Consider the following 487,587-nt stretch of genomic DNA (forward strand, 5'->3'; position numbering starts at 1 on the left):
GCAACTGGCTCTGCACTTGTGGAAACAAGTCTGATAAATTTATGTCTTCTGGTCCTGGCCATGTTGAAAAAAAATTCTGATGGTAGACATAAAGTCTCTCCATACAGCATCTCTGCTGTGGAAGCTCCACTTCTGGTTATCACATGATTTGGAGGTCCACCTTCTCTTATGTCACATGAGCACAGCCTTTAATATTCTGTGCCACTACTCCACTGTGCTGTTACTTGGTGGATGGTAGCTGGTCGTACAATAATGCTGAAATCCATACAGAACTGCCATTCTTGACCTGTGATGAGATGTGACAGGCAGCCGAACCACACTACTCACATCGATGGAAAGGTGCTTGCTACCATTTCTGTTGACATATCTGCAATCAGCACTGCTTCAATCCATCAAGTATGACAATCGATGGCTGTCAGTGAGAAGAGATGCCCTTCAGAGGGGGGCAGTAGTCCATGATATCTAAAAATATATGTGAGAATCAGTTTGTTGTCTTTGGATACTCTCCAACCTGTTTATGCACATGTCTGCCCACCTTCCACTGCTAGCACGATATGCAGCAGTCCTTCTTAATGCTGGGACATACGGATTTCTCAGTCATGAGTTTTATACTTGTCTTCATGTTAAGGTGGGCCAACCTATGCACACTATCGAACAACATCTTGTGGAGTCCTTCAGGTATGAAAGGTCTGAGTCTGTCTTGAGACACATCACACCAAACTGGAACCTTTGTCCCCACTGCATGTGCTTAATTGCAATCTGGTAGATCTGTTTTGCAGATAGTCCTCAAATTGGCTATTGGTGGCCTGTACTTTGGCAAGCTGCTCATAATCCAGCATATGTGTGATGGCTCCAGTGCATGGGAAAAAAAATCGACAACTGCATTCTCAGGTCCTCCAATGTGCCTCAAATCTGTCATGAATTGGCTGATGAACTCCTACTGCCAGTATTGCCTCAGGGAGCAACTGTCTTTGTTTTTACCAAAAGTGAAAGTTACTGGGTTATGATCTGTATATACAATGAATGGTTTTGCTTCTACTACAGTTGAAAATGTCTTATCACTTCATAAATGACTAGCACCTTGTGGTCATATGCACTCCACCTGATCTGCACTTGTGAGCTTACTCGAGAAAAACCCGAATGGCTGCCATTGGTTTTGCATCAACTAATGAAGTTCGGCTCCAGTTGCCTATTGGCTTGCATCTGCCATCATTGTTAGTGATGTCTTGTGAACTGAATGGGCTAAAAGACCGGCTTTTTGTAAACAGGCTGTCATCTGGTCAAAAGACATTTCACCTCTGTCGTCCATAGCAACAGTCATTATCCTGAGGACCTTTATCTGCTAGCATTGCCATCAGAGGTGCTTGCATCACAGTATGTATCGTAGAAACGAAGTTACAACTCCCTGGAACCAACTTAACTGTTCACTGTCTGTCAGGCAAGGCACGCCCTTAATGACAGTGATCTTGTCTTTCATAGGACGAATGCTAGCCACTGACAATGCATGGCTAAGAAACGTTTCATGTTTCTGTTGTAAATCACATTTTGCCTTGTTGACAACTATGTCATACTTTCTGATTCATTCAAATACCTTCTTGAGGTATTTCTCGTGTACCAGTGGATTGCTGGAAATAGCAAAATATCATAGAGATATGCAGAAGAGCAGACTAACCCCCATAGGACGTCATCTATGAAACGCTGCCACATGTGCGAGGTGTGTTTTTAGCCCAAACAGTATTCGTAAATATTCGGATAATCGGAATCAAATTTTGTTACTACAGTCTTTTGCATATCTTCCTCTGCTACAGGCCTTTGATTATAAGCTTTTTTTGCAGTCTATGACACACACTGGTAAAATTTCTAGTATTTGGCATTGGATAATGATCTGGAATTCAATTTGTGGTAATCTTTGCATGGCCTCCATATGCTGTCGTTTTACACGGAAAGATGCAGCACATCCTCGAATTCCACCTTTGCCACCATAAAACGAGCGGGTACTAACCTTATCAGCCACTGTGATACCAGTTAGCATGATGCAGTCATAATGTGCTAGACTATGTCATGCATCGCAGTTTTATCTCGACTCTGTGGCCCTCTTCCTGTACCTCTCCATTTCGACTAGGGATCACACTTATCCATCCTAGTGAACCTGTCACAATCTCTCCATCCATCTTAATTTGTCCTGTATTGAGATCTGTCTCGAGCCACTAGTGGCTGATAAAATCCGCACCAAATGTAGGTTCCATTGCATCCATTAGCACAAACTTCTGACATCATTTTTAAGCACATCTGAGATCCACTTGTATTTCGCTTTCTCTGTAAGTCAGTATGGATGAATTGTTGGCTGTCATGGCGTAGATGAGAGGGGTTGCTACTGCTCCCATTTCTCGATAGGTCACCAACATGCTTATGACGGACCTTATATCGACCAGAAAGCAACGGACTGTCCTCTGATCCCTCATATACAAACTACATAACGACATTAGTAGGCTGGATTGATTACTCACCAGCCTGGTGGTCACAGTGTCGTGACTCTCTCTTGTTGTGGGACTTTTGGTTTATCCTGAGACCTTCCACATCTACTGCTGGCCTCTGAATCCGTTTGGGTAGGCACACGGGAACGTACATATTGTGGATCGTTCGCCAAAACGTGATACCAACAAACTTGCTTTTGTTGCTTTCATTGAAGTGGTTTATGTCTGTCGTTAGTGTCTTGTTTTGGCATAACCTTCTCATCCTGCTCCAACGCTATTGTCTCCTGTTGCAGTGAATCTACTGCTCTTTCACACTGTTTAATTACTTAGTGATATCAAAGTGAAGGCCTTTTCATATCAGTACGGCTTCTTGGGTATTACCTCGCCTGGCTGCTTTTGTCACACTCGATGTGGCCGCTAGGTCTAGCGCTGCATACACCCTATCTGCTACTGCAGTCTATGAAGTGATGTCTGTTCCTTCACATGTGAACACAGCCGCTTTTACCGCTACTGGAAATTGCGCCAACCATACCTGCCAGAACATCACATTTGACAACTCCTCTTCACTTGCAATTCCTTGTAAGTGGCGCCAGAATTCCCAAGATTTTCTGTCCCCTGACTGATCGCCGCATATGACTTGCAGTAGTCATTGTTCTACTGGCTTGCACAGCCAGCTAATCAGCGTTTCTCTCAGGTGGCAATACTTTTGGTCAAGTGACGGTCTCAATATGACATCTGATGCTAACTTTGCTTTATGTGATAATAACTGTGGGATTTGTACATTCATCCATGACTTGACTATTACTATGTCATCGAATCCTGCATTCGTTGCATTCCAATTTTCTCTTATTAATTGTGGAACTGATTGTCTATCATTGTCCTTTTTATCTCCGCTTTTAGATCTATTTGCTTCTGTTCATCTTCTTGTATCTCCTTCAGTTGTATTTCCACTTACCTTCACTTTGTGTCTTGATATGATGACAATGTACTACTTCACACAGTTTCTTCCACTTGTGCCTTTTTTTTTGTTTGCTGGGTCATCAGTTTGTAGCTGTCTTATATGATGCTAAACATTGTGAACCAAGCGATTGCGCTACAGCTCTGCAATAACTATTTATTTCTCTCGAAAATATTACAACTGTTAGTTTAGTAACAAACAAAGAGTAATTAATTACTACAAAGAGCAAGCAAAATAAAAGAGGTCTCTCACACAAACCATACAAAAATCACTCTGCAGGTTTCTCTCATTACGTAACTTCTGTTGATTAAAAACAAAAAAGTGAACCAATGTGTGGCAGGAAACACAGCTCAATCACTCTGTAGAAGTGGTGCAGAATCAATTTGAATCAAATTATGAGATTAGGATAGAATCTGATTTCTTTGTGTAGGGACTGAGTTCTTTGGGATATTGTTTTGCGGGGTATGCTTATTGTGTGTGCTCTGCATAAAGTACATAGTAAATCGAAGGTAGTCAGTATAATAGTGGTTATTCAGTGGTATTACTCAGCATACCTAAAGTGATGAACCCCGTACTGAGCGAGTTTGCTGCGTTTTTTACATAATGGATACCACAACAAACGTGGCTGTGGAGTTGGAGCCTTCACTCACAGCCACGTCTAGCAACACTATTTCACAAATTCCTAGTGACTCGAATAGGAATTTTAACATCAAATTGCTTGGTTTTTGGCCCACAAGGGCACAATTAGGACTTACCCAAGTTGAAGCTATTTTTAGATTGCATGGTCACGTGTAAAACTTGAATCGTTTTACCTTGGTCATTTCACAATTGGATCTTAATGTAATCGAACAGGTCGATGATATTCTGCACCAGCAGTCTTTCCATGTGTTTAAAGAGACAGTGCTACAATGTCAGAAGATCGCCTGAGAGATTGCAAGCTTCTTGTGACCTGTCTCCTCTTATTTTAATAATGTTTCTCAGTGGAAAACTGCTGAGGAAGGTCATCACTGTAAATGAAACTGGTAATGAGGATTCTGGTTTTCATTTATGACAGTTCAACTGGTATTGGGACATTGCTTGCTCTTCAGTCCTTCTTGTGTGGATGAGCAGGGGTTGGATGACGGCCACTTGCATTGAGTGTGGCAGAAAAACTTGAGGCCGGACGAACCGACTTTTCTGCTAATACAAGGGGGAGTGGACAATAGCATGTGGCAGCTGCAAGGGTGACCGAACTGCTATGGCACTTGGATATTGTATTAGGCATGAAATGACTGCAAGCGCAACTTTCTGGAGCCTGTTATAAACTTCAATGTGTGTTTGCCACGTGGGATTGTCTTGTCTAACGCCAAGTGTTAGTATTGTTTTCAATTGCTCTTGGAATCTGAAGTCTGAAGGCGCAGGACGCCCGACATACCAGCATTAGCGTCGGGCGATGTTTTGTTCGTTTTTGGCGGCGGCCTTAATGGCTGCTTTCATGCATCCCGTGATATGCAGGGAACTGATTGGGCAACTCAAGAAGATGCGATGTGACATCAGAGAGCCATACTGAAAATTGGCGGCGGTGACCACGTCGGATACAAAAAATGTTGCTATCAGACTTGGTGGGATTTTGCAGAGTGAACTGAACACAGATGATAGACACATTTTCCTGCAGCCTCCTAACGTTGGAAACATTCGAGCATAATGGAGCCTCGAAATACTTTTCTTCAGTATCAGCACCCAGTGCAAGAGATAGAAGTCTCCTCTGGACTGTCAGGGAGAATAGGTGTCTTGACAGTGTCTACCTGAAGATACTTTTGCACAGATTTTGGTGTAAGATTGTTTCTGAGATCCAGGCAGCAACTGAGGGGCTACCTGGAATTTATCTCCTCAGGTTTTATCTGTGCAGCAGAGAGCACAGCAATACTGATGTCAGTGGCTGCATCATCCAGCTGCTGTCTCCTGTCTGCACGCTGCCTGAGATCATTACCACATTAATCGACCCATTTTACATTATTCAGTATTTCAGAATAGTCCCCCTTAAAAAACGTGCCAACTATATATTTTCAATGCGATTATTTTGTGTCCTTGCACTGTTAATGCAGTGTTTAGTGAATCGAATATTTACATTTACATCTCTTTGAGATACTTAATTTATCATTTAGTAGCAGTTGACAAATTTCGTTTCCTGCCCATTTTTGGAACTACTGAGCATAGAGTTGATTAGTAATTTTATTATATTAATGCATGTGTGCAACCCTTTTTACTACCCATCTACAGGATCATTTTATTAATTATCATAGTGTTCGTTTTTCCTCTGTGTATAAGTTCAGGTGGTAGTTAAAGGGGAGGTTGAGTGTATGAGCAGCAAGTTCAGTTGAATTCAGCTATTACTCACACTTCTTCATCCTGCCACCTCGCTAATATAGTAGACATTGTCTTGGATCCTTCCTGTGAGTGTTGAGAGGCTGTCAGTAGTCAATTAATAATTTTTATTGGGTTAAATATTCATAATTTTACCATTTGCAATTTTTATTAAATTTGACAATAGTTTTAAACAGCTGCATGAATGTACTAAATTTTGTGTTTTCTTCTGAACTTATTTCGATATTTCATTTTTTTTTGTGCTTGTGCATGATTTCTACACCACATTACCTTTTCCTGTGATGATTATCGGCTTTACCATGGCGTTGTCAATTTTTTGTAGGGGTATGAATATGCAGTGTATGTTATGGATTAATTTATTAGGTTACTGAAAGTTTTGTTTTGTTTTAATTACATGTTAGGTGTCACATGATGTAGTTCCTTTCCTTTGCTTTTGTGAATGATAACACAGAACAAAGCAAGACTGTCACTAAGCGAAAGTCAAATAGGCGGTCCTAGTATGATGGACTTGTACAGGATAGGGAGAGAAACGTGTTGGGGATGACATGGTATATTTTTCCACAGAACTGGAAGCTATGAACAGCAGAGAAAGAAAGAATTCAGTTACATTTCTTGATGGCTCGGATGAAATACACAATATGAGTGAGGAATAAGACGCAGTCGAACATGAAAGACACGAAGATGGAAGAGTCCACACCAGTAATGACAAAGACAAAAGAGAATATAGGAGAATGCTGCCATGTTGGTACAGTAGTGTGCATGAATCCCATTTCATGTCACCAACAGAAGGAACACAGCAAGAGGAGGAGCCAAATTCACTCTCAAATTCTGAAAGGAATAAAGGAAGCAGAAAGGAAACATAACAGGAGATGCAGGAATTAGAAAGGAAACATGAAGAGGCAGAACAGAAAAGGGAAAGAGATGTGAAGGAACATGCACAGGAGATGGATAATCAACTGAGCAAAATCATTGAGCACTTGGCAGAAGTAGGAAAGATCAGCATTGAAGCAACGCAGACTGATTTAGTTCTGAAGAAGGAGGCTTTGATAGCAAAAACAGAATGTCAGAGGCTAAGAAAAAAGCAATAATGGCAAATAACTAGTCTGGCATGCCGCAAACAGCAATACACATGTTAATAAGGGGCGTCCATTAATTATGTGGCACGATTTTGACGTTTTCTCGACCCACTCCCCTCCCACCTTAGTGAGACGTAAGATTTTGGCTTGCCCCCCCCCCCCCCCCCCGAATCTCATACGAGATTTTACAAAATGCTCATTTTTATCATTAATACATTAATAAGTGCTTGATTGCGTTGAATTTATTTAAAAACTCACAAGTTGTTTATTTTCATTTAAGACTAATTAAGGCTAGTATTTAAGACAGATCGCAGTCTAGAATCACAATGAGGAAACTGAATAATAAAATACTCAAATAAAAGGAACCACTAAAATTCGAAAAACAATATTCATTCTTATTCAATCCATAGGGTCTCAAGTGTGGTCTCAGAAGTGGCTACTGGAAACAACATGTCCATGTGATTTTCGGTAAATTCATCAGCTGGTTCATCCTTGCTCTGATTTAACCACTCTAAGCCGTTGTTGCTTGCACACAGGGGATCATTACCTCGACATGTGACAAACTTTGAGGGCTGCACTTTGCACACTGGTGCAGCTGGAGCACTATGGGCCTGGCATCGGTGCTCTGCAGCTCTTGTGATGGATGGAAAGTAGTTATCGCATGTGCTGCAGCATCTTTTTTCTTCCTTTTTCAGGAACCTTTGCTTCACTCCAGTCCCTAGCTTTGTCACTTCTTCCTGGCAGCACTTCTTCATGTGGGCGTGTCCTTTCACATATGCAATATAATAATCAAGATAACTCATTTTGAATGAGTGAAAGAGTTGACTGAGCCATTGAGTAACGTAACATTTGTGGGCATAAGCACAGCTGGTCACGACCCGTGTGCACGTGGCTGCCACCCGGCTTATACGCTGCAGCGTTTGTTGATTTGTGCGTTTGGCTGGCAGTGGCAGCTAAACAATGGAGGGGCTACTGCGTTACTTTGTGGCGTTTGCATAACTGAGGTAAATATTATAGTGTAGCATTTAGCCATATTTTAGTGGAGAAGCATATTTTACTTAATTTAACCCAGTTTTCTCATAATTTTACACTGTTTCTTGCGGAAAAAAATTACGTGATATTTGCCGAGACCCCCCTCTACCCACCATGTGAGATTGTGTGAGATTCGGCTAGACCAGCTCCCTTCTATAAGCACCTCATGTAATTAATGCCCCCCCCCCCCCCTCGATATGAAGGGACAGAAGGTGATTACAGGGAACTCACAAAGGTTCAACGGGGTAGAGAAAAGGCTTGTGTACCATTCACACTTCGCATTCAGATGGAACCAAAGCAGCACATAAAACAGTGCCACCGTCACGAAGCTCCCTATGCATGGAGTCAGCGTAAGGCAACATGCCCCAGGGCATGAGCACCCGGACGAAAACCGAACTCTCGCATAGTTGCAGCCCCCTAAGGAAGTGCAATACAGAGATCGTGTACCACAGTGGCCCAGCAACTGTTGGTCACAGCACTCGACATGAAATCCTGGGGCATATGGAGTAAGCTAGAGTGTCAGATTCTGGCTTAACTACAGGCACAAGAGGTGTACCGGTGTTTGATTTCAAGCACTTTCTCTCAGTGCTAAAATTACAGAATTTGTGTGAGAATGGTTCAAATGGATCTGAGCACTATAGGACTTAACTTCTGAGGTCATAAGTCCCCTAGAACTTTGAGCTACTTAAACCTAACTAACCTAAGGACATCACACACATCCATGCCCGAGGCAGGATTCGAACCTGCGACCATAGCGGTCACGTGGTTCCAGACTGAAGCGCCTAGAACCGCACGGCCACATCGGCCGGCTAACGAGCGTCACTATGAACGGAACTGGCGGAGAACGAACCGAGGTTATGAGGAAGGCGAGGAGTTCGAAGTTCGGGGCCAAAGCCCACAAATCAACAACGGAATCGTAGACTGATAAGAAACTGACGCCAGAGTCGAGCGGGCAGGACTCAGCGCAAGGGACCTGCAACTGTTATCGGACTCAGTTGTATACTCTTGTCAAATCTCGGGAACTTAATGGAGATTTTGCTGGAGGAACAAGGAGTGTTAACACGACAGGACCTTCACTCCACGATCACTGTCAAAATAGGAGGGCTATGACTGCACGGTATTCTGGACAGTGGCAGCCATATTACTGCTATTTCTGAGACAGCATACCAGCGTTTTTCTGAGAAAAGAAGCAGGCCAACACTGGCCATGAACAGTACGGAAGTAAAAGGGGCTCTGGCTGGAAATGCGTGGAAGTAAGCCTGCAGACTCAGTAAGAGTTCATGTGTCAAGCATACAAACTAGAGAGCAACTCCCTGATTGTGCCAAATTTGGCATCGGATATAATAACAGGCATGCACTTTTTGAATGAATGCCGAGCGATTCTTAACCTTGGAAGAGGGAAGTTGTGTTGTGGAACGGGACAACCATTTATACTAGATTTGAAGAGCAGGTTATACAAGTGCAACTTCCAAGCAGTTGTGTTAGACTTAATTACATCGATTGCCATAATGAGAAAGACCGATCAGTTGAACAACTGTCTGAAGAAGTCAATGAACACAAGAGGAAGCAGTGATCAGAGAGACTAGAGAGACGATAGAAAACAAAATATAAACTGTTGATTGCATTGAGCCTGCTGAGCATAGTGAGTTAGGAAATATGCTGCTACAGAACAAAGTAGTTTTTCTGCCAAAACCAGGTTAGGTAAAGAAATTTCAATATAAATTTAATGTGCATCCACACAAGATATTCTTCATGTCACTTTATGCTATACCCCAGGTTTATAGAGACAAAGTTGCGAATGAGATATCGAGAATGCTAGCGGATGGGGTGATAGAACCTGCCAGATTTGCATATAACCTGCTAAAAGTGATCGATAAGTCAGATGGATCTGTCTGTCTCGTCCTAGACTCTCGTCAGGTAAACATAATTATTGCACCACAGACGGATCAGTCTGAGAGGCTAGAAGAACATCTTCAGAACTTTCACAGAGCATCCGTTATTTCTTCAGTAGACCTCTGGTCGAGCCCCTGGCAGATTGGGCTCGATCCCAGTTACAGGCAATACACAGCATTCCTTGCCTTTGGCAAGTGTTATCAATTTTACAGACTGCTGTTTGGGGTGGGCTTATCATCTGCCGCATTTATAAAAACCCTTGATAGCATTCTCAGCGAATTACTCAAACGGCACATAACGACTTACGTCGACGATCTTCTGGTAGCTGAAAAGACGTGGGGATAACACAATACGGTTCCAAAGGAACTCTTCTGTATCTTCAAGAAGCACAGTGTCACCATAAATAATGAAAAGTCGATCTTCGGGATTTTGTAAAGTTTCTACGTCACATCATAATGGCCAATGGTAAAGCACCTAACCAGAGAAGATAGAAACGACTGCAAAATTCGAAAGACCAAAGAGCAAAAGACAGCTAAGAGGCTTCATCGGAATCATAAATTTCTACAACTGTTATACTCACGTGGACTCAGAGTATCCCCTGTCTGGATTAGCTGATGGGAAAGAAAAGTAAATGTGACTGGGGCGAAACGGCTGAGAGCGAGTTTCGGGCTCTGGAGTTGGCACACATGAGGCGCCAATACTCTCCCATTCCAATTTGAGACCGGATTTCTGTATGGTAACGGATTCCACATACATGCAACTGGGAGTGATGGTTTTCCAGGGCTATGTCAATGGAAACCATGCGTGGAAAACTACTGCATCTGCCATCAGGGTGCTCACAAAATGCGAAAAAAAATACTCTGTGGAGGCTCCGTGATCATGTCGTGGTCTGAAAAGTTAAAATTTTCCTACATATGAAGAAAAACCAGATTTTATACAGATCATAACGCCCTGGAATTCTTTCTTATTGCAAAATTTAACTGTAAAATGCTCATACGATGCATAATGTATCTGCATCAATATAATTTCCCCATTGAGTACATAGAGGGCAGTATGAACACAACAGTACATGCATTTTCGCGTTCTCATATTGGGTTACAATGACACTGACTATATTGAGGACAACCACTTTAGCCTGTATTACTTGGGGAATGTTGTGTTTGAAAACTTTGTAACCTACAGTTTGAGGTATTTTAAGAAGGAACAGGATAAGAACCCGGACTTGTTAAGGATCAAGCAGAAATGGAAAGGTCGAAATCAAGCTGCCACTCGACAATTCTACTTACTAAGGAAAGGAATTCTCCTCCACAGAAGTAATGTACAGGAATCGGAATGGTGCCTATGACTCCACATAGAAGTGGTTAACAAAGTAGTGTGGCACATCACTTAAGCTGTGAGCATTTCGGTCGAAGAAAGTGCTTCTTGAAACTGAGGTCACTGTCTTACTTTGTGAACCTGGGAAGAAGAATTAGAGTGCGCTGGCAGTCTGTAAAGATTGCCAGAAGGCAAAGCACGCAGTTGTGAACATGCACACACCACTGTCCACTCAGATCTAAATCAACCATTTCTGACGACAAGGAGAGATTACAATTATGTCCTTGTTTTTGTTGAACTACACTACTGGCCATTAAAATTGCTACACCAAGAAGAAATGCAGATGATAAACGGGTATTCATTGGACAAATATATTATACCAGAACTGACATGTGATTACATTTTCACGCAATTTGGGTGCATAGATCGTGAGAAATAAGTACCCAGAACAACCACCTTTGGCCGTGATAACGGCCTTGATACGCCTGGGCATTGACTCAAACAGAGCTTGGATGGCGTGTACAGGTACAGCTGCCCATGCAACTTCAACACGATTCCACAGTTCATCAAGAGTAGTGACTGGCGTATTGTGACGAGCCAGTTGCTCGGCCATCATTGACCAGACGTTTTCAGTTGGTGAGAGATCTGGAGAATGTGCTGGCCAGGGCAGCAGTCGAATATTTTCTGTATCCAGAAAGGCCCGTACAGGACCTGCAACATGCGGTCGTGCATTATCCTGCTGAAATGTAGGGTTTCACAGGGATCGAATGAAGGGTAGAGCCACGGGTCGTAACACATCTGAAACGTAACGTCGATTGTTCAAAGTGCCGTCAATGCAAACAAGAGGTGACTGAGACGTGTAACCAATGGCACACCATACCATCACGCCAGGTGATACGCCAGTATGGCGATGACGAATACACACTTTCAATGTGCGTTCACCGCGATGTCGCCAAACACGGATGCGACCATCATGATGCTGTAAACAGAACCTGGATTCATCCGAATAAATGACGTTTTGCCATTCGTGCACCCAGGTTCGTCGTTGAGTACACCATCGCAGACGCTCCTGTCTGTGATGCAGCGTCAAGGGCAACTGCAGCCGTGGTCTCCAAGCTGATAGTCCATGCTGCTGCAAACGTCGTTGAACTGTTCGTGCAGATGGTTGTTCTCTTGCAAACGTCCTCATCTGTTGACTCAGGGAGCGAGACGCGGCTGCACGATCCGTTACAGCCATGCGGATAGGTGTCTGTCATCTCGACTTCTAGTGATACGAGGCCATTGCGATCCAGCACGGCGTTCCGTATTACCCTCCTGAACCCACCGATTCCATATTCTGCTAACAGTCATGGGATCTCGACCAACGCGAGCAGCAATGTCGCGATACGATAAACCGCAATCGCGATAGGCTACAATCTGACCTTTATCAAAGTCGGAAACGTGGTGGTACGCATTTCTCCTCCTTAGACGAGACATCACAACTACGTTTCACCAGGCAACGCCGGTCAACTGCTGTTTGTGCATGAGAAATCGGTTGGAAACTTTCCTCATGTCAGCACGTTGTAGATGTCGCCACCGGCGTCAACCTTGTGTGAATGCTCTGAAAAGCTAATCATTTCCATATCACAGCATCTTCTTCCTGTCGGTTAAATTTCGCGTCTGTAGCACGTCATCTTCGAGGTGTAGCAATTTTAATGGCCAGTAGTGTATATCCATACTAAATCAAGTTATCAATACAAATAAAACAATACAGTACACAATTATTGACAATATAAAGTGTTTACAATTCAAATATAATAGAACAAACAATTACAAAGATATTGTATCATGGATCAAAATTGCACGATCGATCATGTCGCGATTTTGAGTTGGACATTGTTTAAATTAACTTAACCTACTGGGCCTTCCTATCTCTAACACACAAAATCTCACAAAATGACAAACAGAAAGCATCCGCAAGAAGACATTAAATATGAACTGGTCCATAAGTTACCATTAAATTTCTAGATATGACCTCTAATTACATTCTACCTACTGCCAAAACAACTTGCTAATTTACTGGCATTAAAATAATTTACTAACTGTGAGCCGTAGAGGTAACACTACAATGTCACAGTTTCCGGAGATCTCCTGTTGTTTTTCCTGTGAACTGCTAGGAGCTTGCACAAGGAAACACGTATAAAACAGGAATAAATGATGCAAGGAGAAAACATTTTCAATCACAGTAATAAAGCACAATGAAACGAGAACCTATGTTTAATCCTTTATCTACACCTTGGTTACACATACAGCAAGTTCCTTCCCAACATCGTACGCTCATAGAGGTAGTAAAAAATGGAGATACAGAAGATGCAGTTGGAGCCCCTATTGCCTGGGTTCTCCCCAAGCAACATAGCGCTCATGGCTGGCATTATTGGACTTTCACAAAATCGTACATAACAAACTAAAATGCAACACTAGATTTATACAGGATGATTCAAAGGTAACAGTACACATGTCGTGGATATAATAGATGAGTGAAAATAAGGGGCAAATGTTAAATATGGTTTTGTCTGAATCTGCTTTATTTCCCAGTTATGATACCTAATGTCATTTGTGGTAGGCATTACATCATGAGCCAGTACAGGCTTTCGGCAAGTCATGTTCGCCTGGACATCGGCTGATGTGGCTTTGTCGACTGTGCTCCATCACATTTCAGTCGGGAGGCAAGAGAGTATCTCAGTGTTGCTTAGCCCAACAAGTGGCCAGGTCGTGCAGGACCAGTTGCTTGGCAAGCCAGATCTCCAGATCTTGATCCCTGTACATCTACCTTTGGGGCCATCACAACGAGCTCATGTATGGTGTTGCAGATGAAAATGGAGCACAACTACAGCAGCGAATTGAAAACAGCTGTGCAACTATGCAGAGTGAGATAAACAGACTAAAATATTCCTAGTGTGGTAAGAAGTCGAGTACATCATTGTCTTCATCTACATAGACATCGTTTTGAACATGTCCGGGGATAAACGTACAGAACGTAGTTGAGTTGAATTTCGAGACCTTTCATGTTGCTGCTTTCTGAGAAGAATTAATTTAATCTTATCTGTGTTGCAATAGTGATTCCTGCTCTACTGAATAACTCTGCAATAAAGAAATGTCAGACAAAACTTTATTTAACGTTTTACTCTTATTTTGATGCATACACCAAGTGTGTATAGTTACTTTTGAATCACGCTGTATATGTATATTATGTACTTCAATGCTTTATACACTACTGGCCATTAAAATTGCTACACCTCGAAGATGACGTGCTACAGACGCGAAATTTCACCGAAGGGAGAAGATGCTGTGATATGCAAATGATTAACTTTTCCGATCATTCACACAAGGTTGGCGCCGGTGGCGACACCAACAACGTGCTGACATGAGGAAAGTTTCTAACCGATTTATCATACACAAACAGCAGTTGGCCGGCGTTGCCTGGTGAAACGTTGTAGTGATGCCTCGTGTAAGGAGGAGAAATGTGTACCATCACGTTTCCGACTTTGATCAAAGTCGGATTGTAGCCTATCGCGATTGCGGTTTATCGTATCGCGACATTACTGCTCCCGTTGGTCGAGATCCAATGACAATCGTTGGATTCAGGAGGGTTCAGTAATACGGAACACCGTGCTGGGTCCCAACGGCCTCGTATCACTAGCAGTCGAGATGACAGGCATCTTATCCACATGGCTGTAACAGATAGTGCAGCCACGTCTCGACCCTGAGTAAATAGATGAGGACGTTTGCAAGACAACAACCATCTGCACGAACAGTTCAACGACGTTTGCAGCAGCATGGACTATCAGCTTGGAGACCACGGCTGCAGTTGCCCTTGACGCTGCATCACAGACAGGAGCGTCTGCGATGGTGTACTCAACGACGAACCTGGGTGCACGAATGGCAAAACGTCATTTTTTCGGATGAATCCAGGTTCTGTTTACAGCATCATGATGGTCGCATCCGTGTTTGGCGACATCGCGGTGAACGCACATTGGAAGTGTGTATTCGTCATCGCCATACTGGCGTATCACCTGGCTTGATGGTATGGGGTGCCATTGGTTACACGTCTTGGTCACCTCTTGTTCGCATTGACGGCACTTTGAAAAGTGGACGTTACATTTCAAATGTGTTACGACCCGTGGCTCTACCCTTCATTCGATCCCTGTGAAACCCTATATTTCAGCAGGATAATGCGCGACCGCATGTTGCAGGTCCTGTATGGGCCTTTCTGGATACAGAAAATGTTCGACTGCTGCCCTGGCCAGCACATTCTCCAGATATCTCTCCAACCGAAAACGTCTGGTCAAAATGGTGGCCGAACAACTGGCTCGTCACAATACGTCAGTCACTACTCTTGATGAACTGTGGTATCATGTTGAAGCTGCATGGGCAGCTGTACCTGTACTCGCCATCCAAGCTCTGTTTGACTCAATACCCAGGTATATCAAGGCCGTTATTACGGCCAGAGGTGGTTGTTCTGGGTACTGATTTCTCAGGATCTATGCACCCAAATTGCGTGAAAATGTAGTCACATGTCAGTTCTAGTATAATATATTTGTCCAATGAATACCCGTTTATCATCTGCATTGCTTCTTGGTGTAGCAATTTTAATGGCCAGTAGTGTAATATAATGTAAAGGATTTGAGGAGAGAAACCAATGGGGAATCATTCAGTATTGTGCAGATGGAATGCAGTAGCATGCAACTGTGTATTCTACAGGAGTCACTTCAGAGGGACTCTAGCTATGGAGAAAAGCCTAGCAGCTGACCGACAACTCTCCACCCACTTTTTCCCTGGAGGGATTAGCTGCATGTGGCAGCTGAGTGGCAGTGAAAGTGGGTGTGGCAGCTTACCTGAGCCATGCATACCATGATCAGCTATGACAAGGAGAAGCACCCAGCACTGGCAACTGCCATGCTCACCAAAACTGTCATCGCAGATAGCCAGGTGCCCACTTACACAGATGCCTGGGAATGCCCCATTGAAGTGACAGTGACCCTTTGGTGGAAGCCGCTCATCTAGGGAAATGGCAGCACACAGTGATGAAGAGAATGGTTCAAGTGCCATGGTTCTAGTGCCACACTAATGTCGGGCACTAGCTCCAGTACCTTTTGAGTTCTCACAACTCACATAATCAGATGGACAGTATACACAAGGCATATCCATGCTATATTGTTGAGGACTGCACAGCTTTTTATATATCTTCTGCTTTCCAAGTGAGAGCAGTAAGGAACAATTGTCCACATCTGGATCAATCTGCTGTCCTTCTTCATTTGACGATGGATGACTCCCACAAATCTGTGGAGTCACTTCAACAATATTGACCAATCCTCATGTGGTCAACTGAGTGTGACCATTCTAACGGTCTCCAGACAACCAGTAATTAGTCCTGCTGAAAAGCTGGCATCATTGTAATCGACTTTCCCTTTTTGATGTCAATACTTGACTCAAACTTGTCCTCTGTAGTGACATGTTGGTAACAATTAGTCAGATTTTTTATGAGTGACTGTCAAACTATCCTTACTTTGAGTTAGTCAACCACTGTCAGAAACAAATCTGTTATGACTGACGGGGGGGGGGGGCAGGGGGGGTTGTGGTTGTGAGAGATTACAAGCCTCTTGTGGCCTGTCTCCTCTCATTTGTCTTAATTTTTTTGATTTGATATCATTTTATTAAAGTATCTCAGTGAGGGCAGGCTGGAGAAGGCCATTGCTGTAAATGAAACTGGTAACGATGACTGAGATTTTTATGGTGTTGTAACACTGTTTTCTCTTCTGTCCTTTTTGTGTGGTGAGCTGGGGCTGGATGAGGGCCACTTGAATTGAGTGTGAAAAACGTGAGGTCAGCCTGGGCTGGATTTCCTGCGAATAGGTGGGGGAGTGGACAATAGCATGTGGCAGCTTCTCAGGACAGTCGACCTGCTATGGCTCTTGGTCACTGTAGGCATGAAGTGATGTCAAATGCGACTTTATTGATGTTTACCATCTCGGTTTTGCTTAGCTGATGGCAAGTGTTACTATTGTTTTCAGTGGTTTTCAGAGTCTGTGGTCTAAGCCACAGGAGGCCCAACTTACCGACACCTTGCATCTGGGCGATTTTCATTTGTCAGCGATTTTCATGGATGCTTTCTCTCGTCACATGAAATGCAGGGAGTTGATTGGGCAATCAAGAAGACATGATGTGATATCAGAGAGCCCTGTTGAAAATTGGCAGCAGCGACCACAATGGGTACAAAAAATGTTGCTATCAGGCTTGGTGGGATTTTGCGGAGTGCACTGAACACAGATGATTGACGCATTTTCCCTCAGCCTCCTACGATTGGAAACATTCGAGCGTGATGGAGTGTGGCAAAACATGTTTTTTCAGTGTGAGTGCCCTGTTCACGAGACAGGGGTCTCATCTGGACTGTCAGGGAGAATAGGTGTATTGATAGTGTCTGCTCCTGGAGATACTCTTGCACAGGCTTAGGAGTAAGGTTGTCTCGGTGATCCAGGCACAAGTTTAGAGTCTTTCCGGAATTTATCTCCTCAGGTTTTGTCTGTGGTCATTGAACATTAGAAAGCCCAGCAGGACAGAGGTCAGTGGCTGTTCATTGTCTGCACACTCCCTGAGATCTTGGTGGTAAAATATCTTCAACACCAGATTAGTAGGGACCTGTAATTCTTCTCTGATACCCTCGGCCGCGTATGCTCTCGTTTTAGCGCTACAGTACCTACGATTTTACATGTAGGGTTTTTCACACAGTTCTCATTTCCGATCGCGTTTCTGCCGCATAGTAGGAGTTTGTCATTATCTCTGTCGATTGACCCTCTCGTAATAGATTACATTATTCAGTATTTCAAGGTAGGTTCCCTTGTACAAACCTGTCAGTTATTTATCCTAAACACCATTATTTTCTGCAATTGTTCTATTAAAGCATTGTTCAGTGAATCGAATATTTACGTGTTTATCAGACAAAATAAAATCTCTTTGTGATATTATGTCTGTCATTTAGTAGTGAGCCGAGAAATTTCGTTTCCTGCCTATTTTTTATAACTATTGAGTGTAGGGATTATTAACTTCATTAAACTTTATAAAATTATAGGTTGTTTTAACCCTTTTTGCTGCTCATCTACAGGCTCATCATTTCTCCATTGTGCATAAATTAAGGTGGTAGTTAAAGGTGGGGTTGAGTGTATGAGCAGCTCTCATGCAATTTCAGTTGAATCCTGGTACTACACACACTTCTTCAGCCTGGCACCTCACACACCTAAAGAAAATCATTGATGGTGACACGTGTGGGGGTGACTCCCTGGCTCATACTCTTCGCTCACTTCATGTGCTCAAGAGTAACGAACTTCTGGCTGAGTCTTCGTTAAAGGTCTTTTGGATGCACTGGCTCCCACAAAAGTCAGAGTGGTCTTATTAGCGTTTACTGATCTATTGATGAAATGACCAAGAAAGCTGATGCAATTGCTCTTGCAAGTGCCAACAATGACAATTGTGCCGCCATTAAAGAAGTTACGGACGGCGTCCCCGAATCGCTTATGAACACTATTGGTCACTCGGTTGCATACCTGTTACAGAAGACATCGTCATAGCCATACATGGAGAGTTTATCGAGTAAGCTTGCACTCCTAAACGCAAAGTTAAACAGACAGAGTTTTAAAACTACTTCTCATACAAAAAAACGTTTTAACGTACTCACAAGTGGTGTTGGTATCGTAAGTGTTTTGGGGTGGCAGCAAGGCAGTGTACTAAGCTCTGCTCTTATCCAGACTTGACTGACGAGTGCCAGTAGACGCACATGCTCGTCGATCTCGGTTACAGCGTCCACAGTACAGCTCAAATGCCACAATTACTGATCCCTGTTCTGTAAGTGTGCTCACTAGACAGAAGTTATCCCAATCTCTGTTCTGGAATGATACTGGTTCAGAGCTTAATTTTATTCCTCCAACTGCAAGTGGTTTCATACAGGTTACTAAAATTCCTGTTTTAATGGCAGCTAATAATTCACCTATCAAAACGTTTCATAAACCAACATTATTATGGCCTTCGAGAATTAATAATTCACCTACCAAAAGTTTGGTAAACCAACATTATTATGGCCTTGGAAAATGATTTTCCGCATGCTTGTACTTTTGTTGTTGCCGATGTTTCTGGACCTGCATTCTGATTTCTTGCATAATTTCTCTCTTGTACCAGACTTGGTGAACAAGTGTCTCATTAAAGGACCTTCATGTGCTCAACATCCTACTGCAATGGCTACTCATTGATGTAATGTTCATGACAGGGACTGTGCAGTGATTTCTGGAACAACTGCGTCTCCCAGACGTCTTGGAGCTGAGCTCGTCTGCATGTGGAATACACGTGCGTGAGTTACGCAAAAGACATCGCTTTCTCCTGCATGCGTCACTGCACATACAGGGCTATTACAAATGATTGAAGCGATTTCATAAATTCACTGTAGCTCCATTCATTGACATATGGTCACGACACACTACAGATACGTAGAAAAACTCATAAAGTTTTGTTCGGCTGAAGCCGCACTTCAGGTTTCTGCCGTCAGAGCGCTCGAGAGCGCAGTGAGACAAAATGGCGACAGGAGCCGAGAAAGCGTATGTCGTGCTTGAAATGCACTCACATCAGTCAGTCATAACAGTGCAACGACACTTCAGGACGAAGTTCAACAAAGATCCACCAACTGCTAACTCCATTCGGCGATGGTATGCGCAGTTTAAAGCTTCTGGATGTCTCTGTAAGGGGAAATCAACGGGTCGGCCTGCAGTGAGCGAAAAAAAGGTTGAACGCGTGCGGGCAAGTTTCACGCGTAGCCCGCGGAAAATTGGCGCATGCCAGAACTGGAGACCGACAGCGCCGACTTCATCTTTCAACAGGATGGTGCTCCACCGCACTTCCATCATGATGTTCGGCATTTCTTAAACAGGAGATTGGAAAACCGATGGATCGGTCGTGGTGGGGATCATGATCAGCAATTCATGTCATGGCCTCCACGCTCTCCCGACTTAACCCCATGCGATTTCTTTCTGGGGTTATATGAAAGATTTAGTGTTTAAATCTCCTCTACCAAGAAACGTGCCAGAACTGCGAGCTTGCATCAACGATGCTTTCGAACTCATTGATGGGGACATACTGCGCCGAGTGTGGGAGGAACTTGATTATCGGCTTGATGTCTGCCGAATCACTAAAGGGGCACATATCGAACATTTGTGAATGCCTAAAAAAACTTTTTGAGTTTTTGTATGTGTGTGCAAATCATTGTGAAAATATCTCAAATAATAAAGTTATTGTAGAGCTGTGAAATCGCTTCAATCATTTGTAATAACCCTGTATTTCAGAGTTCACTGCACAGTGCTCAGTGTTCGAAAATGTGGCACGAGGAAAACGATGTAATGACCTACCAACGAGAACAAAATCAGCACTTGCGAGATCGGATGTACAGGTGCGTATGGCCTTGGTGGGGGTGCGCCGGAAATTAGGACAGTTACCAAGTGGCAGATAATGACCTCAGCCAACTGTCACTGAAGGATTTTACAGCACTAACTGACTTAACACTTGCAATGGAGAGATATTACCATTCTACTCTCCAACACATCAAAAGTATGCCAGGACTGCTAGTGGTTAATAGACATCATCACGTCTGGCTGGAAACGCTGCATGCTGCTCAACAAGAGTTTAAAAGGATGATTAGTGATGGTTCCCGTGCTAAGAGTGCTTGGTCTACTCCTTTGCAGATGGTCAGAAGATAAGACAGAAACTATAGAATCTGTGGGTATTACAGAGCTTTGAACTCTCGTTCAATCCCTGATAGGTACCCTGTTCCTAACGCAGCTGATTTTACCTGTAACTCGTCGGAGGCACTTTTTTTTTTTTTTTTCCTTGACAGTGCTAAGGCTGTAGCACAGATTCCATGAGCTCCAAATACAAAATGAAGATTGCTATTGCTACAACTCTGGGGTCATTCGAACACAATCGTTTGCCTTTTGAACTGCATAACACATCCCAAACATGACAATGATTCATGCACAAAGTTCTTCACTGTTTTTCATTTGCTCTCTCTGCTACATATGAGGAACATTTGAAATATTTATGTGCAGTGCTCCAAAGGCTGGAGGACTACGGTACGATGACTAACGTTGGCAAGTGTATTTTCATGAAGAATGACGTTCCTTTTTTAGGCTACAAGATGTCTAACAAAGGCATTTCTCCTATGCTTGGTTAGGTGTCTGATATTCAAAACATACCTCTCCTTGAGACTTTTGAAAGGGCTCTGCCATTTTTAGGCATGTTAAATTATTACTGCAAATACCTTCCCATGTTGGCTGAAGTACAAGAGCCTCTCAACAGCCCCCTAAAATGAAAGAACACTTCTGGCAACAGGAAGATTTCTTGGACTGACAGAGCCTTTAAAGCTTTCAAGGACTTAGAATCAAAACCTGCTCAGTCTTCTTTGTTGGCTCACCCTGTTGCTTACGCTCCCATTGCTCTTTTTGTTGACGCTAGTCAAGTCGCTGTGAGGACTCAATTGCAACAATATACTTCTTAAGCATGGCAACCTCCGCCATTCTTCTCCAAAAATTTGCCAAGGCAGCAACAATCTTGGAGTGCTAATGATAGAGAGCAGCTAGCCATTTTTCTAGCTGTAAAACATTTTCGTCCTTGGCTTGAAGGCCAGACTTTTTCTGTATATGCTGATCACATACCATTAACTTCCACTTTCAAAAATGTACCAGTGCTAAATACTCCATGACAGTCATGTTAAGCTGACTTCATAGCCAATTTTCTACAGACACTCAGCATATTTTTGGGCTGGACGTGTGGTGGAAGATTGTTCATCTCACAACTGCTGGCAATTATTTTTAAAATTGTGTAAAATTGGCTGCGTATCAGAACACAGACCCACTCCTCCTCCAATATCAGCTGCATCCAGAATCAATGGGTTTACATCTGAAATGCCTACCCCTGGATCGTTACGCAAATGGTATTTGGTGTGATACTTCTGGCCTAAAAATATATGCATTTATCTTTGAAAAGTGGTGTCGAATTATTTTTAATTCATTTCACTCTTTGCCTCATCCAGGAGTAAGAGCAACTGTGTATTTAATTACAAAGTTGCTTGACTGGGGATGCAGAAATATTACCGCAGTCGGGCGAGGTAATGCATGAAATGCCAAACGTACAAAATTAGTAGACAATTGGCTGCTCTTATTGACGATTTTCCCAATTCTTCTCGGAGATATTCTCACTTGCACATCGACATTGTTGGCCCCCTTCCACATTTTGAAGGATACCAGTTTTTGGTCACAGTGATCGACTGATTTGCTCATTGATCAGAGGCTGTGCTTGTTCAGTATAGTTTTGCAATATCTATTGCTCATTTCACAATATACTGATAATTTTGCTAATGTTTTGCTATCTATTTGGTTCACCCATTTAAGTATCTCTAGGACTTTACCTCACATAGGGGACATCAACTTTAATGCCAGTTCTTCAACACCTATTGCATATTTGTGGTTGCAAGCATGTCCTTATTATGAGCTACCACTCCTCCAGTAATGGAGTGGTAGAGTATACTCACCAGACCTTAAAGACAGCATTAGCATGCTGTCCAGAGTCTTAGGTTTTGGCATTTCTTTTGGTTTTACTGGAATTGCACACTAGTATTGAGGAGGACATGCAATTTTCTCCTGCACAGCTGGTTCATGGGGAGTCAATAAATGTGTCTCGTGTTTTTTTTTTTTTTTTCACCAACTAAACTTCCTCCCTCACAATTCAGGGAATTTATTGATTTTTTAACAAACTACAAACTACTGGTCCCGAAAAACCCTACTAGACATGAGACCAAACCTGTTTTCATTAAAGGACTTGAAGACACGCCACTAGTTTGTTTACGTGATGATGCTGTCAGACCACCCCTTACCCTTCACTATTCTGGTCGTTACTGGGACCTGCAGTGTGACGACAAAGGTATTTATGATCGACAATAACGGTAAAGAAAATGCGACCTCAACTGATTGCTTAAAGCCACCCTTCTGCGATAGGAATTTGGGAACTGTTCCCATGTGAAACAATGACAGAATTAGTGTGCTTCAAACTCCTTCAAATGTAAGTCTACCTCATGTTATTCAAACTCGTTCAGATGGAAACGTTGTATGTTAGCATTCAGAGGTACCAAACAGGTACTCCTGCCTTTACAAAGATTTCTTAAAATTTGTAATTTCCATTCCGTTTTTATATATATTGTTAGCCAAGCTACAGCTCTCCGAAAAACAGGAACAGTGGCTAATGTGACGGAAACGATTTGAGTCTGATTATGAACTTAGGATAGAATGTGGTATCTATGTATAAGGCCTGAATTCTGTGGGATGATGTTTTGTGATGTGTGCTTATTATATGTGCTCTGAAGAAAGTTGTAATAAATCGAAGAAAGTTCAGTATATTTAATACAGTTTATTCAGTGGTATTACGTAAGTACCTCCAGAAGCATGAAAAACAATGCCAAACAAGAGCAAAATAACAGCTGTGCTGCAAATATCTGACAGCCACATGAACATAAAAAAGTATTAGTAGGAGAATAAATGATGAATCTACTGAAGAAGGAGAAACTTTTACGAAACATGTTTGGATATTGAAACAAGAGGAACTGTGTTTGATCAAAGCAGAACTACATTTTCCACATTAAACGAAAGATGAAATTGCTGCAAGTGAAACAACCGGCAATGACATTTACATTCTTGTCTGTCACAAATACCCAGCTGTATATTACCGAACATGCAATTTCTGATGGTGCGGTTAGCAGGGATCTTAGAGGACAGCTTACATTGCTACAAATGAAATGAGCAACAATCATGTTTATCGACTTACTTGTTACCAATACTTAGCTGTTCTACAGCTACACTAGAATTGACCCAATTCTGGATGCACTTAACACATTCTTAATAAAAAAAAAGATTCGTTCAGCAATTTTCAGTTGCCTACAATTGCAAAATCTGCAGCAGCAGATAACAGAAATCTTCAGCCAATTGCAGATAGCAACATTCTTGTTGAAGTTATGTGTGATGACAAGAATGTGCAGACAACTGTTAATGATGTTGCATATATTCCAGTCCTTGCATACAACTTGCTGTCGGTCAGTCAAACGACAAGAAGTTGGTTGTGCATGTTCTTTTACGCACAGTGTGGTATATACAACAAAAGTGGTAAAACGGTCTCTGGAACACCATTAGCAATGGCAACTCAAGTAAGCTGCATGTAAGCCTACGAATTACATGAAGTTTCTCATTATGCAGATGCTATATAATTCAACAGTTACAAATTGTGTCATCAAAGATTTCCACATTTGAATTGTGTAAGAATGCGTTTATTAAAGGGAATCACGTTTGCTGGAATAATTTGGACGTCAGTTTAGACACATGTATTTCTGGCATAAAAGAAAAACTGCCCTGACAACCTTTCACTATAACATCAACTGGAAGAATAAAAGATCTGTTTGATATACCATTAGTGCATACTGATGTTGGTGGCCCAGTGAACATGGCTTTGTGGGGAGTAGCATGTTATCTTCTCCTTTTATGGATAATGTGCCAAGAAAATCACTCAGTTACATGCTAAAATCAACAAAAGAATTCTGTGGTACTTTTATGAGTAGAAAATTAAATTGATTTTGTCAATCAACATATGTAGTCATCCTTAAAGGCGAATGGAATTCGCTTTGAAACGACAATTCCATACACTCCAGAACAAAATGGAATTGCGCTTTGTGGTGAAGCCACTAACACAGCGATTTATCTGAAGAATGAATCTGTAACTAAAGCGGTTCAAAATGTTACTCCTGAGAAATTATGGAGCGGTCGTCAGATAAATCTCAGTCACTTATAAATCTCTGGCTATCGCGCATTTGTACACGTATCGAAAGAAAAATGAAGTTGGATAAGGCATCCAAGAACTCTATCCTAGTTGGATATTACGGAGATTTTAAAGCGTACTGCCTGATTGATCCAAATTCACCAAAGACAGTTGTGCAGGCCTATGATGTACAAATCGTTGAAAATTGGGAATGCATCACAAACAGTAACATGATTGATGATAATGGCAAGAACAACGCTCAGCCAGTGGTAACACATAGCATCGCTGAAGAGGCAACGATATTAACACAGCCGGCTGGTGCTGATTGAAATGCAGTTTATCTTGAATTGGTACAGAGTGACAGTGAGCAGATACTGAATGGCAACGCAGATAGGGACGCCAATCAGTCAGATACAGGAGCTGTGCCATCAGAAATTAGAAAATCATCACGTGAAATAAAACTGCCATCCAAATATTTTAGTGATGATTTTGCTTGCTTTGCTAATATCTCTGAGCCAAATTCATATAAAGAAGTAATGCGAGAAATGGAAGGAAACCTGAAATGATGAATATGTCACTACTTGAAAACTAGACATATATTTTTGATCGATTTTCCACAAGGCAGGAAGGCAATAAAATCGAAATGAGTATTCAAAGTTAAAAAAAAAGTCAGATCGTGAAATTGAACATTATAAAGCTCGTTTTATCACAAGAAGTTATTCTCAGATCCCAGGTGTGAAATCTGATGAAACGGTCTCGCCTATTGTTCGTCGCCCTTCACTTTGTACCCTGTAAGCTTAAATAGTCTATTTTGATCTTGACATCGAGTACATGAATGTTCGAACTGCTTTTATGTACTGTTATTTCGATGAAGTTTGCATTCGTGAACCTGAGGGCCGCGTGAAGAAGGGGGAGGTGACGGAAGTTTGAAAGCTGAGGAAGGCAATTTATGGGCTAAAGATGGGTTCCCATACGCAACAAAAATATCGCCACAGATAATGGCATGCTGCAGTTGAGTGTGTGAACTCCCAGTTTTCAATGGAGCAATCTAAGAGATGCAGCTTTTGTCATGCCACAAGAAGTTTAACGTGGTTATACTCTGTTGCACCACTTTCCTTCCTCCACTGCTCTCTGAAGGTTGTGTTTCGAAACACGAACGTTCTGTTACAGTTACCATGAAGTAATTGTTGCTCAACTCCATTCAGTTTCAATACGTTTTCATTATATTACTGAAAAAAGTCAAAACAGTAGTCGATAGGCGCATTTTCGTAGCTTCTGGAACTATAAGAACAACAACTATAGTTTTCTGCAGCAGTGTGTGTGTGTGAGTGTGTGTGTGTGTGTGTGTGTGTGTGTGTTACTTCCAAACCATTGATTTAAGCCTATCCATCAATCTCGAAATATTTTTGGATGAATAATTGAATAAACTTAATAAATAGCCAAAAAAGTGAGTCTATAAACTTCGTGAGGTTTGAGGCTAAGTACTGTATAAATTGTGGGTAACATGTAGGAAATAGTACCCAAGTCTGATGTTACGGGTGTGAAATGAAAAATTAGTTGAAACTTCCTGGCAGATTAAAAATGTGTGCCCGACCTAGACTCGAACTCGGGACCTTTGCCTAGGCAGTTTTAATCTGCCAGGAAGTTTCATATCAGCGCACACTCCGTTGCAGAATGAAAACCTCATTCTGAAAAATTAGTTATTCTAAATGCCTCGATCAACGAATACAATAAGATTCAAACATCTTGGAACAGTGGCGTATCAGCAGTTGATGTTCACATGCCACCTGTTGGTAAGTTTTCCACAGCAGACTTTCCGTCTTTGAGTGTTATTCTTTTTGTAAATGTGTTTGTAGCTCCATTTATCACTGCGCGAAATCGAATCAAAAATTTACATTTCGTGAACCTTGTATTTAACTCTTGTCACAGCTCTAATGCCATAACCTGCGCTATCACATTAATACCGCCCCATATGGTTTCAGTCAACACCACAATTAAAGATGTGCAGCTACCTAGAATTTGTGACGTTACTGCTCATGGTGCCACATTAGTTGCAAGTGCGAACCCAGATTGAAACAGGCATAGCAGAAGTATATTACATTAAATAAACCTGAAGAAGTCAGAATATGTTCCTTACATTTACTACAGAATCTGAAGCATTTTAGCTGTTTATGTAGACAACTTGATTATCTTCTTATTAGAAATGATAGCTGGAAGGAAGCATTAGTGAATTAGTTTAAGATGAGAGATCTTGGCATTAGAATAAAATGCACCAGAAAACATGGAACGATTAGCGTGGATCAAAGTAAATATGCTGCAATCCAGTTGCGCAATTGCATATCCATTTAAACATGGTTTGAAGCTGCAAATATGAGAAAAAAATTAACAGTTAAGGAAGATATTGTGGTATATAAGATTCTTTATCAGCAAGCAGTTGAGTCACTACAATATTTGGCTCAAGTCGCAAGACAAGACATTTATTTAGTTTTAATTAATTTATTTATTTTCGTGTGACATAGATCCTTGATGCGAGTGTATCGTTTGGATGCAGAACGTGTCAGATTAATACAGTAATAACCTTATCTAACCTAAATGGTCATGAGGCTTACGAACTAAATACACTACTGGCCATTAAAATTACTACATCACGAAGATGACGTGCTACAGACCCGAAATTTAACTGACAGAAAGAAGATGCTGTGATATGCAAATGATTACCTTTTCAGAGCATTCACAGTTTCACACACAGTCTAACATAACAGTCGCGACACTCACCGCTAAATAAGTTGTTGCCGTTAAGCCGCGTACACACTGAGACTGTAACATGTTTTCAAAACATGTTTCCGGTAGCTTGATGTGGACATCATTTGGAAACATGTTTCGAAACATGTTTGGAAACACAGAAACATCTATCCGTAGCAGTGTCGGTACAGATCAAAGGAAACAATGTTTCAGGCTAGCTACTACTTGTCACCGCTGCACGGCGATAGCGTATGTGTGTGTGTGTGTGTGTGTGTGTGTCGTCAACTGTTTAGTGGTGTTCTGTTTACTGTCGTTTTCGTTTTCGCTTTGTTTTTGTAGAATAATGGAGTGGTCAAGGCAACAAATTGTGGATTTAATTGCAATGTACCAGGGGGAGGACTGTTTATGGAACGTCCGGAGCAAGGAATACAAAAACACCGTTAAAAAACATGATGCACTTGCAAAAATTGCAGCAGCTTTTGGCTCGGACAAGGGATGTGTTGAGAAAAAAAATACGATCGCTGGTGGTTGCGTACCGGCGCGAGAAAAGAAAAATTATTGCCAGCAGACCATCTGGTAGTGGTGCAGACACTGCATATGACTCGAACTGGTTCGGCTATCGGCTGCTGCAGTTCTTGTACGATGTACATGAGCCAAAGGAGACAACAGATACTGTGGAAAATGAGGTACGAAAATTATGCTTGTTTGTCTTTATTTGTATTTTATGGTACACAGTCACACTCACCCATAGTTATTTTGCCACGGTACACTTCCTTGTGGGCTTAAAAAATAATTAGCAAATTCGTCTCGAATTTGTTTATTCGTGGAAGCAGCTTTCCTTGGTATGTTCTGTGCTGAAATGAAAACTGATGCAGTGTCATCTCGTCTCCATGTGCCTGAATCATTTCACCTGTTTGTAAATCGTAGGAATCGAAGCTTCCATGTGGGGTGTACTGGTTCCTTGCCGCAGCATTTCGCCTTAAAAAATTGTGGAGACATACAGCTGTAAGTGTGACAGTTTTCGCCTTTTCCGGTTGTAGCAACATAGGTTTTCTAAACATACGAAAAACTGAAGCCATAATGCCGAAAGTGTTCTCAACAACCATTCTGGCCCTTGAAAGTCTGTAATTAAAAACTCTCTCTTTTGAACCTTTAACATGTTTTCCCGGGTAGGGTTTCATAATGTTTTCCTGTAAGGGAAAAGCATCGTCTGCTACAAAAACATATGGTAGGGCTTTGGTGCCACTTGGTAAGCATTCAGCATGTGGCAAGTTAAGTTTCTTTTTGTTAATTAACTCATTTATGCTCGCGTTTTTGAACACACCACCATCTGATATTCTGCCTTGGCAGCCGATATCTGCGTACAAAAAGTTGTAGCTGGCATCGACGACAGCAAGCAGCACAATGCTGAATGAACCTTTATAATTATAATATTCACTTCCACTACCAACAGGGCACTGTAGCTCGATATGTTTCCTGTCAATTGCTCCGACACAATGGGGGAACTGAAGAATCTGTGAGAATAAACATGCTGTTTCACTCCAGTCGTTTTCAGTCGCAGGTATCTGAAAGAAAGAAATTTGATTTTCAGGTTTTCGTACATTCGCCAGAGGGCACAAATGAGGATGAAGAGGTTGCAGCTGGACCTTCCAGTCCACCACCAAAAAATCAGAAGGATGATGGGCGAGAAAAAAGACATGCAGCAACCCTTCAAGATTGCGTCTCAATTGCTAACTAAAGTGCTGCAAAAACAAGAAGACAAGGACGATGAATGCAGTGCGTATGGGCAGTATGTGGCCTCAGTTTTAAGGAAATTGCCCGAGTTAGAACGAGCAAAAACAATGGCTTTGCTTAATAATGTATTAATGAAACAACATGTAGCGTATTTAGAAAGTGAGCAGTCGAAAAGGGGTATGAATGTAGCAGGGCCATCATCATCATCATCATCAAGTAACAATTCCCCTGTTACATTTACAAGCTATGAGGACAGTGACAACGCAGTTGAAGAAGTTGTGTTTGACGAATTATGTAACGTAATTGAGAAATAATAAAACTTAGAAAATGTGCTTCTTTAACGATGTTTTTCATTTACTTACCTTTACATAATCCTTCAGTACTTCCACCAGAGCTCCACATACTTCAAGTACTATTTTAGATATTGCTTGTTTCGAAATGCGAAATAAATACGCAAGGCTCTGAAATGAATCTCCTGTTGCCAGGAAACGAAGAGTAACTGCAAGCCTTTGGTTGACTGAAATAGCTTTCCTGAAATTCGTGTCTTTTTTGAAACAAATGGTGATATCATATTTGACAGATATTCAAAATCGGTAGGTGAGATCCGAGTGAAGTTGCGGAAGCCAGAGCCGTCTTCCATACTCAGCTCACGTAGCAGGTTATTTCCGCCAGTTCTTCTATAGAATGTTTTTCTCCACCAACGACGAGGACGCCTTTCATTTTGTTTGTGTAAACCTTCTAGCATTAATAATGCAGCTCCACATACAGGCTGTTTCAAAAATGACTGGTATATTTGAAACGGCAATGAAAACTAAACGAGCAGCGATAGAAATACACCGTTTGTTGCAATATGCTTGGGACAACAGTACATTTTCAGGCGGACAAACTTTCGAAATTACAGTAGTTACAATTTTCAACAACAGATGGCGCTGCAAGTGATGTGAACGATATAGAAGACAACGCAGTCTGTGGGTGCGCCATTCTGTACGTCGTCTTTCTGCTGTAAACGTGTGCTGTTCACAACGTGCAAGTGTGCTGTAGACAACATGGTTTATTCCTTAGAACAGAGGATTTTTCTGGTGTTGGAATTCCACCGCCTAGAACACAGTGTTGTTGCAACAAGACGAAGTTTTCAACAGAGGTTTAATGTAACCAAAGGACCGAAAAGCGATACAATAAAGGATCTGTTTGAAAAATTTCAACGGACTGGGAACGTGGCGGATGAACGTGCTGGAAAGGTAGGGCGACCGCGTACGGCAACCACAGAGGGCACCGCGCAGCTAGTGCAGCAGGTGATCCAACAGCGACCTTGGGTTTCCGTTCGCCGTGTTGCAGCTGCGGTCGAAATGACACCAACGTCCACGTATCGTCTCATGCGCCAGAGTTTACACCTCTATCCATACAAAATTCAAACGCGGCAACCCCTCAGCGCCGCTACCATTGCTGCACGAGAGACATTCGCTAACGATATAGTGCACAGGATTGATGACGGCGATATGCATGTGGGCAGCATTTGGTTTACTGACGAAGCTTATTTTTACCTGGACGGCTTCGTCAATAAACAGAACTGGCGCATATGGGGAACTGAAAAGCCTCATGTTGCAGTCCCATCGTCCCTGCATCCTCAAAAAGTACTGGTCTGGGTCGCCATTTCTTCCAAAGGAATCATTGGCCCATTTTTCAAATCCGAAACGATTACTGCATCACGCTATCTGGACATTCTTCGTGAATTTGTGGCGGTACAAACTGCCTTAGACGACACTGCGAACACCTCGTGGTTTATGCAAGATGGTGCCCGGCCACATCGCACGGCCGACGTCTATAATTTCCTGAATGAATATTTCGATGATCGTGTGATTGCTTTGGGCTATCTGAAACATACAGGAGGCAGCGTGGATTGGCCTCCCTATTCGCCAGACATGAACCCCTGTGACTTCTTTCTGTGGGGACACTTGAAAGACCAGGTGTACCGCCAGAATCCAGAAACAAATGAACAGCTGAAGCAGTACATCTCATCTGCATGTGAAGCCATTCCGCCAGACAAGTTGTCAAAGGTTTCGGGTAATTTCATTCAGAGACTACGCCATATTATTGCTACGCATGGTGGATATGTGGAAAATATCGTACTATAGAGTTTCCCAGACCGCAGCGCCATCTGTTGTTGAAAATTGTAACTACTGTAATTTCGAAAGTTTGTCTGCCTGAAAATGTCCCAGCTAGCACTCAAGCTTATTTCAAGGTGGATATTGAGTTTACGTTCAGTTGAAAATTCAAGATTGAAAAATCAACCTGTTACACAGCTTGTTTCAAGGTGGGTATTGAGTTTAGGTTCAGTTGAAAATTCAAGATTGAAAAATCAACATGTTACACAGTTTACATCAAGCCGTAAAAATTTAGCTTGAATTAAAATAATTTTCCCAAGCTTGAAATAAACTGTAATTTCCCTGGAAGGCTGTACAGCAGATGCGCGCGCAGCATAGCTTCCATAGACGTCCACGGGAAGCGCCACAAGCGTTTATAAGCCGTGACGTAAGGGTGTTGTGTGTGACGTCATGACGGCGCGGAGTTTGGTTTGAGTGTGGCTGTCTCCAGTTCTGTTTTATCTTATTTTATTTACTTTTCTGAGCCTTGCTATGTTTACGGCCATTTTACCTTTGTGACGCGCGTTAATGGTTGTGGTTTGTTGACAAGTTTGTTTTATACTAGAAAACAGTTCGGTATGTTAATGTTACAAATGTTAAATATTACGTAACGTAAAGTTACGTTTACGGCCATTTTACCTTTGTGACGCGCGTTAATGGTTGTGGTTCGTTGACAAGTTTGTTTTATACTAGAAAACAGTTCGGTACGTTAATGTTACAAATGTTAAATATTACGTAACGTAATTAATTAGGTTCAATAAATTCAGATTAATATTTATATAGCTTAAAACAAGCTGTAAATACCAGGCTGTATTCCACGTGTGTAGATACAGCTGGAGCCAAGCTTGATAAGTCAAGCTTGAAATATAGCTTGAACTCTGCCAACTTTGATGTTTATTTCAAGCTAGAATCCAGCTAACAGGCTTGAATATTCCAGCTTTGATCAAGCTTATATACTTGAACTTTACAGCTGGAAACAAGTTTGAAACCGGCTTACTGTGCTATCTGGGGTACTGTTGTCCCAAGCATATTGCAACAGACGGTGTATTTCTATCGCTGCTCGTTTAGTTTTTATTGCCGTTTCAAATATACCGGTCATTTTTGAAACACCCTGTATCATTATTGTTTCTTCGACACCAGACATAACGCAGCAGCAGACGATACGAACACAATAACACAAGGGGCACTGCAGACGGCGTGAACACACGAGAAATGTTTGCCGCCAGTGTGGACGGAAACAGAGACCAGAAACAAAGTCGGAACATTTGCGAAACATCGCAGAAAACAATGTTTCCGGCAGAAACATGTTTCCAGTGGCAGTGTGTACGGGGCTTAGACAGATAGAGCGACACTAGCGCTCCAAGCGCCAGGTATGGTGAACGCCAGAAGCGTCGTAAGCATAACGTTCGTTTGCATCCATTTCCTACGTAATTTCCGAATTATTTGAGTTATTTTCTTGCCTCTAAGGGTTTGTGTAGTATCAGAAAGCATATATGTTTCTAAAAATGATTCTAAAATAAGCACAAGTATGGATAAAAACCACGACTAGAGTGGCAAGCTACAACACGTTCTTGAAGAAACACTTGTGACATTGGACAGAATTGCAGCTTACCACGTTGATATCAAAAGCATATAAACACACAGATTCACATGTAAGAAGCACAGACATGTACCTCTACATGCAAAAGCGATCGGCAGCTCGTTTATCGTTCTGTAGGCGTACTGTTTTTGTCATTGTCGCCTGTTGCCACAAGTACGACTTTCATCTTTATATTATTCTAAGTGAGACAAGCAACTGCCAAATAGTGGGAGAAATATGCTGAAAAAATTATAATCATCTGATTACATTACATTTCACGAAAAACCAAATATTTGAATAATTTTCAAACAATCTTTCAGTGAACAAGGTGCTAACAAAATAATGTCATCACACGAAAGAAGCAATGAAAATTAAGTGACTATCAACAGAAGTGAATGCCAAAGAAATCAGCCCAAATGAGCCAACTTCTTCAGTTTCTTATTTGCTTTCTTATTGTTAGAAACTAAGTCTTGATTCCAATATTTGAGCCGGTAAACGAGTCTCACTTTAACAAATATCTTGATCAACAGCAGCTTATTTCTTCACAACATCCAGGAGGAAAACTTCGAATAGCCATCAACAAGTCCACATATAATTCACTACAGTTTTTCTTGTGAGAATGTTCATCAAAAACTGAAGCCATCTGATTTTCACAATCCCTCAAAAATAAACAAACATTTTCATTGCAAATAACCAAGCTTCTAAATATGTCTTCATAACTTTTGAAATGGCAATAAAAACTGTCGAATCTTTCTGGCAGTTTCCTCTTCATCGTCAGCTGAGGTGGCTTATTTGGAATGTCAAACAGTGCGGGTACTGCATTCCACACGAGTTCGTTATTGTCTGCTTTCATGAACTGGTTTTGTTCGAAATAGCGAACAAAACCTAATATTATTATGCAGGTAAACTGGGTCTTTCTTCATAAGGTCTTCTCGTCTGCTATTAACTAGCCATTTTCTGCTCCTAAAACGAAACAATCATCATTTAGGCACATATAGTTTGCAAGTCAATCCTGACGCTACAGTTTAATAACATGATGGTATATACCTCTCAGGATCCTTAGGAAACAAAAAAAAAAGACAGCTGTGGTGTCTTCTTCCTGTTGTTTCTGCAATTTTTTCCGCTACAACCGCTCCCGATGGTAAAAACCATTGTATAAAATAAAATAAACAATCACTATTCGCTTTCACGATCGCGCCGAACTCACAGTTTAACCTACCGGCCGCTTGGGGCGCTTGTGGCGCTGTAGGCAACAAAATCGAGGCGAAGTGTCGCGACTGTGGTTTCACTCAAGGTTGGGCCGGTGGCGACACCTACAACGTGCTGACATGAGGAAAGTTTCCAACAAATTTCTCATACACGAACAGCAGTTGACCGGCGTTGCCTGGTTAAACGTTGTTGTGATGCCTCGTGTAAGGAGGGGAAATGCGTACCATCACATTTCCGACATTGATAAAGGTCGGATTGTAGCCTATCGCAATTGTGGTTTACCCTATCGCAACGTTGCTGCTCGCGTTGGTCGAGATCCAATGACTGCTAGCAGATTAGCAGAATATGGAATCGGAGGGTAATACGGAACGCCGTGCTGGACGCCAGCGGCCTTGTACAACGCCACCTAGGAACAAGGCCTCACAACGCGACTCGTGACGTCACGACTAGGGGTCCGAAATACCGAGCGGCTTGTTAGGCTCTACGCCACGTATATGAAAACATTAAACAGTTTCCTGGTAGACTACTCACTGCTTTATACACAAATCTGTAAACAAACGCTAATCATTCTCACAGGAGAATTACATTGTTCAAATTTCGTAAACTATAGCTCCAAAGGTGAAAATACTTTTTAATTTCCGTCACTCGCGTTTTGAAAATGCGAATTTCTAATTCCATAACTCTGACAGCACTATTTTCACCGTGTATGTCACCTTGCATAATTTAATTTAAAATGAGGTACCGCAATTGGAAAGACTGACAATCTATCGAAGCAGGTACTCTGGGACTTGTATCTATGTCAAATTCTAGTTTCGTATGACAGATACCTCATTTGGCAGTCATCTACAGTTTTATACTTAAGAAAACATTACCGTACAGAAACTTGTGTAAACTTCACTGAACCTTCTACATACTACTTAGTTTAAGAGATTTGCCAGTAGAAGACTAGGTAGTGTCAAGTTATTAGGTATTATAAATTGACATGGGAATCACACATTAGAATCATTACAAACTCTGACAAACTTGCCCACTGTAAGCCATTGTTTATCAGCTTGAAAATATTAATTGTTATAAATTTGCACATTTTCACTGTTCTACTGTATACAAAGACTAACTTAACAGAATACCAGCTTAGGCAGGATTTACACTCTCATGGAACTGAGGTTTATCTGAAGAATGGGACACCACCCATCGGCTTCATGTAACGACATATCTTAAGAACCTATTATTACTTTTTACTGTACAAACTGATCCATTTATATTCACCCATCCACATACTGATCCCCATCTTTTAATTAAAATACTTGTCATTTGATACACTGATCATTGGCAATGGGTATTACCGCATTGTAAAAATTTAAAATGTCATCTATAGTGCCATTTGTGAAAGCAGATGAGTGGTATCCCAATCTTCAGTAATGCCAGAACTAGAAATAGTGTGCATCTTCACATACCTTACTGCAGATTATCTAAATCATAGAACAGCAATGTAGTGAGTATGAAGCTGTTCAACAAACTGCCTCTAGAATGGGTAGAAGCTTTATTTGATTTATTCAAGCACAAGTAGTACAGTTGGTTATCAGTAAATCCTCCCTACTCACTTGAATGTATGAGTGTAAATATCACAGTGATAACTGCTCGGTGAGTGTACCATAATTTCCTTAATGATTTCAATTTAAGATGTACTACACAAATCGTTTTAGCTTGAATATTTTACTTTATGGAAAATCTGTTGTAACATTGTTTTTTAATTTGTGTAAAGTAATTTTTGTATACATGCTGTATACTTTTTAAACATTTGTAATTTGACTGTCTATTGCTGCAATAGCTAAATGACAATTAAATTCTTTTACTATTCACTATTTAATGTTGTCCCAGAGGAAAAAAAGCACTGCTATTCCAAATTCCAAAAACATTATCAATTTCTCTCAAATGAAGAATGGCTTAAGTTATGTATTGTCCTCCCCCCTCCCCGAAATATTGGTTGTATTGACAGACTGGACCTGTTCTGCAGATTAATATTTACTTATGATGGCAGACTAGCATGCTAATACTAGCAATGAATTGTTCTCCTTGTGAGAATAATTAATTTACTGATTGGACAAAAATATATACAAAAACTTGTCAACCACAGAGCAGGAGCAGCATTAATTATATATTTACTGATGAACAGAAAAGACTATTCCCCTAATTCTATGAGATTGGGGTTTCACAGAGAATTTGTGGTAACAAATTAATCTGTAGCAAAGCCTCATGTTTACGGCTGCACCATTTCGAAGAGAGCAGAAGGGGTCCAATACATAACATTTACCAACAAGATGTATGGGATACTGTGCATGAAATAAAAACAGAAAATAGAAATAAACATTTATTTCACATCATCTTCCCAAGCCCCAAACAGTATAATTTAACATTTTTTCAATCTTTTGTACACAGTTACATTTTTAACAGTAGTTACATCATTTCTCCTCTTGGTGTAATTGTTTAGCAAAATATTTGCACAGCAAAACAGTATGCAATTCATGACTGAATCAATTGAGTGTTTATTTTTACAGTGAAACCCATAAAAAAGATTGCTGGGAATGTTGTGGGATGCTACCTTCACAAGTACATTTCTCTGATTTGCCTGTTCTAAAAATAAAATTTCCTGGTCTTTCAGAATTTTCTGTAGAGTTAAATAGACATATGTCACACACACTACTACATCATCTGCAGGATATGTCAACCCTCCTCTGTCTTTTACCATAATCAAATCATCACCACCCTGCTTCATTTCATCTGTAGTAAGGAATACCTTACAATATTCACAATGGTTTTTTTTAATAGCTTGGTGTGAGCAGTAACCTGCTATGTAATGCAACAGTGGCCAAGTATTCTCATCTATTCCATCAACATCATTTTCATCTACTGCTACATTTAAAAATTCTGGTATTGATGTTTCTTTTAATCCCTGAATTTGAGTATGAGTAGAAAAAATATCAGTGGTCTTAATAACAACATCCCGAACTACTTTCGACCGAAGCACAAGGGAAAACATAGACTGTGCCCTTAGTTTTTGTTCAGTTTCAAAAACTTGTCTTAGAGAAACATGATAATTTCCCCCACATAGCTGGCGGTATTTGCCGAACCTGTCTTCTAAACTGTCTGTCTGTACTTTTCCTAACAGCAAATATGATCTGTTTTTCTCAGAAAGCCAGTAGTCACTGAAGTCTATCAAAGCAGCAGTTGTGTGTTTCAAAGCGCTATGTGTCTCTCGAGTAAGTTTTCTTTCATCACTACACTCTTCCCAAGAACATAACCATGAGATGAAGCACTGTAAGAATTCTTGTATGTGATGGGATTTACTAGTCACAGGTTCTTGGAAAATATTTCTTAACCTCTGTCCCTTGAGTAATGTTTTTACATTTACAATATCCCACCAACGATTTATTATTTTTATGAATGTTGCAGTACTTTCCCAGTTGCTAATTGCTTTCTTTGAACCAAATGTGTCCAAAGCAACAACTGTCGTATCACTGAAAATACGCAACACTAACTTGACATTTTGGCGCTCAATTGAGTTAGGAAATAGAGACTTCAAAGTTAAGGAACTGCCATATTGCAATAGTTCATCTTTTTCTATCAAGTGCAATTCTTTCAGTGCTCCAACAGAAGACAAACCTCCCTTCAAACTGTCACTGAAGTCAGGAAAACACAAGATCTGCTCCTTTTGGTTAAACCAGTTATTGCGGATACACTTCAAAATATGGACAGTGTCCACAAAATAATACAATGGGCGATTTGGAGAAGACTGTACAGGGTGATCATACTTTATTTTCACATCTGGAGGAGTAGAAAACTTGTTGTTGTTGTTGTGGTCTTCAGTCCTGAGACTGGTTTGATGCAGCTCTCCATGCTACTCTATCCTGTGCAAGCTTCTTCATCTCCCAGTACCTACTGCAACCTACATCCTTCTGAATCTGCTTAGTGTATTGATCTCTTGGTCTCCCTCTACGATTTTTACCCTCCACGCTGCCCTCCAATGCTAAATTTGTGATCCCTCGATGCCTGAGAACATGTCCTACCAACCGATCCCTTCTTCTAGTTAAGTTGTGCCACAAACTTCTCTTCTCCCCAATCCTATTCAATACCTCCTCATTAGTTACGTGATCTACCCACTTTATCTTTAGCATTCTTCTGTAGCACCACATTTCGAAAGCTTCTATTCTCTTCTTGTCCAAACTAGTTATCGTCCATGTCTCACTTCCATACATGGCTACACTCCATACAAATACTTTCAGAAACGACTTCCTGACACCTAAATCTATATTCGATGTTAACAAATTTCTCTTCTTGAGAAACGCTTTCCTTGCCATTGCCAGTCTACATTTTATATCCTCTCTACTTCGACTATCATCGGTTATTTTACTCCCTAAATAGCAAAACTCCTTTACTACTTTAAGTGTCTCATTTCCTAATCTAATTCCCTCAGCATCACCCGACTTAATTTGACTACATTCCATTATCCTCGTTTTGCTTTTGTTGATGTTCATCTTATATCCTCCTTTCAAGACACTGTCCATTCCGTTCAACTGCTCTTCCAAGTCCTTTGCTGTCTCTGACAGAATTACAATGTCATCGGCGAACCTCAAAGTTTTTACTTCTTCTCCATGAATTTTAATACCTACTCCGAATTTTTCTTTTGTTTCCTTTACTGCTTGCTCAATATACAGATTGAATAACATCGGGGAGAGGCTACAACCCTGTCTTACTCCTTTCCCAACCACTGCTTCCCTTTCATGCCCCTCGACTCTTATAACTGCCATCTGGTTTCTGTACAAATTGTAAATAGCCTTTCGCTCCCTGTATTTTACCCCTGCCACCTTCAGAATTTGAAAGAGAGTATTCCAGTCAACATTGTCAAAAGCTTTCTCTAAGTCTACAAATGCTAGAAACGTAGGTTTGCCTTTTCTTAATCTTTCTTCCAAGATAAGTCGTAAGGTCAGTATTGCCTCACGTGTTCCAACATTTCTACGGAATCCAAACTGATCCTCCCCGAGGTCGGCTTCTACCAGTTTTTCCATTCGTCTGTAAAGAATTCGCGTTAGTATTTTGCAGCTGTGACTTATTAAACTGATAGTTCGGTAATTTTCACATCTGTCAACACCTGCTTTCTTTGGGATTGGAATTATTATATTCTTCTTAAAGTCTGAGGGTATTTCGCCTGTCTCATACATCGTGCTCACCAGATGGTAGAGTTTTGTCATGACTGGCTCTCCTGAGGCCATCAGTAGTTCTAATGGAATGTTGTCTACTCCCGGGGCCTTGTTTTGACTCAGGTCTTTCAGTGCTCTGTCAAACTCTTCACGCAGTATCTTATCTCCCATTTCATCTTCATCTACATCCTCTTCCATTTCCATAATATTGTCCTCAAGTACATCGCCCTTGTATAAACCCTCTATATACTCCTTCCACCTTTCTGCTTTCCCTTCTTTGCTTAGAACTGGGTTGCCATCTGAGCTCTTGATATTCATACAAGTGGTTCTCTTCTCTCCAAAGGTCTCTTTAATTTTCCTGTAGGCAGTATCTATCTTACCCCTAGTGAGACAAGCCTCTACATCCTTACATTTGTCCTCTAGCCATCCCTGCTTAGCCATTTTGCACTTCCTGTCGATTTCATTTTTGAGACGTTTATATTCCTTTTTGCCTGCTTCATTTACTGCATTTTTATATTTTCTCCTTTCATCAATTAAATTCAATATTTCTTCTGTTACCCAAGGATTTCTATTAGCCCGCGTCTTTTTACCTACTTGATCGTCTGCTGCCCTCACCACTTCATCCCTCAGAGCTACCCATTCTTCTTCTACTGTATTTCTTTCCCCCATTCCTGTCAATTGTTCCCTCTTCTCTCCCTGAAACTCTCTACAACCTCTGGTTCTTTCAGTTTATCCAGGTCCCATCTCCTTAACTTCCCACCTTTTTGCAGTTTCTTCAGTTTCAATCTGCAGTTCATAACCAATAGATTGTGGTCAGAATCTACATCTGCCCCAGGAAATGTCTTACAATTTAAAACCTGGTTCCTAAATCTCTGTCTTACCATTATATAATCTATCTGAAACTTAGACATTGCTTTCTTATTAATTGCATTATTGTCTGCTACTATACCAACCACCTCAAATCCAACTGCTTGTAATTTAACAATGACTGCTTTAATGTAAGAGAACAGAACATCACCCTGAATAGTATGAACTGGCAGAATAGATACCACATCCTTGTAAGGTGATTCCATGCTCTGAACCATAAAAACATAGGCGCTGGTTGCACACAAAAATTTTTCAGTGTTAAAGGCACATCCTACAACATTTCCAGCTTTGTAATCAAGCTGAGACTTCAGATGAATTTCATCCATCAACAGGAGCACAGTTTTATCATCTGAGGATAAAGTACCTACTTTATTTGTGATGTAGCTCATAAACTGATGACCCTGTTGCTCAATGACAGGATTTGTTGAGAGTTTACTACAAAGCCTTGAAAGGGTGTTAGGACTAGGCATAGAAAAACTGTCAGTGTTCCTCAAAAATTTGTAAGCATGTGGGCTTATAGAATGTACTAATGACCACATTATCATAGAGTTAGTATCATACCTAAATTGAGTTGAACTTCTGCACTTCAAAAATGAAATCTGTTCCTTCAAAAATGTAATTTTAGTTTCGTTTCCTGGCAACTTTTCTAATAAATTTTGCAATAACTGGTCAATTAAAGACAAAATGTTATCTACAGGAGCCTCAGAACTATTATACAGAAGATAAATGTTCTTAAGAACATCACTTACCACCTGTATGTTGTTTACTTTCATGGGAAATTTCATGTTTCCAATACATTTCACTTCAATATCATTATTGAAGACACTGAGTAATAAACCACTGCTTATAACTACGTGGCAAAAAATTCTTGGGTAAGGATTATGCTTTAGTAACACTAGTCTCACACTGTCAGATTTGTTTATCACTACCCAGTCACTGTGCTTTTCACATTCACTCAACTTTGTTTTCATTTGTTCTAAACTATCGAACGATATCGCATCAATCATTTTCGCATGTGTGTCCACACTTTCTTGGATAGCAATTTGAAGAGCACGATTTTCTAAACGCCCCCTACGAATTTCTGGGTCCTCTCGTACTGCAGTTTGATGACTCGACAAGTAAGATGGGCATCCAGGCAACTTCGATGGGATTGCATCTGAAAAAATTAATAACGAAGTATGAAACCGATCTCACAGCATATAAGTGAAATAAAGATAATTCTTATGCCACTGTACTTTACTAAGAGCGTGTTTCGTAACTCACCTTTTCTCAAGCGTCGACGATCCAACGGTGCTGTCAAGAGTATACCAGTTTTCGGGTCATACATACTGGTACTGCTTAAAATGTCGTCCTTGTTGAAATGCAGTTCACATATCTAAAAACAAGCATACAGTTCTCTTTAAAACATATAACGAAAATTAATGAGGTATGAGATTATAAATATGTTCTTCTGTTTACTGTATTTTGTTCAGCTGTACTACATTTCAAGTAACTACGACACACTAACCAAACAAATACACTGATACTTACAACAGAGTGCTTACTCGGTGTCCAGTCTTGTCTGTGAACAGCCGATAACCATTTTCGTCTTAAATTCTCGTCAGATGGAAAATAAAATACACTGACTTTAGGTCCATTATCGTAATTGCCCCTGCAATTCGGCATACAACACCTTCGGGGCATCGTAACTGAGTATAGATCAAATAACCACTCACGAACAGCACAAAGTACAACATGGAAACGCTACGAATCACGTGTGTCGGTAGTCGGTTCCTAGCTTCTCAGACCCCTACCCGTGACGTCACAGGTTCCTTAGACTCACGATGTGAGGCCTTGTTCCTAGGTGGCGTTGCCTTGTATCACTAGCAGTCGAGATGACAGGCATCTTATCCGAATGGCTGTAAGGGATTGTGCAGCCACGTCTCGATCCCTCAGTCAACAGATGGGGACGTTTGCAAGACAACAACCATCTACAATAAAAGTTTGACAACGTTTGCAGCAGTATGGACTATCAGCTCGCAGACCATGGCTGCGGTTACCCTTGACGCTGCATCACAGACAGGAGCGCCTCTGATGGTGTACTCAACAACGAACCTGGGTGCACGAATGGCAAAACATAATTTTTTCGGATGAATCCAGGTTCTGTTTACAGCATCATGATGGTCGCATCCGTGTTTGGTGACATCGCGGTGAACACACATTGGAAGCATGTAATTCGTCATCGCCATACTGGCATATCACCTGGCGTGATGGTATGGGGTGCCATTGGTTACACGTCTCGGTCATATTTTATTCGCATTGACGGCACTTTGAACAGTGGACGTTACATTTCAGATGTGTTACGACCCGTGGCTCTACCCTTCATTCGATCCCTGTGAAACCCCACATTGCAGCATGATAATGCATGACCACACATTGCAGGTCCTGTACAGGCCTTTCTGGATACAGAAAATGTTCGCTGCCCTGGCCAGCACATTCTACAGATCTCTCACCATTTGAAACCGTCTGGTCAATGGTGGCCGAGCAACTGGCTCATCACAATACGCCAGTCACTACTCTTGATGAACTGTGGTATCGTGTTGAAGCTGCATGGGCAGCTGTACCTGTACACACCATCCAAGCTCTGTTTGACTCAATGCCCAGGCGTATCAAGTCTGTTATTACGGCCAGAGGTGGTTGTTCTGGGTACTGATTTCCCAGGATCTATGGACCCAAATTGCGTGGAAATGTAATCACATGTCAGTTCTAGTATAATATATTTGTCCAATGAATACCTGTTTATCATCTGCATTTCTTCTTGGTGTAGCAATTTTAATGGCCAGTAGTGTAATATACGAGGTGCATTCAAGTTCTAAGGCCTCTGATTTTTTTTCTAATTAACTGCTCACCCGAATTACTTCTCGGCGTAATCGCCCTGCAGACGTACACATTTTTCACAATGCTGATGCCATGATTCCATGGCAGCGGCGAAGGCTTCTTTAGGAGTCTGTTTTGACCACTGGAAAATCGCTGAGGCAATAGCAGCACAGCTGGTGAATGTGCGGCCACGGAGAGTGTCTTTCATTGTTGGAAAAAGCCAAAAGTCACTAGGAGCCAGGTCAGGTGAGTAGGGAGCATGAGGAATCACTTCAATGTTGTTATCACGAAGAAATTGTTGCGTAACGTTAGCTTGATGTGCGGGTGCGTTGTCTTGGTGAAACAGCACACGCGCAGCCCTTCCCGGACGTTTTTGTTGCAGTGCAGGAAGGAATTTGTTCTTCAAAACATTTTTGTAGGATGCACCTGTTACCGTAGTGCCCTTTGGAACGCAATGGGTAAGGATTACGCCCTCGCTGTCCCAGAACATGGACACCATCATTTTTTCAGCACTGGCGGTTACTCGAAATTTTTTTGGTGGCGGAGAATCTGGGAACTTCCATTGAGCTGACTGGTGCTTTGTTTCTGTAGTGAAAAATGGCATCCATGTCTCATCCATTGTCACAACCTACGAAAAGAAAGTCCCATTCATGCTGTCGTTGCGCGTCAACATTGCTTGGCAACATGCCACACGGGCAGCCATGTGGTTGTCCGTCAGCATTCGTGGCACCCACCTGGATGACACTTTTCGCATTTTCAGGTCGTCATGCAGGATTGTGTGCACAGAACCCACAGAAATGCCAACTCTGGAGGCGATCTGTTCAACAGTCATTCGGCAATCCCCCAAAACAATTCTCTCCACTTTCTCGATCATGTCACCAGACTGGCTTGTGCGAGCCCGAGGTTGTTTTGGTTTGTTGTCACACGATGTTCTGCCTTCATTAAACTGTCGCACCCACGAACGCACTTTCGACACATCCATAACTCCATCACCACATGTCTCCTTCAACTGTCAATGAATTTCAATTGGTTTCACACCACGCAAATTCAGAAAACGAATGATTGCACGCTGTTCAAGTAAGGAAAACGTCACCATTTTAAGTATTTAAAACAGTTCTCATTCTCACCGCTGGCGGTAAAATTCCATCTGCCGTACGGTGCTGCCATCTCTGGGACATATTGACAATGAACGCGGCCTCATTTTAAAATAATGCGCATGTTTCTATCTCTTTCCAGTCCGGAGAAAAAAAATCGGAGGCCTTAGAACTTGAATGTACCTCATATAAACAGTTAAGAGAGGTTTGAGTGTTTAAACAACACAGATTATAGTAGTAATAATGATTTAAAAAACAAATTATGAGTCTTACATTCTAATGCATATGAAAAGCATACCATCGTATGTTGATATGCCAGTGTTACATAGACAGTTCTTATGGGAATGCTTAAAATTAAACATATTGTACCAATTGTTACCCACCGTCAAAAAATTCCTGTAAAGAGTAGAATGATCATGATCATGATATTCAGTTTTATTAAACTGTATTATTGTTGTTCACAAAGCACATTAGTGAAAACATATATTGAGATGGCATGGTGAGGATCCTGAGATGCTTGAATAAGTTTCTGCAAGAGTATCTGGGTCACACACCAGTCATGATTCTAATGACTCTTTTCTGTGCAATAAAGGCTTGGTTTGCTTGTGACTGGTTACAAAGCTTGTCATGGAGCAAATGGTAAATGCTGCTGACTTCAGTCTTTTACATAGGTTGTTGATGTGAAGTGACCTGTTTAGATTGTTGTTTATGTGTAATCCCAGGAATATGGAAGACTCAACTCTCAATATTTCTTTGTCACCACATTTTATTTCATTATTTTTCTGTTTTTTATTTGATGTTTGAAACTGAATGGGTTGAGGTTTGTTCACATTGAGTGACAGAGCATTTGAAGTGAACCAATCTAGAGCTTCTTTGATTACAGTGGTCACAGTGTTCTCTAAACTGCAATTGGGTGTTTTGTCAATCATAATGGCTGTGTCCTCAGCAAACAGTGTGAAGTGTGCTTTTCATGTCATAGAACATGGCAGATCACTGATAAAGATGAGGAAAAGTAAGGGACCAAGCACTGAGACCTGTGGCACCCCACATTTTACAGTGCCCCAGTCAGAGCAGGCAGGTGCCATTGCAAAATAGTTCAATACTACCTTATGCCTTCTATTGTCTAGATGTGGCTCGAGCCACATCCTTACTTTGCAATTTAAGCCAGTGCTCAGCCTTTGTAAGTAGAATTTTGTGATCCACACAGTGAAATGCTTAAGTCAGATCACAGAAGACTGAAACTGGTTATATTTTATTGGTTATGGATTCAAGGAGTTAGTTGACAAATGAAAAAATTGCATGTTCAGTTGAAGTACCCTTTTGCAGTCCAAACTGATTTTTATTAAGATTTTATTTTTAATAAGTTGATCCACGATTCTTTTAAACATAAGAGTTTCTAGGATTTTAGAGACACTTGTTAAATGAAATTGGCCAGTAGTTGGAAACATTAGCTTTATCATCTTTCGTGAACAGTGGTTTCAAAATTGCATATCTGAGTTCATTAGGGGCAGTACTTTGATTTATGGACTCATTAAATACGTGATAGAGAACTTCAAGAATAAACTTGCAGCAGTGCTTCAGTACTTTGATAGATATATTATCCACACCAGTGGAATTTTTATTTTTCGTTTCCTGTACTACATTCTCAATCTCTTCAGTTGTAATAGAGGGCACATGCATCTAACTAATTTTGTTCTGTACTGCATTTTGTAGAAGACTCATGGCTTCAACTCTAGACCCTTTACAACGAATTTGATCTGCTACTGTCAAAAAATGGTTGTTGAAAATATTGGCAGCTATATCACCTTCATCTACCATGTTTCCATCATGACACACTTCGATACTGTCTCTATCTTCTTCAATTTTTCCTGTCTTCCTTTCGACCACCTTCCAAATAGTTTTTATTTTATTATTTGAATTGTTAATTTCAGATTTAATAAACATTGTTTTGGAATTTCCATTGACACTCTTTAGTATGCTACGGTATAATTTGTTGTGCTCCCTAGCCAGAGATTTGTGAGAATTTCTGAGCAAGACATAAAGCATTCTGTTTGTTTTGCAGGATGTTTTGATTCACATAGTGAGCCATTGTCCCCTGTAATTGCTCAGATTCATGTTTTTTTGAAATTATCTTGGGAAATACACCTCCAAAAGTGGTAAAGAATTCATTCAGGAATATGTTACATTTATCAGTGACATCTTTAGCCTAATATACTATGTCCCATTCCAACTGCTGCAAATGTCAGCTGAAGATTTCCAGTTCTCACTATTGATTAGCCCAAAAGCTCTATTGTTGAAACTTCACTAGTTACCAGGACTTACATAATGCGTTTTCAACAACTGCCTATCATAGTCGGAAAGGCCATTTAAGATTTGCGTTAAACATATGTTATCAATTTAGTGTCGACAAAAATATTGTCAATCAGACTTGTGCAGTTCTTAGTCACCCTTGTGGGAAAGTCAACACCTGACTTCAGATTAAAAGAGCTCATAACATTTTCAAAATCTAGAATGAGATTTTCACTCTGCAGTGGAGTGTGTGGTGATGTGAAACTTCTTGGCAGCTTAAAACTGTGTGCCGGACGGAGACTCAAACTTGGGACCTTTGCCTTTCACAGGCAAGTGCTCTACCAACTGAGCTACCCAAGCATGACTCACGCCCCGTCCTCACAGCTTTACTTCTGCCAGTACCTTGTCTCCTACCTTCCAAACTTTTCAGAAGCTCTCCAGTAAACCTTGCAGAACTAGCACTCCTGAAAGAAAGAATATTGTCGAGACATGGCTTAGCCACAGCCTGGGGGATATTTCCAGAATGAGATTTTCACTCTGCAGCGGAGTGTGCGCTGATATGAAATTCATTTTCAAAATCTTTCTTGTCATTATTACAGGTAAGGAAATTTACATTAAAATCATTTTTGAGAACAGGCAAGTTAAAAGAGATTCTATTTGCTTGAGGAATATACTGAGCCTACCTGAGGGTGCTCTGTAAACAGTAATCACATAAATAGGCAAAATATTAACATGAAGTTCAATGCAACGAGCCTCAAAATGTTGATCAACACAATAATTTTTTACATCTACAGACTTGTATACTATATTATTTTTAACATACATTATTACTCCACCTTTATTCATTGTATTTATAGTATAATAAGCTGCTAAGTTGTACTTATATAGTTGCACCATTTCAATCCTTTCCATCAAATGATGTTCAGTAAAACATAATATATGGGTATTGTTCATTGCATCAGTGTCATTAATGCAGACAGACAACTGGTTCAGTTTGTTACTTAGACCCATTATATTCTGATGAAAAATGCAAAGCTTATCATTTCCTAAACTCTTTTTTTCTGATTTCACTGTTTTTCTGTAAATTGAAATTGGAGATTATAGGCAGTGTACCTGCAGATTTTTGTCTTAAGTTAGTCCTGGAACTGAGGCTGGGTAACAAAAATCCAGTAGAGTTGTGCGTTTCCCGGACCTTGTGCATCCTCAGCTTCCCTCTGTTACTGCTGCTGATAGTGGAGACACATCACGTGGAGCAGGGTCTTGTACTGCTGTAGATTGTGGAGGGACTAGAACTGATGAAACGTCTTAAGCCATTGATGGAAGGTCAGCAGCTTATGAAGTTTCTACCGCTGCTGCTGGTGAATGCAGAGGGATAGCAGTTGCAGCTTTGACGGCTGTGTTTTGAGATTCCACTCTTGCTGCACCTGAAGTTTGTGGTGATGTTCCTGTTGATTAAGCTGTTGTTTGCGGGTATGGTTGGATCTTCAATATTTGTCCCTGCTGGCAGGAGAACTGGGATACTGTTTATTTTACTTGTTGATAAAACAACTTTCATTATTTCAGCACAAATGGCATCTTTAACCCTGCTATTTCGATGCAGACCATGTTTTGTAAAGTGCTCTCTCACAGAGCTGTCAACTGGTATGAAAGCTGCATTGGGAAATGATTTACAAATTTTTTGCAGTTTCCTATTAGTGTCCATAATTTCAATATTAACACACAATTTTTCTATTAAATCATGCCTCCATGGAATAGCAACAACAAAAACGGTAATTTGTGGGCTATTTCAAAGTTTGTCTTTCAAAATCCTCATTGCCCACCTACTTTCATTATAGTAGATGTCATTTGTTGCTCCTACCACAATACACTTGATTCCAGACTGTAAGGAGCTTTCACAGTTCTTTATGTTTCATGAAGTCTTTGGTGAGCATTACGTAAAATTTCGGCGATTCCTTTACCATGGCTATCTGCAAGAACATGTATTTTGCTATTTTTCTTTGGTACAAGGATAAGTGCACAATTTACATGTGTATTTTTGTTAACAATATTTTTCACATTCATTTCATTATTATGTGCAGTGGATGGTATGCACCGCTTCTCACTACCACTGTTTTTCCTAATACTAAATGTAGACGATGTTACACCATTCTGTCAACACGGTGGTTTTAAATGTTCATTTCCATTTATCGGTATTGGTGCAGTCTCTTCACTCACAGGAAGAGCTTGAAATTTGTTTGTAAGCACCAGTTGTTTGATGTTTTCACTTTCTGACAATTTTTTTGTGCTCAAAATTTTGTTTTTATAAGATATGTTAGTCCACTCGTTTATATTTTAAGCGGAAAAGAAGAGGAATTTTGTTTGCCTAACAGCTCACTCATTTCTTTTCGAAGTTCAGATATATCACTACTCAGTGCACTAATGATTAACTGAAGTCTAGAAATACACTCATTTAACTTCATGATTTTGGTCCTAGAATTTGCATACACTTTTCTTTTACCATCATTTTTTCGTTTTTTGCAGGAACACTATTCATTTGCACGCACTACACCATCTTGAACTATCTTGCATATGCTGTCAGGGTTGTAAGTAGATTCAACTCCAATTATCAAAAAATCTGCTGGGAAGCAATCACACGAATTATGAGATACTGTACGTGAAAGGAACAGTCAGTGTAGGACTAACTTCTCGAAAAAGTGCAACAACCAAAATTGAAAACTTTTATGAGCCGATCATGCATTAGATGTTGATAATCGGTGATCAATAATGGGCTGCATTCTTGTTAGTTGGGGCAGCAGTTTCCTGGAATTCAAGATGGTAATAAATGATTGCTCTATCAAGTACAGAAGCTGTAAACCAGCACGGTTTTCGCAAAAGACTGAGTACAGAATCAGCTGTTTCCCATTTCATGGAAAAGATTGTAATGGGATTGGACAGAGACAACAGTACAATATGAATGAACTTGGGTGTATCAAAGGCTTTTGATACTGTCCAACATGATATCTTGCTAGACAAGTTAGAAGCTCCAGAATGAAATTTTCACTCTGCAGCAGAGTGTGCACTGGTATGAAACTTCCTAGCAGATTAAAACTGTGTACTGGACAGTGACTCAAACTTGGGACCATTGCCTTTTGTGGGCAAATGGTCTACCATCTTGAGCTACCCAAGCATGACATGTGACCCATTCTCATTGCTTTAATTCCACCAGTGCCTTGTCTCGTCGTTTCTGGAAACATACCTCAGGCTGTGGCTCAGCAATGTCTCTGCAATGTCCCTTCTTCCAGGAGTGCTAGTTCTGTGAGGTCTGCAGGAGAGCGTCTGTGTAGTTTGGAAGGTAGGAGATGAGGTACTGCAGAATTAAAGCTGTGAGGACTGGTCGTGAGTCATACTTGGGTAGCTCAGTTGGTAGAGCACTTGCCCATGAAAGGCAACAGGTCCTGAGTTTGAGTCTCGGTCAGGCACACAGTTTTAAGCTACCAAGAAGTATCAAGTTGGAAGCTATTGGTATACAAAGAGTTGCAAAAAAAATGGTTTCAGTCTTATGTACATTATAGCTGACAGGTAGAAATTACCTCAGCCAACATTAAAAACGGAAGTATTGCTTACAGATCTGATTTCTGACCTGTATCAATTGGGATACCACAGGGAAGTGTTCTAGGACATCTCTTATTTTTACTTTATATAAATGATACCAAAATTCCAATCAATGGTACTCATATAATATTGTTTGCTGATGATACAAATGTTGTTGTAACTGATGCAAACCAAGTATTGCCAACATCTGTAACTAAAGTTTTGGAATATTTACAAAATTGGTTTGAAATGAACAAGTTAAGTTTAAAGATTCAAAAACTAATGACATTCATTGTAGGAAAACAAAGTCACAGAATGACTTGGACCGCAGAATACAAAATAAAGAAGTTAAGAGAGCAGCTGTCACAAAATTTTTAGGTGCCCACATGGACGAAAATTTAGATTGGAAAGCCCACATCCACTACTCACTAGCAAGTTAAATACTACTTGCTTTGCACTATGTGTAATTAATAATGTGTCTAGCAAACAGCATAGCAGAACTGTCTACTTTGCTTTCATTCACAAATCGATTAACTATGGTCTCACTTTCTGGGGTCATAATGCAACAAATCTAAAAACCATCTTTACACTACAAAAACGAGCTGTTAGAGTAATTACAAACAGTTCAAGGCCAACACCCCTCAAACAGCTATTTCAACAGCTAAATATTCTATCTTTACCACACCTCTACATACAAAAACGTGTAACTAACACAAAAAGGACCATTGAAAATTTCGATTCCAACTCAGATCTGCATTCATATAATACAAAAATGTGCAGTGATATTCATGTAATAAGAATAAACAAGGCTCTTACACAGAAGCAAATAAATGTTCAAGGTACAAAATTGTATAACAAACTTCAGCATATATAAAAGAAATGAAAAAATTGCCTACATTTAAGGAAGCAGTATTCAAGTTATTAATGACTGATATTACAGTGTAAACAAATACCTTCAGCAATGTTGTAGCAAGTAGTTATATTCATGTACCAGTTGATACTGTATGCCATAGTCACTGTCAATAGTATTTTCAGTCAAATGTTTATTATGATCTGAATTAGTATTTTGAACAGAATTGTTACAATTATTATGTGTTTTTATTTAAATATTAACAACAATCCATAAAAAAATATCTTTTATGCAATTAATCAAAGTTGTTTCTTTAAAGTCAGTACCGCCATTAGACTGTTGTTTACTTACAGTGTTACATTTACACTTACACAATCATGATTTTAGGTTCAAAGTGCCATTATCAAGTGTTTTAAGTGTTATAAATTGGTTAAAACACTTGATAATGGCACTTTGAAGACGAAATCATGATTGTGTAAGTGTAAATGTAACACTATAGATAAACAACAGTCTAATGGTGGTACTGACTTTAAAGAAATATATGACTGTGGCAACGCGTTATGAAAAAATTATAAAATCAAAGTTGTTGTTGTTGTTGTTGTGGTCTTCAGTCCTGAGACTGGTTTGATGCAGCTCTCCATGCTACTCTATCCTGTGCAAGCTTCTTCATCTCCCAGTACCTACTGCAGCCTAATCCTTCTGAATCTGCTTAGTGTATTCATCTCTTGGTCTCCCTCTACGATTTTTACCCTCCATGCTGCCCTCCGATACTAAATTGGTGATCCCTCGATGTCTCAGAACATGTCCTACCAACCGATCCCTTCTTCTAGTCAAGTTGTGCCACAAGCTCCTCTTCTCTCCAATTCTATTCAATACCTCCTCATTAGTTATGTGATCTACCCATCTAATCTTCAGCATTCTTCTGTAGCACCACATTTCGATAGCTTCTATTCTCTTCTTGTCTAAACTATTTATTGCCCACGTTTCACTTCCATACATGGCTACACTCCATACAAATACTTTCAGAAATGACACTTAAATCTACACTCGATGTTAACAAATTTTTCTTCTTCAGAAACGCTTTCCTTACCATTGCCAGTCTACATTTTATATCCTCTCTACTTTGACCATAATCAGTTATTTTGCTCCCCAAATAGCAAAACTCCTTTACTACTTTAAGTGTCTGATTTCCTCATCTAATGCCCTCAGCATCACCCGACTTAATTAGACTACATTCCACTATTCTCGTTTTACTTTTGTTGATGTTCATCTTATACCCACCTTTCAAGACACTGTCCATTCTGTTCAACTGCTCTTCCAAGTCCTTTGCTGTCTCTGACAGAATTACAATATCATTGGCGAATCTCAAAGTTTATATTTCTTCTCCATGGATTTTAATTCCTACTCCGAACTTTTCTTTTGTTTCCTTTATTGCTTGCTCAATATACAGATTGAATAACATCGGGGATAGGCTATAATCCTGTCTCACTCCCTTCCAAAACACTGCTTCCCTTTCATACCCCTCGACTCATATAACTGCCATCTGGTTTCTGTACAAATTGTAAATAGCCTTTCGCTCTCTGTATTTTACCCCTGCCACTTTCAGAATTTGAAAGAGAGTATTCCAATCAACATTGTCAAAAGCTTTCTCTAAGTCTACAAAGGTAGAAACGTAGGTTTGCCTTTCCTTAATCTTTCTTCTAAGATAAGTCGTTGGGTCAGTATTGCCTCATGTGTTCCAACATTTCTACGGAATCCAAACTGATCTTCCCCGAGGTCAGCTTCTATCAGTTTTTCCATTCGTCTGTAAAGACTTCGCGTTAGTATTTTGCAGCTGTGACATATTAAACTGATAGTTCGGTAATTTTCGCATATGTCAACACCTGCTTTCTTTGGTATTGGAATTATTATATTCTTCCTGAAGTCTGAGGGTATTTCGCCTGTCTCATACATCTTGCTCACCAGATGGTAGAGTTTTGTCAGGACTGGCTCTCCCAAGGCAGTCAGTAGTTCTAGTGGAATGTTGTCTACTCCGGGGGCCTTGTTTCGACTCAGGTCTTTCAGTGCTCTGTCAAACTCTTCACACAGTATTGTATCTCCCATTTCATCTTCATCTACATCCTCTTCCACTTCCATTATATTGTCCTTAAGTACATCGCCCTTGTATAGACCCTCTATATACTCCTTCCACCTTTCTGCTTTCCCTTCTTCGCTTAAAACTGGGTTTCCATCTGAGCTCTTGATATTCATACAAGTCATTTGCTTTTCTCCAAAGGTCTCTTTAATTTTCCTATACGCAGTATCTATCTTACCCCTAGTGAGATAAGCCTCTACATCCTTACATTTGTCCTCTAGCCATCCCTGCTTAGCCATTTTGCACTTCCTGCCAATCTCATTTTTGAGACATTTGTATTCCTTTTTACCTGCTTCATTTACTGCATTTTTATATTTTCTCCTTTCATCAATTAACTTCAATATATCTTCTGTTACCCAGGGATTTCTACTAGCCCTCGTCTTTTGACCTACTTGATCCTCTGCTGCCTTCACTACTTCATCCCTCAAAGCTACCCATTCTTCTTCTACTGTATTTCTTTCCCCCATTCCTGTCAATTGTTCCCTTATGCTCTCCCTGAAAATCTGTACAACCTCTGGTTTAGTCAGTTTATCCAGGTCCCATCTCCTTAAATTCCCACCTTTTTGCAGTTTCTTTAGTTTTAATCTACAGTTCATAACCAATAGATTGTGGTCAGAGTCCACATCTGCCCCTGGAAATGTCTTACAATGTAAAACCTGGTTCCTAAATCTCTGTCTAACCATTATATAATCTATCTGAAACCTTTTAGTATCTGCAGGGTTCTTCCATGTATACAACCGTCTTTCATGATTCTTAAACCGAGTGTTAGCTATGATTAAGTTATGCTCTGCGCAAAATTCTACCAGATGGCTTCCTCTTTCATTTCTCAGCCCCAATCCATATTCACATACTATGTTTCCTTCTCTCCCTTTTCCTACGCTTGAATTCCAGTCACCCATGACTATTAAATTTTCATCTCCCTTCACTATTTGAATAATTTCTTTTATCTCCTCATACATTTCATCAATTTCTTCATCATCTAGAGAGCTAGTTGGCATATAAACTTGTACTACTGTAGTAGGTGTGGGCTTCGTGTCTATCTTGGCCACAATAATGCGTTCACTATGCTGTTTGTAGTAGCTTACCCGTACTCCTATTTTTTCATTCATTATTAAACCTACTCCTGCATTACCCTTATTTGATTTTGTATTTATAACCCAATCAAAGTTGTATATACTGTTTTAATGTAAGTGTGTGTAGGATACTGAGCACCCTTGTATCTGTAGGATACTGTTCATCCTTGTATACGTGTGTGTGTGTGTGTGTGTGTGTGTGTGTGTGTGTAATTAATTTTTATATATTATGTATTTTCTGATGACATCATGCAATGTAATTTGTCTCTGGATGAATAAACTACTGCTACTAACACTACTACTACTGAGTACATGGTGCTATCAACAGCAGCAAAGAAACATTATACGTTCAAGGACTACTCTGTGAATTGTGTTTTAAACATACTGGAAAAACAATAAGTTTGCTTTGCTATGATAGGGATGTCATTGCACTGAGTCACAATGGTGTGCATCACACTCGACTAAACATCAACTTGAGATACCATTATATTCATGAGCTAATTAACACAGGAAAGTTCAATGTCAAGTTGATCAATAGCCCACCAAAAAGCAGAAAAGTAATTTTTTAACAAATGCACCGCCAAAGATCGAGCACCAGTAGTGGTGCCAAGCTGCAGGACTTTCAGATTTAAGAAATTAACATCTCGAGAAGTTGTGGGGGCATTAGGAAGAAATATCACCTGGGAAAAGCATTCCTCACTAACCTTGCTAACATAAGCTGCCTATGGTGCACTAGTACATACGGTAATTGGCAGGAAAAGAAGCAAATAGGACTTGGAAAGTGCAGTTTTAATTTTTGCATTATTTAGAGGAACAGAACACGATTACATAAAAAGTAACAGGAGAAAAATAACACAGTGGAATGGTATAGCAATAAAAAGGGGAAATAATTCCTATAGCACATAGTAGCCTCACTGAAGGTTGTATTGAGTGGAAAGTAATGAACTGTAAGTGTAAAAAATTATGTATAGTAATTCTGCATCCAAGCAAATAAAAGAAATAAAAAGTAAAGTATGCCTTGCATGGAACTGTCTAATCTAAGTGTGATTGTGTCACTACATGTGAGATGCTGGATGTCAGCTACAGTGGCAACACCATAAGTACGATCATATGTTGTATCAAGTGAAATTTTGACTGGATTGAGGATTTTTTGGTTGGGAGGGCACAGCATTCTATTTTGAATGGGGAGTAATCGTCAGATGTAGAGGTATCTTCAGGTGTGCCGCAGGGAAGTGTGTTGGGACCTTTGCTGTTCATGTTGTATGTTAATGACCTTTCAGACAATATTAGTAATAAAATCAGGCTTTTTGAAGATGATGCAGTTATCTGTAACACAGTACTATCTGAGAGAATATGCATAAAAAATTCAAAAATACCACAATCATTAAAGCTAGCGAGTTTGACAGGGAGTGCTATACACAACAAGGATTCCACCTCAACAACCAAGCAAGAAGATTAATCTCGGAACTGATTACCAAAACTGTGAGTAAACAAATGGCCACCTTTACAGTAATACCGCTGGACCAGGGAAACCTGTAAAGCCTACTGGTCTGTCTGGCAAAATATTAAAAGATATGTTCCAGCGAAACAAAGTGGAAGGGAAAAGGTGAGAAGAATTTGAGAGGAGGAGGAAAACTGTACTGGAGTGGGAATAACAGGTCTGGAAGAAATGGTGTGGCAGTGATGGTGAATAAGAATGTACAAAGCTGTATTGAAAATGTGAGATATATATCAGACAGGATCATAATCTTAAACCTGAGATTCCAAAAAGAAACACTAAAAGTAATCCAGATTTATGCACCCCAAGTGGGATGTAGCGAAGAAGAGAAGATGGACTTTGAAAATGTGCTAGAAAACCATATAGAGAGTGCTAATATAGTGATGGGAGATTTTAATGCACAGGTAGGCAAAGACAGAAAGGGATTTGAGCAAGTATTGGGATGTTTTGGATATGGAGGTAGAAATGAAGAAGGGGAAAGACTCCTGGATTTGTGCCAGAGAAATGGAATGAAAATAGCAAACAGCTGGTTTATGAAGAGAGAAAGTCATGTTATCACCAGATACAGTTGGGATGGAAGAACGAAGAGTGTAATTGATTATATTCTAGTAGATAGGGAATGGGGAGAGAAAGTAACAAATGTGAAGGTAATTCCAAGTGTGAGTGCTGATGGAGACCATAGATTACTGGTGGGACAATGGAAAATGAATCAGTGTGTGAAAAATAGAAAACAGAAGAAAGTGACAAGGATACGGGATTGGAAATTGAAGGAGAGTGAATGTGCTGAGAAGTACAGAGAATTAATAACACAAAAATTTCCAAAAGAAGTTTTCTGCGATGTAGAAAAAGAATGGAGCTTATTCAAAGACACTTTAGTCGAAGCAGCACAAAAAGTATGTGGCAGAACATCTGGAAAGGAAAAAATAAGACAGACAAGTTGGTGGGATGATACCACAATCCAAGCAGTTAGAAGAAAAAATGGAGTATGGAGAAAATGGTGGAAAACTAAAAATGGCGAAGACCATAAAAGATATATAGAGGAAAAGAAGAAGTGCAAAGAAATAGTGGAAACAGCAAAGAAAAAGGCATGGGAAGAGTTTACAAAAAAACTTGAAGAAGATGTGAAGAGCAATAAGAAAATGTTCTATAAAATGATGAAAAATAAAAGGAAGGCTTCTGAAGTACCAGTAAAGATGGAAACAGAGGACGGTACCATTATTGAAGATCCAGGGAATATAAAAGATCTCTGGAAAGAACATTTTAAGAAGCTGTTAAACGCTGAGGACCAGGTACATGAGGAAACAACAAATAATGGAGAAATTGAGAGAAGTTGGGAAGCAGAATTAGGACAAATTACACAGGAAGAAATGGAAAAAGCTGTGAAGAAGATGAATGGGGGGAAAGCCCCAGGACCTGATGAAGTATCAGTGGACATGATAAGAGCAGCAGGTCCAGTGGGAATGCAGTGGCTGTATAGAGTACTATCAAGCGTGTGGAGAAATAGTAAAATACCTGGCGACTGGAGAACAGGAGACATTGTTCCCATCTTCAGGAAAGGCAATAAAAGACTTTGTAAAAACTACAGAGGAATAACCTTCATGAGTCATACAGCCAAGATTTTTGAAAGAATTTTACTAAATCGAATAAGTGAAAAGATAGAAAAGGAGCTGAGTGAAGAACAGCATGGGTTTAGGAAAGGAAGGAGCACAATCGACCTGATATTTTCTATCCGTCAACTGATGGAAAAAAGTTGGGAGTATAACAAAAGGGTGATAATGGTTTTTATAGACATAGAAAAGGCATATGACTCAGTTGACAGGGAAAGACTCTGGGAAGAACTGAAGAAGATAGATATAGAAGATGGAAACATTAATGTTATAAAGACAATGTACAGAGGCCACAATTGTAGAATTAGAACACCATTGGGGAACACTGAATACTTCGAAATAAGACAAGGACTTAAGCAAGGAAGTATTCTATCTCCTGCACTTTTTAATGTTGTGATGGAGGGAATGAATAGGGCAGTTAAAGATATAGCAAAAGAAAAAGACAAAAAGATGATTTTTGCAGATGATATGGTAATATGGGGTGATAAAGAGGTAGATGTACAGTTACAGCTTGATGCGTGGAAGGAAATAATGAAAAGGTATGGATTAAGAATAAATAAAGATAAGAGTGAAGTAATGGTATTTGGAAGAGAGAGAGGTATCAATGGAAATATTACCTTGAATGGAGAACCCCTCAAAGTGGTAGAAAGTTTCACTTATTTAGGGAGTGAAATATCTAGGGATGGAAGAATAACTAACGAAATTAATAGGAGGTTACAGAAGGGAGGCAATTTCTACCAAACAATAAAACATCTGATTTGGAATAATGAAGTTTCAGAAAGAGCAAAACTCCTGATGTATAAGAATTATTACTTCCCTATTGTCACCTATGGTGGAGAAACATGGACAATGAAAGAAAGGGACTGGAGCAGACTGCAAGCAGGGGAAATGAAATTTCTCAGAGCAGTTAAGGGAAAAACAAGAATGGACAGAGTAAGGAATGTAGAGATTAGAAAGGACCTCAAACAAGAAGTATGAGAGAAGAAATTGAAAGAAAGAGATTAAGATGGTATGGGCATGTTAAGAGGATGCATGGGCAGAGACTCTCCAAAATTATGGAAGAACTAAAGATGGATGGGAAACGACCTAGAGGGCGCCCAAGAACACGGTGGAAAATGGGAGTGAGAATATCTGTTGAAAGGAGAGGTGTGACCTGGCAGCAAGTGGAGGAAGAAAAGTGGTGGGAGGACCGAGCCAAATGGAGAGGACTCGTCAGCACCCAGACCCGGCAGTAGCTGGAGCGGGATTCGGATATAGATAGATGTTCCAGCAGGATCAAAATAGTCTTCAAACCATTCACTCTGAGCCCAGAAATCTAGATGTACCTGTACATTGTCAAAATGGGGCCTTGCTACCAGCAGGAGACTTACAAACAACTCAAGATATCAGCTGTATAGAAGTGCCCTTAAAAAGACAATCCGAACCCTCTTATTCACTGCCCAGGGTTAGCAAAAATAGTCTTCTGTTCTTACATATTAATATACAGTTTTTAAGAAAGAAGTTGGAGAATTGCATTACTGGTTAGAAACTTCTAACTGTGGTATACTTAGTGTAAATGAGCACTGGCTATATTCATCAGAAATTGACCTCAATATTCCATTTGGTTACTCCTTAGCCAGCAATTACTGCAGGTCAACAACTGGACATGGGGGTGTTGCAATATATATTAAGAATGGACTAAATCTACAATACTTTACTATTGATGTCATAGACCCGTGTATAGACACCACCTTTGAGGCTGCGGTTGTACATATACCTAAACGTAATATTATTGTTGCATTTGTATATCGCACACCATCTTCTAGTGAATATGAATTTATAGTAAATTAAAAAAAAAGTGTTAGTCTTACTAACTAAGCCTAAATATAAATTCCAAAGAATCTTAATTTTTGGTGATATTAATATGGATATCAGGGTACAGAGTCATATCATATTGGAATTCTTCGATAGCTTAAGAGCTTTTGATTGCTAGTGTCTAAATGATAAGCCTACTAGATATAATGCATGTTTAGACACTATAAAAAGCAATATCCATGAAAATAATGTTGAAACTGGAGTAGTCAAGTTAGGCCTAGCTGACCATGATGGCCTATGGATTACAGCCCCAGTCAGCATTTCAGATGAACAACACAAAACGTTAGACCTATGAATGAATGCAACATAAGAGTTTGGAGCTAGATTAAGGTCAGTTAGCTGGAATGACATCTTATACAAAGTTATGTGTGTGAATAACACAATCAAATTATTTATAGAGGAAATTGCAAGAATATTTGATGAGTGTTGTCCCAGATTAGTAAAAAAAACAGAATAATAACCAAGCTCATAAACCACAGAGACTAAGTAATTGGTTCACACCATACCTCAACAGCATCAGGATTATGCTTCTTATCTTTAGGGACAGATCTCATAACAGCAGCGACTACAAAGAGATGTACATTAGAATAAGAAAAAATTATATATCTGAAATAAGCTTGGCAAAACATAGGGTGAATGATAACTATATTCTTAAATCTAGAAACAGCTGTAAAGCTGCCTGGGAAGTAATTAAAAGTGAAATAAATAGAGCAACAACTCAACTAGCTATACCCATAGCCACAGATATCTTAAACTCACACTTTGTTAACTTCAGTTTACAACAAGATTTGTCTCCTCCTAAAGCCATGCTTGATGAAAAAACTCTTTTAGGTTTAAATAATAATGTAGTTCATAAATTCTTCTGGGCAACAGTAACTGAAAATGATATTAGCAAAGCAATAGACAAACTAAGTAGTTCCAGAGCAGAGGACTTCTATGGTCTGTCAAACTTTGTCATAAAGAAGATATCAAGTGATCTTCTGTCCCCTCTAACCACTCTCATTAACTGTATATTACAGCAAGGGATTTTCCCCGATTGTTTGAAAATAGCAGTAACTATTCCCATATTTAAGAAAGGACATAAATCAAAATTCAAGTAACTATCACCCTATCTCATTAATCCCAATAAAATCTAAAATAATCGAAGACTGTGTTCACCAACAAATGAATCACTATTTTGAGAGGAATAACCTGTTAAGTAACTCACAGTGTGGATTCAGGGATAAACTATCCACAGTTTAAGCGGTTGAAAATATTGTTTGTGATATATATGATGGCTTTGAAAACAAATTAATCTCTTGCGCTACTCTCCTAGACCTGAGTAAAGCATTTGACACCGTATCTCATAGTACTTTGATCATGAAATTAAGACACTACAGCATGGAACAGGACACCCTGAAATTATTAGAATCCTACTTAAGCAACAGAGTACAATTTGTTAGTGTAAATTGGCAGCTGTCAAACCCACAAACAATAAAAGGAGGTGTGCCACAGGGCTCCATACTTGGGCCCTTTCCGTTTGTAGTGTATGTTAATGACATACCACAGTATTTACCCTGTAAAACAGTACTCTATGGGGACAATACCACTTTTATCAATTCAGGACACACTCTTGAATCTGTATGAGAAAAAAAAAAAAATATTTGAAAAATTGGATCATTGGTTTAGTGCAAACTCTCTATACATAAATGAAACAAAATCTGAGGAAATATTCTTTAATTTGAAGGTATCAAACAAAGAAAATAAGTCTGTTAAACTGTTAGGAATGATGATTGACCAGAAACTTAGATGAGATAAACATATCACATACGTCTGTTCTAAACTTGCACGTGCTATGTTCCTACTTTATAAGCTTAGGAATAATGTCAGTCAAAACTTACTGCTGCATTCATATTTTCTTATATCAACCCCCATCTTTCATATGGTATTCTGCTCTGGGGAAATTCTCCTAATTCAGTATCAATTTTTAGATGGCAAAAAAAAAAAAAAAAAAAGATAAGCTCTTCAATGTATAGTGGGTTTATCTCTCATGGATACATGCAGGGAACATTTCAAAGAACTTAACATCATGACAGTTCCTTATTTATACATCTATTATTGCTTATTACACGTAAAAGAAAACATAGCTCAATATCCCCTTAGGTCATCTGTCCACACCCATAATACAAGACGAAATCACACATTTGTCTTGCATACTCTAGATTGTCCAAGATACATAATAGTTATAAATATGTAGGCCTTGAACTGTTTAATATGCTCCCTAAAATTGTACAAACAGTATCTAAAAATAAATTTAAGACAACATTGGGTCAATGGCTCAAAGGTAAAGCATTTTACTCAGTTGATGAATATAAAGATTGTAATATGGCAGATTTGCTGTTTGAACATAGAGAAAGGTACCTCTGCCTGTAGTAGGACCTAAATTTGGAAAAACAATATCTAACATATAGGCATAGGCCTATTTCGAGTGCTCTATATCTGTATCAATATCTTACGATAATGACATAGTGTTATCAACATGTATATGATAATGACATAGTGTCATCAACATGAATACTCCTCACTTAATATAAATTTGTATAATGTTTTCTTTTTTATTGTGAAATTGACACTATATAAAATTCCAAATGTTTGCTATTGTACTACACTAACATTCATATGATTTATATATACATTGTTATGAGAATATAACCATCTTTATACTGCAATTGAACTTATTGACGAAGCCCATTCTATAAGAAAATACTGAACAGCTAATAAAGATTCTTATTCTTATTCATAAATATTCAGTCTGATCTCGATAAGATTTCAACATGGTGCAGAGATTGGTGACTTGCTCTAAATGTTCGGAAATGTAAAACTGTGCACTTCACAAAATGAAAAAAATATAGTATCCTATGTCTATAGTATCGATGAGTCACTGCTAGAATTGGCCAACTCATACAAATACCTGGGTGTAAGACTTTGTAGGGATATGAAATGGACTGATCACATAGTTTCTAGTCATGGGTAAAGAAGATCGTAGACTTAATCAGTCTACTAAAGAGATTGCTTAAAAATCACTTGCACAACCCATCCTAGAATATTGCTCAAGTGTGTGGGACCTGTACCAAATAGGACTAATAGGGGATATTGAACATACACAAATTGGCAGCATGAATAGTCACAGGTTTGTTTAATCCATGGGAGAGTGTCACAGAGATACTGAAGGAACTGAAATGGTATACTCTTGAAGACAAACATAAAGTATCCCAAGAAAGTCTATTAACAAAGTTTCAAGAACCAGCTTTAAATGTTTACTCTAGGGATATACTTCAACTCCCTACCTATTGTTCACACAGGAATTTGAGGTTAGGATTAGAATAATTACTGCATGCACACAGGCTTCGAACATTCATTCTTCCCATGCTCCATATGTGAATGGAACAGGAAGAAACCCTAATAACTGGTATAATGGGATATACTTCCGCCATGTGCCTCACAGTGGTTTGCAGAATATGGATGTGAATGTAGACATAGTGTCTCACAGTTGAGATAAACACACCATTTGTACACGTATGATCAAATTGACGATGCAGGAGGGGAAAAAAAAATACTTGCAGACATGCACATGGTAGTCTCCAGTAATCAGGCGTGCTGTTCACTAGGCAGTAGGATACAAATGTTATTAAGAATTCTGTGATGCAGAAGTAGCCTACCTATCCTGTGAAACTGCTGGGGCGGGGGGGGGGGGGGGGGGGGGGGGGGGGGGGGCCCTTGAAAGCATGAATATCAAATTAGTCATATAGACAAAAATTTAACACTCTTCCTCTAACAGTCAGTAAGGTTTGCATTGTTCATCTGAAGCGTGCAGTATAGACTCACTGGTGTCATCTTCTCTGCAGCCATACATGTCCATAATACTATTACTGCACCTCATGGCAAGTCCCTTCATCAAGTTCCCACAGCACAACCTACACTCACCATGCATTCATACAATTTATTCATCTTGATGGACAATGATTCCACCACTATCAGTGCAGATGCATAATTATGTTCAACCTCCTGTAGGGTATCTCAAAGTGGTGAGTATGGAGGCCATGAAGGGGGGCTGCGGATAGATGGCACTAGGTGGGAATGTAAGTCAGCTGAGAGGCGTACTGAGATGGTAAGCGCAATTACGATGAACACGTCCAAATGGCACTGTGGTTACTGCAATTACCTCATCACTGCTGATACTGCATAAAGCCCTGGTGCAGCTGACATCAGCAGTCCCTTTCCTTTCCTTTCTCCCCCTTCAGTTTGCATAGCATGTCTCACAGCTAAGGTTTCCATGTGGTGTCTGTTCTTTCAGAAATCTCTGGATGAACAGACCCCCATGCATTATATAACTAATTTGCCTTGGTGGGCAATGAATCCACCACCTTCGGTGCAGATGTACTATTACATCCAACCTCCTGGGTGAATCTCAAAGTAATGAGCACGGAGAACATGGACAGGGATTGCAGGTAGGTGGCACTAGGTGGGAGTGAGGGTTAGCTGAAAGGGGTACTAGGACAGTCCACACAATTGCAATAAACACAGTGTCTGGGTGGCGCAATGGCTAATGTAACCACTTAGTAAGCAGGAGATCCCAGGTTCAAATCCCAGCCCGGCACACATTTTCACTCATTGCTGCTCATTCCACAATGGTGTTCCAGTGTAGCTGACATCAGTAGTTACTTCCCTTTCCTTTCCTTTCTCACATATCCACCTTCAATTTACATAATATGTATCACAGCTGTAGATTCTGGTGATGTCTGTTCTTTTGGACATGTCTGTAAGAAAAGACACCACGCACTCATATAATATAAATAAAGGATCATGTGTCATTGAGCAGAAGAGTGGCTGAAGGTACAGTTAAAACATTGGAGTTATTGAATCCAACCACCTAATAATGGTAAGGCTACTTCCAGTCCCTGAGGTGAAATAGTGTCAAGTTAACATGCACGTTTATTGAATACATTCCTATGATGCATGGTTTACTTCTCCAGCAAGAGGATCAACAGTGTGCAGTGCTTGTGGAAGGAAGATTGGGCTTATGTCCTGTTGACATTGAGGTCATCAGAGGCAGAGCACAAGTTTGGATTGTGCCAAGGATGGGGAAGGAAATTGTCCATGCCCTTTCAAAGGAGCCATCCCAGCATGTGTCTTGAGCAATTTAGGGAAATCACGGAAAACAAATCTGGATGGTTGGAAGCAGGTTTGAACCATCGTCCTCCCGAATGCAAGTCCAGAGTGCCAACCACTGTGCCACCTTGCTTGGTATACATATTGCTTGTGATGTATCACTAATTGTATGCCATATTTTAGTAAAGTGTACTTTATTTGTTCATAGGATGGCTGCATTTAATTATCTGTGGACCTGTCCTCTATTTTAGATGACAAAAGCATGAGTATAGTATAGATGTTTTAAAAAATTGAGAGGCAAGAACTGTTCAATGAATTCATAGGGGATATATTTTAACAGAAATCAGAGTGGCTGGCTCTCTCCAATTTTCACTACTCCATTTTCAATATTGTACCTTATGACATATAGAGAAACTTGGAACTTTGAAGATGTGTGCCTGGTGAGCGTGTATTTGTGTTTTGTGATCAACCCCACACACATCTGCAAGTTATATTAGCTATAGTTGTTGCTTTTTTCTCATTTGTTTTATTGCATTTACATTGACATCTATACACATAATTCACAAGCCACCGTAAGATGCATGGCAGAGGGTACCACATAACAATACTGATCATTTTCTTTCAGGTTCCACTTGCAGATAGAGTGAGGAAAAAGTGACTGTCTAAAAGTCTCTATATGAGCCCTAATTTCTTGCATCTTATCTTCTTGGTCCTTATGTGAAATGTACGTTGGTGGCAGTAGAATCGTTCTGCTCTTGGTCTCAAATGCCGGTTCTCTAAATTTCCACAATAGTGGCTCATGAAAAGAGCCTCATTTTCGCTCCTGAGATTCCCATTTGAGTTCACGAAGCATCTTCATAATACATCTATGTTCATTGACCCTACTGGTGACAAATCTAGTGGCATGCCTCTCAATTGCTTCAATGTTTTCCTCTAATTTGACTTGGTGGGGATTCCAAACGCTTGAGCAGTGCTCAAGAATGGGTCACACTAGAGTTCTATATGCTGTCTCCTTTGTAGATGAGTGTTGTGACAGTGCCACGAGATTTAAAAGTGCCGCTACGTCAGTACACAAACACGGCGATAGAGGCGCTCCGCAGCTCGGCTGAGCGTGGGGCACCACCTGGCTATGAACGGCGCCGGCCGCATGTCACGGCACGGCAGTTGAGTGACAGCTACGGAGTTGGTAGCATGAAACCCACTATTGTTTCTACGTTTGTATATCCATGCAAGTTATTAGTGAATTAAAGTTTATAACACTTTTTGGCGACGAGGTCGGATATTTTTTTTCCAGCGTTGGTGTATTGCGCGTTCGTGTCTGGGCAGACATGGAACAGCTTATGCAAGCGCTCATTGAACAACAAACCCAGCTGACAGCTGCTATTCAGGCGTTGTCGACGTCGCTTACTCATTGTCTGTCGTCCTCTTCTCCACCTTCGTTCCCTCCTTACGACGAGGCCGCTGAAGACTGGGAGGATTATGAGAAGCGTTTGCGGCAACACTTCTTGGCTTTCGGCGTTGTCAATGCTCCGATGTGTAAGTCGTTATTTCTATCTTGGATTTCCCCACGGATCTATCAGCTGCTATCTCAGTTAGCACCTCTGCGGGAACCTGCCTCTCTGTCCTTCCAGGAAATGTGTGACTTATTGTCTAACTATTACCAAAAAAACACCCACATCGTTGCCGCCCACGTGGCGTTCTACCGGTGTTGTAAACAGCCCCATCAATCTTACCGGGCTTGGGCGGCGGAACTACACGGTCTGAGTAGGAAATGTCAGTTTGTCACGGACACTCATCATGAGTCTTATGCTGATTCAATGGTTAGGGATGCTATTCTACGGCTTGCTCCTGATAAAGAAGTTCGGCAACGTGCCCTACAACTGCCAAACCCATCATTGTCGGAAGTTCTAAGCATCGCTCAATCCTTTGAAGTGTCTCACGCTGCTGGCGCGCAAATAGACGCGTGGTGTGATGTGGGCGCTGTACAGTCAACTTTCGACACAGACAATTTGTGTATTTCCCAGGAGAACGATGATGTGGCGGCGGTTCACTCGCGTAAACAACGTCGCGTTGGGCCGAAACGCTCGCAGCGAAAACAGCAACCACAGAAACAGGTTCGTTCCGCCCTTCCTTCTTGTCCACGTTGTTTCGTACAGCATGACAGGGCCGCGTGTCCAAAACGTTGGGCCACGTGTAATTCATGTATGAAAAAAGGCCACATTGCTTCTGTGTTGGTCCCCTCACATTCCTGTCGATGAGGACGAGGCATCGGACATGGATGTTAACTGTGTGCTTTCTCAAACAAATAAGTTGTTTGTTACTGTTCGTGTTCTGGATAAAGACATTCGAATGCAAGTGGACACTGGCTCTGCAGTAACTCTCATTAATTCTTGCACGTATTTGGAGTTGGGCTCCCCTCCCTTGTCTCCCGTTACGCAAAATCTGAGAACTTATAATAAACAGAAAGTTCCTATCGTTGGCCAGTTTGATGCTCCCACTGCCTACAAGTCTGTTGTTCGGCCCCTCACGTTTTATGTGGTGGATCATGCGGGCACTGAAAATCTGTTCGGTTATGATGCTTTCCAGTTGTTTGGGTTTTCCATTAATGATGATGTGCACCTCATATCTGCGGATATTCTGTATCAACAGCTGGATGGATTGTGTTCTGAATTCTCGTCCGTGTTCTCTGCTGGTCTGGGTCATGCCAAGGATTTTGAAGCCCACATTACTCTTAAACCTACAGCTCTCCCTAAGTTTTTCCAGGCACGCCCTATTCCGATGGCGTTGCGTGCACCTGTCAAGGCTGAGATAGACAGGTTAACAGCTTCAGGGATTCTCCTTCCTGTTACCTCCAGCGAATGGGCATCGCCAATCGTGGTGGTTTCTAAACCCAACGGGAGTCTGCGATTGTGTGGCGATTTTAAAGCCACTGTCAACGCTCAGTCTCATTGACACTTATCCTCTTCCCCGTCCTGAGGAGTTATTTACCAAGCTCGCTGGGGGCCAGTTCTTTTCCAAAGTTGACTTATCAGAGGCGTACCATTAGTTGCCGTTGGATGAGTCTTCCAAGGAATTTCTCATCATCAACACTCCTTGTGGGTTGTATCAGTACCAGCAGTTACCGTTTGGTGTCGCTAGCGCGCCGGCCATTTTTCAGCGGTTTTTGGAACAGCTCAGGCTTCCGTCCCTGGCTGCATCAACTACCTGGATGACATTGTTGTCACGGGGGCCTCCACTGAGGAGCACCTTCGCAATTTGCGTTCATTATTTCGGGTTCTGCATTCAACTGGGTTGAAGTGCAATCTGGACAAGTCACAGTTCTTCCAAGCCTCCATTGTGTATCTTGGTTTCCTCTTGTCCCGTGAAGGTATACGTCCTCTATGTCAGCACGTTGCGGCCATCACCACTTTCCCCCGGCCGTCTACGGTCAAAGAACTTCAGGCGTTTCTAGGCAAGATTGCGTATTATCACAAATTCATTCCATCCGCGGTGGTGGTGGCTGATCCTCTGCATCAGCTGTTACGCAAAAATGTACCTTTCTGTTGGTCCGATGAGTGTGAGCAGGCTTTTGTTTGCCTGAAGGCTCATTTGCAGTCGGCGCCTTGTCTTGCCACCTTCCGTCTGGGTCAGCACTTGGTCCTGGCGACTGACACGTCACAGTATGGCCTAGGGGCTGTTCTCGCCCATCGGTATGAGGATGGGTCGGAACGACCCATCGCCTATGCTTCAAAGACCCTCAATGATGCCCAACGGCGTTACTCTCAAATCAAAAAGGAGGCGCTCGCTATCATTTATGCTCTAAAAAAGTTCAGCGTGTTTTTGTATGGGTCTAAGTTTCACCTCATCACCGACCACAAGCTGCTGGTTGTTCAGCCCTTCGGCGTCGCTTCCGGATAAGGCGGCTCACCGCCTGCAACATTGGGCCTTATACTTGTCTCGTTTTCACTATGAGATTCACTATCGCCCCACGGCCCAGCACGCCAACGCTGACGCTTTGTCGCGTTTGCCAATGGGCCCCGACCCGGTTTTCGATCGAGATGAACTACTCTGTTTCCACATTGATGAGGAAGAACGTCGTGCAGTCGAGGGTTTTCCACTTACAGGTTCGCAGGTCGCGTCGGCTACTGCGAGGGACTCGGTCCTGCGTCAGGTGATCGGTTTTGTTCAATGGGGTTGGCCGGACAGGACCAAGGGCCGGGCATTGGATCCCCTTCGCAACTACCATGCCTTGCACCTTCGTCTGTCTGTTCGTGAGGGTGTTGTTCTTCTGGCCACGGATGGCGCATCTCCACGGGTCATGGTACCAGCTTCTCTTCGCAAAGATGTTCTCAAACTATTGCATGAAGGCCATTGGGGGATTTCTCGGACTAAGTCCCTGGCCCGCAGGCATGTTTATTGGCCCGGTATCGATTCGGACATCTCCCACATGGTCGCTGCGTGTGGTCAGTGTGCTCAACAACTGCCTGCACCCCGTACAATGCCCTCTCCGTGGCCTGATCCAGCGCAGCCATGGGAACGAGTGCATGCTGACATTGCTGGCCCCTTCCTCGGCACTTATTGACTACTGTTGATTGATGCCTTCTCAAAGTTTCCGTTTGTGGTTCGATGTCTGTCGCCCACCACTGCGATGACGATGCTGGCTTTGTCCAAAATTTTTGCGCTAGAAGGTCTTCCCTCCACGATTGTCACGGACAATGGCCCTCAGTTCTCTTCGCAGGCCTTCTGTGATTTTTGTACTGGACAAGGGATTCATCATGTTACAGCACCACCCTTCCATCCCCAATCGAATGGGGAGGTCGAGCGCCTTGTCCGCACTTTCAAGAGCCAGGTGAAAAAATTCCTTACTGATTTTTCTACCGATGACGCTCTGTTGCAATTTCTGAGTTCTTATCGCTTCACACCTCTGGGTGATCGCAGCCCTGCTGAACTTTTGCATGGCTGCCAACTGCGCACTCTACTGCACCTGCTTCACCCTGTCAGGCCTAGTACTGTGTCCCCTCGTGTGGGAAAATACTCGGTGGGCGCCAACGTGTGGGCACGAAGGTATGGATCTCGCCCTAAATGGATTCCAGGGGTGGTCAAGGCTCTTCGCGGCCGCCGGCTTTGTGAAATACGTACGGACGACGGCATGGTTGTTCGTCATTACGACCAGATGCGCCTTCTTTCGCCTCCACCAGCCCGAGAAGCCAGTCCTGTCGCTGCTGCCGATCTCCCATGCGTGTCGCTGCAGCCAACGTCACTGCCACTTCTGAGTACGCCGGAACCAGCCCCAGTCGCGACGCCGCCTTCTCCGGGACCCATCTCGCTGGAGCACACCCCCAGGTCCACGACACCTATGGATGCTGCTCCGGAGTTTTCACCCATCATCTCGTCCAGGAGGCACGTTCCACGCACAGGCTTCCGTCCTGGACATTTTCGACCATATTCTCGTGTTTCTCCGCGGGATCTTCTCAGGGTCTCCCAAGAGGCCATGGATGTCTCCGCTCTGTCCGTGTCTCCAAGGAAGTGAGTGTGTTTTTTTTTTGAAGGGGGGAAAAGTGTTGTGACAGTGCCACGAGATTTAAAAGTGTCGCTACGTCAGTACACAAACACGGCGATAGAGGCGCTCTGCAGCTCGGCTGAGCGCGGGAGCGCCACCTGGCTATGAACGGCGCCGGCCGCATGTCACGGCATGGCAGTTGAGTGACAGCTACGGAGTTGGTAGCATGAAACCCACTATTGTTTCTACGTTTGTATATCCATGCAAGTTATTAGTGAATTAAAGGTTATAACAATGAGCTAGCCCTTCCCCAAATTCTCCTAATTAAATGAAGTCAAATAGTCACCCTCCCTTCTACCAATATGACATACTCAGTCCCATTCATATTGCTCTGCAACATTGTGCCTAGATATTTAATTGATGTGATTGTGTCAAGTGGAACCCTGCTAATGCTGTATTCAGATGTTACAGGATTGTTTTTCCTAATCATTGACATTAACTTCCATTTTTCTACATTTAGAGCTAGCTGCCACTCATCACTATAACTAGAAATTTTGTCTAAGTCATCTTGTATAGTCCTACAGTCACTCAAAGGTGACACCTTCCCATGCACGGCAGTATCATCAACAAGCAGCCATAAATTACTGTTCACCTTGTCCATCAGATAATTTATGTGTGTAGAGAATAAAAGCAGTCCTGTCACACTTCCCTTGTGCAGTCCTGACAATACCCTTGTCTCTGGTGAATACTCACCATCGAGGACAACTTATTGACTTCTATTACTTAAAAGTCTTTGTGCCAGTTACATATCTGGAGACCTAAACTGTATGCTCAGACCTTCATCAACAGTCTGCAGAGGGGCACTGTGTCAAACACTTTCCAGTAATCTAGGAATATAGTATCTGGTTTGTAGAATATCAGGTGAGAAAAGGGCAAGCTGAGATTCACATGAGTGATGCATTCTAGATCTGTGCTGATTAGTGTTCAACCAGCCACAATTTGTAAGATCAGTATCTTATTATTGGATCTTTCATGATACTGTTGTTTTAACAAATGAGTAAGAAAATTTCTATTAGTTCTTAAACTCACTTCACCAAAAAATGTTTATGGACAATCATAACCTCGATGTTTAGTGTCCTAAGCACAAACAATGCCATGACTAACTTATACTTTTGAAAATACTGTCTGTTGATGATGCATGCAGTGTCTGCAAAAGTAAATCTGTTGCATCTGTGTTTGGTTCTTTGTTACTAAGGGCAATGTTTGCTGCCACTGTGAGGAAGCAAACACTGAATTCAGCTGCCGGTTATTCTGGGAACTCAATTTGATTAATACAGTTATTTTTGTTTTGACAGTATTTCACTTGTTTTTATTTTAGTTTTGGATTGATTTCCTTTTTGTGCACAATGCATGTGTTTTGTGTCTTTAATAACAGACTGGAAGGTTTTACAATATGGTTGTAATAGAATTTCAACCATATGTTCTTAATTAGAAAGGGTTTTTACGTCTTAGCATGAGATACTTTGATCCCTGGAGAAACCTTTATGTGATCCCAGTTTATTCTTAAAAGTTTTCTACATCTATGTCTGTACTCAGCAAGCTACTAAAAATGCTTGGCAGAGGATACTTAGCATTGCACCACTTGTTAGAGCTTCTTCCCATTCCATTGACATATGAAGCATGGGGAGAATGGTTCCTTAAATGCCTCTGTGTGCACATAATTGGTCTCTAATTACTTAGTTTACTTTACTATGAAAGACAGATAAACAGTAACAACACAAAAGACTTTACTGAAATAGCACTAAATGAGAGATATATATGAAACCCAAGTTGTTGTCCAGAGGCATGAACCTCATGCAGTCCCCATATCAAAACAAACTCTATATCACTTTCAATGACTTTTCACACTATCATTTTGTAACAAATGATACATCACCATAGTAACCCCCTCTCTTTTGAATGTGGAACAGTGAGTGACCAACTGTGTGATTCTGGATGGCAGAGAACAGCAGGACTGTTCCTGTGTTGAAATGGTTTACTAGCTGTACTATGGATCTCTATTAATTCAGGGCAAGGGCTGGGCTGTTTGCTTGTGACATTCCACTTATGTGTGGTTTTGTTGTTGTACATGATTTTCAAGAATCTTGAAGTCTCATATCTTGTTGAAGTGAAATGCTGAGAAGTGATAACTTGTAGGAGACACTCAGATGATAGAGACAGTAAATGGAATAAGTTTTACATATGGTTTAACCCAATATATTTCACTGTATTAAAGTTAGTTGCCAGTTCCAGTTTCACAGTTCACAGTGGGAACAGATGAATGAGCACATGTCCTCCACTATAATCCCATCAAGAAGGAGACTCGCCCAACTATCCATCAACACAGATTTAGTGAAAGTTCATAGTGTTCATGGTTCAGAACAAATATCTATTTACAGAAATATTATTAACACAGTGCACACAAAATAATTAGTAAGATAGCCACATAAGCAAAGAGAACTTCACTCCAAGTTTAAACGCAGCCAACACCTCTCAGACAAACAGAAGCTAAACGATGTCAAAGTTAGCGTAAGGGGGCTATGCGTGAAGCGTTCAGTGAATTTGAAAGTAAAATTCTATGTACCGACTTGAAAGAAAATCCTAGGAAGTTCTGGTCTTATGTTAAATCAGTAAGTGGCTCGAAACAGCATATCCAGACACTCTAGGATGATGATGGCATTGAACCAGAGGATGACATGTGTAAAGCTGAAATACTAAACACCTTTTTCCAAAGCTGTTTCACAGAGGAAGACCACACTGTAGTTCCTTCTCTAAATCCTCACTCAAATGAAAAAATGGCTGACATCGAAATAAGTGTCCAAGGAATAGAAAAGCAACTGGAATCACTCAACAGAGGAAAGTCCACTGGACCTGATGGGATACCAATTCGATTCTACACAGAGTACGTGAAAGAACTTGCCCCCCTTCTAACAGCCGTGTACCACAAGTCTCTAGAGGAACAGAAGGTTCCAAATGATTGTAAGAGAGCACAGGTAGTTCCAATCTTCAAGAAGGGACATCGAGCAGATGCGCAAAACTATAGACCTATATCTCTGAGGTCGATCTGTTGTAGAATTTTAGAATATGTTTTTTGCACTTGGTGCAGGGAGTGGCAACTGACCCTTAACATAGACAAATGTAATGTATTGCAAATACATAGAAAGAAGGATCCTTTATTGTATGGTTATATGATAGCGGAACAAACACTGGTAGCAGTTACTTCTGTAAAATATCTGGGAGTATGCATGCGGAACGATTTGAAGTGGAATGATCATATAAAATTAATTGTTGGTAAGGCGGGTACCAGGTTGAGATTTATTGGGAGAGTCCTTAGAAAATGTAGTCCATCAACAAAGGAGGTTGCTTACAAAACACTTGTTTGACCTATACTTGAGTATTGCTCATCAGTGTGGGATCCGTACCAGATCGGGTTGACGGAGGAGATAGAGAAGATCCAAAGAAGAGCGGCGCGTTTCGTCACAGGGTTATTTGGTAACCGTGATAGTGTTATGGAGATGTTTAGCAAACTCAAGTGGCAGACTCTGCAAGAGAGGCGCTCGCCAGGTTTCGAGAGGGTGCGTTTCTGGATGAGGTATCAAATATATTGCTTCCCCCTACTTATACCTCCCAAGGAGATCACGAATGTAAAATTAGAGAGATTCGAGTGTGCATGGAGGCTTTCCGACAGTCGTTCTTCCCGCAAACCATACGCGACTGGAACAGAAAAGAGAGGTAATGTCAGTGGCACGTAAAGTGCCCTCCACCACACACCGTTGGGTGGCTTGTGGAGTATAAATGTAGATGTAGATAATTCAGAACACTGTGTCATAAATATTGTTATTAAAACATTAGTACTCAGAAGTCACAATTTTACAGTTTCACATGAAATGTTCACGAAAATTGGTATTACACAAGCTCATATTCTTTTCAAATGTATTTATAGCATGTATTATGTTTGGGAGCAAAGTATTACTTTAACTAACACAGAAATGTGAACAGTAGTATAGCAATACGCAGATTTTCACATGGCTCAACATACTGATGTATGAGTTAACGCTGGTCACAAACTTTTCACATGTATATTTATCCATGTAACAGTCTAACACAATCCAGTATAGAGATGGTAGCAGTGTGCCTGCTGATTTTGGGAGGGGAATGACTGTTTATAGACAGGGGTAAGAACATGAAGTGAAACCTGGAACTACATAATGCTTTTGAAATTTGGTTAGGTTGTATTCTGGTGTTCTACATGGATTCCAAAACATTACTGTTGTTTGGTTTATGAAAAATGAGTTAAGTTATTAATTCACAACAGTACATGGAACATTATTACTATGTATTTTTTGAAATCCACCATTTATAAATCTGGCATTTGTCATGAAATAAAGCTTTTATTCAAAATCTTAATTATTGACTAGATTAATTAATGAAGGGTATTGTCTGCTTCAGAATAAATACAGGACCAAAGTTATATTGTGTGTGGTAACAATAATTCCTCTGATGCTGATTAGCTCATCAATGTTTCTTATTTACGTGATGTTGACATATGTTTAATTACTAATGTTTTCAGCAAAACTAATTGCATTTCTGTAATCAGGAGCAAAACTATAAACAAATGAAATACAAGTTTAAATGAACTTTTGTATAAATAACTAGTTGATATCTTGCTGTACCGATGGTACCTGCATTACATATAATATGAAAAATAAAATAAAAAAATTAATTTGTCCTTGCAAGCAGGAAACATAACAGATGGTTTGAATCCCAATTTCTTCTGTCTCAAGCTTCATATGGCATCTCTGAAGCCTCTTCATCTGTGATGTAAGCAGTCTTCACTTTCGCTGTGGAGACTGTTGTGGCTTTGCTGTCTTGAAGGTGTGAAAAGTGCATTGTGTAAATGATATGGCCCAACATAAGGAGGAAACAGCAGTGGCTTCACTGTATCTATACATAGCCAAAGTGCATACACTAATGCACTTGGGGCCAGGCCAATGTCTGGTTTCACCGCTGTTCTTTAACTCATAGTATGACAGGGAATGCATCATTCCAGGTATTTTTGTGGGACATGAGTGCTGCTTTGAGTATTCTATGGAGTCAGCCAGTCTGTTGCTCAGGAGATTGTAGCTCACAGTTTTGAGGTGAGAGATTCCTCATAGTTTTGTGAGCTTAACACAAAGCAATCAGTCAAATTGTTGACCATGATCCGTAGTTACTGTGGCCAGAAATCCATATTCCATGTGTCAACATATTCTTTAGTTACAACTTCAGCTGAAATATAAGTAATTGAGATAACTGATGGCCAGCAGATGGAGTAGTCTATTGTTGTTACAAAGCATTTGTACTTGTTGGAGTAAGGAAGGGGTCCTCATCCTACAATGTTCAGGTGCACATGTGTAAATCTTATTACAAGGGTAACTATATTGCAAATAGGTGCCAATGTATGCTGACCAGCTTAGCTTTGTTGACAATATAAATAAGCTCTTACCAGCTGGTGGTACTGTTTGTTGGCTCCTGGTCATGTAAAGCATTGGGCCACAGGTCATGTGGAAGCATGAACACCAAGGTGGGTACACCATGAACTGCTACAAACATATTGAAAATCACAGGAATGTATGGGTAGAGTCACTCCATAAGGTGATTTTCTATGCTTGAATGAAGATCTCCTTTAATTTGTAACTGGGGGTATCACTGTTTAATAACATCTGTAATTCAGGATCCGTGCACTGTGTGTTTGTGATGTCTGGCCATGACACTCCACTGATTGTGTTGCATACCCATGAGATGCAACCTGCAACAGTATTTTCAAAACTGCTTACACGGTGGATGTCTGTGGTAATTCTAAATATTCAAGGTATCTTGTGTGGTGAGCTTTACTGATCAATTTGCTAGAAGGCAGCTAACCAGAGGACAATGATCAGTGAAGGTGGTCAAGTCTTTACCTCAAGTTGGTTGCCTAAGTATTTTACTGCTTTGTACACTGTGAGTAGCTTTCAGTCTATTGACAACAAGCAGGGTTGAGTCAGTGTAAGATGGTGCGAAATATCTCTGATGGTTGCCAAGTTCTCTGTTCTGCTTTTGTAGTGATGTTTTGCCAACATCTACTGTCAAGAATAATTGCGCAGTGTGACTTGAGTGAGAGAGTAAAGTAGCCATTGCCAATGTGTCTTTAAGTTTGTTAAATGCTTCTGTCATCATTTGTGTTCATGGTACCATGTGTTTGCCAGTAGTGTTTTTTCCTGCTAGAAAGGAATTGAGAGGGGCCTGTATCTGGGCCACTTTCAGTGAGTGTAATTGATAAAAGTTCATCATGCCTGAAAAAGTCTTAACTCTTGGTAAATTTTGTGTTGGGTCATATTGTGAAATGCTTGCACATGGCTGGGAGGACTTGATACTCCCTACTGACACTTTGTATCTTACAAAATTAATAGATGGCTTCCCTAATGTGCACTTGTTTGGATTTATGAGAATGCCATACTCCTAAAGGCATTGAAATAACAACTGTAAGGGCTCTTATTCATTACAAGAAAAAAGCAGAATGTCATCTATGTACACAAAACAAAAATTTAGACATATGAAAACTTCATCTATAAAGTGCTGCATGTCTACTCTACATTGCATATGACATGTGACATAAAATTAAATTCAAACAACATGAAAAGGGTAATAAAGAGCATCTTAGAAATGTCAAAGGGGACCACTGAAATTTATGTACAGGCATTATCACAATTACACTGAAAATTGAAGTACCAGGTAACAATACCAGAGAAGGAAAGTTGCTACTCACCATATAGCAGAGATGCTGAGTCGTGATATACACAACAAAAAGATTCACACACTTATAGCTTTTGGCCATTAAGGCCTTTGTCAGCAGTAGACACACATACACACATGCATACACACCCTCATGCAAATGCAACTTGCACACACGTCTGCAGCCTCAGAGAACTGAAACCACACTGCAGTATGGTTTCAGTTCTTTGAGACTGCAGAAGATTCATCAGGAAGTTTGTGATAACTAAAAAACAGTGGTAGGCCGTGGCCACATGAACAGTGGAATCAAAAAAGTCAGAAAGAGTGGATCTCAGCAGTTCATAGGAAAGAGAGTGCTGATCTGGTACAAAAAGGGGCCAGTGTTGACCACAAGGTAAGTGCACTACTGGGTGTCACCTGTCAACTCATGAACCAGGAAATGTTGCTCCATCTGTGCTATGTAACTTGACCACAGTTCCACTTTGTGGTTGAAAACATGGAAGGGAGGCAGGTGTGGGTCCCTGCAATACAAAACTGTCGGTGGCCAGGATGCCAGATCCATGAGCTTCACCAGAAGAGCCTCTTTGGACTGCTACATCTGTTGTAACAGAAGGATGACTGGATGAATAAGGTCCACAGAGATACTGGCCAATATTATGGTGACACAAACACAGGAGTACTATCTGTAACAGTCATGAAATTCTTGAAACACCTCATTGCCAACTGAAGTGTCCCAGATTGGGGCACTTTCACGGTAAGTCAGTTGATTACACTTAAAAATTAATTTATTGATGCAATCAGTGTATGTTCACAAATATAAGTTCTGCAATCCATTTACAGTTCAAAACAAATAAGGAAACTACTTCTTGAAAATAAAGCAATGACTTCTTTGACAACATAAGTTCTTGGAAAACAACACGAGTAAATCTCTGCATGAGACGATCTTCTGAAAAGTTCTCTTGCAAATGAAACAAACTATCTTCTTAGACATCAACAGTTGGCAGAAAATTGAAGTCCCATCTGAAGAGCAGTACAAAGAGTTCCAGCATCAGACTCCATGGCTGGTGCAACAGGTTGCAATGCATGATGGTTCCAGGTGGCAAGGACAATGTCGAGTCAAGGCAGTGGCATGGTGCTGGCAATCTTCTACCTTTGCTGGCAGAGACAGACCTATCTGCTGCTTGCTGGTGGAGGACAGTTATACCTGTGTGAGAGATGACTGTCAGAAAGGTATTGGTCTAACAATGTGGGCTCGGATTGGCTGAGGAGAATGGCAAGTGGATGCAGCCAAAGGTCTGTAGATGTGGTTGCTCTACTGCTCTTGAGCATGCCCTCCTCCAGGTCAGGAGTTCAAAGAGTGAAGGATTAGCACACAAGTTTCAACCTCTCTACAAAAGGCCATATGTAGTAACACATAGGCCTATACCTCACCTGTGCTTGCTGACCCAGTTCAGGGAAACAAAACATGAAAGATTTAAACCCTTTTGTAGTCAGTTACTAACAATTAAATATATGTCAGTAATATGCTAAACAAGGAGACTATAAGGATTGGAACAACAATGCCCAGCTTTTAAGATACAAAATTTTTAGATTTTTTTTTTTTTTGTATGAATGAGGTATTTTACTTATGAGTTGGCTTCTATGAAGGTTTATTATTTAGTTTATTTTTTAGTTTTGTGGAGGGGAATAAGCATATGTTATGGATAAATGGGCAGTAATTAAGTAAGTTACAGGATACTTTTAGTTATTATCAGCATGAATGTAATCAGATATGACTGTGCAGCTTTGAGGGGTGGCAGATGTAAAGGGGCAAATGCATAGAGATCAGTGAGAATTGGTGATATGCACATATGTATCCTTACTTATGAATTTGCGATTGCGGTATCGTGTGGGTATATGCTCATGGGAAAATATATATGCTATGTACTCATGTATTTTTCAAAAGATAAATTGCATGATACCTGTGAAATAATGGTCATGACATACCCTACAATAATAAACATAGGACAAGCAACATTTTATTGCCCCACGGAGAGGCCGCGCAGTTGGAGGCATCCTGTCACTGACGGCACGGCAACTCCCTCTGGAGGTTAAAGTCCTCCCTCAGGCAAGGGTGTGTGTGTTGTTCTTAGCGTAAGTTAGTTTAAGTAGTGTGTAAGTCTGGGGACCAATGACCTAAGCAGTTTGGTCCCTTAGGAATTTACACACACACAACATGTTATTGGTGCTCACCATAGTATTGGATTATACAGCTCATCCTCCCCTCCCTCTCCCTCCTTTCAGCCTTCTACACTTCTTCCAAGAGGCCTACATCTTATATCTTTCTAATCTTATTTCTGAAATTATTGAGGGTATTTTAAATCCATCTTTGCAACTACAATAAAATGTGTAAATTTGTGACCGAATGCATTTCGTTTTATTGAAATAAAATATCATCAGTTTTCTTTAATGATTATATTTACAATATGGCTTGCTTTCTACACTTAAAAACAGTCCATTACAAAAGATGTTGGAGTTGCTTACAATATGATTTGTCCAGTTCTTACTCATCTCAGAAAACACTATCTGTTTGCACATTTTTTTAGTTTTTCCCTTGTTTGGTACTGTTTCGTGTACCATTCTTGCAAAGACAGATTTCAAACCCTAAAGTTATTGTAAATCAGCTGTGGTAACATGTTCACACAAACAAAGAATTTTTTCTGAAGTTTCATTTCAACTTTTTAGCTTAGTTTTTATAACTCTGTGGTCCACAGTAGGAATATTGTCTAGAAACGTTTCAACCATCCCTTTGTATGTGCTACTTTTTACATTCTTATTTGTGTAATGTTCATGTGTCAATTTTCACAAACCAAGGTATTTCACAGTGCAGTTGTTTAAGTTTTTCGATTTGGTGGTGGTCCAGTCCCTTCATTGTATTGTATCAACTATAACTTGCTGTCACTTGAAAACCACTCATTTATCAATGGCAAATTTCCATTAACACCTACTTTTCACTTGTTGTCACGTTAACATTTGCTTCTTTTGGCAAACCAAAGTGGAGTTTGCACAGTTTCCCTCGGTAACATCCTGATGCAATTTTAGATGTGACAGAATCTTGAAAAAGTGGCTAGGTCAACTCTGTTTTTTTAAATGGGATGCTATAGTTTGGTACTTATTTTCTGATAGTGGCTATTGAGACAAATTCAGTGATGTATAACAGTAAGGCCTTTGAAGGTCACAAAGGTGGCATGAACATCCATTTACAGAAGGTGTTCAAAGTGATGACCATTGGTATCAATGCAGTGCTGCATTCTTCTTATCATGGATTGAGTGGTATTCCTTATCACATTGGCACTTATTGAAGCACATGTTCTGACAATTCTCTTTAGCATATCTTCGGGTGTAGTTGGAATGTCTTTACAAACAATGTCTTTTATGAATCCCCACAAGAAAAATCCAAAGGCGTTAATTCTGGCAAATGTGCTGGCCATGACACATCTCCTCCGCATCCAATCCAATGATTTGGGAATTGTCTCTGCAACTTATTTCTAGCCATCAGCGAAAAATGTGCCGGACGCCCATCATTTTGATACCAAATTCTGTTCCTTGTTCCTAAAAGTATTTCTTGCAATAACAGACCTAATGTTTCTTGCAGGAATGTGGTGAACTTCATTAAGATTTCCTTCGATGAAATGGGGACCTATAACTCGGTCCTCCAGAATCCCACACCATACATTCACTGACCACAGTTTTTGGTGTGCAACTTGCCACAGCCAACATGGATTTTCAGTTGCCCAATTATGCATGTTAAGCAAATTAACATTTCCATGGTTTGTGAATGTAGACTCATCAGAAAATAAAATCTCTCTGAATCTGAAGTTGAGCCCATTGGCAGAATTCAATGCGACACATACAATCCGTAACAGTTAATTATTGGTGGAGACTGATATAGTAAGGATGATATTTATGGTGATGCAGAACATGAACACTACTCTGGCTCATGCCAGATTCTGTTGTGATTTGACACAAACTAACACAAGGATCTCGAACCACAGTGGCAAGAGTACAAATTTCTATTTCCTCGTTTGTAACTTTCCTTTGCTGGATGAGTTTTCAGTGCATTAAAGATCCAGTTGTTCTCAATTTATTGTACACATATTTAAATGTACAACGTGTAGAGCGAGTACGTTGATGATATCTTTCAGCGTATAAGTCTCTAGCTCTCACTGAATTTCATTGGCATTCTCCACAAATGAGAAGTGTATCAACTTTTTCTTCGATGGAGTACATCATTCACATTCGCTTTATTTGATGATACTAGTCTTACTATTCCTATTAGTATTGCATTGTGAAACCGTCAAATGGTGTTTATATGTCACCGGCATGTTAGATGCAATATTTACTATTTGCACGATATACAAGAGAGAATTGTCACAGCATGTGCTTCAATAAGTGCCAAAGTGATAAGGAATACCACTCAATCCATAATAAGAAGATTGCAGCACTGCACTGATACCAATGGTCATCACTTCAAACATCTTCTGTAAATGGATGTTAATGCCACCTTTTTGACCTTCATTGACCTGCAAAGACCTTACTGTTACACATCATTGGATTTGTCTTGATAGCCACTATCAGAAAATAAGTACCAGACTATAGCATCCCATTTAAAAAAAACAAAGCTGACCTTCATATCTCTGATGCCACCCCACCTAGCAACAGAAAACCAATGTCATATTATAGCCCCATTGTCCCATGCAACATTTGTCCCACAAACTTTTCAGCTACTATCATACTTTCGGAATTATTCTAGGTGGCAATAATTAGTGACTCACCCTATATAGTCTAACAATGGAAAATCCAGGATGGAATGTAACAATAGCAGAGAAGGAAGTTGCTACTCACCATATAGCAGAGATGCTGAGTCGCGATAGGCACAATAAAAAGATTCACACACACACACACACACACACACACACACACACACACACACACTCTCTCTCTCTCTCTCTCTCTCACACATAAATGCAACTTGCACACTTGTTTGCAGTCTCAGAGAGCTGAGATCACACTGCAAACAGCAGCACCAGTGCATGATGGGAGTGGCGACTGGGTGGGGTTAAGGAGGAGGCTGGGGTGGGGAGGGGGAGGGATAGTATGGTGGGAGTGGCCAGCAGTCAAGTGTTGCAGTTTAGACGGAGGGCAGGAGAGAAGGTGCAGAGGGGGGAGGGGGTAAGTAGTGGAAAGGAGAGAAATAAAAGAAATTAGAAGGTTGCAGCTTAGCTTGTAAATCACATGACTGGTTTCACAGGTAGCCCTGCCTTTGATGGGATAGATGATGTTAGTGACCGGACTATAGGAGGTGGTGGTAGGAGGATGTATGGAACAGGTCTTGCATCTAGGTCTATTACAGGGGTATGAGCCATGCGGTAAGGGATTGGGAGCAGGGGTTGTGTAAGGATGGACGAGTATATTGCGTAGGTTCGGTGGACAGCGGAATACCACGGTAGGAGGGGTGGGAAGGATAGTGGGCAGGACATTTCTCATTTCAGGGCATGATGAAAGGTAATCGAAACCCTGATGGAGAATGTAATTCAGCTGCTCCAGTCCCAGATGGTACTGAGTTGCGAGGGGAATGCTCCTCTGTGACCGGACTATGGGACTTTGGGAAGTGGTGGGAGACTGGAAAGATATGGCATGAGAGATTTGTTTTTGTATAAGGATGGGAAGATAATTATAGTCAGTGAAGGCTTCAGTGAGACCCTCGATATATTTTTAGAGAGACTGCTCGTCACTGCAGATGCGACGACCATGGGTGGCTAGGGTGTACGGAAGGGCTTCTTGCTATGGAATGGGTGGCAGCTGTCGAAGTGGAGGTATTGCTGGTGGTTAGTAGGTTTCATATGGACGGAGGTACTGATGTAGCCATGTCTGAGGTGAAGGTTGACATCTAGTAAGGTGGCTTGTTGGGTTGAGTAGGACCAGGTGAAGCAAATGGGGGAGAAGTTGTTGAGGTTCTGGAGGAATGTGAATAAGGTGTCCTCACCTTCAATCCTGATAGCAAAGATGTCATCAATGAATCTGAACCAGGTGAGGGGTTTAGGATTCTGGGCTTTTAGGAAGGATTCCTCTAGATGGCCCATGAATAGGTTAGCATAGGATGGTGCCATGCGGGTGCCTATAGCCATACCGTGGATTTGTTTGTAGGTAATGGCTTCAAAGGAGAAGTAATTGTGGGTGAGGTATAGTTGGTCATGGAGACTAGGAAGGAGGTTGTTGGCTTGGAATCCATAGGGTGTATGGAAAGGTAGTGTTCAACAGCAGTAAGGCCATGGGCGTTAGGAATGTTAGTGTACAGGGAAGGGTGAGGCCAGGAGGGTTACTGCAGGGAAAGTTCCCACCTGCGCAATTCATAAAAGCTGGTGTTGGTGGGAAGGATCCATATGGCACAGGCTGTGAAGCAGTCATTGAGATGAGGGACATCATGTTTGAGGTAAGGGATTGGGAGCAGGGGTTGTGTAATAATGGATGAGTACATCGTGTAGGTTCAGTGGATGGTGGAATACCACGATAGGAGTGGTGGGTAGGATTTTTGCTTAGTGAAAATAAAACTCAGCAGATAGTATTTAGTCTAAAAGACAAGCTACCATCTGATGATCCTAGTTATGTTAAGTTTTTAGGGATATATTTGGATGACAAATTATCTTGGGGTCAACATGTCAAGTATCTTAGTGGTAAGTTGTCTAGGGTAATCTATCTGTTGAGGCGACTAATGGATTTTATACCTAAAAATTATGTTATAATATCCTATCTCTCATTCTTACAAAGCATAATAACCTACAGTTATTAGGGTAATTATAGGCTCATCATATAAGGCACACTGTAAAGCTTTGTTTTCTGAGCAAAATATTATGACAGTAGTATATATTGCTACAATGCTAGGACAAACAGATGTATTTATACTCCATTCCACAGACTTTCAAAATCACTGAAGAGTTATTAACTAATGAGGCACAAATTATTTAATAAACTTCCACTAGCTATGCAAGATTTACCAGAGCAACCATACAAACAAGCTCTGTATGACTGGTTAGTTGCCCATCCATTCTATGACATAAAGGATTTCATCAATTGTAATATTATACTGTAATAACAAACCGATTACTCTTTTGCAACAGGAATTATATAGTATTATTAGTATGACTCTGTAGGCTTTCACCAATCATAACGTTACACTGTAATAACAAACCTATTGTTGTTTTGCAACATGAATTATATTGTATTATATGTATGGTCTTGTCAATTGTAATATTATACTGTAATAACAAATCTATTGCTCTTTTGCAACAGGAATTATATTGTGTTATAAGTATGACTTTGTAGGATTTCATCAATTGTAATATTACAGTGTAATAACAAACCTATTGTTCTATTGCAACATGAATTATAATGTATTATATGTATGACTTTGTCTATTGCCTTAATGGCCTAATGGCAATAAAGTTATTCTATTCTATTCTATTCTATTCTATTCTATTCTATTCTATTCTGCATAGTTCTTAACTCTACTTGGTTTCTCACTAAATGTATCTTTATAGGATCTTCCAATTCTGGCTTCTCATCCCCAGTAAGCTAGTCTGCTTCTTTACCTTGCCAGTAACAAGTTGATCAAAATCCCTATGAGTTACTCCATTACTTGACAAACCATCATCATCATCATCGTCATCTATATTGCCTTTTTCTACCTCAATGTAAAATCCATATTCAAGTAAATATCATATATGTAACGTATAAATTATGCTGTTCATTAATATTTGTTTCTCTAAGCAAATCTTTCTGCAAATGGTTCTCATTATCATTAGATACCTGTATGGGGTAATGTGGTACCTATGTGCTTTTGTCATGAATAACTTCTAATGTTTTTTTAGCTTTACCGGGTGGCCTCGAATAAGTGTACTCATTAGCATTGCAAGTAAAATCTGGCTGAGAGTGATCAATAAACTCTGTCTGAAGTGAAATCTGACTCATCCTTACCAACATCACTGACATGTTCAATAGTCTTCTTATCTAATGTCTTGGCATTCACACAAAATATCGCTAAGCTTAGGGACTGATGACCTTAGCAGTTAAGCCCCATAAGATTTCACACACATTTGAACATTTTTTTTAACCCTGTCCTCTTCCTCAAGAGCTTTGTTGAGTTTATCAACATGTTTTAAAAAAATCTCTAATGAATCATCAGGACCACAATCAAGGCTCCAATGAGTCCTCATTGGTAGATGTCTTTTCAAGGTGTCAATAAGAATAAGATCATCAGAAGGTTTGTCCAGGTGAACAAGCTAATGTAACTGTTTCTCACAAAATTCTTGCAGCGAGAGATTACCTGGACTGTACAAACTACTATTCAAAAATGCTGTTTTGATGCCCACCTGTTTACTTTTGGACCAGAATTTCCTCAAGAACATCTGTTGAAATTCATTAAATGTAATTGTTTGGCTTTATGTATTGATTAGCCAATGACAACGCTTTACCATCAAAGAAACAATTGGCTATTTTAGTTTTCACAGAATCAGGCATGTTTGGAGGAGGAAAACTATCTTTACACTGCTATAGGTGGTTCACTGGGTGTCTTTTAAAATCCCCAGGGAAGTATTTAAGAGATAAATTGTTACAAAATGGTACAAAATTTCCACCAATTTGCGGGTATGACATATTTGTTTCAACATCACTTAATTGGACATTAACCTGTTGTAAACTTTCAGACAGTGTCTCAATGTCATTATTAACACTGGTCGTATGGCTATGAATTTGATCATTATTTAGTTTTAGTTTCTGTTTGATGAACCCATTTTTCTACTCTATATATTCATGCATAATTTTGAGTTCAGAGTTCCTTCTTCCTATCTCAGCATGAATAACATCTTCAATGTTCTCCACATGCAACCGTATGTGATCAACCGTACCATTTACTGTTTGAATTTCAAGGGCAGTCGACTCATATAATTGCCTAAGTTTTGAAAGGGAGTTTGCTACTTGTTCCTGCATAGCTTGAATTTTCCTTTCCATTGTCTTAACAGTATCATTTAGAGTAACAATAGTCTGTTTCACATCATTGTTTTGACTTGTAAGTCCATTCTTTAAATCATTATTCTGACTTGTAAGCTTGTGATCCAAGAGTTGAGATAATCTTTCCAATAAGCCCGAGGCCTGTTCATTTGGAGAAAATCCTAAGAAATGTGATGCCTTGGATGACTGTTGCAGGTTCGGTGTTGATGACTGAGGACATTGAGCGTATGAAACCCCTGCTGAGCTTTCCATAATAACTTAGCTGCTCCATATGATGAGATACTCAACTTTAGTATCCTTGGGTGTTGCTTCAGAAGGTCCCAGAATTCAGCATTGCTGATGTACTAATTTTTAAATAAAACACAGAGTATATCACTTTTCTTGTCTTATATTGTGACTGATTATCATGTACGTTGGTGGCAAGATGATAATGCAGACTGACTTTGTGCTCCTCCTTTTATATAAAACTAAACAGTCGAATACATTGTTAAATGTAAGATTTACAGAATAACAATTAAATGTCATTTGATGATTTTAGTTACTTAAATCAGAAAATGGGCCATGTACTACCCCATATGATCTGATATCCAGATTGAAAAAGTTTACTTAGTTTTGTACACAACTTCAATTTATTAATAGTGCAGCCATTTAAATTTATTTATTTATTTATTCATCCGTGGAATAATAAATATTGTATGGATGTCATCAGTTTACAACACATGAGCACACATTTACATTTACAATGAAACAGGTTTCTCATATTTTGTGTAGTTTTTATAACTAGTCATACACATATTTTTAATTACATAATATTTTGGTGATAATGTCATATGTTGCTAATAATCTACATCTATGTTAAATATTCTTTTACAATATAACAACTTTTAGTTACTAAAAAGGTTTTAAGCTTTTGTCTGAAAGTGAGGGGCTCATTTATTTCTTTAATTTCTTGTGGTAATTTGTTATACAGTTTTATCCCATTATAAAATATACTTTTTTGCGTCTTTGGCTTGTTCTTTCTATCTAGATGGAGGTGGTGACAAGCTCTTGTTTCATGGTCATGTATTAGGCTGTTTGTGTTGTACATGTTGAGATTTTTCTTAATGAACATTATGTTCTGAAAGATATGCTCACAAGAAACAGTTAGAATTCCTGGCTTTCTAAATACACTCCTGGAAATTGAAATAAGAACACCGTGAATTCATTGTCCCATGAAGGGGAAACTTTATTGACACATTCCTGGGGTCAGATACATCACATGATCACACTGACAGAACCACAGGCACATAGACACAGGCAACAGAGCAGGCACAATGTCGGCACTAGTACAGTGTATATCCACCTTTCGCAGCAATGCAGGCTGCTATTCTCCCATGGAGACGATCGTAGAAATGCTGGATGTAGTCCTGTGGAACGGCTTGCCATGCCATTTCCACCTGGCGCCTCAGTTGGACCAGCGTTCGTGCTGGACGTGCCGAGCGCGTGAGACGACGCTTCATCCAGTCCCAAACATGCTCAATGGGGGACAGATCTGGAGATCTTGCTGGCCAGGGTAGTTGACTTACACCTTCTAGAGCACGTTGGGTGGCACGGGATACATGCGGACATGCATTGTCCTGTTGGAACAGCAAGTTCCCTTGCCGGTCTAGGAATGGTAGAACGATGGGTTCGATGACGGTTTGGATGTACTGTGCACTATTCAGTGTCCCCTCGACGATCACCAGTGGTGTACGGCCAGTGTAGGAGATCGCTCCCCACACCATGATGGCAGGTGTTGGCCCTGTGTGCCTCGGTCGTATGCAGTCCTGATTGTGGCGCTCACCTGCACGGCGCCAAACACGCATACGACCATCATTGGCACCAAGGCAGAAGCGACTCTCATCGCTGAAGAGGACACGTCTCCATTCGTCCCTCCATTCACGCCTGTCGCGACACCACTGGAGGCGGGCTGCACGATGTTGGGGCGTGAGCGGAAGACGGCCTAACGGTGTGCGGGACCGTAGCCCAGCTTCATGGAGACGGTTGCGAATGTTCCTCGCCGATACCCCAGGAGCAACAGTGTCCCTAATTTGCTGGGAAATGGCGGTGCGGTCCCCTACGGCACTGCGTAGGATCCTACGGTCTTGGCGTGGATCTGTGCGTCGCTGCGGTCCGGTCCCAGGTCGACGGGCACGTGCACCTTCCGTCGACCACTGGCGACAACATCGATGTACTGTGGAGACCTCACGCCCCACGTGTTGAGCAATTCGGCGGTACGTCCACCCGGCCTTCCGTATGCCCACTATATGCCCTCGCTCAAAGTCCGTCAACTGCACATACGGTTCACGTCCACGCTGTCGCGGAATGCTACCAGTGTTAAAGACTGCGATGGAGCTCCGTATGCCACGGCAAACTGGCTGACACTGACGGCGGCGGTGCACAAATGCTGCGCAGCTAGCGCCATTCGACGGCCAACACCGCGGTTCCTGGTGTGTCTGCTGTGCCGTGCGTGTGATCATTGCTTGTACAGCCCTCTCGCAGTGTCCGGAGCAAGTATGGTGGGTCTGACACACCGGTGTCAATGTGTTCTTTTTTCCATTTCCAGGAGTGTAATTCTAGACAGTGGGCCCTGTTGTTGCTGTTTGTTATTATCCTTATGGCTCTTTTTTGTACTTTGAACACAGTTGGTATGTTACTGGCACTTGTTCCCCAAAACATAATCCCATAGCTGAGGACTGAGTGTAGATATCCGTAATATGTTATTTTAAGACAGGTATTATTACATTTTAGTTACTATGAACAAATCAATTTGAATAAAATATTGTTAACAGTATTTCGGTCTGCTAGTAGAGCTATCATTTAAAATAATCTTAATGAATAAAAATTGTAGCTTTTCAGAAATAGGAAAAAAGTAAATTTTCAAGAATATGTAGTGCAACTTGACTGCACAGTTCGTATCATGAAATTTCAAATTTGGATTACTAACAAATGGCTTATTGCTAATATAAATTGGGTAGTATATTAATTTGTAATTTAATCTGAGATAGTAAACTCATTTGTAGTAATTTTTAAAGGGCATTTTACTACTGGAACTGAGAATTTTGACATGAGGAAGGAATTTCAGATAAGGATGGGAAGGTAGTCTCATTTCACAACCACGAAACCAAGTCATTGGTAGCCATACATCAAGTATATGATGGCCTGAAATGGGCTGGTAGTTTCTTCAAGATTTATGTTAACAAGAGAATGACCCTTGTCTATCACAATGCTCAAGATTGATGTGGCAAGGCCTTAAAGAAGAAGCAATGTGGAGTAGATGAAGAAGCTGAGAGAGCTAGATAAAAGAGGCCCATCATCCAGCAAATTAATGAACTGAAGCCCAAAAAGTAATGGATACTGGCTGAGAGGGCCACCGAATTGAGTGGAATTGATGGAGAGATCACTTCTCTCACAAAGGAGTTTCAAGTGGTTTTCATTGATTGATTGTAATTGTTTGTTTGACTTTTATTGTCTGACAAAACAATGAATTTTATTTGACAGAGAAAATGTTCCATACATAGCTCAGTGCTGTTGTTCTTATTCTTGAAACTTTAATGCTACATTATAAATTAGGCTGCTTTTAGGTTTCTTGTCCAGTTTGTCATGTTATCTCACCTGGAAAGCTCATAAATCCTGTATGGATGAAGGAACAAAATCTTGCTGTTAATTTGAAGTTACTCTTCAGATCATAAATCCTGTAAAGGAGGCAATAACTTGCTTTTCATTCAAAATTACAATTAAAAACATGTTCAGAAGAACTGAACTTCTCATCTTTTTTTGTCAACTTATCTGTTCACTTACCCTTCAGATCTCCACATTTGTCACGGAAAAATGCTAAAACTGTATCTGGAAATCATGGAATTGTCAGGAAATTTCACTTTGGGAAACCTGTGGCAATGCTGAAGATGTATACAAAATTCAAGATGTTGTCACAGGATCAGGAATCACATGCAGTTCTCAGATGAAAATAAACCCTGTATCACTTGCATTGACTTCTCACACTATCGATGTGTGATGAATGATATGTCACCAAAAGTCTAATATTGTCTTGACTGCCTCTTTGGAAGTGCTAAAGAGGGGGTTATATTTACATTGGAGGTGGAGGGCGGGGGTGGGAGGATGGGGGGGGGGGGGGAGGGGGGAGAGGAAAGGGAATGGAAAAGGTTATTTATGTCAGCTGCATCAGCATATCACTCAGCTGCAATGAGTGAAAATGTGTACCAGACTGGGATGCGAATCCAGGATCTCTTGCTTACTAGGCTAGTGCATTAACCAATACGCCATCTGTGACCCAGTGTTATTGTAACTGCACGGACTATCTTGGCAAGCCTCACACCCAACCCATGTTCCCACCGAATGCCACCTCTCCACTGTCCCTGTCCATTTTCTCCAGGCTCACTACTCTGAGATTCCCACAGGGGGTTAGACATATTTGTGCATCCACAGTGAAGAAGGAGGATCCATTGCCCGTCTAAGCGAATCTATTATACGAATGTGTGGTGTCTGTTCTTTTGGACATGTCCAAAAAACAGACATCACGTATTCATAAAATAAGCGGTTGTAGCATATTTGTAGATTCCTCATTTAGTGCTGCTTTATGAAACTGCATGTTAATAACTTTGACTTTTTAGGCTTCTGAATATGAAAAATTAATTTATGGAATTGGTAAAGTGAAATAAAAATATTTTTGAAACTGAGGACTAAATTTTATTCTGTAATTTATAATAAGGCTTTCACAGGATAATTAGTGTCTGTCTTTAAGATTCTGCCAGTTCAGATTTTCCAGCATCTCTATCACACTCTCCCACAGGGCAGAGAAACCTATGATCATTCTTACTGTCCTTCTTTGATATGTTCAATATCCTCTGTTAGTCCTGTTTGATACTGGTCCCATATGAATGTGTTGAAACTATCTTCCTGTGTCAACTGATTGCATTTTCTTGGTATCTTTCCAACAAACTAAAAGGTGGTACCTGCTTTATTTACATCTGAAACTATGTGATAATTTCTTTTCATTGTTGTTGTTGTTGTAGTCTTCAGTCCTGAGACTGGTTTGATGCAGCTCTCCATGCTACTCTATCCCGTGCAAGCTTCTTCATCTCCCAGTACCTATTGCAACCTACATCTTTCTGAATCTGCTTAGTGTATTCATCTCTTGATCTCCCTCTACGATTTTTACCCTCCACGCTACCCTCCAATACTAAATTGGTGAGCCCTTGATGCCTCAGAACATGTCCTACCAAATGATCCCTTCTTATAGTCAAGTTGTGCCACAAACTTCTCTTCTCCCCAATCCTATTCAATACCTCCTCATTAGTTATGTGATGTACCCATATAATCTTCAGCATTCTTCTGTAGCACCACATTTCAAAAGCTTCTATTCTCTTCTTGTCCAAACTATTTATCATCCATGTTTCACTTCCATACCTTCCATACATGGCTACACTCCATACAAATACTTTAAAATGACTTCCTGACACTTAAATCTATACTCGATGTTAACAAATTTCTCTTCTTCAGAAACGCTTTCCTTACCTTTGCCAGTCTACATTTTATATCCTCTCTACTTTGACCATAATCAGTTATTTTGCTCCCCAAATAGCAAAACTCCTTTACTACTTTAAGTGTATCATTTCCTAACCTAATTCCCTCAGCATCACCCGACTTAATTCGACTACATTCCATTATCCTCGTTTTGCTTTTGTTGATGTTCATCTTATATCCTCCTTTCAAGACACTATCCCTTCCGTTCAACTGCTCTTCCAAGTCCTTTGCTGTCTCTGACAGAATTACAATGTCATCGGCGAACCTCAAAGTTTTTATTTCTTCTCCATGGATTTTAATACCTACTCCGAATTTTTCTTTTGTTTCCTTTACTGCTTGCTCAATATACAGATTGAATAACATCGGGGAGAGGCTACAACCCTGTCTCACTCCCTTCCCAACCACTGCTTCCCTTTCATACCCCTCGACTCTTATAACTGCCATCTGGTTTCTGTACAAATTGTAAATAGCCTTTCGCTCTCTGTATTTTACCCCTGCCACCTTCAGAATTTGAAAGAGAGTATTCTAGTCAACATTGTCAAAAGCTTTCTCTAAGTCTACAAATGCTAGAAATGTAGGTTTGCCCTTCCTTAATCTAGCTTCTAAGATAAGTCGTAGGGTCAGTATTGCCTCACATGTTCCAACATTTCTACGGAATCCAAACTGATCATACCCGAGGTCGGCTTCTACTAGTTTTTCCATTCGCCTGTAAAGAATTCGTGTTAGTATTTTGCAGCTGTGACTTATTAAACTGATAGTTTGGTAATTTTCACATCTGTCAACACCTGCTTTCTTTGGGATTGGAATTATTATATTCTTCTTGAAGTCTGAGGGTATTTCGCCTGTCTTATACATCTTGCTCACCACATGGTAGAGTTTTGACAGGACTGGCTCTCCCAAGGCCGTCAATAGTTCTAATGGAATGTTGTCTACTCCGGGGACCTTGTTTCGACTCAGGTCTTTCAGTGCTCTGTCAAACTCTTCACGCAGTATCGTATCTCCCATTTCATCTTCATCTACATCCTCTTCCATTTCCATAATATTGTCCTCAAGTACATCGCCCTTGTATAGACCCTCTATATACTCCTTCCACCTTTCTGCTTTCCCTTCTTTGCTTAGAATTGGGTTTCCTTCTTAGCTCTTGATGTTCTTGCAAGTGGTTCTCTTGTCTCCAAAGATCTCTTTAATTTTCCTGTAGGCAGTGTCTATCTTACCTCTAGTGATACTCGCTTCTACATCCTTACATTTGTCCTCTAGCCATCCCTGCTTAGCAATTTTGCACTTCCTGTCGATCTCATTTTTGAGATGTTTGTGTTCCTTTTTTCCTGCTTCATTTACTGCATTTTTATATTTTCTCCTTTCATCAATTAAATTCAATATTTCTTCTGTTACCCATGGATTTCTACTAGCCCTCGTCTTTTTACCTACTTGATCCTCTGCTGCCTTCACTACTTCATCCCATTCTTCTTCTAGTGTATTTCTTTCCCCCATTCCTGTCAATTGTTCCCCCCTTATGCTCTCCCTGAAACTCTGTACAACCTTTGGTTTAGTCAGTTTATCCAGGTCCCATCTCCTTAAATTCCCACCTTTTTGCAGTTTCTTCAGTTTTAATCTACAGATCATAACCAATAGATTGTGGTCAGAGTCGACATCTGCTCCTGGAAATGTCTTACAATTTAAAACCTGGTTCCCAAATCTCTGTCTTACCATTATATAATCTATCTGATATCTTTTAGTATCTCCAGGATTCTTCCATGTATACAACTTTCTTTTATGATTCTTGAACCAAGTGTTAGCTATGATTAAGTTATGCTCTGTGCAAAACTCTACCAGGTGGCTTCCTCTTTCATTTCTTAGCGCTAATCCATATTCACCTACTACATTTCCTTCTCTCCCTTTTCCTACACTCGAATTCCAGTACCCATGACTATTAAATTTTTGTCACCCTTCACTATCTGAATAATTTCTTTTATTTCATCATTTATTTCTTTTCATATCCGTACAAATTTCTACAAGCAGACATTTGTAAGGGATGACTGATTCCAGTTGTGATTCATTTATATTGTAGCCATAGTATACTACTTTTTATTTTTTAATAACTTAATGTGTATTTTCTCCTGCTGCCACTTAGGAAGTAGATTTTTTATCTATCCAATAATATAATTTTTTCTTTTGTGGAATACATAATGTTAAATTTCTGAACATTTAATACAGGTACCAATCCTTGCTCCACTTTGAAATCTTATCAAGATGTGGCTGGATATTTGTGTAGCTTTTTTTTCACATAGTACTTCATTACAAATAGCTGAAAATTCTGTAAAAAGTATAAGCATAGTATTAATATTGTCTGCCAGGTCATTAATGTATAACATGAACAGCAAAGTAAATGTAACTCTAGCTTGTAATTATGGGGTGTGGGACAATGGCTGGCCAATGAATTGTAAAAAATAGTATTCCAAGAGCCATTATTTTTATAGCGTTTTATGTAGGCTCCCAGTTTTGACATCTCAGTAGGGTTATCTTCTTACTTTGGTGCTACTAAGATATAGTATACTATTTTGGGGAACTTGCACCTTTGCAAAACAGTCATTTAATCTCTAGAAGAAATCTGTAAGATTACTAATTCATGTTGCTTAGAATATTATCTAAGAGAAATTTTTCAAAAATTAAAAATCGTGACCCAGGCATCTATATTTATATCTGAAAGTACCCATTTCATTAAGACTCCTGAAGATTTTTCAACTTTGAACAACGAGATCCACAAGTTATGACACAAGGAATAGTTTTTCATAGGAATGTGCACATGAAATCAGTATATCAGGACAATGTGTTACATAAATCAGCAATTCTGTTCAATGTGTTGCCAGGTAAAATCAAAAGAATACAGAACTTCAATACATTTAAAAGAGAACTAAGATATCAGCTTTTACAACATTACTGAATATTTATAGTAGGAAAGTTCTGGTTGAATGGCCTTGCCGCTATTGAAAAGTACCTCTCCTAAAGTCCTTCCAACTCCATACCTACTACCTCAGTCCTGATACACCTTACCAACTAAATCCTATCGCATAAATGCATCCCCTTTGAGGGCAAGGTATATAAGTAAATTCACAGCACACCCATGCTACCTCTCCGGACATTGATGTTCACCTCTTTGATGGCTCCACACACACTTCTGTCCATATTAAATCACTAACCACCAACGGTACCTGTATTCTGACAGGTGTCACCCCTTCCATGCCAAAAAAATCAGTCCCATGCATACAGGCCACCTGTGGACAGCATAACTGCAGTTAGGAGAATTCCCTTGTCTGGTATGCTGAAGGTTCCACAAAGGTCTTCACAGACAGGCACATCCAGGTCACCCTCTTATGCCAAATTGTTTATGGGCCATCTAGTGGAAAACCCTCCTAGCCTCTAAAACCCCCAAACCCCTTGTGTGTCTAAAGTTCATTGATGATATCTTCATGATCTGCAACCAGGGCCAAGAAACCCTATCCTCATTCCTCCACAACCCTAACACCTTTTCTCACATCTGCTTCACCTGGTCCTCCTCAACCCAACATGTAACCTTGCTGGACATTGACATCCACCTCTCTGATAGCTCCATCCACACCTCTGTTCGTATTAAATCACTAACCACCAACAGTACCTGTATTTTGATAGGTGTCACCCCTTCCACACCAAAAAATCACTCCCATACTTCCATGGCACCCACAGACAGTGTAACTGCAGTGAGGAGAATTCCCTTGTCTGGTATGCTGAAGGTTTCACAAAGGCCTTCACAGACAGGCACAACCCTCCAAACACAGTCTGCTGACCAACTTTCCATGTCATATTTGCACACACCCCTAATCTTCCCACCACCCTCAAGAATCAGCTACAAGGAGCACCTCTCCACACACCATCTCCCTCCCACTCATCACCCAATACCCAATATCACACTCGACTGAAGAAAATGAGCCATATCCTTCACCAGGGATTTGATTATCCGTCATTATACCCAAAAATGATGGTCATCCTACCCAGGATCGTCTCTATTCTTGCCAAAGTGCTATTCCAACACCAATCCAACATGCAGAACACTCTGGTCCATCCCTATGCCACTCCCATTCCAAAACCATTGCCACAGGGATCATATCCTTGTTGAATACCCAGTGCAATACCTGCTAAAATCACCCATTCACCATATCCTCCAGTCTGGTCACAGGCTTAGCCTATCCCATCAGAGGCTGGATCACTTTTGAAACCATCCCTGTCATATACCAGCTCTATTGCAAACAATGCACAAGATATTATGTGGGCATGACAACCAATCAGCTGCCCAGCAGAATGAATGACCATAGAACAGTGGCCAAGAACAAAGTCAACCACCCAGTGGCACAACACACTGCTGAATACTACATGCTTGAGCTCAATGGCTGCTTCACAACACATGCTATGTGAATCCTTCCCTTCAGCATAAATTGGAGCTATCCTGACAACACACACTTCACTCCTGTAACCCTTCTGACCTCAGTCTCCATTACTCTACTAGATTGTGTCACAATCAAGATGTCTGCCTAGTGATGTGTTCCTCTTTAACTATTGTGAAAAGATGAAATTTGTGAGGGAAAAAAGTAAACTTTCAGTTTAAGGAATGAGAAAAGATTTACATTACTATTGGCGGTATTTCAGTGGCAACAGAATTAGCATCTTTTCACTTTTTAATTACTGCAAACAGCTTGTGAAATTTTGGTGTCTTCCAATGTTTACACCATGAGTGAAAAGTGCAGATGAAATACATTAATTAAAATGGAGATGCAAACAGATGCACCACAGTCAAGATATATGAAGTGCAAAAATAGCTGGACATGAAAACAGTTTTCGCATTACAGTTCAAAGGTAATGTATACTCCATGTCAGATGAGAAAATACAGTCATGATCATGCCCATTGTAATAGAACAAATAAAAGAGTCATGTTTGTGGCTATAGAAAGCAACGAAATAGAAAATGAGAACATAAAGTGAATAAAGGAAGAGATATTATGTCTGAAACCTTTAATTACCAGCCTTAGTAATGATTTAAAAGTTTTGGAGGAAGATTTTTGTAACATGAACTATCACAACCATTGCCAGAGTCCTGTAAAAGTACAGAACAACAGCAGATTAGAAAATGAGGAGTTCCATGACGAGTATGCCAGTGTGAAACAGCCAGAACATCTGCTTGAAAGAAATGCCGAAATTTGATAGTCAAACACCATGCAACACAAGGACACATGTGGAGACTCAAATGAAGCAAATTCGCTTAAACAAGATGTAAAAAACTTGTGAGCAAAACAGAAAGTGCTTTTACTAAGTGATAGTCATGGTAGGTGATGCAGAAAGCTTCTGAATAATATTCTAGAAAAGAATTACACAATAACTTCATTTCTAAAACCAGGTGCACATTATTCCAAAGTTACAGAAAAAATGAAAAGACCAAACATTACAGTAAAACTGGCAGTGTAGTTGTGATTGCTGAAACAAATGACAGCTACAATGAAGAGAAACCATACCTATTTCCAAAAGCTGTCAATGAAGTAATACAAAACACAGTGCAGACAAAATTAATATTGTGTACAATCCCATACAGATGGGACATTCCAAGCAAAACCCACCCAATTTATAAATTAAACAGCTAAATAATGATAGCAGCAGCTGAGTATGATTTTGTTGCAGTAATTAACATAAACAGGTTCCTAAGCAGAAATGATTATACAAGACATGGGCTGCATACTGTGTCTAATGCAAAAACAGCTTTTTGTAACAGATCAGAATTACAGTACTCGTCACAGACACAGTTTCAAACTTTGCTCTCATAATTTAAAACTTTACACTCAAACACCATTGTACATGGGATTAAAAATTTACAACAAATTAAATAACGCAAATCTGTTAAATTTGGAGTTTGACCCACTAAAAAGATTGTTATTTTAATACACAAGTGGAAAAATGTTATTATTCAATTGAAGAATTCATGCACGAGAGTTTGGCAAGTTGAAAAGAAAAGAAACAATAAAGATTATGTATTATATAATAAATTGTTAATATATTGTATTGCAAGCTGCAAAATGACCATAAGTATTTTGTATATGTTCTTGTTAATTGTTCATGTCTAAGAATTCAGAAATGCCTGCTTAAATATGTTAATTATTATAACCTTATTTTTTTTAAAGTAATTTGACATGTCTCTTGTACAAAATCTTTGATTTGTAACTGTACATTATTAGATGAACAAACTACATTCTATATTCTACTGGAAGCAGAGCTGGTAAGTGAGAAGAGAAAAATTCATCACCAAGAGCAAAAAACAAATCTGTGGATGCCAAAACAGTTATCAAACATTATCTGAGAATATTATCAAACATTATCTGAGAATAATGCAGCAGCAGAACAACATCAACAACAAGCAACAGCAGAGAAACTGTCATTATCAGCTTCAGACTACCAACATCCACCAGTAGCAGTAACAGTAGCGGAACAACCAGCAGCAGCAGGATCACCACCATCTGAAACAGCATCCAGTACAGCAGAAACAACTAGTGGAAAGCCGACCAGATAAAGAGTGCTACAAGCATCATCACCAGCAGCAGCGTTCAAGAAGGAAGAGCAGTCATCACTAACAGAGACAGCAACACTAACTCCAACAGGACCAAGAGTACCAGCACAAAAGAGCGCTGTAGTGACAGAAGCTATTCCTCATAGGATGTGCTTGAGACCATGAAAGTCTTCAACTTCAAATATGGATTTTTTATGGTCTCATCGCAGAATGGGGAAGATTCCAGTCAATGTGTAAGTAGTACAGTCCATTCCAATAAATGTCAGTGTTACTAGCACAAGAGCTTCACCTCCTCAGCATAAAATTGCTCCTATCATATTGGTATGTCGAAGGAAATAAATCTCAGTCCCAACAGTGGCAGGACCTGAAGCAACCATGTCATTAATAGTAAGCTCACAATTGTCCATGAAAATATTCAAAGCCTGTTTTGCAAGTTAGACTGACTTATAATGAATATTGATGAACCAAGAGTTGCAAATTGTGGTCACATTCTCTGTCTAATAGAACACCATGTCACTGTTGGTGTTGAAATGCTCAATATTTCAAACTATGTATTAGCTACTCATATTGTAGAAAGCTTATGAGCAGAGATGGGGTAGCTATTTATGTGAAAAAGAATCTGTCCTTTAATACAACAGATGTACAAAAATATTGTGTGGAGCAACATTTTGAGGTTCCGGTATGTGTTACTGAAATAGCAGAAGCTGGCAAGAAATTGGCAATTGTAGCAGTGTATGGGGCTCCATCTGGTGATTTTAAAATGTTTATACAACAATTAGATTCTGTGCTATCATGTCTAACAAGGAAAAATATGGACATTATAGTAACAGGAGTTTTTAATGTAGATTTCCTAGTAAACTCATCTTCTAAGGCAGAATTTGCAAATTTAATTCATACCTACAATCTTGTTTCTACTGTCAGTTTTCCCACAAGAACTACTGGCACTTTCAGCACACTAATTGATAATGTCTTTGTAGACATGAGTATAGCTAATCATACCACAGTAGAAAGAGTCATAAATGGTCTCTCTGATCATGATGGGCAAATACTCACCATTAACAACTTTAATACAATGCTGGTGCTCAATGGAAGACTATTAGAAACATGAATGAGGAAAATATTCAAGAGTTAAATTATGCCTTTTGGAGACTGATTGGAGGTATGTTTATCTTAAGGCGATGCTAATACAAAATATAATTTATTTACTGATGAAGTATCAGTATCAGGTATATTCGAAAGAGTCTCCCTAAAAAAGATCTATGGACTACAGAACAGACAATCGGGAAAAAAACCACGGATCACCAAGGGCATAAAAATATCATTCCAGAGAAACAGAGAACTGTATATAATATTCAGAAAATCTAATCATCCTCTCCAGCTTAACTATTTAGGACATACTGCAAAATTTTAACAAAAGTAATTAGTAAATCAAGGAGTATGTGCATAATTAGCTGTTCAGTTAATAAAACCAGAACGATTTGGAATATAATAAAGAAGGAAACAGGAACTTCACCATCTGACAATGTAAGAACTGCTGTTCTAAAAATAATGATTTGAAAATAGTTGATAATAAACAGATGGCAGACACATTTAACAATCACTTTTTAACTGTCACTTCTCAGATGGTTTGCAGTGGTGACCTAAGTGAAGCTGCATGTATTCTGAAAGTTAACCTCCCTGAAATTTCTAATGATATAAATGTATCACACATAACCGTCAATGAAATAAAAAAAAAAGATTCACTCATAAAAAGTAAAAGATCTTCAGGCTTCGATAAAAACATCTCTAGCACACTGTTAAAAGCATGCGGTAATGAAGTAAGTGTAGTATTTGCTCACATTTGCAACACATCTCTTTGCGAAGGAGTTGTTCCAGAGAGGATGAAATATACTGTTGTGAGACCTATTTACAAGTCCTGCAATGCTACAGATGTCACGAATTATCGTACTGTCTCTCTGTTGACAACATTTTCAAAGGTTCTTGAAAACGCAGTGTAAACAGGATTGTGGCCCACCTAGATAACCACAGTACTATTAACCATAGACACTTTGGTTTTCAAAAAGGGGTTTTGACAGAGCAAGCCATATGCTCACCCAAAAATGATATATTGAAGTCTATTAACAGTAAGAAGTCCCAGTTGGTGTCTTCTGTGTACCATTTGGTGACTTCTGTGACCTTTCCAAGGCTTGTGATTATGTAAACCACAAGATAATCTTAGAGAAGGCCTATCATTGTGGAATCAAAGGGCTTATAGGTAATTGGTTAAAATTGTATCTTGAAAACAGGAAACAAAAAGTGGTCCTACAAGGCTGCAACAATGGATCTCTTAATACAGTGGCTTCTGAATGGGGCAAAATACAGCATGGTGTTCCCCAGGGATCTGTCCTTGGGGCCTTGCTATTTTTAATATATGTTAATGATCTACCTGTGTCCATTAGTAAAAAATGTGAATTCACAATGTTTGCTGATGATATAAGCATTGTGGTAGATAGTATGTCTGCTACTGGTCTACAGCCTGATGTTAATGACATACTCAGAGAAGTTACAGCTTGGTTTACAATTAATTCACTTTCAGTTAATATTAAAAAAAAAAAAACCTAACTTTATTTAGTTCACACTAAACATAAAAATCCAGAAAACATAGCCATTGCATATGACAACCAAATAGTGGAACAGGTGCATTCCACTAAATTCCACTGGGTTCATACCGACAGTAGGCTCATCTGGAAACATCATGTGTCCCTGACTTTAAAAAGGCTGTCATCAGCAACTTTTGCTTTAAGAATCACGCTCATCTTGGGGACATCACCTTTTTAAAATCAGCTTATTTTGGGTACTTTCACTCATTAATGAGTTATGGCATAATCTTCAGTATCAAGAAAAATCTGAACTGCTCAGAAGAGAGCAGTCAGAATTAAGTGTAAACTCTTCACACAGGTAGGAATACTGACAACAAGAAGTCAGTACATATACTATCTGATGAATTTTGTCATTAAAAACTATGTTCAGTATGAAACAAATTGTTCGTACCACAACTATAACACTAGAGGTAAAGATGATCTCCATTTTGAGCAAAGAAATTTGTCAGTTGTACAGAAGGGAATAAAGTACGCCACTATTAAGACTTTAATCATCATCATCTTGGACAGTTTCCAGCCACTGGCTGGGTCTGTCGGGAACACAAGCCTCTCCATCGTGTTCTGTCTTTCCACCATTCCCCCTCTTCCACCTTCGTCCAGTTCTCTCCTCTTCTCGTCACACATTCCTTCACTCCCTTCACCCATCTATCTCTTGGTCTTCCTCTGGGCCTCTTCCCCTCCAGTTGCAGATCAAACATCCTCTTTGGAATTCTTCCCTCATCCATTCTCTTCATGTGTCCATACCACTGCAGTCTTGATTTTTCTATCCTGTCCTGTACTGGTTCCTCCTTTAGTCTTTCCCTCACATACACATTTCGCAATCTGTCTCGTCTTGTTACACCCAACCTGCTCCTCTGGAACTTCATTTCGCTAGCCTGTATTCTAATTTTGTCGCTTTTGTGCATTACCCATGTCTCACTTCCGTATGTCAATATGGGGACAAAGTAGGTTTGGTATATAATTCCCTTGGATTTCTGTGGCACCTCCTTGCTCCAAATAAGCCCCCTAATGCATTTGTAGAACTGCCCTGCTTTTCTGCACCTTTCATTTATTTCCATTGCGTTTCCCCCCTTACTTTCAATCACGCTTCCCAGGTACTTGAAGTTCTCTACCACTTGTAGTTTTTCCCCTCCACAAGTTATATCCACATTTGGCCTATTCGTCTTCCTTGTTGTGACAATTATTTCACTTTTCTTTGCAGAAAAATGCATTCCATATTGTGCTGCCGTTGCCTCCCATGCATCTAACTGCTCTTGCACCTCCTTCTCGCAATTTCCCCATAACATCAGGTCATCGGCAAAAAGCACTGCTTTCATTTTATGATCTCCAATTGCATCTGACACTTGCTGTAGGATTTCATCCATAACAATAATAAACAATAAAGGCGAAAGTGCACTTCCCTGTCGCAGCCCATTTTCCAGCTTGAACCATGCAGTACGTTCCCTCCCCACTTTCACACAACTCTCACTCCCCTCATACATTTTTCTGACTTTTCGTGTTATCCCTTCATCTATCCCTTTTGCGTTCAGCACATCCCAGAGCTTGTCCCTACAGATACTGTCATACGCCTTCTCAATATCTAAAAAGGCCATGATTAAGTCCTTCCCGTACTCATAGTGCCTTTCCTGCAGTTGCCTTACCGCAAATATGAGGTCCGTTGTTGATCTTCCCGGTCTGAAACCATACTGCTCCTCTTGCAGTCTACTTTCAATACTGCTTCTTATTCTCTTCTCCAGGATCTTTTCATAGATTTTTCCACAGTGGCATAGCAGGGTGATTCCTCTGTAGTTCTCACATCTCCTTTTATCCCCTTTCTTGAAGATCGGGACTATAATTCCTTTCTTCCAATCCTCAGGAATTCTGTTCTCCTTCCACACCACCCTCAGCACTCTGTATAGCCACTGGGTTCCTACTTCTCCTGCTGCTCGTATCATATCCACTGTTACTTCGTCCCCACCTGGTGCCTTGCCCCCTTTCATCCTCTTTATGGCTTCTTCCACTTCATTCCAAGTTAGATCATCAATTTCCCCACTATTATCATCGTCTGCTGCCTTAGGCTCTCCATCGCTGTTAGTTACCCGCTTGGTGGCATTCAGCAGATCTTCAAAGTACTCCTTCCAAATCTTTTTGAGCTCATGCATTTCCTCCACAACTCTTCCATTATTATCCATGATCCTCAGGCACTCACTTCTGTCGTTCCTCTTATTTCTTACCATGGTGTAAAGTACTTTTTTGTTCCCTTCACTGTCCTCTTCTAACATTCTTGTCCATTTTTCCATCCACTTCTTCTTCTCCGCCCTTACTATGGTCTGTGCCGCTTTCTTGCTTTCCTTATATTTTACCCTAGCTTCCTCTGTTCGGGTCTGGAACCATTCTCTGAAGGCTTTGTTCTTTCGAAGTACTGCCTCTTTACATATGTTGTTCCACCATGGGGTTTCCTTACTTCTCCTCTTTGTGCTAGTTCTTCCGCACACAATCTCAGCTGCCTCAACTAGGGCCCTCTTAAAATCTCCCCATTCTTCTTCCACTGTTCTCTGATCTTCCTTTGGCAGCTTCTTCCTGATCATTGTCTGGTACTGGGTCCTCCGTTCATCCTCTTTCAGCATCCATGTCTTCAACCTTTTCTCCTGTATTTCTGTTGCCCTCCTATCTTTTTTCTCTCTCAGGGTGGCTACCAACAGCCGATGGTCACTGTCTAAGGCCTCAGATGGAACGACCTTAACATCTGTGAGGCTGCTCATCATCTGCCTATCCACTAGTACATAGTCTACTACTGAAGTTTGGGACCAGTCCCCACTGTACCAAGTTATTTTGTGGCTACTTCTCTTCTTGTACCAGGAATTTGCGATCGTCAGCCCATTCCTCTTGCAGAATTCCAGCAACAATTTTCCCTCTCTATTTCGGTTCCCCCAGCCCTCTGGTCCCATTATCTCCTCGAATCCTTTCCTGTCTGTGCCAACATGTGCATTGAGGTCCCCTATTATAATCTGATTACCTCCATTTAGCTGCTTTTGCATGTCATCTTCAAATTCCTCCTTCTCCTTCTTTGTACACCCCACCTGTGGGGCATATGCTTGGATGATTTCAATGCTTTTTCCTTTCACTCGTACTCTGGCTTTTATCATTCGATCATTGATACCTTCCACCACCTCCTGCAGACCCTCTCTGACCACTATTGCCACTCCATTTCTTCCCCTCTCATTCCCTATCCAGTACAGTTTACATCCTTTACTTAGTGGTTTTTCACCAACTCCTCTCCACCTAGTCTCAGCAAGTCCCAAGATGTCCAATTTCCTCCTTTCCATCATTTCTACAATTTCTTCTAACTTCCCAGTTAGAGTCCTCACGTTTAAGGTGCCCAGTCGTAAACCATCTCGTAATCCTTTTCCATTGCTTGGTCGGTTTCCTTTAAATCCGTTCCGTGCTCCGAGGCATGTTCCCTTTTTAAAAGCAGTTGATTTATCCACTACTGGCTTGCTAGGCCTATCGCAGCTTCACCAGAGCCCCGTTAGCCGTCACGTTTCAGGGTTCCCATAGAGCCTTCTCAGCTACCGTAGCGGTCCTGGGGCACACGAAGTCCCCGCTGTACATCGCCCCTATAGGCAGTCCCCTACTTTGTGCCGTTGCCCATCTCCCACGACTTGGACGAAGACTTTAATGCACTGCCTAATATATTAAATGTACAAGAGAAAGTGAAATGCTATTCAGATGTACCTTAAAGAAATACCTGCTTGACCATCCCCTGTATTCCTTAAATGAATTCTTTTCCAGAAAAAATTATAAGTTCCATATACACTTTTAAGACACTTCTTGAATAAAAATATATATCTTGTTATTTAGTTATTAGATGAAAAATACAATACTATGTTAATGTTAGTCAGTGAATTACAGTACTAGTCAAATGTTAGCTAGTAAATAAGAAAAATTGTTACTATTATTTGTGTGGCATCAAAAGGTCATATCGACCAAGGGTAACATAATCTTTGGGACTCAGATCGCTCATCAGAGCCACCATGTTAATTCAGTCTGTTCTTGTATCTTGTACTGTGTGCAGGTGTATGATCATTGTCAAAATATATGTATGTGCATATATAAATGGGGACAGTTTATTCCGTATACCACGACTCATATCCTGTTCCAATACTGGTGACACCGACGTGATCTGAACTCGTAACCTGTGCTCACCAGTACGTGAAGTGTGAAGTGCATAATATCAGAACTGTGTACCTACCGACTGATCATATAATGATCAAAGCGATCTACTTTGACTCTCAACAGGCGGCAACAACAGTTACAATTGCACCGTGTGCAGTGCCCCCATTATTGCAAAATGCACCCGTCCACTAACAACCATGATTGGTTCCAGTTTTGCTGCATTGGCAAACTAATCAAGAACATTTTAGTGCGCACATTTCTCCATGCTCACCCCAAAACAGGTTACTCAAGTTTTCGACCACGTTGGTTCAAGTACATCATTCGGTGTTTCGTCTTCCAATGGTGTTGAGGGAGAAGTTCGGGTTGGTTACACAAAACAACACTCCCATTTTGAAGTAGTTCATTTATTCACCTAAACACATCAAAGGCTTACAAAGAACTGACAAGGCGAAACTGCACAAAGATAATCTTAGCTTAGTTCAAAGACGATACTCAGATCGATGCTGGTGTCGACCTCATCGGCACCACATAGCCCCCCCCCCCCCCTCTAGGAGTATGGAGTACTCTTGAGAGGCTGGGGGGGGGGTGACTTGTGACTATGGCCTATGGTGTCGGCAGGGGTGGTCGGCGGGAGCCGGACCACGGTCAGCTCGACAGCGTTGTCGGGGAGCTGTGTGGGTAGACATTGTGAAGGAAGGTTCGGCCACCAAAACTGGAAGTCGTTGAAGCGAGCCGGGTGCTGTACTGGATGTGCTGGTCATGCGGCAACAGAGCAATGATGATGATGTCTCCGGTAGGCGTGGCGAACACACGAAGCATGTCCAGGTTGACGTCAGATGAGACGGGAACACATTTCACCAGGCGGCAGGGAATGGCAGAGGTTGTGTCATGAGCACTGGATGAAGGGAAACACATGACAAACAGTGTATCATCGTGTAGTATTATTGAGCGAGGGCACATTCCAGGTGGGGGGGCATGAGAAACCTCGACAGGGCGAAGCAGGCGACTGTGGAGAGGTCGAAGGGACCGGCGAAGGGCCTGGAGGCGAGGGCGTGATCGTAGGTAAACTCAACATGGGGAACATGTGGTCACTTGATGGAGTGCGTGAGACCAGAGTAGAGGGCAAGGTTGGGGGAGAGTTCTACGATTGGAGCTGGAAGACACTTGACCGAGTGTGTGAGTTTGACGTGGAGGGAGTGGTCGGAGCGTCATGAGCCACGACGGTGAGAGGGGTGGTCATGGCCTGAAGGGGGGTAGAAGAAGGCTCGACATGAGCAGGCTTAAGTCTGTTGAAAGAGACTGTAACAGCTGAATCTTTCATCTGGATGTCATAGGTGTTGGCTGAGCACCGGAGAACTCGGTACAGGCCAGTACATGGAGGTTGGAGGGGAGCACAGACAGTGTCATCTTGGAGCATGACATACTCGCAATTGTCCAGAGATTTTGGGACATGAACCTTAGGGGGGGAATGGGTGGTGGGCGGAGGGATATGGAGGTTGATGAAGTGGCGTCTGACGCGGTCCACGAAGGAGGGTAAGTCAGACTGAGGGAGAGAAGTGGAAGGGCTCATAAGTTCTCCAGGGAGAACAATGTTCTGGCCATATACGAACTCAGCTATTGTGCCTTTGAAGTCTTCCTTATAGATCGCACGAATGCCAAGTAGCACAAGGGGAAGGGCCTCCATCCATAGAGAGTCGTGGTATCGAAGAGCCGCCTTGAAAGTGTGGTGCCAGCACTCAACTAGCCCGTTACTTTGCGGGTGATATGCTGTCGTATGGATGCGCCGGATGCCACAAATGTTACAAATCTCGTTGAACAGGGCTTACTCAAATTTTCCGCCCTGGTCAGTCGTGATGATAGCTGGACATCCGAAACACGATATCCATGACTCGACGAAAGCTCGAGCAACAGTTTCTGCCATAATATTGGGGAGGGGGACAGCCTCGACCCAGCGAGTTGTTCGGTTGAGGGATCGAAAAGCCTCCGAGGGGGGGTGAAGTGTGCTTCTGTACTTTGCAGCGTTGGCACGCGGCACAGGAGTGTGCCCATTGCTGACAGTCCTTGTTGACATTTAAAGTGCTCTGCAACGATTTGGGCAGATGCCAAATTATGTAGTGCGTTGAAGACAGCTCGATGGAGCGTGGTTGGAATGAGCGGGCATAATGTGCTTGTACTGTCATCACACCAGATCTCACCAGAAATGCCAGGGAAGGTGGTGCGGACGAAGTGTAGTGAAGAAGTAGAGTGTGAAATCAGGTTTTGTGTTTCCTTGTCGGTGGGTTGGAGGTTACGGAGTTCAGAGAGGTCTAACAGCGAATGAACGGCATCGACTCGTGAAAGGAAATCAGAAACTACATTGTCAGCACCCTTTATATGTCTGACATCAGTGGTGAACTGAGATATGAAGTCCATGTATCTGAAGCGGCGGGGAGGCGGGTCCGCTGGTGGGTTTGTAATGGCCATGCCAGGGGTTTGTAGTCTGTTAAAATATAGAAAGGGCGTCCCTCAACATCAGTCTTAAAATGATTGATTGCTTCATAGACCGCGAGCAACTCCCTGTCAAATGCGGAATATTTCCATTGCCCAATGGTGAGCTTGCATGAGAAGCACTGCAGAGGCGAAGTTTGGCCGTCGATTTTCTGGCTAAGGACAGTGCCGATGGCAGTATTGCTCACATCTGTGATGATGAAAAGCTGTGCATTGGGATGAGGATGCACGATGGTGCAGGCCTCGGCAAGAAGATTTTTGAGGGCAGTGGAAGAGTCAGTCATAGCAGGGGTCCATGGAATGCGCCGAGATCCAGAAGTGTTGGTGCCTGCCAAGGCGTCTGTCAGTGGAGCCTGAATCTCCGCAGCCCGACGTAGATGTCGGCGATAATAATTAACTGTCCCCAGAAAGTGCCGGAGCTCTTTGAATGATGAAGGTCTGGGTAGGTTTAGTATTGTTTGTACTTTCTCAGGGGGCGGTGAAATGCTGTCGGCAGAGACCTGAAAACCAAGAAAAGTGACAGCGGGTTGATGTAGCTGCAATTTGTCCTGGTTGGTCTTGATGCCTGCTGCTGTGAGAGTGTTCATAACAGTTTTCACATGTCGAATGTTGTCCCCGACGGAGGAGCTGAACACAAGAATGTCATCAAGATATGTAAAGCAGAATTTTAGTTAGAATAGCACTTCGTTGATGAAGTGTTGCATGGCCTGGGTTCCATTTTTCAGACCGAAGGGCATGAATCGAAACTGAAATAACCCAATCGGGGTGGTGATTGCTGTCTTTTCGAAGTATTCAGGTGCCATGGGGATCTGGTAGTTCTAGGCGCTACAGTCTGGAACCGTGCGATCGCTGCGGTCGCAGGTTCGAATGCTGCCTCGGGCATGGATGTGTGTGATGTCCTTAGGTTAGTTAGGTTTAAGTAGTTCTAAGTTCTAGGGGACTTATAACCTCAGATGTTGAGTCCCATAGTGCTCAGAGCCATTTGAACCATTTTGATCTGATGGTAGGCCTGTTTGCAATCAATGACAGAGAATGTGGTTGCACCTGCGAGAGAACTGGTAAAGTCGGCAATGTTTGGTATGGGGTAGGTGTACATAATTGTTCGTACGTTTAATCAACAGTAGTCTCCGCACATGCGCCAGGACTGGTCTTTTTTGGGTGTCATATGTATGGGCGTAGACCAGCTACTGGGAGAGGGTTCAATGACACTGGAGCTTATTAGTGCAGAAATCTGTTTTTTAAGGTCGGAGAGGCGCTCGGCACAAAGTCGATGTGGTTTACTGGAGATCAAGAGACCTGGTGTGAGGCGTAACTTGTGAACCGTGCCATTGGTGACGACGGAAATGTTGCCGGTGGCACAGGAGGTGGTTTGTTTACAATGTGTGGTGGGTGGGGCAGGCGAGGCGTGGTTGTGGTGTTCGGAGCCACTTGGTGGATCCGACAGGAGCCGAGACGGCGAAATGTCCCAGGAGTCAATGCGATGGCCGCTGGCCTGAAGCAGTGGCACAGTGGTTGGCTGAGCTCGGTTGAGCTCGGGAGCCATTAGTGAGTCCATTGCCTGATGGTGCGGCCTGCGGTCGAGACGCTTGGTGCGAGTGCACTGTTCGTGTTGTCAGTGGCGGTCACACAGCGGCGTGCAGGAGCCAAAGTTGCATAGTTTGAGGTGCTGTCTGTGAGGGGCAGGATAGAGGCATCAGTTTGGGAACACGTGACACTTGTAGTGCATGCGCACTTGTTTCCGGCTGAGTGTCAAATGCTCCCACGTTAGGAGGGTGTGGCCCTGCGGAGCTGTCAGTACATGTTATGGCAGTCTTGATAGCACAGTTGCAAGGGGTAGTGGGAGGTAAACACACGGAGGCTCGATTGCTGTGATTGCAAGCAGATTTGGCGCACTTACTGACCTTGCTTTGTCATTGCTGTAGTGTCTGTATTTCCTTTGCTGCATCGGAGAGCTGGAGCTGTGTCTCATGGAGCCGGAGGCAGAGCTCAAAGTTTTCCTTGCGTAGGCGAGCGACGTGTTCAAGGATGACAAGGCACTTATGCATGGTTTCTTGTAAAGTCGTCAGCAGAGGAGACAAGCATGTACGGATGAGATGAGCCCGGACCGATGTGTCACCGGTGGCATCCCAGTTGCTTATTTACTGCTTCCCAGAGCGAGCGGAACGGTCGGCACAGTACGGCCCCAGCTGCGTCCGGCCGCATCCGGCCGCAGGACAATGAACCTGAGCCTGAGACTTGTCAGGTAGGCAGTGTCTGGCGAAATAGAGCAGTGGTGCATCGTGTTGCTTGTCAGCAATAGTCATTCTTTGCTTGACAGGTTCGGGAGACCTCTGAGCCAGAGCAAAGCAGATGTGAGGAGACGTGGAGCACTTGCCGTATTGCTGCCTCAGCTGAGCATGCAAGCCGACGTAGAACTGTCTCTTTCGCTAGAGTGTACCGGGTAGATGAGTCCGGGGCATCGACCAGGTCAGCAATCAAGTCCTCCTGGTCGTGCAGGTGGGTGATGAGGCACAGAAACCTGGTTGACTCGTTGAGTTTGTAATGGTCGAACACTTCATCCACAGTTTTGAACCAGATTGTTGCTCTGTCGGGATTAAATGGCGGCAGTGTCAGTAAGCATTGTAGAATGTTTGGAAGAACAGGTTGAGTTGAGTTTGTCGGGGTACTGCCCGAATCGAGCTGTTGTTGCTGTAGTATTCCAGGAGAGTGTACCTCCAGGGGATGTGACAATGATGGCTGTTCATGTGGTAGCATGAAGATGACATGTTGTGGTTGAGTGTGATCCGTCCTGACGCAGAATGTTGATGCAGGTGAGGCACCGTAATGTGTCAAATGAGGTTGCAGAAGCTCAACACGTTACGGGTGTGTCCAGATTGACGCGTCGCGGAAGACCGATGCGGATGAGGCACCGAGATGTGCTGAGAATGGTAGCAGAAGCTCGAATGGAGCCAGCGCGGGGGCAACAGGTGAGAAAAAGTTCAAAGTTTAAGAACACGTGTTAGTCCGCAGAAAGCTTGACGTATGATCGGAGCTGGGGCCACATGTATTGCAGGGAGGCTGCGGAGGTGCAGGCTGTCCGGAAGCACAGAGTGGGAAACGATGTCGAATATGGGATGGAATGTGTGAAAGTTCACTGTTCATAGTCACTCCACTCAAAATGGTGTGCAGATAAGGTGAATGTCATGGCACAATACACTGAGGCGTAGCAGTGGAACAGGGGTGGAGGTCAGTCACAGATAACAAGTTATTGTTCCTGTTGCAGGCCAAGGTATCGAAGTAGGAAGGAAAGTGCTGATGCTGAACCGAGGCAGGCGCGGGCGTGGTCGGCAACTGAGTAGGTTGACCTATGAACAAAGCAGTTCCAGCCATGTGGCAGGTATCCATATGGTACTGCACGGATTGCGGCATGGCAAATCGTTGTTCTGGTGGTGGTAGGTTGTCCGACGAAGCATTTGCAGAAATCCATAAGAGGTAACTGCACAGTCGATGAGGGAGGGCACATGTGGTGGGTACAAAGGAATTTGATAGCCGGAGTCATGCACACTCCTAACCTCACTTATTGTTGGAAGCTCGAAAACATCCGGCGAAATCGGCGTAATTGTCAAGTGAGAGGCATCGTGTTGCAGTTCTGGCAGGTGTACATCACCTGCAACACGATGCATGTCAATCACAAAATCCAGCATTAGGCGTTGGGCCAACATCATTGCTCAAATGCTGTGTCGATGTAATACATGCAAAAATAACCGACGCGGAGGTCGCAGACACAGTAAAACAGTGAAAACGGAAGACGTTACAACTCGGGGTCACCAGTGAGGGAGAAGTTCAGGTCGGTTACACCAAACAACACTCCCATTTTGCAGTAGTTTGTTTATTCACCTAAACATATCAAAGGCTTACAAAGAACTGACATGGAGGAACTGCAGAAAGATAATCCTAGCTTAGTTCAAAGACGATACTCAGATCGATGCCGGTGTCGACCTTGTCGGCGTCACAGTGTCTTACCACACCAACGTGGCTTCTCACAAGTTCCACTGGTCAGTTATAGCGTGACCTCATGGGGCATTTTTTCAACGTGTGCCGAGAACTTAAATTTTTACCCCTCCCCCCCCCCCCCCCCCTTCCCCCCATTGCACTTACAGGGGGCCCCAGTTCCGGCTGCTCAGCCACTCGCCTCTCCCACAGCACCACCTGTGTCTGTCACTCCGGCCTTCCGCATTATTTCCGGGGTTGGTCAGTTCAAATCATTGCCTGTAGCCTACCGCCCAGTTTATAGGACACCAAGGCCTACTGCACAACCGCTGATTCCCACAGTACCAACCGTGTCACCCGCGTCGTGCTTTCACGACACGTCAAGGACAATGCAACCGGCTGTTGCTATGGACGTTTCCACCAGAAACACACCCACGCCTCCCATGCCCCCCCCTCCCCCCCCACTGTATAGCCTCTCCCATTACAGAGCAGCCAGTTTTCCAGGAGACACTGAAGCCACCTTTCCCCCTTCCCCCAGGTCATCTGCTGAAGCTGCGACCTATATACGAGGACAACCCAGTGTCATGGTTTGCACTTGTCGAACATCTTTTCGAGTTGCATCATGTGTTCAATGACAACTCTAAATTCCTGTGCCTCATTGCACACTTCCATGATAATTCGGACTTAATTTGCGATCTCCTCCTCTCGTCATCACCTCTACCGAAATATGAGTTTGTGAAGAAGACGTCATAGAATGCCTTACCTGCTCACCATAAGAATTAATAATCAAGATCTTGTATGAAGAACACCTGGGGGACTGAACCCCATCAGAACTCTGGTGCCACCTTCAGCTACTTGTGAATGAGCGTACCATGCTGGATGTCACACTGTGGGCGGTGTGGCCTGCCAAGCTGCCTACTGACCTACAGGTCCATCTGCTACCACAATCCTTCGAGTCAATTGGCTCTCATCTCCACATTGCAGACCAACTGTATTTATGCTACAACAATGCCAGCCAGGTCACCACTAACCGTTAGTTGGCACAACTGCTCCCATTTACCGGCCACCTGCTGGCAGAGGCAGGGCTCGCTCTGCCTCCATACCTTCTACGTCGCCTGGCAGCATCTGCTCATTCTCTCCGCTGTCCGAGCACTCCAGGATCGCCCACGCACCATATGTGCCGATACACTTGCCAGAAAAAATCAATGAGGACAAACCTCTGCTGCTGCAATCACCACCACCACCACCACATCTGGCTCATCCGTACTGCTGGTACCATAAGGTTTTTGGCGATAATGCTAAGAAGTGCTTGTTACCTTGCCAGCACCCAAAACGCTGACCACAGGACCTAAAAGATGCCGAGTCCTGTGGGGAACATCACAGGCATCCTCATACATTGCACTCCATCCGATTGTCCACCCAGCCGAGCTGTCTTTTGTATGTGACTGACATTTTGTCATGGCTCGTTTTCCTAGTCGACACAGGTGCTGACATGTCTATCATACCTACATCGATGGCTCCTCCCATCTTTCCACCGACGAGGTCACTTCTATGGGCTGTCAACACATCAACGTTACAAACCACAGGCTCTGCCAAAATTACAGTGCATCTATCTCCTTCTCTGTGTTTTCCGTGGACTTTCTACATTGCTGACATCGATGAACCAATTCTCAGTGTGGATTTTTTGTCCCATTACAAACTCTCTCTGAACGTAGTTCTGGGCCCAGTGCTACACCATCTCACTGCCATTCACATACTGTGCTCCTGCACTTATGTGACATGTGAGTTAGTACGTGAGTGCTCCACCTTCATGGGCAGCATTGTGACTGTGTCACTAACCTTCTGTCAGAATACAACTCGGCGCCACAACTCCGCCAGGAGTGTGCCACCCATGTGACTTGGCAGCCATCACTGTTCATGTGCAATGCCAACGCCACTCTCACCCGTGCTGGTTACCAAATGAGAGGTTAACAGCAGACAGATGCCAAGCATTCTGACCCGCTCTGTCCTGCGAGCACAGCCATCCTCTCCAAACAAGCACACGCCGTGCTCATGTACTAGGCATGTGACTTTCAGGCTGCCCTTTCCCTCTTGAGCTAACGGCTAAGCCCCCTCGTGACCTACTCATCCAAAAACTTCACGTCAGGATAATGACCAGTCTAGTGCTCAGTTCTCGGTTTCTTCTGTCTCTGATGGAATGACACACAATATAGTTACCACTGCCGGCCCTCCTATTAGGCACAAGGTTAGGGGCCTCAACCCTATTAAGTTGAGTACAGCCCGGCAGCAAATTAATGAACTTTTGGAGGTAGGTATCCTGCAACCGTCAGACAGCAACTGGTCTTCACTGATTCACCTCGTCCCCAAACATGACAGTTCTTTCCAAATGTGCAGTGATTACAGACATTTAAATGCTCATACTGTCATGGACAAATACCCTGTGCCTAACATAAATGATTTCACTCATATGTTATCAGGCGCTACAATCTTCAGTGTTATTGACTGTAAACGTGCCTACCACTAGAATCACGTAGTGCTGGGAGACATCCCTAAAACAGCTATTATAATGCCGCTTGGTTTGTTCCAATACAACTTCATGCCATTCAGCCTAAAAAACATGGCACAAATGTGGCAGCATTTCATTGACTCCATTTTACGACAGTTCGAGTTTTGCTTCGCATACCTGGATGACATACTTATTTTCAGCAAGTCAGCTGAGGAACATGAAAATCATTTATCCATGGTCCTCCAGACCATGAAGTCCATTGGCATTGAGCTCAACAAAGACAAATTCCAGTTGCGTCAGCCTTCCGTCAGTTTCTTGGGTTACACCATCTCCACCGACGGAATACAGCCTCCCAAATCTCGCGTGCAGGCCATCACTTCACTGCCACCCACAGCTACTTACAAAGAACGTTTTCTGGGCATAACATTAATCTTTGGGACTCAGGTCACTCATCTGAGCCGCCATGGAAGCCCAACTATGACTGCCGGGCCCCTTCAATCCTTTGCCAATGGCTGGCTTTTATTATTCTATAGTGATTCGCAATCTCCAACCAAAATTAATCTCAAAATTTGTTGTTCTACAACAATTGAGTGCTACACCATTAATTCAAACAATGGACTCAGGTTTCTTGTCACCAGACTGTGCTCGCCAACATGTGAAGTGTAAAGAAGATAATATTCAGAACTGTGTACGTACCGATCGATCATATAATGTTCAAAGCGATCTACATTCACACACATACTTTGACGCTCAATGGGCTGCAACAACAGTTACTGTCATGCCATGTGCAACGCTGCAATTCGTGCAAAATGCAACCGGCCACTATCAATTGCAACCTGTTCCGGTTTTGCCTCATTTGCAGACCAACGATGGATATTGTTCGTGGGCAAAGTTCTCTTTGCTCACCCCCAGACCCATTGCTTAACTTTTCGACCATGTGGGTTCGAGTACACCAGTATGGGAACAGGATACAAATAGCGGTATATGGAATAAACTGTCCCCACTAATATCTGCACACACATATATTTCAACAATTATCATACATGTGCACACAGTACAAGGTATAAGAACAGACTGAATTAACATGGTGGTTCGGATGAGTGACCTCAGTCCCAAAGATTAATCTTGCCAATGGTTGGTATGACCTATCGATACCACACAGCATCCCCCCACCCCCCCCCCACCCCCCACCCCTCCGCCCGACCCCTCCACCAGCCCTGCAGTACAGAGTACTGCATGTGAGTCTTGAGGGAAGACTGTGTGGGCATTGATGCTGTTGGTGGTCGTATGAGCTGGTAGATGCATGACCAGGACAGAGTGAGGAGGCAGAGCGATGGGAGGTAGGCCCACCTCGAAGTCATTGAGCCAGCAAGGACGGACTATGCAGCAGCCAGCACGAGAGCAGGCAGGTTGAATTGCGGATGGCAGGCTGTAGGTGCGGCAAGCCGGTATGCAAATCGAGCCATCCTGCGAGACGAAGGTGTGAATTGGCATTGGGTCTCACTCACAAGGGAGGGTGAGGCTATGCACAACACTGATGTTTAACTGGTTGCTGGGTGGCGGGGCCACTGTGTCTGTGAGTAGAATGAGAACTCAGTCGTTGAGAGCGATGATTGAAATGTCATCCACACGGTGTGGGGGTATGTTGCAGAGCAGAGTGACTATGGGAGAGGGTGTCTCCATAGTCGATGAGGTAGCAGCGAAACCCGCACACAGGGTGGAGGGTGACATGTCTGATAACCCACAAAAGGTGACGGGGAGGTGTCAGGTGAACAAAACGGCTCAATTAACATCTGGGCTTGCCACACCTACACCCCACCATTTGCTGTTCTGCCCACTTGATCTCGGGCAGGCCGCTGCATTCTCCATCCTCGCTGGCTCAACGACTTGAAGGTGGACCTGCTTCCAGTTGTGTGTGTACCATCTCGTATGACCACCAACAGCATCGATGCCCACATGGTCTTCCCTCAAAACTCACCTACAGTACTCCATACTGTGGGGTGGGGGGGGGGGGGGGCTGTGTGGCATCGATAGGTTATATAGACCATGAGTAACATAATCTTTGGGACTCAGATCGCTCATCAGAGCCGCCATGTTAATTCAGTCTGTTCTTACACCTTGTACTGTGTGCACGTGTATGATCATTGTCAAAATATATGTATGTGCAGATATAAATGGGGACAGTTTATTCCATATACTGCTACTCATATCCTGTTCCCATATTTATATTATTGTTGTGTAGTACTGTATAACTGTATTGGCATATTCCACATCCAAGAGAATTATTTGCATGTATGGATCCATGGAACATGCACACCAAATAAAAATAAATAAACTAAATAAAATCTCCACACCCTCTGCCCAACAGTTTCCCCTTCCTCTTTCCTGTCACCCTTCATAATCTATGCTTCTGACCTTGTTTGAACACCACACCTCATTGGCTCCAGTACCCATATACTAAATGTACAGCTCATGCACTTGCCACTACTCCCTCCCATATTTCTAGCCTGCACTGCTTCTGCCTCCCTCTGAGCCACTTGCTAGCCTTCCCCAACCCCTCTTCCTTCTTCCCACATCCTTCTCTCACTACCCACAACCCCATTCTTGTTCATTTGCTGAAGAGGCATTCCAGCCTTGATCATTCAACCAATACAATGCAGGCACACACAGCTCTCTGTCTGTCTGTCTGTCTCTCTCTCTCTCTCTCTCTCTCTCTCTCTCTCTCTCTCTCTCTCTCTCTCACACACACACACACACACACACACACACACTGCCACCCCCCTCTCTCTCTTCTCGGTGTGTGTGTGTGTGTGTGTGTGTGTGTGTGTGTGTGTGTATGTGTGTGGGTCTCCTTTATATTATGAATATTTGAAATATTGATTAAATCTGTAGGTGTGTGTGTGTGTGTGTGTGTGTGTGTGTGTGTGTGTGTGTGTATGTGTGTGGGTCTCCTTTATATTATGAATATTTGAAATATTGATTAAATCTGTAGGTTCTGGCTCATAATCTCTCTATTCAGAAATTTATATGTGTCAAAGAATTTCTAAACAAAATAAACTGCTTTTCCTACAGTTCTTCTGTTAAGTTAATAATTATGTGTCTTTTGTGCCACATGTAAAGATGTAAAATTCTATTTTATTATACATATTTAGCTGGAATATTGCATACATTAGTAAAATCAATCAAGATGTTTCAATAACTTTTCAGCTGTGCGTCTTCTGTGTCTCTATGGATGTATTCAAAGTATGATTTTCTTGTACTTAAGTAGAATATTGTTTACTTTACTGCAATCAGTGACAATTTTTGATAACATAACTTAAAATCTAGAGGTAATATTAGAACTTAAAAGTGCCTATATAGTTTATACATGAATATACAGGGCTATTACAAATGATTGAAGCGATTTCATAAATTCACTGTAGCTCCATTCATTGACATATGGTCATGACACACTACAGATACGTAGAAAAACTCATAAAGTTTTGTTCAGCTGAAGCCGCACTTCAGGTTTCTGCTGCCAGAGCGCTTGAGAGCGCAGTGAGACAAAATGGCGACAGGAGTCGAGAAAGCGTATGTCGTGCTTGAAATGCACTCACATCAGTCAGTCATAACAGTGCAACGACACTTCAGGACGAAGTTCAACAAAGATCCACCAACTGCTAACTCCATTTGGCGATGGTATGTGCAGTTTAAAGCTTCTGGATGCCTCTGTAAGGGGAAATCAATGGGTCGGCCTGCAGTGAGCGAAGAAACAGTTGAACGCGTGCGGGCAAGTTTCACGCGTAGCCCGTAGAAGTCGACAAATAAAGCAAGCAAGGAGCTAAACATACCACAGCTGACAGTTTGGAAAATCTTACAGAAAAGGCTAAAGCAGAAGCCTTACCATTTACAATTGCTACAAGCCCTGACACCCGATGACAAAGTCAAACGCTCTGAATTTTTGGCGCGGTTGCAACAGCTCATGGAAGAGGATGCGTTCAGTGCGAAACTTGTTTTCAGTGATGAAGCAACATTTTTTCTTAATGGTGAAGTGAACAGACACAATGTGCGAATCTGGGCGGTAGAGAATCCTCACGCATTTGTGCAGAAAATTCGCAATTCACCAAAAGTTAACGTGTTTTGTGCAATCTCACGGTTTAAACTTTACAGCCCCTTTTTCTTCTGCGAAAAAAACGTTACAGGACACGTGTATCTGGACATGCTGGAAAATTGGCTCATGCCACAACTGGAGACCGACAGCGCCGACTTCATCTTTCAACAGGATGGTGCTCCACCGCACTTCCATCATGATGTTCGGCATTTCTTAAACAAGAGTTTGGAAAACCGATGAATCGGTCGTGGTGGAGATCATGATCAGCAATTCATGTCATGGCCTCCACGCTCTCCCGACTTAACCCCATGCAATTTCTTTCTGTGGGGTTATGTGAAAGATTCAGTGTTTAAACCTCCTCTACCAAGAAACGTGCCAGAACTGCGAGCTCGCATCAACAATGCTTTCGAACTCATTGATTGGGACATGCTGCGCCGAGTGTGGGAGGAACATGATTATCGGCTTGATGTCTGCCGAATCACTAAGGGGGCACATATAGAAAATTTGTGAATGCCTAAAAAAACTTTTTGAATTTTTGTATGTGTGTGCAAAGCATTGTGAAAATATCTCAAATAATAAAGTTATTGTAGAGCTGTGAAATCGCTTCAATCATTTGTAATAACCCTGTACATATATGTATATGTAATATTTTATAATGTCTCATATTTCATAAGTCCTGTATCACAAATGTGATAAAATGGGTATTAAATAAATAAATAAAAATAAAGTAATGTTTCAAGTTCCTCAGTGAGATATGACACTACTGCCTCTTGATTTAATTTTCTGAACATGCGAATCTTTTTACTTGCCTTAGCTGTTCTTTGTACTTTGGTAGTAATTGTTGCTACAGCTGCCTCATGGCCACTGATACCACTTTCAATATGGACATTCTCAAAGAGGGTAGACCTATTTGTTAGTGTTAGAGCCAGCATTTTACTGTCATGTGTTTGCTTCCAAATTATCTGTTTTGAATAGTTTTTACAGAAGACATTTAATATTATTTCAGAGGATGTTTTGTAATACCACCAATTACAAAACTTTAATTACACCAATTGATTATTAGATGATTAAATTCTCCTCTTATGAACAGTATGACTTGGGAATATATGTGTAAGGCAGATGAGGTTTTCTCCAAAGTTTTTGGTTACATCTACTTCTACATCAGCATCTATATTGGGAAAACCTCTATGAAGTGCATGCCAGAGGGTATATATTAGGGTTTCTTCCCATTCCATTCATGTACGGAGCATGGGAAGACTGATTGTTTGAATGCCTCTGTACATGCAGTAATTATTCTAATCTTATCCTCATTGATCCCTATGTGAGTGATACATAGGTGGGGTTGTAGTGTATTTATACAGGCATAATTTAAAGCTTGTTCTTGAAATTTTGTTAGTAGACTTTCTTGGAATATTTTACATTTATCTTCACAAGTCTTCCAGTTCAGTTCCTTCAGTATCTCAGTGATATTCTCCCATGTATCAGACAGCAATGTGATCGTTCATGCTGCCCTTTTCTGTGTACATTCAAATCCCCTGTTAGTCCTACTTGGTATGGGTCCCATACACTTGAGCAATATTCTAGAACAGGTCTCCAAAGTGATTTTTAAGTGATCTCTTTCTTAGACTGATTGCACTTCTCCAGTATTCTGCCAACAAACTGAAGTCTACCCCTGCTTTACCCATGACTGAGCTGATGTGATCATTCCATTTAATATCCCTACAAAGTGTTACACCCAGGTATTTGTATGAGTTGGCAGTTCCATCAGTGACTCACTGATGTGATAGTCATAGGAGACTACATTTTTTCATTTTATGAAGTGCACAATTTTACATTTATGAACATTTAGAGCAAGTTGCCAGTCTCTGCACCACTTTGAAATCTTATCAAGATCTGACTGAATATTTATACAGCTTCATTCAGACAGCATTCATTATAGATAACTGCACATATGCAACAAGTCTAAGGTTACTATAAATATTGTGAAAAAGTTCATTAATACTCAACATGAACAGCAAGGGTTCCAACACACTTCCTGGGGCACACTTAAAGTTACTTCTACATCTGATGACTCCCCATCCAAGATAACATGCTATGGGCTCCCTACCAAAAAGTTATCAACGCAGTCACAAATTTCACTTGATACTCCATATGATCATACTTTTGACAATAAGTATAGGTGTGGTACTGAGTCAAATGCTTTTCAAAAATCAAAAAATACCGCATCCACCTGACTGCCTTGATCCAAAGCTTTCAGTATGTCATGTGAGAAAAGTGTGAGTTGGATTTCACATGATTGATGTTTTCAGACTCCATGCTGGTTGGCATTGAAGAGGTCACTCCGTTAACAATACCTCATTATGTTTGAGCTCAAAATATGTTCTAAGATTCTACAGCAAATTGACGTCAAGGATATTGGATGATAGTTTTGTGGATCACTTCTAGTGCCCTTCTTGCAGGTGGGTGTGCTACTACCCTATTGTCTCATTTTACTAAGGTTTGAAGCTCCTCTTTTCTTTCTTCTGTGTTTGCTATTTAAAAACTGGATGGTTTTGGAAATCAGCCTTATGCAAACACAATTAGTTTATTTTTATATTTACCCAGACAAGTTTTGACACCAATGTGTCATCTTCTGTGGGTTAAATTTTTTATTTATTAGAATTACATTGCTAACTGAACTGTATTATTATACATCGATTTTAGCACTCCCTTTTCATGGATTTTTTGACAGCATGTCATCTGCAAAATTTTCCATTCTGTTTCATATCCTTGGTTGGTGTCTCAATCAGCTGCTGTTTAGTGCATTGCGTTCACTCAGTTTATCACAAATTTTCATTCACTTCTTCACCTAACATGCACTTACACAAAATGTGGTGAAATGTGATCTGCACAGACACTTCTGACAACACACTTATTGTCAACTGGTGTGCTGCTACTCATCTTGTACATGGGTGTGACCTGTGCTTTTTTCCAAGAACTGGGTGCAGCTTTTTGTTTGAAGGATTTATGACAGATTATAGCTAGAAGAGGGGCTAACTTGACCAAAAATTCAGTATGGAATCTGACAGGGATTCCATTGACTCCTGGAGCTTTGTTCAATTTTAATGATTTCAGTTGTTTCTCAACACCACTGACACTAATACATATTTTAATAATTTTTTCAGTGGAACAAGAATTAACTTGGGGCAGTTCTTCTGGGATTACCTTTTTAAAAGAACATTTGAAAACTAAGTTAGGCATTTCAACTTTTGCTTTGCTACACTTAATTTTAGTTCCTGTTTCATTGTTTAGGGTCTGGGCTCTATATTTGGTGCCACTAATAGCCTTTATATATTGCCAGAACTTCTTTGGGTTTTGTGGGATATCATTTGATAATATTCTGTTACAGTAGTTATTGAAGGCTTCATGCATTGCCCTCTTGACAGCCAAATGTGTTTCATTCAGCATCTCTCTGTCTTTAGCCCTATACTTTGTTTTACATGTATTATGCAGAAATCTCTGTTTCTTTCAAAGCTTCTTTACAGTGACTGTATTCCATGGAGAGTCCTCCCCCTTATGAAACTGTTCTGCTGGGTGCATACGTATCCACGCATGATCAGCTACTCTTTAAACTTGAGCCATGGTTCCTCTATGTGCTTCTACCCTACAAAGTTGTCCTTTGTACCTGGGTAATCATTATTGGCACAACCTCATGATGGTCATTGCTACTAGTTTCAGATGGACATCCTCAAATGGGTCAAGTCTATTTGTTTCCAATAGATCCAATATAACTCCATTCATTAGTAGGGTTCCTAATTATCTGTTCTAGATAATTTTTAGAGAAGACTTTTAGTAATGTTTCACAGGAGGTCTTATCACACCCACCATTAACAAAACTATAATTTTCTCAATTAGTTGTTAGATGAATAAAGCCTCCACCAATGATTACTGTATGATTGGGGAACTTACATACAAGTGAACCTTTTCTCTAAAGTTTTTCATTACATCAGGAGATGAGTCTGGTGGACAATAAAGGGATCCAATTATCATTTTATGCCCATCCCTGATACTGAGTCTTGCCCAAACAATCTTACATGCAGATTCAATTTCTATCCTGGTGGATGTGAGTTTCTTGTTTACTGTGACAAATACACCATCTCCATTTCTCATTCACCTATCTTTGTGATATACACTTAAATTTTCCCCCAAAATTTCACTGCTATCAATTTCAGGGTTTAAACAGCTTTCTGTACCCAGTATTATGTGAGCTTCACTGCTTTTCAGGAGTGCTTCAAACTCTGGCACTTTGCTGCAAATGCTTTGACAGTTAACCATCAGGATTTTAATACTTTCACTTGTGAGAGGCATTTCTTTAGATCCTACACTGATACTTCTGGGTTTCTTAGAGCTGTCAGTAAGTGTAGAGATCAAGCAATACAAAAAGTTGAGGTTACAAAATTCCTGGGTGCTTATATAGACAGCAAATGTAATTGGTCGACACACATTCTTCATCTTTACAAAACACTTAGCTCAGCAATATTTGCACTACGGGTTATTGCTTCAGTGGCTGACATAGATACCATTAAGGCTTCTTACTTTGGCTATTTTCATTCATTAATGTCATATGCTATTATATTCTGGAGGAACCAACCTCTTGCAAAGAAAATTTTCACTGCACAAGAAAAACCTATCAGAATAATGAGTGGTGTCCATCACAGACACTCTTGTAGATGCTTGTTTCAAAAGATGGATATCCTTACCACCGCCTCACAGTATATCTTTTCTTTGTTGACCTTTGTCTGTAATAGCCCCTCTATCTACAAAGATAACAGCCAATTTCATGACTATAACACAATGACCAAAAACAGACTGCACATTGAATTGAAAAGTCTCACCATGGTTCAAAAAGGAGCTTACTACTCCAGTATTAAGCTGTTTAATGCTCTCCCACCACACATCAAATGCCTTAACAATAGATTGCCAGCATTCAAACAAACTCTCAAGGAGTACCTCACAGAGAAATCTTTTTATACAATTGATGAATATATGAAAGAAAATTTATATAATCACTAAACTTGCAAGTGTTGTATAAATAGTGTAATTAATTTTGTTTTGAATAGGCATATGAAAATTGTTTATTGGTATTTCTGTATTTCCCCTTGGAATAGTGAACTTATCTTGATTCCTGTATATATTACTCAGCCTTAACAGGCAAAACAAAAACTTTCTGTTAATTGAAGTGCTGTTGTTTAGTTGGTATCTTATTTACATTGTATCTTTTTGTTGCATTTATGTAAGATGTATTTCAGTTGTGTACAATCACACATTCCATATCATATATATATTACTTATCCTTAATATGTGAAAAACAATTTTCTGTTTATTGATTGTGCTGTTGCCTATTGATTTTATTTACATTGTATCTTTATTGTATGTATTTATACAAGTTATGCTTGAACTATGTACAATTTGACACATTCCATATCCTTGTAATTCACTCACTTCCAGGATCTACGGAATATGAAATAAATAAAGTTGCCTAATCTAAAAAACCTTTGTGTGCACCCCACACACAGTCATCTACATCTACATTTATACTCCACAAGCCACCCAACGGTGTGTGGCGGAGGGCACTTTACGTGCCACTGTCATTACCTCCCTTTTCTGCTCCAGTCGCGTATGGTTCGCGGGAGGAACGACTGTCTGAAAGCCTCCGTGCGTGCTCGAATCTCTCTAATTTTACATTCGTGATCTCCTCAGGAGGTATAAGTAGGGGGAAGCAAAATATTCAATACCGCATCCAGAAACGCACTCTCTCGAAACCTGGCGAGCAAGCTACACCGCGATGCAGAGCGCCTCTCTTGCAGAGTCTGCCACTTGAGTTTGCTAAACATCTCCGTAATGCTATCACGGTTGCCAAATAACCCTGTGACAAAATGCACTGCTCTTCTTTGGATCTTCTCTATCTCCTCCGTCAACCCGATCTGGTACAGATCCCACACTGATGAGCAATACTCAAGTATAGGTCGAACGAGGGTTTTGTAAACCACCTCCTTTGTTGATGAACTACATTTTCTAAGGACTCTCCCAATGAATCTCAACCTGGTACCTGCCTTACCAACAATTAATTTTATATGATCATTCCACTTCAAATCATTCCGCACGCATACTCCCAGATATTTTACAGAAGTAACTGCTACCAGTGTTTGTTCCACTATCATATAATCATACAATAAAGGATCCTTCTTTCTATGTATTCGCAATACATTACATTTGTCTATGTTAAGGGTCAGTTGCCACTTCCTGCACCAAGTGCCTATCCGCTGCAGATCTTCCTGCATTTCGCTACAATTTTCTAATGCTGCAACTTCTCTGTATACTACAGCATCATCCGCGAAAAGCCACATGGAACTTCTGACACTATCTACTAGGTCATTTATATATATTGTGAAAAGCAATGGTCCCATAACACTCCCCTGTGGCATGCCAGAGGTTACTTTAACGTCTGTAGACGTCTCTCCATTGATAACAACATGCTGTGTTCTGTTTGCTAAAAACTCTTCAATCCAGCCACACAGCTGGTCTGATATTCCGTAGGCTCTTACTTTGTTTATCAGGTGACAGTGTGGAACTGTATCGAATGCCTTCTGGAAGTCAAGGAAAATAGCATCTACCTGGGAGCCTGTATCTAATATTTTCTGGGTCTCATGAACAAATAAAACGAGTTGGGTCTCACACGTTCGCTGTTTCCGGAATCCGTGTTGATTCCTACAGAGTAGATTCTGGGTTTCCAAAAACGACATGATACTCGAGCAAAAAACATGTTCTAAAATTCTACAACAGATCGACATCAGAGATATAGGTCTATAGTTTTGTGCATCTGCTCGACGACCCTTCTTGAAGACTGGGACTACCTGTGCTCTTTTCCAATCATTTGGGACCTTCCGTTTCTCTAGAGACATGCGGTACACGGCTGTTAGAAGGGGGGCAAGTTCTTTCGCGTACTCAGTGTAGAATCGAATTGGTATCCCGTCAGGTCCAGTGTGCTACTCGAGTAGCACCCTCTGATTTGTAGTGCACATCTGACACTTTTAAGGAGGACTCTACAGTCCTCAACCCTATGGTGCAATTCCAGGAAGTCACAGCCCAGCTTGTCACAGAACCTTTGAAGTCTCTGGATCAGTCCTTCAACTGGACTCAGAATCAAAGGGCCATGGTCAGTTCTGGGGACATTGCTGGAAATTGTGAGCTTTGCTGGAATTCCATGCCCAAGGCTGATCATCTCAACCTTCTCTGCTAGTCGCTGGTATGATCCAAGTATGACCTTGGAGCCCAAACAACAGGATTTTCTTTCCAGCATGCACCACAATCTGCAGTTTGTTGCACTCTGTTCCCTCAATGGCTACTGGAAAACCTGTTCAACATGTTGAGTGAGGCTCCCAGGCATACACCCTGAGTGCACCTGGTGTTCTTTCCTGTCCCTCACTGCTATTTTCCTAAAGGATACCATCATTTGCTGTATTTTTGAACTGCCAACAATTAGTAGACTCCTACCTTTTTGCATTTGCTTCCTGTTGACACTGAATGAAACAGGTTTCTTAAACACAGGTGAAGTGAGTCCCACTGGTTCAGTTTCAGTTTCACTGAAAGACAGCACCTCAGACTTGTTGGTTAGGGGATTGGTACAACATCCTGTATGCTCCTGACCCCATCCACTCCGTACAGGACACCTAGCTCTACTATTGACGAGCCACTCGCAGTCAAGTGAACAAGTAATGACAGATCCTTCACTTTCTTCAAGAGAGGCAGGATAGTACTTGAGGTGCCTCTGGTATCACTACCACAAGTACAAAAATCTTGGGAGTGCTTCCAACACACCAGTTCACAGCAGCTGCCAATTGTTTGACAGTAATCATGGTGATTTCTAGCTCTTTATGAATGTCAGCCATCTCATCCTGTGTTTGAAAACAGCATTTAAAGAGGTGCTGCATTTTGGCTGGTGCAATGTATTACACAACAGTGAACAAGTAAATTTAATTAAGCCTGCTGATTATATTTTAATCTGTTGAACTAAAAACTTGCTAATTCCCTATAAGCATAGAAGCAAATACACAAAATGAGATTTCTCTTAAGGCACCACAAAAACCTGTGGTACAAATTGCTAGTTTCCTAAAACATTTTGAGGTTAATTACAGTTGTAGAAAACTCAAAAACAGAGTTAATTTATTATTTTTATTATTTATTACACACTTTTACCTCCAGGGCAGGGATTAACTTGAATGTTACATAATTATACATTTTTTTTTCTTATTTCCTTCTTATTTTCTCTTTGCAAAACCTCTTCATTCTTTTGCTATGTTCCGTTTCTTTCGCTCTGCCCATATTTTGTCTGTTGTCTTCCTTTCTTTTACTTCATATTTAATGTTCATAATTTTATGTATGAATCTGTCTCTTTCATTTATCACTTCAATACATATTCCTGCTTGTTTAACGTCTTTTTCTATTTCCTGAAACCAATTGGTTTTTTTGATTGAACTGTTTTCTACATCAAAAACCCTCTTTGTGAGTGTATTGTTGTTAATTCTATGTATGTATTCATTTATTATAAATTTAGATAATTCATAGGACTACTCCTCTTGAATGGAAAACTAGATGTAATACAATAAGTTAATTATTGTACCTGCTACAGCTTCTGAAAATTCTTAAAATTGCACATTTATTTGCACTGATACACAATGAAATTCAAGGGTGATGTATTCTTTGGCAGTAACTGTGAACCAAAAATGCTGATTTTCTATGAAAGACGTTATGTTTCCAAGACATTTGCACTGGAAACTTACAAAAATATACACTCCTGGAAATGGAAAAAAGAACACATTGACACCGGTGTGTCAGACCCACCATACTTGCTCCGGACACTGCGAGAGGGCTGTACAAGCAATGACCACACGCACGGCACAGTGGACACACCAGGAACCGCGGTGTTGGCCGTCGAATGGAGCTAGCTGCGCAGCATTTGTGCACCGGCGCCGTCAGTGTCAGCCAGTTTGCCGTGGCATACGGAGCTCCATCGCAGTCTTTAACACTGGTAGCATGCCGCGACAGCGTGGACGTGAACCGTATGTGCAGTTGACGGACTTTGAGCGAGGGCGTATAGTGGGCATGCGGGAGGCCGAGTGGACGTACCGCCGAATTGCTCAACACGTGGGGCATGAGGTCTCCACAGTACATCGATGTTGTCGCCAGTAGTCGGCGGAAGGTGCACGTGCCTGTCGACCTGGGACCGGACCGCAGCGACGCACGGATGCACGCCAAGACCGTAGGATCCTACGCAGTGCCGTAGGGGACCGCACCACCACTTCCCAGCAAATTAGGGACACTGTTGCTCCTGGGGTATCGGCGAGGACCATTCGCAACCGTCTCCATGAAGCTGGGCTACGGTCCCGCACACCGTTAGGCCGTCTTCCGCTCACGCCCCAACATCGTGCAGCCCGCCTCCAGTGGTGTCGCGACAGGCGTGAATGGAGGGACGAATGGAGACGTGTCGTCTTCAGCGATGAGAGTCGCTTCTGCCTTGGTGCCAATGATGGTCGTATGCGTGTTTGGCGCCGTGCAGGTGAGCGCCACAATCAGGACTGCATACGACCGAGGCACACAGGGCCAACACCCGCCATCATGGTGTGAGGAGCGATCTCCTACACTGGCCGTACACCACTGGTGATCGTCGAGGGGACACTGAATAGTGCACGGTACATCCAAACCGTCATCAAACCCATCGTTCTACCATTCCTAGACCGGCAAGGGAACTTGCTGTTCCAACAGGACAATGCACCTCCGCATGTATCCCGTGCCACCCAACGTGCTCTAGAAGGTGTAAGTCAACTACCCTGGCCAGCAAGATCTCCGGATCTGTCCCCCATTGAGCATGTTTGGGACTGGATGAAGCGTCGTCTCACGCGCTCGGCACCTCCAGCACGAACACTGGTCCAACTGAGGCGCCAGGTGGAAATGGCATGGCAAGCCGTTCCACAGGACTACATCCAGCATCTCTACGATCGTCTCCATGGGAGAATAGCAGCCTGCATTGCTGCGAAAGGTGGATATACACTGTACTAGTGCCGACATTGTGCATGCTCTGTTGCCTGTGTCTATGTGCCTGTGGTTCTGTCAGTGTGATCATGTGATGTATCTGACTCCAGGAATGTGTCAATAAAGTTTCCCCTTCCTGAGACAATGAATTCACGGTGTTCTTATTTCAATTTCCAGGAGTGTAGTTTTGTAAGTTTCTGTAAATTTTCAGAAATAATCTATATCTCACATAATTATACAATGAAATGAGAGAATAATTGTTTTGAACAAGGATAGGCCTACTGTTCTCAAAACATTTAAAGAGCTCAATAAAGTTTAAGCCTACAATTTCCTATAACAGTACGAGTTAATTGTGGCACTCACAAAATTTCACAATATCTCACAATGCAGACAGCTATTGATACAATCAGTAAAAGATTATGCAGAAGCAGCATGAACAGTAAAATATATGAATTGAGAACTTCAAATTGGCAGAAGAATCTTGTACACACAGTCCCACATGAAGAGAAATTTCAAAGGTGGCTTTTATATATAAATAAACATACATATTGTATGGGTATTTCATTTAGCTGTTTCTTTGCACTCTTCTACGCTGGTGTGCTGAAGAAGAATGCTGCATCATGAGTTTATTTCAGTCAAAATCACTTAGATAGGCAACGCCAACAAAGTACGTCTTCTGCCTGTTGCAACTAACAATGAAGTGAATCTAGTTCCGATAGAAAGTAATTTCAATATTCAATTAGATTTGTCTCAAAAATCTCACTACTATCAATTTAGGATTTTAGTAAGCTTTCTGTACTAATTGTTATGTGAGCTGAGCTGCTTTTGAGTAGCATTCTGTAGCAAGTGCTTCAACAGTTGATCACCAAGATTTTAATAGTCTTATCTGTAGGGGATATAGCTTTCGATATTCCACTAATACTCAAAAGTCTCCTACAGCTATCATTATCTGGATCTGATGGAGAGGTGCCTATCTAAAAATAGAACCATGTGTGCAGCCCACATACAATCAGCTATGTGGGTAGCAGTCACTGATATTTAGTGTACCAGTGGTCCAGTCCCTGCAGTTCTCAGTTCTATGGCTCTAGTCTAGAATGTCACAGTATATCTTGTTGGAGAGCCTCTGAAGTTTCTTCTTCAGTGCTTCCACATGATTCAGATCTGTTGGATAATGATGAGTTCTGGGTGCAATGCTGCAACTTGTAGGCTTCACTGGAATTCTGTGAAGAAGGCTAGTTTCAATCTTCCCTGTCATTTACTGGAATGATCCAAGTATGATGCTGGAGTCCAGACAATAGGTATTATTCATTTGAATGTGCACCACAATTTTCAGTTTGTTGCACCCTCCTCCCTCAGTGGCTGCCAAAAGAGCCTGTTCAACACATCAAATGAGGCCCTCAAACATACACACGGAGTGCACAAGGTGATCCTTCTCATCCCTTGCTGCCATATGTGTAAGGGGTGCCATTATTTGCCATATGTTTGAACAGCTGAAGAGCAACAGCCTCTATTCATTTCTGCTTAACTCTGCCTGACATGGGACTCAACAAGCTTCCCTAAATAAGTGTCATTTTTGCTCAGTTTCAGAATTCAGTTGGATATAACAACTCATACTTTTTGGCTAGGGGATAAGCCTAGCACCTTGATTTTCTCTGTACATGACACCTGACAAGTCACTCAGACTCATTAGTGTTGATATTTTGTATATTCTTGGGGTGTTCGTGTTGCAGTTTTAGAGGAGACAAGACTCAGGGTTCAGTACCAATTTTCCACTGAGTTTCTCTCAATGTTGTTCCTATATTTTTCGTCTAAACATCTTTATTGAATAATTATTTATCACATTGTTATATAAAATTTTTCTTCTATTAACTGAACATAACCAGTCAGCATTTCTTGTTATTAAAATTTGACTGTCAAGGTAAAATAAACCATTGACTGTCATTTTTATATCTAAATCTCTGAATTTGTCTTGTAATGAATTCCATCCATTTCATTGTACTTCCATTGTAGTAAAAATTACACCTTCCACTCGAGTTTGTTTCCTAATCCTTCTATTTGTTTTTTGTATCATTCCCAGCAATTCCTAACATGTGTCTTGTCTGCATTACCCACATAGCAGCCCTTATTTTAAAGATTTTTTTAAGTTAAAATCTGTGCCTCACCACCATAAGTCAAAAGTGGAAATACACAATGAACAGAGAATCAGTGATCAAAGGTCCTTATAGCATCACTGATTATAGTTGGCACTAGAAGTTTACAAAAGGTAGGAAAATATTTCTTCTTGGTAAAGGCTACAAGAAATAGGTGTCACATTATCTGAGCAGTTAACATGAAACATTCACCTCTGAAATGGACAAAATTCAAGAGTATTGTACAATAGACAGGTACATACCAATCATAGTTGTGATAGATGGGAAAGACCTACTGTGCTTCAACAGCTGTGTTAGAGGGTTGGTCGAAACTCAAAGAGAAATTCATCACATATTTAAACAACGCAAAAAAACCTGTTGACCAACAAAACCTGATTTTAAGCTTTCCATTTCAGATGCATCAGAAGTTTGGAATTGAAAATGTTGTTTAGCTTACCAAAAGCACTTCAGTCAGTTCTGTTTGTTTATTTCTATTTATTTATCTTGCTGTCCCTCCAATTACTATTTCAGCTGCCCAAAATATGAAAAGTCACCAATTAGTTCTACAACTTAATTGTTTATTTTTATTAAATGTTACATACCTTCACTTGGTAACTAGTAAGTTTAAGAATCAGTAACTTCTCTGTGGGAGAATCTTGGAAAAGAAGATACTATAAATAAATAAATAAATGCAGTAATAGTACAGGGTCTTTGCAACAGTTTGTGGTTTAACCTTAATTACACAACTGAGGGTGCCATTAGGCACATTATTGAGAGTGTTCCTCATACTAATATGAAGATTGGGGTCACTCTTGGATTGCTGAATGCAGCTTTCTGTCAAAAATATTAATGTATAGCTTGGAAAATTGCCCAGGAGAAAGGGAAATCCACAAATGATTGCAAATGATGCATCATCCCTCACTTGGTCATATAAAACGTGACATGGTTTGCATCCAAGTGCCTCTGGTATGAGACTACTTGCACAGCTATTTGCCAGAAACATCCAGTGTAACCAGAGCAGAATTCATCCCAGTCCCCTTGTGGTGTTGGTTCCTGCAGTCCGATTTCCTGCCCCCAATTCAGTCTGCATATTCATCTAGTACATACAGCCATTGCTATGGATACAGTGTGAACAACAGCCATAATGCAGATCAGTGTGCCTCCATAATTCATGCTAGCTCCTGCCAGTAATCACACCATGGGGGAACTGTTTCCCTGGACACACCATTCAACCACATGCCAGAAGGTGCACTAATGATGTTTGAACTGGGAGCTCATCATGAAACTTTCCAACCTCTTTGTGTCAGCATCAGGTGCTCATCACATCATCTGATTCTAAAATGAACATTTGCAAATGTTATTTGGTCTCTCTCTGGTTCATTGATGGGATTGTCTGTGCTCAAGTGTTATATGACCTGGACTGTCTATGGATTGTGATTTTTATTTATGTTTCTGTGTGGTATTACATATTTGAAACACACCTGGTTCACTGCGTCCTGCTTACTCAGTGCAGATCCTGATTTAACAGTTCTTTGTGAAGTCTGCATTGGTATACTTTACTGGCAATGAGGATGAAAGGAAGATGATTTGCTGCTAATCACTAGCTGTGTACTGATTCAAGGCATTTTTAGTGATATGATTTACAATATCTGACCAGCTTGAGCAATTGTCAGTTTGCAATTCAGCTCCTGCAGCTGTTAATTGATTAAAGAGAGAATCAAACTGCCACAGCAGCCTCACTGCCTCCACCAACTCTGTTCAGTCCATTTAATTCTGAGTTGTAGGACTGGGATGAACACATATCCATGTTACATCAGCACTTAGCAGTGTATGGAATCAGTGAGTTGCAATGCCACACCTGATTTTGTTGCATGGGCTGGACCTGCTACTTATAAATTAGCTTTGAAATTGTGTCCCACTCAGGTCCCCGCTACAGTTGATTATGACAAATGGCTCCAGAAATTTCGTGATTGTTAAGCATATTCATCACACATCAGAGTGACACATTTTGGATTTTTTTGAGGCACAAGGAGCACTGAACAATCATTTAAGCGATGGGTCACAGAACTACAGGGATTGTCAGTTTAAGCATGTTAAATCACCCTGTCGGACTATGTAAACAGATGAAATGATTTGGGATTTGGTTATACAGCACCTGTCAAACATACTCTGGTCCTGAGCATCAGTGACTCACCACTGAACAATGTGCTAAAACTCACTTATGCTTATGATGCTTCCTTGAATGCTGATGAGCAATTTGAACCAATGGAGGTCTAAAAGATAAGAATAGCTGGTGCACACCATTCTCAAACTGTGGGGCCTAACTCGTATGATGTGAACACATATGTGTCTACACTGACTCATCATGGTAAACCTGAGGACCAGGATGTGCAGCCTCACCTGTGGAAGTCAACAATGACTCACTGCATAGTATGCTCCTGCTTTTCATGGAAATCAGTCTTGTCCAGGATGTGTTGTAATCATGATCACAGAAAATGCAGATTTTTAAATGCTGCATGTAATTACTGCAGCAAGACAGGACATACCAAGTCTGTTTGTTTGCGAGCTAAGAAGTATTTGTTGTTGTATGACGAAATGATGGATATTAATGTCATGCAGGAGCAAGGCCAGAAAATGATGCCAAAAAACTCAATTCCAGTTGTATCAGTGTCACAATGGCAAGCTTGGCAACTGCTCACACAAAGCTTGAGTTACATCAATGCAACACATGAAACATATAGCTTCTTCTCACATACATCAGAAAATGACCTGCCACAAGGCTGTCACTCATGTTTAGTCAATGTGGCTGAAACCATTGCTGAAATACAAACCAAAGGATTCGTGTCATCACACCAGAAGAAATTTTTCATCAAGTTGCAAATTAATCACTAGGACATTGTCTTTTAGCTAGACATGGGAGCTGCAACAAGCCTCATTAATCTATAAACATACCAGCTCATAGGTGCTCTGTTTCTACAATGTAGACAGGTTGAATTGGTTGCATGCAACAACACAATCATTTTGACAAAAGGATTCTTCATTGTTTCTGCTAGTTATCATCATTACAGTAACACCTGGAAGTGACAGTGGTCAATTAATTTGCCATGCAGAACATCTTTGGGACTGATGCCTCACTCACATTTGGGCTTACTGTTATGGATGCAGTGTACCTTCTGTCTCAGACAGTTCAGACCAAGGATATTGATTATTTATGTGCTCAATATAGTGATATATTTTTGGAGTCTATAGACCTTTTTAAGAATTTTCAAGCCAACATCAAGATGAAACTGAATATTTAGCATAAGTTCTGCAAACAGCATAATGTGCCCTTCGCTCTGCAAGACACCATAAAAGCTGAAATGGATCAATTACAAGCTTTAGAAGTCATTGAACCAGTAACATCAAATGAGTGGTTCACTCCACTGGTGATTGTCCACAAGAAAAAGGAGGAAATTCAACTGTGTGGAGACTTCAAAGTCACAATCAGTGTGCAAGCAATTATGGACATCTACCTGATACCGAAGCCTGAAGAATTAGCAGCTAGGGTCAGTGGAGGAAAATATTTTTCAATCAATATCAAAGATGCATACCTTCAAATGAAGTGAACGCTGAGATGAAAAAGAACTGATGATTAACATGCCACCAATGTTATACAGATGTAACAGAATGCCTTTCGGAGTTTGCTCAGCCCCAGCAATGTTTAATGATATCTTGAACAGGTCATCAAGAAGTTTCCCTGCTGCTGGCAGGGATCAACAGGACCACTTCATCAACCTTCAGAAACTGTTTCAATTGTTACAAGGCATAGGCTTTTGCTGCAACTGCCATAAGGGCCAGTTTTTTCAACGTTGGATTGAATACTAGGGCCATGTCATCAACAGTTATGGCATGTGGCCTCTCAACAAGCATCTTCAAGCAACTAGAGATCTATCAATCTCCAAGAATTTACAAGAACTTAAGGCTTTCTTGGGTAAAATCACCTATTATGTGCAGGTTATTCCCAATGCGGCACAAATTCTCTTGCCTCCTAACAAACTGCAGTACACATGCCAAAAATTCATCTAGACACAGTAATGCACATATGCTTCTTATACAAGACTGCTGGAAGTACTCCTGCAATAATGTTTCTTGATTCACTTTGATCCAGAGAGACAGCTAGTGATAGCAACCGATGCCTCCCAGTATGGTGTCAGCATTGTCTTTTCACACATCGCTACACATGGTTTGATCATCATGAGAGATTAATAATGTTTGCGTTGAAGACACTGAACCTGGCTCAGGTAAAATACAGTCAGGTGGAAAAAGATGCCCTATCCATTGTTCTTGCAGTCTGTTATTTTCACCAATATATTTTTGGTTACAAGTTCACTCTGGTTACTGATGATAAGCCATTTGTCTCATTGTTCAGATCTGACCAACCATTATCAGAAATGATGGCACACAAATTGTGACAGTGGGCCTAGATTTTAAATGAGTATAACTATGACAGTGTATATCACCCATTGACATAGCACACCAACACAGATGCGTTATTGCGGTTACCAGTGGGACATGACAAAGAGTTTGAATGAACTGAGTTCAAATGCTTTGAACTGACAACCATGCCCATAACCAGTTGGATGAATATCTGATGAATGCTTCATTGGTGGCTCAGGAGACATGTACCAATGAGATGCTTTGACACAATTGGCAACAAGAAAAGCCAACATTTCAAATGCCGTCGCAGGCAGATATCTTACTTTTCAGCAATCCTTACTGATTCATGATGGTGTGCTTCTGCTGCACACTTTGCAGGACATGCCTTATGTATTCATTTCCTGCTATGCTTTAGAACTCCTTCACTCATTACAATGGGGGGATGGTACACATTAAGTAGCTCACAAGGAAGCATTATTCATGGCATGTACCATCAGATTGAAGCAGTGACACTGAGCTGCATTTCTGGTAACAGCTCAGACTACATCAAAGCAGCAGTTCTTGCTGTGGCCTAAGTCAGATGGATCATGGCAGAGGGTACACACTGATTATGTAGGACCCTTTCTACAGTTCATGTTGGTTGGTACTTGTCGATGCATATTCAAAATTCTTATTTGTTGTGCAAATGCCACCAATGACAGCCTCAGCCACAGACAAAATCTTAATCCAGATCACCACTGAGGGAGTGCCAACCACTGTAGTATCACACAATGGTCCACAATTTATGTTGAGGGAATTTTTGGGTTTTTGCAACCATAATGGCATTTCCTATGTGTGTACCTCCCCATTCCATCTTCTGTTGAACGCTGGGGCAGAGCATTTCATTCACACATTCAATCTGCAAATGCTCTAGCTTAAGGAATGCCACACTAAAAAAGATGTACTGTTGATTTTTCTTAGTTCATACCACTCCATGCTCATCAGCAAGCATTCACCAGCTGAACTGTTGCAGAGCTGGCAGCACCAGCTTCATCTCTTGCAACCTTCATACATGTGAGAGTCCCTTGTAACCAATACAAAGTTTAAAATTGGCCAAAAGGTTTATTTTCACAATTGTTCTACCAGTAAGTGGGACTTATGGCTATAGTGGATGAGAAAGGGCTTTCCATGTATATTATCCGTCCTTCTGGCAGGATGCTGTGGCACCAGAATAAATTTGTATGTCTTCCTGCCACCCAGTTGCCTTTGCCTGCAGGTTCCTATTGGGACTGCACCCACTAGGGCCATCACACTGCCACTGCCTATGCAACCGTCCACTTCAGTCCCATTGTGGTCACAGTTATTGTCTACCATTGCATCTGCTTCTCCTTACAGCTGAGTCAAAATCAGAGCTTGAGGCCAGGACTGCACATGATGTCATTATAACATCACCAGAAGAGTCTCTGCCAGCATCACAGCCTCAATAGCAGCCACATCCCATGGTCATGAGTGCACATGATGTCACTTGGTGTCACCAACTGCATCTCTGTCCATGGTGCAGACTCTGTTATCACCACTGCTGCCACATGTGCCACAAGTGTTGTATCTGTAGCCCCCCCCCCCACACACACACACACAAGGCCACCACATCAGATAAACACGAGGCACCTCTCGTTGAGCTGCTGCGTCATGACACCACAGCTGTGTCTCATGCCACTACTGCTGGCATTCTTTGATACGTCAGTTTTGCCAACTTTTCTAGCTATCCATGAGTAGATGGCTCCGGGGAGGCTCAAACTGAGCTGGATGAAGACCATCTTTCCTCCGGGTCATCCTCTTCAGTCAAGCATCATTGGTATGGTAAAAGGCAGTCTATGTAGCTGTTTTCTGAAAGATGTGGTTTTGGATCCTGATACCTAGTTTCCTACCCCAATTCAGACTGCCACTTACATAGTGCACACATCCACTGCTGTAGATACAGCATGGGCAACAGCCTTAGTGCGGAACAGCATGCCTCCACAGTGCATGCCAGCTCCCACCAGCAGCAGCTCCAAGGGCAATCCATGGCCCTGGACACCAGTTGATCACATGCCATCATGTGCACTAACTGAGATTTGAACTAGGAGCTTGTAATGACACCTTTTGACTTCTCCATGTCAGCATCAAGCATCAATAGCTCAAGTGCTCAACTCATCACCAGGCTCTAAGAAGAACACTTGCAAACATTATTTGGTTCTCTCTCTGGTTCTTTGATTGTATTGTCTATGCTCAAGTGTTATACAATATAGCACATTTGCTGAGTAGCCGATAGGCACAACAAAAAGACTGTCACAAATAAAGCTTTTGGCCTTCGTCAACAATAGACATAGACACCCACCCATCCACCGACAGACACACACACACACACACACACACACACACACACACACACACACACACACACACACATATGCATGCAGACACAACTCATACACATAACTGCAGCCTCAGGCAACTGAAACCACACTGTGAAAGCAGCACCAATGCATGATCGAAAGGTTTATTTGTGACAGTCTTTTTGTCGTGCCTGTTTGCGACTCAGCATCTCTGTTATATGGTGAGTAGCAACTTTCCTTTTCATAATATTGTTACATTCCATCCTGGATTTTCCATTGTTTGATTTTTGCCTAACATTAATTTATGTGTCATGCATAATGGATCACTGTATTTTGACATCAAACTGTTAACATCTGTGATTAGTTCCCAGTATATGTTATGAGTGTAATAAAATATGAAGAAGTACAAAATTTATTTCACTGCCTACTCAATCCTGAAGTATTAATACATTTAAAAATTTATGGATGAAGATAGAGATCAATTTTATTAGAATTTATCATACACTCCTGGAAATGGAAAAAAGAACACATTGACACCGGAGTGTCAGACCCACCATACTTGCTCCGGACACTGCGAGAGGGCTGTACAAGCAATGATCACACGCACGGCACAGCGACACACCAGGAACCGCGGTGTTGGCCGTCGAATGGCGCTAGCTGTGCAGCATTTGTGCACCGCCACCGTCAGTGTCAGCCAGTTTGCCGTGGCATACGGAGCTCCATCGCAGTCTTTAACACTGGTAGCATGCCGTGACAGCGTGGACGTGAACCGTATGTGCAGTTGACGGACTTTGAGCGAGGGCGTATAGTGGGCATGCGGGAGGCCGAGTGGACGTACCGCCGAATTGCTCAACACGTGGGGCGTGAGGTCTCCACAGTACATCGATGTTGTCGCCAGTGGTCGGCGGAAGGTGCACGTGCCCGTCGACCTGGGACCGGACCGCAGTGACGCACGGATGCACGCCAAGACCGTAGGATCCTACGCAGTGCCATAGGGGACCGCACCGCCACTTCCCAGCAAATTAGGGACACTGTTGCTCCTGGGGTATCGGCGAGGACCATTCGCAACCATCTCCATGAAACTGGGCTATGGTCCCGCACACCGTTAGGCCGTCTTCTGCTCACGCCCCAACATCGTGCAGCCCGCCTCCAGTGGTGTCGCAACAGGCGTGAATGGAGGGACGAATGGAGACGTGTCGTCTTCAGCGATGAGAGTCGCTTCTGCCTTGGTGCCAATGATGGTCGTATGCGTGTTTGGCACCGTGCAGGTGAGCGCCACAATCAGGACTGCATACGACCGAGGCACACAGGGCCAACACCCGGCATCATGGTGTGGGGAGCGATCTCCTACACTGGCCGTACACCACTGGTGATCGTCGAGGGGACACTGAATAGTGCACGGTACATCCAAACCATCATCAAACCCATCGTTCTACCATTCCTAGACCGGCAAGGGAACTTGCTGTTCCAACAGGACAATGCACGTCCGCATGTATCCCGTGCCACCCAACGTGCTCTAGAAGGTGTAAGTCAACTACCCTGGCCAGCAAGATCTCCGGATCTGTCCCCCATTGAGCATGTTTGGGACTGGATGAAGCGTCGTCTCACGCGGTCTGCACGTCCAGCACGAACGCTGGTCCAACTGAGGCGCCAGGTGGAAAAGGCATGGCAAGCCGTTCCACAGGACTACATCCAGTGTCTCTACGATCGTCTCCATGGGAGAATAGCAGCCTGCATTGCTGCGAAAGGTGGATATACACCGTACTAGTGCCGACATTGTGCATGCTCTGTTGCCTGTGTCTATGTGCCTGTGGTTCTGTCAGTGTGATCATGTGATGTATCTGACCCCAGGAATGTGTCAATAAAGTTTCCCCTTCCTGGGACAATGAATTCACGGTGTTCTTATTTCAATTTCCAGGAGTGTATTAACAGAAGATTATCTTCCAAATGTGAACTTTATAAAAGTGTAATCATTAGACCTAAGATAACTTACAACTTCCAGAAAAAAGTCAGCAAGAGAAACATAACCTCTGGTTTATCAGCAATACCCAGCAATTTTACTAGAACAAAAGAGTGTAGTTTACTCCAACTTAGCCTCTCCTGACAGAATTTAAGGTGGATTTAACTGACCATAATTAAAATTTTAGCTTTGTGATTTGCCCTGCTGACAAGAATTCTGAACACGATCTGACAGATTAATTGAGAGAAGGCCATGAATGACCAAGTTTCATTCATTATATTCAGCAGATTGTAGCAGTGCACTCTACAGTCTCAGAAAGGACTAGAGAGAGGTGGATTAGCAGAGTGAGCAGAGGAGAATCTTACATCTGACAGTGGCTTCGAGGTAGATGACCATGTGACTCTGCCTCCTTGTGATATGTGGGAACAAATGACTAAGAGACTTGGCTCCCTGACAGTGGCAGCTGGGGGCTATTGACAATGAGATTTCATGTCCAGGTGGTAGCAGACAGGTGCATACATCAAGTATGAGTCAGTGTGTCATGTTGGTAGCGACTGAGTACCAACAGCAATGAATAATCTTGTCTTGAGGGAGCAGATGACTACTATAAGACAGAACGGTGGCTGATGGGGGGTGGCCACAGACACCACACTCCAGACAACCATTCACAATTAAGTCATGAGATCAGTTCATGTTGACAGGGTAAAAGTGAATTTTTGGTTCTGAGAATACTTAGGTGATATTTTGTAGGACAGTTTAAAAAATTACTGGTTTAATAACTGGGTCCTGTAAGATTAAGTTATGACTGTTATTTAACTATCTTGACAGATTGTATCACAGACCTGAACCTAGCCTCAAACTGAATAAACATAACATGTGGGATGCCACAAAGATTGGTATTGGTTCTACTCTTGTTCTTAACCTTCATAAATGATAACAAAGTGTTGGAGCTGTTCCACAGTCATTGATTGGAGATTTATTGTAATCAAATACTCCAACTGGAAATTATGTTGTAGTTTTATTTACATATCTGGTTTCAGTTCAGTTATTAAGTATTTTTACATTTATTATTTGTGTATGCCAAAGCCAAACACGGTCACTTAATGCTATCAATAAAGTAATTGAAACTTGATTTTTCAAGGGATTGGAGGAGATAGAAAGTGAGGAAGGGAGAGGTGGGGACACTTAGTATCCTTTATTGATATTTTTTTAATGATTTCTGGTTGGTACTGATAAAATAGTGGAAAGCTAGTACATTAATGCGTTACTGCACTCATGGACCCCGTGGCAGATGAGACAACACTGTGTTATGTGCTTTCAAATGCTAGGTCTACTTCTGCATGTGATGAGACAGCCTTGCAAATGCTGCTGGTCTATAGGCCAACTACTACTGCCAGCCAAGTTGATGGGAACCTGTATCTGTCTTTGCAGTTTATGTTGGGAAGCTGCTTTGCAATCTTAGTCACCTATTGGGGCTTACTACTAAATTCTCATCATAAGATGTTCTGCTTATTGATAGGTTCCTGACATCATTGACATCTTCATACGATGCTGTTCCAGGCCAACTATTTTATAATCTTATGTCTTCCTCTCTTCACTTCATCCACAATTTTCATACTTATCCTTTCTATTTTGTTCTGTCTTTCCACTTGTAATCCAGCCCCTCCTTCCTAGTTGTTGCTATTGTTCACCAATGTGCAAAGGTTTTTCTGAAGATTTGACAGGAGTAAGATTACAATAAACTTTTTAGTTTTCTTATCCTTTCTTGTAGAGTTGGCTCCAGTTGTTCTTGTCTAGGTGTCTGATTCTTGAAGCTGAAATTCTCACATTTTAGGTTCTCATGGTTCAATTGATCTCAATAATTTTGAAGAATGTTGTTGCAGAATTTTTGTTTTTACTTTACTTTATTTTGCCACATTTTAATGTATCACACAATCCTTTGAATTTTCATGTTAACAATAACATTGTTCACCCAAAATACAAAAATATATCCAATCACATCATAGGCATGCTTACTACTACTTCATCCTGCAGTAATAACAATATTCCAAACAGTTTACAGTTTTTCTTGACAAATGAATTTCTGTTAGGTTCGATTATTATTTCATAAATGAATTGAGAAATAAACATATTAAACAGTACTAGATTGCATAATTAATAATAGAAATTTTAAGTGTGCCAAATATATCAGAATTTCCAACGTTTCTATAAAAACAATTTTAACTTTACATTCAGAGCTAGTACATATCCATATTAACAATGAAAAGAAAGTAATTCCTTTTCATAAATTTTAGCATGAAATATAACATATTGTGTATAAAATTTTATGACTTTTTCAGAACAAAAGCTGAGATAATACTGACCTGTCCAAAATTTGAAAAAATATTACTGGTATTGACTACTACTGTTGAGGATAAGTAATGCTAGAGGAGGATGTCCCTTTGCAACCTGTACTTTCAATAGCTGTTACTAAAATTCTTTTTTCCCGTGGTATATGTTCCACCCACCCTGCTTTCTTTTTCTTATCAAGTTTAAGAGAGTTATTTGTTCCTTCACCCTTTCCATGACCAAGCTTCACTATTTGTCATTCTATCCATGAACTTTATTCTCTCTGTATTACTCTGACTCCACAACTTGAATGCTTTAATTTTGTGCCTCCCTTTTTCTTCATCTTTGACTCTACATAAAGCATTTAACTAATATTTTCCTTAATTTCAATCCCAGTTAGCTGTAATGTAAACATTTCCTCTTCTCAAACGCTTGTTTTGCCATTGCAGTCCTTGGTCTCATTCCTTTTTCACTTGCCCAGTTATCAGTTAGCATGCTGTGCACCCTGTTCAATTTGACTTTCTGATACACGCTGTGCAACCTATTCAATTTGACCTTCTGATGTTTTCGCTTTAGTTTTATTTGTGTTGATTTTTATTTTGTACTCTTGCATTCCTTCTTCAATTTGATAACATGATTTCTCAGATGACTCAAATGTTGGATTGGTACCAACTGGTAAGCAAGAGAAGTCAGCATTTGAAAACTCTGTAGTGGGCCTGTACAAAAAGATATTGATGATTGGACAAAAACAGAGCTGAGTGTTGCAATTTCTGCGCTGTTGATGATGGGACAGACTTAGAAGGACCGAAAAAAATCGTTAAACACTAAATATCTGTAATCTTATAGAACTTTGACTGTACAAATATTGGTGGAACCTTGTTACACCGTAGACATAGGTGAGTGCCTCTTTTTTTCAAGTTGCCTATAATTGCACTGTATGTTGTTGAGATTTTCAAGGCAAAAACAATGGGCCTATCAGATGAACTAATTCAATCCCATAAGAAGATGCTTATTAACAGGCTTGCCTGGATCAAAATGAATTAAACAATGATGAATTAAAAAAGCATCTTTGAACTACTAAAATGCATCCCAACATTCTTGGGACCACACAAAGGGAACATCTTTCCAGTGCAGCCTGTTCAGCAGAGGGACAATCTGCTCAGCATTTGCAATAAACTTAACATAATATGTTAGTTTCCCCATGGTGGGCTGTAACTCCTTGATGTGATGGGGCACCAGCAATTCTTTAATCACACTGAAATGCAAAGGAGCGGGTTGAATGCCCTGTGCATTTATGACATGTCTTAAATATTCAAGTTCTTTGTGGAAAAGCAGCACTTTTCCTTGTTACACTTTGAGCCAGCCTCTGTGATAATGTGAAATAAACTCTCTAAATTTCCCACAGGTTCAACAGGTGTACAACCTGCAACAATAGTATCTTCCAGATAGATCATACAGCTTTAAATGATAACTCAAGGGACACACTGCAGCCTCCTATGTATCACTCACAAAGGGATTATGAGGATAAGATTAGATTAATTACTGTACACACAGAGACATTCAAACAATCATTCTCCCATGCTCCATATGTGAATGGAACAGGGAGAAACCCTAATAATTGGTACAATGGAACATACACTCTGCCAAGCACCTCATAGTGGTTTGCAGAATACAGATGTGGATGAGGAAGGAACTTTTCCAGTTAATTGTTTCAGGTAATGTTGAAAAATAGCAAGAGCTGAAACACTTTCAAATGGTAGTCCTTGAAACTGGAATGTTCTCAGGTGAATATTAGTCACAAAACATTGCTTGGACCATTCTCCCTGCGGTAACTGTAGATATGCCTCACATAAATCAATCTTGAAAAAGAATCTACCCTAAACCACCTAGCCATTAATTCCTCTGGCTGTGGGAGAGTAAAAGAATCCATGGCTGACATGGGTTTGCCTTGGCTTTTAAATCAGTAACAGATGTAAACCTCCTTGTGGCTTTTTAAGTGTTACCAGAGGGGATGCCAACTGGCTTGCAGAAACAGGTTGTATCACTCCATGGCCTTTCCATTGTGGAAGTTCCTTTGCAACTGACTCTCATATAGCATGGGGGACAGGCCTAGCGTGATAAAATCATGCTTGTACATTGTCATTAATAGTAATGTGTGACTCAAAATCTTTAACCCTTCATGATTCTAGTTCAAAAAGTTCACTACACTTACTGTACAAGTTAGAACATGGGTATGAGTCACTGAACTACTGATTTGTAACACATTGACTTGTATGCACAGATTGAACAAACCAAACAAGTCTAAACCAAAAATGTTTTCACTCATTCTAGAGCATAATACGTAGAATGAAACACACTTCAGGACGTCACAAAAAGTTTCTCGCAAATTGCACAAACCAAGTACTGGTATTTCATGTCCATCATAAGGAGACCAAATAGAAGTGAGCTTTGGTAGCCATGGGTTACTGACCATGTCATAAGTGACTTTAGTGATTAAGGAAACAGATGCACCTGTGATCAATAGAAATTTAATTGTCTTGTAGGCCACTCTTAACTGGACAAAACATTTGTTCTTCTATCTGTGAACTGCAGTAGAAAGTGTCTGTAAAGTGGAAAAGTGAGACTTTATCTGTGCTTTCCACACTAATTTGGCCATGACAACATGAACTAATTGGTAGTCATTCTGTGGCTTTGCATTAGAATGGCACCATTGCAAAAAGAAAACATTCTGGATCTGATCTTTCTTACTACACTTGGAACAGTGTGCTTCAGGACAAGGACAAGCTGTCTTATCATGAGTAGAAAAACACTGCAGATAAGACTTCCTCATCTGATTCTGAAGTACACTTTGTGTACTACAAGTCTGAACAGTTTTACCTTTACCTTATATCAGAGCCCTGTTCTTATTCACTTCAATACTAAATGCAGACTGAGTACCTTATGCACTGCAAACAAAAGAAATAGATGGGACCTAAAAATTAACTTCAGTTGTGTCCACAGTACTTTGGGATTCAATAATTGACAGAACTGTTTTCAAGTCAGGTCTGGCAGTTTTAGGATAGCAGCACAAATGCATGCATCTGGCATGTTTTGCATGATTGCATCACATAGCATAACATCACTATAATTTTGTCTGCAAGAACATGTCAACCTCCAATGTCTAGTTAGCCCTTTTAGTTCATCAACCCACTGTTTTAATGACTGTTCAGGGTTCTTCTTAAGATTAAAAAATGTAAATCTGTGCCTTGTAATGCTCATTGATTTTCCTAATGAACTCTTCATGATTAACATCTTCCATATGAGAATCAGGAAACAACTTGAAATACAGACAACAGATATCAATTCTGACAGTGGGCAGAAAGAATGCAATGCATGTCATAACTTTAAAGCTGTAAGCAGAGAAATGCACTTCCAGTTGAGAGTAATACTCTGACCAGTGCTCTTTCTTGCAGTTAAACTGGCAAAACTCAGGTGCAGCAACTGGTTGTGGTACTGTTTGTTGCGACAGTAGGCTCATCATCTGTCCAACACTAAGTGGCAGTCATTCAATCTGCTGTGCCTTAAACTCAACAACTTCATTTAATGATAGTTCATATGAGATCTCAGATATTGTTAAACACTTTAGATACAATAACACAAAAAAATTATGGCCACAGTGCCGATCAGTACACCAAGCATACCCACACAGGCAGGCTAGGGCAGAAGTCTAATCAAAATTACTTGTTCCACTGTTATACATGGTGGATGAGAAAACTTATGTGGAAACATATTTGTGCCTGTTTTTATATGTCATAGATGACAGTTCTAAGCATTTAACTTCTGGAGGAGGTTGAGTAGATGCTACAACATATAACGAACATTAGATCAGTGATAACAGTTTATTACTTTGAATAGTACTGAATGACAGCTCTGGCTAGTGACACTAGCTTTCTGCTGGATCTGAACTATGACAATGTAGCTGTCAGAGTGGGCTGTCAAATAGTTGGCTGAGCAGTGCTGCACTCAGACATAATTAGACTTCCAGGAGTGTGATGTATGGAACCACTTGACAGTGTCTGTTTGTTGATGTCTCTCATTTGTGGCTACATCTGGCAGCAGCTGTTTTTAGCTGTTGATTCTGTTATGAGGTACCAGCTTTACTATGGGACCTCATGCTTGGAACAACACCACACTATTGATTAAGATGACCTTGGAATTTGTGAAGTTTCTCTACACTCTTTGGACAGATGACAAATAATGATGATGATAATAGTAATAAAATAATAATAATAATCTTTATTTGTTCATAATAACTTCATAGTCTTGGATATCAACAGTTTTTGAACATTTACTGGGATTTTAATGTCATACATATAATAAATATATGCAGCAAGTAGCACATTATTACTATTATCATGTAGTATTGTGCCTAGTGGCAGGTCCATGTCTTTGTACAGAGAATTTCTGATTACACTGCTCCCTGTCTTCAGCTTCTTCCTTCAGTCTGTTGTATCTCCTTCCATCTTTCATGTCATCCAGATGTCAAATTCTTCTTCTTCCTCATCCTGCGTTTCCTCTGAGTTTCCCTTTGATGACACCATGTATGAGTCTCTCATGTCTAAGTACATGTCCAATCCAGTTGGCCTTTCTCTGAAGAACTGTACACGGAATACTTCTCTTCTCTCCTACTCTTTGCAGTACATCATCATTTGTTATGTGATCTGTCCACTTGATCTTTTCCATTTTCCTCCAGCATGACATTTCAAAGCTCTGTAAGTATTTTTTCTCCTTCTTTCTCATGGTCCATGTCTCTGCTCCACACAGTGCAATGCTCCAAATGTGACACTTTATCAGTTTTTTCCTCAATGCCAATCTCAACTTGCTGGTTAGCAGATCCTCTTCTTGTTGAAAGCAGCTTTGGCCATGGCGATTCTTGCTCAGATTTCGTTGGTGCAGTGGGCATCCTTTGTGATAAAAATTCCCAGGTACTTGAACTGATTCACGTTTTCTACAGTAATCTTCAAGTGTTTCTCACGTTTTGATATGCGCATCACTTTTGATTTTTTGATGTTGATTTCCATGCTGTATTTTCTTCCTGTTTCCACCAAATTGTTCATCATGTGTTGCAGCTGTCTCTGATTTTTGGCAAGCATTACCAGGTCACCTACATCTATATCTACATCTGCATCCATACTCCGCAAGCCACCTGACAGTGTGTGGTGGAGTGTACTTTGAGTACTTCTATCGGTTCTCCCTTCTATTCCAGTCTCGTATTGTTCATGGAAAGAAAGATCGTTGGTATGCCTGTCTGTTGGCTCTAATCTCTTTCATATAATCCTCATGGTCTCTTTGCGAGATATACGTAGGAGGGAGCAATATACTCTTTGACTCCTTGGTGAAGGTATGTTCTCAAAACTTCAACAAAAGCCCATACCAAGCTACTGAGTGTCTCTCCTGCAGAGTCTTCCACTGGAGTTTATCTATCATCTCTGTAATGCTTTCGCGATTGCTAAATGATCCTGTAACAAAGCGCTCTGCTCTCCGTTGGATCTTCTCTATCTCTTTTATCAACCCTATCTGGTACGGATCCCACACTGGTGAGCAATATTCAAGTAGTGGGTGAACAAGTGTACTGTAACCTACTTCCTTTGTTTTCAGATTGCATTTCCTTAGGATTCTTCCAATGAATCTCAGTCTGGCATCTGCTTTACCGATGATCAACTTTATATGATCATTCCATTTTAAATCACTCCTGATGCCTACCCCCAGATAATTTATGGTATTAACTGCTTCCAGTTGCTGATCTGCTATATTGTAGCTAAATGATACTTTCTACGTATTTACAGCACATTACACTTGTCTACATTGAGGTTCAATTGCCATTCCCTGCACTATGCGTCGATTCGTTGCAGATCCTCCTGCATTTCAGTACAATTTTCCATTGTTACAACCTCTCGATATACTACAGCATCATCCACAAAAAGCCTGAGTGAACTTCCAATGTTATCCACAAGGTCATTAATGTATATTGTGAATAGCAACGGTCCTACGACACTCCCCTGTGGCACACCTGAAATCACTCTTACTTCAGAAGACTTCTCTCCATTGAGAATTACATGTTGCATTCTGTTATCTAGGAACTCTTCAATCCAATCACACAATTGGCCTGCTAGTCCATATGCTCTTACTTTGTTCATTAAATGACTGTGGGGAACTGTATTGAATGCCTTGCAGAAGTCAAGAAACACGGCGTCTGACTGGGAACCCGTGTCTATGGCCCTCTGAGTCTCATGGATGAATAGCACGAGCTGGGTTTCACACAATCATCTTTTTCAAAACCCAAGCTGATTCCTACAGAGTAGATTTCTAGTCTCCAGAAAACTCATTATACTTGAACATAATATGTGTTCCAAAATTCTACAACTGATCGACGTTAGAGATATAGGCCTATAGTTTTGCACATCTGTTCGACATCCCTTCTTGAAAACGGGGATGACCTGTGCCCTTTTCCAATCCTTTGGAATGCTATGCTCTTCTAGAGACCTATGGTACATCACTCCAAGAAGGGGGGCAACGTTCCTTCGTGTACTATGTGTAAAATCGAACTGGCATCCCATCAGGTCCAATGGCCTTTCCTCTTTTGAGCAATTGTAATTGTTTTTCTATCCCCCTGTCATCTATTTCAATATCTACCGTTTTGTCATCTGTGTGACAGTCTAGAGAAGGAACTACAGTGCAGTCTTCCTCTGTGAAACAGCTTTGGAAAAAGAAAAAAGACATTTAGTATTTCGACCTTTAGTCTGTCATCCTCTGTTTCAGTACCATTTTGGTCACAGAGTGTCTGGACATTTTCTTTTGATCCACCTACCGCTTTGACATAAGACCAAAATTTCTTAGGATTTTCTGCCAAGTCAGTACACAGAACTTTACTTTCGAATTCATTGAAGGCCTTTTGCATAGCCCTCCTTACACTACATTTCACTTCGCGTAATTTCTGTTTGTCTGCAAGGCTTTGGCTATGTTTATGTTGCTGTGAAGTTCCCTTTGCTTCTGCAGCAGTTTTCTAACTCAGTTGTTGTACCATGGTGGCTCTTTTCCATCTCTTACGATCTTGCTTGCCACGTACTCATCTAATGCATATTGTATGATGGTTTTGAACTTTGTCCACTGATCCTCAACACTATCTGTACTTGAGACAAATTTTAGTGTTGAGCCATCAAGTACTCTGAAATCTGGTTTTTGTCACTTTTGCTAAACATTCTATATTCATATTTCTATTTACGGCTGAAATCATCGGCATAGTAACTGCTTTATGGTCGCCGATTCCCTGTTCTGCGTTAACTGTTTCCAATAATTTGGGTCTGTGTGTCACCAGAAGTTCCAATATGTTATTGCCTGCATACTTGATGGTGTTGATGAGACATTCTCATACTTTGAAGTTTCCGCATCCTTTCAATGCTTCTCTTGCCAGCATTTCTCCATACAGGTTGAAGAAACTTGGCGATAGACAACATCCTTGTCTCACTCCCCTTCCTATTTCCACACTGTTCATTTCTCCATAGTTCAGTTGTACCTTTACCCTTTGTCCCAGGTACAAGTTCCCTATAAGTCTCCGATCTCTCCAGTTGATTCCTATCTCCTTAAGGACGTTCATCAATATATTCCAATTGCCTCTGTCAAAGGCCTTCTGCCAATCTATAAAACAAGTGGAAACTTCTTCGTTAACGGCTAAAACCCTTTCTGACAATATCCTCATCATGCCAGTGGTATCTCTGGTCCCTTTTCCTTTCCAGAAGCCAAACTGGTCTTCTCCCATCACTTCTTCAATTTTGTTTGCCAACCGTCTATTTAGTATTCTTGCAATGATCTTTGCCACATGCGATATCAGACTAATTGTTCTATACTCACCGTACTTCTTGGCTTGCTTTTTCTTCTCAAGAGTAACCATTGTGATGTCCAAAAAGTCTTCAGGCCATTCTCCAGTTTCATAGATTTTGTTTATGAGTTGTGTCAGAACCTTCAAATTTTCATTTCTGATTTCTTTAAGCAAATCCACCGGTATGTCATCATCCCCTGTAGCTTTCCTACTATTCATGTCCTTTATCACCTTCTCTACTTCCCTTGTCAGTATACTGGGCCCTTTTTCATCTTCGTCAGTAGCTTCCTCTGGCTCTATGTTGATGTCATCTGGGTGATGTTCTGTATCATATAGCTTTCTTATATATTCTTCCCATGTTTTCAGCACTTCCACTTGTTCCGTAACCACTTGTCCTCTAGAATCTTCTATTCCCAACGTCCTTACACTTTTGTTCTCTCCTTCTCCCAGTTCCTTCATTTCCTGGTACATGAGGCCCTACCTTCCTCTTCTTTGTAGTTATTCTATTTCGTCACACATTTCTTCTAAGTACTTTTCCTTTGCTTTGTCTGTTTCCCTCCTGAGGGCATTGTTAAGTCTTCTGTATTCTTCTTCATTAACATTTTTACACTTCCTCCTTTCCTCCATCTTCTCCAGCATCTCATTGATGATCCAGGGTTTTCTCTTTGTTTCCCTCCCAACTTCACTCTTCAGAGTATTTAACAAAACCATTTTAACATTTTGCCACTGATCTTCTGCACTTGCACTTGTAATTTTTGTGTCTCACTTTGTTAAATTTTTTCTCTAATGATTCTCTTACTGCCATGTTATTCTCTCTCAGCTTTTCCAAGTCCCATCTCTGTTTTCTCCTCCCATGCTGTCAGATCTTCTTCAGTCTTGTGCTGATATCTGCAACCAAAAGGTTGTGATCTGAGTCGATGACGGCAGCCGGCATAGTCTTGGTGTCCTTCACACTGCCCCTAAACCTCTGTTTAATGAGTATGTAGTCTATCTGATATCTGTTCATATCTCCTGGGCTCTTCCATGAGTACAGTTTACTCTTCCTTTTCTCGAACCAAGTGTTCATCACCACCAAATTATTTCCGTGACAGAATTCCACTAGCATTCCTCCTCTGTTGTTTCTTTTTCCTAATCCATATTGTCCAACAATGTTTGCTTCATTGCCTTGTCCAACCACACTATTCCAGTCATCCATGATTATGGTATTTACTTTCCTGTTCCTTCAGCACATTATGTACTACTATATAAACATTTACCATCATTAGTATACGGAGACATACAAAACTAGACTTGTTGATAACTGAGCTCAGAAATCTTTGAGCGTGCATAAACATTTTTCAGTTAACAACTGTTTTAATTTGTCTTTAAAAAGATTTCCTGTAGATGCTTTATATTATATGGTAGCCTATTATAGAATTGTCTTCCAGATTCAGATGGATTCTATAGCTCTTGTATTAGTCAGTATCCTAAGAGAAACACATCTGTTTCATGTATTGCAATTATGAATGTTTCCATTCACTGTGCTCAGTTCATCATACTCTTTTACAAATTTAATAGTCTTAAGGACATATAATGATTACACAATCAGGAAATTGTAAATTTTGAAGTAGTCCCTAGGTGACTGGCATTTATTTATGTTAGCAATTATCCTAACTGCTCTCTTTTGAAACTTGAATATTCTATCCACGTTGGCTGTATGTGTCATACCACATATTTCAGTCTTTAATTGCAAACATGGGAGAATTAATCTGTAGTATACTTGTTTAAGGACAGGAAGATTTATTATATTTCAGAGACATTTCAGTAAACAAATATTGCAGCTAATCTTATTACAGATGTAGCTGATAAGCTCTTTCAGTGTAAGATGTTCATCAATCACAATGCCTAAAAACTTATATTTGTCAGAATTTTCAACAGTAGACAGTGTTTCAGTATGAGATTGGTTACAGTTCGGTGAGAAATTCATTGCAGCAGTCTTGACCTTGTTCAGTATAAGTTCATTGATTGTTACTTCCCTCAAAAATAAAAGCTCATCTGGGTTTGAAGGTGTTTCTGACAGCATACTAATGATTTGTTCTTATATAATAAGCCCTGTCTTATTTGAAATTCTTTTTTCCTGGGTGACTGAAATATGCCACTATTTCTTTAAGAAAGGTGATAAGAGAGAAGTCAATAATTACCAACCTGTTTCACTACTGACATAACATTCCAAAATTTTTCAGAAGGTTCTAGAATAGTGTCTCACCTAAGCAACAATAATATCTTCAGTAAATCACAGTTTGAGTTTCAAAAGGATTGCTCTACTGAGAATGCCATTTACATGTTCATTCACCAGATTTTACAAGCATTAAATAATAAAATAATGCTGGTTGGTATTTTGTGTAGCCTACCTAAGGTATGTGACTGTGTGAATCATAGTATTCTTCTAGATAAATTGAAGTTTTATGGGACTGATGGTATAGCCAACTAATGGATAATGTCACACCTAACCAAAAGATGCAGGAAGTTGTACTTACAAAATCAATCAATGGAAACTCCAGGTAGGAATACCAACAATATAGGAAAAGACAGATTGCTACTTACCTCATGGCATCGATAAATACAAACAACATATCTTTGCCATCACAAAATCTTTGACTCTTTAACCTAATGGTCCACACGATCTTGCTTGTTCAGTTCATTGTATGACTTGTTGTAAAGTGAAATATATCGAGTCTTACAGTATTAAGTGTGTTTTCCTTTGGCTACAACTCAACAGAATTCCCACAGTGGTGACCCCGATGAGGCATCAGCACAAGTGCAGTCATCGAACATTCAGTTTCCACCATCATGAATGGAACTGTTCACCACTTCATCATGTCCGAGGGCTCACCTATTTGCCACAAGGCTTGCCGCCTCAATCTCCTCAAGTTATGTTCAGCAAACCAGCAAATACAGGAACTTCTTGTGGTGGGAATTTTGCAGCACTCCAATAGTAACTGTTCATCAACTATACAGCTCAACCCTAAACAGGATGGCTCCTTTCATATGTGTGGTGACTACAGATGATTGAGCACTAGAACTGTGATTGACAATTGTCCTGTACCGAACATTTCCAACTTCACTCACCTTCTCGTAGGTCTACAATCTTCAGCATAATGGATTGCAAATGCGCTTATCACCAAATCCCACTCACATCCAACGACACTCCGTAAACAGTGATTATCACCCCTGTCGAGTTCTACGGGTAGCATTTGATGCCATTCCGGTTAAAAAACACTGCCCAGATGTGGCAACACTTTATTGACTCTCTCTTGCTCCAGTTCAACTTCTGTTTTGTATATCTTGATGATATACTGAGCTTCAGCAAATCCACGCAAGATCACAAATGCCACATCACGATAGTAAAGGACACTCTCTCATCTAACAGATTCAAGATTAACACCAACAAACTGCAACTATGCCAACAATCTGTCTAATTCTTGGGGTATACAGTCTCAGCCACTGGTATACACACCCCTGAATCAAAGGTGCAATCAGTCTTATCCCTGCCACTCCCTATCACATACAAAGAGCTCTGTCGGTTCCTGTGAATGATAAACTACTACCGTCGTCATTTGCCTGCAGCAGCTGACACCCAGGCTGCCCTCACTAATGCCCTCACCAGCAAGCTTGCCAGTAACTCTGTAGTAGGCATGGTCCTACAACAATGCCACAAAAATGTGGTCATGCCACTTCAGTTCATTTCAAAGAAGCTTTCATGTGCCCAACGAAAATACTCAACCTCCAACTGTGAAGTTTTAGTAGTTTATGAGGCGGTGAAACACTTCCACCTTGATGTCTAGTGCCAACCTTTCCACATCCAGACCCAACATCTCCACCTCCCCATGCATCCCCCTACCCCCCTCGCCCCACGCCCCTGTTGCTTCTGGCATTTCGATTTCATTTCTCAATTCTCTACTGACGTCCGCCATATCAAAGGTGCCGACAACATCGTTGCAGATTTCCTTTTCTGCATTAGCGCCATCTCAATGGTTGTTGACCTTTCCAACCTCGCTTCCCTACAGCACCAGGATGAGGATACACAGCAACTCCTCAACAGCACCTCCACTTCACTGTCTTTCACCAAAGCAAAACTTGCCAGTGTGAGAGGAGGTCTGGTGCGACTCCTCCACAGGCACCCTCCATCTCCTGATCCCCACCACCCTCTGCTGTTCAGTGTTTGACACACTACATTCTTGCACACCCCAGAATTAAGTCATTGACATGCCTTGCGTCCAAATGATTTGTGTGGCGAGACATGAAGCATGGTTGTCAGACCTGGGCCCGGAACTGCCAGTGCAACAAAGTCACCAGGCACACTGTTCCACCTCTCTGCAAATTCAACATTCCACTTTCGCCATGTACACTGGGACTTCATCAGCCCCCTTGCCCCATCAGTGGGCTTCCGTTATGTTCTTTCTTTTATTGATCATTTATCTCGTTGGGTAGAGGTCGTATCTCTCACCAACATCACCGCCGAAACTGTGTCTAAGGCTTTTGTTTCTTCCTGGTTTTCCCACTTCACCTGCCCCACTACCATCACCACTGACCAGGGCCAGCAGTTTAAATCAGCACTCTTCAACCAATTCTGCAAGCTGTGTTGTATAAACAAATGTCGCACAACTGCCTACCACTCTCAAGGAAACGGACTGGTAGAACAGTGGCATCACATTTTCAAGACAGCACTGTGGTGTCACGACAGTCTTTGGACCAAGGCCCTCTCATGAGTACTCTTCAGCCTATGGTTGAGGTCAAACCAGATATTGAGGGCACCGTGAGTGAATTTGTCTATGGTGAAAACACTGTCCTCCCTGGTGAGCTATTAAAATCTAACCCCCCCACTCCCCGCCAACCCCCCCCCCCCCCCTCCCCACGACACTCCCACCTCCATTCCTGACTTCATGAGCCAGATCCGGATGCATTTTGCAAACATTTCCCTGACCCTGAACCCCCTCCCTCCCGTTCCCCCCAGCCATACTGCACTCCGCTCTGCCGAAGTACCTTCTGATCTCCTTTCATGCAAGTTTGTTTTTCTCCGCGACAGCACCATCCGGACACCACTCGCCCCATGATGCTCAGGCCCGTATGAGGTCATAAACTGCACTGCTAACATGATGGACATCTGGGTTAAAGGTTCACTACTCACTGCTTGTCTCCACCATGTGAAACCGGCACATCTCGACCCAGCGTCTTTCACGCCCGAAGATGTTATGCAGCCTCCCAGCCCTGAGGACTCATGCTCAAGCTATGACCCCTTAGAGCTACTGCTGCAGTCCTCACCTGAACATGGGCCTGTGTCACCATCAATGCCATTCCTCTGGTTCTTGCCCTCTCTCTCTACCTCCTCCCCATTTGGCAGCCCCGCAGCCAGACGGATGCGCGTATACAAAGCTTTCACTAAGTTAAGTGATTAATATTGAAATTAGAGCTAATTTAGTTACTAGTACATTTTCGACTAGTTCATTTACTTCTTATCTAATCTATCTATTGAAGGTTTTGCTTTTCTAAATGTAATTATATCGAAAAGGAAGTATTTCGTAAAGGCCGGCAGTCGCGAGTTTGTTTACATACTTGGGCGTAAATTTCATATGAGCATAGATATTTGTTTTTGACTAGACTTAGCGCTTCAAAGTTAAATTAATTCATGTCCCTCATCCAGAATTTGTGTGGTTAATTAAAAGTTCCGGAGGAAGTTTGTAAGTTTGTTTACATTAGTCTTTATTTACGTATTAGTACAGGTTACAAAACTATTGTGTTGTTGAAGTTATTTTCTGCTTTTGTGTTACGTTTTACTATCAAACCATGTGTGACAAGTGTGGTGGTTGCTGTAGAAATTTGAAAGAGGGGGTGTTCTGTATAGACTGTAGGTTGTGGTTTCATTGGGGTGAGTACAGCAGAGAAGAAATGAGGGTAGATAATGAGGCTCTTCCATGGCGGTGTAGATTATGTAGAAAGGACAGAAAAATTGCAGAACGGGAGGCAAAGATTTGTGACCTTAAGGTTGAATTAGAAATTGCGAATTTGGAATTATGTAAGCTAAGGCAGGAAAAGGACTCTGGGAGCTGGGAAAAGGTAGCAAGCAAAGGAAAAAAGGGAAACAATTGATAAAACTTCTGAAATTCAGTTAGCAAATCAGTTTGGCTTGCTATCTGAAGTAGTGGAGGAAGGGCCTCATTCAGATGTAGTTGAATGTAGGTTGAAGCAGAATACTAGCTGAAAGAAAAAAGACAGGTCGGGATCAAACCAGAATAGGAAAAGAAGAATTCTGCTTATAGGTAGCAGTCATGGGAGGGGTGTGGGCCAAAAGCTTCAGGAGAAATTAGGGACAGAGTACCAGGTCACAAGTTCTGTGAAACCAAGTGCTAGCCTTAGCCAGGTGACAGAAAACTTAGATCAGCTATGCAAGGACTTTGAGAAGGAAGATCAGGTAATTATAGTTGGGGGAACAGGAAACAGCCTGGCTATGAATCCAAGATATAGTATTAGGAGTGACCTGGATAAAATAAGAGCAGAAACTGGGCACACGAATGTGGGGTTTGTGGAGGTCTTTCAGCGGCATGAGTAGCCCTGGGTAAACACTGCTGTAAGGCGTGTTAACTCTGAGCTGAACGGGATTCTCCAGACACCGGCAAAGTCTTACATGAGTGTTGTTCCAGTTGATGCTATTGGTAGGTGGGGTTACACTACACATGGCCTGCACCTTAATAGGAAGGGGAAAGATAAGTTAGCTTCTCTATTAGCAGATACTGTAAGGGGGCTACAGTCACACAAGGGGTGATCACTGTGGTTATTGGGACCAGGCAGACAGGTTTTTTTAGGTTAAAGCCAAATTCCAGACCGACAACAACCAAGGAAAATAGAAGAAAAGAAACTTCATGCACAGCAAATAGGGATAAAGCTAAGGATGGTATCAACTTACTTCATCAAAATATCAGGGCAATAAAAAATAAAGTAGATGAGCTGATAATATGTCTAGATGATCTCAAAAGTAATAAGGAGGTTGCTATACTTTGTCTGTCTGAGCACCATGTAACTGTGGGGATGGGAAATGTCAGTATAAATGGGTATAATTTAGCCTCTTACACTTGTAGATCTAGTATGGATAAAGGAGGAGTTGCCATTTTCATAAAACAAGGGTATAAATACAGAACTGTTGAAGTAAGCAATTTTGTGTTGATCGGCACTTTGAGGTTTGTGCATGTGAACTTCAGCTAGATAATGTTGTGTTGATATTAGAAACAGTGTACAGGTCTCCACTAGGAGATTGGGAGCTATTCATAAAAAAGTATGGCTCCATATTATGCTGTCTGTCAGACAAAAAGAAGAAGTTATTAATCTGTGGTGATTTCAGTGTTAACTTTCTAAGCAACTCTGATAGGAAAAGTGAACTAAAAGTGTTGGTAACAACATATAACTTAGAATCAGTGATCAATTTCCCTTCACGTACAGCTCAGGACAGTAGTACTCTAATAGATAATGTATTTGTACAGCAAGAGGATGTAGAACAAACACATGATTTCCCTGTTGTAAATGGATTTTCTGACCATGATGCACAACTGATTAACTTACAAAACCTAACAGGGTGTACACTTCAGAAACCATTAAGTAAAAGTGTGAGGGTGCTCAACCCAGTATCTGTAGATCACTTCAGAGAAAGTTTAGGAAATGTAAACTGGGAAGATGTATATAATGAGCCAAATGCTAATGATAAATGCAGCATATTTCTTGATAAAATTTATATACCTTTTTGAACATTGTTTTCCAAAGAAAATTACTAAATGTAACACCACAAGCTTTTCAAAGAAACCTTGGATTACTACAGATATTAAAGTGTCTTCAGAAAGAAAAAGAAAACTGTATGAGACAGCAAAAACTAGTAAAGATCCAGAAGTAGTTTACACTATAAAAATTATTGTAACATACTGAGAAAAGTTGTAAGGAAATCAAGAAAAATGTATGTTAGAGAAGAAATTAACAACTCCAGCAATAAAATCGAATCACTATGGAATGTTGTTAGGAGGGAGACAGGAAAAGTAACCACTGGGGTAGGTAGTATTACTGTTAAAGAGAATGAGACCATCTTAACCAACAGTACACAGGTAGCCAATGTATTTAACAATCACTTCTCAAGTGTAGGAGAAAAAATTGGTGAGAATAGTTCAAAAAAAAAGCCAGTCAGTACATGGAAGAGTCAGTTTTGAAAGGCAGATTAAGTTTCATCTAACAACCTCTTGTGAAATAAGGAAAATTATTAAATCTTCAAAAAATAAATTTTCTGTTGGAGTAGATGACATCTCTAACAAATTATTAAAACAATGTGGAGCCATTACAGCTGATGTTTTTAGTCACATATGTAATGCATCACTGACTCAGGGTATTTTTTCAGACAGGTTAAAATATGCCATTGTCAGGACTCTCTACAAAAAGGGGGAAACCACAGATGTCAATAATTACTGGCCAGTATCCTTGCTTATGGCATTTTCAAAAATCTTTGTGAAAGTAATGTACTCAAGAGCGGTTAGCCATCTCAACAGTAACAGGATACTTAGTAAATCACAGTTCAGATTTCAGAAATGCTGTTCCACTGAGACAGCAATATACAATTTCACTGTCCACATAATAGAGTCTTTAAATAGTAAAATGTCACCAGTAGGAATATTCTGTGACTTATCCAAAGCATTTGGTTGTGTGAACCATGACATTATGTTAGAAAAATTACAATTCTATGGTATAAATGGAACAGCATATGAGTGATTTAAGTCATATCTACATAACAGGAAGCAAAAAGTCTCTTTATATGCTTCAAGTGATTCAAAGGAGTTTGCCACTTCATCTAACTGGGATGAAATTATATTAGGTGTTCCACAAGGTTCGATCATGGGTCCCCTCCTGTTCTTGATACATGTGAATGACCTCCCTTCTTATGTGAAACAAGATGCTGAATTGACACTGTTTGCTAATGATACAAGCATAATTATTTAATCCAGTAAAAGAAAGTCTGATAGAAAATTATACAAATAAGGTCTTTGGAAAAGTCATTAATTGGTTTTCTGCAAATGGGCTTGGTCTGAACTTTGAAAAAACACAGTACATCCTATTTTCTGCTGCAAAAAGTATAATTCCTTCAATAAACATAAAACATCAAAATAAGTCAGTAGCCAGGGTAGGGAATACTAAGTTTTTTGTGTACATATAGATGAGAATCTTAAATGGAAAATTCATATTTTGGATCTCCTAAAGCACCTAGGTTCAGCAACTTTTGCAATCAGAATAATTGCCAATTTTGAGGATGTAGAAATTAGTAAGCTAACATACTTTGCATACTTCCACTCTCTGATGTCATACAGAATAATATTCTGGGACAACTCAACACTTAGGCAAAAGGTATTCACTACTCAAAAGAAAGTAGTTAGAATAAAGTGTGGGGTTCATAGTCGCACATCTTGTAGGCATCTGTTTAAAAGGTTAGGAATTCTTACAACTACTTCGCAGTACATATACTCAGTAATGAAATTTTTTCTCAACAACATGGACCAGTTTAAAATCAACAGTGACATTCATGATTACAATACCAGAAAAAAGAAAGACTGACACTCACCTTTACTTAACCTATATTTGGCACAGAAAGGGGTAAAATATGTTGCTATAAAACTTTTTGATAAATTACCAGATGAAATAAAATGTCTGATAGACAGCAGTAATAGTTTCAAAAACAAATTGAAATCATACCTCCTTGACAACTCCTTCTATACCATAGATGAATTCTTGAATATGAGTAAATAAATCTGGAGATATATTATATGCATTTTGTGCCATTTAAGGGAATGGGACAGATAACAGAAATATTTAGGTATAACACTATAATGAAAAAAAAGAAAAAGCTTGTTTCCTGTGCGCATTTCTTGTGCATTTGACACATTCCACATAATAATGTTTTTCTGTGCTATTGATCAATGTGATCAATGAACACATAACTAACTAACTACCTCCTCTAGTGGTTCTGCAAACCGGCGTCCTGTCTGAATGTATGGAGGATGTCATCATCCTCAATGATGACAACCACATATTCATCTCGCTGCAAGACAACTCGCCCCACCTCACCAGGGACTCGGTTCATCAGTTGATCGCTGGCTCCTGCCCACATCTTTGAGGGGTCGACCACATGCTCCTTCGAGCTACAGGGCCCCCCTAGGGAGGGTTACAGTTCAGATGCTGCCAGCCAATAACGTGAGGGACAGAGTTACTCCCCACAGTGCTCCATCCTCATGCATGGGCCGACACCTCATCTGCCCACATCACTTACAGGAGTTCCCCATCGTCCTCCCAGTGTGGTCTCTGCCGCAACAACCTCTGGAATGGACATGCCCATCACATCACTGCTGTCATCTCCTCACAACCTTCATCACCAGTCATGCCCCCCTTCCACTGTGCTCAAAGCATGCTCCACACTGCAGTTGGGGTGGCATATTTTACATTTTTCATTCAACAATATCCTATGCAATAATGTTCTGGGGTAACTCATTTTTAAGAGAGAAAGTTTTTGTTGCTCAAAAATATGCTGTAAGAACATTATGTGTCTCTTACCCATTATCATCTTGTGGACATCTCTTTAAGGAGTTGGGCATTCTAACTACTACTTCACAGTATATACAATACCAGAAGGAAAAATGACAGTCATTATTCCACATCAAGGGGAGCACAATGCTACAACAAAAAGTTTTGATCACTTACCGAGTGATATAAGATGTCTAACAGACAGAAAAGTAAAATTTGAAAACATACTGAAAAAGCTTCTCTTTGATAACTCCTTCTCTTCGTCCATCCCATAAAAGTATTTGTACTATTGCAATGCATAAAAGATGGTGGATAGGAATTATTAACTCACATCTGTATAACTTTTCCTTTTCTTTTTGTTAAAAAATAAAATAATAAAACTTAGAAATGTTCAGAATGTAACCGCATGTACAAATTAATTTATGGTGTAAATGTAAATGGAATTATTCCACATAATTATAATTTATCATGTAAAATTATCCATGGAACATGAGACCAACTAATTAACAAACATACAAACTTATAACAACAAAAATAATCAATTATTGAGAATATAATGTAAATGTATAGATAAGAAATCTATTCACTAAGTGGCAGCACGAGAACACACACAGAAAAAGTTTTAACTTTTACAAGCTTTTGGAGCCAGAGGCTCCTTCTTCTGGCAGAAGAGCTGAAGAAGAAGGAAGAGGGGTGAAGGAAAGGGACTGGAGAGGTTTAGGAAAATGGGTACACTTCAGAAACGTCACCCAGAACCCCAGGTCAGAGGAGACACACTCGATGGGATGAGAAGGAAAGACTGATACACAAAGCAGGCATGAATAACACTATGTAGTCTTTGTATATAAGGAAAGATTATGCAGTGGATTTGTTATTTAGAAATTGCTATTAAATGTTAGTTGTTTGTGAGAAGATCATGTTATGCCTTGTGTAAGTAGGAGAAGCATCTACCAGCATGTGTCTGAATTCGACATGGCAGAGTTGTGCACTATTGAGAGTGCAATTTATTATTCTGCAGTAATGCTGTTCACCTGTTTAGATTCCATGAATATCAAATGAATATGGAATTAATGTAGTCAGAAGCTCACGCTCTGTGCCTTAAAGGTTTGCAATGGACCCACATGACTAATGTCCAAAGCAACAGACATATTGTTTTCTCATCAATGTGGAATTGTATATCCACATCACACACACTGAATTTATTTATTCATTCTTTCTTTTTTTCCTTCTTTCTTTCATTACTTCCTTGTGCTCCATATATGTCACCAATATGGAGAATCCTTAGGGATGTACAATAAGTCAAGATATGCATTAACAAAATACAAGAAAATCATAGAGACAAGATCTGCATAGTGTATTAACAAAAGGCTATCACTATACTACTTAATACTAGTCACATTTACACCATCCGAATTTGACTGAAAACATTGTAGTTTAATCCATTTAATTTAAAGATGCACAAACCAACCAAGATCCAAATTTAATTGAATAAATCAGAAGGAAAGCTGCTACTCTGAAAAATCTTTTGTCTCTTCAGTTGCACCATAGAGCTGACGTTTATCTGCTATTACTAGCTTAAAATTCACAAGTAATTGATTACAATGGTATTTTTCAAATTCAATATGTACCTAAATTTGCAAAAACCTAGTCCTATTCACAGTATATGATTACCTTTCATGTAAATGACAGAATTTTTCTATCCATGAATCTAGATATCAAAAGTATGATGACAAAAACAGATTAAATCAAACAATGGAAAATCCAGGTGGAAATAATGACAATATTCTGAAAAGGACGGAATGCTACTCACCAATAGAAGAGATGTTGAGTTGCAGACAGGCACAACAAAAAGACTGCTATATACATTCACACAAGCACAACTCACACACACATGACCACTGTCTCTGGCCACTAGGGCCAGACTGCACGCAACTGCACATGATGGCAGAAGCAATCTGTGTGGTGGGGCTAAGCAGGAGGCTTAGGTGGGATAGCAGGGTAGGGGTGGTGGATCATAAAATGCTGCTGCTTTGGTGGAATAGAAGGTTGTGTAGTGCTGGAGTGGGAGCCGGGAAGCTGATAGGTTTGTGAAGAACAGGAACTAACAAAAGCTGAGGCCAGGAGGGTTACGGTAATATAGGATATAAGCAGGGAGAGTTCCCACCTGCACTGTTCAGACAAACTGGTGTCAGTAGGAAGGATGCAGATGGTGCAGGCTGTGAAGTAGTCACTGAAGTGAAGAACATTGTGCTGGGGAGCGTGCTCAGCAACTGGGAGGTCCAGCTGTATATTGGCAACAGTTTGTCAGTGGCCGGTCATGCAGATAGACAGCTTTTTGGTTGTCATGTCCACATAGAATGCAGCACAGGGGTTGCAGCTTAGCTTGTAGATCACATATCTGCTTTCAAAACTCACTGAAAATATGACATGGTGAGTCGCTATGGGCACAACAAAAAGACTTTTTCACTTTGAGCTTCTAGTCATAGCATTCTTCAGAATAGAAAACACACACACATGCACACAATCAAGCACAATTCACATCCCCTCACCTTCAGTGTGCTCAGCTATCTGTCCTCACACCATAGGTCTTTTCCCCTTCTCTGTTCCTCTCTTTTACCCCTCCTAGTTCAGTTCGCCTCCATCACCTCCCCCCTGGCATTGTGGCACTGCACCTGGCAGCCTTGCCTAGCTACCATAGAGTCCCTGCACTCTCTGCCAGGCATTGCTGACTCCTCTCCTACCTTGCTATTCTTCCCCCCCCCCCCCCCCCCCTCCCCTGACCCTCACACGATGGATTGTTGCTTGTGTTCAATGTTACACCATTGCATTCTGGCTGGAGATACCATTCATATGTGTGTGAAATATGCTTGCTTGTATGAATGTGAGTGTATTTCATTTCATTTTTGTTTCTGAAGAAGGCTTTGGCTGAAAGCTCAATGTTTAACAGTCTTTTCATTGTGCCTATCTGCAACTCTGTGTGTCATCTTTCCAGTGAGTAGCAATCTATTCTTTTCATAATATTGTTGATATTCCAACCTGGACTTTTCATTGCTTCAGGAATCTAGATATTCAAATAACTTTTAGAAAGAGTGGTTAACAAGGAATATTTTTAATATTCATTGAATGTCAAGAATTCCTAAGTTCTTGTTTTATTTTTGATGGGAGCTTGTTGAATATTTTCTGACCAGAGTACATGACTCCATTCTGAACCCTAAACAATGATGCAAATTCTATATGAAAATTATTTTTGACTTTTAAATTGTAATTGTGTAGACAAATTTCAGCTGAACCTGACTTATAATCAACAACAAAGACCATTAAAGAGTAACTGTTTTGGGGAGTGGGTATATGAATTCCAGGATACTTAAAAAGAGTTCTGCAAGAAGTACATTTATCTACTTTACACAATATACTTACTTTGCACTTCTGCTGAATAAACATTTCTTCATTTTAAGTTCACTTCTCCAGAAGATAATTCCACAGTACAACTGGGAGTGAAAACATGCAGACTAGGACGACACTATCATCTGAACTGAGCTTCAGGATTAGTTTATATATGTGTTGATTCAGTTTTAACTGATCATCCAGCATCCAGCTGTAACTCATCTGTATCTCAATGTGTTTCATATAGCGTATACCCTTATTGTTTAGTTACTTACTGCAATCTGTCACAAGAAGAATGACAGAAATGAGCAGGTTTTTTTTTAGTTTGATTTATTGACACACATACACACACACATGATCTAGAAATTCTGCTGCTGAATAGAAGCAATGATCCAATAATAATTCCCTTAAGGTTTTACAAAAGAGCAAGAATGATTATATGTCTTTTACTTTATATGGAAGACTATTGTAAATTTGTAAAGAGCTGTTTACTGTGGAGGTTTTATAGGCTGATATCCTTATTGACTGGACATGAAATGTTCCCTTTTGTCTTGTATCATCTTCATGGATGTTAAAATTTTCATTTACATCTTTTTAATTCTTCCTAATACATTTACAGATTTTTAGCATACACATACAGGGAAGAAGGAGAATTAATGACTTTTGAAAGAGGGATTTGCAAGAATCTGTTTGTCGAGCATGTTGCATCACTCTTACAGTTCTTTTTGAGTTAAGAAGATGACTGAATAGGTGGTTATTACCCCAGAATATAATTCCGCACAGCAGGATGCTGTGGAATTGGGTAAAGTAGGCTGTTCGGACAGTGCTTTATCTTGCTTTGATAGAGAGTAAACGCAGACTGTAACATATTTTATTTTGTGTTAAATTAATCTTGTTTATATGCGTGTGTGACATTTGAAGTTATTTTGAAGCCATAAGCCTAAAAACTATGTTTCTGGAGAAGATGAAATTTTTTTGGAGTTTATTGTCACACTGGTGCAGCATGCATCACCTTTTAAACAGAAATTTAGGAATTTTTTTGTGTGTTTATCATAAGTTTATTCCCCTCAAACCATGTATTTAGCTGTTCTGCATCTTATTAACAGCTGCCTGAAGCTGCCTTTCCTTATTTCCTGTAATTATGATGATTGTGTCATCTGCCAAAAAAGTGTTTGTTTGTGACTCAATGTACAGGTCTGGATCATTTATTTAGAGGAGAAAGAGGATTGGCCCAAGAATGGATCCCTGAGGGACTCCTTTATTATAACTTCTGCTTCTGAGAAGCGTGTCCTGGAGTTTTCCTTTAGTTCATGCTTTATTTATTTATTTTTTTTAATTTTTTTTATTTTTATTTATTTATTTATTTATTTTTTTTTTTTTTTTGTCATCAAGTATGAAGTGAACCATTTTAATGCAGTGCCTCTAACACCATTTATATGGAGCTTCTCCAACAGTATTTTGGTCCAGCATGTCAAAGGCTTTACTTAAGTCTAAAAAATGCCAGTTGCTCTTTGTTTTTTGTCTATTGCTTATAGGGAATTTTCTATAAAATCATAGATTGCACTGGCTGTTGATTTATTTTTCCTGAATCCATGCTGAGAATCAGTGAGAATTTTATTTTTCTCTAAGAAGTTCATTAATGTATTATACATTACTTTTTCTATGATTTTTCTAAATCCTGATAATAATGAAACTGATCTACAGTTTTCTATATTTGTTTTGTCCCCTTTCTTATGGATAGGGACCACTTTAGCAATTTTTAAACTGTCTGGAAATGTGCCAGACAGAAAGATGAATTTACTATATCTGCATTGCTTTATGATGTAATCAGGAATACCATTAATCCCTGAAGACATTTTCCTGTGAGCTGATGCAACACTGATGATTACATCTGGGGTTGTTCCCTCAATGTAGATTGAAGAAGAACATGAGTTCTGTTTCATCCTAGTATTTGTTTCATCACTGACTATTAAATTATTTGTGATCTCTGCAAAGAAACATTTAAAATACATTTGCGATTTTTTTTTTTCCCCGCCTTCTGTCGGATCACTCTTCTGTAGATTTGAATGCATTCCTGTATGTAGCTGTTTAGAAGAGGAGTATGTTATTGTTTTTCCTGTATTTGAGTAATTCTATTTTCCATGCACTTGATATTTTGATCCCTGTCGTTATCCATAGGTTTGCTTTTTTAGTTGTGCCTCTTATTTCTTGTGTTTTGAGAGGGAATGCAATTTCCAAGTAATCAATGAAGATGCTAGAGAATTTCTCAAACTTTTTGTTGGTGTCATCTATTTGCAAAACCTCTTCCCACCTTTCTCCTGATAACAGGGAGTAGAATGTTTCTGTATTGTGTGTATTTAACTGTCTTGCTGTTAGAGTTCTTTTATAGTTCTGGTTGGACAGTAAGTGGCTTTGGATGGTGACAACTTGAGCTTTGTGATCACTAAGGCTTTTACTTATTCACTTTGCAGTACAATTTATATTCACAAATATCTGATCCAATGCAGTAGCAGTAGTTTTTGTGATTCTTGTTGGGATTGTTATAGTCTGTTTTAAGTTGAAAGTATCTGTGAAGTTGAGCAATAGTTCTTTTCTTTTGCTGGTTCCAAGAAAATCAAATTTGAAGTACCACAAAGCACTATTAATTTTTTGTCTAGATGAAGCCTGTTTATTACATATTCAAGCTTTTTTAGAAACGAGTCAAAATTTCCATTTGGGGAATGATAAATACATGCCACTACTTTATTTGCCTCATTGACTTCAATTAGTGCCAGCTCAAAGTCTCTTTCTGCACTGAGATGTTGAAACTTATTGATTGATTTATATTTTAAACCATGTTGTTGTTGTGGTCTTCAGTCCTGAGACTGGTTTGATGCAGCTCTCCATTCTACTCTATTGTGTGCAAGCTTCTTCATCTCCCAGTACCTACTGCAACCTACATCCTTCTGAATCTGTTTAGTGTATTCACCTCTTGGTCTCCCTCTACAATTTTTACCCCCCACACTGCCCTCCAATACTAAATTGGTGATCCCTTGATGCCTCAGAACATGTCCTACCAACCGATCCCTTCTTCTAGTCAATGCTTGATGAAAATTGCAGTAACTCGATTTTTATAGCTGTTTCTGCATAATTAATTTACTAGTGTGTATCCTGGTATAGGAAAAGAGTCAATTTGGTCTTATTTAGCCAGTGTTCTGTAATGCACAGAACATGAATGAAGTTACGTTCTTTATTTACTTAGATCTCTACATCTAAAACTTTGCTTGTTATTGACTGAATATTTTGATGGCAAACAGGAAGGTGTTTGTTGCTGTAATTTATTTGATTACCAGTACCGGAATTTACATTAACATTTGAGATTCCTAAGGGCATTTTTCTTATATATTTGACCTCGTTCTTACTTGGTAAGGATCTGTCCATAAAAAACAATCTGTGTGGGAGCCTGGAGTCTTCGTCTGCATTGATGAAGTTTGCTTCTTTTCTTCCAATATGCTGTGTACCACTTCTGCATAACAGGGAGGTGAATGCTGTTTTAGTGAACATAGAAGATATGATGATGTTCCTGTTTCCTTTGATGCTGTATGTCTTATCTCCGATTTCTTAACAACACGTATGTTTATTTTTTCCACAACAAGCTGCTTTCCTAGCTCATGTAGGTGTAGTGTGGAATCTATGTTCTACACCACTTAGATCAATAGCTTCTACATTTTTATATTGTGTGCATATTTTCGAGAGTAGCATGTTTGCAGTACTTATCTCTCTATTTGCACATGACTACGGAGGTAGGTTGAATCAGTATGGAATAGTCATTAACAGGACATTTGTATGAGTCGAGTGTCCTAAACACTTCTTTAATTCATCATTAGCTTTTGGAATTTCATTTTTAAATGAGTCACTTGCTCCTCCAAACAACACAATAAAATCATTATGAGATAATTTGCTGACTTCAGGCAAGTGGATGAGATTTCCTATTTCAGACATGGGAGCACCAGGCTTAACAGATGCTGTTGCTTTTTCAGATATTTTCTCCATGATCCATTTAGCAATCACATGACCATGACTGTCAGCAAGGACAATAAACTTTATGTTACTTTTTTGTGGGGCTGTGCATTGTTATGACTTTCAGAATTTGTGACAGATAGCTGTGAATCTTCATTAAAAAGGCAAGGCATTTTTTTGCAAGAAACTAAATATGAGCCATGCTGACACAGCAAGAATCACTGCTGGGCCATGCAGTATCACAAGTTACCACACATTTGAGCCTTGACGTCACAACCAGAGCTGTAACACCACTGGCACAATGAAAATATTGAAGCCAGACTCTAGTAGTGATGCCCTGATTATCACATTACAAAGCATCACACTGTGGCTCTACTGTGGCCTATGTGATGCAGAATTATATCCTCTAAAACAGGGTAAGACAAGCCACTATAAACACAGCCCATTTCAACTACATAATGTCTGTCTCTGCCAGCAGCCAGCTGTGTAAGGTATTCCACATCATCCACTGACCTGAAGTGTGTCATACAGACTGCTATACTACATGCTACTTCCACTGACTGCACTGCTGTGAGCTGGGTCTAAGTCCAGATGCCACCGGGAGCTGAAAGGTGTCTTCCAGCTTGTGAGCCTCCTGTTGGCTGAATTCTGTTGACTGCAAGATGCCTATTTGGGGATCCAATGTTCCTACCTGGGCCTGATTAGCCGCTGACCTGCCATGTGTCTGGTGTGGACAAACAGTGCTGCTGATGGCTTGCCTTGTGCAAACCCTCTACCACTATGAGTCACTCTCACTGCTGCCTTATCTAGGGTCATTGGTTCATCACTTTGTACTTGAGTATTTCCTGCATTGATCCACACAAATGTGCCAGTCAGTGCAGCCAACTTCTGCTGAGGATGGCATAGCTGGCTAACACACTGGAACGTAATATGACACTTCACTTCTTCACCCACTGGAGAGCTGATGGCATGAGTCGGCCTCACTGCACCTGGCTTAGTATTGTACAGATTGTAACAACACAAATGCTGTAATTGATGGAATAAATAAGTGAATATCTCTTCTGCTTCTATGATTCATCATTAGAGATCTATCTGTCCCATGAACCCACTGTCCCACTCATCCACTTGCACTATCACTGCAATTTATAGTGGGATACCTAATTACATCAGCCATCCTGACTCCTGCTGTAGTGACATTCAAACTGAAACTGTTAGCTGTTAATCATTTGCAAGCATTTTCAGCTGTTATCTAAGCTGTGCCTGTTAAAGTGAAGTTTGCACTTTTGTTTAGCATGCTTGTGTGATTAGGAAATATTACAACTACTGAACTTTATGTACATTAGAAACAAAAGTGGGCCCATTGTCAATCCTTGTGGCACTACTTATGTTATCTTCCCCATACTGAGCTATGTTTTATACCTGTGACACACTCTATTAGTGACACACTCTGCTTTCCATTAAGAACGTACGACTACATCCATGCCATCCCATTGATATCGTAACATTTTATTCTGCCAAATTGAATCAAAGGCTATGGCAAGGTCACAGAACACAAAGAGGACAAATTTTCTTGTTTGGGTCTGCTAACAATCCATTTTTGAAGTATTTTATGGAGAAACATTTATGAAAGCCAAACAGACAGATAGTTAACAAGTCATACTCACCTAAATGAGTCAGTTTTCTGTTATAGGACACTTTCTCAAACACTTCCTAAACTACTGCAAGGAGTGATATAGATCTCTAATAAGAGGAGGTTTGCTGAGCTCAATTTTTGTAGATGGGTATTACTACAATACAGGTTGATTATAATTAAACTTTCAAAACCATGTAGAAACAGTACCACTGGTCAGAATGATGTAAAATTGCAATGGAATATTATCAGAGAAGGGGGAAAACATATGGCAGAAGAAACAAGAACAGTGTGAAAATTGATCAATAGATGACGCTGTATGTGGAAGAATATGTAAATGAAAACACCTGTCATATGCACGACCCATTGAAGTTGGTATAAACACACTATGGACATGGCTTTTCCTCCTTTCACGTCTGTGACTTTCACCCTGACTGTCTCTATGCAGGATCATGCTCTGCTTGTAAAGCTATGTTACAAGACTGATGACTGTTCACACACCACTCTGCAGAAGTTCTGGACACTGAAGGGTTTGAAAAAAGGTGTTGGTACAATGTCTGCTGTGGGTCTGGAGAAAATGATTCAGAAATTCAAAAGGATGGTTTCATTTGGTATGCAACATGGTAGAGGGAGGAAACAAATTGATTCGACATCAGTGAAAGCAGTGGTCACAGCAATGCAGGAGGAAACAAGTGGTTATGTGCAAACACGTAGTGCATGGAGAATTGCCCGAACATTGGACATACCCATGAACACGGTGCATAAAATCCTATGAAACATCCTTCTTTGCCACCCATTCAAAACTACCCATGTGCACGAGTTGTTTCCCGTTGACCTGCCAGCAAGAGCAACCTCAGCTTTAGAATTTCTTGCTCACATGGAAGTGGACAATTGTTGGCTGTGGAAGATTTTGTGGACAGAAGAAGCCCACTTGCATCTGACAGAATATGTCAATACACAGAACTGTAGAATATGGGCAATGAAAAATCCATACGCAAATCAACCTGTACCATTTCATCTTGAAAATGTCGCTGTGCGGTGCAGATTTATGGCATCATTTCTCATGTTGTTGTTGTGGTCTTCAGTCCTGAGACTGGTTTGATGCAGCTCTCCATGCTACTCTATCCTGTGCAAGCTTCATCATCTCCCAGTACCTACTGTAACCTACATCCTTCTGAATCTACTTAGTGTATTCATCTCTTGGTCTCCCTCTATGATTTTTACATTCCATGCCGCCCTTCAATGCTAAATTGGTGATCCCTTGATGCCTTAGACCATGTCCTACCAACTGATCCCTTCTTCTTGTCAAGTTGTGCCACAAACTCCTCTTCTCGCCAATTCTGTTCAATACCTCCTCATTAGTTACGTGATCTACCCATCTAATCTTCAGCATTCTTCTGTAGCACCACATTTCAAAAGCTTCTATTCTCTTCTTGTCCATACTATTTATTGTCCATGTTTCACTTCCATACATGGCTACACCCCATACAAATACTTTCAAGAACGACTTCCTGACGCTTAAATCTATACTTGATGTTAACACATTTCTCTTCTTCAGAAATGCTTTCCTTGTCATTGGCAGTCTACATTTTATATCCTCTCTACTTTGACCATCATTAGTTACTTTGCTCCCCAAATAGCAAAACTCCTTTACTACTTTAAGTATCTCATTTCCTAATCTAATGCCCTCAGCATCACCCGACTTAATTTGACTACATTCCATTATCCTTGTTTTGCTTTTGTTGATGTTCATCTTATATCCTCCTTTCAAGACACTGTCCATTCCATTCAACTGCTCTTCCAAGTCCTTCGCTGTCTCTGACAGAATTACAATGTCATTGGCGAACCTCGAAGTTTTTATTTTTGCTCCATGGATTTCAATACCTACTCTGAATTTTTCTTTTGTTTCCTTTACTGCTTGCTCAATATACAGATTGAATAACATTGGGGAGAGGCTATAACCCTGTCTCCTTCCCTTCCCAATCACTTCCATGCCCCTTGACTCTTGTAACTGGTTTCAGTAAAAATTGTAAATACCCTTTCGTTCCCTGTATTTTACCCCTGCCACCTTCAGAATTTGAAAGAGAGTATTCCAGTCAACATTGTCAAAAGCTTTCTCTAAGTCTACAAATGCTAGAAATGTAGGTTTGCCAATCCTTAATCTATCTTCTAAGATAAGTTGTGGGGCCAGTATTGCCTCACGTGTTTCCATATTTCTACAGAATCCAAACTGATCTTCCCCGAGGTCGGCTTCTACCAGTTTTTCCATTCGTCTGTAAAGAATTCGCGTTAGTATTTTGCATTCATGACTTATTAAACTGATAGTGGAGTAATTTTCACATCTGTCAACACCTGCTTTCTTTGGGATTGGAATTATTATATTCTTCTTGAAGTCTGAGGGTATTTCACCAGGCTTATACATCTTGCTCACCACATGGTAGAGTTTTGTCAGGACTGGCTCTCTCAAGGCTGTCAGTAGTTCTAATGGAACGTTGTCTACTCTGGGGGCCTTGTTTTGACTTAGGTCTTTCAGTGCTCTGTCAAACTCTTCACGCAGTATCGTATCTCCTATTTCATCTTCATCTACATCCTCTTCCATTTCCATAATATTGTCCTCAAGTACATCACCGTTGTATAGACCCTCTATATACTCCTTCCACCTTTCTGCTTTCCCTTCTTTGCTTAGAACTGGGTTTCCATCTGAGCTCTTGATATTCATACAAGTGGTTCTCTTTTCTCCAAAGGTCTCTTTAATTTTCCTGTAGGCAGTATCTATCTTACCCCTAGTGAGATAAGCCTCTACATCCTTACATTTGTCCTCTAGCCATCCCTGCTTAGCCATTTTGCACTTCCTGTCAATCTCATTTTTGAGACGTTTGTATTCCTTTTTGCCTGCTTCATTTACTGCATTTTCGTATCTTCTCCTTTCATCAATTAAATTCAATATTTCTTCTGTTACTAAAGGATTTCTACTAGCCCTTGTCTTTCTACCTATTTGATCCTCTGCTGCCTTCACTACTTCATCTCTCAAAGCTACCCATTCTTCTTCTACTGTATTTCTTTCCCCCATTCGTGTCAATTGTTCCCTTATGCTCTCCAATAAACTCTGTACTACCTCTGGTTATTTCAGTTTATCCAGGTCCCATCTCCTTAAATTCCCATCTTTTTGCAGTTTCTTCAGTTTTAATCTACAGTTCATAACCAATAGATTGTGGTCAGAGTCCACATCTGCCCCTGGAAATGTCTTACAATTTAAAACCTGGTTCCTAAATCTCTGTCTTACCATTATATAATCTATCTGAAACCTGTCAGTATCTCCAGGATTCTTCCATGTATACAACCTTCTTTTATGATTCTTGAACCAAGTGTTAGCTATGATTAAGTTATGCTCTGTGCAAAGTTCTACCAGGCAGCTTCCTCTATCATTTCTTACCCCCAATCCACATTCACCTACTACATTTCCTTCTCTCCCTTTTCCTACTATTGAATTCCAGTCAGCCATGACTATTAAATTTTCGTCTCCCTTCACTGACTGAATAATTTCTTTTACCTCATCATACATTTCATCAATTTCTTTGTCATCTGCAGAGTTAGTTGGCATATAATCTTGTACTACTGTAGTAGGCGTGGGCTTCATGTCTATCTTGGCCACAATAATGTGTTCACTATGCTGTTTGTAGTAGCTTACCTGCACTCCTATTTTTTTATTCATTATTAAACCTACTCCTGTATTACCCCGATTTGATTTTGTATTTATAACCCTGTATTCACTTGACCAAAATTCTTGTTCCTCCTGCCACTGAACTTCACTAATTCCCATTATATCTAACTTTAACCTATCCATTTCTCTTTTTAAATTTTCTAACCTATCTGCCAATTAAGGGATGTGACATTCCACACTGCGATCCGTAGAACTTCAGTTTTATTTCTCCTGATAACGTCGTCCTGAGTAGTCCCGGCCCAGAGTTCCAAATGGGGGACTATTTTACCTCCAAAATATTTTACCCAAGAGGACGCCATCATCATTTAAACATATAGTAAAGCTGCATGCCCTCGGGAAAAATTACATCCGCAGTTCCCCCTTGCTTTCAGCCGTTCGCAGTACCAGCACAGCAAGGCCATTTTGGTTAGTGTTACAAGGCCAGATCAGTCAGTCATCCAAACTGTTGCCCCTGCAACTACTGAAAAGGCTGCTGCCCCTCATCAGGAACCAAACGTTTGTCTGGCCTCTCAACAGATACCCCTCCATTGTGGTTGCACCTACGGTATCTCCATTGTGGTTGCACTTACGGTACAGCTATCTGTATCATTGAGGCACACAAGCCTCCCCACCAACGACAAGGTCCATGGTTCATGGGGGGCATTTCTCATAAGGCCATATTTTTTCGAAGAGACAGGTGCTTTCGGCCCTGTTATCTGTACCTTCACTCTAAGCACTATGAGTGTCTTACACAGTCACGTAATTCCAGCTCTTCAACAGTGTGGATGGGATCATTTTTATGCAAGATGGTGCACCTTCACATATTGCAAAATCCAGTTAGGCAGCTGCTGAAGCACCATTTCAGAAATGCTAGAATTATCAGCCACCATTTCCCTACAGCCTGGCCATCCTGATCAACTGATCTTAATCCGTGTGACTTCTGGCTGTGAGGCTATCTGAAAGATGTTGTGTTCACTGTTCTGATTGCAAACTTAGCTGCATTGAAGGCATGCATAGCACAGCACATTCTGAATGTGACCCCGGAAACACTTCAGTCAGTTGTGGAACATGCTGTTTCTCGATTTCAACTTGTTGCAGAAAATGGTGGACAGCATAATGAACATGTTTTGCATCAGTCACATGGAAATTAATAATCCAATTTGATTTTGGCTGATGCTTTTTATGCAGTTCTTGGCCTCAGGGCAATTAAAAACAATTTCTCCCATCTGATGTGATATGACCTTGCCGCAGTGGATGGGCTTACGTAACTAACAGTATCACACCTATACACCCATGCTCACTGAGTAGTACAGTTTGTTTAACATCAAATGTACACCTTAGGCATTGTTGTATGATTCATTTGTCATTTGTAGTTGACCAGTATTAAATTACGATGCTTACAGTGCCATTTATTGCTACATTTTATAACTATTTATTTTTCTTCTGCCATATGTTTTCCCCCTCCTTCGATAATATTCTGTTTTAATTTGATGTCATTCTGACCAGTGGTGTTATTTCTAACAGTGGTTTGAAAGTTTAACTTTAATTATAATCACCCTGTATATCCAAGTCTGTCAATTAATATGACCATAGTCACTGAATGATTACCAACATAGCTGAAGGGTATGCCTATGAAGTCAGCAGCAAGCAGAACTCATACGTTTAGTGACCAGATGAACTTTTTAATCTCTTTAGGAATTGAAATCAAACAATGGAAAATCCAGGACAGTACAATGTAAAGGACAGATTGCAACTCACCATATAGTGAAGATGCTGAGTTGCAGATAGCTACAACTATAAGATGGTCAAACAAGTAAACTTTCAGCCAGAAAGGTCTTCATTATAACTAGACAACATACACACTTGCACCCATTCATGCAAATCAGCAATGGGGCACAAAACTTTATTGGCAGCCTCCCCCCCCCCCCCCCCCCACCTGCCCTCCTCTTCTGCCTATCCTTGGCACACGGGTTATGATACAATGCTACTAGTAATATATTGTATAGAATAAATGTAGAGACTATTTGGTGCCCCTCTGCAAGTAGTGCCCACGACATGATAGAAACCATTGCCACTCTCCCACCCCCATTGCTTTGCTACTGGCATCATAGGAACCTGCAGAATTAGTTTTCTGGCTGTGTTGAATTCTGTTCCATATTCGTTTAGCAGAACCTTTTCATCTTGGCTGACAAATCTCCCCTAAGTTCCTTATAAATTGGCTCATTGCCAAGCTCCTGAATTCCGTTTTGTACTCACCTCTGACCATCACAATTGTGGTGTTGCCCTTCACCAGTTGTATCTTCCCTGCTTCTGCTTTGGGCAGATAATGTAATGAAGTTTTGACTGATTCAGTAATCTCTTCTTTGAAAACATATTTAGCTGCAACTGCAAAATTCAGCCCCTTGGACAGGATTTCTAAGGGGTTGTGCATAACAAGCGTGGTTAGTGAGAGTAACCACCCTCTAGTGCTTGTCCAGCTTCAGTTCTTCTGTTGTCTACTGCTGCAGAGTGTCAAACTTTTTCTGCCTCCTGGATATACTGTCATCAACCTGATGGTCTGTTGATAGATGAGCCTTATCCCAGTCCACTGCTTCCAGTTTTCTGCTGAGGAAAAGTTTAATCTGAATCTGTCTCCAGTTGTTGACCTTGAGACTGGAGAACAGGTAATGAATTCTTTACCAAAGCAATGCTTTACTGGCAGTCTAAAAATGGAAGCAAGAAGAGAACATGAAAGTAATTGTCATAAATGTCAGTGTGAATAGATCAGCAGTAATTATAATTTGTTGTTAGCATACATTACAGAAGTAGCCTGCAGTGGCTGCTTCCGCCTATTAATTTATAGCTTGACTCAGTCAACATCCTTGAAAGTTCTTCTTCATAATAAGATTTGTGGAACATGGTATGTGAATGGGTGTATAAATGAACTAGATTATTTATTCATTTGAGATTTACTTCCAGTATTTTATCTGTGAGTAGTAGTAGTAATTCCAATTGCTGTTGGATCATATTTTACAATGAGCTTAGATATGCAGTGTGGTCAGAAACAGTCTGAGTAGCTTGTAGGGGTATAGCAGTGTAGGTTGTACTGAGAAATAATTGTTAAGAAAAAAAATTGATATGTTGTGCCATTTCCAAGTTAATGGGCTTTGAAGTTACCCAACCAGGCTGTTGCACTCACAAATTCAAGTGGCTCACCAGAAACAATTAGTGTCAGTTGTTCTCACAGCATAGATGATTGTGTCCAAGATGGCACAGACTTTGGCTTGGGTTTGATCCTTGCTACAGTCACATGTCCAATTTTTGCATCACTCTCTTCTTTTGTTTGAGAAAACCAAACAAAGACAGTAGCAGGCCACTTGAATTTGCATGTGCAACAGCTATATTGGCTAACTTCAATGCTAATTAACTTCAAAATGGTGTAACAAATCAGATTTTTTCCCTACAATTATTTTGCAGTATTTAGCTACTCTGCAACATCCTTACAAACTTTTAGACTGTTTCTGACCATCCTGTATAAAACTGATAGGTAAGGTCACCAGACAAAAAATTAATCACCCCATTGTGCACACACAGATGAATCATTTAGTCTTTACAGATGGCACAGCAGTTGAGTCACATGCTCAACACATGAGCACTGCCTCTGTGTGAGCATAAAGAAGTAGTAATCATTGAGACATGCTGTCCTAAGGGGCCCAGGTTTGATTCCCGGCTGGGTTGGGGATTTTCTCCATTCAGGGACTGGGTGTTGTGTTGTCTTCATCATCATTTCATCCCCACCTGGCACGCAGATCGCCCAGTGTGGCGTCGAATGTAATAAGACCAGCATCAAGGCGGCCGGACCTGCTCCATAAGGGGTCTCCTGACCAATGATGCCAAACGCTCATTTCCATTTCCATTGAGATATTTATTTTTAAAGTGGCCATCGTATGTAAACACAGGTAAATGTAAGGATGTAACAGTGTGGCAGAATGTGGTAATCATGTTCAGCTGTGCCTGTGGCCATACAGTGTGTGAAGTTGCTGGATTTGTTAATGTTTCATGGTAGACTGTTCAACGTGTCTACAAGCAGTGGCATAACACATGTGGTCATCAAACACAATTCCAGAACTGTGGTCAAAAAAAGACCGTAACTGAGAGGGTCAGAGACTTGTTTCATGGCTTATGAAGCAAAATAACTTCCTAACCTGTCAGGAATTGCTGTAGGCAGTGGATGAAGGTCCATCCCAACCTGTTAGCATGAGAACATTGTGACAAAAACTGCTTACAATGAACATCTGTAGTCTGTTACCTCACAAGAGGCCAGTGTTCACACAGGCACATAAAGATGACAACAGAAAAGTTCACTGGCCTTAAAGAATGTGTGACAGGTTTTCTGAACACTCCCCCATCCTGTTACATCTTACACAGCCTGCAAAACAATCTGACTTGAGCTCCACAGAAAGCAGGTAAAACACAGACATCAGCATCACTGCAATTTGACAGAACTGTGTGATCAAATCCTCAGTGAGTGGTTTAACCTGGATGTCACTTGCCTGCACAACCTAGTGGACTCACTTTCTAACTGAATCCAGATGGTTATCAAGCCCAGGGATGGAATTACATGGTATTAAATGATGCTCAAAATGATTTCTCTAGGGGTGGTTAATTTTTGTCCATGAGCTTATAACAACAATATTCAAAAGTTATACAGACCAGTCATGACACAGAAACACAAAGTAGTAGATTTTATACAAATCAAAGACACTATCGTTCAGACAGATAAGTCCTGTACAGCATGAAGCATAGCAGAATGTCAATGTGGGTTGAGGTGAAGATTGGCGAAATAGTTGTTCCCCTTGTTCCCATACATCCCATAGTGGCCTGTTGTCTATATAATTTTCTATCCAAAAGTTATTCCTTTACCAGTTGATTTTGTGAAACATACATGCAGATATCTCATCAACACTGTAAGCAAGAGACTGATGATATAACCCTGATAGTGGTAATGTTCAACAGTCATTTGGAATAATTACAGTTTCAAAAGTGATGGATATGACAGTACATCCTGTGAAACAATACTAAATACTTCATTGGAAAACTACCTTCAACAGAGAGTTTGAAAGCTCACTCATGTCAGAAATGTTATTGATCTAAAGGCAACAAACAAATCTGACCTCTGAGGTCACCCATATTAAAATCATTACCAATGACCATTATTGCCAAAGCACAAAGGTTAACTGAAACAAGTACAAAAAGTTATACATTCAGCAAACTTAATAGAGAGACAGCAATGTTATATGTCAATGAGGCCCTTAAAACTTTGAGCTCTGGCCAGCAGCTTGTAGAAAACTGTTACTCAAGGTTGAAAGATTACTTGACCATGCACTGGATAGGTATTAACCAAGTATAACATTTCATGATGGGATGGACCCTTGTGGTATACAGCATCTACAAACAAACTTCTGAAGAAACAGAGTCTACTGCATAATAGGAGTAAATTGAAGTGCAGAGATATAGGTAGAGAGACACTGAATGATATGTTTCTAGCTGTTAAGACAGAAACACATGAAGGATCCAGTGACCACCACTTCAGAATATTGTTGAAAGATCTTGCACAAAACCCAGAGAGATTCCAGTCATGCATAAATGCTGCCAGTGGCTCCAAAGTTAGTGTCCATATACTCGTGGATGAACAGCAACTGAAATTGAGGGTATCCAAGTGAATCAGCATGATTTCTGAATACAATGGTCATATGAAACCCAACTTGCACTCTTCTCATGTGACATTCTGAAAGACTTGAACCAAGGCATCAAGTAGATGCAGTATTTTGTGACTTTCAAAAAGCATTTGACTTGGTGTCACACCTATGCTTATTATCAGAAGTGTGATTGTATGGGGTATCAAGCAAAACTTGGAACGGACTGAGAATTTCTTGGTAGGGAGGATGCAATATGTTACCTTGGATGGAGTGTCATTGACAGATATAGAAGTGACTTCAGGCATGTCTAATGTAAGTGTGTTGGACCCTTGCAGTTCATGTCATGCATTAATGACCTGGCAAACAATATTAACACTAACCTTATAGTTACTGCAGATGAAGAAATATCTATAATGAAGTAATGTCTGAAAAAAGGTGCATAAATATTAAATCAGACCTTGATAAAATGTTGTAGGGTATCAAAAATGTCTTCCACCTTAGCCGAGTGGTCGACAACAGACCCTCATGTGGGAACCCGGGTTCAATTGCTGGTAAAGCCAGAGATTTTTCCTTGGTGGTAGGACTGGACCAGGGCTCACTTGGCCTCGTGATGCTGTGTTGCCAATTGAGGAGCTACCTGATTGAGAGGTAGTGGCTTCAAGGCTGTAACACCAAAAACAGCCAGGAGTGTGGTCTGCTTGCTCCATGCTCCTCCATATTGCATCCAATGATGATTGACTGAAGATGACAGCAGTCCATCAACTATTGTATGTTGTTCAGGGCCTGATTGTTGGATTTCCCTTCTTTTCAGTGTGTCAAAAATGAGGAATTTGCTTTAAATGTTTGGAAATTAAAAATGATCCACTTCACAAAATGAAAAAAAAATGTAGTGTCTGATGATGACCCACATGTGCTCAATTGGAGACAGACCTGGTGTTCGAGCAGGCCAAGGCTACATGTCGACACACTGTGAGGCATGTTGGGTTTCAACAGCACTATCTATGTGAGCGTTATCCTGTTGGAAAACATCTCCTGAAATGCTGTTCTTGAATGGCTGCATAACAGGTGGAATCACCAGATAGAGTATGTGGGGTAACCATGAGACAGCTTCTGCTGTCACTCAAAATCGCAACCCAGATCATGGCTCCAGATATAGGTAAAGTGCATTTAGCGTGCGGACAGGTTGGTTGCAGGCCCTCAACTGACCTCCTTCTAACCAATACACAGCCATCACTGGCACTGAGGCAGAACCAGCTTTCATCAGAAAACACAACAGACCTCCATCCTGCCCTCCAATAAGCTCTCGCTTGACACTACCTGAAGTCGCAAATGCTGGTGGTTTGGGATCAGTGGAATGCACACTGCAGCGCATCTGGCTTGAGGCTGTCCCTGAAGTAACCAATTTATAGCAGTTCATTGTGCCACTGTGATGGCAACAGCTGCTCAAATTTCTGCTGCAGATGCAGTATGACGCACCAAAGCCACACATCGAACTTGATGGTCTTCCCTCTTGGTAGTGTCACATGGCCATCTTGAGTCTGGTCTTCTTGCGACCATACATTCTTGTGACCACTGCTGCCAGCAATCATGTGCAGTGGCTACAGTCCTGCCAAATCTTTCTGCAGTATCACAGAAGGAATATCTAGCATTTCATAGCCCTATTTCACGACCTTGTTCAAACCCAGCGAGTTGTTGATAATGGCACCCTTGTTGCCTTAAAGGCTTACCTCATACAATCTCAAAGGTAACTAATGCTCATGGTTGTTACAGAGTGTGTTTATAAAGCAGACTTGATTTGTGCCCTCATAGTGGCACTAGTAGTGCCACTCTTACGTGACTGGTGCAAAATTTGAATAGGCATTGTCTTTCAGATGCAGAAACATGAATACCAACTTGCATTTATGTTGCAAAACTCCTTCTTTGTGTTGCTAGTTTTTCCCATCAATGTATAACTGTGTTTCACAATTTCTAGGGATGTGAAATGGTGCAGTCACACAGATTTACCCATAGGTAAATCAGGTGGCAGACTTCAGTTCACTGGCAGGACACTGGGAAAATCTAATAAGTCTACAAAGGAGACAGCTTATAAAACGTTTGTGCAACCCATCTTAGAATACTGGAAGGTGTAGGACCTCTACCACAAAGGACTAACAAGAGATACTGAATATCTAGAATGAGGGGTACCATGGATGGTCAAGTGTTAGTTTGACCTATGGGGGAATACCATGGAGATGCTGGAAAAACTGAACAGACACATTTTGAAAATAGACACAAACTATTGCATGAAAGTTTACTTACAAAGTTTCAAGAACCAGTTTTATGAGAGGAATTTAGGAATATACTACAACCTTCAGCTGTATTACTCCTATTCAGTCCATGAAGCTGAGATTAGTTTAATTAGAGCTTGCACTGAGGCATTTAAGCAATCCTTCTTCCTGTCTTCAATATATGAATGGACTGGAAGAAGCTCTAATAACTAATACATTACAATGGGTTCTGACATGCACTTCACAGCTATTTGCAGAGTGTAAAATGTAGTTGTAGATGTAGAAGAATCAGTGCAGTTTATAGTTTTACAGCCCATTCAATTTTATTTTATGTGTTATAAAGAAGAGTGAAACCTGCTGCTTCTGGAGGTATATTTAACAGCTGCTGTCAATCTCCTTTGGTTAGCTTAATATCTACAGGACCACGCAGACAATTATCATAAAACAATAGCTGTCTTGTGCTGTAAGAATAGAGGCAGGAGTCTTGAGTTCCAAACATACCTCAACAGATAATTTGCAGATGAAGGACATCATCAATTTCCTTTTCATTTGAGCCTGTGCTCCATCTCTACTGAACTTAGGGTCAGTGGAGTACTAAACTGTAAGCTTCCTTCCCTCTTGTGTCTCATGAGAGTTTGTTGAGACCCTCCCAGTATTAAGCAGACTCTTGCTTTCAAATCCAGACAAGGAAATAAAATTTACATGGAAATTGTTTTTCTGTTCTGAGTTCTACTTGAGTAAATCATGATTCACCTAAAATTGATCCTTTTAATAGCAATAAATATCAGGAATATGTGTACTGGAAAGTGAGTTGAAGAATTACAAATTATTTTAAATGTTTTCTGCTCTTATTACTTTAGTCCTGATATATTGTATAGTCTTATTGATTTATTGTACTGTTATTTAATCAGATTGTATGGTTCTTTTGCATTTTGCTGAACGATGTTTTATTTTATAATATATGCAAAGGCAAATCAGAAAGCCTTTGCCCCTATTTTTTGCCAGCTGAAATTAAGTATATACAGGTAAGTACAACGTACATACTATTCTACATACCTTATACTATTTTTCCACTTAGCCTCCACACCAGACTGGACATTTGTCCCAATGCAGCACTAAATTTGAGATCCACCAATTGTATTATTCATGAGGCCGATGGTGAAACCACTGTCATACAGTTGTCTTGGCTTCAGTGTTGCATATGTATCACAGTCCTGAGGAACTTCTTCAGTGTACCAAAAATGGGAACATCACTGGGACAACGTCTGGGCTATATGGAGAGTGGTCCAGAATTTCCCAGTGAAATGAGCAGAGCTTGTCAGCAGTTTTAATTGCAACATGTTGCCTCACATTTCTATGGAGGATAACCATGTTGTTCACATTCAGAATCCCTCAGTGCTTCTTCCTAACAGCAGCCCAGAGATGTGACGGTGTGGAAAAATAACTTTTGGCATTGGTGGTTGCACGTAATGACATGAAGTCCAGCAGGAGAGGCCCATGACAGTCCCAGAAGAACATTAACATCACTTCCCAACAGATGGTGCTGAAAGGATTGTTTTTCTCATAGAAGAACATAGGTCAGATGAACACAGGTGTTTCAACATCATGTTCTGCTGCTTCAGTTTTGGCATGGAGTGAAATGCAGTATACATGTTTCATTGCCAGTAACAATGCATTCCTGGAAACTGTCACCCTCTTCAGCATATTGTTGCAGATCATTCACTGAAGCAATATTTGCTTGCCTTTCATCATGACATTCAACTGCTTAGGCACTCTCCAACATAAAACCTTCCAGCACTCTAAGGACCCACACTCAATGTTGTAAACATTCCCATATGAAATGCCAACACCCATGAAATGTCCTTGAGGTGCACACTCCGATCCGCTTTCAACACTGCATCCACGAGGGTAATGTCGTTGTCATCAGCAGTGAACACACCTCTCTAAATGTTCATTGTCATACAAGTCTTCAAGGCCTTTGCAAACTAACAACACCATGACCTCATACTTCTAAGAGTGAGACACTTTTCCCCATATGCAGGCTGCCTTTCCCTGTGGATTTCAATGGGTGTTCTTCACTTGCTCCATAGAAAATGAAACATGCTTTGTTGCTTGTATGCTGTGGACATGTGAAGCACAACTGCCATCTTCAACAACTGACAACAGCACCAGGAGTCATGAAGCTACTGGCAGATAAGGTTGGTCCAGTCCAAGAAAGGTCCACCAACGGGAATGGATATGTTGACTTTGCTTTTACAGTTGTAACTTGACTAAAAAATAGGGGCAAAGTCTTTCTGATTTGCCCTTGTATGTGAATATGACCTAGAAATTTTTATTGGACTGTATATTATTTATTCTATTGAAATGAGTGGTTTTTAATATAAATACAATTAAAAGAATTGAAAACTAGTGTATAAAAATAAAACATATATTTCAGAAGTGACTGGTCACAAATATCTGTGTTTATACTCCATTGATACACAATCACATGCTGTAATATTGACAATGGATAACCTTAATCACCCCCCCCCCCCCCCCCCATGAACCATGGACCTTGCCGTTGGTGGGGAGGCGATACAGATAGCCGTACCGTAGGTACACCCACAACGGAGGGGTATCTGCTGAGAGGCCAGACAAACGTGTGGTTCCTGAAGAGGGGCAGCAGCCTTTTCAGTAGTTGCAAGGGCAACAGTCTGGATGATTGACTGATCTGGCCTTGTAACAATAACCAAAACGGCCCTGCTGTGCTGGTACTGTGAACGGCTGAAAGCAAGGGGAAACTACGGCCGTAATTTTTCCCAAGGGCATGCAGCTTTACTGTATGATTAAATGATGATGGTGTCCTCTTGGGTAAAATATTCCAGAGGTAAAACAGTCCCCCATTCAGATCTCCAGGTGGGGATGTCGTTATCAGGAGAAAGAAAACTGGCATCCTATGGATCGGAGCGTGGAATGTCTGATCCCTTAATCGGGCAGGTAGGTTAGAAAATTTAAAAAGGGAAATGGATAGGTTAAAGTTAGATATAGTCGGAATTAGTGAAGTTCGGTGGCAGGAGGAACAAGACTTCTGGTCAGGTGACTACAGGGTTATAAACACAAAGTCAAATAGGGATAATGCAGAAGTAGGTTTAATAATGAATAGGAAAATAGGAATGCAGGTAAGCTACTACAAACAGCATAGTGAACGCATTATTGTGGCCAAGATAGATACGAAGCCCACACCTACTACAGTAGTACAAGTTTATATGCCAACTAGCTCTGCAGATGACGAAGGAATTGAAGAAATGTATGATGAAATAAAAGCAATTATTCAGATAGTGAAGGGAGACGAAAAATTAATAGTCATAGGTGACTGGAATTCGAGTGTAGGAAAAGGGAGAGAAGGAAACGTAGTAGGTGAATATGGATTGGGGCTAAGAAATGAAAGAGGAAGCCACCTGGTAGAATTTTGCACAGAGCACAACTTAATCATAGCTAACACTTGGTTTAAGAATCATGATAGAAGGTTGTATACATGGAAGAACCCTGGAGATACTAGAAGGTATCAGATAGATGATATAATGGTAAGACAGAGATTTAGGAACCAGGTTTTAAATTGTAAGACATTTCCAGGGGCAGATGTGGACTCTGACCACAATCTATTGGTTATGACCTGTAGATTAAAACTGAAGAAACTGCAAAAAGGTGGGAATTTAAGGAGATGGGACCTGGATAAACTGAAATAACCAGAGGTTGTAGAGAGTTTCAGGGAGAGCATAAGGGAACAATTGACAGGAATGGGGGAAAGAAATGCCGTAGAAGAAGAATGGGTAGCTTTGAGGGATGAAGTAGTGAGGATCAAGTAGGTAAAAAGACATGGGGCTAGTAGAAGAAATATTGAATTTAATTGATGAAAGGAGAAAATATAAAAATGCAGTAAATGAAGCAGAAAAAAGGAACACAAACATCTCAAAAATGAGATCAACAGGAAGTGCAAAATGGCTAAGCAGGGATGGCTAAAGGACAAATGTAAGGATGTAGAGGCTTATCTCACTAGAGGTAAGATCGATAATGCCTACAGGAAAATTAAAGAGACCTTTGGAGATAAGAGAACCACTTGTATGAACATCAAGAGCTAAGATGGAAACCCAGTTCTAAGCAAAGAAGGGAAAGCAGAAAGGTGGTGGGAGTATATAGAGGGTCTGTACAGGGGCGAAGTTCTTGAGGACAATATTATGGAAATGGAAGAGGATGTAGATGAAGATGAAATGGGAGATATGATACTGCGTGAAGAGTTTGACAGAGCACTGAAAGAACCGAGTCGAAACAAGGCCCCCGGAGTAGACAACATTCCATTGGAACTACTGACGGCCTTGGGAGAGCCAGCCCTGACAAAACTCTACCATCTGGTGAGCAAGATGTATGAGACAGGCGAAATACCCTCAGACTTCAAGAAGAATATAATTATTCCAGTCCCATAGAAAGCAGGTGTTGACAGATGTGAAAATTACCGAACAATCAGTTTAATAAGCCACAGCTGCAAAATACTAACACGAATTCTTTACAGACGAATAGAAAAACTAGTAGAAGCCGACCTCGGGGAAGATCAGTTTGGATTCCGTAGAAATGTTGGAACACGTGAGGCAATACTGACCTTACGACTTATCTTAGAAGAAAGATTAAGGAAAGGCAAACCTACGCTTCTAGCATTTGTAGACTTAGAGAAAGCTTTTGACAACGTTGACTGGAATACTCTCTTTCAAATTCTAAAGGTGGCAGGGGTAAAATACAGGGAGCGAAAGCCTATTTACAATTTGTACAGAAACCAGGTGGCAGTTATAAGAGTCAAGGGACATGAAAGGGAAGCATTGGTTGGGAAGGGAGTAAGACAGGGTTGTAGCCTCTCCCCGATGGTATTCAATCTGTATATTGAGCAAGCAGTAAAGGAAAATAAAGTAAAATTTGGAGTAGGTATTAAAATCCATGGAGAAGAAATATAAACTTTGAGGTTCACAAATGACATTGTAATTCTGTCAGAGACAGCAAAGGACTTGGAAGAGCAGTTGAATGGAATGGATGGTGTCTTGAAGGGAGGATATAAGATGAACATCAACAAATGCAAAACGAGGATAATGGAATGTAGTCGAATTAAGTCAGGTGATGTTGAGGGTATTAGATTAGGAAATGAGAAACTTAAAGTAGTAAAAGAGTTTTGCTATTTGGGGAGCAAAATAACTGATGATAGGTGAAGTAGAGAGGATATAAAATGTAGACTGGCAATGGCAAGGAAAGCGTTTCTGAAGAAGAGAAATTTGTTAACATCGAGTATAGATTTAAGTGTCAGGAAGTCATTTCTGAAAGTATTTGTATGGAGTTTAGCCTTGTATGGAAGTGAAACATGGATGGTAAATAGTTTGGACAAGAAGAGAATAGAAGCTTTCGAAATGTGGTGCTACAAAAGAATGCTGAAGATTAGGTGGGTAGATCACATAACTAATGAGGAAGTATTGAATAGGATTGGGGAGAAGAGAAGTTTGTGGCACAACTTGACCAGAAGAAGGGATCGGTTGGTAGGACATGTTCTGAGGCATCAAGGGATCACCAATTTAGTATTGGAGGGCAGTGTGGAGGGTAAAAATCGTAGGGGGAGACCAAGAGATGAATACACTAAGTAGATTCAGAAGGATGTAGGTTGCAGTAGGTACTGGAAGATGAAGAAGCTTGCACAGGATAGAGTAGCTTGGAGAGCTGCATCAGACCACAACAACAACAACAAGCTTAATCAAGTGTCTGTTTATTTGACAACATCCATATGACTTGCACTGTATCTAGAATGGTTAAACGAAATGGATTTTAAGAGGAGCCTGCAAAAATGATTGGTTCTCTGTTTTATGTAATATTCTTACTGCTCCTTTTAATGAGTAAATAGTTTGTTTACCTTACCTTCATTGCACCAGGATGTCGTTTCATCAGATAATAGGACAGTATGCAAACTAAGTTAATACCTTAGTCTTCAGGATATTGAATACTGTATCTTTTAGGTCATAGGGTGGAGTAAAAAACTGAATTAAATAATTTCTGACATGTAGAATAATCAGGTCTACTGCCGTATGTTTGTGTCACTCTGGCACAATATTTTGGCCACGTAACTCGTTGCCTTCTTCAGGTGCTACCTGAGACTGCCGTTTTGGAGGATCTTGTCCGGTATTTATGTCCAGAGGGTGCTGGGTGCTTTCTCTGCCATCTGCTCTCACCTGGCACTGCCTGTAATGTGTTGTCTCTTCCCCAGTGCTCCCTCGGATGCCCGCGCCCGACTTGGTCACCGTCTGTGGCAGCTGTCTGAGGTGCGTCCTGTGTCGGGCATTCTGTTCGCGGTCCGCGCCTGCCTGGTGCTGCCCCTGAGTGTTTGGCCCTTCCCTGGTGCTCTCACGGACTTCCACGCCCGGCTTGTCCACCATCTGTGGTCGTGGCAGCTTTCTGGCCCCCAGCAGAGAAAGTAGCCAGCGCCCTCTGGACATAAATACTGGACAAGATCCTCCAATACGGCAGTCTCAGGTAGCACCTGAAGAAGGCAATGAGTTACATGGCCGAAATATTGTGCCAGAGCGACACAAACATCCAGCAGTAGACCCAATTATTCCACATGTCAAGATCTCACCGGGAAAGCCTGAAGAGTTAAATAATTTCTGTTGGGCTACTCCTTCCACTCAGTTTAAGAGTATCTTGACAGTAAAATTTAAACTTAACATTTTATACTGTTATTGACATTACCACTGTATTACAATATTTCAATATGTTAAATAGCTTTATTTATTTTGTTGTTGTTGTTGTGGTCTTCAGTCCTGAGACTGGTTTGATGCAGCTCTCCATGCTATTCTATCTTGTGCAAGCTTCTTCATCTCCCAGTACCTACTGCAGCCTACCTCCTTCTGAATCTGCTTAGTGTATTCATCTCTTGGTCTCCCTCTACGATTTTTACCCTCCACGCTGCCCTCCAATACTAAATTGGTGATCCCTTGATGCCTCAGAACATGTCCTACCAACCGATTCCTTCTTCTAGTCAAGGTGTGCCACAAACTCTATTCAGTACCTCCTCATTAGTTATGTGATCTACCCATCTAATCTTCAGCATTCTTCTGTAACACCACATTTAGAAAGCTTCTATTCTCTTCTTGTCTAAACTATTTATCGTCCATGTTTCACTTCCATACCTGGCTACACTTCACACAAATACTTTCAGAAACGACTTGCTGACAAATCAATACTCAATGTTAACAAATTTCTCTACTTCAGAAACGCTTTCCTTGCCATTGCAAGTCTACATTTTATATCCTCTCTACTTCGACCATCATCAGTTATTTAGCTCCCCAAATAGCAAAACTCCTTTACTACTTTAAGTGTCTCATTTCCTAATCTAATGCTCTCAGCATCACCCGACTTAATTCGACTATATTCAATTATCCTCGTTTTGTTTTTGTTGATGTTCATCTTATATTCTCCTTTCAAGACACTGTCCATTCCATTCAACTGCTCTTCCAAGTCCTTTGTTGTCTCTGAGAGAAATACAATGTCATTGGCGAACCTCAAAGTTTTTATTTCTTCTCCGTGGATTTTAATACCTACTCCGAACTTTTCTTTTGTTTCTTTTACTGCTTGCTCAATATACAGATTGAATAACATCGGGGAGAGGCTACAACCCTGTCTTACTCCCTTCCCTACCACTGCTTCCCTTTCATACCCCTCGACTCTTATAACTGCCACCTGGTTTCTGTACAAATTGTAAATAGGCTTTCGCTCCCTGTATTTTACCCCTGCAACCTTTAGAATTTGAAAGAGAGTATTCCAGTCAACATTGTCAAAAGCTTTCTCTAAGTCTACAAATGCTAGAAACATAGGTTTGCCTTTCCTTAATCTTTCTTCTAAGATAAGTCGTAAGGTCAGTATTGCCTCACGTGTTCCAACATTTCTACGGAATCCAAACTGATCTTCCCCGAGGTCGGCTTCTACTAGTTTTTCCATTCGTCTGTAAAGAATTCGTGTTAGTATTTTGCAGCTGTGGCTTATTAAACTGATTGTTCGGTAATTTTCACATCTGTCAACACATTCTTTCTTTGGGATTGGAATAATTATATTCTTCTTGAAATCTGAGGGTATTTCGCCTGTCTCATACATCTTGCTCACCAGATGGTAGAGTTTTGTCAGGACTGGCTCTCCCAAGACCGTCAGTAGTTCCAATGGAATGTTGTCTACTCCGGGGGCCTTGTTTCGACTCAGGTCTTTCAGTGCTCTGTCAAACTCTTCACGCAGTATCATATCTCCCATTTCATCTTCATCTACATCCTCTTCCATTTCCATAATATTGTCCTCAAGAACTTCGCCCCTGTACAGACCCTCTATATACTCCCACCACCTTTCTGCTTTCCCTTCTTTGCTTAGAACTGGGTTTCCATCTGAGCTCTTGATATTCATGCAAGTGGTTCTCTTTTCTCCAAAGGTCTCTTTAATTTTCCTGTGGACAGTATCTATCTTACCCCTCATGAGATAAACCTCTACATCCTTACATTTGTCCTCTAGCCATCCCTGCTTAGCCATTTTGCACTTCCTGTCAATCTCATTTTTGAGACGTTTGTATTCCTTTTTGCCTGCTTCACTTACTGCATTTTTGTATTTTCTCCTTATTATTTATTTTACTGCAATAAAATATACATTTTTGATTCCTTTTCACATCTGAATGACCCCTCTCCATGGCATCTATGGAATGCGACTAACTTAAACTGTATATGATTTTGTTAACAGAATTAAAACTGGAAAAACAATATAAGAAACCTCTCCCAGAAATTCAGTTCTACATGTTTTGCTCTGACATATATTTCTAGAGTTTGCTCCTCAGATGATGCTAGAATGGTTTATTTTGGTTACTTTTGGTAGCTTGTAACTTATGGAATAGTTTTCTGGGATAGAATTAATAGCTGATTAAATGAAATATTTACATTACAGATAAGGGCTAATTGAATCTTATGGCATAGCTTGGCTAGGGCTCACTGCAAGCCCCTCTTTAAAAAGTTGTATTTGCTTGCTGTACCCTCCTTGTACATATATAAATGATGTTGATGACAGGAGCTAGACTTGGTGATCTGCTAACCAGTTCTGGATACCCTAGTTTTAATACTTGCAGCTGTGGGTCCCTCTATATAGAACAAGTTACAAAAACCTGTACTCAAAGACTGTGAGCCACTTTGGTGCCATTCTTTATAATGCACTGCCAACATATATAAAGAGGATGGAGAGGGAGACGACTTTTAGATCAGAGTTAAGATCTTTTTCTAGTTGAGAAATGTTTCTACAATGTAAATGAATATGTAAGCTTATAGGATGACTAGGTCTTCACTCATTGTTGAGTTCTTTTGATTCTGTTCTGATGTACCATCTATACTGCATCTGTCTTAGCAAAGAATTACTAGGTCTTCATTCATTGTTGAGTTCTTTTAATTCTGTTCTGATGTACCATCTATACTATGTCTGTCTTAGCAAAGAATGTCTCTGCTGTCGGTTTTCTGTTTCCTCTGTTTCAGAGGCAGTGTAATACACCTTCATGAGGAAAAGGGATCTGGTGCTAGCCTAATTGTGATGGTTATAGTGTTGACAGGTTTTCGTGTGTTCGTTCGGTATACTTCTTAGCAGTGCTACAAAATGGACTAGTGTTTTTTATTTTTTGTGGGCAGATTTATATCAATGTTTCATGGTATACCTGCATCACTGATTTACTTGTTGTGCATGTTGTACTTTTCTGCAGTGTTATGTAATGTGTTCATATGTTTTTTTCTTTTTCAGTAGTGTTTTTATTTTCAAAATTTCATTTTGCATGTTCCACTCACAATGTAAATGATGTATTTTGTGATTCCACTTCCAATCATATACCGAGCAAGGTGGCTACTCCAGTCTTAATGTATTGGACTTGTGTTTGGGAGGACTGAGGTTTTCATTCCCTGTCCAGTCATCCTGACTTGTGTTTTCCATGGTAGTCCCTTGTTGCTAAAGTGGATGCTGGGAAGGTTCCTTATTAGACCATGTCCAACTACATGCCCTATTCTCACCTTATCCTGTCCTACTGTGTCAATGTTTTATATTATTTCATAACATTTCTAACACATATGATACTGTTAGATTAGATGGTCTATGGCCAAATAAATAATATAAATAATGTAATGAAACATGATAAGAGATACTTCGAAGAGCAAATATCTGGTATGAACACCTTTAATAGTTTTTCTGTGTATCAAGTCCATTTTAGCTTGTTATCCAGTTGGACACCAAGGACCTTTACACAGTAATTATGTTACAGTTGAATACTATAGGAAGTTTTATTATTTAACTTTGAAAGAGTTCACTGGGACAATCTTTCTCAGTTGTATATATTTTTTAAGAAGAGTAAATTGTGTTACACCAACAAATAATGATACCACTATGCTAATTGTAACTCTATTGTCATTTTTTTAAATCATGATTTCGGACTAAGACTGTCTTTAGTCTGTTACATACAATATAATTATTTGGTTTGGAATTGTAATTTCCTTTGTACTGTCGGGTTATTTACACAGTACCAGTACAGTATTTCACATCAGATACATTTCTGCTCTCTTTTTGCCATGTCATAACTCATCATTAAAAATAAATACCATGAATGACTTGTGTTGTTGATTCTAATATCAGTAGGCCCTATCTGCAAAGCATGGTAAAATATAGTGTGACAAGGAAAGTGGCTCAATGTTATAGGTGTATGTCTTGCTGCAGTTTTATGTACCAAAGTATGTTTCTGTGTCATCTGACATCAGCTTCATTGTTTGTAGCTACTTTGGGAACAAACTGCAGCTTAAAATACATAGCCTATAGGCCACATTTTTTTTATCTGTACCTCCTGAAAGTACCTACAATACATTGCGTGTAAAAGCTTGTCTTCAATTAATTCCTAATTGATAGGAGTTGCATATTATATGTATATAGTAAGGGGCATTGCTTATGGTCAAGCAACATTTCTGTTTTGTACGTTTATACTAGAAGATAAATCGTGAAATGAAATGCATTTTAGTGGAACAATATAACGATTCAATTAAACAGTGTGATTCGCTCTTGTACATGAACTTTTAAGTACATCGAACTGTTGTGGTTATCCTCATTCGTTTGGTCATCACGACAGCATTCGTTTTCTTCGTCTTCCACAGCAGCCCTTTTTACCCATCATTCACCGCGATTCACTGGCGAGAGAATGGTACTTGTACAAAGAAGGGCGCCGTTGTGTATTGGGTTGGATTCCCGCTAAAGAGGAAGAATAAATTGCGTTCTTGAGGTTGGTTTTATATCTATCATGTTGTACGTAGATATAGGCGCCATCTGCAACTTATCGTTATATCGACATTTCATTTTAGTCGTAAGTTCGCGTGTCCATTCCGTGCATTGGAGTATCTAAGCGGGGAACATGAATTGTTTTTACATAACTTGGAACAAAACTGTGGGTGAACGCTTGGGAACAGGTTCAGATTTGAGAAGTGGGCGAATTCGTAGTCGAAGCGTGGAATAGGTAATTATCAAAGTTTGCAGAAATGAAAATGAAGAACTGAAGGGAAAGTGCTACAATAGATAGTACAATACGTTTTGAAGTTGTTGTGCATAGTAATGTAAATAAACTGTTCATTGTGGACACAACGTACTAAGAAATCTGATACAAACTCAGACGATAACACACAATGTTTACACATTGTATCACAATATATTTTAGAATTGTGATCAGTTGTACGATGTTATAACTTTAAATACGAAACTTGTGTTGTGGCGGTACGTAGGATTTCCAGATACGATTAACATATCAATTGTTGATGCTTTTAAGCTGCAGAAGAAATTTAATGGTATGATTAATAACCTCTCACATAGTTTCTGCATTCACAATTAATTGTGTGTTGTAGGACATTCGTTTTGTGTTGTGACTTGTGAAGGGAATAATTTTTTTATTGTTGTCATAACATGCAGAATCTCACTTTTATAACCCATTTTAAATTTAGACAAAGCTTCGCACCATGCAAGCCGTCCTGTTTGTTCTATCAGGGAGAGAGATCAGACCAACAAAAGTAGCTGTAACACATGTTGTTATACTGCTGTTTTGCGACCTATTCTGAGTTTCGTTTATTTTTCGGTCTAACTTAAGCATAACGTACTAGTTCTGCAAGTGCAGTTGGACAGGTCAAAATAACATAACATACAGTTGCTGGAGGCCTTGGTAGTTCACAGCGTTTTGCAAGCAGAAATAAAACTTACTTTTACTTTTTTATTTGTATGACTGTGATTTCGTTACCGAATTTAATTAGCCTTTTTGACGTTGATGCATATGAAACTGATGTGTAGGCTAATCTACCAGTAGTGTTATTAGTTTACTGATTGCTGATTTGTGTTAGTGTCACAGTTTCAGGGGAATACAGTATTTAGGGCATATGTACTTCTGCATGTCTTGTGAACTATAGAATCTATCAGATAAAGTGTGAGGGCTGATTATGTAGGGGGAAGAGGGAAGTAGGAGGGTCGAGAATGTAGTTGGTCATGCAAAAAAGAAATTATACAAGAAATACGCCTATTGGAATACTGAACTTATTTAATGAATGTAGGTTGAAAGTAGCCATTAGCTTGTAAAGCATTAAAAACAACCTATGTAGACATGGCAGTTTTCCATAGTCTGTAGTTGAATGATGATTAGTTACTTATGTAGGAGTCCTTGTTTAAATGGTGCATAAGCTGTTATTTTAAGCTACACAACAAACACTATTGCAATACTGCCAAGAATGTGACTTACTATTCACATCTAATGCCATCTGGGAATATTATTTGCTAGTGTGATAACTATCTTTTTATAGCATTATTCTTTAAAAGAATGTAGTCCATGTAATTCTTGTGTGTAGCCCGTGGTACCAATGGAACATGGAGTAAACAGAAACATTTAAAAATTCATGTAGACTACATAATTATATTATTTGAATATAATAGAGGGAAACATTCCACGTGGGAAAAATATATCTAAAAACAAAGATTCTGTAACTTACCAAACGAAAGCATTGGTACATTGATAGGGACAATAACAAATGTACCAACGCTTTCGTTTGGTAAGTTACAGAATCTTTGTTTTTAGATATAATTATATTATTTATTGTATTAAGTATAGTTATTTAGAAGTCAGTTGTTATACTCGAATTTCAGGAGTTATTTTGATATGGTACTCTTGATGAAATTGAAAATAGAAATTTCCTAACAGAACAGTCCTCTCTTCTGAAAAATATAATGTTTCTGCATTCATTGTAGAAACTGCTGTAAGGTGAAATACATTTTTCAAAAGACTATTTTCATTTAATGACTATATTAATATTTATTCATGTATGTCATTCGCAGAAGAGGACAGTAACACATTAACAGTAGTTTGCATACGTATGAAAATGTTAGGGTCCTTTATAAGATTTTTAGTTTCTTAGAATTGTGCTGGATAAGGAAACTGCAGTATAATAAACACACTTTTGGATTGTGGTGCATAGTTAACACCTATAGAAATTATTTATTACTTGATTGTGGTAAGAGATGCAGAAGTTTAAGTTGGGTTCATTGAGTTTTATGTGAGGTGATGCAGGAAACATCAGCATTTGAATTCTGATCACCTTGGATTGAGTATCACATGAGAAATATGTTAACACCGTTGTGTCATGACTTTTCCATTTCTATGCTATGTAACTTCAGATAGACAACATCACAACAACAATACAGAGACTTGGCTGTGACATTGCGTGCTAGGAAAATACATGTGGACTACATGTTCGTGAAGCAGTAAACAAGGCGTAAAAGTTTCTCCACGTATTAATGAGAGTTCTGAAGAGGGGCAAGCAAGGGCACAATGGAGAAAACCTACATGTCTCTCGTAAGAGTCCATTTGGAGTATGCTGCAGGGGTATTGGATCCCCATCAAAGTTACCTGGCAACACAGGCAGGGGGAGGGCAGTGGATGGCAGCCAGATGTATAAAGGGAGATTACAGAACAAGTAGTGTCACCGGAATGATTAAGAATTTGAAATGGGAATATCTCGCACAAAAAAATGTAAGGGCTAGACTTTGGGGAATTCACCAATCGTTCATGGATGAGGATGCATGGGGAAACATAGTCCAAAGATTGGTTACTGATAGACCGAGCGAGGTGGCGCAGTGGTTAGCACACTGGACTCGCATTCGGGAGGACGACGGTTCAATCCCGTCTCCGGCCATCCTGATTTAGGTTTTCCGTGATTTCCCTAAATCGTTTCAGGCAAATGCCGGGATGGTTCCTGTGAAAGGGCACGGCCGATTTCCTTCCCAATCCTTCCCTAACCCCGAGCTTGCGCTCCGTCTCTAATGACCTCGTTGTCGACGAGACGTTAAACACTAACCACCACCACCTTGGTTACTGATGAGGTATATCATGGAAGAGAAGACCATCAGTATAAAATACGTGTGAAATTATGGTACAACAGTGCAGATAAATAATCTTATTTGCTATAAGAGTAAAGGAATACAGCAAATTGTCAAGAGAGATTGTCAATCCATTTGTAGCAAGCACAACAAAATTTAAAACCTGTCACAACAGTGGCAAAGTCACTCTTTGAAATTGATAGTTTTAGACCTGTTGTACCATTAACTAGTGTTCGGACCACTGCAGGCTCATCATCACATGTTAGTATTATAGGAACTTTTTTTTTTTCTTCAAGATCATGTGCAGCTAGGTGCCAATGAAGATGTTTATCTGGAATGTAGACTTACCATATATGGAAGTGAAACGTGTATGATAAGCGGTCCGGGTGGCAAGAAGAAAATAGAAACTTCTGAATATAGTGCTGCAGAGGACTGCTGAAGGTTAGATGAGTATATCAAGTAGCAAATAAAGAGATACTGATTTGAATTGGGGGGGGGAGAAATTTATTGCACAGTTTAACTAAAAGAAGTGATCAGTTGATAGTAAACATTCAGATGTATGATGGAATTGTAAGTTTGGTGATGGACGCAAGTGTGGGGGGTAAAAATTATTGAGGGAGAACAGGGGATGAACACTGTAACCAGGTTTGAAAAGATATTGGCTGCTGTAGCTATTCAGAGACTACAACAGACTCTAGTGTCATGGTAATTGCATTGCATCTTAGTATCCATGACAAATTCTTTCCAATAATGTGCATGTTAGTCAGTTTATGTTCTCTCTCTCTCTCTCTCTCTCTCTCTCTCTCTCTCTCTCTCTCTCTCATCATTATTATGGGAAATCAATTGTAATTTTGGAACTGTCAGTGTAGGCCTACTGAACTCAAGCATATATGCACTGTGTGGAAATGAATCTACTAAATTTTAAACATTAACAATGTTATGTAGCCTTTGATTCAAGTATTAGAAACTTCACTGTATTTAAGAACTGATGTGACTTTAAATGTTTGTTGCAAAAATCTGAAGCTTTTTCTGCCACAGATGCAAATTCAGTGATCATTTTAATTCAGATTTATCCATTATCAAATAGTAATAATTATGTTAGGGGTTGGTGACTGGCTGCATTTAAAAGTATGTAAGAGTAACTGTGTCAATAACAAATTTTATTGACCAGGTTGCACCACATTTCAAGAACCGAAATTCCTGTCATCAGGTGCATCAAACTTACAGATTCATGAAAATTATCTATGAATTCAGCCACACCTGCCATCTTTCTTTTACTGAAAGAACTGGTCACCCTGTCATTGCTGGGAACCATATACCGTGTAGTGTGGTGTGTCTTGTTTCTGTGACCAAATTACATGATATGGTGGCAAAGATCCTGGATTCGGATTTAGGAGATGTGGGGTTCAAACCCCAATGTAGTCAACTGCATTTAAATTTTCCCAAAATCAATTAAACAAAATGCTGGAATGGATTATTTGATAAAGAAAGTGTTGCTTGCTTTCCTTCTTTGGCCTCGTGCAGCCAGAGTTTGTGTTTCACCTTTAATGAACTCATCTTTGACAGATACCACAAATATCATTCTTTGTGTTTTCTTTGTTGCTGTAATGGTTTGAGGTAAAGTGTATTCCATAGTTGGATACTGCTTAGGCCACCCACACTGCTGCCTGTACAAGCATCGCTTTCTCCTGTAATGTTCCTTGGAGAACCCCTGATGTTGTAGTATGTGCCACATGTTAACTTGGGTGCCAACAGCTGTGAACAAACAGCTCCTAAATATGTAACCAATGAAGCTGTCTGTGAAAGAAGTCATTAATCTGTTGATTATGGTACTTCTTTATAACCATTTAAGTATGTTTAATGGTGCTAGTTGACTTGATTTAGCAATATAGACAGACATACACCATGATAATTATGTGTAAGGACAATGATGCAAAATGTCACTGTGGTTACAAATAGATAATTTCCTCTTAATGTGTGGCAGCAGAGAGAGTCTGGGCAATGGCCAGATATGACATGAATTAGAAGATAATTCGGAATGACATCCATGAGAAAGAGAGAATGGTACAAAACTCTTGGAAAATCGTCACTGAAATTTTAGCAACAGATAAGATTTTAAAACTTGAGAAGATGACAGTTGTAGATACTGTAGTTGACAAGTTACAGATAACAATAGCACATACTAAAAATAAAAAGCATATAGGTGTAACAGAGAAGGGAAAGAAAAGATACAACAAATAGCAGAGAAGCAGCAGCAAGAAAACGAAAGATATTAGAAACTGAATACACAGGCCTACTTAAAACAAGGGGAAATAAACTGAACTGTGGGAAGACAATGAAAGAAGTTGAAACTGGGCAGTGTCAAGAACCAAGCACCTACTATAGGCTAAATATCTAAGGTGCCGATGGAGGAAGGTGAATCTGAACAGCATATTTGGTTAAGAAACAGGCACCAAGTTCCTGAGTATGTTGTTACTGAGCATGCTCAGCTGTAAGGCATTGTGTGCTACTGTTATGACTCTCTTCATTTATGAGCTGCATGTCCTATCCATAAATAGGAAGCTGGCGACAGTGGTCATGGAGTTTGTGAGCTGTGTTTGTGTGAATGTGTGTGTGTGATTTCTACTTCAGAAGAAGGCTCTTTGGCTGAAAGATTAAAAATGTAGCAGTCTTTTGGTTGTGCCAGTCTGTGGCTCAGTGAGTCTTCTATATGGTGAGCAGCAGTTGTTAGGTATTAAGAATTATTTTCAGCATGGTCCCCCTTAACAGGTGAAGGAGCTGGAGCATTTTGTGGTAGCATATTGCAATCATAATAACATAATAATAGGAATCTAATGACAATGAAATTGAGTGAAGTGACCATAGAGTCTGACCAGCGAATTTTAAGATTGGGAAAATGACGAAATGTTACTCTGATTGACATGGAAAGAATAGTGGGATGGGCCTTGTTTCAGGGTATTACTTAAGATAATCATAGCCTGAGTAGGACAGTTGGTTAATGACTTTCAGATCAGGATAGTAGTGTGTGTCAAGATGAAAGGTTTGTTGGTTTTGTGGTACACTAGTAGTTTCATGACAGTCTGATGTATTGGGGGAAACAGATTAGTGAACAAAACTTGTCATCCACCCTCCCCACCCCCCTTCCCCCCTCTTTCTGGTTGCTGTGAAGAGCTGCTTTGTGCTTCCCCTTCCTTGCAGTTTGGTAGGTTATGAATATGTACAGCAAAACACTCTCCAGAGATTTGTCTGTCATGTAATTCAATTTTTCTGATTTTACCATGCAGTTTTAGTTATTTAAAATGAGAGATGTGTTAAATACAAAATGAATGCAGACCTTATTTTTTGTTCACTTTCGTCAGCTTCACTAGCTGGTAATTGTATTGTAACCTTAAATCCCAACCTAGATATGGGCTGTGCTATATGTTGGAGGATTTGCTGAACAACCATTGCAAGTAAAAGAGCAGTAATAGGTCAGACTCGACAAAGGAATGTTGTTATGCTCATGTATTATACAGATATTACTTTGTCTACTGAGCTCAACAAATGGAAAAAATGAAACAATATGACAATCATGATTAATGTAGTACTGAGCTGTGTGATTTATGTAGCGTGAAGCTAAGTTTAGCTTGTCATAATTCCATGATTATTTGTATAGTATTGATGTGTTTGAGCTGTGAAACATTTCCAGGGGCATTTTGTACAGTCTGTGTCATTAGGTTCTATAATTAATGATGAGGGACGATGTGCACTGTATTCTTTACTTTATTGTTGAATTACATAGTTAAGTTTAGCAGCCATTGTATTGCCCAGTAGTGTAGTAATGTATGGCCAGATGGAGTTAGCTTATTGATTTCACCAGTGTAATCGTGGAAGATGGAATCTTTATCAGGAAACATTATCTGCATTGGGAAAATGAAGAGAAATAAATCAAATACTTACAGGTGTAATTTTGTGAGGGATTGATGTTAATCGTGTGGGAGGAGGAATATCAGGGTTTCACATACGATCATTCATGAAGTTATTAGAAATGGAGCACAAGCTGGGGTAGGATAAGAAAACAGAAGGAAATAGGCTGTATTTGTCAAAAAAAGAAAGAAAAAAAAAATGGATCACAGAATTTGCTTTAATTTAATCCATTGACATAATAAGTATTGTGTACATTTGGTTGTGCCTATCAGTACCAGATGTTGATGAGGACTGATGCAAACTTAGTAATGTGGTATGTAATGTCATAACATACAAGTACACTTGTGAGGAATGTGCTATAGATCCACTTCGGTAAAGAACTGGCGAGAGAGCATTGCCAGAGTATTCTGGAGCCACATTGCATGTGAGCACTACAGTGTGTTTTTCAGAAGTCTGCAAGAATGTGACAGCTTGTAAAGAACAGGAAACAGTGATGGCTGTGATGGTAGCAAGTGATGCAAAAGTTGTGATGGAATATTTTGTTAAAAAGAAAAAAGAGCGGGTGGCATTGGTAGCACGCAGGGTTATATAAAAAGCAAATGGGTGATGGATTGATGTCTAACATGATGCTACAAACTGTTTTTGGGTAGTATTGCCCAGTGATTTATGAAGAGCTGGCATAGAAAAACTCTATGCCCCTTATCAGCGGTAAAAACCAAACAAACTGAGTAGTTCCCCTTACATATATCAGTGACTCACGGCATCAGACTGCCTATTTCATGGTTTGCATTATCTTTAGTGTTTCTTCTAAAATGGTCCTTTGATTCCATAGGCTGTGATCCTTACTCTGTCTACTGCCATGCCATTCTGGCTCACATGTAGTTTATGAGTATGTAAATACCTACAAACATGCAGCAGTGGTGATCCTTTTTTACGCACAGGTTTAACTGTACTTTACTCCAATAAATTTGGAAATGTGTGCTCCCTGATACTACTGTTGATCATTGTTGTTGTTGTGGTCTTCAGTCCTGAGACTGGTTTGATGCAGCTCTCCATGCTACTCTATCCTGTGCAAGCTTCTTCATCTCCCAGTATCTACTGCAACCTACATCCTTCTGAATCTGCTTAGTGTATTCATCTCTTGGTCTCCCTCTACGATTTTTACCCTCCACACTGCCCTCCAATGCTAAATTTGTGATCCCTTGATGCCTCAAAACATGTCCTACCAACCGATCCCTTCTTCTAGTCAAGTTCTGCCACAAACTTCTCTTCTCCCCAATCCTATTCAATACCTCCTCATTAGTTACGTGATCTACCCACCTTATCTTCAGCATTCTTCTGTAGCACCACATTTCGAAAGCTTCTATTCTCTTCTTGTCCAAACTAGTTATCGTCCATGTTTCACTTCCATACATGGCTACACTCCATACAAATACTTTCAGAAACGACTTCCTGACACTTAAATCTATACTCGATGTTAACAAATTCCTCTTCTTGAGAAACGCTTTCCTTGCCATTGCCAGTCTACATTTTATATCCTCTCTACTTCGACCATCATCGGTTATTTTACTCCCTAAATAGCAAAACTCCTTTACTACTTTAAGTGTCTCATTTCCTAATCTAATTCCCTCAGCATCACCCGACTTAATTTGACTACATTCCATTATCCTCGTTTTGCTTTTGTTGATGTTCATCTTATATCCTCCTTTCAAGACACTGTCCATTCCGTTCAACTGCTCTTCCAAGTCCTTTGCTGTCTCTGCCAGAATTACAATGTCATCGGCGAACCTCAAAGTTTTTACTTCTTCTCCATGAATTTTAATACCTACTCCGAATTTTTCTTTTGTTTCCTTTACTGCTTGCTCAATATACAGATTGAATAACATCGGGGAGAGGCTACAACCCTGTCTTACTCCTTTCCCAACCACTGCTTCCCTTTCATGCCCCTCGACTCTTATAACTGCCATCTGGTTTCTGTACAAACTGTAAATAGCCTTTCGCTCCCTGTATTTTACCCCTGCCACCTTCAGAATTTGAAAGAGAGTATTCCAGTTAACATTGTCAAAAGCTTTCTCTAAGTCTACAAATGCTAGAAACGTAGGTTTGCCTTTTCTTAATCTTTCTTCTAAGATAAGTCGTAAGGTCAGTATTGCCTCATGTGTTCCAACATTTCTACGGAATCCAAACTGATCTTCCCCGAGGTCGGCTTCTACCAGTTTTTCCATTCGTCTGTAAAGAATTCGCGTTAGTATTTTGCAGCTGTGACTTATTAAACTGATAGTTCGGTAATTTTCACATCTGTCAACACCTGCTTTCTTTGGGATTGGAATTATTATATTCTTCTTGAAGTCTGAGGGTATTTTGCCTGTCTCATACATCGTGCTCACCAGATGGTAGAGTTTTGTCATGACTGGCTTTCCCGAGGCCATCAGTAGTTCAAATGGAATGTTGTCTACTCCCGGGGCCTTGTTTCGACTCAGGTCTTTCAGTGCTCTGTCAAACTCTTCACGCAGTATCTTATCTCCCATTTCGTCTTCATCTACATCCTCTTCCATTTCCATAATATTGTCCTCAAGTACATCGCCCTTGTATAAACCCTCTATATACTCCTTCCACCTTTCTGCCTTCCCTTCTTTGCTTAGAACTGGGTTTCCATCTGAGCTCTTGATGTTCTTGCAAGTGGTTCTCTTCTCTCCAAAGGTCTCTTTAATTTTCCTATAGGCAGTATCTATCTTACCCCTAGTGAGACAAGCCTCTACATCCTTACATTTGTCCTCTAGCCATCCCTGCGTAGCCATTTTGCACTTCCTGTCGATATCATTTTTGAGACATCTGTATTCCTTTTTGCCTGCTTCATTTACTGCATTTTTATATTTTCTCCTTTCATCAATTAAATTCAATATTTCTTCTGTTACCCAAGGATTTCTATTAGCCCTCGTCTTTTTACCTACTTGATCCTCTGCTGCCTTCACTACTTCATCCCTCAGAGCTACCCATTCTTCTTCTACTGTATTTCTTTCCCCCATTCCTGTCAATTGTTCCCTTATGCTCTCCCTGAAACTCTCTACAACCTCTGGTTCTTTCAGTTTATCCAGGTCCCATCTCCTTAAATTCCCACCTTTTTGCAGTTTCTTCAGTTTCAATCTGCAGTTCATAACCAATAGATTGTGGTCAGAATCCACATCTGCCCCAGGAAATGTCTTACAATTTAAAACCTGGTTCCTAAATCTCTGTCTTACCATTATATAATCTATCTGATACCTACTAGTATCTCCAGGATTCTTCCAGGTATACAACCTTCTATCATGATTCTTGAACCAAGTGTTGGCTATGATTAAGTTATGCTCTGTGCAAAATTCTACAAGGCGGCTTCCTCTTTCATTCCTTCCCCTCAATCCATATTCACCTACTATGTTTCCTTCTCTCCCTTTTCCTACTGACGAATTCCAGTCACCCATGACTATTAAATTTTCGTCTCCTTTCACTACCTGAATAATTTCTTTTATCTCGTCATACATTTCATCTATTTCTTCATCATCTGCAGAGGTAGTTGGCATATAAACTTGTACTACTGTAGTAGGCATGGGCTTTGTGTCTATCTTGGCCACAATAATGCGTTCACTATGCTGTTTGTAGTAGCTAACCCGCGCTCCTATTTTTTTATTCATTATTAAACCTACTCCTGCATTACCCCTATTTGATTTTGTATTTATAACCCTGTAATCACCTGACCAAAAGTCTTGTTCCTCCTGCCACCGAACTTCACTAATTCCCACTATATCTAATTTTAACCTATCCATTTCCCTTTTTAAATTTTCTAACCTACCTGCCCGATTAAGGGATCTGACATTCCACGCTCCGATCCGTAGGACGCCAGTTTTCTTTCTCCTGATAACGACGTCCTCCTGAGTAGTCCCCGCCCGGAGATCCGAATGGGGGACTATTTTACCTCCGGAATATTTTACCCAAGAGGACGCCATCATCATTTAATCAAACAGTAGAGCTGCATGCCCTCGGGAAAAATTACATCCGCAGTTTCCCCTTGCTTTTAGCCGTTCGCAGTACCAGCACAGCAAGGCCGTTTTGGTTAATGTTACAAGGCCAGATCAGTCCATCATCCAGACTGTTGCCCCTGCAACTACTGAAAAGGCTGCTGCCCCTCTTCAGGAACCACATGTTTGTCTGGCCTCTCAACAGATACCCCTCCGTTGTGGTTGCACCTACGGTACGGCCATCTGTATCGCTGAGGCACGCAAGCCTCCCCACCAACGGCAAGGTCCATGGTTCATGGGGGGTGTTGATCATATGGTTAATTATTTCAACTAATTCCTTATTGCATTTTGTAATTATAATACTACTCAGTCCATCCCAGCCAGATAGGGTCTTATTCTTTATTTATTATTTTTCCTATTTATTCCACACTCACTTCCTTAAATTCAAAAGCAGTTTCCAGCCTAAGGTAAGGCTTTACCATCTGGGGAAGACCTGCGTTATTAAGTGGATTCACAGCTGACAATATAAAATATTCAAAATATATATTGCAGATTCATTAAATATATTGCAGATTTTATCTGGATCTTTAATATGGTTTCCTTCATGTTGGATTCTGTCCATTTGAGCATCTAAGTTAGGGATGGCTTTGTGATATCTTTTTATTATATTCCATGTAGTCTTCCCTATATTTGTTGACTGAACTATTTCCTTATCTAGGATCTGTTTTCTTAAATTTGAGAGCTGTTCCTGAAATTGTTTTTTAGCTTGATTGTTCTTATCCGTAAATATTTGCAGTTTAGTTGACGTATGTAGCACACTTTGATCTTCGATATTTTGGCTGAGTTTAATCATGTAAGCTGGAAGAGTCAGTCTGGTGTTTTTTACATTTTGGTTGTGACTTACTACTTTCTTAATTTCTTTCATTGGGGAGCAAAAATTAAGATATTGTAAAATACTATCATAAAATTTGACCCATTTGTATTCAGACCCTTTTTGCTGAAGAACTAGTTGCCATTCCTCAGATGCTAGTTTATTTTTAAAAACATTAATGTTTTTCTCTTTAAGCATTCTTTTATGTTCTACAACCTGAGTCCTTTCTTGGATGATTGCGTGTTCATAGTCTACAAATTGACATTTGTGGTCTGAGTAGCGGAAGTCCACATTCCAGCATCTAATACTATCTTTTACCTCTTTACTTGGTATTATGTAGTCTGTTCTACTGGAAGTAGACTGAGTTACTCTTGTATCTGCATTTACTGCATTCATAAGATTATAGGAGTTAAGGGTATCCTTTAGCCTGCTGTTATGGTTATTGCAAGATGTTGCCTCTATATTCAAGTCACCAAGTATTGTTACCTCATTTGGGTCACAGTGTCCCACTATTCTACTAAAAATTTCTGTGAAACGCCCTACCTCTGATTTTGGTGGACGATAAATCCCAATAATTTTCTGTTTCACCGTGCCCTTTCCGCAAACTTTGATATGGAGTTGAACGCCTGTCACTTCAGTCAAGCCTTCATTGTTATACGATTCTAGATGGTTTAATCTATTTACTTTGAACTGCTCTCTAAAAAATACTGCTACACCTCCACTTCTATGATGCAGTCTACAGTAGCTATTTCCTAGGAAATAGCCATCTAGTTTAAAGTAAATAATTTCCTCAGATTTCAGTCCATGCTCGGTTAACACAACTACACGAGGTGAATGATCATTTACAAAAGTCTACAAAACATTGAGCTTATTTCTAAAATATTGTATATTTAAGTGCATGGCCCTTAATGGTACTTTTAGTTTGTCATTTTCAATTTCCTCCTGTACTGGATTGTTTATATTGGGCCAAATCCGGTTGGAGTTGGCCCTTTCCGTTAGTTTCCCTGCTAATTGGGATTTAGGGCGATAGCCCGTCTGTTTTCACAAATTATTACGTCAACAGCTTTGTTTATGTCTGATGCAATTCTCTTTTTACCAGATAGATTTAAATGTTGACCATGCATTGTGCAACTAGTGTTTTGATTGCTGTTGATGTCAAGAAGTCTTAAGTTTTTAAACTTGGAGCAGAAATGTTGTAATTTTTGAGTTGTTCATCGAATTTCAGTAAAGTAGTAAAGGAGTTTTGCTATTTGGGGAGCAAAATAACTGATGATGGTCGAAGTAGAGAGGATGTAAAATGTAGACTGGCAATGGGAAGGAAAGCGTTTCTGAAGAAGAGAAATTTGTTAACATCGAGTATAGATTTAAGTGTCAGGAAGTCATTTCTGAAAGTATTTGTATGGAGTGTAGCCATGTATGGAAGTGAAACATGGACGGTAAATAGTTTGGACAAAAGGAGAATAGAAGCTTTCGAAATGTGGTGCTACAAAAGAATGCTGAAGATTAGGTGGGTAGATCACATAACTAATGAGGAAGTATTGAATAGGATTGGGGAGAAGAGAAGTTTGTGGCACAACTTGACCAGAAGAAGGGATCGGTTGGTAGGACATGTTCTGAGGCATCAAGGGATCACCAATTTAGTATTGGAGGGCAGCGTGGAGGGTAAAAATCGTAGGGGGAGACCAAGAGATGAATACACTAAGTAGATTCAGAAGAATGTAGGTTGCAGTAGGTACTGGGAGATGAAGAAGCTTGCACAGGATAGAGTAGCATGGAGAGCTGCATCAAACCAGTCTCAGGACTGAAGACCACAACAACAACAACAACAACAACGAATTTCACTATTTACACAAGATCAGTCCGCCAGATCAAATCTCATAAGTAAATTCGCTACTATCACATTTGTAGTCGATAGCAACTGCAAGATAACGATCAGATTTCTTATAAATGCACTGGCCTCGTTGCAGTACACGTCATTTGATCCCTCTATGAGAACAACACAGTCACTCTTGGAGGAACTGGCACATTCTTTTTGAATATTGCTGGTTACATTTCTGAATTCCGCTCCAAGCCTAACAACAGCTGACACACTCACGTTCTCCTTAGCAGAGTTTGATACAAAATTTGAAACATTGCATGCATGGCTGTCTCTGAATGTTTTTAATTTGAATCCATGATGTATTTGATTTCGCATGGCTGAAGAATTGTTCTTTGGAGATTTCGTGTTTGTTTTCGTGATTTTTAACACTGCAGAGCTGTCTTCAACATTGTCAGACACAAGCTTTTTTTTGTTCAGATTTTGAATATTTACGGAACGTTGGTGCTCGTCTGCTATTCTTACACAATTTTTACCTGAATTGTCGTGTTCTATTTTTTCACCTGCAGCACATTTCTTGGGTTCACGTGATTTAACAGTTGCAGTACATTTATTTTCATTCACTTTTAAATTATTGCTGCTCCCCAGGATTTTGCATTTGTGCTCTAAAGCAGCACATTTCATTTGTAGTGCTTCAATATCGAGCCATTTGAACCACTTTGCAACATTTCAATTATTGAATACTTGTCACAAATGGCTTGTTAATGTCCACCATTTCTCTTATCTTGATTTGTGTATCTCACCGTCAGCCAGGGCTTTATGCCATCTCTACATATAATACACTAACAGTGCTCAATACTTTTGTTGATATGAATGCTACTCAGTGAGGACCACCTTTTGCCTCATTTATGATACATTGTTTGGAGGAATGAGTATACAGGTCATTGTCTAGTTTAATAAAAACTGACTAGCTTCATTTTAATTACAAATAATAGCTGTAGTCCATGAATATCAATCCACAAAAATAATAATGGACTTAAACAAGTTCAAATCAACTGTGAAGGATTACTTGGCTGAGCACTGTTTCTGTACAGTAAGGGAATACCTAGAAAAACAAAACTGCCTTACCAATTAAGACTGTTTTTATAAAATTTGTAGAGTAATAAAATCTTGTATAATTTAATCTTTTGTTAAAATGATCTCTGAAAAAAAGAAAAAAGAAATCAAGGAATGTGTATTGTAATTAATGAATGGTCCAATATCTTTTGTACACTGTACAGTCCTAGATTTACAAGACCAGTAAATAAATAAATAAATAAATATTCTGGAACATAGGTGTTTCTGTATTTACAGTAACTCCTATGTTAAATATGAAGAACAAATATTTGTAAGTTGTCTGTGAAGAGATTAACAGATAGTAAGGGTCACATGAAGTCGTGCAGATATTTTACATTTTTAGTTAAGCAAAAAGCTGTGCAATTCCTTCTCAAATAACCTATATATATTAGCAGTAATAGAAATTTGTTTTTATTAGGGTCAAGAGACAGATTAAGGAAAGGCAAACCTACATTTCTAGCATTTGTAGACTTGGAGAAAGCTTTTGACAATGTTGACTGGAATACTCTCTTTCAAATTCTGAAGGTGGCAGGGTAAAATACAGGGAGCAAAAGGCTGTTTAAAATTTGTACAGAAACCAGATGGCAGTTATAAGAGCCGAGGGGCATGGAAGGGAAGCAGTGGTTGGGAAGGGAGTGGGACAGGGTTGTACCCTATCTCCAATGTTATTCAATCTTTATATTGATCAAGAAGTAATGGAAATAAAAGAAAAATTTGGAGTAGGCATTAAAATCCATGAAGAAGAAATAAAAACTTTGAGTTTCCCCAATGACATTGTAATTCTGTCAGAGACAGCAAAGGACTTGGAAGAGCAGTTGAACGGAATGGACAGTGTCTTGAAAGGTGGATATAAGATGAACATCAACAAAAGCAAAACGAAGATAATGGAATGTAGTCGAATTAAGTCGGGTGATGCTGAGGGCATTAGATTAGGAAATGAGACACTTAAAGTAGTAAAGGAATTTTGCTATTTGGGGAGCAAAATAACTGATGATGGCCAAAGTAAAGAGGATATAAAATGTAGACTGGCAATGGCAAGGAAAGCATATCTGAAGAAGAGAAATTTCTTAATATCAAATGTAGATTTAAGTGTCAGGAAGTCATTTCTGAAAGTATTTGTATGGAGTGTAGCCATGTATGGAAGTGAAACATGGACATAAATAGTTTGGACAAGAAGAGAATAGAAGCTATCGAGATGTGGTGCTACAGAAGAATGGTGAAGATTAGATGGGTAGATCACATAACTAATGAGGAGGCCTTGAATAGAATTGGAGAGAAGGGAAATTTGTGGCACAACTTGACTAGAAGAAGGGATTGGTTGGTAGGACATGTTCTGAGGCATCAAGGGATCACCAATTTGGTATTGGAGGGCAGCGTGGAGGGTAAAAATCGTAGAGGGAGAACAAGAGATGAATACACTAAGTAGATTCAGAAGGATGTGGGTTGCAATAGTTACTGGTAGATGAAGAAGCTTGCACAGGATAGAGTAGGATGGAGAGCTGCATCAAACCAGTCTCAGGACTGAAGACGACGATGACAACAACAACAACAAGGGTCAAGAGAAGGAATTTATTAAATATTGAATAATTATTTTATGTTTCACAGACCAATGTAATGCTGATGATGTGGTTTTTTTTCTGTTCTTGTCCTTACTGGTGTGAGGGAACTAACAATGGTCAAGGTAAAAAAGATGTAGTCTGTCAGTCAAAAACTGGAAGGAATGCAGAATACCCATTTACAGCTCCATAACTTCTGGATTGGAACTGAGACAGTTTCCACCCACAAATTTATTTAAAAATTGATGTAAGTGAAAATAAAAGTGTTTCTAATGTGGTAAGTAGGATTGATTTTGTCCAAAAATTCACAAATTAAGCCTCTTCAGCTAGACTGATATTTTGGGCAGGTGCTTTGTCTCGAGTAAAGAAAATTTTGTTTTTCTTTTACAATCAAGCAGTTTGGTGCAGAATAGTTATGTGAGGTTTACCAGTTGTTTTTTTACCCTTATTAGGGTTATTGATAGAATGTTAACAATACGAGAATAACCCATTTTGCACCCTGGAAAACACTGGCTGTAACTGTCATGCCCTTTTGCCCACTGCTTTGAATGCTGTTTTCATTTCTGACATGGAATGATGATCCGATTTGTCATCCATGGTAATAAACTGGTGCACAAAATCACTTTTATTGTTTTTGTACAATGGTACAAAAACTGTGATTTTGAAAAGAGCTACACACGGATCATCTTTAATAGTGATACAGTCATTTTTCCGACACTTGGCTTGCATTCTTGTGCAAATACATATTCATAACAGTATCAAGATATTGTTAATATCAGTGCCAACTCTCTGCCACGCCTAAAACTTATCACCCTACTGTAGTGCCTTTCATCCTTCTTGTCCCTGATCAGAATCACTTCATATTCATTGCAAAATGTTCTAGTGTCAAGTAAAGATTTTGATTACATTTAGTTACATTAGTCATATTGCACAGATCATTTGGAGAGGAGTGTCAGGGATGTTGTAAGTAGCCAAAGATATACATTTAATTTAAAACCAATTCTACAAAATGAATTAACATTATGAAATATTAAATGCTAATGCTAACTATAAAGTAAACTAAAACAACATTATGAATAGTTCCCATGGAGATAAGACTAAGAGTGGCCCAACAGAATGGTTCTTTAATTCAGTCTTACATTTCACTACATTACCTACAAGACATTTAATATGCTCTTGCATGTTGTTGAATACATGTGTACCTATGTCTCCAATTCCTTTCTTTACTATTACTTTTTGTTTGGCTTACTTGGGACCTTGGGTCTCATTTTGACTCTTTGCATGGGTCTTCTGGTTCTTTTTAGCCCAGAATACTTTCATTTTCTGACTATGAGCAAGCTTCCTCTCATTTGTCCACTTCAGTCTGCTGATTCGTGTTCTCATTTTGCTGGTAAGGGGTATTCGTAATACCAGTTGTAGAGTGATGTGCCAGAATTTGTACATGTTCTGTATGGTTTCAAGTGGAATTTCAGATTGCTCTGGGTCTGATTTCACTATGGTAATATATTTGTTCCAGGAATCTTTCCCTCTATGTCTTGCAGTGAAGATCCTGTCTCAGGGGCTCATGTGGGTCAGAGGTTCACAGAAGGCCAGTGTCCTTTTCCTCATAGATGTGACTGTGTCTTCTTGGAGATAGCGCAACTCAGTGTTGTCTGATTCTGTAGGTGCTATCTTCTTCTGTTATTGTCCATTCCTTGAGCTCTATTTTCCTGAGTGGACTCTTCCTATTTATTCAGGAGCGTACAGTATGGAGGCCTTACTTCTGAGTTCTAACATTTAAGATTGTTGGAAAGGTACTTGCAGATATAAATGCTCTTACAGGAGTGATAGGCCCTCTCCAATTTGGCGCATATGTATCTACTGCCAAGTTCTCACTCTCATTTACTGAAATCCACTGTCCTGGATACTGGATAACAGGTATTTTACAAATGGTGGTACCTTCTAATTGAACTGAAGATGGGGCTCCCTTTACGTTAGTCGTGAAATCAATTTTTTGTACACTGATCCTCATACTGGTCTTAGCTGCTATGGTGTAGAGGCTCTGTTTTTGGTGAGTAAGTTGAAAGGTAAAGTTCTGCATTCTGGCGTAGATGGGCCAATTAGGTCTGACCGACTGCGTGCCATCCTCTGCCAATGGTGTCATTGGATGCAGTATGGAGGAGCATTGGGTCAGTGCATTGCTCTCCCGATTGTTACCAGGTTTCTTGACCTGGAAACCGCAAAAATTGGTCAAGTAACTCCTCAGTCGGCCACACGAGGCTGAGTGCATCCCGTACCAGTCCTCCCACCAAGGAAAAATCACTGGCAGTACCGGGATAAAGGCAGTCAGCCACGCTGACCACTCAGCTGCGGAGGTGGAAAGTTGGTGTGTAGCCTTTTCTATATTGTTGGTTAACAAGACAAGGTCATCTGCAAGGGCTAATGCAGGGTACATTGATGTTATCTTTATTGTATCCAATCTTCATTCCAGTTTCCAGCAGTAGTGTGCAAGTCTATTCCCTGATAATCTTCTCCAGTATAAGTTGAAGAGCATTCTTGAGAGGCCATCTGACTACCATTTGAGTGGTGACATTCTGTGTGTTCACTTCTAAGTTTGATGTTGGAGGTCATGTTCCTCAAAGTGGCCTGGACTAGTCTGACAGTCTTCTCGTCCAGGTCCAGTCTTGCAAGATGGGTATCGGGGCTTGCCCATCTATCGAATCACATGCCTTTTGAAAGTCCAGTAGGATGACCCGCGGATGTCTGCTATGACTGCATTATGTAAGGATGGGCTTGAGGTTTTGTTTTGCTCTGTGCAAGATGTACTGGCTTGAAAGCCAGTCTGATATTTACCGCATTGGGAGACAAGTTGGTTGGTGACAGTAGTTAGCAGGGCTCTCGAGAAAACCTTGTGACAGATACCGGACATATGCCTCTGTAGTTGTCGAGGTCTATAAAGTGCTATCAATTCCTGTTGGTCCTTTTTCATGCTGGACAGTAGCCAACTGTTCTGTGATATTTTCTCTCTTTGCCAACTTGTGTGCTGAAGCCACAGATGAGTACTGTGTTGCGGGATCTTGTCCAGAGCTTCTTCCAGTAAAGTTCAACCATGTCTAGATTTTTCCTGTTAATGTCATTTGTAGGTCATGAAAGTTTATGATAGTGTATGTTCCGTTGTGGAACTTTAGGATAGTAAGGAGGTCCTACCACTAGGTGAAATAAAACCCATTTGTGATTGATTACCCATTAGTGCACAGCAGAGGCAGTGGTTAGATGGGGGACTGCCTTTATTACTCTGATGCCTGGTTTCCCTTTGTAGATCTCGTATTCTTGGGCTTCCATCACACCTTTGTCTGAAAATTGACTCTTTTAGCAGTCTCTTGTAGTGCTGCTATCCAAGTTATGTTTCAGTTTTCTTACTTTTAGCAAGGAGTTGATGTTGATATTTCTTTTATTTTTTATACTGCTGTGTATATGGTGGCAAACGTGGAATTATTTTTTATACTGCTGTGCATATGGTGGGAAACATGGAAGTACGGGCTCCCCAGAATCCAATGACCTTCTTGCCCTGACACAGATGGTTGTGGATTGGTTACCACATGGGGTATTCTATGTGTTAATATTTCTCTTATTGTTGACTCCAACGAGTATTTACATAAGGCCATGCTAGTGGGTGGCAGATTGTTTAGTCTGAAGGTTGCTAACCCTGAGGTTGAAGGTAAGAAGTGCGAAGTGCTAATAAACGGATCCTAAATATATGCACGAGATTAAAGAATATTACATTTCTGGACATACGCTGCGTAGGAAGAAGATTCCACACATTCCATGGCTTACATCTCAACAGACTAGGGAAGGACATTGTTATAACATGGATCCAAGAAGTAGTTAACAGAAAATGTGCAGTGTTGTGCTATGGAGGGCCATCCCTTTCAAGGAAAAAAATAATGAATACTTGGAGGGGTCAAGCATGAAATGGCAGGTCAGTGAAACAATACTTCGACAGGGAAAGAGCGACGTTTTTTTAGGGTAATAAAACTTTCCACCAGTGCAACACCAGATGCAAGTGTGTGTGTGTGTGTGTGTGTGTGTGTGTGTGTGTGTGTTTCATATGTGCCTCAAATATAATTCAGTCCACACAAGAATAATTTTTCGCTTTTGCGTTACAATGTACAGGTTTAGGAAACAAAATAGATGCTTTTGAATCATTTATTACAGGACTATCTCCATTTGTAGTAATAATTACAGAGCACCAGAAACAGTGGACAACATTCAATTTGTAAAATTATGTGTTACATGCAATAAATTGAAATTGAACTATCAGCTGCGTCTAACATGGGGGAAAGACACTGTTTGCAGCCACTTGATCCGAGACAGACACAGCTGAAAATAATGCTTCCACCATCTTCGTCATTGGAATTTTAGCCCTCATCTGCCATTGAAACTGTTGACCATCTTCACCCGTAACCCAGGTGGGAGCCCTCACTAGGTGCTGTTAACTGGGCGATCTGAAACAGGCTTTTTAATGAGGTTGCTACTCCTCCCTCTTTCTGTACTATTGTTAATAACATACATTGTGAAACAGTAAACAAACACACACCTTAAAGTGTTTGTAGAAGTTGTTTTCTCCTATTTTTTTCAAAATTCTTATAGGAAAATGAGAACTGTTGGCAGTGACAAAGGACATTATTGAATGTGTGCATATTGTGAAGCAATTGTCAAAAAACCAAGGTTTTTTGGAGAGATTTCTGCAGGATGTTCTAGAACTGATATGAAATATGATTCTTATAACATGCTTTTATATTCTGTAAGTTCCCTGTAAATTTAGTTTCCGCAAATAAGGCTCCATTACTTCCTTTACCCATTAGTAAATGGAAATTTCTAGGATAAAATTATTTCCTAATTTTTAGAACGCTTAAAAGCAATAAATATGCTTACTGGAACTCTGGCTAAACTAAGCTGCTTTGTTAATTCCAAGGTGTGGATTTTCCATTTACTGTTATGATGTATCTGTAGTCTCAAACACTTGTCGCCTTCTATTTATTATATTTCACTGTTTGAATACTTCTAGACAGAACTGTATGTGCTGAATCTTGTCAAATTTTAATGGCAGTTCATTTACCCTGAATCATCTGTAGATGTTTTCAAAAATTTTATTATCTGCCTTTCAGTAAGTGGAGTGGTAATAATGTTTATTTCTATGTGTGCTTCATCTGCAAAATTTCTGGTGTACCTTGTCTGACAGGTGTTCATTACAAACGTCAAATAACTGATGATGAGAAAACTGACAATAGAGACCTCTATATACTGTGTTGCTGTTATACAGCACGTGAGACTGAGCTCTGCTAAATTATGTGTTAGGTATATATTTTATCAATATTACCATCATGTTATTTTTATTTTCCAGATTTGTCCAACATATTTTGCAGCTACAACTCCATTTTCGAAGACTGCATAGCATAACGCACATTACATCTTCTTCAGTGTTTCACCTGCATTTTACCATAAACCATTAGCCTTCTGCATTGGTGAAAAACTTCACCAAAAGCTATGTAGTCAGTGACAGTACTCTCAAATATTATGTGGTCAGTTACACTACTGTCATAAATATTATGTGATCAATGGCAATAATGTCATAAACATACTAAATTGTTCAAAATGTAAGTGCAGATATGCAAGTTTTTCACAAATTCAGAAATTGAATGTTACATGATCAAATGCAGGTGAAAAACTGAAGTAGTTGTAACACCTACTATGTCTATAGAGTCCTTGAAAATGGAGTTGTAGCTCCAAAACACATTGGACTGTAGTTAGAAAATAAAAATATTGTGAGAAAGAAAGAATATAATTAATAGAATCTGTCCCTAATTTAAAAGGTAGTCATGGACAGCCTATCTATGTCTTTGTGTTTATTAATAACTTATTAAAATTGTTGTTGTTCCAGATTTTCTTTTGGCTTGAAGCAAATAGCCTAAGTGAGAGAGACAATTTTTTGATAAAATATCCAACATATTGTATTGAAACTATCTGTCTTATGGCTAGTAGAGAGAGGTTTACTATAATTGTGCAAATGCATCATTTTATCTGTTCTGATTTAGTGAAGAGGATAACTGTCATTTGAGTAAGTGCTGATGATCCAAAAGGACCTTTTAATGAAAATATTGCTTGTAGTTCGTTACTTTGTAACCAAATTCAAAAACCGTAATTCATAAAAGTTGATGCAGTGTTGGTTAAAAGATGTGTTACTGTTTTGTCAAATAGTAACAACTGGTCTTGACAGAGTCTTAAAAGGTGTGTGTGTGTGTGTGTGTGTGTGTGTGTGTGTGTGTGAAAGAGAGAGAGAGAGAGAGAGAGAGAAGAAAGTGGTCCTGTAGATGATTTAGTTTGTCCTAAGCTGTTTGTTTAAAGAGAGAGTTACATAGCCTTTTTTCATCACTGATCTGCCTTCTGCTTGGTTTTGGAATACTGTACCATTTGAAATACCTCCATCATGCCAAAATGTAGTGTAGTCATAATGTCTGAAGAAAAAATTGCATTTTCTTAATTAATGAAAATTTTGTTGCTCTATGTAAAGTAGTTTTCTTATCATGTAACTTTCATTATGTGTTTGTGATTATTGCTTCTGTTTGATGTCTCAGTCTGTGGTGTTAGAGCTACAGTTCCATATAATTTACAGAATCACTCATCTATAACAGATTGATGTGTGACATATACATATTACAGCATAGAGACAGCTGATTGATGTGTGATGGGCAGAGCCTTACCTAGCTTTAGAGCTGCCATTTTTGCTGGTATAACACATAACCACACAGACATCCAAATGCACCCATACACTGTTCTGATAGTGATGCAAGAGGGAGACAGTAATAATCACGTTGGAATTAAAATAAGATAAATGTTCAGTCCTATGTTAAACATATGTAAATGTTGCCATTATCACTATTTGGGCATTAGTGAAATGCTTTTTCATTCATTCGGTAGTCTGATACAGTTTCTAAGAAACACAGGCTTAAAAACTCAACAGTTTTCCACAATTTTTTGTGTGCTGTAAATGCCAGACTGATTTAATCAGTTCTCTGAAATGTATTGTATAAGGGACACAAAATGTGTTAAATTTCAAAACTGCTTAATTTTGCAATTGTTAACACACACAGCTATATTGTGGATAAAATAAAATGTGGATTTTACAGGATGTTTTCTAGATAATGAAAGGCAAAGTATGTAGCAATAAGTACAGATCCCAGTTACTTTTTTATTTTTTAGTGCAAAATTATCAAAATTTCATATAAAAAAAAGCAAAACAAAGGAGACCTTATTAATGTACGTGTCTAGCAGCACTCCCAAGTACTGGAAAATTGATAAATGTGTCCCCGATCCTGTGCTGTGCAGATGAGTCTAATCAAAAGAAAAGAAACTGAAAGAGATGGGTAGCCTACTTGTGTAAATATCATCACAATTGACAATCCCCATAACAGAGAGAGATTCTTCTAAAATAATATTAAAGACTTTGTACTTTTGATACTTCATGATAATGTGTAAACGTAGTGCAATATAAGAAGGAAGGTGAAAACCATACCCTCTTCTTTTCTTCTTGCCCAGAACGATACCAGTAACACAAATTTTAATGAGTGTTTGATTGCGTATATATTTTCCTGCGTATATGTATGTATGTATGTATGTATGAGGGAATAAATGATACTTATTATTTGCCTTATTGAACCAGTTTTTTGTGGTATGTGGAGCTGTGTTCTCGTGCAAAATTTTACTGGTAGAGCAAGTGGGTTATCATTTAAATGAATAAAAGTGTAAGGTTATGGTTTTCTTCTGTAATTGCTAACCCACTTCAAGTCACTTTACAAAGGTTTTATGAGTGCTTCGTAGTTCCAGTACTTTATAGACACAGACTATGTGACAACTACTGTAAAGAGTCTGTTCCTTTTTGTGGTATTCATGAAGTACCTTATAAACATGTTCACAATTATTGTATACTAAGTCATTTGGAATATTTTCTCTGTGGCAGTTGTGTTTTATCCTCTACAAATAGAATATATTTCAACAAAAAAACTTACCTAGCCAATCCTGTTTTCTGTGACTGGTCTTATTTCATATTAAGATTACAGATTACATTTACTTAAAAGAACAGAAATATTCTCTAACAATTTATTCCAGATTATTTTTAACAGCATAGATATTATATTTATAATTGATTACTTAATCTCTGGATGAAAAAAATCAACTGTATATCAATCTTTGGAAAACATTATTTCTTCCATCATGTTCCCGAGGTGCATGTAAGTTGTTATATAGTGATTTGCTGTCACTTAAAAAAGTATCAGTTCAGTAGAAGTGTCACTTGCTATTCCATTTTTTCTGGGTGTCTTGTTTGGTTTTTATTGGTCCCAAATTTAGTACAGTCTGTTGTTATGGACTGTGTTTGATATGCTTAAGTGAGTTTTTGCACATTGTTAAATTAAAAAAAATATTTTTGATTTAATTTCATATTCCAATATCTTTTTTAGAAGGTATTCATCTCTTACTGTTGCACACTCAGAAATTTCAGTAGTGGGGATTAAGATTTTCAGTAGTTGATTCAGTGAGAAAATTTAGGTTCTTTGGTATACAGTTTCATGTATGTTTTTTGAATACTTAAATTTTAAGTCAACTGTTTTGAGGACTGAATGTATGTGTAAGATTAACACTTTATCTGCAATAGTGTGTGTGTGTGTGTGTGTGTGTGTGTGTGTGTGTGTGTGTGTGTGTGTGTACACACTTGATTTTTTGTAATTTTTTTTTTCTGCTGCCAGTCCACTAAACCAGCAGTAGTTTTGCCACCCAGCAAATTAGTTTGTTAACAGTTTACTTTCTTGGTAGAAATAAATTTTAGACACTGGGTCTGTAAAAACTGAAACATAAAGTAATGTTGTATCTTGTCTTCATTTTATAACAGGCTTGTTTTATAGAATCCAATATTAAATGTTACTAGGGCTACCACAATTTTATTGAAAATGATGTATTTAAGAGCTTTTGGCGGTATATCATGATTGGCAGAGTACAGTATATGACTACTGGAGTTGTATGTAGGAAAAACAGATACTTCCTCGTCTCAAAGGTGAAATGCTAAGGAGTGGGTGGAATAGGTGAAACAATGTTGATATTTTATTCAACTTTCAGAGTGACTAAATTTACACACTATTTGTGATTTATGAAATTTTCCATTTATGACTGATAGAAGACATCTTTTCAGGTGTTTAGCTGGAGTGAACATATCTCCTTTTTTCCAAAAAAATATTTCAACTAAACACCTAATTTTGTTAGTGAGATACTGCATGTTGAAGTCTTAGTTGTGCTCACAGGTGCACATGTTGATGCAACAAGTGTGGATCTATTTGTGTATTCTTGTGGATCTGCATGTGTACACCAGAATACACTGTGCAGTGCCTGGCAGTGAGTGCTTTATATCACCTTGTCCAATTACTGTCACATATGTAACATGGATAAATGACTCTGTGTATGCCTTAGAACTTGACATAATTTCTCTTATTCTCATGGTCCATATGTGAGATATGCACAGGAGACAGTATAATTGTAATGCAGTTTTCCATGAGAAGCAGTTCTCTAAATTAGCCCAGCAGAGTTTTTTGAGCAAATTTTGCCTTCTTCCAAAGAGTCCCATTGAAGTCCCATGTTGATCTTTATTATACATGTGCTGTACTGACCTAAATCTGTAAGCGCATTTGTTAGAATTCCTGCAATCTGCTATCAGGCTTAGATGGTAAGGACTCCATACTCTGGAGTAGTAGTTGAGAATAGGTTACACAAGTGTCTTGTATATGGCCTTCTTTACAGATGCATCGCATTTTCTCAGAACCCTGCTAATGAGTATATTTGCTTCCCTTATCACTGACTTCATATTTTTTTATTTTATGTTGCTACATAGTGTTTGCCACAATATGTTTAAACTATGTTAGAGGCTCCAGAAGTCTAAAACTATTGTAGGATACTTTCAGGTTCATTGTCTTGTTTATAGATATTATTTTGAATTTATCCCACATTTCCACAGAGATTCCATTCAGTGCACCATGCGAAAATACCATATAAGTTGCCCTGTGTTATCTTGTAATCATCCTACACTTTCCTGTAGATAACAGCATAATTGTCAAACTACTTGAAAATACTACTGACGTTGTCTGATAAAGCACTCATTCAATGAGAACATTCGCAATCCTATTGTGCTTTCTTGCAGCACACGTGATAATATCTTTATTTCAGTTGAACATTTGGTGTCCACAACAATGTATTGTTTTATTGGTCTTTGAATATGCTCCATGCAGCCAGCCTCCCAAATAAATAAGAGTGAAATACTGCTAGTGTATATAAGTAAACAAGTTGAAATAATTACACATATTTATACAATTTTCTTTGGTTTAAGAATGTAAGTCATATAGCTGCCACCACTTTAGCAAGCAGACACTCATGCTTGTGATATGAAAACAGACAAAATGGATAACATGCAGGTGTTATAAAAGATTGTTTGATTTACTTCAGATACTTCATACATATACACACACTTGTGTTAGGAAAAACAAAGTTCCTTATTTAATATAAAGTCAGTGGTTGGTAATGAAATGAGCACATATATTGGTAACTGATATTTCTTACTCTCAACATAATGTAGCTACACTGATGTCAGATCCCACCAGTTTATACATCAAAAAATGTATGATTTATGTCTTCCACTTTCCTGCAGTCACAAAGCAGAGATAGTGTTGTTTTTGTGTGATTAGGTGCTGTGCAAAGTGGCAGTGGTTAAAGTCCAACCATGTTAGATGTGGATGTTGATGTTATGGTACCTGCAAAGTTTCCGTCTACATGAAAGACTGTGATATGAAGGCCTAGCATGGAGTGGTATTGGTGTTATCTATGTGTAGTTTTTTCTTCTAGTTATCTGCACGGCTTGCTGTTTTTTAACCACTCATTCCAAATCCTTTTTTCATATTTTGGTGAGAGAACCTCTGCGAGGAAATGTGTATGATCTTAAGTATGTTAGTTCATTACATCCTTAGCAAGAGTTTTTGCAAATCATTTTCCAATATATTGTTGGGCACTTTATAATCCAGCTTAAGGAGATACTGTGATCTTTCCTTTCCCTTTGGTTTAAGTATGCTGTTGGCTCATGGGTCATCTGGTGGTTTTCACACCGTCAGTGGAAGTATTTATGGCGAGTGAGTGCATACTTTGAGTTTGACAAGATGACAGCATTTCCCTGTAGTATAATATGACAGTATTAAAAAGCTCAGCCACTATTTTTGTAATGTCTTTTGGCTGTTTGTGCTTAAATGCTACTTGTGCAAAGAATCCCAGAAAGTACTTCCTATTCCCTTCTCATTCTTAGAACTGTCTGTATAGAATATCTTTATCTGTGGGTATGTGGTTTGGAATTCACACTAGAGAACATTGAAATAGTTAATGCAACTGGCAGCTCAAATCTTGTGTGAGGTTTAAAGACAGTACAAAAGTAGCTTTGTTCAAACATGAGCAGCTGCAGCAGTCATGCAGATATGATTAATTGAATGCCTGGTGCTTCCTCTATATATTTTCTTGTGAGTGCAAAAAGATTAGTACACAATATTTAAATGTGTGAAAAATTACAGAAAATTTGTAGATGTAGGCCAACAAGATGTCCTCTAAAAATGAGATCTGTTCGTTAACAATTTTATACTTTAATATTTGTGCCACAAGTGTAGTGGTTGTTTGTTTGTTTGCCACAAACAACACAAACATTGCATTTGTAGTAGTTGACTTCATGATGTCAGTACACACCCTAAGCACCTTTTATTGCACCTTATTAAGTTTTTGTACTAAGATGTTTGTTGCCGATCCATCATGATAGCCTGAGTGTGACCATTCTAGGCTGTGATACACATTCATGCAGGTGTTATAGTCTGCACTTCATGTTATGTTTGCCATTGCCTTTAACATGTTAACTGTTTCTCTCACACTGTGCTACTACTTGATTTGAGAGTGCTTTCCATTGTAGTTTGCATTCAATGTATAGGCAAAAATATTTTACCACTGCTCACAGCAGACTTGTTCTGCAGTGTATTTAGTCCATTTCCCTCCAGCTAGCATCCTGTGTCTGTCATTGCTGCATCCATTTTGAGCTGTCCTCCTTCCAGACTGTTGCTTGCTGTGTATATACTAACTAGTTAATTAGTTCATTATTTAGTTACTTGCTCTACAGATAAAATTCTCAATAAACATTGTGATTTGGAATGTATCAACAGAACATAGACACTTATATACAGCTAAATATAAAAATAACTAATAGGCACTTACACATTAGCTTTTGGCTACAGCCTTTGTCAGAAAACACACGCACACACACACATGCGCGCGCACACACACACACACACGCACACACACACACACACACACACACACACACACACACTCACGCACACATACACACATTCACTTTTAATTGTAACTGTATATAGATCTCCAGTGGGTAATTTTGAACTATTTATGAGGAATCTGGATTCCTTACTGTGCTATCTGTTAGACAACAGCAAGCACTTATTAGTGTGTGGCGACTTCAGTGTAGATTTTCTAAAGGATTCTGATAGGAAAAATGATCTGGAAACTTCATTTGGACCCTACAATTTTGCCTCAGTAATTAACTTTCAAACACAGGTGGAACTGTAATTTATAATTTCTTTGATAAATAACATAACACCTTACAGTATGGATACTCCTCAGTGGGAATCAGAATAATTAATGACTCCAGGACGAAAGTTTCTAAGAGTAGTTTACAGGAGATGACATAGGATGCAATTTATAATGAACCAAATGCTAACCGAAAATTTAATCTATTCCTTGATTATTTCATATGATTATTTAAGAATAGCTTTCCACATGAGCTAGTCAGAAATGACACTAAACAGCCATGTAAAAAACCATGACTGGAGGGTTTAAAGTGTCCTGTGAAAGGAAAAGAGAATGTAGCTTTTGGCAAGAACATGTAGGCATCCTGGAGCAGTTGCACACTACGAAAAATATCCAGAATTACTAAAAAAGGTTATTAAAAATCAAAGAACATGCACATAACCTTGGAAATCAATACTTCCACCAACAAACTTAAGGCAATATGGAATGTTGTGAAATGAGAGACAAGATAACCAGCCGCAGAACAGCTCAACAGCACTACTGAATTGAATGGAAATGCTATAAATGATGAGTCACATGTAGCAAATGCATTTAATAATCATTTCTTAAATATAGTAGAAAGCGTAGGGACAAACAGTTTAATAGCAAAGTCACAGCAGTGTGTTGAAAATTAACTTTCGTAAAATTCAGTCATATGAATGTGTCACCAACTTCTCTTTCTGAAATTAAGAAAATCATACATTCTCTCAAAAATAAAACCTCATTTGGTCTTGATGGTGTTTCCAATAGAGAAGTAAAAATTTGTTCCCTTGTAATAAGGTCAGTCTAATCTGAAATATGTAATGCATCACTAACTCAAGGCAATTTTCCAGAGAGCCTGAAATAGGCTGTTGTTAAACTCCTTTTTAAGAAAGATGGTAAAGAGAGATGTCAATAATTACTGGACCTGTTTCACTGCTAACATCATTCTCCAAAATTTTTGAGAAGGTGATGTATTTGAGAGTAGTGTCTCACCTTAGCAACATTAGCATCCTTAATAAATCGCAGTTTGGGTTTTGTACGGGTTGCTCTACTGAGAATGTCATTTACACATTCACTCATCAGATTTTATAAGCTTTAAATAATAAAATAGTGTCGCTTAGTATTTTCTGCAACTAAGGCATTTGACTGTGTGAGTGAGTATTCTCCAAGATAAATTAACATTTTATGTATAAAAAACAAAGATGCTGTGACTTATCAAACGAGAAAGTGCTGGTAGATAGACAGTAAAAAACACACAAACACACACTCAAACTTCAAGCTTTCGCAACGCAAGGTTGCTTCATCAGGAAAGAGGGAACGAGAGGGAAAGACAAAAGGTTGTGGGTTTTAAGGGAGAGGTTAAGGAGTCATTCCAATCCCGGGAGTGGAAAGACTTACCTTAGGGGGAAAAAAGGACAGTTATACACGCTCACGTGCACGCGCACACACACACACACACACACACACACACACACACACACACACACATATACAAACACAGGCAGACATATGTGGCCTTTACATATGTCTGCCTGTGTTTGTATATGTGCGGATGGATGTGTGTGTGTGTATGCGCGTGCGCGTGCGAGTGTATACCTGTCCTTTTTTCTCCCAAAGCAAGTCTTTGTGCTCCCGGGATTGGAATGACTCCTTACCCTCTCCCTTAAAACCCACGTCCTTTTGTCTTTCCCTCTCCTTCCCTCTTTCCTGATGAAGCAACCTTGCAATGCGAAAGCTTGAAATTTGTGTGTGTGTTTTTTATTGTGTCTATCTACCAGCACTTTCTCGTTTGGTAAGTTACAGCATCTTTGTTTTTAATATATATTTTTCCCACGTGGAATGTTTCTTTCTATTATATTCTTAACATTTTATGTGATTGATGGTATAGCCAACCAGTGGATAATGACCTATCTAACCAAAAGAATGCAGCAAGTCGTACCTAGTAATTCAAGCAATATGGTCCGGGGACATAATTCTGACTGGGGACAAATCACATGTGGGGTTCCCCAAGGTTCAATCTTGGGTCCACTACTGTTCCTCTTATGTATAAACGATCTTCCGTCTGTTATACAAGCAAAATTAGTTCTTTTTACAGATGACCAATAGTACTGTAATTGATCTAAGCATACATACAGAAACAGAAGAAATGGTAAACAAAGTTCTTGAAAGTATCATTGACTGGTTTTCTGCGAATAGTCTTGCCCTGAATTTTAAAAAGACCCAACATATTCAGTTCTGCACTTCTAGAGTAACTACACCAATGATAAATAGTGTGGAAACTTCAAAATTCTTATGGGGTCCATATTGACGAGATTTTAAATTGGAGAGAAACACATTTTGGATCAATTTCTATTATTGTAATGTGTAAAAGGTGGTGCATAGGAATTACTATCTCACCTCTGTAAATTTCTTCTTCTTTTTGTAGGAAGAAAATAGAATGTTCATAATGTAACTGTATGTACAAATTAATTTGTGTTTAAGGACTCATTCCATATCATTACGATCTATCATGCAAAATGATCTGTGGAATATGTTCCTTTTCTGACATAGGCTGTGTGTAAGTGTCTTTTACTTGTGCAAGATGTACCTGTGTGAACTCCACATGTAATTCTAATTATTTTCTTGTTTTCTTTTGTGCAATGAGTACTTTATGCCTAAGCGAAGAGGCATTCCAAAAAATTATTCGGAAGACATCACTGAATAAAAATATGTTAACTTTCAGACTTCAGTCTACCCCGAATTGGCAATTATTCTTAAGGAAAATTTTCTACCCTGTTTATTATTTTTTGTTGGTATACTAAGTTAATTGGCAGTGGGATGTTTTTGACAGTGCGTAAACTGTTTTGTTTTGTTTTACCAAGTTTAAAGCTAGTGCACAAATATATCATTTACTGTTTCCTTGGTTGATACTCCTTTCTTCGGTTTCATAACAATGCTTGTATCATCTGCAAAGAGGAGTAATTCTGCCTCCTGATTCAATAAAAAGGTAGATCATTAACATAAAGCAAGAACAGTAATCAGCCAATGATCGAACTCTCTGGGACATCATTATAATTTCTCTCCACACAGATGATGTGTCGTCTCTCTTTGTGTTACTCAAACAGCGTATTGTAGCTTCCTGCAGTCTGTTTCTTAAATAAGAACTAAACCGGGCATTTGCTGAACTATATATTCCACAAAAACTCAACTTCTCTAACAGAATATTATGAGTGACACAACCAGATGCCCTTGATAAGTCACAGAAGATCCCAGTTGGTGACATTTTATCATATAAAGATTAATTTAATATGTGCATAGTAAATGTATAAATAGCTGGCTCAGTAGACTGGCCCTTTTGAAATCCCAACTGTGATTGGTTAAGCATCTCATTAGTGCACAAATGAGTGACAACCCTGGAGTGCACTACATTCTCACACATCTTAGAAAATGATGTAAAGAATGACACTGGTTTGTAGTTATTGATATTTGTGGAGTCACCCTTTATGTAGAGAAGCCTAACAGTGGTATAATTCAGTATTCCTGGGAAAACACCCTGGGCTAATAATGCATTACATAAGTGACTATGAGTTGCGATAGGCACAATAAAAAGATTCACACAATTAAAGCTTTCGGCCATTAAGGCCTTTGTCAGCAGTAGACACGCGCACACGCACACACACACACACACACACACACACACACACATAAAAGCAACTTGCACACACATCTGCAGTCTCAGAGAGCTGAGACCACACTGCGAACAGCAGCCCCAGTGTATGATGGGAGTGGCGACTGGGTGGGGGTAAGGAGGAGGCTGGGGCAGGGAGGGGGAGGGATAGTATAGTGGGAATGGCAGACAGTCAAGTGTTGCAGTTTAGATGGAGGGCAGGAGAGATGGTGCGGAGGGAGGAGGGGGTAAGTAGCGGAAAGGAGAGAATTAAAAGAAATTAAAAGACTAGGTATGGCGGTGAAATGACGGCTGTGTAGTGCAGGAATGGGAACAGGGAGGGGGCTGGATGGGTGAGGACAGTGACTAACGAAGGTTGAGGCCAGGAGGGTTACGTGAATGTAGGATGTATTGGAGGGTAAAGTTCCCACCTGTGCAATTCAGAAAAGCTGGTGTTGGTGGGAAGGATCCATATGGCACATGCTGTGAAGCAGTCATTAAGATGAGGGATACCATGTTTGGCAGCATGTTCAGCAACAGGGTGGTCCACTTGTTTCTTAACCACAGTTTGTCAGTGGCCATTCATACGGACAGACAGCTTGTTGGTTGTCATGTCTACATAGAATGCAGCACAGAGGTTGCAGCTTAGCTTGTAAATCACATGACTGGTTTCACAGGTAGCCCTGCCTTTGATGGGATAGGTGATGTTAGTGACCGGACTGGAGTAGGTGGTGGTAGGAGGATGTATGGGACAGGTCTTGCATCTAGGTCTATTACAGGCGTATGAGCCATGAGGTAGGGATTGGGAGCAGGGGTTGTGTAAGGATAGGCGAGTATATTGTATAGGTTCGGTGGACGGCGGAATATCATGGTAGGAGGGGTGGGAAGGATAGTGGGCAGGACATTTCTCATTTCAGGGCATGACAAGAGGTAATCGAAACCCTGGTGGAGAATGTAATTCAGTTGCTTCAGTCCCGGATGGTACTGAGTTACGAGGGGAATGCTCCTCTGTGGCCGGACTGTGGGACTTGGGAGGTAGTGGGAGACTGGAAAAATAAGACACATGAGATTTGTTTTTGTACAAGGATAGGATAATAATTACGGTCAGTGAAGGCTTCAGTGAGACCCTTGGTATATTTTGAGAGGGACTGCTCGTCACTGCAGATGCGACGACCACGGGTGGCTGGGCTGTACGGAAGGGACTTCTTGGTATGGAATGGGTGGCAGCTGTCGAAGTGGAGGTATTGCTGGTGGTTGGTAGGTTTGATATGGACGGAGGTACTGAAGTAGCCACCTCTGAGGTGAAGGTTGACATCTAGGAAGTTGGCTTGTTGGGTTGAGTAGGACCAGGTGAAGCAAATGGGGGAGAAATTGTTGAGGTTCTGGAGGAATGTGAATAAGGTGTCCTCACCTTCAATCCCGATAGCAAAGATGTCATCAGTGAATCTGAACCAGGTGAGGGGGTTTAGGATTCTGGGTTTTTAGGAAGGATTCCTCTAGATGGCCCATGAATAGGTTAGCATAGGATGGTGACATGCGGGTGCCCATAGCCGTACCGCAGATTTGTTTGTAGGTAATGCCTTCAAAATGCCTTCAAAGGAGAAGTAATTGTGGGTGAGGATATAGTTGGTCATGGAGACTAGGAAGGAGGTTGTTGGTTTGGAATCCATAGGGCGTCTGGAAAGGTAGTGTTTGACAGCAGTAAGGCCATGGGCATTAGGAATTTTAGTGTATAGGGAGGTGGCACCATGTGGTAGAGGGATAGGAACTGTGGAGAGTTGGTCGAGGAAATGGTTGGTATCTTTTATATAGGAGGGTGGGTTCCGGGTAATAGGTTGAAGGTGCTGGTCTACGAGAGCAGAGATTCTCTCAGTGGGGGCACAGTAACCGGCCACAATGGGGCGTCCTGGGTGGTTTGGTTTATAGACTTTAGGAAGCATGTAGAAGGTGGGAGTGCGGGGAGTGGTAGGGGTAAGTAGAGAGATGGACTCTGGGGAGAGGTTCTGGGATGGACCTAAGGATTTGAGTAGTGAATGGAGATCCTGCTGGATTACTGGAATGGGATCACTGTGGCACCTACAAACCATGCCACAGTGATCCCACTCCCCCTCCCCGCCCCAGCCTTCTCCTTACCCCCACCCAGTCGCCACTCCCATCATACACTGGTGCTGCTGTTCATAGTGTGGTCTCAGCTCTCTGAGACTGCAGGTGTGTGTGTGTGTGTGTGTGTGTGTGTGTGTGTGTGTGTGTCTACTGCTGACAAAGGCCTTAATGGCCAAAAGCTTTAATTGTGTGAATCTTTTTATTGTGCCTATCGCGACTCAGCATCTCCACTATATGGTGAGTAGCAACTTTTCTTCTCTGGTATTGTTACATTCCATCCTGGATTTTCCATTGTTCGATAAGTGACTATGACCATTTCATATTATAGGGCCACAATGTTTTAATCTTATTGGAGATATTAATCACCCCATATGAACATTTACTTTTAAGAGTGATGATGATTCTTATTTCAGATAGGGATGTGAGGTCAGTTTTTAATTCACTAAATGTCTTCCGTATTGCCTCTTCAGTGTTTGTTTTATCTTCTGAAGTATTTCCACTGATTTTTGCCCCTATTTTTAAAAAGTGATTGTTAAATGTATCTGCTGCACATGCAGTTTCTTTGCCAGTGATCCCATTCTGTCTAACAGTCATCTTCACAGTTCTGTTCATAATAAGAAAGTGTCAATTGTTCTGACTATTTTGTACAGGTCCCTTTTTCATTGTGCAGAGACTCTCATACCTGTAGCGATCCAAGGCTTCTTTAATGATTTGCCCCTCCTACATTTAATTATATTTTTAGGAAAAGCACTTTAAAAAGTGGATTTAGACTCATTAAGAAACATGTTGAATTTAGAGTTTAGCATGAGGCTCATTGTAAACTTCACCCCAGTCAACATTTTTAAAACTGTCTTTAAAATCTTTTATCATTAATCGGTGCCACTGTTTTCTTAGTATTCCCGAACTGTACATAGAGCTAAGTTATATAATGTGATTACCTGTGCATCATGATCTAACAATCAGCTTTTCATTGGATAGGCATGTGTCTCTCCTGCTGCTTGAAAGAACATATTATCTTTGTGGGTACTACTATTTTGAGTAACTTGATGAATACAAAATTATAAGTGGCTAAAAGCACCTGCAGATCACTTTTCCTGTCGGACTCCTACAGGAAATTTACATTAAAATCACCACAAATTAATAATCCCTTCCTTCTGTCTGAATAACATAATAATACATCAGTTTTTTTTTAAATGAAAATTGTCCAGTTACCCTATGTAACAATCATAAATATTACGTTTCTCAATAGTAATTCACAAGCATATGCTTCCATATCGTGAGCCCTACAAATTAATAATCCCTTCCTTCTGTCTGAATAACATAATAATACATCAATTTTTTTAAATGAAAATTTTCCAGTTACCCTATGTAACAATCATAAATATCATGTTTCTCAATAGTAATTCACAAGCACATGCTTCCATATCCTGAGCTATACACAATTTACTCATTTCTATGTTTTTGCATGTATAGTCTTTTTTTTTTATGAATGTACTAACTCCTCCTTTAATCATATTTTACGAGTGTTGGAACTTAAATAGTGGCAACTATTTATTCACAACAGATACAAAAAGAGTTACATCTTTGCACCTGTTATTGTCCTTCAAAGTAGCCACCAGCATTGTGTAGAACCCCATTGCCAGTGATGTGGAAGGTGTAGTATACGTTAGCAGAGCCAGGGGCCAGGAGAGGTGTGATAATTCATCCTCATGCTCACAATACCAGCCTGAACGATGCGAGCTATGTGAACAGGGGCTCTGTTGTCTCGGAACACAGCATCAGCATTGGGGGACAAACATTGTACCATGGGATTTATCTGATCAATCAGAATGGACACATAATCCTTGGCAGTAATACAATCTTGCAGAGTTACCGTGGGCCCATGGAATGCCATTGCGTGGCTGTCCAAATTGTCATCAAACCCTCACCAAGTTTCACTCTTGGGTCATAAACTGAGCCAGAAGTTGAAGAAAGTGTACAACATGACTCATCTGATCAGTGACTTTCTTTCATTGCTTTATATTTAGGTTTTATGGCTTCAGCACCATATGTCCCTGTAAAGGTACGTTTACACTGGGATACATGTATCGCGACATGTATGAGCGACATGTCAATTTGACATGTCGCGATACATCACCTCATACAAAAATTCACGGAACTTGTATGCGGACCCTCGAGCTCATACATGTTGCGTATACATTTTGTATATCGCTTTTTGGCCATATATGCGACATGTATGAGCGACATTTGAACTCGCGCATGCGCAGTACTATCATTTCCTATCGTCTTGTCGCCTGCTGCTTATTTGGACGATTAGCGCATGCGTAGTACCAGACTCTTTGGCGGCTGTTTGAGTTTTGGAGGCGCCGACTATCGTTTCGACGTTAATGTATCTGCATAGAACATCAAAAAGTGCCATATGCAACATTATTCTTCGTGTTTGCAAGGCCATTGTGCAAGTTTTATATGTATCAGAGTATGTAATACATTCTATAATTTTTTCATGCATCTGGCACGTATATCAATTTTTTGCTGTTATTCCGGCGGCCTCGCGTGATAATGTTGACAACGGATGCCGACAATCGTGTGTGAGACGTTGGCATTAGCAATCGCGCGACAATGCAAATGTTTTGCAATGAAATCTTCGTTTCAAGAGGAATCCCCAGTGGCCAAAAAACGGAGTGTTACTGCCAACTGATCCTCTGGTGGAATCGCTTCCCGAAAGTTTGTGTTGGTTTTGGACACAAGGGGAGCCACAAGTGATAACAAACTGCGGAAATCCTCCATACTCATCCTAACATAATTTCTAAAATATGCACCATCCTTTAGCGTTAATTCGCGAGAAACTCTCTCTGCCACCATCTACGCTTCCTCCGGCTTTTCTTCCTATCATCTTCCAAAAGAGCAAGTGTACCAGCACATAAAAATGTGAAATATTCCAAATCGTCGTCGAAAGCTATCGCACAGTGATAGATATCAACCAGTGTAAACGCACGCTCATACATGTATGAGGTTCATACTTGTCAACTCATACAAGTCGCGATACATGTCGCAAAGTCGCATATACATGTATCTCATACATGTGCCGATACAAATGGCAGTGTAAACGCACCTTTAGGGGCATTTGCATCACTGATTACCAGCTTTGGAATTCCAGCTTCCCCTGCAATTCCATGCATATGGAGCTCCCTTTGTGTTGTTTAGGTGCCAACAGGATTCGGATGTGCAACATTCAGTTCCGCAATGACTTCTACAGCAGTTGTTCTCTTATTTTTCATCAGTGTCCTCTTCAGTGACCTTCCATCAAGATCACTCAACACTCACTTTTGCCTGTGGTATTATTTATTGGATAATGTTTTCCCGGCTTCCCTTTATGTGGTCTAAATCTTCAATATGATGCCTCTTGAAACACAAAAAACTTCCGTTCCCTTCGTCATGGAAGCCCCGCATAAGAGCGCCAACAATTTGCCCACATTTGAGTTCACCGAGCTCCAACAACTACACAGAATGTGGGTTGACCGTGACCAACACTTACAGCATGATCAAGTACAACAACACAACCTGCAGGCTTAGTTAGCATCTTCATTTATGTTCGAGCTTGCATTTCTTACTGTGTTTCCATATTTGTGCCCAACCCCTGTTTATCCTTTTCTTCGTATAATTACTTGTGGAAAAGCACCTATACATGATTTTGCATTAATCAGAAGGAGAACACTAAGCACCATGTTCACTTGCTTTACAGCAGACGTAACCCAGAGCTGGTCATGGCACCACAGAACTACCACAAAACCCATATCATTGTGCTCAATAACTGTTCCCGATTTTTCCAGGTCACCCCTAATACCATATTCTTTGTTTTTAGCCAGGCTGTTTCCAATTCCACCAAGTATCAACACCTGATCATCTTAGTTGAAATCCTTACACATTTGTCCTAAATTTGTTTTTACCTGGCTACGACTAGCAGTTGGTTTCATGAAACTTGTGGCCTGCCATTTTACATGTAATTTTTCCTCTGGCTACTGACCTACATCCTCCCATGATCTTCTTTTCCTGTTCAGTTTTTCACCCGATGTACCTTAAGTTTCTTAGAATTGTCCTGCTGCATACTACATTTCTTTACACCTGTATGAGGCTCTCCTTCTCTAATTATAACAGCAAATGATGTCTAATGCTAAACTAAATCTTGAATTTGTTAACAAAATGTTCCTGTTTGCCCTTTCCTTGTCATCTGTTCACAGAATCTCTTCTCTTTTGCCGCGGCTATTGTAATTCAAATTTTGTGTTTTCTGACTGTGCTTGAACGACACAAATCTTCACTGCCTGTTCCTTGATTTTCCGGCCTTTCTGGCATAATCTACAATTTCATGAAAGAGCTGCACTCATCACCCCCGTTCTTTTCCCCACATCAGTCACTCCAGTGAAACTATAACCTACAATTTTCAATAAAGCACTCCATGGCTGATTGATTTTATTGCTGGATACAATGAAACAAATTAAAAAGAAATTTATGTTCCCCTTTTTGTATGATACTTGCACATAAACAAAAGCTTAAAATTACAATTGTAGTCACAATTAAAAAAACAGTTTATACACCATTTTACCTTATGTCGCACAGCACAAAACATTTACACTAATGTAATTACAGTTGTTCTCTTATTTTTCATCAGAGTCCTCTTCAGTGACCTTCTGTCAAGATCACTCAACACTCACTTTTGCCTGTGGTATTATTTGGTGGATAATGTTTTCCCGCCTTCCCTTTATGTGGTATAAATCTTCAATATGATGCCTCTCTAAACACAAAAAACTTCAATTCCCTTGGTCATGGAAGCCCCGCCATAAGAGCACCAATTTGCCCACATTTGAGTTCACTTAGCTCCAACAACTAAGAGTTTGACAGAGCACTGAAAGACCTGAGTCGAAACAAGGCCCCCGGAGTAGACAACATTCCATTAGAACTACTGACAGCCTTGGGAGAGCCAATCCTGACAAAACTCTACCATCTGGTGAGTGAGATGTATGAAACAGGCGAAATACCCTCAGACTTCAAGAAGAATATAATAATTCTAATCCCAAAGAAAGCAGGTGTTGACAGGTGTGAAAATTACCAAACTATCAGTGTAATAAGTCACAGCTGCAAAATACTAACGCAAATTCTTTACAGATGAATGGAAAAACTGATATAAGCCCACCTTGGGGAAGATCAGTTTGGATTCCGTAGAAATGTTGGAACATGTGAGGCAATACTGACCCTACGACTTATCTTAGAAGAAAGATTAAGGAAAGGCAAACCTACGTTTCTAGCATTTGTAGACTTAGAGAAAGCTTTTGATAATGTTGATTGGAATACTCTCTTTCAAATTCTGAAGGTGGCAGGGGTAAAATACAGGGAGCGAAAGGCTATTTACAATTTGTACAGAAAGCAGATGGCAGTCATACGAGTCGAGGGGTATGAAAGGGAAGCAGTGGTTGGGAAGGGAGTGAGACAGGGTTGTAGCCTCTCTTCGATGTTATTCAATCTGTATATTGAGCAAGCAATAAAGGAAACAAAAGAAAAGTTTGGAGTAGGCATTAAAATCCACAAAGAAGAAATAAAAACTTTGAGATTCGCCGATGACATTGTAATTCTGTCAGAGACAGCAAAGGACTTGGAAGAGCAGTTGAATGGAATGGACAGTGTCTTGAAAGGTGGATATAAGATGAACATCAACAAAAGCAAAACGAAGATAATGGAATGTAGTCGAATTAAGTCGGGTGATGCTGAGGGCACTAGATTAGGAAATGAGACACTTAAAGTAGTAAAGGAGTTTTGCTATTTGGGGAGCAAAGTAACTGATGATGGCCGAAGTAGAGGATATAAAATGTAGACTGGCAATGGCAAGGAAAGCATTTCTGAAGAAGAGAAATTTGTTAACATCAAGTATAGATTTAAGCATCAGGAAGTCGTTTCTGAAAGTATTTGTATGGAGTGTAGCCATGTATGGAAGTTAAACATGGACGATAAATAGTTTAGACAAGAAGAGAATAGAAGCTTTCGAAATGTGGTGCTACAGAAGAATGCTGAAGATTAGATGGGTAGATCACATAACTAATGAGGAGGTATTGAATAGAATTGGGGTGAAGAGGAGTTTGTGGCACAACTTGACTAGAAGAAGGGATCGGTTTGTAGGACATGTTCTGAGGCATCAAGGGATCACCAATTTAGTATTGGAGGGCAGCGTGGAGGTAAAAATCGTAGAGGGAGATCAAGAGATGAATACACTAAGCAGATTGAGAGGGATATAGGTTGCAGTAGGTACTGGGAGACGAAGAAGCTTGCACAGGATAGAGTAGCATGGAGAGCTGCACAAACTAGTCTTAGGACTTTGCACCACAACAACAACAACAATTACACTTATATTGATAACAACAAGAAATGTTTAAAACTAGCTTCCAGTTTCTTATTTAAGTAATTATTTATGATAGCAGAATTCCCACCGATCTCGCTGGTGCATTCAAGTAATTGGCTTATTGAAGTATGTTAATGTTGCATTAAAAAATGACAGGCATATCTGCAATGCAGGTATTCAGTGTAATTGTTGAGAGTAAGGACTCTTGCAAGATTATCCTACTCATCCTCCTGGCCCACATTACCATTACCAACTCCCATAAAAATTTCTCTGTACTTGAGAAGAGAACGAGGTTTCCAATAAGGATAAGAAAAATATTTCACTGATTCATCATAATGGCTAGTGCTCAGAGTTCAATTACATAATTAGCATTCTCAGTATCTGCATACAGGGGACTGATGACCTCAGATGTTAAGTCCCATAGTGCTCAGAGCCATTTGCGTACACTGCTATTGAGAATTTATTGTGGCTTCAACAAAGGTGAATGCAGTATTAATGGTGCTAGTGTATTGTTGGTTCTGATTGCTTTTCAGAAACCCATTTGTCCAGTTTGAGAAAGGGGTCTTTATCTTCCTATCACCATTTTATCCTGTGGTTTATTGTATAATATTCACAGATAAAAAATCTACTCAGCAAGCGGCAGCAGGAGGAAACACAATGTGTGGAAATGCATGAACTTTTGGAATCAGTGGCTTTTCATTCTGTCAGAAGGTTGAAGGGATAGTAAGACGGATGAAAGAAAAGGTCTTGATGAGAGAGAAATTCTGCCTTTTGCAAGACACAATTTGTTAATTTTGACTTATTCAAACATGTTTCAGCGCTTTTGTCATATCTTCAGTGGGTTTTTATTTTTCTTTCTGAAAATTATGATTGCATGTTTCCTTTTTGTCGAGATTCCATGACTTTTTGGTTTAAAGTTATCTGCGTATACAAAGAAATGATAATTAGGCAGCAAGTGATTTGTTCATTTACATGCACAGTTAAAGACATGTCGTACAGTTGAAGGATTACATGTTATAAACTTAAGGCATGCTTAAAAATGTATATACAGGGTGAAGTGAAATTTGCGCTCTCGCAGTGCGACTCCTCACAGGCCAATGATAAAAAAATGTCTGTCACAAAATTTTGTCCGGCGAGTACATCCGGCAGAAAAAGGACGTTAAAGAGTGGCAGTATGGCAACACTGTAACCACGTGTATGGTAACTATCTCTGTTGGCATATGTTAGTTGTGCTGTACAGTTGGTGCAGTGGACAGAGTTTTGTGTTAGCATGCAGGAGGTCATGGGTTAGATTCTGCGTTGGGGTGCATTTTCTTTTTTATTTTCTAATTTCATTCTGACATTTCCTGCTGTAATATACACTGTTTCTTAGGTCACATGTATCCTAAATTTATGACATTTTGTACCGCTGAACATAACAAATACGTGGTTAGACAAATAAGAAATAGACAATTGAAACAAATAACCTGTCATATGATAGGATAACTACAAATTCAATACCAGTTTTGAGCTGCTAAAGATGATAGCACAATACAGTAACACAACATCTACTTGTCATTTATACTACATGTAATATGAGTGTTCAGATGTCATACATTAGCAACCAGTGACAATAATAATGTCTATATTAATGACAGCATGACCTTCAGAACAGAATACATTGTCCTCAGAACAATAGGTGCTCAAAGTGACCCTGCACGTCCAAACACTGCGCAACCCGCAGTATCGTACAGCTCTGGTCCCTTTGTAGCAAAGCTGTGTCTACAGTAACAAGAGCAGCATGAATACGCCCTACCAGTTCTTCCACATTCGTAGGTGGAGCGGAGTACACGTGCTTGTTCAAGTGTCCGTACAGGAAGAAACCCAGGGGATTTAGGTCACATGAACATGGTGGTCATACAACTTGACCTCCACATCTGAGCCATTCCTCTTGTTCCGTCCAAATACTGTCACACATTAATTCCAGAGATTTGGAGGTGCACCATCATGTTGGAACCATGTCCTCTGCTGAACATGTAGTGTAACATCCTCCAGTGCATCAGAGAGATAGTTTGAGACGAATGCATGATACTTTTGTGCAGTCCGCCAGTCAGGCAACATGTAGGGGCCCAAACACCTATCGCCCAATATTCCTGCCCAGATGTTGATACCAAATCGAACTTGATATCCATGGTCACGGGGGACATGCAGTTTAACCTCACACCATTGGTGGGCATTGTGCATATTGAAGACACCCTCACAAGTGAATGATGCTTCATCCCACCATATTACGGTGTTCACAAAGTCATCATTGGCTTCCTTTTGTTGTTGGAACCATTCACAGAATTGCATCCGCTGATGGCAATCTGCAGGATGCAGGTCTTGTGTGAAAGCATAATGATAGGGGTGCACCACATTAACGACTGTGAGTTGCTATGCTATGTGTACTTCCCTGAGGTTCTTGGTGTATGACCTCCAGAATAGCTTCCTCAGTAGCTGGAGTATGGCGAGTCCATAGATGACTTCTGTCACACGATGGTGGAAGGAGAGCCTGACACCCAAAGGCACAGCGCCAGGTGACGAAACACATTTTTTTCTGGATGGCATCAATGAGGATATCTAGCAGAATATTCACGAGTGGCAACACCAGCCCAGTTATCGGATGCATCAAGTACCAGAAGCATATCTACATATTCATGCCATGTATGCCATTGTACATGCCATACATCTGCCACTTTAGAGGTTTACAATAAGAAAATTCGATATGTGTACGCGTGTACGTTGCAATCTGTCATGGGAGCGTTACTTCGCCTGCAACTATTCCCTGTCTGGTGGACAGCGCATACAGTATAAACACACCGTCAGTCCTGCACGTTGTTCCATCTAACGGCATTACTCCTCTGACAAATATTGTTATGTATGATTTATTCTGACACCTCTAATTGTGAAATGTTCAGTTTTGAATTACACTGTTTCCCTGATGGTAATAGACATGATGTTTCCACAATCCCATCGATACAATAATAATAATAATAATAATAATAATAATAATGTATTGAGAAATGTACTCACAGCATGTGGATACAAGACTCTATGTTGAAAGGCATAATTAGTGGGACGGTGGTGACAACACATACAAATAGTAACAGAGTTTGGACATTATTTGTAAAGTACGTTGCTAGTCCTATTGGTAACGTAAGGCCCTAACGAAATGTAATGGACCTGAACGAGGCAAGAGTAATTGTTGATACTAATCTATGGGACCACTGGAGGAGGGCACAAAGAAAACAGGTTTCACATCTAGTAGATGAAGTGGTGTGAATAAATTCATGCGCACAACATGGAAAGAGCTTCTTTCAAAGCTACGAAACCAATCTTCCATTTCTACAATTGTATTATGTAAGTACAGAAGTTTTCTAGAGGACCTGCTGCAATTGCCGTTGACGATTAAGAGGCCAGATACTGCACCACCTGGACTACATTTACCAAATAAAAAACATATGCTTCGACCCAGGCTCAAACCATAAACATCCTGCGTGCTAACCCAAAACTCTATCCACTGCACCAACTGTAGTGCGCAACTAAAATGTTCTGTCAGATGTAGTTACTATTCATGTGGTGACAGTGTTGCCAGATTGCCACTCTTTAACATCCTTTTTCTACTGGATGCACTCGCCAGACAAAATTTTGTGAGAGACATTTTTTTATCGCTGGCATATGAGGAGTCGCACTGCTAAGCCCGATTGCGCCAATTTCGCTTCACCCTGTATAGATTACTAGTTTGGAAATAAGATGGTTATACATTTGTTCACATACCTCATGTAACACTATCATTATTGCTGTCATCCATCAATCCCTTCTGTCCACCTTTGTCTGAACTTGTTGTCTCAAAGTCTTCATCTTTCCCGGGAACATTGTTACCTTTGTGAATAGAATTTAAAGCTATCAGCATCATATGCACTTAGTTTTCCTATTGGTACTTGACTTTTACCACTGTCCAGTTCATGATCAGTCATTTTATCACAGTGGCCATTGACACTGGCGACACATTAAGAACAGAATTTGACCCAATATGCTACACTGAGGAACGCCTATGTTTATATATTTGTTTTATTAAAAATTTATCATCAGCAGAAATGTGAACAATCTCCACCTTTTGCATCCTGTTTTCCAAGTAACACTGAAAGGCACTCATTCATTGTTCCTCCGGTACCTAGCATTTCTATCTTGCTCAATAGTATTTTATAGTTAGCAGTGTCAAAAGTCTTGGACAAGTCAGAAAATGCCTGTAACACAGTCATCCCTATGAAGACCTTCAAGTACCACTTTTGTGAACTCCACAATAGCTGATATTGTACTTCTTCTATTTCTGAAACCCAGAAGTTATATTTACTCCAGAAGCTATATTTACTCATGTGTCATATTAGTTTCTCTTAAATGATTGATTCAATAATTTTTGAGAATGAAAGCAGCTGTGAAACTGGCCTGTAGGTTTCAATGCTTTCTACTTTAGCTTTGTTTTGCAATGGCACCACTTGCATGCTCTAGGTATTCTGGGAAAACCATATATTGTGTCTGTTAATGGGGCTTGTATGCTTCAATGGTGCTTATATGTTATCTATGCATGCCTTCAGAACAGAGACAGCAGCCTTCCTAACTTAAAGCTCTGTTGTCAAAAATAATATTATTAAGCTTGCTGTGTAAGTCACTGTGGGTGCTACAAATGTTTTAGGTAGATTTTGCTGCAGCTTTTCCGCAATACCAGAGAAATGATCATTTACAAAATTTTCTTAGGACTTCTTATTATTCTATCACTATTTTTGATTTTTATGTTATTATGCGTTTGTCAGCCTTTTCCAGTTTCTTCTTTTGAAACCTCCCACACCATTTTCCTTTTATTTTCTGTATTAAATATCAATTTGAAATTAATTTTAAAACAGTCTAGAGTGCAAAGGCACATTTAATATGAGCTGACAGCAATTGCTTATTATCATTCAGTGGTTCTTGCTCAACATCAGCCATTGTCCATCATTATGGTGTTTAAGGTCTGAAGATGATCGTGTGCTCATCAAAAGTCACTTGTAATAAATAAACCTTTGCAATCTAGACTGTTTTATAATTAATTTCAAATATTCTATGTTGATTTTTGACTGTCTCCAGCATTGTTTCCAAAAATATATGTATTTGTCATTCAATGATTTTTTTATACCTGTGATAGTACTCAAGGAACTGTCAACTAGTGCAATGGTTTTTCAGAGAACTGAACAATTTAAGTGTCTGTGAGGACTTTCTAATACCTGCAGTTGTCCATGTATTTTACTTAGCTGCAGTGGTAAAAATGGCTTCTTTTGGAAATATCACCTCAAAAATTAATTTAAACAGTGTGCAAAATTTAGAACACTTCGCATCTGCATTGCTTTCCATACACACATCATCTCAGGTTTGACTTGCCCATGTAAGAATGTATCTTATGATCCAAGAATATCCTTCTGCAGGTCTGTGGTTTTGCAGGTTCCACTGAGCCTTCTTTAGCATTATTAACTGACAGTAATGATTCGAAATGCTTAACAATTATCCCTTTCAATGGCAGTAAGTGCACAGTCTAAAATTGAAACCCTTTTATCAGTGCTTACCATTTGTGCTATGGTGAAAGTACTCTAAACATTTAGGAAGTTGTTATTAATTTGACCCGTAGCACCTATGTTAATATTTATGTCTCCACGAATTATGTATTTGTTTTGAGGGCTGAGACCCTTTCCAGGACTTTGGTTAATTTGTTGAAGAACGTGTGCACATTACCGCTAGGTGTACAGTGAACACAAAGAATGATTAGCTTCTTATGGGCACGTAGCTTTGTTATTTCAATGGCTGACAATTCAAAATATTTATCTGTAGTAATTGTGCTCAGATCCTTTCTAGCTTTAAAATGTGTTCCACACCTGATATAGATACAGGATCCCACACCCTTTCAGGCTGACTTACAGTAGTCACTTGCACATTCATATGATGACAGCAGTAGATGCTGCGAATCAGCATCTCTACACCAGTGCCCTGTAATGCATACTACCATGCTACTCAAAGAATGTAATTCAAATTCAAGTTGGCGTACTTTATTTTTAATGGACTGCATATATTGATAAATAATAGATAATTTTGGGCAAATTTGCACAGCTCTTGCATACTCCAGTGTGGACAGTTCTTTGTCCCGCATTCACGATGCAAAATTCTCTAAGCCTGTTGAGATCCTTTTAAGAGAGAGGAGCCTGGTTATCGTAAAAAAGCCCATGTTCCCCTACCAATGACAACAGGTACTTGACCATATGTGGCCCCACACCCATCCACTATACCCTCACTAATTATGTCCACTAAGCTCCCTTTTCCAAACCTGTAAAAGTACAGATCATGCTTAGTGTAGTCCCATCTCTGTGTCCCCACTGATACCACTGCATTTTGCACCTAGCCAACAGTCATTGGCATTTTCTCCAGCTCCACATTGACACACCTTACAGCACCGCCAAGACGAAGTCAACCATGCCAATGGGACAGTGAGGGAAACTATCTTATTCATGCCACCATCTATGTTGAATGCCCTGGCCCTGTCCAGGCTGTTTCCTGCTTCACCCACTATCACTACCTGATCGTCTTTCGTGAAATCCTTACTCAAAGACCCTAAACACTCAATCACCTGATCCAGCCCAGCACATGGTTAGAAAATACTGGTGACCTGATACTCCTCCACTAATTCTCCTGTAATAGAGGGCCTTTACCACTGCCATGACTGCTACTAGCAACAGGACTCTCTTCTTCATAACATTGATGTTATTCGTAACCTTTCTAACCACAAGCACGGTTTGCTGCACGTGTATTACTCGTACACCATCTTGAGACTCCTCTCCCCTTAGCTCTGGCAGCTGAAACCAGTTGCTGGTAGCCACAACAAAAAAATTAGACCAAGTCCTTCTCTAGCAAGCCCTCACACAAATTGCCAGTTCCCAAACACCCTCATCACCACTATCTTCACTCATCCTTATCAGCTCTCTCCTACCTTGATTCAACTGCACAGATCTTTCCTTCCTGTTCCTCTATGAAATTATTCCTGCAGCAACTTTTGCAGTTCCAGGAAAGGGCCTCAGTGATCTCCCCAGAGTCCTCCCTACTCATTTCTGTCCACTCAAGGGCAAATAATATCTATAGCAATGGAAAAAAAAGCTCAAATATGAAACACTGAAGAGAGTTCATGAAATGTATTATGTTTATTTCACTATAAGAAGACTGCAACCTCTGCTATTACATTAAGTTTGTTACTACTGTAAATTCAGAAACAAGCAAGGTTATTCTAAAAGGTGAAGCAAATGTAAACAAACATTTGTCAGAGGTCACAAGTAACAGGAATTTGAACCAGCTTGCAATATTTCAGAAACCTAAGACAGAGATGACAAAACTTTCTTTTTGTGACAGGAAAGAAGACACTAGTTCAGCCATTCACAGCAAAAGGTATTTATCAAATATGTGCAAATGAACACAGTTCATTGCAAGCCTTAGGTTCAGTATATAAACAAAAGTCAGGCCTATAAAACTTCTATCAAAATTCACTGTACAGGTAAACCCACACTATAATCCCCCCTGCAGGTCCGGGGGTTAGAATAGGCGCGAGGTATTGCTGCCTGTCGTAAGAGGCGACTAAAAGGAGTCCCTCCCCCTCAAGGGGGTAGTTAGCGCCTGCGTCCGGAGACAGACGGTTCCACGACCTATGTTTGCGGTCATTTTGGTTTTTCACTTCTTCTGGTTTCTTCCTTCCTTTGGTTGGTTCCTTTCTTTGTTCTTCTCCATCTCACTGTCTTACTTACTCTTTCCCTTGCCTTCTTCTCCTTGCCTTCTTCTCCTTGCCTTCTTCTCCTTGCCTTCTCTGGTCTCCGCCTCGGCATTTGAGACAGTCTGTCCTTTCTCTCCCTCTCTCCCTTCTTTTTCCTCTTCTTCCTTCCTCCCTGTGCGTGCCTGAAGGCCGACCCACGCGTTCGCACGCGTAGCCGGTGACGGGGTAACGCGTAATTCCCCGCCCTGGGTAGACAAGTAAGGCCCGCATGTACCCCCTGGTAAAGGCCAGACCCAGGGAGGGGTGATTGCCTGAGCTGACACCTTCCGACCATGCCGATTGGTCCCTCCGTCCGTTTCTCGGGAGGTGTGACCTGAGGTGTAAACATTCACCTAAGGCGGGAGTGCCCTCTGAGAGGGTCCCCACAAGGAAGGAGCGCGCCATCGGAGACGCTGGCAATCATGGGGGATTCCTCCGCATTGGATTTCTCTCCTTCTTCTCTCTCGACTTCTGCCCAAAAATGGAAACTTGACCAGCCACCAGTGACAAAAGTACTACCGCCTGCCCCACAGTTCCTCGTAGTTTCACGATCTGAGGACGGAAAGGATTTTTCCTCTGTCGGATTTTTCCTCTGTCAACCCTTTCTTTATCCAGAAGGGCATAGATGCCATAGCCGGATCTGTCAAGTCTTGTACCAGGTTGCGTAATGGTACCTTGTTACTAGAAACTGAAAGCGCCTTTCAGTCACAAAACTGCTTCGGGCCACACTCCTGTACACGTTCCCTGTCCGGGTAGAGGCTCACCGCACTGTGAATTCGTCTCGTGGTGTGGTATGTACTAGATCACTCGACAGATTGACTGACGAGGAGATTCAGTCTTTCCTTGCTGAGCAGGGCGTGACGGCTGTGCATAGGGTCATGAAAAAGGTCAAGAATGACTTTCTACCGACCCGGACACTTTTCTTGACCTTTGATAGTGTTCAGCTGCCGTCGCGCATCAAAGCGGGCTACGAGGTTACTTCTGTTCGCCCCTATGTCCCGACACCTACGCGCTGCTACCAGTGTCAGCGTTTTAATCACACTCGCCAGTCTTGTTCCAATGCAGCTAAAGTGTCACTTGTGGCAGGGATGCCCATAAGGGTGACTGTCCACCTCTGCCTCCTCGTTGTGTGAACTGTCAGGGTGACCATGCAGCGTCCTCCCGCGACTGTCCCATCTACAAGGAAGAACGCTGTACACAGGAACTTCGGGTCAAAGAGAAAGTGTCCACCTCGGCTGCTCGCAAGCTATTTGCTAGTAGGAAGCCCACACTGCTCCCAGCGGGGAAGTACAGTACTGTCCTCTCCTCGGACTACCAGGGAGGTGGCAATGCAGACATGCGATCTGACCTTCAGCACTATGGTCGTCCGTTCGGCCAGTGCTAAGATCGCCCGGTCAACGTCTCCTCTTCCTCCCGTCATCCCTCAGACACAAGCACCTTCATTAGCTTCTGCCAAGACGAAGACCCAGAAGTCAGATGCACGGGCCTTCAGGAAGGAACCGTCCCGTGCAGACTTCCTATGTACCTCGAACTCCCAGCCATCGACCAGTACTTTCACTAAACGACCTTCCAAGAAGGCTCATAGGAAGCACAGTTCTCCTTCTTCGCCACGGCGCATTTCTTCTCCTGCGCCACCCAGCGGTTGCCTCCCCAGGCCGTCATCCGTTTCGCCTGGCCGCACCGCTGGTAGCCAAATATCTGGTCGTTCACCAGCGGAGGAAGCTCCCCCTCCCGGCCATCTTAACAAGATGGCCGATGAACCTATTGAACCAATGGACGATGACTGTCTGCCTACTGATAGCGGCGGCAGTGCTCGCTCGAAGCCAGGCCCTCAGCGGCCTTCGAGGTGACCCCTTCTTGCATCTTCTTTTTCTTCTCACGATGGCACTTATTCACTGGAATATTTGCAGCATTCGCTCCAACCGAGAGGACTTGAAGTTGCTGCTCCGCTTGCACCGTCCGCTCGTCGTAGCTCTCCAGGAAACGAAGCTACGCCCATGCGATCAAATTGCCTTGGCACACTACACCTCTGTGCGTTTTGACCTACCCCCTGTGGCAGGTATTCCGGCTCATGGCGGGGTTATGTTGCTGGTCCGGGATGATATTTACTACGATCCCATCACATTGCACACCGGCCTGCAGGCAGTTGCCGTCTGAATTACTCTCCCCACTTTTACATTTTCCATTTGTACCGTTTACACTCCATCGTCATCTGCTGTTACCAGGGCAGACATGATGCAAATTATTGCTCAGCTACCTGCACCATTTTTGTTAGCTGGAGACTTCAATGCCCACCATCCCCTTTGGGGCTCTCCAGCATCCTGCCCGAGGGGCTCCCTGTTAGCAGACCTTTTCAACCAGCTCAATCTTGTCTGCCTCAATACTGGCGTCCCTACTTTTCTTTTGGACACATCTCACACCTATTCCCATTTAGACCTCTCTATATGTACTACCCAACTTGCACGCCGGTTTGAGTGGTATGCACTTTCTGATACATATTCGAGCAACCACTTCACGTGTGTTATCCATCTCCTGCATCATACCCCCTCTCCGTGCTCAACTAGTTGGAACATCTCCAAAGCAGACTGGGGGCTCTTCTCTTCCAGGGTGACCTTTCAAGATCAAACCTTCACAAGCTGCGATAGTCAGGTCGCACACCTCACGGAAGTCATTCTCACTGCTGCTGAATATTCCATCCCTCACACTACTTCTCCACGTCGCGTACCGGTCCCCTGGTGGACCGCAGCATGTAGAGACGCTTTACGTGCTCGTCGACGTGCTTTACGCACCTTTAAACGCCACCCTACAGTGGCGAATTGTATCAATTATAAACGATTACGTGCGCAGTGTCGTCGTATTATTAAAGAAAGCAAGAAAGCCAGCTGGGCTGCTTTCACAAGCACCTTCAACAGTTTTACTCCTTCTTCTGTTGTCTGGGGTAGCCTGCGCCGGCTATCTAGCACTAAGGTCCACTCACCAGTTTCTGGCTTGACGGTCACGAATGACGTCCTTGTGGCCCCTGAGGCTGTCTCCAATGCCTTCGGCCGCTTTTTCGCAGAGGTTTCGAGCTCCGCTTATTACCACCCTGCCTTCCTCCCCCGAAAACAGGTAGAGGAGGCTAGGCCACCTAACTTCCGCTCCTCGAATCGTGAAAGCTATAATGCCCCATTCACCATGCGGGAACTCAAAAATGCACTTGCCCGGTCACGGTCCTCCACTCCAGGGCCTGATTCTATACATATTCAGATGCTGAAGAACCTTTCTCCTGCGGGTAAAGGTTTCCTTCTTCGTACTTATAATCGCTACTGGATTGAGGGACATGTTCCCGCATGCTGGCGCGAGTCTATTGTTGTACCGATTCCTAAGCCGGGGAAGGACAAGCACTTGCCTTCCAGTTATCGACCCATCTCGCTTACCAGCTGTGTCTGTAAGGTGATGGAGCGAATGGTTAACTCTCGTTTGGTATGGCTGCTCGAATCTCGACGCCTACTTACCAATGTACAATGTGGATTTCGTAGGCCCCGCTCTGCTGTTGACCATCTGGTTACCTTGTCGACCTTCATTATGAATAACTTCTTGCGGAAGTGCCCGACCCCGGCTGTGTTCTTTGATTTGGAGAAGGCTTACGACACCTGTTGGAGGGCGGGCATTCTCCGCACCGTGCATACATGGGGCCTTCGTTGTCACCTCCCTCTTTTTATTCGTTCCTTTTTAATGGATCGACAGCTCAGGGTACGTGTGGGTTCTGTCCTGTCAGACACCTTTTGCCAGGTGAATGGGGTGCCACAGGGCTCAGTTTTGAGCGTCGCTCTCTTCGCCATAGCGATCAATCCAATAATGGATTGCCTCCCAGGCTCCCTTTTCGTGGACGATTTTACCATCTATTGCAGCATGCAGCTTACATGTTTCCTGGAGCGCTGTCTTCAGCGTTGTCTTGACCGTCTTTACTCCTGGAGTGTTGTCAATGGCTTCCGTTTTTCTGCCGAGAAGACAGTCTGTATTAACTTCTGGTGCTACAAAGAGTTTCTCCCACCGTCCTAACGACTCGGCCCCCTTGCTCTCCCATTCGTGGAGACAACAAAATTTTTAGGTCTTACATTTGACAGGAAACTTAGCTGGTCCCCACATGTGTCATATTTGGCTGCCCGTTGTACCCGTTCTCTAAATGTCCTCCGTGTTCTCAGTGGTATGTCTTGGGGAGCGGATCGAACCGTCCTACTTCGCCTATATCGGTCGACCGTCTGCTCCAAGCTGGATTATGGGAGCTTCGTATACTCCTCTGCACGGCCGTCCATCTTACGCCACCTCAACTCCATACAACATCGGGGTTTACATCTTGCGATCGGAGCGTTTTATACTAGTCCCGTCGAGAGTCTTCATGCTGAAGCCGGTGAATTGCCACACACCTACCGGCGCGATATACTGCTTTGTTGGTATGCCTGTCGGCTACTGTCAATGCCTGACCACCTGTCTTATCGTTCCTTTTTTGACGACTCTCTCTACCGTCAATACGGGTTGTATGTCTCTGCCCTGCTATCCCCTGGAGTTCGCTTTCGTCGCCTCCTTCAACACCTTGATTTTTCACTCCCTGCAACCTTTAGAGTGGGCGAGAGCCACACGCCACCTTGGCTCCAGGCTCAGGTCCGCGTTCACCTTGACCTCAGCTTGCTCCCAAAGGAGGTTACCCACGGTTTGGTATACCACTCCCGTTTTGTCGAACTTCGTTCGAAGTTCATTAATATGACCTTCATTTACACAGATGGCTCTAAGACCAATGACGGGGTCGGGTGTTCTTTTATTGTCGGGGCACAAAGTTTCAAATACCGGCTCCATGGCCGTTCTTCGGTCTTCACAGCTGAGCTCTTTGCCCTCTACCAGGCTGTTCTTTACATCTGCCGCCACCGACATTCTGCTTATGTCATCTGCTCCCATTCCCTGAGCGCCATCCAGAGCCTCAGTGGTCCGTATCCAGTTCACCCTTTTGTGCACTGGATCAAACGCTCTCTTCAGCAGCTGGTGGACGACGGTTCTCCGGTTAGCTTTATGTGGGTTCCTGGCCATGTCGGTATCCCTGGGAACAAAGCTGCAGATGCTGCGGCCAAGGCTGCGGTCCTCCAGCCTCGGACAGCTTCTTGTTGTGTCCCTTCATCGCATTGTAACAGGGTCATTTGTTGGCGCATTTTATCGCTGTGTCATGCCGATTGGGCTGCACTTACGGACAACAAGCTTCGGGCCTTGAAACCTCTTCCCACGGCTTGGACGTCCTCCTCACGCCCTTCCCGGCGGGAGGAGGTCGTTTTGGCCCGGTTACGAATTGGACACTGCCGGTTCAGCCATCGCCATCTGCTGATGGCTGTGCCTGCACCGTTCTGCCCATGTGGGCAATTGCTGACGGTCCGCCACATTTTAACGTCCTGTCCGGATTTTAATACACTGCGTCTTGATCTTGGCCTGCCATGTACTCTAGATGCCATTTTAGCGGATGACCCAGGAGCAGCTGCTTGCGTTCTTAGTTTTATCAACTTGATAAACCTGTCTAAGGACATTTGATTATGCTGTTTTTTTAATCCTATGCCTGTCAATCTGTCTTTTATCGTGTTTTCCCTTTTAGTTGCTGTTTTAAACTTGTGCCTCGCAGTGCATTCCTAACGTAGTCTGGGCGCTAATGACCATTGTAGTTGTGCGCCCTAAAAGGAAGTATTCAAAATGTGAAAATGGACAGGAAAGGATAAAGGTGCACTCAAACCATATGATTAAAATGGGTTTTGACAAGCACTATAATCCCATTTGTCACTCATCCACCATCTGTACATCTCTTGAATACATTGGTGCAGCTTGGACTTATTTTAAATGTTTGAGTTTTTTTTAATAAAAGCTGGTTAGCAAGTCTTAGAACAAATAACATTCACATTTTAGTTTGACATGTTCAGGTGCATGGTGCAATATTAACAGTTATACAATATTCGATAAAAGTACCTGAATTATCACAGGAATTTCCTGTCAGCATTTTACCCATAGGTTAATGTGATGTAGCAGTGTTTAGTGTGGAGCTGTCTCTGCCTTTACACTGATCACAACCTCCATTTTAGCAGTTATGTGTGTGGTTAAGTGGTACAAGATTTCTTGGGGAATTGCTGTTTGTTCATTGAGGGGTTCCTTGTAAAATGGCACTAAATTAGCATCACACGCCATTTAGTAAATATTTTCTTGCCTTCAGGCTTTGAATAGACAAATCCTTTACTGTTGTCATTGTTACGCAATCCATTCCTCACAAATTGGACTGTATGATTCGGTGCTCTTCATGGCAGTAGCCATCAGAAATAGACAGCTGTACTGGTAAAAATGCCCATGTAACATATTGCAATACCTTTGTTTTGCAGCCTAGCTGGTGGGGAAGCTGTGACCATGAAAGTTAGGGCCCCACAGACGTCACTCTGCTTTGCATTTAATGTAATTTAATTCACCATGACAGCTGGCAGCATTGTTGCCAGATTTTACTGTGAAGTGCAAACGGCTCCAGGAAAAAACAGTAGTCATTTGTGAAGTTCTGGCAACACTGAGGCATTGCCATAGTGACGTTTACAAAATTGCATTACACGATTGGTTGAGGTACTCTAACAAAGGTGCTGTGCCCTGCCCACTCCAACTGTCAGGGATTTGCTTACACCAATTCAGCTATAGGGTCTGCCTATCTGCTAGAAATATTTCCATTGCACAACGATTAATTGGTGTAGACATACATCATGTGAGACAGTCTGAATTATTCGGATACTGGATACTGTTTCCATTTGTCTGACTTCTGATGCTTCAGGTGGTAGGGGCAGACACTAAAGATGCATTGCAGATTTTGTTGAGGGGGATAATGATTGACGATTGCAATTTTCTGAGAACAATAGTTTTGAAGGATCTATGAGCTCTGGAGATCAGAATGTAGTATTAGTCTAATTACTAAAATGGATGACTCATAAAATTTCCATTTTATGTTGAAGTGGGGGGAAAAAATAATTGAAGTATGTTGAGGAGAGCCAAAACCTATCTACCTAATTACATCATCTATGACACCAAGCCACTTTTCCATGTTGAAAGTTAATGAGTTCTGAAAAACAGTGCATAATCCTCTTCTGCAATGACTATAGAGATGCTGTCACTGTTTGCATAGCTGTGGCAGAAGCCAGTACTTTATTATGTGCTGCCTTGACACATTTAGCATTTTGTGAGGAACTACGTGACACTGTGCAAGTAATTATAAGAAAGACTGTAGAGATACCCAGTCTGTAGATGAGATGTTGAAATGATCTATAGCCTCTGAAAAAAATGTTGAAAAAACTGCTATAATCCAAATCAGATTTTTTTGTAGCCTTGTTTTAAATTAAGATTTAAGACAATTGATTGAAATGTATGATCAAGGGATTGCTTGATTAATAGCGAGGTTTTTTTTGGGGGGGGGGGCAGGGGGGGGGGGGGGTTCATAACTTCCACTATGGGGGTTCCTCTGTTGTTTTCCTCGTTGATGTCAGTATTTCTAATCCACACCTCTATTCTTAGTCTGTCCTTTTTGTATCTGTGATGTGTCTTCAGCAGTCTTTACTACTCTCAGCTTATCAGATTTTCAAATTCACATGCTGCCACTATTGTCGAATTTCTATCATCCTGTGCTACCATGCCTCCCTTAGCTTATAGTTAATCCTCTAATAGTCATTTTTCTATTAAATTTCCCCTTACTGAACGAGGCAACACTTGATTCTGAAAGCTAGTGCTTCTATCAGCTTTTGTTTGCTTTAATCTGCTATGGCTTGGTAAGTAGACTGTTTCATTTGCTTGTCATTTTCTGTGTAACCATTTACATGTAGTAGTGAAATCTACTCCTTGTGGTATTTGCTTCCAAGAAGTACTTTGTACAGCTATGTAGTCAACACAGGAAAAAAATAAGCTTTAGTGCATTATTAGAAGCTTGATCAGCTTGTCACTCATTGTTTTAAGATGTTATACTGTTTGTAATGATTTGTTTTGTACTGGCTATCATTTTGTCTCCTGTTTGCCTCTTACATGCTCTAATTTATTTGCACCTCTTTTCTTATTCTTATTATTGCATGAAATAAAATTTCAGAAGCTTTTAATAAAAATGCATGATATTTTCTGAGATTTTTTTAATGTGCACAGAAAAAGTAACCCACAAAGACGATTTCAGGTCTGACAAAATATGAATTTATGTTGGAGGTGATTGATTTGTACTAACATCTTTCTTTTTCTTGATAATACCCAGTATCAGCAGATAACTGAGGACATTATTGTTTTTGCATAGCTTTGCTTTCTTTTGTATGTTTAGTTCAAGGCTTATTATTTTTGTTCTGAAGATTAATGAAGCTGCAATACACACTTTGGGAGGAAAGAATGTTGACTTGTTCAGAAATGGAGAAAGAAAGAGGAAGAAGTACAATGTCACTAACTGGTAGCAGGAAGAGAAGTAAGTCTTGTTCAGACAAAGACAGAGTGCATGGGAGAGAAGACAGTTTAACAAGGAGTTCATTGAGTGGTCTTAAGAGCAGAAGCAGAAGCAGATCAAACTTACATAAATTGTTGACTGACAAGGAAGATACAAATGGGTAAGAGCTGGAGAATTTTTGAGATTATTGATACAAGCTTAGTATTATTGGGTTGGTACGTAAGTTCACAGTGTTTTTCCATAAGCTTAATAAACACAACAGACACACATAATAGAGACTTCAGTTATTAATAGTATATTCTCCTTCACTATTTACAATAGTCTGCCAATGCTGGGCTAACTTTTGGAGTCTGCAAATGTAGAAATCATGTGGTTTTGAGGTGAAGAGCTCATTGAGTCATGTTCAGAAAGGAAGTTCCTCGAAGGTTGTTTGATAGAGAGCAGAAAAGGTGAAAATCTGAGGGTGCTAGATGAGGTGAATAAGGTGTGTATTGCATGACTTGCCAACTCAACTCCTGTATATCGTTTAGCAGTGTAACACTATGCTGGTGGGTGTAATGGAGTAGCATAATTTCATACTGTCTTCCTGGCCATCGTCCTTGGATTGCATTTGCAAGACATCTCAGTTGTCCACGATAAACATCAGCGGTGATAGTTACACCTCGGGGAAGCAATTCCTAGTACACCACACTTTCACTGTCCAATTAGATGAATAAAATTATCTTTTGTGGGCGCACTCAGGTCTTTCTACAGAGAGTTGATGCTTTGTTTGGACTGAAACATTCTTTTTTCCTTATATTTGTATAAAGACACCACTTCTCATCACAAATAATGATACAAGATAGAAATTGTTGGTGTTATTCACAAGCCAAGTGATGAACAGCAAGCAGAGGTGTACATATGGATACTGATTTTTGTGAAGGCTTAGAGCATGCAGTACCCATGTATCCCACTTTTGGACCTTCCCCATGGCATGCAAATGTCGCAAGATGGTGGAACCACAGTTCACCGCATTTGACAGTTCTCGAGTACACCGATGTGGATCATTGTGGGTTAATATGTTTAAGCAATCTTCATAAAACTCTGAAAGCCTTTCTGACCATGGAGAGTCACTAATGTCAAAACAATCCTCCTTAAAACAAGAAAACCATTTACCTGTTGTGCTCTGTCCCAATGTCATTATCGAAATGGCACAAATGTTTCTGGCTGCCTCTGCTCCTGTCACCCGTATGCTGAGCTCAAAACAGAAGAATATATCACAAATGCTCCAGTTTCTCCACTTGGAACTACCTAGTGTCCACAGCTCCACTCACTATCTCCAAATGACAATAGGTAAACTCAAATAGAAATATTGAAATAATAAACTACAGTCAATAAATAAATCCATAGCAACAGGAATACTAACATGCAAAACAAAAACGCCATGAACTTACGTGCCAACCTAATATTTGGTTTTTTGTAGGAAGTCGTATCTCATTGCTTGACATTGTAGAAGACCTGTGGAGCTCATATATCATAACTTTTTTCTTGTGTTTGAAAGTCATCGTTGTTTCTCTTTTTGTTGACACAGTATCACATTGATTTTTTTCTGTGTATATTTTAGTGCTTATTTTCACTTAATATGGAAGTAAACTCACTTGCAAGCATGAAATCAGTAGATGGAATGTTATACAAAGAAGAAATATCCATAGTCCACCAAAGGGGGCTACGATATGTGCTCTAGTTTATTTTTAACTGCACCAATGTCTGCAAGCACTGTTTTGTACTTCCAGCAGTGGAGTCATATTTTGGTTAAATGTTTGGTGAATTTGAGGCAAGTGTGTATTTAGTAAGAAGGGCAGTGTGTGGGGCGAGAGCAGACATTACTAAATGGATGCTTTTTCCACTTTAGGAATCAGTAGTGAAAATGGATAAGACATTTGGAACAAATAAAGAATAATGAATGAAACATAAATGTATTTGCTGAAATTCCTCTTTATTTTGTGTACTGTTTTTACTTGGACTAACCTTAACTCGTTATGTGGCTCATGGTGTATTATCCCTGCAGTTCTGTGTCTCAATAAGGAAGTATTTATTCTCTCTTGTAAATATCCTGTGTGCCTTTCAGGGGTGCACAAATTCCTTCTGTTTCTGCTGCATTCATAAAATTTAAGTCATTCAGAGGCTTGTCAAATGGATAATGTGATAGAACATTATCATAACTGTTCCCTGACACCAGAATTCGTGTTACAATAGAATAAAATGCTTTTATTTCAGACTAGTTTATCTTTCATTTCTTTCAAATGCCACTGAATAATAATCATTTTTCTATCCACTTACTTTGTGTCATTAGATGGCTGTACCAGCTTTTACTATTAATCTGTTAAAGTTTTATACTTGTGTACAGAGTTTTCCATTTAATATTTGGGATCGAGACTCCTTCTTTTTACTTAACACTTGCCAAGCATCTTAGAAATGACATTGTTTGTTCTATACATTCCTTGGATATCATTATTCCATACCACCACCACCACCACCACCACCACCACCGCCACCACCACTACAATGAGTATTCTGCATATTTATTTATTCATGGCAAAAGAGGAGCAGAGACAGAAAGGAGAAAGGCAAAGGAAATACCAGGAAATCTGAAAGAAGTCTAAGGCAGTGTTAGTGGAAGAAAAAAGGAAAAGTTGGAAGGAATTCACACGAGAGTTGGTAGAAGGATATTAATGTGGGTAATAGGATGCTGTATGGAATTACAAGGAGTAAGAGGAAGAAAAGTGCTAAGACAAAGCTGGTGAAAGGAGAAAATAGGGGTCTAATAATGCAGCTGAAGAGATGAGGAAAAGATGAAAAGAGTACTTTGACAAATTACTAAATTTGAAAAATAGCAATGAAAAGGTGATAGAAGTACAGTGGGTGGACGTGGACCTGGGAGAAGAGAGAGATCTTACCATGTTAAAAGTGTAACTAGCAGAAGAATGAAAGTAGGAAAGGCAGCTGAGATAGGTGAAATAAGTATGGAGACAGTAAAGGCGACTGGAGCTGGGCCTACTGGGTTACATTTGTTATATATATATTGCTCAGATGCATATGGATTCAGAAATGTGTGCCTGAAGAATGGTGAAAGGGAATAATAATTCATATGTTCAATAAGGCAGACAGGCAAATATGTGATAACTGTCAAGGAATTACAGTCATATTATAAGCAGGAAAAATAATGGAGAGGATACTGGAAAGAAGAGGAGAGGAAAAGAGCAGGGATAGTTAGGAGCAGTATGGCTTTTGACATGGCTAGTCAATAATGGACTCAATCTTTAGTGTGAGACAATTGATGGAAAGGCATTGGGAGTGTGGGAAAAAAATCTGATGACCACTTTTCTGCACTTATAAAAAGCGTACAATTGTGTCCCCAGAGAAAAGAATGAAAAGGGAGTTGGAAAATGAGCATTTGAAATTCTTCAAGCAATGTATGACAAAAGCTTCAGCATGAGGCAAGGAAGTGTGATATCACCTTTATTATTTATAATAGTGATGGATGAAATGGTAAAAGAGCCAAAAAGAAGCTCATAGAGGAAGGGAGATGAAGTTATTGCTATTTGCCGATGGCATTGTGTTGTGAGGGACGAACAGGAACAATGTATAAGAACAACTCGTCATCTTAGATGAAAAAAAAAAAAAAAAAGAAGAGAAATATGGGATGAAATGCAGTGTGTAGAAAACCAAGACTATGATGGTTACCAAAGTAGACACAGAAGGTAAAGGATGAATTAACATCAAAGGACAGGATACTGAAATTGTGGGAAACTTTAAATATTCAGGTAGTATGATAATACAGAATGCAAGTATGGAGCTAGAAATCAGTAAAAGGGTACAGTAGCTAATGTAGTAGACCAGTGTGTGAGGGATGTTGTGTGTTGAAGGAAATGAATTGTTAGCTGCAACAGGCAGAAGACGTGCTTTATTGGTCGTGCACATTTTAGCGGTTTTGGCTGAGATAAACTCATGCTGCAGTCTTGTTCTTCGGTGGCACGCCAGTCCAGAAGTGTGAATAGGAACAGCTAAGTGAAAAACTGTTGATATACACAATTGTTTGTATATAAAAGCCAACTTTATAATTTTCCTTTGTGTGAGACCGCATGTACAAGATTCATGTGCCGATTTGTAGTTCTGTATTCGTATATTTTACTGCTCTTGTCGCACCTGCATAATCTTTCATCAGTTGTATCAATACCTGTTTGTATTGTGATATATTGTGAAATTTCGAACGTTTGTGAGTGCCTTGGTAAACTTGTACTACAAATGACAACTAAAACAATCAGAAAAATCAGTAGTGTCATATCTCAAGGAGAAACACGAAACTTACACCACAGGCAGACATATAGAGGAACTATGGCCCGAGTTTAAAACAATGCGCTCGATAGATATGTACCCAGTAGAACAGTTCATAATTGAGGGGAAGGGGTTTGTGGAACCTCCATGGTATACAGTGACTGTAAAGAAACAAAGCTTACTGCAAAATAGGTGTAAAACAAAATGTAGGGCTTTAGATAGAGAGAAGCTGTATGAAACGTGTTTGGCTGTTAAGAGAGCAATGCATGATGCCTTCAAAGACTGGTCAAGTGATGTTTCTCAAAAACCGAAGAAATTCTGCTCATTTGTAAAGGCTGTTACTGGCACCAAAGTTAGTATCCGGTCCGTAATAAATGAGACAGAAACTGAAATTGAGGGTAGCGAAGCACAAGCGCTTAACTCCATTTTCAATTGTTTCTTAACAAAGAAAAACCAAGGAGAATTGCCCCAATTTAATCCTAGTACTACTGCAAAACTGAATGAAATAAGTATTGGTGTCAGTGATGTTGAGAAACAATTGAAATCGCTAAAATCGAACACAACTCCAGGGCGGTGGAATGCCTCACAAATTGTATACTGAATTTGTGGCTGATTTAGCCCCTCTTCAAACTATAATCTGTCATAGATACCTCGAACAAAAAACTGTGCCCATTTCTTGGAAAAAAGCATAGGTCACAACTGTCTGCAAGAAGGGTTGTAGAATCCTAAAACATTTTATGATCTCAAACATAATCTTGAACAGAATCACCTCTTCAATGCCAGCCAGCTTGGATTTCGAAAACATCATTTATGTGAAACCCAACTCACACTTTCCTCGCATGACCTACTGAAACCTTTATATCAAGACAGTCATGTAGATGCAGTATTTCTTGATTTCTGCAACGCATTTATCTTAGTACAACACCTATGCTCATTGTCAAAAGTATGATCATATGGGATCAAGGCAGTCATGTAGATGCAGTATTTCTTGATTTCCAAAAAGCATTTGTCTCAGTACCGCATCTATGCTTATTATGAAAAGTATGATCATATGGCGTTATCAAGTGAAATTTATGACTGGATTGAAGAGCTTGTGGAAAGGAGGATGGAGCATGTTATCTTAGATGGAGAGTCACCATCAGTTGTAGCACTAACTTTGGGTGTGCCCCAGGGAAGTGTGTTTGGACCCTCACTGTTCATGTTGTGTATTAATGACCTTGCAGGCAATATTAATAGTAAACTCATACTTTTTGCAGATGTTACAGTTGTCTATAATTAAGTACTGTCTGAAAGAAGCTGCATAAATATTCAGTCAGAACTTGACAAGGTTTCAAAGTGGTGCAAAGATTGGAGACACACTTCACATGTTCAGAAATGTAAAATTGTGCACTACTCAAAACAAAAAAGCATAGTATCCTATGACTATAACATCAGTAAGTCACTATAGGAATCGGCCAACTCATACAAATGCCTGAGTGTAACACTTCTCATACAAATACCTGGATGTAACACTTTTTGGGGATATGAAATGGAATGATCATATAGGTTCAGTCATGGGTACAGCAAGTGGCAGACTTTGGGTTTATTGGTAGAATACTGGGGAAGTGCAATCAGTGTATAATGTACAAAGGACATTGCTTACAAATTACTTGTGCAACTGGTTCTAGAATATTGCTCAGTGGATATTGAACGTATACAGAGAAGGGCAGCATGAATGGTCACAGATTTGTTTTATCTGTGGGAGAGTGTCTCGGAGATACGAAGGAACTGAACTGGAAGGCTCTTGAAGACAGACACGAACTATCCCAAGAAAGTCTACTAACAAACTTCAAGAACAGGCTTTAAATGTTGACTCTAGGAATATACTACACCCTCCTATTTATCACTCACATAGGGATTGTGAGGATAAGCTTAGAACAATTACTGCATGCACAGAGGCATTCAGTCAGTCATTCTTCCTGTGCTCCATGGGAATGGGAAGAAACCCTAGTAACTGACACAATGGGATGTATTCTCTGCCACGCACTTCACGGTGGTTGCAGAGTAGAACTGTAGGGAAGTGCTGTACAAGACATACCGTACACTTATATTGACAAATACATCAGAGACCTGGACAGTGGCAAGAAGAGAGGGGACTTGGATCCAAACCAGTGAAATTAAATTCCTAAGAAGTATGTTAGAGAAAATGAAGAGAGACAGAGTGAGAAATGAATATGTAAGAAAGTGACGAGAGTAGAAAAACTGAATGATCAAACTGAAAAGAGTAGGTTAAAATGCTTTGTACATATAAAGAGAATGGAAGGTGGAAGAATACCAAAACGAATGATAGATGCCAAGAGGGTGACTCAGAGCAAGATGGGTTGACTCGATCAATACCAATTTAAGGAGGAGTCTGGACTGGAACAAAATAGCAATAGAAGAAGAATGGGGGGAAAGTGGAGAAGTACTACAAATGTTCCAACCTCCTTTGATGCAGGATAAAAGCGAAATGAAGATGATGACAGTTTATTTATGTTAGACGACTGCCACTTTTGTGTTATTACATTTAAATAAAATTGATTTGAGTCTCTCTTGAGCTCTTGGTTGAGATTTCTCTTTGGTTTATGTGCCCAAACACTTTAATTCCTGAATCATCTGCTTTTATGATCAGTAATGTGAGAAAGAAATTCTGCGATTAAAGACAAACATTTGCTCTATCCTTCTCCTCCTCCCTTCTTACACAAGTGATTGTATACTTTTGGAAAAGAGAAATTTGTTCGGTGGATTATTTGATTATGAAGTCCTTTGCAATCGAAACATGCTTTGTTGCTTGGAGATAAGCTTGGAACTTAATTTGAGAAAACTATTACAAATATGGTACTTAAATATTTTATGCTTATTATTGATGTATGAAATTAGCAGAAAAGGAGCTCATTTTAAATTGAACTATATCATTCAAATTAATACTTCAGGCACAAAGTCATACACAGTATCTCTCTTTATATATCTCACGTCTCCCTATTATTGTCGTAACTTTTGTAAATACAGTACTTCAGCAGACTGATGCTTTTCCAGTGCATTTTTGACCATACCTGAAATTAGTTCATGCTGGTTCTTATACGAGGCGTGTTTTTTAAGTAAGTACCATTTTGAAATTAAAAAAAGATGTGCTAAGATATCTCAATAATTTTATTTTTACAGGAAAACCTGTACCTTAATCTTCTTTTCTACAAAATTTCCATCAATATTGAGGCACTTGTCATAACGTTGTACCAGTTTTTGGATACCCTCCTCATAGAAGTCTGCCGCCTGACTTGTTAACCAATGCATCACCACTGTTTTGACTTTGTCATCATCTTGAAGACGCTGACTGCCCAGGTGTTTCTTCAAGTGCAGGAACAGATGGTAGTCACTGGACGCAAGATCGGGGCTGTACGGAGGATGATTTAGTGTTTCCCATCGAAAAGATGTGATGATATCGTTGGTCTGACCTGCCACATGCGGAAGGTCATTGTCTTGCAGCAAAATGATGCCCTTGCTCAACTTCCATGGACTGTTGCTTTGATTCTGGTGTGACGTAGGCCACCCATGTTTCATCGCCTGTAACAATTTGGCTTAAGACATCATCACCGTCATTGTGGTACTGCATAAGGAAAGTCAATGCACTGTCTAAACGTTTGGTTTTGTGCACAACTGTCAACATTTTCTGTACCCAACGTGCACACAATTTTCGGTAATTCAACTGCTCCGTCACAATGCCATACAGAACACTACGAGAAACATTAGGAAAGTCATCCTGCAAAGAAGAAATCGTAAAGCGTCTGTTTTCTCTCACCTTATTGTCCACTTCCTGCACCAAACTTTCATTAACTACCGAAGGATGCCCACTCTGTTGTTCATCATGCACATTTGTGCTGCCATCTTTAAATGCTCTCACCCACTTTCTTACCATTCCATCACTCATAATGTTTTCTCTGTAAACTGTACAGATCCCACGATGAATATGGATCACTTTTAAGCCTTTAGCACTAAGAAATCTTATAACAGCCCGTACTTCACAGTCGGCGGGACTCATGGTTATCGGAGGCATCTTAAACACTCAGTACATAACGTAAACAAGGAAGAATCAGACTGTAATGGCGACAGTGTGTAGATTAAGGCACAGGCTTTCATGTAAAAATAAAATTATTAAGATATCTTAGCATGTCTTTTTTTAAATTTCAAAACAGTACTTACTTAAAAAACAAACCTCGTATCAATGCTGTGATTGAAAGGAGGAATTATTTTCCGATCTTCCAAAGACAAACTGTTTTGGAAGAATAAATTCTGAATTTCAACTTTCTCTCTGTGAGCTTGTGTTCTGACGCCGGTAGGGTCACAATGTGACTGAATATATGTTTCTTTTCCATTTACTGACTTCACATAAGACCAAAACTATTTGGGAATTTTTGTCAGTTGAGTCCTTAAAATTTCACTTTCTAGTCCCTTGATTTCTTTCTACATTGCTTCAATTACACTCATTTTGGCTTTGTTCAGTATTTATTTGCCAAGAAGGCTTGAACTTCAGTCAGCTTTTGTAGCTAATTTCTAAAGTATTTTTTTGCAATGTTTTTCATTTTATCTAAGAAACTCCTCTGTATGAGGCCAAACCAGTTATTTACTTTTCTTTCCTAAACATATACACAAAAACTCGTGTAGTCTCTCACCTAGAAAGAGTTCATAAATTATTTCTTGATTTCAAGTCGTATGAACTGCATTGTGTGCACAGCAAATCAGTCGATGGGTCATGCTCCTCAATCTCAGCACATTATGCCAAACATCATACCCTTCAACTGAACTACTTTTCGTTCTTGAACTGCTGTCAGAATCATTATCCTCCACTAGTGATGGGACAGCTGATTGGTTTTAATGACCAATTGGCCAGTCAGTAGTTTCTTTATTCATCAGGTGAAACTAGTCTCATTCTGCTGGTTTGAGTGATTTCATTTATGAGGCCTGTCTAAAAAGTATCTGACTATTGGCTAGAAAAAATATTTCGATTACCTGACGGGGTTGGGACCCTAATCCCCTTCAAAGGGGATTCCCCTTCACCTTGGGCTTGCACACACTTAGTCCACTGATCATTTCATTGCTGGAAACACCTCTGGAAGTCTTCTTTTGGAATGGTGTTTAGCTCTCGTCATCGTGTTTCGCATCTCTCTTCTCTACTCTCTAAACGGGATCCTTTCAGTGGCGTCTTCAATTTTGGAAACAACCCTAAGTCACAAGGAGCCATGTCTGGAGAGTAGGGAGGTTGGCGAACAGCTGTAATTCCATGTTTGGCCAAGAAATTTTGGATCAAGGGGGATGAACGTGTGGGGACGTTGTCGTGATACAGTTGCTAGTTTTTCGCCGTCTGACGCCGGTAGGGTCACAATGTGACTGAATATATGTTTCTTTTCCATTTACTGACTTCACATAAGACCAAAACTATTTGGGAATTTTTGTCAGTTGAGTCCTTAAAATTTCACTTTCTAGTCCCTTGATTTCTTTCTACATTGCTTCAATTACACTCATTTTGGCTTTGTTCAGTATTTATTTGCCAAGAAGGCTTGAACTTCAGTCAGCTTTTGTAGCTAATTTCTAAAGTATTTTTTTGCAATGTTTTTCATTTTATCTAAGAAACTCCTCTGTATGAGGCCAAACCAGTTATTTACTTTTCTTTCCTAAACATATACACAAAAACTCGTGTAGTCTCTCACCTAGAAAGAGTTCATAAATTATTTCTTGATTTCAAGTCGTATGAACTGCATTGTGTGCACAGCAAATCAGTCGATGGGTCATGCTCCTCAATCTCAGCACATTATGCCAAACATCATACCCTTCAACTGAACTACTTTTCGTTCTTGAACTGCTGTCAGAATCATTATCCTCCACTAGTGATGGGACAGCTGATTGGTTTTAATGACCAATTGGCCAGTCAGTAGTTTCTTTATTCATCAGGTGAAACTAGTCTCATTCTGCTGGTTTGAGTGATTTCATTTATGAGGCCTGTCTAAAAAGTATCTGACTATTGGCTAGAAAAAATATTTCGATTACCTGACGGGGTTGGGACCCTAATCCCCTTCAAAGGGGATTCCCCTTCACCTTGGGCTTGCACACACTTAGTCCACTGATCATTTCATTGCTGGAAACACCTCTGGAAGTCTTCTTTTGGAATGGTGTTTAGCTCTCGTCATCGTGTTTCGCATCTCTCTTCTCTACTCTCTAAACGGGATCCTTTCAGTGGCGTCTTCAATTTTGGAAACAACCCTAAGTCACAAGGAGCCATGTCTGGAGAGTAGGGAGGTTGGCGAACAGCTGTAATTCCATGTTTGGCCAAGAAATTTTGGATCAAGGGGGATGAACGTGTGGGGACGTTGTCGTGATACAGTTGCTAGTTTTTCGCCGTCCACATGTCTGGTCTTTTGTGCCGAACTGTGTAACGGTTTCGCTGGAGAACATCTTGCTAGTACGGCTTTGTCACTGTTTGTCCATTCTGGTGTGTACTTGTCATGCACGATTCCACAGACATCAAAGTAGACAGTCAACATCACCTTGATTTTGCTTCGCGCCTGCCACATTTTCTTCGGCCTTGGAGACTTGGGAAGCTTCCATTGTGACAGCTGTCTTTTTGTTTCTGGGTCATACCTGTACACCCATGACTCATCTCCAGTTATCACCGTGTTCAGAAATCCAGGATCAGTGTTGGTTCTGTGCAGATGGTCCTGTGCAACGTCAAAATGGAGGTCTTTTTTTTACCAGTGATAACAACTTGGGCACAAATTTCGCAGCCACTCAGTGCATGTTCAGATTGTCACGCAAAATGGCATGTGCAGAATCTTTACTCACTCCAACCTCTTGGGCAATCTCGTGGATGAACAGGTGCTCAGAAATTGCTCACACTGTGTGTGTTTAGATCTTTAGAGAATTTTACCTTTTCCAACAGCCCACTAAGGTGAACTATTCTTGGAACTTGAAGGGATATGTACTGGCTTCTATGTACATAATTGGAGCCAAATTGGTGCATCCTGTCCCACACCCTCCTGCTGTTGGATTTTCATTTGGAGTAGATCTACTTTAAATCTCACATTCTCCTCCAAATATCTACTGGAAAAGGGCCTCTTTATCAGATCATCTACAGAAAACACTTTTATGCTACACTGAAGCACGAAAGAAACTGGTATAGGCGTTCGTATTCAAATACAGAGATATGTAAGCAGGCAGAATATGGCGCTATGGTCGGCATTGCCTGTATAAGACAACAAGTGTGTGGCACAGTTGTTACATCAGTTACTGCTGCTACAATGGCAGATTATCAAGATTTAAGTGAGTTTGATTGTGGTGTTACAGTCGGTGCACGAGTGATGACACACGCATCACCGAGGTAGCGATGAAGTGGGGATTTTCCTGTAAGACCATTTCACAAGCGTACCGTTAATATCAGCAATCCAGTAAAACAACAAATCTCTGACATTGCTGCGGCCAGAAGAAGGTCCTGCAAGAATGGGACCAAGAACGACTGAAGAGAATTGTTCAATGTGATAGAAGTGCAACTCTTCCTCAAATTGCTGCAGATTTCAGTGCTAGGCCATAGACAAGTGTCAGCATGTGAACCATTCAATAAAACATCAACGATAAGGGCTTTTGGAGTTGAAGGCCCACTCTTGTACCCTTGATGACACAAAGCTTTACACCTCACCTGGGCCTGTCAACACTAACATCGGACTGTTGATGACTGGAAACATGTTTCCTGGTCAGACGACTCTCATTTCAAATTTCAAATTGTATCGAGTGGGAATCCATGGACCCTGCATGTCAGCAGGGGACTGTTCAAACTGGTGGAGTCTCTGTAATGGTGTGGGGCATGTGCAGTTGAAGCGATAAGAGACCCCTGATATGTCTTGATACGAATGACAGGTGACATGTACATAAGCATCCTGCCTTATCACCTGCAGACATTCAGGTCCATTGTGCATTCCAATAGACTTGGGCAATTCCAGCAGGACAATGCAACACCTCACACGAGCAGAATTGCCACAGAGTGGCTCCAGGAACAATCTTCTCAGTTTAAACACTTCTGCTGGCTACCAAATTCCCCAGACTTGAACATTATTGAGCATATCTGGGATGCCTTGCAATGTGCTGTTCAGAAGAGGTCTCCACCCCCTCATACTCTTATGGATTTATGGAGTGCCCTGCAGGATTCATGGTGGCAATTCCCTCCAGCATTACATAAGACATTAGTCGAGTCCATGCCACATTGTACTGCGGCACTTCTGTGTGCTTGTGTGGGCCCTGCACATTGTTAGACAGGTGTATAAGATTTTTTGGTTATTCAGTGTATATTTCCTCATATAGTAGCTTTTAACTTTACCTATGGTATTTTGACTTAAAAGGGTGGTAGTCATAACTAAACTGAATATATTAATTTTCTATGTATAAGTCAAAGTAATTTGGGGGGAATAAAATAAAATGAAAATAATAATAATAATAATAGCAGGAATTGAACCTGACTCAACTGACTGCACACAAGAAAAATGTTGACCAGGTGCTGCGAGTCTTCAGTGCTGGCAGGGAGGACATCACATCATAGTATACGCAGTCAAAGACAGAACGGCTGCGTCCCTTCTCTGAGTTGATCATAGCGTGGCTGACCATTTCAGCACTCGACACTAATTTCTGGTTATCACAGAGAAAGTGCTACAAAACATATTTTGTCCATTATACAATACCAGAGAAGGAAAGTTGCTACTCACCATATAGCGGAGATGCTGAGTTACGATACCTCACTTTCCATTCTCTGAGACTGCAGACGTGTGTGCAAGTTGCATTTGCGCGCGCACGCGCGTGTGTGTGTGTGTGTGTGTGTGTGTGTGTGTGTGTGTGTGTGTTTGTGTGTGTGTGTGTGTGTGTGTGTCTACTGCTGACAAAGGCCTTAATGGCCGAAACCTTTTAATTGTGTGAATCTTTTTGTTGTGCGTATCATGACTCAGCATCTCCGCTATATGGTGAGTAGCAATTTTCCTTCTCTGGTATTGTTAAATTCCATCTTGGATTTTCTGTTGTTTTGTTTTTGTCCATTTTATTTGTACACCAACATGTCACCAGCTTATTGACACAGCTTTAATACAGCAAATGATACAATACTGCTAACTAGCACAGGTTCAGGCTAAGATACTTTAGTGGATAGATATGGCCCAGTAGAACAGTTCATAATGGGAGGGAACCTCCATGGAATACAGTCACTGTAAAGAAACTTCTATAGAAACAGCGCTTACTGCTTTAGGGGTGTAGAATAAAGCTTAGGAATACAGATGGGGAGATGCCTAAAAAACATGTTTGGGTGTCAAGAAGGCAGTGCTTGATGCCTGCAATGACTACCGTAGCAGAGTGTTGTCAGGTGATCTTTCACAGAACCCAAAGAAATTCTAGTCATATGTAAGGGCTGTTAGTGGCACCAAAGTTAGTATCCTCTCACTAGTTGATGAGACTGGAAATGAAATTGAGGGTAGCAAAGGAAAAGGTGAAATGCTGTACTCTGTTTTCAAATGTTCCTTTACAAAGAAAGACCAAGGAGAATTGCCCCAATTTAATCTTAATAAATAAGTGAAATAAGTGCTAGTGTCAGTGGTGTTGAGAATTAGCTGAAATTGCTAAAATTGAACAAAGCTCCAGGGCCCGGTGGAATCCCTGTCAGACTTGTGTACTGAATTTGCACCTCTTCTGACTATAATCTGTTGTAGATCCCTCAAACAGAAAACTATGCCCAGTTCTGGGAAAAAAGCACAGGTCACATCTGTCCACAAAACTACCATCTAGTACCTATGACATCGATTTGTTGTAGAATCTTAGAACATATTCTGAGCTCAAACATAAGGAGGTATTTTTAACAGAATAGCCTCCTCAATGCCACCCAGCATGGATTCTGAAGAAATCGATCATATGAAAGTCAATCCTCACTTTTTTCACATTACATACTGAAAGCTTTGGATCAAGGCAGTCAAGTAGATGCAGTATTTCTTGATTTTTGAAATCATTTCACTCAGTACCACATCTACACTTATTATCAAAAGTACAATCATATAGGGTATCAACTGAAATTTGTGATTGGATTTAGGACTTTTTAGTAGGGAGAACGCAGCATATTATTTTGGATGGAGAGTCATCGTCAGATGTAGAAGTAACTTTGAGTGTGCTCCAGGGAAGCGTGTAGGGACTCTTCGTGTTCATGTTGATATTAATAACCTTGCAGACAGTATCAATCATCAGGCTTTTTGCAGGTGAAGAAAGAACTACTGTACTGTCTAAAAGAAACTGCTTAAATATTCACTCAGATCTTGACAAGATTTCAAAGTGATGCAAAGATTGGAAATTTGCTTTACATGTTCAAAAATCTAAAATTGTGGACTTCACAGTACGAAAAAGAATGCTATCCTATGACTATAATATCAGTAAGTCACCACTGGATTTGGCTGTTCACACAAATACCTGGGTGTAACACTTCGTGGGCATGTGAAATGGAATGATCACATAGGGTCAGTCATGAGTAAAGCAGGTGGTAGACTTTGGTTTATTGGTAGAATACTGGGGAAGTGCAATCACTCTACAATCTACAAAGGAGATTGCTTACAATTCACTCGTGCGGCCAGTTGTAGAATATTGCTCAAATGTGTGGGATCTGTACCAAATAGGAGTAACAGTGGATGTTGAACACATACAGAGAAGGGCAGCACGAATGGTGACAGGTTTATTTAATCCGTGGGAGATAGGAAGTAACTGAAGACTCTTGAAGAAGATAGACGTAAACTGTCCCAAGAAAGTCTATTAATAAAATTTCAAGAAGCAGCTGTCAGTGATGACTAGGAATATACTACCATCCCCTATGTACTGCTCACATAGGGATAGTGAGAATTAGATTAGAATAATTACTGCATGCACAGAGGCATTCAAACAGTCGTTCTTCCTGTGCTTCATACATGAATGGAATGGGAAGAAACCCCATATAGATGTAGCAATGGCATAGTTTTAGTGAGATTTGTAGCTCATATTCTAAGAGAAATGGTGTGATTTTAGTGCGATTTCTGGTTTGCGTTCAAAGAGAAATGGCATAATTTTAGTGCCATATTTACAGTTTGCTGTACTGCCAGCCACCACTGCAAACAACGTATTATACTTGAAGAAGAGGTGAATAAAAAGTTTATTTCTAAAAATGAAGTGTTTTCAAGATATATTTATTTACTTAAATATGAATTTTTCATACTTTGGGTGGTAAGTGCGGCTGTTGGTTGATTGTAAAAAAAACACTACATTATAAATTCTTGTTTAAATAAATGTGACCAAGTGAGGTGGCACAGTGGGTACCAAACTGGATTTGCATTCGGGAGGATGAAAGTTCAAACCTGCATCCGGCCATCCTGATTTAGGTTTTCTGTGCTTTCCTTAAATCACCAGGCAAGTGCCAGGATGGTTCCTTTGAAAGAAAGGGCATGGTCAACTTCCTTACCCATTATTCCTTAATCCAATGGGACCGATGACCTCGTTTGGCCCCCTCTCCCAAAATCAATCAACCAACCAATCTAAAAAATATGCAATTGTGTTTTTATCTAAATTTATTGAGGCTCTATCTCTCTCTTCCCACTGTATTTACACCCCCCCCCCCTCCCCCCACCGCCACTGATTATTCTATTTCAGGAAATGCTGAGGTGACGTGAACATAATGCAATAAGATCAATTGTTTTTAATTGTTTGGTGACTTCATCACTTGCTTTGTAAGCATATACTGTCACTTATTGGAAGTATTCTCTCTCTCTTTCTTCTTCTTCTTCTTCTTCTTCTTCTTCTTCCTTTCTTTCATCTTTTTTTTTCTTTTTCCTGACAAATATTTGTCATTATTTATTCATTTTCTTCTAATTTCTTTAATTAATATAGTTTTATAAGATGAGTTTTCCTTGCAGATACTGTATTTAACATTGCATTTATCTTGAGGTTCACTTTATCTAGTCATATGATTTCTTCCATTCCCATGCCACTGAGTGTTTCAGCATTCTGATCCAGACACAAAGTTACCCATTAAGAAAACATCTATTCATAAAAAAGGACAAAAACCTGAACCAAAAGCTACTTATTGGCTCTCAATAAGAAGTGTCAACTGTTTTTATTGGGTTGATCCCATAGGCTGGTTTCACCTGAAAAAAATTAATGAATAACAATCCTATGGATTTGTAAGACTACAACCAAATGAATCAACTGTTTTCATTTGGTTGCTGCCTCAAACTGGTTTCTGTCAAAAGAATTGGTCGATAGTTAAACCAATACATGGAGCTATGACAACCGAGTTGATTGTTTTCTCTCTGTTGCTCTCATAGACTGGTCTCATTCAAACAAATGAATGAATAAGTCAACAGAGACGTAAAACTACATAGAAATGAATCGATTGTTTTCATTTGGATGTTGCTGTCATTGTCGTCCACACACATTGTACACCTGTGATCCATTTCATTCTATTCTAATCTTAAATTCAAAATCTTTCCATTTCATCTTATTGCTTTCTCCTTATACTTGATGAATCTGTATCAAGTAAACCTTTCTCAGTTACCTGCATTTCAAGGCACTGATATGTTGTGTAGATAAGCATATCACCTTGCTAGTCATTTTGAACTGAGAATCTACATGTTCGTTCTATACAATCTATCAAAACTCAACAGCTAGTGAATATTAAATGAAAAAGTGTAGTTTCCAATGACTATAATATCAATGAGTGATTGTTGGAATCAGCCATCTCATACAAATACATGGGTGTAGCACTTTGTATGGATGTGAAATGGAATGATCACATATGCCCACTTGTGGCTAAAGTAGGTGTAAGACTTCAGTGTATTGGTAGAATACTGGGGAAGTGCAGTCAGTCTACAATCTACAAAGGAGAGTGCTTACAAATCACTAGTGCGACCGGTTCTAGAATATTGCTCGATTGTGTGGGACCCATAGCAAATAGGGCCAACAGGGGATAATGAATGTATACAGAGAAGGGCAGCATGAATGGTCACAGGTTTGTTTGACCCATGGAAGGGTGTCACAGAGATTCTGAAGAAATTGAACTGGAAAACTTTTGAAGACAGACATAAACCAGCCCAGGAAAGTCTATTAACACATTTTCAAGAACCAGCTTTAAATGATGACTCTAGGAATATATTATAACCCTCTATGTATCACTCACACAGGGCTCATGGGGATAAGATTAGAATAATTACTGCACACAAAGAGGCATTCAAACAATCATACTTCCTGCACTCAGTACATAAATAGAATGGGAAGAAATCCTAGCAACCGATACAATGGGACGTATTCTGTGCCATGCAACTCATGGTGGTTTGCAGAGCATAGATGTTGATGTAGATTAATTGTGATCTAATGAACATTTTTTCTTTGCTTTTTTAAACCCTGGTCTAGTGATCTTCTGTTTGGGGATGTTTGACAGTAACTTCAGTTGTGTTTCTTCATTCAGTAATCCTTTTTCTTTAGCCAGTGCTCTTCTTCCTTTGTTTAGCAGAATTTGTGTAATAGCTTCAAGTTGAACAATATAAATTTCAAGGAAGACGCAATACATGAAAGTCACATATCAAGTAAACAGAGTGACTTGTGTACACTTTAACAGTCAAATCATAACTGAGTCCAAGTCAAGCGGCTGCTGGCTGGCTGGCCACTTAAGTGGCGCTGCTGCTGCATGGACGGCAGACAGCGCAGCATGTAGAGGACGCGCGTAACCGCGCGGCGGCACTTTGAAAGATCGGCGAGTCATAACACTTTTCCCCCCTTTGAAGTTTTTGCACAGGTCTTGATGGAGGTGGTCTGTAGATTGCTAACGCCTATAGGTGTTGTTTGACTTGCTGTAAAGCCTCAAGGAGGAGGCTTCCCGTATGGACAGAAGTGTCCCCGATGATAACGGGTCAAGATGACAGGAGACGTGGGGGTCGAATCTGCTGGGGCCCCGTGCACCAATCTGCCTGTTGCGGCAAGTCTGGTTGTTATATCAGGAGACATGGGCGATGTGTCCGTGTCCGTAGGAGAAGGAGGCGAGTAGAATTGCTCCAACAGATGATGGTCACCTGGTTCCTGCATGGGCACGTCTCCTGGTGGCGTCAGTTCTTGTGCTGGCACCAATATGATGGTGAGAGGACTGCGTTGTGAGTAATGAGAGATTCCAGTATCCCGAGCGTCAGGTAGAGCCGAAGGTGGTGTAGCGGCATCCGGAACAGGTATTGCGGCACACGAGGCCGAAGCTGGTCCAGATGACGCACTGCAACACCCGTGTCCGTCTGGATTTCATACAGGCGTTGGCCACGGTGTCATAAGATGCGGCCAGGACTCCATTTTGGCCACCTGCCATATCCCCGTACCCATACAAGGTCGTCGACGGTGAACCGGCCAAGCGAAGGCACCCGCGGCCGTGAGGTGGAAGGTCGCAGAAGATGAAGTAACGTGCGGCTATGTAAGAGCTCAGCTGGGTTGTGATTGCCCATTGGGATGAAACGGTAAGAAGCGAGAAATTGGAGAAGCGCATCATCAGCAGCAGAAAAAGTCAGGAGTTTCTTCATCTGAGCCTTAAATGTGCGGAACAGTCATTCAGCCTCACCGTTTGACTGTGGATGTAACGGAGGGGCCGTACATGCATGACGCCATGCCGGGCCCAAAAATCCGCAAAATCGGAAGAGGCAAATTGCGGACCATTATCAGTAACAAGAGTAGAGGGAAGGCCTTCCAAAGAGAAAATGCGAGTTAGAGCATTGGTGGTTGCCACGGTGGTAGGCGACGTGCAACGGACAATGAAAGGAAAGTTAGAGTAGACGTCAATAAGGAGAAACCAATAAGTACCTAAATAAGGTCCCGTGAAGTCAGCATGAATACGCTCCTAGGGCTTCTCAGGCAAAGGCCACGGTGACAAAGATGACTTCGGGGCGGCGGCCTGTGATGCACAAGGGCCGCAGGCAGCGACCATGTGTGCGATTTCAGAGTCGATGCTGGGCCATTACACATGACGGCGCGCCAGAGATTTTGTGCGAGAGACACCCCAGTACCCTTGGTGAAGGAGGCGCAAGACCGAAGCACGCAAAGACACAGGTACCACAACACGCGGCGATGCATTTTCGGTGGAAAGGAGGATAACACCATCCCTAGCCGTGATGCGATAACGCAAAGCGTAGTAGTTCCGCAACGGATCAGAAGTCTTAGCGGACGGATGATCTGGCCAACCCTTCTGAATACAGTGTAAAACCTGGGAGAGGGTAGTTTCAGAACCCGTAGCAGCCACGAGCCGGTCCCCGGTGATGGGGAACCCGTCCACAACCCGCTGCTCGGCAACAGCTAGGTGGAAACACTAAAGTTCATCCCTATCAAATGCCAGATCAGGACCCATCGGAAGGCGAGACAGTGCATCAGCATTCGCATGTTGAGCCGTCGGCTGGAAATGAATCTCATAATTGAAACGAGACAAGTAAAGAGCCCAACGCTGGAGGCAGTGTGCAGCCTTGTTGGGAATTGACGTTGATGGATGAAACAAGGAAACAAGTGGTTTGTGATCCGTAACAAGATGAAATTTGGATCCATAGAGAAAAGCACCAAACTTATGAAGAGCATAAATAATGGCCAAAGCTTGTTTTTCAATTTGAGAATACTTTTGTTGGGCATCCGTGAGCGTTTTGGAGGCATAAGCAATGGGTTGTTCAGAACCGTCAGAAAAATGGTGCGCAAGGACTGCACCGACCCCTTATTGAGAGGCTTTCGTGGCAAGAACAAGATGTTGGCCAGGTTGATAAGTAGCCTGGCACGGGGCCTGTTTCAGCATAGTCTTCAATTTCTGGAAAGCTGCATCGCATGACGCAGACCAGTGAAAAGGCATATTTTTATGCAACAGGAGATGCAACGACTGAGCCACCGAAGCAGCAGACGGTAAAAACTTGTGATATTACGCTATTTTCCCCAAGAAGGCTTGCAGTTCCTTAACAGATGTAGGGCGAGGAAGGGCATCGATCGCAGCGACAGTTTGCTGAAGCGGACGAATACTATCCTGAGGCAGTTGAAACCCCACGTACGTGATAGATGCCTGAAAAAATTTTGACTTGTGAAGGTTACACTTAAGACCGGCAGTCTGTAAGACATGAAAAAGTGTGCGAAGATTTTGAAGATGTTCGTCAGTGGTGGAGCCAGTGACAAAAATGTCGTCCTAGTAATTTATACACCCAAGGACAGTGAGCAATAATTGTTCCAAGAATAGCTGAAAGAGAGCAGGGGCGCTGGCAACACCAAATGGCAATCGTTGGTATTGATAGAGGCCGAAAGGCATGTTAAGGACCAGAAACTGCCGGGAAGTAGCGTCGAGAGGAGGTTGATGATAAGCTTCTGACAGATCAATTTTAGAAAAATACTGGCCTCCAGCAGGTTTAGTGAAAAATTCTTCGGGTCGAGGCATAGGGTAAGTGTCGATACGGCATTGAGCATTTACAGTGGCTTTGAAATCACCACAGAGACGAATATCACCATTTGGCTTAGCGACGACGACGACAGGGGACGACCGCTCACTGGAAGTGACAGGAAGCAAGACCCCGTAAGCAGTGAGACGATCCAGCTCCTGTTTGACCTGATCGCGAAGGGTCACAGGAATGGGCCGAGCCTGAAAATACTTAGGCCGAGCAGTGGGTTTGAGCGTGATATGAGCTTGAAAGTCGTTTGCACAGCCTAACCCAGGAGAAAAAAGGGACGAAAATGTCGTCAACAAGGAATCCAATTGAGCATAAGGAATACCATGAGAGACTATATTGACAGAGTCATCTATGGAGAACCCAAAAACGCGAAAGGCATTGAAACCAAAAAGATTCTCCACGTTACTATGGTCGACCACAAATATGGGAACAGTGTGAATGACAGATTTGTAAGATACCTCAGCATCAAGTTGTTCCAAGAGAGAAATCTTCTGTTTATTGTAAGTCTGTAATTGCCTAGTGACAGGTGACAGGATTGGAGAACCCAACTGTAGATACGTCTGAGAATTGATGATAGTGGCAGCAGAACCAGTATCCATCTGCATGCGAACATCTCGACTGAGTATTTGGACAGTGAGGAATAACTTCCCAGAAAGGGAAGAAGTACAATTGACAGACAACACAGAATCAGAATCAGCGCCATGTTCATGAACATCATGTTTGCGGTCGGATTTGCAAACGGATGACACATGACCTTTTTTTTTTTGTATTTGTGACACACTGCCCAACATTGTGGACAATCTTCTCGTGAATGTTTCGTAAAACACCGCGGTCACAAAGGAAGTTGCCGTGAGTTTTGCTGCAGTTTCTTAGAGGTTTGTTTACGGTTAGGCTGAGGCTGCGCTTGGGAGCGTACTGCGGCCACGTCGGCTGGCGGGGACACGCCGCACACTTCTTCAACAGCGCACAGAGGTGGTACTTCCCAGACGTCACCCCACGCCTCTATTTGCGCCCCAGCGGCGCGAGAAATTTCAAAAGTTTGAGCGATGGATAGAACTTCGTCTATAGTCGTATTTGCCAACTGAAGGGCACGTTGCCTAACTTCTTTGTTGGGCGCCGACCGGATAATAGCATCCCGTACCATGGAATCGGCGTATGATTCTTTGTGAACTTCAGTAACAAATTGAGACTTTCTACTGAGGCCGTGGAGTTCAGCAGCCCAAGCATGATAGGATTGATGCGGTTATTTTTGACAATGGTAAAAGGCAACACGAGAGGCTACCACAAGCATATGCTTTTGAAAAACGGACAGAATTGAGCACATTTCAGCAAAGGACAAAGACGTGGGATCTTTCAAAGAAGCCAATTGCGACAACAACCGATACAATTGAGATGAAATCCATGAAAGGAACAGAGACTTAAATGTTTGTTCGTCCATGACGTGAAATGCCAAGAAGTGCTGTCGAAGACATTTTTCGTAATCAGACCAATCTTTCGCCGTTTTGTCATAAGGAGGAAAAGGAGGTATAGACAACGACGAGAGATGCCCCACATTTGATGCCGCGTCGAAATCGCAAATCGCCGATGTGAGAAGTGTTTGCTGTTCATTGAGACCTTGCAATAGTTGCTCTAAAGTAGCCATGGAAACCTGTGGGTCAACGATGAGGGAAAAAAAAAAAATCGTCTACCTCATCACCAATTGTTATAACGTCAAGTTGAACACATATATTCAAAGGCGACACAATACATGTAAGTCACAGAGCAAATAGACAAAGTAAGACGTGTACACGGTAACAGTCAAATCAGCACTGAGTCCGAGTCTAGCAACCGCTGGCTGGCTGGCCGCTTAGGTGGCGTGGCTGCTGCATGGCTGGCAGACAGCGCCGCATGTAGAGGATGCGCGTAACTGGGCGGCGGCACTTTGAAAGATCGGCGAGTCACAACAATATGCTCTCAAAGCATTGGCTTTGTATCATTTAGTATTAATATCCACATACCCCAGAAATGCTATTTATACTATGTTACCGCAGACAGGAAACTAGAGTATCACCCTTTGAAAATTAAGACAGGCCCGAAGTTGAAGTAATGAATCTGTACCTAGAATCATGTCTGCTTTCAAATCTGGTGCTACTGGAAATCACTATTCCATATTGTTCCCTGCTGTTTTCAGCTAGAGGAATTATTGTTGCTACATCACCTTTTCCCTAATTCATGTAACACTAGTGGCCCTGACTTGAACTACAAGGATCATTTATAATGTGAGCCTTGGGCAAATATATATTTTATGTGTACTCCACCAGTTTCTTAAGCAAATCATTTCTTAAGTTGTTCTCCATTGTATTTGCAGCATATCCACCATTTATTGATACTTGGCCCAGTACTTTTGATGGCAGTTGCAGTGTTCTTGTGATATAGCTCTAGATCTGATTCTCTCATAATCTCCTTTCTTGTAATGCCATAAATTTCATTATCCCTTGCACTCTCCAGTTGTTACTGATATGGTCAGTGCTTCGACTTCTGTTCATCTGTATGGAAGTAGCACAGATTTGCCTCTTTCTTGGTGTCAAGCCATTTTCTGCACTTTGATTCCATCCATTTGGTCTAGGAGCAGTGACAAATTTGAAGCATCATTGCTCATTGTTCAATACTTTTACTTATCAAATATACTTTTCCAAATGTTTCAACAGACAGCTATTTCCATTACTACATTTATGTGAACCAAGTACCTGTAATTGCAAATGGTTTTGAGCCACTTCAGACTGGTACTTATTTTTGAATTCTATGTTTGAAAGCAGAATCTTCGTAGTTAGGACAAGGTGAACAAATTATATATTTAAATTGCTCTGGTAACCAACTTGTGTCTGGAATTGATCTGGTCTGGAGAAAATCTATCAGTCAGTATCTACAGACTTGGTCGTATCTAGGAGTGCTAAATACCTTAGCATCTTCTATGCTGGTGACAGGCATAGAAGATGCTAAGGTGCTTGTATTATCAGCTAATTATTAGAACCATAAAATGCTATGTGTCCTATTCTGTTAATGAAGACAGTAACTTCACGCAAAGCAAGTGAAAAAATAAAAACTGGAATTGAGCCAGGTGAGTCATGCAAAATTGTCCCCCTTCATTGCTCCATCATTCAAAAGTGTCTTAACACTGAGAGAGTCTGTCGTGAGTTGTGACTAATTTCTCACAACTAGTTTTGGTGGCACATTACTGCCATCCTCAGACCCCACCATTGCCAAAAGGGTATTAGATTTTTGTGTCGCATTTATTGTAGAGTCCTTGTTACTAGCATATGTGGGCTAGCTTTCATCAGGAGTTTCTACTCAACACAGTGTTGTATCCGTGTTTTCAAACTAGTCATTGGAGACAATAAAAACATTCGCAAGATACACCTGTGGTGGTACTTTTTCTCATGTACAGAGTGAGTATAATTAAACTTTTAAACCACTGTAGAAATAACACCACTGATCAGAATGACGTCAAATTGCAGTGGAATATTATCGGAGAAGGGAGAAAACATATGGAAGAAGAAACATAAATAGTTACAAAATGTAGCAGTAGATGGCGCTGTAAGCAAAAGAATTTGATAGTGGTCAACTACAAATGACAATGCCTAAGGTGTGTGTTTGGTGTTAAACAAACTGTACTGTTCAGTGTGCATGGATGTAAGAGTGTAATACTGATAGTTATGTAACCCCATCCACCACGGCAAAGTCATACCACATCGGATGGGAAAAATCAGTTTTTAATTGTCCTGAGGCCAAAAACCACATCAAAAACATCAGTCACATCAGTTCTTAGTTGTCCTGAGGCCAAAAAAAGCCTAAAAAGCAGCAATCACATCTGTTTTTAATTGTCCTGAGGCCAAAAACTGCATAAAAAGCATCAAAGTCAGATCAGATTATTAATTTTCATGTGACTGGTGCAAAACATGTTCAATATGTTGTCCACCCTTTTCTGCAACAGATTGAAATCGAGAAACAGCATGTTCCACAACTGATCAAAGTGTTTCCGGGATCACGTTCAGAATGTGTTGTGCAATGCGTGCCTTCAGTGCAGCTAAGTCTGCAATTGGAATACTGAACATAATGTCTTTCAGATAGCCCCACAGCCAGAAATCATGCTTATTAAGATCAGGTGATCGGGATGGCCAGGTTGTAGGGAAATGGCGACTGATAATTCTAGCATTTTCAAAATGGCACTTCAGCAGCTGCTTAACTGGATTTGCAGTGTGCAGAGGTGCACCATCTTGCATAAAAATGATCCCATCCACACATCCATGCTGTTGGAGAGCTGGAATGACGTGGCTGCGCAAAAGACACTCATAGCACTTACCAGTGACGGTACAGGTAACAGTACTGGTAGCACCTGTCTCTTCGAAAAAATATGGCCCTATGAGAATTGATGCCATAAACCCACACCACACAGTGACTTTTCAGGATGAAGTGGTACTAATTGATTTGCATGTCCACGTCCATGCGAGCAACAAATCCTAAAGCAAAGGTCTCTCTTGCTGGCAGGTCAACAAGAAACTACTCGTGGACATGGGTAATTTTGAATGGATAGCAAAGAAGGATGTTTCGTAGGATTTTACGGACCATGCTCACGGGTACGTCCAATGTTCGGGCAATTCTCTGTGCACTAGACGTTTGCGCACCACCACTCATCTCCTCCTGCATTGCTGTGGCCTTTACTTCCACTGACGTTGAATCATTTCCTCCCATTACCAGGTGTGACACCAAAAGAACCCATCTCCTTGAATTTCCGAATCATTTTCTCTAGACCCACGGTGGTCACCGGACTACCGCTGTTATTTGAATACTTCAATGTCTGGAACTTCTGTAGAGCGCAATGTGCACAGTCATCATTCTTGTAATACAGCTTTACAAGCAGAGGCAGTCATGGCGAACATCGCAGACATGAAAGTAGAAAAAGCCATGTATCCGGCATGTTTATACCAACTTCAATGGGTATTGATCAATTTTCACACTATTTTTTTTCTTCTGCCATACGTTTTCCTCCTCCTCCTCCAACAATATTGTGTTGCAATTTGACGTCATTCTGACCAGTGGTGTTATTTCTACAGCGTTTTGAAAGTTTAACTTTAATTATAGTCACCCTGTATGTCATCAGCTGAAGTCCCTTGTCCATGAGGTAGGATGGACATCCATAAATTGAAAACAAGGGTAATGGAATGTAGTTTAATTAAACCAGGCAATGCTGAAGGAAATGGATTAGGAAATGAGACACTAAATAAGTAGTAGATGAGTTTTGCTCTTTGAGCAGCAAAATGATTGATGATGGCTGAAGTAGGGAGGATATAAAATACAGACTGTCAATGGAAAGAAAAGCATTTCTGAAAAGAGAAAGTTGTTAACATCAAATATAGATTTAAGTGTTAGGAAGTCTTTTCTGAAGATATTTATCTTTACTGTAGGTTTGTGTAGAAGTGAAATGTGGATGATAAACAGTTCAGACAGGAAGAGAATAGAAGCTTCTGAAATGTGGCACTATAGAATAATGCTGAAGGTTAGATAGGTAGTGTGTGTAAGTAATGTGGAGAAGCTGAATAGAACTGGGGACAAAAGAAATTTGTGTTATAACTTGCCTAAAAGGAGGGATAGGTTGGTGGGACACATTCTCCAACATCGATGGATCACCAGTTTAATATTGAAATTTTGAAGCGAAGTGTGTATTTGGGGGGGGGGGGGGGGGGGGGGGGGAATTTGAAGAGGGAAACCAGGAGATGAATAAAGTAAGTAGGTTCAAAAGGATATAAGTTGCAAGTTGCAGTAACCATTCGCAGTTGAAGAGGCTAGCACAGGACAGAGTAGCATGGAGAGATGCATCAAATCAGTCTTTAGACAACAACATTGCAACCTCGTTGTTGGGGATGATTGACGAGGTTGATTAGGCGGCGCCATCGGCAACCCCAGAGATGCATACTACTGTGGAGTTTGAATGGACCAAAAATGGCTTGCACTTTTCTTGTCATGTAGAGCTTATAGGTTATACCTCTGTGCTTCCTTCAGTGTAGATGTGAATTTCATGAGTCATCTGTGGAATATTTGGTCTTCATAATCAATTGCATAATAAAGGCCACCTCATCTTGCAGTGATTGTGCTTCTGATTCATTTACCAATACAAAGTGCTGAACAGAAAACAGACCATTTGCATAGATAGACGTTATTGGAAGGAAGATGTAACTGCCACATGCTGTTTCCAATCATCATCATCATCATCATCATCATCTTCATCCTGGCACTGTAGAAGTTGCACAAAGAGCATCCGTGGTTGTAAAGAACATTTCATTTGGTCATCAGTTTTTAAAATCTGTTGACTGCAACACAAACTGCTGTTGCTCTATACTATGTTACATTGTCTGTAACAACTTCACCAGGGATTCTGTGTGATGCAAAGGTATGGTGCAGAACTGCAGCATTTGAACTCACTGCCGTAGGCTTCAATAAAGATGAGTTGCACAACACTTGCAGATGATTCTGAGTAATCCGTATGTATCTGTTCTCATGATCCTTTGCAATATGAGATGACAGTGGCCTGTAAATCTGGATGACAATGAAATTAGCATGCAGTGGCAAAATTTGATGACTTAGTTGATAACTGTATCAATACTACATCAGTAAATGGAAAAGTGGGCAATGCCCACAGTTTTAATAAATCTTATAAGAGCTGCAGTTAGATAATCCGGAATTTCTTCATGTTGTGCTGTTAGTATGATATGATGCTCTAACAGTAAGCAGTTGGCTACCAATCTGTATGTAACTTCCAGAATTTTTTTAAGCCAGCCTGTGGATAATTTTATATTTCTTAAGTTATGCAGGGTGTCTCAAAAGATGAGATACAGCTTTAACTAATTAAGATATTCGTGCCATGTTTGGCTAATGTGACACATTACCTTAGAGAGTTTTGCGCCGTTTAATCAATTTCAACATGTGCACCTTTCTTGGCACTCACAATGTCTGTTCTGTATTCAAGTTGTATCTACATTTCATGCAACATTTCTGCATCAACTGTGGCATAGATCATTGATGTGGTTGACAGGCATTTGGTAGACTCTATCCTTGACATACCCCTATAGAAAGAAGTTTGTCAGTGTAACATCATGTGGCCTAAGAGGTGAGGGAATAGGACGACTCATGTCAGTTCAGTGATCTGGAAACACCTGGTATAGAACATCTCCACAATTTGAGTCCAATGTGGCCATGCACCATCTTGTTGGAAAATGGCTGTGTCTTGGTGATCAGCTGGTTTTGGTAATAAAAAAAAGCTCCAGGATATCAAAATAGTTGTTAGTATAAATTTTTTTTCCTGGGGAAAAAATGGTCCCACAATGTGATCAACCTTCAAACACCACCACATATTTGCTTTTGGGCCATCACATAATTCTTACGTCACAGTATGCAGAATGGTTGTTTACCCTATCGCATGTAGAATGTTGTTTCACCAAAAAAATGCTCAGCTGTTGAGAAAATTTCCACTGCGAACTGAATACTTTTTGGGTTGTTCTAAAGGACCTTGTGTACGATCACCCTAGGGATTGCAGCACCGAATAGACCTCTGTGGTGAACATTGAAAAGCCAACTGTATCCATTCTGCATTGGTTTCAGTTGTTCCAGGTCGTCCAGTATGGTGCTTCACATCAACACTTCCTGTCTGCATAAAATTCCTGTACTACTAGCATATCGATGTTCACAAGGGTGGTTGCTTCCTGTGCCATGTTTGAAAATACATTTAAACCTGCATGTGCAATTTCGTCTGAATGAACCATTCCACACAAACAATCTTTTCTTGAACCATTGTCAATATGTTTCACTCACAACAATGTGGGACACATACAAACAAAACTTTGTGAGCTTGTCTGTCACCTAAGTCAAACATGGTGTGGTTATCTTAATGTGTTTGGGTGCTATAACACATTGAAGTTGTAGTGTACATTTTGAGACATCCTACATGTTTTGTACAGAGATTTAACACACTCCATAAACTACATTTAATCTCAGATGTTATTTCTTCCTTTCCTGCAATTCTGAAACCATCATCTGTTCATTTTTATAATAGCACTATAGTCACATCAACCAGCCAAAAGACTGATGACTTGTGTTGAACTTCACCTGCTTGAATTTGACTTTGCTTAGACTCTGTAACATAACCATTTAATTTTTCAAAACCCAAAATACTCAGGTTTTGTCAATGTGTGTAAATGAGATGCATCTCTTCACTGCAGCTTGCTTTACCTTTAAATTAGATCCCTGATTTCCCATATGGTCAGACAATTTATGCCATAGTTACTCTTCTTCTCCAAAATGATGTAGCCAAAACTTCTACAAAATAATGTAGCCAAAACACATAAATCTGTTTTATAAACGTTTAATGCATCATGAGATTGCGCCTCGCACGACTGAGCCTTACAAAATTTAAAGAAACTGTCTACTTCAAAACCTATTACAAAACTGCCTGCCTCTGGCTGGCACAGAAGTTTATATAAATTCTAACAATCCAATCGGAGCTGTTTACATTGTTTAACATAGTAATTTTAATGATTTCAATTAAAAGTGGAACAGTTTTAGAGGATGAGTTACAGAATTTAGATTAATAAATCATTACAAACTCTCAAGAATAACAAACAGGTCAAAGAATATTGATTACAAAACTTATAAAATGTAGATGTACAATAATTTATAATTAAGAAAACTAAATAACTCTTTAATTACACAGTATATTTTATCATTAATATGTTTCCAGTGTCTTTTCATTTAATTGAACGATAATAACAAATAGATTTTACTTCACGAATTTTATAAATGTGTGTTTTACTGTTTACTCACATCCATTATGTACACCTTCGAATAAAAACTATATTTCGTAACTATTTTATTATAATTCATCATAATTGTGTTCAAAGTACCATAATTTCATCAATTTAGCCAATTAATAACATTATAAGATGTGATCATTAACATTTGCTACATTGCGTGTACATCGTGAAGTGATATCAAGAGGCTCAGTTGGCCAGGAGTTGCTGCTTTCATCAAGAGTCAACCTAATCTGTTACATTACAAATTATAGCTTGTAACTGAGTCTCTAATAATTGTGACTGATTCAAACTGGGAAGTCTATTGTGGACATCCACATTTCTATGGAAAATAGTGATAGAAATCATTCCGGTCCCTCTCTCCTCACTAACTGTCAGCAGTCTTCCCTGCAGCGTGGTGCTGTAAAAGCTGCCTGCTCAGTGATGTCAATATGGCATTGTGCAGCCACAAAACAGTACTTGATCTGAATAAAAGATAAATTTCAAGACAGCAGTGTATACTTTGCTGTACTCACTCAAAAGCATTATTGCATTTAGGTGTATATTAAGGAGGTTAAATTTCAGTAGCACTTGGGCTTCCCATGGCTTGCAGTGCTGTGAAGGATGCTATGCCATGTATTAGTGCTGTACATTTTCTTTAAGAATTGATTCAATTTCCTTTCCAGTGAGCCCACAGCTCGAATGCGGTTGAAGAATGACATATTTTATTTTAAGTTCAAGTTTTTTTCTTTTTTTTTTTTTCGCTGCACTATTTATTTACTTGTAGTGATACAAGTTACTTGTAGTGATACAAATGTAAATGAACAGATAAAAAAACTGGTCACCAAGCGGCGGCAGGGGAACACGCACACAAAGGGATTGAACTTTCACAAGCTTTTGGAGACAGTGGCTCCTTCTTCTGGTGGAAGAGTTGATGGGGAACGAAGAGAGATAAAAGAAAAGAACTGTAGAGGTTTAGGGAAAGAGGTACAGTTTAGAAAAGTCATCCAGAACCCTGTGTCAGGGAGAATTACCGGATGGGATGAGAAGGACCCATAATACAAGGGCTTCTTTCAGCTTTTTGCTATGTTAGTCTATGTCTACAAATGGCATGGCATGGTATGTTTATGTCTTAGCTGGTGTGATATAGCCCATATGGCATCTGGGAACCTATTGTCAGTTGTCTTTTTGTTGATTTGGTAATGTAATGTAATGGAGCGATCTACTGCCTGTCGAATCTCTGGAACAGTTCTGAAGCGAAAGCCACAAAGTAGGTCCTTCATCTTCGGAATCAAATCAAAGTCACAAGGACTTAAGTCTGGGGAGTATGGTGGATGGTACGGTACTCCCCAGTCCCATGGACCGAACAGAGCAATCACAGCTTGCACTGTATGTGCCTGCACATTGTCATGCAAAATGATGGGTGGGTTGCACAGAAACTGTCGCCACTTCTTTCGCAAAACTGGTCGCAGGTGATGCTCCAAAAATGAACAGTAATACGGTCTGCAGTGGAGGAACATAATGAATTAGGATAACACCATCACAGTCATACATGAGAATCACCATAACTTCAGACCGCTCCATTTGCGCCATCAACACAGCAGGCTCTGCTAACGGTATACTACGCCTTCCACATTGCTGGCAACGGGTTCTACACAATGCTGGTGACTACTTTGAAGGACAGTTACAGGTGCAAACATGTAACTCTTTTGTATCGGCTGTGAATAAATAGTTGCCACTATTTAAGTTCCAACCCTCATAAGTAGTACAATTGAACATAGCCCCTCTCATGTATTCCATGGTGGATTTGCAGAGTGTGGATGTAGAAAAATAAATTCAGTGCTATATACATGTATTACACTACACAAAAGAATTAAAGGATAAATTTTTCAAAACCTCGTAACTGCCTCTTGTTGTGATATGTGAGTGTGAAATTTGGCTCAAAGGTACTTACAACCTTCATCTGCAATGCTGAGAAAGTTTGGCACCCTGCGACGTCACCCTTGGGCTCGACGATGCTTCAGACAGCAAGGTGGTGACACATGCAGAAAAAAGGAAGGCCACAGCTCAGAAGTTCATGTGAGCTGTAAGGTGGCTTAATGTCCAGTGCCACCTTGGGATGTGTCACATGGTGGGAAGGTCGTCACAGCCCTTTTTAATCATATTTCACTCCTCCTTTTGACACATCTACGATGGCGGTCATAAACGCACACCCAGTGCCAAAATCATGAGGTTTTCTTACAAGTGGCTGTGGTACTCACTTCCGACACACTGCTGTTCAGAATGAACATGAAAAGGCCTTCGAACAGCATAACTGATGTCAGTAAAACTGACCTTTCTTTACAGTGTTGATTCCCACACATTTTTTAGTCAAAAGCAGTTTGCAGTGCAGTGAGAAACAGGAAAACGCTCTTGACAACCTCTGACACTGCTGACAATCTCATATGTGTCAACCCCCCAATGAACATGATTCTACCCCATAGGAGTGTGGCACAACCACAATTTTTACTCTCGTGTATATGTTGGAACCTATAGGGACTGTTCAAAATTATTTGACAAAATTTGAACGTTATCCAAAGGAGCAAAGTGTACTTATTCTTTTTCAGTCCTCTTGCTTCGCGCCCTCCTATGGCATGGTCACATTGGGGTGCAGCATTAACATTTTCAACATTAACAAATCGCAAAGGCTCTCTCTCTCTCTCTCTCTCTCTCTCTCTCTCTCTCTCTACCTCATGGCTCCTGTAGAGGCTGAGGGTTAGGCAACCACTTCAACATCCCTTAGGCGAGGTTTTGTCTATCTTTAGTCACTAAAGCAGCTGCAAAGCTGAATTGGTGTTGAAAATTCTGACAGGTCAATTTGTAATGTGCTACAGAAGGGTGCATGGGTGGCACTGAGGGTGTTGCTGAACTGGGGCATCTAGGGGGACCATTTGCTGTTTTATTGCCACATGTATTAATGTTTCATGCCAGGAGAGAGTGCAAAACAAAAGGGCTGAGAAAGCGTAAATACCCTTTGCTGCTTTGGATCACATTCAAATTTAATCAAATAGTTTTGGATGGTCCCTATTGGTTCCAACCTGTACACAAGGGCAAAAACTGCAGTCACACAACACTCCAAAGGGGTGCAACCATGTTCAATGGGGATGCAGCCTCACAATGTCATTAGAGAAGGACTGACACATATGAGATTGTCAGGACTGGCAGAGGTTGTCAAGAGTGTTGTCCTGTTGCTCACTGCACTGCGAATTGTTTCTACCACAAAATATGTGGGAATCAATGCCACAGGTAAAGCAGTTTGATTGTTTGACACCATTTATGCCACACTATGAGGCTTTCTTGTAGCAATTCTGAATGGCCGTGTGTCTAAAATGTTTTTTCCAAACTATCCATAAGAAAACCACTTGCTTTGAATGGTGGGTGTTGAGATTATGACCTCCATCACAGTGGTGTCAAAGGAACTGGTGAAATATGCTTAAGAAGGGCTGTGATGACCTTCTCATTGTGTGTCACATTCATGGAGGAGTTGGGCAGAATTGTGGTGAAATTTGGTGCCAATGTGATACCATTAACCCACATTACAGCTCACATGAATTTCTGAGCTGTGGTCTTTTTTCGCATGTGTTGACACCTAGCTGTTTGAAGTGTCGCCAAACCCGAGGGTGATGTTGCAGGGTACCATGCTTTCGGACAATTACAGAGGTATAGGCATCTTTGGGACGAATTTCAAACTCATACATCCCAATGGGAGAAAAACCGATTCTTAATTCTGCTGCACAGTGTATATATGAATTTGTATGTAAATTTCCTCAGTTTCCAAGTGCAGTTCATAGTTTTCCTCTAATTCATGTAGTTTTATCACAAATAATGGTTTTGTCCCAGTAAATGCTACTGTATGTTGTTATGCTATGAATAAAAATAAACAGTTAAAACTAATTACACTTGTACATCCCTAATTATATCTACTTAGTAATATTGGCACTACTTACAATATTTGACATTTTATTTGTGTGAAAATTCATGTTTTCATGTGTAGAAGTTACATTCCAGCCTGCAGTGCAAACTAGGTAATGTTTAAAAAAAGGGGGGGGGGGAGGAAAAAAAACTTACAACGATTCGACAGTGCTCACAAGGAACTATCCATAGGTTTTAAGAATCACTTCAGGCGTTATGGAGATGTTAATTTTTAAAAAACATTATGTACATAAAACATTTAACATAAAATAATGTAAAACTATTCTTTTGTGTTGAGGGCACATCTTCTCCCATGCGCTCATCTTAATTTTGTCTTTGTAACCATGTTACTGGTTTCTCTGTCACTAGTTAGGTTTATTTTTTAATAGATTTAGTCTTATTAGGTAACTGTTCCAGCTAATCAAGTCGGCTATGGTGGTTACTCCTTGTTTCATGCTAACAGTCAGGTTTTCCGGACAAGCAGACAGCACTGGCACCAACTGGCTTGTGGTCCAAAATTCGCATACTCTGAGTGTCTGTCAGTCACTGCTTCAAGGGGTGCCGTCATATATTCATGACAGCATGAGACTAGTGCAGGTACTAGGCACTGCTTGGCTCGGCTGTGCCATCTCCTTATCTGTCAAAACACGCCCAACTCAGCATGGCCGTGTCTGTTTTTAACGTTTCTTGCCAAAATTTCCAGGATGTACCATTTCAGTACCACCTCTTGCTACTCTAAACACAGAGTGATTGTTGTTGCAAGTAGCACCAAACACTGAGATGCACCCACAAAAAACTTATTAGCTAACTTATGCAGCAGCATCTCCTATCCTAAACATTATTCTAAACACGTTTAAATATTTTTATCCCTGTGCATACCAAAAATTCAGTACAGATCTGTAAATAAAACATAAGCAACAAAATAGATCCAAGTAAACTAATGACTCTAAACTCTTTTGTATGTTTGCATGAGTACAACCTGTATGCCCAACACATTAAACAAATGAAAATCAATATTAATCTTCTGTGCTCACAGACCCATCATCACATACTTATAAAGTCCTCTGTAAGTGTCCCTTTTGTTTCTTTTCGTAATAGCTTACAATTTGCCCTTTTGCATCGTCACACTATTTATACACATTTTTGTAGCACAAACAGAACACTTTACATTGCTGCTTTGCTGTCTTGATATGTGCATCCCATATTTGTTACAATGATGCAGCTCATATTGTTGAAGCTGTTTCCAACTCTTCCTGCCAGCCAGTTGCCATGACGCTAGCAAGAAATGAGTCACCTATTATTTTCGTGTGCCTGAATACCAAGGATGGTCAGATCAAAGCCCGCCCACTCTGCTATCCAGGCTCAACACACTCAAAATTAAATGTTAGAGTGCAACGTGATGCAAAGAAACAGATAGTTGTGTTCACGAGAAATGCTTGTTCAGTACAGATTTTTCATTTCTGTAGCAACAACTTGTTCCATCCAAGGCCAGAGTAGCTCAAGCCATTGCCACTGTACTATGTTGAGACAGTTTCTTCAGCCAAAGTGAACTGAAGATGTGTTGTAAATAATACTTAGAATGTTTGACAGATGACTAGTGTCAAGAACAAGCATCAGCAACTTTGACTACTAGATCTTTCTACTTCAACCAAAGCTTAATGCCAGTGAATTAAAAGAAACATTTTAAACAAAGCTGAACACAACATTGTACTACAAAAAAAAAAAAAAAAAAAAAAAAAAAAAAAAAAAAATCAAACTCCAATGAATAAGCAACCCGACAAACCAAATTAATAACTTATACAAAATAAAGTAACACTGAAATCTTAGGCTCCAACTTTAAACCACTTTAATTCCATTTTATCATCATCATCATCAGCTGACCTTTCATGAGTTTATAGCTGGACCCTTGCACACTAAAAGAAGTTTGGTGTGTGACCAAAACAAAATCACCGCTCATACAGCAATGTAGATAAAGTCGCACCATTCTTATAACAACATGTTTCCTTTGCATGTTTAAATTAAACATATTCCGATACTATGTAGTAATTACAGCTGTTGCAGCTATTGAGCAAGTTGACTCCGTCTTTGGCTTGTAGTTCATAATTGAAGGGCTGAGGGAAAAGATGGTACAAGTGACGTTAGCATCGTTCATGGAAAAATGTGTATCTACTTTGACATGCAATAAAAAATTCACAGTCCAGTTTTGGAGAATATACATTTATTGTCAATGTCAGGGATGCCTTCTTCAATGTTGTGTCAAAACATCAACAAGCAAAATGACATAGTGCAAGAATAATATGAAAAAATTAGTAGTGCAAAAAAGTGGTATAAGTGCACCACATATTGTTTTATGGATTCAGTAGGGCATTACTTTGTCCAAAAATCAAATGATGAACTCATAGGATAACAGTTTACATTATGAAGCCATTTTCAGTACTTTAATCGCTATTTCTGTCCATTGCCCTACTGCACAAATCCCACTCGGAGATCTGTGACAACCGTGTTGCGGTTGCATGTCACCCACATCCAGATTCACATCCTATACCTCTACTAACTCTTCTCACTTTTGTTGATCTCCCATCATATTTAAGTGACGTAGAATTCATGGTAAACGGAAGGAATGAGAGATAGTTCCTGAAGATTTTTCCATTTTGGTTCTTTGATTTTAAGAGAATCCTTGTACAAGCTACCAATTGTATTGCTGCTTGCCTTCCTTCCACTTTTCTTTAGAAGCTTATCTTCAGGAATTCAAAATCAGGATTAAAAGTAGGCTTCACCAGCATCACAAATGGCCTATTATTCTCAAAGTGCATCCGGTGAATTGAGGACCACTTTAGCGGTTATCCTGATTCATCCTTGCAGGTAGTAGGCTTGATATTGACAACACAGTCTGTTGCATCAATTGCAGCAAAATCATTTTGTTGCAGTTTTGTAACTTTGGAGCTCTTACTTCCGTTAGAAACTTGTTAGTCCAGTTGTCAGGAACAAACACATACTCAAGTTTAGACTTACGTTTCTCTGTTATGCCCAAATCTCTATCACGTTCTTTGTGTGTATGACCTGGTTCCAAGAATTTATGGTCAATAGCATCAAGAATACCTTACTTAACGACAGATATCCGAAACTTTGCCATATTCTTGTTTCCACAACAGTCACTGTATGCTATGAGATGTTTAGCAGCTGAATGATCTTTCAGAAACCTATACAAACAGGAGGCAACCTCTTGAAACCCATGCGAGATTCGGTGTTACCTTATTTTTGCCAAATTTGGTGTTCCCTTTTTTTGCTAAAAACAATGCTACCGTTTTTGCTACATTAGTGGTCTATTTTTGTCAGATTTGCTTTTTTCCAATTTTGGCATTTTTTGCCTGTTTTGTTGTTCTTTACCAATTTCAGGTCATTTATCCCAGTTTCACTGTTTTTTACCATATTTAGTGTTATTTTTTGCCAATTTCACAGTTTCTGTCAGTTTCGTATTTTGGGGATTTTTTACCATTCGAAGTTTTTTTTTTACCGAATTCTAATTTTTTTTGTCAAATAGGAGTTATTTCTGTGCCAAATCAGAGGTATTTTTTTCGCCAGTTTGCAATTTTTTTTGACAAATCAGGTTCCATTTTTTGCTAGTTATTTTTGCTAAGTTTGGGGATTTTTTCACAAAATTTGTATTAATTTTGCCAGTTATTTTTTTGGCAAATTCACTGCTATTTTTGGTTAAAGTTGGTGTTATTTTTTGCCAATTTGCTGCTGCTTTTGCCAAATTCACCGCTAATTTTGCCAGCTTCAGTGTTGTTATTTTGTCAGCTTCAGTGTTGTTATTTTGTCAGCTTCAGTGTTGTTATTTTGCCAGCTTCAGTGTTGTTATTTTGCCAGCTTCAGTGTTGTTATTTTGCCAGCTTTAGTGTTGTTATTTTGCCAGCTTAACTGTTGTTATTTTGACAGCTTAATTGTTGTTATTTTGCCAGCTTCAGTGTTGTTATTTTGCCAGCTTCAGTGTGATTTTTTTGCTAAATTCTGTTACCTTTGTGGCAAATACTGTTACATTTTTGCCAAAATTGGTGTTACCTTTTTTTGCAAAACTCATTGGTTTTGTTTGCTGAATTTGATTATTTTTTAACCAAATTCAATGCTTTTTTTTGCCAAATTCAATTTTTTTGCCAATTTCAGTGTTTTTCTCTAGTTTTGCTTTTTTCCTCCTTTTTTAGTGTATTTTTCCCCCAATTCTGATGATTTTTTTGCTACTTTCGGTGTTACTTTTGACACCACATCACACTTATGTGGCAATGAGAATTCATTTTAAGATTGTATATGAACCTCAGGTCTGAGAAAATGTCAAAATCCAATTTCAGGTTTCAATAACAAGCAGTAATGAAAGTTGATATACTGCCGATCTCAGATTTATAACATTTTTTATGTGCAAAAATGACATATTTCTCGACATTTCGTAAAAATTGCCCATTTTGCGGTACCGTATTTACTCGAATCTAAGCCGCACTTTTTTTCCGGTTTTCGTAATCCAAAAAACCGCCTGCGGCTTAGATTCGAGTGCAAAGCAAGCGGAAGTTATGAAAAATGTTGGTAGGTGCCGCCACAACTAACTTCTGCCGTCGAATATATGTAGCGCGACACAATCATGCTTTATAGGCACAAAGATAAATACTGGCGCCAAAACCTCTGCGTCAGTAAATAAATTTAAAAAAAAAAGTGGAAGACGAGTTTTTTTTCTCCGCCGCGAGTTTCGACCACTGCATTTTCATACATTATCCAACGAAGTAAATACAAATTCCGTATTGTTCATCTTCGAATGTAGCACAATTTCAGTGTACTACGAAAATCTGACTGGCAAGACTGTTTGGGATGTTTGTCAATATGGCCAACTCCACGTTCTGAATTTTTTCCTATCTGTATTATTTATTTATTTTATTTATTTATCTCTTGTTCCGGTGATCCATGTTGTGACAGTATCACAGGATATGGAATGTGTCAATTTTACAAGCTTTTGGCCAGAATTTATGGTAATACATAAAACAAAACAAAAACAGTAAGCAGTAACTTAGGTCCCACTACAAAAAAATACATTTTAGATATAGATAGAGATTACAAAACAAAAAACAGTGAACAGTAACTTAGGTCCCACTACAAAAATACATTTTAGAGAGAGATAAAGATTACAAAATAATAAGTGTTACAAAGAAATAAATATTGCAAAATATATGTTCACAATAAAAATATTCGGTATTACAAATACAAATTTGGGCATATATTTGCATTTTACAATACAAGAGATGTTAAACACTGTAGTTCAGGAACTCTTCTAATGTATAAAATGATCCTTGCAATAGGAACTGCCTTAAGGTTTTTTTTTAACAGGAGATCATCATCTATCAAACACTTAATTCTTGAAGGGAGGGCATTAAAAATCTTACAGACACTGAAATGGACTCCTTTCTGCACCATACTTAGATTTGGCTGTTCATAGTGGATATCATGTTTCCTTCTAGTATTGTGACTGTGATATGCACTATTCAGCTTAAAGATGGATTTTTCTTTCCTTATGAAGCACATCAATGAGAATATATATTGCGCAGTGGATGTAAGTATTTCAAGCTTCTTAAAAGAGAAGAGATGGTTGCTAATAGGAACCTGATGAAATTTGAATCACATACAGTATTCTCTTCACCATAAGAATAATACGAATATAAACATTTTGCCATGTATTCTTTCGTGTTTGCTGCTATCTCATTTAAATCCTGTCTGCCTAATAAACTACGAAACTAGAGTGAGACAACAGCAAACTCGGAAGAATATACGTATCGTGTCATGTTTATATTCGTATTATTCTTATGCCTAATAATGATACAGTCTGAAATGAAGCACGGCAACTGACTAGATTTTAAAATCTAAGATGACTCTAATTTCTGTGCAGAATTTGATGTAATAAAGAAGCGGCCGCAAAGATTTTCAAACGGAGAAAAATTTTCGCCTAACTCTCGTTCAGAACATGTTCTATCATACGCAATCTATTATTTGATTCTTGTTGATCATTATCAAAGAAAGCAGCAGTATAGCAGTCTCTTGTCATTGTTTCGCTAATGAGACGATTCCTCTCTTTTTTGTTTTAATTGTACGCGGCGGTAGCGCGCACAAAAGCAAGCCATACCGCGAGCCGCGACAGGCCGTAAACACGCACTATCAGAATGCGACAAACAATGCATGACACAGTGCAGTAATGCATTTTCAGCTTAAGAGTGACGCAAACACCTATAACAAAGAAAACGGCACTAATCAGATCAAAGCAAAATAGGCAATCGATTCAAACCAGACGAAGCACGTGAAAAAGGAAGGGTACCCGTATAAATACGGACGGAGCGCCTGACGCATAGCAATGGCTACCTGGTAAAGCTTAACTGCTAAGCTTACGACTCGAACCAAACTACTGTAGCTGTATTGTCATTCATTCGACCTAAATTGTGTCTCACATTACAATGGACCAACTTTGTTTCGATTTGGAGGTGTGGCCTAAAACTTTTCTCTCCCCTTGAATTTCGAGTCTCAAATTTCAGGTGCGGCTTAGATTCGGGAAAATTTTTTTTTTTCCTTGATTCCGAGTCTCATTTTTCAGGTGCGGCTTAGATTCGAGTGCGGCTTAGATTCGAGTAAATACGGTATTTCATTAAAACTGCTGATTTTGTGATATTTTGTTAAAAATTGCCAACTATGTGTTATTATTTTTGCAAAATTTTCATGTCCTTAAATATAATTTGTCTGTCTTTAAAACAAGTGTTCATAATGGTTTTTGAAGGTCAAGTGCAATGGCCAATATTTCAACCATTTTGCTCTCTTTGGCTGTTGATTGATCATTCTTCTTAGACTTCGCAGCACTTTCAGCCATACAATGATGCCATTCCTGTTGTGTCTGCAGTTCTTTGATTTGCCACATATCTGTTGCTGATTTTATGGCCATGGCAAAGTAATCACACGTATTACATGTATCTGAAAGTGGGCGGTTTAAGCTGAGATTAAACTGAGTGTTAAAAGTGTGGCAATATTGTCATTCTTTCACAGGTGTTTCATTACACCTATTGCATTATACATTGCATTATAAGGTACGCATTTTTGTTATCATCAAATGATGCAGGAGGTTTTCTTTGTTGGGGGTTCTGTAGTCTTGAATAATGACTAGTGTGTTGGAGAAATGGGCTGATACGTTCCCTGGTTGACTCTAGAAAAGGTTTTGATGTGATGGTCTGCTTTTGCACTCACTTCTCTCCCAGGAAGACACGTCAGTTTCATTAACTCTATCCGTTGCCCTGGTAAACAGTCCATTTGAAATATCGAGCGTTTTTAAGTAGTAGTCTTTACATATCATCTGTCCTATGACACGGATCTGCTTTGTTGCCTTCTTGAATGAAATCACAGTGTTCTCATGTTGTCATGGGGGTTTCAAAGTCACAAAACACACTATAAATGCATTTTACAGTTCCCAAAGTCCAAAACTCACAGAAGATATTCCTACGTTTTTCACCATTTATGTTACTGCACTGGTACCGTTAATGCACTGGTACCTCCAGTTATGTGTAAACTGATTTAACATTCTTCTCTCCTTAATCTTACTGCCATGTCCTTCGTACTCATGGCCACTGTTTTATAATCATTTTCTTACATTACATTTCCATGTCATGGTATGTCTTTTTCTTCCATTGCCCTTGTGATTTATCATCTTCATTATGACCACAGCCTGAAAAATATAACCAGTTGATGAATGTTAAAAACAGCATAATGATGCAATGTTATTCGCTACAAACCTGGTTCATGAGATCTTTCATCTGTGATTGCAACATATTTGTATGTATCCATTCAGTGTAAGACACCCACGTTCTTTGTTTGTGTCACACACATCCTTTGTTTTATTTCCATCGTCACAATGATATTCTGAAATGTTCCATTAATAGAATATGGAACCATTTATTTTTAGTATTTAATTATTATATTAGCTTATGAATGGTAGGCTGGCTTAAAGCTGGAATGTAACACGTTACGTTACGGTACTATTCATGAAAATATCACTTAATAATTCCATACAACAAATTAGTACAGCATTAAAATAAGCAAAATCGAATACTGATTTATACACAAACAACTAATAGATGTTTTACCTTCTGGTATCATAGATAACTTACCGCCAAAGGACCTCTGTTCATGGTTGTTTGCTAATTTGCATCATGTTCAATAACAGAGAGTGTATTTGTACCATCTTTTTTCTCAGCAAACATGTGCTTCTCCAAAGAATGCAAACTGTCGGCCAGCAGATTGCAGCACCAACTGTACCACTCTTTTTCCTGAGTTCATTCATTTACTTGCTAACACACATACCACTAAAAATGTTTTAATTTTTGTCGCTTGCACCATCTTTTTTCTGAACACTTCAATTTAACTCCCACAGTTACACGGGGGAGGGAGGTGGGTCTTAAGACTAATAACAACACCAAAAATATACCTTCAAAGTACACAAAACACCATAGCAAATTACCTCTCCAAATGTTTTAAACTAAACACGATATATATACAACAACTAACCCCCCAAAACATTAACCTAATATACACCCATGACAAGACTTCAAAACTTCTAATCTAAGCACAAGACTGTGTGTATTCTATAAGACCCCTAAAATATCATACTAGACACAATGAATTTTATACTTCATACCAACCATGCCATACTTAGACAAGTCCAAATTGTGGAAGCAAATGTGGGTCCAAGGTAAACATCATGAGTCACATCCATGGGAATGAAAGTCAGGTCAAACATTTTATATGTGTTGTCTATGGCTGTATTGAATATGTACATTATCCAAAATCAATATACGGTCAGAAAAAGGAAACAAATGTTGATTACCAAATAAATATAGCAGAGGTAACGTTAAAAAAATGTTCAGTTGCCGAACTAAGGATAGTATGGGAAACCATCACTAAGTGAAACATTTAATCGATTCCAAGCACAGAGTTGGGCTCATTTCCTAAAACATATCAACCCAATGCCTCCCCCCCTCCCACCACCAAAAAAAGGGGGGGGGGGCAGGAATTCTAATTTTTAGGATTGTAGATGTTTTACTATTAGAAGTTCATTCAAGGGGAGCATTTATTCTTGTAATTACTTTTGTTGTTGACAATATCTATGCTTAGGTATCGTGTTGTTATCTTCTGAAGAATTCGTATCTAATGACACACACACAAAAATTATAATTTCTATTAAAGTATTGTCTATGTGCAAAAATTTATAATCGTATTTTGAAATATTGCATTACAAAAATATATACAAAAAAGAATGAAAATTAGAATTAACATTTACAAAAGCAATACCACGTGAAACAAATAAATATGTAGCTACAAAATAAGTATCTGCATGTCAGCTTGTATTGTAATTGTGTCATGCATCAGGCTGCTGTGTTTTGCATGCATTGTCGCCATTCACGTGGGGATGGATTTCATTGATCTAAATTGTACAGAAAAAGGTTAATTCACCACCACACTAACTACAAGCAGCCATTGTTTGGGCAGGTGTACATCTTCACTGCCCCACCAAAATGTGTAAATGCTCTTATCACTTCCATTCAGATACTGCTTAGTGTACTGCTACTCAAAACTGCCTGTTGCTCACCATTAATTGCTATAAATGTTTTTACCTATTTCTCATTGTTACCATTTGTACTACTATAAAAATCATCACCACCACTTACATTACTCACTTCACTTCCCATGTAAAAGTTTCTCATTATAAACATCTTTTTTTCCCTCAACAAATATTTCATTATCATCACTCAACTACTGAATGCCTAATGAATTGGAACAACTGAAATATAATGTTCAAACTTACCTACGTTCTCTATTTTAATTTAAAAAAAAACTACCTGTTACCAACTGTTCATCTAAAATTGTGAGCCATATGTTTGTGACTATTACAGTGCCATCTATCACAAAGTGAAAAAAGTGGTCCAACTAAAACAAAACATTCATATTTCTTTACGTACTATACGAATATGTAATAAAAAATAGGGGTTCCTATTTTTAAAAAAATGCAGTTGATATCCATTTGACCTATGGCAGCACCATCTAGAGGGCCAACCATAGCGCCATCTGGTTTCCCCCTTCAAGCTAGACAAGTTTAGTTGTTTGTAGTTTTTTCGTTTGACACTTATTTCGTTAGATATTGGGCCCGGTCACGATCAATGGACCACCCTGTATACTGTAGAATGTCTAAAGTTCATGGTGAATGTTGTATGAATCATGTAAATTCTTACAAGTGCGTATAGCAGTTCAAAATTGGTTGCGACTCGGTGACTAACAAACACCATTCTGGCCGACCAGTTGCAGTTTCAACTCCCTCACTTGAAAGTCAAATTGATGACATTATTCATGTCGACTGCCGTGTGACTGTGAAACAATAGTTGATAAGGTTCAAGTTAGTACTGGTACAGTTCATAACATTGTCTGTAACAAGCTGAAGTACCGCAAAACATGTGCAAGATGATGACATGGCTACAGAAGGATACAGGGTTGAGAGTGCGCACAGAGCTAAAGGAAAGTTATGAAAGAGAGTGTGAGCACTTCCTCAACAAAATTTTAACTTGTGATGAAACTTGGGTTCACTATTATGTGCCAGAATCAAAAAGACAAAGCATGGAGTGGAAGCACACCAACTCACCTGTCAAGAAAAAATTCAAAACCCAAGCATCAGCAGGAAAAGTCACGTTGACGGTGTTTTGGGATGCTGGAGGTCCAATTTTTTGTCATTATTGCAAAGAGCAGCATACAATGAATAGCCAATACTACTCGAGTTTGCTTTTAAACAAGGTGAAGCCAGCCGTGAGAGAGAGAGACGTCATGGATCTCGGAGGAGAAGTGTTATTCTTCAGCAATACAATGCACATCCTCATATTGCTCAACTAACTCGTGAAACCATAGACAGTCCTGATTTAGCACGTAGTGATTTCCATTTGTTTGGTGCACTGAAGGAGGCATTACATTTGAAGAGGTTCCAGGGCAATGAGGACGTGTAAAAGTTTGTGGGAAACTGGTTCAAACATCAAGGTAAAGAGTTCTTTGCAGCTGGAATAAAAAAAGGTTGGAACAAGCGCATAAATTTTCAAGAGGATTGTCCAGTTTGTCTCTTTAATTGTTGAATGACTCTCGTACATAAAACATTTAAAATTTAGTAACATAAAAACTATGTTCCTCTATGCACTCATCTTAATTGTGTCATTATAACTATGTTGCTGGCTTCTCTGTCATCATTTGAGTTTAGTTTTTAATAGATCTAATCTTATTTGGTATCTGTTCTGACCAGTCAGATTGGCCGTGGTGGTTACACTTTTTTGTTCCATGCTAACGACTGGGCTTTCTGAACAAGCAGACAGTGCCGACGTCTGCCTGACTTGTGATCTAAAATTCTCATATTCCGAACATCTGTCAGTTACTGCTTCAAAGGGTGCCACCATATGTTGACGACAGCATGAAATTAGCACAGCCTGGCTTGACCGAGCTGTCTCCTCAGCCATGCCTGATCCTATCGTCACAACAGAAAGTGCGCGTATGGCCGTGTACGTTCATTTCAAATGCTTCTGTGCCCTCTTTGTCTATACTAATTGTCGTCCACCTTTCATTTCTGTATAAGCTGCTCTCCAGATAAATAATTTAGAATTTTTTACACTTTAATGTATATTTGATGTTAATATACGCCGGTTTTCCAAAATCTGAGGATGAAAGTAACTTTTGCATCATGCGTCACTGACAAGTAACAAAGCTTGATGAAATTTGACCATACATAGAACACATTGCTACAGTATAGTATAGTGTAGCTTAGAAGGTAACTGAAACACTTTCTTGGGTGCATTACATGTTCCCACCTCTTGCCATGTGAGGATATGTCAAGCATTGTCAGACACGATCATTTTGGTGAGCCAGGTGTTATGGTACAGGAAGGCATAATGTTGCATGGACATACTGACCTCCAAATCTTTGAATGCAGTTGGCGTAATTCAGGCAAAGTACTCCTTACCCATGTGAGTCTTTTCAGGGGTGCAGTTGGTCCTGACTTCATTTTTATGGATGACAATGCACGATCAAAATAAACAACATAGTTGACGAGCACTGGGAGCAAGGGAATATTTGACAAGTGGACTGGCCCATCCATTCCCCTCACTTAAATCTTATTGAGCACATGTGGGAAGCTTTGGGGAGATTTATTACAACACGTTCACATGCACCACGGACCATCCAGCAGTTGTCAACAACCAGGTGGAGGCATGGGGTACCCTACCACAACTACTACTTATCAACCTTTTGGCCAGCATGGGAGCATGTTGCAGAGCATGCACTACCAACTGTGGTGATCACAGTACTATTAAGAACCATATCCTGTATTTCGTAACGTCCGGGGGATAATCATGAATTGAGCTGACTTCAGTCTGGCTATTGTGTTTGGATGAAAGTGTCATTTCTGTTTTTGTTGCATATTTCTTTCAGTGCCTTCTGTACTCTACTAAACTGCAGCAGTTCTTTCTACGTATGGTCCAAATTTCATCAAGCTACTCGTATGTTATTTGGCAGTGACATTTCATATGAAAATTACTTTCATCCTTAAGTTTTCCTCACCAACGTTTTTAAGAATCAATTCTTTTTGGAGATCTTGCTAGTATCTGGTTTTCTGCCTAACTAACTAAAAGCATGCAGATTATTGCATTAAGAAACCTGAGGAGTGTACACAATGAAACATATCTTCAGAATGGAAAGAATCACAACAGGTGAACTACAGGAACTGATATTTCTCATGTTCTTTTTGTATATACTTGATCCTCCATCATCCATCCAAGAAACAGAAATAGTTCTCTCTGCAGATGGTTCAAGTAATATAATCGGCCCTAATGGAGTCACATTAACACTTTGTTCTGCAAATGGACTGTCACAGGGTTTAGATAAAACACGATACATACAATTTAGCGCTGCAAATGACCTGATCATACAGTTAGAAATAATACATGAGGGTAAATCAATATATGAGACAGCAATGTAGGAAAAGATAGATTGATAAAGATGACCGTAAAGAAGACTGTCAGGTTGCAGACTGGCACTGTCATCTCCTCTCAATTCTCAGCTCTCACCCTGTTTATTTGCAGTCCTCTGCCAATGCATCCTCACATCTTTCCTTCTCCTTTCCTTTTTTGTTTCTTTTTTTCGCACCTCCCTGCGCCAAAATTTCTTGACGCTTTGCCTGTTGGAGTCTAGACCCTACACACTCCTCCAGACAGCATTCATTTATCTCCCCATCTGTACACTAATATCCCTTCCTATTCCCCAACCCCTCCAGATTGCTGCTTGCATCTCACGTGATAGTTGCATTCCGGCCTGAGGTGCTGGAGTTGGCAGTCGTTTGTGCACGAGGTGTGCTTGCTGTGTATGTCTCCCTCTTTTTGATGTGTCTTCTTTACAGTAAGTAGCATCTATCTTTTCCTCCATTGTTTCAATATATGAACTGGAATATTCTTATTTTTTAAGTGTTTATATTGAGAAGAAACTGAATTGGAAGTCACATGTTACAGGTCATCGTAAACTTCTTAGCTCTTTTGTTTTTAGGATGGTATCAGATTTTGGAGATGAAAATGTAAAAATGTTGACCTATTTTAGTTATTTTCATTCACTAATATATTATGGCATCATACTTTGGTGTAACCCATCATTGTGGGGACAAAAAGATGTGTAGTACAGATGTGTGTAATAAGAATTAACAAGTTTCTTTCACTCTAGAACTTCTTGTAGAAAGCTCCTTAAATGGTTGGGCATACTGACAATAGCCTTAAAGGGCATTTACTCACTTGTGAAGTTTTTTGTCAATAATCAACCATAGTTTGAAAATGAAAATAGCATTTTTAAATGTAATACTAGAGGGAGAAATGATTTACGTTACCCAGCACCCAGCATTAGAATGGCTCAGATTGTAGTAAGATGTTCAGCCATTAAAAACATCAACTACCTATCAAGCTATATAAAGAATTTAATGGATAACAAAGTTACCTTTAAATGCAAACTGAAATCATTTCCACTTGACAACTATTTCTTTCCCATAGAAGAATTTCTGAAAGTGTTGCAGTATGATTTTGTTTGTCTGGGACGATATACTATATTGTAAAACTGAATCATTCCATGTTGTAGAAAGTGTTCACAATTGTAATCCATGGAACATGCAAATCAACTAACTAACTTCCTTACTTCCTGTTGCCAGTCTAAATTTTCTGCAACTGCCACTGTTGGTTTTTGTGCTACCCAACTAGCAAAACTTGTCATCTAAATCCAGCATCACATTTCTTAATCTGGTTCTCACAGCATCACCTGATTAGATTCAGCTACACTCAATTTTTAGGCTTGTTTTATTTTAATTGGTGTTCATTTTAAAATTTCTTGTCAAGGCACTAGCCATCCTGTTCAACTGATGTGCCAAATTGTCTCCCATTGCTGATAGAATTTTGATGTCATTGGGGCAAACCTCAAAAGTTTTATTTCTTCTCTATGTTTTTGTTTTCCAAATATCTGTGTAGTTTCTTTTACTGTTTGTTTGTGCACAGATTGAATGGTAGGCTGCAAACCATCTCTCTTTCTTCTTTATTATTACCTCCCTTTCATGTGTTTCAGCACTGTATTTGGTCACTGTACAAATTGTAGATCATCTTTTGCCCCTGTATTTTATCCTTGATAACTTCAGAATTTTAAAGAGTGTATTGCTTGAACATTGTAAGGAACATTTTCTAAATCTATAAATGTGGATTTCTCTTTGTTAAGATAACTTCCTTGAGTCGTAAGGTTAGTGTAGCCTTCTGTTTTCCTGCATCTTCCTTGATCCCAAAAGTATCTTGCCCCAGGTTGTTTTGTAACAGCCATTCTGTTTTTCTGTAGGTAATTTGTGTTAGTATGTTACAACCGTAGTGTCGTAGCGGCTCCTTATCAGTTAGAGGGCCCGCACAACAGACAAGGATGGTGGACTGCTGACCTCCCTTCAAGAGCTCTCCAGTTGATTTAAACATCAACAGATTTTCCGCATGAACACAGCACTACTTTGTGAAAAGCCATGTGACAGAGATCCACCAATTGGAACTAATGTGACTACTTGTAGCACTCTGCCGAATCAGTGTTATAAGCATGCCAGCAGAGTCAGACAGGCAGTGTGTACCTACAGCTAGGACAGCTCCGGCCAATACCTACGCCGGCTCTAGCCTATGAGACACTCAATGTAACCTTCAGTAGAAAGTTGTATTTTGTTGGCCATAATGCCACTTTGTAAATGTGTAGCGTAGTATTTTGCTTATTATTTCTTTCCATTGTCATGTACTCGTATCTGGTTTTTGCCACCACAGTTTCTTGGTGTTCTTGTGTTTGGAAATTAGTGCACGCCAAGAAGGTGTTTTATTTAAATAAAGTGTGTTCAGACTTAATTGACCGCAAGACATTACATGTAGCTTATTAAACTGATAGCTCAATAATACATGGGCCAGCATCTGTTATTTTTGATACTGGGATTATTACCGTCTGAGGGTATTATTTTGCCAGTCTCAGTGTTCTGCATACATGGTGGAACCGTTGTATCACAGTTGGTTCTGTCGAGGATTTTAATTATTGTTAGGGAATATCATGCTGTGCTTCGATTTGGGTCTTTCCACTCACTACCAAATTCTTCTCTTCCAGTATTGCATCTTACGTCTCATCTTCACCTACTGTATCTTCTTTTTTTGTAACAATGTTTTCAAGTTTCTTTGTATTGTATACCTTTCAGCCTCTTCTTCTTTTCTTAGAAATGGCTTCCCATCAGTGCTTTTGATGTCCATGCAACTGCCTGTCTTAACTTCAAAGGTTTCTTTAATTTTCCTATAAGTAGTGGCTATCTTTAGTATAATCATGCATGTTTCTACAGTTTCAAGTATCTTCTGCCGCCATTCTGGCTTTGGAGATTTTTGTTTTCTGTGACTTTAATTTTTTAGGTATCTGTATTCCCTTTTGCAGGCTTTATTTGGTCCATATTTATGTTTTTCCTGTTACCATTTAAAATTGGTGTCATGTGAGCTTTGAGGGATTTCTGTTTGGTCTTGACATTTTGCCTAGTTTTTCCTCTGCAGCTTCACTTTTTTTCCACTCAAAGTTGTTCATTCATCTTTTGTTATATTCATTTCCCTTATTCAGTTACTCATTGCTTAATACTCCCTTTGAAGCTTTCAATCTGCATTTGTTTTAACTTGTTGATTCCCCATCTCCTTAGTTGGCTACTTTATAGCAGTTTTTTCAAAACTCAGGATTTCATAACTACTGAATCATAATTTCAGTGCTAATGTAACTGTGTGCTCAACAAAGCTTTATTAACATAACAGTATCTTTTATGTGAACGTTTTAAGTTCTGTAAGTTTAATAGTCATTTTTTTTTTTAGAATTTGCAGTATCCATAATGTTTCATATTACATAATATATGGGAGTGTTAATAAAAATAAAGAATGCTTTTTAATAAGCGGGAATGTGTCAGCTGTTTATGCAATGAATACTAAGGTACAAATCTTAATCCGGATGTATGAGTACGCTGAAGAGCTGAGACGATTTAATACAGTTATGTCTCAAACACCATCACATTAGTCACAGCTGCAGAGTTCATGTAATTGCATTCATGAAAGTGTTTGTAGTATAGAGAGTATTACTCTACTCTAGAGCACACCACTCTGCACGCCTTATTTGCAGCTGTATTCTTGTTACTCGCATTCCTCTCAGCAGCGGACACAAAAAATGAAGTGAAACATTGTCAGTAACTTTAGTAGAAATCAGATTATTGTCACAAGAGTCAAAGGGAGGCAGTAATTGAGAAGGAAGCAATACAGTTGTAGCCTGTCCTTCACGTTCTTTAATCTGTGCATTGAGCAAACAGGAAAGGAAGCTAAGGAGAAATTTGAAAAGAAAATTAAAATTCTGTGCGATGTCCAGAAAAGTAAAATGAGGGTGATGGTGTTGCTGAGGGAATTGTGTTAGAGAATGAGTTACTGTGAAAAGATTGGACTGGGTTTCACTTGATAAATGCTTGTAACATTCGATACCATACTGTTCTGCTCTGTGTGTTGTAATGTCCGTAGATCCTTCTTTGCACCCTCTCCACAAGATATTAGAGACATTGTTGCTCAAGTCTGTCCCACTTTTCTTGCATTGGCTGTCCCAAGGTCATGTAGTATGTGAGAAGGGTTCTTGTGGTAGCACACTTAAATTTCAACTGGTCCTAAGTTTGGTTAGTTGGGTTCATTCAGTTGATTACTGCCACCTGCAGGAAGGCATTTGTACATTATCATCTTGAAAGATGGACCCATTGCCAAAATATTGGCTGTAGGACTCAAAACATGACTGAATTTGTGGAATTGTACGTCTGTGATTTTCACTAGTAGCTGACCACCTTCACACTCTTCTACCACTATTAATCATCAGGTATCGGACAATTCCTGCACTTGTCAACAAAGAGAAATTAATGCTATGGTTTCATGTTGTGTTCCAGGTGTTCCTTTGCCCACTTCTTCTACTCTTCTCCTTTATCTGCATGCCTCACATTTTTGCAGCTATGAGATGCTCAAAAGGAGGAACTATAGTTAGAGATTCTTCAGTCCACAACTTCAGAAGTCAGAGTTTAGTATTCTGGTCTTCACTTCCATTTTGGTATCAGTGGGATAAAAATGAAGTGTGTGGATAGATGAGTTTGATCTGTTGACTAAATTTATGTAGGACCAAAACTTCTTAAGTTTCTGACAAATTGTTGTAGTTTAGCTTCATAGAATACTTCTCTCACGTGTCGTGCTTACGTCATTGTAACTTTGTTCATCATTCTTTTGTTAGCAAGTCTTTGGATTCTTTTTAGTGTTCATTGAATGTTTATTTGCTTTTGCAGTAACTTCCTGAGCACTATTGAACATCGATGGATCTTTCACATTAACTATACAGTATGGCATATACTTCTCTGATGTGCCCCATACAGTACTATTGAGTTTGTACCAAAGGTCCAGCACATTTTTCTCCCAAGATCAATTTTGTGTCACATTTGCTATGTCAGAATGTCTCTGTAGCAAAAACACATTTACACAATCACACAGACATCCAAACATACACACACTTGGCCGCAGCAAGTCTCCAGTGGTCTCACTGAAGTCACGGTTGTGTACGTTTGTGTGCATGTGTGTGTGTGTGTGTGTGTGTGTGTGTGTGTGTGTTGTAAGATGGTGTAAATACTGTTTTGTTTGTATGTTCCTACACACCGTACATCAGTCAGCTATAGGTGAGTGGTCACTTTACTTTATTTTATTTATTACTCCATCCAAGAATTTCCAATATTTGTATACATGTTTAATGGATCCGTACAGCAATGAGATCACCCTAGATCTGGAAAGTGTCAAAATTATGATTTTGGCTTAATTTTAACTTTGTGGCCTGAGATTCTTCCTGGTACCACAAACATCAGTTAATTTGTGTATTGTGTTTTCTGAAGTAGGAATTTGAGAGCAACACAGTATTTGTCTAAATGAGTGTGTGAAACTACCTAAAACCCACTCTCATCCTGGTCGATGTAGTAGATCAGCAGTCGTTAATTCACCACATGGTTTGATCTGGGTCTATATCATCTTCCCGTCTCGCAAGCTAGTGTGCTGCACATTAAGTTAAATGAGGCTTTCATTAGATTACAGCTGAATATGTAACAATTTTACAGTGAAACTACTAAAATTAAAGCTGTTATCAATCCGGCGATTGGTTTGAACGCCACAGCGTTTAGCAAGGTATGAGTCTACTAGATGTGACATTCCCTCACCTTCCTCTGGTTTTAGGGGCTATGCAGTTTAACCTGGACTCTGAACCATGACACAACTTGGCTCTTTTCACATTAACAAACATTAACAGAAGTGATAAATAATGAAGGTAAGAGGAGGAGGCCATTACACTCGATTTTGGCACTAAGGTTTCGATTGCAAACTTTGCTGCAGCCTTTTCCCAAAATATTTCCAGTCTTAAGTTCTTGTGCAAACAGTTCCATGCAAGTTTTCCACAAATTCTGCTTCACATAACACTCAGCTTTGAACATAAGCTGTTTTGTTGTGAGTACCATTTTATATTGCATTCAAATGGTCCTAGACATGTCTTTACATCTCACTCACTCGAAACATAATGACACAGTGAAGTGCTCAGCACAGAGCATTCGGGAGATGCACAAGCATGTGACAGCAACCTATTGGTGCATTTAAATTGTGATTACCAGCATTATCCATTATGGGCAATTCTCCTGTTTATTAACAAAGGTCAGTTCCATATCAGCGTTATTAATAGATTCCATGCCAGTTATATATTGCCCACCCTATAGAAGTCTGGGGACTATCTGGGGTCAAGCCCCAGACCTATTGATCAGTAGTCTGCTGTTTAACCCCTGAGTCATACTGTGAAGCTACTACTGTATTACAAGAACAACAATAAATGATTAGTGACTTCACATTTAAAAGAATTCATTTTCATAACAATTTAACAGGTCCAGTTTTTACCAAATGATTGAGCAGTCAGTTTGACAGTATATCTTTACATATAAAAGTAGTTTTTTTTATTTGAGGGGTTGGCGTGTGGGGAAAACACACTGTTGGTGTTGTATACCTGTAATAGTTGAAAAGGACTTATAGCTTTCTCATGTCAATAGTCTTCGGGATTGTTGCCTGATTGATCTCACATACAGTGATATACTAATTAGGAAAAAGGCTGAAACCTGTCCATAGTGTAAATAGAAACTTATTTTGTTTACATGTTTTATTGCTATATGTCAGCTGTAAAGTAATCTCTTTTATGAAGTAGTTGTTGTGTTCATTTAATCTAGAACTTAATTATAAACAGTATTCTTAGTTTCTCCTCCAGGTGCAAAAATAAACTAATTTTTGAGTGAACCTATTCTTGAGCCAGCAACAGAAAGCTTCATGGGGTTGAAACATGGTGATCTCAGTTCCGTTTCACAGTACTTAATAGCATACCCCTGTGATTTAATAATCAAACAGTGGAAAATCCAGGATGGAATAATAACAATAATGTGGTCTCAGCAGCCAGAGACTGTGGCCATGTATGTGTGAGTTTCATTTGTGTGAGTGTGTGTGTGTATTAATATTTGACTATCTTGAAATTGTTTAAGTAGTCATTTGTTTGGTAGGCTCCCATCCACAAGTCTGTCAGTGGTTTAGAAAGAACAATCCAACAGAAACTGACATAAAGCAATTTTAATAAGAGGACCCTATTGTGTGAGCCTTTAAGAGAGCGCATGTCAGTTGAAAGGTTTACACCAGAATAGACCTACTGAGTTGCTTTTTGTACTCAAGCCATATTTTTTTATTCTTAGTGCATGTCATTTTGATGTATAGTGTTATGTAGGTGGCAAATTGAGTTGCTTACATAGAGAGTGGAGTTCTTTGTTAGAGAGCACATCAGAGAAAATATTTATTGACAAGCAGTGGTAAGCATTCCCAGGTGCCTAAATAATTTGCAGCAGGAAATCCTTGGATCTACTTAACAGATGTTCTGATCACTCTTTTCTGATCACTTTTTTTTTTTTTAGCAAGAGGAAGAGAGTCTTCAAAAAACACAATTTCATCCAACATAATGGAGTGCACCAAGTAAAATAAGCTGTATTTTTAACTCTGTGGTCCCTAATATGAGAAGGTATTCTTTATAGAAAAGTCTTTGAGCTCATACTTTTCACAGTTTGAAGTAACTGATATTCCCGGTTGTGTTTAACTGAAGACCTAGGCACTGCCTGATATCGACTATCTGTAATATGCTAGTCTTTTTAAATGTAGCTGTTTATTTCCCTGCATGTCTATGAATTCAGCAAAACTATATGAAATTTGTTCAACATACAGCAGTTAAAGGGGAATTGGTCCAGTTGAAGAGTTTTGGTAGTACATTTTTTGGTGCCTGTGGTTGACAGATTTTCACTTACAATGTCATCTGCAAATTTAGTACATTTTCACTCATGATTCTCAGCTACCAATGGATATTAATCATAAATCAGAAACAATAAAAGACCCAGATACACTCCAGGATGTACGACTCATCAGCCTGATGTAACAGTTACTCCTGGTTTTCATTCCATGGCTTCCAAAATTACTTCCTGCATTCTGTTGCTGAGACAAGATTTCTGCAGATTAGCTAATGGACCCCTGATGCCTTGCTGCTGGATTTTCTTTAATAGCAGTTTGTGATAAACACGATAAAAGAATTGTTGAAGAAGACAAATCCTTAATTGGATAATAGCCATGGCGATCTACAAGACCTGGAATGGATAAAGTAACAGTAACAACAATGTAGGAAAAGACAGATTGCTACTTACTGGAAAGAAGACACATCAAGTTGCATACAGGCACAGTTGAAAGACACTTACACAAAAATAACAATAAAATGACACAGGTTAGTCAAATACCCAGTGGTGACCTACAACTGTTTAATGAAGCTAAGATATTGTCCTCAAATGTTAAGATTGCCTGTTAAGTCATATGTTCCGTAGAACCCAAATTGCCTTTTATTTAAAATTCAGACAAGCCAGACAACTTTTTGAATATGCAAATCAAAAAGATTTGGTTTGCATCTGGATCACACATTTGTCATGACATAATATTTCAGTGGTTCATCTGGCCACCATCTTCAGCTGACAGAGCTGTTTGCCAGAGCTCGCTGGAACTGATTCCTGCTGTGAACAGAAGACGTTTTATACACCGCAGAGAAATATTATGTCAACATAACTTTATGATCCAGCTGCAGACATAAGAAGAATATAAAGAATTAATATGCAGGGAAAGTTTACATGGTCACAACTTTTAGAATACTTTGAAAATACTGTAAGAAGGGAAATTAATCAAATAGATTCCATATCTCATGATTTTGTTATCTCAGTTGTTGATTTTGCCCAATAAGTACATATAGTTTGTTTATCCAGTCAGTTCTCTGGAGTGCATACTCTATATTCTTTTTGGAAATAAGTTTTCAAAAATTGTTACATTTAGTATTGGCATCTTTTTTTTTAAATAAATAAGATTCCATTCAAATATTTGGAGGCATTTGTAAAACTTTTGATTTGTATCATTATTTACAAGCTTGTTTGTTCTGTAGGCGAGGGGTTCCAAAACTCTTCCCATGATGGAACAATTTGAGAATCCTGATACTTTGGTGGAACACCTTGCCTATTTTGAAGGTCGATAAAATTTTAAAACAGTGCAAAAACTTGTTTTATTCAGTGATTTTTTTATTTGGAATCATAACTAACATTAAAGAGACAAGAAACACACCAGAATGTTGAGCTCTTATTCAGTTCCCGCAGAACACCAGCGTTTGGCAGAACACAGTTTGGGAAACCCTGCTCTAGACCACTACCAGTTTACTAAAGTGTTGCGGCTATATGTCATGAACAATGTCTTCTTCTACATTTTTTGTGTAGTTTATCTTCATTAAAAAAAAGAAATAAAATGTATTCACTAACGTAATTTGATTAGCTTAAAGGACATCATTCATTTCAAAAAATTGTTGCTTTAGTAAGAAACTTATTGTTACAGATTGCCCATGAAGCAAGATAGCAACGACTCTGGATTATCTACACTTCCAACGCGTTTGACACGGTCTCAAAATCCTGCTTTTGTTGCAAAACAAAGGAGTTTCTTACAGAAAGTGACCAGGTCCTCAAGTGGTAGTTATAGTGCTGTGAAAGTACAAAATGAAGAAATGGAAGAGCAGAGGGATGATGATGAGGATGGTGATGATGATACATTTACTGCCTCAAAGACATATGTTAAGAGGAAAAGAGAGAGAAGTGAAGGACCTGCTGATCCACTGTCAATGGACCAAGATGATACACAGAAGACGAAGGCAGCCAGATTAAGCAATTCAGCTGATGTCAAACTAGAGGTATAACATAATTATGGCATCTAGTGAGATTTCAGTGTATATCCTTACCAGTGACAAAATATTACTTTGTACTGCACTTCCCTTTGATCACAGGTTCATAAATAATTATGCCACCACAACGTGATAATTTCTTCCTTAGCAAGAATCGCATCTCATTCATAAATTGTTTTTCATATTTGAATTATTTGCTTGTCTGCCAGCAATCTTTCTTTCTTGTCATGGAGAGAATCTGTGGAGTAAATGGACTTACATTATTCAGCCTGCTTCCTGTCTACACCAGTGACATTTCTTTGTAAGTCTTCAAGAAGATGTACTGTCAGTAATCAACAACAATGGTTCCTGCATTGGCACATCTCCTAACATTCAGAGAGAAGAAAATTTGGAAAAATGATATACTGTTTGGGAGATTATGTGACTGGCTTAAGTTCTTTAATTTTTTATATACATTTTTATGACACGATCACATGAGTGTTTCACAATGCTGTAACTGGTTTTGACCAGCCTGTGGTCATCTTCAGACTGAAGATACATGCTGCAATCAGTTTCCATTATCTTGTCAACATTACTATCTGGAGGTGGCCACTGGTTGGTTGTAACTGGTTACATTGTTGTAAAATGCATGTGGTAAATAACTGTCCAGCAGAACTATATGAATATAAAAATGTGTTACTGTTGTATTTTTTTCCTGGTTTTCATGTATTTTATGACTTGTACACTGTATTTCGTTAGTGTGTAGACTAGCTGCTCTGTTTATGCCTTTGTGCATATTTGTATTTGAGACTTCTGCCAGAAGATGACGACTAATATCTGAAATTGAAACTGCAATTAATAAAAGATAAAATAATATTTGAGAGTCGTAAGTGGAAACAACTAAGTTTAATCATGTGATTGTGCCATAAAAAGTATTAAAAAATAATCACAAATGACACTGTGTCAATGATGAGCCAAGGAAGAATTGGAAAGATTGCTTCAGCGAGTCATAAAATCTATTTAACACACACACACACACACACACACACACACACACACACACACACACACAGATTCACACACTGTACATCTACATTGCCCTGGTTATGCAGCTTGACTGGATTGAAGAGTTGTGTTTGGTGGAATGGGGAGAAAGGAGACACATTTTGAATTTGTAATCCTCCTGGCGTTGTTATCTGCTAGTCTCTGTCCCACACCCACTTTCACCCCTGCACACTGAACCTAACTTTATTCATATTGCACATAAACATTTTTCACAAACTTACTCTTCTTCTTCTTCTTCTTCTTCTTCTGTCTCCCCGTCCTAATCCACTCTCTCCATACCATCACACACTGCACACTACTTCCCCTGCCTGCAACCAGAACAAGCTCAACGGTGCCACATTCCTATCCTGTGCACCTGCTACCATTCCCTCCCAACTATGAGGCATCCTTCCCCAACCCTACTTCCCACTCCCAGCCTCCTTTCTCCACTTGCCCACTCCAACCAACACAACCTCTCACCCTGTCCGAAGCAAGAGAGCAATAATTGTTAGTTAAAATTCATATTTTCATCTAGTGAAGGAGTCCAAAATTCAAAATTAATTTCCTCCAGTTAAAAAAAAAATAAAATAAAAAATACACAGGATGCCTGACCACAACACTGCTGTTTGCAAGACTGTTTTACTTTTTTAAATTAATTCTTCCACTTCATTTTATTGAAATTTTTGTTATCAAGAGTTCTTTTCACAGTTGTGATTACAGGATGCTTCTGGAAAGTAAAGTGTCACTTTCTCTTCTTCTTCTTCTTATCTTTTTGTGATATGGCTATACTTAGCAGGGCAGATCAGTTGGTGAGGATGGATGGGACCTTTAGCTTTCCATTAGTAATTAGCTCAATTGCCTCCATGTCCTTTGATGATTAGGGTGGTCTTTTTGCGTGAACATCTACGTAGTAGTTGCATCAGACTTACAGTGGAGACATTTTTATAGCAATGATATGCACTTTAGGTATTGCATGAAGCTCGGCAAGACACCTCTGGAAACGTTTGGAATGCTTAATGAAACCTTCAGGGATTATTGCCCTTACACATCATAGTCGAACAGGTGGCATAAGATGTTGAGAGAAGACTGAGAGGAAGTCGCTGATGAGGCCTGCGCAGAATACCTGTCAACATCACATGACTCATATGCATCAATTACTGAATTCAGAACGTTGAATGAGTGTTTGCTTGATGTCAGAATTATTGGACTTGCCGAAAACAATTGTTCATGAGATTGTATTGGTAGACTTGGCCATGCAGAAGATTCATACAACACTTGTGCCATGAGTTTTGACTGCAGTGTGTGAAGAACTCTGACAACTCTGTGAAGATGATCCCAATTTCATGGGTAACAAGATCGCTGGGAACGAGTCATGGTATTTAGGACTATCCGGAGTGAAAGAGACAAGAGTGCACAATGACTAACAATGTCACTGCAATGCCAGGAGGTGGCTTGCAGAAGCAGGTCCCGCATGAAGTCCATGCCCCCCTCCCCTTTCTCTCTCTCTCTCTCTCTCTCTCTCTCTCTCTCTCTCTCTCTCCCCCTCCCCCTCCCTCCCTCTCTCTTCCCCCCCTCTCCGTCTCTCTCTCTCTCTCTCTCTCTCTCTCTCTCTCTCTCTCTCTCTCTCTCTCTCTCTCTCCTTCCCTCCCTCTTGCGTTCTCTCTTTCTCCACCCCCCCCCCCTCTCTTTCTCTTTTATGCAACATGCAAAGGTGGTAGTGCACCATGAGTTCATACCCTAAGGCCAGACCATCAACATTCGGTTGTCTTGAGTTCCACACTTTGTAGAAACTGTCTCAAAACTACTTCAATGGCTTTCGTGAAGAGCATTCCCATTGATGAGATCCAGAAATTTTGTGGCACATGGAAATCACACTGGCAGTAATGTATTGATGCAGAAGGGTAATACTTTAAAGAATTTGAAGGTGTTGAACCTATCCTATCAATAAATTTCTGGACAAACCCTGTACAATTTGCTTTTTCTAGCTTTCCATAGTTTCCATCTTAAAATGGCTTCATTCAATAAGCATTCTCCTTTACTGTTTTACTCTGATTCTGTTTTCCAGTTTTTGTGTTAAAATCCAGGAATTGACACAGGAATTAAAGATATTTCTCTTTGGATGGTAAAAAGAGATCACTGGTCATGTAAAATTCTAAGCTCCAGTATATATCCATTTCTTTTTTTGTTTTTGCATCATTTCCAGTTGCTCACTTACTGAATGATAACGTTTGTCTGGGTTTCCCAGGTATTTGTGCAATGGACTGTAATATTGTTCTACTATGTTGTTGCTTCATCCAAGTTGTTTGCCTTGACATTTGTTTTGTGACATTAGTATGCTTAACCATGTGTGTCACACTTGACAGAGTTCTGTCTAATATATTTTATAGATCATCTGTCAGTCGGGCAGTTAGATTAGAAAATTTAAGGAGAGAAATGGATAGGTTGAGTGAGAGAGAGAGAGAGAGAGAGAGAGAGAGAGAGAAAGAGAGAGAGAACAAAGAAGGGCATGTTTCATCACGGGATCATTTGGTTATTGTGAGAGTATTACCAAGATTATCAACAGACTCTATGGGCAGACATTACAAGAAAGGCATTGTTCATCATGGAGAGGATTATAGGTGAAATTTAAAGAAAGCACTTTCTGGAAAGAGTTGGACGACATATTAGTTACTCCCACGTACAGGGTGTTACAAAGAGGTACAGCCAAACTTTCAGGAAACATTCCTCACACACAAATAAAGAAAAGATGTTATGTGGACATGTGTCCGGAAACGCTTTTAGTTTCATCAGCATGTACTGTACTTCCTCGATTCACCGCCAGTTGGCCCAATTGAAGGAAGGTAATGTTGACTTTGGTGCTTGTGTTGACATGCGACTCATTGCTCTACAGTACTAGCATCAAGCACATCAGTATGTAGCATCAACAGGTTAGTGTTCATCACAAACGTGGTTTTGCAGTCGTGCAATGTTTACAAATGCGGAGTTGGCAGACGCCCATTTGATGTATGGATTAGCACGGGGCAATAGCCGTGGCGCAGTAAGTTTGTATCGAGACAGATTTCCAGAACGAAGTTGTCCCGACAGGAAGACGTTCGAAGCAATTGATCGGCGTCTTAGGGAGCACGGAACATTCCTGCCTATGACTCGCGACTGGGGAAGACCTAGAACGACGAGGACACCTGCAATGGACGAGGCAATTCTTCGTGCAGTTTATGATAACCCTAATGTCAGTGTCAGAGAAGTTGCTGCTGTACAAGGTAACATTGACCACGTCACTGTATGGAGAGTGCTACGGGAGAACCAGTTGTTTCCGTACCATGTACAGCATGTGCAGGCACTATCAGCAGCTGATTGGCCTCCACGGGTACACTTCTGCGAATGGTTCATCCAACAATGTGTCAATCCTCATTTTAGTGCACATGTTCTCTTTACGGATGAGGCTTCATTCCAACGTGATCAAATTGTAAATTTTCAGAATCAGCATGTGTGGGCTGACGAGAATCCGCACGCAATGTTTCTGTGAACGTTTGGGCAGGCATTGTTTGTGATGTCTTGATTGGGCCCCATGTTCTTCCACCTACGCTCAATGGAGCACGTTGTCATGATTTCATACGGGATACTCGACCTGTGCTGCTAGAACATGTGCCTTTACAAGTACGACACAACATGTGGTTCATGCATGATGGAGCTCCTGCACATTTCAGTCGAAGTGTTCGTACGCTTCTCAACAACAGCTTCGGTGAACGATGGACTGGTAGAGGCGGACCAATTCCATGGCCTCCACGCTCTCCTGACCTCAACCCTCTTGACTTTCATTTATGGGGGCATTTGAAAGCTCTTGTCTACGCAACCCTGGTACCAAATGTAGAGACTCTTCGTGCTCGTATTGTGGACGGCTGTGATACCAAACGCCATTCTCCAGGGCTGCATCAGCCCATTAGTGATTCCATGCAACGGAGGGTGGATGCACGTATCCTTCTTAACGGAGGACGTTTTGAACATTTCCTGTAACAAAGTCTTTGAAGTCACGCTGGTACGTTCTGTTGCTGTGTGTTTCCATTCCATGATTAATGTGATTTGAAGAGAAGTAATAAAATGAGCTCTAACATCGAAAGTAAGCGTTTCCGGACACTTGTTCACATAACATATTTTCTTTCTTTGTGTGTGAGGAATGTTTCCTGAAAGTTTGGCTGTACCTTTTTGTAACACCCTGTATATCCTGCATAATGACCACGACACGAAAATTCGAGAAATTAGAGCCCATACAGAGGCTTACCGACAATCATTCTTTCCATGCACTAGCCCGCATCTCGTGGTCGTGCGGTAGCGTTCTCGCTTCCTACGCCCGGGTTCCCGGGTTCGATTCCCGGCGGGGTCAGGGATTTTCTCTGCCTCGTGATGGCTGGGTGTTGTGTGCAGTCCTTAGGTTAGTTAGGTTTAAGTAGTTCTAAGTTCTAGGGGACTTATGACCACAGCAGTTGAGTCCCATAGTGCTCAGAGCAATTTTTTTTTCCATCCACTATTTGTGAGTGGAGAAAGGTTTGAGGGTGGGGAGGGGGGGGTCAATTAGTGGTACAAGAAATACCCTCCTCCACACACCATTAGTGGGCTTGTGGATTGTGATTTAGACATAGTTTTGTAGTGCAGTGCAGTGGCAGGATGGACAGAACTTCTGGTCAGCTAAGTACAGGGTTACCTAATCAAATAAGAGTCTAGTACTGAATAAGAAAATAGGAATGCAGATAAGCTGTTATCAACAGCAAAGTGAACTCATTATCATAGCCTAGAGGGATATTAAGTACACCCATTACATAGTACAAGTTTATGTGCCTTGCAGCTCGGTAAATGAAGAGACTGAAAGAATGCACAATAAATGAAAAGAAATTAATCAAATAGTTAATAGAGATGAAAAGAAAATTGTGATGGGAGATTCGAAATTGATTGTACGAAAAGGAAGGAAAATTGTTGGAGAATTGGGAATGAGGGAAGAATTGAAAGGGGAAGCAGCCTGGTAAAATTTTACATACAGCAAAATTTAATCATTCCAGTTACTTGGTTTAGAAAACATGAAACAAGATTGTATTCATGGAAGGAACCTGGAGACTCCTGGAAAGTTTCATACAGTTTATATAATGGAATGTCAAAGGTTTAGAAACCAGATTTTGAACTGCTAGATATTTTTAGAAGCAGACGTGGAGTTTGAACATGAGCTGCAAATTACAACTCAAGAAGTTGCAGAGGGATAGAAAATGGAGGAGACCTGGATAAACTGAAAAAATTAGATGTGACTGGCAGTTTCAAAGGGAGGAAATATTAAAATATGGTAAATCATTGAGCTAAGAAGAACCAAAAAATAAGATTGACAGCAGTGCAGAATGATTAAGCTGGAATGGTTAGAGGAGAAGTACAAAGCTGTGTAAGCATGTATGATTATGAGAGGGAGAAATTCCACCTATAGGAAGAGTAAACAGACCTTTGGAGAAAAGAGAGGCACCTCTATGAATTTCAAGAGAGCAAAAGGCAAATCAGTATTAAGCAAAGAGGGGAAGGCTGTAAGGTAGGAGCAATATAGAGAAAGAATGTACAGGGGAAATGAACTTGATGACAGTATTATTGAAAGGGAAGTGGAAGGTGACATGGGAGATAAGATACTGCAAGAAGAATTTGAGGGAGCACTGAAAATTCTGAGCTGAAACAAGCTCTGGGAGTAGATGAAACTCACCTGTACGAGTGTTGCCCAGAAACTAATGTACCACATGTTTTTCTCAGCCAAAAACAAAGCTACAAATGTGAAACATTATGTATTATTATTTGAAGTCTCCTGAGTGAGAGCGCCAAGTCTCCATCACTTCCGACAAATAGGGTAGCTGCAGGACAGTTTCAAAATGGCGTCTGTAGGTGATGTATGATACAAGCAACATACCGTCTTTGAATTTCTCATTGCAGAGAAAGAAACTGTGGGAAAAATTCACAAATGCTTGTCCAAAGTCTACGGAGCATCTGCTGTCAACAGAAGTACTGTTAGTCACTGGGCATGTAGGGTGAGGTCATCAGAAGGCAATTCGACAGAGCTCTACAATTTGCAGCAGTCGGGGAGATCATCCATGGCTGTCACATCTGACATGTTGCAGCGAGCTGATGTCATTCATGAGGACAGGCACATTATGTGGAAGATATTTTGAGAATGATGAAGAGGTGATTCACACAGTGAAGCACTAGCTCTGCCACCAGGACAAGGGTTGGTACCGACAGGGCATACACACCTTTGTTTTGTGCTGAAGGAAGGTCATAGAACAGAATGGAGATTACATGGAAAAATAGTGTGTGTAGATAAAACACCATCCTTTTGTGTGTGTAATTCTCATTATGTTTAATAAAGAATTGATGAAGAAGAAAAAATGTGCTGCATTACTTTGTGGACAAACCACGTGATTACTGAGATCCATTGGAGAACCAGCCATGACAAAGCTATTTCACCTGATAGCAAGATATGAGACAGGTGAAATGCCCTCAGACTTAAAGAACAAATAATCCAGATTCCAAAGAAGGCAGGTGTACTCAGTTGTGCAGATTACTGACCCATCTGTTAAATAAGTCACAGTTGCAAAATACAAACTCAGTTTATTTACAGAAAATGAGAAAACTAATACAAACAAATCTTCGAGAAGGTCAGTTGAGCCCCGGAGGAATGTAGGAGAATGTGGGACAGCAAAGAAAGGCAAACGTAATATTTTTAAGTGTTTATTGCTTTAGAGGAAGCTTTTGACAATGTTAACTGGAATACACTCTTGAAATTCTGAAGAAAACAGGGGTAAAATACCAGGAGTGAAAGGTTACCTACAACTTTTACAGAAACACGACTGCTGTTATAGGAGCTGAAGCACCTGAAAGGAAGGAAGTGAAACAGGGTTGTAGCTTATCTGTCATATTATTCAATCTGTACATTGAGCAAGAAGTAAAGAAAAACAGAGGAGTGTGGGGAGGTAATTTAAGTTCAAGGAGATGAAATAAAAAATTCAAGGTTTTCCAATGACATTGTAATTTTGTTTCATATGACAGAGAATCTGAAAGAGCAGTTGAACAGAATGCACATTGTCTTGAGAAGAGGTTATAAGATGAACATTGCAAAAAGTAATCTAAGATTAATCAAATGCAGTTTAATTAAATGAGGTGATAGTGAAGGAAAAGATTAGGAAAAGACACAATAATAGTAGCAAATAATTTTTGTCATGTGAACAGCAAAGTAACTGACAGTGGCTGAACTAGACGGGAAGTGAACTGGACACTGGCAATAGCAAGAAAAGCATCAATGAAAAAGAGGAATTTCATAACATTGACTATAAATTTAAATTATAAGGATTGTTTCCAGTAAGTATTTATTTAGAGTGGAGCCTTGCACAGAAGTGAAATGTGGATTTAAGCATTTGAGACAAGAAGAGGTTAGTATGTTGAAATGTGATGCTTTAGGATAATTTTGGAGATTAGATCAGTAAATATGGTAACTAATGAAGTAGTACTGATTCAAATTGAGGAGAAAATACTGCATAAAGGAGTTGCCAGTTTGTTGTTGGTGGGAAACATTGGATGTAAAAATTCTAAAGTGAGACACAGCTTGACTACAGTATGCAGGTTCAAATTGGTGTAAGTTGCAATACTTATAGAGATGAAGAGGCTTGCACAGAATAGATTAGCATGGAGAGTTGCATTAAATCAGTCTTTGGATTGAAGACTCCAACAACAGTTGCATATTACACGAAGAGTGCAGTGTTCACTGCAAGTGTCAGATCTTTTGAGAATCCTTTGTCCTTCCGCCTTGGTCTCCTAAAATTGGTGTAAATAATTTTGGTGAGTTTGGGTCTTTTGGCATGACTATCTTTTCAGTATTTTTTATGAGTGTGATTGTGTTGTCCTGTAGTAGGTGCACTTTATTGAATTTATGTAAAACTTTATACTCCTGATGTTTCTCGTGTATGTTATTCCGTTTGGATGATCAAATACTGAAACATTCTTTTTGAATCATGCTAGTTATGCTAGCTCATTTTCATATATAATTTTGAATTTTGTTCCACCTTCTTTTAGAACAAGATCTACAATTCCCAGTGCCAAACTCATTTCGCAGTGGTTCCTAATATCAGTTGATTTTTTGTGTATTAAAATTACAAGAGATACAAAAAATAATTGGCTGTTAGGAGATTGTCAGCTGATCCTCAATAAAGATGTATATAGAAGCGGAGAACGACCATATCTTTATTTATTCAACATGTGTTAACTGAAGTATTACTGTCCAGGGTCAAGGAATGTATTATGTGCAATTTTTCCCTTTCCCTCGGTCGAGATACAGAAATTATTCTCAGTGCTTCTTAGTAAATGGTACACATTATGCAATATGTTAACTAGTGCCATTTTATAGTGTGCGTCCATAAGAAAGTGTTTAAGATTTATACTTTCACTGTATGTTTTTCATATTTTCTAATATCACAATCTTATTTGGCTTTCCAGAAAGATAAGTATTGCTGGACATGCCATAAAGAAGGAGTTGTTCTGATTTGCCACACATGTCCTCGCTCATTCCACTTGCGTTGTGCTCAAATGGAAACTGTTCCTGGTATTGCATGGATGTGTCCTGAGTGTGCAACCATTATGCATGCAGAAAATGTAGATACCAGGTGAGCATGTTAATTAAAATATTTATGAGGAAGTGATACTTGATGCTATACAAAACAAAAACTGTAGTACTAGATATTGCTGACAATAATAAATACTGTGTTTCCTTTAGCAAATGCACACATATAGGAAACATTCTGCCTTTGAATTAAAAAAATTGTTGCAAGTAAATTATCTTCTGGTCACTATCATGTTGTGCCTTGACTTGTTACAGCATTTCATTTTCATTTTAGGTCTGCTGCAATGAAGCAATTGAGCTTGGACAGATTTTGCAGTCTGCTTAAATTTGCACTCAACAGGCTGAAGTCTCTTACAGGGGTAAGCAATTAAAACTTCTCCCATTCCTCAAAACAATTAATTCTCTCTCTCTCTCTCTCTCTCTCTCTCTCTCTCTCTCTGTAAGCTATTGTACGTGCAATAATGTCAGTTGCCCCTCAGGTGTCTGCCTGCCCAGGTAAGCATAGCTCGTGATGTGTGCCCCTTCGCCCCTAACCCACAGTGACGTGGCACACGCAGTGTCGCTGCTGCGTGAATTATGCGTGCAGTGGGGCTCGGGCAAGACACATCTAGGTATTGTGCTGTTGAAAAGCTATACATTATTCAACAAATTTAATAATTTTTTTTATTATGGTTTATGTTCACTGATATAGAAAAATATATTCCATTCCCTATGTCACCCTCTTAGCGTGGAATTTTTATTTATTTGTTATGTTTTCATTATATTTTTCTAAAGTAGACTGTGTTCTTCCTGACGATTCAAACTCTCCACACCAAATTTCATCAAAATCGGTTCAGTGGTTTAATCATGAAAAAGTAAGAGAGTTACATTTGCTTTTATAGCATTAGCATGGTAGTATATATTAAACCCATTGAATATTGTATAAGCATTGCATTCATTCTGTTGAAAAATATAATGTAGAACATATCAACCAATAAAAGCATTTTCAAAATATGATGAAGTTCAAAAGTCAAAGAGTAAATAGTGTTACAGGATTCATACGACTAAGGTCATTGGTCAGTTTACAGCAGACATAAGACACATAAGAATAGCAGAAAATGCAGTTACTGTTCCCCCCCTCCCCCCGGGTGGCAACCATCTTTTGTATGATAAATTACAATCAGTTCAGTGAAAGCCATAGACAGGCAGCAATAGGAGTATTTACAAAGCAATTCAACTGCCCTCCACCTCAGACAAATACAGTTAATAGGTACCGACGACGATGTTTGACCTGATATGTCTTGAACATTGTCCAGAGCATTTTTACCTTAATGCTATGTAAAGCAGTATTTGACAGTGTTCATAATTTTACCCATCTTAGGCCAAAAGTACCATTAAGTTAATTATGGAGAAATTTTAGTGTTTCAGTACTGAAAAGGACTGTTACCAGAAAATGTGTAGCATGTCACTAGTGCAAAGTTGGTAGCAATACACATGAGCCAGTGGAAGACTTTCCAGAGGCAACAGTCCATTTCTCCCAGACACTTATAGATCCCATGGACCTCTTTCCATCATAAGGGGCTTATCACCATATATATTTATGGCTGTTAATAGAAAGACTTGTTTGGTGGAGATGACACCTGTCAGTGACATCTCAGTTGAAACAACAGGAAGAACCTCAGGATTTTCCGTTATAGCTATCCAGCTTGTGTCTCTATGTATCAAGGATGGCAATTTGACTCAACACTGTTCCTCAAACTATTGGAGCTATGTTGGTTAAAACACCACCATATGTAAGCAATAGCATGTAGATTGCTGGCATACGAGATTAAAAGCAGCGCTTATGTGCCGCAAGAACAGCTGAACTGCCACACTGCCACTGGTTTTACTGGTCTCCACACAGCCCTCAAACCTGTCAGTGGAGGAGTGACAGTGGAAATTGTTTATGGGGAGACTATACATGCTGTTGGAGTTTATTTCATCACTACAGCTGCTCACTGAATGAGTACTACCATTTTTACTGCAATGAGCCAAGAGCCAAATCTGTAAGCTACGCCTTTTGCCAGCATCCTGCCATTGAAACCAAAAAGTTCTAGTCCACAAAGACCTTAAAACATCACTGCATGTCATGCAAAGGACACATACAGTGTGCCCACCATTACAACCGCCATATTCTGGATCTTTCCAAATTGTCAAACACAATGGCAAGCAATGTGCAACAACAAACCTCTTAACAGGATCATTGGAATGGGTCAAGCCAGCATTTTTGCTGATGCTAGACATTCCTTCACACCACCAGGAAACCTGGGACTCCACATCGACATCATCACGCCCTCCATATCAACAACTTCAAACCAAAACAGTAGTTGGCATGATCACTCAGGGTGTATACGACCTGGGACAACCGGGCGATCCGGGAATTTTTTCGTCCGAGAGCAAACTAGGAAAAACCCAGGAATTTTTTAGAATTCCAGGAATTTTTCGTTGTTTTAGTTTTCAGTTAAATTTTTGTAATTTTGAGTGGTAAGAATCAATGCTCTAACAAAGGACATTACTGTATCCCCGCTGCTGCAGAATAATATTGCAACAATAAAACGTGAACGGCAAATAACAGAAAATAAAACATGAATTGCATAGGAAATGTGCCATATACAACAACGAAACACAGTGCTCATACAAGCGTTTGCCAACAGTAAAATGTGTCAAAGGCTTTCGGAAGACTATGCAAATCTCAGCCTGACACACTGATTTAACTGGTTTAACTTGTCACATTTTAACTCAAATGAATTGAAAAAAGTGTGATATAATTATTGTTTTACAATGTAATATGTCTTTTTCACTGATGTCTGAGAGACATTTTTTATTTTTTAGTACTTGATTATTTTTAATTTACGTGTCTTCCTTATTTTTAAATCTGGGTGGTGGCTAATAACCTGAAGCAGTATATGTTCTTACTGACAGTATATTACTCAATTCATTGTAATATAATTAATGAAAGAAACTAACAAGAATTCATCTGAAATACACTGTGTGAGCATGTGACTCACGATAAAATAATTAAAACTGAGATTATTTTCATCTGCAGCAGTGCTTGTATGCTGTGGCTCTTGAAAAAGAGTCTGATTTCTGCTGCAGTTCCCTTCTTTCTTTTTCTCTTTCACCTGCAATGAGTGATTTTGATTGCAGCATTATGAGATCAGAAGAATATGACATAAAACAGGAGCAGGTTCCAAACTCTAGTTGACTAAGTGTCTGTACTGTATTTTGGAAGAAGTAGGTTCAGGCATGCAGTCTTTGGCAGTTACTGCTGTATGTCCTGCCCTCAGGCTCGGCATTCGTTTGCTGGGTACAGGCTTGGCACCCCGGGGTTCCTGAGCTGGGGACTAGTAAGCACTGCCAGTCCACCGTCACCGTAAGCTCGGGCATGCTTCAGCGACCACCGTGCGGTGTGGCGGTGGAACTTTGTGTGTCTCAGGGAATGGAGATCTTGGCTTGACCGCCCAGATTGCGAGGATGGAATAAATCTCTATAAAAAAACCCTCAATCTCAAGGTGTACTGCACGCTGATGGGATGCGTGGCTGTTTTGAGGTGGAACAGTCGTTAGCAGGCAACCTCTGGGGAACCTGCCGCACCTCAGTTGTATGAGGCTTACTCGGGCACTCGGGGCTCTGTCTGAGTGGATCCTTACTTCCCTAGCTGCTCGTTGGGCGGAAATGGATCCTCAGAAATCTTCTTTTCCTTCTCCCAGCAGAAAGGGTGGGTCGCTGGAAGGTTCTAACACCCAGTCTATCAAGAGGGCTTGTGTAGTCAGTCCTCCTGACTCCAGCACTTCTTTGATGAGTCCAGTCTTTAGTAACAGAATGCGCTTGCGCAGTGCGACCTTGCTAGTGGATACTTCCAATTCCCGGCAGGCAGCTAACCTCCAAACTGCTAAATGCCTTGGGGAATATGCCATAGACACTGAACTGCACAGCACCTTGAATTATAGCAAATGTGTTGTGACACGCCGGGATCTAGTCGACATTCCCAAGGAGGAACTGCAACTTGAGTGGGCTTTGGAAGGTATAGTTCACATGCAACATATCAAGAAGAGGGTTGATGGCAATCTTATCAAATCTGACTCCTTTTTTCTGATTTTCAGTAGCACGAAAACTTCCAGAGCATGTTAAGGCTGGCTTCCTTCACCTTAGTGTGAGGCCTTATTTCCTGATCCCAATGCGCTGTTTTAAATGCCAGAGTTTTGGACATACCACCTTAGAGTGTAAAGGCGAAGCGACTTGGGGTAATCACGGTAAGGCCATCCATTGACTATATGTTCCCTTTACTTGCCCCCACATGATGCACTAGATGAAGAGGCCCCACTGACCTTATTACATAGCTCCCCCAGCCATTCATAATCTGTGGTGATTTTAATGCTCACAGTGTGCTTTGGGGCTCCGCAGTAACTGTCCCAGGGGTTGAGCAATTGAGAGGCTTCTCCTGTCGTCTTGTGCATACTTGCTACATGCGGGACAGAGCACTCACTTCTGCACAGCGACTGGGTCATTCTCTGTCATTGATCTCTCGTTTTGCTCTCCAGCTCTTGCCCACAGTGCTCAATGGTAAATGGTCAAAGTGATCACTTTCTGATCTGGATTCACCTGCCAGATGGCGTAGGCCCCGAAAGGAAACTGCCGCAATGGGTGCTCAGTAGAGCCGACTGGACACTTTATAGCCAGTTGGCCCAGTTTGAACACTGTGTGAATGTCGAGGCATGGGTGGATCGTATTATCAAAATCATTCACCATGCCACTGCAGCATCCATTCCATAGTCCACAGGGCACCAGAAGAGGCAACCTGTCCCTTGATGGAGTGCCGAATGGCGCTGTGCAATCAGGACCAGGCATGTGGCTCTGCGTAGGTTCCAGTGTCGGCCAACTGCTGAGAATCTTGGAGCCTTTCGGGTGTTGTTGTTGTTGTTGTTGTTGTTGTGGTCTTCAGTCCTGAGACTGGTTTGATGCAGCTCTCCATGCTACTCTATCCTGTGCAAGCTTCTTCATCTCCCAGTACTTACTGCAACCTACGCCCTCCTGAATCTGCTTAGTGTATTCATCTCTTGGTCTCCCTCTATGATTTTTACCCTCCACACTGCCCTCTAATGCTAAATTTGTGATACCTTGATGCCTCAGAACATGTCCTACCAACCAGTCCCTTCTTCTTGTCAAGTTGTGCCACAAACTCCTCTTCTCCCCAATTCTATTCAATACCTCCTCATTAGTTATGTGATCTACCCATCTAATCTTCAGCATTCTTCTCTAGCACCATACAGTAAAGCTGCATGCCCTTGGGAAAAATTACAGCTGTAGTTTCCCCTTGCTTTCAGCCGTTCGCAGTACCAGCACAGCAAGGCCATTTTGGTTAGTGTTACAAGGCCAGATCAGTCAATCATCCAGACTGTTGCCCCTGCAACTACTGAAAAGGCTGCTGCCCCTCTTCAGGAATTACACGTTTGTCTGGCCTCTTGACAGATACCCCTCCATTGTGGTTGCACCTACGGTACGGCCATCTGTATCGCTGAGGCACGCAAGCCTCCCCACCAAAGGGAAGGTCCATGGTTCATGGGGGGCGAGTGCAAAATGTCGCCAAATTATTCAAGAGAGAGAGAAGAGGTCATGGCAGCAGTTGCCGAATACCATTAATCGTTCCATCAAATGTTCCATTGTGTGGGAGACCATCAGGAGAATTTCTAGGAGAGGAGGGATGTGCCCCATGGCTGCTGTAATGGATAGCGGCACTCTCCACACAGATCCGCGAGACATCGCCCAGACTATGGCAGCATATTTTGCCACAGTTACTGCAACAGCCAGTCAGGATCTGGGTTTCCAGCACTATAGAGTGGTTGCTGAGAGGTGTAGTTTGGACTTCCACTCCACCTCTAATAAAGTTTACAACTGCCCATTCTCCATGTGGAAGCTGGATTCTGCATTGTCTGTGGTTCGTGACACGTCCCCTGGTCATGACAGGATCCATTACAGTATGCTACGGCACCTCACAAGACACAACAAAGATATCCTCCGTGCTCTTGTTAATGCCATTTGGGTATCAGGTCACTTTCCTGACTCGTGGCATGAGGCAGTTTTAATTCCTCTTTTGAAACCTGGGAGAAACCGCATGTGCCCAAGTAGTTATCTTAGTGTTGCCCTCACAAGCTGCATGGGAAAGGCCTTGGAGCGGATGGTCAACTGCCACCTTGTCTGGATCTTAGAATCCTAGCGACTCATTGGTCGCTGTCAGTGTGGGTTCAGGAAGTTTCATTCCTCCTTTGATAACCTTTCCCTCCTGGAGGCAGCTATACAGCATGCTTTCCTATGCCGCCATCACCTTCCAGGTGGATTTTTTGACATCGAGAAGGCCTATGATACTACTTGGAGGAGTCTAATCATGGAGCAGCTTCACGAATGAGGTTTTCGTGGTTGGTTGTCTTCCCAGTTTTATTCAGTCCTTCCTCTCGCCACAATATCTTAGATACCGAGTCGGTCTGATCGCTGTGGGCACCATAATGGTGTCCCTCAAGGTAGTGTTTAAGTGTGACTGTCTTTGCCATAGCTATTAATAGCATTATGTCCATAGTGAAAAGTCCTGTCCCGTGTTCCTTGTTTGTGGATGATTTCTCTGTGTTTTGTTCTTCTTCAAGCCTCGCAACGACAACACACCAGTTGTATCTTACTCTTAGATGTTTGGATGAATCAGCACAGAAGAGTGGTTTTAAGTTTTCCACCGAGAAATCCGTGTGTGTTCTTTTTCACCATTCTCGTTTAATTTTAACCTTTCCTGAATTGAGGATGAGGGGTACTGTCCTTACTTTTAAAGACACAGTGCGATTTGTGTGCCCATTTTTTGACTCAAAGCTTACGTGATTACCTCATCTTGGAGACCTGAAACAATGGTCACTTAAGGCTTTAAGTGTTTTAAAACGTCTTAGCCACAGTACATGGGGAGCAGACAAGACTTATCTGCTCCAGTTTTACTGGGCATTTGTGCAATCTCGGTTTGATTACGGGTGCACGGTGTATTTATTCTTATTTAAACATGCTGGACGTTGTGCACCATGAAGGGATTAAGTTGGCCACTGGGGCATTCAGTATAAGCCCCATATCAAGCCTTTGTGCAGAGGCTAGTGAACCGCCTCTTCATATATGGCAACGGCTACTTGCAGTGTGCGAGGCATATAAAACTATGTCCACACCATACACACCTGCATACTACGAGGTGCATTCAAGTTCTAAGGCCTCTGATTTTTTTTCTAATTAACTACTCACCCGAAATCGATGAAACTGGCGTTACTTCTCGATGTAATCGCCCTGCAGACGTACACATTTTTCACAACGCTGATGCCATGATTCCACGGCAGCGGCAAAGGCTTCTTTAGGAGTCTGTTTTGACCAATGGAAAATCGCCGAGGCAATAGCAGCACGGCTGATGAATGGGCGGCCACAGAGAGTGTCTTTCATTGTTGGAAAAAGCCATAAATCACTAGGAGCCAGGTCAGGTGAGTAGGGAGCATGAGGAATCACTTCAAAGTTATCACGAAGAAACTGTTGCGTAACGTTAGCTCGATGTGCGGGTGCGTTGTCTTGGTGAAACAGCACACGCGCAGCCCTTCCCGGACGTTTTTGTTGCAGTGCAGGAAGGAATTTGTTCTTCAAAACATTTTCGTAGGATGCACCTGTTACCGTAGTGCCCTTTGGAACGCAATGGGTAAGGATTACTCCCTCGCTGTCCCAGAACATGGACACCATCATTTTTTCAGTACTGGCGGTTACCCGAAATTTTTTTGGTGGCGGTGAATCTGTGTGCTTCCATTGAGCTGACTGGCGCTTTGTTTCTGGATTGAAAAATGGCATCCACGTCTCATCCATTGTCACAACCGATGAAAAGAAAGTCCCATTCATGCTGTCGTTGCGCGTCAACATTGCTTGCCAACATGCCACACAGGCAGCCATGTGGTCGTCCGTCAGCATTCGTGGCACCCACCTGGATGACACTTTTCGCATTTTCAGGTCATCATGCAGGATTGTGTGCACAGAACCCACAGAAATGCCAACTCTGGAGGCGATCTGTTCAACAGTCATTCGGCGATCCCCCAAAACAATTCTCTCCGCTTTCTCGATCATGTCGTCAGACTGGCTTGTGCGAGCCCGAGGTTGTTTCGGTTTGTTGTCACACGATGTTCTGCCTTCATTAAACTGTTGGACCCACGAACGCACTTTCGACACATCCATAACTCCATCACCACATGTCTCCTTCAACTATCAATGAATTTCAATTGGTTTCACACCACGCAAATTCAGAAAACGAATGACTGCTCGCTGTTCAAGTAAGGAAAACGTCACCATTTTAAGTATTTAAAACAGTTCTCATTCTCGCCGCTGGCGGTAAAACTCCATCTGCCGTACGGTGCTGCCATCTCTGGGACGTATTGACAATGAACACGGCCTCATTTTAAAACAATGCGCATGTTTCTATCTTTTTCCAGTCCGGAGAAAAACAATCGGAGGCCTTAGAACTTGAATGCACTTCGTATACTGTCGCTCAGCTTCCTCTGGCATGGGTTTTTCATAACTGGACATGAGCAACGAGGCCCTATGGGATTCGTGCACAGGATTGCCTTTCTGAGATGGATATGGCTGGTCATAATGCTTTACATTGAGGTTGGAGCAGATTTCCACCTTGGCTCCTCCAGAGACCCCGACTTATTTCAGATTTGACTAATTTTAAAAAAGATAGTACGCCAGATTCTACATTCTGTTTTTTAACACTTTAGATGTGCATCACGGTTTTACCGTCATTTACACTGATGGCTCCAAACAAGGGAATTTCCTTGGCTGTTCTGTAGTGTTCCCTGATCATGTCACCATAATTCGTCTACCTGTTGAATATAACGTTTTTGCAGCGGAGCTCCACGCGATCCTGAAGGCACTGGAGCAGATGAATCATATTCGGGGCAATCGGTTTCTCATCTGCTCCGATTCTCTTAGTGCCTTAAAATCGTTGCAGAATCTGTACCCAGCTGAGGAGTTGGTCCAGCTGATATATGACCAACTGTACTTGCTCCAATGGTGCGGTAAGCAGGTGTCATTCTGCTGGGAGCTGGGTCATGTCGGAATATGGGGCAATGAACAGGCCGATTAGGCTGCCTGTCAGTCTGTCATCTCTGCTCTCCACAGGAAGTGCATGCAGTTGTGGGAGGAAGAATGGCTGGCAGTGATGGCCAATAAGCTGCGGTTGGTGAAGTCAGCAACTCGGCCGTGGCGTTCCTACTGCCGGTTGCTCAGGCGGGATGAAGTGACCCTCACGCATCTTCGGATTGGGCACTGTACTCTCACACATAGCTTTCTATTACGGTGGGAGGATCCCCCGTTTTGTGATGCTTGTGGTGTGCACATCTCTGTCACCACAATTTAACGGAGTGCATTTAATACCGTGATGCAAGGGCAGAAGCAAAAATTGGTGGGGCTCTGCACTCTGTTTTAGCTGATGATGAGACAAGTGTATCGGTTATAAAGTTTTGCAGTGTGTCTGGACTGTGGCCTAAACTTTTAGGCTGGAGGTTTTAGTGTATTGCGGAGTGGCTGGCTCCTCCCTTTTTTCCTTGCGGTCAGCCAGCCACTTCCATCTGCTATATTGTTTTAGCTCCTTCTACCAATTTCTTCCTGTGTAGTCTGTATTTTACTGCTGACACCATGTTTCGTTCTGTGCTTTGGTGTGGGTACGCCTATAGTTTTCCAACCTTTGTTCCGTGTGTTTTACATTCTGTTTTATCTTCCTGTTCTGGGTATTTTCTTGACACCCGTCTCAATCTGGTTTTGAGCGGGCGCTGAAGACCTTACCGTCTTGCGCCCATACAAACCTCTCCATCATCCATCCATCCTGCTGTATGTCCTGAGGAAAAGATGATGATGTATGTTGACAATCAGCATTGCAATTGCCTGCCAGTGTCAGACTGTAGTCAAAACATATCTGCCACATTCAGCTCGTTTATGTCGTAATGCTATACAGCTTCATTCTTTTGTCCACATTTTACCGAAATGATAGAGCATAGTTCGATAATAGCAAAAAGGTGCTTTGTGAATGATAATGTCAACAGGATAAACAAGAGTGGATCTGTGACTGCAGTGGGTTGCACTGTTTTGAATCTTCTTAGCAAATTAAAACTGTGTGCTGGGTCAAGACGTGAACCCATAATCTTGTTTTTCATAGGCAGTTCCTTTTGAGTCAGTTTCTGGTATGTTCTTCATTTGATGCCACTGAGTAGTGACACCCTGTACTTTCTTTTTGCTAAATATTAATTGAACAATTTCCTCTGATTCCATAATGTGCCATATTATGTAAAAGTGAAGTATGGTTTAGGCAATCAAAGACTTTTTACTACATCAAAGAGGATACAAAGAAAGACAGACCCACACACACTATCAAGTTGAAATAAACACTGTATTTAGCACTACAAGGCAGTTTTGGTGTTAGGTCATTGGCAGACACACTGATGCATGTGGACACATCCACAGAGTAGATATATAAAAGAAATTGCATATCATACAAATTTAATATGGCTATGCTGTAAATGTACACAGCCACAAAACAAATAACATGTAAGTACTTGTACTGGTATACACCACAAAACAAATGTTTGATAACTGCTTATACTTGTTCATAGTGTAGTTTCAGTTGCCTGAGACTGCAGTCGTGTGTGTGAGTTGCGTTTGTGTGAGTGTTTGTGTATGTGTGTCTGTCATCTATTGTTGACGAAGGCCGTAATGGCCAAAAGCTTTAATTGTGAGAGTCTTTTTGTTGTGTCTATCTGCAACTCAGCGTCTCCACTATATAGTGTGTAGCAACTTTCCTTTTCATTATACTGTTGCATTCCATCCTGGATTTTCCACTGTTTGATTTTTATTCGTAGTTTAGTCACATGTGTTTCTTGTGGGTATAATCAAGAAAGTCAAAGGCCTAGCTGCTGCAGCGTGCATCACTGAGTGCGTTCAGCAACTACCTGGGGAACCTACTCCCATCTTGAGTGAGATCACATGCTGAATGTACCGAGTCCACCATGGTTTTCCTTGTTATTGTGACAGCTATTCCTCTGAAAGCTACACTTCCTTGTAACATTATGGTTCCCAGTGAGATAGCATTGCATCCCTCTGGGAAAATCAAGACCTTCTGAGGAAAATCAGCCACAGTCCTGCTGCATCAAAGGTTTTATCAGCAATAGTCAACACCTCACACATCTGTATTGAATTGTACACTGACAGCTGTGAAATCAATACAGTACACACATTTGCCTTCCACTCGTAGATCTGAGAACCTGACACTGTTCCTCATTTACCTCCAGATAAAGACTAACTTTCAAACTCAAGTGCATTGGAAGGCACAATAGTTTCAGGGAGCTCTGGCAGCAGTAGAAATACTTAAGCTGCAACAATTATTGCCACAGAGCTTTCGTAGCTGCTGAAGCCCAGGACAACACCCTGGACTTATCAGCTGTGGCCATTGCAGCTTTTAGTTGCCTCGGCCGGCCGGAGTGGCCGTGCGGTTCTAGGCGCTACAGTCTGGAGCCGAGCGACCACTACGGTCGCAGGTTTGAATCCTGCATCGGGCATGGATGTTTGTGATGTCCTTAGGTTAGGTAGGTTTAATTAGTTCTAAGTTCTAGGTGACTGATGACCTCAGAAGTTAAGTCGCATAGTGCTCAGAGCCAATTGAACCATTTTTAGTTGCCTCTATAACAATCCATAATTGCAGAAGTGTTGCAAGTGCAGGATTTTCTGCATGAACCAACCTCTTGATTATGTCTCATAAATATTCGATGGGATTCATGTTGGGCGATCTTGGTGGCCAGATTACTGAATAGTCCAGACGGTCTTAAAAACCAGTCGCAAACAATTTTGGCCCAGTGACACGACACACTGTCATCTGGAAAAATTCCATTGTTGTTTGGGAATATGACATCCATGAATGGTTGCAAATGGTCTCCAAGTAGCTGAACATAACCATTTCCAGTTAATGATCCGCGTATACACAGCACACACCATTATAGAGCCACCACCAGCTTGCACAGTGCCTTGACAACAACTTGGGTCCATGGCTAATTGGGGTCTGTGCCACATGTGAACCCTACTATCAGCTCTTACCAACTGAAATTGGGACTCACTTGGCCAGGCCACGTTCTTTCAGTCATCTAGGGTCCAAGTGATATGGTCATGAGCCCATGATGTGCCATTAGCAAAGGCACTTGCATCGGTCATCTACATCTACATCTATATCTACATATATACTCCGCTAGCCACCAAGCACCAAGTGCCAAAATCATATTTCCCCCCCTCTGTTCCACTCGCGGATTGTGCAAGGGAAAAACGACTGACTGAGCTCTTATTTCCCTTATCTTCGAATGGTGATCATTGCACGATTTGAAAGTTGGTGGTAATAATATATGCTCTACATCCTCGGTAAAGATTGGATTTCGGAATTTAGTGCGCAGCCCCTTCTGTTTAGCGCACCGTCTATCTGCAAGTGTGTCCCACTTCAAACTTTCTATGAGATTTGTAATGCTCTCGTGATAGCTAAATGTACCAGTCACGAATCTTGTCACTCTTCTTTGGACCTTCTCAATCTCTTGAATCAGACCCAACTGGTAAGGGTCCTATACAGATGAACAGTACTCCAAGACTGGACGAACTAACTTATTTTAAGCTCTTTCCTTTGTTGAAGGACTGCATCGCTTCAGGATTCTACCAGTAAACCGCAATCTAGAGTTCACCTTACCCGTTACTTGTGTAATCTGACCATTCCATTTGAGATCATTTCGAATAGTCACACCCAGATACTTAACGGACGTTAACTGCTTCCAAAGACTGGGCATTTATTTTGTACTCGTACATTAATGGGAATTTTCACCTTGTTATATGCAGTAGGTTACATGTACTAATATTGAGAGATAACTGCCAGTTTGTACACCACGCATTTATTTTCTGCAAATTCTCATTGATTTGTTCACAACTTTTGTGTGATAGTACTTTCCTGTAGACTATAGCATCATCGGCAAACAGTCTCAGGCCGCTGTCAATACCATCAACCAGATCGTTTGTGTAAATCGTAAAAAGCAGAGGACCTATTATGCTGTCCTGGGTCACACCTGAAGTTGTTTCTGTTGAAGTCACCCCATTCAGGATGACATACTGCTCTCTGTCTGTTAGAAAACTTTCTATCCAACCATATATGTCATTGGATAGACCATAAGCGCCCACTTTTTGTAGCAAGCGACAGTGCGGAACTGAGTCAGACGCCTTTCGAAAGTCGAGAAATATGGCATCAACCTGGGAGCCGGTATCTAGAGCCTGTTGTATATCATGCACAAAGAGGACCAGCTGTGTCTCGCATGACCGCTGTTTCCTAAAACTGTGCTGGTTTCTGCAGATGAGCTCCTCAGAGTCGAGAAAGGTCATTAGATCTGAACACTAAATATGTTCCATGATTCTACAACAAATCGATGTCAGTGAAATTGGCTCGTAATTATGTGCATCCAATTTTCTACCCTTTTTATAGATTCCTATGACCTGGGCCTTCTTCCAGTTTCGTGGAACTTTCCTCTGTTCCAATGATCTCTGATGATGATGGATAAAAATGGTGCTATATTTGTAGCATAGTCAACATAAAATCTTACTGGGATACCGTCTGGGCCAGATGCCTTCCTGGCGTCTAAGGATCTTAACTGTTTTACAATCCCAGATACACTAAACACAATGTCAGCCATCCTTTCGTTTGTTTGATAATTGAATGAGAGAATGGCGCTGCAGTCCTCTACCGTAAATGAGTTTTTGAAAGTTAGGTTTAGAATTTCGGCCTTCTGTTTATCATCATCATCATCATCATCATCATCATCATCATCATCATGATCAGTTACATTACCCTTACTGTCAGTAAGAGAAGGTATTGAATTATTTGTAGTGTTCATAGATTTTAGGTACGACCAAAATTTTTGGGGTTATTTTTAGAATCTGCAGATAAAATATTGCTTTCAAATTCGTTAAAAGAATCTCTCATTGTCCTTCTGACAGCTGCTTTCATTTCGCATAATTTCTGTTTGTCAGTGGGGCAGTGACTACATTTAAAACAACTGTGCAAAATTCTCTGCTTTTTCAGTAACTTTCTAATATGTTTGTTGTACCAAGGTGGATCCTTTCCCTCCCCTATACTTTTACTAGGCACATACTTCCTTAGCACATGGTGGACAATACCTTTAAATTCTGACCAAAGATGCTCAATATCTTTGTGTCCTGCAGTGAATGTTTGGAGCTGACTATGAAGATATTCATTAATGACATTTTTATTTGCTTTCTCAAACAAGAAAACTCTATGCTGTTTCTTTGGTTTTTTTTTTTTTTTTTTTTTTTTTTTCAGCTTCCACTGACATAGAAGCCACAACGACATTATGGTCGCTAATACCTTCTTCTAGATTAACTTCCTCAAAAAGATCAGGTCTGTTTGTCGCCAAGATATCTAATATGTTCCCATCTTGGGTTGGTTTTCTAACCAATTGCTCAAGGTTGTATGTTGAGAGCACTCCTAGAATAACTTCACACGAATCTTTCCTGATGGTATTATGGCTGCATGACAGGAATTAACAGATTTTGAACATGGAATAGTAGTTGGAGCCAGAAGCATCTGACATTCCATTTCAGAAATTGTTTGGGCATTAAGTATTCCGCGATCCAAAGAGCCAAGAGTGTGCCAAGAATACCACATTTCAGGCACTACCTCTCACCCATGGACAATGCAGTGGCTGACGACCTTCACTTAACGAGCGAGAGCAGTAGTATTTGTGTAGCCACAGCCCACTGACACAAAATTTTGCCACATTGTCCTAACAGATACGTTCATCATACGTCCTTAATTGATTTCTGTGGTTATTTCACGCAGTATTGCTTATCTGTTAGCTCTGATAATTCTACACGAACACTACTACTCTCGCTCGTTAAGTGAAGGTCGTCAGCCATCGCATTGTCCACGGGTGAGAGGTAGTGCCTGAAATGTGGTATTCTCAGCACACTCTTGGCCCTTTGGATGGCGAAATACTTAATGCCCAAACGATTTGTGAAATGGAATGTCAGATGCTTCTGACTACCATTCCGTGTTCAAAGTCTGTTAATTCCTGTCAATTCCTGTCATGCGGCCATAATCCCATCAGGAACCTTTCCACGTGAATCACCTAAGCATAAATGACTGCTCCACCAATGCACGAGTATACGTGATACTACTTCCATCTGTACATGTGCATATCACTATCCCATGACTTTTGTCACCTCAGTGTTTGTGTTATAACTTTCATAACTACTCTCTCTTAATCTAATTAACATATATTTCTCTTCTTAATTTTGTTTCAGAGTGAACCATTTTGGAGGCCAGTGGACCAAAAAGAATTTTCTCGATATAGAGAATTTGTAGTTCATCCTATGGACTTTTCTCAGCTTGAGTATAATATCAGAAGGAAAGCATATGGCAGCACTGAAGCATTTATAGCTGATGTTAAGTGGATACTTCATGACTGTATTGTGTTTAATACACGTTAGTACGTTTATTCGAGCTGAGTTTTTATAGTCATATAACCACAAATTTCTGTCCATATAATTTGTAGTTTACCATTAACAAGTCTGTTTTATCTGTAAAAATTTGATCAACTTTTTCATGTTCTTATCATCTTCCCAGTTAACAATCAATTAGAAGTTGGACAGTTACCATCCATGTAAAAGAAAGAACTTTGAGCTTTCACAATCAACTCTTCTTGAGGAACTGAAATATAGACTGGAGGAAGAAAAAGTCTTCAGAAGAAATTATCTAGGTTAAGATGCAATAGATGGCAAATATTTTAGATTTGTAGCTATGATTAAAAAAAAGGAGTTTTACTAGTGTAGAAACAGTGAAGTACAGACATTTCTTTTGTTGTTTTGGTGTTCAGTCCCAAGACTGATTTGATGCAACCCTGTGAACATGCCTATCTTATGCCTATCTCTTCATCTCTGCATAACTGCTGCAACCTACATTGATTTGAACTCCCGTACTGTATTCGAGCCATCGTCTCCCCCCTACACTACTTACCTCCTACACTTCCCTCTATTTGGACCTTGTGGTCCAGCGGTAAAGTGCATGCCTGAAAACTGAGAGATTGCAGAATCAGATCGTGGTTGAATCACGTATTTTTCAGCCTGCATTTTAATTAGACCTTCACCTCTAAATAATGTAAGGAGTCACCAGAAACAATGCATGCTTCAGATTCCACATTAAACTGTTTGTCCCCTTTCCCCAGTTGAATAACTGTGGTAGGTTAGGTGCACACAAATTGCCAAATTGGTGTCTAATTGAAAGACTAGCAACAGGCCATTGAACTACACAAAATTATTATTTTATTTTATCAAATTAAATATTCCTTAATGCCCAGAGTTTGTTCTATCAACCGGTTCCATTTTTTGATCAACTTGTGCCATAGTTAAGTTTTCTCCCCAATTCAGTTCAGTATCTCCTCATTAGTTATCTGATCAACCCATCTAATCTTCAGCAGTTCAAAAGTATCTATTCTCTTCTTGGCAGCAGGCTTTGTCATCCATGTTTCACTCCCATATAAGGATACTCTCAAAACAATTACTTCCAGAAAATGAACAGTGTAAAGAAAAGGTAGGTTGTTACTTACTGTAAATTGTAATGTAAACATGTTAAGTTGCAGACAGGTGCTGTCATCAGAAGGCACGCGCACACGCCCACACACACACACACACACACACACACACACACACACACACACACACAAGCAAACAAGCAAGCATATCTCACGCATACATAACTGCCATCTCCCGTAGCTCCAGAATGTCACTCTACTTAAAATTTGACAATTTCGTGAAACACTGGAGGGAAGTAGCATTAAATTGTACCATTGCACCAACTCTTATTGTATTTGATCAGATTTACAATAGAGTTATCATAGAGTACCAGTATTACGGACATATAAACATATATGCTGACAGACAAAGATGAGATTGTTGTCCTCCAGAAAATAGTACTAGAAAAATATGTCATCTTATTTTGTTTAAGGGAAGCAATATTGATTTACCAAGTAGGTTGCATGTTGCATATGAGCAATTCACTCCTTGCATTCACATATTAGAATAACAGTTAAAATTTTACCAAATTTAAATCGCTTTGAAAACAATAAGGCAACATTCAGCAAATGCCAGGCAAATGAAATGTGTCATAATGAGATGATTGTAATTGTTGTTGCAAGAATGAATTACAGCGACAACACCCGTATTGGAAAAGTACCATCAGTCCACACTAGGTCACAGGATGAGCGGAAGCTTGAGATTTGAGTAGAATTGTAACTGCAGTCTTTTATTTATTTATTAGTGCTGTTCTTACACAAGACTTGTACCCTAGAAGATACTTCAATCCATGTTTCACAGTTATTTTTATTATTAAAAGTAATAGTGCCTTAATAACACTAAGATAGGATATTTTCATAGCACCAACAAAAATAACTAGATCACAGACCAATCAGAAGATCGAACAGAACCCAATATTTCCCAAACTGTGGCGTAAAATGTTCAAACAGTTTAAATCATATTCAAAGACAGGCCTACTTTCACTACAGGCATTCTTTTATGAGAGTAATACCTTGAGATTGCCTGCAACAACGGTGGGCTGTGTGATACTTTCACTCTCTCTCTCTCTCTCTCTCTCTCTCTCTCTCTCTCTATCTCTCTGTCTGCAGTCTTCCAGAATAAGGAGTCACAAGAAAATTAAAGTCACTGAGGTTATTAGTTCGTGTGTTGTGATGAATAACACTTGAAGTCTGAATAGTATGCTCTCTGAATGTAATTGCTTGACACAAGTCTAAGGCTAGGCGGGCACTGGCGATTTTCCGTCGCGCGATTTATTTGTCGCAAGAATGAAACACAGTGGCTCGAATAGGAGCGCGCGCACGTGCGACAAAAAAGTAGCGGCGATTTGAAAGATGCAACCGGCCCTATTTCACGTGCGATGCGATTGTTGCAGGTGTTGAATGATTCACAGGCACTGGCATGGGCCCGTGCGCACTAGCGACGCAATTTCTCAGTCAGTCGCTCTCGCTCTGTGTTGCATACACACAAGTTCAGTGCGCTAGCAGCATGTCTGATAACGGGAGTTGCACTACGGATGACATTGTAAGTTGTGTTGTCAATTCAGAAAGACTAATTGCAGAAGTAGAAAAGCGACCAGCTCTCTACAACAGGAAATTAAAAGAATACAGTGATTGCAATTTGAAAGAGAAACTATGGGGAGAAGTATGCTGCAGCCTAATTCGGAACTGGACTGAACTGCCTGGACCAGAAAAGACTAACAAAGGTATTTTATGGTTCACTTATTTTATTCATTCATGTAGACATCACAGTTACAACAATTTAAATTTTTTCATATTGCCAAGATACTGATCCTTGTGGAGTCACAAAGTAGTTTGCAAAATAATCCCTTATCTGCATACCACACGCATCAGCTCTTATTCCTACAGGCTCACAGCCTTGCAGAAGGCATTCGTACGACTCGTCCTCAGTTCGTACACCGTTATTTCGTGTCACGAAATTATGCAGACTACAACATGCTTTTATGATTATGTCTGAAAAACCAACATCCACATCCATAGGTCAATGAAATATTCTCCATTTGTTAGCCAAAATCTCCAAAGTACATTCCACCATTATACAAGCACGACAATGTCTATAATTAAAAACACGCTGTTTCATTGTCAGGTTTTTCTTCAAGTACGGCCGCAGAAAATGTCTAGACAGTGCAAATGCTTCATCTTCTACAAAATTAAAAGGTGGAGGCTCTCCTTCCTCGTCGTGTGGTAATTTTTGAGGATTTGGAATCTTTAACTGATTAGATTTCAGTTTTTGATAGAAGTTGGATTTCTTGAACACATTAGAATCCCCATTGGTTCCGTACGAGCCCACGTCTATCACAGTGAAACAATAGTCAGCATCCACTACGGCCGAAAGTATTGTCAAAAACTAATTCTTGTAATTATAAAACTCTGAACCACTGGCAGCAGGCTTCTTCAGTCTCACATGTTTCGCGTCCACTGCACCAATTCAATTTGGAAAGTCAGTTCTGTCTAAAAACTGTTTGGCAATAATCTTCCAATCATCTTCAGTTTTATCTGCCATATGAATAGGCCGTAGACATTGCCACAACTGCTCGCATGTATCCTTCACAATTTCACTGATTGTAGTGGCTGCCAGTAGATATTCGTAGTGTAATGAGCAAAAGCTATTTCCAATTGGGAATAATATTCAGTAACAGCATTAATATTTATTCATAGAAGTATTAAGGCAAATACTTACAATAAATTATATACAGTGATAATTTCATTTATGACAGGTAAAGAAATTCAAAGGAAGTGGAAAAATCTGAAGGACTTCTTCGCAAGAGAACTGGCATCACAGAAAAAATCTTCGTCTGGCGAGACTGCAAGAAAATGGAGGAAATATCTATACTTCGATGCAGTGTTATTTCTGCTCCCTCAAATGGAAGACAGACCGACCACCAGCAACATCGAAATTATGCCCAGTAGCACAGGGAACAAGGAAGTAGGTTCTCCCCCCAGTTTGTCTTCACAAAACAACGATACTGCACAGAGCACAAAAGTATGACATCCTACGAAAAGAGAAGCCAAGAAGGTTACGTCCTGTGAGGAATCTCTATTAAATATATTAAGACAGACAAAAAGAAGAAGTTAACGAGGATAAGAATTTTGCATTAATGCTTGTCCCCATGCTGGTGAAGTTAAACGAAGAACAGAAACATTACGCGAAAATAGAAATACTGAATGTGATGAGGAATGCCAGATATTATCAGCTTTCACCGATTTTTCCACAGCATCTGAACATGTGTTATAACACAACTCAAGCGACTTATAACACCACTCAAGCAACTTATTATCCAGCATCTTCATTCATTCAGCCGTATTCTTCAAATGTCCTAAATGAAACGGAACCTCCATAAAATTTGTTCATGTGCCCCTTTGCTGACAACCACAACAAGACCACAGAAACCTCTATGCGCAACATGGTTTTGCAGTTTTCTCATGAAACAAGTTCGCCAGTTTCGACTTGCAGTAGCGATTTTCTTGATGTATCTGATCAGTATTGTAAAATGGCAACAACAATTGTTGAATGAAATGATTCTCTTGATGTATCTAATCAATAATGTAAAAGAACAATAAAAACTGTTGAGTGAAATAATGTGCGCTCACCTCAAAGTCACTGATGAGCGCTCCTCGGGTGGTATACACTTCCTCCATGTCGTATCTTGTTTTGTTATATTCGGCCCTACTGTCTGAAGCAGTGTATCAAAACTATTCTTAATCATTCGATAATATTGAAAGAATTTATTTGGGTGATTTTTGTAACTCTTTGTGTAATTTGTAAAACTGCCCTTTCACTAGTCTTTGACTTACAATTGGATGCACCCAGTAATGACATTTTCGCTGTTTTCTCGCTCTTCTTCGTAGTAAAAGCGCCACCAAACAAGCTGTTTTGATGAAATCCATGCTGGTACTGAGAGTATTTGCGATTTTCTTGACGCTGTGTGCGCACCACAATGTACTACAATGTACTTCCGTGACAGCGATTGTTAAGTCGTGCCGACTGAAAAATCGCCTGTGCGCGCCTAGCCTAAGTCCATCCAATGTATACTGTCTTGTGACCGCAGTGTTTGTGGAGGCATGGCTCGTGTACCAATGTGGGGGTGTTTGTTGCGGTGGTGCTGTAATCCTCCATATTTGGTACTGCTGTTGGAACAGCCTGTTCTGTGGCCAGGTGGCCATTTATGTATAGATTCAGCAGACAGATACTTGATTGGCATGCCGTGAACACATGATCACTGGATGCAAGGTAATGCTGCGGAAGGCAATTTGAGTGCTGCTCCTTCTTCTGGAGTCTTCTGGACACTAACTTGTTAACATGCTGATGTGTTGTGATCAGTCTCTCTATTTGTATATAATCCATACTGTGTTGTGAGACCAGAGGGGACCTATGATACGGCAAAGTGCCGATTGTGTCTGTAGTGCAGGTACACCTAATTGCAGTGTATAGCAGATGTGTTACAAATGTGACTGTTTTTATTCTTTCTGAATAGTGTTTCTTATTCTTAAATTATTTTCTACCCTCATTCAAACCAGCAAAAGCAACTTCTCTACTCAGACAGACAATTTGGGGATAGGATATTTGGTCATTTGTTTCAGTATTGGACAGAGTACAAAATATAGGTGAGAAAAGACAGTCACTCACTGTACAGATGAAGTACTGCTTATTAGATAGGCACATAAAAGAATGTGTGAATTTGTGGAATATAGGAGCTCACACTTTGTCAGTGTCTGCGAGTGTGCAAAATGCATGTGAAACCCCTCCCCTCCCCCCTCCCTCCCCCAGTGCACACACAATGTGCTCCAGAAGTAGTTTTGGTAGTTTATCAATTATATTACAACGAATTGACTAATATATTGCCAGTAAGAACATATACTTCAGCTCATTAGTCCCCATCCAACTTTAAAAACAAGGAATACAATTACATCAAAAGTAATCAAGTATGGTATCATTTATCGATACCACCCCACATGTGTCACAGTTGGCAATGGAATTGCAACTTTCTGTCATGCGGGATCCAGTGGACCCAGTGGTGCAAGCTCACTGAGCCACGACTCCAGAGGCTCCCTCTGCCACCACAATGTGGGACAGCTGGCAGCAGTGAGCAGCAGCCAGCAGCCCACACACACTTGGAACTCCTTCAAACGAGACCTTTGTTTGTGCTTACTTTAGGGATCAACTTTCTTGTTGACATTGAGAGCTCGACTCTACTTCCTGCTGTATTATTTGTAATGAGTCTTCGTATGCTTGGAGAAATACAAATTAAGTAAATCTTCTGTTTATTGTGTTAACTTGTCTGCCAATCATTTCCACTCCTGTCCAGCTGTCCTGCGACACCAGTTGCCACGCCGCCATGTAGCCCATCTCTCCTTACCATTGTGTATGAAGTCATACACAACATCAAGTTTTAGGAAATCAAAAATACCATCTTACAGACATTAGTGAAAAGGAGATGTTATATCATAAATCAAGAATTATATGACATTTTTCATTTTTTTTAGTTAAATGTTACAAGTTAAGTCAGTGTTCCAGGCTGAGGTTTGAACCTAAATACTGTGGCACATTATTTGGATTTTCTGTGAATGACCAGTGCAACAAATACTCTTTCTTAGAGCAAAACATAAAGCTGCATACGAGAAACACTGTGCCCATAAACTGCACAGAAGTTTGTATAACACATGTCAGTCCTCAATGATGATGAGAAATTCTGCAAACAGTCCACCAGGCTTTGGCCAAGCTTAGTCTCCACATTATTCTTTCTTCCATGTGTGCTTATCCTGCAAAGTTTCCAGGTGAACTTCTGTGAAGTTTGGAAGGTAGGAAATGAGGTGCTAGCAGAATAAAAGCTGTGAATGTGGGTTGTGAGTCATGCTTGAATAGCTGAGTCAGTCAGGCACTCTCTCACGAAAGGCAAAGCTCCCGGATTCAAGTCCTTAACTTTAATCTGCCAGGAAATATCAAGATATCAGTAACTTGAAACACTGTGGTTAATGAGACAGGCAGTTGTGACGAATAAAACTCCCACAAATAACTTGTTGGTAGGATACTTCATTGCTCCCTATCCCCCACCCGTAAGACAACGGAATAAGGAAAATCAAAGGTATTGTACAAATAAATTTTGAGTTTTAGACTTTTTCCCAAAAAACTGTAAATTCAATAACTGTGACATAATTGGTGGGGAAAAAAGTCTAAAGAATTAACCTTCAGGTATTTTTGGCTTTTTCAGTACAGATAGCATTCAGCCTTTATATACAGGGAGTTCAAAAAGAGTCTGAAAAACTTGTAAGGGTGTTGCAGGGATGTTGTGCTGGGAAATAATTGTTAAGAATAAAAATTGATATGTTGCACCATTTCAGAGTTATTTGCTATTAATGTTAGCCAGTCAGATTGTTGCACACACAAACTCAAGCTGACTGCCAGAGACAGTGTCGCCAAAATTGTTCTTTGTTTGGTTTCCTCAAACTGAACAAACATAGTTTTTGTTCACCTAGCTTAACTTTATCACTTCTGAAAAGGCACATTTTAACTGGTAATGGCCAGTTGAAGAAGTAGTAACTCATGGACCCAAGGGTGTCCATGCATTAGCTCATTTTAGCATGTGAAAGTGCTTGAGTTTGCATGTGCAATGACATGTTTGGCTAACTTAAGTACTGAATAATTCACAAAAGGCGCAACATACCAAATTCTTTTTCATAACAATTATTTCTCAGCACAGCCTGTGCTGCAATGTCCTTACAAACATTTCAGGCTGTTTTTGACGGCCACACACACGTGCGTGCGTGTGTGTGTGTGTGTGTGTGTGTGTGTGTGTGTGTTTGAGCTTGGTTTCTAGGTTTTTTAGCTTTCAAATCTCTGATACCAGCAATTCGTTTTTTTTTTTTTTTTTTTTTTTTTTTTTTTTTTTTTTTTTTTTTTTTTTTTTTCCCCTATCGATACATTTCCTGTGACCAGGTTCGTGGGTGACATTTCCTGTTACTTTTCATGTATCACTGAACTTTACCATTCTTGATTTATCGAACCTTGGTCTCCTGTCCACCAGAGTAAGGAGGCTCTGCTTCTGAAAGTTAAGAACTTTATTTCTTTGTGTGTGTTTCCATCTATAGCTGCTTAGTTAGTAGAAGCCTATCTTTGCGATGCGAGTTAAAAACTCATTGAAAATATATGCTGTTGAAGTCACAATGTAATTGATTGTGTAGTAAATAGTTCTTGTCACAATAATGTGGGTAGTTTCTTCAGTATATCCATTGCCTATTTATTGAAGAAACTTGCAGTGTATTACTGAAAATATACTGAGTAAAGATAAAAAACAAGGCAAACCTCACTCAGTCTCCAGAAACAACATGTGTGACGAATACTGCATTATCAGTATACAAGGGAATAATTTCTGTGAAGTTTCTTTTCTGCCTGTGGATTCGGGCTGTTTCTGAAGATTTTTTGAGACACTTAAGACCCACAGAGGAGTGTAGGAGAAATGCTTTCTTACTCATTGCGTTACTGATCAGGGCCGCGCTACTGCAGCAGTTAAATTAAATAAATATGTAAGATTTAGATATGAATAATTTTTTATTCACCATTTGATTCATATTGTGCTTTAAGAGCTTTTACATTTAATTTTCTTCTATTTTTCATCAAGGTACAAGATTTCTCAGTAATCTTATTTCTTACGGTAAATATTATCTCAGTTTCATCTCTTCTTGGTATATGTATTGGCTATTTATACTTTGATATCATAACTGTTCCACCTATGTGAATAGAGAATGTTTTACTGTGAGGTTTTGATTTCTTATTGTTAGGATATTACTAATTTGCTAATAATTGTACAGAAATACCTCATTTTAATACAAACTTGTTATCTGTCAGTGTCATCTGTCATGATGGTTTTTCTCCCTCTACAGTTGTGCAACTGATTGTTCTCGATAGAATACTCTGTGGCCATAACTTTGTCAGCAAAAGTTCGTGTTTGAACCTGTAGCAACTGGGACGCCATACCTGTTTTTTGTTATTGTCAAAGAGAAGTCATCTACTGCACAGTTATTTCTTTATGAGCTGACTTGTGATTCTTACAGGAGCATGGTTGTCTGACTCTTTCGTGTCAAAGGACACTGAATGTGTTTGCCTTCTATTCCTTTTTAATACTGAGATTTTCCTTTTCTCTGATTTCTTTTCATTTCATTTTAAAAAGAAGAAGAAGAAGAAGAAGAAGAAGAGGAAGAAGAAGAAGAGAGAATGTGTGGCTACTTCCAAAAGCACCCTCTAAATATTCTTCTTTAATGTGAATGTTTAAAATTCATTTATTGTTTCCAATATTTTTAAAGTTCCTATTGCTATTAAAACATTATGCTAGTAAAGATCAGCATACAATAGCAAATATTTTGTTTTTGTTGCAGAGCATACCAAGCTAACATCTTCAGCAAAGTATATACTTAAAGTTTGTAAACAAGAGATGGCAGAAATTGAAATATGTCCAGATTGCTATTATAATGCCAACACATTGAAAGATACATGGTTTATAGAGGCATGTGTAAGTATCTTTTGGCAGAATTTTTATTCTGAGCAGGCATTTCATTCTGAGAAAAATGTAATACATATTATAAATATCTGTCATATTAGAAAATGTGTGCGTGCGTGTGTGTGTGTGTGTGTGTGTGTGTGTGTGTGTGTGTGTGTCTGTGTGTGTGTGTGTGTATTTTTCGCACATCTCCTAAACCACTCAACCGATTTCAACCAAACTTGTTACACATACTCCTTACTCTCTCATAATAATCCCTGTGTGGATAAAACCCACCTACCTATCTTAGTACAGGAGATATCATAACATAAACAATGACATGCAAGAAAAACTATTACATCATGCATGACATTTCAATTTACTACTTGTTTGCTAATAACTCCATGTATTTTAATACATTTAGTCTTCAGTACTAAGTCACTCCTACAGTCGAGTCCACGTAAGAAAATCCCTGATGCCTACCAGCACTTTTGACAGCTTTATCCAATGGAAAGGCTGGTATTAAGGAAATTTTTATCAACAGGCGTTGGCCGGCAAGAGGCAGATACATAGTGTATAAGTTCCAGATCACCAGATTGTGTGCCAATGTTGTGAACAATATTTAAAATCATTCTACATTATCGTATGCAGTAAGGAGAATGCAAGACACTGTTGATGGGAACAATAGGTTTAATAATCCACCTTTTCACAAGAAGAGCAGGCTGTTTGCCAATAGCTTTTCAACATTTGGTCTCTTTCCTTCTTTCAGTAAAGAGTAGTAACATCAGCATATGGCTTATAGAAAACATGTTGTCACGTAACTACATGCTATCCCTGAAAACAAACACTTATAAAAGTGAAATTTTATGTAGTCACCTTACTGAATAACCAGTTAATGGAATATTTTACGTCCCTTGGACTGACTCAGATGAAAGGCTTCCTTAAATTTTTATTCTCAGGATCTTATACAGCACTGAGTGGTGCTGCCTTCACTAAAAAGATATTGTCCTGTCACATCGAAAGTGGAATCCAAAAGCTTACTTTGGTAGCTTGCATTCAGTGTATTATGAACTTCAGTATTGTAGCCTGCTCTAATTCTGTGCATTCACAATCTGTGTACAATAGGATGACCTACATCTGATTATGGTTTTAAGGGAGATGACAAACATCTGACAATAATTTTGAGGGGGGTTTAAGGGAGACTTAGTTGCAATAAATGAAGAATCTAACATAATCTAAAGAAAACAAATTACATTTTATGGCATATAATACACAAATATAATCAAAATAAAATGTAATAAATTTCACATATGTATTATGTAACAACATTATGAAAAGGGTAGTTGTTTCTCACCATATATCAGAGATGTTGTCACAGATAGGCACAACATAAAGACTGTCAGAAAGTGAGCTTTTGGCCAACAAGGCCTCCATCAAAAATAGACCACACACACACACACACACACACACACACACACACACACACACACACACACACACACACACACAATAATGCAATCCACACACACGACCATAGTCTCTGGCTATTGAAGCCAGACTGTGAGCAGCAGCACATGCTGTAAGAGGCAACTGGGTGATGGCAGTAAGGAAGAGGCTGGGGCGGGGATAGGGAGGGATAGTGGGATAGGAGTGGGAGATGTGGAAGCGTACGGGGATGAGGTAGAGGAGGGTAGGCAGCTAGGTGCACTTGGGAGGTTAGATGAATGGTGGGAGGGTGGGGTGGGTAGCGAAAAAGAGGAAGTAAAAGGACTGAGGGTGCATTGGTGGAATAGAGGTCTGAGTAGTAGTGAAATGGGAACAGGGAAGTGGCTAGATGGGTGAGGACAGTGACTTACAAAAACTGAGGCAGGAGGGTTACAGGAACATAGGATATGTAGCAGGGAGGGTTACGACCTGCGCAGTTCAGAAAAGCTGGTGTTGTTGAGAAGGATCTAGATGGCAGAGGCTATGACGCAATCATTGAAATCAAAAACGTCGTGTTGGGCAGCCTGCTTGGCAACGGCATAGTCTAGGTGTTTCTTGGCCACAGTTTGTCAGTGGCCATTCATATGGACAGACAGATTATTGGTTGTGATGCCCATGTAGAGTACAGTATATGGTTTCAGCTTAGCTTGTAGATCATGTGACTGATTTCACAGGGGCATGCCTTTGTTGGGATAGGTGATGCTTGTGTTCGGAGTGGAGTAGATAGTGGTGGGAGGAGGTACAGGATAGGTTTGCCTATGTGTCTATTACAGGGACAGGGATATGAGCCATGAGGTAAGGGGTTGGGAGCAGGGGTTGTGTAGGTATGGACGAGGATATTGTGTAGGTTCAGTAAGTGGCAGAATGCCAGGTGTGGGAGGGGTGGCAAGGATAGTGAGTGGGATAATCCTTGTTTCAGGGCATGATGAGAGGTAGTCGAAACCCTAGTGGAGAATTTGACTCAGTTGCTCCATTCTTGGGAGGTACTGAGTCACGATGGGAATGCTCCTCTGTGGCCAGACAGTGGGACTTTGCAAGGTGGTGGGTGACTGGAGAGATAAAGCATGGAAGATTTGTTTCAGTACAAGCTTGGGAGGGTAGTTACAGTCTGTGAAGACCTCAGTGAGATTCTCAGTATATTTTGAGAGGGATCACTTGTCTCTACAGAGGTGACAGCCATGGGTGGATAGGCTCTATGGAAGGGACTTCTCGGTATGGAATGTGTGGCAGCTGTTGAAGTGGAGGTATTGCTGGTGGTTGGTTGGTTTGATATGGACAGAGATACTGATGTAGATGTCTTTGAGGTGGAGGTCAGTACCAAGGAAGGTGGCTTGTTGGGTTGAGTGGGATCAGGTGAAGTGAGTGGGGGAGGTGTTGAGGTTCTGGAGGAATATGGATAGGGAGTACTCATCCTTGATTCAGATTATTAAGATGTTGACAATGCATCTGAACCAGGTGAGGGGTTTGCGATTCTAGGTGTTCAGGAAGGATTCCTCTAGTTGGCCCATGAATAGGTTAGCATGGAATGGTGATATGTGGGTGCCTATAGCCGTAACCTGGATTTTTTTGTAAGTAATGTCTTCAAAGAAGTAATTGGGGGTTATGATATGGTGTCTAGAAAGGAGATTGGTGGTTTGGAATCTGTTCGATATTGGGAAAGGTAGTGTTCAGTAGAGGTAAGGCCATAGGAATTAAGGATGTTCGTGTAATGAGAGGTGGCATCAGTAGTGACGTGATGTGGTAAAGGAACAGGAACTGTAGAGAGTCAGTGGAGGAAATGGTTGGTATCCCTCATCATGCAAACTAACCTTACATCCACAAAAAGAACCGCAGTCCACCACCTAAAAACTGATTTCGACCTTATAATCCTAGCTCCACAGTAGGTGTTTTTAACTGCAAGGATTACCTGGTAGAAGGACTCCACCAGCTGTCACATTCGTCCACGTATAAACCCTGCCATAGTGACCCCATTCTAGAAATCCAGCAGGATCTCCATTCTCTCCTCAGATTCTCAGGACCATTCCAGAACCTCTCCTGGGAGTCCATCTTTTTCCTTACCCCAACCGCTCTCCACACTCCTACCTTCCGCATGCTTCCTAAAGTCCCTAAACCCAACCACCCTGGATGCCCCATTGTGGCTGGTTACTGTGCCCCATTGAGAGAATCTTTGCTCTCATACACCCTCACCTTCAGTGTATTACCCACAACCTACCCTCCAATATAAATGATACCAACCACCCTATCCACATTCCTCCAGAAACTTCTCCCCTATTCACTTCATCTGGTCCCACTTGACCCAACAAGCCACCTTCCTCAATGTTGACCTCCACCTCAAAAATGGCTGCATCAGTGATTCCACTAACAGCCACCAGCAACACTTCCACTTTCACAGCTGCCACCTATTCCTTACCAAGCAGACCCTTCCATAGAGCCTAGCTACTCATGGCCTTCACATCTGTAGTGACGAACAGTACCTTTCCAAATATACCGAGGGTTTCACTGAGGCCTTCACATACTGTAATTACCCTTCCAGTTTTGTACAAAAACAGATGTCCCATGCCTTATCTCTCCAGTCTCACACCACCTCCTAAAGTCCTACCGTGTGCTCACATCGGAGCATTCTCCTCATAACTAGGACTGGAACAATTGAATCAAATTCTCCACCAGGATATCGACTACCTCTCACCGTGCTCTGAAATGAGGAATGTCCCACTCACTATCCTTTCCACCTGTCCCGCAGTGGTATTCTTCTGCCCACCAAACCTACACAATATCCTCGTCCATCTGTACATAACCCCTGCTCTCAACCCCTTACCTCATGGCTCATATCCCTGTAATAGACCTAGATGCAAGACCTGTCCCATAGATCCTCCCACCACCACCACCAACTCCAGGCGGTCACAAGCATCACCTATCCCATCAAAGGCAGGCTGCCTGTGAAACCAGTCACATAATCTACAAGCTAAGCTGCAACCACTATGCAGCATTCTACGTGGGCATGTCAACCAACAAGCTGTTTGTCCGCTTGAATGGGTACGCATCTCTTGGTCTAGTAGCTAGCGTTGCTGCCTCTGGATCACGGGGTCCCGGGTTCGATTCCCGGTGGGGTTGGGGATTTTTCTCCGCATGGGTACTGGGCGTTTGTGTTGTCCTCATCATTTCATCATCTTCATCATCATTTGTGACAGTCGCTAGATTGGACTTAGTAAAAAAACCTGGACTGTGGGGTGGGAAAAAAAACTTAGACTGTAAAAAAAAACATGGACTATGTAAAAATTGGAACTTCGTAAAGACACTGATGACTAAGAAGAAGTTGAACATCCCACAAACCAATCATCATCATCATCGCCTGCATGAATGGACATCGACAAACTGTGGCCAAGAAACAGCTGGACCAGCCTGTTGCTGAGCATGCCGACCAACACAATGTTCTTCATTTCAATGACTGCTTCACAGCCTCTGAAGTGTGAGTACTTCCCACTAATGCCAGCTTTTCTGAATTGCACTGGAGGGAACTCTCCCTGCAATATGTCCTACGTTCCTGTAACCCTCCTGGTTTCAACCTTTGTTAGTCATTGTCCTTGCCCATTTAGCCCATTTCCTGTTCCCATTCCAGCAATCTCTTTACTTTCTTATTTTTTACTGTACTCCCCCATCCACCTGCTTGCGCCCCCCCCCCCCCCCCCCCCACTGCCTCCCCCACGCTCCATATAACCTCCCAAGTGCACCTAGGTGCCCCACATTCCTCCACCTTGCCCACATATGCTCCCACAAGCAGCGCTTTACTGCCCCCCCCCCCCTCCCACCTCTATCCTGCTATCCCTCTCCCTCCTCACCCCAACCGCCTCATTACCCTCACCTCCTGATTGCCTCTACCATCACGCATTGCTGCTCGCAGTCTGGCTTCAACAGCCAGAGACTGTGGTCATGTGTGTGTGAGTTGTGTTTGCATGAATGTGTGTGTGTGTGTGTGTGTGTGTGTGTGTGTGTGTGTGTGTGTGTTTTTTTTTTTTTTTGTGTATGTTGTCTATTTTTGACAAGAGACACCATGTTGTGATGCAAGAGAAAGACTTCATTCTGAAAGGATGAAAAAACAAATTTGGACACAAAGGAAGAATAAACATCAAAAGCAACATTAATGAATTGTACCTCGTGTGGTCCTTTAGGCTCATACATCAATATATAAATAATGTGTACCCTACTACAGAAGCTGCAAAACTCTGCTGTTTTTAAGTTCTTTGCTATTACAATCAAAACCTATTTCAGTCATAACATCTGACTTATCAGTTACAAGCTGCTGCTGTTTCTATGATCAGTCCACATATTGTTCATACCAGAAAAAAACTTTCTGTGTGAGCACTTGTTCCTGGGATGCTTAAAACAAACTTGTGATTTACTAAGGTTGGGCACATCAGTTTGTGTTTTAAATCTTTAAAAAATTTAATGCAGTTTTCTTCTGTTGTTCTTGTTTTCACAATGCTCACAGCACTCATACTGTTGCTGCTTATGGGAACAAGGCTAGTGCACTCACAGAGTACTGACAAAGGAATAGTAAACATTCTCCTCTCACAACCCCTCTAGACATGTACGCTATGTCATTCTTTCCCCATTCCTTGCATTCTCATGAACACAACCATCTATCTGTAGAAGCACAAACAGCAAAAAAGTTTATATATTGACAGTAGTATCAGTTATCATACAAAAACTTTTTGAGATCTGTCAGTCAGGAAATTTGAATTATCCTTAGTGCTTTGTGTGATTAATATTTGTAACAGTGATCACTGGCAAAATATATGGAAGAAATAGGGATCATTAAATAAAAATTGCTATGTTGTGGGAGATCCTGGAAAATACGGAAGAGTTGGTTACCCTAGTATGCACCTGTGGTTCTTGCAAAAGCTAAAATGTACCTTAACTACAATTTCATGAGCAACTGAAATCATAGGCTAATCACAGTTCTTTATTATTTTTGAAGATTTGATTCACCTTATGAAAAATATGCTTCTTTTCTTTCTTCTTTTCACACAAACATGATTTACCATTTGGAATGTCGTAATGTGTTCGAATACTGCTTGTGATATGAAAGTATTTCTAAGTCATTGCTCATCTGGTTTTTTTATATATCCTATTTTCTTTCTTGAGCCTCTGGTGCCTATAGTCATCCAATGTTTTCTTCATGATTGTGTAGTATCGTATTAAATAATTTTTCTTGGAACTGTACCACAAATATGTATAGACTTTTACAGAAATTAGCACTAACGTTAGTCATTGAACACTTCTTATAATATTTTCGTAAGAAATTTGTTGTGGTGTCATTAATCAGACTCATTGTTTTTAATAATAGTTTCTGTACTGTGTATGTTGGTATGACCAGTTGCATTTTTATGCACATTGCAGGATAGATGTATTTTTACTAATGTTTGACTTATTGTTTGATCACATTATTTATCAACTTACAACAGTCATTAGTGATGCAAATAGGTATTCTAATAATTGTTATGAAGGGGTGGTTAGTATCACCACCAAATAATTTCATTCATAAGGTCATCAGAGAAATTTACATTTAAGTCTGTAGGATATAGTAACCCCTTTTTTCTAACAATAAAGTGTCAAGATCATTCTCACAAAACTTTGCAGCTGGGGCACATCCACTGTAACAACTGCAAAAATCTTCATCCACTCACCTTTAGCAGACTGATGTATAGTGCAGAGGCACTCATAGCAGATGTATAGTGCAAAGGCACTCATAGCAGAACACAGAATTAACTAGCTTTCAAGCTGTAGCGCTTCTTCTGCTTGAAAGTACTCGCATTCACGCACCCAGTCACACAGTCACCCAAACACGCCCTACTGCAGCTGTGGCAATACTGATAATAATTCTTAGAGAGCAGTTGGCTAGGCAAATAGATGTAGAGGGGGGGGGGGGGTAGGGAAGGATGCACGAGGCAAAGAAGGAGTAGCTGGGAAAGATAGATGTCTCAGTGGCTGCACAACAAGACAAAAGAAGTCCCGAGGATATAGAGCATGTAAGACATGCAGAGAGAGGGAGAGGGGAGGAGGATGTCGGGGGTTGGATGAGAGAAGGTGGAGATGGGGTGGGAGAGAGAAGGGAGAGGGGTGAGAAAGGGGGGGGAGGGAGTAGGGGATAGGGGCAGGAAGGAAAGAGGGAGAGAAGAAAGAGTAAGAGGGAGAGAGAGAGAGAGAGAACCAAGAACCTGCATGGGGGAGGGTGTGCTCTCCAAAGGCCTAACCTGTAGCCCAAAACCTGGGTTCAGCCATGCAGGAGCCGCAAAGGAACTTCTTCCTGTACATTTTCTCTCTAGTGGGAACCTTTCTTCACCACACTGACAAATGGCACCCAGAACTCCATATAGAACCATTTTTAAAACAGTACCAACCTCTCTCCAACAGTAATCCTCCTCCCCTTCCACCCAGTCATCCCTTGGTAACCTTTCAAGAAATCCTCATTTCTAGTGTGGCCTCATCTTCCTTTCCTAAACTCCTCCGCAGTGAGCACATCATCACTCCTATGGAACACATAACTATCTGTAACCTGCAGACAATCCAAACCTTATGATCGTTCCTGTGGACAGAAGCTCCAGCTCTGTGCTCATGAATTGTAGTGACTGTGTGACTGAAGCTCTCTGCCAACTTTACTACATGACCATGATTCCACCCCAAAAGTCCAGTATGACCTTCAGCAGCTCCCCAATGCCTTAAATCTATCCCAAAACTTGATGCTTGAAACCATCTCCTCCTTCACTCTTGCAACTCCCAGCCCCACCCCACACCACCCACCCCCCACCCCACCCCATCTTCTGCCTTTTACCAGCTCCACAAGCCCAAACACACAGATTTATCTACAAGTTATCCCTCTGTTGCTGGGTACAATGCTCCCACAGAATGAACCTTTGCCTTTGTTGACCGACACAAACTACAGTTATCACATTGTGGCTGGGTACAGTGCTCCCACGGAATGAACCTCTGCCTTTGTCACCAACACCTCCAAACAAATGTCCATAACCTCCCATCTAAAACAATACTTACTTGCTTTACCATCTCTCCACAGTTCCTGTCATGTTACCACCAAATTCCTTGTTGGTAACTGGTTTTGGCGTCCATATACAACATCCTTCATGCCCATGGCCTTGCAACCATGGAATACTACCTTCCCAGCATCATCCTGATACCAAATCCACTACCCTATCCTCTTAGCCAACCATATCCTGATCCATAATTATTTCACCTTTGAAGACCAAATCTACAGAGTCCACCAGGAAAATGATACACACTTTAAGGAATGAAAACTATTACCTATGTGTTTATTTTACATTTAATAATTGGTCAAATTTGTTGTACAACCTTCAGCTTAGCACTTGGTTACTTTAAATGTTCAAAATGTTCACCATTGGCGGCTGTACACATAACAGAATGATGTACAGTCACCGCAACTACATCAGTCAATGTTACAGTGGAGACCGCTGCACATGTTGCTCTAATCTCCTGGCAAAGTTCCTCCAGCATGCATGGTTTACGTCGATAGACATTATCTTTCACAGTTCCTCACAAGTAAAAGTCTGTAGGTGTTAGATCTGGCGATTGTGGAGGGAACTCATTGGGCCCTCTTCATCCCGTCCAGTGCCCCGGAAAATTGTCATCCAGGAAATCTCATACGGCTAGGTGGTAGTGTGGTGGTACCCCATCCCGATGGTAGAAGACCTCTTCATCAGCTTCATAAAGCACACATATACCTAGAAAAATTGACATGTGTTACATTTCCAGGTACACTTCTCCAGTGACAGTAGTATCAAATAGAAAGGGTCCTACTAAGCCCTTAGATAATAGTCCACACCACCCATGAACCCGTGGTCGATTGGCCGCTTTATCCACATAAACATGCAGATTTTCTGGTGCCCAGTACACACTGTTATGCCGATTCACATATCCATTAAGTTTAAATTGTGCCTCATCACTCACATTATCTACGTCACAAATTGTTCGTCATCAGTTACCATTTGCAGATGCCATTCACAAAATCGCATTAGGCGATCAGGATTGTCATAATTAATCTTGCACAGTAATCATGGAATGTAAACTTTCCACTTTGCGGCTTTCGGAATTCTCCGTACACTTGTACTGCTAACCCCCACTTCACGTGCATATTGCATAGCAGACTTCTGTGGAGAATTAACAAATGTTTCCAACATGAGAGCCGATGAAGCAGGACTTTTAGATGTATGCTGTCTTCCTGATCTTCCTTTGTGAATATCACAAATCGTTCTGTGCAATTCAAACTTGTCAATGATGGGTTTAATTGTTCGGCAGGTTGGTGATTCTGTTTCAAACCCCCGCTTCCACTGACATTGCAGTTCAACGGAATTATCAAACTTGAAAAACCACTCACAATACATTTTCGTTGCTTGAATGTCAAGCATGCTCCACCCATCTTGTTTTCTCAATACCAATATGAAAGTAGTAACATCTGTTGAGCCTAAGACTGTACTACAAAACACTCGGAACTCAAATCGAATGACAATGTCGATATCTCATTAGAGCCTGACAAAGAGTGCATACATTTCTCTGATGGACTCTGTATAAACAGTTCTATGGTACTGCCATAGGACTCACTTGGTACCATCTTATGCCAGCTTACTTATGGGCCACCTGAAGTGAACTTTCCTATCCAGTCAACTGAAGTGAACTTTCCTATCCAGTCAACTGCTTGCCTGGTTCAGATTCATTGACGATATTTTCATGATCTGGACTCATGGCAAGGACATCATTTGTTCTTTCCTCCATAAGCTCAACATCTACTCCAAAATTTGCTTCAACTGGTACGTCTCAGTTCAGTGATCCATGTTTCTTGATGTCAATCTCCACCTCTGCTGTGGCTCCAGAAATATGTCTGTTCATACCAAGCGCACCAACCACCAACAGTACTACCAATTTGACAGCTGTCATCCATTTTACCTCAAAAAATCTCTTCCTTACAGCTTGCCACCCATGGCTGCCCCCCCCCCCCCCCCCTCTCCCCTGCGGGTTCAGGAGTAAGAATAGGCCCGCGGCATTCCTGCCTGTCTTTAAGAGGTGACTAAAAGGAGTCTCAAACGTTTCGGCCTTATGTGATGGTCCCCTCTTGGGTTTGACCTCCATTTTTCCAAATTTCCGTTGTTAGTGCGTGCCATTTGGGGAAGGACGCCTTACGTGTTGTTTTTCTATTGGTCCATCATGCACCACCATCTTGCATGCTACCTATTGTCGTGTGGCAGGATTTACACCCAACGTCTTCTGGGTTGCCTCCTTCTCGTCTTGTGCGCACTCCCCTTCTTAGCGCCCACGACAACTGTGGACCCTTTCAACACCTAAAATCCAGCACGGTAGCCAGTCCGTTGTGGTGGGGTAGTCATGTACCCTCTTGGTGGTAGCCCCCTGACCACGCAGGGATCGCACTACAGATGCCAGAGCTGTTTCCTCCCCACGCATGCCAAGGAGTATGTGCCCGTCTTGTCTGGGGCACGGGGACTCCGGGCAACGGGATATCAGCCAGGTACCCATTGCTTTGGCTGGGTGGCGCCCTTGGGGAGAGCCCTCGTATGGAGTAGGTGGCATCTGGGCAGATGTGGCGCAATGAAGCGCAATAAATCACACCAAGCTGGTGGTCGCACGGCCACCAGTGTCTCTAAGCGAGGCAGAGTTGACTTTGATGCTGCGCAATATGACCCTCAGTCGTTCCCCTCGTTGGCTGCGCCGTGGGAGGGACGCAGTTCTATTGCCAAGCGGGAGCCTTACGTACCACAATACCTTGTCTGCAGCAGGACTGATGGTGACTCCTTTCTTATGGCGAAGCCTCTGTTTTTTGTGGAACACCTGGAGGATAAGTTTGGGGAAGTGGCGGGGTTGTCTAAAATGAGGAATGGGTCCATCCTCCTCAAGACGTCCTCCCCAGCCCAGTCACGAGTGTTGCTCTCGTGTGATAAGCTGGGTGACGTCCCTGTTACCGTCACTCCCCACAGTAGCTTAAATATGGTCCAGGGGATTATTTACCATCGTGACCTATTGTTACAATCCGACGACGAGCTGAGAGCCGACTTGGAACGACGTGGTGTACATTTTGTCCATCGTGTATGTAGAGGACCCAAGACTAACAGGGTGGCCACCGGTGCCTTTATCTTGGCTTTTGAGGGTGCTGTATTGCCCGAGAAGGTCAAGGTAATGGTTTACCGTTGTGATGTCAAGCCTCCCCTGATGCAGTGCTTCCAGTGCTGGAAGTTTGGGCACATGTCCTCCCGTTGCCCACCCAGCGCCACATGTCGAGATTGCGGACGCCCCTCTCATCCCGATTCTCCATGTGCGCCTCAGCCTGTATGTGTCAACTGTGTGGAGCACCACTCTCCATGCTTGCCGGATTGCCCCGTTCTTCATAAGGAGCGGAAGATAATGGAATTTAAGACCCTGGACCGGCTTACTTTTGAAAGGTTGTATCCTGTTTCCCTTTGAACATCTTATGCTGCAGCCACGTTATCATCGCCCTCGCGAGCAGCAGTTGTCGCCTCATCTGTGCTGCCTGCAGTGGGCCCTCGGGGCCGTGCATCTCTGTCTGCCCCCTCGTGTCCGGGGGCAAGCCTTCCTCTGTTGCCCCCTTAGCAGTTGAGGGCAAACCCTCTTCTGTCGCTCCCCCCATGCTTACTTCGGGAGTGACATCTGCTCAAGAACCGGGCGACTCGATCCCTCCCCCTCCTTCTCCGCCGGCGTTGCCTATGCCGGTTCCTCTCTCGCGGAAGGGGTCCCTCGGGGCTCTCCCTTCCTCCGTTTCTTCTCCTACCCCGCCGGATGTCAGCCAGTGGCTGAAGGTTCCGCCACCTGCTGGTCGTAGGGCTTTTGCGTTGTCGTCAGCCTCCGACGCTCCTCCAGAGAAGCTCTCCCAGCCCACTCACCCTGAGGACAGACGCGAGAAGCAGGAACGGAACGTGTCCAAAAAGAAGGACGTTCCGGCGGTTTCAGTACCACTTGCTGTAAATAGTTCTGGCTCCGGGGATGAGGTGGAGATCCTCGCCTCTGCCGCGGATCTCGCCCTCACGGCACCCTCGGGGGCCTCTCCTATGGACACAGCTGACTCTCCCTCAGTGGCGGCAGTTGGCTCTGAGGTGCCGTCTGCCTCTTAGTCGCCTTCACGCCCTCCAGTCCCTTACTGCTTCCATTCTCCAGTGGAATTGCGGCGGTTATTTCCGCCACCTGCCTGAGCTCCGGATGCTTCTGAGTGTTTCCCCTGTTCTCTGCATTGCTCTTCAGGAAACTTGGTTTCCAGCAATGCGGACCCCCGCCCTTCGCGTTATCGGGGATACTATAAGAACCACGCTGCCTGTCAACGAGTGTCAGTTGGAGTTTGCCTCTTTGTTCATCACTCTGTCTGTAGCTCGCCAGTACCCCTTCTGACGCCTTTAGAGGCAGTTGCTGTCAGGGCTGAGCTCTCGCTGGCTATTACTGTTTGCTCTGTTTACATTCCTCCGGATGGGGAGCTCCCCCGACATGTCTTGGCTGCACTGCTGGCTCAACTCCTGCCACCATTGCTGCTTCTGGGCGATTTCAATGCCCACAACCCTCTATGGGGTGGGACTGTCTCCAATGACCGCAGTCGTGCCGTGGAGCATGTGTTGGCTCAGCTCGACCTTAGCCTCTTGAACACCGGTGCTCTCACACATTTCAGTGTGGCCCATGGTTTGTTCTCGGCCATCGATCTCTCTCTTTGCAGCCCCGGACTTGTCCCATCCCTCCACTGGAGAGTGCATCCTGACCTGTGTGGTAGTGACCATTTTCCCATCTATTTGTCACTGCCCCAGTGTCATTCTTCTGGGCGCCTGTCCCGCTGGGCTCTCAACAGGGCTGACTGGCCGGGTTTTACTTCCGCTGCCACCATTGAGTCTCCCCCACAGGGTGACATTGACGAGGTGGTCCGTGTCTTTACCACGTCAATCATTTCTGCGGCCGAGGCTGCCATCCCCCGCTCTTCTGGACTCCCTCGGCGGAAGGCTGTACCCTGGTGGTCGCTGGAGATTGCTGAGGCTATTTGCGACCGTAGGCGGGCTCTCCAGCGTCATAGGTGGCACCCGTCTCTGGAGACCCTCATCGCCTTTAAGAGGCTCCGTGCCTTGGCCCGTCGTCTTATTGCATGGCGTAAGCAGGAGTGCTGGGAGAGGTATGTCTCCCCCTCGCTTGTGTGTTCCCGGATCCGGCGGATTTATGGATACCAGACTCCTATGGGTGTCCCTAGGATCTCCCTGGACGGCGCTGTCTGCACGGACGCTGCCGCCATTGCTGAACACCTTGCCGCGCACTTTGCTACGGGCTCTGCGACTGCAACTTACTCCCCCACCTTTCACTCTCTAAAGGAGCGAGCCGAGCAGACGCCGTTATCATTTCACACGCGTCGTTCTGAAAAATACAATGCTCCTTTCAGCGAGAGGGAATTCCTCGCTGTCCTCGCTGATGCCCTGATACAGCACCTGGACCAGACTGCATCCACGCGCACATGCTGAAGCATCTCTCCAGGGAGTGCCAGGGGACACATCCTCACCATCTTTAACCGCATTTGGAGCGAGGGCGTGTTCCCGTCGCAATGGCGAGAGGGTGTTATTGTCCCCATCTTGAAGCCCGGTGCGGACCCACTGGCGGTGGACAGCTATCGTCCCATTACCCTCACCAACGTTTTGTGCAAATTGCTCGAACAGTTATGGTGGGGCGGCGTTTGTGTTGGGTCCTTGAGTCCCGCGTTTTTCCTCGCTCCATCCCAGGGTGGCTTCCGTCGGGGCCGGTCTGCTGCGGACAATTTGGTGCGGCTGGAATCTGCTATCCGTACGGCCTTTGCCCGACGTCAGCATCTTGTTGCTGTATTTTTTGATCTGCGGAAGGCGTATGACACCACATGCAGGCATTACATCCTTGCTACGTTCCGTGAGTGGGGTTTTCGTGGTCAGCTCCCGGCTTTTCTTCAAACCTTTTTATTGCACCGCTGTTTCCGGGTGCAAGTCAGTGCCGCCTCTAGTTCATCTTATATACAGGAAAATGAGGTCCCGCAGGGCTCGGTGTTGAGCGTCTCCTTATTTCTAGTGGCCATTAATGGTCTGACAGCAGCTGTGGGGTCGTCGGTGTCTCCTTCTTTGTATGCCGACGACTTCTGCATCTCACTTAGCTCAACGACTACGGGAGTCGCCAAACGCAGGCTGCAAGTAGCCGTTCGCAAGGCGGCATCATGGGCTCTGACTCATGGTTTTCAGTTCTCTGCAGCCAAGACTCGAGTTATGCACTTCTGCATGCGTTGGACGGTCAACCCTCATCCTGAACTTTACCTCGACGGCCACCTCCTTGAAGTGGTGGACACTAGCCGCTTCTTAGGACTCGTCTTGTAGATGCTCGGCTCACATGGGTTCCTCGTATTACTCAGCTGAAGCAAAAGTGCTCGCGGCACCTCAACGCCCTCCGCTGCCTGAGCCACACGTCTTGGGGTGCAGATCGCTGCACGCTGTTGCGATTGTACTGAGCCCTTGTGCAGTCCAGGCTTGATTATGGGAGCCTGGCCTATGAGTCTGCGTCACCCTCAGTGTTGACATTGTTGGACCCCATACACCACTGTGGAGTTCGGCTTGCAACTGGCGCTTTCCGTACGAGCCCCGTGGATAGTCTACTGGTGGAGGCCGGGGTTTCCCCGCTGCGGATTCGCCGCCATCGACCGCTCGCTGACTATGCTGTCCACGTGCATTGCTCGCCGGGCCATCCCAATCGTCGCCTGCTTTTCCCTGCCATGGTCCTCCATCTGCCCGGGGGCGACCTAGGTATGGGCTTTCCATTGCTGTCCGCGTCCAGTCCCTGCTGTCGGAACTGGGGTCATTCCCTCTTCTGCCTCCCTTCCGGGTCCGTGCACCTACGCCTCCCTGGTGTATGCCCCGGCCGTCCGTCCGTCTGGACTTGGCACGGGGACCCAAGGACTCGGTTCTGCCTGTGGCCCTCCGTCGCCGTTTTCTTGCGCTCCTCGCCTGCTTTTCAGGCTGTGAGACTATCTACACTGATGGTTCCCTTGTTGATGGTCGTACTGCCTAAGCTTTTGCTCACGCTGCCAATGTTGAACAGCGCTCCTTGCCGGCTGGCTGCAGTATTTTTACTGCAGAGCTGGTGGCCATATTGTGCGCTCTTGAGCATAAGCGTTCCTCCTCAGGTCCGTCCATCGTCATCTGCAGTGACTGCCTGAGCAGCCTCCAGGCTATCGACCGCTGCTATACCTATTCTCCTCTGGTATCATCTTTTCAGGAGTCTGTTTCTGCCATAACCCGCTCTGGTCGTTTGGTGGTCTTTGTTTGGACGCCAGGTCACGTTGGCATCCCGGCGAACGAATGTGTCGACAGGCTGGCCAAAGGGGCGATCGACGCCCCAGCTTTGGAGATCGGCCTCCCGGCTCGTGATGTGCAGTTGGTGTTGCGCCATAAGGTGCTTGGGATGTGGAATGATGAGTGGCGTGGCCTGACATCCCCGAATAAACTGTGGGCTGTTAAGGAGACGAGCGATGTGTGGCGGTCCTCCCTGCGGGCTTCTCGCAGGGACTCTGTCGTCCTGTGTCGGCTCCGCATCGGCCATACCTACCTGACGCACGGGCATCTTTTGCGTCAGGAGGATCCCCCCCTTTGTCGGTGTGGGTCCCGGCTGACGGTCGCCCACATTTTGTTGGAGTGTCCCCGACTGCGCACCCTCCGGCAGTCTTTTAACGTCCCGGGCACTTTGCCTTTGGTTTTATGCGACGATGCCTCCATGGCTGACGACGTTTTAAATTTTATCCGTGGTAGTCCTTTTTATGGTTCCATTTAGGGAGGTCCTGCACCTTTCCCTTTCTGTGTCTCTTGTCCTCGATTCTCTCATAATTGGTTGCAGATTTTGGTGTGTAGTCGGATGGTTGACTCTTTCCCTTTTTTGTTCTCGTGGTCAGTCAACCAGTCTCCGGCCATCTTCTTTTCTTCTGTTTCTTTCTGTCTGGTGTTCATCTGTACTCTTCTTGTCCGTAGTGTTCATTGCCGCCTTTGTGTTCTTTCAGTGCCTGGGGGGGAGTCTCCTTCCCCTTGGGGTTTTATTTGCTCCGCAAATTTTTGTCTCGCCTGTTTTTAGAATGGGGGACTGATGACCTTAGCTGTTTAGTCCCCCTTAAACATCCCAACAACCACCACCACCATGGATGCAACATCTGCTGTGAAAAGTAGGAGTTTTGAAATATTCTGATAACCTTAACAGAGCCTTTATTAACAGACAATATTTTATCCAGCTCATCCATTAACAGAACTCCCATGCTATCTCCTCAGTCGCCAGTAAACCTGTTAACCAGCCACTGACCAGTACTCCTCCAATCACTTAAGATCACCCTGCCCTTGAAAAGTTCAATCATATTCTTAATCAGGGCTTCAGTTACCTCTTGTTGTGCCCTGAGATGAGGGATAAGCCCACCACATTTGTGGCAACATTGCCCAAAGTGTGTTCCACTACCCACTCAACCTACAGAATATCCTTGTCTATCCCTATTCCAGTCATCCTCCCAGTCCTGCACGCAATGGGTCATTCTCTTTTAGAAGACCCAGATACTCATACAAGACCTGTTGCATACACTCACCACATGCTACTGGAGACCAGTCACAGGCATTTCTTACCCAATAAAGGGCAGGACCACATGTGAAAGCAGCCATCTTTGGCATTTCTTACCCAATAAAGGGCAGGACCACATGTGAAAGCAGCCATCTTATATATCTGCTATGGTGCAATTAACTGCTGCTATGGCCCAATTACTGTGCAGCATTCTATGTGGGCTGGCAGTGGCTTGCATTTGGCCACACTAGCTATTCTTAATGTTTTTTTCCATGCAGTGGACCCTGTCTTGGAATTACTCTGGCCTCCACGTCTAAGAAGACGGCCGTGACAATGCATGAAAACGTCGTAGAACAAAAGAAATTCCAGGTAGTAGGGTCTGGTATGAACTGTCTCTTTGATCGTTGCTAATGTGTCGAGTTTTGAGCACTCAGCTGTGTGAAAAAGAAGTAGTCAGTGATACGAGGCATACTTGATATAGCCATACATCGATTGAGAGAGAGAGAGAGAGAGAGAGAGAGTACCCTCCAGATAATGTATTGCATTACTCAGCAGAACTGTCTTGGAGATACCTAGGAAACATTTAACCCCCTTTACAACCATATGGGCATTCTCTCTCTCTCTCTCTCTCTCTCTCTCTCTCTCTCTCTCTCTCTCTCCCCCCCCCCCCCCCATTTCCACTCATCCCTCACCCCTCGTTGTCTCCCTCTCTGTCTCCACCTTTTCTCTCCCAACCCACCCGCCTGTGTCAACTTTCTCTCTATATTTTTTATATGCTCTACCCCTCAGAAATCCTTTAGTCTTGTTATGCAGCTTTTGAGTCCCCTGTTCTCACTCCTGCCTCATACTATCCAACTACTCTCTCCTTGCCTAGTGGATCCTTTCCCAGCATGTCCCTACATCCATCAGCCCAGACAACTGTTTATCAGTGTAATGTGTGCTTGGTAGTGTGTGCAGTTGCATGTGTGAATGTATGTACTTTCTGCCAGAACAAGAGCCAGAGTTTCAACAGCCAGTTAAGATTGCATACTGTTACATGTGTCTACACGCCAGACATCAGTCTTCTGAAAGTGGCCTTTCTTTTATTTTAGATATTGTTCCACCCATGAATTTCTGTTAGTGTTATATTCAAGTTTTCTATACCAGTGAGTATGTGAGGTTCAGGCAGGCAACAAATGACAGCGTTTTTCTAATTCTGAAGATCATACCACAACTGATGGTGCTTGAGTATCTAATTTGGTGATGGTCTTTTATTTATGCACTGATTCAATAGGGTCACAACTATCCTCCCTACCATAATGTAGGCTCTTTGAAATTGATCTGTCTTCATCCAAGCTGTTTTTCATTACTTTTCACCTACTTCTGTTGTGGGTATTGAAGCAACAGCAGTGTGTGTTTCCAACTGTTTTAAAGATAATTGCACAGTTTTCGTAAGAGACTGTCTGATCCACAGCTCCATCCTATGTGCTGTGCTACCATGATACAATTATAATACCTAGAAAAAAAAACCGTTTAAAATATTTATGCCTGGACAAAAGTCCACTAGATGTACGTTGCTAATGCACTTTAAGCTGAGTGCCAGTGGTTTCCCTGATTTCTGAATGAAAACACAACTTATTTCCCCAGCACTCCTTACGACTTATTTCCCCAGCAACCTAAGTATCAAAGTGCCGTGTATATAACAATTTGAAACATCTGATTAGTTTACAAATGTGTTAACTTGTTAAATAGTTGATATTAAGTACGTAAGCAAGGAAAAGTTTAGATAAGGTTTGAAATTGTGCTTAAAGTTAGTTTGGCAGTTCTGAAATACTGGTTGAAAATAGTGTGGGTAATTGGCACACCGTGACTTTTGCTGCAGTTTCTAACTGTGATCTTTGTCTTATTGTGTTAAACATTTAATATATGATTATGCCTCTTAATGAGTAAGTTGTGACATCAGTTTAAATGTTTATGTTTGGTCAGTAATTTTACAAAAGATTTAAAATTGGATTTCATTGCCCCTGGAAGCTGTTAGATATGCAACCTGAAAGTGATCCATGAGCCAGGACAGCCATTTAATATACAAGGTGTACAACTTAGCTTCCACCGTTTGGCGATAGGTGGCAACAACTGTAAGTTGCAGTCGAAAGAAACAGATCGCAGACGTCAGGCAGTTAGCTTGGACCTCGGACAACGTAACCTCATTCAAACATTAGTCGATTTGTGTCTGCATCATAAAGTTGTTCTTGATTGAAAATTTCAGTTTACAAGCCTAATTCTCATCATTTGTGGGAGGTGTTTCTGGTTTGTTTCAGTATGAAGAAAACAGCGACTGAGTCTCATTGAATGCTCTCAAGTACGTATGGTAAGGACACTATTAGTGAAAGAACATGTCATGTGTGGTTTCAACGCTTCAAGAATGGTGATTTTAACGTCTTGGACTGGCATAGTGATGGAAGAGAGAATGATTTTGAGGATGCAGAATTGGAGACATTGCTGAGTGAAGACTTATGCCAAACCCAAGAAGAATTGGCACGATTAGTGGGAGTGACACAGCAAGCCATTTAAAAATGTCTCAAGGCTATGAGCATGATTCAGAAAGAAGGAACTTGGGTCCCGTGTGAGCTGAAACCAAGAGGCGTTGAACGGCATTTGTGTGTTTGTGAACAGTTGCTTCAGAGGCAAAAAAGGAAGGGATTTCTGCATCGCATTGTGACTGGGGACGAAAAATGGGTTCATTACGATAACCCTAAATGCAAAAAATCATGGGGATATCCCGGCCATGCTTCCACATTGACGGCCAAAGTGAATATTCATGGTTCCAAGATCGTGCTCTGCATTTGGTGGGACCAGCTTGGCGCCGTGTACTGTGAGGTGTTAAAACCAAGTGAAACAGTGACAGATGCTCGTTATCCAATGCAATTTATTCGTTTCAGCAGAGCATTAAAAGACAAATGGCCGCAATACAGTGAGAGGCACGATAAAGTGATTTTGCAGCACGACAACGCTCGACCCCACATTGCAAAAGAGTTCAAAACGTACTTGGAAACATTAAAAGGGAAGCCCTACCCCTCCCGCCGTATTCTCCAGAGATTGCTCCCTCTGATTATCACCTGTTTAGATCAGTGGCGCATTGCCTGGCTGACCAACACTTCCAATCTCATGAAGATGTCACAAATTGGATTGCTTCAAAAGATGAACAATTTTTTCGACGCAGGATTTGTACACTTCCTGAAAGATGGCAGAAAGTAGTGGCCAGTGATGGAAAATACTTTGAATGATACATGTGTAACCAATTTGTTTCATTAAAGCCTCAAATGTTGGGGAAAAACAGCAGAAGCAAAGTTGTACGCCTTGTATATACAATTTGCCTCACTATCAGAGGGGTTTGGTTTAATTATTTTGAGCCAGTTATAGAAAGTATAGCCCATTTTCTTTCTTCTGACAACTTCCATGAAATTATAAATATAAATTTTACTTGATTTTGACATTCCATGCCAAAAGCTAGGAATAATAATGTAAACTATTTTGTTTCTGTTTGTGTATAATTGATTACTTAATCACATTGAGAATATTCAATTAATATCAAACAAAAACTGTACAAAATAGTTGTAAAGCACAGTGTACTGTACCTTGATTATTTACATATTGCTGTTATCTGTAATCATTGCTTTTTAATCAAACCTTTAAAAGGTGCATTTTTACTTACAGCGTAAACCTCATATACTTGTATGGGCGAAGCTGAAGGGATATCCTTTCTGGCCAGGAAAAGTCTTGCGGGTGCATGACGAAAATGCAGACGTGCGATTTTTTGGTGCACATGACAGAGCATGGGTCAGTGTTCAGTGCTGTTATTTGTATAGCAAAGAAATGCCAGCGCCTGTGAAAAGTAGAAAACATGAATTACAAATTTGCATAAAGGTAATTAACATTGTCAGTATTAACTGTGTATTTATTTTATTGTAAATGATAATCTCGTTGACTTATTGTAACCTCACATTGTGACAAACTTCCTTTTTTGTTGAGATGTCTCAGAACGATGTGTTACTCAAAATAGCTGTTGTTGATAATGTAATTGTATCCCCGCTTATCGTTGCATGAAACTGCAGTAATATAAAATTATTTGTGTCTGAAAATCAATCTCATAGTGGTATGAAGTGTTCTCTGAAGTGAACTTTCATGATTGATTGTGCCAGACTGGATAGTCTGCAAGTGGGACTGTGTACCATGATACATGAACAAGGACAGCCATTTAATATAGATGCAATTTGTCTCACTATCAGAGGGATATGCAGTTGTCCTCTAAGATTGTTAGCAGTTTGTTGTGTGTCATTCATTTGCTGATTCTTGTGTGAAAAACGGGAGATTGATCCAATGAAAGTGTTTGTTGATGTTTACAGAAAGTACTTGGAAGCAAGAACATATGACTTTTAGCCCTGTACTATTAATATTCAAGTCTTTACTATTATCACCATGTTTTGGCAGTTTTAATGGGTTTGTGAAAGTATGTACAGTCAGTGAGTAAAGGCAAGCTTGTTTAAACTCCACAAAACGGCGTCATGGAATTCATCTAAGTGTTATCATATAGACTCATTTATTACAGTCAACCATGTATCTGTACATCCCCATAGAGGTATAGGAGGGAGTGGAAAGCAGCGTGGGCGAGTAATTAATGTATAGTACTTGTGGGGGGGCGGGGGGGGAGGTGATATTCCAACTCAAGTAGTACCAGTCTGATGTCAAAGGAAAGGGAAAATTCAAAAGGTAAAAGAACTAAGCCATTTAGCTTCTGCTCTAGACGACAGCTCGGAACAGAAGAGAATGATGTTTTTTTGATCACAGAAGAAACAGAAAAGGACTCGACCAGAAGGAACAGAGTCCACGAAAGACACTGAATTGCATCGCCGATGTCTGCTAAAAGACCGGACACATTGAGTGGTGTTGGGTTGCACATATTTAGTAGTGATTGAATAATAGGTGATTTGTTGCAGCTTAGGGTGAGATCTTGTTTCTGCAGATTCCTTCAAAAAAACACAGTAGCCTTCTCCATGAAGATGCCTTCTTATCTGCACTTTTGAAACACAAGTTTTGAAATTCCATAAACTTCGAACATAGCTTCGTTACACAAGACAGTGGTGAAAACTATGTTGTGACAACGTCTCAAACATATGACAGAACTATTCAATAATAGAGGCAGATAATGAAATATAAAGGAATACTGTTTAATTTTAGGGTAACGGGGAGCATGTAACATACAAAAGTAAAAGTAATGACACATTAGTAGCACGGGGGCCTGCTAGTCAGTTGAAGTACAGTCACATTAGAATTCACAGTGGCATACAGCGAGCAAAATGCTGCAGCTGTATGACTGGTATTGTTTGATGATGTCCGATGTCCATAATGGACAGGATATTCTCCATAGCAACAAACCAGTGGGCAAGAAGTTCTATACAGGTAGGAGTAATATTAAACTAACATTTTTAAAAATGTATAAGACACAAAGGGAACTTTACAAGAATGGCACAAGTGGCAGCATTTAAGCAAAATATTCTAGCTATCAGAGCCTGGTTAAGCTGAGAACATACAACAGACTCATCAATATGGGAAAACAACAGATTGGCATAGAAAATAATAACTCTATCTCACACATAAGACTGATGATAAAATTTGTTCTCACTCCCTAGACTGTAAATTTTATGTAGGGGCAGGACATAAGTTATAGTGATGTGAGCTTGTTGGTAGTTGTTTAACAGTTTCAGCATGCATTGGCTTTTACACGGAATGAGTCTTTTTGAGTTTTGATGGAACCACTACAGGAGATGAAATATTGTTACACTTGGTTAAACAATCAAAATTAATTACAGTCTTCTGATGTGGGAGCTGTAACTTGACATTGACAGGTGACATTAGATGCAATATCTGAAATGTTCCAATCCAGGAGCACATAAATTTCTTAGTGCTGCTTGGTTTCACAGCAGTTTGCGTAACATTACATAATCTTCTACTTGGTGTAGTGCCATTGTAGCATTCTTTTGACTGTGGAACTGTTGCCTCTGTGTCACAGATGCATTGTTCTGCTTACCTCTCTTCCAAATAGCTTCACTTTGCTGGAATTTATTTCAGACAGTAACTTCTCCATCTCAAATGGGGAGAATGTTTTGTGGCCATAAACAATTTCAAAGGGACTCCATCCATCCTGTTGATTCACGTTTCCTGGCATTGTATGACAAAATTACAAGTTGCAGTATTCTATTGCAGTCTGAGTGTGAGCTGTTCACATCATAAGACAACATTTTAACAACTGTTTTATGAATGTATTCGACCCAGCCATTGCTCTTAGAGTGAAATGTCATAGTTGTCCACTTCATTTTAAGTAGTCAACATAGCTGTAATACAAGATTGGATATAAAATTTGCCCCTTGGTCTGTTATAACAGCCTCTGGACTTCCAAATGGTAGTACTGAATGATTGATGAATGCTTTTGCAACTGTCTCAGTAGTAGTGTCTTCAGTAGGTATCATAATAAGCTAGTGAGGGAAATGGTCAGTGATGTTTAAAACATGTCTGTTATTTTGGGCTGTTAAAGGGAACAGTCCAACTATATTGAGTGATAAGATTTAAGAAGGTCCTGCTACCCTAGGCAATGTTTGTCAATGTTTGGTCTTCCTCCATGCGCTCTCTTAGCACATGGGAGACAATTTGGAATGTATCATCTTCCTTTTTTTCTGGCCACCAATAATGGGCTGCAATGTTCACTAGCAAAGCGCTTTTCCTATTATGGCAAGTCTGTATGCTGTCATGACAATGTTGCAGAATGAATTTACAGATAGCCTCTGGCACTGTTATCCATTCCCCAACAGGCATTTTCTTATATAAAATGCCTTTTCTTGTAACAAGATGTGGTAAGGTAGTCGATTTATTACACTCAGTATCAGATCCTTTTGTCGTTTTTAATTACTTAATAAGTATGTTGTCTACTTGCAGGATCTTAATTTTCCTATTCAAGGTATCTACATTCTGCTTTAACTGGCCAGTCATATTCACTAAGTTTTAAGGTCCATCAACAAGTCTGTTTCTGGGATTTTTTTAAATTAAAAGCTATTGTAAAAGGTGTCAGAAGCAAGTGTGAGAAGTTTCTTTTTGTGGTGCTGTAGGTTTGTTCCACTAGATTCAGCTGATGTGATGCATAATCAATTGCTTTTCCTTCACCATTTTTATTTGACTAAAAATACAGCTGACAGCTATGTTGCTAGCATCACACAACACAATAAAAGGCAGCACAAAATATGGATAAGCCAAGACAGGTGAACTTGTAAAAATTTCTCTCACAGTCTGCTGTCTGGACAAAAGGAGTTCCTTTCTTTAATAATTTTGTGAGCAGTTTTGTGCTGGCTGCATAGTTTTCCATGACACAACAATGATAGTAATTTATTAATCCAAGAAATGACTGCAATTCTGTAATGTACCTCTGTGCTGGAAAATTGTTCACTGCTTCTGTTAATCACGGATCTGATTGTACACCATCAGTTGAAATTGTGTGGCCTAGTAATATGCTTGTAATTGTGCAATTTCAGAGGTTGGCACTTTTGTCAGTCGTTCTGCATGTTCTTTCGTCATATCTCATCCAGGTATATCAGACACAGTGTTGGCTTTAAACATCGCAAAAGTAAATCACCAAAACTTTGAATGTAGAAGGAATGATTCAAAGCCAAAGAGTATCCTTATATGGCGGTGGGCACAACAAAAGTTGCCTTTCCCTGATTTTCCGGAGCTATAGGAATTTGATGGTATCGAGAGCACATATCAAAGGTGGTGAGGAGTTTGCATTTGCTAAGGTGATCCAAAGTGTCATCAATCTTTGGAAGGGGATAAGTATCTGGTTTCATGACATTATTGAACACTCTCATATTTACGCAAATGTGATTACTTTGTCACCATTATTGGTTTTATTTGGGACAGCCACCTTAGGTGAAGATCAGGGGTTGAAAGAAGGTTGAATTACTCTTGTGTCTAGCAAATATGAAATACTTTTCTCTACCATGGCCTGCAAGTGACACAGTTAAGTGATAAAGCTTCTGGACTGTAGGGTAGGAATCTCATGGTATGTTAAAGAGGTTGCTGAAAGTTGTTTCTTTTCTTCATTGAAACTCTCAAATTCAGCTAGTAGGGGTACAATACACCCTGATCTGCCTAACAGATGTGTCAGAGTCTCTCTTCAATTTCTGCTTCGATAGGTGATGTAACTCAGGTAGAATTTATGTGAACTATTCTTTCAGACTGTTCATTTTCTTGGTATGCAGTTATCTCATCAGTATTTACTTTGTACATGTTGGCAAATATGGTATCTCGCAGAAATTTAACATCTCTGCTTCCAAAGTGTCTATGCACAGTGACAAAATGCAATCTCTTCTGTCATACTAATTCAAGACAAACTGTGCTTCACGTGTGTCTGTTTACTTTCTAAAACTTCATTTCTTATTAATGGATCCACTAAGAAAATCTCTCTTCTTAACAGATCTTTCTTTACCTCTATCCAAATGATTTTCCTGGTACCACCTGGTATTTTTTCAGTTTTGTTTAACCTCAACACTTTGGTACATGGTTTACTGGGTAGTTGGAACATGGCCTTTCTGTCTGTACTCCCTCCGGCCCTTATAGTGGGAACACTGGCTAAATGATGGACATTTCCACCAATTTGGACTTCTTGTGTTTGGAAGTTAACTATTCCTTGAAAATGGCACTGGAAATTGGTCATTCTTCGAATCTGAACTGGTACTTACTTCCATCTATTTCCATTTCTGCATATTGTGAACCTAATGGGTAAATTACTTTTCTTCCAAGTCTACTCAGTCTACATCACAGGTGTTTTAATTCTTGACCACAAGTAGATTTCACTTATTCTTATTTATATACCTGTATCAATGATAAAGGTAGACTGTCTACTGTAGATGTTACTTTGCAAATTGGGACCAATGACCTCAGCAGTTTGGTCCCATAGGAACTTACCACCACTTTGCAAATTTATGTTTGGCACTTGAGCAAGTCCTACCTATCTTACTGGATTCACTTCATGGAAGAGGAGTGAAGGGCAGTGGTATCCAAAATATATTAGGTTAGCCAAGCAATGCTGCAGAGATCAACAGTTTGCTCTCTCGTGTCCGATCTTTTTATAGTAGGCACATGCTGGTGCCAAACAGTCAGGAGACTTTTGACCTGGACATGTGCAACAAAAGCAGAGCACTTTGTCAGTGAATTCACATCTAGCAGGGTTCACCATGGTGGAAGATTGGGCAAATTGCTTGGACTCCTTGCATAGAAACGCATGTCATACAGCATCCCTTAGTGTGCTTGGCAAAGCACACTTCAGCTCAGCATCTACCTATGGGGCAACCCCACTAACAAATATATCTACACAATGAGCTTCTGATTCACTAAAGACTACATCATTCCTTTTGTTATTTTCCCTAGTACAAATGTACAACACAATACAGCTCTTATTCTGTCGGCAAAGCGCTCTAAATCCTCCCCGTAATTTTGGCATAGAGTGGAAAGTTGGGCCTGTTATAGATAACACTAAACTTATCTTCATATCTATTGACTTGCCCTTTTGCAAGGATGTCAAATGCCTTGGTATTTCTGAACCCTTCCATGGAATTTGCATAAGCACATGTCTCCTTGCACCTTAAGGTAGGTGACGTCTACCAACACTTCATCACTCCCTGCAGACAGTTTCCCTACATTTGTTATATTATGAAATTTTGTACATGGCTAGAGCAGCAACGGTAGGATGAAACTGTCTTGTGGAAATAATAAAGAGCCAGTCAGTTGCAAAATGGAAGGATTATTAAAACACCTTGACTGTGGTTTCAACTTTTATAAAACGTCTTCTTCAGCGGGAAATATTGATAACCTAAACAAATAAACATTGAAAACATGATTAAACACACACACACACACACACACACACACACACACACACACACACACACACAATATACCATCTCATTCTGTGGAATCTTTCTCGCAAGAGAGGTGATAGTAATATGCTCAAGGAGGCTGCTTGATAGTGAATGAACATTATCATGCTAATATTGTTTAAAATGTTAAAATTAAAATTAGACATTCAAAAACTTGACCAAATTTAGCTGTGTACATATTTAAAATTAATAGAATGGCAACAATTAGTAAGTTACCATGTAAAACAGAGATGTGGCTCGATTTTCATATGACTTATGATACAACATTTTCCCCTTCTGCTAATGCTAGTGGTACTTGTGTTTCTTCTTTGTTATGACGTGAACATATTTCTAGAGATATGATGTTCACACTTTTTCAGATGTGTTACACACTGAAGTGCCAAAGAAACTAGTATAAGCAAGCATATTCAAATACAGAGATATGTAAACAGGCAGAATACAGCACAGTGGGCAGTTAGATCGGTTACTGCTGCTACCATAGCAGGTTATCAAGATTTGAGTGAGTTTAATGTAGTGTTAATAGTCAGCACATGAGCAATGGGGCACAGCATCTCCGAGGTAGTTATGAAGTGGGGATTTTCCCATACGACCATTTCACGAGTGAACCGTGAATATCAGGAATTTGGTAAAAGTCAAATCTCTGACATTGCTGCCGCTGGAAACAGATCCTGCATGAATGGAACCAACGGCGACTGAGGAGAATCGCTCAATGTGACATAAATGCAAATCCTTCAGCAAATTGCTGCAGATTTCAATGCTGGGCCATCACCAAGTGGCGGTGTGGGAACCGTTCAACAAATCATCATCAGTATGGGCTTTCGGAGCCGAAGGCCCACTTGTGTACTGTTGATAACTGCACAACACCAAGCTTTACACCTTGCCTGGGACCATCAGCACCGACATAGGACAGTTGATGACTGGAAACATGTTGCCTGGTCAGACAAGTCTCATTTCAAATTGCAACAGGCAGATGGACGTGTATGGGTATGGAGACAACCTCATGAATCCATGGGACCTGCATGTCAGCAGGGAACTGTTGAAGTTGGTGAAAGCTCTGTAATGGTGTGGGGCATGTGCAGTTGGAGTGATATGGGACCCCTGATATGTCTAGATACAACTCTGACAGGTGACATGTACGTAAGCATCCTGTCTGATCACCTGCATCCATTCATGTGCATTGTGCATTCTGACAGACTTGGACAATTCCAGCAGGACAGTGTGATACCCACCCATGTCCAGAATTGCTACAGAGTGGCTTCAGGAACACTCTTCTGAGTTTAAACACTTCTGCTGGCCACCAAACTCCCCAGACATGAGCATTATTAAGCAAATCTGGGATGCCTTGCAGTGTACTGCTCAGAAGAGATCTCCACCCCCTCGTACTGTAATGGATTTATGGACAGCCCTGCAGGATTCATGGTGTTAGTTCCCTCCAGTACTACTTTGAACGTTAGTCAAGTCCATGCCACTGTTTTACCATCCCCCCCACCCTCCCACCGCTACCACAACCACCTCTCTCCAACCCCCTTTCCTTCTCTCTCTCTACCCCCATTCCTCTCCCCTTTTCCCCTCTTCTCCCATTCTCCAACTGGGTTATTTTTGCTATTTTTTCTATTTGCATTATTCTCAGTTCACACATTTTATTTTTGCCATAGTGATCTTTTTCAGATGGTAACTTATTATTTGTTGCTATTTTATTAATTCTAAATATGTACACAGTCAAATATAATCAGATTTTTTAATGTCATGAGTTTAATTTTAACGTTTTAAGCTATGTTAGCATGATAATGTTCATTCACTATCAAGCACCCTCTTCACACGTATTACCAGTGTCCCCTCTTGCCAGAAGCTATCCTTGGCCCAGGTGTTGCGTACATGATGCTAGTGTACTAGCTGTACATTAGTGAGGAAATAAAAAGTGACAACAACCATGTTGTGCATGTTTTATTTATTACGGAGGTTAAATTGTATATTTTGACTGATGTTTTGTGGTCGTATTTCAATGTACCTTTGCCACAAGATATAATCCAGTCAGTCAGAATAATTTTTTTTTTGTTCATAGGAAAATATTATTGTACCTGAGTGTCTATATATAATCATGCTTTTCAGTGTTAATCTGCTTAGGTTTCAGTATTTCTTTCTGAAGAAAACATTATTATAAACATTGAAACCATGGTAAAGGGATTTTAATAAACATTCTATTTTGCAACTGATTGGCTGTTTATTATTTCTACAAGATGATGTTATATTTTGTATGGAAGTGTAAAAATTTTCTCCTTGTTTACTCCTGAAGGTAGGAACCAGCAAATACATTGCAAGATCAAGTACAAGCCAGGATTGAATTGGCTGTGGAAACACCGGAAAGGATAAATGAGGATAGCTGCAGACTTAGTGCTACTTTGTGATGTCGCATTTACTAATGCTTCAGTATGGTGCCTTTGCAGATCTTCATTCGCCACCCGAAGTTGCTCAGGCTCCGCTCACATGTCATGCTCCATCTCCAGCTGTCCCTGTGATGTGGCGGTGAGCATCACTTTAAACTACACCCATCAGTACAAACAAAAGGTCTTCGGTGCAGCTCTCAGTGACGTCTGTGGCTGCATTGCACCCTGGCGACATCTTCTCCCAAAAAGCAAAACTCGTCACTGATATTTGTGATCAAGAAACAAAGCAGTAGCGTTGGACAACTACATGAAGGCAGCACCTTGTATTGGGGTTGTACAGTCTTGTACTGCAAGGAAGCAAGGGACAGGATGTTGTTATGGGTGGCTGGTATCCTATTTCTACAACACAGATGCACACGTGAATTAATATGGTTCTTTATTTACAGGAACATTTACTTAATAGTCACAAATCTGGCCCCTTTGTACTGTCATAACCTGCGATGTGACCTGAGCCTGCTCGACGAGTACTGACAGATTCCAAACTAGAATGAGTGAATCAGTGATGCCCTCCGGTCAGTGGCGGCGGCCTAAATACTTGCTGTCGACAGGGCATTGGCAGTACGATGCTTGTCAGTGTGTCTCTGGCCTCTTTCGTGATAGGCGCACTTTGTCCAGTGCGTACTATCGATCTTTGCGCTACACCTTTGCCGACTGATGTGCTGACAACAGCTCATGCCAGCACAGGGGTGGCACTGTGCCATCGTATCCATGATGTTGGCATGTACGAAGACGGCAGAGGTGCCACTTGAAGTTGAAAGGCCTCGTGCAGCTGCGGTGGTAGCTCTGGGTGGACTGGGAGAGATAGCCCAGACTGAACGCACTAAGCACTTACCCATTACGTCACAGCATGCAATTAGATGGACCCACACAATGGTTTCACTCACCCACTCATGGCTTAGTAATTTGTATGCAGCATCTTAAAGCCGAAAAAAGGATGAATTTGGAATCCTCCTTCTGACGCCAGTTTGTGCACCCCATCAGAGATGTAATCAGGATTGGAAATCGGTGTAGACTTGTAATAAATATACATCATTCAGGTTTAGAAAAAGAAACCACATCAGTTTATTTGCTCGTGAGATTACATTGCGAAGATTGCCAGGGAGATGATAGAAAATAACTTCAGTAGTCGTAGACCTATCTCAAAGGAGAACTGAAAATTCAAATATCAAAGCCACTTAATGTCTGCTCTAGGCGGTGCCTCCGAACAGAAGAGATCAATTTTTTTCACTTGCAGTTCTGAGAGCCCTCAGTCTCGCAAGTCAGGTTATCCTGTGACGTGATTTGATTGGCAAGGCAGCTTTGCTGAAGACGATTCGGCCTATTCCAGCATGAATCGATTGATAGTTGTTGCATCAGCTGAAAGGTGATAGACAAAAAATGCACCCTCATTGTAAAATTTAAATAATAAAAACTACTCACGTTCAGGATCTGGCTGCACCTTGTACATATCACAGACCAAATGTAATTTTAAGAAACTGTTGAAAATTATGTGACTTCTGAAATTTTCCCGGCGTATTTCTTCTTCTAATAATTTCCGGGTATGCAGCCGGATCCCGTCGACATTCTGCCACGATATTTCGGCCCAGAGACGTCCGGCCATCATCAGGTGAGTACACAACTACTGAAGAGCCCAGGTGCAGTCGCGGTATTAAATACCGCGACTGCACCTGGGCTCTTCAGTAGTTGTGTACTCACCTGATGATGGCCGGACGTCTCTGGGCCGAAATATCGTGGCAGAATGTCGACGGGATCCGGCTGCATACCCGGAAATTATTAGAAGATGTTGAAAATTACTTTGGAAGAAATAAATCATGGAAGTGCCAGAAAGATGGACTGCATAGTTCAGACTACTCTTTGTGGTATAATTTTCAAATTACCAGCTCATTTTTGTGTGCATTGTGAAAGTTGGGAAATTATGAAACTTGTCTGGGTTTATGTAAGCTGCTCTGTGTTAATTGTGCCAACATAATAATGGTTGTGGTTGTGTGTGATGCCTGAATAATATTCATTACCTTATAAGCAACTTACAGGACTGTTGTTGGAGACCTATTCATCATTAAAAGTGTACACATACAGTACACCAAAGACTATAGGAAACACCCTAAGAAATTGTTGGTCGTGTGTGCTGAAAGGCAAGTTTTATTTGTACATTTGAAACAAAAAAACTATGATTACAAAAGCCTATGAAAGAATTCAAAAGTGTGTGATATATTAGTGAAAGCAGCATTTATTAAGATAAATGTATTTATGCAAGAGGAAGCTAAGGGAGGCTTTTAAAAAATATGGGAATGGCAGTACAGGGGTGTAGGGGCAGGACAGACATCTAACTGAAATTAGAACTTACCTCATGACTGTAGGATGGACAATAATCTGCTCGATGTTCTCCATGTCTTGTGTCATATAAAAATGTTGTTATAATTCACATCATCAGATTCTAATTATCTGCTTTCTCCAGATACAAAAATGTCCTCTATTTACTATTTCTGCTGTCACTGAAGCACCCTAGGTAAAACAAACACCAACACTTTGATGATTTAAATTATATAGTTCCTGCAGTAATTGTATTTCTTCATGCATAGAACAATTCATTTTGAGAATTTATTCTTATTTTTTAGTGCTGTAGAAGTTGTGTAATATTTTAATGACATCTGTTAGTCATTATTGAGCCAGCTATAGCTTTCAAAATCCTTTGTCTGTAATGGATGAAATTAAATGAACTCTTTGCACTTTGGTTCTGGATTATCCATACATATTATAAAATATATTCTTATGTTCCACATCTCCTCCTAAACGTGTGGATCAATTTCAACCAAATATTATACACCTGTCACTTACTGTCTGGAGAGAATCGCTGTGGGAGTAAGGACCATCTACCTATGAAACAGACAGGGGCAGAAGAGAAAAAGTAGTGTAGCTCACGACGTGTGAATTCGCAGACTTTATTCACCCAGTATTTAACCATGAGGGCCCTTAGTGACTTGCAACAAAGGTTATACATAATTTCAGACCTTTACGAAACCTTTTCTCTCCATCAGCCCCACAAAATCATGAAAAACAAAAAAGTTTACCGTATTTACTCGAATCTAAGCTGCACTTTTTTTCCGGTTTTTGTGATCCAAAAAACCGCCTGCGGCTTAGAATTGAGTGCAAAGTAAGCGGATGTTCTGAAAAATGTGGGTAGGTGCTGCCACAACTAACTTCTGCCGTCGAATATATGTAGCGCTACACAGGCATACTTTGCAGGCACAAAGATAAATACTGGCGCCAAAACCCCTGCGTCAGTAAAAAAAAAAAAAAAAAAGGGGGGGGGGGTGGAAGATGAGCTTTTTTTCTCCGCCCCGAGTTTTGACCACTGCATTTTCATACATTCCGTATTGTTCATCTTTGAATGTAGCAGCATTTCAATGTACTACGAAAATCCGACTGGCAAGACTGTTTGTGATGTTTGTCAATATGGCCAACTCTACGTTCTGAATTCTTTCTTACCTGTGAAAAGAGATGGTTGCTAATAGGAACTTTTATGAATTGTGAATCACATGCAGTATTCTCTTCACCATAAGAATGATATGAATATAAACATTTTGCCATGTATTCTTTCGTGTTTGCTGCTACCTCATTTAAATCCTGTCTACCTAATAAACTACGAAACTAGCGTGAGACAACAGCAAACGTGGAAGAATATACATACCATGTCATGTTTATATTCATATTATTCTTATGCCTAATAGTAATACAGTCAGAAATGAAGCACGGCAATTGACTAGATTTTTAAATCTAAAATGACTCTAATTTCTGTGCAGAATGTAATGTACTAAAGAGGCATCTGCAAAGATTTTCAAACGGAGAAAAATTTTCGCTAAACTCTCATTCAGAACATCTTCTATCATACGCAGTCTACTATTTGGTTCTTGTTGATCATTATCAAAGAAAGCAGCAGTGTAAGTAAGAACAAATAGCAGTCTCTTGCCATTGTTTCACTAATGAGACGATTCCTCTCTAAACACTCATTATCAGAATACGACAAACAATGCATGACATAGTACAGTACTGCATTTTCAGCTTAGAGTGACATAAATACCTATAACAAAGAGAATGGCACTTATCAGATCAAAGAAAAATAAGCAATCAATTCAAACCAGATGAAGCACGTGAAAAAGGAAGGGTACCTGTATAAATACGGACGGATTGCCTGACGCATAGCAATGGCTACCTAGTAAAGCTTAACTGCTAAGCATACGATTCGAATCAAACTACTGTAGCTTTATCTTCACTCATTCGGCCTAATTGTGTCTCGTATTACAATGGACCGACTTTGTTTCGATTTGGAGGTGCGGCCTAAAACTATTCTCTCCCCTTGAATTTTGAGTCTCAAATTTCAGGTGCAGCTTAAAGACGGGAAATTTTTTTTCCTTGCTTTTGAGTCTCATTGCGGGCTTAGATTCGAGTGCAGCTAAGATTCGAGTAAATATGTTACATCACTTACTACATTTTCGCTGTTCATGTAGTAAAACTGTCACATTAGGGATGACATTGTAATTTGCTATTTCTTTACTTAATTTATTATTTCTGTCCTATTGACTGTATTCGGGACACATTTTCCAGACACTATTCCCATATAACACTCATTGCACAAGCAAAATTATGTCATTGTAAGAACATAGTTCAGGAGATATGACATCATAAACACTCAGGTGCCTGAAAAACTGCTACATCATGTATGAATTTAAATTTATTACTTCTTTGTTACGAACTTTATTCACAGCACATTTAGCAGACAGTATAAAAATGTATCACTGAATGCACTTGCAAAATTATATTTTTGTACGACACATTGTTCAGGAGATATGACGTCACAGAGATCAATCTTTGTGAAATTGAAACTGCAGGAAGTTTTTTGCTATAGATACAGGTGAAATATGTCTGCTAATATGTGTGAAATTTGTTAAATATATGCGACACATGCCTGCTTTGGTAAAGCTGTGGCTGAAAAGGTCCTCGTAAACCCCTAGATAAATTTCTGTCAAACATGGTACACATGGTACTATCTGGAAAGAAATACTGTGGTGCTAAGAACCAGCAACCTCCTGTTGGTGTGTATGTGATACTGTGGAGAGAGTAGGGGGTGGGAAGAGATGGATAGATAGAAAGGAGAAGAAGGACATGGACACAGATATGAGGGAGGAGGAGCTGAGCAGTTTGGTTGGGGGGGGGGGGGGCAGAGAAAGGCAAGCAGAGAAGTTGAACAGTGAGGGGGAGGAGCAGATGGACAGAGGAAGGACAGAGAAGGTGATGGACAGAGAGGGGGTGGGGGTTGGAGGAGATGGATTGAGAGAGGTTGGAGGAGTAGGAGATGGCAAGAGACATGGGAGGAGGAAATAAACAGAGAAAGGGAAGAGGAGATGGTCATTGAGACAGGGGAGGAGGATACAGAGAGGCAGTAGGAAATGGACTCCGAGGATGGTGGGTGGAGGGGGTAGGAGCAGATAGACAGAGAGAGGGACGGGAGGAGAGCAGGAGATAGACAGTGGAGAGTGGAAAAGGTGGACAGAGAGAGGAGGGAGAAGGAGGTGGACAGAGGGAGGGCAGAGGAGATGGACAAAAAGAGGGTGAAGAAGGAGATGGGCTAGTGGAACTGGGAATAAAGTATACTGAGGCAACACTGGGTACTCAGCTAGTTTCTTATAAAAATGCTGTAGCAAAATTTTGCTCCTAAATAACTACATTCATGTCCACAATTTGAGAAATGGTCAAGAACCATGAAACAACGGCAATAGATTTGTTTACTTAAAAGGTGACTGTGCACAGTGATATTAATATAAAGTATACTGGGAAACTGGGCATGGTATCAGGATGGCACTTATTGTGTACACCCCTTCATCGATGGCATACTGTATGTCAGATCAGTAGTGACAGTGTTAGGCTATGTTTCTTTTACCTAAAATGTCTCTTGCATGTTCTGTAAGATTCAAAATGTGAGCTGGCCGCTCAAGAAGTGCGGTGTCCTCAAATTGGAGTTGAGTGCACATGCCTCACCAGGCCAGCCCTGCATGGTGGGGCTTTGTCATCCATCACTCAGAGCCAAGATCCGTGTGCACTTTGAAAAAGGCGCACGCGCGTGCGCGCACACACACACACACACACACACACACACACACACACACACACACACACACACACACACACACAGTAGCAGAATGGCACCACTATAGATTGTTGCCAACAAAGAACCCCTGGGAAGCATATGTGGTGGTGTATGTATTTCCAGTTTGATGCCGCCCCAATGGCGATCTCTATCACCACTATATTGGTCTCATTCAATATTAGAAGACATGCAGTATTTCCCTGGAAACCGTATGTGAGCACCCAGGAAGAATCATTCTCCAAGTTAAACAGTGGCTTTTCTCTAAAGAAGACACTGTCGTATGGTTACCGGGTCGACTCACAGCAGGCAAGACACAACATTTATCTTGACACACAGTCTGTTTGGATGAAGGGACTGCACTACTTGGGTTTTTGTTTGCACGAGACTGCCCACTCAAATCTGACAACATGAAGGCTGACAACTGTGTGACCCAGAGGCTGTCGTGACGACTCTACCTATGACAGGTGCTGTGTTGGTTGTATGTCTTTGGACACTTAAGGAAAAATGACAGTTAATTAATAAATCTGGATGATGGGTTGTAGTGTTTGGTCAACCTTGCCCATCATGCCATTAAACGTGTCCTTTCTTATGGGATACTGTCTACAGTCACGAAATAGCTCTACCAGTGACATTCAGCTTGAAGCCCACCTAGATTTGATTGTGATTGGGATGTATTCTGCCAGTAATCCAGCCATTTGTGATGTTACCCACTGTGTTTTCTGTGCCTTGACTTGTTTGAATGCTGTTTTTCAGATGCACACACAACTTTCTTAGTGTCACCATACCCAAGACATGCCCATACACACAGCTGCACATGCACAAAACTTTTTCATAATAATGTGTTGTGTGTGTTGCGTAGTGTCCCATTAGAGTTCAGTTCTCACCATGTCACTAAGGCATGGTGAGTTTTGATGGACCCACTAACTTACAGACAGGGGTGTGTTTCATGTACACTTACAGTAAAGTTACCTACAGCTTTGTTCACTATTTTGTGCCAATATGACACCTAAACAAAGCAACAATTTTTGTGTGTGTGTGTTTTTGAGACTACATGTTAAATATATAATTTATAAGTACTTTAATTTTTTTTCACATGGGTTTTTGTCTTGTCAGTACAATATTTTGTAATGACAAGGTATATTCAGCAAGTTTTTCTCTAAATGCTGTGGCTGAATTATTGTTTATGATTGTCCAATACTGCAGTACAGTACTTTTCTTACATGTTTTGTACTGAACTGGTCAGTATATTTTATCATTAACATTTGACCATTATGGTCAAATAAACCATTGGCCGTCAGTTTTACATCTAAATCATTATAGGTTGTTTAGCCTGAAAACATGTTGTCAATATATGTTTACTATACCCTTCAAATCTCATTGGGAAGTTGACTGTGGAAAATAATCTAAAGCTGGAAATCAGTTCTTACACATCTCCTCGGTCAGTATTGTCTTGACTCAAAATCAGCATTAACGTCTCCTCCAACACATGTGATTCTGTAAGAAGCTATGTAATATTTGTGCAGCCTGATTTAAATTTGTCCCTCTATCATATGTTATGACAGTCATGTTTACCTGTCATCAAATATTCTGTGCTGTTGTTGACTTATACATTATGTGATCAAAAGTATCCGGTCACCTGGCTGAAAATGATGACAGCTTCCACTCTCACAGGCATACGTTCAATCAGGTGCTTGAAGGTTTCTTGGGGAATGGCACCCATTCTTCACACAATGTTGCACTGAGGAGAGGTATCAATGTTGGTTGGTGAGGCCTGGCATGAAGTTGGCATACCAAAACACTCCAAAGGTGTTCTAAAGGATTTAGGTCAGGACTGTGCAGGCCAGTCCATTACAGGGATGTTATTGTCATGTAAGCACTCTGCCCCAGGCCGTGCATTATGAACAGGTGCTTGATCGTGTTGAAAGATGCAATTGCCGTCACTGAATTGCTCTTAAACAGTGGGAAGCAGGAAGGTGCTTAAAACATCAGTGTAGGCCTGTACTGTGATAGTGCTATGCAAAACAACAAGCGGTGCAAGCCTCCTCCATGAAAAACATGACCACACCATAACACCACCATCTTTTGAATTTTAGTATTGGCACTACACATGCTGGCAGATGACGTTCACAGGGTATTCGCTATACCCACATTCTGCCATAGGATCGCCACATTGTGTACTGTGATTCGTCACTCCACACAACATTTTTCCACTGTTCAGTCGTCCAATGTTTACGCTCCTTACACAAAGCGAGGCGTCGTTTGGCATTTACCAGCATGATGTGTGGCTTATGAGCAGCTGCTTTACCATGAAATCCACGTTTTCTCACCTCCTGCCTAACTGTCATAGTACTTACAGTGGATCTCGATGCAGTTTGTAATTCCTGAGTGATGGTCTGGATAGATGTCTGCCTGTTAGACATTGTGTCCCTCTTCAACTGTCGGTGATTTCTGTCAGTCAACAGATGAGGTTGGCCTGTACGCTTTTGTGCTGTACATGTCCCTTCCTGTTTCCACTTCACTATCACATCGGGAACAGTGGACCTAGTGATGTTTTGGATGTGGAAATCTTGCATACAGACGTGTGATGCAAGTGACACCCAATCACCTGACCATGTTCAAAGTCCGTGAGTTCTGCAGAGCACCTCATTCTGCTCTTTCACAATGTCTAATGCCTGCTGAGGTTGCTGGCAGTAGGTGGTAGCACAATGCACCTAGTATGAAAAACGTATGTTTTTTGGGGTGTCCGGATACTTTTGATCACATAGTGTAGAGGTAAACAGAGCAGACATCTCGTTTATTTAGGTACCTGTTTACAAAGACGATGTACCAGATTTTGTGGTTTTCATATTTGTAATAGTGTACTATGAAAATATACAGTTTAAATGATACACTGTGTTATAGATACATCAGAAATTAATCATTTTTGTTCTGATTTGTTGCACAAAAGTATAGGAAAATGTTTCATTGGCAACTAAAACTATTTCCAGAATGAATCTTTTGGAAGTAGGGTATTTTCATTTGACATCATATCTAGAGCCATAATGCTTTACTCAGAAAATGAAGTGTCATTTTAAGATTATATGTGAATCTCAGCTTTGAGAACAGAAGTCAAAATTTAGTTACAATTTTCAAAATTTATCAGTTAACATCAATAGTAAACTGCTGCCCTCAGATTTATATCATTTTTACAAGGAAATAGGTTAAAAACCAAATTTTGAAACATTTTATAAAAAACTGCTTATTTCACAAAATTTTTTCACTGTCATTTACGCAGAATTTTCCTATCCCTACCCGAGCATTTTTTTGTTCATTCATTGTCCTTTCTTCTCCCTTCGTGAATGGCTCAGGTCTGATTTTTAAATTACATCTTACACACAAGCATAACATATTTTTGTTAATACAGTGATTAGAGATTTACCACCAACAGAGATTATGAAAGACCAAGCAAGAAACTGTATTTGTCAAGTTAAATGATTTACTTTGAAATTTTCCAATGGAACATGTTACTTGTTCTAATTTTCAGTCTTTGTTTTGGTACAGGAATTGTATCAAGATGCAGTACAGTTTGGAATAATATTTTGAAATTTTATTATATTAAAAAAAAAAACAGGAAGACTATATAAATTTGTAGGATGTGGATTATGCCCCTAATCTCTTTTTCAGGAATTGGAGCAACATACTAAAAAGCTCAGGGAGAGATTTGGTAGATTTCAGCTACCACCAAGTCTTACTCCTTTTGATCCAACAGTGGATCAGTTACCACTTTTTCTTCCACACTACAAGGAAGAGGTGCTTAGAATGAGACGCTTTAAATCAAGAAGCAGGACTTTTCCTGGAGAGGATAATGAGAGTACGGTAAGAACTGTTTAAACAGTGAATTTATGAAAATTATTTGATTGTGATCTTACTTACATATGGTTTTTTTTCCATAACTGGTCTTTCATTGTCTACTGAGATGTCTGAAAAATTTTAAATCAAATTATTGATTCAATATTTAACTTAGTAATTTGAGTTTTGGAACTGTACTTGTATTTTTATGACCAGGACGACTTCTTACTGCATCTCTATGAAAGTTGTTGCGTTCTTGTGGTGTCATTGAATAGTTATGCAATGTATACAGTAGGAATTTATGTTGGTAATTGAAAGTGGAGATACTGCATGTAACATAATTTCATAATGTGTAAAAACTAACTGTTGGTTAGTTAAAGATTAAAGGAAGGCACCACAACAGTACAGAGGCTGGCTGCTCGATTTGTTGCCAGTAGGTTTGATAAACACATGAGTATTACAAAGATGCTTCATGAATTCAAATGGGAATCCCTGGCGGGAAGATGAGGATCTTTTTGTGAAACACTGTTGAGAAAATTTAGAGACCTGGCATTTGAAGCTGACTGTGGAAAGATTCTATTGTCGCCACAGTACATTTTGCATAAGGACTATGAAGATAAGATAAGAAATTAGAGCTTTCCTTCCCCTTCAGCCTTTCTGCTGTGAGGAGCTGCAGGCTCCAAAAGCTTGTATAATTATAACCTTTTTTATGTGCATGTTATGCTGCCACTTTGTGAGTAGATTTTTTATCAATGCAATTACATTATAATAGTGAGGAAGATACATTAAAGAATTGTGACCTTCCTTTATTAAGTAGGCTTTGTATGGGATAGCAGGGACCATGAAGTCAGTGAAATGCCTCTGCAGCACAGCTAATGGAAAATGCTGCTTTATGTCAAACATTACTGCTGCAGGATATAAAAGCGATAGTGAGTACTCAATTGTGATCAAGCTGCACAACACCTTAAATTTTAACAAAAGTATTGTGATTTGTAGGGATGTAATAGATATGTATACTTGTGAACTAAAGAAATAAGAGAGTGCTCATGTAACTGATGTAAATAATATTGTAAAAAAAAATATTAGGGAACTGCAAATGACAGCTGCATTTATTTTTGCTTGTAACACACCTCCTCATTCTGAATTTCATGGCAGGGTTTATGTGCTTAAAGTCTTGACAATACCAATCCCTTTAAAGAACTTAAACTGTTTCATTTCTGCCATACTACACTAGCATATTAGGGCTAGCCATCTTGCATAACAGCTTCTCATGAATCTGATGGTGCATGTGCAATTCTGCTATTGTGTGTTAATTGCTGAAAGTCACCTAGTCTGTAGTCGAGATTGTCGTGTTTTACTTGGGAAAAAGAAGGTACAGGAAAGTAATGACTGAGCAAGTACCATACAATGAAGCAGAAAAGTTGGCTCAGGATCAACAGTCACCTACCTTTATAATATCATTTGCAGCTATTGTGAAAAGTTTGCACAAAAAATTTAGCATGTTGAGACATACAAAGACCAGTAACAAATAGAAAGGAAAGTAAAACACACCTGAACTGGCAAATGCACTTGTAAAGGTGCAGAAGCTGTAAAGCACCTCCTCATTTCCAAGCCCATACTTACAAATAGTGCACATCTGTATGATGAACAAAGACAAACCTTCTAGCATCTCTACAGCAGTTAAATCTCCATCCATGTTATCAAAATATGCACAAGTTACAAAAAGCAAAAAACATAAATCTGAGCACAAAGCCTTTAGACCATTCAACTCTGGTTTTATCTGACAAATCTGATAAGACTTCAACAAACACTGTAGGTTCGTATGAGCAGTTGCCAGTGGGCGCGTGTGCATGCGCAGAGCTGAATTCGCGTATGAGCAGTGCCTTCCTCCCACTTCTGGCTACTTGAAGTGTAGCTGTTTGCTGGATGAGCAGTAGCAGCAAGTAGCCAGATGCTACCCGGAAAAATTTTTCTGGTGTGCCCAAGCTGCCAGATTCGCGCATGCGCAGAGCAAGCTGGGTTATAGTGGAGAGGGGGGGGGGGGGATCCTTCCCCACGTGACCCGTGTATATGTTTCGTGTCTTCGACTCTTCATAATATTGCTGCTCTCTTCTTTTACAGCCCCCACATCAAATGAAATCAAAATAGATTTATGTGGCCAGGAGCCATCAAGTGAATTAATATACATTCTCATAACCATGAAAGACCAAAATAAGTTAGTAGTTTCAATTTTCTGATTTGATATTACTTCCATGTTATTATTAATCAACCATTAATGTCTTAATGAAGCTATTTCTGTCTGTTTGGTAGAGACATTTGCTTCTGTTAACTTTTTTTCTGCTGAGGCAGTTAGTTTATTTGAAACTAAGTGTTTCATTCTGCACTATTGGATACTTTCAACTTCGTTCAATTTCAAGTGCAAATTTTCATTTTCTGGGACGAATGACATTATACCATAATAAAGAACCAAACATGAGAATACAGTACTGGACCTCTGAGAAAATTGGTATCACAAAAACCACATGAAAAGTTGAAATCAGGTACTTCAGAGTGCATCTTGACATACAAATGTGCAATTAGAGCGGAATGAAGCATTTTCTGTGGTTTATGAAATTCCCATACTGGCTGAGTAGTCTCTGACGTCCTGTTCCTTTTATGACCCTGTAAGATCTCTTAATGCTATATATGTACGAACATACGTAAACATTTACTTGAAGCTGACTAAGTAGGCAAATTTGGTTAGTAGTTTTGAATTAAATATTTTGTTTCAAATATAATGACAGTGTAGCAGAATTTTACAAATCTGCCTTCTGTGAAAGTGTTTTTCGACCACAAGGCGCTTGTCTAGTACATCCTCTAGGCCTGAAGTTATTTCTTAATTTGTGTTTACATCTTAAATTTATAGAATGCCATTCTGTGGTAAATTGTAGACTGGCAGCATACCGTGTTTTATTGTTTTAACTCCGCACATGGCTTCATATTTAATCCTAGAGTAGAAAATAAACTGTCAGTTGTGCAGTTTCTTTGCCTCACAGACAACCTTGTTAATTTTTTGAGCATTTTGAAATAGTCATGAAATTTATTGTCCTTTATTCCGGTGTAAGCTACACAAGGAACCTTTTTTGCAAGAAATTTTTATTCCATCGTACTAGCTTTTTGCACTGCTGTGTGGATGTAAACCTGTTGGAAATGAGACATAACAATATTGCAGAGTACGAATTAAAAAATTAAAAAAATTAAAAAAAAAACAGTAAAATTCACCCCATAGCAAAATGTTATGGTACTTCGAGCTGTGGAGTCTAATTTTGAAATGATATTTTGCTGAGAACTGCTTCCTTATTTGCATTCTTTATCTGGGTAGGATATGATAAAACAATTGCTCTAAGTACAACTCTGTATGTCCTGTCAACAACATGCCGCAGGGCTGCACATGGTCACGTGATGCCCCACCATGAAATTCAATCAGAAATTCAACGAAAAGCGTATGAGCAGAGCAAGCACCAAGCACGGGCTGCCTACGTCATCGTAGCTGCGCATGCGCAGTACAGCCTGTTGCCTGGCGCTGTCTGGTAACTGCTCAAACGAACCTTATACCTCTCTGACACAACTGCCGAGTCCCTCATTCAGTAAACTATCCAGCTTAGGTTCCACAAGTTGATGGAATTTTAGTGAAGCTTAAATGGGTTCAGGACACAATGAGGAAATGAAACTTGTAGAGCAGGGAGACCTCAATGTTTGAGTTTGAAAAAAACAATTTAAACTTCCTGGCAGCTGTGTGGTAAGAGAGATCACGTCCACTGCAAGGATGACCTTGCTGGGAAAATGACCAAAGAATGGATGGCTGTGTTTGTATGTAATATATACCGCTTCTCTGCTACACCCCTCATTACCAACCTTAAAGATTTTGCTGTTGAAACACATGTGGGACACAGGACTACAGTAATGTCTCATACTTGCCACAATGAGCTAAACCAGGCTAGGCTATGAGACTGTCAAAGACCAAATGCTACAACTCCTCCAACCAGTCTTCCTACAGGGAGATGTAATGCACAAGGTGTATTATGGAGCTCATCCCTTGCCTGCCCCATCAGTTAAATGGTAAAGAACCTCATTATGCCTTAGGACCTATTAGCTGAACACATTTCAGAACTGCTACTAGTTGGCTATAAATCTCTTGTTCTACTTCACAGCCCTCAGAAATCTGTCTTATTGAGAAGTTCCTGATGACTGCAATTCCAGTGATCGCCCCCTACTATGAATCCATCCATCTACCAGATGAAGCCATTTCTGGAAGGGATCTGGCAAGATGGGTGTGGTGGACTGCATTACAAGCATGATGCACCATGCTGCTGGTACTGTCTGTCTCAAAGTCCCCGTGCGACTTCAGGAGGCAACCTGTACTGTCAGAGAGTGATGAGTGGCACAGCAATTCAAGTCAGGCATATGGCTCTGCAACTGACCAACACCAGGAAACCTCATAGTGTTTCAGGCAATAAATGCCAAAACTCGATGCACAATCAAAAAGAGCAAGGAATCAATCATTGTGAGTGTTCTTGTACTCTGTCAACTATTCCATTTGTTCTGCAGCAGCTTGGGAAGCCATCAGGAGGATTTCTTATAGATGCAATTGGCCACCTACAGTGGTACTGCTGTGTCAGTAGCATTTCCAAACAACACCAGGGCATATCACCCACACAGTTGCAGAGCACTCGGAAGAACTACTGTCACTGCGAACTGTGACCCAACATCCCACCATTACATTGTTCCCATGGAAAAGTGGTGTGTTGAATGTCAATCTGACAGTTCTGATTCATAGAACTGCCCTCTCACCATGTGGGAACTGGATTAGATTACATGTAAGGCTTGTGGTACAGGGCACATCTGCAACTAATCCAGTACAGCATACTGCAACACTTGCAAATGGAATGAAAAGAAATCCACATAGAATGTTTTAATTTGATATACCATACAGGATACCCTATTGGGTTGTGGAGGGTCTCCATTTTAATAGCTGTTCTCAAACCAAGAAAGGATTGAACATGAAGCACTTCTTAAAGAAAAGTTGGCTTAATGAGCTTTGTAGGAAGGATGTAGCATATGGTTAACTCTCTCTTGGTCTTGACAGACAGCTCCTTAACCACTCTGTTTGAGTTCAGGAGATTGTCCACTGTGGTCAGCTTGACCCTCTGATGGTGGCTGTACAGCAGGCTTCACTGTGTAGGTAGCATTGTAAAGGAGTATTTTTTGACATAGGGAAGGTGTACGACACAACTTGGCGGCACAGTATTCTAAAACAGCTCCATCAGTGGTGTTCCCGTGGCCATCTGTCCATATTAATTAGATCATTATTAGCACAGCACTATTTTAAGTACTGAATTGGTGAAGTTCTGTTGGACAGTTTTGATCAGGAGAATGATGTCCCATAAGGGAGTATTTGAAGTGCTACCCTCTTTACAGTGTTCTGGCAGTTTCTGGTGATTAAGGGTGGCTGTATGGTACTGGTGTGCAAGACTCACACTCCCCCTTGTCTGTCGAACTTACTTGGAGTTACTTTGCGGACGGTGGAAATACAAGTGTCTCTAGAATTTACTCCGAAATTCTTGAGGCACTACATATCCCCCTCCTTAGCTCGAACACACAATATTTTATACATGTTCGTCATGTACATCAATATCGTATTTATATCACATTACTTTATGGTTCCAACAGTTTTCCTTAAAACAAATGTGTACTTAATACATCACGGACCTTTTGGTTAATTTAAACTTTGTAAGGACAAGGACCTTTCTGTTCCCTTTCCAATCATGAATTCCGAGTGTGCATTACCCAAGTGTATGCTGTTATTTGCTCTTACTTCACATACTACTTTCTCTAAGTATGGATTTATTCATTACTTATTACAATCTGGAGGAAACCTGGGTAAATAAAGCTGTTCTTTTCAACACATGTAGCTTCACACAAACATAAAACTGCAAGTGGGATCAAGAATTCAAACTTACCAGAATAATCTCTACAAAATGTGGGACTTTTGTCACAATACTGCCCTTTTCCTTTAGGCACAGTACCTATACCTTACCCAATGGTGGACACTATGAATGCACTACATCCTTCTGTTTTGGTAGGTATGCCTCTTTAAACAAATTCCTAATATACTATGGTACAGGTCAATCCCCTTAATGGTGCCCCTGCCTGCACAGTATAGGTCAGCCTTTCTTGGGTCTACCTAACTTGCCTTTTCCATCCAATCAATTCTGGGTGCGCCCTCCTTATCCTTCCTGAGTAGGCTTCATAGTCCATTGCCTTAGTATACCTATTTATGTAGACTATGATGGCGTACTACGGATTGGAGCATGGAATGTCAGATCCCTTAATCGGGCAGGTAGGTTAGAAAATTTAAAAAGGGAAATGGATAGGTTAAAGTTAGATATAGCGGGAATTAGCGAAGTTCGGTGGCAGGAGGAACAAGACTTTTGGTCAGGTGAATACAGGGTTATAAATACAAAATCGAATAGGGGTAATGCAGGAGTAGGTTTGGTTTAATAATGAATAAAAAAAAGGAGTTCGGGTAAGCTACTACAAACAACATAGTGAGCGCATTATTGTGGCCAAGATAGACATGAAGACCACGCCTACGACGGTAGTACAAGTCTATATGCCAAATAGCTCTGCAGATGATGAAGAAATTGAAGAAATGTATGATGAGATAAAAGAAATAATTCAGATAGGGAAGGGAGATGAAAATTTAATAGTCATGGGTGACTGGAATTCGATAGTAGGAAAAGGAAGAGAAGGAAATGTAGTTGGTGGATATGGGTTGGGGGTAAGAAATGAAAGAGGAAGCCGCCTAGTAGAATTTTGCACAGAGCACAACTTAATCATAGCTAACACTTGGTTCAAGAATCATAAAAGGAGGTTGTATACATGGAAAAAGCCTGGAGATACTGACACATTTCAGATAGATTATATAATGGTAAGACAGAGATTTATGAACCAGGTTTTAAATTGTAAGACATTTCCAGGGGCAGATGTGGACTCTGACCACAATCTATTGGTTATGAACTGTAGATTAAAACTAAAGAAACTGCAAAAAGGTGGGAATTTAAGGAGATAGGACCTGGATAAATTGACTAAACCAGAGGTTGTACAGAGTTTCAGGGAGAGCATTATGCAGTAAATGAAGCATGAAGCATGCAAAAAGGAATACAATGAGATCGACAGAAAGTGCAAAATGGCTAAGCAGGCATGGGTAGAGGACAAATGTAAGGATTTAGAGGCTTATCTCACTAGGGGTAAGATAGATACTGCCTACAGGAAAATTAAAGAAACCTTTGGAGAAAAGAGAACCACTTGTATGAATATCAAGAGCTCAGATGGAAACAAAGTTCTAAGCAAAGACGGGAAAGCAGAAAGGTGGAAGGAGTATATAGAAGGTCTATACAAGGGCGATGTACTTGAGGACAATATTATGGAAATGGAAGAGGATAAAGATGAAGATGAAAGGGGAGATATGATACTACGCGAAGAGTTTGACAGAGCACTGAAAGACCGAAGTCGAAACAAGGCCCCAGGAGTAGACAACATTCCATTAGAACTACTGACACCCTTGGGTGAGCCAGTCCTGACAAAACTCTATCAGGTAGTGAGCAAGATGTATGAGACAGGCGAAATACCCTCAGACTTCAAGAAGAATATAATAATTCCAATCTCAAAGAAAGCAGGTGTTGAGAGATGTGAAAATTACTGAACTATCAGATTAATAAGTCGCGGCTGCAAAATACTAACACAAATTCTTTACAGACGAATGGAAAAACTGGTAGAAGCCAACCTCGGGGAAGATCAGTTTGGATTCCGTAGAAATATGGGAACACGTGAGGCAATACTGACCCTACAACTTATTTTAGAAGATAGATCAAGAAAAGGCTAACCTACGTTTCTAGCATTTGCAGACTTAGAAAAAGCTTTTGACAATGTTGGCAATGTTGACTGAAATACTCTCTTTCAAATTCTGAAGGTGGCAGGGGTAAATACAGGGAGTGAAAGGGAAGCAGTGGTTGGGAAGGGAGTGAGACAGGCATGTAGCTATTCCTCGATGTTATTCAATCTGTATATTAAGCAAGCAGTGAAGGAAACAAAAGAAAAATTCGGAGTAGGTATTAAAATCCATGGAGAAGAAATAAAAACATCGAGGTTTGCCGATGACATTGTAATTCTGTCAGAGACAGCAAAGGACTTGGAAGAGCTGTTGAACGGAATGGACAGTGTCTTGAAAGGATGATATAAGATGAACATCAACAAAAGCAAAACGAAGATAATGGAATGTAGTCGAATTAAGTCAGGTGATGCTGAGGGAATTAGATTAGGAAATGAAACACTTAAAGTAGTAAAGGAGTTTTGCTATTTGGGGAGCAAAATAACTGATTGATGGTCGAAGTAGAGAGGACATAAAATGTAGACTGGCAATGGCTAGGAAAACTTTTCTAAAGAAGAGAAATTTGTTAACACCGAGTATAGATTTAAGTGTCAGGAAGTTGTTTCTGAAAGTATTTGTATGGAATGTAGCCATGTATGGAAGTGAAACTTGGACTATAAATAGTTTGGACCAGAAGTGAATAGAAGCTTTTGAAATGTGGTGCTACAGAAGAATGCTGAAGATTAGATGGGTAGATCACATAACTAATGAGGAGGTATTGAATAGGGCTGGGGAGAAGAGGAGTTTGTGACACAACTTGACTAGAAGAAGGTATCGGTTGGTAGGACGTGTTCTGAGGCATCAAGGGATCACCAATTTAGTATTGGAGGGCAGTGTGGAGGGTAAAAATCGTAGAGGGAGACCAAGAGATGAATACACTAAGCAGATTCAGAAGGATGTAGGCGGCAGTAGGTACTGGGAGATGAAGAAGCTTGCACAGGATAGAGTAGCACGGAGAGCTGCATCAAACCAGTCTCAGGACTGAAGACCACAACGACAACAACAACAACATGATTCAAAACTACCCAGAAAAATATTAATATCCTATTTTACCCCTCACACTCACTTCACAATACTTCGTTTAACCCTTTTGAGTCCTCCATTTCTTTTCCATTTCTATGCTCCCAATTGACACCATATTTCTCACTCAACATATTTCAGTACACTTAGTCCTATGTTTCCAATAGCCATCACACTTGGAAATATTATTTAATATATTGATATTCTCACTTATACTCTACTTGTCCCACTATCATACAGTCGTTAGACTAACATCAAATCCAAACATATTTCCATTATCCTACAATTTGTCAGAATGGTTGTTAGACTGATACCGATTCTGCCCACTTAAATATACGCTGCAACACATTCTCTTTCTTCAACGTACACCTACTATGATGTAATACTGTCATCATAACCATGAATACTCTCAGTTCTTACCTATATAAATGTCTCTGAACATGACCATGACTACTCTCCTGTACATATCTTTATGAAATGTGGAACCATCAACTCACATAACCATGTGTGTGTACCTATCACTATGTGCACAATTTTCCCCCTCCAACACATGATGGTTCTTACATTACCTTAAATGGTACTCTTTCTGTTTGTGTCTTTGTGTTTCACTGTGTGCATGCGTATGGGTAATTGTGTAATCTGATTCTTCAGCCAGCTTATGTAAAATAAGTTGAAGGTTATAGAAAACTACGGAAATTGAGAAGGACTTCAGTGATGGAAGTGTATGCATATGGACAGAGGGAAAGATAGATTGGTACTCAAAAGAGAAGTAAGAAAGGAAAAAGTAGGACAAGAAAGGAAGAAGTAGAACTGGTTGTTAAGATTGAAGAATACAAAGAAGATAGCCCCAAAGACAGGAAATCCTTCCCCCCCCCCCCCCCTATTCCCTCCCTCTCCCCTGGATCCCCACTTCTCCGGTACTTGAATGAGAAGCCAGAGGAGGTATGATGTTAAACGTCTACTGCAGAATGGACATTCTCACCTTCACCTTTGAAGTCCCCGAAGAAAGAGCTTAGAATCTCCTATGGAATGGCAAATGGTGAAGAATCAGTCACACCTGTCTGCGAGGGTTGTGTCAAAGGTGTGTGTGTGTGTGTGTGTGTGTGTGTGTGTGTGTGTGTGTGTGTAGTGTAAACCTTGTGTACCTACACTACCCATCCCCTTTCAAATTTGATACAAACCCTCCCCATTCATATGATATCTCACAAACGGTATAAATTTTCTAATATTCTATAAAAATAGGAAATTATACACTACAACCAAATAGTTATTTTACCTGTTAGTTACTTCACATTATGTCTTATATACACATAAAACACCTTGTTCACTTTGTCAACTAGGTATCGTTCTTCTTAAACAGTACCACCATATTATATCTTCTCCTAGAATGTTATTCTGTTAGTTTTACCTCACGCTTAGAGGTCACTTTTTATCATGACTTCTTAAATTAGTGCCGGCCGTAATGGCCAAGCGGTTCTAGGCGCTACAGTCTGGAACTGCGCGACCGCTATGGTCGCAGGTTCAAATCCTGCCTCGGTCATGGATGTGTGTGATGTCCTTAGGTTAGTTAGATTTAGGTAGTTCTAAGTTCTAGGGGACTGATGACCTCAGAAGTTAAGTCCCATAGTGCTCAGAGCTATTTGAACCTTAAATTAGTCATAACCGTGCAGTCATAATCGGTCACTTCAATACAAATATGAGAGGATAGTTTAAGAGGTTATAAATAGATTACAGAATAGTCGAAGATTTGAAGGGAATTCGGTGTAGGAAAACTAATGTGGAAGTAATACCGAACCCAACTCAGGAACCGACGGTCGTCACTCTGCCTGTTTACACAGAATGTTAACGTCCCTGGGGTATATACCACTTGGCATCTGTAATATTATATTTTCCTTTTTCTTCTCCAGTTGTAGGATCCACTAAAAATAAGGTTTTTGGGTGGATTACCGATTGTACTCGGTAAGGCCCCACATACTTTTGAAAATATTTATGCGTTTCTTTCTTCAGGGCAGAGCTCGGAAGACGTTGTTTTACTAAGACTAGATCATCTACCTTATATTGAGGTTCTATAGACTTCTCGTTGTGCTTGCTTACTCGTTGTGCCCTCTTGACTAAGTTCTTAGCAACTATTGTTTGATTCAGTTGGTAATCAGTAGGTTGTTCTGGCCAAGTAAACATTTAATAAGTGGTTCACCTACAAAGGATTTACTTAATACTTGTAAGGTTGTTAGTCCAGTTGATAAATGTAGTAACTCATTTAAAATAAGCTCGAAATCTTTAATTTTTGTCGCCCATGATGTATGGTTTTCATGGCAGGAGGTGCGGCATAATTTCCTAATTTCTTTCATAACTCTTTCTCACGGGTTAGAAGGATTATAGTTGGATATTAGTATTTGACAAATCCCTTTCCATGCTAAAAATTCTCTAAATTCGTTACTAGTAAACTGAGGTCCATTGTCACAAAGAAATCGTTTTGGTTTGCCTATTTTGAGAAAGTATTGTTGTAGACAATGGATTACTATTGGTGTGTTTGCTTTTTTAATTGGATAGAATTTAATATACTTCGACCAATATCCTATGAGAACAAAAATGTAGGCCACTCCTCCTCTTCCTTCTGGAATTGGTCCAAAGAAATCTGCAGCGGTTAGATTGTGTAATGCTTTAGGAATAATTGGATGCATCTTATATTTAAGATTAGAGTTATCCTCTTTTACTTTCTGACAAATCTCACAAGTCTTAGTGGCTAATGCCACTTTATGTCCTAGCTTTTTAAAGTAATAGAACTTATTCATATGTCCAGTGCATTTCTTTATACCGAAATGTCCATAACCCTTATGACTGTACCACACTAACTCATCTTCCACTAGGCTAGGTATACATAAACACCAACGTTGTGTTGTCTTACTGTCTCTCCAGAACAGATTATATTGCACAATCTTCCACCTTCCCTCTTGACTAGGCGGTAGCGATTTCCTGATGCACATAACAAAGATATCCGTAAAATAAGGATCATGTTGGATGTTCTCTGTAATTTTCTGAGCTATCTCTTGTACTTTGTTGCGTGAATATTCTAATGTACGAAAATTAATCACAAAGATTATGCCAGGTCCTTCTGAACACTTTATTTCTTTCATGCCTACTGGTAGCCAAGACAAAGTGTTGGCTACAATGTTCTCCAAACCCTTTACATAATGATCTTAATGTCACGCTCTTGAACAAACAACATCCACAGCATCAATCTACTATGTAGTAATCGGCTATTCATTAGAAATGATAAGAGCTAGGTGATCTGTATAGACATGTATTTCGGACCCCCATATTAGTGTTTGGAATTTTTGTATACTCCATGCTAATAATTCCTTTTCTGTTGCCGTATAATTTAATCCATGTTTGTTGAGACTCCGGCTAGCAAAAGATATTGACCTATGGTCTATACTGGTTAACCCCCATTCACCAGCTCTGCAGCTATACCATAGTCTGATGCATCGGTCAAAATCTTAAATGGTTCACACATTACTGGATGTTTTGCAGTATCGGTGATTCTGATAGAGTTCGCTTTGCCTTTTCAAATGCTTCCTGTGCCTCTTGGTCCCAACACCATGGTACTCTCTTTTGTAATAAACACAGAAGTCGAGGGTCATTCAACTCTTGACTTTGTACATAATGTCTATAATACCCTGGTATTCCAAGAAAACCCTTCAATTGTGTTATATTTCTAGGTAGTGGACACTCCTTAATAGCCTTTATATGTTCTGGATCGGGCTTAATTCCTTGTACACCTACGATATGTCCCAAAAATTTTAGTTCTTGCCTTGCAAAGTGTGACTTGGACAACTTTACTGTAATACCTTTTTCTTTAAATTTTTTCAATGTTTTCTTCAAGGTTAGGCAGTGCTCATTCCAGGTGTGTGATATTATCAATATATCATCTACATATATAATTAAATCCTTTAATATCTCTCTACCTATTGCTTCGTCCAGCTCGCGTATAAACACTGATACCGATATATTTAACCCAAATGGTAACACATTAGAATGATATGCTTTTCCATCAAAAAGGAATGTTGTAGATTTCCTTGAATCTGGATGTAACCGGATCTGCCAGTACCCAGCAGTCAGGTCCATCGAGCTAAAGTACTGTGCTTTCTCGAAATTGGATAATAACTCATCGATGTTCACAGGTCTATCTCGTTCGGTTTCTATATGTTTATTCAGGGTGCGCGCGTCCAGTATGAGACACACACCGCCTGTAGCCTGTTTCACAACTACCAAGGGATTATTTATTACACTTGCACTGCATTCTATTATTTTATTATCTACCACCTTATTGATTTACTCCTTAACTGCTTTTTTTTTAAACTCACTGGTATTGGGTTTACAGAAAAATGGTGTATCATCTTTGATCTTAAACTTAAATACATAGTGACTAATACTACCTGGACTATCCGAAAATACCATCTCGTATTCCAATAGAATTTCAGCTAAATCTGCTTTCTGGTCGTTGGTTAATATTGGGGATTCATCTACTTTATTTTGAATGTCAGCTCATTGTAATGCATGACTTACAGTTTCTATCTCTGGTGACAATTCAGCTGTCACGGTTAATCGTAAACTCTGGTGTTCAGTTGTTTGTTTATCAACATAACTATCTGCTAGAAACTTAATACAATATTTATCTCCCCCAAGTCCGAAATAAAGGCAGCCCTCTTAAAAATTCAATATAATATTAAACTCCAACAGCCAATCTAAGCCAAATAATACCTCCCTATTAATATTTTCTACTACCAGCAGTGTTTGCCGGAACATAATCTCACTGATGTTACAGTTTACTTGGGTTTCGTATTTAACAACCTTACTTTTAGTTCTGGTTATACTGATTATATATTCTCCAGTTACTGGTAATACAGGTAAGTTATTGCTATTTCTTAACATATTAAAAAATCACTAGAAATAAGTGACACTTCACTACCAGAATCAATAAATATGTACACTTCAGAATCTCGTACTTTTCCAACTATAATAGGTTGTGTATTAATTGTAGCTACCCTCGGTTCTTCTAGTAGCAACCATTCTTTTGTTGGAACATTATGCGTAAAGGAAACATACTCATTATGAAGTAGGCCTCTTAATGTATTTCTACGACCTGGGCCCCGACCCCGGGTCCATATGGCCCTACGTTTTCCTCACTATTTGTAATTACCGGCTGGTTACCAAACCTAGGTATGACGTTTCCATTTTGAGCTCTATTATTGCCAGGTACTAATTCTTGTGTAGTTACTGGGCCTGTATTCGAAGGTAGATGTCCTTTCTGATAATTTCCATTACCCCTATTCCGCTTTGGCTGTACTGTAGCCAGATTTGTCTCATGTATTTTGAAATTACTAGAGCTATTATTATTACTCCTCCCGTAATTTTCCTTTTCAGTAGTTGCAGGGGCAACAGTCTGGATGATTGACTGATCTGGCCCTGTAACACTAACCAAAACGGCCTTGCTGTGCTGGTACTGTGAATGGCTGAAAGCAAGGGGAAACTTCAGCTGTAATTTTTCCCGAGGGCATGCAGCTTTACTGTATGGTTAAATGATGATGGCGTCCTCTTGGGTAAAATATTCCGGAGGTAAAATAGTCCCCCATTCTGATTTCTGGATGGAGACTACTCAAGAGGACGTTATCAGGAGAAAGAAAACTGGTGTTCTACAGATCAAAGTGTGGAATGTCAGATCCCTTAATTGAGCAGGTAGGTTAGAAAATTTGAAAAGGGAAATGAATGGCTTAAAGTTAGATATAGTGGCAATTAGTGAAGTTCGGTGGCAGGCGGAACAGGACTTTTGGTCAGGTGAATACGGGGTTATAAATACAAAATCAAATAGGGGTAATGCAGGAGTAGGTTTGATAATGAATTTAAAAAATAGGAGTGCGGGTAAGCTACTACAAACAGCATAGTGAACAAACTATTGCGGCCAAGATAGACAAGAAGCCCACGCCTATGACAGTAGTACAAGTCTATATGCCAACTAGCTCCGCAGATGACGAAGAAATTGATGAAATGTATGATGAGATAAAAGAAATTATTCAGACAGTGAAGGGAGACGAAAATTTAATAGTCATTGGTGACTGGAATTCGATAGTAGGAAAAGGGAGAGACGGAAACATAGTAGGTGAATATGGATTGGGGGTAAGAAATGAAAGAGGAAGCCGCCTAGTAGAATTTTGCACAGAGCATAACTTAATCTTAGCTAACACTTGGTTCAAGAATCAAGAAAGAAGGTTGTATACATGGAAGAAGCCTGGAGATACTAGAAGGTATCAGATAGATTATATAATGGTAAGACAGAGATTTAGGAACCAGGTTTTAAATTGTAAGACATTTCCAGGGGCAGATGTGGACTCCGACCACAATCTATTGGTTATGAACTGCAGATTAAAACTGAAGCAACTGCAAAAAGGTGGGAATTTAAGGAGGTGGGACCTGGATAAACTGACTAAACCAGAGGTTGTACAGAGTTTCAGGGAGAGCATAAGGGAACAATTGACAGGAATGGGGGAAAGAAATACAGTAGAAGAAGAATGTGTAGCTTTGAGGGATGAAGTAGTGAAGGCAGCAGAGGATCAAGTAGGTAAAAAGACGCGGGCTAGTAGCAATCCTTGGGTAACAGAAGAAATATTGAATTTAATTCATGAAAGGAGAAAATACAAAAATGCAGTAAATGAAGCAGGCAAAAAGGAATACAAACGTCTCAAAAATGAAATCGACAGGAAGTGCAAAATGGCTAAGCAGGCATGGGTAGAGGACAAATGTAAGGATTTAGAGGCTTATCTCACTAGGGGTAAGATAGATACTGCCTACAGGAAAATTAAAGAAACCTTTGGAGAAAAGAGAACCACTTGTATGAATATCAAGAGCTCAGATGGAAACCAAGTTCTAAGCAAAGAAAGGAAAGCAGAAAGGTGGAAGGAGTATATAGAAAGTCTATACAAGGGCGATGTACTTGAGGACAATGTTATGGAAATGGAAGAGGATATAGATGAAGATGAGAGGAGACATATGATACTGCGTGAAGAGTTTGACAGAACACTGAAAGACCTAAGTTGAAACAAGGCCCCGGGAGTAGACAACATTCCGTTAGAACTACTGACACCCTTCAGTTCCTAGTGTTCTGCAGTTTATTGTCCCAAAATAAAAATTACAGAGGCACTTGGTTTTCCAAGGTCCATTGTCTTCAATTTATTATCCTCAAATAAAAATTATAGAGGCACTTATTTTTCCAAAGTCCATGTTATTGTCTGTTAATCGTACTGTGTGGCAAGATAGGGTGCAGAAATGGCTGAACATATAACATGGCCTGAAGTCATTGTCTGAGCTCCCTCAGTCAGCTAATACTAGTAATTTTTCTGTTGAACCAGAAAACTGTTGTTCCAGGAACTTGTGCATGTCAGTAGGGCCTGCAGCAACCCTACCCAGGATACTTTAAGCCCAAGAATTTGGCAATACATGCGAAGTGTGCTATACCTTGGCAGAGACATCCTCATAGAAAGATCAGCTCACACCTGAGTGGTTCTGTGACTCAGAGCCTGTGATCAGTGTCACTGGCTTACATAGTTACTGTATATCTATTCGACTAACAAGTCTGCAGTTAGTATCATCACTTGGCATTCAGTATGTCATTGTGTCACTAGTTGTAATACGCTTGTTTGAGATAGTTGCATTCTTTGACTAACCACACTGCATTGCAAGTTGTTGAGCAGCCCACTCATACTTATTCTCCATAAAGCAATCTGTGAAGTTACTTATGCATGCAGATAACAGCTGCAGAGTGTGAAGGTCTGGAATCGTCGTTAAGATGGAACTCTCCTCCCAGTTCTTAAATTTTTCTTATTATAATTTATATATCATTTTGTGAACTCTGAAGTAACACGAAAATAGTAATTGTGTAAATGTGGCACTATGTTTTCAAATTGTAATTTAGTCTTTTCTTAGACTGTTGCAACATAAAAGTATTTTCTGTAATGTGGGTATCTCCTAAGTATGAACACGGTAATACATTGGTAGAAAAAAAATTGCAACACCGAGAAATAATTAATATAGACTAATGAATTTGTACAGTAACCAGTTGGCAGTTATAAGAGTCGAGGGGCATGAAAGGGAAGCAGCGGTTGGGAAGGGAGTGAGACAGGGTTGTAGCCTCTCCCCGATGTTTTTCAATCTGTATATTGAGCAAGCAGTAAAGGAAACAAAAGAAAAATTCGGAGTAGGTATTAAAGTCCATGGAGAAGAAATAAAAACGTTGAGGTTCGCCGATGACATTGTAATTCTGTCAGAGAGAGCAAAGGACTTGGAAGAGCAGTTGAACGGAATGGACAGTGTCTTGAAAGGAGGATATAAGATGAACATCAAGAAAAGCAAAACGAGGATAATGGAATGTAGTCGGATTAAGTTGGGTGATGCTGAGGGAATTAGATTAGGAAATGAAACACTTAAAGTAGTAAAGGAGTTTTGCTATTTGGGGAGCAAAATAACCGATGATGGTCAAAGTAGAGAGGATATAAAATGTGGACTGGCAATGGTAAGGAAAGCGTTTCTGAAGAAGAGAAATTTGTTAACATCGAGTATAGATTTAAGTGTCAGGAAGCCGTTTCTGAAAGTATTTGTATGGAATGTAGCCATGTATGGAAGTGAAACATGGACGGTAAATAGTTTGGACAAGAAGAGAATAGAAGCTTTCGAAATGTGGTGCTACAGAAGAATGCTGAAGATTAGATGGGTAGATCACATAACTAATGAGGAGGTATTGAATAGAATTGGGGAGAAGAGGAGTTTGTGGCACAACTTGACAAGAAGAAGGGACCTGTTGGTAGGACATGTTCTGAGGCATCAAGGGATCACAAATTTAGCATTGGAGGGCACCGTGGAGGGTAAAAATCGTAGAGGGAGACCAAGAGATGAATACACTAAGCAGATTCAGAAGGATGTAGGCTGCAGTAAGTACTGGGAGATGAAGAAGCTTGCACAGGATAAAGTAGCATGGAGAGCGGCATCAAACCAGTCTCAGGACTGAAGACAACAACAACAACAACAATGAAATTTCAGGAATACGTTTATCTGGCTAACATATTTAAGTGATTAACATTGCAAGATCTCAAATTAATGTAAGCATGAGATAAACTATTGCAAATGTGAAATGCTGGGGTGCATTAATAACTGGTGCAACCGCCACAGTGTTGAATCCAACCATGCAGACATGCACACATTCTTTTTTGTAGATGCCAGATGTTGGTTTGTGCAATTGAATTACAAGGCTATCACACTTGCAAGGTCAATACAGGGATGTTTAATGCTGCTTGTGAGTGACACTGGAGTTGCCACCTGATGATGTGCTCAATTTGAGACAGATCTGGTGATTTTGTAGGCCAAGTCAAGGTGTCAACACTCTGTAGAGCATATTGGATTACAACAGCGGTGTGTGGGTGAATGTTATCCTGTTGTGAAAGAACCCCTGGAGTGCTCTGTGGCTGTAATTGGACAGTTTGACACATATAGTGTCCCTGGAATGCTATTCTTGCACGGCAGCACAACAGGTCAAATCACCAATAGACATACAGATCTGTGCATGGGATAATCACGAATGTGCTCCTGCTATCATTCAAAGTTGCACCCCAGACTATAACTCCAGGTATTGGTCCGGTGTGTCTAGCACATAGACAGGTTGGTTGCAGGCCCTCTACTGACCTCCTCCTGATCAACACACGGTCTCCAGTGGCCCCCAGGCAGAACCAGCTTTCATCAGAAAAAACAACAGATCACCAAGGTGTCCTCCAATGAGGTATTGCTTGACACCGCTGAAGTCACAAGTGGTGGTGGTTTGGTGTTAGTGGAATGTACGCTACAGGGTTTCTGGCTTGAAGTAAAGAATTTGTAACAGTGCGTTCTGTCACTGTGGTGCCAACTGCTGCTCACATTGCTGCTAGTGCAGATGCAGTATGATGCTCAAGAGCTGTACGCTAATTCCCTCATGTACAGTGGCTACATTCCTGCCAAGTCTTCCTGCAGTATTGCAGAAGAGCATCCAGCTTCTCGTAGCCCTATTACATGACCTCGTTCAAACTCTGTGAAATGTTGATAATGGCCTCTTTGTCACCTTAAAGGCGCTCTTGACTAACATCAACTCACCATGTCCAATCTCAACGGTAACTAACTCTCATGACCATAACTGTCTGCATTTAAAGCTAACCTGATTTGCAAGAAAGGCAAATGCCAGGCTTAGATTGATTGAAAAAATCCTAAAGAAATATAAAACTTTTATCCATTATCGATGAGTATCACTGCAACTGTGATGAATAAAGATTTCTTGAAATTACAGCAACCAGTTGCCTGCCCTTTTGTTTTTTTAAGTTTTGCTCTTACATTACTGGTTTCAAACCTCCTAGCAATTCATGTACTATGTGATGATAAATCGCTAGACATTTCAAAACTGGTAATGAAACAGTAAAAATTGAAGAACAAAACAAAAGACGACTGGTTACAGTAATTTGAAGAAACCTAAAGAAATGTACTTCGTCCAACAAAAAGTGGCTTACAGAACACTCTAGACCAATTCCTGGGTACAGCTTTCCAGTCACAGGAGTAGAGCTGCAGCCACATGTCAGTGCATTTGGCTTTTTTTTTCCTCTTCATGTTATACAGCTTGAAGTGCAGTGTGTCACTGCTGTCAACTATACCACCTTATAATGCAAACTTGCATATTTGATTACATTGTTGCTCCAGTTTTCTGTTTAAACAGGCTACTTGTCTCCCCAAGTAAAGTACTGTGACAGAAGTTCTTGCTAATAATTTATTTAGTTTGTATTTATTACTGTAGATCTTAAAAATTTTATTCTTTTCTTTCAGGGAAACAACGGTGATCCACTAGCTATCAGTTATGAACTCCAAGGAGTTACTCACCAACTGAAACCTCCAAAACAAAAGAGGAGTAAAACACCAAGCATAGACAGAAAACAAAGCACAGAAGAACTGGATGGTTTAACTTCAGATAATTCAGTAGGTAGGGCATCCTTGATAGAATGGTCTAAATTTGAGGAAGAAGCAGCACAGATAAAACTTACAGAAAGTGACATAGAGGACAGTGAGACAAGTGTAGAAATACCTTCTAAAAGGACAAAATGTGAAAGAAATGTAGTCAATGAATCCGGTGAACATGTTGTAAATGAAGCTTCAAAGTCATTTGGTAAGTCCGGTATAGTTGACATCCTACAGAAAAAGCTGATGAGCTTAGAACCAACATGTGATATACCAGAACCAGAAGTGGAAAGACCAGTTACAGAAACTCAAAATGTTTCTGACAACAGCAGTTCTCTGCATCGAGACTGTTTGCAACCACAAAATTCGGTAAAGTCTGATGGAGACAGCTGCTCAAAAGTGGTGCCAAATGGAACCTCTGACAGCCAATTGAAAATTAGTGGAAGAGTTTGTGAAATATCAGATGTTAATATTACTTCTGGTGCAGATAATACTGCATTCAATAATGAACAAATAACAGATTTTCTCTCCTCAGTAGATTCACCGAACAAAGGTAAAGATTTGAAGGAACTGTTACCAAAAGAATTAAAAACTGGAACCAAAGGTGAAAGCAGCCAACCTGATGAGAATGTACCACTGCAGAAGGAAACAACAAAAAGTGAAAACTCTCCTGTTCTTGACAAAGCTGAATCAAATACTGACAGTGAGTTGCTGGATAAGAAATACTCTGGTGCAGTACAAGAACGTGTATTGTGTTCTGTGCCAGTTGATTCAGAGCTGAAGGTGCCTGAAAATGAATCAGTTACTTCAAACTCTTTGGACAGTGGAGAGTTAGGTTTGACCACTGAAAGGCAGTCATGTAATAGTGAAATACCAAATGACTCAAGTGTAAGAGCGAATATTCCAAAGAGTGTTATTGTGTCAGTTTCATCTGTTAGTATAAATGATGAAATGAAAACATCTTCTGAAATATCTCTGGAAAGTAAGCAAGTGCTACTGGAACAGAATGTAAAAACAGAACTGTTAGAAAATTCAGGTGCATGCACAGAAAACAGCTCAAATGTAATTTCCCTTGCACCACTAGTAAAGCAGTTGGACAGTGTCACTGAACTAAAAACTACCACTAACAAACTATCTGCAGAACTGAGTGTGGAAGAGTCATCCCATCCAGATGTTAACATAATGGATCCAGTAAAGAAACAGGCATTAGAAAAATATAAGGATGCTGATGAAGAAGGCTCGCTGAAAGAGGAGAATTTCAATCAACAGTCCCCATATTGGAGCAATGCTGATATAGTAGATTTTACACCCAGAAATGATGCAGTTGATGGTCTGAATGACATATACAGTAAAGAAAGTGAATATTCAGATGAAAAATTAATTTTGCTGTCAGACAAAGATCCCATAAAAGTTTCCAGTAGTAAAGAACCAGCAAAAGATGGATCTGTACTTTGCATTACTGTAACCACCTCAGATGCAGTTCCTGAACATGGTTACAGTAGGCGCACCACAGAGGAAGTAACAATCACAGCAGACAAATTGGACACCGAAAAATTTGAGCACAATAAGAATGTGGAATCTGACACCTTGATTATAGAAAAGCGTGAAGAAGAGGAAAAGGAATGGGAAGAGAAGTGTGAAGAAGAGGAAAAGAAGGAAGAAGAGAAATGTGAAGAAGACAAAAAGGAGCAGAAAGAGGAAAAGGAGGAGGAGGAAGAGGAAGAGGGACAAGAAGAAGGCCGAAAAGGAAAAAATGAACCAACAATTCCAAGTGCTAAGTTTTTTGTTTTTTCATCTGAAGACGTGAACAGAGTTGGGGGAAAGGAAAGAGAGAACATTAGTGAAAATGGTCAACTATCTTTATGTAACAATTCAGATTCTGGAGTTGACAAAGGCACAACTATTTTAGAGAGTAGTGCTTTGCCAGAAATATCAGTAGTTAAATCAGTTCCTGAGCAACAGTGGGAAAATTTGACAGACTATGAAGCAGATGACAGCCCAGACACCTCTGATGAACATATTGTGGTAAAAATGTCTGCAAATGTGAGACATTCCCCTGAATCTAAGAAAGAGACCTCAAAACTATCCTTTGACGATGCTGATGAAAATAAAATTCCAGATGTTTCCGTTAGACCTTCAGGAATTCGTATCCGTGATGTGAGTGTTATGTGTGTGAAGAGGAAAGCAACAGAAGCGCCCATGACCACTAAATTCAAGGAAGAAAATAAGTCTGACATTGAACCTGCTTCTGACGTAAAGATCTCGGATGAGACACACACATCTGGTGACGAAAACCCTCCTGAAACAGAAGCCTTAAACCAGCCTGAGATTCAGAATACATGTGTTTCTGTTAATAAAAACACAAATATACTTTCAGTGTCACAGTTATCCACAAGTTTAGTATGTGAAGAACAAAAAGAAGTAAATATTACCGCTACAGACAAGTACCCAGCTTCTGAGAATGTAGGAAATATTGAACCAGATGAAAGTAACACAAGTACAATAAATACAAACAAAACCAGTGCTAAAAGTGTAGAATTAGTCAAAGCCACTGACGATATTCTCTTACCTTTTGAAATGGTGTGTGAACATGAAAGTGATGAGGATATACAAAGTGAAAATGAGATGGCAGAAGAAAGTGTAACTAAACAGGCAAAACAGTCATTGCAAATGGTGGAATCAAGTAATGCTCCAGATGAGCAACTGGAACAATGTACACAAGATGCGTCCCCAAAGTCTCTCTCGAATAGGTCTACATCAGATGTTAGTGAGCAACTGGAACAATGTATGCAAGATACATCCCAAAAGTCTCTCTCTAATAGGTCTCCATCAGATATTAGTTCTGATGCAACAACTAAAAATCTTAATACATGCAAAACTGTGTTGGTAGGAATAAAGTACAGTAAACAAGCATCAGCTCTTGACATACCAGGACGTGCAACTCCCGAGAGTGTAATTCTACTTCCTAATAGCAGAGCAGAGCATGGACAGAACAATAATGTAGTTGAAAATAGCATGGATGACTCCTTAGATGCCCAATATAGAAGTTCACCTGTATTGGGCAACAATCAATCCTATCTTCCGTGTGCCACTTCAGATGCAGGTCCCAATACTGCGGAATTTCACAAGCATGCTGAAAAGGTGAGATGACAGTACCTCATGGTAATACTTATTGGCATATTTTCTCCACATAAATGTGTCTAAATATTAACACCCTCTGCCTAACAATTTGCCCTTCCTCTGTCCTGTCATGTCATCCCAATCCACACCTGCATATGATCTTCATCATGTGTTTACCTCGCTGGCTTGGTACCTGTGTGCTGCATGCCTAGCCCCTGTGCACCTGCCACCACCCCTCCTGTACAACTAGCCTGCACACATGCTGCCTCCCTCAGAGCCACTAGCTACATCCAACTGCTTGTCGTCCCATACAACATTACACCTATTCCAGTCCATCTACCAAACTGCAATTCTAGCTCTGTGTGTCCATCTGGCACAATGTAGGTGCACAGGTGTGTGTGTGTGTGTGTGTGTGAGAGAGAGAGAGAGAGAGAGAGAGAGAGAGAGAGAGAGAGAGAGAGAGATTCAAAAATAACTGTACACGCTTCATGCGTGTGGGTCAAATAAAAGTCAAATGTTAAATGAAGTTTTGTCTGAAACTGCTGTATTTCCAACGTATGGTGCATAATGTCATTTGTGGAAGGCACCATATAATGTGCCAGTACAGACTGTCGGTGCATCGTGTTCACCTGCGTATCAACTGTTGTTGCTTTGTCAAAGGTGCCATTGCACATTTCATTTGGGAGGTAAGAGAATATCTCAAAGCTGCTTAGCCTGATAAGTGCACAGGTCATGCAGCAACTGATGCTTGGCTTACCAGCTCTCCACATATTAACCCCTGGACTTCTATCTTTGGGTCTGTCTCGAGGAGCTGGTGTATGGTGTTGCAATTGGAAATGTAGCAGAACTATAGCAGTGAACTGAAAATAGCTGTGCAGAATGAGATGAACATAGCCTCCATATTCCAGGAGAAGTAGGAAGTCAACCATGTTACAGTCTTCATCTACATGGACATCGTTTTTAAATTTTTCCAAGGTAAACATACAGTATGTGTGGTTGAGTTGAATTTTGGGTTCCTTCATGTTGTTGCTTTCTGAGAAGAATTAATTTTGTGTTGTACTTGTGATCCCTACTCTATTGCATAACTCTGAAATAAAGCAATTTCAGACCATACGTTATTTAAAGTTTTATTCTTATTTTGATGCTTACATCACACCCATGAAGCGTATACAAAAACTTTTGAATCGTGCTGTATATTAACTTAAGTTTATTTATCATCCTTGAACTATGTCCCTGCCTCGCCAGTTATTATGTGGGCTTGTGGTGCAGATAAAAGCTGGAAAGTCATGTAGTTTGTCATTCATGTCATACATTAAACTTCAGTTTGGATGGCAGTTTTAAGTTTGCCATAATTCTAACATCAAACTTGTGTGAAGCCAATGTTAAGTTACCCTCCATAAAAATATCTTAATTGCCTGAGTCAACCATCCATTTATTTATAAATTAAACATAAGAAAATGACACATTGAGTTGCGGACATGCACAATGAAAAGACTGCTACACATTAAGCTTTCGGCCTAGGCAGTCATCACAAAAGAAAACAAAACACACGCATTCACTCAATGAAGCATACCTCACACACTTATGACCACTATCTCTGGCTGCTCAGGCCAGACTGAAACCAAAATGCGTCAAACGGGAGCAACAATCTGTAATGGAGGAGGGCTTGGGGATGGATATCAGTGTACTAATAGGGGAAGGGGAAATGGTACTGCCTGGCAGAGTGTGCGGGATTAGAAGTGGCAGACAAGGCTGTCTGGTGCAGCTTTGGGAGGTGTGGGGGAGGGAGGGAGTGGAAAGGAGAGGAGCAGAGGGTGCATTGGCAGAGAGCAGTGCACAATGAGGGTGAGGGGACATGTGTTGGGAGGTGATAGGACAGAGGGGGCAGAAACTGTTGAGTGGAGCATGTGGAGATAGTAGGTTACTGTGCATTGAGGCTTGGAGGATTTCGGGCGCTGAGAATGTGTTGTAAGAATAACTCCCATCTGCAGAAAAGCTGATAGTGGAGTGGAGGTCCCAGAGGGCATGGGTTGTGTAGCAGCCATTGAAATCAAGCATGTTATGTTCAGCTGCATGTTGTGCAACAGGGTGGTCAACTTGACACTGGCCATTCATCTTGGTGGATAGCTGGTTGGTTGTTATACCACATAAAAAGCTGAGCAATGATTGCAGCATGGCTAGTACACAACATGAATGCTTTCACAGATGGCCCGGCCTCTGAATGCTTAGGATAAGCCTGTGACAGGACTGGAATAGGAAATGCTGGTTGGGTGGATTGGTCAGGTCTTGTACTTGGGTCTTCCATAAGGATATGATTCCTGTGGCAAGGGTGTGAGATTGGGAGTGGCAAATTGTTGATATTCTAATTTGAACTTTCCATTGTTCAAACAAAATAAGAGTAATTTTCCAATAGTGCTTTGATACCTAAATACGGAAGTCTTAAAGTGGTTGATACAGCCCAGCCGGCCGCGGTGGTCTAGCGGTTCTAGGCGCGCAGTCCGGAACCGAGCGACTGCTATGTCGCAGGTTCGAATCCTGCCTTGGGCATGGATGTGTGTGATGTCCTTAGGTTAGTTAGGTTTAAGTAGTTCTAAGTTCTAGGGGACTGATGACCACAGATGTTAAGTCCCATAGTGCTCAGAGCCATTTGAACCATTTGATACAGCCCTACCGCAGCGGCACATAGTACTTTGTTCAAGAGCAGTGGGATTAATATAGTGAACACCACTTTGAGGTGAAAATCATTTGAGTAGCAAAAATCATTGTGATCCTTAAACATACAAATCCAGAACAGTGTGCCTGAGAAGTCTGTGGACAAGCAGGCTCGTTATACCCTAAGTCATACAGCGTGAGATGAAAGAAAGCATAGGAGGATAGTAACAAGGATATATCTCATTTCAGAGCATGGTAAGAGGTAGCTGTTCCATTTCTGGCTGGTACTGAGTAAGGCAGTGTGTGCTCCTACATGGCTGCTCTACAGACCTGTGATGAATATTGCATCTATTTGAAGAGAAGACATTGAAGAATTGTTTGTAGATGGGGTGGGATAGATAGAGTCAAACTGTAAAGGCTACTGAAACATTTTTGCATTGTATGAGACTGCTTGCCACTTCAGATGTGACAGTCGTGTATGGCTACATTGACAGAGAGAGACATTTTGGTGTGGACTGGGTAACAACTGTCAGAAAGAAGGCATTTTTGTTGATAAGTAGGTTTAATATATACACATCTTCTTATGGAGTCATCATTGAGGTTAGATCCAGGAGGGTCATGGGGAAATGAATGGGTCAGGGAGTTGAGGCTCTTAAGGTAATAAAGATAAGGTAGTGTACCCTGGATCCGTATGAAAAGGTATCATCAATCAGTCTGACTGTGGTGATGGTTTACTAGCAGGCTTCTTACTAAGGACCCATGAACAGGACAGTAAGTGATGATACCGTGCCCATACCTTTACTAATTTAAATTTGTAGTTCAGTTATATCTTTAAAGGAAAAGTAGTTATGAATAAGAAAGTAATTAGTTGTGTAGTCACCAGGAAGGAGGTAATTTGGTTTGTTGTCACCCAGACATTGGAAGTGGTGCTGTTTGATGACAGCAAAACTGTGGGCATTCCTGATGTTGGTGTAGGTGGAGGTGAGATTGACAGTGACAAGCACAGTGCTGTGTGGCAAAAGGGAAGGGCAGATTTAAACTGGGTACTGAACCAGATCTCAATCTTTGCCTTTCATAATGCTCTTATTGACTGAACATGCAGGCACATCTCATGGAGTGTTTCAAAGTTTTGATCCAAAAATGCACACTTCACTGCAGAGTGAAAGATTCATTCTGGATACAAATCCTAAGCTGTCCAGTGATACACTTTCTTTGAGAAAATTTGACTACATACTGGTCCTTTACATAATAAGACTTCTCAAATATTCATCTACAACAAAATTTGATAAGTGTGACACAAATTTTAAATATTATTGGTTCATCTATGGCATAGAAGAAGTTGTCATCAAGTAGAAATGATTTCATTTTGTTTTTAAAACTTTCATTACTTGTCAGAACTGTTAGTTTGAAAGGGAAGTGGTCAGATATGTTTATGGCTTTATACTTCACTACTTTCTGTACTAGTATAGGGTTACGTTGTGGACAGTGGAGGTTATTTTTGTTCTTGCTGTTATATTTACGAATACTACTATTATTTTCAAGTAATCCATACTTCTTCACAGCATACTTCATAAGAGAGAGTAAAGGTATTGTGAGGTTGTTATAAGTATTTATCATTTTTCAAACAGCTGCCTGCATGAAGCTTGAGAATGGACACCAGGTATTATCCTTACAGCAGGCTACTGTTCAATGAATACTTTTGTGTCTGTCTGTGGAATTGCCCCAAAGAATGGAAATATGTAAAGTAAGCTGATTTTCTGATGCTTTCATCACCAATTATATGTGGAGCATTTGTAGCTGAGCTAAATAGCTTTATTTTTCTAGTAACTGAACATCTGCCATATACCATAAATTCGTTACTGAAATAGTAGCTTTATGTCTCAAATTATGATCCAATGGTTTAGTGTCACCCCCATAAAAAATTACTATTTTGTATGCATTTAATACACACAAACTCTTTCCATCTCAAGGGGATTTCAGTTTGAACATATTGAAATATTCCAATTCAACAAATCATTTTAAATCATTCAGATGAAATTATCATTTGTACTTTACTACCTCAAGAATGTAGCTGCCATAAAGATAACATTTTGTTTGGCAAGTTGCCATTTATAAAATAATCTTGTCCTAATGATAAATAAATTATTGTACCATGACAGTAGGACTTTCAACTACAAGCACTCATACTGACTGTGTGCACAATGCAGAAAGCATCAAGAAAATCGGTGAGATGTATTTGACATAACTGAATAATGCAGGAAGGGATTTTATATTTTTCATAGCTGCTATTTTTGCAGCAACTGTAGTGTATATTTTCAAAATAAAATTCAGTTGTCAGTTGCACAGATATATTTGTTTTGCTTTACCAATTTCAACAAATAAATTGCTCTTCAGCAATTTTGTATTGTTTTAGCACATTCAATGTCTTCTTGGCAGAACTTAATGTCATAACATGTCCAAAAATGTACATATTGTATCTGATTATTGTAAACACAGATTGCACGCACTTGCCCTCTAGTACAGTAACATAATTGAATGGTTTGTGCATTGTTTCAACAAATAGATATCTAGCTAGTCGAAATTTACATCAGAAAATGTTATATTCAACTGAAGACAAATATGGGGTGCATGATTTTCTAATGAAATTATATTAATCCTTGCAATCTGGAAAAAAAATTGGAAATTGTTTGAATTAGAGTATATATTTGTAAGTTAACAGTTTAGGATACTTTGTTGATCATTTCTTCAAAAACTGAAATTTTGAAGTTTAAGTACTTCAAGCAGTTTAGTGATGTCACCCCATTTGTGTTGAAAAATAACACACAAAATATATGCACTCACTGGCGTTCATGTATTGTCTCCCACTTTGTTTCTTGTCTCAATTACACAATCAAGCACCTAACAGCAAGCAATGTTCAACAAAGGTAGATCAAATTTCATTATTGAGGAGAAGTATGTGATCAACTATCTCGTTTCCTAAAAAATTGATTTTTTAGTATCAATCTTCTCTACTGGTAATGTTATGAATCATATAGGTGACTTAAATGATTACAAAAATATTATAAGAACTGCCCTAAATTTTCTTACTCATTTTTGGAGCCATGCGAGTAGTGTTTGGATAATATCGTAACTAGTGACGAGACAAGGGCCTCACAGAAAGCTAATACTGGTCTATCGAATATTAATTCCAAACTCTCTTATTTAACAACTACAACATCAATAATAATAATAATAATAATAATAATAAAACCAATTAACAGCCCATGGAAAGTATTTTGGGATTGGATGCTGCATGTCCCAAGAACTGAGAAATGAAATCAGAAACTTACTGTTCCACTTTCCAGTAGGATAATTGTTCTCATCCATCACAATCCTCAGTTGGAAAAATTCAACTTTTGCTTTGTATTTGGGCCACTAAGTGTTTGAGCATGCACAATGCAGTCTTGACCTTGCTTTCCTAACCTATGAAAAGTTAAGAAAAGCTGTCACTGACTTCCTCAACAAATTGGAACAGTTGAATCTTGTGGAGTGTATAAAATTCTTTCAGCATTACAGTAAATGTTTGAATTTGTCAGCTATACTGGAAAGCCATATTGTACTCATTATGCAATGTCTCTAAGCAATAGTGAAATGTAACATATTTTTGTATCTTCCTATACACGTTTTGTGTTGGATTTCATTCTCTTTGAAAAAGATGAAATGTCAAAACACATAAGTTGATTTTGGGAATAATAAAAAAAAAAAATCATAAAAGTTAATAAAGTGCATCCAGATGGCTGCTTCATCTCATAGCCCTTTCATGCAAATTGCAGCTAAATTGTTTCAATTGTCACATTGATCACTGTCAGTAGTTGCTGACTTCCCACTAATTTTTAATCCTTTGTAGCAAAACATTCTTTGCAATTAAGAGTGGACTTTGTTATATTCAGAGTTTTGCTTGTTCTCAGTAAATATGGTACATTTCTTATGAAATATTATCTTTTCACACCAGTATCAATGATGTCAGAAATTTGTAATATATTAAAAATGTTTTTGAATTTACATTGGTTTCTAGCAGTTATCATTTTTACTGTTTTAGATAGCGAACTTCTGCTGTAATACACTTCAAGAGATATTGCGTGAATTTAGCAATGCAGGAGATGAAAAGGCAACCATAAAAGCACTGCAGTTGGAAATAGAAAAAATAAATTGGCAGCACAAACAAGAAATTGCAGAACTTCGGCATAATGCAGGTAACAAACTGTATTGTAATCATTCTATTTTTGTGAAGTTCGTTGGTCTTCCATTGGTACAATTCTATTTTGGTTAATAGTGTAATATCTATGGCTGCATCCTTACTCTGCATGCTGCCTGTGAAGGGCATGGCAGTAAATTCTGCTTCAGGAAAGACTTGAAGTTTTAAATAATTGCTTTTCACAGGGAGGCCTACAGTATGGTGCAATTTCAAAACTGTTGTTTGTTGTTTTTACTTTAATGATTTTGTGAGAGAAGCTGCAGTTGCTTGGTAATATGTGTGATTATTGTTAGATTTTTTTGTTGTTGGTGCTTTTGTTGTTGGAGACACTGTCAGTGTATGACAACTTTCACCTCCATTCACCATTTGATGTAGGTGCTTCTACATTATAAAAACAGATCTTATTCAGAATAAATTTGCATGATATTACAATCAGAAACACAAAATCAACTAGATTTGCTAATACTCAAAATTATTAACTCTTTGCTAAAAACATAAATAGTTCATGCTTATGGAATGTTGCTGCTGATATGCACGCCTGGAGAGTACTTAAAAAAGGCTGCAGATTCTTTGAATGTGTTCTGTCAATCATATGTTCATAATTACCTTTACCTTTAAATCTTCTCTTTCTGCACTTGTCACTCCTTGAAGTTGTGATCCTGCTACGTAGTGCCACTCGTAGCTAAATCGAACTTCTTCACTGTCTGAAGGAAAGCGCTGTGATAAAGGAAAATTACGTTTGCTACTCACTAGCTATGAAATCATCTTGTCAAAATCCTTCTGTAGTTAACACTCCCCATAACACTTCCACCGTATCAATTATAGATTCACATTTAAGAGCTCTTAATACCAAACTTATCACCAGACGGATCATTCGTATCACAAAATCAAAAAGTAAGTAAGTACTTAATGAATTAATTCCACACAGTATTCTTTTTTTTCCTCCCTCCTCGGAGCCACAGCCCTTGTCATCATGACTACTTCATCTTTGAGGCCCATGGCACCTCCAAGTCACAATGTCAAAGTGTAAATGGCTCCTTCTCACCAGCAGAACACTGCCCTCTGTTGCGCCTTACGGCTGTTTTGTGCTTATATTTGCATTTTGTATCTGTGCATAAATCAAATTGCACGCACAGTATGCGAACTTTCCTCTATAACTATTACCATAAATTAAGGTTTCTACACAACCATCTTTCATCGGCACAGTTGAAACGAAGTGGGGCATGTTGCTACCTGGAATAGTAACATATACCACCACACTTGCTAGACAGAGAATATCACATCAGACTTGAGTTCCCTTTTATGTTGCTGGTTGTTGTTGTTGTTGTGGTGGTGGTGGTGGTGGTGGTGGTGGTAGTGGTGTTTGATTTGAAGAGTGATTTGATGCAGCTCTCCATCCTAGTCTATACTGTGAAAGCCTCTACATCTCTGCATATCTACTACAAAGTACATCCATTTGATTCTGTTTACTGTATTCAAGCATTGGTTTCCCTTTACAATTTTTATCCCCCACACACTTCCTTTCATTACCAAATAGATGATTCCATGATTATTCAGTATGTGTTCTGTCAACTGTTACCTTTTTTTCAGTCGAGTTGTGCCACAAAGCTCATCATTCTTCAGTTTGATTCAGTACCACCTCTTTAGTTATTTGTTATGTCCATCTAATTTTTGACATTCTTCTCTTCTTGTCTAAATTGCTTATGCACAAAACCTCACACTTCTGGTATACAGTATATTAACACAAACTCTCCAGAAGATACAGTCTTAAAATAGCATTGCCCTTGTCGGCAGAGAGATTTGCATGTTCGTATAACACTAATGGCTATGCCAGCAGTAGCATAGCTACTGGCAGTGCTCCCAAGCCAGACTGCTCTTAATCAGTGAACCAGATGGAGTGTGTCTCACAACACCCTGTCTTCCCACTTCCTGTTCTTGACCTCTTCACATTTTTAAGAAAAGGGGAGATGAACCTTGACAGCTGTAGAGAAAGCAATTCGCCTTGGGGAAGTTTATTCCAAAATCAAGAACTGTAGTTCTCCAGGTTGGTGGTTGGCAATGGGTTACTGCCTTGTAACAAATTACTTGTTAACAGTAAACAGACTACAAAATAGATGAAAAATGTAAGAACAAGGTACACAATTTGGAACATGGAATATTTGGTGTTTGTATAAACAGGTGCCTGAGTCAGTCTAGTCAAGGGTATGGTAAGATATAAGATACATTTAGTTGCTATACAGAAGTTCACTCGGAGGATATTGGTATCCGCCATCTGGTCTTCAACGGAAGAAGTGAGATCGGACACTAATTGGGCATTCGATTTTGTGCGAGTAAGGCTGTAGCTGCTGTTGTATCTGGATTTTCATCAGTGAACAAAGACATAAAAATATGCAAAAATGTCATTTGTGAACTGCCATGCACCCACAGAAGAAAGCACATTCCAAGTGTTAGATGAATTCTGTGTGAAACTGGATGTAGTCACAGACGCCTTCAGCAGTAGCAGTTGTAAAATCCTACTGATTGATATAAATGCTGAAGTGTAGAGAGATGACTTATTCCATTTAACAAATGGGAGACACAGTTTATGTGAACTCTGCAACAACAATGGCATTAGGCTCATAACTTTTGCAATGCTGTAGGGAATGTTCATCAACAGCAAAAATTTCCTACAGATGGGTATGCATAAAAGAACTTAAGTGTCACCATATGGGAAAACAGTTAATCAGACAGATGACATTGCAACTGACATCAAAGCAAAGAACTGGGTGATGGATGTAAAGACCGCACAGAGTGCAGAGACTGGGAGGAACCTTTTCCTAGTAAGAAGTTGGCTACAGGTACAGCCCACAACCAGAGTTAGTAACATTCTTAAGAAAGCAATCGGTCACCATGTCAATGCACTCAAAGATACTACAAAGAAAGGTGTATTTCAGCTCCAGCTCAGCAGGTGCTTTGAAATTGTGTAGAAAGAGGATTTACGAAAGAACCCAGAAGAAGTGTGGAAAGAAGTCAAGGATTTAGTAAAAGACGTTGCAGATGTGGTCATCAAGAAGAGGATCAGGGGCAAGAATATTTGATTTGGGGACAAGTGCATTAAGGCATTAGCCAAGAGAAGAGAAGCCATGGGTAGCTGGCTATAAGGTGCAGATTTTGCACAAGGGAATGGACATTTTAAAGAGGTATGGAGAACTACCCAAGCAACCTTGAGGAGAACAAAGAGAATGTATATCAAAGGAATGGTAGGGGATGTTCAACAAGTTTTCTTGGGGAAAGTGTTGCAAAAGATGTTCCATAAAGTTATCTCCCTTAGTAAGGGATACCAGAGCTGTCAAAAGGACAATAATGGGACCATACTTGACTCCAACATTGGTGAGAGATGGAAACAATGCTTCAGGGATTCCTAAGCTGTGATGAACCTAAAGATCTGTTGAATTTCAACCTCCTGGCATTGTATATTTAGAGTATCCAGTACCTACACTGGAGGATGTAAGGAATCATAGAATGAAGCTGAAGAACAACAAATGTGCAAGAGAATATAGAATCCAGGCAGAAGTAATTCAAGTTGGAGGAGAGACTTTTCACTAGAAAAATCACCATCTAGTCGAGAGAATCTGGATTTTGTAGGAGATTCCAGAGGACAGAAATATAGCAGTAATCAGCTGTATACCGTATTTACTCGAATCTAAGCCGCACTTGAATCTAAGCCGCACCTGAAAAATGAGACTCGAAATAAAGGGAAAAAAAAAATTCCCGAATCTAAGCCGCACCTGAAATTTGAGACTCGAAATTCAAGGGGAGAGAAAAGTTTTAGGCCGCACCTCCAAATCGAAACAAAGTTGGTCCATTGTAATATGAGACACAATTTAGGTCGAATGAATGATGATACAGCTATAGTAGTTTGGTTCGAGTCGTAAGATAGCAGTTAAGCTTTACCACGTAGCCATTGCTATGCGTCAGGCGCTCCGTCCGTATTTATACGGGTACCCTTCCTTTTTCACGTGCTTCGTCTGGTTTGAATCGATTGCTTATTTTGCTTTGATCTGATAAGTGCCGTTTTCTTTGTTATAGGTGTTTGCGTCACTCTTAAGCTGAAAATGCATTACTGCAATGTGTCATGCATTGTTTGTCGCATTCTGATAGTGCGTGTTCACGGCCTGTCGCGGCTTGCGGCATGGCTTGCTTTTGTGCGCGCTACCGCCGCGTACAATTTAAAAAAAAAAAAAAACAAAAAAAAAAAACAGGAATCGTCTCATTAACGAAACGATGGCAAGAGACTGCTACTTGTTGTTACTTACACTGCTGCTTTCTCTGATAATGATCAACAAGAATCAAATAATAGACTGCGTATGATAGAACATGTTCTGAACGAGAGTTAGGCGAAAATTTTTCTCCGTTTGAAAATCTTTGCAGCCGCTTCTTTATTACATCAAATTCTGCACAGAAATTAGAGTCAACTTAGATTTAAAAATCTAGTCACTTGCCGTGCTTCATTTCTGACTGTATCACTATTAGGCATAAGAATAATACGAATATAAACATGACACGATACGTATATTCTTCCGCGTTTGCTGTTGTCTCACTCTAGTTTCGTAGTTTATTAGGCAGACCGGATTGAAATGAGATAGCAGCAAACATGAAACAATACATGGCAAAATGTTTATATTCGTATTATTCTTATGGTGAAGAGAATACTGTATGTGATTCAAATTTCATCAGATTCTTATTAGCAACCATCTCTTCTCACAGATAGGAAAAAATTCAGAACGTAGAGTTGGCCATATTGACAAACATCCCAAAAAGTCTTGCCAGTCAGATTTTCGTAGTACACTGAAATTGTGCTACATTCGAAGATGAACAATACGGAATTTGTATTTACTTCGTTGGATAATGTATGAAAATGCAGTGGTCGAAACTCACGGCAGAGAAAAAAAGCTCGTCTCCCACTTTTTTTTTTTTTTTTTAATTTATTTACTGACGCAGTGGTTTTGGCGCCAGTATTTATCTTTGTGCCTACAAAACATGCCTGCGTAGCGCTACATATATTCGACGGCAGAAGTTAGTTGTGGCGGCACGTACCAACATTTTCATAACTTCCGCTTGCTTTGCACTCGATTCTAAGCCGCAGGCGGTTTTTTGGATTACGAAAACCGGAAAAAGAGTGCGGCTTAGATTCGAGTAAATACGGTATACAAGAAAGGTGACAAAATGGACTACACCAACTACAGAGGACATGCTCTCCTGAATGTGTCCAACTGCATACTGGATAAAATCCAGCCATTTGCAGAAGTAGTTATCAGTGAATGTCGGGGGGGGGGGGGGGGGGGTTCAGAAATAGCCGTTCACCTGTCTACAGCTTCTGTGTGCAGTGACAGCTCACTGAGAAGAAGTGAGATTATGGCAAAGATCTGCAAAGATTTTAAGAAGTCTTATGAGTGCATCCACTGGGAGATCCTGATGAATTGCCTAACCAAGTTTGGAATATCCAAGAAACTCATCATCCTTAGATAACTGTTCATCTGACTGATTCAAAAGGCAAAGTGAAGCTCTGGAATCAAGTCACGGAGAGCTCGTACACAAACACAGGGTTGAGACAAGGAGATGGATGTGTCACCAATATTGCTCATCTTGGCACTTGAAAAGATAATGAGGAAAGCTTTCCATAAGAATGTGAAGGGGATCAAGGTAGAGGATGAGAAAATCACACAGCTCGCATTTGCCGATGATGTGGTCTTGTCCGGATCTAAGGAAGAACTGATGCAGATGAGTGACAGGTGGAGGTGGCAGCGAGCAGAATCGGTATCCTTGTGAATGAATCAAAGACTGGGTATTTGATAATGAGTAGGACACATGCCTGTTCAAGAGACCCATTTCGGCCTCGGGTAGTGGGAATGTGATCATGCGGAAGGGTTCACAATTTTAAATATCTGGGGGTAATCCGTTCAGAGAACACATCTTGTGAGGCAGAAATCAAAGCAAGGATCCAAGCCACAAACCAATCATACTTCAGTCTGAGTCAGCTTTTTAAATTGTGAAGTCTCTCAGGGAATTTCAAACTGCAGCTGTACAAAACACTGATCCAAACAGTAGGGCTATACGGTTGTGAAACTTAAGAGTGTGCGGAAGAAATACTTAAATAATCTTCTCATTTTTGAGTGATGAGTCGTAAGGAAGATCTATAGTCTAATACAAGATGAGATCACTGGAGAATGGAGGATCTGGCATAATTGTGAGCTGGATGAAATGTACTATAGATCTAACATTGTAGGTAGGCAGCTTGTATGGTTGGGATATGTTGCTCAGATGGATAAATGCCGATGGCATTTAAAATTCACAGATTTTGCTCCCTGATAAGGGAGACCACTAAGAAGAGCAAAGAAAAGGTGGAGAGGCAGAATCCATGAGGGCCTGCTTCAGATTGGCATAAAGGTTGATTGGCGGCAGAAACAAGGCACAAAACAGAATCCAGTGGAAGAAGAGCCTTGTAGGTGCACACAGTCTTCTGGGCCTAATTATGTAAAGTAAAACTAGAATATAGTAACACAATGATCAAGGCTTATGATCATGTATTGCAGATGTTTCTAAGGTTGAACACATCTCCATTTTAAAGAGAATGATGTCAGAAATCTACATCCACTATGGTGCTTGCATGACCTGTAATTTCACTAGCCAGAATACCTTTATCATTGTCAATGGATTGAGTACAAGCAAGATTTAAAAATGTCAAAATTATTATTCCAATTCTTCTAGGCATCTACTATTTCTCTCTAATTAATGGTATGTATCCTACTAAGTGGAAACAAAGTTTAATAGTACCTGTACCCAAGAATTAGTAACATTCATGATTAGCTGTCGATTTACCTTAATTCTAATAACATGTATGACAGATACGTATTAGGCTTGCTAGGATGTCATAATACAACTATTACATTCATAAAAGTGACCTAGCTCATAAAATCCGTGAACAGATGATAAATGTCTGTTATAACATTACTTCAATCCTGAAAGGTGTATGATATCATTATTTCAGTACCTTACTTCTGGGAAAGAAATAATTGAATAGCAAAGCTGTTGTTCCCAGTCTTGGTAACCACTCTGAAATGCTTCAACTGGTAGAGCCTTTAACATGTTGGTCACATTCTTTTGAATGTTCTACAGAGTCCCAAAATGATGTCCTTTTAAGACATTTTTTTTATTTTGGGAAAAGAAAAGAGTTACAAGACTCGGATCAGGTGAATAGGTGGGCTGTGGAACAACAGGAATGTCTTGTGAGATAAAAAAAATTACATGATGCCATTGCCATGATGCAGCATCCACTTGTCTGCAGTGACTGGTCTCACTCCGTTCACCCTTTCCGTAAGCCTTTCAAAGACACCTTTGTGAAACACGTGGTTGGCAGTTTGTCCTGGAGGAAAAAATTCTTTATGCACAATACCTTTACTGTCAAAAAAGCAAATCAGCCTTGTTTTGGACTTTGATTTGTTCATTCAAGCTTTTTTCAGCTGAGATTATGTCTCATTTTGCTACTCCTCACTTTGCTACTTTGTCTCAGGTTAGTACTCAAAAACCCAGGACACATCACCTGTGATCACATGACTAAACCATTCATAGTCATTGGTAGTCACCTCAAGATGATCAGTACACATGTTTCTTTGATTGTCCTTCTGGTCAGTTGTGAGATTTTTCGGTGCCATTTCTGCACAAACCTTTGGCATGTGCAAATCTTCAGTCAAAATTTGATGTACAGTGAAAATGTTCAAGTCACCCATCATCCTTCATGTTAAATGTCTGTCTGATCTTAAAAGAGCATGCACACATTCAACATTTTCATCAGTTTTTGAAGTTGAAGGTCCCCCTGAGTGAAGTTCATGTTCAACGTGTTCTCAGGCTTCCAAAAATGATTTGTGCCAGTGAAAAACTTGCACTTTTGATAAGGAATGTTCCCCATAGAGCTGTTTCAACTTTTCAAAAGTCACATTTGTGGATTCCTCAAGTGTAACACAAAACTTCGTTGCATAATGTTGCTCTAAATTCAGCTGTTCCATTTTCGTAACACACAACAAAAGCACTTCATCCATGGCACTCTCAAAAATCACATGATAGATGTACAGAGCTAAAACTCGGGCTGAATGTCTGTAAGGGATGATCACACTGGTCTAAGCAATAGAACAACATAGCTTTGCCAGATTGCTCACAGTGTTGTCAATCTATTACTTTTCTCACATACCTCTTATCCCTCTTTTCCCTCTGTGAGGAAAGAACTAATGGGTCTGAAAGCTAGAAGTAATATTCTCTCTTGTAAATGTGTCTCTTAGTATTAATGGAATTTTGCCTTGTGAAGGCACAGTGCGTACAAAATAAATTGACCACAGCTGCTCAGATGGCACAGTAGGGCAGATGGCCTCCATGCAGTAGCAGAGCTGAAGCCTTCACACAAATGCATGTCTCACAGAACTTCCAAGCTACAGTTAGTGAGCCTGCAAATGATAATATTAAAAGGTTGTGTTTGTATGATGAGTAATTTGCCAAATACAAAAGTTCAAAATCTGTACTATGTGACTAGAGCACTGAAAATAAATCATCACATAAATGAAGATGAAAGGAATATATAAGTCACAACACCCACAGCAAGAAGGAAATCTCGCTAAACAAATTTAGTGGGTAACATAGCATAAGTGATACCAACACTAAAATGAAGAAGAGACTGGTGTCCAAGTAGTTTGATCCCTTTCCCCCCTTTTAAACCAACCAACCAACACACAACCACAGTGACATCCAAATGCACACTCCCATGATAGAAAAAAGCTAGTGCTTGAAATATAGGGTGTATGCTGTTATGTTTTACTGGGTCCATGCATAGATCTGCTATAGGTGATTGGTTGTCTTTCCCTTATTTAAACATGTTAGACGTTTACTGGTATTTTTACACCTTCATGTGCCTTACCCAACATAAATTTTGTAATGTGGCACACAATCTTCCATGCCTGACAACAAAGCACTTTCCCTTCACCCATAGTTAATGGATACTGCGATGCCACGTTGAGCAGAAGAGAGATGGCAAGGACACATGAAGTACATTGGTCTGCACATGACACACAGTTGACAGCTCACTAGCAAACAAAAGTGCACACCTCAGCAGGTCGCTTGCAACTAAGGTGGCCACCATTTAAGAACAAAGAAATGGACTTAGCAAGCACTGTGATCAGAGATCACATTACATAGTTCAAGATCTAAGAGGTGGCCAGCCTTGCGTTTCCTTGTAATTTTATCACTTTCTCCAGTGAATTATTCTTTTGAGATCACTAACGGTTATTCCAATATGTAGGGTCATTCATCCAGGAACTCAGGATTATAATCCTCACACCACTGTCGCTGTGGTGGTGGGGTATCTTGTAAGCCTAGTCATGCAGATAGCCGTATTGTAGGTACAACATATCTGAAGTCTAGCCATGGAGGGCCCAGATGAACATATTCCTGAAGGTCAGCATCAACATTTTCAATAATTATTGGTGAAAAAATGTAGATGATTAACTGATTTGGCCTTCTAACCTTGTTGTTGTTGTGGTCTTCAGTCCTGAGACTGGTTTGATGCAGCTTTCCATGCTACTCTATCCTGTGCAAGCTTCTTCATCTCCCAGTACCTACTGCAACCTACATCCTTCTGAATCTGCTTGGTGTATTCATCTCTTGGTCTCCCTCTACGATTTTTACCCTCCATGCTGCCCTCCAATACTAAATTGGTGATCCCTCGATGCCTCAGAACATGTCCTACCAACCGATCTCTTCTTCTAGTGAAGTTGTGATACAAACTCCTCTTCTCCCCAATCTTATTCAACACCTCCCCATTAGTTATGTGATCTACCCATCTAATCTTCAGCATTCTTCTGGAGCACCACATTTCGAAAGCTTCTATTCTCTTCATGTCTAAACTATTTATCGTCCATGTTTCACTTCCATACATGGCTACACTCCATACAAATACTTTCAGAAACGACTTCCTAACACTTAAATCAATACTCAATGTTAACAAATTTCACTTCTTCAGAAACGCTTTCCTTCCCATTGCCAGTCTACATTTTATATCCTCTCTACTTCGACCATCATCATTTATTTTGCTCCCCAAATAGCAAAACTCCTTTACTACTTTAAGTGTGTCATTTCCTAATCTAATACCCTCAACATCACCCGACTTAATTCGACTACATTCCATTATCCTCGTTTTCCTTTTGTTGATGTTTATCTCATATCCTCCCTTCAAGACACCATCCATTCCATTCAACTGCTCTTCCAAGCCCTTTGCTCTCTCTGACAGAATTACAATGTCATCGGCGAACCTCAATGTTTTTATTTCTTCTCCATGGATTTTAATACCTACTCCGATTTTTTCTTTTGTTTCCTTCACTGCTTGCTCAATATACAGATTGAATAACATCGGGGAGAGGCTACAACCCTGTCTCACTCCCTTCCCAATCACTGCTTCCCTTTCATGCCCCTCAACTCTTATAACTGCCATTTGGTTTGTAAATAGCCTTTCGCTCCCTATATTTTACCCCTGCCACCTTCAGAATTTGAAAGAGAGTCTTTCGGTCAACATTGTCAAAAGCTTTCTCTAAGTCTACAAATGCTAGAAACGTAGGTTTGCCTTTCCTTAATCTAGCTTCTTTGATAAGCCGTAGGGTCAGCATTGCCTCACGTGTTCCAATATTTCTACGGAATCCAAACTGATCTTCCCCAAGGTCTGCTTCTACAATTTTTCCATTCGTCTGTAAAGAATTCACGTTAGTATTTTGCAGCCGTGACTTATTAAACTGATAGTTCGGTAATTTTCACACCTGCTTTCTTTGGGATTGGGATTATTATATTCTTGTTGAAGTCTGAGGGTATTTCGCCTGTCTCATACATCTTGCTCACCAGTTGGTAGAGTTTTGTCGGGACTGGCTCTCCCATGGCCGTCAGTAGTTCTAATGGAATGTTGTCTACTCCCGGGGCCTTGTTTCGACTCAGGTCTTTCAGTGCTCTGTCGAACTCTTCACGTAGTATAATATCTCCCATTTCATCTTCATCTACATCCTCTTCCATTTCCATAATATTGTCCTCAAGTACATTGCCCTTGTATAGACTCTCTGTATACTCCTTCCACCTTTCTGCTTTCCCTTCTTTGCTTAGAACTGGGTTTCCATCTGAGCTCTTGATATTCATACAAGTGGTTCTCTTTTCTCCAAAGGTCTCTTTAATTTTCCTGTAGGCAGTATCTATCTTACCCCTAGTGAGATAAGCCTCTACATCCTTACATTTATCCTCTAGCCATCCCTGCTTAGCCATTTTGGACTTCCTGTTGATCACATTTTTGAGACCTAACCTTAACGAACAATTCTTTGCTGTGCTTGACACCTAGTGGTGTGCACAGATGAAGGCAAGGGAAAACCCCAGCCATTATGTTTCTCAAGGGCATGCTGTTCAACTGTTTGGTTTAATGAGGATGTGACATCCCAGAGGGTAAAATATTCCAGAGGAAGAATATTCCTCCATTCATATCTCCAGGTGGGGACTACTCAAAATATGTTGTCAATCAGAAGAAACAAACTTCAGTTCTGGTGTGTAGCAATTGCACAAAGGTAGGAAAATAAAGAGATGGTACCTCGAGGTGGTTGACAGTTTCAGAGGGAGCGTTAGGCAATGAATGGCTGGCTGAATATGGTGTAAAAAGAAATACTGTAGAAGATATGTGGGTACCTTTGAGAGATGATATAGTGAAAACAGCACAGGAACCACAAGGCAAAAAGATGAAAATATAAAATGGGGGAAACACAGCGGTCAAAAGGAAATACAGATGTCTAGAAACTGAGATTGAGAGGAACTACAAAATGGCAAAGCATGAATGGCTAGTGGAGAAATACAAAACTGTTGAAGGTTGGTTGACAATGGAATATGTGTAGAGGCCACATATAGGAAAATTAAATAAATTTTGGGAGAAAAGAGAAGCAGCTATATTAATGTCAAAAGCTCTGAAGACAAGATAGTACTAAGCAAAGAATGGAAGGCTGAAAGGTTTAGGAAATATACACTGAAGAGCCAAAGAAACTAGTACACCTGCCTAATATCTTGTTGCGCCCACGCAAGCATGCAGAAGTGCTGCTAAACGACGTGGCATGGACTCAACTAATGTCTGAAGTAGTGCTGGAGGTAACTGACACCATGAATCCTGCAGGGCTGTCCATAAATCCGTAAGGGTACGAGGGGATGGAGATCTCTTGTGAATAGCATGTTGCAAGGCATTCCAGATACACTCAATAATGTTTGTGTCTGGGGAGTATGGTGACCAGCGGAAATGTTTAAACTCAGAAGAGTGTTCCTGGAGCTGCTCTTTAGCAATTCTGGATGTACAGAGTGTTGCAAGTCCTTGGTAATGCACAATGGACATAAATGGATGCAAGTGATCAGCCAGGATGCTTACGTATGTGCCACCTGTCAGAGTCGTATCTAGGTGTATCAGGGGTCTCATATCACTCCAACTGCTCAGACACCACACCATTACAGAGCCTCCACCATCTTGAACAGTTCCCTGCTGACATGCAGGTCCCATGGATTCATGAGGTTGTCTGCATACCCATACACGTCCATCTGCCCGACGCAATTTGAAACAGAAACTCATCCGACCAGGCAACGTGTTTCCAGTCATCAACTGTTCTATGTTGGTATTGACGGTCCCTGACAAGGTGTAAACCTTTGTGTCTTGCAGTTGTCAAGGGTACATGAGTGGGCCTTCAGCTCTGAGAACCCATATTAATGATGTTTCATTGAATGGTTCGCATGCTGACACTTGTAGATGGCCCAGCATTGAAGTCTGCAGCAGTTTGCGAAAGGGTTGCACTTCTGTCATGTTGAAAGATTCTCTTCAGTCATCATTGGTCCCGTTCTTGCAGGATCTTTTTCCAGCCACAGCGATGTTGGAGATTTGATGTTTTACCGGATTCCTGATATTCATGGTATACTCGCTCATGCGCCGACAATAACACCACGTTCAAACTCACTTAAACATGATAACCTGTCATTGTAGCAGCATTAACCGATCTAACAATTGCACAATAGACTTGTTGTCTTATATAGACATTGCCGACCGCAGCACCATATTGTGCCTGTTTACATATCTCCATATTTGAATACGCATGCCTGTACCAGTTTCTTTGGCACTTCATTGTATAAAGGGCTGTAAAACAACAGAAAGTTCAATATAGTATTATGGAAAGGGAAGGGAAAGTGAATGTAGCTGTCCCCGCCATCTCACTGCTATGAGAAAGATTTGACAGAGCACTGAGAGACGTTATTTGAATCCAGTCACCTGGAATAGAAGACGATTACATCATTACAAAACTGTTGCAGAAGGTATGCAGTGTTTGAGACAAGCAAAGTTCGCAGACCTCAAGAAGCATGTAATAATTATACCACCAAATTGCACAGGTATCAACAAGTGTGAATATTATGAAACCATCAGTTTAACAAGTCATGGGTGCAAAACCTGATTATCTGCAGAAAAATGAATCTACTTATAAAAGCTGACCTGGGGAATTAATTTGGATTCTGGAGAAATATAGAAACACAGAAGGCAATACTGATCTTCTGACTTATAAGATAAACTGAAGAAAGATAAACCTACAGATATAGAATTTGCAGATTTAGAAAAAGTTGTCGGCAGTGTTGAGTGAGATGTACCCTTTGAAATTTTGAATGTAGCATGGGCAAAATGCAGGGAGCAGAAGACTCCCTACAGCTTGTACAAAGACTATCTGCAGTTTTAAGAGTCTAAGGACATGAATATGAATAGAAGGTGGTAGCTGAGAAGGGCTCGAGTCGGAGTCTCTCATGTCATTCAGTCTGGTAAATGGAATAGACAGTAAAGGAAGCTAAAGTATCCTATTGTGGGATGGTACACATAGAAAGTAAGAAGGTACCCAGTTAGCAACAAACAATAGAACTTTATTTCTATAAAGAAGCAAACAAGAACATGAACAACAAAAACAATTTCTCAGCAAAAGGAACATAAGGAAGAAGAAATGTCACATACGCATTATAGTTCCATGAAGGTGCAAGAAAGGGCACTCAGTCTGTGACAATTGATGTCACTGCTGTAGGCAAGTTCAAAATCAGTTGCACTATCGTTCCTAGGGATATAATGCACCGTACTCGGAGACTCATCGAAGTAGAAACCAGATTTCCACTGGTCAAGAGTTGCAGGTGGTGGTACTATTAAGGCTGCGTAATATACGAATACCAGGAAGTTAGCCAGTGTCACGTGGCTTGTGAATGCAAGCTAGTGCCAGTGATGTCTGGTGATCGTGGCGCTCTTGTTATTGCAATGGATGTCGTGGTGAACTGGAGCTGTATTGGCTGCAGGTGTCTGTCAGGACGGCAGCTCACAGGACTACATTGAGTGGCATGTCGATGAAAGCAAAACCAGGGTAATGGAGTGTAGCCGAACTATATCAGGCAAAGGTGAGAGAATACAATTAGAAAAACAGGACACTGAGCACTAGTTGAGTTCTGTTATTTGGCAGCAAAATAACCAATGATGGCTCTACCAATCAGGATATAAAATGCGGACTTGCAAGTGTGATAAATGCTTTTCTACAAAAGTGAAATATGTTAATTATTGTTAGAAATGTGTGTGAAATCTTATGGGACTTAACTGCTAAGGTCATCAGTCCCTAAGCTGACACACTACTTAACCTAAATTATCTTAAGGACAAACACACACGCCCATGCCCGAGGGAGAATTCGAACCTCTGCCAGGATCAGCCGTGTTAATTATTAATATAAACTTAACTCCAGGAAGTCTCTGTTGGGTTTCAGCAGTGTAGCCTTATATTTAAAACTAGCTGCAGAACGCTGCGTTGCTCAGGTATTTATTTACAGCTGTGCCCGAGACTTCATATGTGTGGAGTTTATTTTTGACTTACAAACCTTCTTGCTATACAGTGTTTGAAGTACTATGATTGGGGACATGAATCATAAGCTTGTTTGTTTCATTAACACAAGCATAAGCCACATAGAGTTGGCCATGCTAAAAGTAACTGACACTAAGGCCCGTGCCTTCAGCATGCAGCGTCTGGCCTGTGAAGGGTTCTGAGTTGCGAGGTAATGCATGACACTCTTGATCAGTGTTACATAATACCTCACTTTTGCAAGAGTTCCCAAAGAGCGAGTTAAAGCCTGATGTTCTCCAGCCACATCAAGTTTCACCTCACGATCTTCATTGGATTCTTAACACCACGTGGCTCTCAGTCTTCTAATCATTCTCATGTATTCATAAAGACTTGACCGCTTCATAGGAAGTTTTATTCATAAATAAAACAAAATAAAAAATTTATGAGTAGGCTACTGAATCATACAGTAAACTTAATAATTTTATTTCATAACAAGGAATATAAATAAAGTCTATCAAAAACAGCAAAGCAATGTTGTTAAGTTTTAATAAAAAAAAGCAAAATCAGTAAACCTGGGTATAGTGGCTAAGTAAATTCCATGTTAGTTTGTATTTGTAAAGATTAAAAATACTTCTGTCACTGAGATTAAAAAATTCCCTAGTAAGTCAAATATAAATAAAACCTATCAAAGGAAGCAAAGGAAGTCTCTGTAAGTCCGTCCTTATAAAAATGGTTGCAGGAACTCAGCAGTTCAATATAGACTGTCGAATCAAAAACACCTTTCAGCTGTCTAAGTTTTGAATTGTTATTTTATTTGAGTGCTGAAAGTGGTTGCTTAAATAAAATAACAATGGGAAATTTAGACGGCTGGTTCGACGCTTGAGGCAAAGCAATGTTGTTGAGTGTATAATACACAAAGTTAAATCAGTAAATCTGTGTATCCTAGCCAAGTAAATTCAGTATCAGTTTGTATTCATAAAGATAAGATTGTGGTGCTTAACTTTGCTACTGATACGTGCTTCCGAAAATATGTCTGTCACCGAGTTAAAAAAACTAACAGCACCATTCATTGGTTCTTTGGCGTGCTACACCGTGATGATTAACCATCCGAAGCTACGCAGACAATGTTAGATAAAACTTTAAATTACAATAAAATTTTTCCCATGTTCATGTTTTGATGAAATAAAGCCTAAATGTTGCCCTACCCTTTGCTCAAGTCACATGTGAACTGCATGAAAATTTGAGTAGTCATTTGTAGATTATCATGTTTGGGCAAACATACACAATAGTTAGCTTAAATAATGATTTTATTTTTATTTATTTATTTATTTATTTATTTATTTATTTATTTTTCTTTTTTTTTTTTTTTTTTGGTCCAATTTTGATGAAATAAAGCCTTTATGTTGCCCCCAAGCGACACTCAAGTTATCTGTAAAAACCCCATGAAAATTCATCGAGTAGTTGAGTAGTTTGAAGATTAATGTGTTCAAACAGATATGCCAGTTTTACAGTATTATTATTGGTATAGATTTGGGAGATGAAGAAGCTTGCACAGGATAGAGTAGCATGGAGAGCTGCATCAAACCAGTCTCAGGACTGAAGACCATAACAACAACAACAGATTTGGGTGATAAGCAATACTGACAAATGGAGTATACAAAATTTTGAAATATGGCATTATGGAAGAATGCAATTAGAAGGACAGATCGAATAACTAATGAAAAGGTTATGAATAGAAATGGGGGGGGGGGGGGGGGGTGAGAGCTCTGTGGTGATTAAAAGAAGGATCAGTTTGACAGAGCACTTCCAGAGGCATTTGAAGTAGTTAATTAGTGGAAAGAAGGGTGGGGGCAAAACCAATGTTTGATTACAATAAATGGGTTTGAGAAGATGTAGGTTTTAGTTGTTATGTGAGGGTGAGGGGACTTGGATAGACTAACATTGGGATCTATACGAAACCAGCCTTTTGATTGGGTGCCAAAGAGTATTCCCTACTTTGCTGATTGAAAATTCAATGTAGGTAGCCCTGAGCCTCGTTTTGTAATGGTCTTTGTACATTTCCTTTACTGGAGAAAGAGGGAGACAGGTACGAGAAAATTAAGGAAAAGAGAAGTATTTACTAGCTCTGTTCACAACACCCACAAATAGATGTTCTCTCTCTCTCTCTCTCTCTCTCTCTCTCTCTCTCTCTGTGTCTCTCTCTCTGTCTCCTTTTTACAAAAGTTTCTCCTTCACTCTTTTTTTCAAATGGAAAGCAGAAGATTTTGACAGATAGAACAATGAACAATGACCCGCTTATTATTAGCTGACCAACAGGGCATATTAGACACAAGACATAATTGCTTCCCCCATACCTCCAGTCACTTCTGTTGCTTTTATCAGTCATGTTATCTGTGTGCATATTCTAAAATTTGTTTCTTCACATTATTGGTTGCTTCAAAAATAGTGTTTTGTTTTACAATATAGTATACAGTGTTTGAATTAAAGTAAATTTTTACTTTGCAAAGACACACGCAGTGAGGATGATTTACACTATGTACCTTAAGTTGATTTTGTTTTGATTTGTTAGTATAGTGTCTATATTTTTGTTTCTGAAGATCTGATTGCATCGGAGCTTCGGGCAAATCTGCTAACAGAGCATCGGCGCCTAATGAATGAAGCCAAGCATCGATGGGAAATGGAGAAAAAGAGGGCAGTTGAAGAAACAAAAAAGAAGCAGTGGTGCTCTTATTGTGGCAAGGAGGCAATCTTTTACTGCTGCTGGAATACTTCTTATTGTGACACTAATTGTCAGGTAAGCTTATTTTTTCAGTAAACATTTTTAAGATCTTTCAACTGAATGGACAATAATAGTAGTATTCTCATACTAATGTAATAGTTTAAAATATATATTTTGCTATAAATAAGACACTTAATGAAATAATGACCAAAAAAAAAAATGATAAAATTTCCAAGATGGAGTTAGAAATAGAAGTGCTGCTTTGTTATTGTTTTATTTGCTTGTCATCTGGAGAAAGAATGTCATTGTAGCTTGTTCAGTTATCAGCTTCTTACCTCACCTAGAAGGAAATGCATCATTGGAGGACAGTAGAATTCCCACATTAAAATATTTGTTGGTACATAACAGATTTTTCTTTTTTCTACTTAAGAATTTTAAGGAAGATTTGCAGCATAAATATGTCAGTAGTAGCGTGCATAATATGTAAGGGCAAATGTTCTCTATTATAGAACACTGAGAATGTTGGTGCAATAGTTTAGACACTGGACTTCCATTCAGGAGAGGTGAGATTCAAACTCCCATCTGTCCCTCAGATATAAATTTTGTCAAATTATGACACTTTCCAAGTGTTACTGTTGAGCTGTTATAATTTTCATAGTGTACTTATGTCTATGCATTTTCTATGTAATATTACATTATATTGTTCTTACATCTTGGTGGAATGACAGCCATAGTGCATTGTGGAGCGATTTTTCTGTCTAGTAATATGTCATTACTATGAATTATGCACTTTATTTTGTATGGGACTTTTAGTGATTATAGATAGCACTTTTTTTACAGTTATTTGACAGTTTTCACTCCAGCATTACCTTATGTCTAAAGAGTAAGTCACTTCTTGGAAGTTCAGGGATGGTATTTGAGTTTCAGAAATTGTAAATTTGTAGTTATACATAGCTTAAGGTTATCTGTTGTTTTTTATCTATGTTCTTTTTCTTTTACAGAAAAGCTTTCTAAGATCTGAAACTTAGTTAAGGAAAAGTTTATTGAAATAATAGAAAAACAAAACAGGAAAAAATGACATGACACACAAAAAACAATAGATTAGATTTGTCTTGCACCTGTTCTGATATCCCGAGCAGCTTCATACTTTCTTCTTCACATGGGTGCTTCTCTTGCTTTTTCTTTCATATAAGTTGTTTTAAATTCCCATGACAGTATCTTACAAGACCCTTTTCCTCCCTAATGAGACCTATTTGGGCTATAGTTCCATTGCCGCAAAAACTAATGTTACCAGTCGAGAAGACTGCTTTTAAGTCCTTCTTTCTTATACTTAGCCCGATGATACAGTCCTCAATTAATTTATGAACTACAAGGAGCACACTTACCAAAGCTGCATTTCCTATTTTAACCTTCAGCATGGTCTTTATCCAGACGTTTTGCAACCTGGTACTGATGTTAGAAGCTCTGCCTTGTGGGATAATTTCTTAAACAAATTGTTTGATGTCACATTCATGGACACTACAGTATCAAGTACTACTTTACAGGGACATCTAATATTTTGATGCTTGTAGCTGAAATTTGTGCTGTTGGATATACTTTGGCACGTGGATTTATATCTTCTGTTATTTCTTCAACTATACGCATTCTATCTTTGTGCCTAAAGCAGTGAACTTGTGGCTGATAGTGTCTTGTAGCTTTTCCATTGACCAATCCTTTGGGGTGTGACTCAGCCATCTGTTGTTTAAACATCTATGCCCTGTGAATTATTGGTCTCTTCTACCTCTGAGATTATTGGCACTTGTTTTCTCCATCCTTGATTATCTGTAAGTCTTGTTTATGGTAAATTCTGGTTCAAGCGTTTCTGATTATTATTGTGGTGTAGCCTAGATTGTATCTTCTACCATATACTCATTGTTTATTCCTGTTTTGTCTAAAATTGTTATTCTCATTCTACAGCCTTTGTCCTGCGTGCTGTATGTTATTATTGCTTGGGACACCAACATTACTTATCTCCTTTCTGTTGTTTCTATTCTGATTGTCATTGTAACTTGATTGCCTATTATCAGGTAGCTTGGCCTTCAGTATCCTTAAAATACCCTTATGTTCGATTGTTTAGTCACAATAATGTGCTTTATTCAAATATTCTCAAGTGTCTTCTTAAGTTCCCATTCCTATATGAAAATGGTTTGGAATTATTGACCTTCTTTATAAGTCTTTCTTGTGTACCTCTTGACCAATAATAGTGTTACAGTGCATCTTCAAATTTCTTATATGTTTTGTAGATATCCATTATGACTGTAGCCCATAAACTACCATCTCCTTCCATATGCTTGTAGTAGTACTCAAAAACTACGGATAAACACACTAGGAATCATGGTTCTTTTACCAGAAGAGAACATTTGAAGTTGTCATTCTCCTCCATCAGCACATTTGCGCAGATATTAGATGATGGTTCTTGTAAGCCTGTTCACTTGGACTGGTGTATGTGTACTGATCCACATGTGTAATCGTATAGTGACTCATAACATAGTGTTTGTTGTCTTCAGTCTCCTATACAACCATTCCTACCATCTTTGATTGTGTCTTGCATCTCTTTTAAACCCTTCATACATGTTTCCATTTAGTGAATTCTATTCCAAGCTGATCTTGTACTTCCTTGAGTTATCGATCCACCATATTCCTTGAGGGTAAACCTACATTAGTTATGTTCTCAACTGCTTCCTTATACCTTTCTTGATACATAGCAAAACTTGTTGTTCTTTACCCACTGCTTAGTTATCTATCTGTTTGGCAAATTGTTCTCGTTTCATTAGGAATTGTTGTTCCATAACCACTTCACTTCCTGAAGCCAGTTCCTCCACCGTTGTGGATATCTGCTGTACATTTTTTTGGTCTCCTGCTGTTTGCTTTGACACCGAAGGTAGTTAGATTGAAATTTATTTGTGAAGGACACACATTGTTGTGGCTGGCTGGCTGCTCTGTGTTGTTGTGGTTTACATAAATTCACTCTCTCCAACAGATATATGTGGAACAGTACAAACACCAGTATTAATACACATGCAGTACAATACAACAATCACAGTAATGTAGTAATATGCTAGTAACAATTACAAGTCCATAATCTGCTATTTGCTAGTCCTGTCATGTATTGCCCCCCCCCCCCCAAAAAAAAAATAAATAAATAAAAAATAAAAATAAAAAATCTGCTCTCTTCTTTCTTTCCTCCTCCTCTGATATCTGAATCGGTTTCCTGGTGTTGATCTTAACTTGGAACCTCGTAGTTTTGTCTTTGGTCATGGTCTTGGCTGTACCATTCTTTCACATGACTTCAATAATTTGGAGTTCTCTCAAATCCTTTTCCATTTCCTTAAACCAATTGGGCTTGGTCCTCTCTCTCCCTCTCTCTCTCTCTCTCTCTCTCTCTCTCTCTCTCTCTCTCTCTCTCTCTCTCTATCTATCTATCTATCTTTTTAAAATAAGTCAGATTTGTGTAGTTAGTCTGTCAGGATTCATTTGGAGTATGTGTCCATAGAAACCAATCCTTCTTTTTCCTCATGGTTTCCGAGAGTCTCTCCGACTTTGCATAGAGGGCTTTGCCTCTATAGAAACCTTGTTTGTTATTTTGGAATTTGGGACCCATGATCTTCCTCAAAATTTTCCTCACCTTGATTTCCAATTTCTCCATTTGCCCTTTCCTCCCCATGAGTAGTGTTTCTGCTGCATAGAGTGCTTCCAGCTTAATTACTGTGTTATAATGCCTTATTTTGGTGTTCCAAGACATGGCTTTCTTATTGTATGTGTTTTTGGTTTTCTGGAAAGCTAGTTCCATTTCGCTCCTTCTTGCTTCCATTGCTTTCCCTTCAAGGTTGTTCCATTCAATCCATTCCCCTAGGTACTTGAAACTCCTAACCACCTCTATTTTTTGAGCTCCTACTTTAATTCTTTTAGAAGTATCTAGTATATTTGTCATAATCTTCATTTTTTCGTAAGAAATCTTAAGTTCTATCTTCCGTGCTTGCTCTTGTAACTCGCCGATTTGTTCTTTAGCCTCCTCTCATGTTTCCGCAAGCAACGCCATGTCATAAGCAAATGCCGAACACTTAATCGTGGTTCCTTTGTTTTTTGTTCGAAGTCTTATTTCCCCTCTTGTTCTTGCATTCCATTCCCTCACAACCTTTTCGAGTGCACAGTTAAACAGCAGTGGTGAGAGACCATCCCCTTGTCGGACCCCTGTTCTGATCTCAAAAGGTTCCGATAGTTCACCCATGAATCTGACTTTAGAGGACGTATTCGTGAGCGTCTCCTTGATGATGTTTAGAGTTTTCCGTTCCAAGCTAAACTGCTCCAAAATATTTAACGACGACTCTCTGTCATATAACATTGCCTTTAGTTTTAATTCAGATGTGAGCAGGGGATTAGATAAATGAGTAACTGTTGTTACTTAAGTTACTATTCCTACAACTGAAGGAAATAATCTACTGAAGTAAGTAATTTTGAAGTTAATTAAAATGCAACCTCCTTGAAATGAAATTATTATAAAGTCTAATTCAGTTAAATTCACTCGATGTTATCTATATAAATGAAATACACATTCCCTTCACTGTTTTGAATACTCTTGATTAGACTACTTCCTGTATGTCATTGAAAGTTTGGTAGTCCCTGTTGAGAATTGTAGGACAGTAATCAATGATGCTTAATGAGCTCGTTGTGTAGTAGCAACTGCAGATTTCTACTGGTCCCCTGTAAATTGCTTTTAGTATGTAGGACTTCGTATAGAAGCTTCAGAAACTGATCTAGTGTAAGTTATCATTTGGTTCAATAATATGTAGCTGGACAGCAGATTACTTCAACTATCAGTAAAAATGCCTCGTGATGTACCCTAAGACCATGATGGAGATTCCTCAGCAAACGTCATGAACCAAATGTCCGAAGGTCCTACAGAAGCCTTGCATGTACATTCACTCTTGGAAATGCACCATTTATAAAATGAAACTTGTTTGAATATATTTTCAACACCGTATCGTATTATCCTGTAGGAAAATTATAGTATTTCTCTTCCACACCTTTAACAAATTCTTAAAATTTTATGTTTGTAAAGATCGACAGCCTCCAGATGTTTAATATATGTAAACCTGGTCCGTAGTTGACTGTAAAGTGATTTTTATTTAATTATGCGATTAGCTAATTTTGACTACTATTGACCATGTTTACATTTATTTAACAAATTCGTCACAGTAACAAAGTAAGGTAAAATTACCTTTAATGACGGACAACAATAAGTTACAATTATCTTCAGGATTTGTACACATCTGTTCTAATCGCGTACTGTAACAGTGTGTGTCATTTATCTTCGCTTTTTTGCTTTAGGTTTAGCTCTCCAGGGAGAAAGTACAGTTCTCTTGCAGGTGAAAAGCAATACATAGCTGTATTTCAGAATTTATAATCAAATCAATAGACAGACAGCTGATCCTAAACAGATATTAATTAAAACATCATCTCAGTAGCCAGGATATTACACATTTGTCTTGGTAACATATTTAGTGATTAATGTTGTGAGATCACAGATTAATGTAACTGTGAGACAAGGCGTTGCAAATGTGAAATGCTGATACGTTCACAAAAGGTGTAACCACAAGAATGTTGAATGCCAGCATGCAAACGTTCATGCATTGTGTTGTACAGGTGTCAGTTATCAGTGTGTGGGATGGAGTTCCATGCCTGTTGCACTTGATCAGCCAAACAGGGATGGATAGTGCTGTTCGTGGATGATGCTAGTCGGATGATGTCCATATGTGCTCAATTAGAGACAGATTTGGTATCTGAGCAGACCAAGGCAACATATCAACAGACTGTAGGGCGTGTTGGGTTACAACAGCAGTATGTGGGCAAGCATTAATCTGTTGAGAAACACCCCCTGGAATACTGTTCATGAATGGCAGCACAGCAGGTTGAATCACCATATTCACATACAGATTTGTAGTCAGGCCGAATGGAATAACCATGAGAGTGCTCCTGCTCTCATACGAAACTGCACCCCAGACCATTACTCCAGATGTAGGTCCAGTGTGTTTGTATACAAACAGGTTGGTTGTGGGGCCTCAAGTGCCTTCACCCTAACCAACACACAGCTGTCACTGGCATTCAGGCAAGATCAGCTTTCATCAGAAAACCCAACAGACCTCAACTGTGCCCTGCAGTGAGCTTTCGCTTGACATGTCTGAAGTCACAAATGGTGGCAGTTTGGGGTCAGTGGAATGCATGCTACAGGGTATCTGGCTCAGAGCTGTCCTGAAGTAACTGATTTGTAACAATTCATTGAGTCACTGTGGTGGCAACTGCTGCTCGAATTGCTGCTGCAGATTCAGTACAATGTACCAGAGCCATACGCTGGACACAGTGGTCTTCCCCTGTGGCAGTGCCACATGGCTGTCCGGACCCCAGTCTTTTTGCGACCGTACGTTCTCGTGACTGCTGCTAGCAGTCATGTACAGTGGCCACATTCCTGCCAAGTCTTCATGAAATATTGCAGAAGGAACATCCAGCTTCTCATAGCCCGATAACGCAGTCTTGTTCAAACTGAGTGAGGCATTGATAATGGCATCTTTGTCACCTTAAAGGCATTCTTGACTAGTATCAACTCAGCAATTTCAAAGATAGCTAATGATCACATCCGTTACATCACATATTTAAAGGAAACGTAATTTGCATCCTCATAGTAGTGCTGCTATCGCCACTCTTGTGCAGCTGGGATGAAATTGGAATAGATATCATCTTTCAGATGTAGAAACATGCCTAAAAACTTTGGTTTATGTCTTACAACTCCCTCTTGCTGTTACAATTTTTCTTTTTTCCGGCAATGTATTCTCCTATTTATGGACTTATCTAGAGGAATCCTTTCTATCCACCCAACATCTTAAACAGCATGTCTAGTTCAGATTCAGTGATGATATACTGGTTATCAGCATCCATGACAGCGACATCACCTGCCATGTTCAGAATCTATTCTCAAATCAACTTCACTCAGTCCTCATCAGCTCAGTGGGCTAACTTCCATCAGCTCAGTGGGCTACCTTCCATTATGTTTGTTTACACTTTTCTGGTGGCCCATGAAAAACATGCTATTTGCCATTTTTTACTTGGTTTTGTTAAAATTAAGTTTATATATTTGTGCTGTACTTGAACCTTTAACCAGTTTACCCGTTCACTTTTGAGGTAATTATAGAGTCTGCACTTTGTCTTGTAAAACATTTTTCAAAAGTGGAAATTACTTAGTGATTCTGAAATATCTAATCATGTTTTGGGATATTATGTGTTTCCTTAGTGTGTCTTGAACAGTTAAATTATCACACAGTATAAATGATGAACTTAGATTCTTGTTACTTTTGCAACTGTTATGTTTGCAGAGAACAGTAAGTTTTCTTTAGAACATGTTACAGTTTGGTGTATCATTTGCATTAGCTTTTTCATGTTACCAGCATTAGTATGTCAATTTTACCAAATGTATATAGATAGTTCCCTGGTAACATTAGGAAAATATTTTGCAGAGAAAACATTGGCCTCAGCATGTAGGAGCATGCCGACATATCAGTGGAAACACAGCACAAGAAGAACCTTCAGCTACTGGCAGTGTTACACAGCAGACTCAAGTTTTTGGAAAGCAAGTCATTTCTCTACAACCACAGGTATTATATGAAATCTCTTAACAGTATATCTGAAAATAAAGTAAAGCATTGTTCTTGTCTGTTGATAAATGGTGCAAATTTTTGCTAAAGAAAGTTGTGCAACAGTGATCAGTTTCTGTTATCTGATTTCCTTCCAGTTCCATGACAGTTAAAAATGTAATGAAATATGTATCATTGCAACTTCTTGTCAGAGAACCAGAAACAATTTCAGCATAAAATTTTGCAAACAATTAAAATGGATGTAGTTCAGTCTCACATCACTGTAGGGTAGAGTTCAAATTGAAACCAATACATATGAACATGAACTCTCTCTCTCTCTCTCTCTCTCTCTCTCTCTCTCTCTCTCTCTCTCTCTATCTATCTATCTATCTCTCTCCCTCCCCCTCCCCCTCCCCTCCCCTCCCTCTCCCTCCCTTAGCTAGTGCAGTACTGAGGTATCAACCAGAACTTGAATTGTAAATCACATATTGTAGATCTTCTCAAGCACTTGGGTTCAGCATTATCTCATCTATGAGTAACTGCTGATTTCATGTTGAAACCATTAATTAGCTTACTTTGCATACTTCCATTCATTAATGTTATATGGTATAATTTTCTGGGACTGTTTCACAGACGCACACAAAGTATTAATCACACAGAAACTTGCTGAAAGGATAGTGAATATGTTCATTCTCAAACATCATGGAGATAGCTGTTAGAAAGTTAAGCCTACCAACACCAACATCACAATGCTATCACTGTGTTACAATGGAGGTTGTAAAAATTCAGACCTTAAAATTATAAATGTAACATTAGGAACAAGCGCAGCATCCACTGACTACAACATAACCCTACTATAGCACAGAAAGTAGTGAAGTACAAAGCCATAAAAATATTTGACCATCTCCCTTTTGAATGAATGGTGCTCTCAGATAGTGAAAGTTTTAAAAACAAATTAAAATCATTTCCACCTGACAATTACTCCTAGTCCACAGATAAATTGCTGAATATATATATTCAGGTTACAATTCCCAAATTTTGTTGTAGAGTTAAAACATTTTAAAAATCCAGGTACATAAATGACAAACATATAATCTTGTTTCCACAGAATGTAGTATCTTGCGTGTGAATCTACCATGATAGTGAGTCGTCGTACACTTGATCCACTGGATATGCAAAGATAACAATGAAAACAATCAATTATTGATAAAATTATGTGATTGGATAGATAAAAAATCTACTCACCAAGTGGTGGCAGAACACACACGTAAGACTGTTGTGATTGGCAAGCTTTCAGAGCCAGTGGCTCCTCCTTCAGGAAGAACGGTGAAGGAAAAGGACTGGAGAGGTCTAGGAAAAGGGGTAGATTTTGGGAAAGTCACCCAGAACCGCTGGTCAGGGGAGACTTAACATACGGGTATGTCCCATACGGTAAGTCTCCCCTGACCCACAGTTAGTTCTGGGTGACTTTCCCAAAATCTACCCCTTTTCCTAGACCTCTCCAGTCCTTTTTCTTCACCCTTATTCCTTCCCCTTCATCCCTTCTTCCTGAAGTAGGAGCCACTAGCCCTGAAAGCTTGCCAGTCACAACAGTCTTTTATGTGTGTGTTCTGCCACCGCTTGGTAAGTAGATTTTTTATGTACCAATTACATAAACTAAACTAAGAAGAATTTATCATCATATAGACAATAGTCCTTACTGTTTTGCTATGTATTTGAAGCAATGAAATGCCAGTTAACAGTTGGAAGAAGAAGAGGAGGAGGAGGAGGAAGGGGAGGGAGGGCAGGGGGGGGGGGTGGAATGGGAAAGAGGAAGTGGAAAGAGGATAACCAGTATCAGATGTTGGGTGTGCATTCACTGTTACTGTACTGTGGGATTAGGGGTTATTTTTCTCAAGTCCATTTCCACTTACTTTAAATTGATACATGGATGGATTCCTCTATCGTAAATAATTATTTGCTCTGAGGCCCATAAAGTAGAACAGCTATGTGTCTGAAGACATGACAGTGAAGCATGACATAAATTCAGTGCCTTAATACATTATGCTCTGAGATGCTTCAGAATTGGTAGACGGTTGGTCATACTTAAGTACAGTAACCAAATACCCCATATTTATTTTAAAACCAGAAATACGATTCTTAGATATAATGCTGATAAATAAATACATGATGATAATGTTTAAAACTAACATATTTCTTGGAACAGACTTTATTTTACCCAGTTAGCAATTGGTTGGGCTCCTTTTGCTCTTTCTAGACCAGTCACTGCACCAGCAGAGAGAATCACACTAACATGCTGTAAATGACTTGATCTTTCATCGTAGCTCATTTCAGTGGATACTTTGTAATGAAATAATGATGATTAGTTGTGCACAATTTATATTTTCATTTAATTTATTCTGAAGCATTGATTGCAGCCTTAAGTGTATTTATTTACATATAACTTAATAAATCACAGCTATGGCTGGAAATAAATTTACGTTGGACTGAAATTCTATTGCAGTTGTCAAATTAGGTTTAGGAGGTGTCCACTGTAATAACCTTTAGTTAATTTGGAACAGATCACCATACCAGAAGTAAGTCACTGAGCAGCAAATGAGTACATATAAAGAATGAGAAATTGCTCTGCTTTTGCACCAAGCCATACACTGCACTACTGGTAAAACAAACAACACACACACACACACACACACACAGAGAGAGAGAGAGAGAGAGAGAGAGAGAGAGAGAGAGAGAGAGGAGGGGGAGGGGGAAGGGGAAGGGGGCTTATATATCTCCTTTATCCTGCCTGTTTGCTGCTCATATCTCTTCTAATTGGTGGGTACTGATATATTCTCATATGTGGGATTTCATTTTATCATGGATTTTCCATTCTTCTTCTTCTTCTTCTTCTTCTTCTTCTCTCTCTCTCTCTCTCTCTCTCTCTCTCTCTCTGAGTACTTTGACCACCTTTGATTTCCATTGACTGCATCATATATTTTTTCTGTAGTGGATAGATCCGAAACAACTTCACTCAGCCCCTTGAGGACATTTGAACAAATATGCAGTAAAATAGCTATGTAAAATGACCAAGTATCATAAAATTGAAAGGTTTACACAAGGATGATGGAGTACTTTGAAGGATGCCCTTGAGATATTGTTAGTGCGGATTTGGGTAACCTTCGGATTACTGTAGAATTAAAGAGACTTAAAAAAAAGTATTATGGGAGTTAATTCTGCACCTGTCTTCGTAAGTCTTCTTTCAGTAAATGGAAACAGAAATTATAGCCAGTCTTCTGATTTCTACTGCATGCTTTGAATTTCATTAGACCTGGAAATTTATTTCATAGAACAGAAATACACCCCTGCAAACCCGAATTGCCGGGGTCATGTTTAAATCCCCTGTGCTTGATATGTGAGTCACTGTTTTTGTATTGAAAGTAGATAGCATTACATATTTAGTAATGAGGATTTGCAGCAGATATATTCTGTATTTGGAAACAGAACATGCATGTTGAGCAGAAGGTTTTGTACTACAATAGATGAGTTTATACGATATAATTTGAATAATATCTGTTTGGTTAGATGCAAGTTATAATTAAGGAGAAATAATATTCCTATACGTACCTCAGTAGAGGAATTTCATTCCATAATAATTTTGGAGTGTCACCTTAGTCACTTTCCAAATTGTAAGATGTAGCTCACTTACTTTTGTGAATGTGCTTTAGACCTCTTCTTTCTCTTATTTATTTGTTAACACTGTACAGTAGTGTTATAAAGCATGTTAATCTTATGGCAGATTTATTTCTTTTAGTAGGCTTTTCTTTATTTTTTTGTTTTTGTTTTCCTTCCTTTACAAATTCAGCCCTTGGAATCAGTACCATATAAAAATAACCGGAGGCCGCCAGGAAAGAAACTGCAAAATGAGGTATTAGAGTCCTCATTCAATGAATGCTCATCTAAGAGGGGCACCTCTAAATCAGGAAAAACATTAACATTTAAGGGCCGCAAGCAACGATGTGGTCAGTGCAAAGGATGCAAGAATGAAAAATGTGGCAAATGCCCTCCATGTCTAAATCTCAGGACACATCAAGTATGCAGACAAAGGCGCTGTTTGAACCTTCAGCCATATAAAAGTAAAGTGGTTATGGATATAGACGGACTGGAAGAAAATTCTGATCAGGTTGGTTCTGCCACAGAGAGTTCCATCGAGGACAGTAATGCACTTTTTACGGGCTACTATTGAAGTAATTTGATCTTGATTGTGCACAGAATTACTTATATCAGATTTTAAATTTCCCCTCTTTGTTGTTGCCACTTTTTATAATTATTGTTAAAAGTGTTCTCAAATGTCTGCTTCTTCACACCACCATTAACAACAAATTTTGTGATCTCAGTAACTCAAAAATCAACTGATAATAAATTAAATGTAGTATTGTGGAACAAGTAAAAAATAAACAGCACATAAAGGATCTATTGTAAGGCAGAAGAAAACCAGTGTTCTAAATTTGTTGTTTTGTAATACACATATAGGAATGAACCAAAGGAAAAATTCATGAAATTTTAAAGTCTCATTATGAATAGAAGTTAAAGCCGAATTGAAATGGATAATAGTAAAAAAAGAGAGAGGAAGAGAGCATGAACACTGCATTTTTTATAATGGTATGCAAGACTATAGTGCTAAGAAAATGTGAATAAGGCATGATTTGAATGGTAGGTGTTTGATATGAGAAGAAAAATAACTAGCAGCAGAAGAATTTTGAATGGATTATGGCATTCACATCACAAGAATTTAAAAGCTGATCAACAGGGTACAAGTTCATGAAGAACATGCAAGAAAATAAGAAAATGCAGATTTCAATAACTACTAAGGGAATGTAGCTACATAAACATATTATGAGAATTCATACTGATACATCTTTAACATGAATAGCAGCTGCAAAGACTGGAAAAATGCTGTAATATGAGGAGAATTTGTAGAGTGTATTTTATTTGTATGTGTATGCTGAAGGACTCCAAAGTGCTAACAGAAAGAAGGAAGGTAAACAAGAATTTTCAAAAATATTAATGGGGAAAAGTAGTAAGTATATGGCTTTTGATACAGGTGCTTCTTGAAAGTAACAGTCATTTGTTATTAGCTACTAAACACACACAGAATGAGTGCTGCTGTGTTATGCAGAGCTCAAGACAAGTTACATTGTCTTCCTTTATTGCTCTGTACCTCCTCTGAATTATAAATTATTTGATGTTTTTCCAAAATATCCAGTACTATCAGAAATTTATTACCTAATCAGCAGCCAGAATTCATTGTTTCAAAACTTTTTCTTGTTGCTGTAAAATTGAGGAAGTATAAACACTGGTTATTTAAAACCACCACTACTAAAAGTGATGTTACAGAGAGGCCAAGAAATTTTTTTTCTGAAACAGGAATAACCAAATGGCTTGTTTGTTTTAAAACAAAAGTAAAGTCTCATAATGTTCTGAAGATTTTTGTATGTTATATACTGTTAGATGAAATACACTTGCACAATATAAATAGAAATAAATACAAACATGCATGAATGTAGTAAAACTACTGTCATTTGGAATCAACACTATGTTTCAGATCCATAAAGGAAAAATGACACTCCAAGGCAAGTGTTTGTTGAATTTGATTTTAGCAGAATATAACTGTTGAGAAGTGTAGTGTACAGTACTGAGTATATAAAATTACTCAAGCTACTAAAAAGTTAAGTTAAACTCAGAACATCTTGCATAACATTTACTGCAATAAATTGTGGAGACTGTTTTGCATCAACTGGCGGCACAGAGGTAACCTGTAGCCTGAAAGAATGAACAAAAATAAATGAAAACAGATAACTGTCCCTTAATACAAAAATAAATAATGATTGTTGAGACTTAAATCTGCATAAAGTAGAGAGAATAAATAGTTCTCTTTGCATGTTTTGGGACTTGTATTTTATAGGTATCACATAGTGCTCACATACATATGCAAAACAGTCTTGATTTATTAGTTTATTTTTAATTTGAAAGATCTAAGAATGTAGGTGATATGAGTGGGAATATAGATAATTGATAATTTTATAAAAGGAAGTGAACAAACATTTAATGAAAAAACAGACTGATGCAGGAATATCTCACAACAAGAATTAGTATTGAATTTTCTTATCAAGTGTGTATATTGCAACACACAAACTATAGAGAATATTTTCTGATCAGGTAATAAACAAGAAATATGGCTGATTTGGAAACTGGCATGGAGAAGGATCACAGAGCACTTGAAGAAACTATGTCAAACTACAACTGATTCAGTGGTGGATATGAGAAAAAAATAAACATTTTTGGAATTTATTAAAATGTGTATTTACTTTGTAAAATATGCACAGAATGTTACCATTTGTGTATATTGCAACAGGACACTCTACAGAGAGAAATTCTGATCAGATGTTAAACAAGAAAGATTACTGATCAGGAAACTGGCATGGAGAATGATTCCAAAGCACTTGAGATAACAGCTTCAAATTACAATTGATTTGAGTGTAGAACTTATAAAAAATAAACATTTCCAGAATTTATTAAAATATGTGTTTTTATTTCTTAGCAGTATGTCCGTAATGTCACAATATATTTTAGTGAATACGAGAATTAATTTTAACAGAAGGTCACATTTATTATATGGTATGAGCCTTTAATTATTTTGGCTTTACAGCATTGTCATTAACAAAATCATAAATATATATGATACCTACTGTTAACAAATGTCATTTAAAAATAATAAATATTAGTGTTCCAGTACTTTTTCATTATACTGCTGTGAGCAGTAAGCAAACTGCTTTATTGTAAAAAGCAAAGAAAAGAAAAGTTTGCTTTCACTTTTCTCTGTCTGCCCATACTTATTTTTTTTAATTTATTGTACTTTGTGTTTTGCTGTCTAGAAGATGGTGATTACTTACATAGCATTGAATTTAGTAGATCTATTGTGTTGTTTAAAGTCTCAACAGACATTCCTAGGCTGAAATCATCGAAAAAAGTAATAAAACTCTTTCTGTTTTGGGAAATTGTTAAAATTCCTCTTTTTGTCCTTTCTCATTGTAACAGTTATGATTATCAGTTTGTTAATATGGTTCAAGCTAAGTCAATGCTTTTTGAGCCATTACATATCAGATATTTGGAAGTAGATGTTAACCCAGTCCATGTTATTAAGTATATTGTTTCTCCTCCCAAATGAGGAAAAGATGAATTCCAGCCAGCTTATTCATTTTCATACACATGTGAATCCAAAAAGACATTTGTGCACAGTGCAGTTTTATTGTAAATTATAAAATAATTCAAACTGACTGTAAATATTGTTATGTGGAGTACTGGAGATATGTGATACAAGACAAGTTGTAAATATGTAAATAAAATAGATGTAAATTTATTTAAATGAAATGAATAATTAAAGAAAATGTTTTTTATTCATTTGTATGAATAGACATATTTTTGCTTTATGTTTTTTTTTTTTTTCTAACTGTGTAAGATCAAACCAAGTATGAAGTGCACATCTAAATAATTCAGTTGTTTGCAAAGCATTTTTCTTAAATTTGTGTGTTCAGCTTGAAAGCTGGAGCCAAGAAATATGGAAGCATCATTTGACTTAAAAAGCCATTTACACAAACAAAACTGTAGAGGCAACCTCTTAGTGCGTTCATTGTGTGAGGTCTTCAGTTTTCCCAACTTGCAGCTGTCTGGCAATGCTGGTTATTCTATAAAAACTACATTCATTTCCCTTTTATTAATCATGTTTGCTAACATCAATTTTTTAATAATTTCATTTACTTGGGAAAAGTCTGAAGCATGGAAAATACACGGCATTAAAAGATCAAAGCTCCTGTTCGTACCTGGCTTTTGATGTGTATCCTACACATCCCATTCAGAAATAATCAAATGATTTTGACTTTCACATTTCTGAAACAAACTCATAAAATCATGTAAAGCTACTAGTTTAAACTAATTTGCACACAATCATTTATTTTTATGCTTTGCATGATTCATTTTTTAAACTAAATTGCACAAGTTTCTTTTTTATGCAAAAATTTGTTTACTGCATATTTTATTATATTTTGTTATGACAGTTGTTTAGTTCATTTATACAATATAGCAAACAACCAGTTTTACTACGAAACAGTATCATATTCTTGATTCAGTTCATTTATCTTTTTTTCTCCGGGGCATTATGCCAGAAATGTACAGTAAGATACGCTATACTAACGTCTAGCTTTTTATGTTAACTGTATATCAACTTCAGGTCTTTAAAGACACTTTTTAGTTGCTCCTTTTTTTCAGTAGCCGTATCAAGTTTCATAATTATAGTAATGATGATGATGAAAATTATTGAGGTTATTGACATAGCAAAATATGTTATTTGTACATTGAGCAGAGCAAAATCAATAGTAGCTGACAAACACTTCAAAATATTAGAGGGTCAGATGTCTACCAGTTATGGGTCACATTGCACTGAATGCCGGCTAAGTGGAAGGAATATGTGGCAAGTTGAGGAGTGAAGAAAAAGACAATAGTTTGAAGCCAGCATTTTGCCAATAACAATAATAATAAAATTCATAAAAAGATATTTCCAAATACCTACAGTTATCAGTTGCAAATGGTGGAAATGAATGAAAGCTACATCGAGTGTATATGAGCTCTGTTCAAAAAATTTCTGGAACTTTGCCTACAAAATTTTTCTACACTTACCTTACTTATTTTGCATGGTCTCAATCAAAATTCTCCCCACCACAATTGATACACAACCCCCAACACCATTTCCACTTCCAGAAGCAATATTGGGATGCCTCTTGCTGAATCGCACAAAGTGCTGTCTGCAGATTTTCTTTTATCTGGTCTATTGTTGCAAATCTTCATCCTTTCAATGGGATTCTCAAGTTTGGAAGTAAAAAAAAAGTCTGCAGGGACCACGTCTGGAGAGTACGGAGGATGAGGCAGCATAGTGATTTCATTTTTTGTGCAGTAGTCGCGCATCAATGTGGATGAATGCATAGGTGTGTTATCATGATGTGAGAGCCATGAATTATCTCACCACATTTCAGGCCGTTTCTTTCTCACACTTTTGTGCAGGCATCGCAACAAGTCCAACCTAGTACCATCGATTAACAGTGTGTCCCTGTAGCACAAAGTTATGATGGACTAATCCTTGAGAGTTAAAGAAAACTATCGGCATGGCTTTGACATTTGACCCCGCCTGATGAGCTTTTTTTGGTCTTGGAGAATCTTTCCTGACACATTGTGCAGACTGAACCTTGCTCTCAACATCATAACCATAGACCCACGTCTCATCACCTGTTATGATTGTCATAAAGAACATCTCATTCTCATTTGTGCGATCCAAAGGCTCTTCACAGGTTTCAAGGCAAAGGTTATTCTGCTCTTGACTCACGAGCTGTGGGTCGAACTTGGTGGTGACACAATGCATTCCAAGATGCTGTGTCAGGATTTTATGACACAATCCAACTGAAATGTTGCATTCCTCCGCAATCTCTCGGACAGTCAGTCTTTGATTGGCATGCACAATTTCGTTGACATTCCTGACATGAGCGCCATCGGTAGACATTGAAGTGCGTTCTGAATAAGGGTCATCTTTATCTTCCATCAGGCCATTTTTAAACTATGTGATCTATTCATAACACCGAGTACAACCTAAGCATTCATCACTGTAGGCTTCCTGCGTCATTTGGTGTGTCTCTGTAAAGGTTTTCTTGAGTTTCAAACAAAATTTAATGTAGATGTGTTGCTCCTCTAACTTTGTCATCTCAAAATTCACAAATTGTGTAACACAACATGCTACTCAATACAGCCCCGCACAATAACTAAGACATACAATAATGAAACTTCCAGCAGCTACACATTAAACAGAGTGGTGTGCAGGAATACAAACTGGCTTTCAATCCAGCACAGCATTGGCGTGAATGTTCCAGAATTATATTTACAGTATATGAACTTCTCCACTGTCTTACCATGACTGATACATCCCCAAAGTCCTCAGTTTGAGTTTCTGAAGATTTACTATATTTAGGAGGCTAGTTATACATACAGCAAGGATAGAGTTAATAAATTACAGGCCACTAGTCTTTTCTGAGACTTACAAAAGGTGTTTGACTGTATATTTCAACTAAATTAAAATATTTTGATAAGAGATTCAGTGGAGAGGAACGTCCATAGAACATCTTAAACACCTACATAAGTGTGCAACATGGGAGTTGCATAGATAACATAAAAAAAGAAATAAAGTTAGCTCAGTTTGCTTATTTTAATCCTATATGATACGGTGTAGGATTAAAATATCATACGGTGCCCCACCACCATGAACCATGGACCTCATCGTTTTTGGGGAGGCTTGCGTGCCTCAGCGATACAGAGAGCTGTACCATAGGTGCAACCACAATGGAGGGGTACCTGTTGAGAGGCCAGACAAACATGTTGTTCCTGAAGAGGGGCAGCAGCCTTTTCAGTAGTTGCAGGTGTAACAGTCTGGATAATTGACTGATCTGGCATTGTAATATAAACCAAAATGACCTTGCTGTGCTAGTACTGTGAATGACTGAAAGCAAGGGGAAACTACAGCCATAACTTTTCCCGAGGGCATGCAGCTTTACTGTATGATTAAATGATGGTGTCCTCTTAGGTAAAATATTCCGGAGGTAAAATAGTCCCCCATTTGGATATATGGATGGGGACTACTCAGGATGACATCATTATCAGGAGAAACAAAACTGGTGTTCTATTGATTGGAGCATGGAATGTCAGATCCCGTAATTGGGCAGGTAGGTTAGAAAATTTAGAAAGGGAAATGTAGAGGTTAAAGTTAGATAGAGTGGGAATTAGTGAAGTTTGGTGGCAGGGGAACAAGACTTCTGGCCCGGTGAATACAAGATTACAAAAACAAAATCAAATATGGGTAATGCAGGAGTATGTTTAATAATGAATAAAAAAAATAGGAACGTGGATAAGCTACTAGGAACAGCATAGTGAACGCATTATTGTAGCCAAGATAGACATGAAGCTCATGCCTACCACTGAAGTACAAGATTATATGCCACCTAGCTCCACAGATTATGAAGAGATTGAAAAAAATGTATGATGCAATAAAACAAATTATTCAGAGAGGTAAGGGAGATGAAAATTTAATAGTCATGGGGTACTGGAATTCAGTAGTAGGAAAAGAAAGAGAGGATAAGTAGGTGAATGTGGACTGCGGGTAAGAAATGAAAGAGGAAGCTTCCTGGTAGAACTTTACACAGAGCATAACTTAATCATAGCTAACATTTTATTTAAGAATTGTGAAAGAAGGTTGTATACGTGGAAGAGGCCTGGAGACACTGGAAGGTTTGAAATTGATTATATAATGGTAAGACGTAGAATTAGGAACCAGGTTTTAAATTGTAAGGCATTTCCAGTGGCAGATGTGGACTCTGACCACAATTATTGGCTATGAACTGTAGAATAAAACTGAAGAAAGGTAGGAATTTGAGGACATGGGACCTGGATAAACTGAAAGAACCAGTGGTTATAGAGAGTTTCAGAGAGAGCATTAGTGAATGATTGACAAGAACAGGGGAAAGAAATACAGTAGAAAAAGAATGGGTTGCTTTAACAAATGAAATAGTCAAGACAGCAGAGGATCAAGTATGTAAAAATCTATGGGTAACAGAAGAGATACTGAATTTAATTTATGAAAGGAGAAGATATAAAAATGCAGTAGATGAAGCAGGCAAAAAGGAATACAAACATCTCAAAAATGAGATAGACAGGAAGTGTAAAATGGCTAAGCAGGGATGGCTAGAGGACCAATGTAAAGATGTAGAAGCACATATCACTAGGGGTAAGATAGATACTGCCTACAGGAAAATTAAGATACCTTTGGAGAAAAGAGAACCACCTGTATGAATATCAAGGGCTCAAATAGAAAACCAGTCCTAAGCAAATAAGGGAAAGCAGAAAAGTGGAAGGAGTATATAGAGGGTCTATTGCAAGGGCAATGTACTTGAGGGCAATATTATGGGAATGGAAGAGGATGTAGATGAAGATGAAATGGGAGACACGTTACTGCGTGAAGAATTTGACAGAGCACCGAAAGATGTAAGTCAAAATAAGACCCCGGGAGTAAAAAACATTCCATCACGACTACTGATAGCCTTGGGAGAGCCAGCCATGACAAAACTCTTCCACCTGGTGAGCAAGATGTATGAGACAGGTGAAATACCCTCAGATTTCAAGAAGAATATTATAATTCCAATCCCAAAACAAGCCGGTGTTGACAGGTGTAAAAATTATTGACTAACAGTTTAATAAGTCACAATTGCAAAATACTAACATGAATTCTTTACAGATGAGTGAAATAACTGGTAGAAGCCAACCTCCGGGAAGATCTGCTTGGATTCCGTAGAAATGTTGGAACACGCAAGGTAATACTGACCTTACGACTTATCTTAGAAGATAGGTTAACGAAAGACAAATGTTTCTAACATTTGACAATGTTGACTGGAATACTGTCTTTCAAATTCTGAAGGTGGCAGGGGTAAAATAGAGGGAGCGAAAGGCTATTTACAATTTGTACGGAAACCGGAAGGCAGGTATAAGAGTCAAGGGGCATGAAAGGGAAGCAGTGTTTGAGAAGGGAGTGAGACAGGGTTGTAGCCTATCCCTGATGTTATTCAATCTGTATATTGAGCAAGCAGTAAAGGAAACAAAAGAAAAACTTGGAGTAGGAATTAAAGTCCATGGAGAAGAAACAAAAACTTTGAGGTTTGCCAACAACATTGTAATTCTGTCAGAGACAGCAATGGGCCTGGAAGAGCAGTCAAATGGAATGGACAGTGTTTTGAAAGGAACATATAAGATGAAGATAATCAAAAGCTGAACAAGGATAATGGAATATAGTAGAATTAAATCAGGTGATACTTAGGGAATTAGATTAGGAAAAGGGGCACTTTTAAAGTACTAGATGAGTTTTGCTCTTTGGGGAGCAAAATGACTGACTATGGTCGAAGTTGAGAGGATATAAAATGTAGACTGGCTAAGGCAAGGAAAGCGTTTCTGAAGAAGAGAAATTTGTTAACATTGAGTATAGATTTAAGTGTCTGGAAGTCTTTTCTGAAAGTATTTGTATGGAATGTAGCCATGTATGCAAGTGAAACATTGACAATAAATAATATAGAGAGGAAAAGAATTGAAGCTCTTGAAATGTGGTGCTACAGAAGAATGCTGAACTTTAGATGGATAGATCACGTAACTAATGAGGACGCTCTGAATGGAATTTGTGGCACAACGTGACTGGAAGAAGGAATCGGTTGGTAGGACATGTTCTGAGGCTTCAAAGGATCACCAATGTAATATTGGAGGACAGCATGGTGGGTAAAAATTGTAGAGGGAGACCAAGAGATGAATACACTAAGCAGATTCAGAAGGATGTAGGTGAAGTTGTTATTTGGAGATGAAGAGGCTTGCACAGGACACAGTTGCATGGAGAGCTGCATCAAACCTGTCTCTCGACTGAAGGCTGCAACAGTAACATCATCAACACTGTATGACGTCTATTTTAGTGTTATTCTTCAAGCCAAACTAAAGATTCTGAAGTCCAAAACTACATAATACATATATTTGTTGTGTGAATTCAAAAAAGTCCTGTAGGATGACTTTTGCTTTAGGTAATAGGTAGCTTTCTCCCACTGAACAGCTCAGTTCACCAAATCAGCACTAGGAATAAGAATAATCTGCATTAAGACATTAGGGAAGTTACATTAGTCCCAAAAACTTTCAGAAACAAACATTTTCAATGACTTTGAGCCAACAACGAAAGGTTTAGCTGCTAATAAATTATGTTTTAAAAACCCAAATTTTATTATCAGTGGCAAATTCATTTTGCTCAATTGATACAAATTCCTTAACAATACAAATTTGACTGTGGTCTTGATTCCAAAGACTGGTGTGACGCAGCATTTAAAATTAGTCTAGTCTTTTGGGCAATGCAACTTCTGCCACCATGAGTAGTACTCAGTTTTCATTCTGCAGACAGACTATATCTCCCCAGCATTTTTTGTCCATTACTCTTATGTGAGTAAACAAAATAACTTCACCGAGGTCATGTTTATATGGTGGATTTATTTTCAATTTATTAAATGAGTATTAATTTGCTGTTGTTAAGTGAGCTTTTGTGTAAAATACACTCCTATAAACACAGAAGTGTATAATTTGTAAAGCTGATGCTATCAGTGACCTTTGTAGAGTTGATGGCAATGTGATTGGATTGATAAATCTAGAACCTTTGTGCTGTCTATCATTGACAGCATATTGTAAAGCCAATTGTCTTGTAGTAACTTGATGGTGAATTAGTGAATGACCAGAAGGCTACTGAACTTCTCTCAGCATTAATTCTGTTCCTGGTAAACTGTATAAGCTTCTTCCATTCAGGAATTACTGTCACTTGTAGTGTAGTCTACATTAAGTGCAGCCTCTGTCAATGACCATGCCGAGGTGGAAACACCAGTTACCAGTCGCATCAAAGTGAGTACACACCATCAGGAATGGCCAGTACTTGGATGAGTGACAATCCAAGTATGCTACACGCCATTCACAAATTTCCCTTTGCCTTTATGGCAAAGCCTTTAATCACTAGTCATTGCGCCAATGTCCCGAATTCAACTCCCGACCCGTCCACAGCATCTCGTGACTTGACAGCATGTGAGACTCTTAATGACTATCTGTCGGATGGGGTTATAAGCTTTCTGGACCCTCTGGTGCTATTCGAGAGATGAAGCTATATGCTGGCACTGGGTTTCACCTTCTCCCTTCTCTAACCACCTCCAACACAAACACAACACCACACACACACACACACACACACACACACACACACCAGTACAAGGATCTTAACAAATACACATACACACACAGCTCTCATACTTCATGAAGGAAATGTGCCTGCAGGTATGGAGGATAGGGAAAACCTTTCCAATTAGGCAGCTGACCTACACTTTGGGTTCTCCCAGCCATTTGTGCCATATGACTTTACTTTATTGGAGCTGCTTATCACACACCCACAGTATATCTTCCAAGGAGTGTGTGTATGTCTGCTGAAATGGGAGTGATCATGTTCAGATCAAGAACAGTGATCTGCTGTAATGCACTGCTTGACTTATGCTGAAATATATGAAGTTCTGTAACTTCAGTGACCTAATTCTTTTGCACTGGGAGACAAATTAAGCCTCTGGGCCTCTTCAGATGTTGGGAGCTGAGGCTGGGGTAATGCATTTGATACGCCTCACGCTTTACAGCCAGTGGTAGTGTAGACAATGAAATTGGCATTGTTGAATACAAATTGAACTTGGAACAGGCTCTACAGTGTGGTAAACAGCTGAGAGCTCTACCTGTTGAGCTTTTTACACAATAGCTCACTTAACAACTGCAAATAAGTACACATTTAATAAACTAAAAATAACTTCACTATATAAACTCAAACTCAGTGAAGTAACTTTGTCTGCTCACATAAGGGAACTGGACAGGAAATGCTACTGAGTGAGGTGGTGCAGTGGTTAGCACGCTGGACTCGCATTCGGGAGGACGGCAGTTCAAACCCACGTCTGGCCATCCTGATTTAGGTTTTCTGTGAATTTCCCTAAATAGCTTCAGGCAAATGCTGAAATGATTCCTGTGAAAGGGAACAGCCAACTTCCTTCCTTCCTCGTCCTTCCATAATCCAATGGGATCGATGAACTTGCTGTTTGATTCCCTCCGCCCAACCAACCAATGAACCAAACAGGAAATGCTGGGAAGATATAGTCTGTCCATAACTCAGAAAGTGAGCAGTGCTCATGGTGGTGAAGGTAGCCTTTCCCTGAAGAGTGCTACAGCTGCCATGCATGATGACTAAGAATCAATTTCTGTTCTAGCAGTGAAGAACAGAGCCCAAAGATTTATGTAGATTCTGTTCCTATGTATTTCTTGCCTTAATTTTATTACTAATTCATATCTGAATATTCCATGGTGTGTTAATGCATTTTGTGGAAAATACCACCCCTCCTCTCCATACCCCTGGTATCTGCACACTGCATCACTAATGATTTGTAAGGTTGCTGCAGAGGTTTGGTGTAATTTTGTGAAACACCCAGCCATTTGTGGGGCAGATAGAGTGGTGTATCACCTGCTGCCTCTTTAGTATGCAAACATATGAAGAAGGGGACATTCACATTTAATATCTGTTCTTCACTGATTTCATTTAACAACACACATTAATTGTACACCATTAAGACACTATTTTTAATAATCTCTAACTTTTCCATCCCCTGCAACATGGAAACTAGTAGCCCTGGCCAGAAAGTAATAGAACCTTTTTGGTACAAATTTTAATGTAGATTAGTTGTGTACTGGGAACTTTTTTTTCCCCTCTAGAAGCTGCAGTTTCAAGTTATTCAAGAAAAATTTTAAAAAGTGACCTTTAAGTGCCCCCCTCCCCTCCCCAATGCTCACACCTCACAGATGGGGATTTTTGTTTGTGACACTTCCCCCTACCACTGTACAAAAATTTACAGCTGCATGAATTTTTCCCCTAATATTTTTTCATTGATTGGATTAATTACCAAATTAACTATTCCTTGATGCCTCAGGATCTTATCTTCAGCATTCTTCTGTAATACAACAGTTCAAAATCTTTATTTTCTTCGTCTGTCTGTACTAGTTACCATCCATGTTTCTCTTTCATACAAGATTGCACTCCAGACAATTACATAAAGAAGGAGCTTCTTATCCACTAAATTTATATTCAGTATGAATAAATTTCTCTTTTTCAGGAAGGCTTTTCATCCTATTTCCTGTCTGCATTTTATATCCTCTATATTTCATTCATTGTCTGCTTTTAATGTCTCATTTCCTGATCTAATTTTGTCAGCATCACACAAATTAATTCAACTACATTCCCTTACTCTTATTTTCCGTTGTTGATATCCATCTTACATCATCTACTGAAAAAATGGTCATTCCATTCAACTGATCTTCCAAGACCTATGCCATCTCTGACAGAATAAAAATATTATCTGTGAACGTCGAAGTTATTATTTGTTGTGCTTTTCCACATTGCTCCTTAGTTTCCTTTACTGCTTGTCAGTGTACAGATTGTATAACACGAATGATCCAGTACCACTTCCTTGTTAACTACTGCTGCCTCCATTTCGTGTCTTTTGACTCGTATGACTGCAGTCTGGTTTCCATACAACTTACTGGTAACATTTTATTCTTTGCATTTGATCCCTGCTACCTTCCATATTCAGAGTATATTCTGATCAATATTCTCTAATACTATTTCTAGTTCTACAAATGCTATGAATTTAGATTTATGAAACCCAAATCGAATTACTCAGATCAGCCTCAGTCAGTTATACCATTCTTCCGCAGATAATTAGTGTTGATATTTTGCAGTCATGACTTATTAAGCTAATGTGGAAAAGCACAACAAATAATAACTTTGAGGTTCACAGATGATATTTTTATTCTGTCAGAGATGGCATAGGTCTTGGAAGATCAGTTGAATGGAATGACCATTTTTTCAGTAGATGATTCTCTGTGTTTGATATTATTTTGCCTCATATATCCTGAATACCAGCTGGAACAGTTTTGTCATGATTAGCCCTTCCAAGGATGTTAATAGTCAGAGGAAATGTCATCTACTCTGAGCAGATTGTTTCAACTCAGTTCTTTCAGCATTTTGTCAAATTATTCTTGCTCTATCACACCCCCAACTCAGTTTCATCCACTTCCTATTCCCTTTCCATAACACGGTCTTCTAAGTTTTTATCCTTTGTTTAGTACTGTTACATATTCTTTCCACTCTTCAGCATTCCTTGAATAGCATTGACTTGCCACCAGAGCTCTTGGAAGTTCATACAGCTATTTCTCTTTCCTCTATAGGGTTCTTGAATTTTTCCATGTGGGGCATCCATCTTCTGTATCTTCCTGTAATTCTACATCTTTCAACCTATCCATTCACTTTTCAGGTTCTCTATTCTACCTCCACAATTAAAGGCTTTAGCACCCTACCATCTGATGTTTAGGATGCCAAGTTTTGTTTTTTATAGTATCGTCCTTCTCAGTAATGTTCACCTGGAGCTCTGAATGAAGGTGTATTACACTTACAGAAAATTTACCGAGGAGGATGTCTTCATGTACAGAATTTCGAGTCCAGTCTGCTTCAGTAATTGTTCAATTACTGGAAAAGGGAATAGGTGGTCAGTATTTGCTTTCAGGAGGTTAGGTCTCAAAGCTAAGGTAGTTTCTTTCTAGTTTTATTTGCATTTGTTAGTCGTATTCTGAATTTCAGTTCCTGAAAGTAAGAGCTGGTCAACCATTCTGTCTTCTCATAATCTTAATAGTTTTCTCAAGTTAATTTTACCTTTGATACAACTGTTGCACTAACTACTCAGTAGCTGGAGGAGTCTAAATATTATTAGAGCTCTTTGAAAGAATCTTGATGCTCTTGAATAAAGGCAGATTTCTAGAACAGTATAAAAATACAAACCCAGTATGTGAGAAGTATTCACAAAACTTCCTGTTACTGTGGAAAAATCAAAATGTAGTCCTTTATTCAGAAATAAATGTCAAAAAACCTTGAAAATGTGTAAATATGTATAAGACAAGGAAATAAACACCCTAATATATTTTAATTAATTAAAGGTGTACTATATTAACCATACTATAGCATACCAGAAATTTTACTGTGAATTTATTTATGCTGAGTGACCTGTGCAGAAAGGAAAATGGAAGATAAGCGTAAATGTCCCGTCAATGATGAGGTCATTAGAGATGAAATGCAGTTTCTCATTTGGGAAAGAAATTGACCATTCTTTTTCAAAGGAACCATCCAGGAAACACTGTAAGTGATTTTGGGAAATCATGGAAAACGTAAATCTGAATGGCTGTCTTCAGAATAAAAGTCCAGTCTCTTAGTTGATAGAACCAAAAAGAGACAAATCTGCACGTTTACAAATAAACAGATTCCTTTAAATGTAAATATTTTTATACATGGATCAAAAAGAATATTTTGACAGTACACATTTAATTGTGCATGGCAAACTCTGCACTTCATCTCAGCACAGATTCAACATGTCAGTGGTATTTGATGGGAAGTAAACAGCACCAGGTATCCACGTTCACATTACACAGTTCACAAAGAATTCGAGATAGTAGTTTGTGAGTTCATTGATCTAGATGTGCTTTATGAGGTTGGTATGTGCCAAATTTAGGGGAACTTTACAGAACAGGTAGCTCTATGATAACTACGTTCTTGGATAAGAGTGGCACATTTAATGCCATTTCTAATGTCATTTATCCAGCGTCAGAAGGTTGTTGTTGTTGTGGTCTTTAGTCCAAAGACTGGTTTGATGCAGCTCTCCATGCTACTCTATCCTGTGCAAGCTTCTTCATCTGCAAGTAACTACTGCAACCCACAGATCTGAATCTGCTTAGTCTGTTCATCTCTTGGTCTCCCTCTACGATTTTTACCCTCCACACTGCCCTCCAATACTAACCTGGTGATCCCTTGATGCCTCAGAACATTTCCTACCAACCGATCCCTTCTTCTAGTTAAGTTGTGCCATAAACTCCTCCCCAATTCTATTCAGTACTTCCTCATTATTTACATGATCTACCCGTTTAATCTTCAACATTCTTTTGTAGCACCACATTTCGAAAGCTTCTATTCTCTTCTGGTCCAAACTATTTATCGTCCATGTTTCAGTTCCATACATGAGTACACTCCATAGAAATACTTTCAGAAAAGACTTCTGGACACTTAAATCTATACTTGATGTTAATGAATTTCTCTTCTTCAGAAATGCTTCCCTTTCTGTTGCCAGTTTACATTTTATATCCTCTATACTTCAAAAGGTATAATTTTGAAAAAAGGCATCTGACAAGCTTGTCATTTTCCATGATGCTTATTCCAAACAACAGAGGTGTACCAGTCCATACTTTGCCAAAGTTCTTTAAATCAGTTTATGGATATCATCACATTCTGCTCATGGAGTGATTGAATGACTTTCCTTTATCCCAGGTACCTGTATTGAGCTCCTTACTATGTCAAATGCTCTCCATTTGACTTTGGAATGGTCATGTCCTTGACAGAGCTTGATCATAATGTTCTTGCTGACCAGTGCATATCTAATAGCTTAGACTACTTAATAAATACTGATTTTAGTATGCGGTATGTGTTAAAATGCACTGGTTTCTTCATTTTGGGAAATTTAGATTGGCAAATACTGCAGAACTGGCTTGAAGATAGCAATAAATCTTTCCTGAAGAAATGTGCCCTATTTCATAGCAGAAAATCAGAAGCTAGATTATTAGTTTCCTGCCAGACTTGCCTAGCACTTGTAAAATATGACTCTCGAGTGATGAATTGGTAATGTATAGAAGCTGCATTTGCAAACATCATGTTTCAAATCTCTGTCATACTATTCTAATTTCAGTCATTTACGGAGCTCAAGATTTTTTTCATGTTTAGTGTCCTGTCCATTCCCTTCATCTCAGCGTTCTGGTGAAAGTATCTTACCCTCGTCCTGTCTGCATCATCTGTTTCAATTGATTTATTTTTTATTTATTTATTTATTTTGTAGTAAAAATTCCAAAAGCTGAAAACTTTTCCATTTAGAATAGATTAGATACACTGTTTGAACAATACAGTCGTAATGAGGAAAGCTTCATGAATGTGGAACATATCAGACAACCACAATACATTATGTATATTCCATGTGGAAAGTAGTATGCTTTGATATTGGGTTCATCCAACAGTTCTTCAGTGAATCTGTCCTCAGGGAAGTGAAACAACTTTAAAAAAATTAAAACTCATTTCCATGAACAAATAAATATAGTAGTTTAACAATGGAAAATCCAGGATGGAATGTAACAATACCAGAGAAGGAAAGTTGCTACTCACCATATAGAGGAGATGCTGAGTTGCGAGAGGCACAATAAAAAGATTCACACAATCATAGCTTTCAGCCATTAAGGCCTTTGTCAGCAGTAGACACACACACACACACACACACACACACACACACACACACACACACAAATGCAACTTGCACACACATCTGCAGTCTCAGAGAGCTGAAACTACACTGCGAGCAGTGCATGATGGGAGTGGCGAGTGGCGACTGGATGGGAGTAAGGAGGAGGCTGGAGTGGGGAGGGGGAGGGATAGTATGGTGGGAGTGGCGGACAGTGAAGTGTTGCAGTTTAGATGGAGGGCAGGAGAGAAGGTGCGGAGGGGGAAGGGGTAAGTAGCGGAAAGGAGAGAAATAAAAAGAAATTAAAAGACTGTGTGTGGCGGTGAAATGACAGCTGTGTAGTGCTGGAATGGGAACAGTGAGGGGACTGGATGGGTGTAGACAGTGACTAACGAAGGTTGAGGCCAGGAGGGTTACGGGAATGTAGGATGTACTGCAGGGAAAGTTCCCACCTGCGCAGTTCAGAAAAGCTGGTGTCACTGTCCTCACCCATCCAGCCCTCTCCGTGTTCCCATTCCAGCACTACACAGCCATCATTTCACTGCCACAACCAGTCTTTTAATTTCTTTTTATTTCTCTCCTTTCCGCTACTCACCCCTTCCCCCCTCCACACCATCTCTCCTGCCCTTCGTCCAAACTGCTACACTTCACTGTCCGCCACTCCCACGATACTATCCCTTCCCCTCCCCGCCCCAGCATCCTCCTTACCCAGTCGCCTTTCCCATCATGCACTGGTACTGCTGCTCGCAGTGTAGTTTGAGCTCTCTGGGACTGCAGACGTGTGTGCAAGTTGCGTTTGTGTGAGTGTGAGTGTGTGTGTGCGTGTGTGTATATGTGTCTACTGCTGACAAAGACCTTAATGGCCGAAAGCTATGATTGTGTGAATCTTTTTATTGTGCCTATCGCGACTCAGCATCTCTGCTATATGTTGAGTAGCAGCTTTCCTTCTTTGGTATTGTTAATATAGTAGTTATAGATAAGTAAATATACATTCACTAAGCCACATAAAATAACCACTAAGGTGAAAAGGATAGATTGCTACTTTTCACGTAGAGATAAAGGAAGCATTGAGTTGCAGACGGAGGGAAAGAAGACTGCAAGCGCGCGCACCCACCCACACACACACACACACACACACACACACACACACACACACACACACTTGTCCACTGGAGATCAGAATAACCTATTGTTGCTGAATAGGGGTGCAAACTTTCCAGTAGTTACAGGGACAACAGCCTGGATGACTGACTGATCTGGCCTTTTGGCATTAATCAGTGTGGTTTTGCTGTGTACTGTGGCATAGATAGAGGCAGGGGGGAAATTGTTGCTGTTAAATTTTACATAGACATGTATCTCTACTGTCTAATGACAATGGCATGTAGACTTAGATCAGAAATCGGTAGCTAAGGTAGAATATTCAAAATTTCTAGGTGTATGCATTGATGAGGGGTTGAACTGGAAAAAACACACTGAGGATCTGCTGAAACATTTGAGTTCAGCTACTTATGCTATTAGGGTCATTGCAAATTTTGGCGATATACATCTGAGTAAATTAGCTTACCACACCTATTTTCATTCTCTGCTTTCGTATGGCATCATATTCTGGGGTAACTCATCATTGAGCAAAAGAGTGTTCATTGCACAAAAGTGTGTAATCAGAATAATTGCTGGAGCTCATCCAATATCATCCTGCAGACACTTATTTAAAGAGCTAGAAATCTTCACTGTAGCCTCACAATATATATATATATATATATATATATATATATATATATATATATATATATATATATATATATATATATATATATATATATATTCACTTATGAAATTTGTTATTAACAATCCGAACGAATTCAAAAGTAATAGCAGTGTACATGGCTACAACACTAGGAGAAAGCATGATCTTCACTATTCAAGGTTAAATCTAACTTTGGCTCAGAAGGGGGTAAATTATGCTGCCACAAAAGTCTTTGGTCACTTACCGAATAGCATCAAAAGTCTGACAGATAGCATTTAAAAGGAAATTAAAAGAATTTCTTACTGGCAACTTCTTCTACTCATCAGATGAATTTTGGATATAGTAAGTGGGTAATTTCCCAACCTCCCCAAAAAAAGAAAGATTAAAAATAATATTGAGTGTCATGTAATATTTTGTCTAATGTAATATCTTGTATAGACACCTTTTATTAACCTGACACGTTCCACATCATTACGAAGTGTTGTATTCATGATCTGTGGAACAAGTACTAATCTAATCTAATCTTCTGGGTACAATATTTCAGAGACAGAACAGTCTCCTAGAGACTATGGAGGATGACAATAGCATTAAAGAGAGAGAGAGAGAGGCAAAGAAACTGGTTCTCTACCTGATTGTACAATGATCTCTTAAGGTATTTGAGAAGAGGAATGGATAGAGTAAAGTTGGATACAGTGTGAATTACTGAAATACAGTAGCACAGGAAGAATAGGACTTTTGTTCACACGATACAGTTTTAAAAACACATAATCGAAAAAGGTAATGTCAAAGTCGTTCTAATAATGAACAAAATACCAAGTATACTATCTGATAAAAAGTATCTGGCCACCCCTAAGTAATGTGGAATCGACCACTAGATGTCATGAGAGGTGGACCCGCCAGTATAAAAGGAGGTGGGCAGTAGTGTGTTGTCAGTAGAGAAGCACTGACAGCAGAATGCTTTGGCCAGGAGAGCTCAAGAGCCTTTGAACATAGACTAGTCACTGGATGTCACCTAAGTAACAAGTCCATCAAACTTTTCAAATCATCTAAAACTGCCTAAGTCTACTGTTGGTGATGTGATTCCGAATTGGAAATTTGAAGGAACAATCACAGCTTTATCGAGCAGATTGACCTCATATACTGATAGGCAGGGACCCTCAAGCTTTGCAGAGGGTTGTTTAAAAATCACATGAAATCAGCTGAAGTAATCATTCACAAAACATGACCAGCAGCCCATATAGCACCATGCCTATGCAAAGGGAGTGAAAAAGAAAGGGCTACAATGGTCGAGCAGCCCCTTGTAAGTCACCTTTTTCTGTGTTCAGCATTGCTTGATGTGATGTAATGTGCAACTCCACTTCACAGTGGATGACTAGAAACCCTTGATGTTGAGTCATGAATCACAATACACCCTGTAGCATTCTGATGGAGGGGTTTGGGGTTGGCGAATGTGTGGAGAACTGTACGTGTCATCGTGTGTTGTGCCAACAGTGAAGTACGGAGGAGATGGTGTTACAGAACAGGGGTGTTTTTCATGGTTAGGTGTGGTCCCCGCATTGGGCTTAAGAAAATGCAAAAGAATATGAACACATTTTACAGCATTGTGTACTGCATACCTTCCATAGCTCAGTGTTCAGCACTTCTGGCTACTATGCTGAGAACCCGAGTTCAGCACCCAGTACTGTCAGAGGTTTCCTTGATGGGAGGACTGGAAAGGGATTCACTCAGTCTTATGAGGCCACTTGAGGATTTACTCGATCGAGAAGTAGTGGCTCCGAGGTCAAGAAAGTCGACAGCAACCAGGAGTGCTATGTGCTGACCCCGTGCCAGTCCGTACCACATCCAAATGATTCCTTTGGTAGAAGATGGAAGTGCGTATGATGAGATATAAGAAATTTTTCAGTTGAGGGGGGGACTGATACGTCATTATAATGGGGGACTTGAGTTCAGTAGTTGGGTAAGGAAGAGGGGGCAAAAAGGAGAACATTGTCTGAGGAAAGCAGTGAAAGGGGAAGCTATCTGGTAGAATTTTGCTCAGAGCAAAATTCAGTCATTATAAAGACTTAGATTAAGAATCACAAAAGAAGACATGGGAGAGACCCAGACCCAGTGAGAGGTTTAAGATAGATTATATAATGGTACAAGAGAGATTTTAGAACCACATTTTAAACTGTAAAAACGTTTCCTGGACCAGATGCATATTGTGACAATAATTTATTAATTATGAAATGCAGGAAGATAGGAATTTAAGGAGGTCGGATCTGGTTAAGCTGAAACTGCCAGAAGATATTGAGAGATTCATAGTGATTATTAGGCAGTGACTGAATGAAATAGCTGAAGTGAAATAGTTAAGGCATTAAAAAGAAAATGCCCATTAGAAATCCTTGAATAACATTCCACAACAGATTTCAATCACAATGTAAAAGACACTGATTATATAGGTGATAACATAGTATTTATTCAGACATATCAACACTCATATTTACAATAGAAGAAGTATTGATTATACTCACTCACTGAAATGTTACGTGATAAAAAAGCACATTTACAGAAATGTTGCAAAAGCTTTGGGTCACTGTCATTCTTCCAAGCTAGTAACATACATACACACATATAGTCACAGCACCGCAGTTCAGCTGGAATGACAGGCTTTGTTAGGGTGAGAGGAAGAAGGGTGCTATTGGTGGATGAAAGGTTTTATATTGGTGAAGGAGATATGGAGTCCTAGGAGATATGGAATTTAACATACAATGAGAGAGAATTGTGTGCTTTAGAGGACTATAAAGGACAGGATTTTTCTGTTTATTTTTTTTTATTATTTTTACAAAGAAATTTGCCAAACATCCTTGCAGAATGTGAAGTTATTTTATTTTATTTTTGCTACCAGTTTCGGCAGCTCAGTATGCCATCTTCAGACCTCATATGCGCCTCCCAAAAATTATTGATATTGACGTACTGGGGCCATCTGTTTCTTGATACTATTCTCAAGTGCTTCCTTCGAAGACTTATTGGACTTGAAGACTTGAAGTTGCAGTCAAGTTTTCAAAGGAAGCACTTGAGAATTCATGGCATCTAGAAACAGATGGCCCCAGTATGCCAATATCGATAATTTTTAGAGGTGCATAGGGGGCCTGAAGATGGCAAATTGAATACCAAAACTGGTAGTGAAAATAAAATAAAATAACTTCTCAATTTGCATGGCCGTTTGACGAATTTCTTTGTTAAATATTTGACCAGCCACTGTCCCACGTCCACATTGGGTCAACAGAGAATAAATAAAAGATGTCAAGGGTGTGGAGGAATGAGGATAATGTGTCTTGGCCCTACATCCAGATTACGAAAATATCATAAATGAAATTGAACTAAGCAAGCAGTTTAATGCATTTAGTGGCAGCAATAATTCTTGTATGTGGTCCACAAAACACAGTGGTACTGAATGCGACATGCAGATGCCTACAGTGTTTTTTATGAGCCTGTATATCTTCCTCTTGAAGGGAAAAAGGCAACCTCTCATCTAATTGCATAACTGATATATAATGTGGCTGCTTTCACATGTGGGTAGCCTTTTATTGGGCGGAAAATGCCTGTGACTGGACAGTGTTAGGAGATGGTCGGTGGCTGTATGGGACAGATCTTGCACCTGGTCTGACCTCATGGGAATTACCCACAGAGTGCAGGATTAAGAGCAGGATTTTAAGAGGCAGAACACTACGTTGGTGGATGTGGGTAGGATTTTAGGTTGTATATCCCTCATCTCAGTGCATGGCAAGATGCAGCCCTGGTGGAGGACGTGACTGAACATTTCATGGCTGTTGTGATACTGGGTGATCAAAGGAGTGCTAGTCAGTGGTTGGTTGTCAGGTTTACTGGTGTCAGAGGAGCAGATGGCATGGGAGATTTGTTTATGGATGAGCTGGGTAGGATATTGTCTTGTCAGTAAAGGCTCTGATAAGGTTATCAGTATGTTTCAATAACTCCTGCTTTCCACTGCAGATGATGCGTCCATAGATGACAATGCTGTAAAGAAGAGACTTTTTGCCATGGAATGGGTGATAGCTCTCAAAGTGGAAGATTCCTCCAGGTGGCCCGTAAATAAGTTGGCATAAGATGGTGCCATGCAAGTACCCTTGACAACACCACAGATCTGTTTGTAGATCTGACCTTTTAGAGTGAAATAATTGTGGACCAGGGTGTGGCTGGCTAGGAGGATTAGGAAAGAGGTGGTTCGTTTGGTACAGGGAGGACATTGGGAAAGGTAATGGTCCATGGCCAAAAGGCCATTGGCATGCAGGATATTGGTCTACAAAGACATTGCATCCAAAATGACTAAGATGGAGTCTGTTAGTAACAGGATAGGAAGTATTGAGAGGGAAAGACGGAAGTGAATAGTGTCTTGAATGTAGAATGGGAGGTTACAGACAATAGTGTGGACGTGTTGGTCAACAAGTCAGAGTTTGTTCTGTGGGAGCATTGTACCCAGCCACTATGGGAGGGCCAGTAGGCAGATGTGTGTGGTTGGGTTTGTGGAGAGGAGAGTAGGTAAAAGGTAGAAGTGCATGGGGTTACAAGTGCGAGGAGTCAGGTACAGGTTTTGGATTGGACCTAAATCCTTGGGAAACTGCTTAAGGTCATATTGGACTTCTGGGATGGGATCATGGCAGTAGGGTTAGTATGCAGAGGTGTGGTAAAGTTGGCAAAGACACTCAGCCATGTAAACATTATCATTCATGATCACTGTGGTGGAGCCTTTGTCTGTGGGAACAATGATAAGGTCTGGATTGTTTTTTAGAGTGTGGATAGTAGTGTGTTTCATAGCAGTGATAGTGGGCTCACCAGGAAGGGATTTAGGAAAGGAAGGTGAGGGCATGTTGGAAGTGAGGAATTTATGGAAGATTACCAGGGATGACTGCATGGAAGGAGAGGAGGATCACAGTTGGAGGGAGGTTAGAATTGTTATAAACAAGGTTGTAAATGGGGTTTAGGTTGGCTGTTATCAGTGGGGTGTGTGGTGTGGAAATATTCCCACTGCAAGGAATGAGTAAAAGAAAGAATGTCCTATACAAGGCCGGCATGTTTGCAGTTAGAGGCCTCTAGAAACAGCAGGGGTCAAAGTTTTGGCAGAAAAATTGACGACAGTGTTTCAGGATGGATGTTCAGGAGTTGCATGTTTCTTGGGGGGTGGAGGAAGTTTTTGGGGATTTGGAAGGCAGAGTAAGTCAGCAAGGCATGGTCATGGAGCTGTATGGGTTTGACGGGGTGTTTGGTTCAGACTAGTAGGCTTTCTCTTGGGTATAGGAAGTCTCATATGGGCATAAGATGGGAGTAGCTGGGGCAGGTTTCTCAGTTGGTGATGGGAATTTTATTCCAACTGTTGAAGGCCAAATGTTCCTTTTACAGTGATGACACTCAGGAAGGAGGTGACAGTAAAAGGATGTTGCCAAAGGTGTAGAGGCTGTCAAGTAGTATTTGAGTTTGGGTTGTATGATTATGAAGGACCAGAAAAAGATTAAGGTTCTTGCAGTAAGATGGGTGACAGCCTGAATGCCAAGTTTAATGGTAAGCCCATTAGGCAGGATACCATGTGCCAGAGAAGATTTTGGAAAGAGGATGTGTGACTGGAGTTTTGCAAGGGCAAAGCAGAGTTTTCAGAACATGCGGACATTGAATGAGCAGGGATCCGCGTTTGGGTGGTTGGGAGACAAAAGGAGTGATTCAAAATTTGTTAAAAAAGATTTAAGATAAAGAGATGAAAACTTCTTGTTGAAATGTTTTTAACATATATGTTGGAAGTTGAGAAGATGTTTTAAAGAAGTAGGAAATTTAGTTACCTGTGTACGGAATGAGGTGGTGGCTTTGGAGTCGGCAGGACACAAGAAATGGTATTGTATAAACTTAGTGTCTTCTTCTGTATGTTACATTCTCAGAACCTCTGGCCAAACACCCCACAGAACCCGAGTAAACCCATAAAACCATTGTCAATATATCTGCTGTGAATCTTAATTACACAAGTTTTCTTTCCAAATGCCTCACCTCCAGCTGCACCTCCAGATCCAGTCATGCTATTATTTTGCACTAGTCAAATATCTACTCTCCATCACCTGTTCCCCATACAGTGGTGCCACAGTTTCACTATTATCATTTCTGACCTCAACCAACTGAAAACGGACATTTAACCTTGAGTCTTCCAATCAGTACCCCAGTCCAACAGTGATACTACCTCTTTCTGCACTTATCCAACCACGTCCTCACTGTGGCTACCATCCAGGAATTTCTCACCTCCAATTTTTTCTCATCTCCTTTCTTCAGACTCTGCTCAATAACACTAACATTTTATAGAGGAAAGAGCATCTGCCCACAGTCTTAAAACATCCTGACATGACCTGTTTCTCCGCTGGTAGCTTCCAGCAGTATGATAATTCTTTGCATTGAGCAGGTCTTTGTAATGTGGATTCATTGCTTACTTTTTCTCGTAGCTGTTACACTCAGTACTCATCAGCATTTCACCTCTATGGTGGACTCATACAAACCTTCTTCTTTCTTGACACATTAGGCCAAGTAGTCAATTGCAATCTTCTGCTTCTGCTGATAGTACTTATCTATCCAGATAGAACCTACTAATTATCACCAGTACCTCTACTTTAATAGCTGACATCTTTTCCACACCAAGAAGACTTTCTCATAGCCATCAATGGATGACTCAATTGCAGTGATGAGTACTTCCTTGCCACTTAAGGTCTTGCTAAGTCCTTCATCCATCGAACCTATTCCACCAACAGATCTCCCATGCTGTACCTCCATATTCTATAAAACTTCAACCACACCCATTAACCAGCCGAAAAAAAGTAACCCCCTATTACCAAAAATCACCATGACTGGGGCAGCTTAACCACGTCCTCCTCTGGGCTTAAGCTATCTTTCATTGTATACTGAAATTGGAAACATCCTCGCCCAAATATCTTCCTATATTTCCAGGAGCCATATTTCTTCTTCCATCCAATGTATAAAATATCCTAGTCTGTCTTTCACCATACCCACCCTCAGCCCTGTGCCATTTGGGTCATATCTGTGTGAAAGTTCCAGATGAATGACCTGTACCATACCAATTCCCAGCAACATTATATCCCAGTCACATCACAGACATATTCTACCTCATAAGAATGAGGTTGACTTGCTACAACAAGTATGTTCTGTAGCAATTCTGAGTCAATTCCTGCACAGACTTTTATGAGGGCTTAATCACATACCTGCTGTTCTCCCACATGAATGGCTGCTGTCAAGCTATGGTCAAGAGAAGCAACTGTTGTAATATGTGAATATGCCCCCGTGCTCTCCAAACAGCAGCTCAACTTCCCTGAATTGCATAGATTGGAATTCTCCGTACGATGTATCTTCAACACCATAATTCTCATGGCATCTGTCTTCATTATCTTTTGTGTGTCCCACACCCATCTCCATCTCCACATCTGTTAAAATTCTTCTCTCTCTCTCTCTCTCTCTCTTTCTCTTTTGTATACTTCCCATCAACCAACAGTTACCCATTACTTCGGACTAGTTTGTTCCAGCCATCTACAGAGTGGCCCAAAAAATTTATACACTGTTAGTTGTTCATTACTTCAAAACTGACTGACAAGAAGGTCTCATTTTTGGTAGAAGTATAGCTTAAAGTTTAATTTGTTAAAATCAGTCTAGTGTTCGAAGTGGTTACTATTAACATCCATATGTGGGTGATGCCACTGAGATGTTGCATGAACAACTGACTGCAACATGTCCATTTGAACATTTGTACAGTTACGTTCAATCTATTCTTGAAGTTCACGTAGTATGCTTGGTTTTTGTCAGTACTATGAAGTGTTGATGGGAAGGATGAAGCTATTAAGTCTCTAACTAAGGTCACTGGTCACTGGGTGTGTTTGGTTGTCTTAAATGATTATTTTAAACTTTGCAGCAGTACCTCTGTGCCAGTTAAAGAATAGGCAGGTTTCTAAATTCCATCTCCATTTTAATATAATTTTTTTTTTATAAAAAGTGGCATGCTCTTCGTTTATTGAACACTTTTTTATACCTCTAAAAGTAAATCAGCATGAAGCACACAGTTCCATGGAAATGTCTGTTTGTGAACTATATTTCTCATACTGATGTACCCAGTTAAGGTTTACTTTTGAAAGTAATACTTAAGTAACTGAACATTGTTTAGGTGCTTTTCACTTAAGCAAATTATCTAACAAAAAATATTAGAAGTTCATTGAAAAATTAGTTCCTCAAATATTTCTTAGATTCAGGCAGAAGATTGTAAGTGATCTGGGCCAACCATAATTAAACTCAGAACTGTGGACCTGGTGGTAAGGCATATGGTAAATTTAAGTCATGGCATATTTATAAATAACACCATAATTAAATTTTTTTATATAAAAGTCAGTGGGAAACAGTTGTTGTAGGAATACACAAAATTTAATCAGCAAAGGCAACACTCAGCATACAACAGAGGAAATGAGTGGTGCATATGCACTTGAACATAGTAGCTTAGTTTATGAAACTATTTTGTATGGCATGTGCACTTATGTTTATCCTGGTGACTTCCTGCATAAGACTGTCAGTGTGTGTGTGCGTGTGTGTGTGTGTGTGTGTGTGTTTGTTTGTTTGTTTGTAAATGGTACAGTAATATTTTTGTCATATTTGAATGTGCTGTGTAAAGTGACAGCCAAACATGACCTTGTTATACTTTGTGTAATTTTATTAGCTCAATCCTTGGCAATGAGCAAACTTTCCTGTATATGAAACAAATTATTAATGATTCAGATGGTAAAAATTCTTTGTTTTTTAACCATACTAATCAAATTATACTATGTTGATTACTCAAAGAAACCAGTGTTTGAACTCTGATAACTGGTACATCTTTAAAGAGAACAACTTTTTTTTACAGAAAATTCATTATCCACTTCTCTCTTAACTTGGTTACTCCCGTATAAATACTAAAAATGAAGCATAGTCTGGCTTCCTGTAAAACAGCGCACATAAAATTGCTGTGCTAACACATGTACCTTAATTAGAAGCCATAGTTACACATACATAGAGAAGTTTTATGGTGAGCAAAGAAGAAAAGTATATTTTTCACATAATTAAAAAAAAGAAATGGTTTAATTATAACATAATTTGTTGATTATTTTTTGTTGTTATTTGCTTGTAGCACATCCAGAGTGTGTGAAGGCTTGCAGTAGTGTGAGATGAAGGGTATAATAATGTTCACAGTGAACAACAGTATATTTTACGGGGCAGTATTTTATAATTATTTTGCTTAGAGAGAGAGGTGTGTGTGTGTGTGTGTGTGTGTGTGTGTGTGTGTGTGTGTGTGTACACACATTTGGATGATACATTACGCCAAGAGGAAGAGCTTGATACATGAGAACAGTGACTCATGAGATGATCGTGATGACATACTAATTTGAGTCAACACTCACAGAACATTGGGGGATATTGTTAAACATTTACTAACTACTTACACTTTTGTGGATACCATGTACCAGATGTATGTGTATAATTGATGAGTTAAATATTATAACCACCTCTCGTTTGTGGCAACCTGTATACCTATAGCGAGTGTAGCAAAAATTATGTAATATCTAAGTTGATAGCATACACCACTGATACAGAAAACTTATGTGGTCAGCTTTATATATAAGAGAATGAAGGAAGATGGAGATACAAAGGATTTATTCTAATGACCCTCCAATGGCAATGAGTTTTATCAGGTTCATTGAATACTAATTTCCTGCATCATTAATATGTATTGGAAGTTGAAAAACGATACTGAAAGTATTAGTATACCAGTAAACATTTTATGCCCTTGTAGTATTCAAGAACATGTATGTTGAAGGCTGGCCATCTAGAAAGGAGTATAGGCAGCAAATTCTATTCCTACTGCCTACAGATTGCAGTGTGGAGGCAAACACACATTTCAGAGCATACTGTTCATTACGCATTATTGCAAATAGAGCTCTGCAGCAGACAAACTTGACCAACGAGTTCCATTTAGATTGAGAGCAAGGTTGCTGTGATCAAGTTGAGGAATAAAGGCTTTCTTTTGCACCACATGGAGGGTTGTGACAAGAACTGTCATTTTTCTAGAAGACCAGCGCTGGAGATATAAAAGACAGTATTGGATCATATGGGGCCCAAGCATCTAAGGTTCACAGGGAGCCTTTATGTTTTGCAGAAACACTCCCCCTCTCCTTTCCACAAAGGCTGTAGACTCAGTTGGTATTATTTTTTATCACCGAAAGAGTGGGTTCTTCCCATTGGACTTGGAATCTTCCTGTTGCCCACGCCAGAAGTGCAGAATGTGACATGGCAGCCACGATGATGTGTTCTAATTGCTCTTCCCAGATTTGGTGAATATTAAACCTTTTAACAAATTATCCATGAATCAGATTCACACAATTAATAAGCACATGCAACAAGGAGCTGAAACCATATTTATGCAAAATATTGATGGTCGTGTTGTATACTTGCATGATATTGACAGCTATTATAATTTTTTATCCCAAGCATAGTGTTAAATCCAAAAAATGTGTAAAATATCGGCTGCACAAAACTGTGGGTCAGAGTGGATAAGTTAGATACATTTGGCACATCATGAAGAACCAGTTGAGTTGTTCTGAAATATTTCTTCACAATCTACAGGTAATGTCTGGTTAAATATATCCCTGATCACTGACCAAGCCTTCCAGAATATTCACCATATCACTCTGGAGCAATTTTGCGTGTCAAAGGTGGACAAAGTTACTCTTATGTAGACAGAAAAAATCTGTGGTCATGTCTACCTTCCTAGGTAGTTATTATTGTGACAGCTCTAACTTTTGGGTGCGTTTTTGTGCCTTAAAACAAAACAAACAAAATCTCTATCTCATTGTAGAATTTATCTTTTTTGTTCATGTCCCCAATGTACTAGCAACCATTCTTTCTGTTGAACTTCTGTGCAGTTAATAACACCATTGAAAGCACTCGTGCATGCATATTCTTCCATATACATATTTATTGTGTATGCTCCTTTACTTGGTCATACACTGCACAAAGCCAAAGAATATCCTCCAAACTTGAAATTTTATAATTGGAATATTTAAATTTACAGAAGTCAGCTCATCTCCTTGTTCCCAGTGTACCTTTGCCAACAATAAGCAGACAACCAGGAGTGCGCTATGCATCATATACTACTGTCAACAGCCGCTCCCCTACAATTCTGGGAACTGCTGTTCAGGTATTGTATGAACAAAGATTATTTTTACCATACTTGTACTCTTAAGTTACCTTAGATAACTGAATTCACTTTGGTTTGCACATGCCACTTTCCTTGAAATATTAATTCAGTGAAACTTTCATAATTTTCAATCTATGTAAGATAAATGATAAAGCAAAATTATTCTGAAAATCAATTGTGCAACAACATTGGAAGTCCATTTGCAACCTAATTGTACTCCCTTTGCTGTACGATTTTTCATATCTGAATGACAATCTAAAACCACAATACTCGTGACAACAGTTTAGCCCACTGTCATATCTATTAATGTCAAGTATAGTGCATTGGTGGGATCAAATATTTGTACAAGACACCTGTCAGCATGGAACTAAAATATTGTATGTGATACTTCTTGTATTGCAGTTTCTAATGTGCGTAGAGCAACATATTTCTAGTAATTTTGTATTTATATTATCAAAAGGTCAGCAGGAACAGTCATGAGATCTTTCTCATTAAATTAATGGGTTTATACTGTACTTGTACTGCTTAAGCTCCCTAAATTGTACTGCAGTGTGTTGACATAATTCTGATCTCTTGTGTTGGGACCGATGACCTAGTATTTTGGTCCCCCTCCTTCCCCCCTCTTTTAAACCAACCAACCAACCTTGTGTTGGACAATTACGCACTTTTCAATGGAGTAAAACAAGGGAAAATATTTGTAACATACTGGACTTTTTAAACTGTGTTTTTGGGAGCTGTTGTCACAGTTTTTCTATGTTACTATTCTGGCTCTAGTTTATTGTGGTTAAAATGCATTTAACCCTGTCTGAAAAGCAAGAAAGTTCTTAATTGTGTTCAACATTTCACTCTTTGTGAAGTATTCCCATTAAAACAAGAAAATAGTTAATTTGAAAATATTCTTGTTTGTGTTTGTGGTTTTTGATATTTCATAGTTACATATATTGATTGTCTCAAGACCCGTCTTCAGATCTACATTTGATTGTGGATTATTGTTGGATGTTTAGATGTTTATTTAGTGGCCTTTTGGCATATTTACCATGTTGTTGGCTTTATCAATTGAAGTTACTTCTGTTCTGCACACCAAATTCCTTTTGATCCACAGTTCTGGGTAATTTTTATCATCATTGCAATACCATCACATACCATCTCACCTCATGACGTTCTGAGTGCTCCATTTTTTTGTCAGGCAGTGTAGTTAGGACATATTTATTGGAAGCGGAAATTTCTGTGAGTGGACAATAGATAGCTGTCTAGTCCAAGTGGACAATAGATAGATGTCTAGTCCATGTATCTGAAATGGTTTGTATCCCTCTAGTAACCCTTGTAAAGATGCTATTTGTCTCATGCGTTCAAAATACTGAGTGCAAGAGACACATTTTTTATGTACTGTTCAACTTTCCAATTTCTGTTTTTGAACAAGTTTGGTTCTGCAGTGCAGCAGATAATTGCACACCTCCCTACATGTCCCCCAAGTACTGCTTCATGTGCTTGTCATAGGACATCACCACACAAGCACACTGGGCAGCAATTCACTGGCTTCTGTCACGTGTGCTCAGTTGCGTGTGTCACAATCATTGACTCTGTGCATTGTTGTGTGCAGTGTATGCTTCCATTGCTCTTCACTCACTCTCACTTGTTGCAGTGCACATGCCTACCTTGTTAGACTATGCATCTCAAGACTGAATGGTAAGTGATTCTTCAGAAAGACACATCTTGAAGGTAGCAGCAGAAGTACATTACTCCATATATTACAATATATTAAGCTCTATATTTGCTCCTCCGTCATGTGATAATTGTTTCTGGCTCTTTTCAGTTGATGGGATGCTTATGCAATGATAGGATGCTTATGCAATGGGTGTTTCATTGCATCTACTTCCTGCAAAAGCACACAGCTCAAGAGGGCAGTCAATAAGCCAAAAATTGATTATTTTAGGACACTCCTCAGAGACATTCACTGGAGTGATGTTTACAGTTCTCATGGCATGAATGAAAAAATAAAACACTTTTGCTAATAAAATGCTTACCTTATTTGAACATTGTTTTCCCCCAAAACTAACCAAGGTTAGAGCAAAGTCTACAAGGAAGCCATGGATTACTCAAGGAATGGAGGTATCTTGTAAAACAAAAAGAAAACTGTATCTGTCAATCCGAAACAGTTCTGATGTTGATGCTATAGCACATTACAATAAATACTGCATAATATTAAAGACTGTAACATGGACATCAAAGCAAATATATTACAAAGAAAAGATAGTCATATCAGATAGCAAAATAAAGACAATACGGGATATAGCGAAGGAGGAGACCGATAGAACCAGACATGGAGAGGGACAGATAGCATTAAAAGTAAATGATACATTGGTGACAGATGTGTATAGTGTTGCAGGACTTTATAACAAACATTTTATTACTGTTACTGAAAAGATGGGGTTGTCAGGTTCTGTAGATGCTGCTATGGAATACCCTGACCAGACATTTCAAGTAATTTCCATAATATGAATTTGACCCTCATTACCCCTGCAGAAGTAATGTCCATCATAAAATCTTTAAAATCAAAAACATCTAGTGGGTATGATGAAATATCAAATGGCTCTGAGCTCTGTGCTATGTGACTTAACATCTGAGGTCATCAGTCCCCTAGACTTAGAACTACTTACAACTAACTAACCTAAGGACATCACACACATCCACACCCGAGGCAGGATTCAAACCTGGGACCGCAGCAGCAGCGTGGTTCCAGACTGAAGCGCCTAGAACCGCGCGGCCACAATGGCCGGCAATGAAATATCAACAAAGTTAATTAAAGAATGTGATTCTGACTTAAGTAGCTATCTGTGTAACCAGTCGTTTAGCAGTGGAATATTTCTTGAATGGTTGAAATATGCTGAAGTTAAGCCACTGTTTAAGAAGGGAGATAAAGAAACAGCTTCAAATTTTTGTCCAATTTCACTTTTGCCAGCATTCTCAAACATTTTAAAAAAGGTAATGTACAATTAGCTTCATAACCATCTTGTCACAAATAACATACTGTCAAAGTCGCAGTTCGGCTTTCTAAAGGGTTCTGATATTGAGAAGGCTATCTATACCCACGAGTATATGACTAACATACGATGACAAGCAGACAGAAGAAGTGGACAGTGTTAAATTCTTGGGATTACAGCTTGATAATAAATTCAACTGGGAGGAGCACACCACAGAACTGCTGAAGCGTCTTAAACAAATCTCTATTTGCAATGCGAATTGTGTCAGACATAGGGGATATAAAAATGAAAAAGCTGGCATACTATGCTTACTTTCATTCCATAATGTCATATGGGATTATTTTTTTTGGTAATTCAGCAAGCCAAGCTAAAGTTTTCCGGGCACAAAACATGCAATAATAGTTATATGTGGTGTGAACTCAAGAACATCCTGTAGAAGCCTGTTTAGGGAACTAGGGATACTAAGTACTGCTTCCCAATATATTTATTCCTTAATGAAATTTGTCATTAAAAATATATCACTTTTTCAAACCAACAGTTCAAACCACAGAATAAATACTAGAAATAAGAATAATCTTCACAAGGATTTAAAGTCACTTAGTCTTGTACAAAAAGGTGTGCATTATTCAGGAACACACATTTTCAGTAACTTGCCAGCAGCCATAAAAAGCTTAACACTGTGTGTTACCTTATAAATAAAAAAACTTTTTTAATTTTAAATTCGGTGCATTAATTCGATCTTATGAAATGAGTGTTTGTAAAATGATTCTTTCATATAGCGTTCATGAAAAAAATTGACGATCATTCCACTTGGGACCTGTGGAAGGTACATTAGCTTATTTGTTACAGTTGTAAATATTTGTCATGTATTATTATTTTTCTGACATGTTGTACACCCCGGAGGACCTCCTCACTACGGATCAGTTGGAATGAAAGTAAATCTAATCTAAACTAAACACACCCCACTGTGAAACTGCTGTCATTGCATCATAAGATAAAGGGTTTTTCATAGTTAACATATGCAAGAAGAGGATTAGACCTTAGCAGCACAGACAGTACGCCAAAGCCTCTTCACATTCCACAGTTCAGTGGAAGCGGGCACCATTTTTTTGCAATTGTGTGATGGGCCTTGTTTTTGCATACCGTATTTACTCGAATCAAAGCCGCACTTTTTTTCCAGTTTTTGCAATCCAAAAAACCGCCTGCGGCTTAGAATCGAGTGCAAAGTAAGCGGAAGTTCTGAAAAATGTTGGTAGGTGCCGCCACAACTAACTTCTGACGTCGAATATATGTAGCGCCACACAGGCATGCTTTGCAGGCACAGAGATAAATACTGGCGCCAAAATCTCTGCGTCAGTAAATAAATTTTAAAAAAAGGTGGAAGACGAGCTTTTTTCTCCGCCCCGAGTTTCGACCACTGCATTTTCATACATTATCCAACGAAGTAAATACAAATTCCGTATTGTTCATCTTCGAATGTAGCAGCATTTCAATGTACTACGAAAATCCGAATGGCAAGACTGTTTGGGATGTTTGTCAATATGGCTCTACATTCTGAATTTTTTCCTACCTGTGAGAAGACGCAGTTGTTAGTAGGAACTTTTATGAATTGTGAATCACATGCAGTATTCTCTTCACCATAAGGATAATACGAATATAAACATTTTGCCATGTATTCTTTCGTTTTTGCTGATATCTCATTTAAATGCTGTCTGCCTAATAAACTACGAAACTAGAGTGAGACAACAGCAAACGCGGAACAATATACGTATCATGTCATGTTTATATTCGTATTATTCTTATGCCTAATAGTGATACAGTCAGAAATGAAGCACGGCAATTGACTATATTTTTAAATCTAAGATGACTCTAATTTCTGTGCAGAATGTAATGTACTAAAGAGGCGTCTGCAAAGATTTTCAAACGGAGAAAAATTTTCGCCAAACTCTCGTTCAGAACATCTTCTATCATACACTGTCTATTGTTTGGTTCTTGTTGATCATTATCAAAGAAAGCGGCAGTGTAAGTAACAACAAATAGCAGTCTCTTGCCTTTTTTTTTTTTTTTTTTTTTTTTTTTTTTAATTGTAAGCGCGCTAGCGCGCACAAAAGCAAGCCATGCCGCGAGCGGCAACAGGTCGTAAATGCTCATTATTAGAATGCGACAAACAATGCATGACACAGTGCAATAATCCATTTTCAGCTTAGAGTGAAGTAAACGTCTATAACAAAGAGAACGACAGATCAAAGAAAAATAAGCAGTCAATTCAAACCAGATGAAGCACATGAAAAAGGAAGGGTACCCGTATAAATACGGACAGAGCGCCTGAAGCATAGCAATGGCTACCTGGTAAAGCTTAACTGCTAAGCTCACAACTCGAACCAAACTACTATATCTGTATCGTCAATCATTCGGCCTAAATTGTGTCTCATATTACAATGGACCAACTTTGTTTCAGTTTGGAGGTGCGGCCTAAAACTTTTCTCTGCTCTTGAATTTCGAGTCTCAAATTTCAGGCGCGGCTTAGATTCGGGAAAAAATGTTTTCGTTGATTTCGAGTAAATACGGTAGTCAGATACAGATTTCGAATAATAATTTGACAGACCAAGAAAGGATAGCATACACCTTACAGTAGAAGGTGCTGGAATGCACAGTTCCTATGTATTGTAAGTCAGATTTGATTCATTTCTGGCTAGTAATATGACACATCTAGCATACCTCTTGCGGAATGAAATGACATTTCTGCAACACTAGGTTGAGTTCACCAATTCTTCACTACTGATTTAAAACGGTGTGGAATTAGATATAGCTTCCTGTAAACAGATTGTGCATCCACAGTGGGATACTGGGTAACAGGCATTGCCAGAAGTGATCCATTAGGACTGAATAATTCTGCATAATCTTCTAGCAGCAGAGTAACTCAATTCCCATTTCTCCGAAATTAGTCACATTGGTAAGCATTACACTACAGTTGTCTTGCTTATGTGCATACTATGGCATAACAAGCATTGTGCCCTATTCATTACGTTATTATCCCCCAGTTGATAGATTGTTTCCAACATCCATCCATATTATCTTGCCTGTTTCTTCTTGAATACTGACCTGGAAGTTGAGCTTGAGTGAGTATGATCATAGTTTAGGAATGGTGTTAAGACCTTTAGCACCCTCCCACACCAGTTTGGTGTCCTTAATGATGGCATCAACAAGGAGCAGGACACCATTGAGTGTGTGTGTGCGCGCCCATTTTAAAGGTGCTACATGAGAACTGCCGGCTATTATAGATTGTAATTGTTATGAATTTATCACAAACACTTTGGAAAACAATGTCACATTTGATCATGAGATATACATTAGACACAGAGAGAAGGGGTACATTGATTCGTCCCAGTGGGAGCTGGCAGTAGACTTAAAATGCCTTTGAGAGTGATGACCTCATGATAATAGCCTACATACAGATATCATTCTCTGAGAAAATAGAGAAACATTATACCAGTCCCTTCCTGGCATTGGCTAGATGTACGATACTAGAATGGGTAGATAGTTACTATGATGCAAAGACAAGATATCTAACCCATAAAGAGCACTATAATTGCTGCTTACCAGAGTAAGTACTTCCATCCAAAACCTGAAGTTACAGTGGATCAAGGTAAAGATAGCAATTGCTGATCCCAGTGATCTTACAACATTTTTAGCTACACCTCTTAATTTACAGCGAGGTGGACCCATACTGCCAGACTCCGAGAACCAAGAAACAACTGACACTCCTGTGCCTAGCAAAAATTTCTCCTTCTGCCTGGTACACAGAAGTCTGCCACTAACACTGTACACTGCTGACCAGTGACTGTATTTACCGAAAGCATTGCCCATTGGTTCCAGCTCTTGTGTGACCATTTCACACATGTGTGGCACCATGTGATCTACCACACGTGGACCTCTGTTATCTACACTTTATCTCTCAGTGGCCCATTTGACTACCTTTATCACACTGTTGCACTTTGCAATCACTATACATATGTCCCAGGCAGTGGCAACAGTAGCCACTCTTGTGACTGCATATCAGATTCTATTTCTTGCAGAGTAATGGCGACAGTTACAGCTCCTTGCAAGGTAGCAGGGAATCTCTGTCATACCTTGCTCGCATCTCAGCCGGTAGTCTGCACAGAAATGTGTCCAGTATGTCCTGTTCAGTATGTTGGATCACTACCAGATCTACTTCTGTGCTCCCTGATAGGGTGTACTTTTTCTTACTGGCTTTGCAAATACAGTCCACAAATACCTCATATCCTCCCCCAAGTTGTTCCTAATGAATGCCTTGTGATGCCTACTGGTACATTTTAGTATAAAGTGTTCATGCAATCCAGCATCTAAATCTGTGAAAGTTTCCATCTCACTTAGTTTTTGTGACACGTTATACATAAACACACATTGTCTGTCCATTTTAAACATGCTAGGTGACAACTGGCAGCTATTATAGATTGTCTGTAATTTTTATGAATTTATCACTTTATTTACGGGATGTTAAGCTTATTAAAATTGGCAACACTGAGCGACAAAGAAAATTTTTCATTCTACGCACACTCTAAAGGATAAGAACAAAACTGCTTCTGAACCAAGTTCTCAAGGTTCAAGACATTCGTCTGTAAGCTGTTGTGGTTTTTCTAATGCTGACCATATTATAGTAGTGGGTGTTTCCTTTTGTTTTAAATTGTGCCAGGAGTAATGTGTTATAGAGTGATAAAATTTTCAGTAATTTTGTGACATTATTTGTTCTCAGTGGTTTTATTCATCATTTTAAAATTCAGAAATGTAGGTGTAATGTGTTAGCTGCTAAGGATTTTTTTAATTGTTTTGTCAAAAATGCAAGGAATCGGGCGTATTTTTATTCCTTCAGCAACTATTAACATAACTGACAATGCAAAATTAAACAGTTAAAATGATATCTCGAGTGAAAGTGAAAAAAATATATTAAGGTGGAGGCTGCTGTAGGTGTCCAAGTACCAGTAGTCATGAATTTACTTAATCATGTCAATTATCGTGAGAAAGAAACTTGAAAAAATGAAAGTAAATAAGATAACAATAAATCAAGGGTTGGGGAGCTTCTGGAATATAGCGTTTAAAGGCCTAAATAAGGCCCCACTCCAAATATACCACATGAGAACTGCAGCCTGTTCTCAAGGTTGACTGCTATGCTACACTCATAAATTGTTCTTCTGAAAACCAACTTGAGGCTGCTGCAGCCCTCAAATTCTCAAGAGAAACTCCAATTTCTTCATCTGGATTTCTCCACAAACAGTATGACAAAAGTGTATTTAGCTATGCCCAATCCTGTCATATATGTACTAGGTGGTGATGGTTTTCTGCCATTTTTGCTATCCTCAACTTATTTTGTTCCTCACTCAAACAACAATTATCCACACACAACTGTGCAAACTGATCTACAAGGCGCTGCACCACCCCTTGCTTGGTAACTTTCACATACAACTATTAGTTATTAAGGATAGACAGGGAAAATGCACATAGAAACAGGTTGCACATGGCAAAAGCACTTGTAAACTGCCACTCTGTGCTCTTTATTGATTTATACAGTATTGTTACTTGCTGTAATCTGTGTGGTTGGGAAATTAGGCATCGAACATTCAAAAGTAGCTAGTACATGCACTGATTAAAGTTCTGACAGCGAGCCTATGACAGACGCCCTATCAATTGTCCCACACTTTTCTATAAATCATTCCCTTCCAAAAATTCTAGTAATAATTAAGAGGTTGCAGTATGTGAACACTTTTGTACAACACAGTTAATTTACTTCACTTTAAATTCATATATTACGTCTGTGCTTCCCAATCACACTCACACTACAGTCATTCACCTATCACTAATTTGTATGAGTTTACCATGCCCATTTTTTACTGCACAATTGCCTTTTAATTATATAACAACTCCCGTGATATGAAACAATCCTGAGCTTCAAAATTATTACTTTGACCATGATTTCTTCTCTCACACACATATGATTCCTACTTGCTTGATGACTCTGGCATGACTGACTCACTCCGTCACACCAAACGAGCTCCAATCTGTCCCTTCTAGAATTATTTGGTGCTCCAATCAGTGATGCTGCTGCAATGTAGCAGAGGTGCATTAGGCTAGATTCGATCCCTCAAGTACAGGGTCGATATCAGCACCTTTACACAGGCACTCATCAATCCATGATGACACATGCCACTGACGACAAATGAGTGGTCACCACAATAGCTAAGTTCTTTGCTGTTGATGGTGTTTTCCCATGAGAAAAGTCTTTGGTGTGGAACAGAAACAAAGTTGATAGCTATGATATTTTGTTTTGTTATGTTAGTAAACACTGTACAATAATGTAACTCAAGAATCAACTTGCCCAACAAAGTAGATGGGTCAAAATGCACTCTTTAGTGTACCCACCCTTTGGATTCTGTGGAGAGATTCTGAGGACTGTTTTTCTAATGACGACACAATACTTCAGAAATTTGATGAACATCATTAAGTTTGTAGTTGGTTGCAGTGTCCTGCAGAGATGGTTTTCATAACCTGACTACCACATGTGCTGATATTAATTTATTGTCAGTCATGTTGTAAAAGCTCAAGAAATTAATTACTGGCTCTGCAGTTGTAAATAGTGTTTATATAATAAATAATGTTTGTATTTTTTTAGAAAATTTATGATGCATGCATGTATTATTATACCCATGGGTACCTACATTTGGATTTGTTTGTAATGTACAAATGCACATGGATTTCATTGCAGTGTGTTTTGATTTACAAGACTTTTTCCATAACTACACAGTTGTACTCCGGGTAATTTTAGTGGCATAGAGAGAGCTTTTCTTTACTCTTTAATATAGATATCCTTGTCAATAAATCTTTCTTTTGTAACTAGCTGCATGCCTGTTACAGGTTGTTGCCAGTAAGCCTCAACAATCTGCAACTATTTTGCCTGTGGCAACGTCATCTGGTAATTTGTACTTCACAACAGCAAGACTTTCAGCACCACCTCCCCTGAACAGGGTTAATGCAGCAAGCAGCACTCCAGCAACATTGATATACCCAGCTACATACTCACAGGCTGGAAGCAAAAAACAGCCGAAAGTTACACAATCAAATTTTGTAAATAAGTGATTACTTGTCTAAGTGAATGAGAAACTGTGAATGCAGATTAATCGCAATTATTTTTCAATTATAGTTAAGTGGTGCTAAAACTATTTAAAAATTTGACAACAGTGTCTTGTTGTTAATGAGCTCGTTGAAAGGATGTGTACCAAAGGAAAGTGAACACAGAAACATTATCAGCAAATAACTAAAATGTGTACTCTGCACAGGAAATATCTTCTATTGTTTCGAAGACAAATTGCATTCATACTGTAAATGTAAAAAAAAGAAAAAACTGCAACATTGTATATCTGCTCAGACTTGCAGGTGACTTTTCTTCTGTTTACTGCAAAACAAAAGAATTCCTTTGTAAAAATGTGTGTTCAGGCAACAGAAGTTTAGTATGTGTAGTCACAAACCTTGTGTACAATGGACTAGTGTGTGTGTGTGTGTGTGTGTGTGTGTGTGTGTGTGTGTGTGTGTGTGTGTGTGGTGTGGGTGGTAATTAGATGTTTTCCCAGTACAGCTTTGCAGAAGTTAATTTTATAAAAAAATAACTTAATTTGTGCAGTCTGTTTTTCAGGTGTGTAACAATACAGAAATTGTAAAAATTAATGGTCCACTTGGTTGTATGTCCATAACTTTTGTGTGTGTGTGTTTGTATATAAATATATGTAAAAGTCTAGAATGAAACTGGATATTAAAGATTGGAATATATTTTTATATTAAAAAGACTAATGAAGATTGTTTATTTTATTTTTTCTCTCAGTTTTGTAATATAACAGTAAACAGTTTACCCTCCCCCTCCCCCTCTCTCTCTATCTATCTATCTATCTATCTCTGTCCTCTTCCCGCCCCTACCTGTTTTTATTGCTCTATCTGTTTCATTCTTGTAACTGACAACTTGAGAGAAATTGTTGAAATTTGAGAGAATGGGTGGTGGAGGGTTCACACTAATTGATTCCATTTAAAATGCCCTGCCCTTCATTTACTGGTATACCAACAAGCATACTTAATTTTTTTTGAAAATGTAGTTATCAGATGACTATTTTTGCTCGCCTTATGTATTCACTTTGAACATAAAGTATCTAGCAATTCATTTTCTTTTTCTCTTGTTGATAAGTAGTATACTGTATCCAGCACCATAAAAATAGAATCAATACAAAGTCCCTTTGAAAAGTGAAATAGAGGATTGTCCTTTGTGGAAACCACTTTGGCATTTTCTTGGAGACATTATGAAAATTACGAGTGAAGTACTGCATTGCCCATTTTCACTTTATTTTTGCTCCTATGTTTCAATCTTGAAAATATTGTGTAGTACTTCATAATGTGGAATAGTTTTCCTTGTCCTTATGTGTGTGATAGCTTGTCATCGAATAAGGGATTTACATTTTGAAGAAGTGTGAACTAAAAATAGTGCTACAAGTGTACACACTATAATTTTGCCCATGGTAATGCAGAAGGATGGGTAGGCTAGGGGACAATGATAGTGATTAGGGGCAGAATTTCCATTGCATGCAGGTGCAAAAATCTGAACTTACCCATTTACGCCTTCTGATGGTAAATTTAATGACACTGCATGCAAATATAGTATTCCTTACTATGAAGAACTTTGCCTGCATGGGCTGTGCTTGGGGAATGTGATACTTTGATGTATAGCAAGGAAGTGACAATAACAATATTCTCCAACTTCACTAACTGATGACCAACAGACAACTGAGGCAGCCATCTCCCCGTCAGACCAATAAGCCAGCCAACACTGAGTGTGAGAGCACCTTTGTTTACACATGGGCCTCTTTGTTCACAACCACATAAGGTTAGCCTTAAAGTAATTCATAAATCCAAAGTTTTAACAATGATGAGCGGATAGGAATCTATATGCAGATAGCCTTAATCACACAGATTCTCTTTCCTCAATGAACTGGTGTATGATTCATTCACTGAGATTTTACTACATATAGCTTAAGATTATTAAAACAGTAATTCTTGAATTAGTAAGAAAACAGTAGCCAGATTGACCTGAAATCACTAAATATTTGTTTCAGTTTCAGAATTTAGTGGGTTGGCACACATATTGAAAGATATGTGACTCTGGACAGTTTCCTTTGAAGAACTTCCCATATAAGTGTTTAGTAGGGGATGAGAAAATTACTGTATTGTGTGGCACATGTACCCAGACATCGCCAAGACTGCCCAAGGAGCAAGAAGACACATGCTGTACAGCTGTTTCGAGAGTGGAAAAATGGTGCTGGTAGTGGTATCAGGAGCTCAGTTATACATTAACAATGCCAGAGATCCCAAACATAGTAGTTACTAAGTGAGCAAACCACTTTGATCCCTATTGAACTGCTCTTTAGAACTTTTGGCATCACTGCACTTCTGACACACACACACACACACACACACACATTTTCTGAACTGATTATAGTACTGCTCTGGTTGCTCTGTGACATTCAATTATATCTCCAGCCTTACTCCTGGTAAAAACAAGGTCTGAAGTATGTAAATTAAACTAAACTCTGATTGGAAGTTGTAAGATAGCAGACAAATTATTCTTCCTAATATCTTCCTTCAAAACACTTTACTTGTTCCTGAAAATCCTACTACCAGAGATGCAGTCAGTAGCTCTGATTGTCACCCAGAATCTATGATCGGATTTGATGATATTCAGCAAAGTTTCTTTCAGGGCAGCAGCTTAATACTGTTTCAACTTCTAATATCTTTAATACTACATAGAAAAGACTGCTTGGTGAACTGTAGTTTTGATTGTAGTTAACTTCATTACACACAAAGAAATGCTGAATAATTAGTGGAATATTACTAACCTCAAATTTGTCCTTTTTTCCCACTTTCTAAATTAAAGTCTTCTAACCGTGCAAGTTGTTTTGTCTCCTGGTGATGCAGAAAACTCCAAATTGACAATGTAGTCAACACAATTGGAAACAGTGTGGTGTGTTAGATAAGATGATAAAACTGTTGAAGTCACAGTTACATGAGAGGAAATTTTGGCTTCGACATTAAATAATGTGGCTCATCTACATCTATACTAGACAAATTATTACAAAATGTATGACAGTAGATACGAGGTTTGACTGAAACGTAATGCCTCTACCTTTGTAACTCTTGAACAGTTGGCAGCACTGGTATGCGGCAGGTACTGGCTTGTTCTGTAGCCTCTTCTCTGCAGCTCCAGTTGGCGGGAAGCCTTAGCATTGAATGGTTGTGTTGTTACAGTGTAAAGTATGGAACCCTGCGCAGACAGTCGGTCAATGCGATTTAAGCAACGTGCAGTCATCAAATTCTTGACAGCAGAAGGTGTCACCCCAAAGGAGATTCATCAGATAATGAAAGTAGTTTATGGTGATTGTGTTGATGTAAGAACTGTGCATCATTGGGCGGGAACACCTGACCTGCGTGACAAACGAAGAGTTGGACATATTGTGACAGCAACCACCGAGTTTCACAAGCAAAATGTTGACAGAATGATTCAGGATAATTGTCGTATCACTCAAAGAGGAACTGCAGGCACAATTGGCTTTTCACTAGAATGTGTGTCACATTATAGGTTTGCTTGGGTATCGAAAGATCTTTGCACGTGGGTACCCTGGATGCTGACTCCTGAAATGAAAGGCACAGACTTGAAATTTGTCAGGAACTCCTCTTGCGTTACAAGAATGAAGGTGACACCTTTCTCCATTCAATTGTGACAGAAGACAAAATGTGGGTACACCATTACTACCCGGAGACGAAACTTCAGTCAATGGAATATCGACACAAAGACTCGCCCCAGGAAAAGAAATTAAAGGCGCAGCCCTCAGATGGAAAAACCATGACCACAGTGTTCTGAGTCGCAGATGGTGTTATCCATGTTGATTTCCTTGATCATGGATCAATTCAGAGCGTTACATCACAATGCTGCGACCTATGAAAGGACGGCTAGCAAGGGTCCAAAAGGAGAAGCAAAACGTTTTCCTACAGCATGACAATGCCACACCACACACTTCACGTGCCACCATAGCAGAATTTCAGAGACTGTATCTCACCACCGTATGGCATCCTCCATACAGTCCAGATTTAGCACTGTCTGACTTCCATCTGTTCCCGAAAATCAAAGACAATTTGTGGGGACATCATTATGCTTCTGATGAAGACGTTGAGAGAACTGTGAGACTGTGATTGTGGAAAAAGAGTGTCGACTTCTTCCATGACAACTTCAGAAAACTTGTTCATCCTTTGCAGAAATGTATCCAAGTGGCTGGTGATTATGTGGAAAAGTGAATATTGGTAATTAAAGATCACATTCTAAGGATTATTTCTGCATTTGATTTATTAAAATATTCCCATCCAAACCTAATTAACTAAGGTGGAGGCATTACTTTTAATTCAACACTTATACCTTTCAGTACATCATATACTAAGTTTTTTCTCATTCCGTTTACGGATGGGTGTGGGAAGAATGATTAGTGCTTGCAACTCTCATTATGAAATTTTATCAGTTTCATCTTATTTTTACAAAAATAGAAAAAAACAAAGAGCCACATAATTAAAAACAATAATTAATCATTAATCTTACTGTGTTCTCTGCAAATTTGATATGTAGCACACTGAATAATAATCATAATGTTCATTACGGAAATCAGTTTTTAGACTTTTGTAAGTATAATTTCATGAGTTGTGGACAGCTTTATTCAAATGCCTGCTGATTTAAGATTTTAGAGTTTCACTTACACTCTTCAGCAAGATATACAAGCCTCTGACTATTCATGCTGATCTATTTTGCATACACTCATTTTCCCCTATTAATCCAGTTCATAATGCTTTATCAAACCTGAGCATTATGCCGCTGCAGGCTATACAAGTATTTCGAAAGAATTGTCTCTCTCTCTCTCTCTCTCTTTTTTTCCCCACAATATCCCGCCAGTAAATAAAAGTGTGCCATTCCTTTTGTAAAAGAAATTGCTGATTTCCAACAGCTTTCAAATAAAGCACCACTTCTTTGCATTGCCTTCAACAGTACCCTATTGTTCCACTTCATACTTTCAAACATTATTACTTCCTTTAAGAAATGGAAAATGAGAGCAGCAGTAACTGAATCATTAATGAAATTTTACTTTTCTATTTGCAGTAAATACTATGTGTAAGCTGGCAGAAGAACAACACTACACAATGCATAGTGAAAAAAATGTCACTTCCTTTGAACATTCAAATGAAAAAAGGGAAGATTTGTGTTAAGTATGATGAGTCACTTCATAGTAACTGGTTGATAAATTATGTTTTCAACTCCTTGTGATCAAATGTGAAGCTGCTGAAGGGAACAAGCAGCTAAAATGTCATGTAACTAGCCGAACTGTCAACAATGTGGAAGTATTTTGCCAGGTGCGAACCAAATATTTATTGACTTTAATAAATACTATATTTTTAGTGCGTATTGCTGATGAATAAGAGGGAATCATAACTCTTAGAATATTTAATGACAGATATTCCCTAAAATAAAATGCTGCATTGCAAACTGAATCAGTTCCTTCTTTTTTATAAATAAATAATTTTCTTCATATGGTCAAAGCAGGTGTTCCAAGTACATCACAGAGTTTTAATGGAAAATACACTCATTTAAAGATAACTCGACTGCCACACCTCAAGAAAGTAATTATTACACTAACAGCATATTGTGATTTACGTATGTGCTCAAGACAGTCCAGCGCTACTCATTTTTTCTCAAGATGCTCTATGAGATTCTTGAGGATATAACTATTTTTCACAAGGCTCTCAAATAAGACGCACACATTCAACTCCGGTGTTAGAAAGACATCACTGATTTCAGTTGTGAGTTAATGTATTGCTGAAGTACATATTATGTCTTGTGAACTGTTCAACATTAAATTTGTGTACATTGACAGTTACTTAGCAATCTCTACATAGGCTGTTATTTTATCAAGACTTGAGTTTATCAAAATCAAGCTTCAGGTCTTTGTCAAGTTTTTACAATTTCAGCTGCTTTTCAACACAGTACTAACATCACGTGAATGATGGGGATATTCCCTTTCGTCCTTTGTTCAACAACATTTGAAGACAGAATTCAGGACTAGGACTTTTATTTTACCATTGACAATATTATGAAAAAGACTTATTGCTACTCACCATGTAGTGGAGTTGAAGAGTCACAGACAGACACAACAAAAAGGCTGCTAAAAGAGTAAGCTTTCAACCTTCTTCTGAATTAGACAACAGAAGGATAACAGACTAGGGATGGGGGACATAAAGTGCTGCTTGTGGAGGTACACACGGATAAGGTCGGGAGAGGGTAAGGCAGACAGGTGCAGCCAGAAGGTTAGACAGATAGCGAGAAGTGGAAGAGGAGAGAAATAAAAAGACTGTGAGTATGTTGGTAGAATAGTAGGCTGTGTAGTGCTGGAGTTGAAACAGGGAATGGGATAGATAGGTGAAGGACAGTGACTAATGAAGGGTGAGGCCAGGAGGGTTTCGGGAACATAGGCTATATTGCAGGGAGAGTTCCCACCTGCCCAAATCAGAAAAGCTGGTGTTGGTAGGAAGGATCCACCTACCCAGCACTTCCTATTCCAGTACTTTCATAGACTTATCCTACCCCGTAAGAGGTGGGGCCACTTGTGGAAGCAGCCCTGTCATGTACATCTCTGTTGCAATAATTGCTCAGCTTTTTACATTGCTATGACTACCAACCAGCTATCTACCAGGATGAATGGCCATTGGCAAACTGTGGCCAATAGCAAAGTGTACTACCCCATTGCAACACATGCAGCTGAACATAACAAGTTTGATATCAATGGTTGCTTCACAAGCCAGGCCATCTGGATTCTCTCCTCCGTCACCAGCTATTCTGAACTGTGCACGTTCTCAACTCCCAAACTCATCCCAACCTCAATCTATGGTAACCTACTGCCCCACATACTCCACCTAACAGTTTGCGGTCTCTCTGTCATATCACCTTCTCCCAACTCACGGCCCCACCCTCATTGTGTACTGTTCTCTGCCAATGCACCCACCAATCTTTTTCCCTTCTCTGCTCCTTTCCTTTTTTTTCCATCCCCCCCCCCCCCCCCCCCTGTCCCCCACAGCCTCCTGACACTGCAGCAGACAGCCTTGTCTGTCATCTCTATTCCATTCACACTCTGACAGGCAGCACTGTTTTCTCTTCCCCCACTTGCAGCCTGCTATTCCTCCCCCTCCCCCTTCCCCACTCAACAGTTGATTGTTGCTCCCATCCGATGCATTTCAGTTTTCAGTCTGGCCTGAGCAGCCAGAGATAGTGATCATTTTGTGTGAAGTGTGCTCACTTGTGTGAATGCAGGAGTGTTTCTCTTTTCTGATGATGGCTTTTACTGAAAGCTTATGTGTAACAGTCTTTTTGTTGGGCCTGTCTGCAACTCAGCATGTCATCTTTATGGTGCGTAGCAATCTATCTTTTCCATAATTGTTGATGTCTCAAACTGGATTTTCCATTGTACATTTAAATGTACAATTATAGTAGTTTCCTAACTGGGAAAGCTATTAGTGATTTTGTGGTTACACTAATCACAGGACAGCATTAGTAGTGTGCCAATATAGACCACAAAGAATAATACAATTTCTGATAGGCTGACATGTAGGCAGCAGAATCTGTTAGATGTTATTCCTAGCTAGTGACAAGTCATACGTGACAAGGCTGGAAGGTATTTTATTTTTGACTTGAACATAACTGCTTCAAATTCTGACCTTTGCTTTCTTGCAATGTAATTTTATGGTTTCTAAAAATTTCATCCTGATGAACACTCCCTTGTAGAAGTCGAAATCTAGGTCAATTGTAATAAACAGTTATTTGCAACCAATTGACTGAGTAATTCCTCTGTTTGCAAATTTATATAAGATAGTAGATGGCCACAAAGAAAGTTGTCTCCATGGCAGTTTGTAGCATACAGCCTCATTGGATGTTATCAGTTTCATACTCTGATAATTTTCAGCGTGTTGGGGCATCTCAGCAGTATGATCCCATGTGAGACATGCAAATTCTTGCACCGAGTCTTGTAATTAGACATTTTGTTATATATTGAGAAATAGAACTTGTAATTATTTTTGACAGTAGCAGATTTAGACACTGACTTTTGGAGCTAAGTGCAGGAGGATTCTGATTTCAGCAAATTAATTTTCGTACATCCTGGATGTGGAGAATTTTTGAGTGAATGTTACTGAGTAATGAGGACATGTTAATGCATAAGCATTTATCTAACCCAGCAACATGACTTATCTCTTGATAGATGAGACTTTTCTTGTCACAACACAGGATAAAGGAGTAATGATGAGAAGTGGCACCCACTTAAAAAAAATTAATCTAACATGCCCAAAAAGTGTGAATTTGTTAAGGTTTCTTAGCAGAGTTATGGTGAAAATTGTGATGATTTGTGGGGCAATTGGAATCAGGCTATCAACTATATAGATTGTGGATCAGAAGCAGCAGTATTGTCTGTGGAGATTAGTTTTAGAGAAGCTTCTTCCTGAAAGTAGCCAGCAGTG

The 487,587-nt window shown here is 40.1% G+C and overlaps 3 protein-coding genes across 9 annotated transcripts; 1 reads left to right on the forward strand and 2 right to left on the reverse strand.

The window, feature by feature from the left end:
* Positions 1-18,868: 18,868 nt before the first annotated feature.
* LOC126159092 (uncharacterized) lies at positions 18,869-42,201 on the reverse strand. The gene is made up of 6 exons (XM_049916491.1): positions 41,975-42,201; positions 41,708-41,819; positions 40,459-41,600; positions 37,126-37,332; positions 29,044-29,284; positions 18,869-19,068 (listed from the first exon to the last, which is right to left on the reverse strand). The coding sequence occupies exons 1-6, from the start codon at positions 42,125-42,127 to the stop codon at positions 18,869-18,871; spliced, it is 2,055 nt and encodes a 684-aa protein (XP_049772448.1). The 5' UTR covers positions 42,128-42,201.
* A 10,558-nt stretch (positions 42,202-52,759) lies between these two features.
* LOC126159110 (uncharacterized) lies at positions 52,760-54,346 on the reverse strand. Its single transcript, XM_049916492.1, has one exon. The coding sequence runs from the start codon at positions 54,344-54,346 to the stop codon at positions 52,760-52,762; it is 1,587 nt and encodes a 528-aa protein (XP_049772449.1).
* Positions 54,347-191,288: 136,942 nt separating this feature from the next.
* LOC126162737 (protein kinase C-binding protein 1) lies at positions 191,289-479,553 on the forward strand. 7 transcript variants are annotated; one of them, XM_049919404.1, is made up of 16 exons: positions 191,293-191,384; positions 213,684-213,860; positions 305,008-305,356; positions 314,870-315,036; positions 315,268-315,352; positions 330,390-330,570; positions 340,064-340,197; positions 360,955-361,164; positions 379,470-379,661; positions 399,508-402,777; positions 409,487-409,640; positions 427,158-427,354; positions 434,824-434,961; positions 438,785-439,102; positions 468,836-468,961; positions 478,870-479,553. In XM_049919404.1, the coding sequence occupies exons 3-16, from the start codon at positions 305,015-305,017 to the stop codon at positions 479,089-479,091; spliced, it is 5,736 nt and encodes a 1,911-aa protein (XP_049775361.1). In that variant the 5' UTR covers positions 191,293-191,384; positions 213,684-213,860; positions 305,008-305,014; the 3' UTR covers positions 479,092-479,553. The 7 variants fall into 7 exon arrangements, with proteins under 7 accessions (XP_049775362.1, XP_049775361.1, XP_049775364.1 ...); XM_049919406.1 differs by lacking the exon at positions 191,293-191,384 and adding an exon at positions 191,486-191,615; XM_049919405.1 differs by lacking the exon at positions 213,684-213,860 and having other exon boundaries at positions 191,289-191,384.
* The last annotated feature ends 8,034 nt before the right edge of the window (positions 479,554-487,587 follow it).

The sequence above is a fragment of the Schistocerca cancellata genome, chromosome 2 (genome assembly GCF_023864275.1).
Source record: "Schistocerca cancellata isolate TAMUIC-IGC-003103 chromosome 2, iqSchCanc2.1, whole genome shotgun sequence".
Classification (NCBI taxonomy): Eukaryota; Metazoa; Arthropoda; class Insecta; order Orthoptera; family Acrididae; genus Schistocerca; species Schistocerca cancellata.

Coding starts and splice junctions, on each gene's coding strand:
- LOC126159092 (XM_049916491.1), bottom strand. CDS start 42,127: ATGCCCCGAAGGTGTTGTATGCCGAATTGCAGGGGCAATTACGATAAT. Junction 37,333..40,458: donor TTCAGATAGATTATATAATG/GTAAGACAGAGA, acceptor ACTCAAATTCAG/GGATTAAAAGAAACATCAAT. Junction 29,285..37,125: donor GTGGTGATGATTTGATTATG/GTAAAAGACAGA, acceptor TCTTTCTTTCAG/ATACCTGCGACTGAAAACGA.
- LOC126162737 (XM_049919403.1), top strand. CDS start 248,802: ATGGAGAAAGAAAGAGGAAGAAGTACAATGTCACTAACTGGTAGCAGG. Junction 340,198..360,954: donor CATGGTTTATAGAGGCATGT/GTAAGTATCTTT, acceptor TTTTACTTACAG/CGTAAACCTCATATACTTGT. Junction 439,103..468,835: donor TGGAAGAAAATTCTGATCAG/GTTGGTTCTGCC, acceptor TTAAATTTACAG/AAGTCAGCTCATCTCCTTGT.
- LOC126159110 (XM_049916492.1), bottom strand. CDS start 54,346: ATGAATGAAAAAATAGGAGTACGGGTAAGCTACTACAAACAGCATAGT.